We start from the raw sequence: 458,203 nt of genomic DNA on the forward strand, positions 1-458,203 counted from the left end.
AAGAACGCGATCATTCGTCAACGCAACGCTAATCGAAAAAATTATGAAAGCAATCCCGATGAAATACATCGCAACGCTAATTCTTAAAGCGGATTTAATGTAAGTTACTATTACTAGATTGAATAAAGGCTACTTCAACTATAATCGATAATCAAAAACCGTGGTACTACGAAATTAATCCAAAATTAACATCGCTTTAATTTAACTTTAAGTAAAACAAAACGCGAGAAACTCTAATTGTACGCTTTAATAAGTTCTAGCAATTCACGATCGAAAATACTGAAAACAATCGCGACATTTTACAATTCGTAACACTAAAGCAAACGCGATCATTTTTTCATCGCAACGCTAGTCCAAACCGTAATTAATCAGTCGCAACGCTAATGCAAATACCGCGACTAGCCCAAATGAGGATGGGCCGACATATACGTCGACAACAAACAAATTACAACTAATACTACTACAAATACTAAAGACGAGCACAGTGACAAAATAGTAACAAGAATGACTTCCCATGCTCTGTATCTGGATGACCCAGAGGATGGGCAGTCATTAGTAGTTGCCCTCTTGAGTGGCAGTTTGCCGGGCCTCTTCGGCTCATAGCCTCTTCTTTCTTCGGGCGCGATGCCCGCTGAAACTTACATCTAGGCTCGAGACTTTCTAAATCGCAAACCAAAAAATAACTTATAAAGGTGAAATAAAAATATAAATCGCGGAAGCTGGCCCAAATGCATATGGATGAACAACGATCAGAGCGATCGCTGTCCGTTCGCATGTGCGTGCTCGAGCAATACATAAACGCTCGTTTCGAAACCTACTCGCGACCACGATCGCGAAAATCGAAAAATCGATCAACTATGCCAGAGACGTGACATTCTGCCCCGTGCCAGGCTTCGCCATCCATTTTTCAAATTACCTTTCCTGAAATAGATTGGACACGCGAGAATGAGCCTACCCGACCAGAGAGAGACCACACCAACGCACTCACTCCACGATTCTCACACATACCACTCGGGCGCAAGAACCTACACTAGAGAGGACGTCCCGGGACACCTCCGACACCCGAGTTTGACACACAACTTGCACACTCTAATGTACGTACCATTTTACTGAAATCGACTGACGAAAGTTAGCGACCATTACTAACAACACGATAAAAGTAAGTCCTGTGACTTGTTGATTGTAATTCGTATAAATATCCATAATTCAAAGAAACGATAGGCGGTACGAAATTTGGTACCAATTATTATCATTATCATCTTTAAATTTATAATGAACGGAATAATAGCTAAAACGACGCAATTCCACAGCCTAACCACACGCACAATGTGGAAAGTACGTCGTTCACGATACACTAACGCATCGTCAATCGCTTAGAAATTGTTATAAATTTGTCAATGGTCATCGTATCCGTTGCCTTTCTCTCACCCACGTAGCACCTGGGCACGTGAGTGAGGTCCTGGCAACGAATACAGAAGGGGTTAAACCTGAAAATCCTAACTAAAAATGATATTTATGCATCTATTTTGTATTTAACGGGCTAATCGTTCTTCATTTTGCAATTTCAAATTTTATTTCAAATTATTATCACTGTATACTCTACTTTATTAATTTAATGAATTACCAGAATTCTAATATCGAATGTGTTCATAAAAAGCAATATAACATAATTATTCGCTCAAATAATTGACTCTAAACTCTAACAAATTATTGAAACTTTAATATTGAAAGAAAGAATAGACGGAATAAGAAATTTATTTAATAATTGAATCAAGATAAGATACTAATGCCAACAACCTCAGGCGATCCCTTCGTCGAAACACAATTTGAAAAGTATGAAAGCAGTACAGAAAACTTGTTGCTTCGATTCCGAGATCTGCCTGTCGCGAAATTTCTTCTTGCGCATAAAATTCAAGACATTTTTGTACGGAAGGACTAAGCTTCGATATCTTTCTATTTTTTAAATTAATACTCAAATACAAATATAAAAGCCAAACAATTAATAAAAATAATTTCCATTTTTAATGCAACGAAGTCGGAGGATATCCGACTTCTCCACGAAATATTCAGTTGTCATTCCGACACTTATCTCATTTATTCAAATATTCACATCTCATTTATATACGTATATTTGTATGGTTATTTAGCTTCTGCAAATATACATTTTTAGTATATTCTGATTTTAGAAGTAATTATAGTGAATCATTATATTAATACCATTAATATAAAAACAAATAATATAATACAAAAACGCGATGTGCAAGAAGATCTATCCTCGACTAATAAATAACACACAGAAAAAAGAAATGTTACTACTCACGAGTATAATAAATACCCGCGGTCACTGTGCTCGCAAAAAATTCTACGTAATACAACCAATCACCCGTGCCGATTCGGACCTTTCGTCCTACGACATGATTGAGTGACCGGAGGAACAAAAATACATGCGACTCACCACAGATGCGAAGAACCTGTCATCGATGCTGATCGTCATAGTCCAGAAAGTCATTATCAATGACGTCATCAAACAGGAACCATCGAAACCCATGGCACAAGTGCAGGTTACAAACAATCTGTAATAAAATATTCAATATCACAATTTGTTCTTACGTTGTTTGTCCATATAAAATAAAGATAAAAATTGGTATTCTAATAATTGAAAAGTTGCACTTCATTCGATAATAATTGAAGCAAAACGTATGCACAAATATTTAACTACATAATTGGAATATAGTATTCAAAGCTTTCATAAGTTATTTCTACATTGCTGTATAGCAATTGTGTAGCAAAGATTAGTATTGGTCCAATAAAAAAACGAAAATAAACATGTACATACGTCTGCCTTTGTATAGTAACTCAATCATTACCAAATCTGCATAAGAAGTCAAGAAATTGATTATTAATCATCTGCAGCGTCGTTTTTGTATCGATTTAAATTATCGATTATAAATCTCCCATAGCCTCAGTGCTGTAAACTGTTAGTCTTTCATCAGCGAATAATATATACAAAGGAAAACCAACAATTTTAAGTAAATGTACAAAAAACCAATAACTTATAATATTTGAACAAATTATAGCAAAATAAATCAATAATAGAATTCAAATTACGCTTCAGAGACCCGTAATATAAAGTATCGATGACTCTAATCGTCAAATATACAATCAACGATAAAAGTACAAAGAAATTACGGAAAGCTACTTAATTTTACTAAAAAATGACGATTGATAAGTGAATAAATAAAAACGTATTATTTTGATGATGCTGATAGAAGCGTAAAAATGATGATAAAATCAAAATTAAGGTACTAATAATGACGATGTGACGCGACGTACACTGGCTCCACGAATTTCAATACTAATCCTAAATTACCAATCGTGGAGACTTTAATATAGCCTCCGCCAATAGGAGCGCTCGGTTTGAGTTCGCAATATTTTCTGCCAATAGGAACAGACTTCCTTCTATATGAGCGCGCGATAATTCAATCTAATCAAATGGTCAAATTAATTAAATTGTTAAATAAACAACATATTTAAGATAATGTTCATTTCCAATTGCGAATCAAATTATCCTCTTAACGGAAAATTTTCGTGTATTATACCTATCTATTATTAAATAAAATATAGTATAGTAAAGTAGGCTATAGTAAAAGTAACACTACGATATATTATTTAAATATTCATACTGTTATTAATATATATATATTATTAATAAGTAATTAAAACATATCAATAAATAGAAGAAAAGAATGCGAAAAATTATCCTACCATGCTTTATGAATATATCTATTTAATAGAAATGTTATTATTATTAAAAATTATTAATAATTAGTAACTTAGAATAGTTGTTGAGAATTGATAGCAAAATTATAATGAAAAAAGAAATTTCTTTAATCGAAAATAATTCTTTGTTATCGTTTACTTTGCTATTAATTGATGTATAAATTAAATAATTGTACATATGTAATACTAGAGAAGAAATGAAAGTGTTTACGCCCGTAGTTCTAGTTGTTTCACAAAATATAACTACATAATTGACATATAATATTCAAAGATGCTTACATTCTTGGCTTTTGAAGCACCACTATGTTTTCAGGAAGCAAAAAGAAGGAAAAGGAGTGACAAATCTTTAACAAAATATGACAGTTGATTAAATTGATGAATAGAAGACATATTTAAAGAAATATCCACTAGCAATTATGAATAAAATTATGATCTAATGGGAAATTTGTGTTATGCAAGTATACCTATCTATTATTAAATAGAATATGGTATTAGTAAAAGTATCATTATAGTATTTCATTTGATTATTCATACTATTATTAATAAATATATTTCAATAATTCAAATATATTAACAAATAGAAAAAAGTGAAAAAGTTGTTGTTTTTTCTGTTTCATAAGTAAATTCATAAATAATTGTTTATGTGTATTGCATACTATCAAAGAAGGATTAAAGCCTTATTTTGACCTAATATAAAGGTAATAAGATGCCATGTCTATTCTATACCTCGTCTATGGTAGAAATCTAATTTCACAGTAATGTAACTGTGTCGATTATTATCCGTCGTGATGATCGTCGTGCTTGATCTTGTAGCCTTGGCAAGATCATTGCCACCATAACGATGGCGCGAAAAGCAATCGGTGATTATGCGCGCCTCTATTGCGGAATGCTCTGCATTTAATTGTGTATAATGGCGCTCTACTTGTACGAACGTGTCACCACAGAGGGCTTGATTTGATTAATAAAATGATCGCTCAAGGATCATCTTATTAGCATAGCATACGACCTTGTATCTTTCGCCATCTTACTGGCACTTTTTATTATTGTATGTGATCTTATCGCGTTTTTCTTCGTGTTTAATTTTCGTTCCATTATACTGTTCGATTACCATACATGAATCCTTGAAAATTTAGTTCAGTGACTCTGTCTCCACAGCCGAGTACGCGAGATTCCTTATGCAACTATAGTTTCCGTGTCCTTGCGTCAATCCAGATTTCAATTAAGAAATCGGGAATCTTTCTGTTTCGCAATCTATCCTCAACAATAATTCATCATCATTATTGCAAAAATACTAGCAGAACAAGCAATGGAAAGTAAAGCTTTCCATAACTCTACTGTGTTTTTATAATATTCTTGTGCCTGCTGCGCCAGTTTTTTAGAGACCTATTGCCCTATTATCCTAGACCTCGATAAAGCTATAATAAATACTGTCTATTTCAACTTAGCTAATTAAAATAGTCAATTCCAACCTTTTGTACTTACAAACATCTTGATACATACATTTTGTATGGTGTGCTAAACGACAACGAGGAAACGGATGTTGACGTCATTTTGTGGCTCTAGGAGGAGCTGGGCACACGTGTGGCGTACGTCTACCGTAAATATATTCTGCTTAAGGCTGATGGCTAGATTGTCCATAGTTGATGTCTCGAGCTCTCATATCATGTCAGTTAGCTCGAGTTACCCGCGTATCTCGCCTCGTGGAACCGTAATCAACTTCGTCTACGCCGTCTGCCGACTGATTATCAATTCAGTGCCTCCGCCTAGACATCCCCACCCTCTGTAGGTAGATGTTCGATAGCCAGAAATGGCAAAAATAGTGGATCAGTGCTATGAAATACACTGGTGAATTATTCAGTAATCCGAGTATCAAGTATTCGAGTTGTTCAACTAACTGATATTACTTATTACCTGTTTCCTTAGTTGACGAATCTCCAAACTTTTCCGTGAAAACATTAATCTTCTTCCTCTGTAAAATATCGGATAGAAATAAGTACTGATAAGGATCTTAAAGTCGTCTAACATCTTTGCTCTTTTTTTATAACATATAATAAAATAAACTCTATAAATACATAATAAAAAGAATTAAAATATCGAAAGTATTGGAAGATGAAAGTAAAGCTTGTCTTCGTTAAATCATATATTTCACGTTTGCGTGAGATTTCATTACAGATTATTAAAATTAATTCGAAAGCATCAATAAAATGTTTGCAGGATAAGCAAGGCAAGATTCAGACGTACACCTGAAATCGGAAATAGATACACCAGCGCCTGCGCTCCCAGCTCACCTATTTTCACTCTTTTAACCGAGAATCTGCGTTTGACAAAGATTTACCTAACGAATGCTCATACAAACACTATATACTAAAATAATTACTTTGTTCTTGCAATATATTTGTATAACATTAGAATGGACGTTAAAAGTAATTAATGATATTTAATTAAAATTTAATTTTCTAAATATCAAATTCAAATGTTGACCGTCATATCAAAAACTTTTTTTACGTGTCTTTTCTCCTCCAACTATAATATTTATACAAATAATATAATTAAATATATTGAATAATTAAATTAAGAAAAGAAGTTAAAGTATAGAAACAAAAAGAGATTTCAAGTACTGTACGTGAAATTGTTAGTTATTTGTTCTTTCTTCTAGCATAGATTTTTATATTTTTCTGAGTCCAGTTTGATGAACCGTTGAATATCGCGCATTCCCATCGTTGAAGCAAACCTCTTTGCAGCTCTCTCGACCGCGGATCGAAATGGATTTAAAACAGAGACCAGGCCAATTGAGCCGCACACATTGCGCGCAAGCGCGCTTCGATAACCTACTGTCGCAAGGAGCGCGGCTTACCTGTCGTAGTCGCAGAAAAATGTTTTAGTAAGGTTGTAGCTTCGCTCGATCTTCGTTGTGAGTGATCTCTTTAAACTTTAATTCTTGAAGTAAAATGACTCAGATGTAAAAAGTGAAGATTGTTGTCATGAAATGTCATCGAAACTCGTTGATCCACGCTTGACGTATGATAATTCGATATTGTTATTATCATTGTAAAAACGCAAATTTGTAAATATGTATGAAAATTTGGTGATAATAATCGAAGAAGGGTAAATGTTCCGCGCGAAAGAGATATTTTCCTTGAATTATTTTCGTGATAAAGGAGCTTCTGGGAAAGGGGTCGTTCATCGACTCTTTCAACTTTTTTTTTCGTAATCGAATCGTCCAAACAATGCAGATAACGAGCCTGAAAGTATATAAAATTAAAGTGTAAAGAGATTTGCGAGGAAAAAGAAAGGCGCCTGCGCTCGATACTAACCTGCTGCGATTTAACGTGAGTACGGAGGTACTCGATATACTTTCCACATCTGTTAGGAAGTTCTTATTAAATGTACAAACCTGTGAAATAGTAAAATGATATTATAAACGTAAACAAACTCAACGAGAACCATCAATATTACATCTACATGCAGTCCGTTAACTAATCGTAAACGAGGAACGATAATTAATTTAATATAAAAGCTCAACACCTTCAACGGCAATAAATCACGAAAATAAACAAATAATTAATAGTAAAATAAAATTAGTTTAAGGATAATGTCAGAGAGTAGGTCAGCATCTGCATCCACCGAAGTATTCTGGTTGGAGCCAGTGTCGAGGAGGGACGTGAGAAATTCGCTTGACGACGTAGTTCACGGGATTTTCATCCCTTTGAGTTCTCCAAAAGCTATCAGGGTAGAATTATGCAGCAGGATCGTTGACAAGAGAGGATGCAGCTTGGAGAAGTGTCGTTGAACCGGATTTACTCTGGTTGTTCGATTTGGTGTTACCGTCAGCTACGTCCTCGACGTCGAGGTCGTGAGATTCAGGAACGTCCTGGCTGGGTCCAGGATCGGCCGCAGGATGTTGGCGGAAATGGTCCGACTTTCTTACCAGCATCGAGCTTTCTATTGCTATGTCATTCTCAGCGTGTGGATCTTTCTCCTCGTTGCTGGTAACTAAAGAAACCTGATATGTTTTTCCTCGACTTCTATCTTTTTTCTTTCTGTTTTCAGCATATATCCTAATTGTTCCATGCATTCGATATTTATTTTTGTAAGAAGGTTTCATTTTTATTTATTATTGTATTTGTTTCTTTTAAATATATAATAAGTAATGCTTCTTTGAAAAGCACGTTGATAACAATGCATTATTTTATCGTAGCGTGAGCGTTCGTAAATAAACACACGTAATAATGCGATTAACTAGCACATACGCGATTTCACATTATCGGCTTCGTTGGCTTATTGTGAGCCGTATACGTAAACACGGTTAAAGAACCCTTTGCCATCTGATCTCTTTCTTGTTACTTCTTTTTATAGCAAGCGGATTGAATGCCATCCTATCGTTTATATAAATATTCATGTATATGGATTCCAAGATAATGCAATTGTTTAAAATAAAACTGTTTTGTTGAATTATATAGGTATGTACAAGTACATTGGAATAGATGAAAAGAGCTCAGTGCAAGCCAGAGTTCTAGACAATGACATTTCCATCAGGGAATTTCCCAGGAATTTGAAAACCGATATGAGAACCAAAAAGATATTTCAATTTTGTAATCCTCCAAGTGATATCACAGCAGAAACAGAAGGTATAGCAAACAAAATATTTTACAATTATTAAGTAATCATTAATTAATAAGCCAATGGAAGAATCATGTGGTTTTTCCATATTTAGGAAAATTGGATGGGAATTTGACATTGGGAGGGATTTTAGTATTTGTTCGGCATGGAGACAGGGGTCCTTTGGCGCACATTAGAAATATAAGCATAGTAAATTGCGGTGGAGATTTTAATTCCATACCTGAATTAGAAAGTTTATACCAGAACTATGTGAACTTCTTGCAAAATGTCTCCAGCTACTCCAGAACTGCTTGGGCACAATTCTTAGGTCCATTCCATGGTTTTCCTATGCTGCCCAGCAACTCTAAAGATTGCAGAATTGGTCAATTGACTACACTTGGCATTGGACAATTGTTAAAAACTGGAATCGTACTTAGAAATGCTTATTATCACAAATTGAATCTGGGAAATGGTTCTATATCTAGCAAAGACATTGTTGTGTATAGCACTAGGTATCGAAGAACAGTCCAAAGTGCAGTTGCTTTACTCTATGCCCTACTAGAGACAGATGGTTTCCAAAATCTAGCCAAAATAACTATGCAAGAAAGTCAAAGCTATGCTTTTTGTAACACAGACTGTGCGTGTCCCGCCGCTGAAAAATTCTTCAAACAACACCTAAAAGTAATTAAATTTTAACCTCTATTATGAAGTTAACATTGAGTCTTCTTAACACAATGTTTCTTGTTACAGGAAATGTCTGATCATTTGAAATCTCATCCAGCGGTGGCTGAGCTTATACGACAGGCTTCCAATGCAGTCTTCGAGATCCCTGATCAAGCCCAAATGACAGATCCAAATACTTTGAAGGATGCATTGTTAACATACATCTGCCATGGTGCTTCCTTGCCCTGCATAGATTTTAACACTCAGAGGGTTTGTGTGAAGACTGAACACGTAACAGGTTTGTTCACTTATACAGAATGGGAGTCTAAACAAGTGGCAAAGAGCAGTAGCCGTAGAAAATATGGATTGCTAAGAGCTTATGGACTACTTCGAAATATCGTTTCCTACATGCTACGAATTATCTCCGAGGCCAAACCTAAAATAGTTTTATACTCTGGCCATGATAAAACACTGGAATACCTCGCAACCGCTCTTGGAATCTTTTCTGACAAGTTGACTATGCCACATTATGCTTCCCGCTTCGTAATCGAGGTCTATCGGATAAATCCGAAGAACGAAAACCACGTAGCCAGTGATTTCTACTTCCGGGTGGTGATCAATGGAAAAGATTTCACCCAAAAAATTCCGTTCTGTAGAAATGCAAATTTTTACAGTGTCAGCTACATCGAGCGCAATGAAGTGGAAAAAACGCGGCGAGATTCAAAATTGTGCCCGATTGAGACGATCATCAGACAACTTCACGACGATTATTTCGGACCATTCAATGCAACTAACTTCAAGGATGCGTGTACCAATCATAAGCGCGGATAATTAAAAGTTCTAAAATTTCCAGATAAAAATTTTTTATCAAAGGCTATAGTTTGTTTAACACATTGATTGCCACGGTGGTCATCGATGACACACGTTTTACTAAATATTTTAGAATGCTTAAAATAATATAAATTTCGTGGAAAAGATTTTCAACGACGTAAATAACAGATAATATTATCAGTAAAATCCGGAATTTAACACAAATTCATATTTTTAAAGTCATATAAAAGATTCATATATGAATATAATTACAATAATAAATACGAATATAAATATGAATATAATTACAAAAATAAATAAAATACAGATTCGGTAAAAAGTTGCTTTACCCCTGCATTATACTTTGGATATTTCATATATTTTTTCATATCATGTATATTCTGCACAATTTTCCACTTTCAAATTTTCTATAGATGCATAAAAATCCGCACTCTAATTATCTGAATAAAGTGCACAAATACGATGTAATATTTTGTAAAAACTAATGTTGTGGTATAGTACATTTCAGATAAAATATGTAAAATTCGCGTGGCAATCAACGTGTTGACGTTCTAGCGAGAGATCAAAGAAATGAAAATCAATCAGGAACTGAAAATCGAACATTCTACAAGCTCCTTATACTTAAACCGGAAGCGAGACGCAACGCAATGTGTATTTGAATCTTCATACGAATAAGTAATAAGTACTAACGTTTGAATATTTTATGACGAAAGTATTAAAAATTTATGAAAACGAATTGCAACGTACGCCCATCGAATTTCTTTTATCGTTAAGAGATCGATGCTTTATTACGGAAATATCAAAGTATAAAATATGAAAAAAATGATAGTAAAATTTGCACTGTTTAGATACTATGTCTTCGAACGAATAAGAAAAAAGCCTTACATTCTTAGATTACGTCTTACAAAATCGATTGTAGCTTTAAATATACATATATATACATATAAAGCTAGATGATCGCCATATATTTTATCACACATCTCACTGTACATATGTAAATAACTTTTGTCAAGCAGAAATTGTGTTTAGTGTTTTCAATGTTCTTGAGGAAATTATAGAATCCTATGTAATTCACCGTCTTTGCCATTGTTAATTAGTATCATTTCCTCGTTAACGTAAAATTAGTTCTCGTTAAATTTACAATGGACCAGAATCCTCGTATAAGAACGATCATACTTAAAGTGCTGTTAAAATCACTTATCTACTCACCAAAAAATTCCACAGGTCGAGACTAGCATCGCAAAGCTGTACAAAATAATATTTATCCAAAAAAGATATACGAGGCACTGAAATGTAAAATGAAATTATAGATACTTTCTTTTGTTAAAATACATACTTATATCGTAAACTACTATAAACGGGTGGTTCATTAATCTATTCCTATCAACGAATCACGATCTGATAAAAAGGTATTTTATTTTTTATTCACAATATAAAAACGTACAGATCATCAACAAATAAATAATAGAACACTTATTACAATGTACAAGGCACAGGTTTGTATCCTTATAATAACAGTATGCTTAAGAGCAATATTTCTATCAGTAACTTTGGTAAAACACAATATATAAGCACTAGTATGACGTCATCTTGTTCAATTATTTAAAAATATTACGGGTACAGATAATATTAAAATTATAGCACGCATAATACATCATCCTCTAATAATTGGTGTGGAAATTTAACACGTGTTCGACATATCGTATTTTCTATGCTACAATTTTATATACAATTTGTAGAAAAAATACAGCTGAAAGAAGCTCAAATTTTTGCAACAACATGTTTTCCGATAAAAATGCCCAGTTTCGAACGTTTTCGATTGGCGAAACAATCGAAAACAGCAATCCCATGCGGATCACACAATAATGACCGCATTCAGAAAACAGTGACATGATAGTTAAATCACTGTTTACGATACTTACAGAACTTAGGTACAAAACGTAATACTATTCTGGAATAATCTGAAGATTCCCAGCCTCTGCTAAACCCAATCTCTGCTGAACATTCTTCAGTCGTTGGCAATACTGTTCAAACGTGTCAAAACCACCATCTCCACTAAAAATCGAATTTCAGATAGTTAAAATGTTCATTTTCTAATAATTCTTCACTTACTTTGCGGTAGTCTTATCTCGAACAGGAGGCGAATGATTTATGGCGGCTTTTTGAATTGGTAGAAAGGACTGATCCATGTTCCATAATAGAGTTTTCACACCAATTCGTCTGCCAATATTCCATCTCACGATTAACCACTTCATTCTATGGATACTAATCAAAACAAGCACCGCACTCCTAAATCGAACTTTTGGCGATTTCTTGTTACGGCCTACCACAGCGTAGGATCGTTGGTCTCTGGTCAATTGGGCGAGTACACATAGAGTATTTTCTTCAGACAATTGATAGCTACCAATTACAATTAACAAATATCGTTTCTGATATGTTAGAGCCTTGCGTCTGCTTTCTGCTCGCAGAAACTTTCCATAAAAATGTTGCAACTGTAAAAAAGAATATTATCGTATCATTGAGCACAAAATGAATATATGAAAAAAAGATAGAAATTACCTTTTCTATTTCTGGGATTTTAGCATTTGAAACTTGAGGTCCCTTATTTCGTTTGATTTGATCTTCGAGTAATTTAATTCGTTGGTTCAATTGTTCCTTCTCTTCCCTTGATTTTATCAACTTCTCTTGAAGTACAGTCTTTTCTGTCATGTATTTTTCATTAACTTCACTGAGATCCTATAAACCATAATATCAGTCATAAGATACAACAATTCATAAGGTAACTAGGAGTTTATTACTAAAAGTTAGAAAATATTAAGTTCATTACATTTATCTTTTGCATGAATTTTGTAGGCATATTCTCGTTTGTAAATCTGCTCTTCAGTTCCTTTGTGAGCTCCAATTCTCTCCTTGTACATGCTTTTACTTCTTGTTGTAACTCAGCAATCACATCCCTAGAGTTCTTCTCCTCATCTTTGACGGCCGATAACTTTTTAAGTAGATCAGTTTCCCTTTCTTTAAAAGTCTCAGCTAGCTTCATCTCCCGTTCTAGAGATTCCGTTAATTCTCTCTTTGACTGTTTCATGTCAGCCTCCAAATCCATCTATCGAAAAATTAATCACGTGAAAACAAATCACAAAAACTAGTCGTTATAAATTAATATATTCTTATACTAACTATCACATCTCTAGCATTATTGATTTCTCTCCTCAAAGCCTTGAGCTCACTATGTTCACTGATCTTTTGTTCTTGTCTCTTAGTCTCCGCATCAGACATGGTTTTAATTCTCTTCTGTAACCATTCGCCTTCTTCTTGTTTCGCTTTTAGTTCTTCTTTGGTACGCCTGAGATCAGTTTGCAAGTGATCATTAGTTCCCTTTATCAAAACCAGATTACTTGTTAAGTTCTCATTTTTCTCCACTTCCACTTCTAATTGCTTCTCAAAATGATTCTTCTCCATCTGTAATTTCCTCAAAGTGTCCTTCAGCTCTGTGTTTTCCCTTCCTTCTTTTTCAAAGCTTTCCATTAATGACAGATATTTCTTCCTCTCAGCTTCTAAATCTGTTAATTTTGATAAGTCATCGACTTTCTGGGATTGTACATGGTCTTTCATCAAACTCAGTTGAATCTCTAAATTCTTATGCTCATCTTGTAGCAAGGACAATTCATTTTTAAGCTTCACCTCATTGTCTAAAGAATTCTTCAATTTACTCTGGAGGGTCTCTATTAATTCTGAACAACCAACTTGCATTGCCCTATGCTCCTTTTCAATCTGAATCTTTAATTTTCTCATCAAATTCTTCTCTGAAGATAATTCTTCATCTAGTTTCGCTATTTTCTTTGATTTCTCTGTTAAATCTGACTTTAGTTGGAAAATTCGACCTTCGTATTCTGTTATCTGGCACTTGAGCATTTCTGTTTCTATCTCTAAATCATCTTTCAGCTTCTTCAATTCTTCATTGATTTTATTAGCTTGACTCAGTTTTATTTTTAGTTCTATATATTTTGCTTCTTGGAAATCCTGATAAGGAGTTTGTCTTTCTGTCTTTTTCTTATCCTCGTCATCGTTTTCTATGGCGTTCATAATCTTTCTATCTAAGTGTGCCGATAAATTTAACTCTCTTTGCACCATGTCTTCGATGTCGATATCATCTTGCAATCGTTCTGCAAATTTATACAATAAATAATTATTGTAATAAAACTATATTTTTAATTTATATAAAGAAATACTTACGTGCAGGTAACTTTAGGTCAGACAGATCTTTGTTTAGATTATCCACCATATTCCTCAGTTCAGCATTTATCTTTCTTTCATCCTTCAACTTCTTTCTCAATTCCACAACATTTCCAGATTCCTTCATCTTATTCTGTATAGCTTCCAAAGCCTTGTGCAGACTTTTGCTATCGTCACTCATTTGTCTAATCACTTTATCTTTTTCTTTTAAGTATTCCTGCAGATGATGGATTTCTTGATCCTTTTCGTTAGAAGGTGAGGATGTTCCTGAGAAGCTGGTGCGTCTGGCCATTTCTTCCAATCTTCTAATGACCTGATCCCTGTTGTTTAGACCTTCGGTCAGTCTTTGAATTTCATTCTGACATTCTAATAATTCTTGTTTGGTAGATTGGTACTTTGTTTTGAATTCGTACAACTGTTTATTTTCATTTTCGATCTCAATATTGCGGGTTTGGATAGTTTCGATAGTAATATCTTTTTCGAGAATTGCATCTCTGAATTTCTGTAACTCCTTTGCCTGTTCCTGGAGGAGAATAGTATATTCCCGTGTCTGTCCTAATTCTTGTTCCTTCTCTTCGATATCCTTTTTTAACTTATTATTCTCTAAATTCAATTCTATTATAATTTTTTCGTTCATTTGTATCTTATTTTTGTGGTCTTGCATTTCTTCATTACTCAGTTTTAAAATATTTTCTATTTCCTGAAGATCTTTTTTTATTTTATTCTCTGATACTCGTGACAATTCATATTGATTCTGATAGAAACACTTATCTCTGGATAGTGTCTCCACAACATTTTTAAATTCCATTTGCAACTCGTCGTAAAGTTTCTGCAGAGCTATTAAATCATCTTCTCTTTTAGTCAAAATTGCTGATTTCATATCTAATTCCTCTCTTACTGCCTGTAATTGAATTTCCAAGTTCTCCACCTCTTTCAATGTCTCATTGATGGACGTCTGAGTGTATTTCATTGAAGGAACATAAGATCTATTACTACTACTGTCGTCACTTCTCTCATCAGCACGTTCTCTTTGTGGTAATTCTTGCGTTTGAGTACACTGTTTTGTTGACTGTGTAGCATGGTCAGTTCTGTCACTAGAATTATTGTTTTCCAACGTGGAAGATTTCGACTCCTGGCCACTGTGCAGTAAGTCTAAGATTCTAGATTGTTGACTGGAATTTGCTGATAGACTTTGAGAACCAAGGTCTAGAAGAGGAACCTGAATTATCTTAGTGCTGTCCATTAAAGGTACAGTTGAATTATCTATACTTTTTGGAACAGGTGAAGTAGGAACTTTGAAAGCAGATACGTTAGGTAAGTTTTGTGTCGTGTTGGCTCCTCTGATGGCTTCCGTAGTCTCTTCGCATTCCGAGTGAATTGATAGAATATCGCTCAATGTACGTGCACTATTCTTTGCCTCTGTCTGTCGTACCAACTCTCTTAATTGTGTTTCGTCCAGATTCAGTGAAGAATATATCTCAAGTTGCTTTTCTTTTTTGGATAATTGTTCCTTCAAGTGATCTATCTCCTCGTTCTTGTCTGCTAACATACTGTCTATTAGTCTCGGTAATTCTAACTGTGCATGCTCTTGAACACCAACTTTCGCCTGAAGAATCTTTTTCTCCTCTTCAATAATTTCTACGTGCTCTTTCAACTTTTGAATAGTAGCACTTTCTACTTGCACCACATTTGCAATCTCTGCTTCCTTCTCTTGCAATAATTGATTAATTCTATCCAATTGATTCTTCATGTCCTGCAATTCTAAATCTTTGTCAGCAATGGTTCGTTCTAAAGATTGAAACTTGGCATTAGCTTCATGAAGTTGTAGTTCTAAGCGTGATGTAGCCTGTCTCTGGGCAAATGGAGCGCTTTGCTTGTGTTGCTCCAATCTACCACGCATTGCTTCTATTTGAAACAATTGCTCAGAAGTGGTTTGCTGAAGAATTTCCTGCTCTGCTTGCAATTCCTCGTTCTGGTTTTTGAAAGCAGTAACTTGCAATTCTAAATCTTTGATTCTTTTTAGTGCTACTTCTTCAGCTCTGGCATGTTTCAACATTTTCTCCTTAAGTTTAAGTAACTGGTCGAGAGGTAACATTGGAGGTGCAGTAGGATCATCGGGAGTAGGGCACCGCGAGGCATCTATTTGCTCTCTAATAGAGACATCTTCGCTTGGTTGACTCAAACTCAAATTGGAACTACACATGTGCGCAGATTCCAGTTCTCTAATTCTTTTAGTTAAATGATTCTGCATATCGCGAAGTTCTGTTTTCATTTGCTTCAATGCCGCAGAATTCACGTTGAATTGTTCAGAACTTAACTTGTGTTTTCTTAATTCCTCCTACAAAATCGTATTTTTAAAAATGTATGTTCTAACAAAGTTAAGTATTTCATTAAAATTTACCTGTAAGTGAATAATATGCTCATTTAGTTGCTTGCTTTCACTACCCATCTTAACAGCATCCAGTTCTTGGACCAACTCATGCTGGTTCTTAGTCTGCGCAGCAATCACAGTTTCTAATTGATTGATTTGTAATTGAAGAGATTCTTCCTTCTCGGTTTTGATCTGTAGTTGTTGTTCCAAGTCTGTGATGATTTCTCTAAGTACCCAAATCTTGTCGATAGCTGCTTTCAGTTCACTCTCGGTTTCAGATTTTCTGGCCTCTGTGTCAGACATAAGAGAGGACATCTCTCTCATCTGAGACTCTAGAACCTCCACCTACATTGTATTCGACTTTTTAATGAAACTTCGCAATTGCTAAGTTTATTCCATTACCACAACCATAAATTAAATGCTGGAAAGCATCACCAATATGTAAAGCACACAAAAAATAATTGTCAAAGTGACAAAATAAAAGATACATGCATATCATCTTAATTTTTATTAAAATGAAATGTATACTTTGTACTTAGTAGAGCCTGGATCTGAAATATTATTAAATGTATTAATTCTCATAAGTAAATGACCACTCACAACTGCACCGATGTCAGATGCTTGAAGCACAGGGACGTCTGACGTTGCTTCGGGTGATAGTGTAGACTGCTTTGTGCGACAAACAGAAACCAAAACCAGAGTGCAGGAAAACTCGTGTTAATAGGTTAGTGATAATGCGTGTTATAAGCTGCCTAATTACTTAATAATATAGTTGACAATATAGCTGACCATAAAAAATGAACTCAATTATGATATCCCAAAAGTTATCTATTAGTTTGATCAATTTATATGAGATCAGTAAAGATCATTAAAAAATCCCAATCCAAGACAAATAGAAATAATCATTTTAAAAAATTTCTGAACTTGAATAAAATGTATTATTTAGTCCGCACCATGTAAAGTATCCAAAAAAGCAGATGTTTTGGGTGTGAATGAATATTTCAATTAGAATCGTAAATTGTTTATATCAAATTATTGTATTGTTAAATAGTATGAATATAATGCCCAAGGACTCACCTCAGATGTTATGCGTTGATCTCGTTCCTTTTCTCGTTCACGTTCCTTAAGCTGTTCCTGCAGAACATATACTTGTTTCGCTGCTTCATCTCTCTCAGCTTCTCTTTCGCTTGCTTGCTCATCCAGAAATCTGCGAGTTGCTTTTAATTGCTTATCTGCTGCCTCAATCTACACATATTTTCTTTCAGTTAATATCAATAAAATCGAACACTTAAAAAGCAGAAAGTAGAAAACTTGAATAAAAATAATCAATAAAATGTACACTTCAGCAGCTACATGAGTTATAAACTTTAATATTATTTATATCAACACACATTTAATCAATCAAAATCAAAAATAAAACTAAAAACAAATGCCTTTATGCAAAATAAATAGCAGCAAAAATAAAGTGTTCTGAAATACTCATGAAAAATGCTCATCAACTTTCTTCAAACGTATTCTTTGTTACTAAATTAATGCAACCAGGGAGGATAAGGAAGAGTTAGTTCACAATATTAATAGCATGCATATAAGAGATTAATAGCAATAAACATACTTTTAATGTAACACATGCCTTGATTAATCATTAGGAAATTATTATTTTTAATGATGGCATGAAATTTAGTAGATTCTTATGATAAACCATTTCATCAGAATTGAGAGAGTCCATAGCGTTCTTGTCAATTTATTGTTAAATATTGCTCGGTTTGCGGTTAAAGTTAACTTACGGAACAGCTTTTTATAATAGTATTAGTAATTCTATAATTTACCTTTCGGCGGCAAACCCTGTGAATGTATGGGGTAGGAGTAGGTTCTAAAGGCACCTGCTGGCAAGATAACAGAACGCCAATCAATCTTTCTAAAAAGCTGCATCACGGAGCTATACATTTTTACCGGTCGTTTATCTTTTTTCTTTCTTTTCTTTCTCTTTTATTTCATACGTTTTTACCGTAAATTTTTTTCTATCGATTTCTGAACACGAGATCATCTATCGATTGAAATACTTGTCAAATGATAATCGAATCTATTAAAAGTTAAATATTGATGCATGGATAATGAGACTGTTCATTATGAGTTCAAAAACAAAAAAAGAATGTCTTGTGCAATGTATGAACAACTAAGCTCGTAGATACAGATAAAATAATGGACTACCAAATACAAAACTCGTCTTCAATATGCAATACACCACAACTGTTTTGTATGTAGCATACCAACTCTATATAATGAAAATACATGCAATCGGTGCATCCTTTATAAGAAGAAGTTGCAGTTTACCTGTTGCTGCAAATCTTCCTTTTCCCTTTTTGCCTCTTCCATCAATTTTTCAGTCAGTCTAGATTGTTCATCTATCAGTTGCAACAATTCTGTGCAATCTCCTCCTCCATTTGATAATACATGTCTCACTGAAAAATAAAACATAATTTCAAAAGACATTCATTGAAAAGTTCAATGTTCATACCTCAAAAGAATTCATACCTTTTTCTTGCAATTGTGAGAAATCTTGCAAAGTAATGTCAGTACCTAAGTCATAATTTTCCCCATAACCTTCTGTGATTGTTTCTTTTTTATTCTCTGCATTAATTAGCTTCCTTTGAAGATCTAAAATAGTCATTTTCAGATGACTGATCTCTTCTTGATAGCCGATGACTAGAGCTTCAGCATGATGAAGTTTCAAATTCAGTTCTTCATTCATTTTATTTAACCAAAGAGTATCTTTCAAAGGCGAGCTATGTCTCCGTTCTCTTGTGGATAAAGAAGTGCTAAGAATTTCAGCGCTTTCAGATTTCAAGCGACGTACGCAGTTGTTCAATTCTTGCTTTAATTTTTCTGTTATGCACTCATCTTCTTCCAGAATAGTTGGTAAAGTTTCAGCATTGCTATTTATTATAGAAACTATCTCGGTAGTTTTTGGAGCAAAATGGATCCTTTGTATCTTCATTTTGGAAGAGTTCAATAAGCTAGTCTCTTGGTTCTCTCTTGATTCGTTGAATTTCAATCCACCAGTTTTATCAATTTGCATGGCTTTTTCATTAATGACGCTATCGGATAATTGACTTTTAACAACTTTGGTAATAAAAGTATTATTAACTTCCTCTTCACAAATACTAAAGTACTTTATCAGTTCTTCAATCAACGTTTTAAGAGTTACACACGTTTTACTTAAGGTATTCCTGTTTAACACAAAATGTTTATAAATAAAAGATAATAACGATTTTTAATTTTCTCAAAATGTAAATACCTTTCTTCAAGAATTTGATTATCTGTTACTACGCCTTTATCAAGATCTCCTTTTTCACCATAATTCTGAACACATTCTGACTTAATTTTATTAAGTTCTTCCTGATGACGATCGATCATTCTAGCTACAGTTCGAGAATGCTCTTCTTTTAAACGTTGCATTTCCTCAGTATGGGTTTCTTTAAGTAGTTGCATCTCCCTCTTTGCATTACCAGTCAGTTTGTCTCGTAATTCCAACAATTCTGCTGGCCAATTATCTTCTACATCCGACTCGACCGTTAAAAGTGCCTATTGATTAAATTACAATGACATGAAAGTGATAAATTGAAAGTGAATATATCAGTAGGAAACTAAATTTGTCTTGGATGTGTTCGAATCAATTTTTTGCAGAATATTAGCATGTAAATTGGTGTGGCTAAATCTAAAGCTACCTGAATTTGTTCTTGGAGCGCATTGACAATATCCAACTTAGCTAGTGCGATCTGTTCTTCCAATTGATGGTTGTAGGCCGCTCGTAGTTGCGTTAATTCACCGTTTTCCAACGCACCCGCATCCCATTCTGTTTGACAATGCTGCATGCATACATATGTGGTCACACAATAGCATGTTAGTTACGAGAGAAATAATACATTATAATTGTACTCAGTTCAAGCTAACGACTTTGCTTTACAATTTATAATCTGTGACCTTTATTAATCGGAAACTATTCTAAAAATGCTTTCAAAACAAAACAATGGTTTTTTGACAAGAACAAAATTATTAAAAAATACAGGTTTCAATTAAATAAATTAAAGAATCATGCGTTTCATCGAAAATAAATAGAATTATAGAAAGGAATAACATAAAAAACATACTATTGAAAGATTAAAGTAAGACATACCAAATTTAAAAAGTGCAATCTAATGTACATAGCAAAGTGAATGAAAGAAATCAATTTTTATTAGCATGTAACACATATTCTTGAAGAAGAAGAAGCGATTATAATGCACAAAAAGATATTCAACATTTAACACAAAAAGTAAGATAAATGAAATGCATTAAATACACAAATAAGAAGTTCATAAAACGATCAAGTTATCTTGCTTACCTGATTTGCCATATTTTTCAATAACTCGCATCTTTCTTTGTCCTTGTTATTGTATAGTTGTCTTTCATACATATTTTTCTGTTCTTCTAAAGATTTCTCACATTGCAATTTCGCTTCCTGCAACTCTATTATTCTGTTTTGCAATTCTTGTTGCAAAGTTTTGATATTTATTTCATACTCTAATTCAGACTTATAACTATTAAAATTTTGGCTGGTATGCTTAGATTGCTCATCCTTTATTGGAGAACCAAATCTTGAACTATGCTCAGAGATATTCGAAACGTTCAAACAATCGCCAGCACCCCCGAAATATAAGCCTTCAGTTATGTCAGCAATTTCACTATCATTGTCTGACATCTTTTTTGACTGCTGACTAAATATTTCCTCGGAATATTGTTTTTCCATCAGCAAACATTTTTGTTCGAAATACATACGCAGTTCTTCCATTTCCTTCGCGTGTCGCATTTCCAGTTCGGTTTTGAGATCGTTTAACTCTGTTGTGCCTCCTTTTGCGCTCAACATTAATGATTGTACTTTTCTAATTTCAGATGTAGTTTCAGTTTTTATAGCGTTTATCTGCTCGTCATGAACATGAATCAGTGCTTCAATTTCTTTACGTAAAGTCTCCTTCTCTATTGTTAATTGATTTACAGAATCTTGTAGTGAATGCATATTCTCTAACTTCTTCTTCAAAGCTTTATTTTCTTCATTCTTATGTTCCTTTTCTATGGTAAGGTTTTCTGAAAGATTAATGTAGTGATCCATTTTGTTTTTTATTTCTTCATAGTCTGCCTGTTGACTCATTAAACGTTCTACTTCTTTCAGCAACCGTTTATTTTCTTCCAGTACAAGCATTAATTTTTCTTGTAGCGATGCTGTTTTGTTACTAATATTAGGATCTTCGGTTTTCTCATCAAGAGTTCTATTTATATTGATGCTTTTATTGTGTGTTGTATCTACAGAATTATTAACAATCCTATCCAGCTTAAATTGTTTCATTAAGGCACTGTTATAACTGGATGACAATGAAACATCAAGTTTACTATCGCTTAAAGCTAACGTCTGATTCAATTTTTCCTCTACCTCTGCACACTGTGCCCATGCTGTGGCTAGTCCAGTCTTCAACTGTTCACGCTCTTCCTCAGATTTCTTCAACATGTCTGCCAGATCATACATTTTTTTTATGGATTCTGCAAGTTCTGTCTCTTTCAGCTCAAGGGTCATCTTAAGCTTCTTGATTTCCTGTTGATCCTCTTCAGTTTTGTGCAGCAGATCACTGATGGTATCTTTCATACTCTGACTAGATGATTTGCTTTCTTCTGCTAATGGCAGGGTACTCTGGCCATCCAAACTGTTCTTCTTCAAGGAACTCAGCTCAGATTTGTATTTGTCGCATACATTTTTCATATCCTTAAGCTGTTTCTCATATGATTTCTTTGTAAGATTTGCTTGTTCCAACTCTTCTTTTGACTTACGAACATCCTCTTCAAGACCCTCAATCTTACAAATTAAAAGTTTCTCGAATTCTGCTTTTTCCTCAAGCTTTTGTTTTGTCAACTGATATTGAATCGCCACTTCGTCAAAAGTCTGATACGTAGTTTCATTCAGTTCGCTTAGAGTACTCACGTTTATACCACTAAGTCTGGACAATGATTTCTCTAAATCATAGATTTTGTTGCTTAAAGTTCTTTCATGAGACTGACTATTTTCTATCAACGATTGCGCTGTCGAGTATCTCGACGACAGATCATCGAGTTTAAATTTTAGACTTTCATTCTCTTCTTTCAACACAGCAGCATTTGTTAAGGCTTGTTCCAAGGAACGTTCAATGCTTTCCTTCGATTCCAGAACCGCAGTCGCTGCTATGTACTTTGAAGTGACTTCCTCCAATTGAAGTTTATGCAACTTAATCTGTTCGTGTAACATCTCTTTTTCCTTTTGATGATCTAGATTTTGAATGCATGTAACTTTTTCTGCCTGCACTCTAAACTCATTAAACTTTGATTTTTGTTCGTTCAATTCAGCTTGGGCAGTTTGTTGGGATTCAGAGCGATTCATTAACTCGAGTTTCAGAGTTTCCACAGTTTTCTTATAGTGAGCCAACTGCGTTTGAAATATGGAGAGTTCTTTGGCATGTCGAGTCTCCAGATCTGGTAGTTCCTTGTTCAAGCGATCAGCCATAGTCTTATTTTCTTCTTTCAATTGCTTTAGATGTTCTTCATATTCTTTTTGGATATTCATTACCTCTTTCTCATACTTTGTAGCTTGTTCTTTTAATTCCTGTTGATGACGTGCAGTATTTATATTCATCTCAGTTGTAAATTTTTTTAATATATGTTGCATATCTTGTTTTATCTTATCTACACGCACTTCATACTGTTTCTGTTGCTCTAAAGTCTCGGCGATGTTTAAATTTTTGTCAGCAGCATTTAGACGGATTTGTTCATTCAAATTATTAATTTGCAACTTATAATCATTAATCTCAGCTGTTCGAGTTTCTTTCTCCATTTCCAGTGTCTGTACATATTCTTGATTTTGGGTCACCTGACTATTTAATTTTTGTATTATTGACCTTTGATCGCTTACAGTCTTTTCTAAAGTATCAATCTAGAAACCATCAATTTTCTAATAAAAATCTCTTTATTTTGTGGTCATAAAAAATATGATTTTCTTACCTTTTCTTCCAAGCACTTATTCTTATCACTATCTTTACAAGGTATCTGCATAGCATTTATGGAGTTCAATTGACTAGCAAGATTATCTCTTACAGACAGAGCATGCTGCAGAGACCACATTAGATCTTCTATTAGCTTATCTCTTTGATTCACTGCTTTTTCAAACTCTTGTAGCTATTTGATTGAAAATAACACATGACTATCTATATATACTATGTCAACAAAAAAAAAAAGAACAGATTTTACATACTTTTATATGATACAAAGACAAGACATCTCTACTGTGGATACTACTACTCTGGCTTTGAGAAGAGTTTGGAGATGAGGCCTCTGCTCTCAAGTGATCAATTTCCGCATTTAAAGCTTCGACTATGGCTTCTTTCCCTTGCAACAACTCTTCTAATTGAACCACCCTTCCTGCAAGACCTTCTAAATCCCCATCTGCTTCTCCTTCGCTCATACTGACACTGCTTTGTGTCACATCTTTTGAAGAAACTCCTTCATGCGGCTATAATCAATGGAATTAGTGCTTTGATGTTCACAAACAACAAAATAGATTTAAATTCCTATTCTTACATCAGATTTTCTATGTTCCATAGATTTGTCATTACGGAAAGATTCCTCATCGGATACTTCATCCATTTGACTATGCTCGAACCTTGAGCTTTACTAATTCTTTCTACCTTATATCTCTCCAGCTGAAACCACAATTGTATATTATATAAAAATTTAAATTTCCATATAATTTTTCAAGTTCAGTTTTCTAAATGTCTTATTTATGTTCCACGTTTACCATATTAAATAAATCTCAAAATATCAAATAATATACTATGATCTTTTGTATCCTACATCAATGTGAACTTTATGGTGTTCGGAATCCATATTATATCCTTACATTCCTCCACCATACTTATCTGAATTATAATAGCTACAAAAAGCATTTCTACACCTTTAGAAGTATTTATTTTTGCATTTACATATTAATTAGATCCAGGTATATTAAATTTTGTATCATTTAATAGTATATTTACGTCTACAAAAATTTGATACTATCGGAATAAAATGTAAAATATGATAAAAAGATATTTTATTGAAAAATAAGGGTATGTTCAAATACTTTTTGTAGCCACTACATTGAGTTGTCGGTTGAAATTTACTTTGAGAAACCAAAAATTATTGACTTTTTTTATATATTCGGATAATATTCGACAAATAGAATCCAAAAATATAAGTTTTGAGTTTAAAAATCAATTGGTTTAAAAGTTATACGTATATAAAACCAAGAATTTTTAGCGTATTTTACACGTTAATTTGACGCCATATTAGCTTGTATCCATTCGTCCAATGTGTGAAGTCACTAGCTGTAAACAGATACACGTGGGTGGCGGGATAAGTCAAATGTTTTTATCTGCAAGCGTTTTGCACATGTTTGGTTTTTCGCGCTAACACGATTCAAGACTTGCAGATAACAATTCTCCCAACGCGTTCGAAGTGTTCGCTTTTATTTTTTTTCCACGGTTAGGTCTTTTTTCGTTTTATTTTTTTTACCGCTTTCTTCCTTTTTTATTTTTTTTTTTTATTTTCTTTTATTTTCCTCTTTCTTTTTAAATGTTTTACTAGTTTTGTTGTATTATTATAAGTACTTGCATAACAAGCTGAAAAGCCACACAGTTTTAATGAATGGTTAATCTCTTGGTAGTCAATATTCATTAGAATTCATGATCATATCAGATTCATATAAAAACTTTTAGGTGCCAGCTTCCACTTATTAAATATTAATCTATACAATCTTCGCGACAACAATCGATCGCATACAAATACCTAATTATATAACAATTATACAATATTATATTAATTATATAACTGCATAAAAACATAAAATATACAAATATATAAAATACAATTCAAGAGACAGTTATAAATGCAATAATAACATAACAATAGTTAACAAATAGTTAGGTATTGCAAATGGATCGTTAGTAAAACTTTTGATTTATTAAAAGTAGAATTAATTAGAGTATGATGTAATAGATTGAATACATCTTGGCCATCATAAAACAATATTATTTTTGTAAAATATTAGCCATTTCACATGCAACAATCCAATGTCTTACTTGATTTCTTTCTCTCCCAGTAGTTGATCTTTCCCACAAATTATCAATTATAAATGTGTTAATATAGTTTGTAAGAATTCCATGGACAGCTCTGTAAATATATAATTATGTATTTATTAGATTTTATTAACGTCTGTTGATTTATAATTCAAGATTTTATGACTAATAATAGTATCTTTTATTATAATGTAAAAAGAAATAAAAATATATATTCTAATTAATAAAGAAACCTTTCTCATAAATTTATTGCATGTAAATATTTGATCTGTTTTATATAGATAACAATTAACCCTCCCCCTTCAATCATTCCAACACATTCAGAATTAATTTATAAATATGAAAATCTAATTTTCTGTTTTTAATATTTATAAAAAAAATGAGCGTAAATTAGAAAAAAATAATTCTACAAAATATTTATGATTAATGAATGGGTTGATGAACCATATCTTTATTAAATTAACAAGTAATTTATTACGTTTAGTATCTGTGATAAATTAATATAAATTGTGAAAAAGTACGTCTGAAGTCTGTTCTTTAATTTACAAATAATTTTAGATATATTTATAAAAACTTTAATATATATCTGTCTCAAATTACTGTTCTGATTTTCTAAATAGTTTTTTCATCAATGTTATGAAGAAATATAGAGTGAATTATCATGTATCTTATTTTTTCAATCTACTGAATTTATTGAACAAAATGTTCATCTTGAATATTCAATGTAAATATTGCTGATCTCTGAGCACTTGAATATCTTTTGTAATGTTATTTTAGTTAACGTTAACGGGCTTTGAACCAAGTATACTATAACTACAGTTCTTGTTGAATTCTTTTCTTAATTTTGAACGTTTTAGTATACAGATTGACAGAATTTTGAAAAAGTATTCGAAACTATATATGTATATATTTCTCCATTAATAAAAGACTATTTGTTTTGTAAATAGAATATTTCAAATCTTACATTCATGTATACTCATTATGTATTCAAAAATATATTGAGTAAAATAGATAAAATAAAATTACATTTGTAATATGCAATGCTATTCGTCCTTATTTGTTGAAACAGCAGAACCAGTTCATGATGGCTTTAATTACCTGAGAAATACATATTTTTATTAACATACTTATAACATATGTACATATATTCATCAATATAATTGATTATAATAATATTGTTTATTATCCATCATTAATAGTACAGCTCTGTAAATGAGAAGTACAAAGTTTATAATATCAAATTGTTACTTTTCATTAAACTTTATTTTTACTCATTTCGTTAAACTTTACACAATTAATGAATGAATCTATAAATTACATATAAATAAATTAATAATTCCCTTTACACCTATACGCTGTTCAAATACATAAAGAAAATTATGAAATATATACTATATCATATAATATGTACATAGAGGAACATTATTAGAGTATATCAAATTTTTTAAATTAAAATAGAAAGTAAATTAAATTACCAGTAAGTTTTAATAATGAATGATACGTATCGTGCAACGAGCAACGACTCAACCACGGTCAACCGTTACATTTCCAGTACGCATTTCAGTGCGCAGGATTATTTCGCGCGCAAGAAGAACCAATAGTAAAACAGTTTGATTCTAAAAATCATTTGGCTTATTTTCACTTGAATTTTTGAAGCAAAAAGGATTATAGTCATAGAATAAACAAAAAGTGCTTAACTTTTTAGAATAATACATAAGTTATAATATATATGTTTTGAATTTATTTAATGTAGATAATGTAGATTAATATAGATCACATGTAGATATTGCCAACTTAAGAAATTGTGAAGATACTATTTATTGATGGCAACTAAGTGGTTGCGGATTTTATCAGTAGGTGGCCTTAGCACATTCTTTTATTTTGTCAACGTGTTCAATGCACCTAACCTATATTGTTTTGTTATTCTTTGGTCTTCCACCTTTAATTTAATAAAGGATTGTATCGATTAGTTTTTTAGTTTCGTTTTTATCCCAATTTAAAAATGGAAGGACAAGACACGCATTTCAGACATATTTTATTGTATTATTTCCGAAAAGGCAAAAACGCATCGCAAGCACATAAGAAGTTATGTGCCCTATATGGAAATGAAGCCTTGAAAGAAAGGCAGTGTCAAAATTGGTTTGCCAAATTTCGTTCTGGTGATTTTTCAGTGAAAAATGCTCAACGGTCTGGTCGTCCAGTTGAAGTTGACGAGACCCATATCATGGCCATTCTCGATTCAGATCGTTATAGTACAACGCGTGAGATTGCAGAGAAGCTCAATGTATCGCATACATGCATTCAAAAAAGAATAAAACAGCTTGGCTATGTCAAGAAAATCGATTTATGGGTCCCTCATCAGCTTGATGAAATTCATTTGAAGCAACGCATTAGCATCTGCGATTCGCTTCTGAAACGCAACGAAATTGATTCATTTCTGAAACGACTGATTATTGGTGACGAAAGATGGATAGTTTATACAGCCCAGACGACACCAAAAGCTGAGATTCACCAAAAAAAGATTATGCTTTCAGTTTGGTGGGATTATAAAGGAATTCTGTACTTTGAACTTTTACCAAGAAACCAAATGATTAATTCAAACGTGTACGTTCCACAACTCGCCAAACTGAGCGATGCACTTCAAGAAAAGCGGCCAGAATTGGCAGATCATAAGGGTGTTGTTTTCCAGCATGATAATTCAAAATCCCACACATCTTTGGTCACTCACCAAAAATTATTGGAACTAGGTTGGAATGTGTTGTCACATCCACCACATAGCCCTGATCTTGCGCCTTCAGATTACCATTTATTTCGTTCCATACAGAACTCCTTAAATGGTAAAATTTTTAATGACGCTGATGATGTAAAATCACATTTAATTCGGTTTTTTGCTGACAAAAATCAGAAGTTTTATGAACATGGAATTATGACACTGCCTGAAAGATGGCAAAAGGTCATCGAAAAAGACGGACAATACCTAATTGAATAAAGTTATATTTTTAAGCAAAAATTTTGAATTTTCCTTATTTAAAATACGCAATCACATAGTTGCCAACCCAATAAAAATGAAATTCTTTCATTTAGAAAAATACACATTTGGAAAGACATGCGAATATTCTTTATGCAATTAATTCTTAAAAAATTAAGAATTCATATAATATAAATTTTCTAAAGAATATGATCATGCAATATGGCATAATACATTGAACATTTTTTTATTAATATTAAAAATTAATATTAATATTAACGTTTTATTAATATTCTTTTTATTGATACATTAAACTTTGAATTTAGTTTAGTTTAGTTTAATTTATCTCCAAATTTAAAATATTTGATGATGAGAGATGCCATCATTATGATATATTTTAATTTTTATTTCCTCAGTAGCCTCATAACGAGCCTGTCACAGAACTTCTAAAAGCCCGCATGAAAAATTATTACAGATAACATCACTGATATATACTTACATATGTACACATATTTAAGATTCAATTAGTACAAAACTTAAAAATTATTGCACACGATTATATATATTAACTTAATTACTTTGTAATTTTTAATTGTAATATAACCATATTTATATAAAAACTGTGGAAATAAAATAAGAGTAATGTCAAGCGAGCAACATTATTATTGTAAATTGTAAGAGATGATGACATTAATAACATTTTTCATCACTGTACTCTACTAGATTTTATTTAACTTTTACATATATTACATATGTCATAAATTTATACATACTATTATTGCAATATGTTAACACAAATATGATTCATATTAGATATTTATCAGGCATAATAATACATTTGATGTTAATATACAGATTTTCTTGTAGACAGTTTAATTATATGTACGTATATCAAATTATTAAAATAATTTACACAAAATAAATGATTTATGTATCATATGCAGGGTAATTTCAGATTTACTAATTTCTCTAAAATAAAACTAATTTTCATTTATGTTTAATTCATAGGAAATACATATCCATCTATTTTTCATATATTTTTTATCAATTGTAAGCAAAGTAAATATTTGCATATAAATATTTCTTGGAATGGTTTTATTCACCTGAAAGAGGCATTAATCTGTAGGTGCTACTAAATATCAATACTAAAACATATGCATACATTTACAACTAGAACTACAGCAAACTGTGATGTAGTGATAAGTACACATTAGATTATTGTATGGATATACATACATTACCTATAAATGGAGGCATAAAAATATATGTTTATAATACATGTAATAAACGTTGCTAATAAACAATTACACTTCTTATTATAAAAATTGTTTAAAAAACGTAGCACTAATATGGAATAAACTCATTTTATGGTAAAATATGATAACATTAAAACTAAGGGAAGCATTTTTGTTTATCTTTTGTAAAGATATGTGTAAATTTCATTTCTACATAGATATGACATATAGTTTCATATATAACTAGTGTAGCATAAACTTTCAAAGTTCACACAAAAGATCAATAATTAAAAATTTATATAATAATGTATTGTGAACATTTAGTATTATTACCATCTAACAAAAAATTGCATTCTTTTAACTATTATATCTTTGTCTTTTTACATTTTATATTTTACATTTTTTTAAATTAGTGAAATTGCTTTAAAACAAATTATTATCACAGAGGTACATAAAAATTATATAATTCTAAAATTATGAATACTGTATGTTTGGCAGAATCGTTTAAAAAAATAATAGAAAATACAATTTCTACTAAAAGTATAGTAGAAGGTACTTGCATATTTATAAACAATTAAAATGCTTTACGTAAGTATTTCTAAGACATATACATATATACCTCACGTAATTATACTCGATTTTTTCAAGTAATATAGATTTCGTATGTATATAAATGCAAATTTCTTTGTTACGTACATATTATATATTATTCCGTAAATCACATCTAATTCATTTCTACACAAATAATTACAGCTTTAGATACTTATTACTCCAATCCACCTTCTTCTTCTAATTTTGATAAGAATTTTGGAACTCTATATTTTGGTTCCACTTGACGTGCCATGTCTATTAAGCATAGCAACTTCTTTATACCAATAAATACTCTGAAAGAAAATATACAAATCGTGCTTTCAATATTCACACATTTAAATAAAAATTAATATTGTTAAATTGTTCAAAATAGACATACCGTTTTCCTTGAAGTTTGGCATGTAAATGTACAATTTCTTTTTTATTAAATAGATCCATTTCTTCTAAAACGCTTAAGAGATGGTCAGGAGTTGATAAATTAGGTACATGAAGAGTTGTACTAAATGCTGATAACATTTCCATGTCCTCTAAAACTTGTCTAGAGAAGATATGGTAATTATATTAATAAAAATATATATAACTATTATTTTGGAGTATTGTTACATTAACGTTAAGTATTTTACCTGCGGCTTGTAGTACAAAGTACTAATAATTTACGACCACGCGGTGGCTGTTTCTTCAGTAAAACTAACAGCGCTTGTAAAGTCAAGTTAGAATATCGTGGACCAATAGAACCATAATCTAATAAACGCTCAATATTATCAACTAGGATACAACTGAGTTGTGAACGATAAGCATCGTCGAATATCTAAACACAAAAAAATATATATTTTATATTATTTATTATATTATAATTAGAAAATATTCAGTTCATATTTACCTTTCGAATTAAAAGACATTTTGCAGATTCTGTAAAACCAACCATATCTTCTGGTGTACATACTTTGACAAACGGAAAATCGGAATTTTTAGCTATTTGTGCAGCAAGTGCTGTTTTTCCACTATTTGGAGGTCCTTCTAACAAAACCGACACAAGACCAGAACCTTCGGCAGAACGTGCCTCTTGAATATATAAATTGCCATCAGATAAAATCTCTGCCACTGGTTTGCCCCAGTTAATAATACCACGTATAAGAAGATGATCTAATTTTTCTGCACTTGTGCCAAATGCCTGTAACATAAAGTAAAGTCATTAAAACAAATCATTGTAGTTCTTTGTTAATCACATTCGAATTTCTTTTAAATTACTTACAGGTTTAACATCATGTTCCAAAGCATGAAGAAAATCAGTTCTGGAAACCATAAGTTTCTCCATTGCAGCAGGATCTACTTCTACCTTACTAGAAGCTTTAATTAATCTATTCATAGCAGTACTTTGTGCAGCTCTAACTAGACCTTCTAATTCTGCACCACTGAAATTTTTAGTTAATGTGGCTAGTTCTCTTAAATCAACATCTGGTGATATCTTCTTATAATCTTTCATTCTAGATGTGTGAATATTAAGTATTTGGAATCTTCCATGTTCATCAGGCAAGCTGATTTCCATTTGTACCTGCATGTATACAAATTTTATTTAATTAAGTAATAGTAATGGTTTTCCAAACATTATCTCTAAAGAATATTTAATATTATTAAGAAAAATACCTCTAATCTACCAGGTCGTAGTAAAGCTTCATCAATCATATCTCGTCTGTTAGTCATACCAATAACAAGAATATTATTTAACTGCTCCACACCATCTATTTTTGCGAGCAACTGATTTACGACAGTATCATGAACTCCTGTATTTCCAGCAACACTCCCTCGAGATTTACAAATAGCATCAATTTCATCAAAAATAATTATATGTAATCCACTATTTGGTCCAAGCTAAACATGAAAATTTATTTATCAGTAACCACTAATGCCACTGCGTGTTTTGCTTTCATATTGGAATCAAACAAAGTTTTCTAGTTTTTCTTGATCCTTTCTTTAGCGAACATTTCTGCTCTATAATATGCCTGTATTAGACTTTCTCCTAGACTTTTAGTTTTTTAAATAAATTAGGAAATGTAAGCAAAAAATGGTGTTTTAGGGGTCTTTTTTGCTTTGATCATTATTTGAACACACTTAAATGTTTATAATGCAATAATAATACATATCATTTTATTTAAGTGAGCCTAAAGAATTTTTTTGTCCCAACCGCAATTCGATAGTTCTTACTGTAAAAGACATGAAACATCTCCAAAGTTGAAAATGTGCAATTTTTTTCATAATTGATTTTTTTAAAAACTTCGAATTTTAGCAAAACATGGTTTGCAGATTTATATCTAGTACATAAAAGTCTACAAGAATTACCTACTGAAGGTTGCAAAATCGGAAAAAGCTAAAATTTGTTAAACAATGTAATTTATATTTACAACTTATATTTGTAAAACACGTAATGAAGGTTGAAAATATTTTCATACCCTCTTCTCCTCTTCTTCAGCATCAGCAAATAATCGTCTAACATTAGCTTCACTTTCTCCAACATATTTATCCAAAATCTGAGGGCCATTAACGATTTTGGGTTCTCTAGCATTTAACATAGTTCCTATCTGCCTTGCCATTAACGTTTTACCTGTACCTGGTGGACCATAAAGTAAAATCCCTTTTACGTGCTTACAACCCAGTTGAGTAACAATTTCTGGCGGAAAAACTCGTGACGCGAATGCTCTTCGAAAAATAGCACTGAATTCATTATCCAGTCCACCAATTCCCATTTTTTGAAAGTCCCAATCTGGATTGATAATTGATTGGCGAATAACATTCCCCTTTGCTTTGCCAATAAGGTTTACATTTGAATTTTCTGCCTTTTCAAACTGTATAACAGTGTCGCCCAAACAACGTCCCATTTGAGTTTTTTTAGATACTGTATTTTGTCCAGAACTTATAGCAGATATATCAGCAGCTTCCAAACTTTTAACTACGAGGCCAAGCATTCTTTTATCCTTGAACTGAAACACCAGTTGTTGACCCACGGTGAATGCCTGCCCCGAAAATTGTAATAGAAAATCTTTAGCCATTTCATCAGTATTGTATGGTTCCAAAGTAGTCCTGAAATATCATTACAAATTTTATTATATATGCTATTTTCTTTGCATTTTCCATGTAATGCACATACGATTTTTTTTGCAAAAAGTCTGCTTCTAGTACAATAGTGCATAAACATTCTGTACTGGAGGTAGGATTAAAATGATATGGTCGAACTTCAATTTCCTGATTAAGGGAAAGAGTGGCCCATTTTCTCTGAAGTAAACTAAATCCAACAGTTCCTCTGGGTACTTCATGATGTCGTTTTATAGTAAATACAAAGTGATGATTTGGTGCAGTGGTAACTTCAATGTGCCTAAAAGATACAATTATGTTAAACTTCATATAATCTGTCAAATAAACTAAAATTATAAATTTTATTATTCTTTTATTGCCTTATTTGTCGATTTTATTATTTAAAACCTTACATTTTATATAAATATATAAATATTATTATATATTATATTATATATTATATATATATATATATTATTATATATATATATATAAGCCGAAAGCAGCGTTCACACATTTCTGTATTTTCGCCGCATGTTCAACTCCCGAACAAATGAATTAATGGTTCAGTATAATATGTAATAGCTGTTACTACAGTTACTACTATACTGTTACAACAGCTTGTTCAAACTATAATGAATCAATCATTTGTTGGCTCAATTGTTTTTTTGTCTAGGAGCATATACTTACGTATGTTTCATATCCGTGTATACGATGAAATCACCGATTCGGTCGTATTCGACATTTGGTTTTGTCGATGTATGAAGTGATTCGGCAATAAAACCGAATCGGCCGATACATTTTCTTTATCGTACTTATAGAAGAGTCATAGAGGAGAGTGCGTATGAATCGTTGAAAATGGCGAAAATAAATGCGGAGTTTATGATATCGTTGGTGGAATAAAGGTCCGCTATATGGGATAAAAGATTAGATTCATATAAAGATAAAAATTTAAAAGAAGCATTATGGTGAGAAATATACAATTTGTTAAAAGAAGATTTTGATAAAATTAATAGATAAGCAAATAAATTTTCCTAGAGATGAAAAGGAAAATCGTTATATTTAATTTTTTAAAAGTCCTTTGTTATCATTACATATATTCAACAATAATGAAACTTTAGAATTTCAAGTCAAAGTTATAAATTTAATACGAAAAATAAGAAAATATATGCATATGTAGACACTTTTTACCATACTCTTCTAGAGAATTAACAAATGAATTTTATGAATGAATAAATTATAGAGATCAGAACTTGCATCAACATAACACATCACCTTTGTTTTAATTGTAAGTCCAATCATTGAATCCAATCATTCAATTACGGATTTAGATCTGACTGCTTGATCATATATAATGATAACAATTTAAAAATTAGTCTTAACCATGCAATCATTTTCTCTTCGAAACTAATGCTTAGTCTCATAGTTGTGTTCTGTTTTGTTAAATCTCTTCCATGCTTTTTAACAGATCATCAAAAGCAAATATTCATGTACAAAAATAATTAAAAAATTTTATTTCATTCCTTCTTAATTGAGACATGAAAATTTGATAGGAACCCAATTGATATATATCATTTTCAATAGGATATATCTTCCGTTGATCCTTTTTTGTGACATATTGAAAAACCATGAAAAATTCATAATAAAAAATATTCGCGTCCATTTTGTCAGACTGCAAATAACAAAATAAACAAACAAAAATAGGAAGTAAGCATATGCGTGAGAGTTAGATTTTTGGTGAAGGTACAGAACCGTGTGAACACTGCTTTCGATCGTTACCAACTCGGTAATTGGGCCAATTCATTGATTTGGTACTTATAACAGTCACATCAGACGATACGGTTTTTTGACCAATTCGATTTTACCGAATTAGTAGGATCGATCAAAAAACCATATCATCTATACTGGTTGTTATAGCTACAAAATCAATGAATTAATCATAGGATGATATCTTTACCTGACATCATCTGGGAAATCATCTGGATTGATTATAGCACAATTTGTAATGCTAAGTTCATCAGTAGGACACCTTATTGCCTTCATTCTCTATGAAAAAAGTAAATTTTACTATTGAGAAAAGGAATCGCACTTATTGAAAATATAGTATGTCACTTTACAGACTCATGCGCAAGACACCAGACTGACAACTGATCGGACTTTTAGTGGTGGAGGATTCCGCATTACGGCGCTGTTACGGAACTCCGAGAAGCGCGCGCAGAGAGTAATAATATGTTATATTTAATATCAATAAAGGAATAAATATTAGGTAGGGAATAGTATTAACAATATTAATAATATTAATAAAGGAGTTAGTAACATCAAAACGATGACATCCTCCTTCATAGGACTCTCTTTTAAACTCTTTCTCTCTTCTTTGCCTTTACGTTAAATTCGTTCGCTGAAAATCAGATTTAAACTTCCTTCTGTTCCGTTCCTCTCTTTTTTCTTCTATCACTATATATTTGACAATTGGTTGGAAACACCTGCGTAATCAGTTCCAAATTACATTTTGAATTTTTGATTGTTCTGGAGTATGCAGTTTGGTATTTTTCTTAAGATCTTAGCTTTGTATTAAAAAGATTGTTAATCAATTCCTAAAGTGTCGGAAAAGCGTCGAAAAGTAAAAAGCTAAAATAAAATGGAAGGAGCCGATGTTTTGCACGTGGAAATCTGTCAAAATATCGACAGGTATCACCTTCGTAGTTCTCTTTTTTACAATTAACGATTTTGTACGATTACGATAATTTATGTTTCAATTGGAATATAATTTTTTTATCAACTTTGTGCGCTATATTTTGAATGTTAAATCCATTATAAATAATAATATTTGACTTTCAGCACACTTTCTATAGAAAAAATAGAGAATTTAGTATATGCTGAAATAAATGCATTAGAGGATGTTGCTTTAGATATCATTATGTATGGAAAAGACCTGACAAACTCCACTTTGCAGACTCATATTGATTCTATAATATGCACTTGCAGTCATGGAGAGGTAAAAATTTGAAAGTAAATTTAATTGCATACACAAAGAACGTTAGTAATATGAACTTTATAGTTACAGAGAACTCACATGAAAGTGCAAGGAGCTACTCTAAAGTTTCATACATATAGATTAACCACAGAGTCTGCAGCTACAGAGACAATGGAAAATGATGGAGAAAATCTTCCAGCCTCATCCCATTGGATATTACCATCACAAGAATTTCATTATTTATGGGAGAGCCTTTATTTTGATTCCAATATAAAGGATAATGTTAGTTGAATATCTTATAATTAGCTCAATTTTTCATAACACCTGAAAATGTTTTGTTCCTTTTTTAGCTACTTCACTTTGTGGAAACAGCAATGATATTTGCAGATCATAATATTAATACTAATATCATAAGTTGGAACAAAGTGGTACTATTACATGGGCCACCAGGTACAGGAAAAACTAGTTTATGTAAAGCCCTTGCTCAGAAGGCTGCTATTCGTTTAGGTAATAGATTTACACATGGCGAATTTATTGAGATAAATAGCCATAGTTTATTTTCAAAGTGGTTTTCAGAGGTAATATTACAATAACTTATTAAGGAAATTTTTTAATTAGTAGATAATAAAATTAAAAATATTACTATTTGCAGAGTGGCAAATTGGTTATGAAATTATTCAATGAAATAAAAAGTCTTTTAGAAAATCCGCAAGCATTAGTTTGTATCTTGATCGATGAGATAGAATCCCTGGCGCATACCCGGAGAACTTGTAATAACGGATCGGAACCCGTTGATTCCATAAGAGTAGTGAATGCTTTATTAACGCAACTAGACCAAATAAAACGATATCCAAATATTTTAATTTTAACAACTAGCAATTTATCAGAAGCCATTGACATAGCATTCGTCGATAGAACAGATATGAAGCAATATATTGGACCTCCTTCGCATCAAGCTATATACAAAATTTATACTTCCTGTCTTAAAGAATTAATGAGGGTAAATAAATATATATGTTTTCCTATTCTGTCAAATATACTATTTTCATTTTTTTCAGACAAAACTAATGGAACCAGAAGAAATTTATGATTTATCATGCTTAAAAAAGATGGGCTATGAGGAAACATTTCAGACAAAGAACAGTCTTAAATTAATGGAGCTCAGTCAAGAGAGTGTGAACTTAAGTGGACGTGTTTTAAGAAAAATACCATTTTTAGCTCATGCTTTTCATTTGAAAACAAAAAAGTGTACTCTAAGTCGATTTTTAAGAGCCATGCACATAGCGATTGAAAGAGAAAAGGAACATACAGAGGAGGTATTCTAAGAGGTATTTTTCTCTAATTCTTGGACCTTTTTTACTTTTTTAATGTACTTAGTCTTAACTCAATGAAAGATTTAGTACTATATTTATTTAATACTTTTCATACCATACATTGCTTTTATGACATAAAGATATGTGTGCATTTTATTTAAATCTTTCTAATTTTTTATTTTCCCTTCCTGTGAAAACTTTTGGTAACTGTAACGAAGGTCATCGAGGTCATTAGGGTGGAAACTCTCGTAAATAATGATTCAAAGGAGAACGGCTAAATTTGTATTACTTCAGGGATATAAAATTCTAGTAAGACATCATTCTAAATCATAAGATATAAAAATACAATCATTTATAGTAAATGTGATGGGAAGGTTGTAAAAAATGTAGATGAGGTTGACAGCGTCTCGAAGTACATTTGATACGTTTCATTTGGTTTTGGAAGTAAGTTATAGAAGTTATTAGAATATTTGCTCGTAATACCACACTTTAATTTGTCGCGTTTTGTTATTAATTAATAATTTGAGCAATGTGTTTTTACGTGACATATAAGTACCGACTTTTCTTTACAAAATAGCATTCGAATTTTTGTATTTCATGGCATTTATTTCGAAGTTATAATCTTTTGAAGTCAGAAAGTTCCAATTCGTCTTTCAAGACACCATTAACTTCATCTACGTCTTTTACAACTTACCCATCATATTTGTTCTGAATTATGTACTTTAATGATACCTTCAGATTTATAGAATGATCTCTTATTAGAATTTTAATTACCTAAAGGGGTACAAATTTGAACATTCTTCTTTTCAAATTACAAAGTTCCCGCCATATGAATCTCGATATCACCTCGATCGCGAAGCATTCGATAGTCACGACCTCTCTAGTTTCGTGATAGGCTATGGTAAACGGTGCGCCATACGGTTGCGATCAATGCAATCAGTTGTTGCCGGGCTGTTGAACGTATTAGTGGTGTTCTTCGTTCGCGCTTTTTTAATTTGATTGTCGAGACAAGAGCCAAGTTAACTATCGAAAGAATAATACATTGCAATTGTACGCAATTTCTCTGCGTTTCTCGCATGTGAACTTGACAGTGTATTTTTTGTTCTGTCTTTTGTCGAAGTTAATGTTCTCAGAGTGACAGGATTAAGTGGAAGAATGTTGGATCGCGATACCGCGATACATCTCGTCGCCGGAGGGTGGGTTTCTCATGTCTTTTTCCTTTATATTAATTTCGACATTCATTGAATTTAGATTAGAATTAGGAACTTGTATATAACAAAATAACAAATCAAGATAAGGAACTTACGTCGTAGATTGACGCCGGCTATTTCGACGAAAACTATTTATTAACAAAATAGATGTACATGCGTTTTGCGCAGTAGCTATAATTTATAAAAATATTGTGCGCTTCTGGACAAGCGCATTCCTAGAAATTTCTACAGAAACGTGACTCAGGAGAATTCCGTAATGTTGAATGCTGCGACATTGTTCGCCGGCTCGCGGTTGTTACGTCATTCTCAGACTAGCTCGTGTATGTCTTGCTTATGCGTAATTGATCGCTCAAATTTAGAAGCTACGATGTTATTTTCGGCCTGTGTCAGATAATTTTTCACGACTATGTTGAGTCTCGCTGCGATGTATATCATCGAAATTCCTATCTAGATCGAAATAATATCGCGCTTAGTATAATACGCATTATAACCGGCTTCTCAATGAGGGGTACATGTTTTTACGACGAATCTACGTATGGCTTTCTCAAACCGTTTCTTAGACGTTCTACCATTTGCAGTAATATTTTTACGAAAATATTTGAGCACTTATCAGAGAATTTTTTTTATAAATATACTATGTGCATTATACGAATCTTTTTGAAGTTTCGTTAGCACTGTAATGAGACACGACTGTCATGATTTCAATAACAAAATTTGAAACTAATCCGTAAATATATGTAAAAGTCTCAAAACATTTATTACAGATGTACGCATATTAGAAAGGTAGTAAACAGCATGAATAAGCAGACCCAAGCAAATAGTGCTGACGATGTTCTCACTATATATTGTGGCCTATTGATATAGTGAGTAATTGACTTTACAAATATTTCGGAAAACTTTGTGAAGTATATGTTTCAAGTAAATATTTTGTAGCTTCTATATACATTTTCAGATCCGTTATCAATTTTACCAATATAGTCACGATAGTCGTGTCTAGTTAGAATGCTAATGAGATTTCAAAATGTTCTGTCTAATTAAAAGTCACTGAGCCTTTGTATATGAATTCATTAAACTTTATCGAAACTGAATTCGATTATTCAAGAATTTTTGTATTTAAAAGTGATACGTCTCGTTTGTTGTGTGACATATGAATTACAAATTTAGGAATATGTTTACATCCTAATGATAGTGTACGTTGATAATTGTAGAACACGTCTTGTTAACATAAGTCAATCATACTTAGTAGAAAGTTTTCGACCAAACGATTAGCGTTACAAATTTTTTTCTCATTTACACTATGCCAACTCTACTTTTTACTCTGTTTTAAATGTTTTTAATTAGTTTCATTTTATTACGTTTGATTGACAATTTTGTACAGGTGTAGTATATATGTTTCGCTTGGTGCGTAATAAATATATGAATTATCAATTTACAAACATATTGATATTTTAGTGATATAATTCCATCGAATAATGCTACAAATAATTTGTCATCATATATACATACGTATTAACATCGTAGTATTACATACATATATTAGACGAAATGTCTGAGAAAAGATAGTTTTTTACGTATACAATTTTGTCCTTTATTTCAATTTATCGACCTTTCGTATCAATTTCCTGTTGATCTCTTCATTCATTTCTTATTAATTGGATTTTTTGTTTCACAGAGTGGCTGGGACGACCGGTGCGATAGTTACCTGCCCTTTAGAAGTGGTTAAAACGCGTTTACAATCTTCCTCATCCGGCTTCTATCCACCCCCGGTGAACAAGGAACTCACTTCGGGACATGTAACGTGCAAAAGTTTCCCGAAACCGGAACAGAGGAGAAGACTGTGCACTGGAGGGTATACAAGGTAACTTCATTAATACCTCTGTATAATTAATTAGACTAATAACGAAAACAATTTATGACTGTTGTTCTTTTAGATTATTTAAAAATGTAGATCAAATTTAGATTAGTATCGAAATTCGAATTTGTTTTCAAAATGAAGAGCACGAATTGATACTCGGAGCACCGATTCCTTCACGAAGCAACAAACCTGCTTATCGTTATTTCAGCGGATCATATTTCTTCTCGTCTCATGCCTGTCTATGTTATACATTAGCTAATTGCGTTTTGAAACCCTGTTTACTTCGTCGGGACATTTTGAATTGTACAATGATTGTGACATTAGAGAAGATGGGGCATGCAAACTAAATTTACGTGATGTTCGAACGTGTTCCGAACACGTCCGAGATGGTCCAGCGCCGATGTTCAACTAATTCCTACATTCGCGGCATGCCTGGTTAAAAATAAAGCCTCGACCAAGTATATGCGTCGCGTTGTTGATTCTAGAAATCCTGACAAGTGTGTTCTTCTCAAGGATTCAAGCTTCCAATACTTTTACATTAATTTTCAATTTTTTATAGAATTAATTGATTCACACTATTGGCCATAAGTAGATTGCAGATATTCATGCAGATATTTATGAATATACCTAAAGAAATAGAATCTAAATGCTTGTTTTGTTTATTAAATATTACAACAAATAAATAAGTTTACTTTAAATACTTCGGATATTTTTATATGTTATAAGCATTTTGTAGATTTTTTAATCTTCCGCAGTCTAGCCATAAGTATTAAATATCAGCTCCTGATATTTAATACAGATTAAATACTTTCCATTGCTTTCAATTTATATTTATTGTATTATCGTCTAGTCTAATTTTTTACATCATTTGTATCATGCGTGTCATATAATATAAAATACTAGATCTAATAAAACTTGATAGGGTATTTTTAATAAATACAACGATGTCCTAATACTTTATGGTCGGTAGTGTAGTTTAACTCTGTACGCGTTAGATTAATTTGTGAGGCGAGAAAAATATGAAAATATCGTTGAAAAGGCTGCGATGGCAGAACGGAATAAAAATGAATGTAACTTTATTTGTATGTTTAATATTTAATCGAAGTTCACCATACTGTTTCCAGGCATGCTTTGGTTGCTCTCTCTCACTTTGGCGCGTCCTCTTCTCCAGGAGGTTCTCCCCATAGTCACTCCGCGCCTGGTGTATACCAATGCATCAAGTATATCGTAAAGAACGAAGGTACTCGTGCCCTGTTCAAAGGATTGGGCCCCAACCTTGTAGGAGTCGCACCATCCAGGGCGATCTACTTCTGCGCCTACTCGAAAAGCAAAGTCGCGTTTAACGCGATCTTCCCCCCGGACACCGCTGTTGTGCACGTGTTCTCCGCATTCTGTGCCGGTAAGTTTATCGTTCTACTTCCGTTCTTATCGATCAGACTCGTATTTTCATCGGCTCTGCTGCAGCTTGATTCCGATGTGATTGATTTTAGCTACTGCTGTGATGTAATGTATGTCTTAAGCGAAGGAGGAATGATTGAGAAGCGTTACTTGAAAGCTCGAATGTGTTGTGTATTACAGATGATTATATGAATGATAATTTGATAGATCACAAATAGGTATGTTGCTACAATGCCCGCACAAATGGGATTATTAAGGACTATTTTATCGTTTCAATGTATTTTCGGATGAAATTTCTTTCCATTCAAATCAGTCTTTACGGAGCGACTTTTTTAAAGCACAGTGCTATACAAATTAGAAAATTGACAGTACCATCGACGTTGATCGTTTTCCATCGAATCAAAGAAACCTTTGGCGATTTACGTAGTGGAAAATGAAAAGAGCAAGTATAATGATTGAAGCGTAAAATTTCATCTTTGAATAGAACGAAGACGAATAGCTGAGCACAGAAATAGATGTATGTATGTATATATGAAGATCTAGCTGAGGCATCGGCCGACCAGGCACAATGCATTAGGATCGCGTAGTCTGTCTCTTTTCTCTCAGAACAATCAAGGCGTCAACTGATAAGGAGCTCAGTGGGGTCATGTCGCACGTCACTCGCTGTTATCTAGTTGAATGGACTGCCGTAAATAACTGGTTCCAATCATTGCTGTTTCTGATCTCTTCTAACGCGATAACATTCGATTTTGTATGCTTGATAATTCACATCGTCTATCTTATTTAGTTATCGTGTAATAAAGAACAAAATTCTTGTGAATTTGTGTCCTCGTGGAATCTCTCGAAATACTTACACAGGAATTCTTATCATCAATTTGTTCTATAAACGTTTGCATAATATAAAGTCAATTATCTGAATGAAAATTGTTGTTTGACATTGATAATATGATAAATTAAGCGATGTTTATTTTAGTTCTCAGAAATTGTGATGAGTAATTGCAATTAATTGAAGAATCTGCTTGGCTTGCTTAATTGGCAGATAACTCTTATCCGGAAAGAACAGAACTTCGTGTGCCAGATTATTCTTTTGGATACTAATTTCTCTGCAGGGGTGCTGTGTGTAACACTCATTGTATCCAACAATCCACAGTAGAGCCAGTAATTAATAAAATTGGTTAAACAAGAAAAGGAGCCCGATTACGGTATGTAATTTAGTTTATGCGTCTGATGGCACGTAAGCTCCTTTTCGAAGGGTCCTCCTTTCTGCTTGGTCGAAAACGTGCGGCTGATCACGTAGTCGCCTAACAGCTGATTTTTCATCAGCCGCCCCGTACCAGTGACCCAGTTTTTCCCCATTCGAAGTGACTACACAACTTAAGATTTCATAATTCGAAACTGACGCTCTATTTTTTTAATTTTTTGCATTCGTTTCATTTCTTTGATGTCTTGATTTTTCAGACAAATGGAATTTAGTTGCTTAAAGAATTCTAAAAATCGTGTCCAATATAATTTTTAGAATCTTAGATCTTACTTTTCCATTGCACATTTTTCTCGAAATAACAAATATTCTGTATCTTCCTCTACTACTTCGAATCTTCTTCGCTGGATTCTCTGTTTCTGTTAGGCTTACGATCTGTCAGTCTTGCTCCTTCTTCACGATTTATTTCATCTGCGTACAATTGCATCCAAATGGCTTTGAAACACTCGCTGTTGTAGTACTTATGGCTCTCATGCGTCCTTGCATCATGGTTGCATGTGACAAGAAAGGCTTAATTTGATGTTCCTGAAGTCTCATTTTCCCGTTATTTTCCCTCTAGATCATTTTCGGAACGCGATGCCTCGTGACTATGTTGCGATTTCACGACTGAAAGATTCTTGATAAAGAAAATTTATTAGTGACTGGATAACAAAATTGACCTGAATATTTTAGTCAATATAATCAAACACGGAGTTAAGTATATTTTTAATATTTCATATCTGTTTCAATATTTCATATTTATCTTATTCTTCTTAAATTTCATTTATGCTTTTTCTTGAAAAATCAAACGAAATATATCGTGTTTGTCATTTTTCTACGTAATTTTAGCCAAAATTCAACTACATCTGATAATGAAGATCACGGATACTTGGTAATTAATGCTTAGAGAAAAAGCACGGTTTATGGATTGTCGGTTTAAGTCGTAAATAGCCGACAGGTAGAGCGATCATTGAAATTACATGGCTGTTCAATGTTAAAAATAGAAGACTGCTACGAGAACTCTCGGATCTCTTCAATGAAACACCACTTTTACCTGACTGGCGACAGCATTGTTCTCGTCAAACTTTTTATCAAGCCGCTACGCCTCTTCCGATTTTTAGTTTCCGCTTTGTATGATGTTTCTGGAGATTGGTTTGACTGCGATTATTTGTCTCACGTGACCGATAATGCTTTGCATACACGTTATGCAAATTTCTATTTACATCACTGGTGCATAACAAATGCGATCGTATACTTGCAGCTAAGATGTGCAACGAAATTGAGAAAAATATTGTTCAAATAGGAGCGATTATGGAAATCATCGAACGCCTATAATTGCAAGTTCGAGTGTTTTGTCAAGTATATGATCTAGTTCTAAGCTGATGAAGTTACTAGGTAGCATATTTTAAATGTTTACATGGAAAAGAAATTTTCCGTATTTATAAATTGGTCATTAAAGACTGGGATTGTTTATTGGCCGAGCAGATATTCCGTTCTATTGACCCAGTTTGTAATGACCCACGCAGGCAATCATCCCGGCCAACGCACTGTTTACCACCGGTGCATCGCTTGCGACGCGACGCGTCCGGATTACGTAAGCATTTTGCACGCGTCCTTCGAATCTTGAAATGCTATTAACCTACTGTGACACTTGGATTGGAATATGCGAGAATTAATGTATCGGAGATCTTGACATGTTAGAATATTAGAATAATGAAGATCGAGATATTTCAATATTGGAAACGTAGGGATATTTAAAATATTTGAAATAGTGGACACTGGAATATTTGGAATACTGAAATACATGTAGTGATAATGAGGTGTAGATACAGTGGCTCACGAAAGTATTCGAACATTTACTACAGAACTTTTTTATGTATATACTATGTGCATTGTACTACGTATATCTATATGTATATGTATATGTGTTGATATGTATAAATGTTTATATATATATGTACGATATATATAGTGGATACGTGCACAGTGATAACCTCGTTTATAACAGGCCTGTGAACCTACAATATAAATAATACTATGCTGTGTACAGAACTTTTTAAAACTTCATTAGCACTGTAACGAGACACTACTATCCTAATTATAATAGCAAAATTTGAAACCAATCTGAAAATGTACAAGGCCTTTATCGCAAATATACGCTCAAATGAAAAATTAGTATAAAGCATGAATAGTAGTCTTAAACGTATAAATAGTAATGAAAATGGTTTCACTATATGATAGTATTATATATGTGTCTTATTAATGTGGTAAATAATTGACTGTTAACATACTTTGGTAGTTCTTGCGAAGTATATGCTTTAAATAAATATTTTGTAACTTCTATATACATTTCCGTTTCTAATTTTTCCAATATTAATCATCCAATATTAATCTTGTCTCGTTGTAGCGCTAATGACATTTCAAAATATATACATTATATGTACATAAAATATTTTTCTGAGCCACTGTATATCTGGTTCCCACGGTTTAATGTCTTTTAAATCCTGAAGTTAATATTAATATTAATCTTTCAAGTACGAAAGCTCACCAAAACTACTATAACTGTTAGAGTGCATCGTTAAGTCCAGCATCCAAAGTAACCCAAAGTGTGTCACCTAGGAATCTCGCGCTTCAAATCGATATGCGGCGGTGTTTCTAGTGTTTCCCTCGACAGTGAGATAGGTCAAATAGTTAGTATTTCTCAGATTCTGCTGAGCTCAAGTATCTGCTTATTAGTACTCGAAAGAACGTCAAATAGCTGTAACATGGCATTACGCATAGAAGCAGCCTTAAAACTATTTCGGACGTCTTGACCGTATATGTACGGAAAATGAAGGATCAATAAACAAGAAATATCGTCGTAAATGTATTTTACGTTACTACTGTATTTATGAAACACGTGAAAGATGAGGACAAACTGTTGCTCAGTAAGAATTTGCTTCTTTTTTCATATCAGCGTGAGCGTGCCGTTACGATAAGATAAATTTATAATTCGCAATAATTTACGGAAGTGTATGGCAAATAACACGCCACGTTAATCGCGTATAATCTCGCGTGTTCTGATTCGCAACGCTGTCGGATGAAAATTGACGAAGCGTGTTTACGATGGAATCACGTTGCACTTGTGACAACGTGCAAAAGTATACACGCGGGAAGTCATCAATTGCCGGACTCCATTGGAATGCCGAGCGCTGCGTACTGTGTGCGCTAAGCGATACTTGTTTACAGCTTATTTTAGGTTATCTGTGACCTTGATTATATACCTGTGTAACGTCGTTCTAAGATATTACGTATATTCGATGAATTTAAGACAAGAAGTTCAAGGAAATTTTGCAAAGAAAATTATTGGGAATAGGGTTACTAATAAACAGAAAATTTCTGGACTTCGAGCTTTGTAAATCTAACAATTGGAATTTTTCAATCTTTGAGTCCGATGATTTTGGAAATTGAACTTTGTCAGTTTACTCATACTCGGACACAGCAGTATCTCTGTATTTGTATGCTTCGTACAAAAAGAAGTGGTAATACTGTATTGCTCATTGTACTAAGATATTGATTATTTATTATAGGTAAAGAATACATAAATAATTTCTTCCTAACAATAGCATGTAATTGTACAATAGATTTTTAGCAAAAAATCGTCTGATTTCCAGATCCTTGCTAATATTAGAATTTACATTCTGCGTTCCAGCAATTCTTGGAAATTAAGTTTTCGAACTTGCAGAATAGATTTATTTTGTATAATTAATACCAGGGGTAATTGACGCCGATATGTTTATATGTGGTACACCATGAGATTTAACATATCACAGAAAAAAGGATAAAAGTTTTTGTGAAATTATACCATTATTAGCATTAATCATAGCAGATATTATTAAAGATCTTGAAGAAGAAGATCGCATCGAATATAACCAGTTAGCTGTTGCGACCTCTTTCAAAAGTGTGTACTTAAAATGTGTCGCAAAGAGTAAGCGATGACGAGTATACTTGTCAAACACAGCTAACTGGTTATGAAACAAAGAGGTCAACCTCTTTTTTTTATTAAAACTCTATTGTACAATTAAATGTTAGCGTTAGGAAGAAGATGTTTACGTATTTCTATGCTGCGATAAATGATCCACATTCTTGTATAATATGCGAGTAACTGCAAATACTACTTTTATTCTTATGCTGCTACACCTATGCTAAGTACAATATGTAGGAACACCATCTGTTTGTAAGCACATAAGTTTCACATCGGGTGCGTCTATGAATAATTCTTTTACAATGCCATTCACGGTGGCCATGGAGTATCTTCTACTCCTGGTGCCTCCCAATTCCGGGATATCCACGTCCATTCCTATGGCTTTGGTATATGATGCCGTGGGATCTGCCAGCATCCTCACCTAAATTTCAACGAATCTTCTATCTTATACTATACTTAAGTGAAAGTCGCTCTTATTACTTTCATACAGAAAATTATGTTTCAGCTTCGGAGCCAATAACCCTACAAATCTTAGAAAGTCATTATCATTCATTGACGTCAGTACCTTATCATTTGCTCCTTTGGCATTTCCCCAAGCAGACATCACGAATGGATCATTCACAGACACGCAGATTATCTCTTCAAAGCCAAAGAATTTCAGGTTTGTCGATCTGAATTAGCAAACAAGTTTCTGTATATTACAAAATTAAGTGAAATTATCGCTCGTGTTCTGAAATTCTTTTTGCAACAGTCAAAAGTCACGATAATAATTACAAGAGAGTTAACAGTTATGCCGAACACGTTACTTTTCGATAAATCCTCTGAGATGGACCCTAGAACATCCTGGAACGAAAGCCCCAGGGACTCCAAAGATGATGGCTTTCTTATTAGCAACCAGATCCAGAATATTTCTTCGATTTTCCGGTAGAGCTTCGTACAAGATCACGCTGGGCAATCTGTCGCCTTTTCTAATTGCAGGCATTTCCGCGTAAAAACTAGGACAGTTCTGAACTTCGCCTCTGATTTCAGAGTGATTAGGAACACGTGAAATAACTATCGATTCATTTGTTCAACTCGACGTCCTCGATTCTCGTAAACGTGGATGGGGTGAACATCTAACGTATAAATTCGTTTCTGACTTCATCGCATTTCATTGTCCATTGAAAAGATCGATTGTTGTCGTAAGTACGATAATTTTAGAAGTTGGCATGTTTACAGGAATCAGTGGATCGATCGGGGAATTTCTGCCAGCGACAGACTAGATTTGGATTCACGAAAAAGAATTCAACCCGCCATTCGTTTCTTGGCTCGAATGTATTCGTTGCTTGTTAGGTGGATGGCGCAACTGCTATTGAATTACCATAGACATTAGAAGATCGAGTTATCTGTGGTCATAGTCGTTCCACAGCGTTTCTTTTAAACGAATTTATTATCTGTTAATCGGCTCTTTAAAGGTCTACGGTCTAAAATTAGACCATTATCAGGAAATACAGCGTGGCAGTTTTGCATCTTACTACTCTATTCTTCTCCAGTTCTTTTGTTTGGAATGTCGTAGCACGAGACTAGATCAATTTGAAAAGAGATAAATTCCTGCAACATTGGATGTAAATATCGAATTGTTTTTTTTTCAGGAGGATATTCCTGGATTTTTTTTTTTTTTGTTTTTTTAGTATGTTTTCTTAGCTGGCACGTTGCGTTGGCGGTCTAAGCATCGCTTCTCCAAAGACCATCTTCGAGAAACAGACTTTAGGGAGCCAGTAAATTAGCTCTTGAAGAGGGCTCAGACAGTCGCAGTTCGCCCCCACACGTACTGATCGGATTAAAGACACGTGCATTCATTTTTCAGGTTTCGTGGCATGCACGTTGACAAATCCTATTTGGTTCGTGAAGACCAGGCTGCAGCTGGACCATCGAACAAACAAAATCACCGCGATGGGGTGTGTGCAAAGGATATATCGCCAATCGGTACGAAAATTCTCTTCTGAGGACACTCCTCGTTCCATGAGACATGTCATATTGGAACATCTTGGAAGACTTTTTTTAATCTATTATACCATTGCAATGATCAGTAGCGTATCATCGGAAAGTTTCCCCACCACCCACAGTCAAACACATTGGTACACGGTCTGTGGTCGACACTGTTGCATCCTGAATCATCAATTCACTGATTAGATAGTCTCTGTAATACTATAGGGGTAACGAGCTCTAAACCACATGTTCCTGACATCGGACAGGGGAACTATATTAACTGTATTCTGATTTTAGGAAGCAGGGTATATTTAAGATTGTAGATCCCTCTTGGGACTGGAAGAGCAAGGATGAAAGAGTTTAATAGTATGCTCTTGAGGCTGATGATTGTACTTACAAAGAACGGAGAGTATGTGGTGAATGCTATGCAACAATTTTATTTGTTTTCTTTAAATTAAAACTGGTTCTGAGGCTTAGGAAATGCGAGACCTTAAACCTGTTGTCGATCGAAAGTCAACATAACATAATGTCGCAACTGTCACGACATACAATGTACAACCCGATTCGGTAGCCAACGATATTTTTACGACCATAGATGCATAGGATCCGAGTGCCAAATATATCTGGATCTTCAAGATTTTCGGCATAATTCGTTACAGAATGATAAAATCGCGTATCGTTATCTAGAACCATAATTTAAGTAGGAGCTCTTCCAACACTTACTATAATGTAAACAAAATTTATTTAGCATGTCAAATCGTGGTGTCATTTTCGTATGGTTTGATTACGTCTCGCAGACGTCGCATTTGCATCGCAATTGCAGCAGAGCCAATTCTAAAATTGTCCCTACGAACTACGAATAGTTAAAATGCGCCGAAAATATCTTCTAGATGAGAAAACAACGTTTCTCTTTATGGCAAGTAATCTATTAGTTCATACTGCGTCATGCTGTCGGGCTTTTTGTAGCCGGCGTCTAAGTTATGTTAGTATTGTTTTTTTCGTTCAATAAAAAGAAACTGGAACTGTTGTTACGTAAAAAAGAACTAATAATATTATGTATGAAGCATACACCAAAGCGTAAAAAAACTATAAGTTTTAATAGAATTCAGCACTTTGGCTACTTATCATTAAAAGACTGGACGAAACAAGAAAATTCTCATAAATAATAATCGCGAGAAGAAATGAACAGTTTGTTAGAAATTATGGGGGGGGGGGGGGGGGGATTCTAGCAATTTCTATGGTGCAATATTACCTCGCCATTTATCAAGCAATTATATACTTTCGCTTTTCTCTCGCTGTGATCGCACAACACGCGTGTACATGCAGCGATAAGGTTGATTAGGTAGACAGTTTTCTACGATAGAATCCTCCGTTCATAACCCACGTCTTTCCATTCTAGCTTCTCTACGTCTATTTGTATTATCATATCTGTTAGCGAGTTCCATTTTCGCCTATACTATATTGTTCCTGAAAATCAGAGAATTTCATATTCAAACAAAAGGGTCAACATTTTCTGAAGCACTTACGATGTAGATATTAATTAAATTATTGGAATATTATACTTTTACGATTTCTTTTCTAATATAAATCCAGTCAATAATTTTAATTCACGGAAAATTCCATTATCGCGTGCTTGCGAATCAGAGACAGAAAATTAGCAATCAAAAAGTAATACAGCGTGAATGGTGGCTCCTAAGGAAGGTTAATTTTGATAGCTCGATCATAAATTGTATCAAGTTATTATTCATCCTCAAAATTTAACGTCTGCCTTATCTTTGAGTGCAAATATCTCTGGTACGCACTCTTCAGATAATTTCTTTATTGAGAACATAGTATGTTCCTTAATCCTTTGACAAGTTTAACAAACTGGTTGAATGCATAAGTACATGTATCATGTTTTTATCGAATATTTAATTTTAAGTTCATGATACTCTGATTTTCTTGAGCTTCTTACGCATATAGCGAAGCAGCGCACTCATTTTGCCAACAAATTGACCGTAACGTGTCAAGAATATACATATTTGAAAAGAAGATTCTCGTATGACATATTTACCAGTTTAAAAATAAGGAATTATTCTTTGGCTATTTAGTTACAGTTCTCATTGTTGGCAGGCTGGGTGTTTTAAATTACCCAAGACTAACAACAACATCAGACAATCTCACATTCCTTCCATAGGAAACTAGGAGTATGATAAGTCTTGATGGTTGATGAAACTCGAGTTAAGACTATATATTGTATTTTCAGGGTATCCTGGGATTCTACAAAGGCATTATAGCCTCCTACGTAGGAATAAGCGAGACTGTGATACATTTTGTGATCTACGAGGCCGTGAAGGCCTCTTTAGCGACGTACAAGCCCAGCAGCGCAGACAATCGCAAAACATTGCGCGATTTCTTAGAATTCATGGCGGCGGGCTCGTTTTCAAAAACGATCGCCTCCACCATCGCTTACCCCCATGGTAAGATCGGCTGCATTGTATAATTCTGCCATCACGAGATGCAAGCTTCTGCTTTCTCCTTCAATTATGCTCTATTTTTAAGGCATTGCTCAGTGAGTTGGCTGTGGTTCAAGATCAAAGCACCCAGTTTGTGCGAACTTCCTCACTCGCAAAAGCCTCTCTAGTTCTTGCAAACATCCTGCGCACTAGTACAACACGTCTCCACCACACGTGTAACTGCGCTTAATGTATCAGAATCTCAAAAAGAGGACTAGTTGCTTGGAGAAGGAATACATTTATTTTAATTCTTTTAATAGAACAGTTTTAGTATCAATTAACTTCCATTTCTCCTGACAACGAGTTCCTAAAATCAAAGAAACGATCATTCCAATTTAAGCAAATAACTCTGACGTGGTTAAACTAAGATATAGTAATTAAAACAATTTGAACTGTTCCAGAAGTAGCAAGGACAAGACTTAGAGAGGAAGGTACCAAGTACCAGGCTTTCTGGCAAACGTTGAAGACTGTACACGCTGAGGAAGGATTACACGGTCTGTACCGTGGTCTCGGTACCCACCTAATTAGACAAATTCCAAATACGGCGATTATAATGGCAACATACGAAGCGGTGGTATACTTGCTAAGCAGGCACTTTCACGAACAGGCGATGAACATGAGCAACGGCAATGAGTCCAAGTTCTACACAGAACCGAAGGGTAAACGAGAATTAGCCTAGGACTTACTCACGGCCCCTGAATAATGGGCCAACAGCTCGCATCTTGTGGCGAGTTTTGAAAAAGTTACGTCTGTTTCGAAAAAAAGAAAATGAACAACAAGAACAACAATGCCATCCAAGAGAGCGTCCAGACGTTGGGAGAAGCCATTCGGACACGCGTTCCCGAACTTGGGGACCATGATGGCCGATCAGGTCCAATTGAACATATGGAAGGTAGCAAAATAGGTATCACAGCGCTGCTGTGTGGTCTGTAAGCGTAGCAAAAAGTAGTCCTTCCTCCTTTCAGGTAGCGTACGTACGTACGCGAGGAACAGCCTAAACTATCTGTCTGTACCTTCGTCGACACATTCATACACACACACGGAGGCGGGGATCGTGAAGCTGGATTAAACGAGTCGGTTACATAGACTCAGAGTGCGCCGAGAGTAAGATTATGTCACCTTCTCGTTACCATTAATCTGCTAACTGGCACTTTCATTGTGGAAAATTGTTTTCAACAAATAATCTGTTTTGTTTCTTACAAATGTAGATATATTTTTAAAAGATAATATTAAGAATTACTAGAAGGTGAAATAATTTGATTTATCTCTTGAAAATGTATATAATTATAATGTATCACAGTTAAATTATTAAATTGAAAATATTGATAATTTTGTCTTTTCCAGTTAACAGGTTAATGAAATGATTGAATTATGTTGACTGGCAATAACAGTAGTGCCAAAAGATCAAGTTTGGTCTCTAGTTGTTTCTAAAAACTTTCGAAACATGAGGAAAAAATTGAATTCCAATTGTAGCTTAGAAGAACTCTCTGGCCCAATTTTGTATTGATTAACTATAATTAACGTAATCTAAAAAGAAAAAAAAATGACCTCTAAGGTTAAATACTTAAAATTCATGGTCCTCGTGTTTCAGTATGGTAGAAACAACTCATTTCCATCTGATACAGTATTGCGATCTTTCTAGAGCAACATGTACACTTGATTTAAACCAAAAGTTATTGTTAAGTATGGTGTTAGAGACAGGTTGCTCTCGTCGGATTCTTCGTATCCATTTCTACTTTGTTATTAATTATCAATACATTATTCCGGTTAATGATTAAAAAAAAGTATGACTATTGTCTTGTGCTATTCTTCCCAACGAAAAAGAAAGTTAGGGAACGATATCATCATAAATATAAATTTTCAAGGCGATAAGGGTAGACGATTATTGTGTTTGCTTCTATTCATATTAGAGTAGGAAGATTTATTATTATTACTATTGTTGTCCGTCATGACATAAATCACTTTTCATTATTTTTAAATAATCTTTTCATGAAGCGCTCAAACGTCGAAATTCAATTTTTTCTTTGCGTAGAAAGCCTATTTAAATAAAAACATTTTGTTATCAATTACGTTAACAATAAAAAATAAGAAATTAAAAATGTATATAAAAATTGGATAACAGTCTTTTTTTGCATGTAAAACTTGTAAAACAATGAAGAGAAAAAATTTACTATATTGAACATGTCAAATATTACCGATCGACAATTTCATAAAATCATATAATAATCTAGAAGTTGTGTATATAAAACAGTAAATCACATTCTATGTTACATATATTAGTAGATTTGCGACTGTTTGTATTTTTTCGAGTATACTACCGCCTCCAGTCAAGATAAAAATGATATAGTAAAAATGTTTCTTCTCTTTCTGCAATGTTTAGGGGGAAAAACATTTATAGCTGCTATCCTGTTTTTTGAATCGGTAATATCTATATAAACTATGCACTTAGAGATATATTATGTCGAAATATATTGTTGTTAAGAATGATGATTCGTTGAAGATGAGATAAAATGTTAAAGTCATATGTATATTATATACACACATATGTATATGTACGTAAGAGAGGATTAACAATGTTTTGTTACTGAGAGATATTTTAATGTTCGTAAGTTCGATTACGTTTGCGAACTAATACCGTTCAATATTAAAAACAGGAGTGTAACGTAGCTTCTTAATTTTTATACTTTTCTTGCCTTGATGTTACTCACGAACTAAGATTCTAATTTGTTTCTTAGTTTGTACCGTTTTGTAAGATGACGATAATTCGATGGCTCAGGTTTTTTGAAAACTAGTCTAAAACTTTTTTCATAAGTACTATTTTTGTATTTGTGTCGAATCGATGAGTTAGAGCTAGGAGAATTGTACGCTAAGATTGGCACTGAGTAAATTTGGTTTGTCTCTGTTCGGTTTATGATGATTTCAATGATCAGTAAAGACGAAGAAGCTGTGATTTTTAATTTTTATATATTATCGGCTGAGTTTGGTATTTGGGAAATTATGTTTTTACTCCGAAATATGTTATTAAATAATTTCTTTGTTACTCTAATAAATTGATATATATCCTTCATCATCCGAATTTTAAAGTACAAACAAGTAGAAAAATTCATGCTTATAAGTCTTGTTGGAGAAGACTGCATTAGGTTTTATTGTATTTAGTATGACTCCGGAATTGTAGTAATGAGAATGCCAATATACAAATTGTTAAAATGAAATATATATATGTATACACATACATATATGGATCCATCAATAAAGTCAACGAATAATATTTTTGTATTCTTGAGTGTATTTTAAAGCTTACATTTATACATCAATGTAATTATAATTATCTTTAGCTCTTTACTCCGCCTTTTCTTCCTTTGTAACCACTCCTACCAGATGTACAGGCTGAGCAGGTGCAAGAAACTGGCACAGCCACTTGTTTCTTGAATGTTCTGTAGTTTTCACAAGTCAGTTCAACAACTAGAGGTTTATACTCTGTTGGTTGACAACATTTGCAATTAGCTACTTGATTCCAATTCTCTGCAATTAAAAAAATAATATAATTATACAGTAGTTCTGGTATAAATTATATACTGTATTTGTTAAGACTTGCCTGTGTCGAAATAGGTGGTGGATTCACATTTACCACGACATTCTGTGACTCCATCAATGGGTTCTAAATTCTTGCAAATGCCATGTCCTCGATGCTTAATGTTAAACATACCAATAGTATTCTGTAGCTCTAAGACTTCAGCAGCACAAGAATCAACTTTTTGACTATACAATGTCAAATTGCACATTTTGCAACAATCCTGTGTGTAAATTGAGGTCACTGGACAATAAGTTATATCAGGACAGACTACAGAACTGCTGCTGATGACTAGTTGTTCTCCTTGATTCATACAAGTAAATGAAGTACAATTATCAGTAGAAAACCAGGTAGCACCTGGCTCATATAACATATCCCCAACCACGCAATAAGCCTGCCTACATTTTCCACAACATTCAGCCTCGTTCATTTCATATACCCAGCCAAGAGTACAATTTTTATTGCAAACTTCTATGTCTTTGTACTTTGTGACAACATCGTTCAACACACAGAATTCTGTAGTACATTTATCATCCAATAATTTCCACTTCTCTCCCGGTTTATATATGGTACCATTATAACGGCAGCCAGTTTTAATAAACTGTGGACAACACTGGCCTGCGATGTACTGCTTTTCTATCTCAAATTCAGCTTCTTCCCGAGCATCCATTTCTGGGCACTTCTGTGTGAAAGATTCTATGTAGATACTTTCATTGTTGGACTGGCAAGCGTACTTGGTACAGAAATCGGGAGAGAGCCATTCTTCGCCCACGTTTATCGTTTTATTGTTGACTATACAAGCTACTGGAATGCATCGTCCACAGCAAGTGGTGCTCCTATTATCCGTGGGCTGGTACTCAAAGCCAGGATCACAGGTTGTGATACATTCTTGGACCCTCACTTGTTTTTGTATCCCATTTTCATCCTTGATACACTTTATTAAAGTGCAACTGTCTTCAGGATTTGGTTGCCAAACATCACCAGTATTGTATATCTCATCTCCATCCTTGCAAGCTGTTCTCTCGAAATTAGGACAGCATTTATCCTCTACAAGAACTTCTTCTACGACAAAGTCAGATATATCTGGATGGTCCACTGCTTTGAGACACTCTGTAGTAAAGCACTTCGGTGTGGGACCCGTTTCAGAAAATTCACAGATGCAGGAAGTGCATTTTCCATCCATCCACTTTTCACCGAGCTTCTTCGCCACTATGTGTTCCGACATTTCTATCTTACTCTCTGATTTAACATTATACAAACATAAATCTTTTGGTGGAACACACTTGTAAGTGGCACAGCAAACGTCCCATTTTACATCAGATTTCAGCTCATGATATTCTGGACAAGATGGTGCTGCAGGACAAGTCTTAGAATCGCAGATAGTCATAGATCTCGGACAGCAACCAGAAGTGTTTGTCACCTGCACGAATCCAGGTTCCAGCTCTTCGACTTCTAGTGCGACTTCGTTGAGGATAGGACATTCTGATGGTGGCACACATTCGCAGATGTATTTCTTGCATCCATCTGAATCTACAGATACCTTTACAGTTTGCCCATAGCCACACTCTGGAATTTGAGGTTCTTCAATGCAGAAGGGTGCCACAGTGGTTACTGTTTTTGGAATACAAACATATTTAGTACAACAAGATTCCTCTGTCCCATTAACGACTACAGGTGCCATGTTCTCTTCACAGATAGTGTCTATTGCTGGACATTCGGTTTTCTCGCAATTAATGCTCTTTCTATTGCAAGTGCACCTTGTGCAAACATCTGGGAACCATATGTCACCTTCAACGTGTCCTTCTTCATCACATAATAAACATTTTTCCTTTGGGATACAAGTATCATTATGAAAGACGAAGTTTGGAGGACAAAAACAACCTTCTTCATAATTCTTCGAACACGCGGTACTATTGATTTCGTTGATTGTATCGCAAGTCTCCTTACAAGAAAAACCACAAGGTTGATATACCAAGTCTAAAAACAAGATAGTATTTAAGTGATGAAATTTAATATAGATAAAAAAAAAGAAACTTACGTGGAGGACAGAAGTGAGGACACATTTCACTACTTCTCCAGATTAGGCACACTCCCATCTGCTGACATTTCCTTGAATATGCTTCAAAACTATCACAATAGCTTCCTCCAGAACACATACTATCTTGACAGGCCATCAAATATGGCATTGGATCAACAAGATTATGACACATGTCAAATTCCATTGTATCTAATAATTTCCTGCATGTAGCCTGATCTGTTGGTGATAGAACGCACTTGCTTTGATTAATGGAAATACACGTATTTGTGTCTATGTTGACACCACTTGGAGATTCTGTGACCAACCAGCTTGTACCAAAATCTTGCATATTGTCCGCGACCTATTTACCAATAAATTGAGATCATCAGTTTTTTTACTTTTCTATCTTTTCTTTGTTTCCCTGCTTATTGTATTAAGAAAATGATCATACTTGGCCATCTTGTTGCTTCAAATCATCTTCTGCCTCTGCATTGCAGTTACCACAGAGACCTTCTATAGCACCTCCAAAGATGTGAGAAGGAACAGTCAAGCTAAATGCAAAGTTCGGCTGGTAGCTGATGATCTCTAGTTGAATAGAAGGAATCAGTAACAGCAGCTTCTCCGAAGGTGTTTGTTCTAGAGTCAACCAAGGTGTATTGAAGGGGAATCCGTACACTTTCGAACCATTCAATTCCACTTCGAATTCCTGGGTAGGCACACCCTCCTTAATTTTAATTACATGATCCTGGTAAAGAACTATAATCGCCTCGGTACATATTCCAGTATCGCAAATTCTATTTGACACGAGAACCTGATAAGTGTGTTCTTCATTTCCCTTTGTGTTTTCAATAATATCTCTGGAGAGAATATATGTACAATTTCCATCGAATTTCACGTTTTTTCTATCGAAGGTGATGAATTTGGAGTTCCCTAACCATTCACAAATGCAATCCTTGCAATGTGTAGGAGGTACACATTTATCTCCATTGCGTACTGTACCCTCTGGGCAAAAGCAACCAGAGAAACATACTCCCTGCATTACTGGACAAGGGTCTATCTGCTGCAAGTTCTCGCAACTGATCTCACATTTGTTTCTGCAATGAAATTACTCATAGCAATATGTCGGACCATTTCATTCATTAATTTTAAAGTACCTAAAGCAATCTTTGTGAACAAAAGGCGGGGTGCAAGAGGTTGGACAATTGTGAGTGCTTCTCCAGATAGATAGATCCATAGTTAGATCACTAGCTTGACATTCAGTGATAAAACTAGTTAACAAACGGCAACGACAGTCGTTGTATGTGAAATTACTGCGCAGGCAGCTACACGTGCTCTCCATACAACTAGATACAAATTTTTCCAAATCCACAGTCTTTGAACATTCTGCCAAGGAGGTATCTTTCACTATATTACAGATTTTCCAGCTCTCTGCTTGCAAGTCGTGTGGACAGACCTGGAAAATTAAACAAATTTAGAATAAGTATATTACTGATGTTAATTAACACTGTCGAACCTGTGGATCACATTCTGGTACTCCCTCCATGGCCCAACTGTTTCCAAATTCTACAGTGCTTCGAGCTTGACTTCCATCAGGCAATTCTTTATCATTCATAGAGTATCCATCGAAGTATCCGCACAAACCATCCACTCGCCGAGCCCATTTTGTGGAAATTCCTATTTTCACATTCGAATTTCGATCCCATATCACCCAAAACCCGTAGTTGTTGGATAATAAATATGTAATATCCCCTATGCTTGCTATCTTGAAGGAAGGAAAATTATTACTGATTCTAGCTATCTGCTTTTGTGTGAAACTGTAATCGTTAATGTCCACATGCATATCGGCGGGGTACAGAACAACTACATCTGCATCCAGAATCACAGCTAAGATCTTGATACACTGGCCAGTGTGTGAGTCACATTGTTTTTCCACTATAAAAAGTATAATTAAGATATCTTCCTAATAAATAATTTCATTTATTAATTCTAATGAAATTATATTATAATTTTGACACATAAAAGACTTACATGTAATGTACCATTTATTGGCAAACATATCTCTTGCTAGAATGTGATTGCAGATATCATATTTGTATTCCAGCTTGTCAAAAGTGCTGAACGTTCTTCCCGTCACATTGCAAACAGCTTCTATTGGTGGTGGAGGCTTACAAGTATATTTAGGACACTTCTCAAGCTTATACATGCTCATCTTTTCATAAACAACTGTGTAACCTGGTGGACAAGACACCTTTGGGCAGGTCTGAGGTACAGCCTGATTAAAAATTGGTAGTATTATAGGCACACAAGTAAACTGTGCACATTCTGTTTCACTTTTAATGTTTTCATTATCTGTGTGTTTCGAATCATGATTCATAGACTTCCTGAAAGATTTCCTAAAAGAAGAGTTTGCATTAATCATTACTAAACCAACGTATTTAAAATTTTATAATAATACCTTAGTCCTTTCGTTCTCAATGAATTCATGCTTGAAGAGTTTACTCCCTTTCCCATATGGGATCTGAGATAGTGTTGCCATTTTGTAGGCGTTTTTAAAACTATCTTGTATCCCAGTGGGCAAACAGGCTCTTGACACACGATTGGAGTAGCTTCAACATTATAAAATGTTATATAGATCAAATTTTCCTCAATAAAAGTTTCATAAATGTAGCTGTTTTAAATCAATTTTTCAATACCTGAAGTTGGAGTAACTGTCGTACTTTCTATTTTCACTGTAGTAATTTCTTCATGTTTTATTGTAGTCTGTGAACAATTCTTTTCATCATCTGGACAATCCTGAATCCCATTACACCATGAATTCTCATCGATACAAACGTCACTAGTTGGGCAGTGACGTGTCCCACTTGGACAAGGTTTGCAAATGCAATTGCAGAGTCCGTTAACCACTGGTCTCATTTCTGGCTCTTGACAAGGTTTACACTTCATTGGCTGACAGAAAGAGGTACCACCCAAGGTGCATGTGCATTCTTGACAATTTTCACCCATATAAATTACGCCCACATTGTATCTAAAAAACGTTAAGCTTGAAATTCGAGAAAAGAGACTGTGTATGAAAAAGGCGCGTTGCATACGTTATATGTCCAACTACACAAGGACATTCTTGCTGGGCAACACAAGTATCTCCATTCCACCAGAGTGATTCTGTGCATCTACAATTAACTTGATCTTCAAATGGTACTCCTTTGCACACATTGCATTTTTCTAACGTTTGTACCGTTGTTGGTGTTAATTCTAACTCTTCAGTGGTTGTTTTAATTGTAGCTATACAAATTAAATGTAATAAAGAACACAGAAGCAGAATTATTAATGTCCCAATTTATACAAGAGCTACTTACTATAGGGCAAGAAGCAGCCAAGGACTTCAAGTTTGAGACCTATCTGTTTGTGCCATTTAATTGGTTGCACCTTCAGATATCTTGCATTCAATGGTTTATCAAAGTAATTCTTCTTAACAGTGTCGGAGTCAAAATTACCTAAGAATTCTCTTTCCAAGCCATTCTCATCCATGACTGGGTTCCACTGATGATCATCACTGCTGTAAAACACTTTATAAACCGTTGTCCAGGTGTCATCGCTACCCTTAGTAGCGATGCCTGTTAAATTACGAGGCTCCAAGAAGTCAATCTTTACAAATTGGTATGGATTGTCTAGTTTCGGATGCCAGATGCTCGGGGAAGATAACTTTAAATTCGGTAATAAATCAGTAGAAGAAGAGGATACTGAGACTTGTTCAGGAAAGATTAAACCATTGTCTAGCCCCATTGCATCATCACATACTGGGAAAGAAATATAGAAAATAATATGATCTTATAATTTTATACATCTTGTTTTTATTTAAATCCAATTACCTGGTATTATGATCTTCTCTGTGATCATTGTAGTTGTTATTGGAACACTTCCTGCCACAGGTATAATGGTGCTTACCATTTCCTGGCAACCAAGCAATTCTACTTTCATGGCTATACCATTGTGCCAGGATAATGGATTGATACGAACTATTTTGGCTTCAATAGGCTTGTAAAACTTTTGTTCAACAGACTTAAATTGATCCACAGGTCCTCTGAATACTTGTGGTTCCTTTCTATCATCCATAACATAAGAAAACGAGTGACCATTTTCCGAAAATAGTACTTTGTAGCTAGTTACAAATTTATTTTCCATTGTACTGCCTTGAATGATGATTCCATAGATAGGTTCCGGGTTCTGGAACTTTATATCCAACCTAAAAATAATTAAATAATAAGATTAATCATTTCAATGGATAAGATGTAATTATGCACTTACCATTGATCAGTAGTGGTATATTCAGGCTCCCAAAATTTAGTATTCCCATTCAATAGTGCATTTTCTGGTTGGAACTCGGAACTTTTAATACTACTAGCATTAAAAGAAACCTGATCGTTCAAATACTGAACCAAAGGAATAAAATTGTTGCTAACACAGTAAGCTGGTGGACTAACAGTACTTGACATTATGATCGTGAAAGCCTCAGTTCTTTAATACATAAAGATTATTAGTATTCCTACTATCAAAGAATTATAGCTTTTTAAAATTAATAAGTCTACTCACAAAAGTGTGGTTGGAAGAGTAGTTGCTTCTGTGGGTGGTTGGGTAATTGGTTTTTCAGTGGTTACCTTATTCGTTACACTAACGCATAATGATTTATCACAGGTGTAATAATTATTTATACACTGACAGATTTCACATTCTGATTCCTTTAGAATCGCACCAGAAATGACTGGATGCCCATTGTGGGATTTGCAGATACAGTCACTCTCGTCTACACATGTCAATGCATCCCTCCAGAACTCATTTGATGAACACTGTGGTTTATTCAATGGTATGCACCCTAATTTTTTAAATAATTCAATATTAATCTCAAAAAATTCTTTTTTTATTTAAAGTGTAATAAAAGTACTATACCTGGCACACAATCAGAAATACCATCACATTTCCCTTCCTTTATTAAGGTGTATTTATAGTAATCACAAACCTTGTTACAGTTAATAGCGCATTCGCTCCATGTCTCGCCCTCTTTACATGCTTCTGCAAAAGAATCTGTTTTTTACATATTTCTGCTCTTTTTATGGTACCAAAAATATTAATAAAATATTTAAAAACTATTAGAAAATATATTATACTGGCTGTTATGTTTTTCTGTAAGGTAGTCGATGTGGTGCTCGTATATTTGGTCGTGTTATCAGTTGTCCATTCAGTCGTATTTGGCATTGTCTGTTTCATCGAACACTCTGGTCTTACTGATATAACATTAGCTGGCCAGTCACAGACTTGTATCTGAGGATTGTAAAACATGTTTTCTCCGCAGGATTTCTCCACAAATTCATTGCCATTGAGTCCAGGGGTGCATTGATAAAATAGATGACAATTTGTGGGATGAGATTCGTATGGATGTTCCATATTGCACTCTTTGTATGTAGGTTTTTTGGTTGTACTTGGTATTTCTGTAATATGAATTGACTTTATCATTAGACTAAAATAATAATCTTGATGTTTCCTTGATACAGACCTGGTCCTCCAGTGGTAGTTGCTGAACACTGGCATAAAACACTGATTTCAAAGTCGATACAAGGAAGACCAGGTTGAGATTGGCAATAAAGACCATGTTCCAAACTGCACTCGACGTCCAAACCAGTTTCTTTTGGTGTTAAGTAATCATTTACTGATCTACACTTTATATCAACCATTTGGTTCTTGTTACATATAGCAGATCCTTTGTTCGCCTTTCAAAAATTATATAGTAATATAAAAGAGATGAAATAAAATAAATAAATGATTAAACAATATAATAAAGTATTACCAATTCTAAAGTTGAAGGTAAGGGTTCAATATCTTTAAATTTCTTCCCTTTAATTGCTGGATCCTGATTTATCCAAGCAGTCCAGCCATCCACACATTTCTGTGGTTCTTCTAGCGGTATAGTACTCGGCGCAGTGATAGTTGTACAAGGTTCTCCTTTGCATAACACTTTTCCACGACTACAGTAACACATCTGACAATTTTCATTCTTTACACTGTCACCCTCATAATAAATTACCTACAATATGAATTATCATTAGTGACAAAAGTTATTTTAATCATTTCCTCAACATACCCCATTAATTTCAGTACAAGGTGTTTTACAAGTTTCTTTGGAAACGCATTCTGTGTAACTATTATTGCTATACACTTGATTCTGAGGACAAGATTTGACCAAACATCCTTCAACGCAAGTGTCTTGAGAACATAAATGAGCTTTATCCTTTAGAGTGATGAGATTATCGCAGGTTTCACGAGGACACGTTGTAATGCAAGGAGAATACGAGCTACATTTTTCATCACATTGTATGGGACAGAGTTCTTGACTGCGCCATTTTATGGGAACTCCTTTTGCATTACATTCCTGAGCGTATGCTGCCAAGGCAGTGCATAGACATTCGCAGTCTCCTCCTAAAATATGAAAAATACAGATATAGATAAAAACTTCTCTTATTTTTATAACTTAATATAACACTCACCTGTATCACAACTACAAGTATCATAAATGCAGTTGCGCACATAACTTTCGACCTCAACTTCGGAATGACAAGGATGAAAAACTGGTGATTTTAATATTCCACACTTTTGTACAGCCCATAAGTTCCTCTCTGGATGTTGCACACAAGGATCCAAGACATCTTTCGGCTCGGGACAGAACTCGTTCTTCTTCCAGGAATCTCCAAATAGATTAGCAGACACTTCTGAGATTCCACCTGAAGGAGTTTTGAAATCATCCTTGCTATTATCATTGTAATCACCACAGAGTCCTTTTGTGCGCCCTTTCCAACTAGGCTCTAATCTTACATACACTCTGGTGCCTGTAAATATCATCAAAGTTTTAAGAAAAATTCTAAAATAAGTATAACCAATGGAAAAATAGTGATCATATAGTGATACCTTTATCCCATTGTACAGTTAACCCCATATCTGGTACATCAATAAATACAAATAGTCCAGCTTCTCTCATGGAGATCCTTTTAAAATTATCCGCTGGAAGTTCCTTTCCTCTAGTTAAAACAATTCTTTCTGAGTTTTGACCACTTCCAATGGTAAGAGTGATCGATTTAGAGCAGGATGTCCCGGTTGTTCCACAGGGGACATTCTGAATAGACACGTCGAAACAGTCTTCCTGGCTCAAAGAACCTTTCACAAACACGTAATCGCATATTCCTTCGAAATCGTAAAGCCTCCCATCAAATGTCTTATAATGAGAGTCTCCCCAAGCAGAACAAACTCCTAATAGAACAGAAGTTTCGATAATTAGATAAAATTGAATGTTTCATAGGGTAAAAAGACGTTTATAATGTTACCTGCACATGTCCTATCAGTGCATTTCCATGTTCCATTGATACACTTGCATGTATTGCAGTCGTTTTGTATAATAGATCCTTCTTCGTAGCTCTGACTTCCATGATGACATGAACAAGATTCCTCTTTGATGCATCTACCATCTGGCTCATCCAAAACATAACCAGGTTTGCAAATGCAGCCAGATTTACAGATTGACGGCTTCTGGACTGGTTTGTGCATATTATGACAGGTCCTAGGCTCTGCTGGTGCACAGTCTGTAACTTCCTGATTATTGCTTGCCACACATGAGGCCAATAGGTCCTTGGTTGCTGGGTATTCTGCAATTTCATCTGGTGTGGCTTCCTGACAGCTCCAAATTCCACCTGTTTAAAGTAATTCATAAAACTATTTATAAAATTCAATTTAATATTAAAGTCAAATATTTTTTAGATTTATAAAAGTCAATACCTGCACAGGTACAAAGTTCGAGTGCTTTATTTCCAGGTCTGACTTCTTTGTGCCCTGGACTAAACTCCAAGCCACCGTAAATGCATGGACACTGTCCAATTGGAATGCATTCCCCATGGATATCCAATGTTTCTCCCTCTGGGCAGTTACATCCCTCTACACATTCTTGTTTGCAGTCCTGATAAGAAGATATATCTCCACAAGATCTGGAAATATTGGAGATAACATTACAGATATCTTACATTTATTGGTATTTGATTAATTTTGAATTATGGCATGCCTGGTGCAACTATCTCCACAAATTTGATAAACTTGATTCCCTGGGCAATGAATTTTACATTCCTCTATGTTCTGGTGCCATAAAAGCTTTATTCCAGCAGCTGCACAATCTTTGGCATATGCAGCCAACATAGGACAGAGACAGGATTCAAGTTCAACTTTACAAGAGCACATATCAAACAAACAGTCTCTGTAAAATGTATCCGGGTCTACGTGCCAGTGGCAACCTAAAAAAGAGGATTATAAATAACCGAACTGGAAAATTTGTTAGACTAAATCTCGATACTCTACCAGCAAAGATATCACTGAATAAATAAGAGCAATATTGCTTTGCAGTGGCTCGTTTTTGTGGATCAAGATCACAGGGATGATCCAATTCTTTGTCTGCGACATTGGGACAAAATTCATCACATTTCCATTTATTGGCAAAGGCAATTGCTGTGTTTTCAATGTCACCCTCTGGTGTAATGAAGTCGTCCTTCTGGTTCTCAGAAAATGTGCCACAAAGTCCCCTTGTATTGCCTAATAATCAATGTAGAAAATGGAAAATTTGATATAACGTTCTATTTAAATAAATTTAAAGAATAATGAAAATTAATTAACCATGGAATTCAGGAGGAGCATTAATATATACACGAGAAATTCCATCCCACCATATCTCCAAACCATTTGGCAATTGAACGATTAAAAATATACTGCTTGCAATGCGTATTCTAATTCCATGAATAAGTCTAGGAAATACTGTTAGATCATCTCCATTAATCAATACTTCCCTATGTTGCTTTAGCTTCATGCTAATGTCTTTGTAATTGATTGTGATAGTCTTCGTACAGGAAGGAGCTTCAGAAGGAATGTGTCCCATATTCTACAAATAAAATTACAATCATTTGATAATGAAATATATTAGAAAATATTAGAAATTAATAGTTTTATAAACAGACCTCCGATATTGCACCAGAACAGGGAACATTTTCACCTTCAATACTGTAATCATCACCCTTCATCAGATAATACTTGCATTTTCCCATAAAGTCATAATGTCTTCCATCAAAAGTAATATAATGGGGATCTCCCATGACAGCACACCTAGCACTGCATTTTGCTTGAGTACATATCCATTTTCCAGAAAAGCATGTACAGGTATTGCAATCCTTTTGTACACTCTCCCCAGGCTGAAACAATTTTCCACGCAGCTTGCAAGGGCATTCATCAGATTGAATGCACCTTTCTTCGTAAGCTACTGTTCCTTCCGGACAAAAACAACCCTCTTCGCAATCCATTGTATTTGGTTTCTTTTCCTCTACTGTCCAGCAAGATGATTCTATTTTTGGACCACATGGCAGGTATATTCGTCCACTGCTACATATCATGGCTATAATATCATGAAATGATAGAAAATACTTTTTTCGTCAACAGCTTATACATTAAATTAAGATACATTAAATTAAATTAAATTAAAATACATTAATTAATTCTAACTTACGACAAATGTCATCACTCCTCCAACCAGATAGAGACACAACCTTTTTATGAGCACATTGCCTAACGTATACATTCATCGTATCACAGGCACATCTTTTTCTGTCACTGTCTAAGCAAGAACAGTAATCCCATACACAGGCTGTCTGCAGCTCAGGAATGTTAAGTGTGCTAGCACAAGCTTTAAATCGGCGATCAGAAAATAGTTTTGTACAAAATTCAATGGCTTCTTTGGTAATTAATGAATCAGATTCACAGGAGTGCTTAGTATTTGGATATTCGTCGCACATTTCTGAAAGAATTAAATGAACTCTAGATATTAATAACTAAAAAAATTTATCTTTGACTGTAGAGTAAGAAAATGATACCTCCAATATTTTCTGTCCGCCAAGAAGTAGCAAATGATGCAACACTTTTAGTATGTTCTCCATTCTTACTTATTAAATCGTCACTTTTATCGCCATTCATGTTACCGCATAGTCCGGTCGTTTTATTCCACATATTTTCTAGAGCTTCAACTTGTAACATCAGAGCACCATCCCATTTCAACTGAATTCCCAAAGAGTCCAAAGTTATCACAATGAAATGTGCAGACATTTCAGCTCTCAATGCAGAGAGTTGTGCTGGAATTGGAAGCTGGTGCTTTCGAGTTCTAAATTCTGGAACGCCGTCTTCATTTCGCAACAAAATGTATTCTTTGTCCTGGATGAAAATTCTGATAATCCTGAAACAGTCCTGATTTTTGCAAGTTGGACTGTTGTCCACAGTTACAGTGAACAGTCTGTTCTGTGCTTCCTGTACTAAGATATGAGAACATCCACTATCGAAGCTGAAAACATTGTCATCAAAGGTTTTGTAGTGCACTCCACCCCATGTGAAGCAGGTTTTTGGAACTGGTTTCTTCTCTTCAATAAACAACAGGTTATTCTCCGGTGGATTAAACATCATCTAACATTAATCAAAGTATAATTCAGTAATACAAATGTTTCATATTCAATTTTAAACCGCTGGTCTTAAATTATTACCGTATTCGTGACCATATTGGATTCATGATTGCTATAATGTTGTGTGAGCCCATAATTTCCTTGTAACAATGGTAACTGGTTTGTATGGGATTTGAAAGTATCCTGGTAGGTCCAAGTATGATTAGTCTCCTTAACATAAGAATTATACGTTGTCCCCAAAGAAATTATATTCATATTATCGCCGTAGTTACATTGGGGAATTGGTTGAGGTGAAAAGACACCTGTTTCATAGTTGCAAATATATGCAGAAGCTGAAGGGAACTCAAATTCTATCCCATCAGGACATCTTATGATACATGAATAAGTATCATCAACACTTGTGCAGGAAAAGCCTCCATTAAAACCCATTTTCTCCCCATTGCAATTATCAGTAGCTATATCAGAATTATAATCAATCAATTACTTAGATTAAATAATGTTACTTTATTAAAATAAACAAATTATTATACTTACAATATTGACACTGGGGTCCTTTGAATGCTTGAGGACATTGGCAAAAATTGGATGGGAGACAATTGCCACCATTCTGACAAGGTGGATCACACACAGCTATAATAAACAATCTTTATATATGTGATAATAAATTTAATATTTAAATTACAAATTGAGGATTAAAAACATACGTTCACAGTCAGGTATGGAGACCCAGTCTTCCCTGGTGGGCTTCCAATTTCCATTCTTGCACATAAGATTAGTGACTGAGGTGCCATCCGGGAACGTAAAATTCTTCATACAGGATATGGTACATGATCTAATAAAACAAATATTGGAACAATTAAATATTTAATATGGATATTTTAAGTACAATATAGTTCAACATTCTTAAGATCATACTGCGAGTTGCACTTCTTATGTGCATTAAGTATTGGAGCAGGGAAATTTAGACACGGTTTGTTCTCAAATTGACACTGTGGTCCAGTGAAGTCCTCGGGACAATTGCATTGATGGGGTGCGACACATATTCCGTTGTTCAAACACTCTGGTATACAAATTGCTGAAAATATAAAAATACATTTATCTTGCGCATATTATACTTTTTACACCAAAGAAATTGATCATCTTCGAATAAAACTCACGTTCACAGTGAGGAATAGAGTCCCAATCTGTGCCATAAATATGCCATTCCTCATTCATACATGTTATAGCTAATCTTGTTACTCCGTTTGGAAATTCGTAATCACGTTTACAAGTTGCAATACATCCACTATAAATAAAAATTGGTAAATATATGTAACACTTCAAGATATCATCCATTAAACAATAAAAAATCACCTGTCTATAGAGCAAATTATTTCACCATGTATGGGTGGATCTGGTTTCTTACTGCAACCTCCTGGAAATATAGGCAATTTCCTTTTACTCTTTGTGCTCTTCACACTCTCATAGACATGTTTTAGAGAGTCATTTAGTGAGATAGTAGCGCTGAAGAATTTAAATATCAATTAGATTTAGTCTTAAAAACCCCGAGAAAAAGTAAAGAATCACTTACTCTGTTATAGCAGAAAATTCCGATAGATTATCACCGATAATTAGTTGATTACAGATCGTAGTAATTATAGCAATGTTAAGAAATGCTTTCCATAGCACCATGTTGAAGTATCTACTTTTATAACATGCTTGTTAAAAAGAAATGCTTACGTGAAACGCTATTCGCAAGTCTTCTCTTACCAAATATACGAATTAATACATTTCTTCTTTTATATAGCCACCTCCAGGAGGAAGCGGATAACCGATAACTGAAATCTTACTTGATAAATTAATTCGACGAAATAATATGTCATTAGTGGGATTTATATCGTGTCAAGGATTCATGCCTGGGATTCGTGAATTAACAAAACTTTGCTTCTAAAAAATTACACATTTATTATTACAAAATTAAATGATTTACACGATAATTATCAAATGAGAATAAGCATTAAAATGTATATATATGTATATTATCAGGTACTCTAATAGTTCACTTACAGCTAAAAATAATTCTTTAGAACACCTTGCATATCCATCTTCCCTAGCCAGAAATAAATCATTCACATAGAAAAGCATGAGGATTCATTGTTCCAGTATTCTTAACATATATTTAAAATTGGAATTGTGATTTGATTACTGAGGTCGTTACAAGCGTTAATGAGTTCTTAATTAGTCAGATAAGGCAACAATGGCGTAACAAGGGAAACAGTTATCAAACAACACTACTCCGTCATTCCCACATTTGTCATATCAATATAACTCATTAATAAACTGTAAAACCTGATAACCATTTCAAGTTTTTAACAACATCATTCTATAAAAATTCAATGTTTATTCACAATCAGTTTCAAACAATTTCAACAATTATTAAACTATCTAACATAGATAACATTATTGTACTTTAAAATTATTAAAATATGATGTTACTTGATATAAAATATCTTTAAAAAATCTTCAGTCAGTATAAAACATATAAAAATCACATATGAATGATTTATTTAAATTTATCTTCGTCATTAGCCTGATAATTTTTACTAATTAATTGTCCTGGTTCAGAATATTTTGCATGCCATATCTCATAGTACACCTCGCTAGAAATGTTATTTAAATTTGTAATATTAAACTCTTCTTCCAACGCAACTCTCCAGACCTGAAAATAGAAATATTTAGTTAATTCTAAGTTCTTCCTTATCATAATACATTCATAATAAAATAATAATCATACATCCTTGTCAGATATGGATATTGCTGCTTTTCTACTTCCAAAAACAGCTTTCCTCTTTAAGACATGAAAATGATATAATAAATAATTCAATGTGTGCATTTTTTCTGATTCTCCTACATTAAAAGTAACAGACATAAATGAGCAGCATTCGTTTTTTACTGGGTATAATGCACGAGTCCAATAAACACCAGTCTTAACACCACCCCATAATAAAGATTGCAAAGAGTATCCATGAAAGGTTCCCCTTAAATACTGGTCCCTTGTATCAGAAGGATAAATTCCCATAGAAGCCAAATGTTTAGCTGAAAACAATTAAAAACTGCAGTTTAATTATAGTTTTGTAGATAAGGAATATCAGGAGTGATAAAAAATTTACCGAGATAATAATCTTCCTGTTTCCAATATTTGCCACTGATTACACATTTTTCTGAGTTATCAAACATTTTAATTAGCTTCCTAAGCACTCCCACACTAATTACATATCCAGCATCAGCTACATTATAAGATTGACCCCAGAGAGTAACTGCATGACCCAAATAATGATTCTGAGTGTAATTTAATGGGCCAAGCATGTACCGCAAATTTTCAAGAACCACTAACGTGTCATCTTTTACAAAGATAAGCCATTCTAACGTTTCACTGCTCTTCCACACATACTTGAAGGCTTCACATAAAAGTTGCCATGAAGATACTAATTTTATATCAAAATTTATAATAGGCATTTTAGGATCTTTCACTTGACCAAAGAAATATATCTTGTTACAATGTTTTCCCCAAGTATCCTGGATAGATCTAGCCAATTTAACTTTTTTTACAAATACAATACAAGTGATGTGAATATTTGACTTCAACCACTCTGCTTCTGATTCTTCCCTACTTTCAGGTCCATAAAGATAAATATCCATATCAATATTTTTTGATCTCAGTTTTCTATTATTCAACCATTTACTATATGTCATGTTTGTTGAATCTTTCCAACTCTGTATAACAGTCTCTTGCTTGATCCATGTATCAGACATGAACCATTTAAGATCATTTCTGTTTGTAGAGTACAAATTTAATGATGATTTCTGACAAATGGAAATATTGTTAAATAAATCTTGAGCAGCAAATAAGATCAGGGCAAGGAGAGAACCGATTCCGAAACCAATTAGAAACACAGGCCACAGTTTAAGACGGTAGAGATACATCTTATAGTTTTGACACTGATCTGTAATACTGCATTTCTATCATAGAGCTTTTTCCTCTGAAATAGCTATGATCTAATAACATTAATTGACTCTCGTTGAACTCGCAAATGGTTGATTGCATTAGATCATTCCAATCATAAATTCTGCATCTTATAAATCATATTTGTGTCTAAAGGATCTACAAATAAAAATAACAAGGTATGTGTTATTATAAAAGTTATAGAAAAAATTGTTTAAAATATATACTTACATTTATTTATACTACTTACTGATAAAAAACGATCGAATGCGCTAAGCGGCCTGATATTATGTAGATTTTGTTATTTCATAAATATTGCTATTTTCTTGTAATTTTGCAATTTTATTAATTTTGTATAACCTTTCGTTTATGTAACTGTATTAAAACTGAACGATATAATGAATTAGGTCAACAGGTGGTGTTATGTACCTAATACATTTGAACATAACCAACTAGTAATATGTTTTCCAAATAAAATATTTCATATCTCAATATTTTTTCTGTAGATAATATTTTATGTAAAATAAGATCACTGTTGTCTTTCAAAAATTATTTTTTACATATAAATTTTTATTTCTAATATTATTCTCTATTATTAGCATTGATATTATTTCGAAACAATTAAAAAAATTTATTAATGGTAAAGGATAATAAAAGAAGTTTTTCTGTTACATGTTAAGGAAGAACTATCTTTATTTATTATTATCTTTATATATATTATAGAAAGGTTAAGCGCCTTGTCTTTACAATACGGAATTATAAAACATAGTTTTATATCTAGAAAATGTAAACGAATTATTTTAACGCGATGTTTAATATCTAGTTTTAGCATTCTGTCTGCCAGGTACTGAGTGAAAATGTTTGTATTATACGCCGTAGAATTATATACGATATGCTTAATAGTATTTCACAATAGAATCTTTGAAAAGTAAATAGAGATCTATTTGAGAGTTCTGTTATGTGGATAAAATACAATTGTATCGCTAATTTTAGCATTTCATTATAAATATCATAAAATTTATAAATAGGAGTTTTGAGCTTTGGAAATTGGAATGTGAATTTTAGAGAAATCAAACACAAATTTCAATTTCTTATAAACTAGATTAAAAACTGACTTTACCACGAATTTTATAGAAACCTAATCCATTTCTGTTATGTACTAAGGCACCTACACCAAAGTAGTTTTCTATGATAATAAGACCATTTCTTATAATGCAGTCTGATGGCAAGAAATCTTTAATCAATGACTGTAACCCTTCAACATTAAACCTTGCTTTCTCTACTTCTGATCCTACAAATACCATCAAAGTTTTACAAATAAGTAATTGATATAATTGCACAAATAAAGTAAATTTACCTTTGTACCAAAATAATGGATGACTAGCATAAGTAAGCCATGGTATATCCTTTGCAAATGGATTCCATTTCTTAGTTAATGGTACTGGATTGCCTTTGTTCCACATCAGTCTTATCCCAGACATGTGCCTTTTTCTGGAAAGTCAATTTTAATTTTATACAGTAATTACAAATGAACTACTATCAGAATTACTATTATACATATAGCAATATTTAAAAATAAATATATATATATACTTGAAACTAGACAATAAAACATAAGTATTACATTATTTACCAAAGCAACAGTCTGCAAGCATAAGTGTGAATATTAACTAAACGAAATAAACAGTTCTATTATATAATTTGCATTTCACTTAAAATGAAATTATTTGAAGGTGCCTACATGTATTTAACACATACGAGAACGATAATACTATTAACAGAAATCAATAAAAATGGAACAAAACATTCTTTTTTTTTTTAAATAATTGTCTCTGTTCTACGTAATAGCTCAGTGTACCTAGGTTCAAACTGTGCAAAATCTGTACAAGAGACAAGAGTAGACCACTCTTGACGGCCTGCGTAATGAAATATTGACGATACACCCTCTGCCAATCCATTTAATCGTCTAAAAATCGTTCATAAATTTGTAAACAATACAAACTAACTGTGATTCATTTTTCACCTATAATTAGATGGTAATTTTTATTGTGAAAACTTCACGATGATACTTACGGCGCTAAAGACGAAGGAGGATAAACTAATTCGCCCGAAACGAGCGTATCAATTTGCAACAAAGGTATCCGGTTGTACTCTAATATCTTTAAGGAGATGAAGTCATACTTTATTGAATAAATAGCTTTTTTTGAAAGTATTACCAATCTTTCTTTCTCAATATCCCACAGACTTATTCTACAAATATGTCCTAATATTAATCGTCATATTATATAATAATAAAACAAGATGTATATACATTAAGTCTCCTACTCTGTCAACAGCCAGCTTCCAATAATATCGTTCTCCTCTTCATTTATTAAACTCTCTTGGCAATCTTTTAGCGCTCTGTCAACAACTTCGTTTCTGTCAGAGAAAAAAGAGTGAATATCTATATGTTTGAAAGGGATATTAGACAAGTCCTTCGATGATGGAACTTCGCTTGAAGTATATGTCTTATTCTCTCTGTTCTTCTTTGCAGTATCAGCTCCTTTTTATTAACAATTACAAAAAATGTTTTTAACACGTTAATCTCATTAAGATATCAAATAGAAAAACATTGTGACTCCCAATATGTAAAATACCAACCAACAGGAACAGTGTTTTGACTATTCAACTCATTGACATCGAGTTCTTTGGTGATTTCTAGCGTAGCTGTTTCAAAATTTCCCGCGGGTCCTTCATCGAAATACGTTTCATCCATCGTTTATAGGTTATGGCTCTCCTGTCTGATCAAAAAATTCCGTTGTTTTTCGTTGTTCACGATATCAGAGTTAGATAATTCTTGGAATACGGCTAAAACAATATTTTCTTTCGACCAACAACTTTTGTAATGTTAATAAAACGTATCCGTCCGATAAATTCTCAGAAACAGTTTGACATTTCAAGTGTTCACGAAAGGCGCCATGTTTATGAAATTTATCATTGATAACGTTATCAAAAGATAGCAAAGAATTTGTTATTATCATTTCTGTATTTTAAAGAATGTTAATATTGCTTATATTTGAAAAATGAGTAGAAAAATATTCCAAGGTTCTCAGATATTTTTATAAATTATTATATATATCTAGACTGCAGATTTTTATGCATTTATAGGAAATTTGAAAGTGCAAAATTCTATAGAATGCAGTATAATATGCATTATAATATGACAAAATATATAAAATATCTAAAGTATAGTGCTTTCTATAACACCTGGTAGTTAGAACAATTTTATATGTAGATACTATGTTTTTAATCATATAATCAGAAATATGAATTTGCATAAAAACCCACAGTTTACTGACAACAAAAAACAGCGATTATCGAACAAAATAGGAGTTCTTTATTAAATATCATTGACAACGTGAAAATCTCAAGGTATAACAAATCTAGACAATCGTTGTATATAATTAATTTATACATCGCTAATACGTCAATTCTTATTCGTTTAATTATACATTTATATATATACATATACTCGAACTGTACAAAACATCAGCCTTATAAAAATCAAATCTGTATAGAGCTGATGATTTTGAATTTTACAATGTCTGTACAAGTTTTGTTTTTAAACTACCTTCTCTTTTACCTTATATTTTACACTCATAATATTAGAAGAAGAATATTAATACTTGGTTAGTGATATTATCATGTTACATTTTTACAACAAGCTACATAAAAAATATGTAGGCTATAGTCACAAACAGAAAATAGTCTGCAAGATATCAAACTCATTAATGTAGAAAATAAATATCCTATACTATCGTAAAAACTTTGGTTGTCGTTAACTTTCCCTTTTTTTATTCAGTAATAAGTAGATTTGCCCCAAATAGATACCTTAACTAGATCTTACACGCATATTATATATATATACACATATATATTTGGGTTGTCAACTAAGTGATTGCGGGTTTTGTCATTAGGTGGTATTGACAAAATCCGCAATCACTTAGTTGACAACCCAATATATATTTATGTATATATACTTACACATTCTATTAAAAAAAAATCTTGCATCTTTCTTAAGACTTCCTGCTGATCTCCTACTTGTACGTTAGTATATAAAATGTGTATGTATGTGTAAATGTGTGTATGTACTGTCTGTGCGATAATCAAATGTCTTCATTCAAAGAATATTGTCTGAACTGATCTTACATTTGAATCTTGTGAATGCTGGATTGCAAAAACGGTACTTTGCGTCAGTCTTACAATCAAATTAGTTTTAAGCGTAATAAGACATCATTATGTGCACTATTGGAAAAAGAGAACAAGACAAGAAGAAGAAACGAAACACACAAGAAAACCGGGAATTGACTAGCGTACGAAATATAGATTACTAACAAGAAGTTTGGATCACTTGTCTATTTTATTAATATTCAATTATTAGCTAATTTTTTACCATTTCGGAATTAATACTTTTCGAATTGAGAAACAGTTTTCGAGTTGATTAAAAATTATTAATTTTCCTATGAAAACCTCTATATTCTTGTAAATGTGTGATTCCAAACTTATGTTCGAACACAAAGTAAGAAATATTCGCGTATGGCCGTTCGCAACTATTTATAGTACTGTACATCGTCTAACATATTATCCGACGAGGAAAGAGTCAAGCTACGTTCCTCATGCATTCCTTTAGCGTAATTAATTTGCTGCGATACCTGTAACAAATTTGAAATAATATAAATGTATTAATACTAATCATGAAATTTATTATACTGACCCTTTTAGCTACTTCCTCGTTATCACATCGAACTTTAGGTCTCCTTAGGAGTTCTGGGCCGTCTATATTAACGGCTATCGTCGAATCAGATCTAGATATTAATTCAATATAATATAAAGTGACACCGTTGCTTTCTAGTTTATGCATCGGTTGGCAATATAATAAATCTGCTAGGCTGACTTCGGTTACAACTCCTTTGGTACCACCGGAAATCACACGGACTCTTTCGTTAGAAACGAGAACTCTTAGATTCTCCGTTCCACTACGTAAACACTCGTACGCCACGAATAATTCTGAATAATTATGTTCATTTATTATGTACAGAAATTCTTGGCCCTCTGCTTGTTGACGATTATAAGGTGGTAATAGACCAGCGGAACCGCTAGCCACTCGAGGAGGTCTATCACGTTTTGGTATTGTACGATGAGCACTAAATATATCACACGAAATTATAAATATTATTAATAATTATTAAATATAATTTAAAGTACACTTACCTTCTACTGGTTTCTCTTACAGCAGTGGCAGTTTCTGTGGCAAGATCTAGAACTCCTACAACAGGTTTCGTGATAGTTCCAACAACTCCTTTGCCAAACCCAGCGAAAAAGCCCTGAAATCATTTGTTATCATTTAATTAACTTGTTGCAATCAATTGTAATGAATTTTAAAAAACGTACGGGAAATCCTTCGTTTGTTGCTCCATCATAGGTTTGTTTGAAGATGCTAGTTACCCCTCCAAGTAGTCCAAAACCGAAGCCCTTTAATCCGGCTACCAAATGATCACTACTGCCTGCTGTATTAGCTCGAATTCTCTGTCTAGCTTCCTCGTGTCTTTCATCCATTATGACTCTTCCTAGTCCATCGGAAAGAGACTCTGTTACTTTGGCAGCGGAATTTGATATACCGTGTGTAACATTTTTCACTAAAGTTTTCACGCTTCCTTCGTAAATTAAACCGGAAACTCCTTCTGTGACGTCGTTTACAAAGCCTAGAGGATTGCCTAAAAAGTCCACGGATCCTAATATTACTGCAGCTTGCCATTTTAATTCCTGAAATAAAATTTATTGTAACAGGGAAATGAAAGTAAATTAACAAATAAAGAATATTTACAATCGTACATCTTTGTAATGTTTTATAATGGAATGTACTAAGAATTGAGTACTCTCAAAAGGATGCTTCTTAATAAATGGCTCCAACTCAATAGTGGCATCTTCAAACTTGATTAATGTTAAGCCTAACTGTCTTTTTATAATCTGAAGTTGACGTGGCAGTTTTGTTGTAGTGAGTACACTTAATTTTATCTGAAAAAACATATTATGTGAAATTCGATTAATTAATTTCGATTAATAAAACCAACCTGACTGGGAACGATCTTTAAAGCTCCAAAATAGTATCGTTTAGCATGTGCAGCAGATACTTCGGAAATGAACCTCTGAGCCTTGAAATCGTTTTCGTCCATAGGTACCTCTAATTCCGATCTTCCCGCCCCGACAAAAGCAACTAACTTCAATATCAATTTCTCTTCCAAATGTATGCAAAGTGGTTTGATGCTCACTACCACGTGCTTGTATATTTCTGCATTCTGATTCTTCGACTTCAGTTTCTCCGCAACTATGTGTATAGCTGGTCTGTGCTCACTCTCAACTCGGGTGGATCGTGTTACATAAAGAACAGATGTACATTGTGCTTCAAACAACTGATTATCAATCTGTATATCTTCCATGCTCAAGTCTAGAGTAGTATTGATAGGAGTTTGAACCAGTTCCAAAGAGATACCAGCCAAACGAGCAAACAGTAGCTCCTCAACTGGTCTTCGAGAAACAATTGATAGTCCTAAGCCAGCTGTTAAGTTAATTTTCAATTCCAATTCTTTGGAATTGACCTTCTCTGCGTCACTATTTATCTGTGTTGGTCGGTGGCTGATTGCAATATGCGACCAATCACGTTCTTCCAATAAAGCGAACGTTTTCTTCTGCAAAAGAAAGTGAGAAAGTGAGTATTGGTATCATTAAGATACTTGTTCCAGTATTCATACCCTTTCTTTGATATCTAACACTTGGAGCACTCTTGTTGGGCCATCAGTAGTTACCGTAACAGATAAAAAGCCAGATCCTGGCCTTAGCTTCTGTCGACCAACACGCTGTTCAATTGGGGGAGGATTGGTGTGCATTTGAGGGCCTAATACTGCTTCACTCCCTAAAAAGACATATAGAAACTGCATGTAATGAACATTTCTGCGCAGATCGAGTAGCTGTATAAAGAATTTGAAGTTGAAATATTATTTCATGCATTTTATTATTGATGAACTTAGCGTTAATGAAATAAAAAAACAAGCGACAGTTTGAACGCTTAAGATAGTTATAATTCTGACTTTAATGTATGCTCCGAATCTATACGTACACATTTGCCAACGGGCGACACTGCCGCCTGCAACATTATCATTATGAGTTTAAGATTCACGAAAATAATATAATTCAGAGAATAAACGGGGAAAACAGCTGGAAATTCCAAATTAATTGAATGTAAGAGAAACAAACGTTGATTTGTAACTATACATTTACAGCCACTTTGCTTAAACCGAGGTACTTAGTAACATTCCACTTTAGTTTTAGTGATAAACATAATAGATGAAACATCCTTTTAATCAAATGATATCTCAATTTACGTGGCATAATAATAGCGATTCAATAAGCAAGTGAAATCTATAGCAAATAAAATAGAAGAATGTATGGTAATGAATAGAACAAAATTTGTGTATAAAATGGATTGCAAAAGCAAAATACTTTTACTGTTTTACAATTCTACAATTTTTTCAAAGTTTTTACAATTTTAACTGTACATTCTATTCTGAATATAAAACGTTTACATAAGAATGACAAAACAATTAATAAAAACACCCCCGACTAAGGAATAATACAAGGAATAATACAATAATTCAATAACCATAATATTTCAAACCTTCGTGTAATCCCATGAATCCATCTTTCGACTGTACACACATATTCTTATGTGCACAACATAATCGTCCATCATCGGTGAATCGCCAAGTTTGTGTGGATCTCCTTCGGGGATCAGGTTTCCTTAAAGCAAGAGCACAATAGGTGAATGGTTGAGGTGCAGTGCCTGCTATATCCAACACTAACACTGTTTCTGGAGCCCTTGAATGTTTATCTCTGGGTGGACTAGATCCTATTCATAAAAAATCATTTTAAGGTATAAGATTAACAAAAACATTTCTTTTAGGGTACCTTCGTGTTGCAATTGACCATCTCCAGTCATTCTCCATAACTGAGATCTAGCACCATATTGCTTTCTCCTCAAAGCAACCCATCCACCAGGACCGGCTTCTAAGACTAGTCTTTGTGTTTCAACATCTAGGGGGTCTAGACCACCCTCTCCAGTCCCGAGATCACAATCATTTTTAAAAGTACCTGTTTTCAAGAAATAATGAGATCCATAAAAGAAGAATGATTTAATATCATACAGAAAAAGGTGAATTACCCGTGAAGGCAATGTAGATGAAGTTCTCATAAGTTAAAACCCTGCCCTCTCCAAGTACATTCAAATCGTATGTAGCTGTCACACCTCCAGGTGCAGTAAGAACTAAAGCAGCAGCCTGGATGGATTCATCCAATGCATATGGGACAGAGGAGTGTGGTCTGACTGTCCATTGCAAGTTATCGTGCACGGTAACCTACAAAAATACTCTTGAAAATAATTTCGAATTAATTCAGTTAAGTGGTATAACTTATGATAACGGTGCTTGAAGCGTATTTGGTACAGAATGTCTTGGTTAATCACCTGATTCACTACCAATGGCACCTCTGAAAAATTGTCCACTCTTATAGGTGGTGGCATAGTATCTGCATCAGTAAACACTATAAAGTATGTGCTCTCTTGCAACACTACGTCTACTCGAAGAAAATACATCTTTCCTGTTGAATCTCTGATGTTAATTGTCAATGAGTAATTGTCATCCAGTCTGATACCACCTGACCACATGCAATTTCTAACATCCACATTACGAACACATAGGAGTAAATCTTTGTCAAGACGTGGCCAATGAAATGCCATATGGCAATTGGACATGATTTTAATATATGTGGATTGAGCATCTGGATGACTCTGAAAGTGAGAAACAATGAAAAACTATTGTATATCACAATAAATTTCTTGTTATTACTTACAATTGTTGTGGTGAAACATTTCTGGGCTAATTCTAGGGTAGAACTTGATTTATTGTGCAGCTGATATCTAGGAGATAATGTGACTACAGTTGTAGCTCTGTATTTCCCTCTAGCTATCCTAGTAGCGACACTAATTAGATATACTATGTCAGGCCTGCCATCACGAAGAGATATTCTAAGACGATGTACCTGAAGATATAAAAATCAATTTGAATATTTTTTATATTTGATGATATTTATTTAATATTTACGGACTTGTATTCCGGGTTGCAAATGAAAATGTTGAGACCACTGTGGAATTCCCTGGGGATGCACTGAAGTACCGATTCTCACTGACAGAGTTCTGCTAGCTTCTTCATCACTAAAAGAAAATAACAAAGGAGCTACCATCCTGGCTTTTTCGTTTTCTTCAAATTGTCCGGCTGCCTCTATCCCAACTCCTTCTTGTCTGAACACCAGTGGTAGACCAGTTTTATTTATAATCCAATATGGTGCAGTAATGTTAATATGTATAGCAGAGCCTTTCTCTATGTTAACAGCCGCGTGGAGATATAATATTCTTCCACAAGAATCTGTCAGCCGTAGACGAGCAGTGAAAGAGTTGGTATTTGGTGGCAACAACATCTATATGAAGTAGATCTTAAATATCAAGAAGACATTGAAAAATTAATAAAGAAGGTTTATTTACCATGCCTGATCCAGAGTATCCGTCTAACTGTACTGTAATTTCTAGCTGCTCTTCGACATTTACAGTATGTAAATCCGCACTGTCACCGGGTAGAATTCTACCATTTTCTGTGCTAATCTCATATAACAATTCGTGAGGCAATAGATTGGTTAATGTGAGAGGAGCCATCACTGTTATAGTGTGTGCTGGTAGCATTTGACTCATATCCAATGGATAATTATCCCTCATCACTGCTACGCTCATTCTACAAAACAGATTGATTTAAAAACGTATTTGAATCATTCATTTCCGTGTATAATTCGGGATGTACCTAAATATATTGTTGTGATTAGCTCTACAAGTGATACGATTTTCTATAACTTCTAATGGTTTCTTAACTATGGTCCAATCTATTGTTTCTGTACAGTATTGAAACAAATTGTTCAAGTTGATAGGTTTTAAGCACATTTGTACCCCGGTGTGCGTTAGGGGAATTGATATTGTGGATTGGGCAGGTACTTGAAGAATTCTGTCACTAGTAGATGAAGTTAAAAGCTGGTCTAAAAGAAAAGGATATGAAAATTGGAATTCAATAATTAACTTCATTTCATATAAGCAACTTACATCCGTATTGATTCAAGGTTTTTTCCATCTTGATTTCCACTGTGTGTTTTAATTTATTGGATATTTGTAAAGCTGATCTAACAGTTACTAATTTTCTAGCTGATCCTTCTAATTCGACAGCAAATACTATTCTAGCTTTCGGCGTTAGTATCTGAAACTAAAAGTAATCATTTAAATATAGGAAGGTATAAATGAGCTCCAGTCAAAATAAATAATCTTAAGCGATGAAATAAAAATGAATTTTACATACCAGTGTTGTATCTATCTGTATATCAGTAACATTTGCACTAGCATGACGAAAATATATCCCAACACGATCGACAGTGACAGGATCTACAGGTCTCCACCCATCTACCAACACTGTAATCTGATGTCTCCTGACAGTATGCGTGGCATGGTGTCTCAATTTACCTCTTCCTTCAAAAGTAAATGGAACAGTGTCACCTGGAAGAACTTCAAGCCATGTATCATCCTTCTGAAAGTCATTTTGGGCTTTAAAATTCTGTCCCACATTCTTGGTATCGTCCGCAGTAGCAATAATCGTTTTGAACCACAATTTACAACCAGTTTCATTCCTTAATGCAAAAGGAATGAAAGGCATTCGACGTCGATATCCTTGCCCATTGCTTGCCTTAGTCATATTAACTTCCTTACTGGAAGTAGAGTAGAAATCCTGCATCCAGTTGTTCTTAACCAACTCTATCAACTCTATTAGCGTTGAAGTTATGTTAACATCAACAGAATCTTGGGAGTTAACAGACATCTGCAGCCTCTTTGCATTGAAAGAATTAGTTAACATCTGCTCCCATTGAACGGTAGCACACCATGGTTCGATGAAGGGCTCCCAGCCACTGAGAACTCTATTATAATAATCAATGCTGAAAGTAGTAGATACTATACCAGGTCCCACACGTTCTTGTCTCAAATTAAGATCTTGTAAGGAAATCTCCAGTAATGGTACATCAGCGTCTCTACAGTCATCTATAATGCATATTCTTGCACATGATGTTTGAATTTCAAAAGTGCGAAAAACAGACTCGTTGTTTGTACTGGTATCTGAATTAGGTACTGCATGTTGAGTTAACCACAAAGCTGCTTCATCCAATTGCCCATTACAGAGATCCAAAGCAGCTCTACAGTCAGCATCTGTAAATCCCAGGGCTGTCAATTTTTGTACTTGCCTCTCGGTGGGTGTCAATGCTTCACTGGAGCGTTGTTTAGCTACTAGAGTCTGTTTTGGTAGAGAACTGAGCATTCTAGAGAACATAGTCACATCATGGTAACTTAATCTTACGCACAGAGGTTGCAATTGTATTTCAAGACATTTATCTACTGTCAAATCCAAACTGGCTCCAACTGGATCTATTATAGATAATGCAGTCTCTTCTTCTAGCCCTAAGACACAGGAAAAGAGTTCGCAATGGGACAGGTTACAAGAAAGAGGTTTTTCACCTTCTTGAGGGGCAGATCTATAAGAAAGAACAGCTGTGTTTTTCAGAATAACGGCGTTCGTATCGCGAATCGATGTATCCTCTACAATAACTAATTCTGAATCAGTGATATTAATCTTTAATTCGAATGGTATTGCAGACAAAGCATTACTGTCGTTTTCTTGGTTGTTTTCGGTGATTATCTGAGCAGTTCCAATGGGTCCTGGTTCTACAGAATTCAAAATTAGGAAATCTCTTACAGCCTCCCACCAGTCTAGTATAGCAGTTAAGCGCATGCTGTGGACCAAAATAGTCGTGGCCGCGTTTGCTTTACGCCTTCTATGATGAACCTCAGCCTGGACGCGATTTTCATTATTTGAATTTCTCAGAGGCTGTAAAATACTTGTGAAAACATTAGATTGTTTGTTAGCAGGCTCATCCTGAAATCTCATGTCCATAATTAGTATTTCCTGGGATACTAAATCAATATCCTGTGATCCATCACTCAATGAATCTAATGTCAATCTGGATTTTATAAAATTAATACAAGCTAATGCTGCAATATTATGATTTGGATGCAGCTTAACAGTGACATTTACCAATTCTAGCGTTATGCACGATTTTTTCCAGATTTTCCCCTTGTTATCCATGCTAACTATGGAATACTCAACAGTTTCATTCAGATCTTGCATGAATTGTCGCAAGTCATCCAAATTTTCGCCGATATTGTAAGAAAGTAAACCTCGAATCAACATATACTGAGCAGGGTCCAAAGCACAATCCATTGTGGATAGCGTTCCATGAATGCTCAAATCTGGAATTTCTCTACTAATATAGGTGTCCAAGTTTCTTTCGATACGTAATTTCAAATGGCACATTTCAGTGAGCAAGGATGATCCAAGTTTCTTGATATAAAAACCACCAACAAGCAGATTATCCATATTGCCATCCTGATCATTATCACACTTAATCCGTTTAGCTGCATAGACGTCCATATTAACAAGTTCAAGGAACATTATGTCCAGCATGCATTTATCTATCACTTCTGAAGTTTCGAATCGATTATGTGCGGTGAGCTCTCCCAGATCCAGCAATAACATTTCATCTGATCTAGAACTAACTGGCAATAGGATTACTGGTGCACCTGCTTCTAATTCTAAAGATAATCTTATGCTTCTCCTGTTAGTATCGATTATAGCGCCAACACCAGCTCTCAGATTAGCCATAATGGTCCAAAGTTGAGAAAAATGGCCAATGAACGCTTGAAGTTCTGCCACGAATCTTTGAGTATGTACATAATGGACAGCAGACATCTCTAGTTTTAATTGGGCATCATAAGGTCGTTTTTCAGAATCAATATAGCTGGAATACTGAAAATTCAGAGCTTTCCGCCCAGATGAAAGGAACCTCTCTCTATAAAATCTTCCATGCGGTGTTAGATCTAGCAAAGACATCGATCCCAAGGATCCTGACACCTTCGTCTTCCCATTTGCTTTCAAAATGTGCATGTTTGCATTAGATACATTGGCTTTAGCAATTTCCCTCTCAGATTGTATCAAAACCAGCGTTAAAGATCTAACTTCTATCCCAGTTTCTGATCGTAGAGGTAGATTATCCGCCTTGTCCAATTGATCTGTGCCAGTAGACGTTTGATGCATTGTAACTTTAGGACTGCTTCCTGAGGGACCAGCAAACCCAAAGAAATCAAATACCACCATCCAGGATTCGACATTAATGACCAAATCCAAACAATTAAAATCCACTGTGACAAGTTTCTGATGAAATTGATTTTTCGTTGGCAGATCACAATCTGGTTCTGTTATGGTAATGCTCATTAGTACCAGATTCTCTTCACTGGTTGATGCACCAGGAGACGGAGGTGGAGTATTTGGCGTGTTTGCCAAAGAAACTGGTTTTCTGCGCCAGTGAGCAGGAATTGTCCCATATAAGGTATCAGTTTCTAATCTGTCGGGTAAACTTCCTCGCCCAAATTCGCTTCTAATTTGTTGTACAAAGGCAAAATCAGGACAAGACTTAGAGACACCAGCTAAAAGTTTGGCACGAGTCGGAGCTGACGATTGCATCATGTATCTATGCCTGGAGCCAATAGGACAAAGAAGGTCCTCCATCAAAAGGGATCGTAGAGCAACTTGAATAGTGGATTCATTTTTTTGCAATTTCTCATATTTGGCCACAAAATCCCTCATGGACAATTCAACTAATGGCTGTTCCAAAAGTCCCTGTTTGAGTTCTATACCTAGAGTAGGCAGTTCGAATAAAACTTTGATGGAGAGATCAAGTTTATCAGAATAATTTGGTGCTTTGCTCATTGCTTGAGACTTCTGAACAACGGGCACAGATACTGGCATGGAGAAAAGTCTATTAGTAGTGTCTAATAACTGTTCATATTGTTCTCGAGATAGGGAGACTTTCAGTGGTGTCATTACAACTCCATGGACTTGGACAATAGGACTACTGAAAAATTCATTGTCGAGAAAGAAACTCGGGCTTTGTGCTAACGCATTCTCTTTTTCAACCACGACTTTTAATACAGTATCATGCAAAATTGGCTTGCCTGATTCTTTGCAACAGTATATTTCTTCGGCTCTTAGAGGGAGATTACTATGAACTTGTCCCACGTTGGCAGATATCTCCAAAGAGTACAAATTCATTTCCCTAACTTCTAGAGTTAATTTGTGCTTCGCCATGGAACCTTGATGAGGTTCGTGTTGCAAGGACATAGTGCCAAGATGTGCGACGAAAACTTGTCTACTGTGAGACGAACGCGGAATTACCAAAACAGGACTATCCAACAGGATATCTAATTTCAAAGACAAACTTCCTGAATTTTCCAAATCCACAGACAAACTTGGTAAACGTCTACGAGGTGGAATGGACCAGTCCTCTGCGTTTACTAAGCCTATGGCCATGTCTGTGGCAGCTGCGCTGATCTGCCGTGCAAGCTTACTCAAATACTGTTTAAACTCATCAGCACAAGAACGTAACTCTGACAATAAATGAGGAGCGTGGGTATACCAAACACTACCAATACGAATTGTTAGATCTATTAAGGTTTCCATTCCATCCTGCTGTTGTGCACAAGGTTTGGTACATCGATTGGCGGAAAACCTTAAAGCTTCTGGCTGATTAGGCAGACCAGGAAAATATTCTAATGGATGTTGAGATGGATCAGCTATTGGGTCTCTTCCAACACTGACGATTCTTTGGTGCGTTTTACCGGTTGGTGTTTGATCCAAGATTTGTAAACCTCCAAGTGAACCAGAGATAGAAGCGTTTACTGCCAAAGTAGCTTGTATGCGAGCGTCACACATCGTAGCTGTGGCGATTTTCTGACCAACCAAGTGATTATCCTGTATCACTGCCCTTAAGAGAAGCACATTCAGTCTATGAAAATCAAAGGTTACTTCTGTCCTGGTGGAAACTTTTGGCTCCATAGTTTGACTTGAAAGGGATTCTTGTCTCTCAATGTATCCTGGTTTTATCTTCCTTTGAGAAGGGAATATCCTTTTAAAGAATCCCATTAGTTCTACAATGGTCTCCTGATTAGCAATAATATCCAAGTTGTTGAACTGAATATTGGCTACTCTCAAAATCTCTAATGTATCATATACTAAAGTTAATTCAACTACTATCAAAGCTTCAGAATCCATTTTCTCCAATTCGATTAAAGAATTATTCCTGGGTGATTGCGGATTCTTCGCTTTGCTTGCTAGATTAGACAAAGCATTGGTCAAAGCAACTGGAGAAGTCAATCTCCTTGGCATATTGGAATCGGGAGAACCAGGAGAGACTGGGGAAACAGGAGATGTTGGTTCTGAATCTCTTAAGCTCCCAGAAATACTGTCCATCCCTACGTGTTTGTGACTGGCTACTAATAATTCAAAATCCGGACCAAATTCCTGAAGAGCATCAACGAGAAGCAAACCATGGACAGATAGGGAAACATTGATATCTGCAGACCTTTTGCTAAAACCGGCTCGGACTCCAGAGACCTGAAGTTCTGCAACACTACGGCCTCTAGATTGCAACTCGAAAGTCATCTGATCAATAATGAATTGAACCATAACTGCGTGGCTTAAAGATTTGTCTAGGCTCTCTTCTTTCTTAGGACTCTCTGGTTCTATACTGATTACATCAGCCTGAGAAATTCCTGTGGATTTCGAGAAGCTAGATAATAAATTATACATCAGTCTAATTGCCTCCACCTTCTGTTCATTAACATGAACCACCAGTCTTGGCAGATTCCCAGATACAGTCACGGATGGCAAATTCGGATCAGAGGAAGCAAACACTCTTCGTTCAATTTGCAAGGATATGTTGAAACGTTCCAGAACGTGCAAGCTAGACATCCCCCTGGTTCGTATGTGTTTCCAATTGTCCTTCACTTTCCCTACGAGAATCTGCAAATCCACCAGATCGATAGTATAGTGGTCGTACAGTTTCTGATGCAATGCTGTCTCAGAAATGGTCGGGAAATCTTGTATGGAACCATTTTCTTGACTTCCAGGCGGTGTCGAACAAGGTGTCTCGAATCTTTCATCTTCATCGTCGCTATTTAGTTCAGGAGAGTTCGATTTAATGATTACTTCGTTATTTTGTACGTTATTCGACAAGTGGAGCTTTCCGAAATCTACAACAACCACCGCAGCATTGGAATCGGTAAAATTCTCAACTAGTAGAATCTGTGGTGCTGATATATTGAACTGCAAATCCCAGGATGAGCGATATACCAAATCTCCATCTAAAATCTGTTCCCAGTTCTTGATGAGTTGTCTTCGAGTTCGTCGCTTCATTGCTTGAAACCTTTGATTGGTCGATGATCTATGTGGTTTGCACATGAAGTCTATAAGCCAATGTATCACTGTAGGGTTGTAAACTACATCTAATGACTTTGAATTCACTTGCAGCAAATGATCAGCATTTAAGTGCAATGGTCTTTTTTCGTAAGTCATTTCAAAGAGTTGTTGAGGTAATTGATTGGTTAACTTTTCTGAAGAACCACGTACTCTAGAAGTTATTGTGGGAATTATTTGAGGCTGCACCAAAATCGGGAATGTGGAATTCTCTGTGAGATAATCGTGAAGATACAAGGCTCCCAAACTGATAAAGAATTTGTGAGATCCATATCTGGGTCTCGAATCGTAACTCAAGTTTACTCGTTCGAACTGTAGCTCTATAACCGCTTTCGTGTTCTTGCCATCATTCTTCATCGTACAAAGGGAAAAAGCGCCTTTAGATAAAGCAAAATTGAACTGTCCAAACACAGTATCTCGACGTAACAAGGTGTCATCATCTATAGTGTCTGCCAAAACATCCAAAAGCTCTCCATCAAATGTAGAGGATGTACTTTGAGTGTTCGTGTTTGAACTCTTTGAATACCAGCCCCACCACTGTGGAAACCACTGCTCCAACATTCCTCTAGGTTGTGGTACATTTACATCAGAATTTTGAGGTAGTTTTGGAGGTTTAACTCTATACATTGCTACTTCTCTCAGTACTCTCAATTCATCGAAACTTCGTTCCTGTTCTATCTTTTCTTTTAACTGTTTGATATCTGGAGGTAAGATACTAGTTGGTGTTCCTATAAAGTGACACTGATGAGTATCAAGAAGCAATGAAATGGTAGGTTCCCATAATTTTTCTTAAATACCTAGCAATTTAATGTAACTCTCTACATATAAAATGTTCTCATTGCCTCTTTGAAGGATATCTTTCCATGATGGTTTAGGTTTCAGAGCATCTTTTCCGAGGTGACACCTTGCTGCATACTTCCACCATTCCCTTGGAGCAGCAGACACACTAAGCAATGGACGGCAACATCTCTGTTGCTTACGACGTTCTATATCTTTCAATTCTCTTATACATTTAACTATTTGATCATATTGTACCTAACAGAAAGTCACTTGCAATATAAGGACTTTAAATAGTGAAAGCAGATATATAGTCCTAAACTTACATCTGTGAGACATAATGGGACATCATCTAATAAAAGATCAACAACCATTCTAGGTTTATTCGTAGATCTCAACGGTCGTTCAGACCTATCTCTCTTGATATGAGCTCTTGCATTAACAGGTAATAAGATGTGGTTCTTTATTATATTGTTTGACTCGCTCATGGCAATCTGAGAATGAAATTAATTTCAAAATTATTGACTAAATTATTTTAATTAATTAAACTAGGTATATAAAAAACAATATATACAGCTAAATCACCGAGATTAAGAGACCCAAGAAATTCATCTTTTTTCATGTGATTCCAATAAATGGAAAGCCTGTCAAGTTCCATGAGCTTGAAAGAAGCATCTGTGAGATTCCAGGACGTAGAACCAGGTATCCAACTAGCATCACAACTTTGTGCAGTTAGAGCTCCTATAGTTACACCAAGTGTAACACCAGTACCTATTAATCAAAATTATTTTCCAGTAATATATTTACCATTACTTTATTTATCTTATTAAATAAGAAAACTTTTTTCACCATCTGACAATGTCACACCATCTTCATATCTTATGTGAACATCCTTAATATTGAGCTGTAAATTTTCAATAATATTTGTGATCAAGGAGGTGCCATAATTTACCCAGGAACTGTAACTGGTCGCATAATAACCAGGATCTCGTTCTGTATCTGTTCTCCATCTTGCTTCTAATGAATCTAGTCGACTCAACTTATATTCTAAAATTGCCTGTTCTTCTGTTTCACTATCAAACTATGAATACAATTATCTATAAACATATAGAACTGGAAATATACAATGCAGGGAAATCACAGATCATATACCTCATCCAAACTGATTGGCCCAGCTACCAAATAAAGTTGCTCTATCACTATGACCCATGAAGCTGTTCTTATTTGACGAACAGGCACTTGTAATCTTACTTTACCAATAAATCCTGCCTTTATTTCCACTGGTAATCCAATATGACGCAAGGCCTCTTTCTTTAATGGCAAATTCTCTAATTCAACTTCACCTAAAATAAGATATTTTCATTTTACTATTAAACTTTATTGAGTGAATACTATTAAATTTCAATGTACGCTTAAGGAGATTTGGTTTGAAACTAAATAATCCTATCTAACAAGCAGTGATATAATGTACAACTAATTCTAAATTTTTAAATAATATAAGGGAAGTAGTATCAGCGAGGTATTTCAATAAAAGTAAATTCCTATATTACATGAATACAATTGAGAAAGAAAACATAACCTTACCAGAGAGTAAGGCGATACTCAGTTGATCAGTATTTAAATTTTCCACGTATTTCCCGAGATAATTATTTAACACCCAGGCAACGAGTCCTTCCAACATTTTGAAGGATTGTAAAGTTCCTTAACAGCTACAAGGATCAACTTATATACAAAAGCAGGCATAAGTATATTCTGTATAGGTTATATTCGTCGAAGTTTCGTTCAGATTTTCGAAACTCACGATGTAATAGCGATTGTGGATCGTACGATCGGCGAGATATAGCTCTGCTCGAGCAAAAGTAACATTTTTTACATCAAAATACTATTTCTTTTATTACGAAAGCCACGAGATCTCCCGTTAACGATACAGATCATATCAAAGAAGCTTCATCGATCGTGAACACCATCGTGCCGAATGTACAATTTCGACATCACGTTAAGAACTTTGAAACTTGCGATTATTTATAACGAAACGCAACTTTTTTTCTGCAATGTAAAATTCTGATCAAATTGCTAACTATGTAGGAAGGGGAACAACGTTACGTATATTATTAGTAGAATGTATAAATGTTTAAGCGATTATAGGTAATTTAAATACCAAATATATATTAAATATTTATAGTAAACTACTCGTTATACCGTTCAGAAGATAAAGAACATACAAATATAAATTTGTATACATGAAATTGTATTTGTATACGTTAAATACATTACATCCATAGCCTAATTTTTTAACTTTATTAAAATCATTCATTAAGATCATTAAAAATGTTAATGGAAGAACCATTAATTGTACTAATGAAAATTGAACATATTTGTTTATACAGAATTGAAAAAATAATTTTTATGCAACTTGCGTCTGAACATCTTGAATTGAGATTTATTAACCAATGAGAGCTCTATTTCCGAATATTTTTCTGTATATATAACGAATCTGTTGTATTCATAAATATAACTGAAAGAAAAAAGATTTGATTAGATTTTTTTCTCTCATTTATTATAGAAGATATAAAAACCATCCTTTTAAAAAACTTCAGATGTAGCCATCATGTGAATAATTAATATACATATCTTCTATCTTGTCCTTCATCTCAGTTTCAAATGTTTCATTAAATAAATACAAATCTATTGTCACAAACTTAAATATGGAACATAAATGCACTTTAATGATAGGTCTGACTAAACACCTTCCTATTCTCCTTAGAAACAACATAATTAATTATCTTGTACGTTTCATTAACGTTAAATTTATTCAGCCTTCGGTTTTGTGTCTTCTTTATAATGTAAGAACACCAGAGAAAATAAGAACACACCGCCCATCATTGAAAACGCACTTATATAATAAGGGAATGCACTGGGTATGAAGCGTTCATATTGAGTGTGTTGCAGGGGACGAACAGATACTTGAGTGGTACTGTACAGATGCGTCAAACCAATGCGGGTATAATCTACTTTGAACTGATAAACTCCGTAAACGTCAGGGATTTTAAATCTCGCTTCATATCGACCATCGCCTACGGGTTTCATGGTCATACGAACGAAAGGATCTATTCTAACGAATTCTAATTGTAAATCATTTGTTTCATAAGGGATCCATTTGTCTCTTGCTAATTTCTGAATTTCGATAGAATAAACTACATCATCCATGATAGTATAAGCTGCTGGAGGTGCAGATTCTCCAACTCTATGGTGATGAACAGTGGAGACACGGATCACACCATTCTCCTTGAACACCCAGCGAGCGATCATCGTTGCTACGGCTTCATTTCCAGATTTCTCGTATTTTTGGCCACCTGTACACCATTTTTAATGTTTAATACATGATCACAAGGAAGAATTATAATATAATATGTAACTTATTCTTTTTACCTTGGACTTTCTGAATAGAACTAGAGAAAGCTTCATCACTAAAAAAGTACAATGAACCAGAGAATACTACTCTGGCATTATTCCTTGCTTGTAGAGCAGCAATCAACAATGTATTTTTGCCTACTGCATGTGGATACTCCTTTATGGGAGTCTGCGGATTGTAAGAGTATGCTGAACTAGATGCTGTTAATAAACGTAGAATTAAAGGATTTTCTATATCTGCAATCAATCCAGTTCCTTGGTAGAGTAAAGGTGGTACGTTTTTACTTCCAACAATTGCAGAAGCATCTATTAAATTGACAGAGTCTGCTACTATTTTTGTATGGTAACCATTATCAGAAACATCATAATTTAAATGATCAATGACCGCAGAACCTTCTTCATCAATTTCAAAACCACATTCTGAAGCTAATTCATGAAGAGCATCTCCAGACTGAGATGAACCAGCAACCAAGACATTACCACCACCATCAATGAAGTCCGTTATTGCTTCAACACTCAATATTCCTCCAAACTCTTCCACAGAAGGGGCAAATATTATTAAATGCTGATACAAATATTCTCCATACTTGGAAAGCTGTAGATTAGCATCATCTGCTAATTTAAATGTTAACGTGTATCCACTATCTACAAAAATTTTTTAAATTACTAACAACCTAACCTCAAATATTTTGCAAGGTATACCATATCTGTGTAATTAAATATCATATAGTACAATTAGATACGTTTAATGTTGTCATAATTCGAAAAAAAATAAGGAAGCTTAAGGTAATTGGCAATGAATGACATTTCACTGAATTTGATAGCTAAATGTTTACATACCCTGTAGAGTCTTGAAAAATATGGAATGTGTTTCTTTTATGGCTAAATTATCGAGTAAAACCAATGTAGGTCCCCCAGCATTCGTTACTCCGAATATTGTAACAAAACAAAGAAATTTGTTTATAAATCTCATTATAAATTATACACAATATCCTTGTGCCACGAGACCGGTTCTATTATCTTAAACAAGCGGCTCCATTTACAACACGTAACCAAACGGAAGTTATCCACTTTGCGGAAATGATATGTCTTATATTTTGAAACATATGGATTGAATTTATTATTTAGTATTATGTGGTATTATTCAATTTACTAATGATAAAGATATTTTCTTTTGCTTAACATATGTATTAGTATATATTACTATGTATATGTGTATGATGAATAGTATTAAATATAAATTATACTGACATAACCTTACACATTAGAATCATAATACTTAAAACACATCATCAAATATTTTCTTATACCCAAATTAAATTTAGATGTACATTATTATATTATACATATATAGCGTATGACATGCAATGTTAAATATATTACTGATATAACCTAAAATATAATATTTAAAATCCCCGCCAGAAATATCAAAATGAATTCTAAATCGTATTTGTGGTGTATCAAGGCGGATACGTAACAGATAGAAGTCTTGCGTACAAAATGATAAAGAGATATTAATTTTAGCAAATTACAATCTTGATCAAGAATTCATGAGAATAACCAATTAATTTAAGTCATACGTCATAAAATGTTGTATACAATACTATAGAGTCATTCTCGATTCAACGATCCTTCGTGAAGTTGGCTTGAATAATTTCAAATGAAGATACTAGACTAATGACGTTAGCAAAAAAGCAAGAAAAAATTTTGTTTATGTATAAAGAAAGTAGTTTATGTGGGAAAAATGCACGTATATATAATACCATACAAGCACAGTGATCATTATCACGCATGCTCGAATGCGTTTTAAATGTCAAAACCGTGCGAATTTATCCACATTTTATTCGCATCGAGAATCGGCGAGATTATCCCAACTGTAGAGTTCGCATAAGTAATGTCTTTGCTGCGTGCCCTGCACGACTATCAAAGTGCTATGGCCAAACCGTGTTACAAGCTGAGAACTTCTCTCTTCGGACACACATCCGACGTGAGAGCTATAGCGACTTTCGCTGACGGAACTATAGTTTCTACTTCGAGGGATGAGACTGCACGTATTTGGAAATCATGCGGGTATTTAACCTGTTTAAGTATTTTACCACACCAGACTTTTTCATGACCCCAAACAAAATTTTCTATGTAAATAAGTAATGAGATAAAAACTTGTTTTATAAGATCCTCTTTACTTTGTAATAAATTTGTATATTAATATATGTGACTTGAATAAATACGCTATGAAAATATGAGCTGAATTTAGAACAATAAAGTTCAAGCCATCATAAAAGAGTTTGTCATTGCAAAAAAATTCTTTTTTCTTATTCTATGTAAATCGTACTTCTTATACGAATGTATATTGTATAAACATTTTACAGGAATAATAAAAATTATGAACATACTGCAACTTTGAAAGGACACTCCAACTTTGTCACTTCTGTGTGCGTTATAAATCCTTCAGAGCAAAACCCCATAGGTTTTATTATCACTGGTAGTCATGATAAAACCATACGTATCTATGTTTCACACCAAACAGAGCCCATAAACATTATAAAAAGTCACCAGGATACTGTTTGTAAATTAACAACTGGTACAAAAGAAGGAACATTCTTGTCAAGTTCCTGGGACATGAGTGCAAAATTGTGGAGCCTGAGTGACTTAAGTAAGCCACAATTAAACTTGCTAGGTCATACAGCTGCTGTATGGTGTGTAGCAGACTTGTCAAGTGGATCTATTGCAACTGGATCAGCAGATAAGCTTGTTATAATATGGGCAAGTGATGGTTCAGTACAGCACAAATTAACCGGACATACAGATTGTGTTCGTGATATTTCTGTAATAAGTAGCAATGAAGTTTTATCTTGTGCCAATGATGCCACTGTACGTCATTGGAACGTGTGTCTTGGAACTTGTTTAGGAACTTATTGTGGACATGAGAATTATATCTATAGCATTTTAGCCTTAGAAAATGGTACAAGTATATTTACTTGTGGCGAAGATCGGACGCTTAGGATATGGCATAATACAGAACTAAGTCAAACCATTACTTTACCCACCCAATCTGTGTGGTGTTTGGCTTCACTTCCTAATGGTGATATAGTTACTGGAAGTTCTGATGGAGTTGTTAGGATATTTACATGTAATCCTGAAGAATATGCAGACCCAGAGGCATTGGAAGAATTTGAGCAGCAAGTAGCCAGTGTTAAGCTTAATGCTCAACAAGAGCTAGGTGGGATCAAAGTTAAGGAGTAAGTGAAGTAGCTGAGAAATGAATCAAATTATAAATAATAAGCTAAAATCTTAATTTATATGTTAACAGTTTACCAGATGCAAAAACCTTGCTACAACCTGGCCAAAGAGATGGTCAAACCAAAATAGTAAATGATGGAGATGCTGTAAGAGCATATAGCTGGTCACAAAATGAACAAAGATGGATAAAGATCGGTAACGTCATGGGTGCTTCGGGTGGTAGTGTAGCCACGTCTGGAAAACAGCTTTATAATGGCATAGAGTACGATTATGTGTTCTCTGTGGACATACAAGATGGTGTTCCTCCATTAAAATTGCCCTATAACAATGATCAGGATCCTTGGCATGTTGCGCAGAAGTTCCTTCACGATAACAGTCTTAGTCAATTATTTCTAGATCAGGTATAAAGCTTGAGATAGATGCTTGTTTTTTTCGATAAGAAATAATTTTTATGGCAATTTATTTTCATTTATAGGTTGCAAATTTTATAATAAAAAATTCTCAATCCGCACCAGTTGTGAAAACTGATGCTCAATATGCTGATCCTTTCACAGGAGGCAGTAGATACATTCCTCAATCAACAGCAAATACAACATCACAAGAATCTACAAGACCAGACACACCAAACTCCTCAGACACAACCGCACCGTCTTATATTCCTCATACAAAATACTTGAAACTGGAACAGGCTAATCTTTCTCAAATTTTAGGTACTTTCTATTACTTTTATCTTATACATTTTTATAATGAAATAAATTAATTAATTTGATACTCTTACATAGAGAAACTAAAAGAATTAAATGGCAAACAAAGTGATCCTCTCAAGGTGTCAAGTGACAAATTGGAGTCCTTGGTGAAACTTGCTGGAGACCAAGCTCCTGAACAATTGAAAACTGATACATTGAACACTTTGAAGACTCTCTTGAATTGGCCAGATGATGTATTGTTTCCAGTGCTCGACATTACCAGGCTCGCAGTACTCTGTAGAGAAGTGAATGATGTACTATGTACAGAGGAGCTGCTACAGATAGTAAAGAAGCATATCGAATCTAACGCGCTTCCTTCCAACCAAATGCTTACTTTCCGTTTGCTGGCGAATATGTTCAGTCACGAAAGAGGTGAAAAACTATGTCTTAATTCTAAAGATGAGATATTGAAACTTCTATCAGAGTTGGAATCACTTACAAACAAAAATAATCAGGTATGAATAGCATAGAAGAGTAAAGATTTATATATTGGTATACAAAATTCATATTGTACGAATAGTTGATGAAATTAATTCGTTTGGGTATTTTCAGGTGGCAATTTCAACTTATATATTGAATTTAACTGTGGCTCTGAATAAATATAATGATACTCTCGGTAAAACACAATGTTTAAATGCGATCTTCTCTGTGTTACCACGTTTAAACGAGCCTGAAGCAGTGTTCAGAACTCTTGTTGCAATGGGAACGCTTTTAAGTACAACATCAAATTCAGAAGATCAAATTAATTTAATAAAAGCAGTACGACAATCGGAGGCTGCGTTAAATATACTTCAAACTATGTCAGAAATTCGAGTTCCAACAAACAAGCTGGCAAATTGTTCGAAACAGATAATCAGTTTAATTATTTAAAACATAAAATATATATGAAAAAGAAATTGAAAAAAAAAAGCAATTACACATGGAATCCAAGACTTGAAAACAGTTAAGTGTTGTAATTAACAAAACATTTCTCACCAATATTGCGTTAAATAGGTTTCTTATATTTTTTGCAATCTGATGATTTAAACATTATAATTATCTCATTGCTAATAAAAGTACATTTTGCCATATTTGAGAAACAATCTTCGTTCACCCAAAAAAGAAAACACGTCCCACTTTCTTCCTTCTTCTTTTTTTCCTTTTATAAAGATCAGTTGCTTTCATTTCAGTTCAGGTAAGAATAAGCTGTGTATTTTGAAATGAAAATTAATCAATTAAAATATATGTACAACGATGAATATAAAATAATAATTTATGTAATATACATAATATTTGATTAAATCGTTCGAGCGTTACGCCCGACAAACATACAACAGACAACAGTGTAATAGTAGAATATTGTTATTACATTAACGTCAAATATATATATATACTTTTTTTTTGTTTTCCCTAGTTGTATATCAATTTACCCTCGTGAGTGAGCCGAGAGCCGATTACAACTTTGTAGTTAATTACAATGAAAAATAATAACATTCACTGTGTACACTCATTAACTTCAATTATGCTCGATGAACAATACATACAATACACGAAAGATAGTTTTTTATCCTTTGTTTCTTTTTTACAGTATCATCAGGTAATTTGTGGCTCGTGGGAATGTGAATATGCGATTTCCGTAATCTTTTTTCGTTCTTTGCTTTTTTTCTTACAAAAATAATTTGAAATATATAATCTGAGATCTGTAAGACAATAGAAACAGTATTGGATCGTACAATTAAGAATTTTTTAGTATTTCAAATTGCTATACATCGTCGTATATGTGTATCTATAATTAATCAGTGTCTCTTCCTTTTTTCCATCTCGTATCGACGATAAGGATCACGACTGTCGTATATTTTTATAAACAAATTTCTTTATCAGAATTCTGAGGTATAATACGTGTACGATTTGTCTAATTTTTTCTTCGATTGATTAACTCATGATAAAATCAATTTTTTGTCAATTCTTTTCCGTCCCATAACTCTTTTTTCTTCTTATACGTATTTACGACGACCCTGATTTTTTATCTCGGAAATAGAAGTTTCGGAATGCCCTATAGAAATGCACCGATCCATAAAGATGTACTTCTTAATCGATTATTAACCAAGATTAATTACTTGAAAGAGATGAAGACAGACAGAGATAGAGAACGTGCACACAAGGTTGCAAATCTTTAAAAGTCAGAATTGCACCGGGAAATATGTACGCTTCTCAAGATAAGTCACTTTTGTGGATTTGAAAAATTATGTCAAAAATTACGTTCGAGTAGTATCGAATCATAATCTTTTTATGTATATACCTTCTCTTTTTTTTATTATAATAATCTAAATTGCCGAGTACGCGAGAGTTTTTCAATTCTTTTTGTACCTCTGAACTTAAACATAGTGTGATCTTTTTATCAAGCACAGTTGTAATTAATTATTTTTTAAATTCAACTACTTATGATTGCCTGTTTTACGATTTATATTTCATTTCATTTCATTTCGCTTTGAATAAGCATCACCCGTGATAAAATCAAACACAGCCTCATTAATTGAAGGGTTCTGGGAGCAAGTATTAAAAATATAGATATCTCATATGTATAAAATTGTATCCTAGAAATGGATCGAGAGTCGAACGAATTCAGACGCTATTAAAAAAAGAATCTTGAATTTTTAGCCGATCATCTTGATATTACAATTACATTAATTATTTGTAAGAAAGTACAGAGTTGAATTTACAAAATACTTTCAGTGTTTAATACTATATCACGACAACTTAGAAACGAAAGAGTCATAGAACCCTTTTGTAGTCGTCCTACCTATTTTTCCCCCTAAATTATAAACAACACTTACGCTTAGATAAAGATTTACAATCGTAGTTTCGTCAAATTAAAAATCATCCTCTGAAAGAGAAACTATATTGTGTCCATTATTTTTTAACTTTTTTCCTGAAGCGATAGTACAGAACCGTGGCTTGCAAAGCCTCGACAGAAACAATTTCCGTTACTGGATAGAAAAATACTAGAAAGGTTCAGCCGTTTTAACAATTTTGTTTGAGTTCATCGTATTTCTTTCACTGTGCACGACCTAGTACACAAAACTTTTGTGGCAAAACTCTACCACAAAAGTTTAAGATCACCCGCTTGTTGTACTAATTGTGAATCTTCTGTTAATTCAGAATTAATACTGCACAGTTATTAATAATAAATTTAACTAGTAATTAAACAGTTTTTAAGCTAATTTAAAATTGTAAATTTTTTAAATGAAAATCTCTGCTTTTTTAAAAATATCTAGTGATTCCAAATTTTTAATTGTCGCAGTATATTTGAAATTGCAATCTACTACGATCATTGCGTTTCTCGCCTTAAGATATTATTTTTCTCTTAGCAGAAATGTAAATTTTCATTCCCGCACCCTTCAATTAGGGCTTCCCTTGTTACTATGGCGGCGTACTAGGAGGGACCTAAAATTTGTATTGGGTCCCCCCTGGCCCGTCTCATTCTGCCGGTGTACTTGATGCCCACCTGTCGAATTCTATTCCAGAATCCGGGCTAAGGCCCAGATCAATGGGACTAAGGAAGCTGGGAGCTGGACAATTACATGGTCCTCCAGGCCTGCACGCTCCGATACACCTCTGATCGTTCCCCCTGCTACTTCTGTCACCTCTATCCCTTAGTTCTTTCTCAAAACTGTGCAATTGCTCCATAAAATGGAAATTCGGAGCCACATTAGATTTTCGGCTGCGCACCAGGTTGAAGGCATCGTTTAAGCTGAGACTGCACTTGTGCATAAGGTAGGCTACAGTGATAGTGACGGACCGAGACACTCCGGCCAGACAGTGAACCAGCACTCCTTTGTCTGAACTTCGAGCCTCCTCTGAAAGATGGAGAAATGATTATATCTCAAATTTACATGTAATTAGAACTTATTTTTCCTTTGATTTTGTAGGTTGTATTCACCAATGAATTGAATTGCTTGTGGAAAGAAACTAGCTAGATTCTGGCTCCAGTGATCGCTTATGGGTATTTGCATGTATTTTATCGAACCAGCGCTTTCAAATACATTTGGCAAATCTGGGGTTACGTTCAGAATGTACTGTATTCTATGACGTGCCAAGGCTTCCCTGTCTTCGCTATTCGCTGCGTTTCCAAGGTACAAATGGGGTAGAATTTCAACTGGAAAATCTTTATCCTCTTCGGGTCCTAGAAAAACATGAAACAACTTTAACATTTCTTACTTTGTATTTTATGTAGTAAAAGAGTTTGTATGGCTTACTAACCAACAGAATCACACGTGCTATCGCTATCAGAATCTGAATATGATCTCGTAGGTGGTGTGGAAATTCGAAGGGACCTGAGACCCATTAATTCACCGTCATTAGAATCCTGACCTGGAGGACCTTCACCACTGGCTTGACTACCCTCACACCATTCAGGGTATCTATCTCTGAATGCTCCAAAACCATCTGTAAAATGAAATAAAGGATTTGTATGAGTATAAATAATTTAAAGCCATAGCTATGCAAAAATATGAAAGAATATATAATAGAAATAAAAAATACTGAGTAGTAAATGAATGAAACAAAAATGTTTTTTATTGAATAACAAAAGAAATTTGGCATAACTACAAGATGTAATTAGATGGACATCAATATTTTTTGTACAAATAAATATTTCATTCACAGATGCTTTTAAGTATGAATTTTTAAATTTCTCTAATGGCAGACATAACTACAGACATAATGGTAGAAACTTGGAATATTTTATAATATAGCCTTTAGCTATACTTATTTCTTCTTCTTTTTTATTTTCTTCTTATTTTTTAAAATACAGTAGTTAACGCATATTCTTTTTTTTCTTGTAGCACATATTTGTTCTAACTATATGGAAATATTATGTGCAATCATACAAATATATGTATTTATGAATATACTGTTCTTACCCATTAAAATAGCAACATATCCTCCACTACTTCTAAGTCTCCGACTTAAAACTTGAATTGTTTCACCCTGATGTCCTGCAGGGTCTGTAGAGTCACCAATCAGTATAAATGTCCCTCTACTATTCTCATCACCACACAAGAACACCTCCACTCTGTTTCTTAGATCTAAGCACCTTATTGTTGACAGCAGATCAACTTTACCAGCTGCTAGCCGTCTTAACATGATGCTAGGTATAGCTAAGGGTACAGAGCCTCTAATATGAGCTTCAGAGAAATCAGAATGTGCCCTACAATCTAAGATGAGAAGTTTGTTTGGACCATCCGGTGACCTAAGATGCCTGAATAGCCATTCAGGATCCACCAGATCTTCTTCCATAATATTTCCACCTGGCATTTTGTAAGCTTAATCTGAATTCCTGATGCTTCTTTGGCCTTCAACCTTTTTCTCCTTAAAACATGCTTGCCCTCCTTACAGACATAATCTCCTCATGTTCTCCATTGGATTTTAAAAAGAAACAAACACCTGAGACTTGACAATGTTGAAAGAAATCTCCTTCTTGGTATGGCACTTTCAAGTAACGCTGTACCATTGGTTTCTGTGAAATGGTCAGTGTACACATGTGACATCTGCCTAGACTCGTAACCCATGGAACAACAATTTTGTCACTACATGTTTATCGGTAACTGTGGACAGTGTGAAACAAGTGTGCATGTACATTCAGCGCGCGCGCGCATCCTACGTGCACGCGTCCTGTACATCTATTCTTAATTATTTATCAAATACGAAATGGCACTTGGAGTTGTATAGTAGAACGCGTTCTCTGGAGGCATCCAGACGCTCGACGTCCTCCCCCAGCCTCATACACGCGTATCTGTGTCGTAATCCCACGTTTTCTCACGTGTTTCCATCACTTCCTGCGGCACCTCGATGCCGTGTTTTCTACTCCTCCTCCTCCTCCTTCTCCGCCACTGCTACCGCCAGCAGCTCGTCTCGATTATTGATCCTTTTGTAAATAAAGACGACAGGTCTAATTAACGCCACAACCGAGGAATGTTTCAGCCCATCCGACAAATGCATGATCCCACGCGCTCTCCCAGTACACACTTCCTCTAGCTTGTTTATCTCAACATCACACCAACAGTCTAACCGACATCATCACGTCTTGTGAAGAACGTGTTGGCATTATTCTCTCTTTTTCCACAATGGGACAAACGACGAGTGCGTGTATGTACGTGTGTTCCTCTCCTCGCGCTAAATCCTCTCTTTCGTTCTTCTCTTTCGTTGCCCTTTTCTTTACTGTGAACTCGACAGAATCATAACTACAACACGTTCTCAGATCCAGCTTCTTTTTCTTCTCGACTTGACCAACACACAGGGATGCTGCGCTGTACACTGGAGCTGCCGTGAACGGTCGATTCAAATCAGTCTGAGTGAACGAGGTACTTAGTTCGGGAGATCGGTCGCGTATCTCGGCGCTGCGCGACTCGAGACCGTCGCCCTCACCTCACAAATCCCTCCAACATCGCTCGACGCGTCTTCCCTGGGTTGCCGGACCGACTTCCTGTTCTTTTTTTTCTTCTTTTACGTCTCTCCTTCTCTGTCGACTCTCGACCGAGTCACGGAGAGAGCAGCAGAGAGCTCGAGCTACGATTCTCGTGTGTCTTGGCCTTCTATCTTCTTCTCGCTTTCTTCCAACTGTCTGTTCTTCTCTAACGTTCCGAGCACACCATAGATTGTCTCTGTCTCTCACCCGTGGCCTTCTAGCCAGCCTGCTGCAGGCCACACCTTACCTCGAGCGTTCTTCCGTCCAGAATGGGCAAATGGCGCTCGGATCCTCGATTGTAGGGGAAGCTGGTCTTCACATTGATTGGTGCCAGGTCACGTGGTGTCTGCTATCGGACCAATCCCGATCCGGACTGACGTCAGTTCATTGACAAAAGATGTTTTCATTAACAAGGCGTGGGTAGATGGGTCGGGGGTCGGTACTGACCGAGGCGCACAGTAAGCCAGAGGTGAGGAGACGACGGGGAACGCTTCGTATACGCTCACTCTCTCACGCGTGCGTGGGCGCATATTATTACGATCCACAGGAGAACACGGCACCGTCTACCCAAGCTACCTCGTATCGACGTGCACGCACACTCGCGTGCACGTGTTGCGGCCAGGACCGGCGTCATATGACTCGTCACCCTGTAGAATTTGACGAATCTTATTTTTTTTCCTAATTCACTGGATACCTTTATGCATTGTTTTATATCTTCGATATTATCTAAAAGATAAGAATACTAATTAGATAAGTCTTGCCAAAGATCTTGAGATCTGGAAAATAGAAAAGTAGGTCGAGTTTGAAACTCGAAACATGAATGAAAAATTTTAGGTAAAGATAAAGTACGGCTCCTTTCTAATCAGATTTTTGCAGGCTTCAGAGCATTGAATGAATAATTTGTTATAACTTCATCCATGTCTTAGAATTGATATAGAATTTAAAAATTTTCAATCTTCTTAGGATTTCTGAACACAAGTAAAATTCCCATATAGCTTTCTATCCACCATTTTCGGGAATCTCCAGTTCTTCAACCTTGAATTATGCAGAATAATACAAAAGTAGAGTAACTGAAAATGTAAAATTTCTTTGAGGAAAAGCTAAAAATAAAATACAATATAATTCCTAATGGATTTTTAGAGCTTACATTTAGAAATCCGTTATTTTCCAATCAGTTTATTACATTATACTAGTATATAAGTACAAGCAAGATGTTCAAGCCGATTTCTTTGATAACAGTGCTCCTAAAAAGATTACGCCCCTGAGCTCTGTCATACTGTACGTGAAGCCTCACCTCGGATCGGGCAGCCTATCAGGCGGCTCTCGGGCGTGGGTTGGCATTCCATTCATTTGGGCTGCTGTCGTTGAAGATTTTCACGTTCGATCACGCGGACGGCGCAGGGCCATTTTATCGCGACCCCTAGAGAATCGTCGCCTGCAGAAAGAATGAGTAGGCAGAAATAGAGATAAAGAGAAAGCGAGACAGAGGACGAAAAGGGCCTCTCTGGTTGGTGTCGGTGGCCTTCGACGAACCACGAGACGAATTTCGATTCGATTGCGTGGGAGCGTGATAAGGTGAGCGTACTACGGCGTCCTTGCTACTCCACGCTCATTTCGATCAATGGCGGCTGTAGATTTACGTAAGAACCTACCATAGATCCTCGTATATCGATTCCTCGTTATATTTACATTTTTCAATATCCGTGTGCGGGATACAAATCCTCTTCGACTATACTATGTGTACGACAAGTATAATGGATTAATATTCGATCGAGCTTCAAAGCGTCACGCAAGATGCTAATGAATCTTACTAGAATGACGTAGTCGACCTTTCTGAAGATAAAGAGTATCTTTTTTTATTATATAACTAGAATATTTGATATTAGAATATGGCTCTGTGGATCGCATTAAAAGTCTACCGTAGTAGTAGTCGGAAAATAAATATTATCGTTGGAATTAACTTGTGCTTATAGATTTCACAAAATAACTATTATATGAACACCTTTATTAGACTCAGTATCTAATATTAGAACACAGGTATACAGATTGCATTAAATAGTCTGCTATGGAAATCGCGAGACGTGGGTCGTACCCTATATTTAGCCAGAAATTGGAATAGACAAAGGGTACGAACGTTTACTATATTAAATCCGTCCTTATATTATTATATCCTTATCTCATTGCAACAAATATAGCAAAGTTATAAATTAATTCGCCAAGTGACGGTACTAGTTAACTACGGAACTTTGTTAGATATATATAGGTATTATTCCTATAAATTTATCTAATGTTTTCACATCGCGTATAAAGAAAAATTTTGGATGTACATATGCTGTAATGAGAAACGAAATTATTCATATTTTTAAATTGTCCTTAAGCCTAAAGCTATAAATTTTTATCCTCCTATAAAACCTAATTGTTCCATGGCCTCAACATAAGTACTTTATACCTCTCATAAACTTGCCCTTGTACAAAATCTAAGATTTCGTTTCATGACCACAACATAAGTATTTTATACCTCGACCATAAATTTTTGCCCTCATATAACATCTAAGCTTTTGTTCCGTAACCATAACATAAGTACTTTAACACTATTGCTGTATCCCTTCAAGAAACTTATAGCTGAATCGGGGAATAAGCTATTGATCGGTATGAATCTGGACTTTTTGAGTTGGTGCATCGCTGAACGAATCCTCATTAAAGCGATTATCGACCGATGGCCGGCGGGAAAGAGAATAGGGAAGGTGCATGCGGTATCACTATGGCAGTCACACCAGTAATGTGTACGCTAAGATGACGTAAGTGATACCTGTTGATGACCTTAACAGGTGTGCATACTTAATGGCAGTGGCATTACGTATTTCGTGATGCAGTCGGAAGTCGCAGCGCATTACTCAATCACGATTCTATAGTACGCCTCGTTGACTCTGTCACGATGCTCTTTTCTCACGACTACCTAGATCCCCATTAATATTCTTTCCTATCTTTCCGCTAAGAATTTCGGAGCTAAATACGTGTCATTCGGTGAAATGATATCGTCCCCATTTCTTTGAATTTCTAAACCATTTTGTTCAAAGGAAACCGCTGCTAAGAGGTTAACGTTTCCACTTAGCAAGGTATATCGATTGTCGAGACCATATCTCGGATCTACAGAGCCAGATTCAAAGGAAACATCCGTTTCTAAGAATCCACCACACGGCGTGAGTCGTATAACGCGGCGTTTATTTGCGTCTGGTTCCTGCAGGCTACCGGAGGAGGAAACCGATTATCGGGTTCACAGTGCCTCACCAGATGTAACGTCGAACGCGTATACACGTGCACAAACGCACCAACACCGAGGTGGACGCAAGTGTACGCACCGGAAGCAATACTCCCTGGCACTTGGCCGGGCATTAGTGCATGTACTGGCTGATATGTATATGTGAACACAAATAAGCTTGTACACTCCACCGCGTGGGCGTGTGCGTGTGATTACCACGAAAAGCGGCCCTAGGTTGACAGGAAATGGTTTGAGATAAGATAATGACGTCCCTCGCCTCTCCTGCATCCGGCTGCTTTCTTCGTCGCTTCGACGTTGGAAAATGTTCCCTTGCCGCAGCTGGGACAGGTACTGATTCAATTTTCAATCAAATAAGTTTACAAAAATTTTTTTATGTAACCACCATGATAAAATAGGAAAATTAGAGATGAATTGTATAATAATTACGGTAGAACCTGGAATCCTTAGAAACTTTCTGACGTAAAAAAATAGCAGTGAAGATTTTTTCGATCATGAGTCTAAAACAAAATTTTCAATATAAGCTCCAAAATAAAGTGAACAAAATGGTGGATGGAGTGTAATCAAAATGGAACCTCGGGCGCACGAAAATAGCCATCCGACTCTTTGCGAGGATTTTTCAAAATATACAAGAGGAATAGCAGTGTAAACGAACCAGGCCTCCACTATGAATAATCGCATCCTGTCTCAGTAACTAAGCAAAAAAGAAAAGAAGGCTTAAACATATATAAACATCTGAGGTCGGCATTTTATAATAGTAATAACGATAATATCTCCAAGTCCAACTTATTTGATGTTTGCTGTAATTAGTTATGCAAACATTGATCGATGGTATTGTGCCAACGATCACGTTTCATGGATCATCAATGCATATTTATAGGTTAGAGACGTAGATGGTTTCCCGCGCTTTCCATTCTAAGGGAAATTGGTAGACGGGAGACCAATTCTCTGAATGACTCTCGAAACTGGTGTGCCCACATTCCTCCAGCCACACAAGATTCGAGGTTCTGGCATGTTCACTAGCCTGTAAAACTGCTTGCGGGATCTTCGTTCCCCCCTCTTTATGCCTACGGATCGAATAAACGACATACAGTTAGTAAAAGGTACCATAAACGTATCGATGCATGTATATAGGTAAGTACAATGATTACAAAAGATTTTACATTTCATTGTCATAATATGAGATTTCTGTAGTCATAGAAGAGTACAAATTTAATATATTTAGACATAATTAATCACCATGTAAATGCTACAATAAATAGAATAGTGTACAAATACTTTGTTGATTATATTGATTATTAAAAAAAGGGAAACAATTATATCGGTTAGGGTACATCTCACATATAACATTCGCTTTACTTTAGTTCTTGAAATATTCGTAAAAATATTTTTAATACTTTTTATTTTGGTATAGGTTATATTTGGATTAGGATTGAGTTAGGTTCATATACTATAGTAACCGTACACACTTTTTGTAGCCACTGTATGTATTTTTCACATATAGATCAATCAACACCAAAAATAAATTATACTTGCCGAATTCTTTTGTAATTCACTTTCGCATAATTCATCTTGATTCTTAGACATAGCCTTTTATTCGTCAATTTTTCTTAAGATTTGGCAGCAAGGTTTTATAAGAGAAAAATACATAATATAGATTATATGTCATATATATTGATTGACTGATATGTCAAACAGAATGCAATTATACAATCAGAGGTGGCGCTAATCAGGCCATCTCTATCAACACTGTTCTCCCGCGTTTTTTCCCTTTTTTCGTTAATTGCTTTTAAGGACAATGATAGTCGTAGATTAATTTTTCGATAGTTTAAGAATATTTCTTCACTTATGGATATATTTGATTAATTGTTAATTATTTACTATCGTAAATCGAAACAAAGGGGGCGCTGAAAAATTTTTCCCCCGTTTTCACTTACTTTCCGTTTCCGATGCAATTAATCGATTTCACAACAACAATTTTATTTTTTCTAGTATTTTTAATGCATCAAATTAAAATTTCCATGCTTATGTATTAGTTATGTTAAAAGTGAATAGATTCAACTAAAATTGAATGTTAGGGAAAAGGCATTACTTTTTGTAGTAGTCATTTCCGTCCCTCTGTTCCCTGTTTCTTGGAGAAGAAATGGTCCTCGGGCTAGTCCCGGTTTTGTGCGAAAAAGTTGGTAAATTTGTCGTTGAAATCGTAGTAGTGAATATAATTTCGTAATTTGACCGTCAAAGTGATGTTTGAAGTGATTATCGTTTATGTTATAGCCTTTCATTCTTAGCAAGTTATTAGTATCAAAAGTATTTCAGATCAAGGCTTTCTTTTTCTTTGTGATTTTTCAAAATGTTTTTTAACCTATACAGCGCGCTAGTTACCGTAAATCAATCATGTATCATTTTGTTCGTTATCGATATGCAATTTGCGATTGAAATACTTGGAAAAAGTAGAAGGAGGCGTGAATTCTCGGGAGTTCTGTGGAATGTGCTTAAGTGGCGAACGATTTGAAACTGGTAGAGCAATTCTATTTGTTCTATGGGTGTACGAAGGACTGATTCAGGTTTCATCTCGAGTTCAACCCATAGGAGTTTGGTAAGAGTGAATCTAGAATTTCTCATTGTCTCTGCATACGAATTTTAAAAATAGCGTAATATTTTAAACTCTACTTTTTTTATCCGATATTTAAAGCCATTGTAATACGTTATTTTATCCAATAATTAAATCAACCGAGAAGTTCTCGCAAATTCATATTTTTGTTTTAATTACTAAATATTATACGGAATGTGTACTATATTTTTGATATTTCATATATTTTCTTATATTACGTGCATTCTATGCATTTTTCATTTACAAATTTCGCGTAACCGCATAATAATCCGCAGTTTAACTATAAGGTATGTATTCGACCTAATATAAGGCATTTGGTTAGTCAGGGGTTATAGAAAAGTGTAAAATTTGAAAGATCACATTTTTATTCAATAACAAAATAACTTAATTTATCGACAGCTAAGTGAGATCTCTGAATCTTAAAATTGCATTCAGAACAGCTTTATTGCATTAAATTTTCAAAAATTGCTTAAATAGCAGAGGGAGTGCTATATCAGTCAACTCAAATACCTTATTTAAGGACATTTATTGCTTCTATTCTCATCACTCGATCGATAACAATGAGATTCAAAAATCTTCCGCGTCTTTTTTAATGTTTATACACTTTCTAAACAAAATGCATATTACAAAATGTACCAAAATATAGGATATGTATATATTTAAACAAAGTGCCAATCTTACAACAACAAATTAATGGAAAATATCAAAAATGAATGGATTTTAGAATTCCATAAGTATGGTTCAAATGCATCAATATATCGAAATACGATCACACAGATCTTCAAATATCGACCGAGCGGTTACGCAATTATCGACTTGTCCAAGGTCCAAAAAATCATCCATCAGTTTCAGTTAGATAATATCTGTCTAAAATAATATTAAAGTATTATTGAGCCATCGAGGGTCATAACAATTTAGAGTTACTATTTAATATTTTGGAATTTTTCATTTAATTTAATTTAATTTTATTAATCTTTAAATTTTATATCTTTATATCTGAATCTTAAATTTTATAGTTGCCCATTATAGGCATCTATGATGCTATTGATACTTTTAACTAAAGACATTTTACAGAAATTTCGTAGAAAATTGTTATATTTTCAATATTTTAGTATCATGACAAATAATATTTTTGAAATTATGAAGAGGATTAATCAATTATGTAGCTATAAAAATATAATATACGACATTAGATAATAATATCACCATTCTATTTTATATTAAAAAATATCTTCCTTTATATTCTATGCTAGTTAAAACGAAGTATGCCATTCTTTAGGAAGATAATAAGCGAAGAAATTGTTGAAATTAAGAAGATAATCAATTAATTATAAAGTACGGAATGCAACGTTAACATTAACATTATCTTTGTCATTAGAAAATATCTTTTTTTTATTCTATATGTGTCAAAACAGTGTATGTAATTCTTTACGAAGATAATAAGGGAGGAAGTTTAATTAGCGGCTTTCGCTAGAGGATTCAAGAATACTTGTCCGCGTATGGTAGCTTGTTGTATACAAGTAACGTGCTAATATAGAATGCGCCGGCATACGTTGGTAGGTGGCGAAGTAAAATAATCAATGAAGAGGCGAACGGGATCAGGAGGGAGAAAGCGAAAAGAGCTTTATACATTCGCGCCTACGCGGGCCCACGGGTTCTAGTTATTATCCCGCGCTGTTTTTGTTCTTCCTGCCGGTAGAGAGACCTTGCCAGGAATTGGAACGATGGTTCGTATATGGAATCGTCCATTACATATGCGATAGCAATTTAATCCTCATTTTTGCACCAAATATACAATGTATTCAAATAAAATGTTTCTTCTTTTTAAAGCAATCAGAGAGAAGGAAATATCCGAAGACGTTTTTTAAATCTATGGTTTGTATTCGAAGTTAGTGCAAAATTTATGTGCTATATTTCGTACATGTTACGTAATTTATAAAAGTTATATTGTTTTTTAGAATCATCGAGGAATAAAAAATATTTGAGCGCTCTTTTTACGAGATACCGTTCATATTTGGAATTACAATTTTACTTATAATTTTCAATAATTAAACAATTTATTAAACTAAAATTATTTTTCGGACATGCTACGATTATTTTGGGCAATCGTTATGAATGACTGTGAATAACTCAGTGCTACAAGAGTCGGAAAAATGAATGCACATAGTATGGCCGTAGTCTCAATGAATCAAGGTCCGATGTACGCACATAGAACGCTAGACAGTGAGTGGTTCATTGATTTTGAGGTGTAACGACGCTACGCTGAAGTTTAACGTTCGCGAAACAAGAACGTGATTCTGCTCTCCTGCGATCTTCTCCTAACGAGCCCACGCTTTTTCCTGGAATTCTGCTCACCCGACTTACAACCACTAGTTAATTACTTTCATCGACGGAAGTCGGCATTTACGACGATTGCCCTGCTGCCAATTTGTACTAATTCGGTGAACGAACCGGCGACCCTCGAAACTCGCGCAGGGTGCTCGGGATATGTCGACATTATTATAAGAAGTAAAAAAGTGTATTTTAATTGTTACATACAGATCTATGTGATAACTGGAATATCGCAGACTAATTAACTCATTAGATAGAAATTTTATGTGATCTATAAAATGCGTGGTATTGATCAAATTGGAGAATTGTTGGGAAATATTAAATTTTCGTATTATATACATACGATACATAGAAAGTACAATATAACGCGTATCTGGCGTTCGAAGATAAACGTCATCCGTCTCCTCCGCTCGCGAAGTCAATTGCAGAGTCAAACACTTGTGATATCTGAGATATCTTTATTGACTTCGATAAGGAGAGAGAATAAGAATCATCGCGATAAGAGTTTAAGCTGAATGGAAAATAATCAATGAGGAAAGATAAGTCTATTACATGAGCGGTTCGATAAATTTAGTTCGATTTAACTAATTAGTAAATGTTGACTATTTTCTTCCGGGACCGGGTTTGGAATATACATTAGATATATTCGTCCGGGATGGAATATATCTAATGGACTTTGGCTGTCTAAATGTTTATTGATGATAAATTTGAAGAATTGCTTTTAGATAATTTGACCCGAAAGGTATTGTTTGTCGATTTCTGAAATATTCCTGTTAGTAAATTATTCTACAATTATCTGGAAATAATTTGGATGGTAAATTAGTGATAGCCGTGAGTTTTGAAAATAATTTTTAATAAAATAAAAATTATACTTATCGATCGAACTTGGCCGATATTCTCAAAGTTGTAGATGGAGCTTGTGATCAAGTTTCCATGTAACAACCGACTGAGCTCATTCTCCATATTAGTCCATTATTTTCAGCGTAGATATTTAAAATTTGAAAATGAAGGAAAATGGAAATTCAAATAATAGGAATTAATCAAATCAGGCTAGAGTTTTAATTAATTTTTTCTTTTTTATTTTATGAAGATTTTCTCGGTTGATTTGATTATAGCGTTACGAAGTACATACAGATTATTTTAAAGCATTTGGAGGAGAGACTGCAAGATGTATCGGTTTATTAGGCTTTCGAATTTCGTGGCTCAAGTCTATTTTGCGAGTTTCTAAAGCCTATTGTTTTAAAAAGTCGCAATAATATAGACAACGATCAAAGCCTGTGAGCATGACATAGTATAAAATATATGTATTTGATGATGAAGTGAATAATTATATTCCTTACTGATACCTATTATTGTACTGATAGCAGCGCAACGTTAAAAGAATACTCTGCTATTTGTTAATATTAATAAAATACATTTATGTAAGAATGATGATATTTATTCAGTCATTGAGTAGTTGCACTTTATGGCTTGTTTGGTGCACTCCTAAGTCTCTTGGGAGTAGTATATCGAATGCACAGGAATACTAGTATAACTAAAACACTGACGATAGTTATTCCTATTCCCAGCCACAGTTCTCCTCTTACATTGAATTTATGCAGTGCAATCTCGTATAATGCCAGAGCACCATCGGGCGGTTCACAGGCAGCTTGAACTATGATATCCTGCCTCTGAATTTGTTTTGGCTTACAATTGGTCAATTTATTCATAACTTCTGTTTGATGAAGCGGAGGTAACAATAGGGACAGAGACCACTGCATTGGACTGATCTTTTGATACCAGCCTGGCAAGTTCTCCAAATGCAAGGTCACTCCTCCAGCTAATGTCATCTCTCCAATCACAATTCCAGCAAACAAGGAAGCCAAGTACGTCCACTTGCAAGTGTGAGCAAATAATATACAGATTAAATGTTGCAGTATTAAATACAGTAAACCGATTCCGAGATAATTCCATAAGGAAGTCAGATTCTCATCCGGGACCAGGTGAAGTCCGGACATGGCGTAGCCTGGTGCTAAGTAGATCAGGTAGACTACGCACCAGGACACTACTCCACAGAGGAGCTGAAAGAAATCCATTTAATAAAATGAACGATCGTATACTACTGTTTTTGAACATTTACCTCCATTAAAATATACACAAATCTTCCATATAAACCATCCTTGATATCTCTTTCCACGTTCGACCTGCAGTCAGCTACTTCACAGATGGCTATTAAGGTTAATGGCCAGAAGAAAATTCCCAAGCTGGCATAGTGAAACCCAACTCGGTCTCTGAGATATAAATTTGAGTCGCCAGATACATCCCAGAATATTGCACCAAGTAAAATACTCAAAGAGGCAGAGATGACGATTTTCCTGAGTAATCTAGTCAGTGTCCATGGTTGACTGTAGATTAGAGTCCTCAGAAGCAACGCATAAATCTGTGAAAATATATTGGGACTGGAAATGGAAGGAGGAAGTGCTCCAGGTGGTCCAGGATCACTTAATCCTGGCAGTCTAGTCCTTGCAAGCTCGGCCAGGTGGTCTATCCTTTGAGAGGATTCCAACATGGCTTCCGCAGACAGATCATCCAGTGTAACTAAATCAACTGGAATAGGGAATTGCTATAAATTTCAAAATAATTTTGTATACATAGATCATCGAATGTTAGTATAAAAATCACGTACGATAGTAGTCAGAAGGATTCTTAAATGGAGGACACGGGAACTCTGCAAGGGCGAAATATGGCAACATATCCCTCCTGGGACCGGAGTACATGATTCTTCCGCCGGAAGTAAGCGCAACCCTCGAGACCATTGTCAGTATCTCATAAGTAGGCGGGTGCAAAGTCAATACTACTAATCTTTGTCCTCTTCCAGCCCACTGTCTTAAGTATTCTACCATGAAGAAGGCGTCGAAAATATCCAAACCATGCGTTGGCCTGTCCAACGCAAGAATATGCGAGTCTTGTAACAAACGACACGCGAGGGCCAGTCTTTTTGCTTCGGAGGTCGTCAACGAGTTCACGAGACAATGTTTGGTCGCCTCTAAACCGAGTTCCTGGAGGATGGCTTCGGCTTCCAGTTTGGAAGTATTTGGACCTCCTCTAAGAAGCATATAAAAGCTTAGCGTCTGCTGAGCGGTTAGACCAGGGCTTAGACTATTTTCCGTGGACAAATAAGCAACTCGAGACCTGGAATTTATAATTTTACTAATGTACAATTTTCGGTTTAAGATAATTTTCGAACAAATATGAATTATACCTTAAGGTTCTATAGGACACGGATCTTCCATTGAGCAAAATATCTCCTCTCTTAATTCTCTTTCTTCCGGCGACAGTTTCCACGATTTGTTTTCCTTCTTTCTCCGTAGTAGCCATAATGGCCAACACCTCAGTAGCTCCTACCTCCAAAGTGATTCCTCGTAAAAGAGGCAAACCATCGGATCCTGAAGCCTCTACTCCTCGTAACTGAAGATGAGGATGTTGAAGACATGGTACAGGCCTCAGAGGTAATGTATAACTCTCTGGACCCAAGATTCCATGCCCTGAAAATTAATTTTTCTGTTTAGTTATAACGGAAGCTGAAGCGGAAGAAGAAAGAAGCACTACTCACCTCTGGACTCGTGGACACCATACCCTGGATCTATAGGCGCAATACTGTGCCTCCTATTCATTCGAACACCTCCATGAAGAAGATTCGCTTCACTGACACTCCTTAACCTAGGATTCTCCCTTGAAACCGTCAATTGAGAGTGTGCATGTTCCCTAGGAACAATGTGAACGTGTCTGAAATCGGGGTCGCTCCTGGCAGATCTCATAGCGGAGGTCCCGTGTGCGGAAGTTCCCGCGTGAGACACCCTACGACCTTCTTCGCTGGAATCGTAACCGCTAGATCCATCTCTGTTCCTGGAACTAGGAGGCAGAACCCTTGGCAGACCAAACTTTAGATATGTGTACGAATTGCTGGCCAGAGGACTCTTTGGACCGTATCTAGGGTGTCTGAGAATACTCTGCACTGTGGAATCTCTTAATTGGAAGTTCCCATAGGGAAGAGGAGACTTTTCAGCTGATCCAAGTGCTGAATCGGTGAAATCGGAGTTCAAGTTTTGCCTAGAAGAATTATATACTGATTATGACACTTTTTTTTCTTTTCTTTTTTTAAGATTGAAGATTGAAAGCGAAGTTGGAGAAATAATCACCTGTAGATAGACCAGGCGTGAAGATCCTCGCTAGCTGGAGGCTCCAGGCCTCTGGTGTCCAATGCCCCAGGCACTGAGTACCTCCGTTCCAGCTCCCACGCTTCCGAACCCATGCTTTGTGGTATCTGAACAGTTCAAGCGAGACTAGATGAAACGCATGATGGATTGCATCATGTTCGCAGCTTCGATAGAACTTCTCGGAAATGCGTGAACGATTTTGGTTAGTTTTTTGTACCTTGCTCGGTCAATGTTAATTGTTCTTTGGTCTAGTCAAAAGAACTTGACATTTTTCGTAATTACAGTAAATTCGAGGTAGTTTGAACTATTGTAGTTAAGAACTTCGCATTGTTTTACTTTTTATTTATCTTCCCTATCTTATTTAGAAAGACATAGGTAAATCACTAAAACAATATTTGAATGAAAATACGAACTGGAGTATTTTAGCAAATAGCAGGGAATTTAATGCAGGAAATATAACATATAAATTGTTCCACATGAATGGTGATAAATGCATTTGAACGGAGTTGAGAGCACTATGGCATTCCATAAGCATGCGTGCACACCGTGCGAATAATCGGCGCGCCTTTGAAATTGCTCGCCACTGGAGGCTCGAAATTGTTCACCTCTTGGCCTTCGGTACTACACTGAAAGGAAAGGAACTGGAATCCGTACCAAAACGCATGACAAGAACACCATCGATCACATTCATGTTTATTATAGCTGGTTATTCATCAATATTATTTCCCCTTTATTTGAATATTTTTTTATCAAAACTGAATTTTTCATTTTAGTTATCTTATCAATATTGAAACATATTTAATGACAATAACTATTATAAGTTCTTATTAGCTTGTGGATAAGTTTCAAGATACTTCATTTATTATGCTTGATTACTCAAAAGTTTTCATTCAAGTTTTGTTTAATTTTTTTGTAACAAGTAGAATTCCACGCAGACAAGAGTTATTTATGAAACCAATGATAATTCATAAAGATGTTACTCGGTCGCATTATCCAAATGCTATAATATTTATTAGATGCTAGATCACGCAAAATCATTACATGGTGGAGTGACTCCTGGAGCAGTTGCGCGCATCTGACCGTTAATCGTCTTACTTTTTGCCATTTTAGACATCGCTACAAGTTCTTACCATCAAACCGTTACCAAATTAATAAAACGTTTTCAATTTATTCGATCGCTCCCTTTTTAATCGAGATGATTAACGTTATGAGTATCAAATTCAATAATGCGTAGTTTAATTCCCTCTCTCATTAAATTTTCTTTCAGGCATAGTGGAACACGTGCCGTCCTGACCTCAGAACGTCGCCGGGTATCGTAAAGCGAGCTCGTAGAATATTTATGGAACGACTAGTGCCGATTTCACGAAGATACATCGCTTCACATTTGCAGTGAGTATACACCAGAGTGCCATTTACTCTTGTATATTCGCGTAATTATGCTCATTGCGTCGGCACACGTGGCGAAGAGAAGCTCCCCCGACATTCCTCTTAACGGTGTACCTCGTGATGAATGTGAAAACATGTGTAGTATCCTCGAAGTTAAACAATTATATCAGGGATAAAAATTTCGTATTAAGCATTTTTTTATTTATTATAAATTTCATTGGTTACTCGTTAACACAGAATTGTTATTGAAATTTTTGGTAAAATTGTATCCCGTGTCGGAATTTCGAATTGAAATATTTGTCAAATAGCATCGTATATCATTGATGCTCGTTAAAAATTGATAAGATGATATTCCCTATGCCATAAATATTGAATTGAGATTAGTGAAATAATAGTTTATTCCATTATTTGATCAAACTTATTAAAGTGGTAGCTAGAGCCTACACTTACTACTTTATATCATATATTCTTATTTCTTATAATAATCCATTCTCACAAATTTTTCAAATTACTCGTTTATAAAGATTTTAAACACTGTGAATTATAACTCAGAATAATGACTAGATTGCGGATTTGTATGCAATTATAAGAATAATTATAAGAAAATGCATAGAATGCACATGGCGCAATGCGGAAACAAAATATCCAAAGTTTACTAGGCAAATCACATGTCTGTATAGCCCCTACGTTTTTGATCGTATCTATGAAGATATAAATTTGCATAAAATCCGCAGTTTAATGATGACATTATTCTAAATACTTTAATGAATCAACAGAGCCTAACAAATCATTTGGAAGATCGAGTAATAAGGATTAATAGGTGCAATAAAATAGCAGTCTGAGATAACGTTCTTTTATATCGGGTGGTTCATGCAAACGGCACTGGTCCACGTCAGATGCCATGATGACATTTTTTTCGACTGCCAATTGGTTTCCCGTTAGATGTTGACTCACTTGCCGTGTGTTTGAACGAAACCGAGCATCTTTTGTGCAGCTTCCTCAAACAAAAGACGTTTCTCTGTTATTTTTCTATGACCTAGCCAGTCTGATCAGTTTGTTCTCTTTCTTTCTTTGCAGGTATTTACAGATGAACAGTTTCTTGACAGATTTTCACATTACATGAAAATTGTTGATGATCGTTCAAATTAAAGGCTAGCAAGCAGATGATTATTATTGGGTAATGGATCTTCTTTACCCACGAAACTGTTCTCCCTGCGTCTTCGACATCAGCTGAGATTTTTACTCGTCATCGAGTAACGGTATGGCCGAAGGTAGCCAAGATTCTACGTTATTTCCACTGCTAATCATCGCTCTCCATAGCCGTCCAGCTGCTCTGCTTCATCATCTACCTATAGAACCCTCCGAAGGAATCACACTTGGATTTCCATAAATCAAATTGAATTTCTAAATTCTTCGGTGTATTTTGCATGACACCACCGATTAAATTTTTATAAAATAGGATTATGCGATGATAATTCTTTGAATATTCCAGTTCCATCGTTTAAAAACAGATACGTGTACCCGTATGGAAAGCCATTTGCCACCTGTCACTTGTTTAATCATTCCCAGGACACAACTAGAAATTCCCCGACGAATTCATATTCGTATAGATTTCTCCTTGGCTAATGTATAATGAACCAGTAAGTTGCGATCATCGACCGTAATGTTACCCTACGATTTACGTAACGTCGCGTACAAGCTTTTTTTTAGAGCCAGATAACTATCTTGTATTCGAGTTAACTGTTCATTTGCATATCCCGTTTCTGCAACAGTTGTATCAAACTGGCCGCCATATATTTTCTTTTTTATTCCTGTTTCCTCTAGGTACAAAAGTTTCTGGTTACACTTAGTGAAAAGCGTCGACATATCTCAGGTTCAGTAGAGTATAATCCTAGTCCCGTGTGGAAGGTGATACTTAATTAATACATGTTCGACGGCTCGGTGATTTTCACCGTCAACCACTGAACTACATGCAAATTCACTTTTCAATCCACTGGGCATTAGGCTTTCGTGATGAAAAGCGATAGTTGTGTGCCAGCAGAGCGACCACGTTAAATGGATTATCTATCATGAGCGTGTATGTAACTTGATGAGCTGATAACATTCTTCTCTGTTGCTCCTTCTCCATTATTTCCTTTTCTTTTTTTTAAATGAGTGTATTGCCAGTTTCAGTCCTTGTCACCTTGTTTGTGTTCCCATAGATTTAGAGGATTATGGGAGACTAGGCTAACAAGCGGTTCTTACTATGGTGAAACTCGAGAGAGGGAACACTTTATGACGAAGGATTAATTACTTCCTCGTTACTTGATATCTAATAAGTGTGATTTCTTCTTTCCCAATTACTATAATTTAATTTGTTTTCCATTATAATGGTATTCTTCTTTAATGTCTAATTTCTCATAAGAACAATTTCTTATATTTCAATCTATTTTCAATGAAGATGTTATTAGATCGTTACATTATCCAATGACACACGTAACTGATATGCACACTTTTTTTTTGCAGTCTATGAACGTTTTCCAGTAGCCTGGCCGACTTGGATAGTTTAGGGAAACGATACTCTGGTTTCGAAATCTCTTCCGCTGGCTGTGAGATTGTCCCACGCACTGATTTCTACGATCGTGCCTCTCGATCTCGTATACACGTGACAGAGAGTGTGTCTTAATAAAGTGTGGCCTGGATACCACGTGCAACAAACTGTAGAAAGTCCACCGAATTATCAGATGAATTAGTGCATCGATCAGGGAACGAACCTTGACACTAATGTCATCAGAAGCGATAAAAGTACCAGCATGCTTTGGAACTGAAATTAGATTCTGGTGGCTAAGTATGCTTTTTTATCGCATAAAATATTTCATATGGGAATATTTAAAGAATGCGGTTCAAAAATTTTCTCATTGATTCAAGAAGAATTCCTTTAGCAATTTTATTTAAGAATTATTTTAGCATTTTATTTGATTCCCTGAATGAAAGAAGGTGTCAAAAGGAGGTGGTCTAGCAATTCATTTGCCATTTTTTATTTTCATTATATACTTTCGTGAACAAAAAGACTAATAAAAATTCTACACCAGTCTTTTTTAATATCTTATGTTTACTTCCGAAGAATTCGATTATTTGTATTCGTTCCGCCATTGAGCCACGCGATGGAGTAAGAAACGCTTTATGGAGGCGTACACCGAGGTCAGTGCTGCCGCGTTTTTCAATATTCTATGGGGGTACGCCTGTCTGCTGTGAGAGAGGCTTAATTAACATTGCAAATCAGCCAGAGTGCCGTCCATGGCACGTGGAAAAGTGCAGAAGTACATGTCTTGTGCGCTCATTGAAATCTCCCGATAGTAGCGTCGTCACCAAGCAGTTCAAAGTATCTTCCATCCCCATAAAGCCATCGCGAAAAACCGTGGCTCATTCAGCTCAAACTTCATTCTATCCATACTCTCAACTTTGTTTTCAGCCATTAAAAATTATGACAATTAAAAAATGCATTCACAAGGACGTAAATAGGGTAATTAACAGTTTAATATTTAAGATAACTTATCATGTCATTCTTCAAACCATTATGACAGCGTTATCAAGCTAGTGAAAGCATCGACAGTGAAATGAAAATCATTAGAAAGAAAGTATGGCCACGGAATATTAACCACGCTCCTTGAGTTCCTTTTCTTCGCTAGGCAGAGCCTCCCAGTGTTTCGTAAGCGACTGATTTAAAAAAAAATTCACGGATAGATAAAAAATAATTTTCTTTAAGAAAAATAGTTCCTAATCTGCGGCTTTCACCGGTACCAGGTAAACCTTTCTCATTATGCAAAATCAGGTTCCCAGTCGTTGAACCATGACTGGTCACGGGATTGTGCCAACCGTTTATATTTTCCCTTTTTTCCGTGTCTAACAAGAATTCGATCATATATGACTTCTCCTCTGTCGTAATAGCATCTTGGGGTACCTGAGTAAAAAATGTTGCAACTACCCATGATTCATGGTTCTCTCTATTATTATTTTTACGCGGAGGGACAACAAACAAACAATAGGTAATTGTTTGATGATTTTTTCTGCAAAAATAGTGTTCATGTGCGAGAAGGAGGCACGTGAACGTCAGGAATTGCGCGTGCCACGAAACCTGATACGTTCCCGGAGATTCTTCATGACAATGACTCACCACCGGTATTCAGGATGAGCTTTCAAGCGAGCCTGGTTGAGTCAAGGTGATGCTGCTTCTCCATTCCGCCGATTGCTCCTGGTCTCCTCTTTTTCGTCTGGTTCCTCCTGATAACTTTGAACGGGAATTTTAAAGACAAACACTGTGTTCGTCAGCTCAGGAATCGCACGACGGAGCCCGCGAACGCATCACCCGATCCGTGATCGCGATACCGCAATGGCATCGGTATGTCCAACGCCGAGAAGCCTTTTCTAAACGCTGCCTTCTGACAGACTTGCCTTCCGAACCTCCAACGAAACCCCCTCTCTGTATTCCCTTCCTTCCTTGTTGGTCTTTCAAGTTCGCAATGGCGTACCTACCAAAAATCTAACCCCTGACTTCTAAGCACATCAGTATGAAACTGATTGAATATTATTTCTGCCTCTTTTTTTATTTGCAATTACGTTCCATTATTATCAGTATCTACAAAGCATTTAGGGATGATTTACTATAATTGAAAAGGAGTTTAAATCTACTTTCGATTAGGATAAAATTCCATATATAAAGTTGTGTATGCTTGTTAAAGATCCGTAGTTACAGATAAAGTTATTTGAGAGAAGATTATTCTTTTGTGTGTAATTCTGGAGACTGGGAAGGGAACTGGGGATTGAAATTAGCAAGTACACCCTTGAGCTACCACTGATGCTACCTTCCTCCCACCAAACTCGTCTCAGAGGAGACATTCACCTCGTGAAGCCAACTCCCAGCCAGGTATCCCTACCGATGGTTACGTTTTACATGCGATGTTCACTTCTCTAGCCGCAGTGCCAGTTTATACATCGTTTTGTCCATTCTACGTGCTTTCCTGGAGTGCAATCTCCGTGACCAAATACTATTTTACTGGAAGAACCATTGTTTCACCGTTCTAACAAAACTTCATCTTCGAGATTTGTAGTATACCATCGAGTCGAGTAGAAACAAAGTTTGTCTTCTCCAAAAGGTCGTTATGAAATAATTCAGAAAGATCCAGGATGATCCCATCGGATTGTACTCTTGATATCTCCAATGTGTTTCATTCCACTGCTGTGGTTATCGAAGGAAGTTGTTTGAGTAAGTCGGAACCTACTGCTGTATTGAGAGATGTGTCCGCCCGAGTTCACGGTGGCGAGGTGTTAGCGATTTTGGGCTCCAAGGGATCTGGAAAGAGAGCTTTGCTCGATGTCATCGGTAAGATAATGACTTAAGTGCAAATGTAATTAATTAGGTCTTAGAAACCATCCGGAAATTTCTTGTCTTTTAGCTGGAAGGGCGGAGGGAGAAACTAGGGGTAGAGTCAGCCTAAATAACAATTTATTAACTCCAGAATTGTTTAGACGACATGGTGGATATGTTGCACACAGGTGTCATCTATTACCTAGTCTAACAGTTCGACAGACACTGACCTATGCCACATGGCTTGCCAATTTAAACAACAGGGAAGCCAGAGTTCGACAAACTTTAGCCGATCTGGCTTTGTCTCAAGTTGCAAATAGATCGGTAAATGATCTGACGAAGCCAGAATACAGAAGATTAATGTTGGGCGTACAATTGGCCAAAGATCCTACGTTGTTACTTCTGGACGAGCCCACATGGGATACTGATCCCTTAAACACGTATTTAATTGTGTCTATGCTCTGGTCTTACGCAACCAGAAGAGGATCTATCGTTGTTCTAACGATGGAAACTCCTAGATCGGATGTGCTACCTTTCGTGAGTCGCGTGACTCTCTTATGTTTAGGAGCAGTTGTCTATTCGGGGCCAACTAGAAGTATGTTGGACTATTTCACTTATATCGGTTTCCCATGTCCTGAACTCGAAAATCCTTTGATGTATTACTGTAAGTATGTATCTATAGGAATAAAATAATTAAATAATTGTTTAATTAAGTAGTGATAATGGTGACTTTAGTGTGTTTATCAACTGTCGATCGTCGCTCAAGAGATCGTTTCTTAGAATCTAACCAGCAGATATCCGTTCTGGTTGAAAAGTTCAAAGCCGAGGGTGTTATTTACATGAAAGAGGCGCCCCAAGTGCCACCCAATATTAAAGATACATCTTTAGGAATAATGCATAAAGGTTTAGGGCGTGGAATTAAACCAGGATGTTTCTCCACTTTGTTTGCCCTTTATTTGTATGTATTTTTACAAATGCACACTATCTCCCAAAATAATAGTACTACTATAGCTTTTACGTTTTAGAAGAAGTCTGGCAACGACATTTGCCTTCAATAAATCTGGCTTAGGACACTTTGCTGCTAGACTATTATTGTTACCATTCTCAATAGCTTTAATGAGTATTTTGTATTCGCATTCGACTCCTGTGCAATCCAGAATATTTCTACAAACAAGTGGTCTTGTCTTCAATGTAGTAACTCTGTTCTATGTTGCTGGAATAGCATGTACAGCTCTCCTCTGTAAGTGCATGTAGACCAATCTCTTCTCAGGCAACCTAATAGATATACTATTATTATGTAACGTCTATTAATTAATAAGTTCCAGGATATAGGGCTAGATACTATCAAGAAAAAAGAGAAGGTCTATATGGTGGAGCTATGTTCTTGACCGCATATGCATTACTAAGTTTGCCATTAAGTTTTGTGTCTACCATGATCACCATTGGTATCCTGACACCTATTTTAGAGCTAGATTTGTCTACCTGGGCTTATGCCTGTGGTGTTTTATGGGCCAGTTATGTGGCAGCAGAACAAATAACTGTTGCAGTGTTCATGGTGGTTGGTAGACCCATTACAGGTGCAATAATGGTGTTATACATGACACTGGTGTCTCTGGTAATTGCATCTGGAGCCATCAGAAGTCTGAAAGGCTTGCCTTATTGGCTTGCTGCAGTCTCCACTGCATTACCTGCTAGGTACGCATCATTGGCTCTAAATCAATTAGCCATTGATGTGCCTACATTTTTAAATTTGCATTATAATGAAAGCTTCACGTGTCCTGGGATACCAGAGCTGTGCAGATATCCAGATGGGAGATCGTATTTAATAGAACGCTTCACCCGTGAAGGCGAAAATATTTCAGAAGTATTGAATGTTGACTTAAACTTATTAATTTCTCTGGCTTTTGCTGTTGGACTGAGTATATTAAACAGTGTTCTGTATTTATTACCACTTCCAGCAAAAGTAAAAGCCAAATTTAGAGAGTAATTTCTTTAATTGTAGGTCTTTGACCGATAGAAATATAAAAGCAGAGCTTGTTCTCTTTTTGGAATTTATTATTTCCTTAGCCTTAGATTACAAAATTACATTACCCACGTTGAAAACTAAATACTATATTGCATGAAACAGCGCACTTATATTACATTTATAACTAAACTTTACAGTTCTTAGAGATAAAGGTACGACTTTGTAATTTTACAATTAGAAAATAAGAATTTTAAGCATTATTTTCGTTTTGTTGGAATTTAGACGAAGCAAACTTTTTTCATATTCATTTTTTATAATTAAAAATGTGTAGGAACTTGTATTTACTGACAATCTTCCAAATCCACTTGTCCCATTTCTTTAAGATCGTCAGCCACCGAAAATTCACAACCTGTGGAGCTAATAATATCACTGACATCAATGTTTGGTGCAATTTCAATCAATTTCAATCCTTCTCCATGGACTACTTCAAATACAGCCATATCCGTGATTATTAAGTCTACACATTGTTGACCTGGAATTAAAAGATGAGTAACTATTTCTATCTTACGAAGAATTAAAATGTAAAAATTACCTGTGACAGGTAAGGTGCAATTTTTCACAATCTTTGGACTTCCATCTCTAGCTTTATGTTCCATAGTAATCACCACTTTTGTGCTCTCCGCAGAAACCAAATCCATTGCACCTCCCATTCCTTTCACCATAGTTCCTGGAATCATCCAGTTAGCCAGATCTCCATTCTCTGATACCTGCATTCCACCGAGCATCGTCAAATTGACGTGACCCCTGAAAAAATTCAAATGTACTATCTTTTACCAAAAAACTATTTAATATTCAATCTTTTCTATAAGTACCCTCGAATCATTGCGAAACTTTCGTCGCTGCTGAAGAAAGAGGCTCCTGGAACGACTGTAACTGTTTCTTTCCCAGCGTTTATTAAGTCTGGATCAAGTTCTGATTCGTCTGGGAATGGACCCATGCCAAGAATACCATTCTCAGATTGCAATATTACTTTTATATTTTTGGGAATGTAATTGCAAGCCAGCATGGGTATTCCAATTCCCAGATTAGCTATAAGAAGTGTATTTAGTAAAGGTTTTTCAGAAAGAAACTTTTTAAACTTATTTAAGTGTTTTAATTGAAAATATTTGTAATTTTTTAAATCCCTCACCATACATGCCGTCTTTGAATTCGAGCGCAGCTCGTCTGATAATTCTATCTCTTGCTTTACTTGCTGGTGTTATTTTTTTGGGTTTCATATTTTGCTTCGTATATCGTTTCTAATAGAGACAAAAAGTTTTAGTAATTTTTCAAATTATTGAAATATTTATATTGACAAGAATATGTACGCACTTCCACGCGTTTCTCGTATGATGGGCCTTTGACGATCCTGTCCACAAAAATTCCAGGCAAATGAACGTGATCGGGGTCCAATTGACCAGTTTCTACAATTTCTTCTACTTCCACAATAGCAATTTTAGCTGCTTTACACATCACTGGGTTGAAATTCCTGGCTGTTTTTCGAAAAACTAAATTTCCAGCTTTGTCTGCTTTCCAAGCCTTTATAAGAGCAAAATCTCCTGTGATAGCAGTTTCCAAGACATAGTTTTTTCCATTGAACTGTGCTACATCCCTTGGCTCTCCAGATATTTCTGCATTCCCATTTTCATCATATTTCACAATGACGTTACCTTCTTCAATTATTGTTCCACATGCTGTGGGAGTGTAGAAGGCTGGAATACCAGCTCCTCCTGCTCGAATACGTTCTGCCAGTGTACCCTATATATTGGAAGTATTATTGCGTAATTTTTTTGTTGTAATTTAATTGAAAATTTTTTTATTACTAATATTTACCTGTGGAGTTAATTCAACTTCCAATTTACCACTGAGGTACTGTTTCTCAAATTCATGGTTTTCACCAACATAGGAAGCAATCATTCTCTTAATCCTACATTCTTTTAAAAGTATACCTAATCCAAAGTCTTCGACTCCTGCATTATTTGAAACAACAGTTAAATCTTTGACACCTCGTTTCAACACTGCTGCAATTAAGTTTTCAGGAATTCCACAAAGTCCAAATCCACCAACCAGAAGCTTAGCTCCATCTGGCATGTCCGATATAGCTTCGTCCACACTTTTGAATACCTTTCCATCTCCTACCGGTGATCTTAACTTTGGTACCTCTTCCTCCAGCTGAGGGATGTTAGCTTTTGTGGAAAAATTTACTGTGCATATCTGGCAAAGAGAAATGTTATTCCATTTTTATTTAACTTAAAAAAGAAGAGTATAATAAATATAACAAATATATGAACTTTTTTATGAATAAATGATGCAGTTTTGTATATATAGAAATTAAAAGAGTGAAAGTTACTTAGCATTAAAATATATCACAAAATTTATAACAAAATTTATTTCACACTAAATACAATTAATATTACAATTAAAAATATAAATCATCTAATAAGAAATGTACAGGTCGTACAGGTTAGTCGGTATATTTTTATATTAATATTACATACTCTTGACAATTTCACATTTTTGTAATTATTTTTAGATCTCGTGTTAGCACGAAAAAATATACAGCCGACTCTACTTATAGCAAAAATCATTTTCCAAATAAAAATGTACTCCCAACGCAAGTTAAATCTTGCAGAATGTTAAATCAACAGTACACTAGTATTTGACACTAACTTCATAGATAACATGATAACATGTTTCTCTGATTGTCATTGGTTGATTTTTATTGGCTCGGATTCAAATAACAAGAATATGCAAAGATCACAATTTTGACGAGATAAAGCATTCTGTATTTCTGAAGGAAGGAATTACCATATATCACACATCATTCAAAATGATTTTGTAATAATTTCTTAAGCTTTATCTCTTACTTATCTACTACTTATTCCTTCCTGTTTTATTTGTCTTATCTCTGTATTATTTAGCATTATAGTTGGCAAATGATACAAATGAACTGCCAAATGATTCGGTGTTTGTTCAAATCTTTGGATTTCTTTATTTATCCTATTATTTTATTTTTATAATAAAAGATATATATAATTTTTTCAAGTTTATTTATTATTTTATTTTGTATAATTTTAAATATGTATAAATTTATAATATAAATTGTACAAATTTTAAGCGTTAACTACTACAATTAATTTACAATTCAATTGTTATCTGCATGCCACATTTTTACGGCACAAATTTTAAGCTGCTAATAATAGAAAGGGGTTCCTCTTGGCTCTTTCTTTGTTTGGTTCTATTAATTGGCATAATCGTCGACATCATCGATGTCTTCCAGCTCTGGCATCAGTCACAGCGCCCCATAACTCAATGACGAAGTCATCCGTAAATCCGAAAGCCTCTAAGTCTGAATTATCGATTGCTTCTGCAAATTCACTACTGTTGCGCTTGTCCTCTGCAAGCTCCCAAATTTGTGTAGCTATTTAAAGAAGAAAATCCAACAAACATTACTTAGAAAAACGATATTTCTAAGACATATTGTAATAATAAAAAATTTATAAATGTATCACGCTTTGTAATACACTTGTAAATTTGTAATACATTATTGAATGGTTCTATATACCTAATTCCGTGTCATAGATGCCCATGAAGCTCTCTAGGATCACATTGATCTTCTCTATGGCTATAGTGGCAGCATCATCCACCTATTAATCAACAACCAAAGAAGAAATGAATATTTTGTAAGTATCTATGTTATAATTTATTCTTTTTTCATTGATAATTAATTACCTTTTCTATAATCTGTGCACTTCCATCAGCTTTAAACCTGAGGGTTTCCTTTCCAGTTCCATAACCGGATTTTTTTCCTTTCTTCGTATCAACTCGTGGACCAATGTTGGCAAAACCATTTTTCAATGGTTCCACGAGCCTTAGCGTGAATGTGTCTCCCTTAGGGATCTCTTTCAGCACCTTTGCCACTTCGAAATGACGTTTGCCAACTAGACTGGTGGAGTTGATTTTTTCCAAGTGATCTCCAATCTCGATCACTTTTATCCTATCGATTACCGAGTCTTCTTTGATGCGCTTTATGAAGGCGTACCCTGTACCGTTGTCGGTTATGGTTAATCCGAGGGAGTCATTCGTTTTCACCAATTCTATCTCTTTACGTCTCCCTAAAAAAAGTGAAATTAGTAATAGTTGAAGCGGGGTTAGACAAAAAGTAATATTTAAACAATTTAATATTTGTTCTCGGCAATGATAAAACAGTCGATGATTCAAAATTTATAATTTTACCTTTTCTGTGTGCAAATATAAAGTCACCTACTCCTATCTGGCCTCCCAACAACTCGCTCATTTTTATTTTGTGAGTATTCAGCGTACAAAAGAGGATCTGAAATAATAAAAGATGTATAATAATTTTTGTATATTTTATGGTAGACGCGGAAGATTTATCAAAGGTATATTATTATTATTCCAGATCATCAAAGCAACTTCCTCCCCACTACATTCGTTTCTCCTTTCATATGCCAGTACTTTACATTATATGTAGCAAAAAGTAAAACAAGAACAAAGTAATAGTAAAAAATAATTGAAAGTGGTTAAATTATTTTAGTTTGAATAAAAATAAAGACAGTTGTCATTTTTAATGGAAATCTAAATCTAACTGCATTAATATCTATATGGTTAATTCCTTTCATCATTTGCATATTGTTAGAAGTTTCGCGAATTATGTCTTAAATGCGATTAACTGCAAGTTAACTTTCACCAGGGTTCTTAAACGGTGTTATAGAAGTCGGTTTAATACTGTCCCCGATTTGAACGACCCACTACATATGCAGCTTGGCCAGCTTGGCTAATAAATGCTGCTACTGGCCTTTTACAACCTGTTATTACACGGAAAGCTACACTTAGCCCTGGTATCCGCCAGGTCGGCCAGAGGCCACAGCCCGGAACCGATGTTTCCTGTATCCGGGATATTCACCCTACGAAGAGCCGTGTTATTTGTGCACCATGACTGAATAAATAAATCACAGGAAGAATTTTTGGAGCTATGTTTCTACTACAGTAGCAACAAATGACGAAGAAAATTTTTAAATAAATATTTAAAGATTTTTATTTATCCATCGGAATTACTGTCATAAATTGCAAGAAATAATTCTTGAATAATTCCGCGCAGAAAATTCTTATAAAAATGGATTATTAATTAATACACAGAAGCAACAAAACACAAGTCTCCTTTACAACCCACCTACTATTACCTAAAGTACCAAATAAATTATTTCTATCATACAATCAGCATAAAGGACCAAATAACAGGAGACTCACTTCTTCCATCGGTATATCATAGCAATCCGCTATTTTCTGGTAAAGTTCTCGTACGTTATTGAATCCCGATATCAATCCTGTTGGACTTCCATGAGCCAGTTGACAGTAGAAGACTAGAGGAGGCTTATGTACTTTAGAAGACCGCCTTTGCTCTTGGTTACCATTTTGTTGTTGATTATGAGTCCCTTCAGACCTTTCCTGATCGTTCTCGTTACCATTTGGTTGATTATGATGATTATGGTAATGAGATCCACCGTTCAGAACCTTCTCCGACGTAGGGGACCTGGGGGCGGCACGCGCCTTGAACAACGACATGCTTACTTCTGTGGAACAGGAACATTTCTGTTTTGTTCGAGTCTTTTCTTCAGAGCTTTGATTTAAGTGGAATTTAATGTCTCTTAAGTGAACAACGAATTTTGCTTTTATTTTCTTTTACAACAACATTTTTACACCATACCTTTATTAATGAAATTTAATTAAAATCTTTGTATAAAGTACAATGAAAATTTGTTAGTGTTTCCGTTTCTTACTTTTATATCTTTTTATCCAATTTACGTTAAATATTTTATAATTTTATAATGGCAGACCGACAAAAGAATATAAGTAAAATTTTGTATAAAACAGTGCAAATACGTTAACATATTCTACATTATTGTTCCATGTTTCTAGTCTTTGCGTAAATCAAGTTATTGTTGTAAAACGTCTTAATTGTTACAAATACCGTTTGGCCACATAAATAACTATAATTTTCAAAAAAAAGAAAAATATTTCTAAACCGAGTATAACGCGTATTTTGTAAGTCCAATGGAACGAAATAGAATAACATATTATCAACTTTCACGTCCGAAACCTAATACCTGATCTAAAATTACACTTTAAGGTATTTCTCCGAGAAAATGAATTTCTCAAGAATTTCTTCAAATTTTAGCTACGTGTTAAGAAGAATACAACGTACAAGTAATTACATTTTACGGAAGCCTAGCGATATCGAAGTCGAGATATCAAACCCCAAAGTTTCTATATTTATTGCGTAATCCCCAAATCAAGCCATCGCCGAGATAATATTTTTATTTATCTTCACTGTACTTCGATAAATTTCTGGATGAATGTAAAGCACACACGTGTAGGAATATAATAGGTATGTAAGGGACGAGGCTAACGCGTTCAGTTTTTCCAAAAAGATTCTTTTTCTTTTGTCTACTGCTGACATGCAGTATGCATGACTTATACTCCTTTACCCCTCTTCCGGATAATTCTTTTTTAATCTTTTTAATCACATTGTTAAGTGGTTTTTTCTGACTATTGATATTTTTCATGAACAAGATTTTACGATGGAGAATATGTATATGTATGGCAGAAATGGATAAAATGTAAAAAGATGGATAAAAATGTAATGAATAAACGAATTAGAAGACAACAATCATTTATAAGGAAAGAAAAAGAAATTTCTAAAAGCGATTCAATAGAATTATTCAGGCGTGACTAATGTCAACGATAACGAGAAAACAAGTGTTGTTTGTTTTAACAAATGCTCAGGCGATAAAAAATTTCATAACTCGATGACGTGAACGTTCAACGCAATGCAAATGTCAATAAGAACTTCGCTAATCGGTATGAGAAGATTAATTTTAAAAAAACAACTCTCCTAACTTTTTGGTCTCAAGACAATTTTAGATTATAACTTTTAGATAGCAAAATTAAGAATACTATAAGAATGTGGTAACGCGATAGTGACCCTGATCTATGAGACAAGAGAACCACTGGAAGATGATACTGCTTTAACGGATCGTTGACTTGTGTTACTGTTCACACAATTATTAACTTCACTCAAGTGTCATTTGCTCGATTAGTCACTTATATAAGAATCAGTCTACCCAATTGTATTTTGTATCCCATGTTTCATGCATGAAAGATTAAAAATGAACATTCCTCTTCAAACAGCCATAAGATCTCTTACCTTAGTTGTGGACGGAGTAGAAAATGACGTTACCGTGCGGACATAAATGGAAATCAACGTGGAAAAGAAACACAAAAGTTCTTCATGTCTGACGTGTACCGTCTCACGGTTGACTTTTTACTGGTTTATGATCTACTTTTATTTTATCAATGCAAGTGTAATCGTTATCAAGACACTGATTTACTGACTGCGCGATCGTCGTGCTTCATCGTGAATTACAAGTACCATTCTCCTCCTCCTTTTCGTTTTAGAGTTTCTTGTTTATGGATAGTCTTTCGCCGGGATCTTCCAAGTAAGTTAAACGAATGTTTAATTGAGATTGAAGAGTTTTGCAGCAGAGAATCGAAGAAAACGCGATTTCATGCGAACGGTCGTAACTCGTAGAAGCGTACCTCCGCACTGCAGCTCCCTTATCCCGGACCCTTTCAGCGTTATGACCCCCTCTCTTCAGAGAGTCAGCCTGCTAAAGCGCGTTATGGTGACTTCATTCGATGGTAGAATGGCACTCTGTTAAGTTTGAATGATTCCTTTTATTCCGTATAAGAGAAGTATCACAAAAACGTATATTACGGAATAACAAAATAATTATAGTCAAGTATACAAAACGCTTCTGCATTGGTGGCAATGCAATTGTATAAAATTTTTGTAAAAAGTTTCTGAACGATATACATCTCGTTTAACGACGGTAGTTTTCGTAAAAGTAATTTACGTCGAGTTTTAAGTATACAAAGTAATTTTAAAACTTTGATCCAAAGCTATATTCAAAGAGTATTGTCGAAATGATCTTAGCTAATAATTGTAATAACATAGTTCTTTTCCTTTTTTTACGTTAGACAGTAACAATCACAGCGCATTTGTTAACGAATAAAATCAGAATGCACTATAGAACATAATCAGTCTGTGCATGAATAGAATTGTTTATACTATACTGTATATTAAATATTGTGTACAAGTTCCAAATTTGTTTCAGTAGCAGGACGAAGAGAAAGTATTATATTAATTATTCTTTGTATATAGAAGAAATGCTTAAATATTATTGTTGCCCTAAGTGTGACTCAGGCTGAGTAATAAACACTTCCCACACTTTACCACAGTTTGACTTATGCTCCAAAGCTAAATAGTTTCTCATTGGCACCAATAAATAATCGTAGGGATCTGTATTCAATTGGTACTCTTGCATGGCTCTGTAAATCGCTCTGAAAGGAGGTTGCTTTTGAGAATGAAAAGTGCCCCTAGAACCATGTAGGACCAGAGCACCTTCTTTCTCTGCTTTTGTGCAGACAGGCATGTACATACAATGGTCAGGCCTATAATTATATCTGCAAGAGTAGACATACAGTTTCTCAGGATGGTAATGGAATATAATATTTATTATATCTTGATCTCCCCATGTTATCTTCAATTTATATTCCTTGTGAATGGGTATCACATACTCTATCCATCTGAATTCTCTCATTCTGGTCAGATTCATTAACATCACTCCAGAATTCACACCGAGCTTTCCATAATAGGGATGTTTGGCAAATCTGTTGTACCATCCTGTGTTAGGATCTTCATGTTCTGGACTCAGAGCTGCTAGTTGGCTAGAATTCATCTTCTTAAACTCATCCCAGATTTTTTCTGGTGGAGCTAAGAATAACGTGTCTGTATCTACGTAGAGGACAGCATCTATATCATTTAGCACTGACTGTAATAAGTAAACCATACATTTAAATATTAATACATATAATATTTTTTTGTTAGTTAATTAGATTTTTATGGAATTACCGGGAGAAATAATCTTTGAGCTGCACAAGGCTTGAACAGCTTCTTCCACATAGCTGCATCACTGCCTTCGGGGAATGTAATAGGTTTGACAACGAAATCAAATGTTTTGTTTGATAAAAGCTTCCATTCTGCTAACTTCTCATTAAAGGCAGGAATTAGGCTGGTTTCTGCCAGAATAATGAACTGTAAGGATCTACATGTAAAGACTAGGGCAGATTTGAGCATAGTTAACGCTTCATCCACTCTGTCTCCACAGACTACCACACAGATTGTTACTTCTCCTGTTATTGATGGTGGTTGAAGCTTTTTAACAGTAGTAGACACGACAGCTTCTTTGGTGGATGCATCGTAGATTTTGTTAGAGAAATTTGTTAAATTAAGCAGTATTATCAATACGATGAAGATAAGGCACAGGAAAAACAATTTGTACACAGATTTCATCGTTGTACTTATTTGAATTTCACGTAGTCCGCCGAATTTTTGCTGTATTACGGTCGGTGGAAATTATCGTGAAAAAACTTATTGTTTTCATGTTCTTTCGTATTGTTTATCATTCCGATAAATATGCTTAGACGATCATTATGTTTATAACCTCACTGTAGACCTACCATAACTAACAAGTAGGAACTGAATAGTTTAGATGTATAGAGATATTATTTACATAAAATTGTTAAAAAATTGTTGATTATCTTTGGAATGTAATAATTGTTGCTTTATATGGTATAAAAGTAGATTTTAATGGTAGGAGTATCCGTGCTCCTCAGCTTTCGAAAATATCGATTAGTGTGATCCATCTTAACAACAGAACCAGTTTTTGACTCCCACACTCCCACGATTGAATTACATTTTCGGACTGGTAGTGAATCATTATAAACGATATAGATCAAAATATCTCTAAACTAAAGAAATAGTTTTAACTATATTTTAATTAGTGCACATTTTTTTTATTACTAGATAATTATAAATATTGTTGAACTTCTGAAGAATGTTTATTAAAAAAGACACTGATAATATTTCAAGCATATATATTTTTCATCTTTCTTAATCAAGTCTTTCAACATTTCTTAACATATAATAATTAGGCAGGATATACATTTAATTGATAGGATCAAAAATGCGCGAATTAGTTGTGGATATTTTACAAATACATACAGATCCGCGTGCACGCGTGTGCATGTGTGTCAGTATATTAGTTTAATAATATATTACAAATGTACAGCGATTCAAAAATAAGAAAGTTTTTTTATACAAATTTGATTTTAAAAACAATATATATATATATATATATGGATAGATAAGGTCCTTATGATTTTAAAACATATACATATATATGTTGTATGCTATATTTAATAAGAATAAATCATTGAATCTATCGGGAGGTTCTATCAAGAATAAAATTATAGAATGTTAATGCAGTTCAATCTCCAGAACAGAACTTACATTACAACTCAAAAATACATAATTATCAGTCTGTCACTCGTTCACCGTTTGGGCAACTATTTCCATTATTTCTGCCTTGCTTTTTTGTATTTGTTTCCCTAGATTAAGAATTTCGTTTATATACCAATATTTAAATTAACACCTGATAATTACATATATCACGATGGTGGTTTCTCTAGAGATATATTATGATCCAGATGATCACAATGGATGGGACACTGGTGGTACGATACCGCACTCGCATGACCCGATCTTCCTGAAGTCATTGGTACTCCCTGCTCCCATGTGTCTTTCATAGGGTCGTAAATTTCAACTATATTTAAAAAGTGTTCACCATCATATCCTCCTGTAAATATTGAATAAGAAAAGATTCATTGATAAAGTCACAAATCTAAATAAAATCTATTCTGTAAAAATATTTTTTGGTTCTCACCCATTGCATACAATTTTCCATCTAGTACTGTAACACTGAGTGCACTACGAGCAATAGTGACACTACTGACTTGATCCCATATATCTCTTTCTGTATCATATCTTTCGACAGAGTTTAATTGCTTTGTTCCATCATATCCTCCCACCACATATATGTATTGTCCGAGGTTGGCTACTCCAGCTCCTGATCGACTACATTTCATGGGTGAAACCATTGTCCACTCATCATTTTCAGGATGGTAACACTCTACAGAGTTCAATCGATTTGTTCCATCAAATCCACCAATGGCATAAAGTAATCTGTTATAAACAGAATTCACATAGATAACGTAGTTTAATAAGAAACTCTTAAACCTTAAATAATTTGCGAGTTTCACCTATTAACTACAGCTACTCCAACTCCCAATCTCTTGATGTGCATTGGCTTCACATTAGTCCAAGTATCGTGATCTGGATCATAACATTCAACGCAATTGTGATATTCTGCACCTGCACTACCTCCAACAGCATATAATAGTCCATCCATAACAGCCACTCCTACTCTGTTCCTTGGTACAGACATTGGGCTGCAAGCTCTCCATTGATCCGTGATTGGATTGTATCTATCAACCCAATCACTATCATATCTGCAAATTCATATAAATTCTTAAAAATGTTATGTCTAATTTCTTACTGTCTTCCCTTCCAAGAAACTTACCTACTATCTGGTGAATTATTCCTTCCACCAACAGCATAAAACATACCCTTTAGGAATGCTCCACCCAAACCAGATCTTGGCACTATTAGTTTAGCATGTTGAGTCCAAGTTTTTTCATCTACGTTATACCCCTCTAGCAAATCTAAAGAATGTTTCAAGAAACCACCAGCTATGTATATCACTCTGCGAGTGTTGGGTGTTCTCTCTTTTACCACTGGCTTTTTATGAAGAGTCAAATCTTTGAAGATCTGTGCAAGGTACTCTCTGCATGCAGGTACTTTCTTCAAAACATCACAGTTTTTCATTTGTTCTCTAAGGAAGTTAGGAGTGAGATACTGACACCTCACTGCATGCAATATGTGCTCCATTTTGGGTCCTCTGGCTTCTTCATTGTACTTGACCCATTTTAACACTGCATTGTACACTTCTCTCTCTTCCTGTACATTCAGCTCATCCTTTCTCACTAGTGCTATCAATTGCATTGCCGATAACTGTAGGAACTCTTCTTCCTGACATATCTGACTAAAATGTTGAACAATAAATTGATTTGCTTTCTGACATAAATTTTGACAACCATGTTGTTCAGCAAAATTAGCAATTCCAATAGCATTTGTGGGATCTAATTGTCTTTCCAAGAATACACAACACGCATCTATGACATTACTAACCTGCACCATAGATGTAAAAAAAGTATATTAGATACTGTGACATCTTTTTTTTTTATTAGAAAAATGTACTTATCTTTTACATACCTGAAACATGGTGGCTGCTGATAAAAGAGAGCACACTGTAATCTCTGTGACTCTTATTTGACCAGTATACATGAAATATATTAAACGTGCCATCGTTGTTGGGCTGACACCTTGAAGTTTTACCCTAGACATTTCAGATTCTTTCAAACCTCCCGTAAACATTGCCTAGAATATTGAAAACAAGTCAATACAATTTTTGTCTTTGTCCAGTGTATATTTTTTGTATGTCTTTAAGGTAAATTACCTTAAAATATGGACTAGCAGCAGCTAATATTACTTTGTGTGCATAGAATAACTCTGACCCTACTTCCAATATAACATCAGTCAGCATATGATGACTACGCATAATGAACATCATCTTCATAGCATCTTTAATATAATTTGCCATGTAAAAGGTCATGTCACCAAGATCTCCATGTTTCTCCATAGAATCTAGGCCTTCACCCTCGGTCATGAACGAAGAACTAGATCCAAGATTTTTGGAATGGAAGCTGCTAGGAGCTTCTTTTTTCATGCAACAATCTTCTTCATCCATTAAAATAACCTATGAAAGAATTAAGTTCACCAATAATAGACAAATCCTACACAATTAAGCACCACGTATAAACCATATTTCAAGAACACAAGAAATACTTACAGGAATGACCGAAGAATCGCCGGCAAAACAGAGAAATGCAAATGAATTGCGAATAAAAATTTGCAATCTTGATAAATTTCCCAAAGTAAAATAAATTAAGAAGGGAAGAGGAGATGCGATAGAGCGAACATAATTTGAAGGGCTAAGTTGCCAATTAATTGATCGTGCTCGATGGCGCAGATATGAACAATAAGTACTAACAAATATGATGTTGATGTTGGCTCACGTCAGACGTGAAATTATTATTTGCACGTGCTTTCAAAGAATCCTGTGAGTTGACAAATTTTTCTTTCTCCAAGATGAGCATCGATATCTTAACGTCTATTCTAACGCGTTACTTAAGGACTGATAAGAGTAACTCGTTACTCGAGATCGGCTTCTGAATGAAAAATATACATTCCACCCATGCTCGTAATACGTACGTCGATATTTTACATATGTGTCTGTGAAAAATTTGGGCGGTAAAGCGTGAAAAAACGAGATGCAAAGAATTAATCGTTCGGACGACAACAGCGAATACGTTTATATTTACATGTCACTATACCGCAAGCAGCTCGGTCTTACCGAGATAATAAGGTAATAAGAGACAGTGTCTAAGTATATGGTTACCACACGGGGCTATGTACGAGACAAACACAAGCGAAAGTTCGACCGTGAAACAACACTCGTGATCGTAGATGACGTGAATGACTTGCATTTATTTCGCTTTGATGATCAAGCACGTTAGCAGCTACTCACCGAGGTTTTTACCTTTGAGACCGTTCGCGCACCTTTGAACCAATACGTCCGGTAATTTTTCTGGCTCGCATTTTGTTATCCAGGAATCCGTTTAATATGTTTTAAATATTTGTTTGGTTATGTGTATGCATTTGTATTCTACATTGTTTCAGTAAATTGATGGTAAACTGAAAATGTTGGAGGAACTCACGTATAAAAAATGACAATCATTAGGTTTACATTACATATTTATGAGTTAATTATGTAAGGATTGAGAAATGAAGAGGTTATAGGTTGAAGCTTTTAGGAGTTTGAAATTGGGAAAATGAGAGACCACGTTTATTTTGAGACAATATATTTATTTCTTATTAATATGGAGTTTTCAACAATAACAGTATAATAGTAGGCGTAACAAGAGAGACGAGGTAGGTTACGAGGAACCTAACCTAATACCGTACGCCAACAAGTCACCGCCGTAACAGAATCTCTGTGATTTATTATACGACTACTTCGTGTAATCCTTTACTTTATGATTTTACAATACTTATTTCGTTTCCTTAAAGTTGCATTGTGCTTAAGTTATAATTTATGCAACTTTAATGCAACGTAAGTAGCAATTGGTCTACCAAATTAAAGACCTTTTTAAAGTAATGGTTAGTTCTTGATAAGTATTTATGAATTAGATCTTATTAGTTTTTACTCGTATTAGCAAAATGAAAGAGTAGTACAGAAGTACCTATATTGAGCCTCAAGAATTTTTTTAGCATTGCATTCTATGCAGTTGAGAAGTTTACTATTAAATCTCCACAATGTACAAAGTTCCATTGTAATTGTTGAAAAAATAAATTTCAAAGATAGTAGGAACCTTGTTCTGTGAATTGAGACATTATTCTATGCATAGAATTCAATGAACAAGTCCTCAGTATTTGATACTTCCTATTTGTTAATTTGTTAGTATATTCTGTACTTATATTGGAAATGTTCTCATACCTAAGCAACAAATCCAAATATCTTGTGAATTTGAGAGAATATCTTTTTCTTGACTTATTTGCGATGTATAGTTAATGTCTGTTTTTCATTGAGAAGTTTTAATTGTTTTTAAGAGAGCCCTGAAGAATGCATTATATTTAATGCGATAATATTATTTGGCAGGACCTTAAAATCAATATAACAATAGTTGAAATTATGGCAGTGTTTTATAGTATAGAATAATCTTATTGCCATTAAACGCGGAAATAACGTGTTAAGGCTATTAGAATGTTATTAATACTTTAATTACTAGTTATCTCTAATAACTGAATCATACAAATTTATATTAGATTTATTATCAAGCAATAAATGTTCCTTTTCTTTTAAAGTTCAAATTTTCGAAAGTTTGAATTTTAAATCTGTTATTTTTATGGACATTATTGATGAGAACAATGAGAACACTTCATGATATTAATTTAGAGAATGGAAAGAAAAGAGCACTAAAAGATCCAGAAGTTTTAATTAACTAAGGGGAATTCTCTAAATTCTACATTAAATAGGCCGATTCAATTTTTTTGATTATCGCATGTAATAATTTTCAGAATATTTGATTTGTAATTGAATAATAAAGATAGAAGTACAGATGAATTTTGCTCTGATCTTTCCATAAAATGCTCACATTATATAGGTTCTTGTTGGCGCACAATGAAGTAGGGGGCTCGACCTTTAATTCAGTGCAATAATGCCTCTTCAGGTATCTAGAGTAGAAGACACATATGTACAAAGACTTTCAAAAGACAGGTTTCTTTTTTCTCTTTTTTTATGCATTTTGGAATAAATTGGAGAAAAGAATATATATGATCACTACTGAACTAAATTACCGGCAGAACCCACTTATTAAAGAATGTTACAGCTATTAATTAATTTAATAAGTCTATCTTTGATTTAGTTAGGCTTGGGTGACTCTAAACTGGCCCCCTATATCTTTGTATTTTGATTACTTCCTGAATCTGCTATTGCAAGCAAGCCAGTCGTTTTTCTTTGTTATTCAATTGAAAGAAATTTATGGAAATTATCTTTATTGTTTGTAACACAATGATATTTGTCTTTGTTTCCTCATCATCATGTATGAAATATTCTCGAAAGTCTGTTAGCTAAAAAATGACAGGTGTAAACATGTAGGTGCTGACAGTGTAAATGGTAAAACAAATGTAGTTACTTGTAAGTTGGGACACTTTCATTGGTAGAAGTTACACTTGTTATACATCAGATTGAGAATTCAGTAGTTGTATGTAGTCAGCCTGCGAACAACTTATGTTGTCTTATAGAGTCTCTGAAGCATAGTCTGAATTTAGTGAAATGTATTTTTGAATTTCAGAGATGATAACTAACATGCATTTGTGAGAGTCTCTATCTCGTTAGACTTTCAAGAATTTCAGTTACGAGTGTCGGATACAGTGCCTAACGAGAAAACTATGAAACTAAATCGCTATCCTCTATGTATAATTTATAATTATATAGCGAATTGCTCGATAATACGATTAAACGCTATATCCGTAAGTAAAGAATTGGGCGGATCGACTACTCCTAAGGCCTCGCTCATCAATTATTTTCAATTAATTTAGTCCCACACATTCATTCTAACAGTCTAAGTTTGGGTAGTTGGGATCAAGTTGGAACGATGATAGTTCATTTTCAGTTTGACGAAAAAAAGGAAAAAAAAGTATAAAGGAAGAGGAAAAGAACATTTTGAGATAGAGAGTGTATATATGTGCGTGTCCTTCATTTTCAGTTTGACGAAAAAAAGGAAGAAGAAAGTATAAAGGAAGAGGAAAAGAACATTTTGAGATAGAGAGTGTATATATGTGCGTGTTCAATTCCAATGATCCGTGGATGCGTGTGTGCAATTCCTGGATAAATTTTTCTTCACCTATCAGTCTAATAATTGGTGGAAGGTTATTGCACAGTAAACACACGATTTCTTCCACTATCAGTGAATGAAATTACAAATAGAATGATTAATGTGTGCATACAATTATCGTCGTTAAATGCTTGCTGATAGAATTTCATTCCATATAATGGTATACCAGCTTTCGGTAAAAAAGTGACTCGTCCGATTAAAATTTCGTCCGCCTTTCAATATATTTTATTATTCATTCTTTTATTTTGAATGAGATAATTTTTAATAAGATTATGTATTTTTTTCTTTTAGTAAATGGTCATTCTACGCTGAGAGTTCTACGGGCGAGTCTCTCCTTTTCTCTCCTCCCATGAGAGAAATACTAGAAGGTTTATGGCAGTATGTGAGTCAGCAAAATTCCGTAGACCAGCGATTCTCAGCTTTCACTTATTTCTATTCATTGTCGATTCTTCCTACTTTAATATATGCCATTGTCTTATGCGGCCGTTCGAATCTCCATCACCAATTTGTTTCAGATGGCAAACTGAAAGATGTCGATGAGTCATCTACGAATGATTAAAAGGAATTTGAGAAATACGGCAGTGTACGATATCTAATAATCATATTATAATTTTAAGAGAGACTCGCCCAGACCGACAGCCTCTGTAGAGTTAAAATGCCAACAAGAAAATACTTTAGTTACTCATTTAAGTCGCTACTCGTTAAGACAATCTACTAAAGTTTTATAGCACTTTTTTTCCATTTTTTTATCAACATACTCTATCAGTATTATCAATGTACGTAACAACATGAACAGATAAAGAGATTTCACTCTTTCTTCGTGAGAGAATCCCTTTCTTGTGTTACACTTTAATTACCTCCGGAGACACTGTGTCTATATATATATACTTTTTCCTTTATATATATATCTTTTTGTTTTACTGTTTGTCGGATTTTTTTTTCTTCTACAAATTGACCTATAAATCTGATATTGCTTAAATCAACCAAAGCCCCTCAGAGGCAACGATCCTCGAAGCTTTTATGGCTCACTTCTGCAAGAACTCTCTCTGTCTCTTTATTAAAATTAGATGAGATAGCCTGTCGTCTATCAAGGGGGATGAAGGTCGCGGTGGTGGGCTCTGGCACTTAAAATCGCTTTCAATTCGGACTCTAACTGCTTTTTCGTTCGTTCGCTTACCGATCGGCCTCCTACCACCGGTTGAGCGGTGAGTCTTGGCGACGGTAGATCGGCCATCAGCTTGCCGGTGTCTCTGTTCTCATGGCTTCTGGCTCTTCTTATAGGCTTCTTGATGGGTAGGGGATCGTTCTGGATCTTCTCATGGGACGGCCGCTCTAAGGATAACGTCATCTCCTGGTTTAGCGTATAAGAGCAGCCGCCAGCGACCGTTTCGGAAGACCTGCTGATATCTAGAGTTCCCGAACCCCATTCGCGAGATAGTTTCCGTCCGATAGCGGAAGTTAGCTCATTATTAGGGGATAATAATGGGCTCTTGGACATTTGATGGCTGGACGAGTGTGGTGGCCTCAACGTGGCAAACACTGGGAACGATTGCCCTCGTTTTGCAGGACTTCTCGCGTATCTGGGTGTAGGAGCACCTCCCCCAGTGGACTCGCCCTTGATCGTTGGTGTCGTACTTCCGGTGGAATCGCTTTTCGTTGGCGCTAGGGGTCTTAGCGTTGCACTGCCACCGAAATTAGAGCCTAGACGCGGTGGTGGTGATCCTCCATCTCCGTGGCTCAAGCGACGACCTACTGTTTCCAAAGGGCTTCTTGCTCTGAGGTTAGTGCTGCTCAGAGTGAATTCTCTGGGCTTCATTGGGGCCTCCAGGCTGATCGGAGACAATCCTAGCCTGGAGCTTGATAAATTGGTCGAACTTCTGCTTTTCTCTGATCTCTTTGGACTTCGGGGCATCAAAGGGCTCTTGCTTTTGCTTCTTTCTCTTCCTTTTACAGTTTTTTCCTCTTCCTCTTTCTCTTGCTCTTCCGATACAGTTTCTATCTTTTCCTCTTGTTGGACTCTGCAAAATTGAAACAATTTACTGATTAGATTTACGAATTGGAGTAGCCAAGTAAGATTAATGGATTCTTCAGCTCTCACCTCCGGATCTCCTGGATCATCTCGAAGAACTGAGCTTTACTTTTGCGCCTTCGACGTTGTTCGTGTTCCTTCTGGAACATGGCTACCTTGTAGATATATGAAAAAAGTTACAGTCTACGGAAGCAAAAAGTCACTTACTCGCTTGACACTTTTTTGAAACAGGGAGGCGATCTGTCCCTGTCGTACCGTGTGAACCAGTTCTCTGGCAGCGTGGTGTGGCGACACCAGCTCCACGCAATTGATGAATCTATACAATTTCTGTGAGAAGAACATCACGTTACGGCTGCGCCATATAGAGTCCTCCGGCCTATGTCTCAATCTGGGCAACGTATATTTGTAAAACAAGTGTTCTCCAGCTAAAATAATTGTACCAAGTACAACGCCCATTCCTAGAAGACAGAATACGCCGGCAACAGAAGCTACACCCAGAGGTCTGGGTTGTCCCCCTTGTTCATGGTCAAGGCCAGTATCCATTCCTTCTCTTCCTCGAATACAAGGTAAACCACCATACCTGTTGTGATCATTTTTTATTCCAGTTATTCGATCGTATTCACTTGCAATTTTTAATTAAATGACAGTATTCTTGTGAAAGTAGTTTACCATTTTTCTTGCAGGATATCCAGTAGTCCAGTGCTCGTGTAATTAGCTATAACTTTAGATATACTTTCTTTCAAAGGATGGCCCTTGGTAAGGGCAACGGCATATGTGTCTTCATTTATGGTGTCTCCGATCTTTTGTAATCGACAACCATCGTCTATCGCCCGATAGTAATCTAAAATAGGAGTATCAGCTATGAGAATATCTAAAGTACCATTTCTTAATCTCTCCACGCCTTCGGCGATGTTCGACAAAGAATATCTGGCCATGTGAGACCACAATTGTGTGTTTGCTTTCTGTACATAGTATTCGGCTGCGGATGCTCTTGGTGCTCCAACTCTTTGCAACAGTAACTGCAACACATAACACAATTACTAGCTAGTTTATTCAGGAATAAGATATAATATCCTAATCAAAAATCTGCTTACACTTTTATCGTGATAATTGCTCACTGCAGGGTGGAAAAAGAGACCCGCGATAAGGGCAGCTATATTGGCCGTATAGGAAGCCACGAAGATAACGGAGAAACCGCCCCAAATGTTGATTAGAAACTTGTTAGGCCAAGACTTTGGTGCCTTGAAGGCCACCAAATGTCCACAAAGAAGACCCCACATTACCCACAAAGCAGAAGCTATCGAGAAGTTCTTGCTTCGTTGTCTACCCCATGGGTTCAGGCCGAATGGACTGAACCATTCGTACAGTGCCACTGCTATGGCAGTAAAATTCAATGACGTAAAAACAGCGATCCACAGCTCTGTGCTGAATGGAAATAGGAAAGCAAATAGCGAGATTTCTGACTTGAGCTTTGGCGCAGTGAGGAAGCTGACCCCACTGAAGAAATACGGTGTCGTGAAGTCGACTACTTCTGCTCTACGAGCAGACACGCTGAGTGGTGCGAAGGCTAATTGAGCTCTACCAGAGACCAGTTCTCCCATGATTCCGTTCCATGTACTGCCGTTTCTCTTGCCGAACAGGCCATCTTTTACCAGATACAAGTCGTATCGGAATCCTAGTTCACGAGACACCAGGGACATCAAGTCCATGCTTAGACCGTAACAACACATCAAGGTATTTTCTTGACGACAAAACAGTCCTCTTAAGCAAAGACCTTCCTGTAGATTCGTAACCATCGTAAACGGTGGTGCCAGTGCTGTTACTATGCGATACATTGGCATGCCAATTTTTTCGCCTCCTTGCTCCAGGTACGCTGGCACGATTCCACCTCCTGGCCAAATTATCGTGTCTAGATGAACCTCCTTTCCACCTTTCACCGTGCCGACTTTCGTCCATCTGTGCGGAAAAACATTGGAATACATTATCTCGAACATAGTGTTTTGAATAATTGGAACAATTTAGATTTAGAATTGTAAAGATAGACTCAATTATTTAACAAAAACGTTTAATTAAACACACACCTCAATTGAGTCTTATTTCCTGGAAATCTTATGGCTTGTAAGTTCAGCAACTGGAACTTAGCCTTGTCCCTGGAAAGTTGACTCACGGAATTTCTTAACTTCTGAGTCAAGGTCTTGGAAACATTGTGCCTCATTTTGCTCATCAAAAATTTGGCGCTACTTTTTGGAAAGCATTCTGGTACGAAGTTCTCTTCGAGCTGAGCTTCTCCCAAACGATTCAGTCTGGGTTTCACTTCTAAGAATGTTTCGTCCAGCGCCTGAGAGGTCTCCCTGATCATTCTGGATAATATAGTGTCACTACCCATCAATTTTATACCAGAGGGTCTCAACGCTAGCATACCGACTGGCATAAAATCCTTGGAATTCAATTCTTTGTCCATTATTCTGATATCCTCGTCGTCGTCAAAATTAAAGCTTCTATCTTCTTGTTTGTTCACAGACCTCTCGCTCTGCCACCTATATTCTTGTAATCGATGTATATCGTTCGCTAAACTGGGCAAAGAGTTTAACGATAACTGACTTTCCGCTACGAGATTCGCGTTTCGGTTTATACTCTCTACGGGTGAAGGATTTTCATTCGTTGCTATCGACGATCTTGAGCTGTGTATAATAGTAGAACTGATTATATTTGGTTCATTGGGTCTCAGTTCTGCTTTCAGATCCAACCAGAGCCACAGAAATCTTCCTGCAAGCATTTCATATTTACCAGCCACAGCTAGGATTCTTCGTGCACTGTTCAAGTCACAACCCATCACTATGACTCCTCCACTGCCACCCTCTTCGGCAACTCTTTTGAGTCTCATCCTTAAGGTCTTGTCATTCGTTGGAAGATGTATAATAGTTCTAGGTGTTAAGGTCGTTTGGTTCGCGTGTAAAAGATGAGTCATTGGCAGCAAGGTAGTGTCTATAAGGAGAGTGAATGCATGCCAATTTGCTCTATGCATCAAGGCAGCAGCAGCTGCTCCCACTTCCCTTGTACTAGAACCTATACGACTTTCGTATTGACCAATATTTCCCTGTAAATTCGAATCTTTTGTTAACTACATAAAAGCTATTTTTTAGGAAAGCAGTTTATCCATGACTACAAACCTGTCTAAGGAAATCCTCGTGTGTAAATGGTAGCCACAAGGCTGGAATATTCAAGGAAGCTGCAGCAGTGACGAGAAATTTGGCTGCAGATCCTCCTCCAATGATAAGACTCAATACAGTTTTCCCAGCTTTGATTTCATTACAGAATTTACTTAACAGTGACAGAGGATAAGACAGCGAATCTGTCTTGACTGGTGCCTCTATGAAAGACACGTTCATGTCTGCATGAGATGACTCCAGCCTTGCCTTCTCCCATGCTTTTTGTACATCTGTCTTCAGTGAACCCTGTGGTTGTGTCAGACACAGCACGATACGCCATGCAGCGTAAGATGTTCGAAACCGTCCCTTAATGGCTCTCACAGATCTGGCAGGATCCGTAGAGCAGAGACAGAAACAAGTACCCAGCAAAAAGAGGAATAGAAATCTCCAAGCGAAGCCGAACATCTTCTTCGCTTTTCTGTCTTTCTCTCCACTTTATTATTCTTTGCTTAGCTCTTCTGACTTACATCATTCATGTAAGGTTCCAATCTGTAATCGTTGAAATCGGAATTAACGAATTATTCGTCATTGATATATATTGTATATAATTACATGAGTCAGTTATGGTTCATGGACGTGTCACAAATTAGTCACACATTGTTGACAATGCTACATACAAATATCTCGTATTTCTAGCGTGTTTGCGCGAATAATGCCATGATTAATCTGATTCTGACACAAAACGTTGTCTTGCTTCCGTAAAAGGTACTTTTTTATTTCATACTTTCTCTCTGAAACGTTTTTTAGTCATTTGCGCACTCCAGTTTCCAAGGTTCACACTTTATTAAAAAAAATCATGGAACTTTTCACGCACGACGAAACAGTGCATAAAATCGGATAAATTTAACGATTGAATTTAGAAAATTTGAACGTGTACAGAGGAAAAAGAGCTGTGACAGTTTACCTTTTCCCGAAGCGAATCATATGTCGCAGATCCGGGGGTGGGTGAAGAGCAGTACGAAGATTGCTTCTTAACCGCCACATAATAGCTATCGATTAGGTAACCGTATCAATTGTCGTAAAATAATGTCAATTGGTCAGTGTGGAAGACAGGGATGAACCGTCACTTGCCCTCTTCTAGACGTCCTACCCCGTGCATAACAGCCATTTTCGAGCAGCCCCTCCCTTTAAATTTCACCCCTATAGTACACATACCATTCTCTCGCGCAAATACGTGTTATACCACACGTACTTATATATGTATCTCTCATGTGCGTCTCTCTGTGGACCATGAGACATCGAACATTAAGATTGGGCTCTACTGTTTCAATTTCTCAACTTCCCTCTAAAAGATATTAAAATTGTGGTCTTGTTTTTTTATTATTAATGTAAATAAAATAGTCGCTTTTTAAATAAATAATCCCCTTTTTTATTGTATAAAAAGTTACAAAAAATGGTATTTAAAATTATTTGGAATTTGTTAGATGTTTAAGAAGTCTTGGTTAAATAGACAGTGGATGGACGGTGGAATATGGAAGAGACTGTAGTCGGCCGGAAAATATCTTTATATATTTGGAATCTTCCTTAATTTACATTTTGCCTTATATACATATACACGTTATGCCGCAGTTACGTCTAATACAGTTCCCCCTTTTTTAAGTGATCTTACAAGGCTTTTTTCATATGATAAGAAGATGCATGTACATAGGTAGCCATTCAGACGCAGCTTTTTCGAAAATCTGCATTCACTATAATCCCTTAATTGCTTCTTCTTTTTTCTTCTTCCGCTACAGCTGAGATAACATTAGTCGGAATGTAACACGGAGAGTCATGTCTTACCAATAATAATAATATAGTCAATATCTTACAATTAATAATAATTAATAATAATTAATAATATTCTCGGGTCTCTCTTTCCGCTAGGAACTACCTTAACTCGTGGACATAACAAGTATATAACAGTCAGATCGGAATAATTAACTAAATAGGTTTTGTTGCGACGCATCGTTCTCGAATGTACTCCAAGCATTGTTCAGTTCCATGAAAATTAACTTTGCAATGTTCTCGTTAGCCGTTCCTGCTTGCTATAAAGAATAGTATGAAAAAGGATTAGAAACGATATCGTTGTTCATATCTATATTAACATTTTACTCGATAGTTTCAGATTTTGAATAATACCTTATCCGGATGCACAGCCAAACAAGCTTTCCTATAAGCTTTCTTTACATCCGCAGCAGAAACTAACTGATGCATCTCGCACCGTTGCCATCTGTCAGCTTCTGGCCAGAGAACCGTATGTAACGAGCAAAGAAGGGCTCTTAAATTACCCTTCTTTCCTTCTGTCCATTCGGCAATCTTCAATCTATCTGGATCCATATTCTTAGCAGCTTCTACTTTTCTCATTTGATTTATTGTCTTTGGGCTGTCTTTCTCTGCTTTCCTCGAACTGAAGAAATTGTAGCCTTGACTGCCCAATAGATCCTCGAAGGCATCTCCACTCGGTTTGCTTGTTTTATTGCCTGTTGCAACGGTATCAGCAGCAGCAGCAGCGGTATTGGTCTCGTTAGTTGCGTTCCTGTGCGTATTGGGGCTAGAGTGTATCGGTGTGCTAGCTGGAGCGGGGCTAGCGGATTGTGGAGTATTAGAGTTCCTCGGCGTTCCATTCCAACTGGACGTTAATCCAGCTCCCAGGGAGCTAGCAAGACTCGCGAAGGGATCCTTGTTTTGAGCTGCGAAGTTCGGAACGCTCGAATTTCTTGGAAAGTTTTCCTCGGATAGAGGCTTCGTGTTATTTGGTTTAGAACCTTGCATACTTCCTAAAAAATTCGCAGTGTTTCCACCGAGTGGATCAAATAAATCGTTAAGGTTTTGCTTAGTAGTAGGCTGTCTATGATTGAAGAATAAATTGTTCAAATTATTATTAGCATTGTCATTCTTAGTAGTAGGCTGATCGTGTCCAAATAGTAGATCGTTTTGGACAGGATCGGTAATAGTGGGCACGGTGTTTTTCGTTTCTTGTTGAATAAAATCACCGAAGCCTCCTAAGAGATCACTTTCTTTTTGACTAGTTAAATTTAACGAGTTAGAAAAAATATCTAATCCCGGGTTCACTGTAGCCTGCGCAGTATTATTCAAGGTACTGGTGTCTGGCATTCCTAGGTTCAATAAATCTGCTTCTTGTAACTTGATTTCTTCTTTTATTTGCTCTTCTATGTCCTCTACTGGCTGTTGAGGTACTTCTTGTTGTACATTAACGTTGCTTTGTGCTTCGACTGGTTGCGGAGTCGTTACTTCTCTCTGAATCTAACATTTTTACATTGAAATATCATAAAATCTCTAAACTTTAATTATTTTTAATAGAAATATTTCTATAACTTACCTCTTCTGGTTTAGAGATTCTAAAGCTCTCTAAAGTTTCTTCCATTTCCAAAGTAGATCCGAATAATGGATCTGGTTCCAATTTCGAGGATATTTCCGCTTCCCAAGGAGCTGGAACTCTTGCCATCTTTGGATTCTCCTCAGCCATCATGATATTTAAAATAACACTGAAATTCCCGCCTATTTCAGGCGCATCATCGAGATCCTTCTTCTTGAACGTTAAAGCAGATTCACTAAGTGGTATGTAACCAGTATGAAAATGAACAGAGGCAATTTTAATTCCTATCATTCGACCCAGCTGCTGCCTGGCGTGGAATATGACTAAGGTAACATCTCCTCTAACGGTAGCATTGCCAAGTGCCAACTGAACCTTTCCCTTCATCATTCCAAACAGTTTTATGTCCTCGTATTCTGGTCGCTTAGTGGAAAATACTAAAGCTCCGTTACTATAAATATCAACATAAGGTCTACAACCATCTTTTGCCCTAGTAAATAGTGGAACAGGCTTAATTATTAAGGAACAAAGGGCTAGAGGCTTTGTATGAGGCTGTACACCGGTACTCAGCAAACTCATATAATTAATACAGCGTAATTCCGAGGGTTGCAGCTGGGGAGGCTGTCGCCTTGTTATGAACATCGCTATGGCTTCTTCAGATGTGGAGAATGCTCTAGCGTATATTAGTAAAGTACACGCGATCGTGGCGCTGGCTCTATATCCATCCTAAAAGAAGGAAGCAACATTAAAAAATATTATGGCTTCTAATTAATCTAAGAGGCTCCAAAGTATACTCACACTGCAATACAACACTACGATGTGATTAAAATCGGCATTCAGGTATCGATAAATATCCTGACATATCTGATAGAGGGCTGACAACAGCGGGGCATTAGAATCCGAGGAAGCATAGGCGAAAGAACAGTCAATATGTCTACCAGGAAGTCTAGACACGTTTGGTCGACCCCGAGATAAATTATACAATTGTATACGAGCTGGCGGAGGATGTCGAGCTTGTAAAAATGCTCTTACATCTTCCACATGGTTAGCTCTATAGGCAGACTCTATTCCATCTGCTGGATAGGGCATGATTAATATACGCGACGTTAAGTAACTGGCATCTAATTCAGTTCTGGCCATGCTCTGTTGCATAGAGTACATCACTTTGCTCGAAGTATCCTTCAAGTTTCGCAAAATGCTGCCAGCACCGCCTTTCAATGAGCTAAATAGGCCTGTCGGTTGAGCTACGGGGATCTTGGCGACTGCAGTTTGAGTCGCTGGAGTAGACTTTGGAGGTAGTACGTTTACCGGAGGAGATGGTCTCGGTGGCGGAGTGGGTGTGCTAGGTGGTTGAGTAGGTCTGGGAGGCGGTGGAGTCTTCACTGAAACTTCCACTTTCGGGGGTTCTCTAGGATCAAAATTGTTTGACTCGGCTATCGCTGCTAACCGCTCCAAAATCATTGATGTAGTCAGCCTTCGTATCGGAGACACATCGAGACATCCTTTTACTATGTCGTGTAAACAGGCTAAACGAGGATTAGGCGGAAGTGAAGTGTACTTGCCATTAACTATTGCGAGCTTGTTACCTGTGAATGAAACGAAATTAAATAAGAACTGACTCTACTATTAACATGATATGAATTGAATACCTTCAGGAAATGGATGCCTTAGTGTTATTAGAGAGTATATTATACATCCAAGCGCCCAACAATCAACTGGAGGACCAATAGGCTCATTGTTCCATGTATCCATCATCTCTGGAGCTCGATACATGGGTGTAGTATATTTTGCCATCTGATCTTCCAAAGTGGCGCGTTTTTGAGCATTCCAAGATGGATTTGGCAAGATTTGCTGATTGGAAGTACTACCAAAATCGCAGAGCTTGATCAGACCATCGCTCCCGATTAGAAAATTCTCTAATTTTATGTCCCTGTGTACTAGTGGTTCAGGTTGCTGACTGTGCATATGGTGCACAGCCCTTGTAGCCTGGTAGGCTATTTTACAGATCTGAGCGAGAGTCAGAGAATTCGTCGATAAATTTCTGAGCGCATCTGCGACTGTACCTCCAGGACATAATTCCGTTACTAATAAATACTCGTATCCTTGACGATCCTCGCGTTCGAAACGCTGAGCATAGAGATACTGAATTATATTTGGGTGGCCAGATAGTTTTTGCAAAATCTCTATCTCCTGCATAATACTTCTGTTAGCATCTTCATCAACTGCTATAAGCCTCTGGAAGAATAAGTGCAGATCAGTATAACCTTCTGTAGCTACTTTAGAATAATGTAAATGGATGAGTGATTTACCTTAAGTGCATACTCTTTCCCTGTATTTATGTCTTCAACTGCAAATACCAAAGCCCAACCACCTGTTGATACAAGTATTTCAATATTGACCAGAATAAATAATTTAGGAAGAAATATAGTCTGAAGTACTAGAGAAATGTATGATAAAGTTTACACATAAAACTTTTATCTCAGTAGTGATGTTTTTTAAATATCGATATTTCTGAATGAATCAGCAATCCTTTACCATGGAAAAGCAATTGTATATAGTTCCTTGTCTCAATCTTAATTCATTTATGTTTTCATTATAACAAACTATATTAAATTTAGAGAATGAATTATATATTCAAGTAAAGTATATAGCAACACCTGCCAATAATATATAGGTATTTGAATGCATATATCTTAGTTAATTGGCTGTTTTTAAAAACATTCTAGATAGAGCAAACTGGTTCACTAGCATTGCATAGCTGAATGTCAAAACACATTTGACACATGTCAAGAGGAGAATAATATACAGTGTTGGCACAGTGTCAGCTATTGTTTTATATAGTTTAAATTGCATCAAAAAACAAGTATTTTTATTCTATAATTAAAAACGGTTATAATATGGAAATGTTTTAATTAGGATGTGGAATTGTGTGACAGTGGAGTGCTAGAAGGGTTGACAGACTCACCCTCGGCGAGTAATCTGGTCACACGTAATTTCACATTGTTGATTTCCAGTATTTGTCCGACGTATTCATTGGTATTTGTGGCTCCGTTCAAGTATCCCAGAGCGGATCTTAAATAATCTGACATATTTCTTTTAAAATATCCCGTCGAACCCCCAGAAAGCGTTTCTGTACGTTACAATGCAGACAGCCGATGCTGTCCGGCCATACTGTCTTTCTGACGTCACCGACAGTGCCGTATCAGTGGTATTTTTGTATTCTAAAAATGATAACAATCTCTATTACTTTCACACAAATTAATTATTTCGTTAATTAACAAGTTAACGTAATTACTGTGCGATAATGTCAATTTAGAAAGTGAAGGGTAAATTGGAGCTATATTTATAATTAGTGATGATCCGACAGTACCGTATCAATGACATTTCTGTGTACTAGATGTATAGAGATATAAAGATAGAGTACGCGAGTCATATGTTACCGTGTAAGTGGATTCGATATGAGAGCAGAAAGAGAACGCTGCATGGAGGCGTCGCTCGTTGATTAGTGTTATACTTAATTATTTACTATATAAACGTGCGTACGTTATTAGATGAGGACACAAGAGGCCTCTGTGCAGCGTTCTCTTTTCATTCTTATATCACTTTCCTTTATCGCTAACTCACATCTTTATATCCTCATGATTAGAAAACTGATAACAATTTGTATGATAATCTATAATTAATTAACAATCTATATGTACAATTAGTAATCACAAATATGCGTGATACATACAAATAGGATATAAAATATTAAAAATGTAAAAATATTGAAATGGTCCAAGCTAATTTTTATTTTACAGTTCAATTTTTAACACTTATGGCTTTTCTGAAAATAAATAATTTCTTCTTTTACCAGTTGAATATTAGGAATTAACAAGTCATAATAAGTTATTACTATAATAATAATTATAAGAAAAAATATTATTTTGTATTACAGGTAATCTCCAGAGAGAAAGTTAAAGAAAATTTTCTACTACTTGGTTTTTGAAAAGAGTGCAATTTATTAGTTTGTACGAAACACGCGCATGCGTGTAGAAAATTCTTAAAATCGCGACCTGATGCGATGATTAATTGCTTTTCCTTCGATTCTATGAATTTTTTCGCCCTGTACTACTAGTTCAATTCATTATCGATAATAGAGTAAATAATACCGTGCGAGTTTTTGAGATAAGCAGACCCAGTGGTCGTGCTTTGGAACTTGTAATATATACTTGTGAGTCTTGTTATTGTTATCATCTTGATAACGTATTTTTATTGAATGGTTCAATCATTTTCAGAAGTTTGAGAATGGCGAAATTTGTAAAATTTACAAAATTGAGATCTTCTACAGACAGCACGTTCTGGGCAAAATTTGTGGAATTAAAGATTGACAAATTCAAACTTGATGAGAAAAGTGTCAATCTATGGGGAAATTACAATCTGCAATCGTTAAACGAAGACAACACCAATCCATTGGTGTTGGATTTCACATCGTTCAATGAGTAAGTTTATGTCTGTGACATAATTTATTATTTCGACCATTGTATTTCAAATATCTGTCAGAGTTAATTCCATATAGGTAATTTTTAGAGACTTGGAGACATTAAATAATAATTCATCGGTTCTTTGCTTTGGACATATGATTAATACAAATACTTTTGAAGCATTTCGTCAAATTAATCCTGAACAATTTATCGACTCCATGGGAAAGGATATTATAAATAATATTCAAGATGGAACAATATTGCAAAACCCATGGAAATTGTCATTGTTTTTAGTCTTGGCTTATTCAGATTTAAAAAAATATAAATTTTATTATTGGGTTGCACATCCCACTCCATTGAAATTGCCTGAAATGTATTATCAAGAATCTCCACAATCAATTAATGAAGAATTCACAGCCAAACAAGTAGAAGATTTGTCTCAACATTTCTTACAATTAGATAGCAGGACAAAAAGTTATTTTACAGTTTCAATATCAAAAGAAGGTAAACTGAGTATTATTGACTTGGCAACAGGAGTAGAAACAATTAATGCAAGGGAAAAGCAATCACAAGTATATTAAAAGATTTATTTTATATAAAAATACAATACAATTGTTTTTATATATGTATATTTACCTATTTTTCTAGGAATATAGTGAAATATATTTTGCATTTTATGACCCATGTATGACTTCCAATCCAGGTTGGCCTTTACGTAATCTTTTATGCCTTTTATGTTGGCATTGTCCTATATATTATTTTTCAAAAAACATTAAATTTATTTCCATACGAGGGAATAAAGCACAGAAAAGTATTGTTTTTAAACTTAAGACCAAAGAATATGAAAATTATAAAGACATAAGAGATGCTTTATTTGTGAGTCATCTGGTGGGTTGGGAAAGCAACTCAAACAATAAATTGGGTCCCACCATAGTTAATTTATCTGATACAATGGATCCAACCAAGTAATTATTTAAAAAAAAAATTAAATACTAACGATAAGCACACATATCAAATATTTCAGTGGCATTTTTATCTTCTATCAGATTGTCAGACAGAGCTATCAATCTGAACTTAAAGCTAATGAAATGGCGTCTTGCTCCTGACCTAGATTTAGAAAAGATCTGTGATCTTAAGTGTCTTTTATTAGGCGCTGGAACCTTAGGTTGTTCCGTAGCAAGAGTTCTCCTAGGTTGGGGAGTTAATAACATAACTTTCGTCGATAGCTCCAACGTATCTCATAGCAACACAGTGCGACAAAGTTTGTACAGTCACCAGGATGCTGTGAAGCATAAGTATAAAGCATATGCAGCTAGGGACGCTTTATTGAACATCCGACCGAGCATAGTGAGTACATAAAAATCTTTAATTTCATCGATGCTTTGTTAAATTAATTTTACTAATAACATAGAATGCAGAAGGTGTAGTTTTACACATTCCAATGCCCGGGCATGTTGTTGGTAAAAGTATGCTGGATTCTACGAAGCAGTCCCTGGAAAAATTGGAAGAACTTGTCGATAAGAGCGACGTTGTCTTTCTTCTATTGGATTCTCGAGAGGCCAGGTGGCTACCTACGGTTCTCTGCGCTGCTAAGAACAAGATTGCCATCAATGCAGCCTTGGGTTTTGATTCTTATACAGTACAGAGGCACGGTACTCGAAATTTCACTAGTCCAGATTCACCAGACTTGGATGCTAGGAATCCCCGTGGTATGGACCTTGGTTGCTATTTTTGTAACGATGTAACACAGCCTGGAAATGTAAGTCTATCATAAAATTATTACGATTGTTATTCTTTTTATAAAAGTTATTTTATTCTATAGTCACAAACTGACAGAACATTGGATCAGCAATGCACAGTTAGCAGGCCGGGTTTATCACAGATTGCTGCAGGATTAGCAGTCGAGTTATTGGTAGCTTTGTTGCAGCACTCTCAAGGGTAAAAAAAAAATAATACAAACTTTAATATAAATAAAAGTTAAATATATTTCAATTGCCTATAATTAATAGTTTATTGTTTTGTATCTAACAGAATCGAGGCTGCAGCGTTGGTGGGTAACAGCAGAGATATTAGCCCAAGCGATACAGAATTTGTAGGCTTGTTGGGATGTATACCGCATACGATACGAGGTTCCCTGTGGAATTACGATACTCACTTAACGATTACTCATAGATTTACATCCTGCACAGCTTGCTCTGTGCCCATTATCGCGGAATATAAAAATCGGGGTTTATCTTTTGTTTTGGACGCGTGTAATATACCGAATTATTTAGAAAAATTATCAGGACTGGAGCAAATACTTAAGAGGCCCGATTTAGACGAGGTACATATATCCCAAAAATTTTATGTTGAATCGTTCAATTTTGTCAATTTTTTATTAAATTTTTAATTACAGCTTTGTTACGCGTTGGATAGCATAAGCGATGACGATGAGGATGATGGAAATGATGTGATACCTTGAATATGCGAATTTTTCTCTTTAACAAAGTTCTAGTTCTTGTAATACAATATTTAAAGAATTCAATTTTACCACATAAAAAGCATTGGAAGAATTTATAATCTAATATCCATATTCGTTAATTGCAATCGCTTTATTTTAATTTTTTTATCATTGTGTTGACATTTGACATTAATGTATGTCAAAATCTCATTGTAAGATATGTCTTATTACGCTCATGACTTGTGTATACAGATTTTATGCAAATATTAGAAGAGTATACAAGAGGTTACGCCTCTGAATTTGTTTTTAATGCTAAATATGTTGAATAAAACATTTGAATTGCCTGAAAACTGAAAGAAAGACAGGTATTCTATTCTACGTCCCCTATATATATTTAGAAAAATCATCTATAGTACTGTTGTTCCTTAATAATCCTTGGTTTACAGGCTAATTGAGACTTAAGTTCAACTTTAAAAGAAATCTAAGAAGAATTAGCCCTTCAAAAATTTTGTTTGCTAAGAAAGAATTATATGAAATTGTAGGCATAATTGTTGGAGGGAAAAGAGGGAGTTTGAACTGTATTTATACGGTCGGCGTGGCGCGCGTTTGTGCCTCTGGCAATCTTCCCGCTAGAGAGCGCCTCGACGGACGAATACCAGACATTCCAGCGTAATGTTTAAGTAGTGGGGAATCGAGGCTGGCTCTCGTGTGTCAAAGAGCCTGTGTTCCTTGTGTGTTCGACCGCATACCATTAGATTTTCCATCGTTTTCAATGAAAATACGTACTGTGCGTTGGCTCGACGTGCCAGCGGACGTCGCGCCGGATGTTTGATCCTCTGTTCGTCAGCCTGTCAATGCAGAAACATCGGTGAGTGAATCATGGAAATGGGGGGAAGAACCACCTTAAGTTCGATTTACCTTGAGGAATGCGTGGCTTGTTCCTTTTTTTTCTTCACGCTACGTCGCATTCCTCTATCGATTCTTGCCTCAAGACGGGCGGAGAGACGAGGGGTACGTTTCATTATGCTCAGTCGGTAAAAAAATTATAAAAATCGTTACCGATTTATCGTCTACTTTCTATTAATCCTGCTTTTTGTTCTTCTAGTCCAATTTTCGGCACAATTACAATTTTTTCTAACTTCTCAAGTTTGAAAAAACATACAGAAGTATTATTGCGGCACTGATATGCATGCTTTCTCATTTTTATTTTACATTAAAGATTTTCTTAGAATGTATAAAGTTGGTAAGAAAATTACTGAAATGATCACCGGTCGTCTACTTTCTATTAACTTTGGTCTTTGTCCTTTTTGGCCCAATTTCTTTCTTTTTTTAATTTCTCATGCTTGCAGAGGATACAGAGGTATATTATTGTTGTATTGATATGCATAGCCTTTTGTTTGAATCCTGTGCAACAACTTTTCTTAGAATATTAAGTCTTGTTAAAACAAGAATGAGATTGAGACATAAAAATTCATGAACTGCAGCAATGATGCAGAGTGATTTTCAGAAATTATTCTTTTATCAGGCTTTCTACGAAAAATGTTTGTTACAGATTTGAACTTTTTTAATTATGCCCGCGCGTTTGCGTGTATGTTGTTACATGAGACTGGAATTCGCGTGCCCGGCGTTTCGTTGATTCATCGCTTTCGATGAATTTCATTTAGCGAGGCACGATTATTTACTTCTCTGACTTGTAATCTTCGATTGAATGTTTATCAGCTTTTCAATTTATCAGTAACTCTACATTCCAACGAGAGATTAGTATTTAAAAAAAGATATTGTTGACAAGATACGTTTCAGGAAGAATCTAGAAAAAGCTTGCAAGAATATCGGAGTGGGAGTAAAAGTATTTGATCCAAATTACCAGATTATTGGCTTCCTTTTACTCCAATTGGACTTTAATACTCGTCCTTCTAAGTATACTTATTACACTAGAAAAACAAAATTTCACTTTTGTTATTACTATCGAGTACGAAAAGTATGCATTCACCTTAGATAATTCTTATTTTTGCCACGGAAACAGAAAGGAGTCGATGAGAGACACAATAATAGGTTGAAAGTACTATTTAAGAGGCATTGTTTATGTTGTTAGAAATGAAATTGCGACGCCGGTTGCATGGAAGTTTGGAAAGAGAGCAGGAGGCGCGATACGAGAGTAAGAAGAGGAACACTGTTACTAGTAATAGCTTTGAGCATGCCTACATAATTCGGAGTTATCACTGTACAAACATACACACAAGTATCATCGATCAAGTAACTCTTAATATCCTCTTAGCGTTTATTTCCTTAAATAAAGCTTTGTATGTAAAAAATACAAGATCCTAAAGGATTTTCTTTCTTTCAGCGGTGATATAATTTTCGATGTCACGACATGTCACACATGGTATATATACTACCTTGCATAAGTATTTGGACACTTGTTGCAATTCAATCAAAACATTGGTATCTTTATTATATTTTCAACATTATAACAGGAGAATGTCTCTCTATTATTAATTCTTTACTTCTTGCCTTAATTGCGACCAAATGTTCTGCTAAACTGAAACAAGTAATATACCGACCATTGATCAACTTCTATATTTATCTCTAATAAATAGCTTATACCTCATAAAGTCCATGGAAACTTTTAGAATATGGTTGGAAACATATATTCCGATCATTCTAAGATGTCAATATTGAACAGATATATTTCATCAAGCTTCGATCATTGCTTTTTTATTTACACTACGTAGTACCAACTATTAATGTTACCAATGTCTACTAATTGTATGTAGTTCCCTGAGATAAAAGATCAGAAAATTAGATCGAAGAGCTTTATTTGAACTATTTTATATACTTGCAATAATTTGCAAGTCTCTAAATACTTACCCACTATAATATACGTTATTGAATACATCTCAAATCAAATATATATATATAAGTCTATATATGTATATAAAAGTGGTAAGAACTTTTGTTCTAATCTAATAATTGGAGAGTAATTCGAAGCCATTACTAGTCGGTATGTTAACGGTGGGTGGAGTGGGATCTGGGATCGAGTGGATACGCGTGGGGACTCGCGAAGCGGCGTCGGGTGGGCTGCACGCGAAGAGGCGGAGGACGCGGGCGGTAGACCTCTGGTGAGGGGTCCGCATTCCACAGACAATGTCACGTTTTTTAATCCCCGTTTTACTTTATTTGTACTGGCTTCGGCCGCGAGGAAGGCCCCCAAACAGTTAACTTCGACTTCTGTCCCCAGAGAGCAGAGATCCTCGTGACGGTGCCGTGGTCGTCAGCGTTCTATCGCGGGAATTTCAACCCGTGTGTCGAACACCTGCTGCATCTCTACCTCGAGAAACACTTCCTATCTGAAGTTCAATCCCGCGGACAAGTGAAGTTCTTTTAGAAATAAAAACTAAAAAGGGTGAAATTGGTGGATCAAGGATACCTTTGTTCAAGTTCTCGAAGAAGAAGTACGAGAGAAGAGATGTCCGCCGTCGAGAGCGCCTTGGACGTCCTCTCCAGGGCGGCTACCATGGTGCAAGGTCAGTTTGCCTCGTGACTTAAGCTTTCAATGGATTGCTGGTGATTGTTCGTGATTGTTGATTGATCAAGCTCATAGTGGATCGGAAACTGAACTGGGTATTCCATAGCAGATTGTTATTTAGCTCGATATAGATCACTGGTACAACAATCAGTTGTCACCGTCACCAGTTGTTATTTCAAAGTATGATCGCATTATGATAGAGGGCTAAGGCTATTCTAATTGTACTGTTTCAAGGTACAGGATATTACAGGATAAAATACAATGTTTTAACGAGTGTCAAATTGTCTTCGTAATAAAGCGTAGACTTGCGTTACGTTACAAAATGAAAACTGGAAGTAAAACTAAAATTATGGGCAATGGAATGTGTTGGCTACGACCGTGGAATTTAGATTACGTGATGTTGTTGATTATGCTTTCTGCAGTACTCTGTATACGTAAAATTCGCGTTAATTTTACATACTAGTACGTACAAAAAGTTTTCAACTTTTGCGCATTATAATCTTACGGTAATAGAAGAAAGTGAAGAAAACGTAATTAACCCGTCAACCCAATTTCCATGAAACCTAAAACCAGATCATTTTCAGATATCCAGTTTACCATGTTATGCTCCAAAGTTTTTACCCAGAAGCATTCACACTTCCTCCAGGAAATTTCCCAGTCCACGAAGGCGATTAAAAGGTCTCGTTTCCATGACTAACCGCGGCGAGATAAATCACGGCCCGTCGAACGAATCGATGGAATTTGTTCGGTAGGGTTGTTGAGGATCTATGTAAGAAGAGAGGAGGCCAGTACGAGCCCGCATTCCTGCGAAATGCCAATTTCGCGTCGAATTAGATAACATTGTGCGGCGTTTATTTTAGATTCGTCGCGTTCGCGACTCCTCCGACGGACTCCTTGGCAAGAGCCTCGAACGAGTCTCCTGTGACGTTTCATTTCAATCAGTTAAACAAACGAAACACAAACATTAACAAACATTAAACAAACATCAAAACAATTTCATTCTACTCTCGGAGCACGTTTCGATTAATCTTCTTGTCGAAAGGAGTCAGTCTGATTATTCTGTATTCTTAAAGCCGCTTCTCACAGTATCACGAAACGTTTGCTAGCTAAAGTGTGTCATTTTCGCAATAGTCTACTGTGTAATCGACCGTAAACAATAGTCTTCTCGCGTTGGAATAGTTGAATCATTCTATTATGTTACGAGCTTCATTCTGGTATTTTAATTAACGAAGGCACGATGGATTTTATTATATCACTTTTGAATCATGTTGAGATTTTAGTTGTTTCGAGTCCCGAAGCTATAGAGGGAACATAGGAGTGGAACTAGGTTTCTTATCGAAAACTGATTCATTGGTATTTGATAAAACATAAATCATCGTGTGTCCTCCTCGTTTCTCTTCCATTTAAGAAACCCGGTAATATTTTCTTCAAAATGCAAGAGGAGTTTCGAAGAGAAAATAATATCTAGTTTCTTAGTTGTAAATCTAGAAATTAATTTCTTACTTTTACAATATTAAAAAGAATTGTTCGTATCAAATTTTATAAGGTCCACAAATTCTTATTATTTAAGAATATCTACCTTCCATGGCTTCTTTTTAAATTGAGGGTGTAAATCAAGGAGAATTGATTTAAATGACACGGTGAAGAATGTGTATGGTCAGAAAAAGGTGTAGCTGCAAAGTGTGACGCATTAGAGAAAAGGTTCCACTTTCGAGGGCAATCGGGAGCATGACGACGCGTTCGCGGCGATGATTTTCATAAATCATCGAGTTGCTCCTCTCGTCTCTCTCTCTCTCTCTCCTCTCTCTCTCTCTCTCTCTATCGAAACGGACAGCGAAGCATAACGAGCTCCGGTTCTCGAGAGTGTGACTGGTTCCTCCTGTGTGTGGTTTGTTGTGATGGAATGCCGTGCCTCGAACCTGTTCCGAATACCAGACGTAGTTGCATCTGCCTGCGGATGATGGCGCATTCTGTGACTTTCTCGATGACCAAAAATACGTTTGCCCGGTCGGTTCTGCTAGTTATCGGCGTGGTCAATGATTTCAATATGATATCAGAGGGTAAATTCGAGCAACTTGATTTCTCGGTGATCTTACCTTTGTAGATTTAAATAGATTCACTATCGTACTTGTCAATTTTTAAATGAACCGTGGATCCGAATCTTTTTATTTTGAATACAAAGAAGCTCAAGCAATGTACCAATGTAGAGAATAGAGATTCCGATATTTTTTGGGTTTTTGGGAATTCTACAAAGAGAGATGATTTTTTTTTAAATAAGTATTATTTCAATTTTATTTGTTACTAGAAAATAGAGAGCACCGTTTCGATCGATATTTAGATATTAATTTTCACTACGTGTAGTTAGCAGGTTTCTTTTTAATTCAGCACATTCCATAAAATGTGAATTATGCTCGTCTAGCAAGAATATCAAATATATATATATATATTTCAATTAAATTCAGATTTTTGAAGCACGAGGAAGAAATATAGCAAGCGTGTTCGAAATGTATTGAAGTATTCGACGAATTCACACCCACGAAACCGCGATTCGCTGGTGTACGGACGTCTGATAACCATACGCGATTACCTGGTTGCGTTGCTATTAAAATGCCTAGCATTCCTCCTCAATGCCTCACGATTCCTCGAGGATAACTTGCCACCTTGATCTTGCTTAGGTATCACACGACTAACAATAATACAGAGTTCCATAGCTTGCCCAAATCGATAGGCTTCAAGGTTGTTGACCTATTCTCACTAATTTTTTTTTATCTATTCTCTAGACTCTGAGTCGAATGCGTGAAATATATTTGAAAATAATTAGATTCATGTTGCTTTTTCCATCTTCGAATACTAATTCTTGAAGCATAGGTAGATACAATTACAACAGAATATATTATATTGTAATAATATCCAAGGTCGCCTATACCATTATTGAAATTATGGATTTCTTTTATGGTAACAACGTTGATATTCACAGAGCATGTAATTATTATTTTAAAAATGTGTCGAAAGTACAGATACGCATGTGTTATTGTCCAAAAGTGAATTAAAAGAAGGGCATCGAAGGTACCTTCGAGACAACCGACAGTATTCGAATTCGAGTACTTTACAGAACTAATGGAAGGAATCCAAGGATCTTTATCAGGCGAAATTTTTTCGCCAACGTGACGGCGTTAGACGTAGTGTGCACGTGTACTGGACGCACATGTGCATCGATCGCTTACCTGCTACGGAAAAAAAGGGGAAAGAGGAAGAAGAAAGAGGAAAGAAGCGAGTTAGTTGGCAAGAGGTGCCTGTATCCCTTAACACTCATACTGTTGTAGCCAAATAGCGATGGCTTTCAATCACACACCTTTCGAATTAATCCTAAAACAAGCATTGGATAATACTCAAATCAGGAAATGTTAAACCGTCCATTCTTCTATATGGTAAACTATCTGAATTAATTTCCACGCTATATTTAATATAAAAATTAATTACTTTTTTAATAGGGTTCTCAAAAACTCCCCTTCGAAGTTTCCGAAGATAATCTTACCTTAGGACTAATATTAGAACAACGCTAATATCGGGATTCTACAAGCTCTAGAAAGTTTCAAAAGACACTAATCTGTATATCTATATCTGTATCTATATCTACATATATATACTACATCAGAAGAAATTTGTTCAAGAATGATTGATAAAACGGAGCCATCGCTAGATCCAAGCGTGCAGACCGTGTGCATGTGTAAAAGGCAAGCTTTACCAGCTGTGGAGGGGGCAGACGACGGGACGAGGCGGATGAATGAATGAATCTTAAGACAGTCGTGTTAAGAGGGGCATTCACGAATCCACGTATCTCTGACTCTGTCTATCTTTCCAGAAAACTCGTATCCAATGTCCCCAGTCGTTCCGTATCCTTTAACGTGCTAGTTTTAACAATCGGGTGATCCTCCAGCCTGGGTCATACTTATAAGAGCCAATGGTCCTGATTTCTGGCCGACGACCAGTCGAATTCGTCGATAGATCGCGTCACGCCGCTTTCTTCGAGTTCTCCTCGAGGCTACCAGGACATCATGGAAGCCACTTTCTTCGGTGAGAAGAAGATCCTCCCATGGAAAGGATATTCCACGTATTCTATTCTCTGAAACCGATTTCGTAAAAAAAGAGAAAAAAAAACAAGGAGAAGATTGTAAAAAGTGGCTTGAAATCTGTGCAATTTTTATAACTTGATGGGAACCAGTCGGTGGTTCGCGATATTCCGCGCTTCTTCAAGCTCTATGGACCGTCTGTGAGAGAATAAGAGAGGAGGAATCATTGATTTATGATTAATCTTGTTGGTATTCATGGTGGTTGCAAGTTGAGTTCATGACACCTGAAGATTTTTCGAAGCATGGAGATCTCGCCGAGGAGAAGGTGTTTCTGGCAGCCGTGGCTCACTACGGAGAACTTTCAAACGGTATACAAACCCGGAGGTACGTGAGGAAACGTTCTGGATCGTTTATGGGATGCCCTTTCCCCGAACCTTCTCATTTAGGTTCGCTAAATAATTTTTATACGTATGTGAATACTAACTGTTAAAAGGATCTGAGGCTTCAGAGAAGTGGTACTCTCCCATGGTTGGTACTCAACGTCAAGTGTAAAAAAAGAAGTGAAAGAACAGTGTAATTAGATGAATTCGAAAGTGATCTAATTGTAATCTGATAAATTGTATTTTATATGCATCTGTAATGAATTCAACTTTTTATTTGAAATTAACTAGCTTCCATTAATATTTCAGAGCTCTGGCCGCTGGTTTCTTCCGTAAATTAAACTTGTAAACTGGTCTCTTCTGTTCAATTCGACGAAAGTATGGCAGAAGCCAGCAGCCAGATAGTTAATTGAACGGAACGATCTCGGCTTCGATCCACGCGTTCTGTCCATTCATCTTTTCCCTGGCCGCTAGCTCATCCTTTGCCTTTAAACCAGTTTGACCGTCTTCCTGACGATCCTCTCACGGCTATTAGGCACTTCCTGCCCCATCCTGGGAACCAGTCTCGTTTCTCTGCTCACCCTTCGCGTTCTCCTCTTCCACCTCTCTCTTTTATTCTCTTCGCACTCCTCCGTGTGTTTCTCGATCGTTCGAGGGGTTGTTAGATCGATTTCCGATTTTAGATATCGCAGGAAACGGAAATAGGTGATCTGTGATGTTTTATAAATAAATTAAGTGCGATGCCGGAGGCTCAAAGACAGATTTACTTGATCTCTTCATTCTTTAATGATCGTAAGATCGTTTCGAGAATTATAAGAATGAATATAGTGTAGGAATCGCAGGGTGAATCAAGGATGGCTTGAAACCCGGACCATTCGCTGCTTCTCCGAGCTATCGATCATGATTTATAGTTGTACGTGCAAGAAAAAGTCGAGGATAGATACATGCAGTTTAGGAATCAGTATAGTTTAAACTATATGTCTATAAGCTTTATCTATAGGAAGAGGAAATGAAGATTATTTAAAATATTAAACAACCTCGTTATTGCATTTATTTACAGAGACTCCTCTAAAATATAAAGAAACACCTCCAACATCCTGACAATGACCGTTGTTTCTAATCTGCGAGAGTCCTCTGTACTTTTATGTCCATTTAAAAACCTCCCTTTTAGAGTAAAAGTAAATCCCTTTTTAAAGAACCTCGAACAACCAACCAGAATAGTTACAACATAAAAAAAACAACCATTCCGCAAACTAGCAAGCCTAAAAATGTATAAACTTATAAAAAGTTTCATTTAGAAAAATAGAATTCTCAATCTGAATAATATGTTAAAAGCACAGAGATCAAAATATCTGAAGATTTTTATCCATTGTGCAGAAGAGAGGCCGAAGACGACGAATCTCCACCGGAAGCCGAGTAGCGCGTGGCGTAAGGAGCGTAGGAGGGATCCTATCCAAAGTGAAGCTCTGGACATGTCCGCAGCCAGGGTCCATCATCATCATCATCACAGCAGGCCCAGCGTGATTGTTCCTACCACACCGCAACCTGGTAAGCTTCTGCTTGCGAATTCTACGCGAATTCGTTAGGCGAGTGGCTGGCTGCCGTTGTTCTTGGCCTCGCGGGGGGCAACCAAGAACAGGCTATTGTCTGACGCATGGGGTGACTGCGTGCTTTGACAATGTGGCGTGATGCACGTCGCGCAGATGCTTGGCTTGAATAGAGGAATAGACGATTCACGTTAGCTACAAGCTGGAATTCCTCCGAGAAGTACTCTGAAAGAAAAAAACCAGCTAAAGTTTTGAATTTTTTTAAATAAAATTGAGTTAGCATGGATTGAGAATTAGTTTGGCTAGATTTGAAAGTAAAAATGGGGTGAGAATTCCAAACTGAACATTTTAATTTCATTTTGTTATTTGTCATTAATAAGCTTAGTAGAATTGCTATTAATAGCCTTCGGTATTAATTATTTGTGATATTAAAAGTTTCTTCGCTACGTCAAACATTTTTGGGGTATGTTCTATGTCATATTTTATGTTGGATGAAATAGTAAATATGTACTGTTTACCAGGAACAACTATCGAGGACACGGCAGTGACGCCCACCCCATCACTGACGCCGTCGGCGGCAGCAGGAGGCCAAAGAACCGGGGTCAGAACTGTGGGTGGTGTGAGTGACCCTGCAATAGACGAGCATTTCAAGCGATCTTTAGGCCTAGAAGAGTACGCTGCAGTTTTTAACGCCACCACTACTGACAAAGAAGCAGGCCTCAGTGGTACGTCATTGTCTTATTTTATACAAGGCAGGAAGAGTTAAACAAGGAATTTATAAAAATTTAAAAAAACTTTTTTAGTGGATGATCACTTTGCAAAGGCTCTTGGGGAAACCTGGACAAGGCTGCAGGCAACCAGCAGAAGCAAGGACTCGACTTAACTGCCGGACAGTTAACCAAAAGTCTTCACCATCATCGTTACGTTGTTGCTGTTGCTTCTGTTTTCTTCATTGTGACATCCAGTGTGGTTCCATTACCTGTTTAATTAACCCATAAATTAACGTGAAATCGCTGTTAATATCCGTAGAAGAAACAGTGGGAGCAACCAATGAACTCTGTATTAATATTATTATAATATTATTATTATTACTATTATTATTGTTTGGTTCGCGTGGGAAGCAGAACGAAAGAGTACCTAAGTGTCCTTGAAATGTCATAGATGCTCTTGGGTGCAATCGACGGCGTACCGCGATTTTTCTAACTTCTTGGGACAATTGTACTCGAGATACTGTATATATAGACGCGTATTCTTTTAATCATGCCATCATCGCGGCCTCAGAGGCCTCAAGTTATTTATTATACGATGTTCCATACTGCCTCGCTAAATACTAGATCCGTTCATTCCTTTTGACTTCTTTTTGCTGCAGTAAAAATTTGAAGAAAAGAAGACTTTTAAGAAAATTAACGAAGATTAATCTTCTACAGTTCTAATTGCATTCTGTGTGTAATTGTGCCGAATTTCTGATACTTTAGTCTTTCGTTATAAATATACGTTTTCCGTAATGTCCACCAATAGTATAAACGGCACGAAGAGGAATTGTATTTTCCTCTAAAATTAAAAAGATGATACTGATAAAGAATAAAACGTCGAATTCGGTTCGATGTAGGACCGTATGGAATTAGAACTACTGCAGCTGTTGGAAGAGAAAGTATAATGAACGGTGCGACTTGTACGTAATTAATTATTCGCCTAAACGTATTACGTGTACATATATATGTACTTAGTATATATGTATGTATGTTACATATATTTCGCAATACATATATATATATATAAGTAATGCGTATGTTGTAATTATAGAAAACCGAGAGTCTTTATAAAGAACGTAGAGGATAAGCACGAAACCGTATAAATTGAACCGGTTGTTGCACAAACTTGTAACACGTGTTCACCTCGTGTAACTATATATATAATTATATATATATATATATACACATTGTATCAAAGAGAAGAGAAAAAAGAAAACGAAAGAGGATACATAAGAAGTCGACTGATGATATTTTTAATACCAATCTTGCTGCCGAAAACACGTATCCTTCCTACTCCAGTAGATCCCTAGTGGTCGATGATGAAGATTGCTAAGAAGAGTAGTACTGATTTCAAATGGTGCTAGGAGGTTTATCATAAACCCCAGCACGCACAGAAGTCAGTACCTCTGTCTTCTTATTGTCTTCAGATCCTCTTCTCTGCCGATTTTCAGTGCTCTCATTTAAAACTCGATTGCTACAGCCCATTCTTCTTATTGCAGCTCCAGAGATTTTTCTTTGGCATAAAATTGAGCTGAATATTAAGATTCAAATTGAAATATGGAAAATACTATCTGAAGATCCTCGGAGTCGCGCACTTTCTCCAAATATCAAAATTTATGGAAACTTCGTACCCCCCTCTGACAATGGAAGACCAATTCGTAGCAAAGAAAAGATCACTTCCCAGGGAAAAGATTCACATAAACGCGTTCCTGCTCCAGTTCCAGCCATCCAGCCTCCATGCATACAATAATTTAACCAAGTAAAAATCACTTTTATCCAAATCATTAAATACCATCGATCCACAATTCCACTTCACAACGTATTTCTTTCAGCTTCTGCTCTTTTGTCTTCAATAAAAATTCCTGCCCTTTGAGAGAGACAGTTTCCTAGTTGAAAGCAGAAAAAATGACGGAAGTCGAAGTTTGGTGACACTTTTTTCGGAACGAAACCACGAAGGATGATGGGCCGGGAAGAAGTGACGCTTTACGTGTCGTAGGTGGGCCCAGACCTAACCCAGACTGTCCCAAGAGCGCTCGGATGGCTTCCTATATGCAGGCAGCCTGTTCACTTGCCGTAAAGCAAAATGGTAACTTAATATTAGACTTGAATATAAGTACGGTAATCCCACACCAGAGTCCAAAGTAAGCCTACACCTAGCCGGCCGACCATCCCTGGACCTCGGTTCCCCCTTACGAACGCCCTCGAGCGTAATAATACGACGGGATACTAGATATCGGTGCTCTCTGTGCTTCTAGGTGCAAATTGCGACCACCTATGCACGCCTTGCCGTCCCTGTTTCTCCGTTTCCAGCCTATGTACTCGCGTCTCTCTTCCTGTCAGCGAGCTCCTTACTGCCTGTCGTCCAAGAAGATGACTCTCTTCGACCGACTACGCTGAATTATAACGTCTATTCAACTAAATCTTCGGTACCGAGATGTTCTTCGATTTAGCATATATATTCTATCGAAGATTAGTATGTAAAAATTGAAATTAGTGTGCCACGATGAAGAAATGGGAGCATACTGAAGATTCTTTCAAACCTAAGTGGGAATTTTTTCACTTTATGATGCATCAATGAGAAGAAAGATATCTTCCTAATCTCATATCCTCGGAATAACTCGGAAGGAGAGTGAGGACTTTCCCAAAGAAATTACGCTTTTTAATCGTTCTATTAACAACATATAATGTTCGTGACACGGAATTGCAGAAACTCGATCTGGTTTTCCAGCGTTTTTTCAAAGTAACGCCGCCATGAGCGCTCCCCGAAGTACGACGACCTTCGCTCTGCGAAGAACTAGGATAAACCAGTGGTCTGCGTTTCTCTTTGGACATATAGAGTAAGTTAATCCGGCTGCGTATCATGTTTGCAGTCCCTTTAAACGATACTGATACGCCTTAGTCGCGAAAGTCGCATGTTCCGGGCTCCAGACAGTTTCTTCATCTCTTCACTTAGGAATTCTGATCGGGCAAGTTCTTCTCGATATATTCAAAATGTTAAAAGAAGTTCAATGAATGGACAATTGAAGAATTTATGAGTTTTAAACGCTATAATACAACGTACTAGGTTTTATAAAGGTAATTATATGTTTTTACTATTGGTTCATAACACGACAGATGTTGAGGGCGGTTTTTGATGATTCCCAAGAATTTTCCAGGACAAGATGGTTACCCAACGACATTAGGGAACATGGTTTTCGACAATTTCGAATTAGTCAGCCTCTAGGGGTGATACGCAGCTGGAAATAGGCCAATAGACCGCGAGCAGATGCTCGACGAAGCTATTTCCCCGTGCACGCAGGTGTTTCTACGACTGTCTACGAACTTCTACCCTCCCATTGGACACAAATGCATCCCCTAGCGCTGACTTAGTGATTCTACCCTTGCTAGATGCTATAATTTCTCTCGTACATCATTTAGAAGGGGAGGTCGCTAGATTAGTATCGAATTGGACACATTCTAGAATGTTTGTTGCGTCTATTTCACCATTTTCGTGAAATTAGGCTTTATTTTATGAAAACGATCGATTTTACGTGGATTCTCAATGTATAATATTAGATATTAGAATAGAATATATTTTCGTTAAAAGATTGATCATGTTTTGAAAAGTTTATGACTATAAAAATCCAAAGTTTTTGCTAGGATAGATGACAAAGGATATTGTATATATATATATTTCTGAAAGAATACGTTCTGTTTTAGAAAAGAAGAGCGAATCGGGTTCACGAGGAGGATTCTTTGACGGTGGACCAACATCCACCCCATACAGATGGTCTCCCCCGTAAATAGTGGCTCTACCATCGCGTTCCAACCGAGATATCGATCCAAGTTCCTATCTCACCCTCGATCGAATTGCGTTCCAAAAATTTCTTTCATACCATTCCGTCTTCTAATCACTATTCTTCAGAATTATTAACATAATATAGCCGTAATCTAACTTCCTTCGCGACAAGTGGACACGTCGTACAATTTCATTTGCTCTTTTAGAGATCGATAGTAGATCGACTAGCTTTTCTATTCGGTTCGTGGCATATTACTGTTTGTTTATTTTAAGTCCCAGGCGTATCTTGTTTCGGAACCAGACCCAACTGACCGCAGCCTGGCATCGTTTTCTCGTTTTATTCTCTTGCGTTACACGTCGACCTGGTATCGGTGGCGTGAATTAAGCGAGAAAAATCGACACCGTGAGGCGGATGCGCGCAGCTTCCAGAACGATCGGCCCGATTTTTTGGAATTAACCAAACGATCAAGATGCCCAAATTGTCTGGTCCATCGGAGCTATCTGTTTCTGTATGAATCCAACTTTTAAGAAATTTATGGACAAAATCTTGGAAGTTTCGTGCTTTCTCTAAACTAATATTTTAAGCTGCAGTTGCGAAAACCGTTTTGTGTACTAAAAAAAAGGAAGGTATTTGGTAGCTTTGACTGAAAAGGACCACTTTTTTTTAAAGTAAGAATGGAAGGATTCCTATGGATATAGCAACAGGTAGGGTTAAAAATAATTAATCGATAAATAATTGGAATTAATAGGATAGAGTTGACGATCAACGGTTTTACAGGAACGTGACGATAATAGAATTTTAGATGCGTCTCGATGCCTCACGTTGCTAGCCTCGCATCGAAATCCCCGAGCCACCCTCAACGCGAAAAAACGGTACAGTTGCATGCTCAGATTATAGTATGCCCTCCTATAGAAATATGTGACAGAGTACTTGACGTAAAAAGAATTAAACACTTTTCGTAACATAAATTAAAGCTGAATGAAAGAAAGAGAGATTCATTTGGAAGAAGTATGTAATTGCAATTCTACCTACACACAACTTCATTTTTAAACAGTTCTATAATTTGGAAATTTTGTTTACATGAAAAAAAGGTAAGAAGTTTTCACGAAAAGAAATACAAAGGAATTGCCAAAAAGTCACTTTTTCATTATCATTGACCAAACGGATCAATGATACGGTCAGAAAATCTCCATAGCACAGTTCATATAACAATGCACAAATTTTAACAACTCTGAAATTCTTTTACCTGTCATTAAAGCTGATCATATCCTACAGGATGCTCTTACTCTCAGACGCCGTAGAAGAGAAGTGGAAGACAACTCATCGGTCCTCTATCATAGCCAGTCACCACTGTAAACACCAGCACATGCACTGAGGAGGTATATACAGTCCCTCGAATATTGATATCAGTCCTCGAAATCGAATGACGAACGCGGGATCACCGGCGATCGCGCACTGGATGTAGCTTGTACGTGTCGACGCCGACGCATTCGACGAAAACCATCACTAAAACCCCCGTGACGTGTGGAACTGCTATAGATCCTGGAAATGATCGAAAGGAGAAGCAACGGGCGTAAAATTGACAAATGGAAATAAACATGGGAAACGAGGAAGACACGCGAGAACGTCGACGAGGAGAGCCACGAAGGTTCACAACGAGCATGGGACTCTGGACACGACTGATCGAGTGACCGAGGGGGTAGCATTGTAAGAATACCCCTCCTCGTGTGCTTGTATAGAATTACGTGTGTTGATCGCACATACAGCCTGATACAGCTCTCTCCGTCCCCTTGGTTCGCGGCAAAAGGGAGCACGAAGGGAGAAGAGTGGCTCTCCGTTCTCCCTTCCCCTCCGTTGCCTCTCCTACAGCCTTTCACCGTGTGTATACCCACCCCTGCGTACCCCTGTCCCCCGGCCCCCTTCGAGGCGTCCTCTCTCGCGTGCGTGAATCATGCATATCGATTTTCTTTCGTTAGTACGTCGTTCGGTAGTCGTTGCCCGGCTGTGTACGCCTCTGACGATGCGTTTCCCCTCTTCTTTCGCGCGGAGAGAGCCCGGGGGCCGACCGCTGCTCTGGAACCCCTTCTGAAAATGCGCTAGACGCACCACCGCTAATTCTTTTCGCCACAATGGATAGAGGAGGTTCGTTTTCAGCGGCCTGGTGGCTGAACCCATGATCTGGATTGGATTGGAGGTTCCGGGTTCGGGAGGTTGGGGAGGATGGGGTTCTTAAGAGGATAAGAGGTCCCTCCAACCCTCTACTAGAGTAATCTGCATCAAAAGTAGGAGGAACGTCCTTGACAATTGAAAATTCTCAAAATTGTGCAAATGATAATGTGTATTAGTAGTAGTAGTAGTAGAAGTATTAGTCACAGGTTAATCCAATTTTATTTTTAGACGTTTAAGACGATCGTCAATAGGAGAACTATTAAGAGAAATTCAAGGAAGGAAGTTGATGATGAAGAGGCTGATGAATGAAGAGAAATTTGTAAGGACTAAAATGGCCCGGTCTGGTCCGGCCCCCACCCCTTCTTCGGAAGCTGAAAGCCCTCAGAGAGACCCCCTCTTTTCGCTCGGGCAAAATGTCCCCGTATGAGGCGAACAACGATGTGAACGATGAGACGATGCTCTTGTACCCGGCCCCCTCTTTTTTTTCCTAATATACTTCCCCTAGTCTCGCAGCAGCAGGCCTTCGATAATAAAGTTTCTTTGTTTTTGCTCACTCTTTTCTCTCTTCTTGTCGCGAGTACCCCCCACCCCCCACCCTATTGCTAATGGCTACGGTTAATTGATTCGTAGTAATTAACTAGTTTCTTTGTCGCGGCTTTTGAAATACGAGCCCAGTTAATCTCTTCGATCTTCCAGCATAGCTGGCAGAATTAATAATCCATATTTGGCCATGAAAACTTGGAAGCTTCCGACTTTGCGTAAGAGTTACCATACGATAAATCTCACTCTATTCTTGCAATTCTTTTTCATGCAAAATGTTTATCCTCGTTCTTGGAAAAATATTAATTTTGTTTTAATCTAATTTGAAAAATTATATATGTTTTAGAGAAAAAATATATTTTTATTTTTAGGTGGAAAAAAGATTGAGGCTTACTGAATCTTTCTGAGAATGTAGTAGATATGAACCCCCATAATTTTTCTATAGAGAGAAAAGGTAGGAATGTGAGAAGAGAATAAATAGTATCGATTTATAAACAATTCCTTTAATAATAAGTAAACGATGACAGATATGGCGTTTCAACACGATAGAAATAACGTTCATGTATATATACAATTGTACGACATTTACAACAATTTTACACTATCGTTAAGAATAATTACATTCGTTAACGACAGGGGAATTAAATTAAGATTTTACAAACTTATAGCTGTCCGAAGAAATTCTTCAAAGAGATTCGAATAAATAGAAACTTGGTTTTACTTGCTTTTGTCTTTGCTACGTGTAGGTTTGAAATGGCACGATACATTGAAGATCTTTCGGCGAATTAAGTATTGTATTTTCGCGACGATTTGTACATTAAAGAATAACACCATCATGAAAAAGTTGGTCTTCTAGTACACGTGTAAAAAGTGTTCTTTTATGAAGTACATTGCTAAAATGCAAATTGGAATGCATAATCTTCTTAAATACGCGTGTCTCTACGAGATATTCGAGAGATTTGTGAAACGTTCCGTAACCTACCAGCAAAACTCGATTAAAGTGCTCGAATTAATTCGTGTAAATAGTTTATTAGACTTATTTGGCCACTGGATTACTGCGCTTATTTTATTCGAATATACATATTAATAGAAATTGAGAGTATGATTTAGAAATTCTTTTTCTCTACAGAACTTTCAAATTGTTCCCAGTTTGAAAAATGACTACTTCCATCTTTTCTTCTCTTGTTTATTGCAATTAAATTGGCTGCTCGAGATAATAATGTACATAATCACTTTACCCCTAACGAGTTTTTAGGTAATCTTCCAGTTGAGCATCGATTAAGGAAATTCGTCCTTTGTATTTTACAATTCATCTATAGATAAAATTTATAGGCATGAGTATTGGTTCCCCTAACTCCCTCTATAAAATATTTACTCGACAATATGATTTCTCCTCTCATTCATTTTTGAGAAATCAACTCAAGAGCTGGTAAACAGTCATCCTCCATTTCACTATTCTGTTCAAAGTCTTTGGTGCAGATAGTATTCGCTGAAGAGATTCATAGGCGTTCCTAACTCCAAAATACGCTGAATAGAATTATCAGATCTTATGTTTTCTGAAAATTTCTTTGTTGTAACCTTGGTGAAACCGAGTAGAGTTTTCGGAAAATGTCCACCAAGTTGTTCTGAGGGAACAGAGTCTCTACAATTCCTTCTAGAAGTGCGTACAGAAGTCTTCTGTTGAGCACAGGTCGCTGGAACAACTCAAACACTCTCAGAAGGCCTCTCCTGGTTGTTTCACTACCAATGATATGTTTCAATTCATCCGAAAGACAGGATAGAAGTGCAACCTTGGCTGCTACCCTTGTCCTGTTCTTCGTTTCTGCATCCCTGGGTGGTTTCTTTTCGGCTTTAATTCCGTTTGGCCAGAAACTGTTCCTGTACAGACGAATAATTAGTAAATAACGATAATTAGTTAATTCCAACAAATTCCGACAAAATATAGGGTTACTTACTTAAATAATTTTAAGTAACCAGCTACCCTGGCTGGACTCGTTAATAGGGAAACGTACTCGACTATTCTTCGATTTACTATGTCGCCAAACATAGTGCGAATGATCTGCCTGAGTAACGTTATTATTCGTCGTCTGAGCCATTGGTTTCTCACTTTTAAGTCGAAGATTTCATCCATCAATAGTAGCATTATTCGTAAGGGAATGTTGTCGTTGGTCTAAAATAAAATGAAATTAAAATGTGCTACATATTTAAATACCATGTGGTTACTACATACTGATCTAAAAGGCAAATAAGCACCTCCACATCCAGACTAGCACTAACTTTGGTGTTCTCATAGAAGGCATTGGGTTTCTTTGGATTGCCAAAAAATTTACTTATATTGTCCATAACTCCATCTACCGTATTTAGCATATTATCCGGCATAGTTTTCACTGCCTGAGTTACTGTTTTCATTGACGTTTTCAATGGATTCATCAGAGTATCTATCTGTATTAAATCGAGGATTAAATACCTTGTATAATCCTCTTACAATCTTACTCGTATATACAGAGTGTACCAGACAAACAGAACTCTTTAAATAAAATATCATGCATTTAATTACTATTATCATTTAATACAAAATTCTTATATTTTTTTCTATTTTCAATTGATTTAAAAACACCGCTTGTTCCAGTTGACTAAAACACCCTGTATAATAATTATAATTACCGTTTTAGATATCTGTCCACTGGTAACACCTTTATCGTAATCGCCCTGCTCCAAAAAGTTCAGTAACAAATTCTGTAAACCCATATGTCCTTCGACGACAGCTGGTTTCGTTAATTGATGCAACCAGGCATTCAACATCAACATTCTTCTTTCCAAAACGGTTCTTTCCATATTATGGAAAGCCTTCTTCGCTGGAAAAGGAATTTTCGCCAAATCGTAGTATTTTTCTTTAATCTTTTGATGAAGATTGTAAAAATCAGAGTATCTCCTATAAATGTGCCACTTCTCTTGATAACCTGAATCGTAATTCTTGGTCACGGCTACTGCGTAGATACCATAAGTTTTCCCACGATCATTAACTATTCCAGTCTCGATAATCTTGGCCGTAATTTCGAATTTTCCCTGTTGCAACTTCTTAATGGCATTCTGATCATAAGTGTTCTCATCTAATTTGACAAATTGTTCTGAATTCGATTCCAGATAGAAAGAGACATCTTTACCCTCGCTAATGTGGTCCGTATCAATGCTAATTGCCTTCCTTATACTCTTCATGGTTCTAATGTTGATCGAAGAATCTGATTCAACCGGTTTGTCCTCGTTTGGCTCCACGATACTGGCCAAACTCGTCGAAGAGTTAGATTTCGATTTACTATCTTTTAATTCAGCCGGTTTAGTATCCTCGGTTTTGTATATTTCAGACATCTCATCCAAAGTCTCCAGTTCGTTATTCGTACTCGACAAACTGATACTATCCAAAGATTTTGTATCTTCTTCAGATGTTGGATCTTTCAAAAGATCCAATTCCGCGAGAAGTTTTACGTAAGCCTTAGATCTTTTAAAACCCGGCAGAAATCGATCCTCGTTTTGTAATTTTTCGTAGCAACAAGCTCTAAGATCGTCGAACCATATTTCTTTCACAGACTCAGTTTTTATTCTGGCTAACAAAGTCTTTACCAAGGCATCGTCCAGTTGTAACTTTGGAGATGCCTTGTCACTAAGGTACTGCTGATAGATTTTGATAGCTGCTTCCTTTAAATTTTCCAGATCTGTATTTTTACGCTTGGTACCTATGAGACTAGGAGTTGCTTGAGCCGCGTGCAACTTCTGCAATTCTATGTTGGATATCTGTTGCTCTGCCGATACCCTCCAGCCATAGATATTTAGATAAAAGAACAGGTACGATTCTGCATTTATGGAGGTCATGTAGTCGATGAAGTAACTCAACGCGATATTATTCTTCAATAGCTCATCTAGGGGTAAATTCACTAATTTCTGTCCAGGCATCAGTAGCCTGTTCCAATCAGGCTGAGTACCAATTAAGTCGGTCTCTGACTCTAGTCCCTCCTGCATCCCGATAATCCTGGTTTCCAAAATCTTCTTTACGTAGAGTAAACTATTCAATTGTTGTTTCACCGACAGATCATCCTCTCCTCCAGAATCCTTAGAACGAAGATGAGCTATTTCTTTACAAACTATATTTTTCGTCGCCGTTAATTCATCTAAGCTATCCGTCACTCTGATCACCGTTAAAAACACATCGCTGGGTAAGCCACCTTCTTTAGCGCACTGAAAATGCAAAATTATAAGCATAATTCGTTCCCTGCTGTTTAAAACAATCTTATAATATACTTACCAGCCATATACACGCCTGATTAATATAATCAGGATCAGAGAATAGATCCAACAATGGTTTAATAATCACATTCACTAATAACTCCCTTAAAATAAATCTTACAGTCAAACAATCGAAGTCTCCTTTTGGTAATACAAGATATAATAGAATTTCAGATATCTCTCCCAAAAATTCAAGTTCCTGAGTGCTATTAGTGCACACCAGGTCCCTGCAGATTAAATCGTTCTCCATTTGCACCTCCAGGTCGAAAAATATCTTTTCCAGCGATTCCTCTTCTTTCTCTTCGTTATTTTCGATTGGTTCCGTGAGGGAAGATAAATTGGGAATGTAGAACTTAGACTGGGAATACCAAGAGACATCCGTTTCACTTTTATTTCGTCTATGCGTGGGTGTCTTCTTAGGTGTGCCACTGGAAGTGCTTGAACTGGCACTACCTTTCTGCAGTTTCTTGGCTCGAAGCTGTTTTATCCTCGCTCTTGCCTGTCGATAGAGCCTAACATGGGAAGCTGCATCGTCCACGAGGCGCGTGGTTAAGTATGGTACCCAATCTACACCTTTCACCCTAATGAAAAGATGATTTTCTTAAAAGGGAATGAAGCAAAAAAGATTTATCGAATTGTATGCTTTATGTACCGATTTGCAATGTTGATTGCTATTTTCTGAGCAGTGTCCCGAACAGAATATATAAACTCCTCGTCGTCTGTAATGATGCTGTACCATGGTTCCACATAATCTCTGATAACGAAATCTAGTATTTCCTATATAGGGGGAAGTCGCAAATCGTATGTTACTCTTATTATACATATTATATATTATTATATACTATATAATATATTTCATGTTGGGGTACACAAAGGCAATAAAAGTTCTTAAATCGACTATGTACTTGCAGGGATTCGTCAATAATACGGCTCCCAGTGATTCTTCTATCTAAAGTAAAGGTCATCTTCTGGGTGGATAGATCTAGAATATACTGAAACAAAAAGAAATGCATCTTTAAGCACCATGGTAATCAATCCAATCGTATTGTTTAATGTGTATTCACCTGCCGTAACTTTTCAGTCTTCTTGTTTAAGTCTTCCCTTTCAGACTTAACTGCATTGTCAAGGTTTGCACCATATGTTCTATATATACATGTGATTATTCTACAACAAAATTAAATGGATAGAAATATCAATGCTTCCAATATCAAGATCTTAAAAGCAAGTGAATCATACCCTAAAATTAAGGCTAGCAGACAAATAAACAGCTTCAGGATCATTCCAATTCCAATAATATATATGAGTAGAGCAGCCGCAACTCCAAGAAGTCCATATAGTGGAACGTTCATCTGCAAAAATTCGAAGCTGGTTAAATGGTCATTAGCAAAGAAGATGTAAGAATAAGATGGCAGTATTACAAGAAAGTTTAATAATAACTTCTGATTCAAGATAATCGAAAAAGAATATACATTACTGGAAATTTCCTATTCGATGGTCCTTATCAATGATCGGACGTGAAATATAGTTCTCTTCTCGCATTATCGCGAGATTGGGTTTTCATAAAGAATTTTTATGAATTCTTACTGGACACATTAAGTTTCACTCAAATGTCACTCTCCACTTTAACTTATCGAATAGATTTGATAGTGATACCATATTATAGTGTATCATTCAACAATTGTCACATTGACGTTTGCATCACAAATCGGAAGTCCACGTTTGAGTAAATAGACAGGAGAATAGATAGTGACAAGAGATTGTGGAGGATCTCCCAAAATGGAAATTTCATGGGACAGATATAACTTTGATAGAAATGTTGGAGCAGAATTATTTGATGAACCAGTGCGTGCCCAGTAAAGAATTTGCGCACATCAAAACAGAAATAAACGTCGACGAAGCAATATGTTCCGTCTGCTACAGTAAAGTCGATCATTGCACACGCGCGGGCGCCATTCTTGGGCCCCTACCTTTGGATTGCCGGATAAACGGTCGTGTACATACAGCTACGCACATATTGCGGTCCTCGTACGATTCATCGCACGAAACTGGTCAGCTAACCAACAGTTTATTTACATCTTTGCAGGCGAACATTAATCCAGCAAATACGTCCGACGACATGTCTGGTTAATTCCGTATGTGGATGTTAGGGGCGCTTCCGCGCGCCAACTTTATACGTCCTACGTAATTACTTAATTCTTTATAATTTATAGTGACTCACGAAAATCTTAACTCGAGTAATAAGTTCATCAAATATCCTATCTAGTTAAGAGTGAACAAAATAAAATATAGGAAGATAAAAACGATTCAAAATGCTACTTCAAATCTTCCTTTCCTTTCGAACTGTTTTACCCATGTCTCACCTTTTTTTGTTTTTCCGCGGAAAAATTATTCTGCGCAGTAAGATGCGCAGTTGTCATGTTCTGTGGCACCTTTTCATGTAACAGTCATGGAGCGTTAAGTCACTATATACTAATATTGCCAACCTTAACATACAATAACGAACAAAATTCTTATAGGAATAATAGAGATCTTTAACTTTTATATTATGTACATTATTTCCAGCCAATTAGATGGAAGGTCAAAAAATTTCAAACTTAAATTCGTCAACGTCTACGTTGACCAGTTACCAGGATTTTCGGTGTTTGAAAAGTAAATATCCTGGAAAGAAGTTTTTTTTATAGAATTAGTTATTTAAAGAATTGTGAAAGAACTACTGGACCAGATAAACGTTTAATTACACGAAATCGTGTAAAAATTGCAGCTTAAGTGCTTGCTACTTATTCCAAAGGTACCTATAAACTTTAACATATACAAATAGAATAACGTTTCTAAATTTTTTTTATTATCCTCGCGCTTTTTTTGTAGATTGTGTTTGAATAATATCCACCTTACGGTAGTTTGTTGTAATACTTATTTGAAAATTTAATCCATGAATTCAAATTTTTTTGATATGATGGAGAACTGTTGTGCTCCACAGTGGGCAGATTTTACATGTAGTCCTCAGGTTTGTTGTGATAGTTATTTCGAAAAAGAACACGAGGTGCACGATCCTCAAATATTTTTGAAATCTACCATTGATTCCACTCCATCTTCCTCACATACGCAAGAAAGCAGAACTGAGCAATCTGTCAATGAAACAAAGTTTGATGACAGTTTAGAACCACAAACTCCTGCACATTGTAATATAGCATATTTTATACCTCATGAAAATAAAATGCATTCTATAGAGAAAGTTAAGGAAGATCATCAATTAGACAGAGCTATGAAAGACTTAAAGCTAGATGAAAGGTCCAGCAAAATTCATCAGACATGGAATATATCAATAACAGATCTGACCGCTGAATTTAAAGTATCAATGGCAAATCATAAAATTAAAAAGGATGTGCCTGAGAGGATTAAGCAGCGCATGTTACAGGCAAAGAACACAATTCTTGGTAAGTCTTCATTGAAAGATGTTCAGGCAAATAATATGGAAAAGAAAAGTACTTTACAAACTGCATTTGCAAAAAATAAAGATAAATTAGTAATAAAATCAAAAGTTGATACTTCAGCAAAAGATAATCTTTCAGAGAAGAGATTATCTTATAAAATTGTATCACTTTCAAAAAGAGAATCTAATTTATTTAATAAAAAACGACACTCATTGGGTAAATCACAACCAAAGGTACTTACTTGTCAATATGGTATAACAAAGATGATAAAGAATCGGAAACGTTCAAATCAGTTCGTAAGTTTAGCAGAGGCGATTTCTAAGTTCCAAAATGGAACACCTCAGAGATTCCGTACTCTCAGTAACAAGGATATGAAGCCTGGTCCATTGATAAAATTGAAACAATTACCGATGAAGCTTACTTATCCAGTTTCTCCTGCATTAAGATGCAAACAGAGAAGGAGAAGAGGTAATATCTTGAGTCAGCAAGAAAGAGAAGAGTTGGAGTTTGAAGAAATGAAGAAGCATCAAATCAAAGCAAATCCTGTACCAATTAATATCTTAAAGGGTCGGTCAGTGTTGAAAAAAGTGCCTAAAAAACCAACTACAGTTACAGAAGAGTTTCATTTGACTCAGTCTAAGAGAATACGTCATACAGCAGGACCATCCCTAAATTTGCAACAGAATACAAATGCCAAGGAACACAAAAAGATTGTTCCCATCACTCCTTCCACCAGTAGCTCAAGTGTTTCCTCTAAGAAGGGAAATCCCTGTGTAGAAGTTGTTGCAGATAACACAAAGGACACAAAATTCAATTCTAACACTCGCAACAAGGAATTTCAGATAAGAAAGGAAGAAAAACTGAAAAATTGTCACACTCAGGAAGTAAATAAAGTAAAGACAGAGTTTCATGCAAGACCCGCACCTAAATTTCTAAAGCCAACAAATACAGTTAAAGAGCAGAGTTCAAAAAGGAGAACAATAGCTACATGTCCATTTAGTTTTGAAGAAAGAAACAAATTTCTTGCTAAGAAGAAAGAAGAATTTATTAAGCAGTTGGAGGAACAGGATAAAAAGGCTAGAGTATTCCATGCCAATCCTGTTCCAAGCTTTAAACCTGTTGTGATTCATGGTTTATCTAAAGATAATATACGAAGCAAGGACAAGGTAAGTGGCTCTAAGGAACTTGGAACCAGACAAATAAAAAGTTGCAGTAACCAAGAAAATAAGCAGCCTAATATTATGAATAATACATTAACGGACATAAGCACTAGAAAGAAGGTGACAATAAATAGAACCAGCACAAGCTTAATAGATACCAAAAATAAAAAATTAAACAATGTCCAGAACAAGGTTGGTAAAGTTGAATTAAATACAATGAAAAGAGCTCAAAAAAGGAACGAATTTGATGACAAAATCAAGAAGAGGGAGCAGGAATTTGGAGCAAAGAAAATGCAGGAAGAAAAGAATAAATTATTGAAAGAAAAAATGGAAAGAGCAGAGTTGCGCAAAATGGCAGAGGTGAAAGCTAGACCAATGCCAGTATATAAACCTATAAATATTGTAAAATCAACCAAGCCTATAACCAATCCACAAAGTCCTGCATTGGGAATTAGAAACAAAGCAAAAGCCGTTTCTTAATTTTAATCAACATACAATATACAAGTTAATTATGTATTGACTATATGTAAGTAACACGACATGATTTGTTAGGTAATACTTCTTTGAGTTGTAGGAAATATTTGAACTCTCATATACGGTATCATAATAAAGTAATTTTTTTATGAAGAATGGTGCAATCGAGCTTCGAATCACAATAAAAAAGCTGTATTTTTTTTTGTAATTTTGTGTCTAAAACTAAAAATTTTTATTTTTACCGTTTAGATAATTTAAATGCTAAAAAACAAATTAAAAAGAAAACTAAACAATTTATACATATTTACACTTAGAAATGACGATTGAATGTAATTAAATATTTCATGATTCGCCATAAATTCGAAAATAACTTGTATTAGCTAACTATGACATAAACAAGATTTGTTATTTCATTATTTTTTTGATTTGCTGGATTACTTTTTTCAGATATATCTCTAATTGATAAGGATGTAAATGACATTTTTAGTACTTCTCTTTTATATCACATAAAATATATATAATAAATTTATATACCAAGAATATTATATAGCTTCAACAACATAGTTTAATTTATTTCGAATGTACAAAGACCACACTATCATACATCTACTTTCTTTTGCTTCGCATCAGTCAGAGGAATAAAAAGTTCAGTTCTGGAGACAATTCAATCGATTAAAAATGCTATCATTAACAACTTTAACACCACAATCAGCAGGAATATTTTTTCTTCCATCAATTTCAGATGTTCCAGTTATCTTTATCATTCTATTTGGCATACAATCTAATATCGATTTTTTAGATACGACAATACGATATAAAAAATTAAAAACGTTTATCAAGATTTCACAGTAGACGATCGATAGTAGAAAATGAATATTGTAGATTGGTTGCTTCCATTCGAAATTCTAGCTTTAACTATTAACACGGTTCTCGTAGAAGTTATAAATATTTTGTATCTGTAGAAATATCATTTATAAATTATTCGATGTAACACAAAAATTACACTCATTGACGTACGCAATGTTTTAATTGACCCGTATATCATAAATTATTCTGAATAACTATTATACGGTTATCTTCAAGTTTCCATCGCAGTAGCTCCAATGAGCAAAAACTAAAGTAACATGAAAGATTGTGCCTCAAAAAATAAAGGCATGGAAAATATTTAATTCCATTTATAATACACGAGTCAGAATATTTTTCCTCAAAATAATATACATATTACGAATCGACTCCATAACTGTTCGCAAAATTAACGAAAAGATATTCGGTGTTTGAAATGCATTGAAAAGGCTGTTACTTCTTTTTCTTCGTTTTTTTCTTTTTTTCTTTCTTTTACTAAGAAATGCAGAATAATTGTTAGTGTTAAAAAAAAAAATTAATGAAAGAAAAGAACGTGTTGAATATAAAACAGCGACTTCTTTTCACAGCAGTTTAGCGTATAATTAATCCAAATATGGCATCCCAATAGACCATTGCACAGCGGTGGCCATTTTGGAATGCCATACTTGTATGCAGTATTGTACAATTAAAAATCAATTAAAATCATGGTAAAATCCGCGTAACGATTACTATATGTACGTGTTCCGTTCGCATAAATTATATTTCAATGCGTTAAGTAGTATCTCATGTTGTGTGAGGCAACATCGGCGCACGGTTCCCAGTGAATCGAAAAATGGCAGACTCATTGTACAGACCCCAAGAAGTCGTCCCGTCAAAGCTCTTTCAACAGAGCGGATTTTGCGTTTTTAAGTTTATCCAATCGCCTCTGTAAATGAGAATTTGCCGTTTCCAGTTCTTCTACACGGCCTTGAGTCTCTCTGACCTATAAGAAACAGATTTTTTCCAATTTATCTGGCGAGAATGTTCAAATTACAAAGGATTAAAATTCGCAGAGAGTTTTCGCTTACTTCTCTTTGTAACTTTCTCTTTTCTACTTTCAGTTCATCCTCCGCTTTTTCAGATGCCTCTGCTGCTGACTTATAACGTATTACTTGACTTTCTAGCCTGGCTACAGTAGCTTGCAAAGTAGACATATCTTGTTCAGCTTTTTGAAGCTTGAATTTGTAATCGGCCAAAAGCTTGTTTGCTTCACGTTGCACATCTTCGGAGTCTGATAAGCAACCTAGAAGAAACAATTAATGAAATATAATTATAGATACACTAAACAATATAAAAGGAAATTTTATAATATGCTATAATATAAGTACGGTGTACTTTATAGTAGGTATACAAACCTAATACTGAACCAGGCGATCTTTCGGACCTAATACGATTTCTTGTCTCCTCTAGTTCCAATCTAAGATGTCGTATCTCATCTTGCAATTCTTTTTTTTCAGAAGCAAATTTTCTCAGCCGGACATCTATGATTTATGATAAAACATTCTCTCATATATCTTTTTATTTCAAAAATATTCTTTATCTTTTATAATTGCGCATACCTAGTGAACCCTTTCCAGCGTTTTGCAATAATTCTGCTGCTTCTGTACTGACTAGTACTCTTCGTCTTGGACGTGGACCGTTCTCAATTTCATTATCTTCGTTTTCACTTCCTTCATCGTCGACAATAACTAAACCGTTTTCCTAAAATAATTTTAGTTTTTAATTACAGAATTAAAATAAAAAGTACGACATATTTATTTGAGATTATCGCTTACTTACTTGTATAAGCGCATCTCTTTCTATTAATTGTGCATGGCATACATCTAACTCGTCTTTCAATGTTTGACTGAGTCTTTTTAACTGCTCAGATTCGCGATTCTTTTCTCTAAGTTCCCTACGAAGTTGTGCAACTGTCTCCTCTAGTTCCTCCAATTTGTCTTTCAATAGATCGACTTGATAAGCATACGAAGATTTTTCATTGTCTAACTGAGCATTGGCTATCATCGCCTTTCTAAATTTTTCTTCAAATTCTTTCAATTCTAACTACAAAGGAAAAATTCGGAGGAAGGCTTGTACATATTTAAATAAACGAACACATGGTGTTTTTTATCCTAATATGAATTGCAAGATAAAAATATTAGTACCCTGAGGTCTCTGCTTAGGCCAGCATCTTCCAGTGAATCTTCGGAAGATCTTCGACTGGATTGGAAATTGTTAGAATTCGTGAGGAGACGCGACGACCTCACAGAATCAGGTGTTACTCTCATTGTTCTATTCACATCAGCTGAAAAATTGCGAAAATAATGTGTTTTATTTCGTTTCTAACATTCTATGTAGAATTAATTTTTTTGGATAGATACCTGAACACATGTCGTACACCCTATCTGCATTTTCCTCTGCCTCTTTCTGTTGTCTTTCTAACTCCCGCATTCGTATTTCTCTAGCTTCCGCTCTTGCCTGTCTTCTAGCAGCTAATCTAGCTTCTGCCTGAAAGTATGTACGGTAAATCCATCCTGTTACCAAAAACATAGTTTCACATTCAATTTATTATTAACACATTGACACATGATATAGAAACACTGTATTAGACACATGATATTAAAAATAACATGCGAGATCCTGATATCAATTTAGATCAACAAATACTTACTTTAATTTAGTCACAATTAAAAGATAAAATATTAATTAGAATAATACTTGTGACATATACTATATATAATATCTCACTTATTTAGTAATTGTCTCTACACATTCTTGTTTACAGATAAACTTATCAAGGAAGATATAAACCCCACCTACTACAAACATGCACACATTTAAGTACCGAAGGTCAAGCACACTTATAGCAACAATACTATCTTATTTTATTTCCTGTTAAGGCAACGAATACAGTTTTGAAATAATATAACAATTATAAAGTTCTTAATATCATCTTTTTCATAAACTCCACTCTGTTACATTATTATAAAATAATCAAGCCATACCTCCTTGGCTATCTGATCGAGAGCCTGATCCTCTGCTGAATGTCGTGCGGTTGTCCGCCTACGTCCAGCTATAGCAGACTCCATTTCAGTATTCAATGCTTTAATATATGTATTTTGCTTGAATATCAGGCAGACTTTTGCTAGGCAGATCCACGTCCTTCACCGTACAAGAAGACAAACCACCACACTAAAGGACAAAGGGACAATATGCTAGAGCTAGAAATATGTGAGCATGATTTAAAGCATGATTAATAGACGCATTATGACCAATTGAATATACTGTACAGATGGGAGAATGATGTTTGCAATGCAACCAGACATAAATGAAGCGTTAACGTTCAAACATTGCAAGGATATTCATTCGTAATAACAACTCATTCTGATAATGCCTTAACTGTTGCAAAGAATAATTTAGTGGTGTTACAGACTGCTAATAATTACTCATTATGCAACAAAAATGCTTTATATGTAGACAATGACGACGAATAGATAATGGAACGGTTATCACTCTGAATATTTTAAACGACTCAAAAGGAAAAATTACTGAATATCGATATTCAAAAATTAGAAAATTTTGAAACTAGAGGCTGCAAAAGGAGAAACTTCGTACTTTTTCAACGAATTATAGGTTAACAATACCCGGCGACATGTGAAGGTTCAAAATAGAATTGTAAAAAGAATCTAGCACAGATAAAAACGGTCTTCCGTCGTTCTAACGTTACAACGTTTTCACGCTAAGAATAACATCTCCATAGTGGGATCTAATAATGTATTTGTTCGGATCACTTTTATTGTGCTATAACGCGTCAAATGATTCCCCCATAAAAAAATCGCGTTCGTCGTTAAGTCAGTGACGACGACGACGACGACGACGACGACGACGAAGACGACAACAACGAATGAGACACAGGATCACGAATCTAGAACAGAAACGAAATAAAGAGTCTGGCAATCGAGTTCGTACGTTCAACAATATATATTAAATAGACTTGCACACCCACACATAACGTCAGTCCGAATACATGCAAATAAGACCTTACTGTAGTCGTCAATCGTCTTTTTTTCTCTCTCTCTCTTTCTCCCTCTCTTTCTCTCTCTCTCTCTTTTTCTTTCGATTTCTTTTTTCTCTCTGTACAACTACGACTTCTCCTAAATGTTAAAAATCCTATGGTTAAAGGGACTTACGACGCGAGAAACGCTGTCAGCCAGCGGATAAGCGCATCTTTTTCTCAAAGGAGCCGCATGCAAAAATAAACTGGAGGACACTATAAATACAATCAATGGAAATCGGAAGAGTGAGCCACGATGACCATCTGCGGCCAGGGAATTAACTCGGTGCGGTTTCCGTTCAGTTGATTCACGGTTCCATGGAATTTTCCAAGTTATCGTTGCAAATTAAGCTCACGCGACTTCACGGTCAAACCTTCTACCTCCTATAGGCGAAAGCTTGTAAAAACAGTGCGTGCAGTCGCACTTAAATATAGCGGAAGACACATTTTTCGATCGAATAGCCTGGATGGTGATGCATGCGAATGCAAAAGCACACTGTGCGCCGCGCCTCGAATCACCGAAATTGGTGGAGTCATCTGTATATTATAGCGCTAACGTTAGTATTCCTATCGGCAATACAGTCTCTTACAAATCGTAATCTTGCTTATCTTAAGCAAATTTGTTGTACATATTGTTCTAGGTACACAAGATTAAATGAATTATTTGGTTTAATATGCAGAAGAAACTTGTCTAAACTAATCCTTTTCATACAACCAGTTCGATAAATTTGACTTCATCTTTTATATCAGCATGGACATTTCTATATACATATATTATATAGGCAACTTATAAACCGTAATCTTGCTTATCTTAAGCAACTTTGTTGCACATATTGTTCCAGGTAATCAAGATTAAACGGATTACTTGCATTAACACATGGAACAAAATTACTTAAAATAATCCTTTTCATACAATCAGTTTGTTGAATTTAATCTTTAATTATTCTCTCACATGTTATATAGCACATTTTTAGATGAATGAATTTGAGTATTAATAGACAGTTTGAGTTGTGAAATTGAAGATGATGTTTCAAAAGGTTCTATAATTTTGTTTCAATGTAAAATTTTGGATACAGAATCAGAAATGATTTAAAAAACTAAAAATCTTTTATAGGTAACCTCGATTGATAAAGTAGATTGACGATCATAAAATCGCGAATTGAAAATAAGCCTTTGGTTAAGTGCAACAGATACACTAACACAAGTTCAAATTCTATTTTTTTCCTATATATCGTCAGTCGTCGACGCGTTTAATACACACGGCCTACGTTTCCATAATCTAACCTCACTTGAATTTGCGATGTGGCACTTAGCATTTTAACATATTTCATACTTTGGTTAGCGGAAGATCGATTTAATTCGAGTGAAATAATGATTATAGCATAGTGTTTCAGTGACTAACGCGCTAGAATAAAAAAGGAGGAACTTTTCAACGGATATGAATGTACATACTTAGCGAATAAAAAAAATGAGAGTGTCATTATTACTGATCTTTCGAATTTTATACTTTTTCGATGTATATGGTGTCACAAATGCTTGGGACAATGACGAATTGGAAGTATTTGATGTTGTCGAGGAGGTCAATCAAAATTTCTACGAAGTGCTTGGTGTCCCCCAGGTTTATCTCGTTTTTTATTGTCCTTATTTACATAATTAATTTTCTAAATGAAAAACAAATAGTTGATGAATTAATTTTTCAGGCCGCAAATGCTTCGGAAATTAAAAAAGCTTTCAGACGATTGTCACTGCAGTTGCATCCGGATAAAAATCCTGCAGAAGATGCAGAACAGCAGTTTAGGAAAGTAAGTAACAGATCGTCCTAATTCTGAAATAAACATTTCGAATGATGAAGGACAAAAAATTTCTAATTTCTAATTTCTACTCCTTTGGGTACCTAAAATTCTAATTCATCATCCTATAAGTCCTATAAGTATCATAAAAATACAATCATTTATGGCAAATATGGTGTGAAAGTTAGAAAATATAGATGAAGTTAACAGTATGTTCTGATACACAATAAATATATTCCAACTTATTTTAGAAGTTATAATATAATTAGAACCATATTTTATGGAATATTTTGATCATAATACGTTATCTTAAATAGTTGTATTTTATTACAATTAATTAGCAATTTAAGCAATATGTTTTTTCATACTATATAAATATTGACTTTCTTCTACAAAATACTATTTGAATTTTTGTACTTCTTGCATTAATTTCAAAATTGTGATCACTTAAAGTTAGAAAAATTCAATTTACTTTTTGAGGCAATGTCAACTTCATCTTTCAACTTACAACTTTCCCATCACATTTGCTATAAATGATTATATTTTTATGATACCTGATTTGTACTTAGATACTTTATATAAAAAATGATGCCTGATTAGAATTTTCAGTGTCTGAAGGGAAATAGATTTAGTATTTTTTCACCACTGTCCTCTCATTTCCAGTTAGTCGCTGTTTATGATATTCTGAAAGATCCTGCGAAACGTCAGCGATACGACAATGTTCTAGTTAATGGATTGCCAAACTGGCGATCAGCCGTGTATTATTACCGCCATGTGCGGAAAATGGGACTTGTAGAATTAGCAATAATTTTATTTTTACTGATTACCATCGGACAATATGTAGTTGCGTGGGCCGCATATTTCGAGAAAAGATATACATATGTATGTAAGAAAAACTACTCAAAACTAATGGAAGTTAAATTGCTTTGCCTATTTATCATAATGTATGTTGCAGGAACAAGTTTTGGGCAGTAAACTTCAGAAAATGCAAAAAAAGAATAAGAAAGGGAAGATGGATGTGCCGGATTTGGCAGACATTTTGGAGAAAATTCCTACACCAACTATTTGGAACACTCTCCCGTTTCAATTTCCAAGATGGATAATAGCTTTTACATTGTCCATACCTGATATCATGCGTGTAATGAATACTATACTGGAAGAAAGAAAACGTAGGAAAAAGCAAAAAGAAGAAGAAGCATTGTGAGTAAAGCTGTGATATTCAAATGAAACGTATTATTTGCCACCAAACATTTTCCTTCCATTAGGTATGCTTAGAATTTATTTATACGACCTGTTTCAGAATGCAAGAAAACGAACAACCAGAACCAGAATTCACATCTCGTACGAGGAGACGCAGAACTGGTTTCACTCCGCAAGAAAGAAGCGGTAATGGCGTTAAAGAGGTGTTTAAGAAAGATCAAACGAATCACGTTTATCAGAAACCTGCTATTTCTGGGGGATTATGGACTGATGATGACATACTAGAATTAATAAAACTCGTGAAGAAGTATCCCAGTGGTACATCAGAGAGGTGGGATAAAATTGCAGACGCGATGAACCGTACAGTTACCGAAGTTACACATATGGCGAAAAAGGTTATTTTCTAATCTGTTTTTTATAGATTCTAATTCTAACTTCTTGATGAATAATTTTTTGGTACTTGCTAGATAAAAGACGAAGGATTAAAACCCGGTTCGTCTACAGAGGAGACTGTTATAGAAGAACGTTCAAAAAAGATAAAGACTCGTGCCGAAAATGTAGAAAGCGTTAGCGAATGGAGTCAAGAACAACAAAGAGCTCTAGAAGCGGCTCTTATAAAATATCCTAAAGGCACATCAATAGATAGATGGGAGAAAATCGCAAAATGCGTTGAAGGAAAGAGCAAGGTATCGTATATAGATATATTACAACGAATTTTTCAAACGTATGTTTAATATAATCGATATTGCGTTCCAAAGGATGAATGCCAAGCAAGGTATAGACAATTGGTGGAATTAGTCAAAAAGAAACAACATACTCAATAGCCTGCCATGTACAAGATGTTCCTTCGACAAAAAGTATAGTCCAATGCCAATCAAGTCCAAAAAAGAAAAATGAAAGAAAAACATAATTTTCGATCTTAAGATGATACATATTTCACAGCTGTTGTACAAGCTTTACAAAGTGAATTAAAGATTTCTTAAAAGTACTCTTATACAAGGATGACACATTAAGAATAATTAAGAAAAAAAGAAACTTTATACACGAAAAAGAACAATTACTCCTACATCATTTTATTATTAAATGTTTGTGGAGAATGTATTTATTTAATAAATTTAATAACTAATTCAGAGGAAAAGACTGACAAGAGATATGATAATTAAATACTTTCCTGTTCTCTGAGACTGATACGCCGTATCGTTTTAGCTTTGAAAACAAATTGTAAAAAGTAATCATGCCAAAGTGTATAACACATTTTACTTTACCATTAATATAACTTACATATATAGATGAACTATATTAATATAGTCGATATTAGACTCTGAAAACTAAGTTACTTGTATTGTACTTGTTAAAACTAGTACAAACAAATTCCGTCTTAAATATTTTTCGAGATCTAACCCAGGAGTTATACTATAAAGTAAAACAGTGGGCCCTGTTCTTGCATTATAAGTGTAAATATTTAAAAGGCTATAAATTTGCAATGGACGAGATAATTGCCCACGAATTATTCTGCGTAATTTACTTTACTTAAGAAATTATAAATACATATAAGCATAGAGAACTACTATTATAATTTCAACGTCGAACATATTTTATAATTGTCTAAATGGAAAGCAACATTTTGTGTAACTAATATTTAATTTTGTATCATACGCAAAGAAGTGAAGTGAAGAAAACAACTAGTATATCCGAGCTATTTATTGGTTAGTTTTTAAATAATGACTGTACAAAATACTATTTACAGATTGTATAATAAACATTTTAATTACGTCTTCTTCGAACCCTTGATATTCGCCAAGCGTTCGGTTCTTCGTACTTATTATAAAGTGGTTCCAATCTTTGGTTCTTCTTAAACTTGCTAAGTTTGGTCGGATCGCTAAATTTGAAAAATGCTGGCGCAAACTCTACTAACCATTTTGGATCTATAGTTGTCACTTCCCTCATGTATTCTTTTGTAGTTTGGACCAATTCATGATAAATTACCTATAGAAAATGAAAGAAAAAATTGGTCATATGTATCTTTTATAATTACGTTTCTAACCTTCATTGACTTACCCATTCCGGTTGTCTGTTAAATAACGCGCTACTTGGATGAATGTAGACAACTTGGCTATCTACCAAGGTTCTATATCCTTCTTGAGGATCTTTCTTTGCGGCGTTTCTGAAGAAACCAGAACAAACAGCTTTCTGAATTCTTACAGTGTTTTTACCTGCAGATACTACGTCCAATTTGTGTCTGATAAACCAAATAAATAATTAGTTTATCTTATTAGATATTAAAAAATTGTATTTACAAATAAACTGATAATTACCTGTCCATTATACCTAATAGTTGTTTCCGAACATCCTGAGCGCGTTTTAAAGTTCTAATTTGCACAAAATTTTCATAACACCATGCATTACTAAATTTATTATTTCTCCAGGAGTTATAAACTGCCAACAGAGTTAAATGATCGCCCTCCGGTTGGTTGAATTTTGCTTTCTTTTGATCTGCTAAAGCTTGCTTATCTTTCGGTCTAGAAAAATTACAAAAATTAAACATTCGTTCGCGATTCTCGTCCGATAACATTTCTTACCTGTAGAAGACGTTCTGAACAGATAACATGCTGACGATGGTCAATATCTCATCAGAGCATTGAAGATGTACGCTCATAATAAGCATTTTAGATAAATTAGGTTCTAGAGGAAACTCTGCCATCCTTCTTCCTAATCTGGTTAACAAACCTTCGTTATCTAATGCACTTAAGCTGTGTAGAGATTCCAAAGCCATAATCAGCGATTCGACAGGTGGAGCATCCATAAAATCAAAGTGTAATAGATCATTGATGCCCATAGTCTTTAATTGTAATACCGTGGTTGCTAAATTAGTACGTTGGATTTCTGGAACCGGCGTCGGAAGCATTTCGTCCCTAGAAAGAATTAAAGAATATAATTAAATAGTTTATTTGTTGCATATTTTCAAATATAGAGTATTTCAAAGTATTTGTAAATTTTAAGCCAAATACCTATAAGCCCTTTCAGTATAAAGTCTATAACATTTTCCTGGACCAGTTCTGCCAGCCCTCCCTGCTCTTTGTTTCGCAGCTGCTTGACTTATTGGTGTTACTATAAGACTATCCATTCCAGTTTTAGAATTATAGACCTTCTGTTTCACAAATCCTGGATCAACTACGTAATAAATTCCATCGATAGTCAAACTAGTTTCCGCTATATTGGTGGCTATTACCACTTTTCTGGAACCAGGTGGAGCTGGTTCAAATATTCTCGTCTGCATCTCCGAAGGAAGCGCCGAATATACGGGCAAAATGATTAATTCTGGAACATCAGGACCTAAAGATTTCATACGTTCGTATAAAATTTCACAAGCTGTGTCGATTTCTTCTTGACCAGTTAGGAATAGAAGTATGTCTCCTGGAGGTTCTCTCAAATGTATCTGCATTACTGTTATCAGTGCGGCATCCAGATAGTCTGTTTCTGGTTCTTTGGTGTACATGACCTGTTTAAAATAATTTCAATTAATACTTTCAGTTATAAAAACTTTTAAACATAGATTTGAATCACTTACTTCAACTTCGAATGTTCTACCAGGAATAGTGAAGATCGGTGCTTCAAAAAAGTATTGTGAAAATTTGACAGCATCCAAAGTTGCACTTGTAACGATTAGCTTTAAATCTGGCCTCCTCCCTACAGCTTGTTTCAGCAATCCAAAAAGAACGTCCGTGTGAATGGTACGTTCATGTGCCTCATCCAACATAATTACAGAGTATGTCTTCAAATCCAAATCCATGAGACATTCTCTTAGCAACATACCATCAGTCATATACCTACAAAATTGAACATTAATATTGAATATTTGTATCTATGCAACTGAAGAACGTATTACTTACTTTATGTTGGTTTCTGGACCAGTACAGTCTTCAAAACGAATCGTGTAGCCAACTTCTTGTCCTAAACGACAACCGAATTCTTCCGCCACTCTTTTGGCAACTGACATGGCAGCCACTCTTCTAGGTTGAGTACAGCCGATCTTTCCACGGGCTGTGAACCCTGCTTCTGCTAAATACTGTGTAATTTGCGTGGTCTTTCCTGACCCTGTTTCTCCAATTACGATTAAAATTTGATTATCCGTCACAGCTTTAACTAAATCATCCCTGAGTTTATATATTGGTAAGCTCTGACGCTGTTCAAGAAGAGTTAAATTTGTTTTCTTTCCAAAGGAAGACTTTTTTCCTCCTATCACGTGTTTCTTCCACTCGGGCAAATCTTGTGTTTGAAGGCCGATTCCACGCATGTTCGCAGCTAATGTTCTACTTTCAGCTATACAATTTATAAAAACTGTATTGTTAAAGTATTTTATATTAAAAAGTTTTTAAGTGTACGTAGAAATAAAAAAATTACCTTCTGGTAGAGGGTCAATCCAATTTTTGTTCAGACCTGTTGGAACAGAATCCATTTCCTGTTCTCTTTGCAACATTTTTTGTTCCCTCCTTTCCTTTGCTAAAGCACTCTGCATCATTGCAGCTTGCGCTAAAGAACCATCAGGATTTTTTACTATACGAACAGGACTTAAGTCTCCAAGAGCTCTTCCGTGGCCATGTAAAAATGGTGGCTCTTCTTCCACTAACTCTATTTCAACGTCTTCTTCTTCATCGTCTTCTCGTGGGAGGATTCCTGTTTCGGTATCGAATTCTGGCAATTCACTCCTATAGAAAAAGGTAAAGTTCAAACAATGAAGTTACTACATCAAGAAATTTAATTATTTAATTAATTTTAGTAATACCTATCGATACAAGATGCGGCAAGCATTTGTTTAATTTCCCACTTTTCTGGAGAAGACAATCTCTGCACACGTTTTCTAGAATAAGTTTCGTCCTCGTCCCAATTACCCTGGAGTTCTAACAAGGAAGTAGGCCTATCTGGATTTCTCAAATGTTTCTCATCTTCTTCAGTTTTGGTAACAGCCACAACAGGATTTAGATCCCTGCCGGTTTCCTGATCAACATCCTTCATACTTAAAGAAACCTATTAAAACTCAATTAGTAAAGCCCTAAATCTATTTAAAAATATATTTACTTCATTTTATAAGTTTGTATACCTTTTGTCCACCAATATTGAGGACTTTCACGAGCACCTTCTGACCCCTAGATACTACATCGCTAGCACTGGCGACTCTTCCTTCCCTTCTTAATTGTGAGATATGAACAAGCCCTTCCCACCTTCGTTTCAAACCCTCCAATTGAACAAAACAACCAAAAGGTACGATATTAGCTACTTTGCCTGAATAGATCTTGCCTACTTCTGGATCCATGGAAAGTTCTTCTACAGATCGCGATCTAGATCGATCAAATTTATTGGAATATTTGTCCCTATGAAATTTTCTGTCTCGTGATCTAGATCTTTTACGATCTCTGGACCTGTGACGTCTTCTATCTCTGGATCTTGAACGATCTCGTGACCTTGAACGAGATCTAGACCTATGCCTTCTGTCTCTGCGACCTGATGAACGTGATCTGTGTCTTCTTCTATCTCTTGATCTACTTCTTCTTGTGTGTTTGTTCTTCTTATCATTATTATCGATTGATTGGTTCTCTTTCTTGCTATCTTCTTTGTTAGACTTTTTTGATGGTGCTAGTTCCTCCAAACTTGCCATAGCACTGCTGACTATATCATCGTCTTTGAGTTCTTTTTCATCCACAATTTTTGGTTCCTCGTTTGGCAGTGCTAGGGCAGGGAATTTTTGAGCTAGTTCATCTTGCTTTGTCGGAGGTTTCAATGATTTCTCCTCCAATTTAGTTGGTTTCATATGTTGTATTATTCTTAGCAAATTGGCCATAAAAGATTCCTAAATGAATAATTGAACGTTACAATGCAGCTAGATAAAGGAACAAAGGGATAAAAGGATAAGCTTCATAAATTACTTACAGAAAATTCAGCACCATTTTCAATGAGAACTTTTTTAAATTTATCAAATGTATCATTTTTCTCTGCCAAATGGATTATGAATTCAGCTGTAGGAGAGAGAATATAATTTATAATTATAATAATGTAATATAATTAATAATTAAATATAGTTTATATATAATCTAGTCAACAACAAAATGTAAACAATAAAAGACTTTATGAGAATTAAGAGAACATAGGATATGTTTGTATTAGAGTAACAAAATCTGTGTTTTTATTAATATAAATAAAATTATATTTCATACCCAAATCTTTGTCATTTAGCCCTAAATGATTTTCCAATTCCGTGCATATTTTCGAAACCAAAGACAGGTGTTCGAGCTTTGCAACTTCATCCATTTTCGTGCTTTCACTTATCTGCTTATATCAATACTAAGTATTTGAAACAAATAAATTAATACATGATATTGGAAATTTCAATTCAAACCATTCTTTCGTGAAATTATGTTTGGAATCAATGTACATGCGTTATGAAGCATAAAATTTGCCATAAAAACATTGCGGAAGCATTTGGAACTATGTTATTATCATTATTATGCAGGAAATGTCTTTAACAAGTGTCAGTAATAAAAAAATTTTGTTGTAGGAAATAACTTTAACACTTATCAGTAACAAAATATTTTAGCTGCAGAAAATAAACTGAACATGTATTACCAGAGAGAAAATGAAAATGCTTACGCTTATGAGCAGTTCTGGTTGTTCTCGGAATAGTACTCTGACATAAAGGAACCACAGCCGAATATACAACTATCGTATTCTTAGTCAATGCTCTAACTTAAAATTTAAATACATAGATTCCTGTATATGTCAGCGTACAACCAAACAGGGCAGATCTCTAATTTTATAGATTCTTGTATATGCTAGCGTTTGACGCCTTCAGGATACAACACCTGTACTATGAAACAACTAGAACTACGGGTGTAAACACTCTTATTTCTTCTCTAGTATTATATATGTGCATTTCCTTTTTTTATCATAATTTTGCTCTTAATTCTTGACGACTATTCTAAATGATTAATTATTAAAAATTTTTAATAATAATAACTATTCTATTAAATAAATACATTCATAAAACATGGTAGAATAATCTTTCTCACTTTTTTCTTTTAATTATTGTATGTTTTAATTATTTATTAATAATATATATATATTAATAACAGTATGAATATTTAAATAATATATCGTAGTGTTACTTTTACTATAGCCTACTTTACTATACCATATTTTATTTAATAATAGATAGTTATAAGACACGAAAATTTTCCGTTAAGAGCATAATTTTATTCGCAATTGGCAATGAACATTACCTTAAATATGTTGTTTATTTAACAATTTAATTAATTTGACCATTTGATTAGATTGAATTATCGCGCGCTCATATGGAAGGAAGTCCGTTCCTATTGGCAGAAAATATTGCGAACTCAAACCGAGCGCTCCTATTGGCGGAGGCTATATTAAAGTCTCCACGATTGGTAATTCAGGATTAGTATTGAAATTCGTGGAGCCAGTGTACGTCGCGTCACATCGTCATTATTAGTATCTTAATTTCGATTTTATCATCATTTTTACGCTTCTATCAGCATCATCAGAATAGTACGTTTTTATTTATTCACTTATCAATTATCATTTTTAGTAAAATTAAGTAGCTTTCCGAAATTTCTTTGTACTTTTATCGTTGATTGTATATTTGACGATTAGAGTCATCGATACTTTATATTACTTGCCTCTGAAGCGTAATTTGAATTCTATTATTGATTTATTTTGCTATAATTTGTTCAAATATTATAAGTTATTGGTTTTTTGTACATTTACTTGAAATTGTTGGTTTTCCTTTGTATATATTATTCGCTGATGAAAGACTAGCAGTTTACAGCACTGAGGCTATGGGAGATTCATAATCGATAATTTAAATCGATACAAAAACGACGCAGCAGATGATTAATAATCAATTTCTTGACTTCTTATGCAGATTTGGTAATGATTGAGTTATTATAACAAAGGCAGACGTATGTACATGTTTATTTTCGTTTTTTTATTGGACCAATACTAATCTTTGCTACACAATTGCTATACAGCAATGTAGAAATAACTTATGAAAGCTTTGAATACTATATTCCAATTATGTAGTTAAATATTTGTGCATACGTTTTGCTTCAATTATTATCGAATGAAGTGCAACTTTTCAATTATTAGAATGCCAATTTTTATCTTTATTTTATATGGACAAACAACGTAAGAACAAATTGTGATATTGAATATTTTATTACAGATTGTTTGTAACCTGCACTTGTGCCATGGGTTTCGATGGTTCCTGTTTGATGACGTCATTGATAATGACTTTCTGGACTATGACGATCAGCATCGATGACAGGTTCTTCGCATCTGTGGTGAGTCGCATGTATTTTTGTTCCTCCGGTCACTCAATCATGTCGTAGGACGAAAGGTCCGAATCGGCACGGGTGATTGGTTGTATTACGTAGAATTTTTTGCGAGCACAGTGACCGCGGGTATTTATTATACTCGTGAGTAGTAACATTTCTTTTTTCTGTGTGTTATTTATTAGTTGAGGATAGGTCTTCTTGCACATCGCGTTTTTATATTATATTATTTGTTTTTATATTAATAGTATTAATATAATGATTCACTATAATTACTTCTAAAATCAGAATATACTAAAAATGTATATTTGCAGAAGCTAAATAACCATACAAATATACGTATATAAATGAGATGTGAATATTTGAATAAATGAGATAACTGTCGGAATGACAACTGAATATTTCGTGGAGAAGTCGGATATCCTCCGACTTCGTTGCATTAAAAATGGAAATTATTTTTATTAATTGTTTGGCTTTTATATTTGTATTTGAGTATTAATTTAAAAAATAGAAAGATATCGAAGCTTAGTCCTTAAGTACAAAAATGTCTTGAATTTTATGCGCAAGAAGAAATTTCGCGACAGGCAGATCTCGGAATCGAAGCAACAAGTTTTCTGTACTGCTTTCATACTTTTCAAATTGTGCTTCGACGAAGGGATCGCCTGAGGTTGTTGGCATTAGTATCTTATCTTGATTCAATTATTAAATAAATTTCTTATTCCGTTTATTCTTTCTTTCAATACTAAAGTTTAATAATTTGTTAGAGTTTAGAGTCAATTATTTGAGCGAATAATTATGTTATATTGCTTTTTATGAACACATTCGATATTAGAATTCTGGTAATTCATTAAATTAATAAAGTAGAGTATACAGTGATAATAATTTGAAATAAAATTTGAAATTGCAAAATGAAGAACGATTAGCCCGTTAAATACAAAATAGATGCATAAATATCATTTTTAGTTAGGATTTTCAGGTTTAACCCCTTCCGTATTCGTTGCCAGGACCTCACTCACGTGCCCAGGTGCTACGTGGGTGAGAGAAAGGCAACGGGTACGATGACCATTGACAAATTTATAACAATTTTTAAGCGACTGACGATGCGTTAGTGTATCGTGAACGACGTACTTTCCACATTGTGCGTGTGGTTAGGCTGTGGAATTGCGTCGTTTTAGCTATTATTCCGTTCATTATAAATTTAAAGATGATAATGATAATAATTGGTACCAAATTTCGTACCGCCTATCGTTTCTTTGAATTATGGATATTTATACGAATTACAATCAACAAGTCACAGGACTTGCTTTTATCGTGTTGTTAGTAATGGTCGCTAACTTTCGTCAGTCGATTTCAGCAAAATGGTACGTACATTAGAGTGCGCAAGTTGTGTGTCAAACTCGGGTGTCGGAGGTGTCCCGGGACGTCCTCTCTAGTGTAGGTTCTTGCGCCCGAGTGGTATGTGTGAGAATCGTGGAGTGAGTGCGTTGGTGTGGTCTCTCTCTGGTCGGGTAGGCTCATTCTCGCGTGTCCAATCTATTTCAGGAAAGGTAATTTGAAAAATGGATGGCGAAGCCTGGCACGGGGCAGAATGCCACGTCTCTGGCATAGTTGATCGATTTTTCGATTTTCGCGATCGTGGTCGCGAGTAGGTTTCGAAACGAGCGTTTATGTATTGCTCGAGCACGCACACGCGAACGGACAGCGATCGCTCTGATCGTTGTTCATCCATATGCATTTGGGCCAGCTTCCGCGATTTATATTTTTATTTCACCTTTATAAGTTATTTTTTGGTTTGCGATTTAGAAAGTCTCGAGCCTAGATGTAAGTTTCAGCGGGCATCGCGCCCGAAGAAAGAAGAGGCTATGAGCCGAAGAGGCCCAGCATACTGCCACTCAAGAGGGCAACTACTAATGGCTGCCCATCCTCTGGGTCATCCAGATACAGAGCATGGGAAGTCATTCTTGTTACTATTTTGTCACTGTGCTCGTCTTTAGTATTTGTAGTAGTATTAGTTGTAATTTGTTTGTTGCCGACGTATATGTCGGCCCATCCTCATTTGGGCTAGTCGCGGTATTTGCATTAGCGTTGCGATTGATTAATTACGGTTTGGACTAGCGTTGCGATGAAAAAATGATCGCGTTTGCTTTAGTGTTACGAATTGTAAAATGTCGCGATTGTTTTCAGTATTTTCGATCGTGAATTGCTAGAACTTATTAAAGCGTACAATTAGAGTTTCTCGCGTTTTGTTTTACTTAAAGTTAAATTAAAGCGATGTTAATTTTGGATTAATTTCGTAGTACCACGGTTTTTGATTATCGATTATAGTTGAAGTAGCCTTTATTCAATCTAGTAATAGTAACTTACATTAAATCCGCTTTAAGAATTAGCGTTGCGATGTATTTCATCGGGATTGCTTTCATAATTTTTTCGATTAGCGTTGCGTTGACGAATGATCGCGTTCTTGTAAGTAGCGTTGCGTCTATAAAATGCCCAAAATGTTCCACTGGAATTGTGGAAGCCTATCCCCGTGGCTGCACTTGGATATCTCGGTATTAGGGTTGCGTATGTTGAAATATGAGTGCACAGATTAGTGTTTATTAGCGTTGCGTGACTAATGAACACATGCATGGTGTGTGCTTTCGCGAATTTTGCATTTCTTTCTATCTCTTTTTTTTGTCAAAATTAAATTAAATATAATTGCAAATGTAATAAAGCACTCTTCGCGGTTTATTTTGAGATTTTATTTTATGATTACGGATTTAGTAAATTAGCGTTGCGAAATAGAAAAATGTTCCACTCATATACAAGAATAGCATTTGAAATTAAAAATACGTAATATGAGCTAATTGGCTGCAATCGCTATTATGTTTTTATGGGAATGTAATTACATACATAGCTAGGAATTTCGATCTAATTTCAGTAATAATTCCAAATTGTAGGTGGTACAACAGAACCTTTGTATTTTTGAACGATCGTTATTACAGTAATTCGTTTGTAGCAGATGTAGCGATATGACGATAGAGTGCGCCAGTCATATGTTACCATCGCGATATAAAGATAGGGCGTGGGAGCGAGCTGAAGCAATGATACGAGAATAGAAAGAGAACGCTGCATAGAACTTTCTTCTATTCTTGTCTAATAACGCATGCATGCCGATGCCGCTCGTTAATCGGTGTTACACTACATATTTACGAATGTGCATGCGTTACTAAGCAAGGACAGAAGGGATATCTATGCAACGTTCTCTTTCTATTCCTAAATCGCTTTTCCAGCACGATATCTTTGTATCTTTATGATTTTGCGGTGACACAACCATAGAATCACAGAAAATACTTTTTCGAAACAAATTTTAAGTGGTATTTTAAGTAAGGAGGGCGCCTCTTTACATGGCCTTTCAACTGTTTTATCGACAGCAAAATTCTCATAATTCTTAATTTGCCGTCACTGATTTACAAAGATGATCGAAATGACAAGTTCGTAGATCCCGTTAATTTACTTAACTCTTTAATCCGATTTTTCTATCTCCTCGCTACTGTTTCACAAAATATATTCCAAACTGCTTCGTTCTACATTCTACGTTATTCCGTTCCTTCGGATAACAAATTCTTCCATGCAATCATTTAATACTCTGACAGTCACACGTTTCGGCCTAGATCTTATTGCCAACTGCTAGTACGTTTCACTCAGTCTATTATCGTATATTATGATACACGATGATTATCACGAGAAAATTGCATCGACTCTATCTTCGTTATTAATTTTCTATCGTATCGTGTGTTAATTTATTTTCTACACTTATACATTATATTGTACAAGTCTATTTACTTTGTACATCGGAAAAATAGCGAAAATCCAACGGTTGTTGGTGCATTTCAGGATTCATACACAATTGAAAGGGAATGTCAATGGACATTTCATAATTTCATAATTTCTAAGAAATACTTACTAAACACTCAAGCGTTATTTCTAATGATCGAATGACTTGTATGCGTTTCGATCTCAATTGAATCAAGTATGATCTAATAGTTACTTATCTGAAGTATGATTTAATAGTGACTTATCTAAAGTGTGATTCAGTAAGAGGATGAGGAAAACCAGAACGAAGAACAAATAATAGTGGGTGTAAATTAACTCACTGTTAATGTTACCGCACTTATTCTCTCACAGATGTTAAGTACAAGTTGTAAGCCTGACACTTATCATAGTCGTATAACGTAAACGTAATTTATCGTAAGCTTGTAAAGTGAACGTAACTTAATATGGACATGACGCGGTGGTAATTCATTACAGGCATGGCTGTTTAAAAAGAAGAGGGAGAAAAAGAAAGTCGGGTAGAGGCTTGTATCTAAAAGACTGGAAATAGCTGGTCTTCCGATCAAATAAAAGGAGTGGAGCCGGCGTCTAAAAACTACCGAAGGGTACACGCGATCGAAGAATTCAGCTGTCAGACTATAAATCGCCGAGCTTTCTTTGTATTCAAGAAATTTATTTCAACATTTTTCCCTTCGTACCGGCTAACTTGCTTTATATTCGTGGCGAATATCTTCCTCCGATCTTGTCCACGCGTATGCGCTTTCGTCAACAAGAGTACTTCACTTTCCTCCCCTTGTCACTCGGTACTCCTCTAATTGACATGCATCACGTTTTTTGGAATAATTCGCCAACCTATATACGAGCCAAATCCAACGCTAGAAACTGAGGATTTCGATGCATTTATGGGAAATTGAAAGACGCGAAGGTACACAGGGCGCAGCGAAATCAAACCTCCGGTTTCTAAATTTGATTTCACATTTCATTTAGAATTTATTCATTTAATTTCAATTTTATTTATTTTCATTTATCGATTAATCGGGTAAAGGGAAAGTTAATCGTAGGGGCAAAAAGGTGTAAATTGGAGACAAGTATAATATTCTACCTTTTAACGCTCGTGTCTTTTTCGTCCTAATCAGGCGATCAGGATTGTTTCTTCATTAGATTTGTTTTCTTCGTTAGAATTATGATATCTATCGCTGCTGATTAATGTCCTACGTTTCGAACATAGTAAAGTGAAAATCGGGGCGTAGGGTGCGAAGGAACGATAGTTGTGCTCATGGACACGGAAAATAGGATTCTTTATTAGCGTAAACAATTAATAGCCGGTAATATGTTCTGTACGATATAATATAAAGCACGGGGCAGCACATAGCCAGACGCTATAGTTTTCCCAATAACATCTTGTTTCTTTATGTCTGCGTTCTTCTGTACCGTCTCTTTTGTATCGCCACAGACAACGCAGAGTCGGCTGGGAGCCTCTTTCTTTTCGGTTGGTGGAATATAATTAGGACAATGTCCTTTGACTAATCTTTGTGGTTTTACTTGTAGCGGAGGTCGGCGTTTTCCCTTTTCACAATGTAACAGTAGTTTCGAATAATTTCCTCGCTTAGGATTTTACAGAAATCTAAATGATTCTTTATCCTCCTATTTTTTTCCTTTTCTTTTTTGATATAATACGCAGAATTCCTGGCGCATATATTTTATCGAAAAAATAGAAAAATTTATTTTTGTATTATTCTTCGTCGATGGTTTTAATTGTTAATGGTGAAATTTGCATGCTCGATATTTGTCACTGATGTACGATGTTCCATGTCACTGATTTTCACGAACATGTCGATGCTAAGAAGACTTTCGGATGTACTTGCCTCTCGCACAATTATATTATTTCGCACAAGCTGCGAGAATTTTGGCCACAATTCGTAGCGCGGAAATTCTTCAAACTTATCATTGTTTATGTATCCACATATACAATGAGAAGTACGGAGAACGGAAAATATAGAACGCAGTTCTACTATTTCACGATAATATGTACGTTGCTTATTTTAACGCGCAGACTAAACAAATAATTGCTAATGGCATATCTATTGCTGCTTGAGTTCCACTCGGACTTGCACGCTTTGAACGATCCGCCGCGTCTAAGGCAGATTTGGCTACGAGCTTTAAGGCGCTTTAAAACACGTTCGTCGCCCAGTGTGATTCGGCCAAGTTTCCTGCGAGGGGAACGTAAATAGAGCGACATTCGTTGTTTATCGCCTTCGATTCATTGTAATGAAAAGATTATTTAGTTCTGAAATGGAGAAAGCGATAAGCTTTCCAGCTAAAGTATTCCGAGGGATCTCATGGCAGATATCTCAGATCTTTCGTTTAGTCGAGAAGCATACTTGTGATTTTTTCATCCTCAAAATGTTCAGTAAACAGCGTGAAAATATATTTGAAAGTGAGGAGAGTAGTGATGACGAAGTCTACAACTATTGTTCGAGGTGCCTAAGGATGAGCCTAAATGTGTTTGGAATGTTTTAAGAAATACCATGCGATATAGAATAATGTAATATATTATCCAGAATATAAATTAATTAAAAGTATGGTATAACGTGTTTTTAATATTTTTATGTTGTATATCCTATATAACAAGATATAACAAGATATAACAAGATGAGCGTCACCCATACTTTGGTGACGGGCCCCCCACGGAAGTACACCCGTCACATAGATATGGGTGACGTGGCGACGAACGTGTTAAAACACTATGTAAGATCAGGTGTTCGGTTTTATTAGAATCTTTGCTAGAAGATAGGCGAAGAAATGAAATTGGCTTGTAACATTAGTGTTGAGCTTTTATATCTCGGAATAGAGAGAGCAAACGCGTGTATGAGTGTATTAGGTTGGTAACTAAGTGATTGCGGATTTCGTCATTACCACCTAATGACAAAATCTGCAACCACTTAGTTGCCAACCCAATAATAGAGACAAAAGAAGATGTAGAGTTTTCCTAGAAGTGAGATCGTAAGCAACAGACAGCAATGTTGAAATTAGCATACGTATTGATCGTTGATCAAAATATGACTTACATCTATGTGTTTGCCCGTCCTTCAGAAGTTTATTTATTATTTAGTCGTTGTAAATGTGTGCGAAGGTTCGATTTCTTTTATTGCATTCGTAATTCGTATATGGTGACACAGATTGTTATTAACAGACTGGCTAAAAAAAATGTTTCTTCGTCGACACGAGCTTTCTCGTAGATTCTCTGTTAATTAGGTACATTTGCCAGATGGTCTTAACACTGAGCCTATCAGAGACCGGATCAAATGATCGGTTTCGAAATTTATTTTAAAATTCTACATTCATCGATATTTGTTCTTCCAACTTTATGTGAATTCTTGTATCAGCCGATTAATCGATTTCTCAATATTTGTTAATATAAGAAAGCTTTGAGAAGCGTGTGTCTGTAACGTGCCGAAAAAAGTAACCGACAACGAGTATAATCGTTAGACACAGGGTATCTACAGTTCCTGTAACATAAAAATCACTGTTTCTATCTTCTAATTTCATTACTGCAAATTACTAAATTGCAATTTAAACATCAAATTCTAGCTACCTTTTACGCATGACGTGTATTCTCGTCGAAAACAGCTAACTGGTCAAAGGTACAATACAAACAAAATTCTATCGGGCAACCTGTGACACGCTTGTTTCTTGAAACGATACAAAATATATTCCAAAAACGTGGTCTAATTTCGATCGCAGGTAAAACGGTATCTATATATCACATAACGATCTTGGAGGGTAAATAGACGGGCAGTTCGATCCTCGCGAATAATCTGTTGCTCGCGGTTCGACATGAATTAGCGCGACTGTTCTTTCATTCTTTTTCTTTTTTTCCTTTGCTATGATTAACAGACAGGCTGTTATAATTACACCGTCTATGCTGGTCCAGGATGCATCTCGTTGGTGAAAACGCGGGCGGATACGCGTGAGGCGAGGTTGACCCGTTTAAAAAAGATCACCCTCGCATCTGTTGCTGAGCGCAACAGATCCTCCAGTTGGACGAAGAGGTCGTGTCAAGCGAGACAAGGAGGGAATACGCGTCGGCGAAAGCACGCGGTTCTCCTCTCCTTTTTTTTTCTTCTTCTTTTTTTTTATATCTTCTTTTTCCTACCGGTATGACTCGTCGCTGCTGATGGCCGTTCGATTCGCTGTCTCGTGAATTTTCAAGCGGACAGCCTCGACTGGCTTGCGGGATTAGAGAAAAAACTGAACGGATCGGTGAACCGTAAAACGACGAAATACTTTAAAATCGATTATTTTTGCGTTAAAAATATCCCCCTGAAAAAAGAAGAAGGAGACGAGTGAATTTATTAGTTTGGTCCGCAAATGGCACGGATCTCTCTCGTAGGATGTTTCCAAAGGTTTGATACGTTGTTCCCTTGTTCGCGATCCTGGTGCAGCTTTACGTAAGAATATTCTACGATAGTTTTTAAAGGCATCGTTTATTCCACAAGAAACGTAACAAATGGAGCGATATCCGGCTATGGTAGCAACAACTTGCCAATTAATTAACTGCGCTGCACGACACCAGTAACTTTCTCCGCCGTCGCTTAACAATAGTTCAAGACCAAAGATGAACGACGATCTGACTTCTCGCGTCACTTTCTCCGATCGTTGCCAAAATTAATTATCTGACATAACCGAGTCATCGACGATTAACATAACGGACGTAGTTGGGCAGGTATCGGCGCGCTTATGATCTGCAATTTGATCCTGGACTCATTAACAGTACAACTATCGACAGTTAAAACGAAGCTAAGTTTCTAGCAAAACTGATCGACCGGTCTTTAAAAAATACGTAATAATAGGATATTTGCATATTTATTGACTTGTTACTTTCCTACAAAAGGAATTCCACGTTAAACGGTATATTTTTGATATTATTAATCCATCCAAGATTATGATCTCTAAACGAAGGTTAGTACGTTTATAAAATTGTAAAACCAGTCATCTCGACCGCTGTGATAATTCCAGCGTTAGCGTCATGGTGGATCCACAGTTTTCCTGATAATCGACGCCGCCGTATCGAACGATACCCGATGAAAATTTAAAAAACGCCTGACAAGATGTACACACCGAGGGAACTGGTTAATTCGGATTCGGTAAACAGATCGTAGGAGCATTTTACACTTTGACGACTACCGGTCATTGCGGCTGCTATTGCTACAAGCAGCCACGATGCAAAATTATTTTGATTTTGAATAAATAAAAAGATCATTACATCGTCGTGGAAAAACATGTAACACGAGATAGGAGTTTTCAAATGAAATCGTAAAGCCAGTGATCTCGATCGATGCGATAGTTCTTCTGTTAAAAAATCGCGTACGTCCACTTTTGGATCCTAGTCGCCTCGTGCGTAAGTACGGAACGATCGTGTCCGTGGCAGGAACAACTTACTCCTCTCCGTGTAGAGAAAGAATCCACTGCGAGAAAAAGATGCACCGCTACCTTCGGCGAGCGACAAAGACGTTAGACCCTCGCAAAATATCGCGGAGTGGGGGCAGCCAGAGAAAGACGGCGTGGAGTGGGGAGCACGACGGAGAAAGACGCGCCGGAGACAACAGCAGAGGAGGGGAAGCTGTGGTCCAATGGTGGGGGAATATCGCGCTAGTGGAAGGCAGACGACTAGCAAAGGACAGAGCTACGGCGCGAATTGGTGGTTGCGAGCGAGGAGGAAGAGGTGGATGGCCAGAGAGGAGAGGGAAGCCCCGTGGACGGAGAGAGCAGAGAAAGAGGAAGTCAGCGGGTGAGAGACAGAACGGCGGAGCGCAAGGGAACGCAGCTGAATCTGTCGGCGAGTCGGCGGGGTGAGGGAAAAGCACCGGGCTTTTGAAAAAGTTTTATCTTGCCGGCGCGCTCGGCCTTTCAGACGCTACCGAACACCGGTACGCTGTTGTACGGTCTTGCGTGTCCCGCGTTGTCGCTTCAGACCAGTTTGTACGTCCAAGTTTGCCCGTAGTAGCCGGTCCTCGCAGTGTGGTCCTCACAGTCGGCTCCGTGAAGGTCCAGATCGAAGTGTCCTTGGAAGAAGGGGACCGGTCGCGCGATTTCTTCCTCGTCATGCGTTGACGAGAGGTTCCCTCGACGAACCCAGTGTACATAGAGAAGAACACCGGTGGACACGCTGCTCAACTACGGGGCTAACAGGTCCACATCCCATCATGAGGGATTCTAGCTCGCTGAGGAGCTGCCTCTTGCTGCTGCTCGTCGCCAACGCCGCCCTCGTGCACGCATCCGAGGCAAGTACAGTTGATCTTTAATTTCCTTTACGATTAATCGTATCGAGCACTACTAAAGCGATACGATGACTGGGACCAGTGACTTTTCAGACCGAATCGAACGTCTGTGGATTTAGAACGAAGTTTGAGCGAATGGCAGAGCTAGCTAGCTAGGTCGAGTTCTAGAGAATCCCTCAAAGGATTTATAAGTCGTTCATCCTAATTTCCGAGTATATCGTAGATACACCGCAAGTTTCTTTCAAGATTCTAAAGAATCATAGAAATTTCCAGTTTGAACTAACCGATCGATGTGGTCGCAAGTTGTAAGTTGTAGAAGATATGTTAAGAAGTTTATAAGCCACTTGTTCTAATTTCTCGGAATATTATAGACACCTCGAGTTTCTTTCAAGATGCTCAATAAGTATGAGATATCTAGGCCGAGAACTTCACAGAGTGATAGAGGAATTTCTGTGAAACCTGTGGAAACAACGTGAAAAATATCCTCCCTGGTACTGACCATCCACTAGCCCAACATTCAGGAACATGAAAGAACGAGGAATCGCTGGCCAATTGGCACCAGGCGATTGAATTTTTTGGCAAGTCTCGTAACCGCCTCCTAAAGTTCACTCACCGTGATTATTCGAGGCATGTACCGGTGTTACGTGGAAACGATAAGCATCTTCGCATATTTATCGTTGAGAACCGGCCTTATCTATCGCTTTGATAGCCTATACGTTGCTGAACAATACCCGATATACGATCTTCTGTTTGATATTCGATTGGCAATCCTGACTTAATAGGACTTTGATAATTATTTGGAATTGTTATATCATCTATTCTTCTGCAAGAAAATTGTTCGTTTTTTTTTATATCGGAGGATTCATAGGTACGTTTGACAGACTCACTTTGGTTGTTGGCCAAAGTAGAATTTACGCGTTGGCCAGGGGTAACATCGGTTTCGACAGTGCTCGGTTTCGTCGCCGAATTTCCAAGTTTCGCTCCTTTGGACGCTCTTGTACGCTTTGTTTACATGGTCAGCCTTGGACATTGGCTGTAAGTGGTACTCTTGAGTCATCGAGTGAGATTTACGACGAACAATGTATGCTGGTCGTGCGTTATGAGACCTGGAATAAATTGCATAAAAAATTTATTAATATATTCGATAAAGCTTACATAGTGGAATGATTAAGGTCGTTATGTCGTAATCGTATTTCTAAGATTAATACGAAACGCGCATCATATGCCAGTGGCGCCGCATTTTTTATCTTTGATTTGTTTCAATAAATTTGATCGGCAGCGTAATTATTGGAAAATCCGGAGCTCGCGGATTGCCGTAAATCAGAGTCAGAATACGCGAGTGCCTTGCGTAATCTCGTTTCAGCATAATTGTGCAATGTGGTCAAATAGTGTTAGTGATTTGGTACAGCGAAGCAATAAGGTTATGTAGATTATGTACATACCTGATAGTCAAACAGCTTAGTCGAATGATAGGGTAACAGCACATCGTTGACTACACATTCAGCGTTTTTGCTTTACGGTGTAGTTATACGGCGTGTACGTTACAAATAGACTATGGATGTTTACCAGGGTATTTAAAAGTATAAAATTGTGCAGAAGGTGTACGACGTAGAAAAGTGTACGAAATATCCAATGCAAAGCAGCCGTTATAATATTTAACAGAAAACAAATCCCTGGACTCTATTGAATTATTAATTGAATGTCTGCAAAAACCTGAATATGCTTACGTCGCCGTATTCTAATTGCAAGAATACGATGCGGCAATGGTCTCAATGTAAAAAGTCGTAACTTATTGTACAGAGTAGTCACGCAGAATATAGAAATTGTACGGACAAAGTATACGTTTAACATTAAGCTTGCCAGGTCCGGTTAAACGACCGGTTTCAAAATTTAATTTCCAATTGTACGTTCGTCGCTATTTCTTTTGTTCCTCTAGCTTTATGTAAATTCTTATATCAACAAAAATTGAGAGATTGATACAGTTAGACGAACAAAAGAAATAACGACGAATATACAATTTTCAATAAAATTTTGAAACCGGTCGTATTTAACCTGGTTAAATATAATTCTTGCGCTAACGTGTCTACATAGTCGCATTGTACGGAGATGCAAGGTTGCTAAACGAAAGTATATGACACACAGAGATGTATGAAATATCCGATACAGAGTAGCGGTTGTAATATTTAACAGGAAAGAAATCTTTTGATTCTATTGAATTACTATAGTTACATGCGTGTAAAAACTCGAATATGCTTGTGTCACCGTATTCTAATTGCAAGAATACGATGCAGTAACGATTAGAATGTAAAAAGAATGTAAGAAGTAACTTGTTATTAGATAATATAGTCACGCAGATGACTACTATACTACAAATTCTATAGTCGAAGTATATATTTAAATATAATTCTTGCACTAACGCACTTACATAGTTGCGCATAGTACAGACATGCGAGGTAGTTAAACGAAAAACAGACGTGGAAAGAGAAACGATGGCGACGTGATCAACAAGTACATCGATCCGTGTCTCTGCTTTGGCTTCTCCTCGATTATTATTCGTAAAGGTTCGCGCGATACGAATAATTCGCGGGACTCGATCGTATTCCGATCACATCGAGAAGTTTGGAGGCGCGGACAGAGCTCGCGTCAGCTTTGCAAACTGCCAATCCGTCGAAATGTCATCCGCTGTCCATGGATTTTTGCATTGCTACGCTTTTCCCCCTAGTTGAACGCTTAATACGTTTCTTCAGAAAAAGTGGAAAGCCGATGTAGAAAAAATTCGCTTTTGAATCATTATCGTCGATAGTTTTGCAGGCATATTCGTTAAGTATTAATGATAATAATATAATATAAATCTGTATATGAAGAATTACAAATCGCAAATTATTCTTTGGTATAGCGGATTGGTTTTCTTGCTGTACGATTTCTTCATTTGGCCGATCTGGATTTATAAATTACGTCTAGCAGTGCCGTAATAATAATCCAATGTAACGTACAGCAACATAGTACGATGTAATGGAATATCATGTAAGATATTTTATGGTATTGTAATTACAATATAACAATATTTATTTGCACTTGTAGCATTGTTTGGTACTTAATTCTTGGTTTCAGTATTGTGATACTCGTAATCGAATATCAAATTGTGTTTAGATATGTTTATTATATATTTATCATATAGATAGAACATCAAATTGAATTGCTACATTTCCATGTCGTTGCAATTGTAGCACAAAGTTGAAACGACGAATCGATAATAATTTTTGTATATTTTGTCGGAACTCGAGGTACATTTTAACGTTGAAAGAGATACAATTGAATGGAGAAGGACTTGAGAGAAGGCAGCAAGGTCGAAATAAAGTTTAAGTTACTTTGTTTTAGTAGACAGAGTTTTATCATTTTCCTTCTTACTCCACCAAATTTGATTCTTACGAAAATCATTGATTAATACAGCGGCATTTATTTTTCATTTTTTTAGTTGATAGCGATTCGACGAACGTGTGTTTGGTTTGTGTAATTCGATCGATGTAAGAGATGTTTCCAGTTATCTGCAATCGTAACCAGAGTGTCGACGTTAAGGTTTTTTTGAGAATAACAAGATTTACGTTATGTTATAGCGTTTGGCCTTTTTAGTGCTAAATCCAATTTTTAAAGATGTTTGCAAAATACTTGATAATCTGATAAATCCAGGCCGAGAGATGGTAAGAACCTTGAAACCTTGTCGATAATCGTGATATCTGGTTGATCTACTTTTCAGACTCCCTAAGCTATTCTTGTTCGCCGCTATTCTAAAATAAAACTCACTGAAATCTAAACTACCATTCTGTGCTACGTGGAAGTAAAAAATATCTAGCAGCATCGGATCGCCTATATACACGTTACTCTGTTCCAGTATCGTTTCGGTCATTTTCTCCTCGATTGATTCGATTTACTCTTGCCGTCGTAATTTCATTATATTCCGCTCACTATCTTTACGAAAGCTTTTGCGCTATATTATACGCGTTACGCGGAACATTTTGAAATTCCATCAACTCTGTAACGCCATCTGGCTATCACGATTACGATGGTAAAATTTGAAACACGAAAATTTCAACGCCAGCATACGTACACATAGCGAGGTATTTAATGCAAACGTTTTCTTCGTTTCTAAAAAGAAATTCTCTTCGTCTTGTGGCTACGACAAGAATAAGAACGTTGATATTCAAAAGTTGGAACTAAAGCTCGCAGACAAATCACGTTAGTTTGTTAATTCTTTATTTCGTAAAAGAAGAAAATTCCTTAATAAGACTGTTAATATGAGAAGGTTGGGAGCTTCCAATGCTTCTTTTCTCGCTAAAAGTCAACGAAACGCGCGTTCAGAGGCACGTACGCTTTCACAGCGCAGGTTTTTGACGAAAACGTTAACATTAAGAAATACAGATCGATTTATTCAGCTGTTGAGAAAGTTGGACAAATCTGAGATATGGAAACAGCCAGGTCAAAATGATCATCGCGAATGTAGCCAAGGCTCGTCTTTGGTCGGCTAATACGAACAGTGATCGTCCTATTGAATTATCGTGCGATAACTGGACGCATGATTACGTTATCTATTTACGGTATCCAACATCGCGTCCAGTAACGCGTTTGCCGCAAACCGGTCAGTTTGACTGGAAACAGCGAACAGTGTGACGAATCTGCCGCCAAAGTACGTATACTTGGTACGTTCAGAAGAATAGTTTTTGGCTTGGTCACAGAGAAATTTCTGTAAATCTTCGAACCGTGCAAATGCATTTATAGAGCGGTATTTATAGGCGGAATCGGAGCAACGATCTTTAAGGCATGAACCTAGCACGATGAGATCTCTTTTGTTAAATGTTCTATATTTTTCGATGTCTCGTGTTTCAGAGTTTTTAAAGAGGATTCTGCATCTCGGTTATATACGGGTTGGCAACTAAGTGATTGCGGATTTTGTCAGTACCACTTAATGACAAAATCCGCAATTAATTAGTTGCCAACACAATGTAAATCTTTGTTAGGAGAATGATCGGTTTAGCCTGTTGAAGGATGCTGGAGTCCGCTTAGAATGTCAATAAATGATAGGCTGGTACCGCATAGTTGTACCAAGCGCGATCATCGAATGTGGAAATTTTGATAAGACAGTTCCTCTTTTCATTTGCTCTTTATCACCTGACGTCTATTAGTCATTGCTGTTTCAGTTATCTGTGTCAGTTGATTTCTTTCTTAAGAAGAAGGCCGAATTCAGAAGAAGTATTCGTCGCAATAGAAGCCGATAATGTTTAGACAAACATACGGTTTATTATTGGAATTATCAGAATTGTAGCGTGAAACGTTGAAAGAAATCAGAGTGAAAGTTGTAAAAAGTAATACGACGCAAGATGGAGAAGATAGAAAGGATGGCCGAAATTTCCAGATACATAAGAGTGTAAATTTTATATTCAAAAAGACACGTGCGAAGATATATAAGAAATGTAAAATTTATAAAAATGCATAGCAAAGATACAATAGAAAGAGAAAACAACGTAATAAATATTTATTGTTACATTCCATAAAAATGGGGGTATTTTTCTAACAAATTCCATGATTTTGTTCGTTTTCCTTGAAATAGTAATTCACCATACGAAATGAAGTTCAGTGTCAGATGTTATATTTTCTAAATGTGATACACGAAATTGAAATGACAATATTTATAAATTATTACTAATTATTATTTTTATATCATTTCTCCTACTCTTCTTCGCTCTCTTGTCGTTCTAAAGAATTAACCAAGTGCCATAGGAAATATTCTATTCTGAAGAAGAGGAGAAAAGATTTCATCAGTTAGGAAACAAATGTTTATTAAAGGATTCACTGGTGAATATTTAATCGAGGTTGCCTTGGGAAAAGGCATTCGATCAATTACCACGCCGAAGAATAGAAACTGATCTTTGTTTGAAATAAATCTCTATCATCTAGTTTCCTTGGTTTCAGCAACAAACAGATCTTTTCGTACTTACGGATATGTCAATCTTCATGAGAGATTTGCTGCGTAAAACAAACGTGAAACTATCCAGATGAATAATTAATTCTCAAATTGAATTTGTATGTCGAACGATCCTTTTTCCACTAGGAGATACCTTTTTTCTTTTATTGGGATGAGTTGTAACGTGAGACGAAGTCGACTGTGAAGTAAACGGATATTGAATTAAAATGGTCTATTCCGGGGACACCGGTATGGTTACGGTTCATCGGTGATTCGATTGTCTTGAGAACAGACTTCCTCTCTTCAACTTGTGTCGGTCAATCTAAAACTCGAGAATCGCACGCTTCTTCCTATTTTGATTAATAATCATTTATCCACATACTTTGATACGTAGTGACCACCACTGTCGATGATAGTGTTGCATCAATAAATTAATCCTTGACTCGTACGACCAGTGCAGAACTTACATGTATTAATTGTATATATTCAAAAGTAGAGAAAAATGATCTTATCGTTTCATACGATTCAGAAAATCTTACGATTTAGCGGCGAATCTGCGCCGATTTGAATATAAGAAAATACATAGAGAATGCATATAATATAGAAAAATGTATAATGTACGGTGGTGTGGAAAATATACATTGGAACATGTAATATGCAGGTTTCTGGCCGGATAGAGTTTTCATTTTGTATTCCAGAAATATTATTACAAATAGCGTTATTATGTTAAAAAGATCGTAACTGACGTTGTATTCTTATTCTTTTTTTACTCGTCTATCCTTACACCTAATAATTAATTAAAATTCTTCCAGACACGACTTTTGGGATACAAAGCGGGAAATTTGTCTGGCTGGAAACTCTTGCACGTCAGCGTACGCTGGAATATTTATCATAATTTTCAATAAGTCAAACGAATCTATATTCGGCGCCTGTTTCTTCTACCTTGTCCATAAAGATTTCAATCCGAGAACAAACGAAAAAGAGAAGCGATCGGTTGAGCTTCTGAAAAATTCGATTGTTTTCCAAACTATTAAAAACCGCACGGAGTTGTCGAATCTAACGTGTAAAATTCGCCAGTGGACTAATTTTAATCGTCGATCGATGCCAATCTTGTTTAAAACGCGACATTGGAAACCATTTAAAGTCTTATAAATAAGAATGTCCTTATCGATCAGTTTAGTTTCCCTCGGATATTCATTCGAAGAATCAAAGATTCAGCTAGAAAATCGGTTGTACGGTTGTTCTTCTGCAGGCTGAATCCACGACCCATTGGATGGAAGATTCGATGAAAGGCCGAGCATCTCAATTAAGGCGATTCTTCTTATTCCGTACGGAAAGAAACCGCACAAATCATGGGAACCAAAAGTAAAATCGACCGGCATTTGTACGGAGCCTGGCCAACTTTTCAAATTACGCGTTCCATCGGGTCCGTGGAAGCCTGAAAAATCTCGAAGAAATGCTTCTTTCGTTCCTCGTGCCGTAGAGAAGAGTCGTATCGAGCGAGGCCGCGTGCATTACCATATTTTTCATAAGGTACAAATCTTTGGAGCTTTTTCCCCGGCCTGGAAATGGCCAGCTGGACGTGTCCAGCCAGCAGAGAAAGAGATACAACCGGTGACAAGCGACGTGAAAAGGATTTCCAGCTTTTTTCCCATCGAATCCACGATGGAAGCAATCTGCGCTATAGTCTGTTAGCTGTTAGCAACGTTTTTCGATGACGTCGACGGTTTTTTACGACGGTGATTAGATTCAAAAGTAAAATACCTTGATACAGTTTACTCAGGGGATTTTACATGTTTTTTTTTATCGTATTATCGTAAATAGTATTTTATTCGAGGGTATCGGGCTGCACAGAGGCTGGACGAATAAAATTCACATTTCGATTTGCAACGAGGCAATTCGTCGGAATTTTTATCACCTCGCTAGTTCTAATCTAACGTCACGTTAGCACATATAGCTCATTGTTAGCACAATGAAGTCACGGTTGAATTTTTCTGACGGATGGATTAATAACTTTGGATGCTCGAGACTATTTTAAGTAGCGTGTAAAATATTAGCCTGATAAGAGATAAGTGAAAAAAGTGGTGATAAGAACGGAAAAAGCTTATTATCTAATTGTTAATTTCCTTGAATCGGTATTGTGCATGATGCGGATCGGCGCTCGGGTTTTTATCAGAATAGTTGGCTAGTCTACCGAAGAATAGCCTAATAATGGATTTGACCTTGTGCAAATTGCTATGAAGCTGTAAAAAAAAAAAAAAAAAAAAAGGAAGATAGTCTGATGGAAACCACCATTGCTTAATGGTGTATGATAAATTGTTAGTTATCGTGCAAACTCTATTTCCTTTAGTTTTTTGCAGCTGCCGCGGACATAAATATAGCAATCACATTGCCCGGCAATTTGAAATTATAAAATGCAGCATGAAAGAATTCCTGGAATACATAGGCTTTTCATATATTCCAAGAGCGAGAATGTCGATACAATACAATGAACGTTTATTCCTGGATAAGATGGATTAACTCGCAGCGCTGCGCTCTTCTTCTATTTTCTAATTTCCAAAATCTAGGACACTGGCAAGACTTGTTACCAATTTCAGAAGATTCCTCGTGCTTCGGGAAATCTAAAATTGGACAATGTATAACGTTTCGATTCTTCTTAAACACGTCGTAAGTTACGAAGTCCGGTTCGAAGCATTCGGAAAGCTTCGATCGATCGCCAAGTCTGCGATCTTGACAGGATCTTTATTTAAGTTTAGAAGTCTCAACTCCGATACTTGGCGTCTAATATTAGGCCATCCACGAGGATTCGATTGTTCTTTAAAAAAAAGGAAAAAAAGGCTTTAAACTGTATAAAGTGCAAAGACGTAGCTAAAAGACTCGAGAAGAGACGCGAAAGGTTGGCGACACTCGAGCAAATCCAAGATTTAAAGAATTTAGTGTTCGGGACGCTTGTTGGCCAGGGTACAAGGTCTCGCCGGCGATTTAGTTATTTACAGTGTCACAGAAATCGCATTAAAGCCGGTAGAGTGGTGGGAGGGAGCAGGATTTTTAGGTACGACGACTGGGGGATCGATTTCTCATTGCCAGCCTCGTTTCGAGTTCTCGAAGGAGCGTGCAAGTACCGCTTGTCCCTGAGTACCGGCGCTCTCAAGTGCCTCGCGACGAGTGCAAGCTCGAATGCCTTATCGCCAGAAGGGACCGACTACTTCACGCGAGTCGATTCACACAGCCGATTTCACTGACCGCAATTACACGTGGTTCCAAAAGAAATGACACCTCTTTAAAGATTTCCAATTACGAAAATAGATTCCTTGCACAATGTTGCTGCATTAGATTTAAATCGCACTTGCTTTATACTTACAATTTGAGTAATAAATTATTTGAGTCAGTGAGATGATCGGATTAAGCTAGACACAATGGCCTTGTAACTGGACAAATTTGGTTATGGCGCCATGAAAAATATATTGCTTGCATAATTTAAATCGAAAAATTCTTGGACAATTGTTGCAATGTTAGTAATAGATTATTTGAGTTGGATTAAGCTAGACAATGTGCCTTATAACTCGACAAATTTAGTTATCCTTCCATGAAAGATAGATCCCTTGCACGATGTTTTTGCATTAGATTTAAATGATTCTTGATTTATTCTTGCAGTTTGTGGATGATAAAGTAAAACATAAAAATATTTGAGTACATTCTATTAGATTAAAATTGCTATGCAGTTTGAGGTAGGGGAAACTGGTTTAGTCTTAATCAAGAGATAACACTTGGTGTCAGTTCAAGAAAGCGATTGCAAACTTCTGGTTGATGTTCTTACGTGGCAGATTTTTTTTAATCAGAAATATGTATCGGAATTGGTCAATCCTTTGATCGTGAAAAAGTTGCGGATCTTCGTAAAATAGCGCGTGATTCATCCTAGTTGTAGATTAGATTTTATTCTAAGAAGCAAGCAAGCCTTTAATCTTTTCTCGTGTCAATGAATCTGATTTATTGTTAGATCACTCTGTTCGAAGCGTCATTAATATCGAGAAGATTGCTTGCCAATAGTCTGTTTTAAGACTCGAAGAAACGGCCTGTCAGTGTTTTAGTCATCTGAAAGCTCAGCCTGTATAAACGTAGACAAGTACCACTCGAACAGCAACCTAAACGTTCACTCGAGTCAATAAGGAGGACGTGAATTGCGTTGCCTTTAATTAATTCGATCAGCTGGCGACGAAACAATTAAAACGCCAGCTTTTCCCACTTGAGCGTGAATTTTTCTGTCGACAAGTTTGAGTCACAGATCCGTCTCTTAGTGCTGGTCTTGACTCTCGCATTGTCACTCTAGCATTGTTAATGTACGAATGATTTTTTATTCGAGCAACGCTGCTCAGGGATCAATTGGTTCTGTTTCTAACAGAGCAACGTACAATAGGATATGATTCAGGCGCGATAAATTAGAAATTAGTAGAATAGTATTTAGAACGATGCATAATGTCGTATCACGCATTTGGCTAGATCCAGTCTTTGACCTACTTTTCTTAATTTTACAGCTTGGTCTATCATTTGCATCAAAGTCTAGGTTTCTCTTTCAATAGCTCTATGAGCTCACTGAAATCACTGGCGCAGCATCGTATCAACCAGGTGTCTTCATCTGGATCATCAGCTTTCCTAGAAGATCGGAAAGATCGTTCGGATTACTTTGATCGATCGACCACGTCCACACAGACACCGATGACCCACTTGTACGTTTTTAGGCGGAAATTATGGTTCGATGCACGGTTGTTTTATGACTCCGGCAAGTTATGACGTCTATGGTTTTCTGGAAACAATAGCGAATTATTATGATGACTTCATCTCGATGGAAATTACTAGGATGAATTTCTCATGTCTCGAAGCAAACTCAGCCAGTTTATCCATCAATTATCGTTTCATAGGCAAACTGCAGACTCAGCCAAAGTCCAGCACTGTACAATGAAATGAATAGTTAGTGGGATACCACTTGAAGAAGAGGCACTCCCACGATTGTTATTCACCTAACAGTCTTTTTTATCTGAACGAACGGATACAAGAGACGAGGATTGTTCCCCATTCGTATGACGCGATTGCTTTCATTTCAAGGTTCGTTTCGCAATCGAACGACTCGATTTTATATCTGATGGAAAAGTTATGGTGTCGCAAGTGTTCTCGTCTGGTGGAACAGCCCCGAAACGAGTCTCGACCCATCGGCTGTTTAATCGATTTTTCGCGTAATCCTAGTCGGGCTATCAACCTCCTCATAATCGCCGGTTTGTTAGCTTTCCCCGTCAAATATATATATATATATTATATCCATGGTGTACGTGAGTTTGGCTGGTAGTAGCCCGTGCGTTATAGCGAGCTTCTAAATTAAAGCTTCGAATAGCAGTAGCTATCGATACGGATTGATAAAATTCTGATGCAGTATAACACAGTGTATAAAATGCTCTTGTAGAAACTGAATCGAGAGAGAAATTATCGTCGTGTAAACGTACCTTTACGCGGATCGGGTCATTGATCTTTTGGCTGGCAAAGATTTTGAAAAGTTTCTTTACTTGTCGATATCTGAATTCACTCATTCGGCGAAACAATGGAAACTTTCTACGATGAAAGGAGTTGCCGAAATGTATGAAGCGTAAAATTTCGTTTAAAGCTAGTTATCGATCCACAGGTAGATTTGAATCTTCCAGAAAGTTCGTCAGTTATTTGAAGAACGTCTCACCCATAAGCAGAGTGACGAGTGTTTTCCAGCAGTTTATAAATATGTGAAAGACGATCGTACCATTTAGATTCTGCTTGTAGTAAGAATAGAAGATCGATAGATGGAAAGAGAAAGATCGAAAGTAGGCTGTGTGGTGTGGCTACCAGCCCCGAATGAAGTAACTTCGACGCCCGGACAGGTAGGATCCCCGAGGCTTTGGTGCATCTGGTACGCATGCACTGGTAAATAACGTGTTTGCGCGTCCCTTTCACCGGCCCACCGTATCGATCCGTTTCCGCATTGGTTGCTTCAGCTCGTTTTTCGAATTTCTCGTGGATTTGCGACCCGGTCCAGCCCGTCGGAATTTATGGAACGAGTCGATCTCGCCAAGGATTTCCCGGGCAATTGCTGGTTTCGCTTCGATTGTGAGCTACAGAAATTCGCAAACCAGGACTGTCTTCAGCCTTTCGTACTCCTCGTCTTATGTTAGCTCGACGTACGTGAAATGTGGTTTCGTCAATTTTTAATTTGCTCGCGAAATGTTCTTCCATCATGCACCATCGAAGATGTTAAGGAAGAGGAAATCAGCGTTAAGAAAATTTACGATAAAAATATCGAAAGTATATCGCGTTGTGACGAGCAATCGGAATATTCGCGCGATTTTCGCGTACGAGCCTAAGTTTGGATAAAAATTGTATGAAACGTAAATTTGCAAAAGAAATATAAAGTTGTTAAAAAATAATGTTGCGATAAATTTAGCACTGGCGTTTTCTGTCTCACTTGGATAATTTTGTAATCTATAGATTGACTTCGAAGAAACCGATAGCTTCGTTCTGAGAATTAATTCTTCGGAAAATGTAACATCGATAGCAGTTAATCATCGGGACAGCCCAGTGAATCACAGAAATTGCGGAAGTTACGTCGATCAAGTACACAACGTTTTGAAAAAACTATATGACGAGTACCTGATATATACACAGCACCAAATCTTAGAATCGCCGCTCTATACAAAATTCGTAGAGTATCACTCGTTGCTCCTCTGTGGCTCTTATTTGCAAAACGACGATCTACAAAATTGCACATAAATTGCTACTATACAAGTCCGAGAAAAATCTATGAAACGTGTGGAAAAGTAACATGTGAAATGCACAGAGCTAAACAATTTGAAGATCAATTCCCTCTGCATAGTGTCGAAAAAGATCCACAAGAGGCACAGAGAACTAACACGTAGAATGCACGGAGTTAAAAAATTCCATTGCGCAATTCCGGAATAAATTTATAAAATATATCGAAAGGTAATAAAATAGACGAACGAAAAAATCTGCAATTGCACAATCACGAAAGGTAGAGAATAGAGAACAGGTAACTATAGTGTAGAAATGGATTAAGCTCGCGTAGCGGCGGACAAATCGCAATGGTTCGTGTCGAGGTGGTTGGATTGTTCTTGTTTTCTGCTGCGTGAGTCGTAAAGAACGGTGGGGACAAAGAGGTCTCAGAACGCGTGTCCGGTCGAGTATTAAGATTCGATGTCACGCCGGGAAGAAAGGGGAGAGACGTCAGAATACTCGCGTTCTGGAACGTGTGGGCGGGTGAAACTGGTTTCCAACATCGCGTGCGCCCGTGTCTGGCAAGGGCTCGAACGAAAAGGAAGAGTGGACCTGGTCAGATGCGTATTGCAACTGGTCCATTCGACCCTCTTCTGTATAATCTCGGACGCGTCAGATCCGCAGTCTACAGCTTCGTTCAAAATCGCGCGCATTCTTTGCCAAAGTTGTTATTAACTCCGAGCCATACCGTGACGCATAAATGGGAGGATCGTAAAAATGTGATGTACAACGTGCTACTTGTGACGTGACGATTTATCGACGTTATCAGTTGATAAACTATCGTACAGAACAGATTCTATCGAAACAGTCGAAACATATAGCGAAAGCAGCCACTGGATTAGAAGCTCGTAAAAATACCAATGGCTGAAGCTGTAAAAGTTTATATCGATTCGCTACCAACTGCTTCTTTCTCCATAGTCGTGTCGAAGGAGCTCTAATCGTTGCTTTTAACAAGAAGATAGATCTTGGTTGAGATTAGTCGATTTAGGAAAATTCAAGTTGTTGTATCTAATGGCAGCTATGTTTAATTCAGCTTAAGCCTATCGAATTCAATTTAGATGTAATGTATAAATAGAACAGATCTAGCCTGGCAAAGTTCAAGTTGCCACTCCTCTTAGCGTGGCAGGACTCGGCTTAAATCTAATTCAAATTTAGCCCAGACCTAATCTACTACTAATTCTCGGAATTGGCTTTTCTCCTAGCTGCGTAAGAAGTCAGATCATCGGCGGAAATCGGCACACAAGCAACTTACAGATAGACTGGTCTGTCTGAGTGTATGAAAAGAAGTCCGGGGGAACAGTACAGTAGTCCTGTACACCGAAGTTAACTATTCCTAGCACGGAATCGCTCCGAGACGTCGAATCGCACGTATAGCACGTATCTTACACGTTGCTCCTTTGTTTAACCACTTGTCACACGGTTCCCGTATTATTTCTGCGACCCCGAAGCAACGTTGCCAACGTGTCTCTGAAAGCAGACTTCATTCTGGCGAGACCTTTTCCTTAGAAGTGCCCTCCTCAGAAGTGGGTCCATTATTACCCATTCTATAAGTGTCAGATCTTAACAGAGTGAGCAAATTAGGAAGTTTGGCGTCGTTGATGTAATTTGTCTCGCTTCAAAGAGACTTGCACGCGATACTGAATGCAAACTAATAAGATCTTGTTGGCTGTTAGATGGCAAATAATGTTACGTAATCCAGCTACTTCGTAATTTCTAACGACGAATATAAAGATGGAATTTAGCTCGTTCGAGATCGCCGGTTCGAACTGTGGGTCGCGCGATTCGTCCCAATTTTCGCAGCTTTCCGAAGTAAAAAGAAACAAATGTTTTGCGAAGATCGGAATATGGATAAGACGAGCTAACCTTCTGACGAGCTTTTTAATCTATTTTTCTCTTCCTCTTATTGGGAAAACATATTGTTTCTCTCTTTTAACACGTGGACGCCGGCGTGGGCCACCGACGGGTCACGCGTGTCTGTCCCATGAGCCGGCGTGTATTTCACAAAATAGGTTTATATTATTTTATCTCAACGTTATAAGCAGACATACAATAGTAAAAACACAACAATTCAATATTATAAACTTAACATAATTATTTCCTTTTTTCATGCAATTTTTTAAAACATGTTAGACAGAGTGCCGGCTGGTCCTTACAACGATCACAATATGTTGTTACTTTTTTGGCTTTTTTCGCGGCATACTCTCTCTACTTTTTATTCCAGAAATGTGTTTATAACGTTCTTTATACCGCCGTCTGTCGAATCAGAAACAATAATAGCAAGAGTACGTAATAAATTGTTCTTGTCAAAAATATCACCTAATGCATATACGATGTATATCGACGAAAGTAAAATAAACGAGGCAGTAAAAATACTACGAATTTTCCAAACAATTGCTTGGCCACTACAAATAGTCAGCAATTTAAATACAGAAATCTATTAGAATGCGTTGAATATCGTCCAGCAAGCTTTTGAACAATAATTAAAATGGAAAAACACGTTGAATTTATAAGATCGTGTTTAAACGTAGAAGATGGATTCACCTACTCTCCGAAGATATAGAGACAGCTGGGACATTGGTCGCACAGTATTCAGGACCAGGATACGTTTAATAAAAGCAACCTGATAATAGACGTACTCGAACGAGAAGTAATTAGCAGTTGCCCTGGTTCGGGCACGTGCATCGTCTTTCCATTAACGAGGCCAGTAATTCATTCTTTAATAAGACCATTCCGACGAACGTCGATCGAATCACACATCTGTGTTTCCCTATCGAAGACGTTTTATCAAAAACGTCGAAGAAACGTTGCATCACCTTTCCATAACGAACCTGACAACGCGGTGAAACTGTCTCTCTTTATATATTCCACGCTAGAAATTCTCTGATACCGATCTATCCTTGCGCTTCGATACCGTTCTTCTCTGATTTCCATAGCTTTCTCGCGATTATCGCTGGAATTATCATTTTTGGCTGATTAAAATTTCATCTATAAGTCGGCGATCAATTGAAATTATTGGATTTTGTTTTCAACATCGTGTGGAAATTGTAAGGATTTGAAGGAAATTGTCCGATGGTAGGAAGCCATGGAAAAGTTATTGGGACGTTTAGTTACGTAGACTGCGATGGAAATTTCTATATTCTTCGTTTATCAGTTCTTTTACTTTTACGTTTACACTGAAATATACGCGACAGTTGGAAACTTCAATCGAAGCTTCGCACTTGCCTATACACTGGTCGCATAACTGCATTTTAACTATCAGACCGATATTTATGGGAACTGAAATTTTTCTAATTACAAACAAAATGGTGGAACCTAAGCAAAAATTTCCTTTACCTACTGAACGTCGTAATTAGTACTATACTTTGAATATTTTATACATTTTTGTACATTCTGTGTATTTTTCCACTTTCAAATATCCAGCAATTGCATAGAAATCCACAGTCCATTGATCACCTACACAACAATTATTTCCAGTTCTCACCTATCGGAATTCCTCCACATATTATCCCACATTCCTCTTCTAAACCTGTATTGCTATCTTGTTTTTCATTTTTTCCTATTTCTGCTCTAATATCCTGATACTAATCCTAATCTGTCGTCAGATTTCCATTTATTATCCGTAATTATACAAGTGGTAGGTTGTTGGGGAAGTTTTTCTCCGCTCTAAGCTCGTAAGATCTGTACGTTTATCATCGTAAAAGAAAGATAAAATTGTTCCAAGCTCGAGCTATTCGAATCTGTTTCAAATCTGACGGTAATTTAATCGCAAGATTCCTCAGATTTCTATTTATCCGTAACGTCCGCTAAAATGCACGGGATTTTTTTCAGAAGTTTCATCGACGTGAAAGGGCTTTGATTTTATGTTTTTGGCAGGATGGCAGGGTGCACGATCGTGGATACATCTTAAATTAGAGATCAGGTGCAGTCGGGGGCCGGCTGCTTTCCGATTCACCGCTACGATCCGCGGCTTATTGTTGCCGGGAATTTTCTTCCTTAGCACGCGCGCGTTTTGTCACGGCCATCTCGAAAGGGCTAAGCTCCGTGACTTGGATCGGCAGGTATATCGAATTCATAGGACCTTGAATAATGCAGCGTGAAAATGCTCGGACCTAAAATCCTGCCAGACACTGTGGGCCACCATCCTTTCTACGTTTGATGAAAGGAACGGTGTATATTTATAGCGTGACGTTTACCATCGCTCTACAATATATTGTCTCGTACTTTATTTCGTATATTTCATGTAAAGTTTGTTCTTAAATTGGGTCTAGTAGATGGTAATATAAATATTAGGTAAATCTTCGCCTCAAAAGCTTCTTTCGTTTTATAAGGAAATGATAGACGCAGAAAATTTATTGTTTTATATTATTCTATCGAATTAATTTCCTTGTAAGTTCGTTCCATTGGAACCAGATGGATCATACGTAATTGAGTGAAATAGTATGAAACAAAAGATTTCGTGCGCAAACTAATATTGTCATTAAAGTAATACGACACTAATAACATGGTACATTAAAATATCGGAGAAATTGAGAGGCTCGTAAGGAAAAGAAGCGAAATTGTTGGAATTTTCAGGCGATATCGGGTCGAGTAAGAAACTCGAAGAAAATTATTCGCACGTATTTGAATGTTTCCGCGAAGACATATATTTGTAAAGAAGCGAGATAAGCTTCTAACAGGTAGATTTTACACGAAGGTAATAACATTAGGTTGTCCCAAAAGCGTCTTTCGCTATCTGCACGCAGCTACTTTATCTAGCAACGTTCATACAAACATGGAACTTAATCTGTCAAACGTTGTCGTCTTTATCTTCAGTCGTCTTCTGGCTCTCGTAAGAAGCGTTTCGTTCGCATTAAAACAAAGATATCTTGTGCATCTATTATTTCCTTATAAAACAAAAGACACTTTTGGGACAATCTGATACTTGACGTGCTCTTTTCGGAAGATTTGAGCGAACTTATCGCTCAACTTAATACGCTGTAGGTCCAAACATTCGTGGAATTTGCTAGTATGAAAGTATTTCTTACTATTCTAGTATTTTTAAAACTGCAATAATTTCAGAATATATCAGAAAATAGATGGAAAAGATAGTTTCTAAATATATGAGGCACGAGCCATTATTAACCTCCGCGAATCATTCTCGATGATTCTTTTCAGCCGTGTGATTCACGCACGCAGTTGGCTTTGAAGATCCATTGAATATCTATATCTGTGAAATATTTCTTTACGCGTTTACATTGAAACAGCTGTGGTTTCATGGTGATCCAGTTTCGCTATGAGCGAGATCAATAACTGGACTCTTTAGAATCGTGCAAGTCCAGAAAAACAGGAGATAAAAAAGAATATTCTCTTTGAAACGAATCGCGGCTCGTGGGATTTATGATCGGCCTCAGTTTATAGTTTGGGATGCACAGTTTCGCGGGGGCAGTCTCTGCGGGATTTTCGCATTTTTAGAATATCTTACGTCATGCCGGCGTTAAAAAGTTGGACCAGATGCTCCTTGTCGATCGAAGAAACTTTTATAACCGTCGTGTAATTGTTTGGATTATCGTTGCTCGAATCTCAGCTTTCTTTATTTTCATCTATCAAGGGCCATCGTTTAGAGAACGATCCATTTGTAATTCTTCTTTTGTCAGTCGATCGATAATTTTACTAACATGTTTGTTTTATGTTCTTCTGATTCGAATCGCACTAAACACGATATAATTTGGAACAGATTTGCTTGTTTAATAAATGATAATTCAATACGTATCGATAATTAAACAGAATTTAAATTATGTCGTGTGTGGTCTCATTTTAATAAAAAAACATCTGAAAAATACGTCGGTGAAAGTTTGATTTTAGAAAAGTAAAAGATAAAAGAAGTTCCATTTTTGAATTAGTATCTACGTACTCATTGTCTCAGCGATATTTTACATTGAATCACGTTACGCTATTCAAATGTGGCGCGCCGACGAGCTTCGCGGCATCGGGGATAAGTGGTGGGGATAACGACCGTGCATTTATCGAGAGGGATTCCTATTCTATGATTATCAGAGGTTTCCATAATTAATACGCAAATGTTGTAATAAATGCAACGATACGTAAGGATATTTTCTATCCACTGTACCAGTTATTCTAATAATCTTGATCTTCACGTAACAATATGTAAATTACTTTACGTGCGTTCCATAACATTACGTTGCATTCATGCAACTCTTGTACATTATTTCACTGTTTGCCTCTTAACGGGCTAGAAATTTAATAGAAATAAAAAAACCGGTATTTCTAGTGTTAAAGAGGTAATCAAATGAATATAGCGCTGCGTGTGCACGTGTTACGCTCCATTTGATTGGAATATGTCGGAACAGTGGTGGCAACCTCGGCGCAAAAAAGGCCCCGGAAACGCACTCGAGGCGGGAAAACGAGCCGCAACACCGCACGACTCGATTCGATTTATCTTAATTAGAACGCAGCCGCGGGAATTAAAAATAACGAGTCCACCGGTATCGTCGTTAATTACGAAACGACCGTGCTGCAGATGAGAAAAGCGAAGGAACACCGCGTCGAAGGAATTGAACGTGAGGGCCACACGCACGATCGAGCGAAAGAATTCGCACCGACAAAATTATCCGTCGTTAGTTGCAGTCATTATGCGTTCTATATTATTTTGTCCGAAAACTTTCTTTCGTTTTAGTGGGAAATAGTAGATGCGCAACGTTGTTTGTTTTATATTACTTTATTGAATTATATATGATCCATTTTATCCTATTTCTATTATTATGATCATTCTTCTGTTATCATAAATTATCATGACCATAAATTCCTATATTATCTGACTAATCAATTTCTCAATTTTTATTGATGTAAGAATTTACATAAAGTTAGACGAACAAAAGGAAATGACGAGTACAATTTTAAATTAAATTTTGAAATCGTTCATTTGACTCGGGCTCGGCTAAGGTTAGTGTTAAAAGATTATAAAATGATATTACGAAGTATAATCTCCTCGTTAATATTAATCGTGGCTTCTTTAATACAAATGTTTTCCTCGTAGTAAAATTCCTAATGTATGCTAAAATCCGCTAATTTCACGAAACAAGAGAAAATCAGTGAAATTACGTAAGACAAGCAAATTTAAAAAATTCCAAAATAATAAAGTTGACTATTTTAGCCTGTGAACGGCGCATGTACTTCCTTTTCTAAAATTATCCACTGTCCGCACGTAGAAGTCCAATGGCGTAAAATTCAAGGCGATATTGGAGGCCAAAGTATAATATTATTCTGTTTGCACGTCATGTTCTTTTTTCTAAGGTTTAAAAAGTCTCTCTCTCTGTATATAAAATGTTTTTTGCTTCTGACTATATCCGTAGAATATATACTGACAAAATTTGGTTGCTAAATCTTCGCACACTCTGTATACTGTCTGTTATAAGCAAAATGTTACTATGAAAATTGAACGATTGTAGTCGTTTTTGAAAATTCGCGAGAAATGGTTACTAGTCGCTTGGATGTTGGCAAACGTGTTCACACTAGCGCCTAATCAGGCGTGCTCGAGATACCAGGTTCGTGAATGGCGACTGATTAGGATCGTAGAGTGGTTTGTTCTTCGAGAGCGTGGCTCGCGTTAGAGTACCTTTCAACACTAGAATTGGTTACACCAGTCAAAATGACTAGTTGTACAATTTCATTTGAAAATTCCTATCTCGTGCTACATTTTTTTCCCGCAATGATGTAGCGATGATTTTTGCAGCGACGACTAAAAGAATGATATAATGAATTTTTGTTGTTTGTATTTATTCAAAATGAAAATAATTTTGTATCGTAGCCGAAGGGTCCTACGATTCGTTTAATAACACTTTTAATAACACGTTTAATTCGTTTAATAACGAATAATCGAACACCTTTTCTTCGAGAAAAATTCCCAGTGTATAGAATTTATGGCAGAATCAAGAAACTCGAATGTTTTACGTGTTCAATCGTTAGACCATCAATATTTATGCAAATTCGTATTTTCGTAAATAAGAGAAAAGGAATCGGACATAAATGGATTTCGTACTTTATTTAGTATATTGATTTAATTACTTGGATATTATTGCTTCAAGTATTGTTACACTATATGGAGATACCTAAATTTATATGAAATGTCATATATAAATATTATATTTGAATATTTTATACATTTTAGCATGTCATCTGTTTTCTATGCATTTCTACGTCTTTAACTTTCCCCTAGATGCATAAAAATCCCTATTATCATTGTTGTTGCTATACAGGGTGAGTCGTTAAGAAGAAGTATCTGGAATAACTCGTTACCTGATATTGGTTTCTTCTCAAAACGTTTGAAAGGAATTACGTTGAATTTCAAGGGATTCGTCGAATGGATGCAGTTTTATTTTTTTCCATCTTATATTTTCCGAGACATCGAGATTCTTGAGACATTAGGTCGTCCGAAAAGTTTCTTTCGTTTTATAAGGGAACACTAGATGCGCAACATTTTTTGCCACTTTGGTTCTATTGGCACCAAATGGATCATACGTAATTCGATAAAATAATATAAAACAAAAAATGTTGTTATATCATTTCCTTATAAAACGAAGGAAACTTTCTGGGCAGTGTAAACGTTGTACTTGAAATTTTGTAAAAAAAAACGGTTCTCCAATATAATTGGCTTAATACGTTTTTGCCGAGAATAGTCCAACTGTATGGACCAACGTTACAAAAATATACGTTGTAAAGTAACGTTATAAAGAGGCTCGTGGCCAGCTGGATATCTCGGAAAATATAAGATACAAAAGAATAAAATTGCATCCCCCGAGATGCAACGTAATTCAATTAATACGCTTCTCGATAAAACCAATAGATAATGAGTTACGTCAGATAGTACTTGTTATTGATTCACCCTATATACTCGTAGATCATGTAGATCATGTTTGATGTTGGCGACAACTTTATATTATTTTATTATTTGTCTTGCACGATAAATACAATTCGAAAAAGATTGCGACAATGTAGGCGTTATTGTGTCACTTATCAGCCAAGCTTATCACACATTCTTGTTGTTCTATTTCCGCCATGCTTCTACGAGCTGTACGAGCTCTGTTGTCGTAGAGTGTAGAGTTTCGCATTTTAGTGATATTCTTTTACTTACGATACTGTGTGTAAGCACGTTTGTGGCGTAATCTCCTCGTCAGTTTGTGCCACGGACGTTCGTCAAAGCAAAAATTCCCTTTATCTATTTTGCTGCAGTTTATAGAGTTTTCTAGAGTCTATCTGAAGTTAACCATAACTTTTTCTTCCCATGCTGCATTCTAACCTAATTATTTTTACATACCGTTAGATCGGTGCATACGAAGTTTCGTGTCTTCGATGTTTGAACAACTGTGCGTTAAATCTTGTTCCATCGCCGACTATATCAACCGCGTAGGAGAAGAAAAAAGCGCGTGTAAATTACATTTGTAATAGAAATATGGAAACTTGGCCATTGGAATTGGATAATCAGAAATATTCGCGTGATGTGTCTGTGAGATGAAATCTGGGAAAATCACCTCCCAAAATGTTAAAAAGTAAATCTAGCTTCTTCAGTTTCTGAATTGTTAATCATCTTTTCGTGGTTTATTAAAAAAAAAAAAAAAACAAAATGATTATCTCATGAGTAACGTTGGAAGCTCATAAGATAAGAAAGGATCCTAAATCCTTGTGTTCTTCGAATCGATACTTTCGATTATCTGCTTGATTCTCTATCGAACAAACGATTCTAAACGATACGTTCCGAAAGAACGTCAGTGTGGAAGGAATTCCTAGAGGCGACGCACGTGGAAATTTTGCTCGTTTTTTTTGGGGGGGAATCGCGGTATCAATAAATTTCTGGCTTATCAGCCACCATAAATCAGACCTTTGAGGCTCGATGAACCATGCAAGAGCTACGTTGCTAGTCTGGTTCGATTCTTTCACGCGGTGCAAGTAAAGAAAAAAATGCTCCGAATTTATTTCGATTTTCTTGCAAAGACATTCCAAATCCAAACATCGCAAATTCCTCGTCACTTTTTATTCATTAAACTTACGATTTATATCACGTCGCGCTTTAGCCGCGCTTCGAACAATCTTTTTCCCAGTCTGGTTGAAAAATACATTCCGTTTTCTCGGAACGCAAAGATCATGATCAATAGAAGAATAAATTTTTTTCAAGCTCGAAGCAGAACGATTAAGATAAGACTAACCTTCGAACCAGATCGCTTGATATTAATCTGCGCCTGTATCAGTGGTATCATTTTACGATAGTTTGGTAAAAAGAATGAGGTTTCTAGTAGTTGAACGTTTGCTCTCGTATTATCCGAGTCGGGTATTTTCAGCAAAAATATTCAGTCCAGCTATCGAGTCTACTTATTTGCTGCGCTACGAGTAATTTGCATATCTGCTCGTTAAACTAAGTCATTGATCGTTTCAAATGGGACAGTAGAATGTCAAAGCGAGGGTTCATGCCGAATTGATCGTTGAACGTTCACCTCTCTGTTACGTGATAATCGCAATTGAATTCAATTTTTCGTAACTCGACAGAACTCGAAAGCGTGTATTATGGCAATTTATGGCACGAATAGGCGCCGAGAAATTCTGTGGCTCAAAATAGCAGGAAAATCAAGAATTGAAGGCTTCGGCTTCGAAGGAATCGATTTTGAACAATTTTTTCAAGTGTACGCGAATTTGACCGATTCTCGGCTGGATGAGAATAGGTAATCGACAGGTTTAAATAAGTTGAAAATGGGGAATAAAATTTCGAAAATTTTGAGATCTTGTTTCTTGGCAAAATGGAGCTTAGCTAAAAATTAGTTAAAAAAAATGTAATTCCACATTCTTCGACTTATTTTCACAGGTAGAATAGCGTTCTGTCGATCATCATCTACCGCTGTCTAGCCGGTAATTAGGCAAATGTACGTGTACTTCGCAAATTTTTTTAGAAACTCGTGTTTCTAAAAAAAAAAAAAAGAAAAAAAAATGTCTGACCTCATTTGTGTAATGAATTACCGACCACTCTGTATAGCAAATACCAACACTTACGATAGAAAACTTGTTTCTATAACATACGTATTTAAAAATGTTGCTACAAGTGTTGAAATGCTTTTCTGAGTTACTGTAGAAGCGTGTCTGAACGTAGATATTTTTAATATGACTAAAAAAAAAGCTAGTTCTTCTTTTAATCAGATCTATAAGCCATTGATGAAAGAAAATCTTCAGCTCAGAAAATATTTAACTGACCTTTCTATTTCCAGTTCAGTGTCACTTTTCTTTAAGACGTTAACTCCTTTGCCTGTGGAATAGAAAGTTATTCACGGGATTTACATTAATCATTGAACAAATTGATATAATAGGGCGAGAATCTACGTTTAGGCTACTGCAAATAGAAAGTTCTTTAAAATAAGCGTTACTTCCCTTCAAGGTTAAGACTTATTATAACTAAATCAATTTTATTGCAACTTTTATCGTGATCTTTTTTATCACAACTAAATCATCGTAACTATATCAATCTTTGCTTTGTATCGTTACATCGAGCGAAGTATCTGTGATAATTATGAATTGCTAGATCTCAAGTTGAAATAAATATGTGAAATCAATTATTAGATAACACTTGGCTCGTGGGAGTAAGCAAAGTGTTTGTCATACCACACAATGTCTATTATCAAATTAAGGTCGAAATATAAATACACGTATCGATGGCTTGATTGCACAAATATTGTACGTGCACTTTCCGTGCAATTGGAAATTTTATATCCGGCAAATAGTTCTTCGCTATATCTGTAAGCTGTTCAGATGACCACATGTGTTTCATACGTTTAGGAAAAATAACGTTTTCTCTTATCATACGATCTACCTTTGTCGTTTCACGTATGCCTCTAAAAACGACCAATACGCAATCTCTAATTAATTTTGTAACACCATTGATAAGGATAAATAGAATTCCAATAGTATTTATTTCATTATAAAATATCTTAATATTCAGATAAATATCTTAACCCTTTGCACTTCTATGTCGAGCGTGATTCGACATCAGTTTTTATCTCAGCAGCTCCTTTGTCGAGTCCCACTCGACATTCCTTCAGTCTCACCTTCTTCTTGCGAAGAAAACCAGGACTGCATCCTGGAAATTGTTTCGAGATATATCATGCATTTAAAAATTACAAAATGCAACAATAGCGTGAATAAAACTGGTATTTAGGTTAATTTCTTTCTTCCTTTATTTATTTAAATTGTCTTAGTTTTTAATTTTTATCCCAGGAGCTCCTTTGTCGAGTTCGACTCGACATTCCTTCAGTCCCACCTTCTTTTTGCGAAGAAAACCAGGATTGCATCCTGGAAATTGTTTCGAGATATATCATGCATTTAAAAATTACAAAATGCAACAATAGCGTGAATAAAACTGGTATTTAGGTGAACTTCTTTCTTCCTTTATTCATTTAAATTGTCTTATTTTTTAGTTCAAGTAAATTTCAAATAAAACACTTAAAAACGTTAGGAGCTGCTGCTAACGAAATTGAAATAAAATTCGCAGTGCAAAGGGTTAATATTAAATTATTAAAATATTGTTTTTCTCCAGAACGCTGAAAATGGGCATAGGATATTTGTGCAACGAGCCATCGACATTGTGTATAGCAATTGGTAGTCGCAAAAGGGTTAAAGACGTGCTGTCAATTTTATCATTGAGTTCATCGTCGAATATAGTTTGCATAGGCGAGCTAGAAACTTGGTAGTGGATTTATCACTCAACAATAAGTGTTACGACGTTCATTGAGCACTTGACGCGTGACGATGCATATGCATTTTCATTCATCTTCGACGCACGTCGCGTCGTCGCTTCCATTTTCACTTTTTACGATGACGTAACCGGCCGATTTAGATGTAATTATTTGCAAACTAGTTCACACTCCATTTATCTCATCGTGCAAATATTTTTATCGACTGATAACGATGGTTAAAGAATTTCACTCGGTGTTCTTCATTCATGTTGGCGAGTAAGAATCCATTGGATCGGGAAATGGAAAAGTCGCAATTCTGATGAAACGGCTACCGATTACCAGTCACGGCTAGTAATTATCAAATTCCTGATAATTAGCGAGTTTCGATCGACTTTACCCTCTCATTGCGCTCGTTGCAGGTAGCCTTCGTTACTATTCAATCCTCGTGGGATCGGTTCTCTTTTCCAGCCGATCGAAATCGAATCAAATCCTTTTTGCTTTTGGAGAGCAAAAGAAAATGTACAACGTAAACGTTAGGAGAAAGGATATTGAGTGGAAGTTGGATCGGCTAAACGTTAAGTTCTAGAATAGTTGGTATTAATTTCAAAAAAATTGAGTACCGATTTACCAGATTTGCGATGGCTTCCAGTTGACTTAAAAATCTAACGTAGACTTAACTTGAGGTCAACTTAAATATTCTTTGAAATTGAGCGATGGATTAATAAATTTAGGGTGGTTCAGCTTAAGTCTGCAGATGTAATGTACTATCGTAATTGAGGCAGTAGATGTTAATTTTACTCTGCAAATGAGTTAAATTATTAAGTTTGGTTTAACATTTAGGTTTAGTCAAGTACTCAACTATCGGATTGGGTTAGATTCGTTGGTCGCAAAATCAAGTACGTACTCAACTACTACATTCGCGTTAGATTTGAGTTAGTACTCAATTAGTACGTTTAAATGAGGTTTCAGATAACTTCAAAATGGTGTACCTCACTATTGAGGTAATAGGTACTCGAGGTACTTAAAGCCACTACTGAGTTCAAACGAACTAACTTATCGTTAGATATAAGTTCATTTTAAGATTACTGGGTTTGGATTAAGTTAGGTGATCACCGGATTTACGTTTGCCATAGGTTTTACACTTTCACTCAATTTTCATGAAAATTGCACTAAACACTTAGAACCGATTGAGACACACGATCGACTGATAAACTTACTATACTAATCTGACACTTAAGGGGGTGTCCTGAATTAGAACGTTCTAAATCAGCGTCTTTTTGTGATTTTTTTTAGAAGGGAAAGAAAGAAACGAAGTTATTGAATTTTGAGGTATGCTTTTATATATATTTAACGAATACAAAAAAATTTTTTTAAAAGTAAAATAAAAAATTATAACAGATTTCTAAACCTATTTCATGGGCTGCAGTTTCCAATCGGCGTGAAAGATCCAGCTCGTAATTCGTGACCGAAAGAAAAAACCAAAAAAGGATTAAATTATTTTTTATTTTTCTTTTCGATGAACTAAAAAAGTTCGCGAAAAAGTTTATTTAAATAATTGTTACAGCACCTTAAAGTTTATTTTTTCTTTTTATAAAACACATTTTTTCTTTAAACCCGCCAAAAATTTTTAATTTCACACTATTTTCTGCCTTTTTTCAGTTCATCGAGAAGAAAAATATATAATAATTGCCTTTATATATATAATAATTATTAAATATATTACTATTAAATATATAATAATATTTTGGTTTTTTCTTTCGGTCAAGAATTACGAGGTGGATTTTTCATGCCGATTGAAAACTGCAGCCCATGAAATAGGCTTAGAAATCTGGTATAATTTTTAAGGACACCCCCTTAAGTCGTTACTGAATGCTCGAGTAATCAGTACTCAAGTCGATGTTTATATTCCATTACGAGTTTGTATATATATCGTAGTAGATCATCATCGATCCATTGGCTGGTTTGCTGCTTAAAATTTCTTGCGCGAGTGCACCGATGTTTGCCACGGTGAATCACTGAATACATTTTCACAGAAATCGTCGTATTCGCGTCAGATCCGGAAATAGATTCATAAATTAAATAACGTATAAACAGTTGCATGCGATCTTTACCGATGACATAATTTTCAACGTTATCCGTTAATACGAACGAGCTTCTCCTATGAATTTTTCCTATCGATAAATAACGCTGTTTCTAAATTTATCTCATCCACTAATTTGATTTATATTTATTTACTTCTGAATAACCGCAGCTGTCACTGTGCGTTTATAAGTTGTGATTTTTCTGTCTAAGCAGCATTTGCATTCTTAAATGTCGCAAAGTACAAGGTTAACGTTACACAACCAGGTTAGAATACGTATCGTAAACGTATTTGAGTATGCAAAACTGTACATTGCAAAACTGTTGCTCGGATGTATCGCCGTTAATCCATAAGCAAACCGGCGGCTGTCAGACGAATCTAATTGGATGACCGCAAGGTTGATTTCTTGCTGAAACACTTAGCGCGTCGTGCATATTTCAAGCTTTCCCAGCGATGGCTTCGACTCATCATCGAGTTCTATCATTAGTATGGTATTTAGGTCTTCGCTCGAACAATAAATTAGATTTGAGAAAATATATAACAGCAAAGACGAGACAAGTTAATCCAAGATGTAAAAGCATGTGCTGGCTACTTGACAAAAAGTCAACGTTATCACTGTATTATAAAATACTTATTTATAAAATAATAATAAGGTCTGCGTGTCTCTCGTGTCAATCGCCTTTAAAAATACTCCCTAGAATGACAAATGTACCGAGATGCGAGTCAAACAAAACGCTCCACGATGCTTTGATGTCCTATGCATCGCAGAAACAGTACAAGAATAGAGCAGCAGCAGCCACCACATGGAATTAGATGTTCACAGGAATCGACAATTGCTGAAGGAAAGGTCCTAGATTCGTTCAATGCTCACCTCCGTGCTGATTGCTGATACAAAGGAGGAAAAAGTATCGAGTTCGTTTTAAAAGGAACGAGGCAATTAACTCGAAATAATTCAGGTCCATTGAGATTCCATTCTCGTGCTATCTTCCGTAAATATAACAATTTACTTGATTGGTTTATACCGACAAGTTGTAAAGTACTGAACGTAATTGTGTCGTTATCCATTGAGAACTTGAGTGCCAAGTTTGGAATGTTTCTGTCAACTTTAAGTCAGTGTTAAGTCTGAGGAAATTGAAACTTTGGATTTACGAAAGTGGCATTGAATTTAAAACTGTGCTGGTACTGTGCGCGAATACTGGAATTATTTTAAAGATGGTTATTTAATGTTAAGTTCAATCTCGAATCAATGTTAGATGATGCTCGAGTTATGATCGAGTCCCTGTTGAGTTTTACTCGAGTTACTCTTGGGTCGATGTTAAGCGAAGTTTGAGTCAATTGTGAACACAGAAATTAGGACTTAACTATTAACGTTAAGTCAGTCACGAGCCAGTGTTAAATAATATTTGAGTCACCATTGAGTCTTCACCAAGTTTAAATTATACTTACGCCGATGTTAAGTGATGTCTGAATAATTGTTAAACAACTATTAAGTTTAACCTGTCTTATTTTTCAGTCAATGTTGAACTTCTCTTAATGTATATTGATTTGCTATTGGATTTTATTTGCGTTGAGTAACTTGTTGAGTTCCCTTGAGTAACTTGTCGAGATTAGTTGAATTGCACTTGGGTAGCAGTTGAGTTAATTTGTTCGTTTCTTATCCGCGAACAAGTATCGAGAACTTGCAGATATTTTCTTTAATTTTACTTGTAGTATTCGTTTTTTCAGAGGTCAGGAAAATGAAGATACTCTCTGGGTAATCGACAAACTGTCAAAGCATTCGATAATTTGACGACGAGTAGATGAAGGAAACGGTTCCCAGATGTGTAAATGTTTCCATCCACTTATCTCCCGACCAATAATCAGAAATCAATTTTACATCACCGGTATATAATTGCGTAATTGTTTGACAAGCTGTTCACACATTTTGCCTGGCCTCGTTCATCCTCCCAGGAAATCGACATCATTTTCTAATATTACCTTTTCACGACGATCATCGTTATTTACCATACCTGAAAACCGGTTTCCCGGATGAATCACGATACTATCTTTTCTCAATTCTCCATAGTAGAAAAAAAAAAAAAAACAAGTTTATTAGTCACGTGTGCTCTATAACGCTATAACATTACAATTTTTTTTTTAGTTGCCTGTCCTGGATTAGCAAATGGCAACATATTTATTCCGATTTAATTATCGTTTCTTTTTTTCTTCCTTAATCGATGTCCTCTTATTTACAACATTAATTCGGTCATCCTTCCTTCATGAGAACAAAGTTCAAAATTAACTCAGGTTCGTTCGATTTTTTAAACGTATTTTTCAGGATAATACTTTTTTTTCGTTATAAGACTAAGGTGGGTGCATCGATTGAATTTTTGTATCGTCCGTAGTTGGTCTTTAAAATATACGTTCATTCGGATGAATATTGGAAAAATCGGAAAATACGATAAAATTACCTCATGGTCATCCTTTTGCAAGGATAGTGAGCATATCTGGGTTAATATTCGATCGATACCGGAATAGTTTAGTCGATATTACTTAGGATTTAATGACAGCCGATTAACGAGTGGCGTGGGATTGATCGAATCTCGGTGGCCAGAGAAATTGTCGACCAAATAGGAGACAGGAATTACAAGGCGTGAGCACTCCATGTTCCCGCTATTCCCTCTGCCGTGTCTATCTTTAGCTCAGACTCTACAGAGCGTTTCAAAAAAGAGACGCATAACCTTTCCACGAACAACTTATACCGAGAATCCCCCCCCCCAAAACTGATATCAGACAAAATTTCATCACGATAAATTCTCAGCAAATTGGCTAAAGTTATTTTCGTTTGATCGGCAAATTTAGGTTAGGATTTGGTAACCTTCTTGTCTTTCTTTTTTCGAACTGTCAAATGTAATAGATTTCCACTAGATTCGGAATGGAATTGCTCTTGGATCAAATTTGAGGTTATGTAGCCTATTGTAGAATGGTTTTATCAGCCGAACAAGATTCGATCGACGTTAATTTCATTACAAACCTTGTACTCGGTTAGTAAATTTAGGTTAGGATTCGACTTAAGTTTTGATTAACTTTTGGCTTAAATGCCGGATGCACGTAGCTGAGATTTGACCTATGAAATCAGATTCGAACGTGTTGCGAGGTTTGTTGTATACCGGCTGTCGCCAGAGTTGGATGTTAAACGTTAAACGACACAAGTCGGATGCCATCACGAGCCCCTAGAATCAAGCGTCGCGACAGTGGTTCGACGAAGAAACGAGTCCCTCGTTCCTCGAATCTCACGCGTCGTTTGCTCGAACGATTCGGCTAAAGTCGCGAGCAGACGTCATTATGTGGCAAGACACAGCCGTTTGAAACTTATTCACCGCGTCTGCCATGGCTCGTCGCCCTTTTTTTCTTTCAGAAACGTCACGCCAGCGTTCCACCGATACTTGACACGGCCGACACGACGCCCATTGAAACGTGCGTGCGCTCATTAACGCGCGATGAAATCGAGGAAAAACCGCGACACGCCGCATGCTATGCCGGTTAACCCGTGTCGACCAAGATTGGTTCCGTGGAAACGGCATTCTGGCTGATCTATGGGACCGCGCGAGTCTTCAAATCGTCAGGAATATCGTCTAAGCTTGGTAAAAAGCAATTAATTTGACGGAATATCGATATAAAATTCGAGTCGAAGTTGCCGAATATTCCAGAACCTCGTAGACTTGGACAAATTCTTGAAAATCTGGCGAACTCTTCGATGTCTGCAGGTTTTTCGTCTTTGTTTCTTCGTATTTCGTTCGTCGAGTATCGAGCTGCTTTGCTTTCGCAGAAACGCGATTCTGCCTGATCATCCAGCTTGCGAATAATTAGGTCTTTCAGCCAGCAAAAAGTGGTCAGTTCGATGAAATGGATGAAGCGTCGCAGTCAAAGTTCAGACTCTCTAAATACGTTTAAGAAGGTCCTAAAATCCTGTATTCGAAGGAATTCCTTACGGCCTAGGAAAGCTTTCTACATACCAGGATTTCTTCTACATTCTGTCTGCCGGCTTCCAGACGAACGACAGAGGTTTCAACGAATTCTTGAAAACCTAGGGGAACGTTCCTCGAGCCTGCGGAAGAATTTTCTTCTAATTGTGTCGCGTGCTTTCGCTTCCTTCGTCTATCTTCGACTGGCAGAATCCGATATTTTGAACCAGAAAGACCCAGTTCTCTGAACCTCTGCACTAAATTCCTATTCTCGAAACATCCGCTACATGCGACACCCACGATCCTCCAACTGCGCAACGTTTTCTCACCCCGGACCGATCTCATCCCGAATTCCATAAAAATCCTTCGCGTTCCCAAGCATCCGAAAAAACGACAATTAAAATCCCCAGTGAATAGGATCACGTGAAAGAGCAACAAATGTTGCGCATACGTTTTTCCACTCGTCGTCCCAGCGGAGCTTTCTTTTGTAGAGAAATAGGCGGCGGTGGGGGTCGAAAATGATCGGGGTTGTAGGGAAAGAAATTGCTGGTTTTTTCTTCTTCTCGCCCCGGTAACCAGAGTATTTGGGTCGCGTGTCCCACATTCCAGCCATGTTGAAGTTAATTGCAGGTGTTAACGACGATTACCGTCGTCTGTGCCGGCTACAGGCTGTTTATATCCGTGTGTGTCTGGTCTTTTGTGCGACCAGGTCGAGCGGGATGAATCAAATTTCTTCCTCTTTGTTTCCTGCCTCCGCTTCGTAATTTCGTCCCCCTTCTTCTTTTTCTTCTTTCTTTCTCTCTCTTTCTCTCTCTCTTTCTCTTTTTTTTTTTGTTTCTTCTCTCGTTCTCCCTCGCTCGTTCTCCTTCCTTCTCCAACCATCCTCTTCAGTTCAGCCATTTTTTCCCCCTTTGCTCGTCGTTTCCCTGTCGGCGAAGAATGGCGAATCGTCGACCTGGTATTTCTCGAGGACAGATTCCTGTCGTTCGAACCGTTTCGCTCGCAGCTTGAGAACATAGCTACGAATAAGCTTTCGATTCTTTGGCTCTGTCTATGCGCTGGTAACTGTGTCGAGATCCGTTTTGCTGGCAAATTTTACGTGCACGGGCGTGGCTGATTTTTATATTCGGTTAAGGCTAGGATAACGAGGAGCAACGACGTTCCGTTCGCGTCTTTTGCGATCTTTAATTGCTGTCTTCGCTGAATACGATTTTATGAGATTAATTTTACAGCGCAGCGGTTCTCTTTTTTACATTGGATCTGATTCTTCTGCTTTGGATTACGGTGTGAAATTGAGGAAGAAAATTTAGTTTGCATAAGTTTCACGGTGGTTTAGAATGTGGCGGTGTGCTGTAATTAGATCAGAAAATTGTAAGAAAACCTCAGTTTCGATTTTGCATGTAATTATTCAGCCGTTAGCTGATATCTACTCGCCCGCTGTGGTATGGTGGCTGAAAAAAGGAAGGTTTCTAAAATGAGAAGCATAAAGAGACGCTATAATTTTACAAAATGAGTCCGTATTTGATTAGAGCAATTAATATTACACCGTCACAACAGATTCTCTCGTTCTATAAAGAAATCATAGATGCACAACGTTTCTTCTTTTGTATTATTTTATTGAATTAACGTACGATCCATTTTCTTGCAAATAGAAGAAACTTTTGGGACAACCTAATAAATAAATGGTAGAAAATCGTCAGCACAAAAGTTCATAATATATCAATTTTCAACTGTAATTTATCCCAATGTTACGCGTACGCGACGTCTATAATCACAGTGGAATAAGTCGAACAGATTCGTTCACCTACTGCAGCTACCAAAAATGATATTCCACAATTAATCGATCAAATTATCACTCTACCCTCCGACGCGATACATTTTCGCAATTCACCGGATCTACATCGAGCGCCAGATCTACATACAGCGTTGTTCTACGAAAAGAATACACTCACTCACTCACTCACTCACTCACGCCACTCTGATTCCCAGTCATACGATGGCAATGAAGCGCGAAATAGCCCGACAACGACTGGATTATCGCGTTACGGCTCGACAACCAGCGATCAATTATTCTATTTGCCAACGATAACTGTTGCAGCTCGTTATCTGTTGCATAGACACGCGCGCCACGTTCTCTGCCATCCATGCGACGAGGATGCGGAAAAAATGAAAGTGCTACGAAATATCCCATTAATAAATTAAATTGGCCGCGCTGAGTTCACTCCTTGAACCGTAGCGGTCAGTTGGTTTTGCATATTTCACAGGAGACCACCGTAAGTGCGTATTTATAGAAACCGTCTCTCTGTACGTACGTGCTGCCGAACAACGGCAGTTTTTCGGTGACGAAATTGCTGGAAATAGCAGAGAGACGGAGCGGCCCGGCTCCTCACGCACCTCGTGCCCCAATTCCGTCGCTTTCTTCCACTACGTTGCTCCACTCGGCTGTTCCTTTCTCTGTATCAGCGGCTGTCCTCGTCGTTGCTTTTATTGGGCGAATCTCCGAGCGGTTTCATTGAGGAAGAGCGGAATAAATCAGGGGAGACTTGCCAAAATTGCATCACTTAACCTGGCCAAGGTGCGCTGCAACCTGACACGCCCCTACGATTCTCAGACTACGCCGTTAGTGGACGCAGCGAGGAGAAGCTGGCCGATACGGCTCACAATTCGGTCGCAGTTCCCGATGAAATTTTATAAGAATCGTGTTTGGCAAAAAAAAAAAAAAAAGAAGAGAATCGACACTGGTACGAAGTTAGAAAGGAATGGAGTAATTTTAACAGTTTAACGATACACATGCGGCAAAATTGCTATTCATTAATCATTGTATATACTAATTGCTGTCTGTGATCTTATCTCGGGCAACAATATACCACTGTTAATTAATAGGTATCGATAAAAATAACGAATTAGCGTGAAGCAGATAAAAGAGGAATAATCGAAGATGGATGGAAATTACTCGTATCGATACGCCTGGTTTGAGCGGCTATCTATTCAATGTTGAGGTCTCAGGATAATTGGAACGCGTGTTTGCATCTACGTTGGGGAAATTCTTATAGATCCAACGGGACAGCTATTTATTACAGATAAATAGGGAACTTGATCGATGCAACTGTATTCCTGGTTTCAGTTTCAATTTAGCGGACCATGTAATATTCCAGTTATGAGAGAAAGCAAAGAATTAGTGGGAGAGAAAGGTTCTTCTATCGCGATGTTGAAAATTCGCAGAGATACCGGTCTTTCGATTAGATTGTACCTGGTGTCCAAATACTTGTGTACGATAGCGATACATACGGAAGATATACTTACCACTTACTGTTGCATGTAATTAAGATATTCGTAAATTTAGCTAAATTCTTTGTCAAAAAGATGCAAATTTAATGTGTAACTAGGTAAAAAGAAGAGGAAGATAATCGAAGGATTGGAAAACGAAGGAAGAAGGAAAATACTGAGCGTAATCGCGTTTGCTATTTCGACGATTACGAGCGTCTATAATTTCTAAAGCTTCGCTTGAATCGACCGGTACAATTAATTAGCAAACGGCGGTAGACGGGGCAGCGCGAATTCGCCGCGAAGTGCCCGAGGCAGATCAAACATAAGCGAGAGCAAGAGAACGAAGAGAATTAATTCGGTTTGCCGATATTCCGCGAAAAAAGAGCCGCGAGACGATTTCGTCGAACGCCTGGCTCGCTTATCGTCTCTTCTCTCGCAAGAAAACATGTTTTGTCGAGGCGTGTGACCCCTTTTTCGAGGCCTGGCCGACCGGATCTTGTCTTTTGACGAAGAGAAACGCCGTGGAAAAAAGTCGAAAAGAGAGACACCGGCCGCGGCACATTCAATTTACGTAATTCCTGAAACGAGAAACACCGTATGCACAGTGAAAAGCGCAACGCATCGGCGGTTAATCAGATTTTTTCAGCTTGAAAATTTTCGCCAGATACTCTAATTGCTATGTCGGCCGCTATTCATTTACGTTGAATCAGGTTTGACAGCGTTGTTTTTTTTTTTTTTTTAAATAAGGTACGTTTCATTCCAACATACACCTGTCCATAAGTCATTTTTCCATTTAAAGGTCGTGCAACAATTTCTTATCGTGTTGTATCGCGTGCTGTTTCTAAATCTTTCGTCTCGGATTTCTTTGGTTTGTTTTTTGAAAATTCAGAATGGAACAACAAGTAATTAATTAACTTTTAATATATTTTTTTATTATACAGGGTGGTTGGTAACTGGTGAGACAAGCAGAATGGGGGTGATTCTACGCGAAAAAAGAAGTCGAAAATATAGAACAAAGATTTTTCGTTTGAGGCTTTGTTTTCGAGAAAATCGACTTTGAATTTTCACTCGGTACGCGTGCGGTACGTTATAACGGATCTCACGGTAGATCGTTGTCTCGATGGAAAAATTAAAAAAAAAAAATTAAAAAAAGGAATGTTTGTTCTATATTTTCGACTTCTTTTTTCGCGTAGAATCACCCCCTTTCCGCTCGTGCCATCAGTTACCAACCACCCTGTATATACTATCAGAATTTTATTAGAAAAGCCTCGGAAAAAAAAACACGCGTAATTACAGTCCCGTTTGAGTATACGATATTCCACATGCGACACGCCATTGGTTAGATAAGACCGATGCAAAAGCATTGACCTTTGGTACCGACCTAAAGAAACGCGATCGAACTTACTCGATCCACCTATATATAATGGAGCGATGACGTCACGTTTGTATTAACGTACAACAGTGTTGGAATCTTGGCGAATTTGTTCGCCGGTACCCGCGGGACTTGGACTTTATAAAAACGTTTCCGAGAATTTGCATTAATCGGGGACTTTTGTTGTTTCATTTTTTATTTCAAGAGATAGGATCAGGACAGGTCACGATTCACGATAGTTGGAGCAACCGAACGGGGATAAGTACATTCTTATCGCCGAAGATTGTACGAATTAAGCAAACGCTTTAAATTAAGTAAACTTACCGCGAGCTCGGCAAGAGAATAATGATTAACCGGTTCCATCTCAGGATATTAATATTCGATGGGCTGGTGTAATTCAGCAAAAGTGGTCTGTTATCGCCGCCTCTGCCGAGATAATGTCTCCATTTATAAACGGCCTGCAATATCTGTAATTTTACCTTGAAAATTCGATACTTGCCGATTGTTACTGCACGGCTGAATTATCGTGAATGCAAATTGAAGGGTTTGTGGACAATACGGAAGCAGCTTCGATATTTGAATTGTATTTGTTAGAGGTAGACATCGATCTTATATCGAAATATACGAAAATTTATCGCTACACGAATATCGTGGAATTAACCGTGAACTCGTTTGACAATTCGATTTTGGTCGACTTTTGATCGATCGGTTTCGTGTTTCTTGTTCTATTCGAAGCCGAAATTGGGGCCGCCTCTTTAGCTCAGCGGCCTGTCGTCTGGAAAAAATTGGCTAGCATAGTACAGACGCACACAAATGAAGCGTTTTATTATTTAAATATACAGGATATTCGGCTGCAGGTGTCAGGAAATTTAAGAGGCGATTCTCGAAGCCAAAATAAGACGAAAATCAAGAATAAAGAAATTACATTTGCGGCTTTGTTTGTTAGTTATTGACGATTAAAAATCGGCGAAAATACTCCTGCACGCGAGCAAACCTCCTTGCACGAACGAAAGGTAGTACACCGTGTGTGTCTCTCGTAACTGGCTGCATATCTGCATCTGAAATGTCAATTATGATTATAACTATACGAAACGAAAAACACGTCCCATTATCCAAAAATACTTATACCATCTGAAGTTTCCAAAATTTAGAGCATAGATTTTTCATGATCGATAGAATAATTGATAGAATTTGCAGCAGCAAATTTCAACGATGTTTGTACCCATGGAGAGCATGGCTCTCCATGTCAAAAACACGTCCAAGTTAAACGTTATTTTTCCCATAATTCGTTGGGTATTTACACTTGAAATTTCAATTATGGCTGTAATTACACACCCATCGTATTCTTTAACGGACGCGGCACTTAAAAGTCGCTTACAGAGAAAAAAGAAGCATGTTGCTATCAGATAGTTCGCTTACAGGAAATCTGATCTTTGCGTTGTGTAATCGTTTCGTGCTTCTCGATGTCGATTTGCTTGGCGTAGAGAAAGCGTCTGAAGGTTCGTTTCATCATCCGTCGATGCATAATCTGGCCATTTACGGCTGTCGCTCGGACAAAACCTCGCTATCTCTCTTCTTCGTCCCTTTCCTCCTATTCTTCGCACGGTGTTTCCCGCCTTGCGGAGGAAACAACAGATTCTTTTTATTTCGTTGCTGGTATCTTGTCTAACACGGACGTAGATAAGTCTGCCTGATGATCGAACGTGCAAAAAAGTGGGTTACACTCTTGCGAATCGCAGGAAGGAAACGGTCTGCGCGCTGGCGGAGATTAGTTGGGCGAGAAGGAGAGCTCTGTGCTCGCGAACTTGTCGTTTACACTCGGATGAATCGAATGTTCTGTGTTTCAAAGCACAGACTGCTATCTGTTTACTTGCACCTATCCAGCTACATAGCTGCACCAACTTACATCCACAGTAGAAATGTTACGCGGTAACTTGTTTGGTGGTCAAAGTTCTGCAAGAATCGTTCATCTATAGACGATTCGTTTCATTATAAGTTACGAATCCTTCTATCTTGTCGATTGTATAGAAAGGCTGTAGGAAGAAGACTAAGGAGGCTCGAGAATCTACCTCTTCTAGGCCTACCTCTTAGAACTTGTAAAGTTCAAAGATCGTTCCATTTTCATCTACGAACGCTTGTATCTTTGGAATTGTACGTTAGATCGGAGAACTTCATTTTAGAGACTGAAGTATATGCCGACTGGTCGTGGAGAGTGTCTTGGAGGCCAGAATCTGAAAAAGTCGGCACTCGTTCATAGTACAAGGTGATTGGTTTCAATTTTAAATCAAAACGCAAAACACAAGGATTGTGAGAAGTAGGTTGAATTGGAAAACATTGTCGGCAGGTTAAAGAATACGAGAGAGAGAGAGAGAGGGAAGAATCAATTTTCCAGAAGGATCAGGAACGATTCTTGACTTCGCGAGACAGGTTGACTCGTTTCAGAAACTACGGATCGAACTTGATAATTTTCACTTGCAGTAGAAGAGAATGCAAAAGCGTTTAATACATACGTTGAATACAGTCTCTTCTTCACCCACTGCAGAGACTCTGAAGTCTTTTTATCGACGCGTAAGTCTCATTCCAACCTCCATTCGAATAGAATTTGCATTGCACAGTCAGTGAAGGGGCAGTTTTCTCTTCTTCCGTCGCTGAAATCGTTTACCATGGAATTTCTGCGAATGAAAATGACACGCAGCGGCTGAAAAGAGAACGGATGCTCGATAACGTTAAAAGGAAACGACCACGCGTGACCCTGGCATTACACGCCGATCCGATTGAACGCGTCTTTGGACGTGTCGCATGAGTTGTGTCTGTTTCTCGAATTTTAATCGACTCGAGGCGCGAGAAGTCTGCGTACGATTCGATTTACGTAATAGCACGTGTAATACTGTAAAAATAGAAAGTGGCTGGCGGAAACGAACGGCCTGGCACGCGTAATTTACTCCAGAGATCTCGTGATTCCCCGGTTGCCGGCCGAACATCCCGCAAACGAACCTAATATCCCAAGGTTATCGTGTTTCCAATTAAGCGGCAATTATCCAAACATTTTCCATCCAACACTTGCGTCCTGCACACGTCGATCGTCATTACGGAGCTCATCAGCGATTGATTACGGGGAAAATGTACGCGCTGGCAAATCCACCGTGTCAAGGAATTCCTGTAGAAATTAATGGAACACGAACCTTTCCCTCTCTCGGACGCCGATGCTCTTCAAATTATACCGGCTGACTACGGGGGATGGTATTAATCGGTTATGCAGGCAAAAAGGATTGGGTTTCCGGAAGAAATCGCCTGGTAAATTCGTGGGGTAGATCGCTGGTTAATACGTAGCTACTATTTTATTTTATTTTTTCGCAGGCCTGTATTAAAGGGCGAACATATATACCAGATATATCGCCAACTTTTCTCGCTTCTCAACGGTTAGCGTACGCGTAAAGGGACCATCGATACGTATTGCATACGGTATACAATTAATTGTATATATTGAGGTGGCGACTAAGCGATTGCGGATTTTGTCATTAGGTGGTAATGATAAAATTGCCAGCCCAATATTTAATGTATACGGTATACATTTAATTGCATATAATATTGGGTTGGAAATATTTAATGTGTACGGTGTACAGTAGTTAATTGTATATAATATTGGGTTGGCAATATTTAATGTATACAGTATACATTTAATTGTATATAATATTGAGTTGGTAATATTTAATGTATACAGTATACAGTTAATTGTATATAATATTGGGTTGGCAATATTTAATGTATACGGTGTACAATTAATTCTATATAATATTGGGTTGGCAATATTTAATGTATACAGTATACAGTTAATTGTATATAATATTGGGTTTGCAATATTTAATATATAATAGTATAGAGTTAATATTAATAATAGTATAGAGTTAATTGTATATATTGGGGTCAACCCAATATTTAATGTATACGGTGTACAATTAATTCTATATAATATTGGGTTGGGAATATTTCATGTATACAGTATACATTTAATTGTATATAATATTGGGTTAGCAATATTTAATGTATACGGTGTACAGTTAATTGTATATAGTATTGGGTTGGTAATATTTAATGTATACGGTATACATTTAATTGTATATAATACTGGGTTGGTAATATTTAAGGTATACGGTGTACAATTAATTCTATATAATATTGGGTTGGCAATATTTAATGTATATAGTATACAGTTAATTGTATATAATATTGGGTTGGCAATATTTAATGTATACGGTGTATAGTAGTTAATTGTATATAATATTGGGTTGGCAATATTTAATGTATACAGTATAGAGTTAATTGTATATATTGGGGTCAACCCAATATTTAATGTATACAGTGTACAATTAATTCTATATAATATTGGGTTGGCAATATTTAATGTATACAGTATACATTTAATTGTATATAATATTGGGTTGGCAATATTTAATGTATATAGTATACAGTTAATTGTATGTAATACTGGGTTGGCAATATTTAATGTATACAGTATACAGTTAATTGTAAATAATATTGGGTTGGCAATATTTAATGTATATAGTATACAGTTAATTGTATATAATATTGGGTTGACAATATTTAATGTATACAGTATAGAGTTAATTGTATATATTGGGATCAACCCAATATTTAATGTATACGGTGTACAATTAATTCTATATAATATTGGGTTGGCAATATTTAATGTATATAGTATACAGTTAATTGTATATAATACTGGGTTGGCAATATTTAAGGTATACGGTGTACAATTAATTCTATATAATATCGGGTTGGCAATATTTAAGGTATACGGTGTACAATTAATTCTATATAATATCGGGTTGGCAATATTTAATGTATACGGTGTACAGTTAATTGTATATAGTATTGGGTTGGTAATATTTAATGTATACAGTATAGTGTTAATTGTATATAATAATGGGTTGGCAACTAAGTGATTGCGGATTTTATCATTACCACCTAATGGCAAAATTCGCAATTACTTAACTACCAACCCAATATTTAATGTACAATATGAACGATTATAGCGTTCAGACGATCAATGTATATCGTGAGTACAATACATAGGTCCAGTAATATGCGAAGCGAGTGGGAAGTGATTTCTGGTGAAAAAATAGGAAAGAGATGTGGAATAATATTTGTTCGTCGAAAGCTTGGTTTTCGAGAAATTCGAGTTTGAAAATTTCCGAAGTGTGCTTTAACTCGGTTAATTGTCCACTGGATATGAGTAATTAATAGGTTATCGTACAATAAATGCGAAAATAAATAAAAAATGCAGGATAAAATTGAAGCAGAATGGGTTTTAAAGCAGTACAATTTTTCGACGCTATATGTGTTACTAACATAACTGTTTTTAGCTTACTCAGATCTATTTAATCACATTTATTTAAAAGAATGCAAGAATTTCATCTCTCGTGTGTTTCTCAACGACAGTGATCTGAGAAACATCGCGAGTCCTTGACAACTGTGCGGTTTCTGAATGCGAAAAAGATATTATAACTGTAAGCACGTCGACGATTACTAATACGGGAACTAATAACGCAGTAATTCCCATTCAAGGGATACGCTAATTACAATTTTCAATGCATGAAACAGATTTATAATGATACTTAGCTACATAATGATATTATGATATTAGGAATATTACATACATAATGAAAATATATGTATAATTGATATATATAAGAAAATTGAACAAGATGAATTAAATAAGATGAATAATTCATTTGCCCGATATATTGATCGACCGACTTGCGCTGTTTTCGAATTCCTGGATGCAATTTTTCCGTTTAAGGCTTCATTTTCAAAAACATAGAGTCTGAACGTGAAAAACGCGATTAATTTACTATTATGCTATTTTTATTCAATTTATAAAAAAAAAGATATTTTAGAAGAAAAAAAAAAAAGAAAATGTTTATTCGCTGTTCCAAATTTCATTCGAATCGAGTCATCGTTGAAAGCTTTTTCAGTTGATGCATATTTCTAAAGTAAATTTTCGAATCACAGGCGTATGATCTCGACCCAGCGATGACAAATACTCCTTTGTGACTTGGCGATTTTCCAATTTTAATGGTATCATTATAAATCTATTTCACGCACTGACGACTGAAATTCACGTTTCCTTTGAATGGGAATTACTGCGTTATTAGTTCGCGTATCAGTAATCGCCGACGTGCTTGCAGTTTTAATATGTTTTTCGCATTCAAAAGCCGCGCAGTCCTCAAGGACTCGCGTATCTCCATATTACAATGCGTTAAACTTTCTGTCAGGGTACTAAGCATCGAAACAAAGGGAAAAAGTTAATACGCAGACACGTCGATTAACTTGTTATTTTCCAAGTTCCACTCTCGAATATCGCATAGAAAAGGAGAAAAATGCGCGTACGCATATGAAAACGACGAATCTGTCGCTAAGCGAAATGGACAGATCTGCGAAACGTGTTAATAGCGTTTCGAGTCGATGCGTGTGTAAACTCGAGTAAACGTGGTGAGTTAATAACGTGCTAAGGAAAGGGTCTCGATCTGGAAGGTTGTTATTTAACGTTGCTGATGGCACGGTTTACGAGCACTGTTTCGCGTCTTACGTCAGACGTTCGTGACATCATACGTTGATAATAAAATATTCCACTGATCGAGACGGGGATAACAAATTATCGCAGTTTGCGTTGGTAACAGAAGGCACCAGCGAATTGAATTTCTCCTGGACGTAGGAATTTCTGCGAGAATTTGCGGCCAAATTCACAATGGTTAGAAATCGGTCGAGTTTGCTTTCTAACGTGGCTCTTGATCACAGTCGTAGCGGGCCACGGTCCTCAAAGTCAAGAACGAAAGGCAATCGTGTGTCTGACACGGTTCGTTACGCTTAATTCTGTCGTTTGTCTTGGTTGTGGCCTAATCGAAACCGCAACACATGCCACGTGCACGCTCGTGCTCAATTTTAGTCGTCTCGGAAGTCCATTGTATTCTTGGAAGTCTTATTTGGTCGAATCATCTCTGCAAACGTTGCGTCCAATGTTTATGCAAATAACGATTAAATCGCTTGTTTATTATCTCGTAGAAAATATATTTATCATAGCGTAGGAATTTTGCGAAGATGTTCAAGTTTTTGTTTAACGAAAATAACTTGTACGTTAACTTTATTGTATTGTTTTCTCTAAACGAATTGCCCTGACACGACGATGACTCCTGGCACGATGATGTCTAGTGTTAGTGAAAATTATAACATATCGAGCTTGCACTATCTTCTTGAAATATTTAGGCATCGTATTACTGTCGACGTTCTGTTAGTTTGAATTATTAGCGTTAAGCGGGATATTAACAGAAATGGGAATATCAGTCCGAAATATCGGTTTACGTACGAACTCAATTTTAGCATAAGGTGTGCTATATTATCTGCGTAATAATGCTTCGAGAATATCATCGTCGGGAATTTGTTTAGTCGAATCGCCTCCTAATCGAGCGAAGCAATTTTCGTTTTTGTGAAAATGATTAGAACTTTGGAATTAGAAATGGAACGACGCGAGAAATTAAAAAGCGGCCAATCCTCGAATAAACAGATCATCACGACCGAGATATGAGAAACTTTAGATGCCAGATACGTATTTCCTCGACTGTTATTGAATTTCTGTTGTCGGTTCGTATTAAATAATTCTGCTAAGTCCGATTAACTATTCTTTAATAAAAAATTTGTGGAATTGAGTATTCAAAACAGATTAGATTTGTGTCTCTTGTACTATTTATTTGCTAGAATATTTTAATGTCGAAATTCTATTAAATCGCAAAGGTTATTCTATTAAAGTTTCACAAAATTAAATTGTAAAACCATCGTATCATCGTACCATTTTTTGTCTAAAAGCATTCCACCGTTTCCTTTGAACGAAATGAAAAGAATTAGATTAATTCTAGTTATTTTGATCCGTAGCTTGGCACAGTTCAGCCACGAAACGGTCGAGTAATAGTAATAGGTTTTCGAATGAAAAATCAGACATCATACGGCACTTACGTAGGTGTAAAATTTTCCCTTTGTATTTTGTTTCTTTAACTTACCTGTTCTCTTACCTGTTGAGATACTTTATCCTTAAAATGCATGGGATATAGAAAAAAGTAGAAAGAAATATACGTAGAATACTGAAATCAAACAAATTTTCGTATGATATTTGTATAATGCAATTTTCATTTCGGCTCGCACAAGCCAAACAAGAACAACAGGGTCAATTCGTCACATACAGTACAAGTCTGTTTGTACGAGTTCCTCGGGCAATAAACCGTGTATACAATTGTGTAATTCGCATAATAGGAGCTGACAAATTTTCTTTACTTTCTATTATTTCTTTGAAACTTTCTATTATTTTGCCTACACGTAATGAGATCTCTCACGTTCGGATGAGCAAATTGAAGCAGTCAGAGTTCAGCTAATCGTCTGGCTTTTAACGTCCACGTCAAACTTTTTAACTGGCCACGTCAAACTTTCATTCCAATAAACGCAGTTCTATCGTACATATTCAATAAACCTATGTACTTAAGAAAGAGAAAATTTGCAATTGCAGTTCTGAATCTTCAAACCAGTTTCTCGCGTACAGTAACTAAGTCAAGAGCAGCCCAAGGTGGACAAAATGGTGGGAACTCGCGCGATCTCGTCAGACTGGGTCCCAGCGCGGCGCGAACGATTCAGCGATGAGTCAGAGGGCTGAAAGGACTGGCGCGAAAGTGTGTCGGGGCGTGGAGAGTAGGGAAACGAGCGAAGAAGCGAGAGAGTATGGTCGCGTAGGAGTAAACGCGTCGCGACGCATCACAATTAACGCGAATTGTCGGTTCGGTTGGGGCGCCGTTTCCGCGACGACCGAACCAGAAGCCTCTTCTCGGCTGGTGCATGCCGGGACGCGTGAGTTTGCAGCCGGTTAACTTGGTCGAAAGCGGCAGACAGCTTTTTCCAGCGACGGCTGGGCACGATCGTAAATCGCTTTTACGCGCGCCGCTTCTTTGTCCCGTTTCTTTCGCAGCGTGCGTGCCCCTCGACATGCTCACGACCTCGTCGCGATCTCGTTACTCCATATGTACGATGTAGGGTGCTGTCGTAAATCATTTTGATGGCTGGAATCATGTAGCAGACGGTCGCTTTAATTACTATCATTTTAGTCGTCTGACTCTTGGCTGGTTGTAGGATAAGATAGATCCTAGGGGAAGGGGAACAGACTGATTGCGAGGAAGATGTATTGCAGGTAGTAATTAGGATTTGTGATAGGTTGTTGTTTCATAGGAATATTGGTGTTTCTATTAACCATAATAATTTTTATCGTTTGACTCTTGGTTGACGTAGGATAACATAGTTGGTTGAAGAAGATTTGAATAGTTGCGAGGAAGCTGAATAGTTGTGTTGCATGTAGCAATGAGAATTTGTGATAGGTTGTTTCATAGGAATATTGATATTCCGATTAACTGTAATAATTTTTATCGCTTGACTCTTGGTTGACGTAGGATAATAATCGGTCGAAGAAGATTCGAATAGTTGCGAGAAAGATGTGTTGCACGTAGTAATAAGAATTTGTGATAGGTTGTTTCATAGTGATTAGTATTTCTATTAATCATAATAATTTTTATCGCTTGATCTTTGGTTGACGTGGAACGAGATAGTTGGTCGAAGGAGATTCGAATAGTTGCGAGGAAGATGTGATGCACGTAGTAATGAGAATTTGTGATAGGTTGTTTCACATGCACTGGTCATTTCGACGTTTGATGTTATGTTATCTTATTATCTGACGGAGTTTAAATTTTGTAGGGATTTAGTTTAGAAGAATGTTGCGTTGTTGGTATATTTTTTAATGAGGTATATAGAATTTTAATGGTATATATAGAAATTAAAAAAATATGTAACGTGTCTTGTTATTTTTGATGCGACCGCTGCAGTTTGATGCAGTTGTCTGGCGAATTTGGATTTAGAGAACAATCTGCAAAATTTCAAATATTTTTTAGTCTACCGAGTTCTAGATATTTCGGAGACACTCGGCTTTACGGAATTATGCATCCAGTTTCATTTTATTTTGGGGTTATTTTATTACCAACGGAACAGTAGGTATTTTGAGAAATGTAATTCTAAATAATTCGCAGAATTCTAAATATTTTTGCTAATCTATTTCTGAAAAACAATCTAAATTGTTAATTTTTTCGATTTCTAGGAAACATTCTACAGAATTTTAAGTATTTCCGTGCTCTGACTCCAAGGAATAATTTATAGTATTCTAAATATCTTATGTCAGTAAGCCTCGACATATTGTCAATTTTGATTAATCACGTTACCGAAGAATTTTTACTATTAAATTGTAAGAAATACTAACGAGCTTTATCACGAATATTATTGAAATCATGTTATTAGTTGTCACCAATAATTAGAGTACTCTATCGAGTGCACGACATTTTCAAAAAAGGTGTCCTAACAATAACACAGATCTCACATTTCGATAATGGAAAATGCTTGTAATTATATGTTAATTATATGTAAATACGTCCATGAAACTCAAGGATGACAATTCTTCATTAGAGCACGAATGACATTGTCCATTAACAGTAACGACTTAAGAGATATTACTGAAAATAATCTACGACAAACAACAAGAAAGATAACGTCTCAAATCGAGGTAAATTATTTTGCTATTATTCGTCGCTTCGTTTAAACAACTGAGCAATATACAAGAGTTTGCAACGATGATACGAACGCGTAGGCCACGTTTAGTTAAAGTTTCGTTCGAAAAATACCGAGAAAAGTCCATTACAAAAAGGAAGCAGCATGAAAGAAGGTTGATCAAAAAAATACCAAAATATCTCTTCAGGCACGTAAAATTCGAAGCCATCGTTCTATAAGTCCTAAGATATAAAAGCACAATCATTTATAGGGAATTTGATGGAAAAGTTAGAAAAAACTGTAGATGAAACCGAGGCGATGTCCCGAAACATATTAAAATACACTGCATCTTCCCTTAGAAGTAACCTACAATATCAATATAAATCAACAATTTGAGCAACATGTTGTTACGTACTATACGTAGATATCGACTTCCATTTACAAAATGGCCTCTGAATTTTCTCATTTTGTGCATTCGTTTCGAGGTTATCGGCTCGTTCGATACGAGAAAGTTCCAATTCGCCTTTCGCATCAATTTCCTCCTACATCGCATTTGCCATAAACGATTGCACTTACAGAGAACGATGCCTCGTTGGAATTTTAGACGCCCGAAGGTCTAGAAATGTGCCATTTTTTTTTTTTTTTCACCATCCTGCTTTCCCGGAAGAACAGTCGAACTCCTGGCGTACACAACCAGGACATCGATTCCGCGGAAACTCGCGCACAGAAGAAAAATGCAGGACGAGGCAGAGACGCATCGTGGCACAAAGAGGAATTGGACGGACTTTGCCGCGCACAAAGCGGCCACAAGACCGGGAACCACGGAGCAAATAGGTATGAAAAAGGAAGGAGCGTGCAGTGAAGGGGCGTGGGTGTACCGCCAAGCACTCTCGACAACCCTCTTCTCCCTGCTAGGTCCGGCCGCGGTTCCCTCGCGCTACCGGAGAGGCTGCAGAGCAGCTTACATCGCGAAACTGCCCTAATAGTCCATTGTCTAACATCCGAGCGACAAATCCTCGCCTCTATACCTCGACATCCGGCTCGACGACGCGCCACGTCTCTCTCGTTCAATTCACCAGTCCCTTGCATCGTGCCACACTCTGTTCAATTTCAGCTTCGGTACAGCGCCTCCGACTGTTTATCTTCGCAGGCTGATTTCTCGCGCCGAGAAAGTCGATTCGAACGGCTGGAAGAATTTTTTATTCGAAGATTTGGTCCACCGTTCTTCTGCGATTGTTGCACGTCCGGCTGATGCGTGTTAATTTAGATTGATTTAGAGGGTTCGTAACCTCTCGAAGTGCCACGCGGCTAATGGAATATCTCGATTGCCATTCGGAGACTGTGAAAAGCAATTATGCGACGCGAAGAATTTTCGGTTTCGAAAGTCTGACAAGTCTGCTTAATTATTCTGCCATAACTGTTGAATATTCTACCGATGTTCATTCGGTTATTCTGTCGTACACTCGTCTTAATTTAGAAATTAAGCACTTCGTGATCTACTGCTATCGTACAGAGGCGTTCACTTGGTTTCCGTTTGATGACGACGACGAGGGAAAAGCTTTCGCTGACAAGAGTTTCTGTTCTAAGAGTCGAATGCGTTTGACAATGTTGGTATCGATTGAAAAATTGGATGGAAATCCTGAATTAATTTCGAGATTTAACGTTTCACGACCTACTACTGCACAGACATCTGACATTTGGAGGTTATAAGTAGAAATTTGTATCGAAAATAATGTTCCTTTCGAGAACAAGCCTCGTTCAATCGTTTTTAATAGTTTTTGGACGATTCGATGACATATTTTCACTTCCGAGATTTCCACTGAGAAATTGTATTTGTTTGAAAGTTTGGTATCGCATAGTTGGCTGCCTTGGTTCCCATTTGAAGATTATAAAAGAAAGTATCGAGGAGAATTTTTATTTTGACAAGGGAGTGCTTGCCTGTTCCATGTCTATACGATATTCACTCATTTGTTTAGTTTGGAAATTTCAGGCTTACCATAATATAACGAAAATATTACTATTTTTTTTACCATTTCCTTGAAAACGGTGGAATATTTTTATCAAAGGTTTGTATTGTACCATACGCGGCTTTGACCAATCGTAACCTTCCAATGACCATAATTTGAGTCAATCGGAGACTAGAGAACCATAACCCTAGTTAAAATCTAGATGACCTACTAATAGTCTTAATAACCAATTGACTTCCCTATAAAATCAACAATTACGTCTGCATCGGAATTCTTCGACACCATAACGCGATTAAAAACAATAAATTTTTCATCTAACTTTCTTCTTTTTTTTTGTTTTATCAAATCTATTTTGTATCAACTTGGACCGACCCTCCAAAAATGTTTTTGATCTGTGCCTTGACAAGAAATAGAGTACGCAATCGTCCTAATTAGCATCTGTAAATTATATAAACAGTTAGACCGATCGAATATTATCAAAATTACGACGTCGATGGAAAAGTCACGGAAGTCGATTATCTCACAGAGGCGTGACCCGACTTTTGGCACACTGTGTACATGAAACCTGACGAGAATGCCCGTCCTCCCGGCTCTTATTCGTGACTCAATGACAGAGAAAGCACGTGGCGGAGAAACGCCTGTGAGTCATTATCCAGAAATACACGACACAGACTCGAGATACCGTATATATTGAATGTCAATCGTTTCTTTTCGACAACTCGACCAGTTGCTTCTCCAATCTTCCTCCACCGAGATAACTTAATTTCTGTCAGTTTATTCTTCCAGCAGATTAAATTCACTGCACACACAAATACGCGCATATATTCTCGCGGTTCGTGACACAATCAGGTCAACGTTTGGGGCGATCGAATACACATACTGCCTCCTGTGGTCCCTGAATAGTTGAGAAACCCGATCCTAAAATTGTTTTCCGCGCTACCGTCCTAACCTAAACGAACCTGAAGTACGGTTTACGTCACGGCTTCTCGATGGACATTCTACAGGCGAGATCGGGTGATGACGATTTCTTCGAAGCTTCGCGATTACGAAACCGTTTCGGAACCGAGATTACCCGGTAGAGGATCGATTCGATTTCACCACCCTTGCTGCCCTAACGCGTAACAAAATAAGTCGCTAGAGCTAAACAAACGAAACTGTCAATAGTCTAACTTGGCTTTCACGCTGCTGTGAAAGAGGTGCTAACGTGTCTTGTACAAGAGAAACGACGCTTGGTTTGTGAAGATGTCGGCGGAGTAGAAAAAGGAGAATTTTTATTCTGCCTCCTCGACGTTTAAGTCGAACGAACTGATCGTATAACGAAGCAGAGACTTCGATAAGTATCTTGTTAATTATGTAAGAGTAATTTTTATCTTGACTATTCCTGCCGAGGTCGCGATTGTTCTGACAGACACGTGTAAAGTCCAAGTATTCTTAAGTTCATAATTTGCTTGTAATTCTTTATGCTGAAATATATGTATATATATATATCATATTTTATATTAATTTTAACACGATTAAAGACTTTCCGTATATTTATAGTCTTTTCGTATTTCTAATACAAATTATTAAATAATCTTCTTTGTATTTCTTATATAAAATAATTTTCTTACTAAATGTACAGGTGAACCTCTCCGATCGCGATGATTTTTTAATATATCGTCGGGCCATGATTCTGAACAACGTTTTTCTATATGCTGATATTCTTGTAACTGGCGGTAGGCCTTAGTTTGCGAGATACTCGCAAAAAACTGTCGGTATCGTTTTACAGCGAATTCTGATTATATAGTCGTGCGTTTATAGTTACGTAAGCGTCGGTATTATTGGTTGGCGGCCGGTGGCCGCTTATCTTTTGTTTATATACGACAGGCGGTCGAGCTTAAAGGTCCTGTGCACAACGTGACTATAAGAAACGTGACGTGGCGGCGGCTGGATTTGAAAAGGCTAACCTTAATACGATACATTACAGTACATTGTTGATATTCGTTTCTAAGTTATAGCAGACCTTTCTTACACTCTCGCGCATGCACGTTGTGCACAGGGCCTTTAAGCTCGTCCGACACGCGTTTATAAACAAAAGATAAGCGACCGGCGACCGACAACCAATACGAACGCACACGCTGCGTCACAGATGTACGACCATAAGCAGAATTCGTTGTGGCGATGTGAACAGGTTTTTGCGAATATGTCAGAAACTACGCGAGATGCCAGATATATAGGAAAAAATTGTCCATTGATCTCTCCTACCAAATATCAAAAAAAAATCATCGAAATCGACGAAGTGGCGTCCGATGTGTACATTTATCATTGTAATAAATACTTTTATTCCGTACAGGATAAAAATAATCTGCAACCTAATTTACGAGCGTTACTGAACGTTGTGACAATACAGCTTAACCTTTGAACGAGGTTCTAATATCTTTTCCTTAGCGCTTGGCGAGCCGTGATGATAAAGTGGAATTTAATGACTTCCATTCATAGTAACTGCAATAAAAAATGCCTGCGATAAATACGTATTTCTATCTTAACATAGTAGAAGTAATTTACAATTTAACGGGTAAAGTAGTCAAACATATCACTGACACTTTAACTTGATCCTTTCATTGCTTCGGCTGAACTTTTAATATTTCTTTTTTTTTTTTTTTTTAACGTGGTTGAAGTTAATTGACCGTGGAAGACAGTTTGATAGTTGTTATTGGCCTTAACACGTTGACCGCCATCCAAACTTTTTTTTTACACTTTGTCCCGGAAATCGTAGCAGATGAAAATACATTATCGTAAATAACGTTTAATTTTTGCGAAATATTAAATTGTATTTGCGTAATTTTTCTTTCTTACTATTGAAACCAAAATTGTTCCAAATTATTTGCATCGTTGGTAATCTTTTATTATACTGAAAAATTTAGTGACGTGGTTTATCGATGACAGTATCAAGACAACGCGTTAATCGACATTAAAATCAAGGTCGAGAAAAATTATACTACAATAGACTCGAACCGACTATATTGCGGATCTAACTTAAGGAAAATCAATCTAACTCACAAGATCTAAATCACTGACATTTTAATAGAACGTTTTGTCAGTGGCTTTTGAGACACATGTACCGCTGCAATCTGTTCCTTTTTTTAACATAGTTTCCGAGTAAACGTAAGCCAAATATGATAATAATTAACCTTTTGCAACTTTTCTAAGAAATATAACAGATACCGAGTAATATACGAGTTTCTTGGAAGCCAACTTCACTATTTGTCAATTTTTTAATTCCATTACTTGACCATATGATTAACGTGTAACTTCTTAACAGAATAATTGTTTCACTTCTATAAATTTATTTGTCGTGTGCAGATTAGAAATAGTCGTGAATTCTAGACAAATCTTAAAAAGCATTTGCATAATCATCACGTCTTTCTATCATCCTACCTGTGCTTGTTAACAGATATTCTATTACCTGACCACATGATTAGCGTGTAACTTCTTAACAGAATAATTGTTTCACTTCTATAAATTTATTTGTCGTGTGCAGATTAGAAATAGTCGCGAATTCTAGATAAATCTTAAAAAAACATTTGTAACATCGTTATGTTTTTTTATCATTCTACTTGTGCTTGTTAACAAATATTGTCACATAACAAACTCACATCTCTTTTTTTTTTCTCCTGTTTATACAGTTGATTGATATAGCCTCTGGCTGTCTCGTGTTACAATATAACCATTTAGAAGCGGAGTAAATCCGATTACAAGTGACACCTCTCGCGATTTCCACGATTGTACTCGATTTAATCCTCGTACGTACGCTATACCGATCGAAGATCAGTTTGGCCGATCGAAACGATAGACACGTGTTGACCTGGTGAAAATTACAGAACGGTGGAAGCTGGGCAAGTCGTGTCTGATACGTCGAGTCAACGAGAAAATTCAGTTACCAAAGTCATCAGAGGTCGAAATCAACGATTCAATGCGTGTACTGGCATTTGACACAAGGATGGCCGGTTGCGCAATCGATTATAATTATATTTCTGATGTAATTGCGCGTGTTACGATGCGGAGAACTGGCGAGCGTTGTCTCTGAGCGTTGCCATCGGGTTTCGGCGAAACTTCAGCCTCGTTTCTCGTTCCCTTTGCCTTTATTTCTTTCTTTTCTTCCTGTTTCGCCTTTCGTTTTTTTCATTTGCCTCAGCTTTTGAGGGAATAAAAGCGCGATTTCGTATGAAAAGAGTGGCGGAACCGAGGGATTTCCGGCAAATGGAATTCAACTTGCGGCAAGAATGTGGTTCACGGGCCGTTGGTCAGCTTATTAACGATGTTTCAAAGGGGAAGCTAATTTTTCCTGGTTTTGATAACGACGTGTCCTCGAATGCGAATATTTGGCACGGTTTCGGTTGTTCGCCAAATATGGACAGTCGTCCATTCGCGGTCCGGCATTGCCCTAATTTGGTCAACGAATAGGCTGTCTGCCTGCCGGAGCAACGGGAAATTTATTCAGCAACCACCGGATGCGGAGATGTTTCTACGAATTTTTCTCTACGATCTTCATCTTTTCGTAGATTTCTTTTCGTCCCGTGGTCTCTCGTCTGCGTCCTGTGCCATGGCGTGTGTGTCTCGGTTCCGACGATCGAAAGATGGATCGTCGTGTTTCTCAGCGTGGCGGAAGCTTCCGCTCTCGACTATTTTCGATCCGACGGAAATGGGTCTGTCGACCAATTGTTTGCCTTCGCCGAACAAATACACCTTCTTCCTTCTCTGTCCGCCAAATCAGCCCGTATAGCCGCCCTTCTGTTATTTGTCACGCGTGTTCCACCCAAAAGAGGAAAAAGAGCGAATCATAAATTGCACCGGCGGATTCGGCCACTCTAACAACGAAACGTTTCATGTAAATCGCAGCAGGATCATCCCCCGGCGTTTAACCTCCGTGTTTTCCTTCTCGATGGCCGATACAGGTTCCTCCGACCCCCTTTGATACTTGAACCAATGTTTTCAGAGGGTTGAACAGGGAGAACTGGCTGACGTAGAGATGATTTTTACATTTATCCAGCCTCCAGTGGACAAGATTCCCCTCTTTCGGTTAGAGAAGACGGTAGGTTTTAAGAAAATGGCAAAAAAATGGTATTTTCGCTTGTCATTTGGATTCCAGCTATTATTCGGAACAACTCTCGATTACCTAGCTGCAAGTTTCCAAAGTTCTACTTTCCGAAGGAGTCACGGAGGTCTGCGAGGCTCCAAGAAAATAACAAGAAACGTACCTCCCAGCCTCGTTTCGATTCTACGTATTATTCAAAGCTCTTTCGATTACTTAGGCGCGACGAATCTATTCGATTCGGAAGTTTCCAAACTTTGCCTCGCTGCGCAGTCACCAAGGTCTCCAGGTTGCTCGAGAGAAAATAGGAAAAAGATAAATTGTGTTTTTTATTGTAATTTGAATACGAGATAACAACGCGTGACATATTGGCGGCGAGAGAAAATTGTCCGTTGAATTTGATGGTTTTTGAGCAGCAGGTCCGAAGAAGATCGATGATCGGTCGGCTGAACGACTCAATGAACTCGAGGAACGAGTCTCCTCGGCTGACAGACGGGAAAAGTGTGAAGAACGTGAACATGCGTGTCACGTAGGTGATTCCTTCACTCTTGTCGAGAATTAATGAGCCATTCCACTGAATTCGTTTACTCATCGTTGTCGCTTTCTGCCGGCAAAACCGTTCGATTCTTCAACTTCTTGTTCCAATAACTGACAGTATTGCGATTTCAAGACACTGACGCAAAAATTTCCATTTACGTCACGTTTGCAGTGTGACATCGCACGACCCGTGTATATAATAACCATAATCGCGTAATATGTTGTTGGCTGTTGGATTATCTAGAGTTCGCAGTATCTTTCAATCTCGACATGTTGTTTCTTGAATTTAGTAGGACATTTTATGCTAATTATTCAGGAAGCTGACGTCATGTTGCGCTTCAATGATCTTTTAATATGCTGTAGAAACCAACTTTTTTTTAATTTAGTAGTCAAAAAAAAAAAAAAAAGTCACCTCACGGCGATCATTAAAATGATTTTCAAAGCTATACGTATTACGAAGAAAAGATAAGAATTAGACGTACAACTGTAGGTAGAAATCTGTAAATGTAACGATACCGGCAGTTCTTTTTAATATCTCAGAAACAAAGGGCGAGTAATCGAGCGTCGGTTACGCGTACGGGAAAAAATTGTTCAGAATCACACAGCTGACAGTGTAATAAAAGAATCATGAAAATCGAAGATGTGCAGCAGCTCTGTAAACAATGAGCAATTTTATTATGGATTTCTATTAAATACAGAAAATGATAAAGTTCTATTACAAAATTTATTTTTGCATTATTCTTACTTTTACGTTTCGCTTGGATTCTTTCAACGAACACGATGAGAAAGTTAGAAATAGCAGACAACTTTAAAAATTGATTACAAAACACACCACCTGTCGTATGGCGCGATACTCCACGCGTATTCTTCTTTCAATAAGAGAAAAAGAATAATTTAAATTTCAAATTTCGACGCACGCACCAACACGGAATGATCTTGGTGTGAACGACGAATGAGTCGAAATACCACCGACGACGAATATGTTAACGAGCTTGCTAGCCTAATTGTCTGCTAATAGTCGACAGGGACTAGAAAAAAGAGGCTGTAAAAGACGAGGAATTTGGATTCAGAGTGCGGTGACAGGCAACACGAGGCGCTAAGTGAGTCTCGTAATTTGTCGAACCGCCTCAGGTTTCACCCAGAGGGGTGAAAATGGGTAAAAGGGTCGTGGCTGAGTCTAGAGGATGGCTGAAGGGTGAGCAACCGTGGTTAAGCGACCTGTTTAGACGACGTGCACACGATCCCCCTTGTTTGCTGTAAAAACAAACCTACGTAGCTCTTTAAGAGAGCCTGGTCGATCGCTGAATCGACTTCTGTTTGGTGTCAGTGGCAGGCCAACTTCCTCGCAAGATCTTTAGCCGATGATGAAGATGAGCGTGTTCTCAAGCGGTAGATTATCGAGCGACACTGTCAAAACTGCCGCTTTAAAGCTTCAATTACTTTTCTCAGTGGCTTGCTATTCCGCTGATTCGAAATGATAGACGTGTTCATAGGAATAATTTGATCGATCGGTACGACATTTTCAGAAGCAACGATGCTAATACCAGCCGAGAATGGAATATAAAAGCGACATGAAAGAGATGTAAACGATAGGCTTGTGCCGTATACTGTACGTAAAAGTCTAATTAAATATCGCATCGTAGGAAATTTACGAGTTTCGCGAAAAGAAGGCTCGTGGGTCTCAGGTATAGAAATGCTGGGTGTATTTTTCTAGTCACATAATTGAGCTATCTTGAGTCTTTGAAAGGATTGAACTAAACCTCGTGACACGATTTATAGCATTCAGCACTTTATCTCATTCACTTGGACAGTTCTACGATCGAAGATTATTAATTGAAAGCTTCTCGTTGAAAACCGTCCACCATTCATTGTTAGAAATATCGAAACATCTCAGCTATTTTCGTACGGCGTTGAGAATAATTGATAAAAAAGTTGCTGACAGAGCAGCTTGGGCCAAACTTTGGCGAGAATCGCATCGGCTTCTTGCTAAAATTAATCCAACGTTCAGTCTGCAACTGCTGGTTATCTTGTTGAAAATGGACTGACTCATTGAAAGAAGTAAGTCCGGTTGAAATTTCACATTGACAGGCATTTTTTCGATTTTTTTCTCCACCGGCACAGGACGTTCAGTTTCAGCCGTTTGGACGCGTGAGTGGCAGATCGCAGCCCGAGGGCCGGAACGTTTCTGTCGGGAAGTCGAAGCCTCGTGATTTCCGCAATTTCACCATTTTCACGGGATTGCCCATAGTATTTGCCCTCCTCGCGCACAAGGGCTGAGATATGAAAGTTCATATGAGATGATCCTGCTTCTTCTGGATCTCATCGCGTCGTTTCGTCCGTTTTACGGCCTGGGAATCAACACGTGACACTTTGGCCCAGCCGTGAGCGAAAGCTTGAGATTTGGCGCCGGTTATGGACGTTGCTCTTTCGATAATAGAATCTTCTTTTAAGAGAAAAGGAACGAGAGAGTATCCGCTATCCCGATAGTGTTTGAAGAAATTTATAACGAAGCTGCAAACGTTTATCTTAACTATACATTGATTATCTTGTATCTATAATCAAAGTTCTGTTTAGTCGTTGTGTTTCTTTGCTGCACGTCTCGATTATATCTGCGCCCAAACTGGACCCAAAATCCTCCATTCGATAATTTGATCTATCTACGACGTCTAAAATCTAGCGATTCAGCTTGCAGGCATGTAAAATTACAAAACGCTGGTTTCGTACGCTGAGAAAATATCGTATAAATAATCCGTGATATAATCCACGCGCGGTACCCAGAGAAGCTTAATTTATGACACTCTCGAGTAGCTTTTTCTTCCTAAGTTCCATGATATAGTCCGGAACTTTGGAAGCTTCGCGTTTTCTTACAGTTCCAATTTGTACCACGCCTCGCGAGTGATACGAGGCGTGACAAGTTTCTAAATATCGTTTATGAAGTACTATTCTACTTGTACTGTTCTCCGATCACTCTCATCCGACAGATCAAGAAGAACCCAGTGAACGTACTTTGGCAGACGTTTCTAACTCGAACACCTGACTCCACAGGTCTTCACGAGCTCATAATTTTCCGGCTCTTTCGCAACAAACGTGCGTACAGGGGAACTGTCGAAAGTTGCTATACTTGGCAAAGCCTTGCCCGAAGGATTTGCTGGAGTAGAGAGGCAGTTAAAATGCAAAGGCTCGGTCGCGCGAGACTAGCGCCACCTATGCAGCACATAGTTCGCCACTGTTTAGTATTCCGGGCGCTGACAGCCCTCTTTTCCACGTCTAGTCGTCCAGCTATCGTAGCATGGTTCGACATGGCATGTTCTTCACATTAATATAGAGCGGCTTAAGACAAAAGACGATCGGCCAGTCTCGCCAGATTCTTCCCTCGGAGATGCTGTTCTCCACCCATAACGCCATCTAGCTCGCCAGCGCGTATATTTTCGTTAAGTCGAAGCCCCTGGAAGTCTCTCAAATTGGGGGATTTCTCGCTCTCGGCCTCCATACGTGCCGGATCTTGACCTTTGAAGCAGCCTCGCTGCGAAGGAACAGATTGATCCTGATCATCACCGAGGATTCCAGTCTGGCGCCAGTTGTTCCAGTGTTTAGACAGCTAGTCATGAGCCTGAGTAGGTGGTGCGATGATCGATCACGAGTCAAGAGGTAGGACGATGCGTATTTGGAAAGCACGTTTCTCAAGCTCTGAAGTCTGGGACCTTAGGATCTTGGATTTGAGGAAAATTTTGCAATCGAAGAACTTTGAGTGCAAGGTGCAACGATTTAGGGTTGAGAGATGTAAGGTTTTACAATTTAGGATACGAAGTGTATTAGGGCTCAGGGATGAGGAGTCAATAGATCAAGACCAAAGAGACTACGATTCAAGAGTCGAAGATTCGAAATTGAAAATTTGGATTGCAAGTGTTCAGCATCCAAAACTTGAAGTTTCAGCAAAATTTAGAGATTCGTCTGTGCAGGATTCAAGAGTTCAGAGTCCAAGACAAAGAGACTGAAAGATGTCAGATCCACGAATTTTAGGGCCCAATCATTCGGATTGCGAAAATCCAGGATCTAAGGATCCCAGGGATTACGATTGGAAAATTTTCCCAGTGGAAGGATTTTGAATTCCACGATCTACGGTCCAGAAACTTAAGATACAGGATCCTTAGGCATAAGAATAGTTCAGTATTCAATTATTCGTCGTTGGGAAATTTGGCAGCCGAGTATCTTTCGTCGAATTATTCAGAATCCAGAGGCTCTAGAATCCAATTCAGCTTTCGTTTAGCAAACAGCCAAAATGATTCTACTTGAAAGAGTACTCCGACGTTTGAAACACGCGGAGAAGCTATTGAATTCCCAAGATAATTAATTACGACGCACCTTTAGTAACCAAAACTTGTACGGAACGCACGTGTGTCGTCCTCTGATCTTTGTATCCTGATAAAAATAGCTAAGATCGTTTCGCCTAATCGCTCGTTTAACGCCAATTATCTCTCGTGGCATCTATATAAGACGAGAAGAAGCAGCAGAGGCAGAGAATCGATACTTTGCCATCTATTTTCACGCGAAGACGAGAGTTTGGTTTCGCGAAGGCGATTCTGCGAGTCTGGTCAAGCTCGAGGCGAGGTTCTCACTCGCATTATGCAATCAACACGTGTGTGCAAACTGCACGGGACCGGCTTAACGATATGCAGACGCGCTTGCTTATTTTTTTCAGGACCAGTTCTCCAACTGTGTGAGTCATCGGTCGGACTCATTTTTGCACCAGGTTTAACGACCTCGTTTACTTGTTCTCCTCCTCCCTTTCTCGAGGCTCGTTGATCCACCTTCTTTCCCTCCGCGTCTCGCCAACGTTTTACCTTGGAATCTCACAGTTTTGTCAAACGTTCGCGAGCACCGAATTTAGTGGCTCTAACCGTGGCTGAGTTGGCGATTCATACGCGACTGGCTGATGATAGTCGAGTCGTTTCTGTTCGTTACAACGAGAGCAACGTTAAAATACGAAAATACGAAAAAATTGATCTTCTCACGTTCGTTGTTCTTCGGTAAGTTGTTGACTCTCGGTTGACAGGAATGAAAGATTAAAATTAATAATTCGCGTATCGTTGTGAGAATATCGAAAGACAGTTTGCGAGAAGCGCGACACTGTGGCAAGGAAAGATGAAGTATATGACGTTTATTAGCGGTGTCATCCACTTTCAGGGGTCCAGATCATCGATGGATCCAGGTCATCGATGGATCCATTATGTAACACAACAGTGGTTGAACGTTTTGTGTTAGAAGAAAAGGCTTCGTTATCTTTTATCTTCTCGTTTTGTCCTCGAGGTTTCTTTGCAACGAAGCTGTTGAAATTGTCACATTCACATTGTTATTGGACAATGGAGCTCGAAACATGCCTACGATAGATTTGAAACGGATTTAATTGTGATATATTGTAATCCTTACAGAGACACGATTTTCTAGAGAACAAAGCTTCCTATTATTAATGTCTGGTGAAAAGATTTTTCTACCTATATGTACTGTTAAGAGGTCTGAGTCAGTGGAAATGTCAAAAGTCCTCGCACGATTCACATGGCAACTAAGTGATTGCCGATCTTGTCATCAGGTGATATGGACAAAATCCGCAATCACTTAGTTGCCAACACACTATCGACGCGTGTGTAATATCAATCACATCTCGATCCACATGAGAAACCAGGCCGCACACCGAGGGCAAAATGGCAACCAGATGTCTACGCATCCTTGCTGCGTACCCTCGATATTCTTAAGGACCCACCATTAATTTTGGCATTTTCATGACTAAGGTCCTTCGGACCAAACCATGTCTTTTATTTCGAGTATTCTTTATATTTTTGTCTACTACGGGAAGATACGGGAAAATTAGTTTTCCTCGCGTTCGATATCTTCCGTTAGCACCTTCTTCACCCACCAACCTAGAAAATTTGCCAATTGACAGCGAAGTCTATTTCCCTCACTCTCCTAACGAAAACTTGTCCTTAAGAAATCAACTTTTTTCGTGTCCTTAGACCCACCCATCGTTTAGCTTTCCTTCGCCACGACATCGTCACTAAACTTTACTGATTTTTCATCTCTCGAACAGTTAACATCTCTTTACCGGGTTTCTTCCAGCCTTAGATCAGTCGCCTAATTTATTGAAAGTTGTTAGAGTAAAGCAACAAATTTATACGCGTTAATGCAGTGTACACTCAATTGTGACTGTTAAATGCATAATGAAGTGTAATAAAAAGGAAGTTGATAGTTGCGTTTCGGCTCAACCTTCTTGTTTTTATATCATCCGAGTTGCGACTTGTGATTTTACGTGACACATGCCACGGTACAGTGGGATCTTCCCTTGGTACATTCTCAGAATCGCTCTTCGACTGTAATGGACACTTTCGTGTAAATATTTGAACACTCCCGTTTCGCCCTCGATCACTTTGCATCCGTTGATCATTCGTATCGTTATACGATAATCGAATCGAAGTTTGACACGATAGACCGCTTAGGTGAATTATCTGCTACAGATAAATGAACGAATTGAATCGTGCATGAAGATTTAGAATATGATTCGATTAGTATACCTACTGTTGGAATACAACGATATTACGCACATAGACACAAATAGTCTTATACAGACACCTATACAGGCCATACTCACTACTGTATAGAGAGCGGGGTTCAAAAACTTTTAACACGTTGACTGCCACGTTGACTTATTCGTCTACTTGCGAAGGATCGTCGTAGGTATTTGAAAAGATATTCCATAATAATAAATTGTTAATTAATAATTAATTGTAACAATAGTTGAATTGTTATAAAATAAAAATACGAAAATGGTTTGTTAAAAAAATGATTTAGAATGTGAAACTTTAAAGCATTCTATACGCAGCTGAGATTGGTCGGGACAATTTGAACAATAAGTCGTTGTTTTCTTCAAATTCTTTCGTGCCTTTGTTCGGTCCATTCGACGTCTTTTATTCGCGTAACGTAGTTTGCATGCGCGTCTATTGCTTCTTCCGGAATCATTTTTCCGAACGGCGATATTACGCTGACTCCGTCGAAGACAAGGATTTTTTTGTATTTCACCCTGATAATTTTGCAACTAATAATTGTCTAAATATTCTAATATTTATATTTTTTCTCGTTGCAATTTTGTAAACCGTCAAAGCGTTTATAATAGAAATTCCCAGAAAGAATCGAATGCGAAGCTTTCTTCTGTACCATTTGATTCCTTTTTTAATTTTGGTGGCATGAGAAACCATTTGGTCGGAATAATCTATACCACACTTTTCTTCGTTATATTCGACAACAGCTAGTGGTCACCATGGGTCACCATGGGTCACTACGTACAGTCAGTCTGAGAGTAACTGGCCAACTGTCGACAATCCATAAATTCTTTACCTGCGCACTTTGTCAATTATACCATATCACTCCACTGTTCTGTAATTTCGTTTAATAAATATCACCTGATATTATTCCAACATCGTTGAGCTTATTCGATGTGTAAACAGAGAAAACTCGTGGTTAAATTGTAAGGTAGTCTGGACCTACGGAATCCAACTATGGGGAACAGCAAGTAACTCCAACATTGAAATACTCCAACGCTTTCAATCGAAAACGCTAAGATCCCTAATTGACGCACCTTGGTATGTAACCAATGAAACAATACACCGCGACCTCAAGATACCCACCGTCAAAGAGGAAATAGCAAAATATAGCAACAGATACAGCAAAAGAATCAACAAACACCGAAACCCCCTAATCACTGGACTACTCGATACGACGGACCAGACTCGCAGGCTGAAGAGGCACTACCCGCTAGATCTAAACGTCAGATTCATTTAATTATCCAAACTAAGCATATGCACTTACTTATAATACTTATAAATTATACCTATCAATAATAGTATTAACTTATTGTAAATAAACAGCCATGTCACTGCGCCACGCCAGAAAAATTACTGAAAATTCTCAACGCGAGAATTGATTGTAATTTCAACAAATAAATAAAAAAAAGAAAAAAAAAATTGTAAGGTAGGAAATATATTTAAATAGAAGCGTAATTACAAGTAAGAATACAATTTGAGCTGGTCCAGATCCGCACGCTAGCCGTGTTACCCAATAACTGAAAACACCGAAGTCAACGTCAAGCTGTCTACTGTTTATGGTCTGTCTTCGTCGCAGTCTTTTGTCTACACGCTGTCTTCAGTGCTTGAGAAAAGTAAAAAGGCCAGATGTAGAGTTTTCTTAGAAGTGGTGATCACTTGGACAAACATAAACATCGTGCCTTCCACAGATTATTTATCTTAACTTTAAGATTAATTTCGAACACCTACAGTAGTTTGTAGAATTTCAAATCCTCATATTGCCGAATATCATTAACCCATTAATCATGGCCCTACTTAAGAGGACTGGTCCCTATGACCATGACATGGAACGACATCCGAATTCTTCATGGAGTTTATCGAAAATTTACTGTTCAAAACGATTGGCAGACAATGTTGCTTCGCGAACATCGCATCTTACGTTCTTTATAACAAAGGAAAAAAGAAGAAATTATTTATTTTAGAAAGAATAAGAAATTGAATCATATTATTTCTCGTGGAATTGTTTAAAATGGTCGATACAATAAACTGATATAGGCGAGATGCTGACAAACGGGTCGAACGTGATCTCTCACATCTGAAGAATACTTAACGATTGAAATAAAAATCCGCGCTTGCATGCAAAAGGGGTAAAAGAATGGAAGTTAAATATTGGGTTGGCAACTAAGTGGTTGCGGATTTTGTCATTAGGTGGTATCATTCGAAGATGGTATCCCACTGGGGGTAGCCATCCACATGCTATATTGCTATATCACTAAGCTATAATATTTTACCAAATGTCCTACTGGACAAATTGTAAAATGTAAATAAATAAATAAATAAAAAAAAATTAGGTGGTATTGACAAAATCGGCAACCACTTAGTTGCCAACCCAATAAAAGTTCGTCGCACCTGTTCTATTTCAGGTATCTTATTTGTCTGCTCAATTACGTTCTATTTATATTTTATTTACATTTTCTTATCATCACACGCGCTCTGTACATTTTTGCGTCCTTAAATCCCCCATAAGTGCACAAATATCCATAATCTAGCGATAACGTTTGATATCGGCTAGTTTCGAGCGTAATTTTCACGTTAGAAATTCACTCGATAAAATAAATACCACGACTTTTCGTATATTATCGACGAGTAACGCGAACCGAAGTTTCCGATATTTTAGACGCGGAGCAACGGGATACGTGTGAGTCGAGCTTTCTCATTTCATTCGATTTGACGTATTTTCTAAAAAAAAAAAAAAAAATGTGCGGCGATTAGGTTGAAGTTTATATTCCGATAAATCGTCGGCAACGTGCAAATACGCGAAGAAGCGAGCAGAGTTTATAAAAATGTCAAACGATTGATCGTTACAAAGCCTGTACCAGTTGGGTTTGTACGTGGTTCGTGTCACCTAATCAAACGACAAGGGAGTGTGAGCGGAAGAAAATTGAGCGAGGGGGTCGACGGTAGACCAAGAGGCTCGATGTTTGCCGCAACTTCGTCCCCATAGTCGAAGTTCCGAGGACGAATTTCCCGTTGGCCACTTAAGCTGCGCCGACACGTATTTCCCATGCATTTTAAGGATTTCGGACAGCGCGAGGGGCCCGGTGTTTTGTCGAAGTATGAGCACGTAGTTGTCGTGAAAGGATCATAGAGTGGACTTAGCCGGGGAATCCCGTGTAAAACTTGCCCGGAATAACAAAGTTTTGTCTCTAACCTATACCACCCTCTCTCGCTTCTTTCTAATTCTTTGTCCTCTTCGCTCATGGAAACGAGCTTTAATCGACCTCACTTACTTTTTTTGCGATTTTTCGCCCCTTGCTTCATACACGTCCGCCTCCTTTTTATTTCTCTTTTTTAATATCTACGATCGATCTTGCGGCAAACCGGAGACTGGTAATCTTCGATTTCAGAATTCGTCGTTTCTTCTTCCATTCGCATTCGTCCTTTTCATTTCCAACGATACGATTATTATAAGAATTTTAGATAAGAGGAAGGGCAGTCTTATGCTTGAAACGTACAATTTCCAAGTCCCGATCCAGGTACTCGTCGTTCGCACGTTTGGCTGTTGGTCGATACTTGCGAACGGATTGTTCTTTTTGTTTTTTAATTACGTTCATAAAAATATGAATATACAACGTGTGTGTATGTTTGCGACAAGGTGGTTCAAGGTCAGACCTTGATCGGAGATTAGATCGACCCGCGTGTGGCTCGACGAGCCAGCAAATCATCCGAAATAAACGAGAACGACGAGATCCCGCGACACGTTGAGAGTTAAGCGAAGAAACGTCGGAACGCGCTAGTTTATTCGGGGTTTTTCGAGCGAAACGGAGAATTCCGTGAACGAGCTGGTGGAGAGAAGTTACACGGCCTCTTGCTGCTGTTCCTGCAGCTGCCAGAAGTAGGCCTTTCAGCTCCCCTCGTGCAGAAGTTTCGCCATTGATAGGGGTCACTGAGTGGATTTGCAACGAGATACAGCAACCAGGTCCAGCGGTCGTGTTGGTCGGGTTGCAGGTAGCGTGGCGCGTTATCGCGGATCGAGACGGACGCTCGTCTTCCCGTACGACGGTTCAAGAGAAATTTCTTTAACATTTTGCCTGCGAAATTTGTACTTTTATCGCGGAGAAAACTGCGATTCTCAGATATTACGTTTGCTGTGTATATAAAAGAAAAAAAAATAGGAAGAAGCAGGAACGTGAAGAAAAGAAAAGCGATCTAAGAATTGGTCGATCGAGGTTGATCAGAGATACAGCCGTCTACGTCTATAGACGCAGATTTGGTTTCTAGATTCTGCAAACATAGCACGATGACTTGGTGCTGACGGCCGGAGAGACGGTAAGAGATTCTTATCGCAAGCCAAATATTAACGTCGATATTATATTTCCAAAATTGTCCATATTTATTGGAGTTATTAAAAGAGAAATAGATTATATTCGAGTATTCGGAATAGCCTGTATCAGAATTAGAATGCACAAGGTGTTAGAGTAGGAAATGAATTATTCGCGTCGTTTACGTAGCGTCGGAATGTGTTTGCTTGTGTTCAAGTTTCGTTATCATCGTACGTTCACGCATATCGGTTGCAAGCAAAGAATACGTCGCAACTAATTTTAGCTGGAGGATTAACGAGCGTCGGCTCGTGTCATTATCCTCCGTGAGCTCTCTGTTTCCAGTTACGCAACGTTACGTCGACCCCCACTCGCACGCGCAACGTGTGCACGCGGAAGTCGAGTCCTTCGACTTCTAACTTCGTGCGATTTCTTTCAGATTATTAATGATTGTTCGCCATTTTACAAAACAAATAAGTAATTGCATGTTATTAAACGATTTTAGTTATCGTTATAATATTATGGTGATACGATTATACCGTGCTGGTTAAAAGAAATTCGAAACGAATTTAGCAGCGTACAGACAGGAAGTTATATGGACGCTTCCGGTCACGTGACCAAGCGCATCTCATAGCTGCGTTCGCAACGAAACGCGACACTCTGAGGTATTAGTCGCGATTAGCAAGATCCGCCAGATGGTCGGCTTCTGTTGGATCATGCCATTTGCCACTGATTCCGCCGCCACGAAAAAAAACGCATTTTCGCGTCATAATGATACGGTGAGTTTAATTAACGAGTAGACAGGAAATAAATAATGTGCATATCGTAGCGCCATGGTACGGAGCATAAAAAGTAATTACGCGAATCGGAAAGGGAGAAAGTATTTTTCATGATTTAGAAAGAGTACTATAGTTTAGAATAGCGTTATAAATATTCAGTTTCTTTAAACTCCGTAAGATCGTAGGAACTAGATGGGAGAAGAATTAATTATTAAAATTAGCGGGAACTGGATGGAAGAGGAATGAAATCCTTAGAATTTCTCCTCGTAACCATCAAAAAATAGAATCTAGTAACGTAATTTGATTAAAAAAGAAATTGCGAATGAATTGTTTTGTCTAACTTATCTTAACTTGGCCATTTTATAGCATTTCGTCGTGTTCATTTAACTTCCTTAAATTTTGTTAATTAACAAAAAAAGAAAGATTGTAATGCAGAGTTAACACGTACATTAATGTCATTGAAATAATTTTAGCCTTTAGCCATTTCTTAATTATTGTACATGTCGTTATATGTGATATATTATTATATATGTTAATTATATATCAATTCCAGTTTTGCAATTACCTGTGAACAATATTCCTAAACTGTTCCATAAGGCACAGCCAGAAGGTACACTAATATCATCCAAGCAATTTTATCCTTCCATTTTGCCTTCTATTTCTGAAGAAAATTGAACAGACTGGGCCTGTTCTGATTTCATAAGACACAGCAAAAAGCTACACTAACATTATCCAAACAATTGTAGCCTTCCATTTAGCAACTATTTAGTTATGAAGAAAATTGAAAAGACTGTACCTGTTCTGGTTGCATAAGATACAACCAAAAGGTAAACTAATATCATCCAAGCAATTTTATCCTTCCATTTTGCAACTAGTTTTGAAGAAACTTGAACAGACTGGGCCTGTTCTGGTTTCATAAGACACAGCAAAAAGGTACACTAACATCATCCAAACAATTGTAGCCTTTTTTCATTCTGTAATTACTTATGAAGAAAATTGAAAAGACTGTACCTGTTCTGGTTGCATAAGATACAACCAAAAGGTAAACTAACATCATCCAAGCAATTTTATCCTTCCATTTTGCCTTCTAGTTCTGAAGAAAATTGAAAAGACTGAGCCTGTTCTGGTTGCATAAGGCACAGTCAAAAAGTACACTAACATCATCCAAACAATTGTAGCCTTCCATTTAGCAACTATTTAGTTATGAAAAAAATTGAAAAGACTGAGCCTATTTTGTTTCCATAAGGCACAGCCAAAAGGTAAACTAACATCATCCAAACAATTGTAGCCTTTTTTTATTTTGCAATTACTTATGAAGAAAATTGAAAAGACTGTACCTGTTCTGGTTGCATAAGATACAACCAAAAGGTAAACTAACATCATCCAAACAATTGTAGCCTTCCATTTAGCAACTATTTAGTTAAGAAAAAAATTGAAAAGACTGAGCCTATTCTGGTTTCATAAGGCACAGCCAAAAGATACATTAATATCATTCAAACAATTGTAGTCTTTTCTCATTTTGCAATTACTTATGAAGAAAATGGAAAAGACTGTACCTGCTCTGGTTGCATAAGACACAGCCAAAATGTAAACTAACATTATCCAAGCAATTGTAGCCTTTCATTCCGCAATTGGTTGTGAACAAAATCCCCAAATTCCTGTCCTATACGTCCAAGAATGGTCTGATTCGTCGTAATTTTCCATCTCAAGTTTCTTGGATCCGTGGATCTCCGGGAAAGGGAGCGGAGGATCGCTGAAAACTAGGTGGTGAAAAACGCGACGGATGTTCCATAACTACTCGATAGAGGGGAATCCTGTATTCGTCGGAGCAAACGCTCCACTCGTCACGTATAGATCGGCGAGCAAACGTCTGGTTTGTTATTCGCGTCGTAGCATAATATCGACAGGGGTACACCGGTTGCATAAGCTTCGTCAGTCGTTTTCTCGCGTAACGATACTTTATCTCGGCCAGGCGATGCTCGCTGCTTGGACTCTCTGTCGCTCTCTTTCTCTTCTTCCTTTCTGTGTGTATACGTGCGCGTGTTGTTCGTCGAACAGGGAGGAGACGTCGTTGACCCGCGACGTCGAACCCTGGCCAGCGAATCACGGCCGGTGGAATGGGCGGCTGATCCTGAATTTATATCGCGTGTTTAGGTGAGAATTGGTTCTTTATGAGTCGCACGTGAGTTCACTGCGCGATACTCGAGCACACTCGACGAATCTCACTCGTTATGTACATTGGCTGCTGCGGTTTCCTCGTTTGTAACGCTTCTTCCCTTTCAACCAGCCAACCGCATGTATATTAGATGTATACAATAGCGTACAGTTCTTGAATCTTTGCAACATTGAGATCCGCCACGTCGTCTCGTAGCAAACGGATCTCTTCGTTCAGAATTCGCTTTATCAACCAGTTAACTGCGGTGTACACTCAACCTAGACCAGGCCACACATCGCGGGCCAGACGGGAACTAGATGTCCGCTCATCCTCGCTGCGTACCCTCGATATTCTTAAGGACCCGTCATAAATCCCAATAATTTGCTAGCTAAGGTCCTTCAGACCCAACAAGCATCCGTTTTCCGAATCGTTTCTAAAGACCATTGTCTACTACGGCTTGACAAGGGAAAGTTAGTTTTCCTAACGTACGATGCAATTTTCCTCCTACTAACCACTTCCTCTCGAGGGCGGCTAAGACCCTTCCTAGTCCACCAACCTTCGTTTAACCAATTAACAACGAAGCCTATTTCCCTCGCTCTCTTAGCCAAAATCGTCAGCAACAAATCCGATGGTCCCGTGCGCTAGACACACCTAATCCTTAGCTTTCCTCCGCCACAGCATCGTCTCCGAAGACAACCGATTTTCCATCCTTCGAACAGTCAACATCCTTCGACCGGGTTTACACCCGTGGATCAGTCACTCGCTCATCTTATACATACGCACCAGCGTAACTATCTTCTTTACAAGTTGTTGGAATAAACGGTGATTTATAACTTACTATACAGTGTTACATTCATCGAACCACCTCTGTTATCTCAACCGAAACAGGGGAACGACTATTTCGCGGCGTCGATTAACCGAATCGTAGCGAGAATTTTCGCCTCTCGCTGACGCGCTTTCCTAGCGCGAACGATCGTAACACGCGGAATTTAGTTGTAGAAATCGGGTTAGGTCACCGAGTGCCTGATCAAATACGAACGACGACGTGTATACTCGTCAAACGCAATTAATTGGTCAATATTAGCGATCAATTAGCTTAATATTAAATACAATTTTTCAAACTTAGAAACTTTGCAAACTTTCCTGTTCATGTAACAGGCGTTCGCGTTCGCACAAATGTCATCGATGTAATCGAGCACTGGGCAAAGTTTCCTTGCTGCGTAAACGGAGTTCTAGCGCAATGTGAATTTGTTAATTCGACAGCCTCGTCGGAAGAATTTTTTATGATCTTCCGAGATTCCCTAAGAGGTAGACTCTCGAGTATACAACTAGCTTAGAGTGCAAAGCCCATGCGCCGCCTAGTGTTCTATTTACCTAGCGTTGTTTCTATAGAAAAGTCACTGGAAGCGTTTCCAAAGACGTTTGAAATGTGATTGTCGGAGTTTGAGAAAGTTGGATTACGTATGGATTCTTTCGTTTGCAGAACGACGATCTGGTGTTCGACCAGGATGGCAAACAGTCCATCGGCGAGGCTCCGCTGATAGAGTCGCGCCAACAAGACTCCTTGTTTCATAGGATAAAGAGAGGGCTGTGGGATTTTTTTGGCCCATCCGAATCGACAACTACCACTACCGAAGCTCCAGGTAATGTATCGTTCTTTTTCCCATAGTAAACACGTTTAAACATCGTTGTTAGCTGCAAGGGTTGGCTAATTGGCAGAAATGCAGATCCTCCAACTGCGCCGAACATTCTGCTCTATCGTGTATTACAGAAATTGTACTGTCTAACGTTTTGCAGAATCCGAAGACGACAACGCGGACAACGAGCTGAACAACGCTCCTCCAGTTCAATCGGACGAGGACAAAGAGCCGCAAAGCTCGAATTTGGAAAGGATAACCCGAGATAGCGCGGAAGAATACGACGAAGATGACGAGGTTGGTATCCAAGAACTTACGACGTTCAAGTAAATACGTAAATCTTTGGTTCGATAGTGGCTCTGATCGTCGTTGTTGTTGACAGAACAACGAGGTTGGGAACGTGGCCGAGGGTCGGAGGGAGCCAGCCAATTTTGGCAACACCGACGACGAAGACCTAGCCGGATCTGGAGAAGTTGAAGGCAGCGCCACCGAGTTTGATACGAAAGTTAATTACGGTTCCAGAAGAGAAAGAAGTAGGCAAACAGTTTGTTATGGTTCATTGATTTGGTAGCCGGAGTTTCCTGCACTTGTTGCTAATTTCAATGTGGCTTTTTCAGGGTTCTACAGAATAACCTTGACCGTTGGAGAACCGTACAGGAGGGAATACGCGGACAGAAGCAGCAGAGAGTACAAGGAACTCAGTGGCAATCTGACGCAGCCGCTCGAGGAGTTGCTGAACCGTGACATTCCCAACGAAAATCACCACGTCAACGTTGTTAAAATATCGTGAGTGTAATGTCACTCGGTGTGCGATTTATTTCTATCCTTCTGTTCTACGAGAAACAGATTTCCTTAGTCTCCGACGTTCTTTACGTTCTTATCGGTAGCAACGCGTGCGTATTATCGTCGTTTACTGTAAAGAAAAATGCTTTTAGCTTCTAATCGTACGTAGACTGGATTCGAACGATTGTTACGCGGTATGAAGGTCGCAACGTACGATGAAATATGATAAAGAGTATGTCTTATAACTTCGAATTAAATGGAAAATTAAATGAAGAGTTCGATAAATTCGAAGCGAGATTGAAGTTTTAGGATAAATTCTATGAAGGATAAATGAAATGTGACAGGTTGTTGAATTGTTCCGCAATGGTTAAAAAGACAATCACATTGTGACGAGTAATATCATCGGGAATACGTAGTAACTGATTTCCCTGTGTTTTTAACGCTAGAACTACCGATAGTCGACACGAAGCTATTTCTACGAAAACCAGTGAAAATGACTGGTCTTCAAAAAATACGTAATAGTAGAATATTTGTATATTTATTGATTTATTATCTTACAGAAGCAATTCCATGTTACGTAGTACATTTTTGCTAGTATTAATCCATCTGGGATCCCTAAACGAGGGTTGACACATTTATAAAATCGTAGAACCAGTCATTTTCACTGCTGTGGTATTTCCAGAGTTAGCATCTAGCGATCCAGCGATCGATCCGGAATTTTCCTGATAACTGACATCCTCGTATCGAATGATACGCGATAAAAATTTGAAAAACGCGTGGCAAGTTGTAGAAAACGAGGAAACTGGTTAATTGGGGTTCGATAAACAGATTACAGGATTCCTGTACACTTTGACAAGTGCCAGTCATTTTCACTGCTATTGAATACGTAAAAACCAAAATAAAATTCGTTATATTATTCTTTCAGTTATCGTTGCGAAAGTCATTACGTCATTGCGGAGAAAAATATAACACGAAGTAGGAATTTTAAAATGAAATTGTAAAACCGGTGAGTTTGGCCGGTGTGGTAGTTCTAGCGTTAAAGACACTAGAGATGTTTTTCTGAAATAGACAGGTAGCCCAAGAAGCTGAGTCAAAGTGACTCAGCCAATAGGTATCCGAGGTACGATAATAATTCCTGTTCGATGTTCAGGCCAACTTCTGACAGCTTTACGTCGCAAGTTACTCTAGACATCGGCTCGACGTTAGCTGATGAGACGGAGATGCAGTACATCATCGAGAAACAGCTGCAGATGCACTCGTTGGGCAACGTCCAAGTGCGTCCGGATGGATTTACCTTCAGAATATTCCAAGGTAACTTGGTTTCGCTACACGCTGACGCGTGGAATGATCGATTCCTCTTCGAAGACCACCCAGGTCGATGACCATAGAAGAAAAAAATCTCGAGATAGAAGGAACGTCCTAGCGTTGATCTTTGTCTGGAAGAATCGATCCATTCAATTTTCACACTTACGCCGCATGCTGTTATTGTGTCATGCTAGTTGTACTTTTATATTATAAGTAGAATCTTTTGTATTAGAGCTCCGTTTCACTTTTTCGTTCTTCTACCTTTTTTTGTTGCATTCTGTTGTCCACCTGATGATTGCAAACACGCCTACACACAAACACACGAAATACGCATCTAACCACAGTAGGGTTTGAAGAGCTGGAATGCGATCAGTCAGCTGAGCTAACGTGTAGAGACGGTACATGCGTTCCATTGGAGCGGCGATGCGATGGAATTGCCGACTGTAAGGATAGTTCTGACGAAGAGGGCTGCTCCGAGAGTACAACGCGTAAGTAGCAGTCGTAATCGTCAACACAGTAGCTGTAAATACACTAAAATATAAGTACCATGTTGGACTTTTGGCATCTCTTTGCTACTGGTGAAATCGTTCCATATCAGATGCATTCGTTCGTTTGCTCGTTCAACTAATTTCCTCCCCCCTTTTTTTTTATTAGAAAGATTTTTATTTTTAATTATTTACTTATTTTCACATACGTATATTTTTTTTTTCTCTCTTCATGTTCATAATTTATATTCACTTCTCAATCATCGAAACGATCAACGACAGAGCCGAGCAGGGATTTCGCAAGAACCGATCATAACGAAATTTTGGGAGCTGTACCAAAAGAAGACGATGGAGATATAAACAGAGTTGATTCGATATCTAGCAAATGTCGCGCCGACGACACAATTCGTTGTAGAGATGGAAGTCGTTCTATCTGCTCTGTACAGCAATGTGACGGCGTGAAAGATTGTGACGATGGTGATGATGAAGATGGTTGTCCCCATCCAGGTACAGATGTTGTCTCCCGATTACGTAGATGCTTACTCATAACGGCAGTACTTTTGCATAGATTAACTGTACCTACACAAGTATCGAATGTTCCTTATCTTGATAATTTTCGTTGTCCCTTTGCGCGCAAAAAGAATCCACAGTTCGTACGTTCGTAAGAAGTAAGAAATCGATCGATATTACAGGTTGCAGCCCCGGAGAATTCGCCTGCGACGTGTCTAGGTGTATCTTGGACTCGCAGCGATGCAACTTCGTCCAGGATTGCGACGACGGAAGCGATGAACACGACTGCAACTATCCTGGTGAGTCGTTCTTTATTTTCTAGCAACTAATAACGATGATAATCTAGCTTCTTTTGCTTCTTTGTTATTTTATAAATAGAGATTTCCAACTTGTATCAATCGACTGTTACTTCGATTTAGAAAACGATGAGAATTCCATCGAAGAGATATCCACTTGCCAGCTGCGACAAAATGTAGAAATCTACTTTTTATATTCTTACCGACCTTATAACTTACCCTCGAAGATTTCGTTACCGATCGATCTCTGCTTTTACCGACGAGTCGCGTGATTATCGCGGACCTTGGGTCTGTTTTGCCGACATATCGGATCGATGACTCCGAAATTCCCACCTTACGTCAGCCTGATCATTCTCAACGTCTTTGTTTCCGCTCGGCGACCATCAACTAATTATAAGTAACACCGTCACCGGCTCGTCAAAGGCTTAGAGACGGAAGGGCGTCGAAGACGAGCCAGAACGTGACGATTTTCGCCGTGAAAAGAGGGTCAGGTGGAAACCGACCAGGATGTACCTACTGAATATTCAAAACTCGAGGGCTTTTGCTCTTCCGTTCTGTTTTACCGCGCTTTTTTCACCGTCGAGAGGCGGATGATTATGGCCAACGGCCACGGAAGTCGGTCACGTGATGCTGGAACCTCGGATCGCGAATTTTTTATCAGCATAACGTATTACCGAGTCGATAATTGGTATTAACGGTTCCACATCGGATAGGTCAATAAGATCAAGCTGGCCATTTTTATAGTATTACGACGTGTTAAATTTGTCCAATGTTTCTTCGTTAACAAGCAAAAAGACAAGAATCCCACCGTGCTATACCGAAGACATTAATTCGAGTGATGCAACGTATGCGTCAGTAATATGCTTGACGAATATGTTAAATTAATTCGTTAAACCTATCGAGAAGTCTTCTGATAAAAAAAGAGGAATGCGAAGGACACCAACAATGTACAACAATTACGGTAACTTATTTCAGTCTCTGGATTAGTCCTCGAGACTACAGCCAGTCTCCTACTGTTGTAGCGTTTAATGGTTGCAGATTAGGCCAAACTACGAGTCCCGAGTACCAATTCTCAGTTACAAGTAGGCAAGTAGGGGAAGGCCAGGTCTTCTCAAGTTTCTCGATCAGAGTTGCGGCTAATGGAGAGTGCGTCAGCTATGCGAGGTCTAGAAACGTAACAAAGGATATTAAATTCCCTGTTTGAAATAGAAATACAGGAGCTGCGTGGAAGTGGGCCAAACCGCGACGGAACAATGAGTCGAAAGTTAATCTTCGAAAGTCGATCGCCGGTGAAATTCGTTTTGCACATCTTCGAAGTCGAAGTTTTTCTGGCTCGCAGGAAGTCGAAGAGAGACAGACAGAGGCATTCGTTATAAATATCCAGAGACACGCAGACCGCTGCTTTTACCTGCTTCCAGTAATCGCGATGTGCATGCTTAATCAATATTCAAGTATTCAACCGTTAGGGGACCATCGACCTTATCCCCTCATTACTAGCGATGGGTATTCGAGTCCATTGGATCGCGATCTTCTGAGTAAAATTGTCCTCTAAGTGTCTCCCGATATATCGCGATGTCTCGAAGAAGATTTTCATATTCGGCAAATGAGACTTTTTTTCATCGATGAACGATCGATCGGATTCTTCGAAATGTCGAAGAAATGTCCAAGGAGTGTACTATGTTACGATACAGTATAATTAAACGTACATCTTTAATCTTGCACAATCGCAGTGACATTAGACAGGATCATCGATCCATCTACGATATCCCCAAAGATCGTTTCTCTTCATCGGATCTGGGACACGTTGCATCCAAAAATTTGAGAATTCTCTTCGAAGCAAAAAGAGACATCCGATGGTACCAAAGGAGTATCCCTCGAGGAGAATTGTTCTATCCTCGACACTTGGAAACATCATCGTTTTCGTAGCAAACCGTGTCCCTAACAGGAAGCCGGGAATATCAACTGATAGCACAGACGGAGCATTTCTTGATCCAGCTGTTCCATCTCCAACGATAGTTCTCACCAAACCGACGACACATGACGCCACAAGCTTATAGAATCTTCTTAAAACCTGCACGACCATCGACCACGTCGATGTTGCTAACGCTGCCAAAGGAACTAAAGTTGCTAATGCTTGTTCCACCACGGTCTCTCACTGTCCATTCCATATCTCACTGTATCCCAGTAAAGAGATGTTCTATCCCGTCTTTCGCATAGTTTGACGAGACGATCGTTTCCTAGCAAATACGAGACATATTGTGGTTACAAAGCGAGAGTTAGGAGAACCATGATCGTTGGTACCGAGAACAAGTATCGCTGCGGCGTTCCTTGTCAAACTAGAAAGGTCCATCTATAGCTATACCGACAACTAGTAAACTAAATCGAAACAGCTCTTGATCAGAGTGGCATCCGTGTTGAGGCCATCGCTACCGATGACCCTCGTGCTCGCCCTCCCGCCTCCGTTGATCCTGCACGGTGGATAGGAATGCGCATAACCACTTTCGTGTCCCCCGTTTGCTTCCGCGATATGCCAGCTCGGACGGGGACAATTATGAGTCTTGGTGAGCAGGACGAAGCGAACGTTGCTGGAAGTCGGGAAACGAGGCTTTGGTATGGTTGGCAGGTTGGCAAGGGGGGAGGATGGGGAGTTGTACGTTAGGCTGGTAGGTGGAACGACAGCACGCTAGGCACCGCCACGACAAACGTCAACCCCTGCTGTCCCAGCACATTATTCAGGTGCGTCCTCTCGACCTGGTATACGCGGTGTGCAAAAAAAAAAAAAAAAAAAAAAAAAACACGTGGGCATCGTTGCGATGATGGCAATCGCTGCATCATCCTTGCTTGGATGAATTTGTAAGCAGTCATTCGCTTGCTCCGCTTCTCATCGTGCAATCGATAATGAGCGCGGTAACTTTGCACACAGTGGCTTGGAGTGACAGTTCTGGGATATTTATCGAGGTTACGGGGATGGGTGTCACCTGGTGACACCGAGTTTAGACGTCCTTGTTGCATGAATGGAATTTGCGGTGCTAGGTTTTCGGTAGAAGCATCCACCTTTTCCACTTGCATCCGTCTAGGTAGTTTAACGATTCCTCGTTTAACCGTGCAATCCTCTTTTTTTCTGACCTTGAAGATTCCTTTAGTGCGATTAAAGCAGGACAGCACGGGGTGACACGCGTGAATTTTCTACGGAAGCTTCACTCAGGTTGTCAGCTGCGAGCCTCCGCTTATCGGGATCTGGGCTCAGCTCTTGGAATATAGAAATCTCAGGCGATCATTCTTTCGTGATTTCTTGTCTGCGTTCGATATACACGAGCTCGATCAGCGTACGCTCGCGTTATCCTTAGAATGGAGCGTTCGCGAGAACTTCAGACTTACACACTTTTAGACCTTTCACGAGAACTTAGAGTGGAGCTTTCTCGGAACTGTGCACGGTGAGTAGAAGCTTAGTGCGTTCAACTGGCACTGCAAAATGAAATAAGAGTAACATTTTCGCACGTCAGAAAATAATTCAGACATAGGTAGCTCTTCTTCCGGATCAAACGTCTGAGTCGCGCTGTTTGGATTTTGTGTCGAAAGGTCCCAGTACGTTTGAACGCTACGGACGACCCACGGTTTTTTCTATTTCATTGTTATCTTCTCAGTAATTTTTCTTGAACAAAACTTGAAATATTTATAAACCGACAGTACGCGTATAAAATAATATAGATGTACAAGAAATAACAAATACGACGAGCGCTATTGCGTCGCTTGTTTCTCTTCGCAATCGATCGAGGCAAGCGCTGTCGCGCTGTTCAGGATTTTTCCATCCTGTTTTTTCAAACACCGCTGGCACTCAAACGGATATTCCGACTGACGCTGGAGTTTCTCCTGGGTTTTCGGCCTTCTTAGCAACTGCTGCTAGCTGGTTGTGTATCTGAAAAATTCGGAGAACTAACAAGTGTCGCATGTCGACTTTTAGCGCGATCGATATTTGGCAGAATTCTTGTTCCCGACTCAACAGTTGTGTCAAACGTGACTCAAGAACTGGAAAAAAGAGAAGAAAGCAGCAAATGATCGAAAATTTCGAGATATTTTATAGAAACTAGCTACGTTTCATTTATTGTCGGAACAGTAAATTCTGAGAATCGAATTTCAAGGATGTTGTCTTAATTTACATCGTGCACGCAGGTTTTCCAATAAAATACGATCCGTTAGTTGAAATTTCGAATGCGAAATAATCTGTTATATCTGGAATGGGGCCAGCGTCGATATGGTTGAATTTCAATTTCTCCAAGGCCAGCTCAACAAACTTGAGTACCAATTACGTTAGAATAGCCAGCAGTTGTTCTATCCTAAATACTTTCTGACGGATAACGTTTTCCAACAAAGGCTCAAACGTTTCACGTGCACGATTTTTTGACCACCCTGTGCGAACGTTCACCGCGTGGTGGAACGTTCGTGCGCCTATTTCAGTAAAATAATAAATACCAAAGCAATCGTTCAAGCTAGTGTTCAATTTCGACCACGAAGTCGTTCTTTCAACGTCTAACCTTGAACTCTTTTAATAGTCAAAAAATAGTTCAAACATGTGCAATCCCTTTGCTACATTTCAAAGAATTTTTTTCACCTACAGATCAATCTGTTGTATGTTGAAAAATACATCTTTTGAATTTACGATTACTCGATGATTTGTCCTGTAAATCGCGCGGCAGTCTCGTTGAGATTGTGAACATTAATTAATTAAATTAAACGAATCGTTCGTTAATCGGTAACAGTGAAATCGTTGAAGATATATTTTTACAACGAAGAGATTGCACAGAACTTGTCGCCGAGAATATCGTTGAATAAAGTCGAAGTTATTTCTTTAGATATTTCGTCGAACGTATCATTAAATTTGCCTGAAAAAAGAGAAGAAATTTTTCAATAGAAAATTCATAGCAATTTGGTAAGTACGAACACGTTTCTAAAATTCGTAGTGAAAAATACGGTCGGTACGTTAGCTGTCATTACGAGCGCAAAGAATTAAGCAAAATTATTTTTCGAATCTACAATTCTGCTCGTATGTCTACTTTATGGTAATAATTGTTCATTGGATAAATTTGACCGGTCCAAGTATTTTTATTCTCTGGGTTAACGTTGCGTTATCCCTGTTTGAACAAGATCCTTTGCAGGACCGAAGGTTTTTTTTATTCACCGGCGAACGAAAGAGGACGGTTTATTGACAAAATAAGCATATGCAAATGTGTCGTGAATGTTCGGGCAGCGTGATTTGTCTGAAAACTTGCTGCGCCCGAGTCGTTCGTTCTGCCTATAAATCACGTCACGAATTTCAACCGCATCGCGTGATCATTGATCGATAAATTAACGAGCCACTTAGCTTTCGCGAAAAATTTGAATGTCTCCTGTTTTCTTTCGCTCTCCTGTCCTCTTGTTGCACGGACAAACATCGCTACCACCGATCTCGTCCTAGTTTTCAGAAACGAAATCATATTTTACCAACGTCCAAGCCCAACCGAAGTTTTGTTTCCGTATCTTTCGTTTCCTACGTATTTCGAAAATTATCGTTTAATCCGAATCAAACGTAGATCTGTTGCAAACGCGAATTGCTATATTTTGAAACAATTGAAATTTATATCCGTTTTCGTGCTTAACGCGAGCCTGACCCAATTGTGCTCTTAGGTAACTACTCGTTCGACGGCTCTGAGTAAATCTGGTGATGGGTTTTGTTTACTCACGAGCCACTGCAACGAATTCTTTAAGAATTTCAGGCCCCAGGTTTCTCAAAGTCAGTCGCTAAGAACTACGCGTTCACTTTCTGTAACGATCACGCTTGTACCATGTCGTAGAACCCTTCTCGAAGATGGATCTTCGATTTATCTCTAAATATCACGTGGAAGATTTTTGTAAATCCGTGGCGTATCGATAATCGTGAGTTGCATCGATCCTCGAGTCCACCTTCGACACTGTTCTGCCGTGGATTTTTATGTTTACAAAATATAAAAAGAGTATAGGGACTTGTGTCGATTTTCGAACCTAACCTAAACCCGACCTACAGATATTCGTCGTATACTGTAGTGTCATATTTAAAAAAGAAGAAGCATGAGAATTTTAATCAATTTTGAAACTTAAGCAAAATCCAACTTACGATTAGTCTAAATGTAGCTCACAGATGTTTCGTATAAACCTACATTCGACGGAAAAGAGAGAAATAGGTTTATAGGGGATTTTTATTAATTCCCTAAACTAATCCAGGTCTAACGCAGACCTGTGTCACGTGTGTCTTACCATATCTAACAAAACCCTAGGGATTTTCCTTCGTTTTCGAACCTAACTCGAGTCTTCTTTGACTTAACCTAATACTCGGAAACAAAGAGAATCGTTTCTACGAATCGTTATGTACTCAACATCGGAGAATCATCTTGATTCTGAAATTTCTGATGGTTCTGGCGATTTCTAACGAGCGATGGATATTTTTGCCGCACATATCGCCAAGGATCAACGAGTTGGGTAAGGGATAATTAGCCCGCCGTGTGTTATTGCCTGATAAGGGACCTGGCAGCTACTAAATAATTCCCGACCTGTGGACTTCGACGTGCCACGAAATTTCGTGGACGGTGTAAGTTTCCGCGCGAGCGAGCCTCGTGTGCGCCTTGGGCTCATTTCATAAATAATCAAGACCAAAGATAATGGCCTGACCACCGAGGCCGCGATCCGCTCAGATAACCACCTAACGTTATCAAATTGCGACATAAAATAAGTATTGATAATTTGCCGATATTATAATCAACGACTTCCCCTCTACGCAAATATTTCACGCGATAAGGCGTTCTAAAATGTATATTGTATTTCCATAGCAATTAGAGTTCAGCTTGGAAAGTCTTCATAGTCTCCTCCTGTTGTTGACTTTCGACTCTGTTATTGAGTTTCGCGTTCGTAAGTTTGCATAAATTGATCGATCGTGTACTTATTGTTTAGAAAATTCTTTTTACCTATTTAACGACCCAGGATCATCCGTATCAGCACATCCTTGGAAATGGTTCAGTGAACATATTTCAAAGACAAATTTCTCATTTAAACGTTTACCAGTGTGTAATATATCTTTCCTAACACCTTAACACTCTGAAGATGAACATTATTTAATCTATTAATTACTCAACAATTAATATTAACATTACGTCTTAACACAATGGACATACTTCAGAGAAGAAGAACTGAAATATTTCTAATAATTTATGTTGTCGGATGGCGTAAATTTTTCAACACGCATTTGCAAAATTTTTGCCCAGTCTTTCTTTGTAAATTTGTTTTTTAAACAATTCTTCGTACATCGTTTATTCGTAAAGATTCTCTGCAAAATTCGATCGATAATTACAAAAATCGATATTTACAAAACTCTGTCTACTCTTGTTTAACTATTTTCTGATATCCATAAAATTTATCTTCCACTTTTTACCTCTGTTTCTACACGATTTACAAGATCTGCCCCTTACGCTACTTGTTTCTTACATTTTTACGATTCTTCCTACCAGTCTGGTTTTCAGCGTTTAGTGGACCATTAAAAGAAAAAGCTGATCGCACGTCCTTTGTCTATGACCTTAGCAAAACTCTCCCCCACCCCCGTTTTCGATATTTACGAAACTCTTCCCACCCTCGCTCAACTAATTTTTACTATCCTCGTAATTTCTTCTACGCCTCTTGCCACTAATTTTCGCGAAATTTACCATAGTTTTTGACATTTACAAAATTTGCCCTCTTACTTTTAACTTCTATAAAATCCGCAACATCTGCAAACTTTGCCCTTGTTTGTTTAAAATTTGCCCTACACCCCTTCGTTTAAAATTTGCCCTTCATCCCTCTTCATCTCAACTTCCCTAAAATTCCCCCCAGCCTCTTCATCCTCGGAGTACCAGCGTATCCTGCAGGATGATTTTCAGAAGCTGTGCCAAGTACGGACCAGCCAGAAACGCGTCTAACGGCGGGAAATCGGCTGCCTCCGCCGTGAATATTCCTTGCCAGCCGCGGATTAAACGAACGATTCGAGGTCGCGCAGCCGCGTCGCGCCAGGGCGGATCGTAATTCTGCCGGTCGCGTTCGTATTGTCGTAAATTACAAAAAAGCCAGGGAATTGTTACCACGAAATAACCGCCCGCCCGACCAACCACCTCCACCACCACCACCACCAACACCACCACCAACACCATTACCACCGTTTCATCCCCATCGTCATCGTCGTCGTCGTCGTCGTCGTCGTCGTCGTCGTCGTCGTCGCGTGGTCGCGTGGTCGTTGTTGCCTACCCCATCGCGACATATTTCGACGTGTATGTACATGCATCCCAGTGCACGTAGAGAGTTGGGAAACGCGGGATGGTTCACGAGGAGGTGGCTGTGGGAGGGCGACGGTGGTTCGTTACACAGTGTGAACCCCTTAAGTGTGGCAACAGACAGGGTAACGCCTACCAATCTGCCGTTTGTCCCCCGGACCAAGCCATACCGACCCTCCACCGCGCCCAGCTTAATTCTCCCCGGCCGAGAAATGAAGCTTAAAGCCGAAAATGAATTCTAAAAAGCGCGGCTGATGAAAGCGTGGTTGGTTGGTTGGTTGGTTGGTTGGCTGATTTGCCGGGGGTGGCCACCGTCGATGGGGGATTGCCTGGCTGTCGTAAATCTGGTTGAAGCGTCGCGGATGGATTATAATTTCGACGTGACCGAACTCGCGATAAATCCGACGCTTCTCTGTTTTTTTTTTTTTTTTGGTTTTTGTTTTTGTTCTTTTTTTTTTTTTTTGTTTCTTTTGAGAGGGCGGTTACTCTTTGTTTTTTCGCCAGTTCTCGGGGATCAGAGATTTTGGGAATTGCCGAGGGTAGGCGAGGGAGGAGGATTTTTCTTTTTAACGTTGGTTGGTTGGGTGTTTGGTCGAGGATGCTTGGAATTTTTAGGGAAGTCGTTGGAGACGAGGAATTCGACGTGCGAGTGGCCACAGCTAGCGAAAGAGTTTGCCTTTTTTAACCTGGCTGTTCCCTTCGGGTTTGCGTGGCCTCTAAATGAGTTTCATGTTGGAACAAATATTAGCAAGATATTGGGTTCTAGTGATATGTTATTTTTACTACCTTTCTTTGTGTATTCCACGTTTTTTTATCGATAAAGTATCGCAAAAGGGGAAGATTTCTGAAGAGTTGCAAACGTAAAGAAGAAAGGGAGGGACAAAACGGTTAGAAAAAGAGAGTTAGTCGAAGCAGTTTAAGATTCAACGCTTCTTAATCAGTCGTAGGATAAAATATGCATTTTTGGATCTTGTTAAGTGCTTCAAGAACGTCGGTTATTGTATCACATTCTACTTATTGTAATTTTCTCTTCTTTTCTACGTAAATTCTTCTCTCATTCTGCTTCCATTTAGGATAAATTATTATATTTTTAATCTTTTACAAAATTCCATAGACCAGAGAAAGACACACTTCCGAGCTAAACGTGTATTTTGCACGTTAAGCAGCTGACATGGAAATAAAAAATCAACAAATATGAAACATATGTTTCCTCTGTGCTCTTCGATTTTCAATTTTTCGTTGATCGACCCGTGAAACAGTACAACGTCTTCCTCACCGTATCGTCGTGCAATTCTTTCTACTTTTCTCTCCTACCATTTCTTCGTCATCGAGTATCGAATTGTTCCTCCCGCGGGAAATATTCGACAAAAATCTGTCCAAAATTGCTACTTTGTATGCAACTATTCGATAGTTGACCGAGCATTAATCGTCACAGGTGATTCACGACTGCACGTAAGGATGATGAAGAGTTCTTGAGCCAAGTTCGAAACATCGATCCGTGGCCCTATTTTCACTCGCGTTCGAGCTTTAACGATGAATGATCATCCAGCTTTCCTCCACAAAAAACCAACCCAACCTCTGCGATCCGGTGAAATTCTACAAATATATTTGCCAAAGTTGCACGTTATACGCAGTACGTTTGTTGTTGCAATTTTCATTTTCCTGCAAACAGCTCCATATTTACCATAAGGCGCGCTGCGCGCAAGCTGCCTCCTCGCTCTCTATCAGGCCACATTTTAAAACTTAATTAGGCGCTTAGGGCTTCCTAATTATTAATTAATCTAATTCCTTCGAATATCACGTTCTTTCCGACGACTCTTCGATAAAAATGTCGTACATACATGAAAGTATGTACTTGGGGAAAATCTGACCAGCTACGAGCTCGATCGTGAATTTTCCCCTCGAATCCGTTCGAGCTTCGTTCGACTGAAACGCCTGCGACTAAATTCCTCGAGGACCCTAATACGCGTTTCTTCGTTATCCTTGGGAAAATCGTGGAAAGTGATTGATTCGCGAATTTCCAAGGCTGCACGTTCCTTCGGAGAAGTGGACGGAAGCGCAAAGTATCCCCCAAGCACGCGTTAATCCATCTGACAAAAAGATAATTCGAGGCTGGTTACACCGTGTCGAGGAAGTTGAAAAAGTCCATTAGTATGAAAATGCGAGGTAAGGCCGCGTTCGAATAAATGCCACGTCTAGGTTTCCACGGGTGCAACAGCTTTTTCCTTGGGTTTCCACGGCCGTCATATCGCCGGCACGAACCGTGATTTCTCAACTTATTTTATTTAAACTTTTATAATCCGCCAACGAAACGTGTTTTCTTATGTTCGTTTCGTTCACAGGCTGCCCCACGGCGGATGGTTTATGTCGCTGGAAATTGGATCAGCCTGTAGGATAATCTCGTTTGGCTGGTGTTAATTAGAATTCTGATCTGGGGACATTTTCGCATGGAACGACCGAGAATTAAATAGACCGGTCACCATATCTTTTGTACTGTCGTTTATTTATACAGCGCACCTTAAATTTCACCCTGTCAACCCCTGCTATATTCTGCTCGCGGATACTATTCAAGGTTGTTAAAAAAGTTTACTAAACCGACAAGTTAAATTCCTTACGAAAGAATTAAAATATATCGCTGTTCCACGTTCTTTTAAGCTTTCGTTGACGTTCGTCGAGCGTCAAGTCGATTGCATAGTAATTAGTATCGTATTGTCATAATGTTAACGTCCTTGTAAATGCCGCGTAGATCATAATGTTAACATCGATGGAAAAATTCAAGAGTGATAGACTCAAAGCTTCGTCGTATTGGTTCTTCCTTTTATTTATTGAATTAATTTGTGGAATTCTTCGGGACGATTAAATTGGTATTTCGGTGTTTTTCTCGAGGAACGTCTTCAGATTCGATCAATCTGACAGCTATTTATTATCCAGTTCAAAAATAGTTTACTCGAACAAGAATATACGTAACCTGGTAAATGTGGGGTGTTATTAAAAGATATCTGTACGATGCACGAGATCGAATCGTATCCAACGTAGAAAGATTTTGCTCGAACAACGATGTAGCTCAGTGGACGCAACGCATTGTCGAAGACTAAATCTCTAGGTGTGCAAGATCTGTAGATCTAAAGCTCCGATTTTGTAGGACTTGTAGCGTTCCAAAATTTCTTCCCGCTGTAGAGTATTCCAGCTAATAATAACACACAGAGTACTAGAACGAATTATGGCTAATCGATTAGCAACAAATTCAAGAAATATTCGCTCCAAAGAGAACGTTGGAATTATACAGGCTAATAGTTTATTGCAAACGCTTCACTTTTTTTTTAAATTTTTGTACGATCGTGGGACCTAGTACTCTTTCATAGACACAAATTGTGAAAAACAGAATTGGACAGTATAAATCGATTGGAAGATATTGAAAGAAGTTGCGAATGAAAATGTTTTATTAATCACGTGAGAAGTCTATCGACAGTAAAACTCGTGCACGAATAAAAAGATTTATAAGAGGAATTGTATCAAATCTTTAAATCTATCCAAACAAAAAAAAAAAAAAAAAAAGAGGAAAAATTTTTTAAACTACCACATTGTAAGAAAATTCATAAATATTTCCCTCGATTTATCCTCACTACAGAGCGCCTAATTGATCATCGTTAGACTGCGGATTCTCGCGCATTTACAGGACATTTGAAAATACAAGATTGCACAGAATGCACGTAATACGATAAAATGTATGAAACATTCAAAGTACAGTACTTTCTATAATACTCGTAAAACGATCTTCTACCAAGGTTCTACGTTTTCAATTATATTCTCGAAGATGTGAATTTGCATAAAAATCCACAGTCTAATTATCATGAATGATCATTAGACGGCGATAAAGGCATCTGGCGATTCGATGGTTTTCAATTTGCGAGGTTTGGCGGCTTTCTCCTGGTGCTATGCGCATGCGCGTCTATAGCGGCACGCATGCGCGTCGATAGAGGCGCGCGGAATACGGCGCCGCTGCGCTGTTCGCGCGGCAGAGCCGCCGCGGCTGCGACGCGTTGCACGCGCCACTCGACAGTCGTTCGTTCGAAACGGCGCGGGCCGGTTCGTTCGCTCTTTCGAGATATTAGCGGCCACGCTCTCGACACTTTCGATCGGTAAACCGTGGATCTCCATCATCGGAGACGCCTGGCTGACGATCCTCGAGCTGAATTCTGCTCTATGAATCGAGTTGCTCAAGTTGTTGAAATTCCACCATCTGTTAGTTCATTAAAAGTGAACAAAGCCCGCAATTCTATTATATCGTCGACATTTGAAAATCCGCGAGATAAGAGAAGAAGCATTGGAAAATTGTTCATTGAAAATTTCGATAGTTAGAATTTCAAATCGTTGGATGATATTTTTCCTCGCTTTACGTTCCATGGAATTTAAAAAAATCGCTCGCTTTCATCGCCCGTAAAGATGAATTCTGCTCTAGCAACGGAATTCCTCGAGTTCTTGAGATTTTCGTATCTCCGAGGAATTTTAAAGTTGATTAAAAGTTAGCAAAACTCCCGATCCGTTACGTTCACGGCATTTTGCAATTGGCGAGGAAAGAGCAAGGTCGAAATTGTTCCACACGCTAGTTCGAACATTCGAATAGATTAGCATTTGGAAAGTTCAGCGCTCGAATTTGCAGGATCGGATAGCGGTATCGGTATTTTTAGCATTGCAGCTTTAATTAGATAGGAGCGTCTTGGGAGTTTCTCGACAATGTTTTTGCCGCGAGATCGTAGGCGATCTCGTTGCTCGATTTTCGTATGCGGAATTTTAAAACGATGTCAATTCCTCCTGCCGATTTTTCTCGCTTGTAGTCCTGTTGGAAACCGGTGTCGCGTTACGAGTTCCGCGGGGGCGGCGTAGAAAGAAAGTCACTCGCAATCTTCCAAAGCACCGAACGATCACGAAACCGAGGCAAATCCTTCCGCTGTCCACGAATTCACGCTCGTTCGTCGAACAAGCTGCTTACGATCTTGTAAATGCCGCCTAGATCATTCGATGGATCCGTTGCTCTGTGCAGCTGCAAAACTTCGAATTCCTGTCTTTTTCTCTCTTCCAGGATATTTTTCTGGGCAAAGTTTCATAGAATTTTTGTAAAAAGATCCAACGTGATTGTGCGTAGCTTTGAGAAAATTTTCGAGAACAGACGAACAACGAGAATTTCAATGTTTTGTCTTTCGATGTTTTATGTTCGTATTCTATGGAAATTCCGAGGATGAAGCACAGTAACAAAGCACTTTTCTCTACAACATCTCCCGGGCAAGCTGCTAAAAAACATCTTCTAACAGTTTTATCAATTCTTCCCAACATTTACGTTGTTTTTTTCTTCGTTTCTCTGACAAAGACAATAGAAGAGCATTAAAATTCTCGTAAATTTTGCACGGAACCTTGCAAAATATTCCAAGTGAGGATTCACGCGTTACGACGATTCCGAAAGACAGCAAAAGTTTCTAATATTTTTCTAAACAGTTTCTAATCTGAGAAACATTTACCAGCAACATCTCGCTAATCTCCTGCTCCATTTTTTTTTCCAATTTTGTCCCAATATCTTAGACATTTCAATCTACGTTTCAATCTGCGTTTACGTCCAAACCGCTTTCCCTTTCTCCGCGGAAAATATTTCACTACCCTTTCCAGTCCCTCGCGCCATTTTTTCCAATCCACCAATTTGCAAAAAGAACGGCGAGAAACAGCACGTTCCCTCGCTCAATAAATTTAAACCGAAGATTTCGCGCCTGTATCGTACAAAAATTTCCCAAGCTCACGAACCTCCCAACACCTTCCGTCTCTCCGCCGAAACATTTTCTCCTTTTTCGCCTGGCCCCCTCCCCGAAAAGGCGCTTCAACGATCTCGCCCAATCCTTTCAGCATTTTTCCTCGGCATTCGAAAAAAGAAAAAAAAAAAAAGAAAAAAAAGCAGCAAAGACGACAGAAAACCGCGATTTTCCTAGCCTCTTGTGAAAATTCGGGCCGAAGATTCCGCGCGTACGTCGTAGATACATCGAAGGAGGAATCGAAAAAGCGTGGGCTCGCCTTCGGTCGCCGCGACGCCAGCGTCGACGCTAGTTGCAGCGACGAAAAAAATGAAAAAAAAATGCAAAGTAGCTTAGTGCCTCCCACGCTTCCCTTGTTGACAGCGGAGGTGGGGTGGCCTGTTGTTGGTTCGGTTCATGGCGACTAGTAGTTTGCCAGTCTGTCAGCTTCGGCCAACGCGGCGTCTGCACGGAGAACCGCGCGTATTTCTCTGCTTCTTGGTCGCGACTCGCATCCGCAGGTAAAAAGAATCCATCGCGACCATCGATATCGTCGTTCCATTTTCTTCCATCTTCTTCGCGCCTCGGAAATTTCGCTCGAGGATCGATCCCACAGACACCTTGTTCGAGGATCGCGCGATCAAAGACGTATCATCATCTTTCCGTCGAGTGGACTGTGTTGGGAAATTTTCGAAATTCCAAGAATTTGCAACATTTGAAAAGTTCGAGTCTGGTGCAGTGTCGCACGTTCGCAGATATCTCGCATCGTTTGTATTTAGCCGCGAGCTTCGCGATCTTCCGGGGCATCGATCTTCGCCAAGTTTTCGCTCTTGTGAATTTCAGTCGTCGTCGACGTGTGATCGACGCGTTCCTCCGTAAGTAAATTAACGTAAAATCCATGGAACGCGTTGAACGAACCTGTAGAAATCTCCAGCAATTTAAACGAAAATTTCACAGCTTCTATGGATCGTTGCGTTGCATCTGTTAGCAATTTCAGAGATTTTTTAAACGTAGTTGGACTCGTTGTAAGTTCCTGGATCAATCGACATCGATCGTAAGGAAAAGAGGCTTCGTTGTTCTTCTATCTCTTTGTTTTCTGATCGTGCAATTTTTAGTCGTCGCTATTTGCAAATCTGTCATCTTGTAAACGACAATGTTACATCCCAATAGTTTCGTATATTTCGGAAGCTTCGTCGATGACAAAATTGAATAATTCAGCCATCGCTGGACCGCGGATTTTTTTGCGTCTATTGAAATTTTAAAGCCGTAAAAACATTCAAAATGCACGTGTCATAGGAAAACACGGTATCTGCCGCAAGTATCCGGACAGTTCGTGCGAAGTTTTCCGTTCGATGGATATCGAGTGCCTTCCACTGCTTTTATTTGCTCGAATGCTTCCTTTTAATTACAATTTGTTAATTCATTCGTAGCATTCGTGTCTTGTACGATATAAATATACAACATAAAGCGAAGTATAGTTTGTTAGAATATTTCGATAGAAATGATCTCGTTTCTTGTAAGAAATACAAATAACAATCGTGCAAAGTATAACGAATTAATAAACGTGTTAACGCTTATGGCTGGCGGCGTGTACGAAATATAGAAAATACGGGAAATACGTTGCGCGGTGTAACACGGTCGGCGGGAAAAAAGAGAATCTTCAGGAAAAATCTGAAAAACTTGTAGTTCCTTAATGGCGTCTACGAAAAGAGGAATTTGCATAAAAATCCTTAGTCCACTGGTTTGTTGTGGAAAAGAGTCGGTACGATCGGCCGACAGCAACCGTGGCGACGTTACGTTAAAAACGAGGATCTCGCGGTCTTGTGTCGTCGATTCAGTCAAATTCCCGCAGTTATTTCCACCTTGCTGCGTGCTCCCGTCGCACAAAGCTCCGACTCAAAGCTCCTCTTCTTCGAATTCTCCTCTTTGTCTGGTAACCGGTGGCAGCGACGGCCCAGAGAACGCGAAAAAAGGACGAAGGAAAATGGGAAAAAGACGCGGTGGGTGGGAGGGGCAGTGGACGTGTTTTTAAATTGGACGTGGAAAAGCGAGAGGGATCGATAGGGTGAGGGTGAAAAATAGGGGCGGAGAGACGCGGGACGGCTGTGTGTCGAGCCGGGGGTTGGTGTGTGCATCAAACGCGGTCGCGGCTTTCAGAAAATAATTAAAAATAATTGAAAAACACAGCGTGTCGCCGCGCCACCGCAAGACCATTGTGTCTTGTTCGCTGCACAATTTCCTTGCCTTTCCACCGCGTACCGTCGCCTGCTTTTCCTTTCTTCCGTCGCCCCCCCTCTGCTCTGGTAATCCGCGAAAACAAAAACCGAATTGTCGGCCGGTCAGAGGCTGCAAGGAAGCTCGTGCGACTAACGAGAGAGCCTTGTGACTCCTCGCTTCTTCCACGCTCGCTCCCGGTGCTTTTCGCTTGCAATTCTCGCCGAACAGCGGCTGATTAATCGCAGATCGACGCACAGGGCCAGTCTTCGTTCAGAGCTTCCGCTCTTCGGCTACTTGGCGATCTTCTTCCTGAAGCTTCTTCCCACGCGTCTTTCTTTCGCGTTCTATCGCCTGGACATTCCACGATCCTCTAAGATTCCACCACGAGGCAGACACGGTGCTGCGTTTTCGATTTGGAACACACAGGACACTCTGTGAGCGATTTTTGATCGCTCGGACGCGAGGTCCAGCGACGATTTTATCGGAGATTCCAAGGGACAGTCGGTCGTCTTATTATGATCTTTGCGTAGAATAGTCGAGAATAGACTGTGTCTAGCGCCCTTTTCTCTTTTGTGACTTCCGTTTAGACTACGTTGCGGACAGCGTGTTCCAAAGGTGTACAGACGTTGCATGATCGCGACGAGAAATTTCGGCCAGGTACGAAATAAAGTAGTTTATTTTGTATTTTATGGGATAACGATCATCGATTTATTTGATATTGGTTTGTTATGTGGTTATATTGGCTTGGCAACTAAGCGATTGCGGATTTTGTCATTAGGTGGTACCGACAAAATCCGCAACCACTTAGTTGCCAAGCCAATGTACAGGGTGGTTGGTAACTGGTGGTACAAGCGGAAAGGGGGCGATTCTACGCGAAAAAAGAAGTCGAAAATATAGAATAATAATTTTTCGTTCGAGGCTTTGTTTCGGAGAAAATCGACTTTGAATTTTCGCTCGGTACGCGTGCACTTTATCGCGTCTCGTTATAACGGATCTGTAGATCGTTGTCTCAATTGACGTTATTTTTTTAAATTTTTAAATTTTTAAATTTTTGAATTTTTGAACTTTTAAATTTAAATATTTTTGAATTTTTAAATTTTTAAATTTTTAAATTTTTAAATTTAAAAATTTTTGAATTTTTAAATTTTTAAATTTTTAAATTTTCAAATTTAAAAATTTTTGAATTTTTAAATTTTTAAATTTTTAAATTTTTATTCTATATTTTCGACTTCTTTTTCCGCGTAGAATCACCCCCCTTCCGCTTGTACCACCAGTTACCAACCACCCTGTATATTATGTGGTCCGAGGAGTTTCTTTCGTTTTATAAGGAAACAATGGATGTACAACGTTTTATATTATTTTATCGAATTACGTATGATCCGTTTTGTTTTATCAAGATAAAAATCACAACGATCGATTAGGTTTCATGTTTGTATAAAGATGCGTCGTTGCGAAAGACGTGTCTGTAAAAGAAAGACACTTTTCGGACAACCTAACACGAATACAAATTTCCTTGACTTATTTAAACCGAAATTAGCGCCATCTTGTGACCTATACTAATCGAGGATTAGGAATTGGGTAAGAATTATATCGAAGCGCGTGAAGAGTCGAGAGGTTAGGTTCTTCTTTCGAACGGAAGAAAGTTGGAAAAGAAGAAGCGTGTTAGCGACTATTAGCCCTAGGTTCGATAGTTGATGAGACGTTTCGTCTCGTTTATTGAAAATTTTCTTCGCCTGGCGCAAAGTCTTCGCCGATACTGAATTCCCAATTTGTTGTTAAACGAACAAAATTCTCGATAAACGATGTAAAACGTCTCGTTAAACGTGAAATTTATTATCCACTAATACGCCAGTCGATACATTGTTCTTTGCAACTGCAGTTCTTGCCAACTTTTATCCGCAGTTGGACCTTGCAAACGTCCTTATCTGTACAGCCAACGGTCGTATTATCTTAAACCATGAAAAAGATCATGCAACTTTGTACGTGACAGGTTCTTGTGTAATTTCTTCCAATCAATTCCTCGGTCGTTATCAATGTAAAAATTGATATAAAGATATCAAATGTTTAATTACGTTGTCTAGGCGAAAGTAGGCTGAAACATTCTCGCAATAATTAAAGCGTCGCCCTTAACCTCAAATTCCATCGTAGCGAAAGGGCTAATAGAAGTTTCATCGAATCGAACATCTACGAAGGACGCTTTTTTTTCTACTCTGTCTGCGATTTATTAATCCAGCTGTTGAAGCCATAAAAAATTTTCGACGTCTTCGAGTCTCATTTATATCGCCGAAAAAAATACACCGGACGTTGTTCAATCTGTGTTGCAATGGCGGTAGCGTTCTTTGGCTAAATTTGTCATAGCGAAAGGGTCGATAGAAAGCTCATCAACGTCGGGTCATAGCCAGACGGGCAACAATATCCGTTACTCGATGATTGATTAATCGGAATATTACAATTTTGACGCTACCAAATTGTATTCGTCCAGTACAAAAAAAAGTGCAGGTTATTTCCAAGTTGTTGCGTTTGTAGGGCAGTTGCTCTGTAGCGAACGATTATTAACAGATTCCGCGAGTCACTTGTCGAACACCAGTCGCTTAAAACGAAACGTTCAACGCGATCGAAAGATCTAAACGATACCAGACTTGCGATCCGACAGACACTCTAAATACCAGATACTTCGTAACCCTGAAAACCCTCGAAGAAGGTGTCGTCCAGGCTTAATCCTCGAGAGAACTGATCGGTTAATCGGGAAAATTGAATTCAGTTGATGAAATCATCCCGCCCTGTGCCCTGTGCGAAGAGAGCCAATCGAGGGAAGAACGGGGAGGAAAATCGGTTGAAGATCGTCCGCGGCAAATGAGACGCTAGTAAACGATAGTGGAGAGTGAAATGGGACTTCCGGCGAGGAGATTTCTCGTGGTTCTTTTGCTCTTGCTGGCACTGGCACAGTCGAACCTCGGCCAGAGGCAGAGAAGACCTTATCATCCATGGAACAGAGGTAACTACCACGAATCTTTGCTGATTTATGCACCTGTTGAACCTAACCTCACTCTGTGTCGCGATCTCTTACCGACGAATCTAGGTATTTGCGTTGAATTCCTGTTTAAATAGCGAAATTAATGTTACCAATGGAATAAAAGATTTTCAGCCAGAGGAATATCGATGAATAGGCTGCGGATTTTCGTGTAAATTCGTATGTTTGAGGATATAATTAAGAAAAAAAAAAAGTAGGACTTTTGTGGGAAATTACTTTACCGGCCAGATATTACAGGAAACATTACGCTCAGAATAGTGTATATATTTGTTTCATATTATGCGCGTTCTCAAATGTTGTACGAACGCATAAAAATCCGCAGTCTGTCGATAAGTCAGGTTTTCATCTTTTGTTTAGAAATTGCATACTTGTATGGGGAATTTATATTTCTGTAATGAATACATTTTACGAAAACGAAAATTGCAGCTAGAAATTTGATCAACATTTTCAGGGTATCTTAATATACGTTTCGAATAAAAAATATTAGAGTTCGTCGGATTCATTTTGTTAGAATCTAATTGTCTATTAAATTCATGGAAACATTTTTGCAAAGCTCGATATTAGTAAATCGTCGAAGGGAATACCTTCTTCAGAGTCCGCTTCTTTTTCTAATAGAAAATATTCGTTCGAGTAGAAATATTCGATTTCGTCATATTTATTTGTAAATCGTTCATTAAATCCTCGAAAGGAGAATTTTAAGCTGTGTAGTGAAGGGAACTGCTATTAATGTATTCGACTGCATTATTATATAATATTATAAGGAATGTTGAAGAAAGGATTATATTGAAATATGATTGACATAAATAAATTACGAGTCGGTAATCAATAAGTCAATCGAAGTTTAACGCTAATGAAATAAATTTAAATATTCATCGCGTCACATAATACCGAATTATAAATCAAGTTGAATAAGTAATGTTCTAATTAATATAAAAAGTTTCAATAATATAACTAAAATTATATCGACCAAATTCCACTCCATCTTACGTATTATGCATGTGTCCCATATTTGACAATTTTGTTTGCATAATGTGAAACAGTTTTACGTGTATAAATATCAGCTGTCCATCGATGAGGAGGATCATTCGATGTGATATTTTTATGTTGCATAATAAATGTGTGGATCCGACCCGAAATGAATTTTCAATGGAATCTGGTTGAACGGTGGAAAAAACTGTTGTCGAATTTGGTTGTTCCAACGTCAGGGTTAGCTCCGGAGCGAAAATCTCACTTACGTTCGTTCTCGAAATCGTATCGTGCGCCTCCTCGCATTATGCATTAATGAAGAGCACTCGAAGGCGTCGTCGGTATCGATTGCGCGGCCGTTTGTTCCCTAACGCGACGAAAAATCGCGTGAAACGTTTCCACGAAGGGTTGCACCAGGAATTTTATCTCGCCGACCTAACACGATTCGATCAAATTCTATTCAAAATGAATTTACGACGCAGATATAACTGTGACAGACCTTCAGATTTAACGTGGAGTGAAATTCAGGCGACTTAAAACCGAAGATAAAATTAACCGGGTCGATGTCAGATTAAATTGGAATTCGTAGTTGTTGTGTCTATCGCAGCTTATTCCAGGCATAGCTCGAACCTGAGATTTACGATATATCAAACCTGAGTTAAACGTAGCGTATTTGAAACTGTTGCTCACGAGAAATCGTATTAACTTAACCCACCCGTAAATAGCATTCGATCCACGTGAAACTAATTTAAAGGTAACCTAGACCTTAAACTTAGCGTACAGCTTAACCCAGTTCAGGCGATCGTTGTATCAACACGACGCTTCGTTTGCCATATTCTTTTCGATCGACCTACATTATCGAATCTACGTCTTGACCTTGCGACTCAGCGAAAGAATTCCAAAAACTTCGCCCGATACCTTCCTCGTCGCACCCCCCACCCTCCCCCAACCAGATTCTAGAAATTGCAAAAGATGTCGAGAAATCGAGATATTTTTAACAATACGACGAACCATTGCTTGGTCCTTAGTAAATAAAATTACGAGTTAAGCTGAGTCAAATGAACGCTCACCCGAACCACGAATTAAATGGAAAGAAAAATCGAAGCTCGAACCTCCATCTCGAAGGAAGATTCGCTGGAAATTGTGTTAACTTGCGTTACGAAAGGGGACAAAGGCTGGCGGAGAATCGCGCGAAACTTAATAGAAATATCTCTGGCCTGCGCTGAAAAGGGGGTTCGTTATATGAAAATGACGACATACACGAAAAGAGCGGGTAGCGGACGTCTTTGATTAATGTAAGGCTCAAAGCGAACGGAAGGCAGATGATGATGATTTCCACGACTTTTATAAGCCACCGGAGATTCGCACTTGTCATCGACAAAGCGTCCACTGTTTAGCGTCGTTCACCCTGACGATAGATTTTTCTCTACCCGCCAACTGCCCCCCACTCCTCGCCCATCTGCCCTATCGGTGTTCTTCTTTCCACTAGCATCCCCACCACTTGTGCCGCGGCTCCAACGTACTCACGTTTAATTGCATGATGCTAGGGGCCGCGATGTATTTTCAGGGTAAACCCTACGCTGTTGCTCTTGCTAAAAAATACGACAGCGAGAGAAAAGGACGAGGCAGCGGGTTAAACGCGTGGATGGTAGAACAAGGGAGAGAGAAAGGCATAGGGAGGAAACAGAGGGAAAGAAAAGAGTCCTTTTACGAGCTGGCTGCGTGGCGGCCCGTGAATATCATTTTCGGGATGAAACAATCGCGCAGACCGTTGCTTGCCGCGTACAGGGCGTATGTACAGTTGTGTCTCTTTTCAGCCAGTGCACACACTCGCCCTCTGTACACTCCGTCTCGTACTAGCTGGTCGATCGTCCACGGCATAAATTATCGTTAGGTGAAAAGGATTCGCAACCGCGCCGCTGTTCCTAGATGAGCAACCGAATTTTCATGCTGTCCTGTTTGGCGTTTTTACGTTGCTCCGCGCGGCGGAGACTGTCTAAAGTAACTGGCGGCTTTAGCGCCCATTCGTGGGTGTCAGGGCAGCCTAATTCCGGAGGAAACGGGACAGAGTTAGGTTAACAGGCAGTCGATTGATTATGGTGGTACAGTAATTATGCAGTTACGTAGTTTAAGCGTGGTATGTAACTGCGTGGTCGGGTTAAAATAGAGAAAAGCAGTTTGCAGAGGATTGTACAATAAAAACTTTAGGAAAGCAGTGAATTAAGAGTTGCGCGTAGAGTGGCTCGCGAATATTTGGACACCGTGGTGTGCCAGACGTTATTATTACGCAGGTATGTTTGTTTATACAGTCAAGTAGCTGACTATGTTTTAATGCGTTAAAGTAGATAACGTAGTTGGTAGAAATTAATTAGTAAGTAATAAGGTTGGAAATTCTTGGAAATTCAGATAAAGTATTTTATTCTATCCATTGTTTTTCCTTATTGTCCTTTTTCTAAGAGATTTTTTAATCGTATTATCATCTACGCTAATCTATTCGCTATCTGAGACCGTATAAGGTTATGGTTACAGCAGATGTGTATTCCGATGAATGTCATTCCGAGCAATGACTCATTTAAACGTTGTAATCTGTATGCTCGTAAGAATCGATTGCATCTACGAAAAGTAGTAAAGCCGTATATTAACTCTGACCATTTTGACTTCAGTTCTGTCTTAGAGGTAACAAGTCAATTTAACACTGCGACATCGTGCGACAAATTAACGAGACACGTCGTAGAGGATTACGTTTCGTCTTTTCTCTTCTTTTTTCTTTGGTCCCTGGATCTTTTTTATGTTCAGCACAACCTAATAGCTCTAATTTGTATTACTATGAGGATGGCGTGAATTGCTGTTTGTGACATGAATAATTAGATCACGTACGATCTCAATCACGGTGGTTTTTCAATGAAGAATAGACTGGATAATTGTTCTTTGCATGCATCGCATAAACCGTATATTTTATGTTAACGATATCGGATGAATATGTATTACGATTCTGAAATCGGGAGGAAGAATTAACGTTTTACTGTTTGAAATGCCGATATAAGTTAAAAGAGAGAAAATTGGATTATTTTCTACTTTTAATACGAAACGAAGTAAAATTTACGCCATAAGAGGGGGCCGTAACGTTGTAACTTTAAATCTACGTTTCACGCGAGCTACGTCGAAGTGTTTCATGAAAAATAATTCAGTCAAGATCGAGAATAACGATCACGGCCGCGAATGAAGTTACATGACAATCGTAATTGTGATTCTGCGAGCATTGTGATAAATGATTGTTGGTGCTCATGCATACCGTCTTTTCTACATATCCGTACGAATATGATAAGGTATCTTTCACTCACTCTAAAGACAACACATCTCGAATTGCCGAGATTGTTTAGCTGTTGGCTCTCGCTGCTCTCACGCCATCTTATCTGGCGTCAGAATTTCGCGACTGCTTATCACGGCGAGTTATTGTACTATTACAATATTATACTATTATGCCATTATACCATTACCATGACTGGTGGTTGGTAAGTCAGTGTTGATAAAATAGGCGTAATTGATACCAGTAACCAAAAACCTATCGATAACCAAGGACCGAAAAGTAAAGTTTCTCGAGTCAATTGCGAGTACAATAGAATAATCTCGATTATCCTAAATGACGCGATCGCGGGAATATTATTCAAAAATTCGGATAATACGGAAAGGATTTTATTACATTTTGGTAAATCGTACAATAAAACGATAGAAAATATTTTGACAATGTTACATTATACACGTATTTAGGTTTCTTAATTATTTAATTGGTCGAAAGTTCGATCAACAGCTCCCACAATAGACTATTTACGCTTTCACACTGTTTGTGTTAAAATTGTTTGAAAAGAATGAAATCAGAGTAAAGTTCAAAGCACTTCGGATAATACGGCGCTCGGCTAACCTCAACATCTCGAATTCAGCCCCTAAATTTATACTTCAGCTAAACAATTATATCAGATTATCGCGAAAGTTGCTTTTGTTTTACAAGGAAATAATAGTTTCATATTATTTTTTGTTCTATTATTACAGAATCGATCATAATTCGATAAAATAATGCGAAACGAAAAACGTTGCATCTATTATTTTCTTCTAAAACGAAAGCAACTTTCGGGATAACCTAATACTATAAACTCGATCGATAACGCTTTGGCCAGTGACTCGACATTTTCCATTATCGAATAATTCGAAGAAATAGTCCTTCATTCGGCATTATTCGCCGCCAGATTCCAGTCATCGTATCCCTTAAGTTCGAAGACATACGTCCACGAAGCGTCGTTCCATAGGCACGCATATTAGAGACGTGGCACAGTTTTCTACACGTTTCTGTGCTTTGAGCAATGTAAAACAATGCGCGTTCTTCTTCCGTGAGGTAGCATCGTGCGTTCGTCACGATTTTCATTCGTCGTGACGCCTGCTACATGACATCGCTAGTGCGCGGCGTATATTGCATCGCTTCTTTCACTGTCGGCTTCTCTTTTAAACGCAGCCCGCCCTAGCGATCATTGCAGCGTCGGCAAACAGGCGATCCTACGTCAAAAACCAAGTCGAAAACGTACAATACAATTTTTTAGCCGACTGTGCTAGGAGAAGAGGAAAGGCTATCGTGTTTGGCTTTAACCTATGTATGTATGTAGATGTCTCTGTCTGTGCTTACGTTTGTGTAACTTAAAAACGTTTCAACCGATTCAAACTTTGCAGATTTCGATCGATTCGTCTCGGCAGAGTGTTGTAGGTTATGTAGGAATATCGAAGAAAAAAAGGAAGGAAAAGCAAAATGGCGGGAGATATAGGTAGAAATGCGAAAAGAACGTGCATACCGCGTCGTTAAATCGCTGAATTCAGGAAAGGAATGTGTCTACCTTTTTCCTTATTACGTATAACGTACTTACCTGTAGGTTTCGTCTCGGTGTGAAGAAAAATTAAAGTAGAAGAGAAAGATTCGACTAAATAAATATTTTAAGAAAACGGTACCCGACAACTAAGTTAAAACTGACCAAAGCTAAAAAAAAAAAAAAGAAAATAGCTGTACGTATGTGCTTCACTGAAAAATACGTGTGGTACACATTCAGATATTTTTAAGTAAGTGACGTAGCTACGGAATTTAGAGTAGTAACGTTTAAAATAATGGCGTAGTCGAACGCTCGCAGCATTTACACAATCTTATCGTTATTTTTTCGTCGTCAGCTTTTAATCGCCATCGTGACGACTTTTAATCGTCATTGTGACCATTTTTAATCAGTGTCGACTATGGCATTTTGTAAACGTTACTTATCCTCCAAATTCTTTATAATTGTATAAATTAATTGTGATATCAGCTACTTGCGATATATCTAAATGTGTACTTGTTCGTATTTCTGTGTGAAACACATACATATTGTTTTGCCTATGTCCGAACTAGACGGGAGCAGGTAATCGACAAGAAGTTATTTTAGCCGCGAAACTAAAAATGGAAAACGTAGAATAAAGTTTGCTCGCGGGACGCGCCATTTGCAAGGAAGCAATATTTTCATTTATCAAATACTTAATATAACATGTTCAAATTTTACTTTCCGGGAAACCAGGTCACAAACAGAAAAATTGCATTCCACGCTCTTTACTTATCATTTGCGCGCTGAATAATCTGCTTTTTGTTCATTCATATTCAGTTTGCAATCAGCTAAGTTGATGTATATCAGAGGAATTTTCAAATTGGATTCCATCGAAGACAAGACGACGTATTAAGGATTTATAAATGAATAAATAAATGGAAAATATAGGTTAAATCTTTACAAATATTAATATTTATTAATGCAATACAATATTTATAGAACATCAATATTTATAAACATATATTTTGTTCACGTAGAATTATTGCCTTATCGATCGTATCATGATTTCTAGGGCATTGCCGTATGTATAGTTATTATTGCAGTTTCTGACCAAGGAATTAATTAAACAAAACGAGAGATATGCGAGATATGCTGCGTTTTTATATTCTATTCGCTAGACCTTGACGTTTATCAAAATCTTATCTTCGCCATATATTTACGTTGACGTATATTTATTGTTGTTGTTTCTAGCAATGGTTCCATTATTTGCACAAAACTTTTCCCTCTCTTGACGCATCTTGTACACTGCGTGCGATATCTGTCTTCATCTACTGCTAATCTGTCTGTAATTTAAGCATTTATCTCCTGGTTTTCTCATCATTGGAAGTAGCACTTGTTTCACTCGTCCTTTCAGAGGTCTCTATGATACTTATATATAGTTAACAGTATATTATACTAAGAAACTCTGTGTTCCTATAAATTGTTTTTCTCTCTCTTTTTTTTGGTATTTTTGTATGCGTACAGTCAATACTTTCAGAACAATAAGTATTAAATACTTATAGTAATAGTAAGAAACTTTGTGTTCCTACAAATTGTTTTTCTCTCTTTTTTTTGGTATTTTTGTATGCGTACAGTCAATACTTTCAAAACAATGAATATTAAATACTTGTAGTAATAGTAAGAAACTTTGTGTTCCTACAAATTGTTTCGTTTCTTTTTTTTGGTATTTTTGTATGCGTACAGTCAATACTTTCAGAACAATGAGTATTAAATACTTATAGTAATAGTAAGAAACTTTGTGTTCCTATAAATTGTTTTTCTCTCTCTTTTTTTTGGTATTTTTGTATGCGTACAGTCAATACTTTCGGAACAATGAGTATTAAATACTTATAGTAATAGTAAGAAACTTTGTGTTCCTATAAATTGTTTTTCTCTCTTTTTTTTTTTGGTATTTTTGTATGCGTACAGTCAATACTTTCAGAACAATGAGTATTAAATACTTATAGTAATAGTAAGAAACTTTGTGTTCCTATAAATTGTTTTTCTCTCTCTTTTTTTTGGTATTTTTGTATGCGTACAGTCAATACTTTCGGAACAATGAGTATTAAATACTTATAGTAATAGTAAGAAACTTTGTGTTCCTATAAATTGTTTTTCTCTCTTTTTTTTTTTGGTATTTTTGTATGCGTACAGTCAATACTTTCAGAACAATGAGTATTAAATACTTATAGTAATAGTAAGAAACTTTGTGTTCCTATAAATTGTTTCTTTTTGGTATTTTTGTACGCGTACAGTCAATACTTTCAGGCCAATGAACATTATATACTTGTATATAATACAGAAAGCTTTGTATTTCTACAAATTATTCATCATTCTTTTTTTTGGTATTTTTGTATGCGTACAGTCGATACTTTCAAAACAATGAACATTTTTACCTTGTTACTTGATAAATTACCGCGAAAAGATACCGAGAATTCCTTTTTTAAATTACATCGATGCGCATTCTTCTTCTACCCATTCTCGTGATCTCGAGTATTTACTCCTTCGACGCGCCACAAAGAAGCTTAGATATAATCCGCGCGATTCCCATCAAAATCGAAGAGCTTGCACCAATAAGGGGGCAGTTGCACGTTGTCTAAACGTACATTGAATGGGCGAAAAAGCAGTACGACAAGCGTAACATTCATATTCGAAGTTTCACACTCAGGAGCACAACACAAGTTTACTATTGGGTTGGTAACTAAGTGATTCCGGATTTTGTCATTAGATGGTAATGACTCATGAGTTCAGTAATTCAAGCGTATACTTCCAACACTTGTCAGAGAGGTTTCAAACTTTCTCCTACAGTCTCAATCATGTTGGGGTTCTGCTGAAACTCTAGGTTTGGATGAAATCTTTCAATGTTTGCGAAAGTTTGTAGGCTTGATCTAAGTCAGATTTAAAATTTGCCAATCTCCAAGAATATTAACAATGAAATAAAATATTCCAAAATTCAGTAACTCGAACATAGACTCCCAACACTTGTCAGAGACATTTCAAACTTTTTGGTAGAATCTCATTCAGATTGAGATTCTGTTGGAATTCTCCTGTAATCTGTAGGTTTGGATGAAATCTTCCAAAGTTTGCGAAAGTTTGTAGGCCTGATCTAAGTCAGATTTAAAATTTGTCAATCTCCAAGAATATTAACAATGAAATAAAATATTCCAAAATTCAGTAACTCGAACATAGACTCCCAACACTTGTCAGAGACATTTCAAACTTTTTGGTAGAATCTCATTCAGATTGAGATTCTGTTGGAATTCTCCTGTAATCTGTAGGTTTGGATGAAATCTTCCAAAGTTTGCGAAAGTTTGTAGGCCTGATCTAAGTCAGATTTAAAATTTGTCAATCTCCAAGAATATTAACAATGAAATAAAATATTCCAAAATTCAGTAACTCGAACATAGACTCCCAACACTTGTCAGAGACATTTCAAACTTTTTGGTAGAATCTCATTCAGATTGAGATTCTGTTGGAATTCTCCTGTAATCTGTAGGTTTGGATGAAATCTTCCAAAGTTTGCGAAAGTTTGTAGGCCTGATCTAAGTCAGATTTAAAATTTGTCAATCTCCAAGAATATTAACAATGAAATAAAATATTCCAAAATTCAGTAACTCGAACGTAGACTCCCAACACTTGTCAGAGACATTTCAAACTTTTTAGTAGAATCTCATTCAGATTGAGATTCTGTTGAAACTCTCCTGTAATCTGTAGGTTTGGATGAAATCTTCCAATGTCTGCGAAAGTTTGTAGGCCTAATCTAAGTCAGATTTAAAATTTGTCCATCTCCAAGAATGTTAACAATGAAATAAAATATTCCAAAATTCAGTAACTCGAACATAGATTCCCAACACTTGTCAGAGACATTTCAAACTTTTTCCTACAATCTCATTGAGATTGACATTCTGTTGAAACACTCCTGTAATCTGTAGGTTTGGATGAAATCTTCCAATGTTTGCGAAAGTTTGTAGTTCTGATCTAAGTCAGATTTAAAAGTTGTCCATCTCCAAGAATATTAACAATGAAATAAAATATTCCAAAATTCAGTAACTCGAACATAGATTCCCAACACTTGTCAGAGACATTTCAAACTTTTTCCTACAATCTCATTGAGATTGAGATTCTGTTGAAACTCTATTGCAATCTCTACGTTCGGATTCGATCATACAGAGTTGGTTGCAAATCGCTATAATGATTTTTATATCGTTGGAAGGATACGCAAAGCGTAATCGTGCAGCTCGTCAGATCGAAAGAGATATATCGAACTGCGGTAGTTGATAGCGAATATTGATGACACCTTGTCATTATTTCCGAATGAAAAGGACTTCAATCCCGTGTCCGTTCGTATTCCAAGCCCATTGAAATCAAACTGCGAGATCGTTCCATTAACGGACGTCGTAAATTCTCGTTGACACGACGCAGCTTCCAGCTTCGATCGACGGTCACCCCCTTCGACCGTTTCATCTTTAATACCTTTCAACCAAGTTTTACGAACGATCAACTCGAAGAAACAGAGAAAAAACGACAAGGCAAGAAAAAAAAAAAAGAGAAGAAAAGAAGGGGAAAACCATTTAACGTTTGAACGACGAAGCACGCCAATTGTTGTTCTAACTGAAATTTGTCTCATGTACGAAGAATCCTAAAATAATATGTTCTATTTGACATAATCGCGTAGCAACGTAGAAACATAAAGTATGAATAAGTGTTTCAAACAGCACGTAATTTATGCACTCCGGTACCTTTCCTTTCTTCTTGCAATTCCCATTTCTTCTTCTGTCTCTTCAGTCTCTTCCTTTCTTCGTTTCATTTTTTTCTTTTCCCCCTTTTTTCCCTCCTCTTTCTTCCTATTCTTCCTTTCTTCCTACATTCAGTCCCCTTTTTTTCTTCCTTCTCTCTTCTCCTTTGCTTCCACTTCCACTCTGTGCCCACTAATTCGCCATTCGTGTGCCGTACGGTAGCCTGGCTATTCAACGAAAGCCACATTTTTCATGTTGGCGGTAAGAGCAGCTCTAACAGCAAAGTTTACGAAATACCAGGACGATATACTCTTCTTTGCTTCGCAACTCGCGTCCTTTCTAATTTGCTCTCCGCGCGTCATACGTTCCGCGTTCTCGTTACTTCTCCAAAGATTCGCAACTCCCTTCATCAGATCGAACACGAGCGCAGGGACAATTAGTCGTTTGCCGCTTCGATCAAACTCGTGTAAGCAGCAAACAGCCTCGAGTCCAAGCGAAAACCATGTCCGCGAACCGACGTTCTTGCGTAATTCTTTATCGCCACGTTTAACGACGCCTGATACCTCGACTGTTCGCAAAGCTGGTTGCGAACGCGACAGAACACGAAAAAAAAAAAAAAAAGAAAAAAGAAAGGAGAAAAGACGGAAGGGGATAAAAAGCTAAGCTAACGTGTAAGACGAGGTCGTAACGTTAATCCAGGCGGAAGCTTCCTTATTATTTATTAATACGTTTACGATTGCGCGATAAAGCAGAGCGAAGTTGAGGAACTGCAACGAGTCTAATGGCTGGCAAACCGGGAACTTCCATAACCGGCGTTAACGATCGGCTTTGTTTATGCCTTCTTCCTTCCAACCATCGCCCCCGTGCCCGGGATAATTCGATTTGTCGCGGCCAGTTTCCTTCTTTTACGTGATCGACGTTCACCCTTCGTCACGTGCCGGCCAGGCATCGGTTTTTCATTTGCCACGGGGCGGCCTGTTGCCTGCTGTTGTCGGGGCGTTCGCTTTCGGTAAAACAATCGGCGCGTCTTGTTCCCAGAATCTCCCTCAGCAAGATTTATTAAAAGCTTCGTCGAGGAAGATGGCAGATATTACAGTCGACTATGTATTTGTATTTCTTTACATTGTTGTACCAGCCTACGCATTGTTGCAGCGGGTTCTGCAATTTTCCAGCAATTTGAGCAAAGGAAAATCGACTGGGAATCGATCGAGTGACTTTCGTGGGACGCGCTAACGAGTTCATAGCCGACTGATATTCATCGATTTTGTTATTAGATGGCGATGACAAAAGATACGAAAAATTTCTGTTATTTTCAATTTTCTGAAAACCGTCGTCGATTTAACTCAGCGTAGTTTCTTTCGGTAAAATAAAACGTGGACGATTTTACGTCAGCCGCATACTTGGCCGGCCATAAACCGGTGGTCACAAATTGGTCGCAGTTATTCGCATAAACGCCACACGAGAACATTTTTTTACGCCATACGAGCAGATTTTTCCATGTTTCTCTCTCTCTCTCTCTTTCTTTCTATTTAAGTCTTGCCGGTGTTTTTCCTTTTCCCCTCTGCCCACGATTTTCCTCTCACCTCTGGCGCAATTCTGGCGAATCCGATGGACGAAGCCGTGAAATCTGGGTTACCCGCCCCCTGGAATAATTAACGTCGAATGATCGTTTTTATTAGCTCGTAAATTTTGTAAATACCAGTGAAAAATCTGCCAGCTCTTGGCCACTTTTCTGTCCATTTATAAACGCCAGGCGATTTAACGATCCAGCTGGCGTCGTTTCTGATCGACGATAGTTGAAAATAATATCTTGGCCTCTCGTGTTCCGCGTTATCAAAACTGACGGAAGTTAGCTTGCGTTGCGAGTTCAGTTTCAAATCGATCGAATCTCACATCGAATGATTTGACTAACTGTAGGAAGATTAGGCCTGCAGCTCGTGTTAGAACCTTTCTGACCCGGCGTAAGCGTAAGCTTCTTCCGCTAACGAGGTGTGCGACGTGGGCCGAGTTTAGAGCCGCGTCGTGTTTTAACTTGTCTCTCAGGCTTTTTCAAAGACGTACAAATGTTCGTGGTTCTGCTTAGTAACGTGTTTTCTACGTTACTCGATAGATTTAAAACAGTCGACAGTCGTAGGATTCGGTTGGATCAAGTTTCACGCTAGGACCGCAAACCTCTGTGACTAACAGACCTACCGATAGTCGACACGTAGCTATTTCTACCAAAACCAGTGAAAATGACTGGTTTAAAAAATACGTAATAGTAGAATATTTGTATATTTATTGATTTATTCTTTCTTACGGAAGCAATTCCATGTTACGTGGTACATTTTTGCTAGTATTAATCCATATGGGATCCCTGAACGAGGGTTGACACATTTGTAAAATCGTAGAACCAGTCAGTTTCACTGCTGTGGTATTTCCAGCGTTAGCATCTAGCGATGCAGCGGTCGATCCGGAATTTTCCTGATAACTCACATCCTCGTATCGAATGATACGCGGTAAAAATTTGAAAAGCATGTGATAAGTTGTAGAAAACGAGGAAACTGTCTAATTGGGGCTCGATAAACAGATTACAGGACTCCTGTACACTTTGACAAGTACCGGTCATTTCCACTGATATTGAATACATAGAAAACAAAATAAAATTCGTTATATTATTCTTTTAGTTATCGTTGCGAAGGTCATTACGTCATTGCGGTAAAAAATATAACACGAAGTAGGAATTTTAAAATAAAATCGTAGAACCAGTCATTTCCACTGCTGTGGTATTTCCAGCGTTAGCATCTAGCGATCCAGCGGTCGATCCGGAATTTTCCTGATAACTGGCATCCTTGTATCGAATGATACGCGGTAAAAATTTGAAAAACATATGGCAAGTTGTAGAAAACGAGGAAACTCGCTAATTGGGGCTCGATAAACAGATTACAGGACTCCTGTACACTTTGACAAGTGCCAGTCATTTTCACTGCTATTGGTATAAGTAGATACAGAAATATTTTCAGCTTGAATACATGAAAAACAAAATAAATATTCTTTTAGTTATCGTTGCGAAGGTCATTACACCATTGCGGTAAAAAATATAACACGAAGTAGGAATTTTAAAATAGAATTGTAAAACCAGTCAATTTCACTGGTGTGGTAGTTCTAACGTTAAAGAAGTATGTGTCTGCCTGAATAAAAGTTTCATTTTACCAAAAATATCTAGCGTCTGTTTAATAATCGCAGATGCCCTTAGCTGGAACTGTAGCAGGTTCAAAGTTAAACCTGCAACGATTCCTTTAGGCTTCGGTATAGGTCATTTGCCTCGTGGATTATTTCTCGGATCAGTCGAGAGAAATAAGTGGAAACAACGTGGATATTCGAACAATACTCGTTGCCCATAGTGACCGGGTTGACCTCGGTAGGGCAAACCTGGTTCTGGCTAAATTAAGCGGCGGAAGGACATTCCCCCTGGTGAAAGAATAATCTTGCGGAATGTACGAAATATTCAAGGATCCGCCGACTATAATCGCGCTACGGTGGAGTAATTAAATCCTTCGCCGATTCGTTCGCCCGTGCAATATGCATGAGCAGATTTTTTCCCTCTTCTGTGGTCCGAAAGGAGAAGCGGAATAAGAAAAAGGCGACGAATAAAAGAAACGTAGCGGCCAAAGAAAGCATAAATCGCGTTTTTCCCTTCCCAGCGAATAATCTCGGTGTATGCTGAGAATTTCCCGCGGTATTTAAAATGTAAACTCTTCGGGGGCTGCAGAGAGACAGAAAGAGAGAGAGAGAGTATTCCGTTGATCTTGCCCTTTCTTCACGTCACTCACCCGCAAATCGAGTCCTCGAATCATCCAATTAATCGACTGCCGATTATTCCGACCGCTAATTTCGACCGCTCTGACCGATTTATTTCCTAAACGATAACTTAACCGAGCGTGTGATATTTTGGATAAAAATTGTCAGATGTAAAATGCGAGGCAATTGGAAAAATATTGTTTTATATTTATAAGTAGAGATACCCGCTGTTACTGGCCAAAGAGCATTTCTTTCGGCAAATTATAGCTGGTTACCAGCGACGTGCAATTACGTTGCTTCGTAAGATACCAGAAATTCGTGGTAGAGTATCGACGAATTCCTCGATAAATTCCGGCAAAGTAAAACTACGTTGCTGTTAGTGAAACTTAGTGGATCTGGCGATCTTGTTGCAATTCTTAATATTTCGCTGATTTTTCTGCCTCCTCGCAGAATATCAGCGCGGACTAATTGGAAAAATTGCACGATGTAAAAGAGAGAAAAACGACGTGACTCTGTTCTCAGAAGAATTTTATCACCTGTGTAATCGATAACTAGCCACTGCATTTGCGGGATGGTTACGTCTTAATTACGTTTTAATCGCAGCCACCAGTTATATAATAGAAGGCAAGACTTTAAACTACACGATATTAAAAGAGCAAAAAGACGAATAAGAAAAGAAGTAGCTGCAAATTATTGATTTGCCTAAATCTGGATCCTGTTTACGCACACGAAACCCTAGCAAGCAACGTAGCATCGCTGGTTTTATTTCGATCGACTCGTAGGTCTAACGATTAATGCCACGATGTAACCTAAATCTGTAAGAAACTCGTCAAACAAATATAGACTTTACGAAATACGTTAATACTCGACGTGAAATTTCCATAGAAAATCGAAGTCAGATAGTGGATGAGCATAACACTCGCCTTACTTATTCATGATCCTTCTTTCGACCCGAATGTAACTGGTTATTTTCGGATATCCGAACGTACTCGACATTGCCAGCCTCCTCTGTCGGAGTACACTTTGCCGATAGTTTTTGACGACCGCTATAGCGTCCCTCGTCGATCCAGCAAACGAGAAGAAACTTTTGTCTTATCGTTGCTCGACGTTATGAAAAGCCAAATTGATTCTCTGCACGAGCAATGCAGAACGTTCATCGAGGTATTAACCAGCCCGGGGACTATTTAAGTTGCAGTATCTCGAGCCTCTTCCCTTTCGTATCCGTTCTTCCGTGCTGTTTTCCAGTCGATACGAGCAAATTGTTTCGCCAGACGACGAAGACTATCGGCGTGGAACGCCTGGCAAATCCGATCGAGTTGACAAGTTTTGCAACCTCCGTCCCGAGGGATACAGTTTCCCTTCGATTCGTCGCCAGACCTGAAAGCATTCTTCTTCTGGCTCTTCCATTGATTAATCGTTAGCACTTGTACGAGGAACGTTCGATTGGTTGCACGAGGCAGCCCATGACGTACCACTTCCGGTCTCTTTTAGATGCCGCTACTTCCTGCGCCGTTGAGAAGATTTATTTGGTAACCTGTGGTTCGCTCCTTATCCACGGCTTCCTGCTGCTTTTCTATCCTTGACAAATAAATATCAGCTCGGTCTGCAGCCTTCTTCCGAGGTTGGGTTCCATCCCGGAGGTGTGCGAGCGCCGATGGGCCACCGAGTTCCGTTTTGTAAAGTTCTCATAAGGATTCGAGAATAGATGGACCGTCTTACATAGAAACGTACCAGTAATATTCTGTCATCTTGTCACCTTCGCTTAATTGACATCCGAATTTAGCTCTCTATTATGGACGAGCAATTCACGTTCCTATATCGTGTCAGTCTCATCGCAGCACTAACCTTACCAGACCCTGTCAAACGACCGGTTTCAAAATTTTGTTCAAAGTTGTACATTCATCGTTGTTTCTTTTGTTCATTGGAATTGAACATGAAATTTTGAAACCGCTCGTTTTACCGGGCCCGATAAGGTTATGGAGAGTACGGATGGCTTGACGTTCTAATTTCTATTCGCTGAAACCTGAAAGAATCGAATTTCTAATTTCAAACTTAATTCGATCATTGTCTGAGATTTTAACAGTCTCTCGCTATCTTCATCTTCACTTTACCTGATCCGATTTCAAACCCAAGGAAAAATTAATTAGTTAGTACGTAGACTTAATTAGTATATAGACTTCGCGTAAGCTGACATCTTGTTATCCTAACCTAACCTAAACTCAAATCTGATCCACGTCCAATATTTAGTCTGACAGTCTGTCGTTCTGTCAATTTTGGTTAATTTAAAGCGAAACTGAGCTCAGATCTAACCATCAAATATAAATAAATGGCAAAGCGCGAGCTAATTTGATCTGAACTCAAACCTAACCTAAACTTGACCCAATCTAGAACCGCTGATCAAGAAGATTTTTTTCGTCGAGCGAACACTGCCTCTAGGTCGAAACTACGTTTTCCTTTGCCCGAGATATTTGATCTGCGCAGTTATTAGATTTTCTGGCTGACTTTCGTGCTTGGCGGTAAACATACTTTTCCAGAGACACACATGTTCCCTGGTTGTCTATCGAATTTCACCTTCCCACCACTTGTCTCAGGCTTATCCAGAGCGTGGCGATCGATGAAACGTACGACACGTGGATCGAGGCTGTCCAACACGAAGGCATTTAATTAAAGTATAACTGGCCGAATTGGTTGTCTGGAAAATCTTTTCTTAAACCATCGCACGAAAATCAGATTTACAGGTAAATTTGATTTACTGCGGCAGATCGCACTTATTCTTGAGTTAAAGCCTGTTTTCCCAACACGCGTACGACTTTTGACCCATTTCGATCCTCTGTATAGGCCATTTGTTACAAACTTGTTTGTTTGATCAAAAACCGCGAGACCTTCGCGATTTTACCCATCTGTCTGGCTACCAGCGAAAACGTCCAAGAAAAATAACTTGGAAGATACAGTTATTTATTTATCACAATGTACATTAGTCAATGTTACAAGAATATCCTCTCTCGGATTATTCTCAGTTTAAGTGTATCAATATCGTAATACATCAAAGAACGCGTGTGCCATTGCCAACCTTGGACCTGATACGAAGGATCAAACATAACCTCTCAAACGATTTTGCTGGTGGAGCAAAAGCAGAGTTCTTTTGTTTTGTTGTAATTCGTAGAAACTTTTGTCGGGGAATATAGAAAATGGTGTTTAGTTCGACCTTTGAATCTACCAGAAACCGATACGTACACGGCTAATCATCGAACTTGGTGAAAAAGACAGCGGATCAAAGGATCGACTAGCACTCGAGTCAGGGATTATCGCTGGCATGACCCGAATGTCGTCAACGACTAGCTCGTCAAGCGATTTTAAATTGCCACTAGAAGGCATAGAGGACTGCGTGAGCCTCTTGCCGCGGGTATCATCGACCTCCCCGCGATGGAATCTGTGTGGCAGGCTTTGAATTGCGATATTTACGAGGCTGACGAACGCCAGCCGACCCAGGGAGAGCCATCTCCGTGGCATCCAAGCGAGGAATGCGCCATGATCGAACGGTTGTGCGTCTTCGACTGTCACTAGAAAATCGTAGTCGTGCAGCGAAGAGTGATCGCGACTGTCTGTCGGCTTCTAAGCAAATCGTTCTATGCCATAGAATCTATGGTAATAGGATTAGCCAAGAGAATTGCAATGCGGTGAAATACTTCTATTCATATTCCACGAGATTCCGAAACGATCGGCTAAAATTACCATCCGTAACGTGCTATGTATGTCGAACCAAGACCTCATCGAACGTTTTACAACCAGGTATATTTTCAGACTGACCGAAGTACGAACGATTCATAGCGGTGAGTAGCAAAAGGAAACAGAGCCGATGGATGAGCGTTCCAGGAACGCGTGTACCGATTTGCATCCGTTTTAATTGGGAAACAACGAGAATAGAGCGATCGAAAGATAGGTTAGGTTGGTTACTTTAGGTACAGGTCAGGTTAGGAAACTTGTGACCGCCATCTTGCTTCCACTGTGGGAATTATTTTTGTTAAACAAAAGGAAAACATCAGCTACGTGGTAGATGCATCGGGATGGGAGGAAACGTGGCAACGAAAATGACACGATACGCAATGGAAATGCTAAGTGTAGGACTCGGAGGATCGTAGCAACGCGCGCGCGCGCGCGCGCAAGCTCACGGTGACGGTGAAATAAATTATTCGGCCGCGTTCACCTTGGCGTGTAACGGCATTCTAATGCATATTGGAACAGCTTTATCGCGGGTGTGTGCACGCGCGCCTTGAATACGGTTAAGATGTTTCACCAGTGATGTAGTAGATCCACTTACCCGTGAGCGCGCGCGCACGTCTCTGCCATGCAGCGGGAATTTCCAAAGATCTTTGAAGTGCATCCTCGATTTACAGGCATCGCTAACGCTTCGGTTTTGATCTTTCCGTGTTCGCCAGTCCTCTCGTGTCAGGTTTCTAGGTTTCTATTATTAGATAAGCAATCTTTACGTTTCATTATTAGACAGGAAATGATGGCGGCTTCGATGAGATTTTAGCGTGGAGCATAAAACACTCGAACGAGCCTAAATATTTTAGCTGGTAATAGGAAACTTGAAATAGCCGAATTGCGATAATTAACAAAGATAATATTCCAAAATTTAGTAGGCGAAACCTGTATTCTCTCCTGGTTCTTTCATCCTTTCAATCTTATTGACAGAGATTTAAATTGATTTCTATTAAATTTAGGTAGCGTGGTACGCAAATAAAACCACTCCTAGGAGTTCAAGCCTCTTCACACCGGCCAAAGATACAATTTCTTCGTGTTGCTAATAAGCGACCAAAGTTTCAAGTATAGATAACATAATGATACTTGACCATTAGCGAGGGTAGCATCAGACGTCGAAGTCCGAGCTAGAAATTACATCGAGATTAGAAGTCTGGATAACGTCAGGTGCCAATTTTCGAGTAGTTTCCACGCTCGTGCTAATCCACACGTCGTGGAAGTATAGCAATCGCGGAGAAAGTTGCGCAAACGAACGGTTTAGTCTTCACCGCGTGCCTCGAGGCAAATCTCTCGATATACCGGATTCGTCTTAATATCAATTTTATCAATTTTATCGTTTCGCCGAAACCGTGTGTTGCACCGTGATCTGCCGCGTTTCTTCGCCCGTGGCTACGGACATAGTTCAATTTTCTAAGAAATTAATCGGGAAAATGTTGCGCACGAGATACAAGACGTGGTTACACGCGTGGTTGAGCACGCAAAACGTTCTTTTGTGCGAAGCTCGTCATTCTTCATCGGCGCTTCCGCTTGCCGCGAGTGATTCCCAAGATTCTCGAGATTATTGCGTAGGCATTCCGAGGCCGTTATCTCGGCGACACTTCCACTTCCGTCTTCTTTATCTAGATCATTGCTCGTGATTCGAATGCTGCGGCATCCCCACGAAAATTCCCTCTCGAGGACGCCGATCGAAACGTCGTGTAATATGTAGCACACCCGATCCTAGATGAGAACTAACAAAAGAAGAAGTAACAAAGGGATTGGAACGAACAGGTGAAAATGCTTAGATAGGAACAAGCTGTCTTTCAAGCGCGAAGACAACCTAGATTCTAAATAATTCAACATTTTCTAAAAAACCAAGGTTACTAGTCGTCAGTAGTAAACACCAGGAAGGAAAAAGCCACTTGTTGGAGATATTTCTTTTCGACTGCCACGACGATATTTTCAACCTGGCGTATGCATAATTCGCGCGTTGAAAGGGTCGTTAGGAAGGTTGCAAGGACCGTGTGCAATCCTGAGATGAGCTGATATTTGTCACGCGAGACGAGTAGTGTAGGAGTTACGTTCTTCCGTTCCGGCAGGACGAGATTAGAGTTCACGGCGATTCGAGTGCATAATAGCCGTGCACTCGGTCTCGCCGTGTACAAAGGTCGACCGAATTTCTCAGACTTAACGCGTTTATCCTTGCTTCAATCCTCCTCCGCCTCCTACTCTTCCTGCCTTGCTTATGCTTCTTTCTCTTTGTCTCGCGTCTGCCTACATGTTGCTTGCCGTTTCTTCTTCAATATTTTATTAAGCTCTTACGAAGATGAAGCTGGAGAGGTCGCGGAAATGCACGGCTTAATCGCGTTAAGTGAGTTTTAGGGATTTTTACGCGGTCAGGCCGGAAATAGCATCGTGATCCAGCGCTACCTTGTCGTTCTCTCGTGTTTCTCATTCCTCTCGTTCGAGAAGCCTCGATAAATTCCGCTCGATGCTGCGGACCTACCTGACTGAGAACGTCGAACGCGCTTACAACGAGTCAGTGCCAATGCTACATTTTAGTTGACACGTGTACCGAGTAAATTGGCGCTTAGGTTTGTTCAATTTTGTGTTTTCACTGTGATAGGTTATGCAACGTTCATCCGAGTTATCGTCAAAGGCGAATCCTCACATTTGTGCTGCTGCGACTGATTACACGCTGAGGAATGTAAGATAAGCGCGAGGAATAAATCACCTTGTAAAGAGAATTGTTACATAACATATTTTATTCTTTTATGAACGCGATTTTATCCATAGATAGATTAATGATGGCGTATTAACTTCTTGAATTGACAGCTTAATGACAAGCCACGTTAATATACGTAGCAAAAGCAAGCTGTTTCTACTTGCGTCACGGCGATTCGTTTTATCGATAAATGTGAACCGATGATCGTAATTTAATTATTCCTGATTGAATCTGTACAACAATAATCGATGTTAAGATCCTTTGTTCGCCGTATAACATCGAAGTAGTTGCATTAGACTGCTTGCTGTTCTCTTGACAAATAAAAATAGCACAGTCATTTACCTTCGTACTGTATACTGCTCTTCGCACGCAACTTCGTTCGCGTGGAATGCTAATGTACGCAACAATTTTTAAGCAGATGAATTTTTATGAATATGAAATACCTTCCCAGTATCTTTTATAATAACAGTTAGGTTGTTGCTCGTAGGAAAAAGCACTAAATTATAAAAAGCTTCGATTCCGGAAGAAGCAGAACGTAAACGGTAAACAATACGAGAGCGCATATAACTCAGATGCCAGACTATTTCTCTGCTTCTACGAAACGGTCGAAGATGAAATGTACTCTGTTCTCTTTCGCGGACACTAAGCTATACGACAAAGAAAACCTCATCAAGATCCGTTCAGTAGTTTTTACGTGATGCGAGTACAAACGAGCAGACAAACAGACAAAAATTCCAAAAATTAGTTTTTCTCCACTCCGTTGCTTATGAACTGTTGCTGGATGACTGTATTATCCTGTTTTATTCAATGCACAGGCGCAACAATTCTTCTATTGTTTTATTATCGGTGTATATCGGTACGTGGAGCAACGATCAGACAAGACGAGGATGCTTGATACTCTAACAATGATGGAAGTTTACAATCAATTTTTTTCAGAATCAGCGATTTTATCGGCAACTCGATTAAGCAATCAGACGCGTCTAATCGTGTGGAATTCGTGGATAAATAGCCAATCTTTTACGTCGATGATTACTAACACGAAGAATCACGAGGTTACGCCTCAGTCCCTGCAGCTATTTTGCGAAAAGAATGTTGCATCGTTTATTTTTTATCAGCACACTGTATGCCAATTATCGTCGCCAATAGCTCGATCCTTGAATAGGATAAATGCGTCTATTGCTCCTGGCTTCTTGCGGATAATGACGATCATTAACACAGCTAAATACAGGTTGAGGAAACAAACTGCTCGTTCCTGTTCAACGGATCGATCGATTACCGTTTGTTGTAATGCTTACAGTTAGCCGGTTTCCTTAGCATCGACATACCGAAGATTAATTAATCATTAAATGAAATTAATAACAGCATTTGTGCGTTGGCAATGATACTTGTGTATTTCGTATTGAGAATTCAATTTCGAATTAATTATTATATTACTTTAGACAAACTGTTTACAGTATCCGTGTCCTCCATACGTTAAATTTGCAAAATGTACATTGCATTCGTTAGGTGCGTTACTTAAAAGTGGAATTCTAGAAAAGTAGTTCATTCCAAATACTTTGATCATTCTTCTAATCAAACCGTGCGACTAATAAATGGAACAAGATTGAAACGCATTAGAACGAAGTTGGGCAAGTTACTAGCGCGGCTGTCTTCCACGCGCGTGACCGAGGTTCGAATCCCCTTTCCCTTAGAAATATTTCTCAGCGACTTTTTCTCGCATTACATTGCTGTTTACGTTCATATCGATCAATTTTAATCGTAAATATTTGCCGTCGCGGCATTTTAACAATGCTCCGTTATGAATTATTCATTTAGTCGCAATGTGGCCAGAAGACGTGCGTGAATAATTGCCTGTGAAAACGTATCGCTTTTCTAGCACTTCGGTTACACGTGACGTGGGGAAAAAGAAAAATGTGACTCTAGGAATGTTGTTGTTGCTGCTCTCGTAACTACATGTTTTCGTTGGCAATTGCAGTTAACACGGAAAGTTGTGTTCGATAGATCGACGATAAAATGAAAGATACACGTGTGACTCTCCTCGAGTTTCTCTACTCTTCTCTAGCACATTGAGAAGAAAAAAGGAAGAGAAGGATGATGATGAATTCATTGATAAATTTAAAAGAATTTCTCGAGGCGAACCGTTGTGGAACCGTGTCGAAGCTCAATGAAAGTGACCCGAGAGTAATCAGAGCAAGCAAACCAGTTCCTTGTCTGGCTTCTGGCTACTTGTTGACACCAATTGGGTGTTTGATGTTGGGGGATTTGAATAAATCTTGGAGATCGTTGTCCTCGCTCGAGATGAGGAAGAATTTACTTTAGGAATTTACTACTTCCCTTAGGATCGTTTGAATGCTATTGCCGTTGTGGTGTCAACTATGTTGTTCAAACATGTTTGAGAGTTACATTTGAAAACTGTGATATAATCTTCATTGGTATTCGGAATTTCAACACGTCGATTGCTGAATAAATTTCTCATGTCTTATCACGCACATATTATTTAACGATTTCAATATCTTTACACTGTTACCGTAATATGACAAATGTTGGCTACTTCAACGAATCTAAATTCAACGAAAACATGGTAAAATTTCCGACTGACAACGATTCTGTCAAGCGAGACTTGGAAATCTCCAAGAATGTCGCACGTAAAAGGGATTCAACAGTTGGCAACGTGGCCGCCGACCACACTGGCAGCAAGAAGTCAAAGGCCGACGCCGAGTGAGATCGCTGCAGCAGATATATCCTCTGCTTCGGGTATAATGAACTCCAGAAATCGTTGCTTCCTCGAAGGCGTTTTTCATTCACAAAAGACCTTCCACGTACAATTCCTAAGCGTCCGTCGGTCGGATCATTCTTCGTCATAATTTAGGTTATGATCCATGGACAAAGTATATACATATATATGCAAAGATATGACATCGTAAAGAACGTTTCTTGGAACGTGTACGCGAGAAAGGTTAATTGGAGTGAGAGAAAAAGGCGCGATCGGATTAAACCAGCTTCTCGCCAGGCTAGTAAATAATTAAAGAGGCCTGTCCTGGTTCCTCGTGCACCAGGGTGCCGAGGAATCGAGCCGCGTGTAACACCCACGATTCGCGGTAATTAAAACGCCACTTTGGTCGGTTGATCTCATCGTAGCCGTGGGTGTGAAACGTTCGTTCGAACTGACAGAAAGAATTAGCGACTCGCTGATGTCATCGCGTGATACGGAACGTAGGAAAACAAAAAAAAAAAAAAAAAAAAAAGAAAAAGATAAAAACAGAACAGAACGTGTTCGTAATTAAAGGCAGTCCTTGTAAAAGCTAAACGACAAGTGACAAAGGCGACCATGTTAACGCTAGGAAACGTCCCTCTCTGTGCACTACGCACAGAGATATGTATCTTAAATTTCGTGTAATTGTTGAACCTTGCAATTGTGTAAAAGCTTTCTCTCCGTCTGTAGAAAATTCTCCACCTCTTGTTAGAAAGGCCCTCTTGCACGATAATTCATCAGTTGATAGTTGCGATTTGTAGGCCATAGTCTCGTTACGGTGTTGTTGCTATTTTATGCGAAATGAATCAGCTGACTGGTAACTTGCTTTGCTATTAAACTTGTCGCTGTCATGCGAGAGAATTTGTTACTCTTGCTAGCCTATAATTACGCTGGTCAACATGATTTCTGTCACACGGGCTATTTATACCGGTTCTTGCGTATTTTTCGATGCTCCGTCATTCGTCTGTCATAGTTTTTCTGTAATAATGATTTATATTACTTAATAACTGAGTTTACAGTTATATCGTCAATAGTATAGTATGTATACATAAGGCGGATTTAACTTCTGCTTAGTATGTTCAGAAGAACGAAATCCCGTAGTAAGAAATCGTACTGTGTATAGGACAGGTAAAAATTTATTTATTATATAGATGAACGCTGTCGGTTGATTGTCCATGAATGATTTCGCGTCAGGGAGGATATTCCGTGTTCGTTAATTTATTGCTAGACGCATAAACGAGATGTTCCTCGAGCGAAATATTCCAGCAAATCGATAGGTACCAGGTTTTAGGTATTGTGTTAGGTACAATTCCCAAATCTATAGAATTATACGAGTCACTAAATAATCAAACTGTGTGTCACGTGAAAACCTCGCGTGACGAGAACAAACGGATTCTATACATGAATTCAGTATAAAAAATTCTATAGAAATCACATATTAAATTTTATATGACAGAAAGAAAATAAGATTTTATAGACCAGCGTGCAAGAGAAGCCTGATACCAGCTTAGGTTCTGGCTAGGTTTCGTTCTTACATTGTTCAGACGTTTAGAAATTTAGATTCAAGATTTTACACCTACACGGTTCAGTATCGTAAAATTATGAAAATTGTGCCCCAAAGTGTCAGCCAACCATACGCTAAAACATCAATTTTGATAAATATATCCAAATCCAGGAAGTACCTTCGATATAACCTCCAAGGTGTATTCTAAGATTATTTAACGTCTAAGTCTGCCAACGCGTGGAACATAAAATGTTGCCACCCGCTCCAATCTAGGGAATTTCCCCATCTACCATTAGATCTGGTCCCTATAGCCAGCCATATATGACGAGGCACGTTTTCCTAATTTCTAAGGTTGTTCTTGTTGCCATTAAATCACTCAGAGCAATTTGGACCCACGTTCGAAGTTTCGTAAAATTCCATCGGTTTCATTGAATCTCCAGTCCCTTCCAGCACACGTGACTAACCTACATATATGGCGATCTCGTAACATCCGTGACACGAAGATTTAGCCGAGCGGAGATTACAAAATTCTAAGCGAACGGTTAAATTAGTATGAAGACATGGAACTTCCTGTTTTATCTAACTACAAAAACAGATCAATCATGTTGATGATCGTGATGCAAAGAGCGAACACGTCGAATTAATTGAGTCCAAGCTGATTCACTGTTTGCACAGTCAGAAATATTCCACCGACGCTCCACGGGATCGAGAGTCTCTGATGGTCCAATAATAGTCTCGTACGTAGGTTTGATACATTTCACGAAAGAGGAGAGGCTTTCGCGTGGATACACCGCGACATTGACATAGAAACCCACGTGGCGCCACGAAAAGTAACGCGTCTTGCTAAGAAATATAATCCGCCCGCCTGATTAAGCGACGGCGAATCATTTCCAAGGAAACGCGTGGCGTAACGAACAATTAGCCTACAAAATGCTCTTTGAATGTCGCTTTTCGATTAGGGCACGAGTGTCTAAATTGACTCGTGGCATCATTGTCTTGACGACCCGTATAGCGTCTCTTAAGTAAAAATGTTCGAAGGAAATTGGGCCAGATATCTCTTCCAGTATTTTTGATCTGATTAATGGGATATTTGTCTAATAACTTAGGTCACCATCTAATTATAATACCATAATATCGTGACTCACTACTCCTATATTGTATAATTCATTCTATCGGACTACTGGAATAGATGACGCCTTATAAGGATTACAAAATCATTAAATATCGATTTCTTAATTAGTCACATTGACTAACGCACTAGCTCGCGACTAGGAGGTCGCGAGTTCGACTCCCGATTCCACCGACGAATTTTTCCTAGCTGTTTTCTCCATTATGTGGCTAAAAATTCCCATAAGATACTACATTAAACGCCGAACATAAAGAATAATTCGTTATGCTAATTAATTTCCCTATTTAAAAATCGAAAAGCTGTATCTCGGCTGGCGAACCAGGTGCACGCATGGTGGTATGTATTATAGCGGTGACAACGACGTTTCTCTGCGGTTTTCCTCTTCTGACGTCGAACAAATTCCTTGCGGTTCTGTTCATTCTCCTGGAGGAACGTTAAAAGACATCGAGATCTCATCGAATGGAATGGGAGTGACGTCACCCCACGTTTTCCGCGATACGCTGCCGATAGCATGCCCGCGATGAACTCATCGCGTGCAACATTCGACTGGGTGACATAACTGGCGATGCATGTGCAACACAAACACCATCGAGTGAGAAGCCCCTTCGCTCCGCTGATCGTGTCACGTTCTCGCATTGGTTGGTAAAAAGAGGAGTATTCGTCCGAGAAAGAGGGGAAAACAGGGAGGGGTAGGAGGGAACACTATACCACCGTGCGTTGTTTGGTATTTTCAGTCGCATTGCATGATTGCATCGGCAAGTTATGCGACGCACGGTAATTAACCGTGTATTGTCAGCCAGTCGAAAAGGCGACAGGAAGCGTCCAGCCGGCTCGTGCCAACAATTACGAGCGAATTCTGCATGCGAAAGAGCGTTCTCCAAGTCGTCCAACTGTATCGATCCATGCATTATGCAGAAAGGGTTGCATGAAAAAATTACCTAGAAGCTTTTTCAATGACGTTTTTATCGGGTTCGAGTGGAAATTAAGTGACTCTCGTCGGTGTTATGCAGCCTCTAAAAATATAGATGTTTGCGATAAATTCACCTTCTACACACATATATAATACAGCAATCATTAACTCGATTTAACCGATCAGATTATCGACGTCGATCGCTGTTATTTCAGGAAAATCCAGCTTCGCTGCTCGTCTGACACGTTTAAATAGTGTAACAGAATAGAAAATTCTTGTTTCCAGCTGGCAAATCCGAAGTAAATATTGATACAGTCCTGAGTGAGAGTCATGGAAGTATACGTGCAGCTAAAAACGGATCCTAAATGGGCAACTGTAGCACGCGAAAAGCGCCTGTCAACGGCTGAGTCGGATTTAGAAATTGTTCAGTCGCGAATCGATGAATTTATGGGGAATTTTGTAAGAAATTTAATGCACCGTGGGAAAAAGATTCTGTCAAACAAAGATTGGTTCTGGAAGAAGGTGTTCGGAGCTGGTGAAATCTCAAACGACGTCTAAGAATGCGCCATGAAAGGCATCTTCTCCACGTATCAGTTGCGGATGCGGTAAAATATGATTCCTTGCCGGCTAGCAAACTGCATAGCCGAGAATTTCTAATTGATAAAGAGATACCTTCCGTACGAAGCTTCTGTCAACCGAAATACGAATATTTCTACACGGGTTTTAAAGCCAGCCATAGAGTCATCCTGGTTTTTAACATCGTCTCTAGGAAAACCGGAACCAATTTTTGGTCCATTTTTCTGCGAGTTAGTACCGCAAAATGTTTGCCCGATATTGTAATCGAAGACAACGATTCCAGGAGAAATAATCTTCTTTCCCTGCATATTGTCAATTACAATTTAATTATTGTTAAATTACAATTTAATCTTCCTCGAAAATTAATTAACACCGGAGTATTTTTAATCTGCCTGGAAACTTGATTTCAATCGATTCTTCGTCTAATAGCCAAGAAAATTTGTCTAGAAGAGTAACTTCTTCTTTTATGGTCTCGTATAATAATGCATTTTAACGTTTGCAAATTTACCCAGTTTCCTCAAATTGAAGATTCTGTCGCCTGTACTGACGAACCATTCACATACGCACCTATAACATAATCGTTCCAAGGACGATCTATAGTAGTAGCATCGCGATACGCGTAATTAATTCTGTCCATACGTCCTCCTATCGATCGTTCCAAAACTGAAGAAATCCGAAGAGCTATCGCCTTCATTGTACCTTGTACAACTTATCGATGTTACATATTTAATCTTTATTTCGTAACACGTACGAAATTCGAGTAACATAATTTCGCTTAGAAGATAAAAGAAGATAAAATTTCAAATAATTCGTTAAACCCCGAAGAATCAAACGGATACCAGATAGAAGAACGGTATTATTACACGTGGAATTTTTGATCTTGGAGCGGACAGAATCGTTGAAAACGGAGGAGTTTGTATCGACGAGGTTTTATGGTGGAAAGTCGAAAAAATGGAATTGTCGGATGAAAGTGGAGGCGGTAGGAGGTTCGATCGACAGAGAAGAAGGACACTCGGTTGAATTCTAATTGCGTCTGGCGAGAACAAACCGCACGTCAGTTAACGAATGAAAACGCGTTGCGCGACATAGAGAGAGAGAGAGAGAGAGAGAGAGAGAGAGAGAGAGGGAGACATCGGTGGGTTCATATGCTCGGTGGACAAACGATAGCGTGACCTGTTATGAAATAACGATCCAACCGGCCGCTGTCCACCCACGCGTGACACGTATCCGCGGCTCGAGCATTTATTTATCGACAATTCGTTTTACCTGAACGTTATTTACGATACTCGAGGGCGGAAAGAGGCTGCTGCTGCCGCGTATGGTTATAGTTGTCGCGTTGTCGAAACGAGCCAAACCTCGGTCGCTACCTACGAATCGATGACTCCTCTTTGTCGTCGCGTGTTTTCTGCCAGATCACCGTTGATGTCTACCGATCGATTCCGTCGATCATTTTGAAACGATTTGTCCAAAAAGAACGAAGAAGAACAGCGTGGTTAGAGGCTGACTCTGGGATTTTTTGAAAGATCGAATAATATTCCAGTAAGTGTGTAAGGGGACATGTACGAACCGCTCGAGAAGCTGATTGTACAGTTAAAAACAGCGAGAAAAGTTCGTATTAACATTTGCTCTCTAACTGTCTTCGTTTATGAGATGTGACGAATTTTGTACACAGAGCAAACGCTGCTATAGAGAACGTTGAAATACCGAGGTTTAGAATAGAACAGGCTTTTCAACAAATTCGCGAAACACCGGGAAACATCGAGAGTGTAACTGGATCCATGGCAAGACGTCATTGTGTTGAAATACGAGATGGTCATTTCGAGCATATTCCGTAAAACTCGTTAGATAATGTAAAATCAAAACAGAAAATTCGTGGTATCCCATAAACGCAGACAGATGCAACGTGTACGTTTATATGGATCTTATCTATTGTTTTCAGCTGCACAATCAGCTCCCTAGTTTGTAAATATTAATAACAGTATGTAGAAACTTGATCGTTCCAGAAGAGTAGCCTTTTGAATGGTCCGAAGGGAGAAGAAGACCTTTAAATTATTTTGTCAAGAGCATTTCCGAATAGGAAAGTCAAATGAGAACTGATCGTTGCTAATTGATCACATCGATTGTTCGGCGTCGGTTTTCGTCCGTCCCAATTACAAATCCATTCAGCGCTTAAAAATATTTTTGAGAGTAATTTATCTGTCAATACGTAAGTTAAGGTTAGGTTATATTTCTGTTACTTTTGATAATGACAGGATCGATAATCAGCAGCGAAGACAGTTAGAATAGGAACTAATTTCCTGCGTTACGCAAAGACGAATCGACGAGCAATTATCGTTCTCACGACTACGTTCTGCGAAACCTAACCTAAAAATTCGCGTGGCAGAATTTTATTAATCCAAGCAATGCTTCATCCGTAGTATCCCCGAGGGATCGGACAAGCTGTTACCTCGATTTCTGTCGCGATTTTCCGTGTTCTCCCCGATTTACCAAGCTCCATTGATTGAACGTAAGCTACAGGCTGGTTTACAAGCGCCGCGATCCCACGGGGAGAGCAGAATGGTCCCGTTGTAGTCCGGATGACTCGGTGGTTCGTAGAAAGGTGGATTATGTCGCGCAGAAATCGTCAGATAAGGCGACGAGTGACTATCACGGCCGAGAAATATTTTTCCTAAAATTACTTTCCAATTTTTCCATTGAAATATCCAACTCTCTGTATCTCTGTATCTAATATGACAAAACGATTGAATCTGTAAAAATGAAAAACATTATCGATGACTTGGATGGTCAAACAGAACAATTTGCAAATAGATACCGTTGCAAGCTAACTTTAAAGTGTAGAATAATGTACCATTGGCATTTCCAACTTTTCTACTAAAATATTCAACGTATCTTTATATTTAATATCATAAAGTTAATCGAAAGTCTATAGAATCGGGAAACAGTATCGAAGATTTCGATCTGTCGAATGCATAATTTACAAACTGGCGGATTCGATGGTGAAAGGTTTCGCGAGGAAGAACTTCTTCGAATATTGTTGCGACCTAACCTAAAAATGCAGAATAATTTACCAAGACCTCGTATAAAATTTCGATATTGATGTCTTACATGCCAAAATTAGTGAATTTGTATTTGCAATGTTTCGTTCAAGATTTCCGAGTATAGTTTCGACCTGTCGAACGCATAATTTACAAACTGGCGGAAGATGCAGAGATCTATCTAAGGTTCCATAAGGAAGAATTTCTTCTTTGCTTAGAACAGCAGTTTTTCGAGGTGGCCGCGGGCGATTCCGCGTTGGGTTTCATAAGATAGCAATGATCCGGCCGTGAAAACGGGAATTATGGCTGGTTGAATCGCGATAAGGGGCCGAGACGTACGTTCAGCCGTCGTTATCGCGGAGTTTACGCATGCACACCGGTGTAGATTACTCGGTTGATTTTGCACGCGTGAAGGACTAAATGTTTCACGCTCTAGAAATATAATGAAAACGGCCACTGTCCAAGATCTCTTGTCACTACAAAAATGTCCCTCTCGCTCGACATTTCGTCGAATTTTCAGGATTTTCTCGATAACCGGATATCGTCGGAAGTATTACCGACAGACGGTAACATTTTCGATCCAGGTCTGTTCTCGATACAAAATTTTATAGCCAAGCTGTTGAAAGGTTATGAACATTGATATAGTTACATAATCTCAAAAAAAAAACTCACATTTTTTGTAAAAGCAAAGAAAAGTATATCGAATGTTAATATTTCCAAGAATTTTCGTGGAATTTACGTTTACGTCTGTCACTTTCACGCAATAAATAAACTCGTTTCTTTGAGAGATCCGACTACTACGGTAGTCAATTACGCGCATAGTGAAGTTGATCAGGCTGAGAGGTTCGTACATGTTTCAACTGCAGATTTGTGCATTTATTCAAAATTTCAGGGTGAGAGGATATAATGTACGAAAATAATTAAAATATACCTGCAATGGTGGAGTATTTGTTATAACGTTTAACAGGAAAAATGAATCTCTATCGAACTTCTGTTTCCTTAATCGTGTTCCTAGAAATATAATTTTGCATAGAAAATCGCAGTCTAATGGTACGTAAAATCACGCGTCAACTCCAGTCGGTTAATCTTCGTCTAATGTCGATGAAGTGGCATTTTAAAAAGAACTTCAATTACAGTTTTCAAATAGAACAGGTTGAGAATCACTGTTGGGAAGGACGCTTAAATCGTGCAGTTTCACGCCGCGACTTCCGCTCGACGCGAGCCATTCTACTCGCAGAAGTATTTGTCATTCCAAGGGAAATTAATTGTAAACGAGTTATCGATTGCGCCGCTCGGTACTCGTCTTCACTGTGCACACGATTAAACGTCGATGATTTATTTATCGTTCCGCTCCTTTCTCCAGCTTCCACTCATTTTTCTTGCTAATGCAAAATGCAACTGGCTAAAAGGAATTATAGCTATATGTGCACACATTTCTATTCTCAGATATTTCTCTCGCTTGATAATGGCCAAAGCTGAGAAACCACGGTCACTCGTTCCGTGGATATCGAATTACACTTTCATGGAAATTAAGGATTTAGAAAGATATCGGTAAGAGATAGAAATGCAGCTTCCAATTCCTTCGTCTCGAATTATCTTTCAATACATCGCCTATCGATACAAAGGGAATCGCTATCGCGGAATTGCTTTCCAATTAATCGTAGAATATCGATAAAACAGAATTCGCAGGGTTTCGAATTGCTCTTCGCATCGAAATATTTTTCGGCGAAGAATTTCATGCGACGAAAGGAACCGTTAACGGGGTTCGAAACTACTAAACGATTTAAATTAAATTACATGCAATTAGAAAACTAATTGTACATTTCTAAATAGCTTACACGTATATGGTTAAATCATCTTTGCTTCCTAATACGATAAATTTCTAATACGTTATACTTTCTGCTACCGATGAATTCCTAAATATATACTTTTGTCTCTCGATAAAATGTCACATCGAAATAAGCGAGAAAGAGAAAAATGCCAGCAGAACGGAGAAGGATCTTGCAAAGATAATTTTGAATAATTAGCCGCAGCCCTCCTCACAGCCATTCCTCGTGGAATAATTTTTTCGTTACGGCGCGTTCGCAACGCGTCGCGAGACACGACAGGACGTCATTAATTATAACGTTTAAATTGCAAATCGGCCACTAAAATATGTCGAATCCCTGGTGTACGAGGGGAGAAGGCACACCCCCGCAATATATGACGCGAACATACTTTATATACCGCGTTCATATATGGCGGCTGGCCCGTTGGAAACGCAGCGTAATGTTCGTTTCCTCGTTATCCAACGTGCGGCGATTTTTCATGCAAATTCAACCGCGAAATCGATGGTAATTTTTCTAAAACGATTATCACTGGCCGTCCACGCCATTATAGGGCTACGAATGGACCTGGTTAATGGTTAATCGTCTTGATGGATCGCGTTTAAACTTCGACCTTGAGCCTAATCTTCGTCTTGATCTTTTCAATAGCGTAAAACACTTGTTACGAAAAGTTCTCCTTGGTGAGCCATCCATTCAATCAAGCATTTTCTTGAAACTAGTACCGCGTTCAATTGTGTTTTTCCACTTAAGTTGACCCTTTCCTGACTGTTTTCTTCAGTTTCACGACTTTTCAAATCTTTATTTGTCCTCTGGTTATCACATCCGCAATGCATGGAAATTAATCGATAAATACAATTATCTATTTATATTATTTATTGTAATGTTAATTGTGTAACGTGTTTTTATTTTCTCTTATCTTCTTGCATTTTTTCTTTTTTTTTTTTTTTTTTTTGACATATTTCTCCTATCAGACTTCCGGATGTTACGGTTAGAAGAACGAGCTTTGGGCTATACTATTTTCACGCGTATGTTAAGTATCACTTCGTGTGACATTCTTTGTTACACGAACTTACGACAGTGGTTGATAATGGGCTCTGAATGGGGAATTCCAGTTGATCTAATTGCTATTGCAAACTGGTCCTTAGGTTGCTATCTCTTAAAAAATATACAGAACAAAATTGCAAATAGAAAGATAGAGTTGTTTCATAATTTTGTTAGTGTTCATTGTAGTTTGGTCGTTATTTGCGGAAAGGAGGTCGATTTTGTGGTTTTATGAAGGATTATGGTTGCGGATGGATTTTGTTACGCGGGGGTGGAAAAGTAGAGTGAGAACTGCTTCCACTCCTCGAAGGGAAATCACGCCCTTTTTGTTTCCGTGTCTCATTAGGACGAGCCCGAACTCGTTATCTCCTAAATCACGCGAGTATACCGGGAACTGGAGTTGCTCGTGTGCCGCATTGCTTTTTCTCCGCTGCAAAACGCGTCCCTCCTCTTCCTGAATATTTCATGTACGTGGAAAAAATAGGCGATTTATCGAAAAATAATTGTATTCTAGTCAAGCGTGTGTATAAAAATCGACTGGGTGAATCAGAATTAATGCACGAGCAATAGAAGAAGAATTTCAGCAACGAAGAGTGTGGTAAGTTAGAAAAGAATTTCAGCAACAAGAAAAAGGAAAGTTCTAATAACAGAGAAATTGACGCAAAATGTTTGAGAGGCAAGTCCAGCAATAGAAAGCAATAGCAGGAAAACCAGAAGTGGAATTCTAACAGAAACAGCGATTCAAGAGCCCTGGAATAAAAGAGACTAGGAGATTTCAGGAATAAATGGAACCAGAAAATTCCAGAAACAAATGAAGATCAACGTGTGAATACAAAAGAAAGGAAACTACAGCAACAGTAAATTCAAACACACAGCAATTGCAGAAGCAATTGTAGTAAAATTGTAGTAAAGACAAAAGGAATTTCAGCAATCTATGATTCAGCAGAATCACGACAGAAATTCTAGCGATAAAAGGAAATAAGTGGAACTTTGCCAAAGATGGAAATTCCAAAGATAAATGAAGATCAACGTGTGAACATAGGAAAAGAGGAAACTACAGCAACAGTAAATTCAAACACACAGCAATTGTAGTAAAATTGCAGTAAAGACAAAAGGAATTTCAGCAATGTACGATTCAGCAGAATCACGACAGAAATTCTAGCGATAAAAGGAAATAAGTGAAATTTTGCCAAAGATGGAAATTCCAAAGATAAATGAAGATCAACGTGTGAACATAGGAAAAGAGGAAACTACAGCAACAGTAAATTCAAACACACAGCAATTGTAGTAAAATTGCAGTAAAGACAAAAGGAATTTCAGCAATGTACGATTCAGCAGAATCACGACAGAAATTCTAGCGATAAAAGGAAATAAGTGAAATTTTGCCAAAGATGGAAATTCCAAAGATAAATGAAGATCAACGTGTGAACATAGGAAAAGAGGAAACTACAGCAACAGTAAATTCAAACACACAGCAATTGTAGTAAAATTGCAGTAAAGACAAAAGGAATTTCAGCAATATACGATTCAGTAGAATCACAACAAAAATTCTAGCGATAAAAGGAAATATAGTGGAACTTTGCCAAAAATGAAAATTCCAGCAACGGAAAAAGTTAACGCTAGGACATCGAAAAAGGAAGACTACGAAATAAGTTCCGAGATGTCCAAGTGCGACTCTCGAACGCGCTACGTGTCCTAGAATTTTTATTTAATGGTAGTAGAATAAATATTTATACGCGAAAGAAGAGAAAATTCTGAACAAGCTACTCCCCGAGGAAAAATCCGGGGCAGCAGCAACAAAAGCATCATCCAGCGGTATGTTCAACGACGTGTACTCCCGGCAACTTACGCGGGGAAACCATACATCAGAAGCGGGTGAAGAAAAACTCGACTCGATATAAAGCTCGGGATATTAGCATGACAGGCAAGCAGCATCAAATTGCTGGACCTAAAAGCCCCTCTGCTAAATCGTCCGTGCTCTTCTAATGGACTGCCAGCAGGGGAAGTTTAGTCCCCATGGGGTATTCTTTCACCCCCTTACCGTCATACCTTACGCTTTCAGCTCTTCGTTTCTAATAAACCTGCCTTTAAAAAAAAGAAGCCAAAAGGTAAGATACGAATTTATATTTCAATGAAGACTACGCTCCCTGAATATGTACGTAATTGTTAACCCTTTCATGCTCGATTTGATCGTACTAGGAGCGTAAATTAATTAATTTGTGTATCGCGTGATGTAAACTAAATCACGAGGAATTAGAGTCGGAAGAGCAGCCATAAGCCAATGAGATTTTTAATTTCCCATAGATATTTATTATCGCTAGTTAATAATTAATAAGTTATTAAATTGTAATAGACAGAGAGATACTTATTAATAATTAGCAATCTATTAAATTTAATAAATAGCGAGGATAGTTGTAAATAATTTATTAAATTATAATTTGTATCTGTAGATTTTGGTGGATCTAAAGGCAGTGTATTAATTTACTATAACTAAAATTTCCATCAGTTATTCGCCAATTAGAGAATGAACGTATCCGTTTCTCGTGAAAGTTGCACAATTTTACTATCCTCGTCTTTTCTTTCAAACGCGCTCGAAAGAATGCGTTTCTGTTGTTAATAATTGATTGAAGGAAAACTATACCAGAACTACATCGTTTGCAAAGAAACGTTCGCTCGTGAAAATATTTGGTTAATTGTCCGAGGCATGCTAGGAATTTATTCGATCTACCTTACCTTGTGTGGTAAATTAATTCAAGCCCGGTGATACCTCTAAGATGTTCTTTCCGGGTTGATGCGACTGAAAAAGCAGCGCTGCAACTTTGCACGGGCTGTTGCACGCGATACTAATGCCCTCGTTATCACAGCTGAAAAACTGTTCTCCCTAATGGAGAACGGAAATCGCCTGTGATCGACCTTGACATTTTTACGAACGAAGATAACCTAACAAATAAAGACGAATGAAGGAAGGTAAAAATGGAAAAATCTAAAAGCGCATATGACAAATAGAAACTCGTAAACAGTATCATTTCCAAATGTCCAAGTAATCGCATGAATCCTCCATTTATCGCGCCATAGACGGAGGAATTAGAAATTGCGCGAGTGTTGCTGGCTATTGAATAATTTACGAGCGAGAGGGTTAAAATAGCGTTTTAGGGCTAGAAAATTGTATGTTTTATCAAGATGGTGGAAAACTCGCGACGTTAAAGTGGTTAGAGCGTGGCGGAGCGGCAATTTCCACAACTTCTCGGGCTTTAGATAGTTATGATCGAACGAGCATGACAGGAGTTGGGGGGGGGCGGGGGGAGGAGGAATGATAAGAGAAACGCCGGCTGTAAAGAGATGCATCTCGAAGAGACAGGGCTTTTGAAGCGCGAGGCACGCTCTCATGCATCTTTAGAGCGTAAAAAAACGTAACCAGGCAAACTTTTCCATCCGCCTTGGTTCCATCCGCTCTCGCCACAGCTCGCACCTTCAATATTTCGCTCCATCTCGCGGTTTACCCTGTTGTTTCCTTGTTTCCAATAAAGATGATAATGTTGCGTTTCGATGGAATTCGATTATTACGAATTTTCACGATAAAAGGGCAAACTTGCGAAACGTTTATAAACATTCATGATGTTTTCGAGCGGCAGGCACATGGTGAAAGCGGAATAAGCGGAGGTCCAGAGATTATCACGCACGCATTGCACTTGCTCGATTTTTGGCCCAATCGATCGGCAATGTATAAAAATATACAAATTTTCGTAAACGGCGAACTTGCCCAGTTTTTGCATCAGGATCTTCGATTCAATGTTCCTGTGAATGTTCGTGTACATAACCTAAAATCTATTTACATAACCTAAAATCTATTTACATAACCTAAAATCTATTTACATAACCTAAAATCTATTTACGTAACTTAAAAAGTCGAGTAGTGGAAATGGTTGAAAAATCGAGTTCCACAGTCTTTTGTAAGAACACGTTTGATTTTGGTGTCAAGCAGTTTACTTTGGGTTTACTCGACGCGTGGATGGCATAAGAATACGAGGGACACGAGGCACGATCAGGTTATGTCTGCTAAAGGAACTCGAGTGTGCTTTGACACGGGAGACTATCACTCAATCGCCGTACTTGACTCTGGCTGGCCATTTGCTGCTATATTGCCATTGCCACGAAAGCTAATAGGAATTCTCCTTAACCTTCGTCAGAGAGTTAACCCGAGGAACTCAGACCACCCTAAATCTCGCGTTACTCCATTGGTAATTGTAGAGATCGTGGATACAAAAGCCCGGGGAATCCTCGAGCGGCCGCTGTTGTGGTTTTCGACGATCAAGATCTTCCTCTGGAGCAAATCACATTGACCACGTTGGTTCTTACAGAAAATTTAAGAGTACAAGAATGCTTAATGGAATGAAATTTTTGAATAAAGCATTCACGATCCTTTTATCATCCGACGATGCGCTCTTATTTGACGAATTGAGAATCACAGTGGTTCAAGTGAAATTTTGTCAAACATCGTCCTATGAAAAATGGCGCGTAATATGCGGATATATTATTATATATATATAGATATGTATATATTATTCATAGTTGGTTATTAACATTTGGTTATTTAGTATCTGTTGTAGCATTCATATAAGCGAAACAAATCCCTGTCCAGGCTCTACTCTACCAATTGTGTTTCGTAAAAACACGAATTTGCATAAATGACCGCAGTCTACCGATTACCCTACATTCTTGTTATTTTTGTGTGAATGTGAAACTAATGCCCGAATCGACAAGAGTGACCATTGGTCGGTAACAGTATCGGCGGAAGTCGGTCGGAAGCGCGGGAAATCGGTAGAAATACGAACCGCGAGGCACTTCACGCGCGTTACGGTAACGCTATCCGAAACGTGATCGGATTGTCTCGAATGAGCATGGCATAATTGTGAAAACGAGATGAACCATTGTCGATTCAATTGCTGAAACACCATGGTCGACGTACTCTCGTATCACATACGAGTGGTAGCTAGAGTCTGGTCTGTCGGCTTGAAACTGGAGCGCCCAGCCACGGCCTCTGTTTATCTGTAACACAATACACCAACACTTTTGACAACTCTGCAGAGTGGCTTGCCTATAGTAAATCACTGGACAGTCAGTGGGCAGAGGTTAACTGGCCAGAGAAAAAATTATTACACGATGGAAAACATTTAATTGGCGCTTACATCGTTCCTCCTGGTTTAAACTCGTTCGTTTTATCCCTGTCGGTAAATTAAGATCGATGATGATTAAGCAGGTAGATAAAAAAGAGAACAATGCTGTGAGAATGTTATTTAAGATTTATGATTAGAGTGAAACTACCAGATATTGGAAAAGCACACCCCGTATGGAATAGCGCCATTTTTTTTTTAAATCTGACAAATGAATATCTGTCAAACGACTATAGGCTTCCTCGCTCAGTCACTTTGGTATCGTTTATTTTGCTACAAACTTTTTCCCCAATACTCTGGTGAAGAAATATGGATCAAGTGCCTAATGCGCGCACTCTGGTCGCATGACGAATGTACTTGCACAAAGTGTGACACTGCAATATGTGACTATTGCAAGTAGCTATTTTCTAAAATGTTATAATCAATAAGAGGAATAAAACTATTTGCTTTTTTTTTATTGCTTTCTATTTCTTTTCTATTTTGCTATCTATCCTATATCTATAATATATTAGGTAGGATTTATATTTTTTTATCGTTAGTTCAATATTGAAAATTGTTAGAATAATGTTAGAAATCTAAGAAATGCTCTTGATACCCAGGAAAACCTTTTGTTCGTTGCTATTGATTTTCTAAGAATGACGTTCGAAAAAACAAAGTGGTATTCCATATTTGGCTTAGTACCTTTGTTGTTTTACTAAACGGCGAAGAAATAGTAGAATACCATGGAGGACCTAGTCTTTGAAATCTGATCTTTCTTTCGGTACCTCTACGAGTTTATATTAAACGGCATTCAATTTGCATTATTGGATCCTTCGTATTTCTATTCCTTCGTCTGTTCTCATATCAGAGAAATTCCTGTTCCATTGATGCCTACTCTCTTTGTAAATCACAGACAAGGAACGAATTACAGAGGGAATTTCACCACGTGCACTGAATTTGATTAAACTCCAAGTAATCTAGTGGAGGGATACCGAGTACTATCCAATTTCGATAATTATGTAAAACATATATTATGAAGCTCAAAGAGGAAGTAATAAATAAATAATTCGTTTGAAGCAATACAAAATTCCCTAATGATATTTAAAAACGTCAAACCAAGAAGTCACAGTCGATTGATATAACATGCTCCTGATCAAATTTTTGGAAAGAGAGCTAAATCTCATAGTATCATTGCCGCTTTTATTAAATCAAATGTGTCACCCGTTCTGATTCTTCCAATTAGTTTATTCCGATATGTTAAAATTCTCTATACCTTATAATTTCATTTTACAACATTCTGATAAAACATTCGTGAATTTTTTCCCATCTGACAAAATTTATTTAGTCTTATCTAGTGATCTGAGAATCAGGGTGGTGTGAGTCAAAATTTGTACAACACAACTTCATTCCTGTTTTGCAAAACTTGTAAGAATCCAGCTACCAAACAAACTTTGCATTCTAACACACATATGCAGATGAAACAACCAACACAAGTAGATGGAATTTTAACATTGACTATAAATAAATATATACATACGTGAACATGTGCGTGCTTGCGTGTGTGTGCGTGTGTCTGTCTGTCTGCCTGTCTGTCTGTCTCTCTGTCTGTCTGTCTCTCTGTCTGTCTCTCTGTCTGTCTGTCTCTCTGTCTGTCTGTCTCTCTGTCTGTCTGTCTCTCTGTCTGTCTGTCTCTCTGTCTGTCTGTCTCTCTGTCTGTCTGTCTCTCTGTCTGTCTGTCTCTCTGTCTGTCTGTCTCTCTGTCTGTCCCTCTGTCTGTCCCTCTGCCTGTCCCTCTGCCTGTCCCTCTGCCTGTCCCTCTGCCTGTCCCTCTGCCTGTCCCTCAGTTTGTCCCTCTATTTGTCCCTCTGTCTGTCTGTCTGTCCCTCTGTCTGTCTCTCTGTCTGTCCCTCTGTCTGTCCCTCTGTCTGTCTGTCTGTCTGTCTGTCTCTCTGTCTGTCTGTCTCTCTGTCTGTCTGTCTCTCTGTCTCTCTATCTCTCTGTCTCTCTGTCTCTCTGTCTGTCTCTCTGTCTGTCTCTCTGTCTGTCTGTCTGTCTGTCCCTCTGTCTGTCTCTCTGTCTGTCTCTCTGTCTCCTCCCCCCCTCTCTCTCTCCGTGCGTGCACGCGCGTGTGTATGTGTGTGAGCATAAACGTATAGACAAAATTGAATCCGCATTACGGTCGTTGTTTTTGCACGCGAATATGGCCGCGCAATATGAGATCCATGAGATCGATCGGGAATCAAAGTTTGAAATATTCGTTCGAACCTCGTCGTATATTTCCAACGTTTTCTATTCGAGTACGAATATTTTTTACACGCTCTTTTTTTTACATGACTTTTTCGTTTTCTGTGTTCGCAGCCTGCACCGCCTCGCAATTCAAATGCGGAAACGGTCAGTGTATCGACAGCAACGACCGCTGTAATAACGTCGAGGATTGTTTAGACAGATCGGACGAACTTAACTGCCGTGAGTACATTCGTAGGATCTTCTTTTCTTCCGTTTCGTCGTGCATGGAAAATTATTTTCCTCGCTGTTTTCTTCGTTCCGTTGGGTGTCTCGGCATTAACATCAAATATTTCGTAACCGCGGCACTATATTCGATGTATTCGATGGCATGCACGCGTGGATTTCATTCAAACTATTCGTCGGAGGTACTCGGGAATTGATTTTGCAAAAATAACCCGTCAGTTTTCGTGGGTGGCTTCGCTCCTTCGCGATCAAACAATTCTTAACCACTTGGTGATCTTTCTTTCGCATATTTAACCGTGACATGTGACAATCTAACGTGAGATCTTGGAAGAATAACGCCTTGGTTTGCAATGTATTTGGCAATTGTGTACTAACTTGTTTAACATCTTGAAATTATTCATTCGGGTACTGGTCAATAATAATTCAACGATGTCGGGACAAAATTTCAAATGATTAACATAAGCATGTTTGTTCTTTCTCTCTGCTGTGATTCAGAAATGTCTGAATTTGTTACCTGCATCCTCTGTTATCGTAAGAACATAAATGATGTGGATAGCGATGGGTATAGATCTCTCGCACGTTCTCGAACAAGTGGGATATAACTTTACGTAACACATGGATACTAAATCTCCTGTCCAGTCTGCTACACAGTTGGCAAAAGCATTTTAACGTCGATATATTAGACACATTGACCGAAAACAACGGTGAAACAATATCCATAAATCTTTCAAATTCTTTCAATAGTTGCCTTCGAATCTTCCAAGCCGTTCAGTGTGTCTCGAAACAACATCACTTTTCATCATTTTTGGACTGCATCCAAATATTTGTTTCATATCATCCTTTACCTCTCAGTCAATGCCAGTAGCATTGGAAACCGTATTTATATTCACATACCAATTCACTCACTAACTCGCCTAACTCATAAACCCATCGACCCAAATTTAATTAAAAAAATTAAAAACACCAAAATTGAAATCATGTACGCTCAGATCATCCCAAAGTCACAATCTGCTCTTATCCTGATCTCCATAGACTTTTGCAAACTCTCGATCCACTATAATTTTCGCTCTTCCTTTTTTCACAGACTCATCGAAACCAAAAACACCCTTTTTCCTTTCATAATCATCTTCGCTCAAAATCTACTGAACGATTCGCGCATCGACAAATTCACGACCCACCCTCGATCAAATCTCTTTGAACTCGTGCGAAATTATCGCAATTACCATGTTCATCGATTCACCGATCTCAAAAACTGGCTTCTCTTCTACGCGTAGCATAGTCACACTTGTCCTTCGCAATCATTGTCAGTACCACCCAGGGCCGGATTAAAATTTTTTAGCTCTGGGTCTGTTGATCCATGGGAGAAACAGGGAAGGGGGGAGGGTTAAAATGAAACACGTTCACGTAAATATGAAATAAGATTTATTTTGTAACAAGTCATATTTAAAATCATCTACTATACATTTTTAAAAGACAGTCTCTCCACGTAATGATAAGATCGTTGGATACAATTTATTTTTCCCAGGATGCACCTCCAATCTTCTACTATACTTTCAAAAGACATTTGTTTCTTTATTCAGTTTTCTGCAGAGCCAATTTCTCGTCCTAGTTACAAAGTAACATGTATTTCTCTTAAATAGCAAGGGCCCCGAAAGAGCAAGGCCTGGGCCCGTAGCTTTCCTCCCTTAGCTTGCTCCTTAATCCGCGCTTAGTAGCATCCAAAATTCGTCGAACAGTGAACACGCAAGCGAAACGCAGCGGGCAAGAAAGCGAGCAAAAGCAGGACAATTTTATGAGCTGCCATCGTCAGTGTGGCACGCGACTGCGCCGGAACTAATCGCGAATGGCCAGGTATTACGATGAGCTGAATAATTACAATAGCTGTGACAATAATAACAATGGCGTGCTGGGAAGACATGGGCGACCAGGCTGAGGGAAGAGACGCAAGGGGTATGGCCTCGCGTTTTCAGGCCATTGCACTTGTTGCCCCACCTTCCCTCCCTCTGTCAGCCCGCACTCTATCTTCCTGTCCTTTTAACCCCTTATTATTTCCATCGTCTTTTGCGGAGGCACGCTCCGACGCTGCACGTCGAAAGTTAACCAGCCCACGGTGATACCTGGCGTCCCTTTCTTCCTCTGTATCGACCTGAAATGCCAGTTTGGGCTGTGCGACACGTGCAAACAAAAATTGGCCACCCACCTTCCTCGGCCACTGATTTCAAACATTTCGTTAGACTGCGAAACATTCGTATTATTGGAACGTCGGAGGAAATTATTTTGGCAAGCGATTGTGAAAATGGAACAGTATCGATGGCAGTAGGATTAGGAACAGTTTCTTTGACTATTTTATACGGATAATTAAAATGATTAAAATCGTTGTTGGCTATCGTGATCGTTCGAAGGAAAATGGGACTTTCAATATCGAAAGCGGGGATTCGCGTGATCGAAGAGTTCCAAGTACAATAGATCGAAGGACATTTTCAAGCTCGCGATAATATCGGCCTCGGGTCAGGAGAAATTTCTTTGGTAGTTTTGTACGATTATAGCGATTAATATTTGATTGGTTAATGTATTTTTGCATTTTGAAAGGCTGGTCAGGGCTACTATGCAGTTTTTAGTATCATTGGGTAGAGTGAGCAGATCTGGGATTCGGTTTAGAAAGTTTCGATAAAACCACATGGTTGCACATAGTTCTCTTGTTAATATTAAACCTGCTACGTTTTTCTAAAACTCTCTCTCAAAAAAAAAGGTTTACAGTCTTCTGGTTTACGTTTCTTCTTAATACCGGAAATAATAGTGTTGCCTAATGAATGAGCTGATAAAATCAAAAATACGAAGCTGATACGCCAATCGATATACTTTGATAGTTAAATTTTCGAGAGAAGAGGCGGAAAGTCTGTCGGACGCTGAAAACATCATCCTGTGATACACATGTTCGTACGTTGTGGCGACGCGGAGGAGGTCGTGAGGGGTCCAGGCATGAATCAGAATTGGATTAAACCCGGTGAAAACGGATGAAATTCCAGGTCCGAGGCCGCGAAAGGGCCGGCCAGCCCCGCTGGAGATTAACGTCGGATTAAAATTGCAGCCGGTTATTAGGGCGGCTTAATAAACGCGAGTAAATCTCGTTCGGCCACGGGGGCCGCCTTAAATTTGGCTGTGGCAGTGTTGCCCGTTTTTGCGGCGTCCGATATTAATGCTGCTAATGAAGTTTGTTGACGAATTACAAAAAAAAAAAGAGGGGAAAAACACGGGGGAAAAATACAAGGAAAGATACGAAGGATATACGGGTGAGAACCGTAGAACCGTCAAGTCGTTTCGTGTATCCACTTAAGCTAAGGAAGAATCTGAAGAAAGCGGACAGTGGAATTTCTTGGAATCTTTCGTTTACGAAGTAATCGTCAGTTTGCTTGTCCAATTCTATTCTTGCAGTTTTAACCTTTGGAAAAATGAATTGGTGTCGTATTTAATTCCTAACCTCAAAAAAGCAGCAGAAATAGAACAACAGGTTCTTGTTTAATATTGGTTAGGCTAGGTTTTGTTAGATTAGAGTCACTCGTTTAATTTTGTTCCTTTAGCTTCGCGTTCTGGAAGTCTTAATGCATCCAGGGGTAATAATAAACCCTTCTACTTTAGATTCTAACCTAAAAAGTCAAAGGAATAGGAAATGTTATCACTCCCAATATAGGTTGAATTAAATCTTATTTGGTTTTAAAAGTTCTAATTTCAGCTATGGAAAGTCCTAAGGTATTCGGAGATAGCAAGAAATTCTTCTTTATAGATCCTAACCTCAAAAATCGGAAATTTCATCGCATCCTGTATAGGTTAGGTCCGAGTAAATTAACTTCGTTATTTAATTTCCTTCCCGCAGCTACATCTCTTGCAGATCATAAACTATCCTAAAATAACAATAATTCTCTTTCTAACCTCTAACCTCAAAGAACAAGAATACGAAACATTATCTCATACTATATCAGATTCGAATAAATTGTGTTCGTTATTCAATTTCCTTCTTCCAATAGCGTTATTTAGCGGGCATCTTCCTAACCTCTAATCTCAAACATCAAAGGAAGATTAGAAACTTTTGTCACAAAAGGTACGTGATCGAGCGTAGAGCGACGGATTAGTCGCTGGAAAAAGGGAGAGGTCATCGCGATTACATCGCCAACCAGTCGTTTGCAATTCCGTAGCGTAGAACAGACGGATGGAGCCTTGAACCTGAGAGATAATGTCAGAGAAATCGTAAGATATTTATCCCCGTTCCCTTCGCGATTTCCTGTTTGCAGAGGCGCGTCACGCGTGTCGCCACCGTGGCTTGCCGCACGTTTGCCAATTTCGAGGTCGCGATATTCGCTTTATATTCGTCGATCACCGCGATGCAACGACCAGAGAGAGAGCACGCACTTGCCACCTGGCAAATCGCGTTAAAATCGTAACTGGATTTTCGCGACCTCACGTTCCATTCGATTCGTTGCTTCCATGGAATCGAATTAATTTCGACTTGTGTCGATTTTTGCTTCTTTCTAGCGGGGAGGGGAGGTCGCTCCTGCCCAATGGAGGAACGTGATTACAGGATTTATCGAGAATCGCTGCTCCCTTTTCCAGGTCGATTTGCTCCGTTTAGTGCCGAATTTGTTGCCCGCGCCGCTGTTTCTTCACGCGGCCGTATACTGGCTGTCCAAAAATTTCCAACTCGGCAATTTCGTTATAGAAGAACCAGAACCAGAATTTGATACATTAGCCTGGTTTTCAAATTTGATATTTGATACCACAATTACTTTGCGCACGGGATGACCCCTTTTAGAAATGTCAGACGTAAAAATATGCATCGTCGCGAATAGTCGTAATAATCATTGTTCGACTGTGAACTTTTGTGTATTTATACAAAAATTGAAAACTGTATAAATACACAGAATCCACGTAATTTATACAGGGTGGTTGGTAATTAGTGGCACAAGCGGAAAGGGGGTGATTCTACGCGAAAAAAGAAGTCGAAAATATAGAATACAAATTCTTTTTAATTTTTTTTTCTAATTTTTTTAAAAATCTACAGTGAGATCCGTTATAACGAGACGCGATATAGTGCACGCGTACCGAACGAAAATTCAAAGTTGATTTTCTCGAAAACAAAGCCTCGAACGAAAAATTGTTATTCTATATTTTCGACTTCTTTTTTCGCGTAGAATCACCCCCTTTCCGCTTGTACCACCAGTTACCAACCACCCTGTATATAGCTCCTTTATTAAATATTCCTAAACATTTAATACAATTAAATGCATTTCTTATTCGATGAAACGAATATTTATTTAGATTTCGTTTTTTCTATCATGTTGATAGAAATATGAATTTCCATAAACATCCGCAGTCCAGTTATTTACTTAAGAAGAGAAAAAGAACAATAGGAACTTGATAAGATATTCGATTCTGAAATTTGCATCATATCACATACCGGGTGTCTCTTCAATAAGAGAGAGGAAATGGTGAAAAATTGGATAATAAGACGTTAGTTGTGAACAGAACTGAAATAAGCAACGAACTACTCGATTCTTGAGTTAAATTATGTCGTGCTGTATATATAGCTAGGAAATTCGATTTTCACGAGCATGAAACGCGGTATATCAACGGTTACGTGGGATATATCGTAATAAAAAGTTGAACAATCAACGGGCGGCTATTATTTAAGAGATAATGACAGAAAAACAGGCAGCTGGTCGTCCGATCCGGCGGATTAATTCAGATCCAAGCCGGTTAATGCGTTCCCCAGTGATCGCGTGCCGCCATTTTTCGCGTGCAAAGGAGTCGACGTTGAGGTAAAAACGTGTAAACGTCGCCGTTTAATGGAAACACGGGGACACGTTCGTAACGTCGAGCTTCTGTGTAATTATTGCGCACGTGAGAGCCTGTGTTTCGCATGTCGACCAGCAACAATACGCCAGCTCGCGAACAAATTCGTTGAAAAAAACCGAGTAAAAAGGAAAAATGGTCAAAAGAAATAGCTCCCCTTTGTGTCTATTAATTATTCCACGTTATTCGGCAAGGAACAATAGTTTTCGTCACTTATTGTTCGCCCACTATTTTCGGAACACTCGGTATATGGCGCTGCCATTGTAATTAGAATGTATCTTACGTATCGCTTATAACCTGCCATTTGTTTTATCTCTCGCGATGTTTAACACTTTACCAACCGCTAGCGATTCAACAGCATACGCACGTCCGACCGGCAGCTCAGGCGCTGATTCTCCCTGGCGCCGGCTCTGTTTTGGTTTAGTCTCTCCGATACCATTCTTTTCGTTTATCGCGAACTGTAAGTTTTTCATATTTGTATAAAACTGTGGCAGCTTACAAAGCAACGCAATTGACGCGACTGAGCAAGGTACTTTAGTACTAAATAACGAATTCCTGCTCGAATAATGAGAAAGATCGTCATCGACAAAAGGCCAATTAATAGGCTTTCGGTCGGTAAGCATCGGCGACAAAAAGCCGATGAATAGGTTATCCGTCGGTAAGCGTCGACTACAAAAAACCGATTAATCGGCTATCAGTCGGTAAAGTGTTCATTATTTGACTGCGGTGTTCTACCTGTTTATGGCAAATTTTAACACATCAAAATCTACAGGAAGTGCAGTATTTTTTTGACATTATGATATTTGAGTGTAGCATGCGTGCAAAGTATAATATTTGTTTGTATGATATTTAGTATGCAAAGTAAACGGATTGGATTCTCTCTTGTCAGTGATATCCATAAAATACGAATTTACATAAATACCCGCGCTCTATTAATTACCAACGACGATCTAAATGTTAGATGAAACTTCTCACAGATTCGATCTGGGACGTACATAAAGGGTACTATTTGAAACAGTCCTCCAACAATGGATCGACCGCGACATCATTCTAATTTCTAGAACGACGATATTTATGCGCAATGGAACGTTTTGTTGCTCCGCTTTGCCACTAACCCATTTTTCTCTCTGTCTCGATCTTATCGCCCGTGATAACTCACAGGTATATATTTTCGTTTGCTAATCTCTACGCAGGAATTGCTTTAGATTAAAAAACGAAGCAACACCGGTTATATACCAAATCTCATAGCGCATTATAAAAGCGTATGCGTAGCAACATTCTAAAGAGCGAAATGTCGACCTCCTTGTAAACCTTCATTGAATTTTTATATATTCGGCATATTGTACTGCCAAAACTAACTATACATGAATATGCAAAGCGGACAATTAATAGTGGCAACACGGCCCGAGATCTTCAGTCTCAGGTCTGTGCTGAAGGTACCACTGCTCACGAATTTTTTTTTATTTAATTACACGTATTCTGTGCAATTGTGCAATTTCGACTTTCCTACAAACAGATGAAAATCTACCGTCTAATTATACTTAATATTTCTCCAAGTATCTGCACAATGCAAAAAGTGGAGTTGGAAATGGACACCCAGTATGTGGATCTTAAGAATACAGGAGATGGCTTATTTTTCACGTCGAGAATCGTTGGAGTAAGATCCAGGGGAAGCTCGATGGAAATTCCTGGAGGTTGGCTGCCTTCCGTTTCCATTCTTTCGAGTGCACTCCGTTCGAAGTGCCGTTCATCCTCGATCGTTAGCTAATTGCCGCCGTAAATTAGACAGCCGCCGCGTGGCCCGTAACTCCTTCTTCATTTATAATCTCTTCCGCGAAATTTCCTCAGGTGCGTGTTAATTAATGGCCACACCACGCTAGTCAGTAGGCTATCCTTCTCTACATCTGTCTGGTTACTAATTAATTCTACCACTGCTTTCCTTCATCCACCTTCGGCATCTATATGGCGCCTTTTTTCACGGAATTGAAACCCTATTACTTCTAAGTAGCGTCGTCAACACTTCTATAGTACGGCTTTGTAAGAATTTTTCATCTTATTCGAGGGCTTGAATAGCTTTCCGGCCGGTCACAGTTGGATGAAGATTTTGAAAAATATTTGTGCAACGTCTCGTGAAACTAGGACGATTTGAGTTTTCGAAGTGAGGCGAGAATGAAAAGTAACGAAATTGCGTCGGAGGTTTTTGAGAAAATCGAATTTTAAAATTCACGATCGTGTATAATTTATTGTAGATTTTTCCTCGTTTAAATTTTCTACGAACACGTAAAGATTCCTGGCCTAGTCATAAGGCAATGAATTTGCAACCTTTTTTGGGGAAATTATGCGATACATGTTATAAAAATATAGTTTGTCTCAGTTTCATGGGCCAATGTGTGTTCAGTAGTGCGCTACATGTATTTGAAATATTTTTTTTTTTCTATCGTCGCTATCATAAAACGTGGCATATTCATTTATTTGTTAACTCTATGATATTATACGAAACTCTGTTTTCCCACTTGGGAATGTTTTCAAAATGCGCTTGGTCGCCTACGTGTGGCGCCAGGTTCGCGCAATAATCATCTGCAAATCCTCCTAACCTCAAACTTCAAGCTTATCACGTATCGAAAGTCTTCGTTATATGTGTTCTTCGCTGTGTCTCTGTCTATTTGTCTTCGTGAAACTCGCTCTCTGTGCCTTCGTGGAGCTTTTTCTCAACTCGTGTTGTCAACGTCTGTCAACTCGAAGAAGAACATGCGAAAGCAAAAATATAGGAACAGAGAAATGGAACATGTACGATTCTTGCAGCTTGCGGAGAGAACAAATTCGAATGCACCCCAGGCTATTGCGTGGATAAATCGAAACGCTGTGACGGATACCAGGATTGTGGAAATGGGAGGGATGAGGAAAATTGTCAGCACATAAGTACGAAAACTAAGCACTAATCAGTTGAACGAAGTAAAGCGGAATGTCTGGAGACGGGGAGGAAGCTCACTAATCGTTCGTGAAAGCATATGAATGAGAGAGGCGCATACTTTATGAAATGACTGGTTTCACAAGTGACTGACAAATGTACAACCTAACCTATGTTTCAAAATTCGCTTGCCTTTTACGCTAAAACAGAGGAATCCAAATAAATTTATTTCTAATTTAATTTCTTACGAAGTTTTAAATAAATGGGATTCCGATGTATATCAGACGACACGAAAGGGAATAGCGAATTTTAAAGCACGATGGGTCTAAAATAAACAATGTAAAAGGTATTAATTAGCGAGGGACAACATTCAAAACATTTTCTACGTCTGAATAAATAAATTTCTCTAAAGGGATGTATACCGGGTGCCCTGTAAAAACCTGAATACGCCTGTGGCAAATAAATCACTTTTAAGACTGGCAAAATTAAGTATACTTGCCAAAAACGAGGAAGAAAGAAATATGGTATAACATCGTTACACGGTTACCCCTTCTACCACGTGGGGTCACGTGGACGTTTGAACGAAAGCGCGAAATTCAAAGAAAAACCTCTATCCAAAGTAAAAGAAGAAAATTGGAAAAGTTAAATACAGAGTGTGTCAATAACTGTGGCATACAATCAAGATAAATTACGACAGATTTGACTAAAATTACAAAGTCTAGTAAATAAAGTCAGCTTTCTTTAAACTTCTCTAAAAGAAACTTGTAAATTCTCGCGATTTACTGATTAAAGAATAGAAAAAGATTTGTTGAAAGGTGTACGGTTGAACGGGACACCCGGTACGTTGAGATAAGCGCGAGGAACGAGCGAGAAAGAAGCGCTAAGTGCGAACTCGGCGCAAGGTTCGATTTCAGGTGAAACGGCTCGTCGCGTGGTTGTTCGGCCGAGTAATCGTCCGAGCCGAAGCATATTACTGGCCTCAATAATGGACGCTTGTTTCTCGAGTAATTAATTGCACGGCTATGAACAGAGCAGTCGTAATCGTTAGTTCTCCTGCCTTCAGAATCTTATATCCCTCCTTTCTTCGCGTTGAGACGAGGCGCAACGGAATAATCCGATTCATTATCATCGTTCCACTGCCTAATTATCCGCTGTGAACAAGCGTCGACCCGATAAATGGACCTTCCTGGCTCCGTTTCATCTCCACTGACCGATCAATCCCCTTTAGAATCAGTTTCGAACCGTTCCAAGTTGTTTGCCGCTAGGTTAGGTCACCCAGCCTCCACTTTTACACGCTTAATCGCTGAATCTTTACATATTTGTTACGGTGCGTGTGTTTGGGAAGGATCGTGTAATTGAAGATGGCTAGATCTTGGGAAAGTTTTATTTCTCTAGAAGTTCTAACCTAAAAATCGATAAAAATAACCTCTCCTATCTTTTTTGCGCGGGAAAGACTTTATAGTATATAGAATATCATTGCGAATGATTTATAAGATTTATATCACGTTTAAAAAATTGTATTGTAATTTTTCAAAAAGATATCCCAACATAGATTCTAATTTGAGAGTAATTTATAACGTCTATGTGACTTCTTTTAGAATTATATTACAATTCTTTTAGGAACGTGTGACCTAACCTAGTTATTGTGATTTCATTTTTAACATTCGTTCTTTGGTTAAAATCCCTACGCGTCGTTGTTCCTTTCAAGTTAAACATTTCTTTTACCATTATGAAACTTTTGTTTATTCTTATTTTCTGTTTTCCGACTCACAGCTCGATGTCGATCAGACGAGTTCGAGTGCTTAGACGGAAATTGCGTGAGCCAGACCTCGAGATGCGACGGAAGATCCGACTGTCGAGATTTATCTGATGAAATCAATTGCACCGGTACCATTATGTTCCTTTGTATTTTATTTTCACTGAACCATGGACGTTCGTCATATTTATTTATTTTATCAAAAATTCGAGGCAAATTATCGTAAAATATAATTCAAGCTTCCACGGTTCAGTTTTATCTTATTTTTTGTTAATTCCACAAAACGCCATTCGCCGGAGATACAACTTCAGTTTCAGCGCGACACAGTGAAATAATCTGAATTTTCCATTTCTCATTCCAAGTGACCACATGCAGCGGAGATCAATTCAGGTGTCTGGATGGAACCTGCATCAGTATCGACAAAAGGTGCAATCAGAACATAGACTGTCGTAATGGAGAGGACGAGAGCCAGTGTGGTGAGTCAACCTATTCTCATCTCTTAAAGAAAGAAGAAAAAAGACAAACTGTTTTAATCATTCCTGAGATACGATAGGAATCTTTGAGAAACATGGATTCCAATGATCTGATGGAATCCTCTGACCGACACAGTCTGGTGTGAACGCTTGCTTTGAAAGGCCAGGTGTTTGAAAGCCACTTGTTAGCTTATTGCAAAAGCAACAAGCAAGCTCGACACAGCGATTCTGATGACCTGCTAATTCATCTGGTTTGACTCGCGTAGCTCGTTGTATTGTGGCGGAGACGCTTTCCAATCTAATTGCACAGATAAGGTGAAACAAAGTCTCCTTTCTTTTTCTTTTATCGAAAAATTCTATTCTACGTATCGTATTGTTATAGGAAAATTTACCTAGAAAGAAATTATGTTATAGTTTGCATTAGTATTTTGTTAGAATCCTCCACGATAAAATGAGCCTTACTTAAATGGGTTTCACCTTCAAGGTCACCCAAGAATTATCAGTCTTCCACGGATTCGTTTGTTCTTTCACTCAAAAATTGACTAGGGCAATATGATCTTTTTAAGTTAGCTGGAAGATACTATTTAGCGCTGAAAAATTGGATCCAAGACACGAACCATCTCGGTGGAGTATATCTATTCCTTTTTTGGACGATGTTCGATTTTTCCCTGCTGGTCAACCTCACACCGGAAGTGGCTTCTTTCCTATTCCCAAGTTTGCAATTTTCCGCCATGGCACGCATGGACAGATTTTCACGCTCGAAAATCATCCCCGATCAATCTCATCTCTCCCCTTATTTGTCACGAGCTCGAATCACTTCGCAATTTAATAATCTGCTGATCATCGAAATTTGATAAGCCTCTTCCGAAGAATTGATAAAACGTCGTATATTAATTTCCCTGTGACGAAAATTGTCCTGCAGAATTAGTAGAAAGCATTGAGAGAACGAGTCCAAATGTAGAACATGTTTCATACCGAAAATCATCGACTCCTTAAAATTCGAAGTGATTCGAAATCTCGTAAAACTTCGAGTCTCGTCGATCATGAATCACGAAGTCATTGATCATCCGCCGCTTGGTAATCACGGCAAGAGGATCTAAAATGCTCTCCACGCTCTGTGGCGGTTTCATTGAGGGCTCGGTATCGACGGCACACGGCTGATTTCACTGGATGGAAAGGGAACACATCAAAGGGGACGCTTGAATCGTAAGCCGAAGCCGCGTGTTTTATTTGTGAAGCAGGGGCTGATGAGAAGCCTGCTTGGCTGCGCTTTTAACCCTTTAACTGCGCCATTCACTCGAATATTTCTCCTTCAAAATCACCGTGGGAATAGACATCCTTACTCACAGAGTTATGCTTCAGGAGAAATGGAATTCGGACTGCAATGTCTGATCACTCGTTTCTTCGTGTTAAGTAGATTTTTATTATGAGGAAGAATTATTAATTAAAGTTAAGTCCTTCGTTCCTTCGTGGACTTAGACACAGGTGAGACGTGGACAATTTTCGAGAACCATATTTGAATATTAAATTTCTTATTTTCTCGCCTCTTAATGTACCCACAGCACTAGATCTAACGACTCATTCCTTCACTCGCAAGATATTGTCGTGAGCTTGAACATGAAGGAAAGAGCGAAGTCCGGAAGAGTCTATCAAAGCGTCTGTCGTCCCTTGTAGAATTCATGCACAACTGCACTGCCAAGAGCGGTTATTCCAACCAACAATCAACCCCTAATTCTCTCAGTGTCCCATCTTTAATAGACTCGGACTACCGTAATCACCCCTCTGCTATATTTCACCGAACATTGTTGCTCACCATCTTGAACGCCAAGGTACGATCAAGAGCAAAAGTGGGTCCAAAGATTCTGCTAACGAATCTTTCGAAAAATAATTATTCCGATCCACGTCAACACGTAGATTTGCCAGTTTTTATGTCTCCTAGACTCGGAATGTCAAACGATCCCTCCATCATGATTCACCTGTACACCAATACCTGTCTGTCTTCAACATCAAAGAACCGTTGAGAGCAAAAGTACGTCAAAGGATCAGAATGTAAAGAAAGGACTATGAAAAGTCTCTTCTTCTCTAAATTCTTCTCCACCGTTCATTCCCGATATTATTGACCAGTTGCGCGTGGTTAAAGGGTTAAATGTGCATGAGTGTGGTGTGTGGAGCAGGTTGCGGAGAGGCCCAGTTTCGCTGCACGGACGGACGGTGCATCGGTTACGAGTTGCAGTGCAACGGGGTGGAGGAGTGCTCTGATGGCTCTGACGAAAGGGACTGCGGTAATTATGCCATTCACACTACCTACTCGTGTCCCTACACTCGTGTCTACACACACACACACACGCACACACACGCACACATATACACAGACGAACGCGCGCACACACGCACACATACATACAACGATATACTTCGCTCTGGATTTTTAAGCGTCGTGTCTGTCTCCTGGTAGCTCTTTGTCCTATTCAACATTTGGGATCTCGAGCTGCAATTAGACCTTGATGTTTCGTTATCGATCGCTGATGATCGTTGATTGAATTTCTGTAGAATGATGAGCAATTGTTTTTAACGATATTGGAACAACGATTCGATCGGATCGTACAGTTTCAGTGGATCAGTTACGTAATTTCAGCAGAGATCTGTGCAAAAGAGCATTTAGCGCGTTATGAGGATCAGGTTTAGTGGCTTTATCGGTTCGACGAGGCTGAAACTTGAGAGGGAAGAGGAAGAAGAGACTGATCGATCCAATGAAAACAACGTGTTCCTAACGCTGACTCTAATTGTTCTACGGGACCACAATGTTTCGGTTAAGATCGCTTCTACCGTATTTCTTTTCCTTAACACTAGAACTACCGATAGTTAACATGCAGCTATTTCTACCAAAACCAGTCAAAATGACAGGGTCTTTAAAAAATAAGTAATAATGGAATATTTGTATATTTATTGATTTGTTACTTCCTTACAGAAGCAATTCCATGTTATGTAGTACATTTTTGGTATTATTAATCCATCTGGGACCGTGATACCTAAACGAGGGATTGGGACTCTTTTACACTTTGACAAGCATCAGTCATTTTGATTGCTATTGATATAAGTAGCCTTGATACAAAATTATTTTCAGTTTGAATACATAAAAAACAAAATAAAATTCGTTATATTATTCTTTTAAGACTAATAACATGAATTAGGAATTTTAAAATAAAATTGTAAAACCGGTCAATTTGACTGGTGTGCTAGTTCTAGTGTGTATCTCTGTGTATCTCAATTGTTAGAAATTGCAGAGGGTAGACGTACAATTGGCGAATTAGGAATATCTCGTAGATGCTTGTCTCAGATTTTTTAAAAACACCAAAGAAAAAAAAAATTAAAAATAAAAAGAGAAAGATGGGAAAGTCCCTATCTCTTCAGTAGTAATCCTCACTTTTACATGGCCAAGTAGTATCGTGCTACTTGGATAATTTTTTGTAATACATAAATTTAATCGTACAGCTGTTCCTTGAGGGAGACACGCGTGGAATAGAGTCCCCAAGTCGGCTTTGAAACGTGAAAATGGACTTTCTGAATAATGCAGACACCTGTTGCTCTGGCATAGCTAGAGATATTTAAAATTGAAACCACACCATCCTAATTTCGTGGTATCCCCTCTGTTTAATCCTCATCGCGGTTTTATTAATCGTCCATGCAATTCGACTATTTCTGTGAAACGACCCTGTGAAATTTATGACATCTGTTATCCACATCTGTTAAGCTCTGGTCGTTGACGAAATATTTTTCTTTCGTCTCACCTCGAGGGCGATTTTCGAGAAAAATTCACGAGTCAATCGTTTGCTCCTTAACGAGCAAAGTGTACTATTTAGCCCGCTGTCTTGGTCCAGTCTTTTTCTTCTTCCTCTTTCTCTCGTTGATGTCTCGATCGAGGTGGAAGCTTAGGATTTTCTCCGCCTCGATTCTCCTCTCTCGTTCGCCTCTTTCTCCGGAAAGGCAAATCCTTCATGTTCCGTCACTATGATCGTCGTCACAGAAAAGGCCAAGTGGAGGAATTTATACAACGATGAGCATACGTTCCGCAAGTATCTGGAAACAGTGAGAATGCTGAACTGGAATCACGTTGGTGACCTGAAGCAGCAGACTTTGACAAATCCAAAGAAACACCCGAAGAACGACTCTACCATCGATCCATCCTCGAATGAACTACCTGATAAAAATTCGAGTCCACAGAATATTTGGAGGTCCGTGCCAAGGCATTCGAATTCCTTACCAAGAATAGCCATCGAGATAAGCGATCCGTGCTCGATGAAAATAGTCAAGAAAAAAACGAATCCAGGGAACATTTGGAGGTCCAAGTCGAGGAACTTGAATCCCTTGCCACGAATAGGTTTCAAAATAATTGACACGCCCGATAGGAAGAGCTCGAGGTCTGCCAAAATGATGATACGTTCCTTGTACTACGAGAGATATCCTACTGATAATGAGGCGAAGAAGCCGAAAAAGAACAGGAAGAAGAACCACCGAAAGTCTGGTGTTGAGAACGCAACGTCTAGCGAAGTGTCAGTTCTGACGGATTCCACAAATTCCACGACTGTGGTCAACGATGGAAAGGTGCGTGCGAAGAAGAAGAAGTCTAGGAAGGGTAGGAAGAAAGGGCAGAAGGGTAGATTCAGACACATGTCCGTATTTGCTGGCACCAAATACCCAACAGACTCGACAACACCGGAGACTGTTAGCTCGACCGTCGCCGATGATCCAAGTTCAATGAAAAATGAAATACTTTCTAATAAGATTCGAGAAGAGATGGAGGAAGAAAGTACTTTGAAAAGCGTGGAGGAAACTACGGTATCAAAATTGGAAGATTTTTCGATTGGGCCGGAGATTAATCTTTCGACGAAGGAAGAAGATGAAGTAACGTTGGAAGGCGAGGTGAACGGGACAACGGATAGTGTGTTTGTTTCGGTGAAGGACGAATCTCTTATTCTTACAGAATCGAGTGAAAAATTATTTGTTTCCGAAGATGGGAGTCTGGAAGAAGCCGTGGCAACCACGTCGACGAGTACAGAACAGATCAACTCCACTGACTTTTCAGAAACTACAAATTGGAATTGGTACTCTGAAGAAGATTTAGACAAGAAGTTGAACTTCACCGGGGAAGAAGACGCGATGAGATTGGACTCGGGGGAAAGAAATACTTCCGATATATCTGGGACTAAATATTCGTTGGAGGAAAAGCTGGATTGGAGCCCGAAGACGACATTCGTGGAAGAGACCACAGTGCCGGATTCAGAAAATTCTTCCTGGATTACGGAAAAGTACAGGACATCGACTGTCCTAAGTTCGGAAGAAATTTTAATTGCCGACGGATCTAATCAGGATTCTACGGAGACATCAGATAGCAGAAAAGATAGCGAAGAGACGACGTATTATGACGGGAACTTGGAAGAGAAGGGATCATCGTCGGTATCGTCGACAGCCTCTACGACTGCAGACGAGGATTACAGTTATAATGTATCCGCAAACGTGGAGACACTGTTATTCGAATCTAATTTGAATAATTCCAAGATCCTGATAGATCTACTTAGTAAGGACAGATTAGCTGATAAAATTCTTCCCAATTCTATCGACCAAACCTTGGAAGCGAAGATATACAATTGTACCTCGAAGTGTGTGGATTTCTATAGACAGAGAGTGTACGAGTTGGAGGAGAAGTTGCGACAAGCAGGTATCGAGAAGTCTCTGACAAGCGAGAATAAGATCGATTCCGGACTAATCGAGGATACCACACTTTCCAAGCCTGAAGATGACAGTAATTCTTCGGATTCTTTTCAGGACTTCTCGGAATTCTCAGAGGTGTTCAACCATAGTTTAACTATAAAACCAATTGATTCTAAATATTCAGACGCCACAGAATCACTGACGTTGGTGGAGACCGTGACAGAACTGAGCAGGAACAACATCAGCAAAGAGTCGAAGGAAATCGTTGACCAAGAGGAAGGGCAAGATCAACACAGTAAAACATATTCCAGAATAGACGACGTTACGGTTTCTACGAGTTTCCCAGCCACTAAGAGCTCCTCTTCCTCGGCTAGAAAAAAGTGCAAGAAGGATGAAAAGACGGGCACAAAGCTCAGAGCTGACCAGGACGTGGAGGACGATTGCGAAGAGGATACCACGGAAAGACAGAGCACTACGAATTCCGACTTCATCTCCAAAGAGACTAGCACGACCGCGAACTGCGACCCGGATCAGTTCGTTTGCAGCGATGGCACGTGTATCGCGGCAGACAAATGGTGTGATGGATATTCAGACTGTCCAGATTATGGCGACGAGTTTGACTGTAACGGCAATACCAATGGAGATTATGAGAATGGAGTGCACGAGACCGAAGAAAATTCCGCATGTCCTATGTGGAAATTTGCCTGCGACGGGACCTGCATCGACAATATCTTCGTCTGCAATAGCGTAAAGGATTGTGAGGATGGATTAGACGAAGCTGACTGTGGGATGGAAGGTAGAAACCAGTCCATCTATCCTTCTTCCGTTCTGTTCTTTCACTTCTTGGCATCTTCGAATGTTCTTCAGTGAAACCTTGCCAGCAACGAAGGTCTGAAAAGTGGGGCTCTGAATTGGTGGGATCTATCGCTGTACAAAGTGGTGGCTTGGAAATCTGGCCCAGAAATTCTGACGAAGAAGATATTTGTATGTTCGTGTTGGAACTTAATTTGTGGCGTCCATCCCTGCTGTACAAAGGCCTTTGTATTGAATGTCCTCTGAGGAATTCTGTTCCTTGCACAGGCTAAGTCACCGTGGCTCTTCCTTTGCATTCAAGTTTCTCGATTACCTGAAAAGATAGATCTTAAGGTAGGCCACAAAGTGGTAGTTACATATCTCGCTCAAACCCCAGTGATTCTCTTAAATTCGATACCCGTAAGACATAAATTTAGTTGAAACTTTTCTTACTGATAGACTTTTGTTGCTGTAGTAAAGGCTACTGCTTCCTTATTAATAAAGAAGGGATTGTTTCGTGAGAATCACAGCTAGCGCCCCATAACTTCATGGAATCTAAACGAATTACCACCGTATTATGGTTATTTGAAAAAGTAGGCCTCTGAGTAGGCCACAGCTGTACAAATAAGGTCAATAAGATAGGGATAAAGCAAACGGTGAATGCAAAGGAAGTCGAGACAGCTTACATCTCTGGATATAACAAACATCTTTCATCGGTCTTGCGGACTGCACACTGCAATTCGCAGTCAGTTTATTTGCTCTGAGGTTCAACGAGTAAACCAAAGTGTTTAATCTGTTTGGAGTCCAAACAACGTTGTTCCCGATTCTTCTATTGGTCGTCGATGTTCTCAGTTAATGTTACGCAGACACGAGAGACAAATTACACGTCCAGACGCACACACTGTACATAGAACCCATGGAATATATCCTAATCGCCTTCGAGAGGCTTCGTTCAGATTGCTTTAAGTGTTAGCCAGCTTCGAAGGAATCCTCTGTAAAAAGATACCCCGCGGTCGAGGAGTCGTGTGCTCTGTCAGGCTGCAGATACTGTGCCAATAAACATCATGTACTGTGGCTGTATTGTTCATCCTGCTGCGCTATGATGAACTGGTGGAATAACTTTTTCTTGACCAGAGAATTATGAAAAAAGATGTCTATGAAAAAATTTAGATTGCAGCAGGATTTAACTCTAGAACTAGCAGATTTTAATGGAGATAATTTTTCATAGAAATTTTACTGATTCATAGCGGTGGAATTTTATACATTTTTGCAGAATCGGATTGCAAAGAATTGTTCACTTTTTATTACAAACGGTAACATGTTTCTAACGTTGAGGAACCTCGATGCAACAACGTGCCAGATAGAAAGTTCCAAATATGAAAGACTGATATTCCTTTGAAAACAGAAAAGTCACAAAACCTGTACAAAGGTATTATATCAATTGTTATTCAAAAATCAGACGAAACAATGGCAATGCAGGATTAACTTGGCAGCCACGAGGCAATATCGCAGGCTGACAGCTGCCCATATATAAATACCATTCACCATAACAGATGCTTTCAGTGTATCAAGCCCAGTTGATCCCGCTTTAAATGTCTCCACACGTGTGTTGTCCACGTGGATCTCATAGCTTGTACATATATTTATATTTAATATATAACCAATGTAACATGGCCACCTCGACTCGAGCTTTTCCACGACTTTGAGGAGCAATAATCCTGAGGAGGGAGCTCGAGGCGACGGGTTTGACGAAACCAGGCTGTCTGTTTTTGCCGGTGGCGCCCTGTAGATTTGGCCCCGTGCCCTTCTATGGACTTCACCTGCAACGACGGCTCTTGCATATCGAAGAGCGCTGTTTGCGATGGATTCGACAACTGCCCCCGGGCAGAAGACGAGCTTCACTGCGGTATATAAACACTTACCTATCATCTGGGAACATTCAATATTGGAGACTCCATAGAAGTGCCATTTCTTCCTTTGTTTCCTTTTTTTTTCTTTTCTTTTTATAAATTACTGTTTTCAGAAAGAAATAGATATTTAGTTAATTGTTTGAGCCGGAGAAAGTGGACGTGGAGTTTCTGGTGTTGGTGGTCTCCGCTTCTGCTTGCCAAGTAATCTCAATCCTTGACGATACTTACGAAGCGTGTCATGTGCTGGGTGAAGGAAGCTTTGATGTTCCTTTGATTCGTATTACTTGAAAGAGTTCGGTAGCAAAGAATATCTTTTCAATATTATTGACATAAACTGAGCAATTTCAATTCCAATTATTTCTAACACGCGCACGTTTAACTTATTATTTTATTGTGAAAATTTCGTTTATTACATTGCAATTATCGAAGTGAGTCTATTGGTACCGGTGGCTTGGAATAACTGAAATAAAAATGAACGCAGCATAGTGAATAAAACAATGAGAGTATAGCAATATAGTAAATAGAATTCAGTACTTTAATGTGGCTATCTTCGGATGAAAAATCAGTTGCTGGTCAACCGAAATTGTTAAGAAAGGAAAAGAATGTGAAAGGAAAAACGTCAAAGCTTTTGTTACCCGCCGTGCCTACATTTGTACATTGGTAGTTTCAAAGTTTTAACCCTCACCTCTCTAGACCATTAATTGTACATAGATTCACGCGTCCCGAGTCCCCAGAAAGTTTAGAGGAATTTCCTTAATCCAATTTGAAACGCTAGAATGAGAGGGTCGATCGTCCCTCTCCCGTATTGTTCAAAGCAATAGCTTTTGTATCGTTGTTCGTCGAACGCTTTCGTTGTTCGTGGACGAGCTTCGAGCTTTTCGTGATGTCATAACAGAATCGAAACCCTACAGGTGATCCCCCCTCTTCAACGCGCAACGTTTATCCTCTATCAGGGGGACAAGGTAACTAGACATTGAAGAAGAGGTATAAAATAACAGCCCAATATAATAAACTATAAAGAAACCTGTATAACTTTCTAAGCGGAAATCTATTTTTATTTATTACGATTTATAATCAAATTATAATTTTTGAAACATTTAAATTTCAAGTATTTTGAGTTATCGACCGAATAACGTAGACGTCGATGAAGAAATATAAATCAACATCCTAATATATAATGATTTCTTAACTTTCATGAAACTGTGGTTTTTAGAAAATTCCAATCTCGATCATTTTCCAAAGATGGAACAGACGAGATCCAGTGTTAAAGGCAAAAAAATTCTTCTTCAATGGACGGACGATCGAGTCCCCCTGAACAAAAAACCATCCCCTGTTCAGCAGCATTGTCAACGTATCTGTATATATAAATGTGTGTTCTCTGCTCCCGTGTATTCCTGCTGCGACACAAACGACCACACAAACAGAACGGGAATGCACACCCACCCAGTTCAAATGCGTCACCGGGAACAAGTGCATCGAGGGTGTCTACAGGTGCGACGGCCACCCGGATTGTCCGGATCAGAGCGACGAAGATTGCGCTAACGAAACCATTACACACGCCACTCCACCTATCAGTACGCTGTTTTCACCCTCTTCATCTTTTTTTTCATTCTCTTTGCACGAAATTCCTTGCTCAATAGCGCGATAAACGAACGTGAATTAATCTTGTTACATCATCGGAAGTATGCAAGAGAAGATACCTAAAAGATATCGACAGAATGAAGTATAGAGTTTGAACGCGTTTGCAACATTGATTTGGGAATTTTGAGCAACGACATTTGGACAATTTAAGTTTTTTGTCGTTGTTGGGAGGAACATTCCGCTTCGCTTGGATAAATTTTGAGAAATTTGAGCGAGCATCCGTTTGAATCCGTATAAGTTTGATAAAGTTTGACACGGTTTGAAGAAGTTTGAGAAACTGGTAAAAGAAGTTCCAGGCTTCGTAATTTCTTTATTGTAGCGCAAACACGCAGGAATATATATGCGTGTATACTATAGAAATGTAAAATCTCTTTCCAATATCCCATTTGCAAAACACCTAATTTCCGTTGATCTTTTAATCTGTAAAGCGAAGACCGTCCGAAATTGTAGAATGAATATTCTATGCCTGAGAATTTCAACAAAAATTATAGTAATCTGCGGATCGTTCCTTCCAACCAGGCACAACAGTGAAAGTTACGATACATTTTCGCTTGAATACCATCTGCATTCGATTATATTCGACTCCTCTTCCTCCATCCTCTGTCTGACTACACCTCAAAGAAACGTGTTTACGAATACACTGTGGGGGCCTTCCTCTTAATGTAGGTAAAAATCTGGCTGGGTAGACGCGTATTTCTCGTTTGCTTAGCACTTGACAACGAGGATGACGATGCTGGTCAGCCGTGGTCTCACCGCTAATTAATTCATTAGCTTGATATAAGCAAGAGTGAAACTGGCTAAGAAGCCGCCTTTATTTCCAGGTTTATTTCTCTCTAGCTCTTCAACCGTATCTTGTCTCAAAGATCAGTATCTCGTATAGCAAGAGACTGGAACTGTAAAAAATAATTAAAAATAATTAGCTATCGCGACTTACAAGAACGTAAAATTATATTGAATATTCCAATTTCTCTCGACGAACTTTGTCTGGTCGTTGTACGAATATAAATTGGAGAAAAACCTATATATAGGATTTTTATATGGAAAGGGGAGAATTTCATGTAAATATAAGTCGTTTGAAGCTTTGTTAACAAGTTCTAACAAAAATATACTTTCCTTAAGAAGAAAGATTAACACACTTAATTTTGAATCGCCATGGGGGTTTTTTTTTTATCAACAGCAACGATAAAAGTCTCAAATTACATTGACTGTGAACCTATTTTTGGCTCACTACTATTGCCATTTGTTTTATCTTTTCAATAACTTCTGAATAAATCTTCAAAGTTACTTGTCTATATACATATATAGAATACTTTGGCAAAATTTGGCTAGGAAAAAGTGGAAGATTATAATTTCTTATCCTCTGACAAATATAAATATAAAAATAAATATAAGTTCCATTTGATCCCCTTTATTATATGGGACAATTGTTCCCAATTCTATCCAGATTAAACTAATGTGTACAAAGCTTTGGTGAGAAGTGATCTTGACCGCTCTAGCATCGTTTTCCTCGACATGGAGGTACTTTTTTACGTTTGTATATAGCAGAAGGCTTGTGTTCGAGTAGCTGGCAATGTGCTTGTTTGTGTATGTACGTTCAGGCCATGTATGGACAACTGAGCGCCCGAGGGAATGCGATCCGAGCAAGGAAATGCGTTGCAAAGACGGACAATGCATTCTGCTTCGACGCAAATGCGACAATATCTTCGACTGCCTCGATGGTAGTGACGAGCATGACTGTGGTAAGCTTCCTCTGCACCCAGTTAGGTCATTCGAATGGTCTTTGCATTTTCAATGTCTCCCGATAATCTTTCTCATCGAATAGAGTACCTTTGATAACCAGCTCGATCTTAAATTTGAAGAAAGACAGATTCTATATCGGTAGAAATTATTTTCTCAATTTAAGTAAACTGATGATTTCGTGGTTGATAGTTAACCTGCTTATTTTATGGAAATTGTACTCTGATATTTGTGCATCTTTGAATTTCCTATATACGTGCACAGTTAGTCACGTCAGAGTAATAAATAATTCAAGAGTCACTTGTTATTCCTTGATTCTTTTATGAGAAATACAAGATTTCGAGTGATCCTTACCTCGGACAAGATCCTTTTTGCCCGCCTTAGCTGGTCATGACTGAGCCATTATGAGTGGTCACTAGAAGTGATCACCCTAGTGATTATGTCAATGGCGCTGCAATTCCCCAACCATCCCATTGTTGAAGCTTCTTTAGAGCTTGTTGTTGAGCTGTTACTTGTGTCAAGGGGTCTGCACACCTGCCGAGTGGAAATGTGCCAGTGGTGAATGCATAGCTGAAATCGAGAGGTGCGACAATGTAACCCACTGTGCTGACGGATCTGACGAGATTGGATGCGGTAACTATGGATCATTGCTACCAATACATGACGAAAAATGTCCTGGCCACCTGGTCTTCTTCCTTTGCGTGATTGTCCAATAGAAAATTACCTTTCGGGGGCCATGTTCAACACAACATAAATTTACTAACCTCAATGGCACATTTCATGGCATTTGTAACTAAAACCATTTATCCTGCATTAATCTTCCTCTATTCTCTGATTCGTCGTCTTTAAAGGAGGCAACATCTTTTGGTCGTTCTTTAACTAACGTCGCATTCCCTCGATGCAAAAGATATATTGGCATTATATAAAGTCAGCCTTACGTTGTACTTTCAGCGACACGGATGCATGTAAAAGTTTTGGTCAATTATTACGTAGACTGTGAGTCTTAAATCGGACATTTAAATGCATGTTTCTGCATGAGAATGGGTATACGATCTCCAAGCATGTATAACACTTCATTGGCTCATTGGGGCCAGTTTTTATTGCCTGAAACGTATGCTGGTCAATTTGTAACCCATTCGTTGTTTATCAAATCTCGATTCATATCATTTCATACCTGAAACTCGATTCTTTACAATCGTCTGACATATTATAGAATATGTGGGGTCATAACCTCTGAAACGTTTCTTGATTCTGGACTTAAAATTCTTTATCTTATCTAAGGTAGCGTCTTTGAAACTACTTGTATGTGTCATAAAATTGGGTCAGGGTTCGAAAATGGAATTTAAGATCTCTATCTTTCTTCTATACACTATAATCAGGTTCGAAAGATCTAAGATTAACATGTAATAATTATGCAACTATATGTACTGTATGTATTTCTGTACAACGAAAGGGTTAGAGAACCGAGTATGCTCCTCGGGATTTTATTGGAGATATACGTGAGTACTTTTTCCATTCCTGAACCAACGGACCAACGTGTACGCAAAGGACGTCGAAGAGATAGGTGGTGACGGAGTCCTATACCTCTTTCAAAAATGTTTACACGTAATACCACAAAACATTACTGTTGTTGCTTATAATTAAGTTTTAATTAAATGTGGTTTGCTAAAAAGAGAAAGAGGTAATAGTTACCAATAGATGGTAATTAAAAGAGGGTATATGAACTCCGTCGGTAAGGTCATTTTTCTCTTATGAATTGCGCACCGTTGCACGAGACGCTCTAATGGAAGATCACCTGACCGTTTTTTTGGGCATCGTTATAGTAAGCGAATGTCCGGTTGGAATGTTTCGATGCAACGACGGATTGTGCCTGGACAGTAAGAGACGTTGCGATGGTCGACAGCATTGTAAGGACGGCTCGGACGAAATCAACTGCCGTACGGTCGTCATTTTTCTTTATTTATTTTTCTCTCTCTCTTTTTCTCTCTCTGTCTATTTGCCTGTCGATCAAGGCCGATTTGCACTGCAGGCTGCAGTATCGATGGGGAGAATCGATCTCGTGATCGACGGTCGATACGGGAGAACTTATGGGAATCCCCTGAATAAATTCATCTGCCAATAGTTCTCATTTTAACGATAAAAATAGAAACTTAACTAAGAACAGAACTTCGATTAATCCATCAATCGGTTCGTTCTTCTACGTTTTGGACAATAAAGACGAAACGAGAAGAAGATTCTTTGTCTTCATTGCTTAGAGTTAAATGATGAACACAGAGGGATTTCTCTTAGTCTAGTTTATTTGTTTGGATGTTGAGAACCACTGGCATGACCCACCTGCGCCCTATTTTTCATAATGCGAGAAGCATAGTTTGTGCAGAGAAACACCCCCTCCTTTTTTTTTTTGCAACCGCGCTCCCTCGTTTTTTGCCAATTTATATTTAGGCAATGGAGTACCGTCGCGCGATGGTATCAGAAAAACGAGAACGAGTTTTAATTCAGAAAAAACAGCGTGTGGCAGGATTCCTCTGCGCAGAGAGCTGCAATTAAACAATCACGTCAGAGCCCATCGATCGCGGTGTCCAGCCTGTAATGCAAATCAACCGACCTCTGGACCCGGTTTCTCTATTTTCATTCTCTCGTCTCTTTCTTTGTCTTTTCAATCTCCCCGCCTTTCGGAGCTAAATCTACGAAATCGCATCTTGATAAATTATTCCGCGGTTGGATCTCGACATTTTCCCGGGACGCCTCGCATGAAGAATTATTGCTGAGGAAAAAATGGAAGCTTTTCTTTAACACGTTTCTCTAACGCTCATCGTTTCTTCGTTTTCAGCTATACCCCGTCCTGCACACTGTCAAATTTGCAGAGGTCTCCCACCTCGATATCCACGTACGCAGTACAATTCCCTGTAAAAAATTTTGGACTTTTATCAGCTTAAAATTTATTTTAATTGATATCGCAATTTGAAATTTTTAGGTTAAGCTGTGCTGTCTTATAAGCAAAGTACAAGATTTAACGAAGTACACATAATGTTATGAAAAAATATTTAAAATATCCGAGGTATAGTGCTTTCTATAATGCTTAATAGTCAAAGCAATTTTCTATCAAGGTTGTACTTTTTTAACTACCTTCTTAGAAATATGAAAATAACGTGAAAATTCGCAGTTTACTTATATCACAGACTACGTATTTCAACTTTAGGAATCAAATGACACGCAGAGTGAAAACTGAAATTAAAATTAAAATTATTATAATTTTCTCAAAAGTCGAACGATACACGCAATTCCTTCAGAACACAGCTTACACCTAAGAAGCTCGAATTGTAACAAATTCTCTTGTGTCTTCCTCGAGACTATCCGAAGAGAATTATAGATAAACGAAGTAGAAAGAGATCAAGGAACGATTCCAAGGAAATAAATCGAAGTGAGAGTGCCGGTTTATCTGATGGATGCTCGAGGAAACAAGACGGAGCGTGAAAAACGAGAAGAAGCCATCGAATAGAAATCGATGCGTACGGGGAATCGCGGGGAGAGCCCTCCACCTTTTGCCTGGTCGCGCGTCGGTCTTCAAGGCGGCAATTAAGAAGCTGTAACTAATGCCAGCTCGCTCTTGTCTGGCCGTGCAGAACCGTTAATCTCGTTTCCGCGTTCCTATCGACCGTGTTTCGAGTCGGACGTTGACTGCCGCCTCGGTTTGAATCGCGACGCCGCGACCAGGGGGCCTCGTCATCGAGGATGAGACTGTCCATTGGAGCTATGGAATCTACGAATTGCCCTCTGAATAGAGATATATCAATGCTGGAAGCTTTTCACATTCAAAGATAAATAACGATTAACGACGGATCTAAGAGACTTACGATTGAGTTTTGTGATAAAAAGTTAGGTTATGTAGGTTGTTAGCAGTGGTGGGTTTTGGTTTTCATGTAGGGCGATTCTTTGGGCAAAAATGAGAAGAAAAGATGCAATGGAGGTTCCTCGTAAGAAACTTCGTTTTGAGGGAAATTGAACTTGAAAGGCGTTGCGCTCTACGGTACTCCAGTGGTTCTCTTTCCGTTTTTTCCATAATACGATCTTTGCTGATGTAACGTAATTAAACTTTCTAGTCCTTTAGCAATTAATTCTTCCCATTGGCAACCAAATCTTGAGATGTATCTGTTTCATTAAATAATATTCATACGCTTGATTGAGGATACGTAAAAAGAGTGATTAGTTTCGAATAAAAAATTGTAAGTACGTATTATTGCAGAATCAAATGAGTAGATTGTAACGGTAGAAGACTGTGTGGTAAATTATCTCCGGTATATTGAAATGTATCCAGGTTAAGAACCACTGGAGTCAGCTACGCTAAAAACACGTACTCGCGACCGACTTTTCAAGTCGTTTTTCTTGAAAACAGAAACTCGGGCGAAAAAAATGCATCGTACATTTTTGACTCGTTTTTCCATGAACAATCGCCCCGTTAACTCACCCTGCATATTATTTCACATTCTATATGAAAAAGGCCCTTAAATGGATCCCACAGGAAGCCATTCCAATCTTTAACGTCAGAATGATATTTTTTAAGCAGAAATCGTTGGTTCTCCTGTTAAAAGTGAAACAGTTATTATTCCATCTTTTTCCCTTATAATATTCATTAGAACTTTTGAATGTATCTATGTGAGAATAATATGAAAAATTTCATTTCATGTAATTTAGCTCTCTCTCACTGTATGAGCACGTGCCCTTCTGTAGTCTCGTGTAATTAACAATTACGGTATCTTTGTATGTTTCAGCTCTACACCCACCCCCACCCCCACCCCCCTTAAATCTCGTTCTAATACACCGACCTATTCTAATTGATACTATGGAAATGCAATTGGACGCTCTTATGCAAACAATTCTCTATCCTGTTGCTCGAATTTTCTCTCTGTCTCTCACTTTCTTTCCATTCTTGCCACTCTCTCTCTCTCTCTCTCTTTTTTTCTTTTTTACACACTGGTTGTTTTATTTTTTGGTCTTCTCTTTCAGCACAGGTTGCCTGACCTTGATATGTACATACCTCTTCCACTCTCTGATTGTATATACATATACATATATATATATATTTATATTCACATTTATCTATATATATATCTTTCTTCCATTCTGATCTATATTAGATTATAAGAGTCTTGCACAGCGCACGTACACAGGATCCTAGGATTCGACAAGTCGCCAAACCGGATGAGACTTTCATATTTCTGTACACACTGGTGTCGAGGAAAAGTTTAATAGCGAAATATTCTTCGTTTCAGCGGAATTTTCTACAATTTAATAATTTTCTACGATTAAGTCTCTATAATTTTCAGTTCCTTGGCAACGTAGAATGAGTTAGAAGGAAACTTTTGATCGATCCCAGTGTATGTGCCCCTTTCTATCTATTTCTCTGTATCTCTCTCTCTCTCTCTCTCTTTCTCTCTCTCTGTCTCTGTCTCTTACTTACTATATGGTACACCATAGCCTTAGATTTATGAGGCATCGCCTTTTGCCTAGATCTTTCTGTTTGATAACGTTTAAACGTTCCTGTAGCTTTTGGAAAGTACGTTACACACTCTGGCTCCCTAGGGAGAACGTAGTTCACGGAGTTATCGTGCTGCATAGTAGAATTTTCCTACTTACCACTCTTCCAATACACGCACATCCCACGGAGTAACAATGGAAACTAGTCTTTGGTCCCGTTTACCAGTTACCAGAATCGATTCTGGCATGATTAATCGCGAAATTGACAGCATCGATAAGAGTAACAAACTACTGATATCCTCATCCGTTGAAATCACTAAGATACGTCGTTCGACTTTGAATCAGCGAACTTGATTTCTATGAAATTATTAGATTGCCGCGCACCAAATATTCTTTCTCCAGAGTTTCGCTTTAATAGATCAGAATCATCCATTAAATTTTGACAGTATTATCAATTCTATAGCTGCGTGAATAAAGGACAAATTTACTGTGAATCGAGTATTTCGTGTTGAGAAGATTATGAAGAGATTATGAGAATTTCATTATCGGTTTTGATACAGTAAGTATCGGAAATTTGGAAAAGTGACGTGAAAATTACTGAGAGCAGGAAGACATCTTCCTGTTTCACTCTGGAGAATTTCAATTTCTGAAAATCTGCGTAAATTATCTTACGAGGATACTTCGTTTCAGGAATTGCTCGATCCTAAAACTGACAGTAATTATAAATCTACAAGAATTAATTGGAAATTAATTAATCGCTAGAAAAGTAGATTGACGTGGAAGTAATTTTCGTTTGGGTTTACCAATCAAACATATTAATTAAATTCCCTCCTTCAGTCTTCAACAAACTGTGATATCACATAATGGATGCGAGAACCGATCTGACCTAAGAAAAGAGCAAAGAGAAAGGAAGAAACAGCAAATGTAAAGTTCCATTGGTACTCCAACCGATTCTACAAATTACTATTTGTAAACGCGGACGGTCAACGCGATCACGACACCATAGAGAGTTCCGCTATGGGGATCAGTGTACATGTGCGCTCCTTAAAACGTCGCATGACAGCCGGCAGTGTGCACGCTGTTTGTTTGACGGTTTTATCTTTGTTGGTATCTCGACTAGGACAGTCTATCGATCGGTTAATTACCATGGGCCGCTTATTCGACCATACTTTCTCATGGAATTCTGCCACTGGACCGTGGAGAATCGATCGGAACCTGTCTATGTACATTTTTGCTCTGTTCCAACTGTCCAGTCGAGTTTCTCTTTCTTCCAATTGCTTGGGATAATGTATATGGCATTATGGGGGTCTTTATGGTTCTAGGAAAGCGAGCATACTGTCTACTTCTTTTCTTTTCTCATATATTTTTTCACAGTTTCTTTTGAATATTTTTTGAAAAATTACCCTTTCCCTCGTTAACTGTCGCCTGTCTTTTCAGAGTGCCCCAACGGTGAGCGACCCTGCGACAACGGTGTGTGCATCAACAAGAACTTCTTCTGCGATAACAACATCGATTGCCACGATGGTAGCGACGAGCGCGACTGCAGTAAGGATTTCAGACCATTTCAAAGCCTTTTTCCCATGTTCCAAGCACCGTGGAGATCCTGCCTCCCTCTCTGAACCCTAAGGACTTTGCGAGAGAACTCTGTCGAACTCCACGAAGCCTTAAAGAATTCCAGAAATTGTAATACGGCTGGTTCCTAGTAACGAGTTCTATAGAGACATTATTATACGCTAATCCAGTCCTAAATAGTTCAAAGAATTTAGCTTCTCTTGGAACATCAGTTTCTGCTAATCGTCAAACTCAAATGGAGATCGTAACCTTCTCCTTATCCAAGCTCCAAACTAATGTTTGCTGAAGCTGATAAAGCCTCGAAACAGTCTGGAAGTTGACGAATCCTTGATCCGTAGTAACCCGGTGCTGAAAACCTCAAAGAGACCTTGACTGCAGAATTCCAGAATACTCGACGCTTCTATCCCAACTAAATGAAATAAACATAACTTCCTGACTCGTAGATAAGTATCCATAGCGATCCACGAGAAGTAATAACGATAAAAATGTTCCAAATTGCAGACAACGTGGTGACACCACCAGCAGAATGTCGTGCTGACGAGTTCACGTGTCGCGATGGAACGTGTATTCCGCAATCCGCCGTCTGCGATCGACGCCCAGATTGCCCTCACGAAGACGACGAGGCGAACTGTCATAAAGGTAGGTGCACAAGATGTCTGTAAGACAGCTTAGGACGCTGAAGGGAAGGAACTAGGCAGGAACACGTGTGCACCGGCTGAAACGTGTCCTAGACGTCGCTTAGGGAGACGTAGTCTGACCCAAAGTGGGTGGAAAAGGCTGCAGGGACCAGCTAAGACCTACACTGACCCGTTTGAACATCCTCGAAACTGACTCGTTCCTTGAGAAACATATCGACAGATTTGAGACTTTAATTCGTTTCTCTGATCAAAGTTCATTTGCGTCTTACGTAATAATTTAACGATTAATATTAATCAATTGATGGGATAGAAGATATAAATTGTGAACTTCTTTTTTGTAGGTCTATAATTCATTGTTTCAAAGATAATCGAATGGCTTGGAATTTGTAAATGGTAACTTGATTTGCAAAATTGCGCCAGCAATATTAGTTCAAGTATGCAAAAGTGTGCTGTAGTATTTCTGGAAAATGGTTGGAGGAACTTAAATACTTTAATCTGTTCAAGGAGAACTTCTGTTGCAAGAACAAATTACATCTTACAATCAGAAACACGTTTCTTAAGGTCCGATTGAGTCTGTCGAGGATTTCTGATGTCTGACCGTGTCGTGGCCGTTTCCACTGTCTGTACATAAGCTCTATTCGGTTCTGCACACTTGATCCAGTAGATCACGCAACGCACCAGGTGCACACGCAGTATTTGGCCGTGACACCGTGTCCACCGCCTGCTAGAGGCAACCAATTGTGCCGCACCGAGTTTGTACGTGCACTAATTCAGTCGCAAGTGGCCCAAATTGTACAGCAGACTGACAGGAAATCAAACACCCAGCTGAACCAAATTATAGCAAACTAAATTTCGCTATCTGTAGTATTAACTGGTGTAATCATAAAGGATCTACTGTCAGTTTGTGGTGCCCTATAAATCACACGCAAAATATCGCAAATAGTTGATCAGACGATGACTGTCTCTTCCTTCAGAGGCAGAAGACTGGAATCGCAATAGTAAGTAGTTGCAGGATTAAAATTCCAAGACAGAGATGGACGATTGGTTAAGAAACAGTTAAAAGAAAGGAAGAGCCAGGTGCAAGGTGGTTTCAGTTTCGGTTACTTCTAGGTAGAACCACACTGGTGGGACTAACCCACGTGAACCAGGCTAGCAAGGATTACAATCCGGATTATCAGGCGCCAGCTAATCTGAGCACTCCGAGGAGTTGTGCTCCGGATGATTTTGTTTGTGCTGATGGCACTTGCATCCCTGAAACTCACCACTGCGACCATTTCTACGATTGCCGCGACTTTACCGACGAACAGTATTGCTTCGGTTAGATCACTGGCAGATCTTGATTATCTGCTGGCGTCCAATCCCCTCAAATTCATTTCATTCCAATTTTTTCATTATCTATTCAGTTGTGTTACAGTCAGTTTCTTTGATCAAATAGCACGTACTTTTCAACTTTTATTTAATCAGTCACTTCTAAAGAAAATGAAACAACGAAGCTATGATCGATCTATGATCAAAGGATTCATTTTGTATGCTCAAAAATAATGGTCAATTGCAAACAAAAATAACGATGATTCTTGAAACCTTGACCAAGGAAAGATACGATCGATTATCCAGAAATTGTGTATCGCCTACATTGCTGACAGAAATAATTTAATTTGTAACTGTCAAGCCTCGGCTCTTTTTTCTGCTTTAACATAAATGATTTTTAGTTGATTCTAATAAGGATTTCATTGGAACCCTGGACGCCCCAGATTTTCTAGACTCTGCATTTTCTTTCAGTCTGTGTTAGCAGCCAAATAGGCAGTTTGTAGGTTGTTCGAGTAGAGACTTGAGTGAATTCTACTCAACTCAGTCACACGTTCAACGCATCCTTGTGTAAATTATTAGTGCATCCGTTGCCTGGTACAATCTGTTGAACATCCCTGTTGGTACGAACCTAGCGTAGATCCTGTTATAGCATGAGACATAGTTTTTGATTTGCTAGAGATAGAAGGTACATATTACCTGAAGTGATCGATCGTAGACTATGTTCTGAGTGTTGTAGAATAGTGCAGCAGTTTCTAGTTTCGTAGTAATTTATTAACGAGCATACACAGAAAAATGTACAGTGGAAGCCTTATCCTTCTGAATCTGGTCTCGTACGATAACACGAGTTAATTATTTAATTTGTTTTTCCATTTACCAACTTCAAATCGAGATATTGAGATGAAAATCGAAATGGAAAATTGCCATTGGGATATTTCGCATATCATTCCATTTCTACTTTATCATTCCTCTGTAAATTGCAAAAATATCTATCCTCAAGTTTGGCCCGATAAGTAAAATGTTAAACTCACAGGCGATCAGTGTGGAGGAGTTAAAAGTGAATTTCTCTCGCTATTTTTCTGTGCGTGCCAGTACACGTGTACATATACCGATCATTTTATGTCTGTTCTTAGCATTTTTAGGTACTGTTGGTGGTCCATGCTCTTTTTCATTCTTTAGACCGTTACTTAAAGAGTAATAGATCCTTTGTGCCTCGTTCAAACTTTTTCACGATCACACGATCGTTTTTTCAAGACGAAGCTGTTCATTCTATCAGTTACAATACATCGACGTGTTTGCAGGCTGTGGCAGGGACCAGTTCCAGTGTGCGAATGGAGATTGCATCAGAGCTGACCAACAATGCAACAATTTCATAGACTGTGCTGATGGATCTGACGAAAATTGTGGTAAGGTTTTCATGCTGTTTCTGGCTAAAAAGGAGACCAGAATGGGAGCAATGCAAGTGCGGTTTACCATATTCCTTCGACACAGTCTTAAAAATAGGGCTCCTGTATGTTCCTTATGGGCCAAAAATAGCCACGAATCGATCGTCTACGTCTACAGATCGTGAGTGGAGTGAGCAAACTAGGTGGAAACAATATAGTACAGTCGTAAAATTACCGATGAGCTAAAGTTTATACATCTCGAGTGCCAAGATATAAAATGTAAAGTTGAAGAGGCTAAGTCCTCAAGTTCCTTTCGGAGCCGAGCAATATTTTCTGCTATTAACCGTTCCTTCGGAAGACTTTTCTTCAAAACTTTAGCAACATATTTCCTATCGAGCATAAATTAATAAGCGATTTAATATCGTATAGGCTTGCTTTGAATATTAATTTGAAAATCATTTTCGCGATCCAAGATTCAACGAATCTAAACTATGATCCTGGATACGATTGCATTAACAAATAGTCTCTTCTGAGTTAAATTTACGATCATACCATACCGTTCTCATTCTAGTAAAGTCTTATGCTGTACCATCTCTCTGGTATCAACACCTTTTTATATTCTTCCCAATTATTAACATTTCCAGAATATTATAGAAGGTATTTTACATTAATATTCTTGCGCGAATTTTTTATTAGATCACATCGTTTCCCTAATGCCTGGCAGTTGTCCACACGGCTACGTCGCGTGCACCAGAGACAAAGATTGTGTACCTCAGTCCTCTCTCTGCAATGGGGTGCCAGAATGCAGGGACAGATCCGACGAAGAAAATTGCTGTATGTGATTAATTCTAAGTTTAATATGTATTATTTGATATGATAATCATTTTCTACCTGCTTCCTCTAGATGGAGAATCTCATCGTCTCAACTTGAAGACTTATCCAAGCGAGCAACTGATCAAAGAAAGTAAGTTTAGTGGCGGCAAAAGAATAATAATTCTATTACACAGTATTTTATGCATTACACGTAGAAATGTACGTATTATAAATTAAGCAAATTAACTATATAAGAGATTAATACAATTTTTGATTATCTTTTTCTTGCCTTGGCCAGACCCGCCGAAGCAAGGTAAGATTTTTACGGACAGCAATCGCAAGTAATGCTAAGCAATTTTATTATTTATGGAGCGTGATTAATGACTCGTTGAAATTGTGAATGATCATCTAAGCGGACCATTTTATTCATTCATAATTGTAATACCAGAATCGTCTATGTCTGCGAGGAGTTTCGTGTTGTTTAATTTACAATTGACAGCAGATACTTGTATTTCATAGTAACGTGCATGCGAAGAGGATATCTGAACAAAGACAGTTACTTTACAGCGTAATATATATTTTTGACAATGCGTTTCCCAAGAACAATTCCACAAACAACACCGCATATCATTACATGTTCTTCGTTTTACTCACACCAAACAATAAAAACAATAAAAATTCTTCTCATAACATAAGCTTCTTATGGGAACATTACGATTAATACAAGACAAGTAACACGTAACGTCGAAAGGCAGGAGTCTCTACGGATATTACATTGTTATCTCATAAATTAGGTCGTGAGGTCGTATTCCAATGCCGTGACGAAGGTGCTCTTCGAGCCAAAGTGCGCTGGCTACGAGGAAATAATCTGCCTCTGCCTCCTGGAAGTCGAGATGTCAATGGACGCTTAGAAATACCAAATATCCAACTGGAACATTCAGGGGTGTATATCTGCGAAGCTGTTGGCTATCCTTCGTCCACACCTGGTCAGCAAGTGAGCGTGTATCTCACTGTAGAAAAGTGTACGTGCTTTGAAATTCAAAAAAATTATTCCTGTTTTCAATTGCTTTATAGGCCTTTTTTTCCGAAAGTTCCTCTTAATTCTGTCACAGCCTTGTGATCTTCGTGTCGTCTATTCTTACCCTTCTTTTAACGAGACAAAAGAATTGCGTTTAAATAAATTGGCAGAATTGAAACAAGGAACTATTCTTTCGTACTATCTTCAAATTTAAGCAATTTTTAAGAAAAATTGAAAGAGAACGCAACAAGGGTAATTTCGATTCATCACTTCTGTTCTCTGCACAGTCGAGCCGCCACCAACCAACAAACCCCACGCATGCCAATACGACGAAGCCACCTGCAGCAATGGTGAATGTATTCCCAAATCATACGTGTGCAATGGCAGACTGGACTGTACCGATGGTTCTGACGAGATGCGTTGCAGTAAGTCATCATTCGTAGACATCAGACTGCGAATATTTATGCAAGAACCCGATTAAATAAAGATTTGGTTCACCTATTTTATGAATATTTTATGGACATTCTGCATATTTGCATCTTCGAATCTCGCTTAAATGTATGAAGATTCATAGTCTGACTCATACAAGGTTCTATAAGAAAATTCATTACATTGAATAGGTCCGCACGGTTGCGAGCCAAATCAGTTCCGCTGCAACAACACAGAGTGTGTGAGCAAAGTGTGGCGCTGTGACGGTGACAAGGACTGCGCCGACGGCAGCGACGAAGAAGACTGTGCTCCAAACGCACCAGGCACCCCCTGTCGCTTCACAGAGTTTGCCTGTGGCAGCCACGATCAATGTATACCCAAAAGCTATCATTGTGACTTGGAGAGGGACTGCATAGACGGTAGCGACGAAGTAGGATGCTGTACGTGTCTCTTTGTTCTTTTACTAGATACAGTAGCCGCTTAAATTTCAATTCGTTGGGAAAGCACATTGTAATTCTCGCGATATATGTACTTCCGAGCTCCTCGACAAAAGTGATGAGAACAAACGTGAGAGAGACATAATATTTCTCATTTACTCGCACTATATCTATGTATCGTCTTTGTCAGTGAGTTTTAGTTAAGCTGAACTCGAGACACTGAGTAGTAGGCAACAGTAGAATATTCGAATTAAGGCGAAATAGTTCTGTTGGAATTTAAGTGAGCACTGCTATTCTGAATCTGTAAAGAATTTGATTTAAGCAATAGCTTTTTTCTTTTTTCGTGTTATTTAGCTCCAGTTTACATAGTGAAACCACCTCCACCGATGATCATCGTGTCTCAAGGAACAACTTTAATGATAACCTGCACAGCGATTGGCGTACCCACTCCCGAGATCAGCTGGCGTCTCAACTGGGGCCACGTTCCTCCCAAATGCTACATGACATCGATAAACGGAACTGGAACTCTCTCATGCCCTGACATGCAACCAGAAAACCAAGGATCCTACTCCTGCGAGGCACTGAACAGCGCTGGCTTCGTAATTGCCATTCCCGACGCCATCGTGATCGTGAACAAGACCGGACCGGAGATCTGTCCCAAGGGAACGTTTAACTCTGAAGCTAGAACCGCAGACGAGTGCATTTCCTGCTTCTGTTTCGGAGTCGCTACCCAATGTCGCAGCGCCAATCTCTTCACTTATCACATTCCACCGCCTTTCGACCGCCATAGTATCGTAAGCGTGAAAACTCAACCGGATCTGCAAATTCTGAACGACATCACCAGACAAGTGCAAGCTGTGAGAGGTATAGGTCGAGATGGAGTGCAGCTGTACGATGCAAACCAACTGCCACTGGGTTCAAGAGAGGAACAGGAAGTTGCTTACTTCGTCATGCCTGAGAACTATCACGGAAATCAGTTGAAATCCTACGGTGGTTATCTGAAGTACAGAGTAACCTATAATGGAACCGGCATACCAAACACCGCGCCGTCGGTTATTCTGATTGGAAATAATTATCGACTCTTGCATAAAGGAAAGCAGATAATAACGGGTTACGATAACGAAGAGGCTGTCAGGTTCTTCGATGGCGAATGGTACAAGCAACAAGGATGGGCTGAGGTTCCTGCCACCAGGGAAGATATCATGATGACACTGGAGAACGTGGACAATATCTTGATCAAGTATGCGAACCAGTTTGATCTATTCAAAACCGATGACCCAGACGTTGAGTTGTGCCTCTCCAGTGACTGAAGGCCAGCGTTTGGATCATTTGTTTGTACCAGTTATCAGTACTGCAAATATTTATGCAAGTTCATACTATTATAATACTAGGTAGACAATTGCTTTGCTGAATATATTTTGGATATTTTCTATATCATTACACGTTATATGCATTCTGTTCATTTTTGCACTTTCAAATTTCCCACAAATGCATAAAATTACGCAGTCTAGTTATTAGCAAATTCACAGATCGAAATTGACAAAAGAATTATTTGTTAGAGTACAGTATGACGATTCTCCGTACTTGGATATCCGGCTCACTAACATAGTGATGGACACAGCTGATGTAAGGAATACTGGACTCGGATCGGCCTCTTATGTGGAAGAATGTGAATGCCCTATAGGTAAGTTTTAATTCGATTCACTGAGACCGGTCAGACTTTCCGAATCTATGTTCAGAATGATTACGAAATACAATATTTATATAGGATACAGTGGCCTGTCGTGCGAGCAATGTGCTCCAGGATACGAAAGACGAGAATCTGGTCCTTGGCTTGGTCAATGTTACTTAGCCGCGCCTCCTGGTTGCCCTTTGGGATATTATGGAGATCCTGCGAGGAATATTCCTTGCCAAATGTGCCCCTGTCCACTCACCAATCCATCCAATCAGTAAGACAATACCATTAGTAGACTACGAATATTCGTGCAAATTCATACATATTTCTAATGGAAGCTAAGCCGATTTGTTTCGTTCGCTAAATATCTTAATGAGTACACTATACTTTGAATATTTTGGCATACGTCAGGGTAGTTTGGACATTTTATGAGCACTTCACTTTAGATATTTCTGAATACTTTCAATATTTTACAAGTAATATACTTGGCGTATTTTATAATTTCTTATAAATGTATAAACATCCACAGTCCAATCACTAATTAACTTAAAGTCTAAAAGAATTGTGTTACAACTATTTGCTTGAACTTGCTCTGAAACAGGTTTGCACGCACTTGTCACCTTGGATCTGATGGTCAGCCGACCTGCGATTGTCCAGCAGGATACATAGGTCGTAGATGCGAACAGTGCAACGTTGGATACCGAGGAAATCCTCTTATTCCAGGAGACATGTGTGTCCCCGAATCTTCTTGTGACCCTGATGGTAGTCTCAGTACGATCGCGGATCCTAACACCGGCAGGTGCCGATGCAAGGTAATAAACTTTAAATTTCTTGGTCTAGAAATCCAGTATACGTTTGTGAAGGGTAAAAAATTACTTGCTTACTTAAGTTAAAATAAGTTTGTATGACGTGCTCAATGTTGTTTATGCTGTCGTTTGATTCGGAAATATTTCTGCTCTGTTTAAAAGTAAGTACAGGGGGATAAATGAAGAGAATTAGTACTAGAACGATTCAAGGATAGATTTTGATGCATATGGTATTAACGTATTGGTTTTCAGCAATACGTGACGGGTCTTACTTGCAATCAATGTAAGGCGAACACGTTCAATTTGGCATCGAAAAATCAATTTGGCTGCATCAGCTGCTTTTGCATGGGCATTACTGATAAATGCGTCTCCTCCAACTGGTACAGAAACGACGTGAGTATATTTTACGTTGCAGTTAATGAAAATCCTACAGAATTTTACCTACAGAATTGTCACGAGACGATACTGTTTTACAGATTCGAGTTTCATTTACCAATTCTGTCAGGGACTTCTCTCTCATCGAGTCTAGAACACCAGATAGTCTACCAATCACAGACGGTATTCGTTTGGACACAGTCAGCCGCGAAATCATCTACAACGAATTCCCTAACCGTGGGAACAACGATGTTTACTACTGGCAGCTGCCTAGCATTTTCCTAGGCGATCAAGTTACCTCCTATGGTGGCAACCTCAAGTATACTGTTCGCTATGTTCCGTCTCCAGGTGGTCAAAGCTCGAAAAACAACGCTGCTGACGTCGAGTTGATCAGCGCCAACGATATCAACTTGCTGTACTTCTCCAAAGAGTCTCCCGAGCCAAATACTCCCCAGACTTTCGTCGTACCTCTGTTAGAACAATATTGGCAACGCAACGATGGAACACAGGCTGACAGAGAACACTTGCTAATGGCCCTGGCTGACATTCGCGCGATTAGGATTAAAGCCACATATACCACCCACACCGACGAGGCTGCTTTGTCGTTGGTATCCCTGGATACAGCTGAAAAGTACAACACAGGTCGAGCAAGAGCCGTAGAGGTGGAGGAATGTTCTTGTCCAGTGGGTTACAAGGGACTATCTTGCGAGGACTGCGATGTTGGATACACTAGAGGTGGCGAAGGTCTCTATCTGGGTACGTGCGAGCCTTGCTACTGCAATGGTCATTCCAACCAATGTAATCCTGACACGGGAGTATGCGAGAACTGTGCTCACCATACCACTGGCGACTTGTGCGAGTTCTGTGAATCAGGATACACGGGTGACGCGACTCGAGGAACTCCTTACGATTGCACAGGTCGCGAGGTAAACCATACTGATTGCAACGAAATGGGTTCGCGCAGCAGCTTGTACATTGGTGATAGATGCGATTGTAAAAGAAACGTCGAGGGACGGCAGTGTAACAGATGTCGTCCAGCTACATTTGGACTGTCCGCAGAAAATCCGGATGGGTGTAGCGAGTGTTACTGCAGTGGACTGACCGATCAATGTCACGAGAGTTCCTTATACGTTCAGCAGATTCCCATGTGGGTATACGACAACCAACACGGATTTACTCTAACCGATTCGACGAGACAGGAAATCATCGACCACCGTGATTTCGAATTGAACTTGGCTACGAACGAAATAGGGTATCGTTATCCGGATAGCAGACGACGCAGCTTGTTGTGGTCCCTGCCGCCCATTTTCACTGGCAACAAGGTTAAAAGCTACGGAGGAAGTCTGACTTTGACTCAACATATCACTGCCATTCCTGGGGCTCAGAGTTACAAGGATCAAGATATTATCTTGATTGGAAATGGGATCACGTTGTTCTGGACGAATCCTATTGACATCCAGCCTGACGTTCCATTGACTTACTCGGTGCCATTCAGGGAATCAGAGTGGAAGCGTTTGACCACCGAGGGGCCTCGAGTCAGCTCCAGGACCGATCTGATGACTGTACTCTCTAACTTGGAGGCGATTTTGGTTCGTGCAACCCACAGCGAAGGAATGAGAGCCACCTACATTAGCGACATAAGCCTGGACACAGCCGTGGAGCACCCAACTGGCAACAGAAGAGCTGTCCAAGTGGAAGTTTGTCGCTGCCCGACCGGATACGTTGGAACATCCTGCGAGTCTTGCGCAACAGGTTACTACAGAGACACTAGCGACCGATCCGTCAGCTACCTGGGCTCCTGCATCCTATGTCCTTGCAACAACAACGAGGAAAGCTGCGAGATGACGCACACCGGCCACGTGAAGTGTCACTGCAAGCCAGGATTTGTGGGCCAGTATTGTCAATACACTGGTACGTATGAAAGGAACTTCGAAGTACTTATTGTTAGATTTATTGGAAGCTTGTCAGGGTTCAAGAAAATTCTCTAAAGCAATTTAGGATGAGGAAGATATTAAATGAAATATTTTGGATCGGTTAGATGGGCTGATGGTAAGTCTAACGCCAGTGACGAGCGTGTTAAAGGCAAATTCGTGGGTTCTGTTCACGTGCAGTTACAAGTCCCCACACCCATTTTATATCTATTTCTCAATGACTCCGTGCGACGGCTGGCCACTAACTTCGTCCAGCATGCCACCAGGGCCCATTGAAAGAACTACTAATGGATCGTGGAGGAGCTGGTACGTTTACGTCCAGCAGAATCCTTTCAATGTAATATGCTGCATCGTGGACGATCATGGAACGGAACTGATCAAAGTTATAACGACGGTCACGCCAGGTTTGATGAGCCAAATTAAAGGAATATTCGTGTTTGTCCCTGGAAGGGTGGAACATCATGGTTTCATCTTCATTCGTGTTTTAGTTTAGTTCATTATTGGATATGATTGTTTCCTTTGGTCACACCTATGGATCACATATGTTCACTACTGACTATTTCATAGATCTTCTAACTTTTTGACCACTTTGATTGTTGGTCTGATCACACCTTTAGTCAAACCTATGGATCACATATGTTCACTACTGACTATTTCATAGATCTTCTAACTTTTTGACCACTTTGATTTGTTGGTCTGATCACACCTTGGTTAATGGGCTTCTTGTATCAAACTGAGTGTAAAATGTCGGATTTGGACAATTAAGTCCTTCTTCATTATTTTCATTTATATGTTTTTATGTTATATGATTCCAAAGACATGCTTCTTTTAACTTTTATGGTATTTCTTACAGAAGGCACAATATCGACCACCACGACAAGTCGTCCACCCTTAAATCCACCAAAGATTGTGGTTTATATCAGAGAACCCGAGTTCCAGATCGTTGAAGCTGGAGGTACTGTTAGGTACCATTGCTTTGAAAGAACGGACAATGTAAGAAAAATAAATAAATCATTTGGAAAGATATGTACGGTGGATGTATTAAATATTTCTTGGAATACAGGGATCTTTGCACATCAGATGGGAAAAAGAAGGTGACGAATTACCAATAGGAAGAAGCATAGACGACAAGCGTGGCTTATTGATCATTCGAGACTTGAAAGTGTCTGATAGCGGCATTTACATTTGTCAAATCAGCGATGGAGTACATATTGGTTACAAGAACGTCACTCTCACTGTTGGAGGTAACATAAAGAGAATTTGACTACTAAGAAATATTCACCTTCGTACATATTTTATTAATATTATTGAGTATCGTATAATTCATCCGGACGCAGCTTTCCCGCGAAGTTTGCTGGACATCCCAGGTACACGAATCTTAGCTTAGATACCAGTAGTAATAACTTAGCTGCACATACAATGCTACAACATGCCACAGCAACATATAATGCTACAATAAAATGTCCTATCTGCGTCTATACTTAGGTTTAATTTGGCAGATGATACATAATAAGTAAAATAATGATACAACTTCCAATATTCCACATTTTGAAAAGTGAGAAGATGCCAGATAAAGCAACAGTCAATTAATCAGAACGACATTAACACAATACATTAATTATCTTGATTTCATTTGGATAATTTTATTTTCCTATTTAAACACTCAAATTTAGTTCCACCAAGAGTTATCGTCGAGCCATCATCTTTACAAGTAATGGAAGGAGAACCAGCGGAATTCCGGTGCGAGGCAACTGGGAATCCCCCGCCACGAGTCGAATGGATTCGTGTCTATGGTCCCATGAGCCCGGGTGTAGTGGTCAACAATGGAATTTTGCTCCTTAGATCTGCTTCGAGGTACGATGCCGCCGAATATAAATGCGTGGCAAGGAATAACGTTGGCGTGGACGAGAGAACTGTCATTCTTCATGTTGAAGGTACCGTTGACTGTCATTCCATCCTTGTGTCGTTACCTTGTAAGATGTTTTCAAGAGATTTGTGTTTTTGCATCTAACAATCTTTAATTGTAGAATGATATTAAAATTAGGAAATTAACAGAAGTTAGCAAATACACTTTCATTGACAGTTTTAATATTATGCTATACAGAAAATAGTCCCTACAAGATGATCATTTTGTCTATAGGAAAATCCACTCAACCCATAATACCACCAACCATCACCCCGTCACAATGGTTCGGCCAACCTGGAGAAACGATCGTGATAACGTGCGTGACATCTTTAATAACGAATCTTACCTGGTCTAGAGAAAGAAACCCACTACCTCACACAGCCAGCCAACGTGATGGTGTCTTAACAATTGTAAATCCTACCCCTTATGACTCCGGTATCTACGTCTGTACGTCGACCAGCTACATAGGGATGACTAACAGCACTATCAACATAACAGTAACATCTAGAACACCAGCGCCGTTTGTCAGGGTGACGCCTGAGAAACAGACCGTTCCTCAAGGCAACATAGCTGAAATAAGGTGTCTAACAAGCAGAGAACCCGGTGAACATTTGACGTGGAGCAAGTATCTTCAACCGCTAAGCTCTAATGTACGACAAGTAGGAGACACTTTGAGAATTGTCGACATCCAAATTGCTGACAGGGGTATATACGTGTGTCGAGTTACTGGACCAAGTGGAACTCACGAAGCTAGCGCCATGATCGAGGTCGAACGTGAGTAAATATTAAATTTTCTGTTCCTTACACAAAATTGTCCAGTAATCGAACCACGTATCACTGCTTTAGTAAATTTTTGTATGTATATATCTTTGTATAATGATCTTTGTCTCGTAGATGAATATATTAGAATTAAAATTAAAATTTACTAATTGTATAATCTATTCACACACAAGCTTAAGAATCGTTTAAGAATAACTTTTATTTCACTAATTGGGCTTGTTTAAACAGGCAGGGAACCTCCATTGGTAGAGATCTATCCCAAGAATGTCCCCCCAGTTACTCTGGATGGGTCCACGGATCTCCAATGTCGAGCAACTGGAATCCCCATGCCAGAGTTACATTGGTCTCACGAATCTGGTCGACCGTTGCCCCATAATATTAAACAACTTCCTGGTGGTGTTCTGAGACTAACCAACATCACAGCCAGCGATGGTGGGTCGTACGTCTGTACCGCTATCAATCCCGCCGGAACGAATTCAGCCATGGTATACATAGAAGTTCAATCCATGCCTGTCATCAGTATATCGCCCCAATCTGGAATGCTGCACGTGAGACCTGGGGATAGGGTACGACTACTATGCAGCGCAAATGGATTTCCGGAACCTTCAGTTACTTGGAGCAGACATCCGAACGTAGTATCACTGTAAGTTACTTTTTAAAAGGAAGATCTTATAATTAGACTGCTGATTTTTATGCAACTTCATCAGAACATAATTAAAAAGGTAGAAAGTTATAAGAACCTTGATAGAAAATGATTTTATCTACCAAGAATTCTAAAAAGCATTATGCTTATTATGTATTCCGTTACAGAGTGTGTGAGGAAAGTAATCGGACTGATACTCTGAAAATATATATCTGCAAATACCTCAAGTACAAATGAACTTTGTTCCCTCTAAAATATTCTTGAGAAACTATACAACACCATAAAATTACCAGTTCCCGAGAAACGACATCAATCTCATTACTTTTCTGACATACTATATGAGGTAAACATGAAGTAAAAGTCCAAAAAACAGTACTAGGTATAATATTTTATAGATGAAACTACAGCATACTCTCTTAGTTGCATTCATGAAAATATGAATTTGCATAAATACTCGCAGTCTAATAATAATAGTGGAAAGTAAAAGCCAGAGGTAACCGCTGGATTTTTCTGCAATAGTACAACCAATGAATTGGCAGCCCCTCATCAGGCCGTTTATGAAATACACTCCGCTTCTTCGAGTGACGAAGGTTCATACATCTGCCATGCAAGTAGCAGAGTAGGAACTACTGAGGAACGAGTCTATATCAGAGTAGAGGATATAAATGTACGTGTTCTTATAATTGTCCTGTAATTGTACGTGTTCCTATAATTGTCCTGTAATTGTACGTGTTCCTTGTTGTGGTATTTTTACAATAGCTCACAAAAATATCTAAACACTAACCACTTGATATCGTTCATTCGTCAAAACACGTATCTGCTGTAACCATAGCTTAAGAATATGATGAGTATTAATAAAACATTGAAATATTCGTTGTAGGACGGAAATGATAACGCTATACGAACGGACTACCTCAGGATCCCCGATGGCGGCAAGGTGGAAATGCGTTGCCATGTGCAAGATTCCGATGGACACAGAATTTATCTGGATTGGAGAAGGGCGGACGATAGACCACTGCCAGCTGGTAATTCCGTTGACAATGGTGTACTGATCATCCCTGTCGTGGATAAAAGCGCCGCAGGAGAGTACGTTTGCACTGGGAGAGACCTAACTGGAAATGTTCTCTTCAGAGCCACATCTGTCCTTGAAGTATTATGTAAGATCTTCGATCGAGCTTTGTCTTGCTTACATAATATGAGAACAGAAGTGGGCTAAGTCAAGTATTCAGCAAATTGAATAATTCTTTGTTTACCATAGACATGAATATAAAGTACTTAACGCAACAATTAATCTCATTATTTTATGTGACATAATTAATCATACAAAAGTAGGAGAATTCATTAAATTAAATTAAAAAAATTAAACTAAATTAAATCGAGATATTATGATTAATTAAGTTTAGTCCACTTTTGTTTACAATGCCTTATGTGCGAGTTGAACAATCACAGAATTGAAAATTATTTGTTTATATATTGTTGCAGCCCCACCAAGGATTGTGTTAATCCCACCAAGACAAACAGTCCGATCCGGAGAAAATCCATCAATCGAATGTCGTACCACTGGTGACGAACCAATGAACATAGAATGGGATGCCATAGGGCGTAGCTTACCTCATTCGGTGACACACCATCGTGGACTTCTCCAGTTCCATGGAATCACTTATTCTGACGCGGGAAAATATGTTTGTAAAGCTACCAATGAAGCAGGAACCGCTGAAGCTGTTGCTGAAGTTCTAGTGAATCGTACGTAATACCATAGACTCTGATTCTAATAGTTCTATAATAAAACTCCATTCATCAGACTTCATTTTTGGGACAATGACTTAGCCAGTGAGCATATAAGAGGAGTTTATGCAATCAAACAGGGCCGCATTTATACTTTTATATAACATAATATAGTTATAGGTTTTAAAGTTAAGTCGTAAAATTTGGTCCCACAAGAGTGAGATCCCAGTTTGCGCTTAATGCACCTTCTGGAAAACGCAGCCTTGTAATCAAACACTAATAAACACTTCCACTGAGTTCAGATAAATGGAGCTCTAATATATAGCTATAAAATGAAACGTAATCCTGCTATAATCCATATATTTCAGAAAATCCTTACGAGAACACAGAAGTCAGACATCTCGAAAGAGACATGGTTACATATGTGGGACAACCTGTGCGTTTACGATGCATGGTCAGCGATAGAGCTACAATACACTGGTCCAGGGAAGGACTGCCATTGCCACCTAATGCTAGAATCAAAGACGATTATTTGGATCTACCTAGAGTAAGACTGGAAGACAGTGGAAGGTACATCTGCCAGACCCAAACCTCTCATGGGGTTTCCAGTGATTATGTTAATTTAAATGTCTCACGTAAGTTGAAACCCATGGTTTCTATCACATCATGCATGGTGTTCTTCCTTCACTTTCATACTTTTCATTTTTCTCGATACAAATCAAGTAATATAATTAGACAACATACGACCAAAAAACTATGACTAGAAGGGTATGTATTGTACCTGATTGTACTAAATTGTTCCTGAGCATGAATCATTTTGGATTGAATCCAATTCAGTTCAATTTGAGCAAAATTAATCATCAGCAAGTCATGATACAGATTCGATGGACACAGTTTTTATTTATGGTTGTCGCGGTATTGTTTATTAGTACTTAATTTGCGTACGGATTGCACGCGTGTGAACCCAATGCAGTGCAGGGAAAGCAGTTGCGTCTGCAGCGTTCAAGGATGCTTTCTGTTGGATTACTATTGCAATGTGAATGCTATCTTCTATCCTGATAACCGCTACTACTTCAACAACAAACGGTGGATTCCCCACTATCTTCAACAACTAGGCGGTTTGTTTTGTTTCAACAAATTATGTGTTCCCGATTTGTGATGTCTATTGGACAGTTAATGCTTTTCTCCTTCTTTTGTTGAACAAGATTAACATTTTCTTACTGTTCCTCTCAAACTATTTCTACCCTAATAGAAAAAAATCAGGAACACAGTCTGACTGCGAAATAGATCTTCATCCTGTCACTACCTTACACTTTGTATCGTTGTGTTCATGGTACTAAAGGTTGAGAGAATTAGAAACTTTGCACAATGATCATAGAAAAGGATATTAACATCTTAGCAAGGTTATTTAATATCTTCCACATGTGTTCGTTATTCTGTAGAATAGCCTGCTCCTGATCCAAATGATATCCATTGTCATTTTAGATTTATCCTAAACTCAATGTCATAGGAAGCAGTAATGGAAAGGGCTTCACGTTCATACGTTTTAAAAATAACTTTCAATGCATTCTGCTAACTCTATTGTTTATATTTTAGCTACTACAATACCTGCTGTCAGTGTGGAAGTCTCTCAGGATCCAGTGAACATTGGGGATAACATTGACATACGTTGTGCATGCTCTGGAACTCATAATCCACGTTACTACTGGTCCAGACCTAACCATTCTAGTCTGCCACAAAATGCTCAAGTGCATGGAAACACTTTAAGATTGTCTAACGTGACTGTCAGTGACAGTGGACTGTACAGATGCACTGCAGACACTCCTGATGGTACCTTCGAGCAGGACTTCAATCTTGTTGTCCATGGTAAAGTTTCATACTTGATTATTCTATTATTCTATTTATTTCCCAGTATCCTAATCTTTATACTTTATTTATTGATCATCCAAGTAATATAGTAAACTAATAAAGTCTTTATTTTATACTTATGCTTACAAAATTATGCTTCAATGTAAGTATACAATAAGTTCAAAGCTCCAAAAATATACATCTTCAATTGAGGATTCTTTTATTAGGTGGAAACAACGATGCTCCAGCAATTGAAACCAAGCTTGCTCCTTATGGCTCCAGTCTAGAAATGGATTGTCGTCCTAGCATCGATCCACCACTGACATTCTCTTGGAGCAAACTAGGAGGTATTTTGCAACCTGACGCTCAAGTGTTTGAGGTATGATAATCATAATATAAAAATCATAATTAAAAACTATAGCAGAAGACATTCTGACTCCATGTATTATCTTTTTCCTTCTTAGAGCAAATTGAAGCTAACCAACGTCAAGGCAGAGGATGCAGGCACGTACATCTGCACTGTGAACAACGACCATGAAAATATAGAAATACCGACTATGCTTGTCGTAACTGGAGTAGTTCCATACTTCAGTCAGGCACCTCAAAGTTTCATCGCTTTACCTCCACTAGCTGACTCATATCTGAAATTCAACATAGAGATCTCATTCAAACCACAGAGCTATGATGGTATAATCCTGTACAATGATGAATCCAACCGTGGAAATGGAGACTTTATTATGTTGTCACTGGTTAGAGGCTACCCACAATTTAGGTAATTATCAATAACTAACTTAAAAATAACTTGAATATATCACTAATATGCAATTAAAATGCAATAATGTATAGAACGTGCATGATATGCAAAGACACATAACATATCTAGTTGTAATATTTTAAACGCGAAACAAATTTTTGTATGGATTCTGTTTCTTTAATTGCATTGATAATAAGAATTTTCCTATGTTAGCTTTGATCTTGGTTCTGGACCAACTATGATTCGGGCAGAAAAGCCTGTAACACTTGGAGAGTGGCACACTATAAAACTCCAACGTCACAGAAAGGAGGGAACCATGTTAGTCGATGGTGAAGGCCCTTACAAAGGTATCGCAGATGGCAGAAAACAAGGATTGGATATGAAATCATTATTGTTTGTGGGTGGAGTCCACAGTGGTACCATAATTACCAAATATGCAGAGATCAACAGTGGTTTCGTTGGCTGTATCAGTAGATTGGTAATTGGAGAAAAGGAAGTTGATCTGATTGGTGATCAGACAGATAGCTCTGGGATCACTAACTGTGAAACTTGTGCTGAAAATCCTTGTAACAATGGTGGTGTATGTCAAGAAGCTGCTACAAAGAATGGATACATTTGTCTGTGTCGTGCTGACTACAGTGGCAAGCACTGTGACTATGTTGGACAGCCTTGTTATCCAGGTAAAAATATGTTTTAATTACTTTTTATTTTTTCATTTTTGTCTTTTGTTTTTATATCTGTACAATTGTAATTGTCTATAATTATAGGTGCATGTGGTGAAGGCGATTGCATAAACAAGGAAACGGGCTTCGAATGCTATTGTCCTTACGGAACAACCGGTGCTCGTTGCGAGAATACGATGAAGGTCTATGAACCAGCCTTCCATGACGATAAATCCTATATAGCACACGATACACCTAAAGCTCTTAGACGGTAAGTATCTGAACAGTGCATGATGCATGATTAGAAAAGTTAGCCCAATTTTTTTGCTGCATATGTCCCTTATTTTTTATATTTGTCAGTAAACAATTAGAAAGTTTTTACTTTAGAGTTTCATGTTAAACAATTTATTATATGTATGTTTAAATGTTAATCGATGGATACAAAGACTCTCTAAAGGTTCCTCAGGCGCACTTTAACTTGCCCCCAATAAAAGGAAATCCCTGATCTTAATTGGAACAATGATTTTCAGGCCGAGAATGAACCCAACCAAAAGATACGATCGATTACGAGCACGCAACGCACAAGTTAGAAATCCACGATCAAGGCCACATCACCACAATAAGCTGCACCACACGAAACATTAGTCCTTTTTTCACAACCAAACCCTTTCAATGCACATAATGATAAAAAAGAAAAAAAGAAACGAAGGAAAAGTCATTTATAACTATTAAATGTTTGTAGAGAACGAATCGATTCTTATGTAACTGCTATTTATAGTTAGTCAGCATATTATATATTATATATGTATTATATATATTTTTTTTATGAGAATTTTATTTACAATTAGATTTTTTTGTGTCTGCCTCATACGTGTCATAGATGATTATGTTGAAGCCTGTATAGTGAGTAGTTCCTTGGAATGAACCTCATGGTGCTGTAATATTAGAGTATCAATTAATATACTTACGTTATACTTTTCATATAACAACCTTTTACAGGTCCAAGTAATTATTTTCATAGCAACATTATTTCAGAAACAATTCTTGTCGATAGAGCTCTCTTTTTATTAAGATGCCATTCGATTCGTTGGATCTTGGACCATAAAGGGTTTTTTGTACAGCTTCTTGAATAATACATTTTAACGCATGTTTAACGCGTGTTAGTTATTTTAATTATTGTTTAAAGTAAACCATTAATAAGATCACTACCAAACAAGAAAGGCACTTTACAGTAGTATCAAGAGCTTATTATTGGCATTATTGTGTTGTGGCATTATACGCGATTTGTGTACTAAGCACACACTCAACACATTCACACACACACTTAATATCAGGCACATCTTAAGATGTTTGTACTTATTTTGTAAGAACCTGTTTGATGTATGTGCCATAAGTGGTGTGTTTCTAGGGCCAGAATGACCGTTTATATGTATTTCGACGGGCTTCGAGTGATGCTATAAGTATAAATATATGTCTTGAGATGCAAATAAAAATTGATTTAACAGGATTTTTGTCATTTTGCTGATTACCTGCCTTCGTAATAGTTTATGAACATCAAAGAGGGTAAGTCACGTTTCAAAAGGAAAATTGTGTGTCCCTCCAATGTATTTTCTCCCATTAATTCTAATATTTTCTCCTACTAACAGGAACTAATTTCTACATCTAATGTTAAATCAGGACAATGACTTTAATATTTCCAATGTTATTACAGATTGAAAGTAGCAATGAACTTCAATCCTCTGGACAATCAAGATGGCATACTGATGTATTGTGCTCAAAGTGAAGAGGGACTTGGAGACTTCGTTGCGTTGGTAGTCAAGGATGAACGTGTCGAGTTTCGATACGACATTGGTTCTGGCCTGGCGATCATTAGATCAAACCATGTTCTTCAACCTGGTGTATGGACACATGTCTCCATCAACAGGGACTTCAAGGAGGGGAATTTGACTATAAATGGAGAACCTACAATAGGAGGCAAGTCTCCCGGGACTGCTCGCACCATGACGCTTAATACACTACTCTATATTGGAGGCGTTGATCGCAGAAGAATTATAGTGAACAGAAATGCCGGCGTAGATAGGACTTTTCGTGGTTGCATCAGTGATGTAAGCTCATCATAAACTTTTTCAGAAGATTCTTGATAGAATTATCCAAATAAAACATATTCTATTATATTCTCAGCTTGGAGTGTCTTCGATGAATGTAGACATACTAAAGTCTGCCTTGGATTCAGTAAACATAGATGACTGCAATGTTCTACATCCTAATCAAACCAAGTTGACTACTGTAATCACTATTCCACCATCCACTACGACTCCCTATGATCCGTGTGCCTCCAATCCTTGCATTCATGGAATGTGTCAGAATACTGATTCGTACGACTATTCATGCACCTGTGAATACGGCTACGTGGGAAGAAACTGTGAGAACATTTTGAAGCAATGTGAACTGTTGCTTCCCTGTAGAAATGGAGGCACCTGTACAGACCTCCATGGGTCCTACAAATGCGATTGTCGCTTAGGCTACAATGGACAGAATTGTGAAAAGTGTAAGTATTTCAGAGAATCAATTTTAATACTAAATACAAATATTTATTTTACAATCTTATTAATTTCTCTTTGATTTTCAGTGGCGGAGGTAACTTACGATGTTGCATTCAGAGGGGATGGTTGGTTAGAGTTAGATAAGTCTGTAATGGCCCATGAAGAAGAACGTGAAGTGTTAGGTTTTGAAATTTCAACGAACAAGACCAAAGGACTGATCATGTGGCATGGGCAGACGCCAAATGATCTTAATCTTGATCACTACATGGCTCTTGCTGTGGTTGATGGGTAATTAACAATATTCTTTTTAATTAAACACAATAATTTATGAATTCATTTGCAAGCAATAAGTATTCTATTCCAGTTTTTAGAATAAATATTTTATTTAATCTGCTATTTTCAGTTATGTAGAGTATCAATACAACTTGGGTACAGGACCAGTAGTGATTCGTGTCACTGCACAGAAGGTAGATGATGGAGAACGACACAGAATAATCTTAAAGCGCCAGGGAAGTGATGGAAGCATAGAATTAAATGGAGAACATATGGAGAGCAGTGCTAGCTATGGAACACAGCAAGATTTGAATGCTAGAGGCAGCGTGTACTTAGGTGGAGTGCCAGACTATGCTATGACTTATGGAAAATATCAAGAAGGATTTTCTGGTTGCATTTACACCATGGAGGTGCAAGATTCTGGGGCCATAGACATTGGAGAAAAATCTATAAGGGGAAAGAACGTTTCACCATGCACTAGGTAAATGAAAAAATAATTTTCTGTTAAGAAAACAACATGGAAACTGTATAAAATGATCTGTTAATCTTTCATGCTGCTTAGAGCAAGATGGATACCCTCTTCCTTAGTATTTACCAACGCGGATACGGACATCTTCGACGCGTTTGTTCCTCCACCTCCTGTCAATATAATCCACCCTAAACCAGCGGCAAATTTGGCTGCGTACAGTATCAAAAATTACTCATTGTTAATCCTACTTCAAAATCTGCTCGCCTTCACCATGGATATCCGAGAGCAGAGCGTGCTTTTCACAGTATTATGCATAGACACTATAAATGCGATGAAATGTATATTGAGTTAAGTGTTGTTTAATTGGATTAGGTCTTGTTTAAGTGAATACGTGTCCTTTCAACAATGATTTAATAATGAAGAAACACGTATTCTCTGGTAACTTATGGAATTAATCCAATTTGTAAATTGTTTAACGCTTCGTTAACATTGGGGACAAGGTAAATTATTAACATTTTAACAAGTAAGGATTATTAATGTTTTAATAACCCTTTTTTCTCTTTATTCCTTTTTGTTTTATAGTTATTTGGACGATAGACTTCCAACAAGAGGCGACCTTGGAAAGATATGGAAGTGGTTTATTTAAGTGAAGGGACAATTATATTATTCAGTTTGTAAAGCCTACCACGGCAAATGATATATGTATAAGCAGTTTTATATCTGTACGTGTACAGAATATGTTTCTGACAACATTTTATAACCGAATTAACTACATTTTATACAGTTCTTTGTTTTTATAAAGTACGATAGATTCTTTCCTCATATTAGCCAATCCTATTCCCTTTTTTATTTTTTTTATCTGACAATGCTTTTTTTTCAATTGACTGCCATGTTCAAAGAATGAACGTTGAGGCGACTGCGAATGGATACAATAATATTATATTACGTCATGCATAAGTTTTCACTGCCATTGTCTGAGTTGTTAACTTCCCATAGACTCCCTCTAATCTTTAGCTAAGCAAACACTAAAAATGGCTCCATTAATTCATAATTCTAGTTGTAACGTTACAACAAATTCTCTTTGAATTGAGAATGTTTATCTTCGACATATAGAAAAACATAAGAAATAAGTTGTATTACAAAGTAAAATTTTTATTCCAACATTTATCTGGACCAATGATAGGCCCTATCATTGATTGTTCTATGACTTCTATACAAATTTGTTTTCCTTTCTTTTTATTGAAACACTTTAAACTTCATTATGTGATACTAACAAAGGAAAGTTACTTACAAGTATTTGCATAGTTAAGATACGGTGCTAGTAAAATATGTTGCTAGTTCTAAGGAGATTTGTATTCAATGAAAATGCGACGGAAGTGTGTAAATAATTATAATTAGTCTCTCAAACCTTAGCGTTTTCTTACATTCTGTATAACCGCTATTTCTCAGAGGAAATATTGCATAAAAAAACGAATAGGTAAGGATTAAATGAAAGATTCGACAAACGATACATTTACAGATTACTATTATTTGTTTATTCATGAATTATTACAACGATACATTGTCATTTATTTCCTTTTGTTAGTGCATTTGCCTATTAAACTGTCAATTAAGAAATGCAGATTCTCTCACATGGAAAGTAGTAACAATCATGGGCATTTTCTAGATTTGTATGACAAACAAAATATGATAATATAAATTTTGTGTGACTGAAGTCTAATGCACAACGATAATTCAATTATTTTTCATTTTTCTTTTTTCTATCTATAAATAATACTACATATTCTCTCAGTAAAATTCTCATAATCTAAATTCATTCTTTGGTTTCACAATAATAAAAATATATAGGCCATGAATCATCAAGGCAAGATCGATAATTAACATCAGTATATCAAAAAGCTTTGTCGATACTAAAATATTGTAAATGATTATGTACAGACTTAACGATATTGTAAGTACATTGCTGAAATCTCTAAAACTTTCTTATTATCCAACATCGAACGAATGCTTTCTAAATGTCAATACAAATGTTAGCTACAGCATTATATTTATTATTTTGCATTTCGTATATATATATATTTGTATATATATATATATATATACACGCGCGCGCGCACACACACACACATATATGTAATAAGCATAAATATAAAAAGAAAGTGTATAATCTACCAACTGAAAGTAACCATATAATGAAAGTGTAGTCTATTGTTATATGAATAATTCTTCAAAATGAAATGAGACAATAAATATAATTTTGTTAAGAAAACCTCCCTTAATTATTGCATTGTTGCTTGAGGTACAATAAAAAACATAGTCAGTACAAATAATGTTAAGATTAAACCTGAGGAATTGATACAATTAGAGTGTTTCAGACACATACTGGCTGCTATAAATTCAGCTTGTAACCAGATATATATGGTAGTCCTGTACTAACTTTCTTCTGATATTCTACATAATCCTGCCCAAAGAAATTAAGCAGAGTAATCTCTTCGATTAAAATGCGGTCGTGAAAGAACTTCCAAGATACTCCAGTGTATGCAAGGAAACAAACTGGATTCTGGAGTATTAGCTACAAAGATAAATATAAAACTTGTCTATACTTCAGTAAAATATTATACATATTTAATATGAAAAATTATTACCTGCGTTCCTATAGACCAATAAAACCAGCCCACATAACTAGGATGCCTGCAAATTCTGTAAACTCCATACGTAATCAGTTCGTGACTATCCATCTTTTCACTCTGCACAATATGATTAAAATTATGCTTGGCAGTAAACATTGCCAATTTCCTCAAAACTTCCCCGCAAATGCATAGTACAAGTCCAAAGTATGATATAAAAGAAGATTCTTTCATTGCAGAATAATAATGCCTTTCTATGACAAATTCTATCCAGCTAGAACATGCTGCTACTCCATAAGCTATGCTGTGATTTAGAATAAAGCTGTCGATGGAAAGAGTAGATGGATTTATCCAAGCTATGCTTAGAAATTCTGTGTAATGGAATATTGCCATTATAGTGATATATATTCCGAACATTTGCCATGAAGATGGTGCAACAAAGGACACAATAATCCCAATACCAAAGGCATATCCTAGGAGAACTGCCCTTACAGCAACCTGTTAAATGTAAGTATTCATAAAATAAATTGATGTCTTCATAATAATTCACATAAATGAATCGTTATAATAGTAATATATTTAAAATACCTGATAAGCAAAGTCGCGAAACGCAAGAAGTACAAGTATATTTAAGAATCCATATTGAAATAAATGCGTAAACCAAATGTTGTTAAAATATTCTTGAAAAACATTGAATTCTAACCTTAACAATACTTCTGGTAGGATTGCGATTAAACCAGCGGCAATAAAACAAAAGAAACTAAGCTTTCCATTGTAACACAGCATTTTCTAAGATTTATGTAACTTTATCTTACTTAAATATGTAATTCACCATTTCTATCAAATATTAATCGCAGGTTAGTTTTTAACCTTACTTTAACTATAGATCGCCAACAGAATTAAATCAAATAGCATTCCACAAAGTTTGAAAAAATGGTATTCTTTTAGAATGTAAAAATTTCACAAATTGCGTTTCTCCTTATTTTCAGCATTTAGAAACTAGTAATAAACGATATAAAAAATTGAACTTCATCTTTTATAAACGAATACGTATTCACAGATATTAATATCATAGTTATTAACAAACAAAATATATTTTAGCCAGTTATAACAAATAAAATGAAGTAGATGTGAAACAATAGCATACATTTTTTAAATAATTTGAAGTACATTTATTAACTATAAATTAATACCATTCAATTTTAATTTAATTTTATATAAATCACATTTTTAGTTTTCTCTATTAAAATTAATATTTGTTTCTCTATGTTACAGAAACTTCAATTTTACATCTTCAATAATCTACAATCAACAATCAATGCTACATTATTTAAATAATAATACATGTTCATTGTTATATTATTATATTATATTATTATTTATTGTATTATATTACATATTAGATTATAGTGCAAATAAATTATTATAAACAATATATCATATATGATTACTATCTGCGTTAAATTGAATTTTACATTGTTTAGAAATAATGAATAACAATTTATATATTTAAACAAACTTTTTTATTTATCAAAACCATCACCATATAAATAATAAGTTCTATAAACCACAAATTTAAACAAAAGTTGTAGAGATGAAGTCAAAATAATATTACAAATCGAAAATCAAAGCAATTCGCAAAAAATTTTCCCAGCTTCTCGGTTTTGTATCAGGAGAACATAACATCATAGGAGGTGGCACAAGTTCGGCAATTCTTAGAATATGACGTTATTTTTCGGAATGAAAATTTTATTGCTATTTTATTATTTCCTCGTACATTTATTCATGGAATTTCACGTCATTTTTGGGCGAGGATGTTTTCTCACTAGGAAAGGAAATTTTTTGACAGTTTTTAAATTAAAAACACACTGATTTCCTTGTATTTTTCGATTTATTAAACGTAATTCAGACTATACAGAATGATATAAAGGTAATATATTGTTACTTGTATAATAATGCAATATAATCTAACAAAATAATATAATTTCTCTTATTAATAAGTATAATAAATGAGTTTTCATTGTTCTTCGGATGAAGAATTGCCATGAGCCACTTGAAATTTGGAGATGAAATTCTTTACCTGCAACAGAAGAAATAGGGATTAAATGATTTTCAGCATCAGTATCTTCTTATTGTAAAATTACTTTCTTAGAAGTTAATTCATTTATACAAATACTTGAATATATTATTTGTTTCCACATATAAGAACAGAACACTCGCTTGAAACTTGTTCATTTCCTAAATTTCTGTACGAGAATTGCTCATTAAAATATATATTAAAGATGTACATTATTTAACGAATCAATCTTATGTTTTATATTCATTTCATGCAAAAAAATGCATGAAATTCATAATTAAATTCCTTGGATAGTGGAACATCTACCTTAAATAATATTTACAACGTATAGTCTACTTCAGGATAATATGTCCCGCTCCGATTCACATCTTGCTCAGTGAATTCCTTTATTAACACGATTCAAATTATAGATAACGAAAGATATCATCGCAACGATTAGTGCAGAACTTCTTTTTTTTTTAAGTAAAGGGAAATCTGTCATCATCTTTCATTATGAGCGAACACAAAATTTAGTCTTACAGACCGTACTATGTATTGAATTTAAAAGTGACATTAATACAGGAAACTCTACTATCCACTTCACTAACGTTCGACGTGAGTACGCTCGCCTTACTACTCTTACTACAAACACTACCACAACTATGCCATTACTACCACATAGCAATCTTAAATGAAGTAGTGATGAGTTTAACCTAACAGTTGCTAAGACAATTTCCTGCAAACATATTTTTAGACAACTATATGAAATAAACCAATATTTATTACTATATATTAGTAACTTTTACAGAAGTTGCAAAAAATACTAGTATGCTATTACAGAATTAAGAAAATTTTAATTATATATACAGTTTTAGTAACGTTAAGTTTGGATATTTGACTACAATCTTATTTTAAGAAATAAGGGCAACTTTTGTAAATTTAATGTTTAATCCACTTAATAATGAAATTTTGCCAAAAAGGTTAGTTATGTCTAGATTGCGTTAAAATAACAGGCTATTTTTAGGGTCAACAATTTTTTAAACAATAATTTTAAGTGATATTGTTTCTATTTATTTAAATATGTTTAAAATGAACTGAAATCTGATCTCAACCTAATCTAATTTAATATAATCCTTCTGATAAAGTTTTAACACTAACTTGAAACTGAATAATATATTTTTATTTATTGCTATGAAATAAGGAGAAATTTAAAAATTGGATGCTTTCTTAATAAAAGAATTGCTAAGAAAATTGTTCACAACTCACGAGTAGTACCGTACCTATCACTTAGATTCAGTGAAGCTTGGCTTGAAAGTGTGTCGGTATATATGTGTACTCACAGCTCGTACTACGTCTTCAATGTGCTTTACGGATATTCTTACCTACACCGTGAATGGAGAAATGCACATGTACGGTGGGAATAGCACAAATACAGACCTCTATTCTATTCATTCCTATTCAAGATGGAGAAAAAACAACGTATGTTTTCCGTAAGGTGGTTGTAAACAAGAAAGTTGGCTGAAAAGTAGTATCTTACCCGTAAAGCAACGATTAATCGATAAGAAATGGCGAAATCCGTCTTGAGCTCGGACACATTACCGAAGGCAGGCCGAGTAAACGAAGGTATGTTGCATTTTTTCAACGCCTTCTGTCACTCATTGCAATTACATTAGAATTACTCATTTACCTGGCATTCCTAATAAGCATTCCTTTGACAATATTGTAGTGTGTCGTGAGTGGCTGGTGCACGAAGATGGAGCACTCGCTTATCGTTTACAAGACGAAGAAAGTAAGAATATTACATTATTTGTAAAATATTGTTGATTTTATTGGCTACTATCTTTATTGTACTGTGCCTTATAGTTAGGGAACACTACACAAGCAACAAAGTTCGCAATGCACAAGTTAGAGAGGATTTACCAAGGGCTAAGGTTGAACAGGAACTGGAAGAGCTTAGATATCAATCCTATATTCAACAGCAGTTAGTATTTGAACCTTTGATTGTATTGATTTGTTAAAGTTTATGTCGTATTGAAGTGTTTCTGATTTTAGAGAGGAAAGAGATGCTCTTGTTGCAAAACAGATTGCATTGTCCTTAGAACGAGAGGAGAGACAGAGAGAAAGAGAATTGCAAGAGCAAATGAGGCTGCAATTGAGATTGGACGACGAAGCTGCACAGCTTGAGCTTGAACGACACATTCAAGAAGAGAAAGATGAGGTATTTCAGAAAATATTCTAACAACGTATCTATAGTATTCATTATCATAATTTAATTTTTATCTGTTAAATAAAGGAATTAGCAAGAAAGCTGCAGCAGGAAGAAGAAGAAAATGCTATAGATAATCATGATGGTCCTGTTAATGAACAACTACTGCTAGATCAAAAGATTGCGATGGAAGCACAGGATGCAGAACTTGCACGAATGCTTCAGGAAAAGGAGCGAGCAAAAATAAGGAAAGCGAGACAAAGAGCAAAGCAGAGAAAACTAGAACGGCAGCAACTTCAAGAATTAGAGGAGCAGAATCTTACAGAAAAGCCTCAACGACCTGATAGATTAGAATTGAAAGGCACTCAAGGCAAGACTAGAGTACAACCAACTTTAAATTATCCACAATATCCTGATCCTGAAGAAATACAAACGTTAGATGAGTCTGTTGAAAATATAAGAGAAGTGCAAAACGTAGCTGCAATTATTGATCCTACATACAATGGAAGTATGCACAGAAACACTTCAAGTAGCTCAAGTAGCACAGTAAGTCCTACATATGCATTGCCTACACCTCCACAGGAGCTTATGAACGATGATGTTCCATGTTACATGCCTATACAAGGACAACGAAGAAATCAAATGCAATCCCCGTCCCAAGCTCATGAAGAAAAGCATAAACGTCGTGTAAAAGATGGTTGTAAACAGCAGTAAAAATAGTTTATTAAGTTTCTCTTTATTTTCCGATAGAACATTTTCGATGCCATGAAGAAACGATATAAGTTACTTATCGTAAGTTACGTGTAGAAGCTCATATCATATACATAACTAACTTAAAAATCAATATAGAAATAGAATTAAATTTCTATCTTCCATTTACGAAAAGATATATTTAACGAAAGCAATGTAGAGATAAATGTGCCTTTTGAAAGAGTACGGTGTAAGGGAGTCAACGAATATCGAAAACTGATTAGCATTTAATAACCAGTTACACCGTCCTGAATCTTACATCTGCCTTTATCCATGTACATTTATATCGAACTTGAGAATAATATATTATATAATAATATCAAAGAGATTTTTATGCAAAAAAAAAATGAATAAATAAAAGCAGTGAAGTAGACAATCACACTAAGATTAAAAAGAAAAGATTCAGCTATTATATTTAATTGTATCAAATAAGAAAATAATGATGTACAAATATTGACCATTTAGACTGAATATCAAATGATCTACTTGAAACAGATTTTAATCGAATTACATAAATACTGCTCTCTAAATTTAATGTAGATTTAACATATGCATAAATTTTCCTTGCTTCCTTCTTAAAGCAATGTGTCTTTTTTTTTTAATTATTTAAGATGCAGAACCAATAATATATATGTATTTACTGCCAAAGAGGACATTTATAACGTTCATTTTGTACCAGACAAAGTTTAGTATTAGCAACACGAGAATTTCGTTTTTTCTGGAAAAATATTTGAAGCTACGAATGCGTAGTATAAAACAAATGTTTGATAAATTAAATAATTTTGTAAGCTTTACTTTAGGAAATATAAGTTGAATGATCGTGTTACAATTTTTATTAATCTATTATAATGTAGATGCGGCACAATTGTAGTATTATTATTTAATGTCGCTTCAGTATTTAAGTTATAGGTACTTATTTATGGTGATTGGAAATTTATTCGATAGCAATAATATGTATTAATTCTTTTTTACATTTATTGTATGAATACAGCTATACATGGGTATATTAATAAATTATTTACAAAGTTATGGTACACATTTTCATCAAAAACCACCATATAAATATACGTTACGACAATAATTCATTCCATGAACTTATTGCGTTAAAAAAAAAGGGATCAATTTAATGTAACAAATATATTTGCCAAATAAGTATATAAAAGTAAGGAATCTTATGATTTACAGAGATAGAGAGAGAGTTATTTGTTTTTTATAATACATTTCCGAAGTTCCTTGCTAGTTTAATATTCAGAAGATACAGATCAACGAAGATTTCTTTCTATACACCTGTTCACACGCTTTGGAAACTTAATGATACTAATTAGAAAAAAAAACAATTTATTTCATAAGCATGAAAATTCTAATTAAATTGATTAAATAAATTTATAGATTATATAAAATAGTCTTCTAAATAAAACATGTTAATTTTAAAAAATATACACCTCGCAAAGTACCATATTAACATATGTTCCAAGCGTTATGCATCAGATGGGATTACTCATTGATAAAATATAGCTATAACTTTCATTATACTGAATATTATCAAATCGATAGCAAAAGACTGTCCTCTTTTTCTCTGCTTTGTATTTTAGAAACGGATCTTGCTCTGTGATAAACTTTGCATCATTATGATGTAACAAAAGTTTCATTTCACATGGTCCCACATATCATAATCTCTAATCCATCTTTTTTTCTCTCTATGTAATTAAGTCATTCGAAAAACAACTGCATTTTTTTACATATTATCCACTGTACATGGTTGTCGAAAGAAAGTACTGTATATGATCTATCATAGATTATAGATTATAAATCATTTAAAATTGGATAACTGAATATACGATTGTGCAAAAAAAGGTTTTAAAAAATTTCGTAAAATTATATTTAATTTGTTGTACTCTTTGATTTCACGGGTAGTACAAACTTCGTTCTACAGCGGCGTATATGATAACAGTTCGGCTTTTTCACTTCTGCGGTTTTCCGTATATTATTCTGTGTCTCTTCCTCATTCTCTTCCTCCCCCTCATCTTCGCTCAAAGTCGGAATGAAATTATTCAATCTGTATAAAAAATAAAAAAATTTTAATATTGATTCTGTGCTTTTAAAAGGTAATAAAAAAGCATATAATGTATAAGTTCTTAGCTGCTATTAGAAGCATGAGTGAATAAGCTGCAGAGTATTGAGTGTGTAGAAGCGTGTGTAGGTAAGAGAGAAGTAAGCTCATAACAGATTCTAAAAAAGAAATAAATTAATTTAATTGGAAAGTAACCACCTACGATGATCAGAAGCCATAGTTTTCGATCTGGTATGTGGAGGTGAAAACATATATTTTGGAACTTCTCCAATAGCTGCAAATAAAATTTAAAATAATTCTCTTAATAAATTTTCTCGATGAATAAATATTAATTAAATATTGCTAGAATGTACCTTCTTGATCCAATGGTTGATCATTCGTCTTCTCTGGCTGTGAAAAAGAAAACTGATTAGCTGCCTTATCCTTGGTAGTTTGTTTTGTTGATTGCTTTGTTCCTCTTCTTGGTTTTGACGTTGTTTCGTTCGCTTCTCGAGTAGAGGTTTCAGAAACACCACGTTTCCTCTTCTTAGAAACTTTCTGAGAATCGTCTATTGGACTTATGGTTTCTGTCCCTTCTTCCTCCATTATTGTCTCTTCAAAGATTTCCTTGCTACGGGCACTTCTGGTTTTCCTCCTTGTTTCTACTTGAGATAATTCCACGCTTGCTGCTCTTCTCAGTCGAGGATTCCGTGCAGCCTCTTGCCTCTTGTTCGTAGTGGAGACTCTTTCTTTTAATGGTACGCTTAGAATTTCTTCAAGCTCTTCCGGTATTGATTGTATTGAGGATCTACGACTACGTGTGTTTGCAGCTGGTTTGCTTACTGCCTTTTCTACCAAATACTGTCCTTTTACAGATTCTGATGATAGTCCAAACTCCTTTGAGACAATTTCCTTAGCTACGCTGCTAGACCTTCGAGTTGTTCTTACCACGTTGACTGGCTCTTTAGGTACAGAACTACCTCGTCTCCTTGATGACTTAACAATACTAGGCTCTTCCTGATCCTGTTCACTTGTTTGAGATTCCCTTCTTGATCGAATTGAGACTGTATTCGATTTATTTGCTCCTCCTGAGGATTGTTTGGTATTTGAGCTCTTAGTTTCTGTTTGAACCTTTTTCTCACTACTTTCTGGTAGCTCCTTTTGTATTGAGGCAGAACGTCTTAAACTCCTTCTCACTGGAACTTTAGCTTCCTCACTTTTTGCCTCTATGGAAATATCCTTGGCAACAGAAGATGCCCTCCTGCCCCTGATCTTCCTTGGCGACGAAATCCCAGATGATCCATCTGATCCAGAAGAGGCTATCTGCTTCACACTTTCATCTGCAGGTGCTACAGAAGCAATTAATACTTCTTTCACCAACGAACTCGCTCGTCTCGACCGCGGCGTCTTTGCAAGAACCTTGCAAGGTGAATTTAAAGGAGACATATTAGTTTCTTTCGATATGGATGAAGCTCGACGTGATCTGGTCATTCTAGGTGTGATTTCTAGGGATTCAGAGTCTAAATTGGAAGTATTAACAATGTCTTTTGGTTCTATATGATCTGATGAACCTCGAACTGAGTTCCTCCTAGTTCTTCTATGATTAGAATTATTGTTATCAAGTCGAATCGACTTGTCCTTTGTCTCCTGCTCCTCTGCATTTTCTTCCTTCTTCTGGGAAAATCTGGATTGGTCACGTATATTTTCTTCTTTATCCAGATGTGCAGTATTTCTTTGAAGATTATCTAATATTTCTATGCTGGAATCAGATTCATCATCTGTGATATTTGAAGCGTCAAAGATGTTGTCTGTATTCATTGGTACCGTTTTTGAACCTTGTTTTTCTTTACTCTCCGGTTCATCAAGAACTAAGAATACCTCATCGCTATCATGTGAGGATTCATCGTCAGTGATGTCGAATAGTACACCATTTTTAGAACTAACGTGTTTTTCAACATCGTGCTCAAATTCATTCGGTAATTTTTCATGAAATGATCGATGGTGTTGTTCTTTGTTCTCTAAACAACTTACATTATTCGTAGAAAGACTTTTATATTCCTCTTCATCTTCTTCATGATCTTCATTAATATTTTCCAAAACTTTAGAGCTCGAAACATCTTCCTTTAATTTTTTACTGTTACGTAGTTCTAAATGATTTGATTGATCTATATTTTCCGAGGTCTTCTCTCTATTTTCATAAAATGTTTCTGAAACAATGTCCTCTTCGACTTCTGTGGTAATTGATTTCTCCGAACTGTGTCGCGGTTTTTCAGGGCTAGAATCCTTTGTCATAGGTGTTGAGGCTATAAGAGAATTATGATTAGTATTCTCTTGTTTAGGGGTTTTCAAGGAGCGCTGAAGATCACTCTTATCGGACCTTCTTGAAGGAACTTTTATCTCAAAGCTACTATCTGGAGAGAGAACCGCAGGGGAATAACTAGAGGAAGATAAAGTAGATAATCTTTTGGATACCTGCGGCGTGTTCGTTAATGAGCGATTATTCAATATATTGACTGAAGGAACGCTCAAACGAGAATTTGCGGAATTTTCTGTCTTTGAACAATTGGACAAAGACTCATTTATGGATTCTGCAGACGTTTGTAAGTAAGTTCTTCTAAGACTCGGTCTAGGCCGAGCTGTATATACATTTTTGCAAGTATAACTACTATCTGATAAAACTGGACTATCAATCAGACACTTTTCACTTGTCGCTGGACTCACGAACACTTCATCGTTTTGATCAGACATATTAAGTTTAGAAAATTCTTCTTCTCTGCTAACTTCACCATGAGAACAGCTGTTCTTTGACTGACTAATATTGAATCGTATCTGTCTATTAACTTTATGCTCCCTGTCCGACACTGGACTACCTGTGATTTCATCCTGTAGGCTAGCAGCAATTGGAGACGTCGAAGATCTTATAAGCTGCCGAATTTTTAAAATAGAATGCGGAGTTTCAATCGGAATATCCCTATTGGTGGATATTTTCCGTTTTACCAATGGGGTACTAAATGCAGCACTCAAAGCTGCTTCGCTATCATCCAGCAACTTCCTGCGTTTTGTTCTTTCTGGTGTTCTCATACCACTGTTCTCTTCATCATGCATAACCTGTTCCAAAGTACGTTTGTTATTCATTTGTACCATTTTGGGAGACATTACACAATTTATATTGATCCTGTCATTAGATGACTTTAACGCGGCACAAGGGGCAGTGACGAAGGGAACCACAGACTTTTCTGTTCTAACATACGTTTCCTTTGCCTTCCTAATAACTGTTTCATAAATATTTGCAGTTTTTTGACAACTTTTGTTGTGGGTCATAGGTCTGGGATATCTGGACTCTAAATCTGTATCTAGATTACTTTTACCCATGTTCATGGAAAATCGCTTCACTATATTAGGTAAAGTTGCATTGTAGGCATTTAACATATCAAAATGCATGTTCTTTGAAGCAACAGAATTGGACCAAGTAGTAGTGTTTCCACTATTGGCTTCCATATAACGACAACGTTGCAAGTAATACAATAATTTTATGTCTTCAGACTTGGAATCCTCCAGAAACTTGACAAACATTTCCTCTTCTTCAGTATCCAAGGCCAAATGTAAAATATCGCCGAGTTTATTATAATTCTTGCAGGATTGAAAGAAACACATTAGTAGCTGTGTATAATGTGACTGCAGTCTATGATGAAAAGCAGATTGAACCAAACCATGCTCCACTGATAAACTTATTAATGTGCTTTGTTCTTGAAAGGATGACAAAGGAGGTTTCTTTATGCGCAGATACATTAAAGCTAACTTGTGCTGACTGTTCCTTATCAGTGTTTTTAGCACAAGTTTATGATGCCAGTCTTTGACATCAGAATCACTGACTAATTGACCAGTCATCATGTCCAAGAAACCTTGGTAATCCTCATGATCTAGAAGCCAGAATGCTTGGGTAAGTTTTATGAGGCTTGGACTCATCTTGAAAGATGAAGGATATTTGATCAATTGATCAACTCCAGGATAGGAACCCTGTAACAGCATAGCTAAATCCATTAGAAGGTATATAGTGATCTGATGTTTACATTCTATCTCATTTGACTCTGTCTGATCGCAGTCAGTCAAGTAACTCCTCAGTAACGACTGCAAAGAGGGTGGAGGATAATAGCCATTGGTATTCACTTCTCCAGCTTCTCTTTCCCACTGTAAATTCAAGGCAGGACACTCTCGAGCTATCAATTCATCTATGAAAAGCACCTCTTCACTTCCTTCTTTTGCATTATTGTCTTTAATCGATTCTCGTTTTTCTTTGTACAGAGAAAACAATTTTTCGAATGGATATGGAATTTTCAGAGCAAGAGACATTGGTAAAGGACCTTCCTCTAGACATTCTGATTCGGGTAACAAACCCACGTCGTAAAACCATAATAATACTTGGAAGTACATAGATACTCGCTTTAGTGCTCTTCGTTGCTTGATTAAACTGCTTGTTTCAAAAGGTAACTTAGCTACTACATTAGATAAACATTCCAATTGTTGGTAACAAAATCTCAACGTTTTTACTTCGGATTCGCCTATGTTATTACCTGATTGATCAAATAGAGGAATACATAGACGATCAGCAATCATTTTTATGGAAGACGCGCGCTGTATTCCCCACTTTAAGAAACTTGGATACATGTAGGCGGCACTTCCATCTGACCATTCTTTGGCACACTTGATCAAGAAAGTCGCCCAACGTTGCTCCAGACAAAGCGATAATAACATATCCCTCTGAGCGTTATGATCGCTAGAAAATGAAATTTCTGTGTTGAACGGAGTCAAACCAACGGAGAGACACTTGTGAAACATTTCAGAAGGTTGCGTTAGCATGATAGGCCCTGCAAGGGCAATTTCACGAAGTAGTTCAGCTTGGACTCCTCTAGTATACCAAAATGTTAATTTTGACAAACTTAACTCTATCCATTCAAAGAACAAAGAATTTGGGTAAAATAATTCTTCTGATGAGTTTAAACTATTATTAGGAAATTCTTGTAAAGTGCGAGGAATATAGGCACAACTTATTATCTCTTTGCCAGTTATGTTGCAGGCCCTGTGATTTGTATTATAACAGGACAATATACTATTTGGATTCTTGCATTCACTGAGAGTTTGAGGCATTTGTTCCTTGTACCATTGATTCAAATCAAATAATAAAGTTCTATTAGTAGTTGAAATTAGAAGCAAACTGTCTTCACCTTTCCTACATTCTGACTCTGTTTGGTCCAGATTAGTTCCTCTTTCGAACGTAGACAAACTAACCACTCTATCTTTTGAGTCTAATTCAATCTCGAATTTAAGGCTAGGCTCTCCTTCCAGATTAAAATATAAATTAGTTCCTCTGTCACAGTATTTTCGTTGGAACAATAAGGCAAACATTCTCAAGATAGGAGGCATCTTAAATGAATCGTCTTGGAAAACAACCCACAAATAGTAAAAAGGTCTAGGATCATCTGTTGGTTCTAATAATGCTAAATGTGTTATTATCATGGTTTCATCCACGGGTACGCTAATCCATCCCACGGAACCATCATTCTGCCATATTATCACTCTGCCTAGACATCCTGATATTAAACAACCAATTTTCATTGAGCTAATTATAGTATTTGTTAATTTTTCGTCTAGAAAAGAATTCAATTCAAAATTTTCTCTATTAAAACCAATGTGCTTTTCTATACCTACAAATGTAAAAAATGTAATCATGTATATTAAAGTAGGATAAAGAAACAACAAAAACAGAGTGTTGTTTATGTTATACTTACGTTGAGTTAGCAAATTACAAGTCATGTGTTTGCTACTGTTTCTATGAAAAGAGTCTTTAGTTGTTAAGAATTGTATTTCAGCTGGAGAAATTTCATCCATTGTAACAGATAAATCAGGATCCTCCCAAGTAGATCTCTGAAGATCAATCATGAGATGATGAAGATTGCGTAATACTACACAAGCTATACCATCCATTTGCATAAGAATATTGTCTGGTCTTCTGTCATTAAATCCTTCCCAATCTGTTGCACCAGATACAATACAAACTTGTTCTACACCAGCTGGCATCTGTACATAATATATTATATCATGAACATTTCATTCTAAATACCACATAATTTAGGAACTTATCATATTTCAATACCTACTTTAATAGCTCTTAAAACACGAGAGGAAGTACAATCAAAGATACACAATAAACCCACGGAATCTTTAATTCTAGTTGCTTCATTGTCCAAACCAACAAGGAGCAATGGTAGTTCCCCACACTGAGCAGGAAATTGACAAACACAAGTGATTTTCCCTCGGAAGGTCCACGAACTGGTACTTTCACCAGTTTTTGCATTAAGAACTACTAAATGGCAACCATAACTTAGCCAAGCATACGTGGCATCATTTAGAAAACCTCCATAAACACCATCAAGACCATTATATATTTGCGAACCATTTGATGGTCCACTGTCATCTCCTTTTACGTTATTTAAACATTTTGTTATAGAGTGCTGAATATCTACAACACTGCGTATCTACACAAAAATAATATTGTTATTAGATTAAGAGTGATATTGCCTTTTATAATATACAAATAAATATTACAATAACCAAGTAAATATTTTCATAGCATATTTTTAAGAAAATAAAATAGGAAATTCCATTGATATTGTGAATTACCTCACAGCTAACTTCCCCTAGTTCTTTCATATTTTACACAGGATATTAAAATATATGAGATAAGAAAAAATCATTTATAAACTTTCCCACTAAGGTCACCATAAGGTTATGCTGCCGCCAAATTTCAATAATCCTGTTGTGTATTTCCAATGGCAATTGGCACAAGCTTGGATAGCGTACATTCAAAGTATTATCTGACAGAGTATCCGGAAAACGGCGTAATTTAGAAACATACAGAACAAAATGAATATATTACATTTAAATTCGTTTCATCACTCGTGCATTCATTTTAAAACTGTAACTATACAACTGCGAAGTACGTTAAAAAGTATTGCCAATTGCATGCTTTACCAATAGCATTTGAATTTTCATAATTACTATATAGTTCTAAATTTAGTCAGGTGCATGAAAGCATGAAGTATGAAAACGTGCAATTTTCGAAAATTTGATGGATTATTATTTAAAATAATATAAGGTAATGAATTTTTATCGTTTAATGAATTCTAATTGTTCGAAAAACATTATCGCAAAATAATCTGCATTTTAAGATCCAATAAAAGTATGTGTAAAAGAAGGACGATATTTTTTGAAATATTGATTAAAATTAACAAATATTGGAATTTCCTTTGTTAATTGATATTAATATTCCTAATGAATGTATAGTTTTTCCAAATTTTTATATTTAATTTCCATGTATATTAGTCTTATGCATAAACCCTAAATGAACTGTACTTTTGTTTAAATTATTATAATATTCTATATATCGTTATATTAAATTATTATAATAAATTTTCAAATATCTCTTTCGCTACACGCTTTTGTACCAGTTGAAATTATGAAATGATTTACTAAAAACTCGCGAAAGTATCGTTGTATTAAAACAGCCTTAATGATATTTTCATCAAATGTTCCACAGCTGATCAATTGCATATATGTTTGTTTATACATTCCAAGAATAACATATACGATTTCATATTATATATTATTCCTATCACATAATAGTGATCTATTTACAGTTATTTTATTATCAAAATGAGTTCCACATATTATGAAAATTGAAACTTCATAGTATTGTTGTAAATGGCATTGTAGATATATAAATAACCTTAATTGTACACAGCTATTTGTTTTTCAAACTGGCTTAAAATATCTAGTATTGTTAATGAAATATTAAGAAATGATTATTGTACTGTAAAATGTCGTATCAGGATTCTCCGTTTTCGACCATGTATGGTCAGGACGATTATGATATTGATGAAGACAACGACGAGTATTTGGAAGATGACAGAGATGCTGAAGAACAAGATGAAAGTGATGAAGGTACAATTAATTCGTTAAAAATATATTTTTGTAATTAATACTTTTATAAACAGGCAATTTATAAAATTTCTAGATACTGAGGAGGCAAGCGAGACAGATCTTGGCAAATCTGAAGAGTATACAGAAATAAAGGAGCAGTAAGTAAATAAATTTATGTCAATTCTTTGATCAATGGTGAGTTACATTCAGATTTTTCAGAGTTTATCAAGATAAGTTAGCTAGTTTAAAGAAACAACTACAGCAGTTAAAGGATGGCACACATCCAGAGTATAATCGAAAATTAAAACGCTTGGAAACCCAGTACAAAGAAAGGTTCGCATTAAGTATAATATTCATTTTGAGTGGAATTACTATGTAATTGTTCCTTTAATTAAATTGTTTATTTACAGATTACGATTGAATGTAATTTACCGTGATTATTTGACAGAATGGGTAGAACGGGACTATATATTAGAAAAAAAAGCAGCAGTGAAGGAATTTGAGGAAAAGAAAATAGATTTAAAGGAGAACTTATTAACAGATATGGAAGAAAAACGGAAAATGATTGAATCTGATCGACACACAATGGAACTCACTGGCGATTCAATGGAGGTATAAATCTGATACAAATAGCAGTTTCACTCTTCGTTATATTATATATTTATTTTTCTACTTATTAAGGTGAAACCTGTAATGACAAGAAAATTACGAAGGCGACCAAACGATCCTGTACCTGAGAAAGTAGAAAAACGGAGGAAACCGCCTCCCGCGCAATTGAACTATTTGTTAGATGAAAAAGAGATAGAGAGCGATTTAAAAGCTATTAGTCGCGGTAAAGTACTGACCACTATTCGAAAACCAGGTACTGACTAAAAATTTCAAAGTAATGTACATGAATTAACTGGGAATCATTATTTGTAGCAATACTACCACATTATAATACAGTAAACATGCCTTCTCAACATATTCCTCCACCCTCTGATACCCCAATAATAGAGACTAGGATAGAAGATGGCAAACTTCTACATGAAAGACGATGGTAATTTTGATTTTTATTTTTGGAATTATCTATCTAAATCAAGAAAATTATAGGTTCCATCGTGGACAACCAGTGTACGTAGAAGGAAAAGATTTAACTAGGTTCGCTGCAAATATTTCGGCGATAGGAACTGAAGCTGTATGTAAATGATTATCAACAAATTCATAAAATTTCTTGCTTTTTATTATAATCTTTTTCTTAAATTATAATTTCCTCATTTTATAGATATGGGTGAAGAAAGTTTCGGATGGAAGCAAAGTGCGTATATATATATCCCAATTAAGTCGAGGAAAAATTTCAATCAAAAGAAGAGCATCCTAATGACTATCGTAAAAGTATTCACTGTTACGGGTATAAGTGTTCAGTAATTGTTAAACTTGTGATACATTAGACTTGTAGTTTATTGAAGTTCTATTTTCTGGATTCAATATAACTCTTACTGTACTTGTCTTTTGCCACCAATAAAACCAGATCTTCTGATGATACTGTATCGCCATGTACATCCATATAAAATAAGAGAAGAGCAACAGAGACATCATAGCTAATAATAAATAAGTTGACCATCGCGCTGGTGGAAAGCTATCGTAATTATTTTTGGCGTAAAAATCGGCCGCGACTATACAAATGTAAGAACATCCTATCGCCATAGGCGTAATAATAATGCTCCGAAGTAAATCGGCCTTCAAACTTCGAACATACAATTGATGTTGCTGTTGATTAAGACACACCCAAATTAATATAGAATGTAGAACATGGTAACGAGGAGTTCGTCTGATCTCGAACTGGTGTCCACATAATTCGCAGCTATTTCTATTACTTTCCTCTAGCCAATGTTCTAGACACTTCAAATGGATTGCACCCATGGTTCCCTTGAAAAAATTTAATTCGTTTTATTTTTTAATTTCCTTGGAATATTAAAAGTAGCGATGATTAGCTAACCTTACACTTGCAGGGATATGTAATGGGTAATTGGTGAGAAGAATCGTAGCAAATACGACAGTGTGTCGCCTCATCAAGGGATTCATGTAATTTCGCTCTTTTATTCGAATCATGTTTTGAATTATTGAGTTTTCGTTTTATGGTCAACTTAATACCTGTATTTTTTTGATTTGATTCTGCTTCGACTTTTGCTATAATTTTTTCTAGGACACTTTCCACGGAACTCCTCTGACCGATCATTATAGACTATTTTTAGCTGTTTAACCTGAATATTTGTAACATATTCAGAAGAAGAAAAAAGACGAACGAAAATTAATTACATGATTATTTCAGTTTGCAATTATTATTGCTGTTTACGTTATTTTATTATGTTATCGAAAAATGAAATTCGTTAACTCCGATGATAAGATTTCATTTATTTTCTCTTGTTCGTCGTAAGTACTCCTTAAAATGAGGATTATGAACAGGTGGTCATTTACAAACTATCTTGTTACATGTATAAAAACTTGTATTACATTACGAAGAATACAGTTAAGTTAATCAAGTAAAGTAATATTAATGAGATAAGTAATTATATGTGCAGTTTGTAATTAATCACTAAACTATGAATAAATGTTTGTCACTCGGCCATCATATCCACACTGGGGCAGTCTTCACCTATATTACTTGGAGACGTTTCTAATTCTCCGATTTCGTTAGACTCGCTATAAATGTAAATTTCGTATAACACATATTTCTACAAAAATTTCTGTAACAAACTATTTACCTGTCTAATGAAGGGTCATTGCTGAACATTTCAGTTGGAACAGTAGGTGGTGCTTTCTCTGGTACTAGTTCCAAATAAGTCTGTCGAGACTCTAGATGTCTTTCTACTTCCTCTGGTGTCATATGGCCATCTGACATCAAAGACATTGGTACTACATTATTTGATGATTGTACCTGAAATATGAAATATCCTAAATTAACTGTTCCTTTAAATTACAAATAGTTACTTACTATAGGTGTGCTGTTTGATTTTGTTACTTTTGGAGTAGGCTTTTTCTTTTTGCTTGTGTTGAGTTGAGACTTTGTCACTGTTGGCATATGATGTGGTGTATGATTACTAATTCCCATTTCTATCTTTTTTCTAGGAATAGAACAAAGTTGATACATAAATACTAACACTTTCCTTTTAACTAAAGTTTTTTCAAGTACCTTTTTGAAGTATCAAGGCGAGTAACTTCTTCATCAGATGATTCAGTTTCATCACTTTCACTGAATGAGGCATCTACTTTCTCATATTGTAATAATCGATCTAATAAAAAACTCTTGTCCCTATTTACTTTAAGTAATTTTCTTTGTGTAGATCTCAAAGCTTCTTGAAAACATTCATTTTCCTGAAATAATTATCAAATAAATTTGAAAAAATAAATCAAATAATTATAAAATAAATTTATACCCAACATATATATAAAAATACTAGATACACGTACATAAATTAAAAATTTTAATTTTCTCTTAAGATTTCGATACTGATCCTTATAGTTAGGCACTTCCTCCTCTGGACTATCATCGTCATCGTCCTCTGCATCTGCATTGTTGTTTGCAATTGAGCGACAATACCATTCTTCCAACATTGATCATCTGCAACTAAAAGCTAATAAATGTCTCTATTATTCCATTTAATGAAGTGTAACAATAAAATGTTTTTGATATTGTTTGTTTCTTAGAATGAAATCACCTTAAGAATATCATGAAATCAATGAAGTGAATAATAAAAATCTTATAAACAAAATAATTTACAAATGAAAACATTCTTTGTTAGGTAAAGGAGTATAAGTCAGAATTATTAATTTTACAAAGAAATATTTGCAATATTTAAAGATCAATGTAGGATTAGGTATTAGATTTTGGATATATTATTATAATCTCAAGTAACAGAGTGGGAAAGAAGTGAAATTAATTCGTATTATTAGAACTGTAAGCAAAAGACAGCAATGTAGAAAATATTAGCATATTTATCCTGTCGACCAAACTTTGACTTAAACTCTTTTGCCCATCCACCATAAAATTGTCAAATGTTTTAGGATTTCAGAATGTCTGAAACAAGATCCTGTGGGAAAGTGACATTTATTATGCAACAATCTGATATGTATACAATTACAGCTTCCATTTCAAAAACTTTAGTGTTTTTGTCAGGGAACGAATTAATGTTACTTTGATGCTGTATAAGGTTAAGTTCTTAAACGATAGAAGATAAACTGAAATATTTCATAGAAAACGAACAGATAATCGGCGAGGACAATAAAGTTTGACTTGAAATAAAATTTCAGTAGTACCTACGCAAAACTTTAGAATGATTTTTCGTATGTTGCGATTAATCGAGACGAACAATTATTAGGAAGATAAATAAGCTGTTTATGACTGGCTTTCATTCTGAAATCGTGACTTCTTTATCGATTCTATAGTAACTTTGAAATACTACCATTCGACAATAAACATTAAATTGAATTTTCAGATACAATTTGACAAATTCTTCTTTATAGGAAATATAAATAATTTTTCATAACTTTCGTGAATTTAATTAACAATTTCTTGATTTTACAGTAATTAGCTGTAAAAATTACAACATTTTATTTCTATTCTTAATATAAACGACAAATTTGTGTAATTGCTGTAAGTTTACGTTTCGTATTATTGCACGATTTACTTACTCGATATGAACGATAAAAAAATATATAAATGTTAATATTTAATGAATAATGTGTGTCATATTTTAATAGCAAATTTAATATCGAATTAATGTACAATAATGAAAAAATAAAAAATTAAATTACAAAAAACGAAATGATGGTCTTTTTTTAAAATAAATTTGTACAGAGTAAATAAATTACTTTGAATTTAGCGCGATAAAGAAGTTCATAAATATTTAAAAAATAGTACAATTATTATCTCTTATTCTTTTTTTATGTATTAAATATTAAAACTTTAAGGAAAATAATAGCCATCAATGCGCTATGTTCTAATTAAATCCAATGAGTTTCGCATCTTCCCAAAACTGATTGTCTATGGAATATGATTAAAATTGATAAACTTATATGGTCGAAGTTTTTAATTTTTGTATAATAGTTCTTAAGTTAGAAATTGTTAAGTGTTATCATCATAGTTCAAATTAACATTTCTAATAAGTAAGAAAAGATTACTATATTAAAAATGGGTATACCGAAGTTCTTTCGATATATAAGCGAAAGATATCCTTGTCTTACTGAAAAATTGAAGGACTATCAAGTAATTAAAAAAAAATCTCATCAACAATATTCATCCTTCTATATTTTTCTGTTCTTCTATATTTTTATACTTTTTTGTTATTTAAAACTTTCAAATTTTAATTTTTCTAACTGAAATACACAAATGATATATGAAATAAAATGAATATATATCTCTGGATGTACTATCAATGTAAAATAATGCTATTATTTACAGATACCTGAATTTGATAATTTATATTTAGATGTGAATGGTATTATACATGATTGCTCACATCCGGACGACACGGATATTACATTCCGTATTTCAGAAGAGACCATATTCAAAAATATATTTCGTTACATAGAAGTATTGTTTCGTATGATCCAGCCTCAGAAGTTATTTTTTATAGCAGTTGATGGTGTGGCACCACGTGCGAAAATTAATCAACAAAGAAGCAGACGATTCAAGACTGCGAAAGATGCAAAGATTCAGGATGATAAAGCAAAGGTTAAGGGTACAATTTTACCCAAAGAAAAAAGATTTGATTCTAACTGTATAACTCCAGGAACGGTTTTTATGTCCAAACTTGATGAACAATTAAAGTATTTTATTACATATAAGATATCAACTGACAAACTTTGGCAAAAGTGTAAGGTCATATTCAGTGGGTCCCAGGTACCTGGAGAAGGAGAACACAAAATAATGGACTATATACGTTATATGAAAACACAAGCAAATTATGATGTAAATACAAAACATTGTTTATATGGTTTAGATGCAGATTTAATAATGTTAGGTTTATGCACGCATGAAATACATTTTACATTATTGAGGGAAGAATTGACATTTGGTAAAAAGCAAAAAAAAGTTTGTTTAACACCAGAAGAGACAAAATTTTGTCTGTTTCATTTATCTCTGTTAAGAGAGTATATAAATCACGAATTTTCCTCATTAAAGGAAAAATTGCCTTTTCCATATAATTTGGAAAATATAATCGACGACTGGATTTTAATGGGATTTCTTATAGGAAATGATTTTATACCACATCTGCCAAATTTACATATTGTACATGGCGCATTGTCTGTATTGTATCAAGTATATATGGATGTAATGCCTACATTAGATGGTTAGATAATCTAAAACAGAAGAAGCATGTAATACGGTATGTTTCATAAGTTTCTTAAAGTAGTCATTTCATTTCAGGTTACATAAATGAAACAGGAACGTTACGATTAGATAGATTTGAAAAATTTATGGAAAGACTTAGTCGTTTTGACACATTGCAATTTTCGGAGTATTACGCAGATCTAAAGTATCTCGAAAGTAAGACAGGAAGACCTCTCACTGAAACTGAGAACTCCAATGACAAAAGGTCAGGAAGCAGTGAAGAGACTCGTTCTCCAAGGAAAATGCAAGATAAGGAATTCGATGCTTTACTTAGATCTGCCGCGGATATGGTATTTACTTAAATTGTACTTAAATAATCATATTTACAATATTTACTCTTTAACAGCAATCTAATGCAGTCAACAGGAAAGTATGATGATGATGAATTTGGTGATGATAAATCAGATTGTGAAATGTACACTATGGAATTCGTTCAATGCAAAAAGGATTATTATATAAATAAGCTAAAATACGAAAATATAGACGAGTAAGTGTAACTAACAAAGATCATGTGACTCAACTTCATACGTTTGTTAATTGTGTCTTAAATGATGTTTTAGAAATTTTTTACGTTCACAAGCTGAGGGTTACGTTAGAGCAATTCAATGGAATTTAAATTATTACTATAACGGTTGTTGCAGCTGGTCGTGGTACTATCCACACCATTATGCACCTTATATTTCGGATATAAAAGATTTTAAAGACTTGAAATTGGAATTTGATTTAGGGGAACCATTTTTACCGTTCGAACAATTATTAGCCGTGTTGCCATCTTATAGTAAAGACTTATTACCGCCAGCATTCCAAACATTGTTAACCGAGGATCAATCTCCTATAATTAAATATTATCCGACGAATTTTGAAACAGATTTAAATGGCAAGGAGCAGGAATGGGAAGCTGTAGTACTCATTCCATTTATAAATGAGAAAGATATAGTAGACGGTGCGTAAAAATATGTACATTTTCGCTTATCAATAAATTGAAATTACTAATTGAATTTTTGTAGCAATGGCGCCTCGTTATCCACAAATAACTCCGGAAGAACGAGCAAGAAACAAGCATGGTCCAATGTGTTTGTTCACTTATACAGAAGAAAATTTAGGTGCTTATAAGGCACCTCAATATTTTCCTGACATTATTAATCACGCAAAAGTTCAACTAATTAATCGTGAGGACATTGCCGTACCTCAGGAAAAATTAGTTCGGGGCTTGTGTCCTGGTGTAAAGTTGGATGTATATTATCCTGGTTTTTCTACTCTACAATATATAGAACATACTGCGAGTTTAGAACAAGCCAAAGTAAATTGCTGTGGCTGACAAAAGTATTCATACACTTATTATTATGTTGTACATATCGTACATATTATATAAAATATTTTGAAATTTCATTAGCACTATAATAAGACACGACTGCCATCATTATATTAGCAAAAGTTAAGCCATATCTGAAAATATACATACAGAAGTTGCAAGAAACCTACTGCAAACTTATATTTATCAAACAATTAATATACAGTATAAATAGCCATTTCAATTATGTAATAAGTGTTAAAGATAGTCCTATGAATAGTGTTATTATAATATAGTGTAATATTGTTTAAATATTTTTATGATCTTTGCAAAATATATATATAAATTTTCAGAATGGTTTTACATCTTACCAATATAATCATGATAAATGAATGTTACTACAGCGCTGACGAAATTTCAAAATGCTTCGTTTAACACAAATAATATATTCATAAAAGATATCGACAAATGTATGAATACTTTTGAGAGTCACTATATCTACAATCTTTTTACTCTACATTCTTAACTATATTGCTTTATTTCATTGACATGTTCTTGCTTATAGGTAAAGGTATTCCAGAGACAATCACGCCGAGAAAGTATGATTCTCCACATAAAACCACAGTCCAATATTGACTTAACAACCATAGGTTTGAAATTATTAGGTAAAACAGTGTACGTGAATTGGCCTCATTTGAAGGAAGGTTTGGTAATCGGTGTTTCTGAATCGAGCAGGAAGATGAATTCGGTTAATCAGTTTGACAACATCAATGAAACAGAATGGAATGTGTGGAAGAAACGTATAACAGAAATGTAAGTCAACTAAAATTTGTCATTTAACGCTCTGAATTCTATAGGAATTATTATTTGTAGGTATAAGGATCATCTCGGAGTGGATATCGGAGATACGAAGTTTTTAGTTCATATACGACTATTGGTAGGCAAAAAGTACATCTTTGACGCTCAAGGAAAGGTGAACATCGAGAAACACTGGACCGAAATGCCAACTTGTTATGCTTATCAGACTATAGTAAAAGATATCACAACCTACTGTAATAATGTACAATCATACAAGACTGTCAGTGATATCTTTGAACCAGGAACTGTATGTTTCATGTTGACTCATCCATATTATGGAGCAATGGGAAAAGTACGTCATATAGAGTAATTAGTCGTATTAGTATTATTAGATGTATAGAGTAATATGTCGTAGAGCAAAGATGTGATTCTTTTTCTACTAGATACATGAATCCGCGATCTGTAAGAAGTCGGGCAGAATAAAAGTATCTGTAACAACGATGCGAGAGCCGTCGTTTGAAGCGATCAAACAGATTCAAGCAGATCTCCAAACCCAATATATGCACGGCAGCGTAGCTTCGCAGAGGTTAGGTATAAGCTCCTTGCTTTTAAGTAGAATTACCGGCACGATTTTCGTAAAACAATCCTCAAATGAACTTCAGCAAGATGATGTTACATATAATATCGGATTTAATTTAAAGTTCAACAAAAAGAACGCGGAAGTAAGTGCATATATATATATATTTTTTCTTTTTTATAGATTTATCATTGTGTGTATAATTTTAGATACCTGGTTACACTAGAAAAGGGGAACTTGGTCAATGGTATTACAGTCCTAAAGCTCTCGACTTAATCCGTAGCTACATGTTGAGGTGCCCCACTTTGTTTGAGCGTTTAGCTCAAAATCCAATCACATGTATTTTTAAAGAAGAAGATCTATTTACTAAAGGGTAATCAATAATTTTATTAACAATCAATCTTTGGTGAGGTTGACAACCATTAAGTCGTGATATTTCAATACTATAGTTCTGAAGAACTAACCGATACAGTGGCATGGTTGAAAGATCAACTTCATGGAATAGAAAGCCGTGCTTGTGGCAGGGAAATTATCGAGAATACTATAATGAAAAACCTTGAAGAAATAGTGGATGCGTATCTCGAGTCACCAAATAGCATTGGAAAAATTGTGGACATACAAGTTCAACCATATTTGCTTTATACACCTACTTTGCGTATAACAAACCTTCCACCTGATCCAAAAACGCAGACTCAGCTATTGGACAGAATTTGCTGTATTAAAGATAATTTCACGGTACCTCTTGGATACAAGGGAACTATAATTGGAATACAAAAGATGGAAAATACGTTGGACACTATGTACGATGTTTTGTTCGACAAACCAATCATAGGTAAGGATAATGTCTATTTCTTGAAGCGGTAAATTTCAGCAATTTGATTTACTTCGACATTATCTTTAGGTGGATTTAGCATAAATGGATCTTCTGAATTCCGCGCGTATCGTTTATCAGTTCTTGATTTTATAAATATCAGTTATGGGCAGAGAATAGAGCAGGGTAAAGGAACACAAATGAATATAGAATCCACAGAGCAATGGAAGAACATCATGGCCATCAATCAGGACGCTCAATCGCGCACAAATGCCAGCAATGTTATATATAGGAACGAAAAGCATTTAACGGTGGAAGCACCAATGTCACCAAAGTCATGGTCTACACAAAAGAATATAGAGGAAATTCCGAAGAATCAGCTGCCTCATAAATTCAAGCAGTATAACGCGCAGAACACTGTAAGCGTTCGGAAATCGCATAAACCAGTAGCAAAAAGTGTACAGCTTTCTCAAAACGTGCCGAAGAAGCTGATGGCAGAACCGACATCCGAGTTCCAGGCAATATGGAATGAATTGCATAAAAAACAGGTTATTTAATTGACAATTTAAATATTTTAAGTTGTTTTTAAGAAATTAAAAAAGATCTTAAGTTATTACTCATTTACTAGGAGCTAATCAAAGCTGTGCCACAAGTCGAAAATTCAGTAAGTATAGCTGTGTGGTATTTAGCATTTTATTAACAGACTATTACCAATCATGGTATTTTAGCTACAAGATCCTAGTGCTTTCTTAAAAGCAGTGTTAAAAATTTCCGATGGAAATTCTCAAGAACCTGTCCACCCTGGAGTATCTAAAACAACTAAAAGTTTAAATAACTCACAAGAAGAAAAGAAGGCATTGGACACGCCACCTTTAGTGCAACAAATGTTTGATGTAAGCATTTATTTCGAGTCTTTAACATAGGGATAAAAAATTAAATTAAATTAAAAAGGATTAAAAAAGAATTGTTCCATTCCAGCATGCTCGACAGAACGACAAGGCGCCAACTTGGTATTGCTCACAATTACTGAATTACTATCAACTCAGTGGAGTGGGAATGCCTCGATATAGTTATTTTGGTGTTGGAGATAGTAATTTGATCCAAGCACATATTCTTTTACCGGATAAAAGAATATTTGTTGGAGATCCTTGTGCGAATCACGAACAAGCAGCAGGAAGTGCTGCAAAGAAAGTTTATACAGTAATTTGAAGTTTTATTTGAATATCTTCCTACTTTTTTTATTCTTACTCTATTTGTTGATTTTTTGACAGGAACTAAAATTAGCTAATTTATTGCCAAATATGAAGATACCTTTACCACCCCCGCAACATTGGTACTCTAATCCCCAGAACAGTAATTGGCCACAGAATGTAAGGCCACCACCAGTACCATATTACCCTCCAGAACCTAAGCTTCTTCAACTTTTCCCTGATTGGGTTCAAAAGGACCATCATCGCGTACCTGGACTTCAAGAAACGCCCAAGCATGATAAACATCAGTATAAGCATCATATTCAATCAAAAGTAGAACGAACTCATAATCAGAAGGAACCAAAGGCAGAGACAAAGAAGTGCACAGCTTTCGTACCCTTACAAGCACAAAAGAAAAGCAGACACATCACAGCCAAACAGGCTGTAAGCAAAGACAGTGCAAATCAAAGTGCCAAAGACAAACCTCAACCCACAGTACAACAGAAGGGAAAGGAAACGCCAACGAAGGTTTGTTATCAATATTTTTTAAAACAATATTTATTCTCAAACAATTATAAATATTCATTTCTATACTAAATCTTTCTAGACGATAAAAGTGGAAGCTGTCAGCACGACCCTTGAGAAGCAGAAACCAGTGCAGAATAATTCACATCAAGTACAAAATACACAGACCGTAATAAAGCCTAAAAAGTCGCGAGTTGCGGCGAAATTTTGCATATCAACACAAATTGAAGAAGCCAATCATAGTAAAAATCAAAATTCAGGTTAAAGAAAAAGGAAGAACATTTGGTAAACAATCGAAAGACATTCTGATGCGCTTATCTCTCTTTTACATTTCTTTTCGATATTGTGTAATAAACAATTCCAAACAAAACGAAGGTGCATGTGTGCAAATGGAAAAAGAATCTTCAAGGATATTGAAGTAGCATGTTTGTAATACTCAATCATAAGTAACTTTTATTTTGGAATTCTCTTTTTTCCGATTTTGTAAGCATATCGACAATTCAAATGTAAGTCATTTTTATTTTGTAGTTCCCTTTTTTCTCCGTTCTTTTGTAAGCATATCGAGTTGAATGTTATACATCTGAATGATGTTGAAACATAGAAGTTAATTTGTAAGATTGATTTAATGTGATTTAGAAACAACAAGATAAATGAATATTTTATGTTTTATGTTGTGTGGAGGTCGGTATTGAGTATTATGTAGGTTACAGTATATGAATTCTATTAAAAAATGGAAATGATTTCTTTGTAAACTTTTAAAACGCACTGATTATGGACAATGAATAAAAAAAATCGATGTCTTATGTAATATACTTCTGTTTATCACTTCTCCTTTCACTCATTATATATTCTTTTTAAATATATGCATAATTTTTATTTAAAATTGCTTGTTATATAAAAGATAAACATTACCATTCGCGGTAAAAGATATAATACACAGATTATAATAGCATTTACTCAATCGAGCATGATTAATTACTTTTCGTTACTTTCCCTTTTGCTTTCATTGCTTACGCGTCATTACACTCCAATTAGTCGCAGAAGGTAAATTTTGCAGGCTAAAATCTTGCAATAAATCGCACATCCGTTTATTCGTTCGTTCTCGGAGGATATTTTTAATGAAATTCTCCTTTTGTGTTTGCGAAATTTTGAATAAGGCACCATGTTTTTCAAAGGCGACACGAAGCCACTGTGCTGTCCATTCTATGCATGTTTTATTCAATGTCAACAAAACTTCCGCGTGAGGTTCTAGGTATCTCCGTGGTACTTGTCCTCCTATTATTACGAATTTTTATTATATAGTTATTTGACATTTTTCAAGGAACAGCTATCTATTTACATACCTACACACTGTAAAATTACGTAAACTAACTGTTGACCAATTGGTTGAACGAACGTCTGTAGGTGCGGACTTTGCATAATAGCATGTGTGAGGAAATGTCCGGCCGCCTTAACTGTGCCCGATTCTGGTAACGTTAAACAGTCGATTCCTGCATTTTTTAAATTTTGATATTACAGATTTCCGGATTTAATAATCGAAAATATATCAAGTTATAAACTAAAACTTACCACATTGCAACATTTCAGGAATTTGTTCCGGAATCTGTAACAATAGCCTGGTATTCTTTTTGCAAATTTGAGCCAACAACCCAAGATATGCTTCCATTAATTCTGCCCAATCGGATAAATTTCCATTTACGGATCTGCAGGCCCTGACGCCACTTAGCGTAATAGAACTTATGTCCGCGAAAACGGGACCTATTACGTTATTCGGATCTCGTCCAAATAATAGGACAAGTTGTCGAAGAAGATTTAAAGCTGCGGGATGAGGCCAATTCTTGTACGAGTTTGCCAGAATGGGAAGTAGAGGTCGAGCATCTTCCTCAGGATGCAACAATGACATTAGGGACTTTTGGGCGCAGATATACATCTCTTCTAGCGTGAAATTGTCCTGTCCCCACTCGGGATGAGCAACGATTTGACTGAATATCGGTAACAGTCCATCTAATACAGCCTTTCCAATAGATCCTTCTAATGTAGAAAAGAACATGGTGGCCATTTTTAATTGATTCATTACTGCACCACGTGCCATGAACCAAGGTTGTTGTAGTAATTCTCGAATTTTTATTATACATAATCCTAGTGTAGCATCCAGATGAGCTAATTGTTCGTCAACAGAGGGCAAGGTATTTAGCAACTTGCCAGCTGCATACATCATTCGTAAACCTTCTGCGCATCCCGGAGTAACGTTTGGAAGAGTTTGTTCGATAGTGTTGAGAATAGATGGAGCAAAAGGTGTGAGTTGCTGTTCACATTCTCTAGCTAAATCTTTCAAAGCCATAGTAGCAAAAGGTGCCGTTACTGAGCCTCTTGTCAAACCTAAAGTTACAATTCGAAGCACTCTCTCTAGCCAAGGATCCGGATGTTCTCCGATCCATTCTGCATATGCTCCCATTGTTGAACACGCACATGCGAGTACCTAAAAACATAGAATCAAATCTTGCATTCCATCTATGATGAAGTAAAGTAAGCTTCTACATATTACTTTTTTTGTAAGTGAATATAAAATTGCAAAATATAATTAAATTATGCAGCATTTTAATACTAGAGAATTTGTTGTACCTCTCCAGGATAATGATCATATGGGATATGACTAAGAACCAAATCCATTAAAGCAGGAATGTAGTGGGATTCCTCAATACCAACGCTATCGGCTACAGCCTCAAAAGCGTGCAACGTTGACTCTACTTCTGTCCACTTCTGTGAACTGTTTAACGTCTGACTTAATCTCTGTCCGAGAAGCACTAGTAAATCTTGTCCTAATACTCTATAACAATAATCTAAAGCATCTGCCACATCTTGTCTGTAACACCTGAAAAGTTCTCTTTCATCTACATCTCCTGCTTCGTTGTGAGTCAAGGGAAGTGTCGACTTTCTTAATAATGCTTGAGCTAATCTTGCGTAAATGGGTTTTAGAATCAGCAAAGCACGACTCTCGTAAGGTTGATCGAGAGTAGGGAGATAATCCTGCAAAGCGTACCAGAACCCAAATGGGATAGAACTGCGAGTTTCATTCGTGGGATATCTTCCCTCTTGTTCTGAACATTGTAAAAGTAATTCAATTAAACCTTCGACTGTCCATTTCTGCGTATCATTTCCTTCTTCCACTAAAGCATTTAAAAATGTTCTACTGTGAGCCTCTCCAATTGCAGTTAAAATTTCACAAAAATATTTGTCACTGTATTGTCTTGCCATGGTTACCAAACTATGTGCCCATTCCCACAATGTTTGTGGTCTCTTTACAAGTTCACTATGGGTTACTATCATATTTAAGCATTCTTGAACTACTTCCCAACCTCTGGGATTTTCGCCATGCATTGTCCTTTAAAATTATTTATCATTTTGTCTCATTTATAAAAAACATGTTTGAAATATATATACACATACCTGGCTGGTGCATAATATGCTGCAGCTGTTAATAAATGGGGGTATATTTGCCCTGTTGCCTCGAGGGGAAGTTGACCAACTTTAAGCCAGGATAATGCACATTCCATAGCTAGTAAGTGCATATCTTTATTAACGTATTCAGAATTTAGATTAGTCATGGAAAAAACTTCTTCTAACAACCAGGTTGTCTTATACCAGCTATTTATTATACATTTGTGTAATTTGGCTCTTCTTACGTCATGTCTTCTTTCAAACTGATTACATTATTGAACATGTTAATATAATATATAATATAAGACTACAAAAACTATTTATGTATATATCTTACCTCTACAGGTAACACAGAAAGCGTGCGTAACAATAGTTCCAACATAGGAAGAGAATCATAAGACAACATCCGTGTCAATTCCTCTACAACATTTTTATCTTTATTATCATTATCTGCAACTATACTAACATTTGCTACGTATCCAGCTAACTGAAACCATAGAATTCGTTACTTTATTATCTCTACAAGTTAAATTAAATCAAATAAATTCAAGTAGGAGATATTACCGCTTGACAAAGTTTAGACAGAACAACCTTTGGCATGTCTGGCTGCTTCATAAAGTTTATTAAACGCTCCTGTAGAACAGGATATTCACTCTTGGGCACTTCATCCCATTGCTTGGAAATTTTAGCATGTAACGTGGTAGCCGCATAAAACTGTGCTTCTCTTGACTATGATAAAAATGAGGACTATTATTTCCAATAAGATACCAATATCCCATGGAAAAAGTAATATATTCCATTACCTTAGAGGAATGAAGAAGATCCCAAACAAAAGTCCAGGCTTCTGGAGAAGTCTGAACTTTAAGCAACCATGAGTGAACGTCGTTATTTCCCTCCGCGTAGAACTGCTTCACAGCTTGGTCGATTACACTTGCATAATCCATTGCAAATTATTTATTGGTCTGATAAATAATCTTATAGTCAATAATTATCTAAAAGCCTAAACTTGGTAGGATTCCATTATACACAAATAACGATTTCTTTCGTTCAATTTCATTGAAATTTTGTATTTAGTTCGTTTCACCGTATCTATCGATAACAACTTTTCTATCATTTTCTTTGTAAATCATTTAAAACGTGTTAAAATTTGTTGCATGTAAAACTACTTAATCCCTGTTTACACGGTTTCCTTCGATCGTTTTAGAGATCTCACAGTTGCTCGCGGAAACAACATCCTTCGTTGTCGATGACAGCGCTATTACGTGTTTAAAAGCAATCCAAAACTTTATATCCGTTTTTCAATCGAGAAAGAAGAAAGCTAAGAAAAGCTTTGATTTGAAAGAGGCAGCTGGAGATTGGCAAAAAAAATCCTATATATGCCTTTCTTATGTATTTTAAAGGTACGTAGTGAATTTATACATCAAACGAATCCATGTGAACACGCAATAACATAACTTCAAAAGTTCGACATATCAGCACTACGTTGTATAATATGTATGTGTTATAGACACCTTGCCGTTACACTTATCAAAATCCCAGAATTTGGGAAGTTTAAATGTTTTAACCATACGACATAATCTTTATCGGATTATTTGAATTATTATGTATCATAACCTCTTCATTATGTTGTCATTACTTCATTGTTAATTTTTATTTTTATAGAAAATTCTCGATGAATGTAAACTGTCTTCCTCATGAAAAAGCTACTACTATGGATGATTCCAAGGATCTACCTAGTAAAGGTATAAATAGAATCTTATTACTCTTTTGATACTATTTAAGATAATAATCGTTATCTATTGTTAATGTGTAAGCAGTAGCTCTTGTAGAGCGTAACATTCAACCGCAAGGTATTCCATTAAATGATCCAGAAGCTGTGGGTAAAATCTCTCGACAAGATTTAATTGCATTGGCAACGGAAATAGAAAAAGCAGACAACTTTGTTAAAGCAAATGCCTGCAGCAAATTGCAAGTGATTGTAGACCAAATAAGGCACCTGAAAAAACAAGCTGAAAATATTCTCACAGAAGCTGATTGGAACATGAAATTACATCATGTTCCTTGTAATTTTGTAAAACATCCTGGACAAGTGTATCATTTGTACCAAAAAGAAAGTGGTCAGCTTTACTTATCCATGATTAGTCCAGAAGTAAATAAATTATGCTTTTAAATAATTTCAGAATTAAAAAAGATATGTGAAAAGTCCAACTATTTTATATTCCAGGAATGGGCTATATCAAATTCTGGACCAGTTCAGACTTACAAGGGTTCCTACAGACTAGAATATGATCATTCATGGACATCTTTAGAAGAGACTGATAAGAAGAACAAGGAAATGACTATATTGGCTCAACTTTGGTCCAATATTTCAACAAATGCATTGAAAAGTATTGATTTAAATGTAAATATGTAAAAATGATATGTAACATATCTGTTTTAAATAAATCATTCATTTGAAATGTGTTTCCAACTAAAATTTAAATTATATTTATTACTTCCTTAGATTAAATATATGGGGAGGAACTATGCATGTGCGTTCTACATTACCATTTTACATAATTTATCAATTACACTTTTCATACTAATTCGTAGAATACTACTATTTTCGAGAAATTAAATGTATGAGAGAATACAATTTCTAAAAAATGATGTATATATTATACACATTCTGTGTTTAATGAAGGAAATATTTCATATATTAACGAACTACGAAGCAAAGATACAGTTCTATCAATAATCGATTCTTCGAATAATACTTTCTTTAGTGTGAAAAATATCTCTATTATAGTCATATAAAGGCATACTAAGTTTCTCCCTCCTTGATCTTATACGCGAGAATAAATCAGTCGTCGTATCTAAGACAATTTGTTTCTTACAGTAACTGTGAAAATAATAATCTGATTCTTTCACTGTTTTCTTTGCGCATCATGCAAACGATTACTTTGGGGACATAAAATTATCGTATAAAGTAGTATGAATGATCGATGAACACTCAATTTCTTCAAGGTATCTGTGGAAGTTTAATCTAAAAACGGTCGAAAGAACTCAATGAAGCAGCACAGACTATAACCATGAAACACGGTGATTTTACTTCGATTTCTTATGATGGCGTATACGTCATGTTGTGTTCACTTTATGTGCTGAAACAGACCAATTTTTCTTGTTAATATTTATAAAAATTATAGTCACAGTTATCATTATATATCATCTAGTTTAGTTCTTACATGGTAATGGTATTCTGACTGGTGCATTATCTTTCACTATGCATTCGTGTGTTTGATTACGAAATAGATATTGTATTAACAATTGTTTATCTTCTCCTACACATGGATCATAAAATCCTGGCAGTTCACTCTGCAATATGGGAACATACAATAATTTTATTTTTTACAAAAAAGAAAAGATACATTATTTTTAACTAATTTTACAAAACATACCTTAGATGCACCATGAAGGATTAACTTTGAATTCTTTACCAAACATTGTAAAGGGATGGTTACATCTATTACTTCGTCTCTATGTATAGTCTGCTGCTCTGAGTTGTACTGATCTCGCTGAGGGTAGACAAATCTTCCATACAAAGCTTTCGTGATAATCAATCCCTTCTTTGATTCTTCCGTAGTTCTTATCCTACTCACGGTGGCTTTCATTAATCTGGTAGCGCTCTCTGCCTCTTTTTGTTTTTCCATCATCCTCGTCTTGTTTACCTCCTTCTCTTTTTCTTTTTCACGTTCTTGTCGTTTTTTTACCATAGGATCTATAACAATCTTCTTCAGCACGACCCATGTCATTAGTGGGATTACAGTAGCGTAGAACATAGTAGCTGGAAGAACCTCATCACTAAGATGAATAGGGAAGGCGTAGGTTTGAAAGGAACGATTCAATTTAAGCTTTAGCATGACTCCTGTTGGCACCCCTGCGGACACGATCGCGGATAATTTAGTGTGTCGCGAAACCTTTTTTTCCGCTCCGTATTCTACGAGCAGTCCGAATGTGCCAGCTCTGTAATTAATAAAATGTTCACGACTTAGAAATATAGAATACATACAATCATGGGTAATAGAATAATTTGTTGACTGATATTCACCTCACGCTGCCACGTAGCTTCATCTCTTTCTCGTGCATTTTATATATGTAATTAAAACTAACGAATGATCGTAGAACACCAAGGTGAATGGAAAACGATGTATAAGTTCTCGCTGTATCTCTAACAATACTGGTACTCATGGAACTTTCTGGACCCGCATTATATGTAAGGTCACCCATTATATGAGTATCTAATTGCATTGTGAGTCCTGAAATTAATATAATTCTTTTAAAAATTACATAATATTTTCAGCAGTCGATATCAATAAGTAAGATAAGGTGGACGAACATACTGCCTATAAGACTAGCCTTAATATCGAATGGAGTGAACTCCAGTATTGTTGCCCCATTGAACAATACTTTATGGGGTAGCATACGAAAACCTTTGAACGATATCATCGGTCCGTTCCCAGCACCGACCTCTAATTCTACCCAACCTTTAGACGAAAGCAAACGCTTCGCTGACATGTTTATAGAACCAGATCCTACACCATTTCTTGTGCTTAATTGACCATACAATGTTACAATATCTTGTAAACTAAGAGGTGCTTCAATAGATTGTGTAAACGACATTCCACTGACTTCTATGCATGAAAGTATATCCCTGCTATATTTTAAAATATAATGTATTTTATAGCACATATATCTGAATTAAAGGTTACAGTGCATTACCTATCTTCAGGATCTTTCTCATATCTGTTAAAAAGGTCTGTTGCGTTGATATTCATTGTGATACTAGTAGTGGGATTCGTGAGGCTTAGTAATTTTCTCTCTTGTGCTTCTCTCGCTAGATATTCATATTCTTCCCTGATTTCTTGAGGTGTTCTAGTACGTTCTACTATTTCCCAGCCTTCAGTTTTCAGTCCTTTAATCCCCACAGTGTCATAAATAGCTCTTTGATGGGGATTACTTAAAACTATAATATATATTATAGTAAGCATTTTACTTTCATATAATATAATAAAACATTAAAATATATTATTCTATATAAACCTTTGTAAGCTGCTTTAGTACGATTAAACAATACTTCTGCTTCTTTCTTGAGCACAGGGTCCACATGCTTGTCAGGATGATATAGTTTGCTCTGTGTACGGTACGCATAATTGATTTCCTCCTGTGTAGCCTGTAAGCAAATATATCATAAATAAAATGTTGTAAAATAATTTTTTATTTTAATAACAGAAACCTTAAAGAAAATTCAATCCTGAAGTGCATGTTTCACTATTCACGCTATAAGAACAGTGACTAAAATAATTTATTATTCCCTTGAAAAAGATTGATTAGCAAAATATAGGAATGTAATAGTACGTTTGAATGATTTTCATAAAGTACAAGTTCATATTGTTTATTATATATCCCTAAGGGAAGCTCGATTACATCAGACACCAAGGAATACTATGTCACGTGGAGATAGAGAAATTGGTCTTCAGTTTCAGTAATTCGAAATGATTCGGTAACTCACGTTTCTCGCAATGTTTAGGAACGTGTAGTAATCGTCCTCGATTAGATGTTCCTGATCGTTGTCATCGTCCATCTCGGAATTTCGACTTTTTCCCTTGTCGACTCACACAAATTACAAAGTGCCAATGCTTTCCCTTAATCTTAGTCTTCTGCTCCTATAGGTTACGAAAAACTCGGTCGAGAACCGGTTATCATTTAGTACTTGCAGCTATCGTCGGATGGTGCCAGATGAATGGAACCACAGACGGGTATACAAGATAGATCTAACATCTTTAGAGATTTCGAATCCTATGTTTTGAAATACGGAGCGGACGTTTAAAAAAAAATCGGACGTTTGTTATGTCCTTTACGATTTAGAGCAATGAGTCTAGAAATTATAAATTTAACTACCAAAGTTGATAAAGACAACATGAAGGTAACAGAAGCAAAAAAATCTGTGTTAGAAATATGTATATAACCTTTTTTGTTACATATCCATATAAATATACACATGTATGTATAATATATACACATATGCATACATTACGTTGCGTTTTAGAATATTTTATAATTTGACGATAACAATTAGATTTTCGTATGAGATAAATTCTATTGTATATCACTTAAAAACTTGTCCATCAACTTACATTTTCTGCTACAACATAAAATGTTATCAATTTTTGAGATCCTTTATACAAACTTACTTAAATATGATCTCATTAAAATGATTTTTATTTTTACCTTTATTTCGCTTATCCACATTATCGGAGAATAATAAAATTTAACTGTTTATGTTTAAGCTTGTTTAGCAATAAAACATTGATGACTTTATGAAGATTTAATGAAAGGTACAAGCAAGCACAAGTTATTATTATTGAGATTTTATACTCATTCCTACTTTCATCTTTCTTCTGTTTGCTTTTTCCAATCTTTTTCGATCGTCTATGTCATCGTGTGTAATGACAGGCAAATGAAAAGCGAGGTAAAACATACCACGGGTCGTACCATAGAGATATAAAGATAGAGTGTGTGAGCAAGCTGAGAAAGCGGTATAAGAGTAGAAAGAGAATGCTGCATACAAACCTCTCATATTCTTGTCTAATAACACATGCACATTCGTATAGAAATAGTAAATAAAAATGTAATCATTGAGTGGTGTCTGTGTTCACTGTGTCTGATTAGACAAGCACAGAAGAAACCCTCTATACAGCGCTTTTTCTATTTCCATATTGCATCCACTTGCACGGTAACATATGACTCGCATACTCTATCTTTATCTCTTTATGGCCTGTACCTCGTCGGTGATCGTACCACAGACGACAGATCAACTGCATTATTAACTTTTAAGGAATCACAAATAATCATAATAAAAAATTGTAAGATTCATTGCAAGTACAATTGCAACGATTACAAGAAATGCCCTCCTTCTCTTTGTTTCCCAAATCTTTACGATTTATCTCCCTCCTTATTGTTTTATTTTCTTTATATATACTAGATAACTTATAAGTAATGCAAAATTGCAAATTACATACAATATTACAGTAAAACTTTTTATGGTCCTAGTAAACTCTTGGCACTAATAAATAAATGTCGATTTATTTTATATGGGCTCATCTATTAAAAGATGGTAGTTTATTTTACATGATCTCCTTTATTAAAATGATAATTTATTTCATATGGTCTGTTTTATTTAAAAAATCGTTGTATTACCCTGTAAAATTCTTTTATATTATTAAATATCTGCTTTAAGCAACTTTAGTACAATCCTAAAATTATTCAGAAAATTATAGACTTCTCTAATATAATATATTTTGTGATAATATTATTGTGACAGTTTAATATGAGTATTTTGTACTCTGTATTGTATTGTACATACTATATTGTATTATACCTAAATAAAGTGACACGAGATCTAATTAAAAAACGAAGGAGTCAACAATTTTGAACAATTCTACGTTTCTATACTTCCCTTAACAAGTTAAGAAGTACATACAACCATGACACAATAGCTTGCAATGCGTTACTGTGGACTGTAGAACGTGACCACGACCAGTCATGACAAACCACCATAAAAAGCCAATAAAATTGGTAGGGAGAGACTGAAAGAAAGGGCAGCCCAGTGTTCCGGAGTCAGTTTGCTTTGACATTCCCTAATCAAAACAAGAATTCTCTTTTTCCTCGTGTTTCCTTACGCTTGTTGGGTCAGTCATAATTTTTAAAGGGTTCGAAGGATTGAGTTTCCTAATAATTTATCGTCCCTTCATAAGCGTGACCTGTTACGAACGATAGGAATTTTTATAGTTTCCAACAGCATATGATAATAAAAATATTAAAAATATTCACCTTATCCTTTGTTCATAATGATCCAAGATAATAAAAAATATCGACGGTCTAATTGAAAATAATTTGCAACAAATTATCCGGAGTCTCGATATATTCCTTTCGATATGATTAGTTCGCATGTAATAGAGTATCGTGCACGTGATAATAATTGGACAGGCAAGGCGCACGTTGTTTTAGTAGCGAATTAATCGCAATCGCCGCGGCTAATGGCAACAGTAACGTTAAGAGGCGAGGAAACAATCGGCCGGATCGGTCGCCGGTATTGTTAAACACGCTCATTGTACTGCTCTAACAATACACTGTTACAGTGACAACATTCAGCCCGGTGAGTCTTAGCCTTCGATCAACAATCCGTTATCACCATTGAAAAATATCCGGCTGTTGTTTTTCTTCTTCTTTTTTCAACTACTTGGACCTAATTGAAATTTTAACTATTCGTTCAAATTTCTTATCTTCAGTCAATGTATGAAATCAATAAGAATCGTAATGTACAAAAATCTAATTATAAATTACGTTGTAGAATAGTTGACTTGAATATATTCGAAGAACATAGTCAGAAATAGATATTTTTTCCAGACTGATTTACCGATGATGAAGGTTCATAGGGGGATAGGTGTATTTCATAAGGGATCTTAATTAATTTCTACTCTTTCAATTCTTGTCCTTGTACTGATTGTTTAAAGAAAGTTTATTTCTTGACTTCCTCAATGCTTGATGTTGGATGTTTATTTTGTGGTCAATGACCACTGGTCGAATATTTCATGGCTTTCATTTCTTTCAAATTGTTTCTAACCATTACCTGCAAAAAGAGGAATACGGTATTAAAAAATCAGTAAAAGAGCCTGAGAAAAGAATTTCATTAATAAAAAAGAAATTAGCTTAAGTATGTTAATTGCAAGAGAGAGGAATTCCAGCAATTAAAAAGCAGCACAAGAACACAGAAAATACAGTTTGAGTGACAAAAGAATGTTATAAGAACATCAGGAATTACGAGCAATTCAGAAGCCACACTGATCAACTCCATAAATTAAAAAGTAAATTTAAAATCAAAAAGCAAATTTTCAGAATATTGTGGAAATTTTAAGAATAACAGCTTTAAAACTTTAAAACGTGATATACAACACGATAATACAACACGAACAATGCACATCAACTAATAGTTACGGTATCTCTTTCATTGTTTTGATAGCAATATGTTATATTGTTAACAGATTAAGTATTATATGGTCAATGGTACGCAATTTAAAACGAAGCAAGAATTTTGGTTGATTAGATGGTCGATGGAAGAAACGTAAGCTCTTCTATTTCACAGTCGTTATCAGCAGCCTGCCTAAATCACGTAGCCTCGTATTACGTAATCAGTGGCATGTATACATATATGACAAGCCTATTTCTCAGAATCGTACCTACATCACGTAGGAAGTAAGTATTTATATTGCTCACGATCAATGGCTGGGAACTTGTGCGCTGTTTATTTGCCCGGAGATTTCGATTCCGATAGCGACACCGTGAAAAGAAACTGGCTCTCAGGAACTTCACCAGAATAAATGCATCGTTGTTCCTCTGAATCCTACCTCTCTAAAATAAAACTATACATAATTTTTAGTCTATTGGTTATAATTATTAAAGTTGTCAATAAATCTGTGTTAATGTAGGTTCTTAAAATAAATTTCCTGAAAAAGTTATCACAATAAACTGCGTACTTTATTTGACATACTTGAGAAGTTTCCTAGAATCTTCTAAAAGAAATTGATACTTGATATCTAATACAATAAAATTTCCTACTCAGGGTTTGACTAACCATAATTACATAAGACTATTCCAGAACTGCCTGGAAAATGTTTCAGTACAGTTTTCTTCCAATAAAGGTACTCGAAGCGTACACTTTTTCTGGAAAGCAATGAGTATCGCTTTTAGGGGGTTGAAATGGTACTCGGTACAGTACTACTGCTAAGTGAAACGAGTCGCAAGGTATCAGAGAATGTTCACTGGGCAGGCGCGTGCAGCTGATGCACCAGATCGATCTTTTCATCCAATGAAACAGGCAAATGTATCGCAGTCTCCGCCCAAAATATGGCGACCGTTTTTCCTTCCCCTCTATCCTGTTAAATGAACATCCCCGATGCTGTCTGTAACACGAAAAATGGAACCTGATCAGAAACACGTTTTTAATGGATCAATTGACCACACGTATCTCGCTTTCGTAGTCAAAAGGATTCATCATATTAAAGATTTATAATTCTACAAACAGTTTATCAATCTTTAGTTTTCAACAGAAATTAATTTCTACAAATGTATGCTTCATAACTTATGTATATATTGATGTAGAATATAATCTAAGTATAATGATTGTTCTTTTTGATTAAAGGAAGCTTTTTACGTGTAGATATAAGTTATGAGAAAAGGTATCGATCCAAACGAACGCGTGCGCGCTGATTGAAACCGGCACAGTGGAAACGGCAACTCTATGGTCAGACCGGGCGCAATGAAATCCTGACCAGGCGTTTTCCAATCAGTTCAGCGATTCTTTCGGCGACCTTAATTCCAGTAGGATTGTAGGTAATGATTATCGTGCAAAACACGGTTGCCTAATATGATTTCTTAAACGCCACCTGAGCACTGGTTACATAATTGCACTTGATGACTCGTGTTGGACCAATTCTTTACAAAGTAGAGCACACCAATATGTACATGTTTTGTGGTGGTGGAGGTTGAAGAATACCGAACAGAACAGGCTCTGAGGAGTTTTCACCTCAGGACAGCTGGACAGATGCAATTTTATTATTAATTATGCTGAATCTAATTTTATCTAAATTATACTGACTGATTGATACTTAGGAGTAAATATATATATTTTAATCTCATTGACAAACTGGTACTCTCTAGGAGAACTTAATTTATACTGAAGTCACCTTGTACCCGGAAATTCCAACAACAGCTTGTAAAACTTTTGACCAATAAATAATATTGTCGTTCAGAACATTATTCTAAATACAATATTTGTTTCATGCCACTCTACCTCTTTACAAACTTGCTGCTGGAAGCATAACAAATAACGCCCCAACAGATCAACAACCATGAATAGTCAGACATCCTTATTTATGTAACTGTTGCTTTTTTCTCCAGCCTCAATAAAAATAATTCACCCAACGCACTGCGTCAATTGTGGAGTTTTTCATACAATCTCCTGCAAAGAAAATTCCCAAAGTTAGTTTATGGGCACTCGATATTGCATTGGAGAGAAATAGCAAGAGTTAGAGAGTAAGTCTTTGAAAGTAGCATACGAGAATTTTTGGCTGTTCCAACCGTTGGAGGCGGAGAACCAGACGTGGGAGGTCTCTGATAAGTTGAACGGCGCTGTGGCCGCGAAACTCCGCCTCTGTGCGCCTCCACCCGCTTCGGAACGCTCGCTGGCTCGCTCAGAACGTTCTCAATTAGTTTCAATCCCGACTGGCTCTCCTTTCTGGCGCACGTTCTATCGTGCTCTCGCTGTTACTCGACGGTTTCCACGCGAATCGCGATACAGTGATAAAAATTGCTATAGCAGTGCTTCAAACAAGCACCTTCTTGGTGAAAAGCTTCCTGGTGAACCAGCTACTGCAACTCAAAAATCTTCTGTTCCACTTGAAGAACCATCAGGTTTCTCTGGCTTCCTGGATCCTGTGAGTTCATTGGCTTATAGTTATATGTAAATGCTTTTAGTGATTTATTTAACCATCTTGAAAGTAATGATTTTTAGTTGTATTAATTTCTGGTAAATTCATGCTGTGGTTTACTGTATTTGTTTGGTAATGAGTTCCCTGTTCTTTAGTTTGAGTTAGTCTTCTGGGTTCTTTTTTGTGACTTGAGTTACATAAAGTGTAATTGAGTAAAATTGTAGTTTTTGCTGGTGGTTTCTGAGTCATCCAGACTCAGTTTATGCTACTTTTATGAGTAGCATAATATGTTTTCAAAATTGATGTTCTGTATCGTTTGAATGAGATAGATGAAGTAGATGAACGTGCACCAGTGTCTCCTTATGCAATTTAAGAAATGTCTTTGGAGATTGAACGTGAAGAATTCACTGAAATAAGTAGAAAATGTATTAGTACTGGATTCCCAAATAAAGATTACAAAATTATAAATCTGTCCTTTTCCCTTAAGTAAACTATATTTTGTATCTTGATTCTTTTTAATTTTTAGGAAAATTTTAATCAAATTGGAATCTTCTGATAACGGAGAAAATTTGTTCTCATAATTTTCGGGAAAAATCATGCAGAATTAGATTCTTCTAAACCTGACGGCGCCGTCGGACGTTAACGACGTGGTCTTTTACGTCATGTGCAAAGTTCACCTCTAGAAGCTCTGGGTCATCATTGATCTAACATCTCAATTCATACTAAACGTTTATGATCATGAATCTCATGAATGAGATGGTTTACTATCACAATACGCGAGTGAAAATAAAAAGGTAGATTTCGTGACATATTATTATTATTGAAATATCTAGAAGACCGTGGCCAGGAACGAGTTTGTAAACTTGATTCCGCGATCAGCAAAATTCCTATGAACTTAACGCGGTGTTTAGTAAACAACCAGATAAATGGCTCTTCCTTCTGCCAAAGGAGATAAGAGGATCTTCTAATTACGTCAAAACAGTCGTCTGCACCTCCATAAATCAGGGATCAATTAACATACACTAATCTTAAGGGATTTCAACAGCAAAATCATTCGATGGTAAATTAATTTTCTGATTTCGTTAAGTTTCCTACATATCAATTATTTTTTTGTTTCTATTGGGATTTTTTTCCATCATTACATATATGGACATTTCTTTTTAAACAAAAGATTAATTAATAGATGCTCGATTTTTAGTCAGAGATTTCACAACCACTGGTTCATTAAACTTGGTATAGGTATAACAATTAATTTTCTCCCTATTGAGACTTAGCTTGTACATTCCACCGTTGCATGATTATTCCTTTTTAACAAAATCAATTAATAGCTATATCAATTCAGTAAAAAGTTTCAAGATATCTGCCAGTTTTTTAGCGAGATCAAAGGTACTTAACAGTTTCAGTTATGTACAAACAGTGTTTGTTATGTACAACAGTGCCACGCAATGTTTGTACATAGTTTTACATTTTATAATACTTAGATGCTCTCCTACAGATCAAAATATTTATCCATGATGTTCGTAAACATATCTGAATACGTCATGGGACATTCAATAAATTTGTTAGTCATTTCCCAGTAGAAGTGCTTAATTGTTAACGAAAAAAACGGCCTCGATTAGCATTAAAGTGAATAATCAGCGAAATTACACGCGGTTTGATGCTGATACACAGCTAATGAGCTCATTCAGCGATAAAGCGATATGAGTAGCTCCTAATGTACATTCACTCTTAAAATAAATGAGTTCGACGGGCCGCGTATACCCTCTTATTGTCAAAATTTACGAGATGTCCGCCGGAGGACGTATCCAGGATTCTCTGTCGGCGGCCGCCGGAAGTCTCAACGACTCCCTCGGGATATACTCCCTTTCCTCGTGCTCGGCTAAGTGCTCAGCTGTTGCTCACTCGTCAACATTCCCTTCCAGAGCCGTGTCAAACTCCTTGTCCCATCGCATCGGCGGCTTTGAGCTTCAAACACGAGTCTCTACGTTGGGAATCGTTCAGGAGTATAGAAGCGATCTCGCTACATTTGTCACGAACAGGGGTTCCGGTTATTTTGTTGGTAGACGTCGGTGGAGAAGATGTTAGGTCTCTAAAATACATAGAAATTGTCTGATAATGTCTTTTGAACTGTGAAAGAACTTGTTTCTATATTACTTAGTAAATTGGCATTGATTGGACTATTAGACTAGGGATATTTATGAAAATTCATATTTCTAGACTGACAATAAGTCTTGTTTCACAATTCTTCTTTGCTTTTCATTTCTATGCTTTTGCATACTATATGCATTTTATGTGCATTTTTGCACATGCATAAAAATGCACAGTATAGCGATGATCGTGGTAAGAACTACTTTGTGAACTAGCTTTTATGTTACTAAATTATTGAGAAATGAAAGATTCTTTCTTGCTTGTAATTGTTAGGCTATGTTATAAATACATAAAAATTTTCATTTTTAAAATACAATTTCTAATTTTTTGAGCGTTTAGCTTATAAAATGAATTTGTATCTCCATTTTCTGTTACAGATCGTATCAGCAAATTTCAAGAATTATTTCCACCACCCCAGTGATACTCTGGTGTACCAACGTATCTTCCTCTTAAAGATGTAACATCAAGTATCGAAGGTGTACATAGCTTGTGATCAGTGTTTGACGGTCTTAAGTGTCAGTGTATTTGAAGAATCTTAAGGAAATTTCAGTCAAATTAATTAGAACGTTTTGAAAGAATCAGTGTTAAACAGTGGAGGGCTTGCCCGCCTATTGGGAGGACCTAGCCGTGCAGCATAGTGTAAATGCAGCTGCAGCGGCCAGCATTTTTATGAATTACGACCTGGATAAGTCAAGGATGGTCTCGCACGTCATTCCCGTCGCTGGGGTAATTTTCAACTTGTTAATTTACAATTTATCTATATCTGAACTGATGAACAATCATAAAAGATCATTCATCCAATTCCTACAGTCACATTATTAGGCAAAGAGGTTCATGGTGATAGTGTAGAATCCATAATTGCAAAACGATGAATTTTTCTGAATTTTCGCGCTTTTTCAAATGAACGTTCACGAACGCTCAGCTGGAACGATAGTCGACAGTCGAGCCAGCGTCGCTTATCGTCGCACATGAGAGAAGAAAAAAGAGAAAAGTGGAGGTCGTGATCTCGAAAATTTCGCAACTATCCGATCTGCGTCTTCGCCGAGCATTCTCAGCCATTCCCGTTCCCATTTCCAAGTAATTGACGCTCTTCTGTTTCCTTCATTCAAGTTAGAAAAATTCTTTTCCAACAATTACAGTCGAACATAATCCATGGAGTTTATTGAATAATCCTCTCTTCCATGAATGAACTTATACCTGATTGAGTCCGCGGATCGGTTGGACGTGGTTTAGATTTACAAAGCGAACTGGAGAAATCGATAGAAGCTCCTCTTACTATGGCTGACAGGCTAAACCAGGCCAGTTGTACGAGCATACTCCGTGCTGACTTAAATTAAACCAATATCGAAATCAGAATACGATTATTAGAGGGTGATGCGACGATTATTTTGGGGCAGACATGCGAACTAGTTATTGAAAATAAACGAACAGCTGATAAGCTGGAGGAAAAGCAGAGGAACTTTTATCAAGTCAATGATAAGAGAAGTTGCCTCTCACGTCGTCGACCTATGCTGATCTCTTCTCTTCTTTCACAGCCTGGTTTCTATTGCTGGATGTTCGTGCACTTGCTGAAAGGAGCAGAGTAAATTTTTCAGTCATTCTTCAATTTTTCATCACACACTGTAGTACTTTGAATAATTATAAATGGAAAACTAGTATTTGCTTACATTAACGGCTTTTATTGTTTGTTAAAAATCGCACTTTATTGCTTCTAAAATTCATATGTTATCACTCTTTTGGTATGATCAAGTGCATGTTTGATTGTTTGACAACTCAATGTTTCAATAATACAATTTAGACATGAAGTTAGTAATAAGTTTATCGGAATTTATCCTTAGAACCTAAAGTCATTCATCTGCTAGTTTACAGGAGTGATTTATAGGCCCTCTACCTTTATTAGTGTTGAAGTGCGAACAAGCTGAATCATCGGAAACAATAAATCCTCTCCTGTTTGTTTGTTTGTTTACGAAGCAACAAGGATTCTCCTCAGTCTTTAAGTACAAGTATCTACATGTTCCATAATTGAAAAATTATCATTACCACTTCCTAAACTTTCAAGGACATAAGGAGATCATGAATCTTGTAATACAGTGAGCGATTAACACCTTCAATGCAGGATATATCATTTCTTTTCATTTGGTAGAGCCTCAACAAGCTCTCCATATATTTCTACCAGCAAGTATACCGGTATTAATCTATCTAAGCATCCCAAAGTCTCTACCCTTTGAAGAATCCATCGCATGGCTATGCTGATTCCCTTTTTTCACTCGTTCAAAGCATTCATCGGTGGCGACAGAGGCCGAGGAGCTTAATTTAATGGCTGTCTAGCGAATTAACGAGGTGGCCACGTGTCCCAGCTAGCCGACCCGACGGATTTCTCGAGGACGTTTCTCAGTGTCAACCGTTGATGCACTTCTGCAGTATGTCCGACACAGTGCCTGTATATCTTGCTGCGTTTGCAAGCCGCACTTGACAGCTCTAGCGCCACTATAGAAATAATTATGAGCTCAGTGTCGAGTAGATTGTATACCCAATCGGTTTCAATCCCTAGGTCAACGACACGCCCTTTTATTTGGTCAGGTATACGAGTTAGGGAGAAGGATCTTCTTCCATGAAAATTTCCGATCGGTTTCTTTATGTCGTTCTCTGAATTGTATATACAATCGATTAATACAAATAGTTTATTTAGAAGGATTTGTTTTGAAAAAAAATAATATGGTATGATAAATATTGAAAAGAATGTACTACCTCAAGGTATCGTAAGGTTGTTTAACGAATTTTCGCCAAGTACACTGGTGGCTCAGTGCAAACTAGACGTCGTAAAACCGGATCGCAAATTAACGATCTAGCGAGATCGTAAGTTTCGCTTGGCATAATACGATGTCACAACACGGAGTCGGTGTTTGTAAGCTTCCGGCGACGGCACTTCAAACATTGCCAGCTACGAGCCAGAAGCCTCTTTGGCCCGGTCTCGTGGATGCGCCGCGTCGTTCACCTCTCACGATCCTCCGGTTCGTTCACCTTTTATCACCTCCTTCTTCCCTTTTGTTCATCGTGTTATTGTTACGTTAAAGAGCCATAACGATTACCTGGGTTACCTATTTCATCATTATTTATTTAAATTGCGTCGTAAATACCGATGAATATTCATATAGTCAGACGCTAGATTACATATGCATATATTACATTTGTAGTAATTTATTTTTGGCGAAAACTCTTCTTGCTATAAAATGAACTTTCCCGCATTAAAAATACATTCATGGTAACGAACTTCTTCGTGATTCCAGGAACTGCAGCAAGGTAATGGAAATTTGGGAGTCGCAGGGTTGGGAGGGATGCAGGAGTCGTCCCACTCATTGAAGATCAAGCAGGAGCCGTTTCAGGTGTCTCCACCGTCACCTCTTCCGCCTCTGCACCAAGGTAAGCGTTTAATCCTTAATCCTGAGCAACGAGAAATCGTTACTGTACAACCAAGCTTCTAAATCGCGTTGACAATTTTTGAAAGACTTGCTTGACGTCATCAGGATCCCAGCACCAATGATTCCTCCGTGTTCATGGAATTCGAAAACCGCGTTCTAATAATACAAAACGGTGCTCGAGTGTCGCGTGACTCTATACGATGAAAGGCGCGGTGCACGGGGAAGAGAGGAACGAAGAGACTGGGCCGAGGGTAATCTGAAAGAAAACAGAGACGTTAGGACGGAACAACGAATACGTGAAACGAGGAAAGAAAGTCAAAAGTGTACGGAGAGACGGCGGAGGATGATATACCGACGGAGGCTGCGTCCTGATCTCTCCACGCGTCGTTTAGTTACATTCTCTGGCTCGATTACGCTCTCTTCGAACACTGTCAGTGACTTATCCTCCACGGCTTCGGATTAGAGATTATCACTGATAGAAATATCCTTGCGTATACGACGCGCGTCTCCAGGGCCACTGATGATTTATAAGCTACAATCAGCAAGCTGCATTGTTTTTGTATAGACGGTGTATACGCGTATTTTGTTGTAATATGTCGCTGATGGACGAGTTCAGCTATACGTTGGTCGTTAACGCGTCCATTAATCATTCTGCAAGGTAGAAAGAGACGCGTGCAGGGAATGGACTGGTTGTTTACGAACGCGTAATAAATTCGATCAAAAACCGAAGCAGAGTCATTATATCGTTTACATAATCTAGGTATACGAACCATTCGAAAAATATAGTTTCAGGGAAATCGAAGACGATTTTCGTTACTAGCGGAAGACGGCTTTGTCGGAAGGGGGTTAAAGAAGCAGATAAAACATCGATAAAAGAAAACGACCGCACTCGGGGTTTCGCATTACCAGATTTTTCTTATTCGCTAATCGCTGAAGATAGACGGAGCCTCGTTGAAATCTAAGAAGCTTGGTATCAATATCTCCGGCCAGTTATGCGCGTGTGCATGCCGTCTGATCGCGAAACGCGTCGCAAAAATCATGAGCTCTTTCTCTGTTCGTGTTCGGATAGATAAAGCGATTAGTCAGTCTCAATGACGACGTGGAGGATCCTTCTCGTGGCTGGCGGTCGAGAATTTTGCAGGAGCAACACGAGACAACGACTCTCTGATAGCTCTTCTTGTGTTTTCGAAATCGAGGAGAACCATTCTGAATGCTTTTGTCGAGAATTATGGTCGCTAATCCGGGAGTGTTGCCCACTCCAACGGTTCACTTGATATATAGGACGACGACGGCGTTTTCCTGAGTCCCATCACCGATTGTGCGACTCTTTGCTCCTTCGGTTTCTTATGAAAAATATTTTAAATACTATTTCTACGTGCATAATTAGAAACACTTGTTTAAAAAGTAATTTCTTACTACTTGATTCTTTATGGGCTCATGTAACTCTATTCCGTCATTTTAATTGTTAATGTCTGAATCAATATCTCGTTCTCCTTGCTTTGCAGATCTCTGGTACGGTGCTTGATATTTTATTAATATTTTCCAACTGCAGGTTCCAACATGATTATGGGCTCCTCAAAAAGTTGGAAAATTTTTTCTATTCGGAAGAGTTGTGAGTAGCAGGCATAAATTACGAATATTAGTATATGAATGTCTCGATTGGTGTTCCACATTCATCTAGTACATTGCCATATTTACGATTATGCGTGCAAATTTATCGGGCCAATAAAGACTCTCCGATAAGACTCCATGGAAAGCTGACACGTTTAATTATGCAGCGCTTGAACGGTGCTCCGATTAGCCGGACTTGTAATTTAGCTTCTTTAGTGCTCTCCAATCACAAGAAAATAAGACAGAAACGCTTTAACATATTCGCTATCATAATTATACTGTAATACTTGCTTTTCTAAATATAGCTATTTATCTTATTACCTCTGTGGTGTTAGTTCAAGATCCTCGACGGTTTTTAGCCAAAAACTAGCAGATTGGGCCTTGTTTTCATCACCGATAACGCGACCCTGTTTATTTATTCGGAAACCAGGTCGTGGACGTAATATCTTCGCACGTACTCGAGTTAAAATAGATCTGTAGTAAACAAGGGTACGGCTCTCTGATAAGGGAATCGCTAGCGTTCACAATGATTACGTAGATGCATAATTTTCGTCGGGACCTTACATAAACTTGACCGATCAAATTGTACAACATAATCTCAAATTAGGTCATTACTTTATAGTTCCCATAGAGGTCCAGAGCAGATAAGAAAGGTGGAATTAGTACTGTACAATTAGTACTTGATTTCCTTATCGGCATCTAAACCAGATGGATTCTTGGTTCTTTAGAACGATAAAACGGTTAGAATGACGGATAGTCGATTGCAAAATCTTCACGAAAAAGAAGATTCGAGATAAATACTCGACGACGAACCAAGTGGCAAGAACACAGTCGGGCCCCCTGACTATTATCGCTCAGTTTCCGTTAGGTAATCGTCAGCATTTGTTTTCTACTGGATCTGATCCAGAGTAGCTTTTTCCTTTCTCCAAATCACATACATTCGGTATAATAAACACGATGACGCGACAGGTTGCTATTAGAGGGGAGAGAGACGAGCAGAGAAATTCCTTGCATCCTCAATGAGAGGAAAATTCACCTCCACGAATCAAAATGAATCCTGTTGTTCTCTTCAATTCTATATGACCAAAAATGGACGTTGTACTTCAATAGATATTATTTCTATTCATTTTATCCTTTAATATTCATTTTTGTGTATTCTACGCTTTTTACGAATAAATTATTCCAAAAGAGAAGATATTTGAAGAGATAAAAACGCGCAGAAGAAGTGGAGGAGTACCGTAAGGTTAAAAAATCTGCAAAAGAAAGCATGACATAAACGAAGAGATCAGAATGGTCTTTACTTAATACATAGTAACTAGGAGAAATTTGATCCCATATTTACTTCCGGCGTTGTGGACGTCAGGGAGAAGGAGGATACCGACGAAGATTGGCTCATGCGATGATACCACAAGCTGAGCTATCGTCGCGCAGATGACCCCATACCCCTTGATTCCAGTTCTATATTATCCTCGTAACTCCTTCTCGTGCAAGGAATCCTCATTATTTTAGGCTTAGAATAATATAACTCCAATTCTTGATAAATTCAGGTTAATACCTTGAACGTCTTAAAGAATTCTGAAAAGAACATGTTTCAGGTTAAGTCATTGTACGCTTTCCATTAAATGGTAAAGTTTATTACTTACTTGGTTTATTTGGAATTTGATACTTGAATCTGAAGTATCGTAACATTATAAGATTATAAAATATGTTTCGAAGTTGATGGTATCACCATGGGCAGGCACGTGCTCATTACTGCTCATCCATGGTGGGAGTGGCTACTCCAATGGAATCCCCCTATTAGCTGGGTCATTGAACACGTGCCCTGACGCCCTCTAATGCTTGCCCTAGCTCGCTATAATCGGCATGATATTTGATATTAGAGAAGTATGACTTTCACCATTAATGATCATATTACCACCATATTACAATTAGCTAATCAATTAGTGAATGATATTATTCAGGAAGAGAGAGGATACATACATGTATAAGTATGTACTTCATCCAATTACAATATATATGACAATCTTCTATATACATATTTGAGGAAAATCTCTTCATATACTTTCATATCTTATGTATACTAAAGGAATAAGTTTTTAATAAGTTTAAAGGTAACAGAGGCTTTTTTAGAATTAGAGCGTAGATTGACCTGATCAAAGAGTAAGAAGAAAGAGGCACGCATGGCGTCGACGGGGACAAAGGCGTGCGATTCGCAGCGTGATGTCACGGCGTATTGTATTTCGCTTATCGGCGCCGATTCCTCGCGGAACCCGTAGCATTTCAGGAATGCGAATGCCACGATTTTCAGTGCGACAACGACGACGAAGACAACGACCTTCGCTTCGAGGATCGCCTTTGTTTCAGTCTAATCGATCCGCATCATCTTTTTCTTCTCTTTTCCATTCTCTTCATTCTCTTCTTCACAGATGAAGCAACAGTTTTTTTATCATACCGCTCTTTACAATTTGTCCAGGTGAACATTTGATAAGATGTGTAGCATTGATCTAGGCGAACAGCGGTAACTGAATCATGATCAACGTTACATATAGGAGACCTAATAAGACAGATTTATAACCTAGTTAATCACCGATTTTCCAAGAACTCGTGAACTCGTTTCACAAATCTGCAGACGTCGTTAAATCATCGTTACAAACATACCATGGCGAAGGCCACCAATTTTCGCAAGCCCAATTACGTCACGGGTTTTCACAACAGCTGCATTTTTCTGCATGCTCCGTTGCGAAACACGTTCTGCTTCCTACAGTAATCTACTTATAAGGCACCATAAGTGACACCACATCTTTGGCACACGTTAAGAAAATTATTTCTACAGTGGTCTTCTTATATGATACCATAAGTGTCACCTTCAGTACAAGCTAAGGAAATTATGCTTCAGTTCCTTTTCTATATCCAGTGTTTTATACTGGACGATTGTCTGTCGTAGACGACTATGAAACAAGGGATCCCGTGACGAGAGCAGATGTGGTCTCGTAGGTGTCGCGTAGCAGAGGATCTCCAGTTGCAGTCAGGTGTGTTAGCAAACGTTTCGACGTTATCGCGATCTCGTCGCTCGTTTATGCACCTTAGATCTACACATAGGAGTCCACGAGCCTACGTAGATATGTTAGGCTCCCCATAGGTCGATATCAACTTGTCGAACTTGGGACACGTGATCTGTAAAAGATGACGTACAATCTGAAGTCTTCAAGAAGATAACAGATCATATACAAATAGTTCCTCGTTGATTATACCTTTTTCTATTTCTTTTTCTTTAGTTTCTTTAGCTAACCCATCAAGGATTAAGTAGCGAAATAATGCGTGAAAGCTGCATAATTGTAGAATTTATGTAAATGTAGAATTTAGGAAGGAGAGATAGAAATTCTGGAAATTCATTTTTATAATTGCAATGCAATAATTGCAATCGATCCATTAGAATTCAATAATGTGAATTGATTGAAAAGAGGCATCTTTGGGTCTGAGTTTAATTATTTTTCTCCAATTTTTTCTTTTAAAATATGTCCAATTATCAAAATAGCTAAAATATCTGACCGCCGCAACGGTACCGTAGGAAATATATTACCATGTTCCTGTGTCGGGAAACATCATTGTGTCCCGAACGAAGAAGCTTCTCCGCGCTGAAAATCATACGCCCTGGAGGTCTGCGTTAGTGGCATATCATATTTGCCTGGATTTGCATAGCCTGGGAACAGATGTTCCCGTTCCTAGTGGTTCCGATAACAATGTAATCGATCATTTACTGCAGGCTACAATGGACCGGAGTAAATTGAACAAACCATTTTTTAACTGAATTTCGAATATTCAGTTCGTCGTTCTTTCTCTTCTTGAAATCGATCCGATTGAATTTGCGAAAATTCATACTCTGCTGTTTTTCCTTTTGTTCAGAGCTTCTCTGTTACCCGCTTTATCCTCTTTGTTGCGCAAGTGCGGCGTGCTTAACTTATCGGTGTCTAATTACGGTTTCAGTTACATGTGCTGCGGGGCACCGGTGAATATTCGACACCATGCACGTACGCACTCTTTCCTGACTCATGTCTCCGTGTTTTTCACTCAATTTTCTTCCATCACTGAGGCCTCTGGCACTCAGTCATGCGATTCGCACGATATGATTTATACAATGGCAAATGTAATCTGGTAGCAACCATGATTCTTGTCAATGAAGTAGATATAAATACGTTTACGGTGAAAGAGAAAATGACGTAATTTTTACTCAAGGGCACGCAGTGCACCTTGGATGATCATTTCTTCAAACAACTTTTATCGTCGAGGCTCGAGTGTCGCCCAGCGAATTCCTTTCAAAGGTCCAATTGTTTTACCCCGACTGAGATTTCTTGGAAGTCGTGCCTGTACGTAGATCGATCGAGCCAATTCCATTGTCCAATTTCTTGGAAACCGTGTCTCGAATGAAAATCATCTAGCCTTTCTTTTCGCCTTTTCTTATTAGAGCCTCCTGCTCTCTTCAGAAAATTACCAAAAATGTTGCTTTATTTTCTTCACGTAGATACTCCTTGGTCATTCGCAGATTCTCCTACAAGAATTTTTCTGAAGTTAATGATCTTGTCATGCAAGCCATTCTCAAGGTCATTCGCTATATCACGATATTTAAACGATACTTGTGATATTTTCAGTGAGCAGCTTCGTATCAGAGATGCAGAATGGCTGTATCGGCGTGTCGAAGGAGCTGGACTCCACAGTGAGCCTCGCGAGAGGGCTGACATCGCACCACGCCTCCCTGACTCATCATCACTCTCATCATAGTCTTCACAGCCCGAATTCTGCGGTGTCTATGCACTCCACAGGTTCCACTCATCATCACCTCGATGAAAAAGGATCATCCCCGACCGGAGCTCTTCACAGCACCACGAACAGCAATCCTTCGACACCGTCGACACCCTCGACGCCTACCACAGCGGCAGATGGGTCTTCCACAGCGACTGGAACAGGAAATACAAGTGGTAGCAACAGCGATTCCGCTAGCAAGAAACCTCCGTACAGTTACGTCGCTCTAATTGCTATGGCGATTCAACATAGTGCTCAGAAGAGGGCGACCTTGAGTGAGATTTATGCTTACATCACTGCCAGGTTCCCATATTTTCAGAAGAATAAGAAAGGTTGGCAGAATTCTATCAGGCATAATCTGTCCTTGAACGAGTGCTTCGTGAAGGTTCCTCGTGATGGAGGTGGCGAGAGAAAAGGAAATTTCTGGACTCTCGGTTAGTGGAATTTTTAGTCCAGGAATAGCGGCGGCTGGTCAATTTTGATACACTTTCGATACAATATCTACTTTTAGATCCCCAATACGCGGATATGTTTGAAAATGGTAACTACAGAAGACGTAGACGCATGAAGCGACCATACAGAAATGCACCGTATCATAAACCGCTATTTGGCGATCCTTTCTCTCCAACACACGTTCATTTAGGTCCTAGGAACCTGTTTGGTCACTCTCCGCCATCTTATGCTCCGTCTACATATCCCAGATACGACACAAGGTACCATTAATTATCACAAAGTTTTTTCATTACTCATTGTTAATTATCTCAAAACTTCTTCACCATTTATTATTAATTATCCCAAGGCGTCCTTCTATCATTTATTGCTAATTATCTCAAAGTTTCTTCACCATTTATTGCTAATTATCTCGAAGCTTCTTCATCCCAGTATTAAATTTCAAAAACAATCTCTATTTGTGATTCCTAGTGCTTGGAGTCTTCAGCAATCTCAGCTGTCCTACAGTCACTGTCAATCAGTAAGTAACAAGTTCTTAATTAATCTTCTGAAATTCTAAGTTTCACACTTTTGTTATTCAAAAAGTAAAAGTATAATTAATCAATGTCCCCAATTTGTTCGCAGCTTCAGCCACAGTTGCAGCCAATGCAGTCCATGCAGATCCCAACCATGAATGGCTACAGTCAATTAGGCACCTCGTTAAGTGAGTCTCTCCTCTAATTAGCAGATTATTAGTACTTGATTTTGTGAAATGCTCGACGACCAGGCAAAGCGTTTCAAGGCAATTATTTGGATGTTCCAGGTGGAACCACGAGTTCCCCAGGTTCTATGGGTAGTGGTTCCTTTGGTAGCAGCTTCGCTAGGAGGCATGACGCCGCCATGACCCAGGAAACCGTACCTGCCAGATGCTATTGGCCAGAAAGTAATTATTTTCAATCAGTTTTGCCTTTTGCATTTTAATTTATTAATGATACTAAACAAGCATGATTACTGTGGATTTTGCATGCATTTATGGAAAATTTGAAGATGTGCATATAGTGTCTATTAAAAGTATTTGCACATTTTCCAATGAAGAATTTCACTTATAAGTTTCTACGCTCCATTTTCATAGTGTCAAATTATACCGAATGTTAGAAAATTTTAAAATACTTGAACTTAATTAGTATGTAAATAGTATAATACATACAATAGTTTGCAAGTATTTCCTTTAGCCACTACAATTATATAAAATTGTATAATGAAATCATTTTTTGCAGTGATTTTCTTGTTCATCCAAAAGGACTGAACGAGACAAGTGTCTGTTTCTTTCTTCTGTTCTAGTGGTGAACGTGAAGGAGGAGCCAGGCACTGTGGCAGTATCTAGCACTAGCGTGGGTGGTGTGGGTGTTCCTTCAGGAATGATGGGATCTACAACTCCAACAGGAGTTTCTACGACCGGATTCGCGCCCATGGAGTTTCAGTCTCGGTCCAAGTGCTTCATGTGAATCGATCCACCGTTTACACCATTGTCACAAGCCGAGAATCTTATCAGAGTCCCGAAGGATCATCCTGTGCGTCGTTTCAGCGACGTTAATTAGGCTGAGCTTCGTCCGGATGAGGTGGTAAGCAAGAAGAGTGGAACGTTGGAGTGATACCTTTTACTGGAAATTTCTGTGGCTCCCGTGATGACGTTGAAGAGAAGCTGAAGCTGGTCTATAGTGATAATTCTGTCTCAGACAAGCGTGAAAGGTTTGTTCCACTTAAAGCGATAAACATTGCACCCCTGTCCTCGTGTGTTTTCGACTGCTGCACAGTATTCGATATTTAAGCGAGATGAGGGACCGGTCCGTGCCTCGTGAATTGGTTTCCACAAAAGAAAAAACGAATTTGCGAGAAGCACAGATCTAGAATTAACGATTAACGCGTAGCTTAAGGCGCATTCGCGATACAGGAAGGCACTCGAAGATGTTTTCATTTATATATATGAATAACTAGGTCCATGTAGAAGCAAGAGATAAATGTGTATCTAAACATGTAAGTCGCATAACGCAATAGTAAAAAAGAAGAAAAAAAAACAGTTTCTCTGCAAGACTATTCGTCAGTGTACATATCTAAGCCTAAGTAGTTTGATTAATTAACTGTGACCTATTCCAAGAACCCTGGACACACGTGGCAGCTCCTGTAATTAGATGGAAAGTCGAAAATAAATCTCTATTATTTATCGTCTAGTACCGTCACATGAGCATCATTTACCTTTCATTATGATATTCTATTCCAAATGAAATATAATTCTAGTTTTATAACTCTTACTCTTTAAAATATCCTATGTCATTCAAGATATCTTTCATAGTTAATTACAAAAAGATTCCCTACAATTTCTTTATTCTTTAACTAACTAATCACCGTGTTGTCCAATTCGTAATAATTCTGCAAATGGAAAAGCATAATAGATTCATCATTCGTGTCTATTTTGATTCTATTTCGATTCGATATTCAGAACAAAAGTATAGTCGCTTCCTGTGATTCAGTGCGAGCCCCTGGGCTCAGAATATCCCTAGCAAAATGAGAAAAAGAGCGGAAGAGGGAAAAATAGCCAATGGCCAGCAATGGTGATGTTTGCGTGGACGAGGATGTTTTACAAACACGGTGCGCGTAGCCGAGCTTTAATATTCTCCGTAAAAGAGAGGCTGGCCGTGCACAGCCAGTCAACACCGTACGTGCATCAGCGCAGGAATAGCACGTGCACTTTATTTTTCGTCTGGAAATCGATCGTACGGCCACGTCCCTTCTCCACGCCCGCCTCAAAATAAATCTTGCTTGCTCGATGGAAAAGAGCACGCTTGGCATGAATGGAATGGACAGAAGTCGTCCCACTTGCATCATTGTAGCTTCATGTTGTTTATTGGGGTCTTCACAAATTCCATTCTTTTTTCGCTATTTCATATTGTTGGCTTTCATCTAATTAGTTTGTAATTCTTTTGTTGTTTAGGATAAAATACTCCAAATCATAAATTGATCAAGCCCTGCAATAATATTTGTGATATTAATGATATAATTTTGTCTATACCAAAAAAGATAATTATAATAATTAAACTGAAGTGTTAAATCTTCTATGAATTTCTGAACTTCCTTTTAAAACATACAATTTTTACCTGACATTTTCCTTATCGCTATTTTGTAGAAGATATATTTCACTAATATAAACTATGGGGAGGGTCGTGCTATCATACTGACTCTCCTATTGGTTGAACGGGACAGGTAGAACATCTGTCTCTTCTTTGCGAAAGAACCACCATGGAGACAGATAGGGATACCTAAATTCCCATTGGTTGGCTGGGGCAGGTGAGACTAAAAGGAAGGGAGGCTTTATCTACTATAGGAGGAAACCTATTCTTTCTACCTCTAAATAGCAGTCTGCAGTTATTACAAGAAAAATGGTGTCTCCAAGAAAATAAAATAAGCCATCCATCTGTCCATGATAGAAAAAAAAGTATACAATAGCTAAATCTTACAAGAAACTCGAAACATAAACGTCGGCTACTGTTCGGTTCACGCAAACAGTCTCTATAAGCAAACACTGACGTTAATCATCGGTGGTTCCCCTCTCCGCGGAACGAATCCACCGGGAGTCAGGTAAATCATTCGTGGTGTTTCTCTGTAGGCTCGGATTACAGAGATGTGGCCGCGGTACTTTACAACGGGACGCAACCACCGTACAGTTATTATTTCCCATTGAATCAGTTCTAGTAAACTGACAATTGGAGAGACAATAATTTTCTTGATTTTACGACCGACATGGCTTGTAATTGTTGGTTGACGTTGAAATACGCTCATAAACGACTCGGATTGAACTCCGTTTCGAGACACACCGAATTACTGGCAGTTTTTATAACATATGAAATTTGTTAACTTTTAATTTTTCCAATTTAAAAGCTACGCGTATATAAAGTTAATGCATATTGTATTTTTTACTTAGCAAACATGTTTTAAGACTTGTGTGCATGCTAGGAGCTTGATTAACAGAATGAATTAGTGATCTGTTTTGATTAATTTTAATTAATATTGTTAAGAAACCTGTTGTTTCGAATTGGATAAATGCAAGCAAATTGGTGCCGTGCAAAAGTCTGAATTCGAGAGAAGTTGCAGTCATAATGATGGTCGTCCAAAATTAATATGGCGTCCAAATAAATTGTGCAATATGCATGATTTTTTCGAATAATGATCCATGTGCCTTAATTTTTTAATTCTACTCATCAAAAGATTTCATATGTTATCAAAAAAAGTTATAGATTCGGTGTGCAATAGAATGATTATTAGTCACGGCTTAGACTAGCTTAGGAAATTAGTTAAAGCCGAGTGGATTAAATTTTATGTGGAAAGTTCATCCGGTTGCATTTTTTAAGGCGTTCGAATGGGAGGTAACGCGGTAGGCAGCCGAAGACAGCCGGGAATTCCTTCGTTTCCGTCGCGTCGAGATTCACACGCACGTGCATCGTCCGTGGCGTGTAAATAGAGGGCGGAGGTGACATATAGCGACAGCCAGAGCAAGCGTGTCGACCATTTAGGCGACTATTAGCAGCTTCACGGCCTCTTCCACGCACGTGCGACGAAGGGAACGCTTGTCGCCTCTTACTGCCAGCTAAATTGTTCGATCCTGCGTGTCATTGACTAGCACATCATTATTAGTTTCATCGTTTTATAGTAATAATAAATGTAATCTCCCAAATACAAATAGTAGACACGATGTTGTTTGAATCCAAGAACAATAAAACACTGGAGGAACGGCAAGTTAACAGATGAATTAATTTATTTAATTTTTTAATTTATTAACTCACCCGAATTACAATGTTGATTGAGATCAGGAATAATGGAACACTAGAGGAACAGGAAGTCAGTGGGTGAATACATATATACTGATTGATCTATTTAATTTCAAATTCGTTTTTAATTGATTAACTCACCAGAATCGGGAATTTATATTTCTATGGGAAGGAGAATGAGCAGGAATCTCGGAAGACATTGAATTTTGATTGCACCCTCTTTCTTCTTTCAAGTTCAAGTCTTTATTCTATGACGGAATAAGCAAAGAAGGAGAACGTCGAATTTTATTGGAATGATTTTTGCCCATCTATATTTGGCTCCGCCTTAAGAATTACCCGGCTCGTTTACGTGGTCGTTAGAGTGGATTTAACTGGACGAAACGAGGGAGAGTGTGTCAGATATCGTTCGACCGAGTTCTGGTAATCCTCGCGCGGAACGGACGGCAATAAATTCTCAGCGACACTGGTTGGAGAAGAGGGCCGGAGTTACGCGGTCCATTTACTCCTCGAGGCGTCACCTAAAATCAGTTAATTATATTCTAGATACCCGACCACTTGGCCTAGTCCAACTGATATTATTTGCAACTTAAAACAAATAAATATGAAGGCTACAGGTGAAAAACATGATAAGTCACGTTTCCGGATTTTTATAGAAGGGCAATTTTAAAATTCAATATGTTGTGAACTAATTTTACATTTATCAGTTATGCAGACTGATAATAACCAAGTTAAGATAATATAAAAAACCCTAAACTGATATATTGTGCATTTACCATGTATTTTCGAATCTACCACATTATTCTTCTTTTTCAACTATTTCACGTTAAAATACTTCCTCACCGCCAAATGACATAATCAGAAAATGAACAAAAACGGACTTATCATACGTTTCTCGTGTGGTCTTCACATATAATTATCTTTACATTATCGCTGATCTTATTTAACATGAAAGTTAACTCCCAATTAACAACTCCTTAATCTACCCTAATTTCCTATGAAAATATATTGCAATAATAATAATAGTTGCGGTGTTAATCTGTGGACTTATATAATTTTTTAAAGAAGTTATCTATACACGTTTCTAATATCCAATGACCGTTTAGTCAAAGGGTAGAGGTCGGAACGCAAAAATCGCAAAATATTCCAGCGGCGGGCATCCAGGGAGGAAGCAGCGCCTGGCTCTTACAAAGAGCATAACGACGCGGACAATTTGTAGCAGAGTGTCAACGAAGCCGTTTCTATTTTCGAGACGACGCGCGCGGCTACCTTCCCGCCCCGTTCCCTCGTCTTTCTCTGTCTCCACCTACTACTGCATCGTTTTTCAGCTTGTTGTACCGGGTTCCCCGGGTGTCGCGTAAATTTACACGCGATTAATCCGTCTTCGTGGCCATCTCTTGTTATCCAGACACGCGGTTCCTCAATCTACTTTCGACTATAAAAATAACAAAAATGCAACAAGACACGCAGATAAATATAAACTTTCTAATGAAAAGAGGTTACAGTAGTTCCAATCTTTTAGTCTCCTCCGACCTACTTCCGTTTTCAAGATTGCTTCAACTTCATTTTAATAACTCTTTCAAATCTTAAACATTGCATAGACTTTGCTGTTCCGTCTACTTCTCTTCTTTTTTATATCTTCTTTAGGATCTGCAAACAATTTTGCAAATAAATGAGTAAGGTTCAAGCGCCATACAATGAAAGTAGAGATGGAATACGATAGTTCGGTCCTTCTTCGAGCACACGTTGTGCTGGAGAACGTCGGGGCACGTACCAGTCACGCAAAATGTATCTCTTTCTCTTTCTACAGTGGCTGACGACACGTACGCGTGCATGAAAATCGACGACTATTCGAGTTTCAAAGAGAGTTAACGTGTTCCTCGCTTATAAAGTGTTTGGATTATTTTTAGGATCCTTTAGTGGAGAGCTTGCTCAGCATGGAAAAAGTTATGGATGATGGTGACGTCATTGAAAGGAGATACGGAGATTGACAGGTCATTATTCTCTCATTGGGATGTTACTTGCACTGCGAATAAATTGAAAATTTATCGTATGTTAGTTTTTAGGATTAGAAATGCTT

At 37.2% G+C, this 458,203-nt stretch overlaps 40 protein-coding genes and 5 long non-coding RNA genes across 86 annotated transcripts; 17 read left to right on the forward strand and 28 right to left on the reverse strand.

Annotated features, from left to right (window-relative positions):
* The first annotated feature begins 6,389 nt into the window (after positions 1-6,389).
* On the forward strand, positions 6,390-11,225 carry LOC117242490 (2-phosphoxylose phosphatase 1). The gene is made up of 4 exons (XM_033509202.1): positions 6,390-7,769; positions 8,241-8,408; positions 8,495-9,060; positions 9,130-11,225. The coding sequence occupies exons 1-4, from the start codon at positions 7,679-7,681 to the stop codon at positions 9,871-9,873; spliced, it is 1,569 nt and encodes a 522-aa protein (XP_033365093.1). The 5' UTR covers positions 6,390-7,678; the 3' UTR covers positions 9,874-11,225.
* Positions 11,226-11,272: 47 nt separating this feature from the next.
* LOC117242487 (A-kinase anchor protein 9-like) lies at positions 11,273-24,984 on the reverse strand. Of its 3 annotated transcripts, XM_033509194.1 has the most exons (19): positions 24,651-24,984; positions 24,110-24,231; positions 23,784-24,041; positions 23,534-23,707; positions 20,859-23,465; positions 20,203-20,343; positions 19,773-20,059; positions 19,010-19,704; positions 18,809-18,936; positions 18,304-18,360; positions 17,555-17,722; positions 17,078-17,146; positions 16,508-16,822; positions 14,107-16,444; positions 13,051-14,036; positions 12,701-12,976; positions 12,433-12,609; positions 11,986-12,365; positions 11,273-11,928 (listed from the first exon to the last, which is right to left on the reverse strand). In XM_033509194.1, the coding sequence occupies exons 2-19, from the start codon at positions 24,173-24,175 to the stop codon at positions 11,820-11,822; spliced, it is 9,231 nt and encodes a 3,076-aa protein (XP_033365085.1). In that variant the 5' UTR covers positions 24,176-24,231; positions 24,651-24,984; the 3' UTR covers positions 11,273-11,819. The 3 variants fall into 3 exon arrangements, with proteins under 3 accessions (XP_033365085.1, XP_033365086.1, XP_033365087.1); XM_033509195.1 differs by lacking the exon at positions 18,304-18,360 and having other exon boundaries at positions 24,651-24,983; XM_033509196.1 differs by lacking the exons at positions 17,078-17,146; positions 18,304-18,360 and having other exon boundaries at positions 24,651-24,983.
* A 4,722-nt stretch (positions 24,985-29,706) lies between these two features.
* Positions 29,707-35,642, reverse strand: LOC117242489 (vesicle-fusing ATPase 1-like). Of its 2 annotated transcripts, XM_033509201.1 has the most exons (10): positions 35,462-35,607; positions 34,195-34,414; positions 33,581-33,805; positions 32,886-33,513; positions 32,083-32,307; positions 31,691-31,990; positions 31,319-31,609; positions 31,062-31,246; positions 30,818-30,976; positions 29,707-30,731 (listed from the first exon to the last, which is right to left on the reverse strand). In XM_033509201.1, the coding sequence occupies exons 2-10, from the start codon at positions 34,203-34,205 to the stop codon at positions 30,614-30,616; spliced, it is 2,142 nt and encodes a 713-aa protein (XP_033365092.1). In that variant the 5' UTR covers positions 34,206-34,414; positions 35,462-35,607; the 3' UTR covers positions 29,707-30,613. The 2 variants fall into 2 exon arrangements, with proteins under 2 accessions (XP_033365092.1, XP_033365091.1); XM_033509200.1 differs by lacking the exon at positions 34,195-34,414 and having other exon boundaries at positions 35,462-35,642.
* A 285-nt stretch (positions 35,643-35,927) lies between these two features.
* On the forward strand, positions 35,928-54,915 carry LOC117242494 (mitochondrial carrier protein Rim2). Of its 6 annotated transcripts, none has more exons than XM_033509207.1 (7): positions 35,928-36,192; positions 36,343-36,499; positions 36,563-36,760; positions 36,829-37,056; positions 37,131-37,478; positions 37,537-37,806; positions 40,675-40,767. In XM_033509207.1, the coding sequence occupies exons 1-6, from the start codon at positions 36,143-36,145 to the stop codon at positions 37,801-37,803; spliced, it is 1,248 nt and encodes a 415-aa protein (XP_033365098.1). In that variant the 5' UTR covers positions 35,928-36,142; the 3' UTR covers positions 37,804-37,806; positions 40,675-40,767. The 6 variants fall into 6 exon arrangements, 4 of the variants coding, with proteins under 4 accessions (XP_033365098.1, XP_033365099.1, XP_033365100.1 ...); XM_033509208.1 differs by having other exon boundaries at positions 35,930-36,192; positions 36,569-36,760; XR_004495269.1 differs by lacking the exons at positions 35,928-36,192; positions 36,343-36,499; positions 36,563-36,760; ... (1 more) ...; positions 37,131-37,478; positions 37,537-37,806 and adding exons at positions 38,709-38,987; positions 41,982-42,256; positions 49,303-49,421; ... (1 more) ...; positions 52,321-52,811; positions 52,885-54,915 and having other exon boundaries at positions 40,675-40,860.
* LOC117242499 lies at positions 38,906-39,339 on the reverse strand. The gene is made up of 2 exons (XR_004495272.1): positions 39,098-39,339; positions 38,906-39,009 (listed from the first exon to the last, which is right to left on the reverse strand). It is a non-coding gene; the product is annotated as an uncharacterized LOC117242499 (long non-coding RNA).
* LOC117242497 lies at positions 40,424-41,395 on the reverse strand. The gene is made up of 2 exons (XR_004495271.1): positions 41,047-41,395; positions 40,424-40,844 (listed from the first exon to the last, which is right to left on the reverse strand). It is a non-coding gene; the product is annotated as an uncharacterized LOC117242497 (long non-coding RNA).
* On the reverse strand, positions 47,655-48,521 carry LOC117242496 (peroxiredoxin-5, mitochondrial-like). The gene is made up of 3 exons (XM_033509214.1): positions 48,263-48,521; positions 48,022-48,127; positions 47,655-47,877 (listed from the first exon to the last, which is right to left on the reverse strand). The coding sequence occupies exons 1-3, from the start codon at positions 48,436-48,438 to the stop codon at positions 47,677-47,679; spliced, it is 483 nt and encodes a 160-aa protein (XP_033365105.1). The 5' UTR covers positions 48,439-48,521; the 3' UTR covers positions 47,655-47,676.
* Positions 54,916-55,185: 270 nt separating the features above from the next.
* On the reverse strand, positions 55,186-69,782 carry LOC117242485 (hemocytin). Its single transcript, XM_033509193.1, has 36 exons — positions 69,592-69,782; positions 69,375-69,524; positions 69,179-69,306; positions 68,937-69,096; positions 68,726-68,853; positions 68,556-68,651; positions 68,103-68,476; positions 67,446-68,025; positions 67,082-67,369; positions 66,540-66,970; positions 66,202-66,463; positions 65,890-66,120; positions 65,600-65,825; positions 65,320-65,525; positions 64,872-65,234; positions 64,459-64,797; positions 64,041-64,379; positions 63,638-63,972; positions 63,344-63,580; positions 63,053-63,266; positions 62,667-62,987; positions 62,449-62,571; positions 62,095-62,374; positions 61,810-62,019; positions 61,374-61,747; positions 60,861-61,301; positions 60,597-60,786; positions 60,201-60,532; positions 59,963-60,113; positions 59,536-59,900; positions 59,021-59,439; positions 58,662-58,960; positions 57,959-58,601; positions 57,529-57,868; positions 55,515-57,467; positions 55,186-55,441 (listed from the first exon to the last, which is right to left on the reverse strand). Exons 1-36 carry the CDS (start codon positions 69,690-69,692, stop codon positions 55,251-55,253), a joined length of 11,820 nt encoding a protein of 3,939 aa, XP_033365084.1. The 5' UTR covers positions 69,693-69,782; the 3' UTR covers positions 55,186-55,250.
* Positions 69,783-70,378: 596 nt separating this feature from the next.
* LOC117242492 (C1GALT1-specific chaperone 1-like) lies at positions 70,379-72,486 on the reverse strand. 3 transcript variants are annotated; one of them, XM_033509206.1, is made up of 5 exons: positions 72,254-72,486; positions 71,171-72,162; positions 70,998-71,096; positions 70,795-70,907; positions 70,379-70,719 (listed from the first exon to the last, which is right to left on the reverse strand). In XM_033509206.1, the coding sequence occupies exons 2-5, from the start codon at positions 71,982-71,984 to the stop codon at positions 70,564-70,566; spliced, it is 1,182 nt and encodes a 393-aa protein (XP_033365097.1). In that variant the 5' UTR covers positions 71,985-72,162; positions 72,254-72,486; the 3' UTR covers positions 70,379-70,563. The 3 variants fall into 3 exon arrangements, with proteins under 3 accessions (XP_033365097.1, XP_033365095.1, XP_033365096.1); XM_033509204.1 differs by having other exon boundaries at positions 70,795-71,096; positions 72,254-72,484; XM_033509205.1 differs by having other exon boundaries at positions 70,795-71,096; positions 72,235-72,484.
* A 190-nt stretch (positions 72,487-72,676) lies between these two features.
* LOC117242495 (tumor protein p63-regulated gene 1-like protein) lies at positions 72,677-74,996 on the reverse strand. Of its 2 annotated transcripts, XM_033509212.1 has the most exons (6): positions 74,644-74,996; positions 74,329-74,545; positions 74,077-74,253; positions 73,862-73,969; positions 73,361-73,494; positions 72,677-73,294 (listed from the first exon to the last, which is right to left on the reverse strand). In XM_033509212.1, exons 1-6 carry the CDS (start codon positions 74,756-74,758, stop codon positions 73,107-73,109), a joined length of 939 nt encoding a protein of 312 aa, XP_033365103.1. In that variant the 5' UTR covers positions 74,759-74,996; the 3' UTR covers positions 72,677-73,106. The 2 variants fall into 2 exon arrangements, with proteins under 2 accessions (XP_033365103.1, XP_033365104.1); XM_033509213.1 differs by lacking the exon at positions 73,862-73,969.
* A 1,491-nt stretch (positions 74,997-76,487) lies between these two features.
* On the reverse strand, positions 76,488-91,366 carry LOC117242484 (vacuolar protein sorting-associated protein 13D). Of its 3 annotated transcripts, XM_033509190.1 has the most exons (25): positions 91,117-91,366; positions 90,900-91,037; positions 90,468-90,658; positions 90,165-90,396; positions 89,890-90,086; positions 89,642-89,809; positions 89,336-89,573; positions 82,485-89,266; positions 82,235-82,391; positions 81,942-82,170; positions 81,632-81,875; positions 81,199-81,567; positions 80,944-81,132; positions 80,558-80,881; positions 80,258-80,450; positions 80,005-80,187; positions 79,715-79,945; positions 79,157-79,183; positions 78,792-78,952; positions 78,114-78,728; positions 77,875-78,057; positions 77,434-77,805; positions 77,254-77,366; positions 76,757-77,186; positions 76,488-76,694 (listed from the first exon to the last, which is right to left on the reverse strand). In XM_033509190.1, exons 2-25 carry the CDS (start codon positions 90,994-90,996, stop codon positions 76,593-76,595), a joined length of 12,027 nt encoding a protein of 4,008 aa, XP_033365081.1. In that variant the 5' UTR covers positions 90,997-91,037; positions 91,117-91,366; the 3' UTR covers positions 76,488-76,592. The 3 variants fall into 3 exon arrangements, with proteins under 3 accessions (XP_033365081.1, XP_033365082.1, XP_033365083.1); XM_033509191.1 differs by lacking the exon at positions 79,157-79,183 and having other exon boundaries at positions 90,900-91,365; XM_033509192.1 differs by lacking the exons at positions 90,165-90,396; positions 90,468-90,658; positions 90,900-91,037; positions 91,117-91,366 and having other exon boundaries at positions 89,901-90,062.
* Positions 91,367-92,019: 653 nt separating this feature from the next.
* On the reverse strand, positions 92,020-93,800 carry LOC117242491 (dolichyl-diphosphooligosaccharide--protein glycosyltransferase 48 kDa subunit). Its single transcript, XM_033509203.1, has 3 exons — positions 93,567-93,800; positions 92,745-93,371; positions 92,020-92,668 (listed from the first exon to the last, which is right to left on the reverse strand). Exons 1-3 carry the CDS (start codon positions 93,697-93,699, stop codon positions 92,124-92,126), a joined length of 1,305 nt encoding a protein of 434 aa, XP_033365094.1. The 5' UTR covers positions 93,700-93,800; the 3' UTR covers positions 92,020-92,123.
* Positions 93,801-94,281: 481 nt separating this feature from the next.
* Positions 94,282-97,782, forward strand: LOC117242326 (phospholipase A-2-activating protein). The gene is made up of 6 exons (XM_033508884.1): positions 94,282-94,796; positions 95,096-95,965; positions 96,037-96,367; positions 96,442-96,676; positions 96,749-97,167; positions 97,265-97,782. Exons 1-6 carry the CDS (start codon positions 94,621-94,623, stop codon positions 97,580-97,582), a joined length of 2,349 nt encoding a protein of 782 aa, XP_033364775.1. The 5' UTR covers positions 94,282-94,620; the 3' UTR covers positions 97,583-97,782.
* A 152-nt stretch (positions 97,783-97,934) lies between these two features.
* LOC117242328 (dual specificity protein phosphatase Mpk3) lies at positions 97,935-103,631 on the reverse strand. The gene is made up of 4 exons (XM_033508885.1): positions 101,614-103,631; positions 100,952-101,137; positions 100,632-100,874; positions 97,935-100,548 (listed from the first exon to the last, which is right to left on the reverse strand). The coding sequence occupies exons 1-4, from the start codon at positions 102,005-102,007 to the stop codon at positions 100,169-100,171; spliced, it is 1,203 nt and encodes a 400-aa protein (XP_033364776.1). The 5' UTR covers positions 102,008-103,631; the 3' UTR covers positions 97,935-100,168.
* A 967-nt stretch (positions 103,632-104,598) lies between these two features.
* On the forward strand, positions 104,599-107,753 carry LOC117242329. The gene is made up of 3 exons (XR_004495226.1): positions 104,599-104,732; positions 106,402-106,764; positions 106,959-107,753. It is a non-coding gene; the product is annotated as an uncharacterized LOC117242329 (long non-coding RNA).
* Positions 107,754-112,397: 4,644 nt separating this feature from the next.
* LOC117242590 (ATP-binding cassette sub-family G member 5) lies at positions 112,398-121,374 on the reverse strand. Of its 2 annotated transcripts, none has more exons than XM_033509392.1 (7): positions 121,112-121,374; positions 115,555-115,679; positions 114,969-115,465; positions 114,618-114,900; positions 114,042-114,460; positions 113,496-113,962; positions 112,398-113,436 (listed from the first exon to the last, which is right to left on the reverse strand). In XM_033509392.1, the coding sequence occupies exons 2-7, from the start codon at positions 115,665-115,667 to the stop codon at positions 112,840-112,842; spliced, it is 2,376 nt and encodes a 791-aa protein (XP_033365283.1). In that variant the 5' UTR covers positions 115,668-115,679; positions 121,112-121,374; the 3' UTR covers positions 112,398-112,839. The 2 variants fall into 2 exon arrangements, with proteins under 2 accessions (XP_033365283.1, XP_033365281.1); XM_033509390.1 differs by having other exon boundaries at positions 112,399-113,436; positions 114,042-114,547.
* Positions 115,660-124,370, forward strand: LOC117242593 (ATP-binding cassette sub-family G member 5). 3 transcript variants are annotated; one of them, XM_033509401.1, is made up of 7 exons: positions 115,660-115,774; positions 116,840-116,961; positions 122,091-122,317; positions 122,391-122,966; positions 123,038-123,260; positions 123,328-123,542; positions 123,622-124,370. In XM_033509401.1, the coding sequence occupies exons 3-7, from the start codon at positions 122,122-122,124 to the stop codon at positions 124,287-124,289; spliced, it is 1,878 nt and encodes a 625-aa protein (XP_033365292.1). In that variant the 5' UTR covers positions 115,660-115,774; positions 116,840-116,961; positions 122,091-122,121; the 3' UTR covers positions 124,290-124,370. The 3 variants fall into 3 exon arrangements, with proteins under 3 accessions (XP_033365292.1, XP_033365290.1, XP_033365293.1); XM_033509399.1 differs by lacking the exons at positions 115,660-115,774; positions 116,840-116,961 and having other exon boundaries at positions 121,852-122,317; XM_033509402.1 differs by lacking the exons at positions 115,660-115,774; positions 116,840-116,961 and having other exon boundaries at positions 121,852-122,317; positions 123,331-123,542.
* A 24-nt stretch (positions 124,371-124,394) lies between these two features.
* On the reverse strand, positions 124,395-126,965 carry LOC117242594 (probable succinyl-CoA:3-ketoacid coenzyme A transferase, mitochondrial). Its single transcript, XM_033509403.1, has 7 exons — positions 126,806-126,965; positions 126,141-126,521; positions 125,640-126,065; positions 125,458-125,566; positions 125,141-125,357; positions 124,861-125,072; positions 124,395-124,800 (listed from the first exon to the last, which is right to left on the reverse strand). The coding sequence occupies exons 1-7, from the start codon at positions 126,893-126,895 to the stop codon at positions 124,610-124,612; spliced, it is 1,626 nt and encodes a 541-aa protein (XP_033365294.1). The 5' UTR covers positions 126,896-126,965; the 3' UTR covers positions 124,395-124,609.
* A 377-nt stretch (positions 126,966-127,342) lies between these two features.
* Positions 127,343-131,939, reverse strand: LOC117242599 (PDZ domain-containing protein GIPC3). Of its 2 annotated transcripts, none has more exons than XM_033509411.1 (6): positions 131,533-131,939; positions 129,576-129,898; positions 128,544-128,640; positions 128,040-128,422; positions 127,873-127,954; positions 127,343-127,728 (listed from the first exon to the last, which is right to left on the reverse strand). In XM_033509411.1, exons 2-6 carry the CDS (start codon positions 129,888-129,890, stop codon positions 127,571-127,573), a joined length of 1,035 nt encoding a protein of 344 aa, XP_033365302.1. In that variant the 5' UTR covers positions 129,891-129,898; positions 131,533-131,939; the 3' UTR covers positions 127,343-127,570. The 2 variants fall into 2 exon arrangements, with proteins under 2 accessions (XP_033365302.1, XP_033365303.1); XM_033509412.1 differs by lacking the exon at positions 131,533-131,939 and adding an exon at positions 130,541-130,561.
* A 103-nt stretch (positions 131,940-132,042) lies between these two features.
* LOC117242597 (glucoside xylosyltransferase 1) lies at positions 132,043-134,141 on the reverse strand. Of its 2 annotated transcripts, XM_033509410.1 has the most exons (3): positions 133,300-134,141; positions 132,966-133,219; positions 132,043-132,851 (listed from the first exon to the last, which is right to left on the reverse strand). In XM_033509410.1, the coding sequence occupies exons 1-3, from the start codon at positions 133,738-133,740 to the stop codon at positions 132,566-132,568; spliced, it is 981 nt and encodes a 326-aa protein (XP_033365301.1). In that variant the 5' UTR covers positions 133,741-134,141; the 3' UTR covers positions 132,043-132,565. The 2 variants fall into 2 exon arrangements, with proteins under 2 accessions (XP_033365301.1, XP_033365300.1); XM_033509409.1 differs by having other exon boundaries at positions 132,043-133,219; positions 133,300-134,139.
* A 574-nt stretch (positions 134,142-134,715) lies between these two features.
* LOC117242591 (kelch-like ECH-associated protein 1B) lies at positions 134,716-155,123 on the reverse strand. 3 transcript variants are annotated; one of them, XM_033509393.1, is made up of 9 exons: positions 154,887-155,123; positions 152,588-152,590; positions 137,258-137,453; positions 136,865-137,164; positions 136,621-136,785; positions 135,869-136,536; positions 135,549-135,797; positions 135,173-135,471; positions 134,716-135,085 (listed from the first exon to the last, which is right to left on the reverse strand). In XM_033509393.1, exons 1-9 carry the CDS (start codon positions 155,087-155,089, stop codon positions 134,898-134,900), a joined length of 2,271 nt encoding a protein of 756 aa, XP_033365284.1. In that variant the 5' UTR covers positions 155,090-155,123; the 3' UTR covers positions 134,716-134,897. The 3 variants fall into 3 exon arrangements, with proteins under 3 accessions (XP_033365284.1, XP_033365285.1, XP_033365286.1); XM_033509394.1 differs by lacking the exons at positions 152,588-152,590; positions 154,887-155,123 and adding an exon at positions 137,790-137,922 and having other exon boundaries at positions 137,258-137,700; XM_033509395.1 differs by lacking the exons at positions 137,258-137,453; positions 152,588-152,590; positions 154,887-155,123 and adding an exon at positions 137,996-138,193.
* On the reverse strand, positions 140,159-147,230 carry LOC117242586. Of its 2 annotated transcripts, none has more exons than XM_033509384.1 (8): positions 147,007-147,230; positions 146,064-146,591; positions 144,975-145,990; positions 143,988-144,849; positions 143,563-143,912; positions 143,101-143,473; positions 142,963-143,030; positions 140,159-142,882 (listed from the first exon to the last, which is right to left on the reverse strand). In XM_033509384.1, the coding sequence occupies exons 2-8, from the start codon at positions 146,505-146,507 to the stop codon at positions 141,952-141,954; spliced, it is 4,044 nt and encodes a 1,347-aa protein (XP_033365275.1). In that variant the 5' UTR covers positions 146,508-146,591; positions 147,007-147,230; the 3' UTR covers positions 140,159-141,951. The 2 variants fall into 2 exon arrangements, with proteins under 2 accessions (XP_033365275.1, XP_033365274.1); XM_033509383.1 differs by having other exon boundaries at positions 142,963-143,033.
* On the reverse strand, positions 147,590-152,604 carry LOC117242588 (cyclin-G-associated kinase). The gene is made up of 7 exons (XM_033509387.1): positions 152,381-152,604; positions 151,725-151,786; positions 151,065-151,650; positions 150,214-151,001; positions 149,422-150,141; positions 148,221-149,345; positions 147,590-148,126 (listed from the first exon to the last, which is right to left on the reverse strand). The coding sequence occupies exons 1-7, from the start codon at positions 152,502-152,504 to the stop codon at positions 148,019-148,021; spliced, it is 3,513 nt and encodes a 1,170-aa protein (XP_033365278.1). The 5' UTR covers positions 152,505-152,604; the 3' UTR covers positions 147,590-148,018.
* On the forward strand, positions 153,359-154,637 carry LOC117242601 (ubiquitin-like modifier-activating enzyme ATG7). Its single transcript, XM_033509415.1, has 4 exons — positions 153,359-153,628; positions 153,693-153,896; positions 153,985-154,382; positions 154,527-154,637. The coding sequence occupies exons 2-4, from the start codon at positions 153,703-153,705 to the stop codon at positions 154,532-154,534; spliced, it is 600 nt and encodes a 199-aa protein (XP_033365306.1). The 5' UTR covers positions 153,359-153,628; positions 153,693-153,702; the 3' UTR covers positions 154,535-154,637.
* On the forward strand, positions 155,085-156,668 carry LOC117242600 (ubiquitin-like modifier-activating enzyme atg7). Its single transcript, XM_033509414.1, has 5 exons — positions 155,085-155,225; positions 155,297-155,637; positions 155,701-155,816; positions 155,910-156,201; positions 156,274-156,668. The coding sequence occupies exons 2-5, from the start codon at positions 155,320-155,322 to the stop codon at positions 156,337-156,339; spliced, it is 792 nt and encodes a 263-aa protein (XP_033365305.1). The 5' UTR covers positions 155,085-155,225; positions 155,297-155,319; the 3' UTR covers positions 156,340-156,668.
* A 156-nt stretch (positions 156,669-156,824) lies between these two features.
* LOC117242602 (transcription cofactor vestigial-like protein 4) lies at positions 156,825-167,826 on the forward strand. 2 transcript variants are annotated; one of them, XM_033509416.1, is made up of 6 exons: positions 156,825-157,186; positions 159,557-159,842; positions 163,782-164,298; positions 165,672-165,842; positions 166,363-166,566; positions 166,645-167,826. In XM_033509416.1, exons 3-6 carry the CDS (start codon positions 164,217-164,219, stop codon positions 166,722-166,724), a joined length of 537 nt encoding a protein of 178 aa, XP_033365307.1. In that variant the 5' UTR covers positions 156,825-157,186; positions 159,557-159,842; positions 163,782-164,216; the 3' UTR covers positions 166,725-167,826. The 2 variants fall into 2 exon arrangements, with proteins under 2 accessions (XP_033365307.1, XP_033365308.1); XM_033509417.1 differs by lacking the exon at positions 163,782-164,298 and having other exon boundaries at positions 166,645-167,102.
* A 605-nt stretch (positions 167,827-168,431) lies between these two features.
* On the forward strand, positions 168,432-173,094 carry LOC117242603. 2 transcript variants are annotated; one of them, XR_004495295.1, is made up of 4 exons: positions 168,432-168,679; positions 168,849-171,076; positions 171,150-171,244; positions 171,648-173,094. It is a non-coding gene; the product is annotated as an uncharacterized LOC117242603 (long non-coding RNA). The 2 variants fall into 2 exon arrangements; XR_004495294.1 differs by having other exon boundaries at positions 171,150-173,094.
* A 470-nt stretch (positions 173,095-173,564) lies between these two features.
* LOC117242589 (sorting nexin-13-like) lies at positions 173,565-179,465 on the reverse strand. Of its 2 annotated transcripts, none has more exons than XM_033509388.1 (10): positions 179,327-179,465; positions 178,596-178,708; positions 178,424-178,523; positions 178,265-178,351; positions 178,012-178,136; positions 177,379-177,940; positions 175,746-177,311; positions 175,335-175,523; positions 175,037-175,251; positions 173,565-174,959 (listed from the first exon to the last, which is right to left on the reverse strand). In XM_033509388.1, the coding sequence occupies exons 2-10, from the start codon at positions 178,706-178,708 to the stop codon at positions 174,629-174,631; spliced, it is 3,288 nt and encodes a 1,095-aa protein (XP_033365279.1). In that variant the 5' UTR covers positions 179,327-179,465; the 3' UTR covers positions 173,565-174,628. The 2 variants fall into 2 exon arrangements, with proteins under 2 accessions (XP_033365279.1, XP_033365280.1); XM_033509389.1 differs by lacking the exon at positions 179,327-179,465 and adding an exon at positions 178,834-179,024.
* Positions 179,453-186,201, forward strand: LOC117242592 (targeting protein for Xklp2-like). Of its 3 annotated transcripts, none has more exons than XM_033509397.1 (3): positions 179,453-179,540; positions 179,922-180,147; positions 180,225-182,840. In XM_033509397.1, exon 3 carries the CDS (start codon positions 180,289-180,291, stop codon positions 182,428-182,430), a length of 2,142 nt encoding a protein of 713 aa, XP_033365288.1. In that variant the 5' UTR covers positions 179,453-179,540; positions 179,922-180,147; positions 180,225-180,288; the 3' UTR covers positions 182,431-182,840. The 3 variants fall into 3 exon arrangements, with proteins under 3 accessions (XP_033365288.1, XP_033365289.1, XP_033365287.1); XM_033509398.1 differs by lacking the exon at positions 179,453-179,540 and adding an exon at positions 186,071-186,201 and having other exon boundaries at positions 179,767-180,147; positions 180,225-182,476; XM_033509396.1 differs by lacking the exon at positions 179,453-179,540 and having other exon boundaries at positions 179,767-180,147.
* On the reverse strand, positions 182,972-187,839 carry LOC117242596 (leucine-rich repeat flightless-interacting protein 2). Of its 4 annotated transcripts, XM_033509406.1 has the most exons (10): positions 187,476-187,839; positions 186,901-187,210; positions 186,291-186,477; positions 185,667-185,793; positions 185,451-185,590; positions 185,086-185,349; positions 184,866-185,007; positions 184,662-184,787; positions 184,335-184,549; positions 182,972-184,249 (listed from the first exon to the last, which is right to left on the reverse strand). In XM_033509406.1, exons 3-10 carry the CDS (start codon positions 186,372-186,374, stop codon positions 184,139-184,141), a joined length of 1,209 nt encoding a protein of 402 aa, XP_033365297.1. In that variant the 5' UTR covers positions 186,375-186,477; positions 186,901-187,210; positions 187,476-187,839; the 3' UTR covers positions 182,972-184,138. The 4 variants fall into 4 exon arrangements, with proteins under 4 accessions (XP_033365297.1, XP_033365296.1, XP_033365299.1 ...); XM_033509405.1 differs by lacking the exon at positions 186,901-187,210; XM_033509408.1 differs by lacking the exons at positions 186,291-186,477; positions 186,901-187,210.
* Positions 187,840-188,552: 713 nt separating this feature from the next.
* On the forward strand, positions 188,553-191,467 carry LOC117242595 (dnaJ homolog subfamily C member 1-like). The gene is made up of 7 exons (XM_033509404.1): positions 188,553-188,957; positions 189,040-189,141; positions 189,793-190,011; positions 190,085-190,329; positions 190,430-190,724; positions 190,797-191,015; positions 191,088-191,467. Exons 1-7 carry the CDS (start codon positions 188,808-188,810, stop codon positions 191,151-191,153), a joined length of 1,296 nt encoding a protein of 431 aa, XP_033365295.1. The 5' UTR covers positions 188,553-188,807; the 3' UTR covers positions 191,154-191,467.
* Positions 191,468-192,012: 545 nt separating this feature from the next.
* On the reverse strand, positions 192,013-196,632 carry LOC117242587 (ATP-dependent RNA helicase DHX8). The gene is made up of 12 exons (XM_033509385.1): positions 196,539-196,632; positions 196,255-196,340; positions 195,428-196,174; positions 195,113-195,354; positions 194,731-195,035; positions 194,220-194,649; positions 193,898-194,156; positions 193,338-193,828; positions 192,909-193,241; positions 192,645-192,848; positions 192,388-192,568; positions 192,013-192,315 (listed from the first exon to the last, which is right to left on the reverse strand). The coding sequence occupies exons 1-12, from the start codon at positions 196,630-196,632 to the stop codon at positions 192,094-192,096; spliced, it is 3,594 nt and encodes a 1,197-aa protein (XP_033365276.1). The 3' UTR covers positions 192,013-192,093.
* Positions 196,633-208,389: 11,757 nt separating this feature from the next.
* LOC117242530 (basement membrane-specific heparan sulfate proteoglycan core protein-like) lies at positions 208,390-396,381 on the forward strand. 2 transcript variants are annotated; one of them, XM_033509291.1, is made up of 58 exons: positions 208,390-208,768; positions 278,414-278,573; positions 278,728-278,864; positions 278,950-279,100; positions 279,185-279,353; positions 280,501-280,661; positions 281,000-281,143; positions 281,423-281,647; positions 281,833-281,949; positions 342,366-342,473; positions 351,123-351,239; positions 353,002-353,115; positions 353,347-353,460; positions 355,632-355,739; positions 357,482-359,962; positions 363,293-363,442; positions 365,108-365,248; positions 365,769-365,879; positions 367,070-367,183; positions 372,159-372,266; positions 372,795-372,932; positions 374,042-374,248; positions 375,538-375,642; positions 376,318-376,455; positions 376,526-376,585; positions 376,733-376,747; positions 377,229-377,456; positions 377,740-377,877; positions 378,073-378,321; positions 378,673-379,558; positions 379,878-380,002; positions 380,087-380,267; positions 380,595-380,805; positions 381,052-381,192; positions 381,276-383,085; positions 383,213-383,509; positions 383,959-384,098; positions 384,169-384,349; positions 384,443-384,472; positions 384,779-385,039; positions 385,246-385,785; positions 386,020-386,434; positions 386,954-387,101; positions 387,315-387,591; positions 387,917-388,177; positions 388,528-388,794; positions 389,089-389,277; positions 389,756-390,025; positions 390,235-390,386; positions 390,472-390,779; positions 390,975-391,441; positions 391,529-391,694; positions 393,135-393,528; positions 393,605-393,971; positions 394,053-394,254; positions 394,370-394,720; positions 394,802-395,208; positions 395,291-396,381. In XM_033509291.1, the coding sequence occupies exons 1-57, from the start codon at positions 208,691-208,693 to the stop codon at positions 395,058-395,060; spliced, it is 15,582 nt and encodes a 5,193-aa protein (XP_033365182.1). In that variant the 5' UTR covers positions 208,390-208,690; the 3' UTR covers positions 395,061-395,208; positions 395,291-396,381. The 2 variants fall into 2 exon arrangements, with proteins under 2 accessions (XP_033365182.1, XP_033365183.1); XM_033509292.1 differs by lacking the exons at positions 374,042-374,248; positions 384,443-384,472; positions 393,135-393,528; ... (3 more) ...; positions 394,802-395,208; positions 395,291-396,381 and adding an exon at positions 391,954-392,930 and having other exon boundaries at positions 208,391-208,768.
* Positions 361,176-364,373, reverse strand: LOC117242532. Its single transcript, XR_004495285.1, has 3 exons — positions 364,069-364,373; positions 361,881-363,568; positions 361,176-361,778 (listed from the first exon to the last, which is right to left on the reverse strand). It is a non-coding gene; the product is annotated as an uncharacterized LOC117242532 (long non-coding RNA).
* Positions 396,382-396,960: 579 nt separating the features above from the next.
* On the reverse strand, positions 396,961-398,388 carry LOC117242531 (protein-S-isoprenylcysteine O-methyltransferase). Its single transcript, XM_033509293.1, has 3 exons — positions 397,924-398,388; positions 397,354-397,833; positions 396,961-397,280 (listed from the first exon to the last, which is right to left on the reverse strand). Exons 1-3 carry the CDS (start codon positions 398,119-398,121, stop codon positions 397,098-397,100), a joined length of 861 nt encoding a protein of 286 aa, XP_033365184.1. The 5' UTR covers positions 398,122-398,388; the 3' UTR covers positions 396,961-397,097.
* Positions 398,389-400,729: 2,341 nt separating this feature from the next.
* LOC117242466 (coiled-coil domain-containing protein 50) lies at positions 400,730-403,376 on the forward strand. Of its 2 annotated transcripts, none has more exons than XM_033509157.1 (5): positions 400,730-401,014; positions 401,118-401,180; positions 401,255-401,372; positions 401,429-401,609; positions 401,685-403,376. In XM_033509157.1, the coding sequence occupies exons 1-5, from the start codon at positions 400,957-400,959 to the stop codon at positions 402,309-402,311; spliced, it is 1,047 nt and encodes a 348-aa protein (XP_033365048.1). In that variant the 5' UTR covers positions 400,730-400,956; the 3' UTR covers positions 402,312-403,376. The 2 variants fall into 2 exon arrangements, with proteins under 2 accessions (XP_033365048.1, XP_033365049.1); XM_033509158.1 differs by having other exon boundaries at positions 401,444-401,609.
* Positions 403,303-411,414, reverse strand: LOC117242462 (protein ELYS). 2 transcript variants are annotated; one of them, XM_033509150.1, is made up of 6 exons: positions 411,076-411,414; positions 410,553-410,930; positions 410,184-410,472; positions 404,772-410,099; positions 404,617-404,692; positions 403,303-404,403 (listed from the first exon to the last, which is right to left on the reverse strand). In XM_033509150.1, the coding sequence occupies exons 1-6, from the start codon at positions 411,103-411,105 to the stop codon at positions 404,229-404,231; spliced, it is 6,276 nt and encodes a 2,091-aa protein (XP_033365041.1). In that variant the 5' UTR covers positions 411,106-411,414; the 3' UTR covers positions 403,303-404,228. The 2 variants fall into 2 exon arrangements, with proteins under 2 accessions (XP_033365041.1, XP_033365043.1); XM_033509152.1 differs by having other exon boundaries at positions 404,320-404,403; positions 404,621-404,692.
* Positions 411,415-411,987: 573 nt separating this feature from the next.
* On the forward strand, positions 411,988-413,898 carry LOC117242467 (sin3 histone deacetylase corepressor complex component SDS3). Its single transcript, XM_033509159.1, has 8 exons — positions 411,988-412,395; positions 412,469-412,532; positions 412,594-412,707; positions 412,785-412,986; positions 413,056-413,236; positions 413,296-413,413; positions 413,467-413,551; positions 413,639-413,898. The coding sequence occupies exons 1-8, from the start codon at positions 412,272-412,274 to the stop codon at positions 413,732-413,734; spliced, it is 984 nt and encodes a 327-aa protein (XP_033365050.1). The 5' UTR covers positions 411,988-412,271; the 3' UTR covers positions 413,735-413,898.
* Positions 413,575-414,624, reverse strand: LOC117242469 (E3 ubiquitin-protein ligase MARCH3-like). Of its 2 annotated transcripts, none has more exons than XM_033509160.1 (2): positions 414,353-414,624; positions 413,575-414,282 (listed from the first exon to the last, which is right to left on the reverse strand). In XM_033509160.1, exons 1-2 carry the CDS (start codon positions 414,590-414,592, stop codon positions 413,785-413,787), a joined length of 738 nt encoding a protein of 245 aa, XP_033365051.1. In that variant the 5' UTR covers positions 414,593-414,624; the 3' UTR covers positions 413,575-413,784. The 2 variants fall into 2 exon arrangements, with proteins under 2 accessions (XP_033365051.1, XP_033365052.1); XM_033509161.1 differs by having other exon boundaries at positions 414,358-414,593.
* Positions 414,625-414,748: 124 nt separating this feature from the next.
* Positions 414,749-416,842, reverse strand: LOC117242470 (INO80 complex subunit E). 5 transcript variants are annotated; one of them, XM_033509165.1, is made up of 6 exons: positions 416,671-416,842; positions 415,825-415,988; positions 415,547-415,728; positions 415,349-415,478; positions 415,119-415,291; positions 414,749-415,056 (listed from the first exon to the last, which is right to left on the reverse strand). In XM_033509165.1, exons 2-6 carry the CDS (start codon positions 415,966-415,968, stop codon positions 414,972-414,974), a joined length of 714 nt encoding a protein of 237 aa, XP_033365056.1. In that variant the 5' UTR covers positions 415,969-415,988; positions 416,671-416,842; the 3' UTR covers positions 414,749-414,971. The 5 variants fall into 5 exon arrangements, with proteins under 5 accessions (XP_033365056.1, XP_033365053.1, XP_033365054.1 ...); XM_033509162.1 differs by having other exon boundaries at positions 415,825-415,981; positions 416,675-416,828; XM_033509163.1 differs by having other exon boundaries at positions 416,675-416,815.
* Positions 416,843-417,394: 552 nt separating this feature from the next.
* LOC117242463 (5'-3' exoribonuclease 1) lies at positions 417,395-424,749 on the forward strand. Its single transcript, XM_033509153.1, has 17 exons — positions 417,395-417,619; positions 417,815-418,706; positions 418,784-419,037; positions 419,107-419,234; positions 419,308-419,690; positions 419,755-420,047; positions 420,604-420,851; positions 420,912-421,188; positions 421,280-421,558; positions 421,623-421,786; positions 421,863-422,245; positions 422,315-422,772; positions 422,853-422,888; positions 422,953-423,117; positions 423,203-423,424; positions 423,496-423,942; positions 424,022-424,749. The coding sequence occupies exons 1-17, from the start codon at positions 417,545-417,547 to the stop codon at positions 424,202-424,204; spliced, it is 4,887 nt and encodes a 1,628-aa protein (XP_033365044.1). The 5' UTR covers positions 417,395-417,544; the 3' UTR covers positions 424,205-424,749.
* On the reverse strand, positions 424,740-428,321 carry LOC117242464 (importin-13). Its single transcript, XM_033509154.1, has 8 exons — positions 428,181-428,321; positions 427,942-428,106; positions 427,715-427,864; positions 427,387-427,640; positions 426,562-427,321; positions 425,509-426,418; positions 425,283-425,429; positions 424,740-425,214 (listed from the first exon to the last, which is right to left on the reverse strand). The coding sequence occupies exons 1-8, from the start codon at positions 428,319-428,321 to the stop codon at positions 424,943-424,945; spliced, it is 2,799 nt and encodes a 932-aa protein (XP_033365045.1). The 3' UTR covers positions 424,740-424,942.
* A 220-nt stretch (positions 428,322-428,541) lies between these two features.
* On the forward strand, positions 428,542-429,847 carry LOC117242471 (uncharacterized protein C1orf50 homolog). 2 transcript variants are annotated; one of them, XM_033509168.1, is made up of 4 exons: positions 428,542-428,777; positions 429,040-429,119; positions 429,195-429,526; positions 429,602-429,847. In XM_033509168.1, the coding sequence occupies exons 2-4, from the start codon at positions 429,050-429,052 to the stop codon at positions 429,788-429,790; spliced, it is 591 nt and encodes a 196-aa protein (XP_033365059.1). In that variant the 5' UTR covers positions 428,542-428,777; positions 429,040-429,049; the 3' UTR covers positions 429,791-429,847. The 2 variants fall into 2 exon arrangements, with proteins under 2 accessions (XP_033365059.1, XP_033365060.1); XM_033509169.1 differs by lacking the exon at positions 428,542-428,777 and adding an exon at positions 428,821-428,871.
* Position 429,848: 1 nt separating this feature from the next.
* On the reverse strand, positions 429,849-433,164 carry LOC117242465 (dnaJ homolog subfamily C member 11). Of its 2 annotated transcripts, none has more exons than XM_033509155.1 (8): positions 432,926-432,997; positions 432,457-432,586; positions 432,136-432,379; positions 431,757-432,070; positions 431,465-431,672; positions 430,815-431,379; positions 430,602-430,731; positions 429,849-430,517 (listed from the first exon to the last, which is right to left on the reverse strand). In XM_033509155.1, exons 1-8 carry the CDS (start codon positions 432,995-432,997, stop codon positions 430,495-430,497), a joined length of 1,686 nt encoding a protein of 561 aa, XP_033365046.1. In that variant the 3' UTR covers positions 429,849-430,494. The 2 variants fall into 2 exon arrangements, with proteins under 2 accessions (XP_033365046.1, XP_033365047.1); XM_033509156.1 differs by having other exon boundaries at positions 430,495-430,517; positions 431,757-432,067; positions 432,926-433,164.
* Positions 433,165-438,688: 5,524 nt separating this feature from the next.
* On the forward strand, positions 438,689-453,534 carry LOC117242441 (forkhead box protein D1-like). 3 transcript variants are annotated; one of them, XM_033509114.1, is made up of 9 exons: positions 438,689-438,908; positions 441,428-441,776; positions 444,338-444,470; positions 450,727-451,311; positions 451,389-451,590; positions 451,799-451,847; positions 451,952-452,030; positions 452,130-452,249; positions 452,648-453,534. In XM_033509114.1, exons 2-9 carry the CDS (start codon positions 441,720-441,722, stop codon positions 452,809-452,811), a joined length of 1,389 nt encoding a protein of 462 aa, XP_033365005.1. In that variant the 5' UTR covers positions 438,689-438,908; positions 441,428-441,719; the 3' UTR covers positions 452,812-453,534. The 3 variants fall into 3 exon arrangements, with proteins under 3 accessions (XP_033365005.1, XP_033365003.1, XP_033365004.1); XM_033509112.1 differs by having other exon boundaries at positions 452,100-452,249; positions 452,648-452,811; XM_033509113.1 differs by having other exon boundaries at positions 452,109-452,249; positions 452,648-452,811.
* The last annotated feature ends 4,669 nt before the right edge of the window (positions 453,535-458,203 follow it).

Source organism: Bombus vosnesenskii, unplaced genomic scaffold (assembly GCF_011952255.1).
Source record: "Bombus vosnesenskii isolate JDL3184/JDL3185 unplaced genomic scaffold, Bvos_JDL3184-5_v1.1 scf7180000016274, whole genome shotgun sequence".
Classification (NCBI taxonomy): Eukaryota; Metazoa; Arthropoda; class Insecta; order Hymenoptera; family Apidae; genus Bombus; species Bombus vosnesenskii.

Bases quoted from the DNA above. Each gene is read 5' to 3' on its own strand.
- LOC117242591 (XM_033509393.1), bottom strand. From the start codon at position 155,089: ATGTTATTAACTCCCCAACCTAGGAGAACTCTTGCTACGGAACAACCT. The intron at 136,786-136,864 runs GTAATTTACCTT...TCAATATTCTAG, and splicing joins CTGCTAGTCCATATTTTAAG to GCAATGTTTACGGGAGGTTT. The intron at 135,798-135,868 runs GTAAGTTTCTTG...ATGAATTTGCAG, and splicing joins AATAATTCACCAGATAGTAG to ATATGATAGTGATTGGGTTG.
- LOC117242467 (XM_033509159.1), top strand. From the start codon at position 412,272: ATGTCGTATCAGGATTCTCCGTTTTCGACCATGTATGGTCAGGACGAT. The intron at 412,533-412,593 runs GTAAGTAAATAA...CAGATTTTTCAG, and splicing joins TATACAGAAATAAAGGAGCA to AGTTTATCAAGATAAGTTAG. The intron at 412,708-412,784 runs GTTCGCATTAAG...GTTTATTTACAG, and splicing joins GAAACCCAGTACAAAGAAAG to ATTACGATTGAATGTAATTT.
- LOC117242592 (XM_033509397.1), top strand. From the start codon at position 180,289: ATGAATTCAAATTTTTTTGATATGATGGAGAACTGTTGTGCTCCACAG.
- LOC117242494 (XM_033509207.1), top strand. From the start codon at position 36,143: ATGGAAGGAGCCGATGTTTTGCACGTGGAAATCTGTCAAAATATCGAC. The intron at 36,500-36,562 runs GTAAAAATTTGA...TGAACTTTATAG, and splicing joins GCACTTGCAGTCATGGAGAG to TTACAGAGAACTCACATGAA. The intron at 37,479-37,536 runs GTAAATAAATAT...CATTTTTTTCAG, and splicing joins GTCTTAAAGAATTAATGAGG to ACAAAACTAATGGAACCAGA.
- LOC117242463 (XM_033509153.1), top strand. From the start codon at position 417,545: ATGGGTATACCGAAGTTCTTTCGATATATAAGCGAAAGATATCCTTGT. The intron at 420,852-420,911 runs GTAAGTCAACTA...TATTATTTGTAG, and splicing joins AAGAAACGTATAACAGAAAT to GTATAAGGATCATCTCGGAG. The intron at 423,425-423,495 runs GTAATTTGAAGT...ATTTTTTGACAG, and splicing joins CTGCAAAGAAAGTTTATACA to GAACTAAAATTAGCTAATTT.
- LOC117242595 (XM_033509404.1), top strand. From the start codon at position 188,808: ATGAGAGTGTCATTATTACTGATCTTTCGAATTTTATACTTTTTCGAT. The intron at 188,958-189,039 runs GTTTATCTCGTT...TTAATTTTTCAG, and splicing joins AAGTGCTTGGTGTCCCCCAG to GCCGCAAATGCTTCGGAAAT. The intron at 190,725-190,796 runs GTTATTTTCTAA...GGTACTTGCTAG, and splicing joins TTACACATATGGCGAAAAAG to ATAAAAGACGAAGGATTAAA.
- LOC117242588 (XM_033509387.1), bottom strand. From the start codon at position 152,504: ATGTCAGATTATTTAAGATCCGCTCTGGGATACTTGAACGGAGCCACA. The intron at 150,142-150,213 runs GTGAGTATACTT...TCCTTCTTTTAG, and splicing joins TCGTAGTGTTGTATTGCAGT to GATGGATATAGAGCCAGCGC. The intron at 149,346-149,421 runs GTAAGTTATAGA...TAAAAATGTTAG, and splicing joins GAATCTCTAAACCAGAAGAG to ATTCAGAGAGAAGTAACGAC.
- LOC117242602 (XM_033509416.1), top strand. From the start codon at position 164,217: ATGGAGATCTCGCCGAGGAGAAGGTGTTTCTGGCAGCCGTGGCTCACT. The intron at 164,299-165,671 runs GTACGTGAGGAA...TCCATTGTGCAG, and splicing joins AACGGTATACAAACCCGGAG to AAGAGAGGCCGAAGACGACG. The intron at 165,843-166,362 runs GTAAGCTTCTGC...ACTGTTTACCAG, and splicing joins TCCTACCACACCGCAACCTG to GAACAACTATCGAGGACACG.
- LOC117242462 (XM_033509150.1), bottom strand. From the start codon at position 411,105: ATGAAAGAACTAGGGGAAGTTAGCTGTGAG. The intron at 404,693-404,771 runs GTACATTCTAGC...TTTTATTTGCAG, and splicing joins TCAACCATTGGATCAAGAAG to CTATTGGAGAAGTTCCAAAA. The intron at 404,404-404,616 runs GTGGTTACTTTC...TTTTTTATACAG, and splicing joins ATGGCTTCTGATCATCGTAG to ATTGAATAATTTCATTCCGA.
- LOC117242600 (XM_033509414.1), top strand. From the start codon at position 155,320: ATGCCCGGGCATGTTGTTGGTAAAAGTATGCTGGATTCTACGAAGCAG. The intron at 155,817-155,909 runs GTAAAAAAAAAA...TGTATCTAACAG, and splicing joins TTGTTGCAGCACTCTCAAGG to AATCGAGGCTGCAGCGTTGG. The intron at 156,202-156,273 runs GTACATATATCC...TTTTAATTACAG, and splicing joins AGAGGCCCGATTTAGACGAG to CTTTGTTACGCGTTGGATAG.
- LOC117242328 (XM_033508885.1), bottom strand. From the start codon at position 102,007: ATGCCAGGTGGAAATATTATGGAAGAAGATCTGGTGGATCCTGAATGG. The intron at 101,138-101,613 runs GTAAGAACAGTA...TTCATTTTACAG, and splicing joins ATATGTTGCTATTTTAATGG to ATGGTTTTGGAGCATTCAGA. The intron at 100,875-100,951 runs GTTAGTAAGCCA...ATGTTTTTCTAG, and splicing joins TAGCACGTGTGATTCTGTTG to GACCCGAAGAGGATAAAGAT.
- LOC117242589 (XM_033509388.1), bottom strand. From the start codon at position 178,708: ATGAACGTTCCACTATATGGACTTCTTGGAGTTGCGGCTGCTCTACTC. The intron at 178,524-178,595 runs GTATGATTCACT...ATTTTGTTGTAG, and splicing joins CTGCTAGCCTTAATTTTAGG to AATAATCACATGTATATATA. The intron at 178,137-178,264 runs GTACATAGTCGA...CCCCCTATATAG, and splicing joins TTATTGACGAATCCCTGCAA to GAAATACTAGATTTCGTTAT.
- LOC117242469 (XM_033509160.1), bottom strand. From the start codon at position 414,592: ATGATCGGTCAGAGGAGTTCCGTGGAAAGTGTCCTAGAAAAAATTATA. The intron at 414,283-414,352 runs GTTAGCTAATCA...AATTTTTTCAAG, and splicing joins CATATCCCTGCAAGTGTAAG to GGAACCATGGGTGCAATCCA.
- LOC117242496 (XM_033509214.1), bottom strand. From the start codon at position 48,438: ATGCCTGCAATTAGAAAAGGCGACAGATTGCCCAGCGTGATCTTGTAC. The intron at 48,128-48,262 runs GTAACGTGTTCG...TTGCTAATTCAG, and splicing joins CTCAGAGGATTTATCGAAAA to ATCGACAAACCTGAAATTCT. The intron at 47,878-48,021 runs GTACTGACGTCA...GTTGAAATTTAG, and splicing joins CCAAAGGAGCAAATGATAAG to GTGAGGATGCTGGCAGATCC.
- LOC117242590 (XM_033509390.1), bottom strand. From the start codon at position 115,667: ATGGGTTCGGAAGCGTGGGAGCTGGAACGGAGGTACTCAGTGCCTGGG. The intron at 113,963-114,041 runs GTACGTGATTTT...TCCCTATTCCAG, and splicing joins GAATCCTTCTGACTACTATC to TTGATTTAGTTACACTGGAT. The intron at 113,437-113,495 runs GTAAATGTTCAA...GATTTCTTTCAG, and splicing joins TTGTGTATATTTTAATGGAG to CTCCTCTGTGGAGTAGTGTC.
- LOC117242531 (XM_033509293.1), bottom strand. From the start codon at position 398,121: ATGCTGTGTTACAATGGAAAGCTTAGTTTCTTTTGTTTTATTGCCGCT. The intron at 397,834-397,923 runs GTATTTTAAATA...TACATTTAACAG, and splicing joins TTCGCGACTTTGCTTATCAG to GTTGCTGTAAGGGCAGTTCT. The intron at 397,281-397,353 runs GTAATAATTTTT...TTATCTTTGTAG, and splicing joins ATTGGTCTATAGGAACGCAG to CTAATACTCCAGAATCCAGT.
- LOC117242485 (XM_033509193.1), bottom strand. From the start codon at position 69,692: ATGGTGCTATGGAAAGCATTTCTTAACATTGCTATAATTACTACGATC. The intron at 68,652-68,725 runs GTATGTTTTTAA...TGTTTATTATAG, and splicing joins CTCCATACCTGACTGTGAAC to CTGTGTGTGATCCACCTTGT. The intron at 63,267-63,343 runs GTAATACTTTAT...AATTTTTGAAAG, and splicing joins TACCTTCAACTTTAGAATTG to GCGAACAAAGGATCTGCTAT.
- LOC117242495 (XM_033509212.1), bottom strand. From the start codon at position 74,758: ATGGATGAAACGTATTTCGATGAAGGACCCGCGGGAAATTTTGAAACA. The intron at 74,546-74,643 runs GTTGGTATTTTA...GTTAATAAAAAG, and splicing joins TCAAAACACTGTTCCTGTTG to GAGCTGATACTGCAAAGAAG. The intron at 73,495-73,861 runs GTACACTGAGCT...TTGACTTTCCAG, and splicing joins TTTGCACAGTTTGAACCTAG to AAAAAGGCACATGTCTGGGA.
- LOC117242586 (XM_033509383.1), bottom strand. From the start codon at position 146,507: ATGTTCGGCTTCGCTTGGAGATTTCTATTCCTCTTTTTGCTGGGTACT. The intron at 144,850-144,974 runs GTGTGTGTTTAA...TTTTCCGCACAG, and splicing joins GGAAATAAGACTCAATTGAG to ATGGACGAAAGTCGGCACGG. The intron at 143,034-143,100 runs GTAAGTGACTTT...GCCATGTTCCAG, and splicing joins TTCAAAAAAGTGTCAAGCGA to AAGGAACACGAACAACGTCG.
- LOC117242489 (XM_033509200.1), bottom strand. From the start codon at position 35,547: ATGAAGGCAATAAGGTGTCCTACTGATGAACTTAGCATTACAAATTGT. The intron at 30,977-31,061 runs GTAAAATACTTA...TATCTTCTCTAG, and splicing joins CTTTGTACTACAAGCCGCAG to ACAAGTTTTAGAGGACATGG. The intron at 30,732-30,817 runs GTATGTCTATTT...ATTTTCTTTCAG, and splicing joins GCCAAACTTCAAGGAAAACG to AGTATTTATTGGTATAAAGA.
- LOC117242599 (XM_033509411.1), bottom strand. From the start codon at position 129,890: ATGTCGTTGTTCAAGGCGCGTGCCGCCCCCAGGTCCCCTACGTCGGAG. The intron at 127,955-128,039 runs GTAATTAATTAT...GTTGATTAATAG, and splicing joins GTGCACAGATTATAGAAAAG to GTGGATGATGCTGCCACTAT. The intron at 127,729-127,872 runs GTATATAGAACC...TTCTTTAAATAG, and splicing joins CATCTATGACACGGAATTAG to CTACACAAATTTGGGAGCTT.
- LOC117242587 (XM_033509385.1), bottom strand. From the start codon at position 196,632: ATGGATGAAGTTGCAAAGCTCGAACACCTGTCTTTGGTTTCGAAAATA. The intron at 196,175-196,254 runs GTAAGTAATTTA...TTATTCATTTAG, and splicing joins AAAATGGTGCTGAATTTTCT to GAATCTTTTATGGCCAATTT. The intron at 194,157-194,219 runs GTAAGTAATACG...TCAATTTTGTAG, and splicing joins GGTCCAGAAACCAACATAAA to GTATATGACTGATGGTATGT.
- LOC117242530 (XM_033509291.1), top strand. From the start codon at position 208,691: ATGAGGGATTCTAGCTCGCTGAGGAGCTGCCTCTTGCTGCTGCTCGTC. The intron at 353,116-353,346 runs GTACCATTATGT...TCTCATTCCAAG, and splicing joins TGATGAAATCAATTGCACCG to TGACCACATGCAGCGGAGAT. The intron at 365,249-365,768 runs GTAAGCTTCCTC...ACTTGTGTCAAG, and splicing joins TAGTGACGAGCATGACTGTG to GGGTCTGCACACCTGCCGAG.
- LOC117242594 (XM_033509403.1), bottom strand. From the start codon at position 126,895: ATGATTTTTGCTATAAGTAGAGTCGGCTGTATATTTTTTCGTGCTAAC. The intron at 125,358-125,457 runs GTGAGGGATTTA...CACTTCTTATAG, and splicing joins ATTCAAAGACGGCATGTATG to CTAATCTGGGAATTGGAATA. The intron at 125,073-125,140 runs GTACTTATAGAA...GAATTTTTTCAG, and splicing joins AGTTTCGCAATGATTCGAGG to GGGTCACGTCAATTTGACGA.
- LOC117242484 (XM_033509190.1), bottom strand. From the start codon at position 90,996: ATGTTGGAAGGACTCGTTGCCTGGGTGTTAAATAATTATCTCGGGAAA. The intron at 81,133-81,198 runs GTCCGTAAATAT...TTATATCTTCAG, and splicing joins ATTTGCAACCCGGAATACAA to GTACATCGTCTTAGAATATC. The intron at 80,188-80,257 runs GTAATTCACCTT...TCTTGAAAACAG, and splicing joins CATCTACATTGCCTTCACGG to GTACTTTTAAAAATGATTGT.
- LOC117242464 (XM_033509154.1), bottom strand. From the start codon at position 428,321: ATGGATTATGCAAGTGTAATCGACCAAGCTGTGAAGCAGTTCTACGCG. The intron at 427,641-427,714 runs GTAAGATATATA...TAATGTAATCAG, and splicing joins TTTCTGTGTTACCTGTAGAG to TTTGAAAGAAGACATGACGT. The intron at 426,419-426,561 runs GTACAACAAATT...CTATGTTTTTAG, and splicing joins ATGATCATTATCCTGGAGAG to GTACTCGCATGTGCGTGTTC.
- LOC117242326 (XM_033508884.1), top strand. From the start codon at position 94,621: ATGTCTTTGCTGCGTGCCCTGCACGACTATCAAAGTGCTATGGCCAAA. The intron at 94,797-95,095 runs GTATTTAACCTG...AACATTTTACAG, and splicing joins CGTATTTGGAAATCATGCGG to GAATAATAAAAATTATGAAC. The intron at 96,368-96,441 runs GTATAAAGCTTG...TTTCATTTATAG, and splicing joins GTCAATTATTTCTAGATCAG to GTTGCAAATTTTATAATAAA.
- LOC117242441 (XM_033509112.1), top strand. From the start codon at position 441,720: ATGAATTACGACCTGGATAAGTCAAGGATGGTCTCGCACGTCATTCCC. The intron at 451,312-451,388 runs GTTAGTGGAATT...ATCTACTTTTAG, and splicing joins AGGAAATTTCTGGACTCTCG to ATCCCCAATACGCGGATATG. The intron at 452,031-452,099 runs GTGAGTCTCTCC...GACCAGGCAAAG, and splicing joins TCAATTAGGCACCTCGTTAA to CGTTTCAAGGCAATTATTTG.
- LOC117242596 (XM_033509405.1), bottom strand. From the start codon at position 186,374: ATGGAGTCTGCTATAGCTGGACGTAGGCGGACAACCGCACGACATTCA. The intron at 184,788-184,865 runs GTATGCGCAATT...CATAAATCATAG, and splicing joins CGCTGGAAAGGGTTCACTAG to ATGTCCGGCTGAGAAAATTT. The intron at 184,550-184,661 runs GTTTGTATACCT...TGTTTCTTCTAG, and splicing joins ATCGCCTGGTTCAGTATTAG to GTTGCTTATCAGACTCCGAA.
- LOC117242492 (XM_033509204.1), bottom strand. From the start codon at position 71,984: ATGTATCTCTACCGTCTTAAACTGTGGCCTGTGTTTCTAATTGGTTTC. The intron at 71,097-71,170 runs GTAAATTTTTTA...AATTGTTTTCAG, and splicing joins ACAGGAAGATTATTATCTCG to CTAAACATTTGGCTTCTATG. The intron at 70,720-70,794 runs GTATGATTATTA...TTCTATTTTCAG, and splicing joins TATCCATATCTGACAAGGAT to GTCTGGAGAGTTGCGTTGGA.
- LOC117242465 (XM_033509155.1), bottom strand. From the start codon at position 432,997: ATGGACGATGACAACGATCAGGAACATCTAATCGAGGACGATTACTAC. The intron at 431,380-431,464 runs GTGAATATCAGT...TATTAATTACAG, and splicing joins AAGCTACGTGGCAGCGTGAG to AGCTGGCACATTCGGACTGC. The intron at 430,518-430,601 runs GTAAGAACTAAA...GGTCTGTTTCAG, and splicing joins AGTCAGAATACCATTACCAT to CACATAAAGTGAACACAACA.
- LOC117242487 (XM_033509194.1), bottom strand. From the start codon at position 24,175: ATGGATGAAGTATCCGATGAGGAATCTTTCCGTAATGACAAATCTATG. The intron at 23,708-23,783 runs GTATGTAAAATC...TCAATCAAATAG, and splicing joins TGTCTTTGTATCATATAAAA to CTACAAGAGTTTGAAAAAGC. The intron at 12,610-12,700 runs GTAATGAACTTA...TATGGTTTATAG, and splicing joins AATTCATGCAAAAGATAAAT to GATCTCAGTGAAGTTAATGA.
- LOC117242470 (XM_033509165.1), bottom strand. From the start codon at position 415,968: ATGTTGGAAGAATGGTATTGTCGCTCAATTGCAAACAACAATGCAGAT. The intron at 415,729-415,824 runs GTACGTGTATCT...TAATTATTTCAG, and splicing joins AATTAAAATTTTTAATTTAT to GAAAATGAATGTTTTCAAGA. The intron at 415,292-415,348 runs GTAAGTAACTAT...TTCATATTTCAG, and splicing joins AATCAAACAGCACACCTATA to GTACAATCATCAAATAATGT.
- LOC117242601 (XM_033509415.1), top strand. From the start codon at position 153,703: ATGGCGAAATTTGTAAAATTTACAAAATTGAGATCTTCTACAGACAGC. The intron at 153,897-153,984 runs GTAAGTTTATGT...GGTAATTTTTAG, and splicing joins GATTTCACATCGTTCAATGA to AGACTTGGAGACATTAAATA.
- LOC117242490 (XM_033509202.1), top strand. From the start codon at position 7,679: ATGTTGGCGGAAATGGTCCGACTTTCTTACCAGCATCGAGCTTTCTAT. The intron at 7,770-8,240 runs GTAACTAAAGAA...TGAATTATATAG, and splicing joins GATCTTTCTCCTCGTTGCTG to GTATGTACAAGTACATTGGA. The intron at 8,409-8,494 runs GTATAGCAAACA...TTCCATATTTAG, and splicing joins TATCACAGCAGAAACAGAAG to GAAAATTGGATGGGAATTTG.
- LOC117242597 (XM_033509409.1), bottom strand. From the start codon at position 133,740: ATGAAATCTGTGTACAAATTGTTTTTCCTGTGCCTTATCTTCATCGTA. The intron at 133,220-133,299 runs GTAATTCCATAA...TACTTATTACAG, and splicing joins CTCAAAGATTATTTCTCCCG to TCAGTGCTAAATGATATAGA.
- LOC117242491 (XM_033509203.1), bottom strand. From the start codon at position 93,699: ATGAGATTTATAAACAAATTTCTTTGTTTTGTTACAATATTCGGAGTA. The intron at 93,372-93,566 runs GTATGTAAACAT...AAATTTTTGTAG, and splicing joins ATTTTTCAAGACTCTACAGG to ATAGTGGATACACGTTAACA. The intron at 92,669-92,744 runs GTAAAAAGAATA...AATGGTGTACAG, and splicing joins TTCTATTCAGAAAGTCCAAG to GTGGCCAAAAATACGAGAAA.
- LOC117242471 (XM_033509168.1), top strand. From the start codon at position 429,050: ATGAATGTAAACTGTCTTCCTCATGAAAAAGCTACTACTATGGATGAT. The intron at 429,120-429,194 runs GTATAAATAGAA...ATGTGTAAGCAG, and splicing joins CAAGGATCTACCTAGTAAAG to TAGCTCTTGTAGAGCGTAAC. The intron at 429,527-429,601 runs GTAAATAAATTA...TTTATATTCCAG, and splicing joins TATCCATGATTAGTCCAGAA to GAATGGGCTATATCAAATTC.
- LOC117242593 (XM_033509401.1), top strand. From the start codon at position 122,122: ATGATCCCATCGGATTGTACTCTTGATATCTCCAATGTGTTTCATTCC. The intron at 122,967-123,037 runs GTAAGTATGTAT...TGGTGACTTTAG, and splicing joins AAATCCTTTGATGTATTACT to TGTGTTTATCAACTGTCGAT. The intron at 123,261-123,327 runs GTATGTATTTTT...TTTACGTTTTAG, and splicing joins ACTTTGTTTGCCCTTTATTT to AAGAAGTCTGGCAACGACAT.
- LOC117242466 (XM_033509157.1), top strand. From the start codon at position 400,957: ATGGCGAAATCCGTCTTGAGCTCGGACACATTACCGAAGGCAGGCCGA. The intron at 401,015-401,117 runs GTATGTTGCATT...ACAATATTGTAG, and splicing joins GGCAGGCCGAGTAAACGAAG to TGTGTCGTGAGTGGCTGGTG. The intron at 401,373-401,428 runs GTTAGTATTTGA...GTCGTATTGAAG, and splicing joins CAATCCTATATTCAACAGCA to TGTTTCTGATTTTAGAGAGG.